At 47.5% G+C, this 556,088-nt stretch overlaps 32 protein-coding genes and 5 long non-coding RNA genes across 78 annotated transcripts; 19 read left to right on the plus strand and 18 right to left on the minus strand.

The window, feature by feature from the left end:
* The first annotated feature begins 2,115 nt into the window (after positions 1-2,115).
* Positions 2,116-40,541, plus strand: LOC138224524 (uncharacterized). Its single transcript, XR_011183012.1, has 2 exons — positions 2,116-2,224; positions 39,260-40,541. It is a non-coding gene; the product is annotated as an uncharacterized lncRNA (long non-coding RNA).
* rbm19 (RNA binding motif protein 19) lies at positions 35,406-84,796 on the minus strand. Of its 3 annotated transcripts, none has more exons than XM_015366286.2 (25): positions 84,659-84,796; positions 83,218-83,400; positions 81,078-81,209; positions 80,610-80,768; positions 79,657-79,903; positions 78,824-79,053; positions 78,493-78,552; positions 78,005-78,083; positions 77,303-77,374; positions 76,029-76,232; positions 75,414-75,544; positions 75,081-75,202; positions 74,586-74,682; positions 73,935-74,045; positions 72,672-72,872; positions 71,769-71,868; positions 71,126-71,253; positions 70,089-70,149; positions 69,405-69,484; positions 68,912-68,967; positions 68,351-68,467; positions 49,976-50,081; positions 45,572-45,692; positions 39,522-39,617; positions 35,406-36,311 (listed from the first exon to the last, which is right to left on the minus strand). In XM_015366286.2, the coding sequence occupies exons 1-24, from the start codon at positions 84,692-84,694 to the stop codon at positions 39,538-39,540; spliced, it is 2,913 nt and encodes a 970-aa protein (XP_015221772.2). In that variant the 5' UTR covers positions 84,695-84,796; the 3' UTR covers positions 35,406-36,311; positions 39,522-39,537. The 3 variants fall into 3 exon arrangements, with proteins under 3 accessions (XP_015221772.2, XP_069038469.1, XP_015221771.2); XM_069182368.1 differs by having other exon boundaries at positions 78,493-78,555; XM_015366285.2 differs by having other exon boundaries at positions 35,406-36,314; positions 78,493-78,555.
* A 449-nt stretch (positions 84,797-85,245) lies between these two features.
* mzt2b (mitotic spindle organizing protein 2B) lies at positions 85,246-94,506 on the minus strand. 4 transcript variants are annotated; one of them, XM_015366461.2, is made up of 5 exons: positions 94,402-94,506; positions 93,457-93,644; positions 92,272-92,420; positions 89,911-90,048; positions 85,246-86,289 (listed from the first exon to the last, which is right to left on the minus strand). In XM_015366461.2, the coding sequence occupies exons 2-5, from the start codon at positions 93,639-93,641 to the stop codon at positions 86,123-86,125; spliced, it is 639 nt and encodes a 212-aa protein (XP_015221947.1). In that variant the 5' UTR covers positions 93,642-93,644; positions 94,402-94,506; the 3' UTR covers positions 85,246-86,122. The 4 variants fall into 4 exon arrangements, with proteins under 4 accessions (XP_015221947.1, XP_015221944.1, XP_015221945.1 ...); XM_015366458.2 differs by having other exon boundaries at positions 89,860-90,048; XM_015366459.2 differs by having other exon boundaries at positions 89,860-90,048; positions 93,457-93,684; positions 94,402-94,450.
* A 2,426-nt stretch (positions 94,507-96,932) lies between these two features.
* Positions 96,933-114,427, minus strand: LOC102686786 (uncharacterized). 2 transcript variants are annotated; one of them, XM_015366273.2, is made up of 9 exons: positions 114,247-114,427; positions 113,040-113,135; positions 109,179-109,377; positions 106,603-106,793; positions 105,161-105,337; positions 104,391-104,546; positions 101,246-101,383; positions 100,493-100,585; positions 96,933-99,036 (listed from the first exon to the last, which is right to left on the minus strand). In XM_015366273.2, the coding sequence occupies exons 1-9, from the start codon at positions 114,259-114,261 to the stop codon at positions 98,620-98,622; spliced, it is 1,482 nt and encodes a 493-aa protein (XP_015221759.2). In that variant the 5' UTR covers positions 114,262-114,427; the 3' UTR covers positions 96,933-98,619. The 2 variants fall into 2 exon arrangements, with proteins under 2 accessions (XP_015221759.2, XP_015221760.2); XM_015366274.2 differs by lacking the exon at positions 113,040-113,135 and having other exon boundaries at positions 114,247-114,425.
* A 2,754-nt stretch (positions 114,428-117,181) lies between these two features.
* Positions 117,182-127,486, plus strand: LOC102686090 (neurofilament heavy). Its single transcript, XM_069182167.1, has 4 exons — positions 117,182-118,052; positions 123,500-123,699; positions 124,345-124,469; positions 124,963-127,486. Exons 1-4 carry the CDS (start codon positions 117,245-117,247, stop codon positions 126,884-126,886), a joined length of 3,057 nt encoding a protein of 1,018 aa, XP_069038268.1. The 5' UTR covers positions 117,182-117,244; the 3' UTR covers positions 126,887-127,486.
* Positions 127,487-132,577: 5,091 nt separating this feature from the next.
* Positions 132,578-149,772, minus strand: thoc5 (THO complex 5). 3 transcript variants are annotated; one of them, XM_006640295.3, is made up of 20 exons: positions 149,718-149,772; positions 148,276-148,392; positions 147,472-147,615; positions 147,000-147,113; positions 146,397-146,494; positions 145,957-146,103; positions 145,313-145,427; positions 144,780-144,912; positions 144,457-144,534; positions 143,625-143,665; positions 142,490-142,589; positions 140,876-140,984; positions 139,567-139,668; positions 138,903-138,999; positions 138,394-138,508; positions 136,836-136,939; positions 135,626-135,713; positions 135,091-135,206; positions 133,221-133,411; positions 132,578-132,793 (listed from the first exon to the last, which is right to left on the minus strand). In XM_006640295.3, exons 2-20 carry the CDS (start codon positions 148,366-148,368, stop codon positions 132,730-132,732), a joined length of 2,049 nt encoding a protein of 682 aa, XP_006640358.1. In that variant the 5' UTR covers positions 148,369-148,392; positions 149,718-149,772; the 3' UTR covers positions 132,578-132,729. The 3 variants fall into 3 exon arrangements, with proteins under 3 accessions (XP_006640358.1, XP_015221807.1, XP_015221808.1); XM_015366321.2 differs by having other exon boundaries at positions 149,634-149,724; XM_015366322.2 differs by lacking the exon at positions 149,718-149,772 and adding an exon at positions 149,379-149,402.
* Positions 149,773-149,807: 35 nt separating this feature from the next.
* On the plus strand, positions 149,808-164,762 carry LOC102686983 (acyl-CoA dehydrogenase family member 11-like). Of its 2 annotated transcripts, none has more exons than XM_006640467.3 (15): positions 149,808-149,879; positions 150,984-151,278; positions 152,285-152,517; positions 153,311-153,410; positions 154,103-154,220; positions 154,885-155,027; positions 156,390-156,539; positions 156,655-156,749; positions 157,214-157,313; positions 158,323-158,463; positions 158,783-158,875; positions 159,706-159,813; positions 160,862-161,033; positions 162,590-162,656; positions 163,204-164,762. In XM_006640467.3, exons 2-15 carry the CDS (start codon positions 151,027-151,029, stop codon positions 163,331-163,333), a joined length of 1,902 nt encoding a protein of 633 aa, XP_006640530.2. In that variant the 5' UTR covers positions 149,808-149,879; positions 150,984-151,026; the 3' UTR covers positions 163,334-164,762. The 2 variants fall into 2 exon arrangements, with proteins under 2 accessions (XP_006640530.2, XP_015221809.2); XM_015366323.2 differs by having other exon boundaries at positions 149,815-149,869.
* A 1,339-nt stretch (positions 164,763-166,101) lies between these two features.
* slc8b1 (solute carrier family 8 member B1) lies at positions 166,102-183,303 on the plus strand. Its single transcript, XM_006640468.3, has 16 exons — positions 166,102-166,456; positions 166,963-167,253; positions 169,220-169,372; positions 169,479-169,531; positions 173,280-173,337; positions 173,944-174,049; positions 175,291-175,458; positions 176,232-176,345; positions 177,213-177,275; positions 177,915-178,048; positions 178,357-178,498; positions 179,098-179,219; positions 179,556-179,709; positions 180,179-180,259; positions 181,293-181,357; positions 181,939-183,303. Exons 2-16 carry the CDS (start codon positions 167,041-167,043, stop codon positions 182,134-182,136), a joined length of 1,824 nt encoding a protein of 607 aa, XP_006640531.2. The 5' UTR covers positions 166,102-166,456; positions 166,963-167,040; the 3' UTR covers positions 182,137-183,303.
* Positions 183,304-186,702: 3,399 nt separating this feature from the next.
* Positions 186,703-214,637, minus strand: tpcn1 (two pore segment channel 1). Of its 3 annotated transcripts, none has more exons than XM_015366399.2 (28): positions 214,528-214,637; positions 213,680-213,940; positions 205,001-205,131; positions 203,986-204,162; positions 203,243-203,356; positions 202,849-202,979; positions 202,654-202,742; positions 202,521-202,555; positions 202,061-202,119; positions 201,450-201,549; positions 201,010-201,126; positions 198,792-198,916; positions 197,660-197,708; positions 197,511-197,574; positions 197,307-197,351; positions 196,363-196,419; positions 195,601-195,654; positions 195,140-195,212; positions 194,585-194,692; positions 194,179-194,250; positions 193,125-193,214; positions 192,556-192,671; positions 191,577-191,623; positions 190,999-191,067; positions 190,511-190,607; positions 189,987-190,126; positions 189,182-189,262; positions 186,703-188,615 (listed from the first exon to the last, which is right to left on the minus strand). In XM_015366399.2, the coding sequence occupies exons 2-28, from the start codon at positions 213,786-213,788 to the stop codon at positions 188,487-188,489; spliced, it is 2,478 nt and encodes an 825-aa protein (XP_015221885.1). In that variant the 5' UTR covers positions 213,789-213,940; positions 214,528-214,637; the 3' UTR covers positions 186,703-188,486. The 3 variants fall into 3 exon arrangements, with proteins under 3 accessions (XP_015221885.1, XP_006640532.1, XP_069038181.1); XM_006640469.3 differs by having other exon boundaries at positions 214,449-214,637; XM_069182080.1 differs by lacking the exons at positions 213,680-213,940; positions 214,528-214,637 and adding an exon at positions 206,773-207,052.
* Positions 214,638-214,757: 120 nt separating this feature from the next.
* On the plus strand, positions 214,758-218,843 carry iqcd (IQ motif containing D). Its single transcript, XM_006640470.3, has 5 exons — positions 214,758-215,149; positions 215,535-216,285; positions 216,740-216,973; positions 217,485-217,556; positions 218,412-218,843. Exons 2-5 carry the CDS (start codon positions 215,608-215,610, stop codon positions 218,703-218,705), a joined length of 1,278 nt encoding a protein of 425 aa, XP_006640533.3. The 5' UTR covers positions 214,758-215,149; positions 215,535-215,607; the 3' UTR covers positions 218,706-218,843.
* A 59-nt stretch (positions 218,844-218,902) lies between these two features.
* On the minus strand, positions 218,903-223,849 carry LOC107079740 (RBPJ-interacting and tubulin-associated protein 1). Its single transcript, XM_069182191.1, has 3 exons — positions 223,802-223,849; positions 222,805-223,122; positions 218,903-222,346 (listed from the first exon to the last, which is right to left on the minus strand). Exons 2-3 carry the CDS (start codon positions 223,035-223,037, stop codon positions 221,905-221,907), a joined length of 675 nt encoding a protein of 224 aa, XP_069038292.1. The 5' UTR covers positions 223,038-223,122; positions 223,802-223,849; the 3' UTR covers positions 218,903-221,904.
* A 914-nt stretch (positions 223,850-224,763) lies between these two features.
* ddx54 (DEAD (Asp-Glu-Ala-Asp) box polypeptide 54) lies at positions 224,764-237,981 on the plus strand. Its single transcript, XM_015366094.2, has 20 exons — positions 224,764-225,060; positions 225,434-225,560; positions 226,391-226,461; positions 226,866-227,054; positions 227,611-227,660; positions 227,874-227,915; positions 228,430-228,525; positions 228,854-228,975; positions 229,505-229,566; positions 230,106-230,237; positions 230,534-230,744; positions 231,184-231,315; positions 231,756-231,977; positions 232,183-232,256; positions 233,268-233,456; positions 234,019-234,164; positions 234,689-234,802; positions 235,240-235,347; positions 236,740-236,834; positions 237,421-237,981. The coding sequence occupies exons 1-20, from the start codon at positions 224,929-224,931 to the stop codon at positions 237,660-237,662; spliced, it is 2,556 nt and encodes an 851-aa protein (XP_015221580.2). The 5' UTR covers positions 224,764-224,928; the 3' UTR covers positions 237,663-237,981.
* Positions 237,982-239,747: 1,766 nt separating this feature from the next.
* cfap73 (cilia and flagella associated protein 73) lies at positions 239,748-244,663 on the minus strand. Of its 2 annotated transcripts, XM_069182013.1 has the most exons (7): positions 244,449-244,663; positions 243,519-243,624; positions 243,003-243,107; positions 242,198-242,398; positions 241,263-241,484; positions 240,097-240,255; positions 239,748-239,829 (listed from the first exon to the last, which is right to left on the minus strand). In XM_069182013.1, exons 1-7 carry the CDS (start codon positions 244,502-244,504, stop codon positions 239,770-239,772), a joined length of 909 nt encoding a protein of 302 aa, XP_069038114.1. In that variant the 5' UTR covers positions 244,505-244,663; the 3' UTR covers positions 239,748-239,769. The 2 variants fall into 2 exon arrangements, with proteins under 2 accessions (XP_069038114.1, XP_069038115.1); XM_069182014.1 differs by lacking the exons at positions 243,519-243,624; positions 244,449-244,663 and adding an exon at positions 243,203-243,488.
* Positions 244,664-245,690: 1,027 nt separating this feature from the next.
* On the plus strand, positions 245,691-258,555 carry trafd1 (TRAF-type zinc finger domain containing 1). Of its 3 annotated transcripts, none has more exons than XM_015366097.2 (12): positions 245,691-245,797; positions 247,511-247,565; positions 249,213-249,348; positions 250,188-250,241; positions 251,493-251,901; positions 252,543-252,818; positions 253,271-253,338; positions 254,915-255,103; positions 255,609-255,741; positions 256,678-256,903; positions 257,401-257,449; positions 258,183-258,555. In XM_015366097.2, exons 2-12 carry the CDS (start codon positions 247,531-247,533, stop codon positions 258,225-258,227), a joined length of 1,620 nt encoding a protein of 539 aa, XP_015221583.2. In that variant the 5' UTR covers positions 245,691-245,797; positions 247,511-247,530; the 3' UTR covers positions 258,228-258,555. The 3 variants fall into 3 exon arrangements, with proteins under 3 accessions (XP_015221583.2, XP_015221584.2, XP_015221582.2); XM_015366098.2 differs by lacking the exon at positions 245,691-245,797 and adding an exon at positions 245,812-245,950; XM_015366096.2 differs by lacking the exon at positions 245,691-245,797 and adding an exon at positions 245,995-246,110.
* Positions 258,556-261,003: 2,448 nt separating this feature from the next.
* Positions 261,004-344,934, plus strand: smtnb (smoothelin b). 6 transcript variants are annotated; one of them, XM_069182010.1, is made up of 21 exons: positions 261,004-261,731; positions 282,923-283,083; positions 286,594-286,687; positions 287,039-287,117; positions 287,924-288,021; positions 299,034-299,133; positions 304,921-306,110; positions 308,153-308,207; positions 310,399-311,070; positions 316,811-316,866; positions 329,164-329,334; positions 329,789-329,864; positions 330,425-330,457; positions 331,802-331,972; positions 332,742-332,804; positions 333,051-333,114; positions 333,230-333,400; positions 334,392-334,518; positions 334,856-335,007; positions 339,209-339,380; positions 342,013-342,102. In XM_069182010.1, exons 1-20 carry the CDS (start codon positions 261,681-261,683, stop codon positions 339,354-339,356), a joined length of 3,732 nt encoding a protein of 1,243 aa, XP_069038111.1. In that variant the 5' UTR covers positions 261,004-261,680; the 3' UTR covers positions 339,357-339,380; positions 342,013-342,102. The 6 variants fall into 6 exon arrangements, with proteins under 6 accessions (XP_069038111.1, XP_069038109.1, XP_069038110.1 ...); XM_069182008.1 differs by lacking the exon at positions 339,209-339,380 and having other exon boundaries at positions 342,013-344,934; XM_069182009.1 differs by lacking the exon at positions 339,209-339,380 and having other exon boundaries at positions 310,402-311,070; positions 342,013-344,934.
* Positions 288,016-303,012, minus strand: LOC107079768 (uncharacterized). The gene is made up of 3 exons (XR_001480679.2): positions 302,092-303,012; positions 301,320-301,460; positions 288,016-292,420 (listed from the first exon to the last, which is right to left on the minus strand). It is a non-coding gene; the product is annotated as an uncharacterized lncRNA (long non-coding RNA).
* Positions 317,026-323,021, minus strand: LOC138224479 (uncharacterized). Of its 3 annotated transcripts, XR_011182966.1 has the most exons (4): positions 322,824-323,021; positions 321,839-322,348; positions 318,520-318,690; positions 317,026-318,397 (listed from the first exon to the last, which is right to left on the minus strand). It is a non-coding gene; the product is annotated as an uncharacterized lncRNA (long non-coding RNA). The 3 variants fall into 3 exon arrangements; XR_011182967.1 differs by having other exon boundaries at positions 317,026-318,690; positions 321,839-322,345; XR_011182965.1 differs by having other exon boundaries at positions 317,026-318,690.
* Positions 344,935-345,845: 911 nt separating the features above from the next.
* On the minus strand, positions 345,846-352,576 carry selenom (selenoprotein M). Its single transcript, XM_015366101.2, has 5 exons — positions 351,749-352,576; positions 350,580-350,615; positions 350,368-350,402; positions 348,819-348,897; positions 345,846-347,077 (listed from the first exon to the last, which is right to left on the minus strand). The coding sequence occupies exons 1-5, from the start codon at positions 351,842-351,844 to the stop codon at positions 346,823-346,825; spliced, it is 501 nt and encodes a 166-aa protein (XP_015221587.2). The 5' UTR covers positions 351,845-352,576; the 3' UTR covers positions 345,846-346,822.
* A 3,249-nt stretch (positions 352,577-355,825) lies between these two features.
* LOC102688616 (unconventional myosin-XVIIIb) lies at positions 355,826-383,421 on the plus strand. 5 transcript variants are annotated; one of them, XM_069181954.1, is made up of 43 exons: positions 355,826-355,994; positions 358,625-358,783; positions 359,205-359,621; positions 359,698-359,758; positions 359,862-359,974; positions 360,058-360,225; positions 360,835-361,036; positions 362,067-362,209; positions 362,328-362,428; positions 363,040-363,103; positions 363,364-363,508; positions 364,057-364,233; positions 364,377-364,467; positions 364,559-364,751; positions 365,296-365,376; positions 365,459-365,579; positions 365,696-365,843; positions 366,108-366,291; positions 367,443-367,602; positions 368,338-368,447; positions 369,119-369,184; positions 369,339-369,467; positions 369,653-369,796; positions 369,957-370,046; positions 370,131-370,250; positions 372,358-372,469; positions 372,732-372,856; positions 372,990-373,144; positions 373,233-373,356; positions 373,466-373,666; positions 374,393-374,503; positions 374,594-374,698; positions 374,787-374,939; positions 376,798-376,911; positions 377,325-377,441; positions 377,642-377,725; positions 377,825-377,962; positions 378,039-378,224; positions 379,314-379,444; positions 379,610-379,651; positions 381,290-381,451; positions 382,008-382,960; positions 383,266-383,421. In XM_069181954.1, exons 3-42 carry the CDS (start codon positions 359,280-359,282, stop codon positions 382,957-382,959), a joined length of 6,165 nt encoding a protein of 2,054 aa, XP_069038055.1. In that variant the 5' UTR covers positions 355,826-355,994; positions 358,625-358,783; positions 359,205-359,279; the 3' UTR covers position 382,960; positions 383,266-383,421. The 5 variants fall into 5 exon arrangements, with proteins under 5 accessions (XP_069038055.1, XP_069038058.1, XP_069038057.1 ...); XM_069181957.1 differs by having other exon boundaries at positions 383,269-383,421; XM_069181956.1 differs by having other exon boundaries at positions 359,254-359,621.
* Positions 383,422-387,839: 4,418 nt separating this feature from the next.
* On the plus strand, positions 387,840-412,026 carry LOC102688822 (seizure 6-like protein). The gene is made up of 17 exons (XM_069182193.1): positions 387,840-388,057; positions 400,678-401,211; positions 402,912-403,048; positions 404,460-404,655; positions 404,744-404,929; positions 405,054-405,225; positions 405,404-405,570; positions 405,732-405,926; positions 406,208-406,346; positions 406,925-407,121; positions 407,451-407,645; positions 408,496-408,687; positions 409,056-409,250; positions 409,390-409,425; positions 409,552-409,666; positions 410,780-410,885; positions 411,055-412,026. The coding sequence occupies exons 1-17, from the start codon at positions 387,904-387,906 to the stop codon at positions 411,082-411,084; spliced, it is 2,946 nt and encodes a 981-aa protein (XP_069038294.1). The 5' UTR covers positions 387,840-387,903; the 3' UTR covers positions 411,085-412,026.
* Positions 412,027-414,284: 2,258 nt separating this feature from the next.
* asphd2 (aspartate beta-hydroxylase domain containing 2) lies at positions 414,285-418,476 on the plus strand. 2 transcript variants are annotated; one of them, XM_069182361.1, is made up of 4 exons: positions 414,285-414,417; positions 415,059-416,045; positions 416,797-416,910; positions 417,012-418,476. In XM_069182361.1, exons 2-4 carry the CDS (start codon positions 415,211-415,213, stop codon positions 417,119-417,121), a joined length of 1,059 nt encoding a protein of 352 aa, XP_069038462.1. In that variant the 5' UTR covers positions 414,285-414,417; positions 415,059-415,210; the 3' UTR covers positions 417,122-418,476. The 2 variants fall into 2 exon arrangements, with proteins under 2 accessions (XP_069038462.1, XP_069038463.1); XM_069182362.1 differs by lacking the exon at positions 414,285-414,417 and adding an exon at positions 414,429-414,690.
* Positions 418,477-420,364: 1,888 nt separating this feature from the next.
* hps4 (HPS4 biogenesis of lysosomal organelles complex 3 subunit 2) lies at positions 420,365-428,284 on the minus strand. 6 transcript variants are annotated; one of them, XR_011183011.1, is made up of 15 exons: positions 427,377-427,709; positions 426,706-426,919; positions 426,421-426,511; positions 426,190-426,333; positions 425,969-426,073; positions 425,480-425,587; positions 425,286-425,402; positions 425,073-425,167; positions 424,345-424,417; positions 424,142-424,260; positions 423,596-424,031; positions 423,040-423,166; positions 422,862-422,961; positions 421,273-422,181; positions 420,365-421,232 (listed from the first exon to the last, which is right to left on the minus strand). XR_011183011.1 is itself a non-coding variant. In XM_069182358.1 (14 exons), exons 2-14 carry the CDS (start codon positions 426,735-426,737, stop codon positions 422,010-422,012), a joined length of 1,719 nt encoding a protein of 572 aa, XP_069038459.1. In that variant the 5' UTR covers positions 426,738-426,919; positions 428,151-428,284; the 3' UTR covers positions 420,365-422,009. The 6 variants fall into 6 exon arrangements, 5 of the variants coding, with proteins under 5 accessions (XP_069038459.1, XP_069038458.1, XP_069038457.1 ...); XM_069182358.1 differs by lacking the exon at positions 427,377-427,709 and adding an exon at positions 428,151-428,284 and having other exon boundaries at positions 420,365-422,181; XM_069182357.1 differs by having other exon boundaries at positions 420,365-422,181; positions 427,501-427,709.
* Positions 428,285-428,308: 24 nt separating this feature from the next.
* cox6a1 (cytochrome c oxidase subunit 6A1) lies at positions 428,309-430,525 on the minus strand. The gene is made up of 3 exons (XM_015366008.2): positions 430,397-430,525; positions 428,689-428,831; positions 428,309-428,585 (listed from the first exon to the last, which is right to left on the minus strand). The coding sequence occupies exons 1-3, from the start codon at positions 430,494-430,496 to the stop codon at positions 428,496-428,498; spliced, it is 333 nt and encodes a 110-aa protein (XP_015221494.1). The 5' UTR covers positions 430,497-430,525; the 3' UTR covers positions 428,309-428,495.
* Positions 430,526-443,287: 12,762 nt separating this feature from the next.
* On the minus strand, positions 443,288-445,363 carry LOC107079743 (uncharacterized). The gene is made up of 3 exons (XR_001480654.2): positions 444,984-445,363; positions 444,193-444,406; positions 443,288-444,046 (listed from the first exon to the last, which is right to left on the minus strand). It is a non-coding gene; the product is annotated as an uncharacterized lncRNA (long non-coding RNA).
* Positions 445,364-445,463: 100 nt separating this feature from the next.
* msi1b (musashi RNA binding protein 1b) lies at positions 445,464-470,831 on the plus strand. Of its 4 annotated transcripts, none has more exons than XM_069182098.1 (15): positions 445,464-445,614; positions 445,989-446,029; positions 446,720-446,801; positions 447,164-447,248; positions 457,265-457,306; positions 457,814-457,906; positions 463,834-463,882; positions 464,529-464,611; positions 464,802-464,919; positions 466,233-466,313; positions 467,208-467,264; positions 467,828-467,896; positions 468,112-468,263; positions 468,850-468,896; positions 469,099-470,831. In XM_069182098.1, exons 1-14 carry the CDS (start codon positions 445,556-445,558, stop codon positions 468,889-468,891), a joined length of 1,053 nt encoding a protein of 350 aa, XP_069038199.1. In that variant the 5' UTR covers positions 445,464-445,555; the 3' UTR covers positions 468,892-468,896; positions 469,099-470,831. The 4 variants fall into 4 exon arrangements, with proteins under 4 accessions (XP_069038199.1, XP_069038200.1, XP_069038201.1 ...); XM_069182099.1 differs by having other exon boundaries at positions 467,828-467,890; XM_069182100.1 differs by lacking the exon at positions 467,208-467,264.
* Positions 470,832-471,842: 1,011 nt separating this feature from the next.
* Positions 471,843-474,877, plus strand: LOC138224487 (phospholipase A2, minor isoenzyme-like). Its single transcript, XM_069182117.1, has 3 exons — positions 471,843-471,997; positions 473,871-474,027; positions 474,518-474,877. Exons 1-3 carry the CDS (start codon positions 471,964-471,966, stop codon positions 474,777-474,779), a joined length of 453 nt encoding a protein of 150 aa, XP_069038218.1. The 5' UTR covers positions 471,843-471,963; the 3' UTR covers positions 474,780-474,877.
* Positions 474,878-477,949: 3,072 nt separating this feature from the next.
* Positions 477,950-480,737, plus strand: LOC138224483 (phospholipase A2-like). Its single transcript, XM_069182097.1, has 4 exons — positions 477,950-478,053; positions 478,446-478,596; positions 479,115-479,248; positions 480,378-480,737. Exons 1-4 carry the CDS (start codon positions 478,014-478,016, stop codon positions 480,494-480,496), a joined length of 444 nt encoding a protein of 147 aa, XP_069038198.1. The 5' UTR covers positions 477,950-478,013; the 3' UTR covers positions 480,497-480,737.
* Positions 480,673-485,820, minus strand: LOC102689432 (hepatic lectin-like). 4 transcript variants are annotated; one of them, XM_015366217.2, is made up of 8 exons: positions 485,625-485,820; positions 482,717-482,808; positions 482,555-482,632; positions 482,352-482,450; positions 482,047-482,172; positions 481,739-481,878; positions 481,400-481,521; positions 480,673-481,050 (listed from the first exon to the last, which is right to left on the minus strand). In XM_015366217.2, exons 2-8 carry the CDS (start codon positions 482,799-482,801, stop codon positions 480,897-480,899), a joined length of 804 nt encoding a protein of 267 aa, XP_015221703.2. In that variant the 5' UTR covers positions 482,802-482,808; positions 485,625-485,820; the 3' UTR covers positions 480,673-480,896. The 4 variants fall into 4 exon arrangements, with proteins under 4 accessions (XP_015221703.2, XP_015221702.2, XP_015221704.1 ...); XM_015366216.2 differs by having other exon boundaries at positions 482,717-482,844; XM_015366218.2 differs by having other exon boundaries at positions 482,047-482,076; positions 482,717-482,844; positions 485,625-485,819.
* Positions 485,821-486,492: 672 nt separating this feature from the next.
* On the minus strand, positions 486,493-489,071 carry cryba4 (crystallin, beta A4). Its single transcript, XM_006640297.3, has 6 exons — positions 489,006-489,071; positions 488,238-488,281; positions 487,940-488,058; positions 487,562-487,703; positions 487,332-487,474; positions 486,493-486,680 (listed from the first exon to the last, which is right to left on the minus strand). The coding sequence occupies exons 2-6, from the start codon at positions 488,274-488,276 to the stop codon at positions 486,533-486,535; spliced, it is 591 nt and encodes a 196-aa protein (XP_006640360.2). The 5' UTR covers positions 488,277-488,281; positions 489,006-489,071; the 3' UTR covers positions 486,493-486,532.
* Positions 489,072-492,073: 3,002 nt separating this feature from the next.
* crybb1 (crystallin, beta B1) lies at positions 492,074-494,914 on the plus strand. Its single transcript, XM_006640298.3, has 6 exons — positions 492,074-492,178; positions 492,980-493,128; positions 493,247-493,365; positions 493,730-493,862; positions 494,101-494,243; positions 494,514-494,914. Exons 2-6 carry the CDS (start codon positions 493,006-493,008, stop codon positions 494,689-494,691), a joined length of 696 nt encoding a protein of 231 aa, XP_006640361.1. The 5' UTR covers positions 492,074-492,178; positions 492,980-493,005; the 3' UTR covers positions 494,692-494,914.
* Positions 494,915-495,602: 688 nt separating this feature from the next.
* Positions 495,603-504,355, plus strand: LOC102689636 (protein-tyrosine sulfotransferase 2). Of its 3 annotated transcripts, XM_015366212.2 has the most exons (8): positions 496,074-496,424; positions 500,153-500,228; positions 501,367-501,948; positions 502,172-502,489; positions 502,592-502,790; positions 503,337-503,387; positions 503,494-503,541; positions 503,622-504,355. In XM_015366212.2, exons 3-7 carry the CDS (start codon positions 501,440-501,442, stop codon positions 503,524-503,526), a joined length of 1,110 nt encoding a protein of 369 aa, XP_015221698.2. In that variant the 5' UTR covers positions 496,074-496,424; positions 500,153-500,228; positions 501,367-501,439; the 3' UTR covers positions 503,527-503,541; positions 503,622-504,355. The 3 variants fall into 3 exon arrangements, with proteins under 3 accessions (XP_015221699.2, XP_015221698.2, XP_006640541.2); XM_015366213.2 differs by lacking the exons at positions 496,074-496,424; positions 500,153-500,228 and adding an exon at positions 495,603-495,766; XM_006640478.3 differs by lacking the exon at positions 500,153-500,228.
* A 332-nt stretch (positions 504,356-504,687) lies between these two features.
* LOC102689835 (clustered mitochondria protein homolog) lies at positions 504,688-518,396 on the plus strand. The gene is made up of 26 exons (XM_015366211.2): positions 504,688-504,696; positions 505,406-505,569; positions 506,353-506,405; positions 506,593-506,723; positions 507,623-507,794; positions 508,265-508,402; positions 508,489-508,643; positions 508,965-509,119; positions 509,301-509,423; positions 509,752-509,887; positions 510,141-510,233; positions 510,327-511,054; positions 511,163-511,221; positions 511,312-511,416; positions 511,636-511,736; positions 512,131-512,283; positions 512,489-512,551; positions 512,675-512,910; positions 513,301-513,385; positions 513,512-513,805; positions 514,066-514,272; positions 514,660-514,769; positions 515,210-515,303; positions 515,519-515,644; positions 517,105-517,178; positions 517,257-518,396. Exons 1-26 carry the CDS (start codon positions 504,688-504,690, stop codon positions 517,645-517,647), a joined length of 4,155 nt encoding a protein of 1,384 aa, XP_015221697.2. The 3' UTR covers positions 517,648-518,396.
* On the minus strand, positions 517,730-523,653 carry srrd (SRR1 domain containing). 2 transcript variants are annotated; one of them, XM_006640480.3, is made up of 8 exons: positions 523,498-523,653; positions 522,901-523,073; positions 522,535-522,575; positions 521,628-521,854; positions 520,743-520,841; positions 519,913-520,064; positions 519,422-519,467; positions 517,730-518,861 (listed from the first exon to the last, which is right to left on the minus strand). In XM_006640480.3, the coding sequence occupies exons 2-8, from the start codon at positions 523,050-523,052 to the stop codon at positions 518,499-518,501; spliced, it is 1,080 nt and encodes a 359-aa protein (XP_006640543.2). In that variant the 5' UTR covers positions 523,053-523,073; positions 523,498-523,653; the 3' UTR covers positions 517,730-518,498. The 2 variants fall into 2 exon arrangements, with proteins under 2 accessions (XP_006640543.2, XP_015221701.2); XM_015366215.2 differs by lacking the exon at positions 520,743-520,841.
* Positions 523,654-523,880: 227 nt separating this feature from the next.
* Positions 523,881-530,385, plus strand: tfip11 (tuftelin interacting protein 11). Of its 2 annotated transcripts, none has more exons than XM_015365962.2 (14): positions 523,881-524,034; positions 524,364-524,603; positions 525,027-525,183; positions 525,471-525,627; positions 525,768-525,895; positions 526,319-526,474; positions 526,741-526,932; positions 527,176-527,487; positions 527,756-527,862; positions 527,963-528,131; positions 528,324-528,567; positions 528,806-528,948; positions 529,434-529,599; positions 529,916-530,385. In XM_015365962.2, exons 2-14 carry the CDS (start codon positions 524,398-524,400, stop codon positions 530,263-530,265), a joined length of 2,487 nt encoding a protein of 828 aa, XP_015221448.1. In that variant the 5' UTR covers positions 523,881-524,034; positions 524,364-524,397; the 3' UTR covers positions 530,266-530,385. The 2 variants fall into 2 exon arrangements, with proteins under 2 accessions (XP_015221448.1, XP_006640362.1); XM_006640299.3 differs by having other exon boundaries at positions 523,882-523,996.
* Positions 530,386-530,929: 544 nt separating this feature from the next.
* Positions 530,930-535,482, plus strand: coq5 (coenzyme Q5, methyltransferase). Its single transcript, XM_015366011.2, has 7 exons — positions 530,930-531,169; positions 531,706-531,855; positions 532,258-532,482; positions 533,071-533,177; positions 533,631-533,719; positions 534,016-534,127; positions 535,037-535,482. Exons 1-7 carry the CDS (start codon positions 530,959-530,961, stop codon positions 535,136-535,138), a joined length of 996 nt encoding a protein of 331 aa, XP_015221497.1. The 5' UTR covers positions 530,930-530,958; the 3' UTR covers positions 535,139-535,482.
* Positions 535,483-536,707: 1,225 nt separating this feature from the next.
* On the minus strand, positions 536,708-540,816 carry LOC102687308 (dynein light chain 1, cytoplasmic). Its single transcript, XM_006640300.3, has 3 exons — positions 540,707-540,816; positions 539,025-539,162; positions 536,708-537,095 (listed from the first exon to the last, which is right to left on the minus strand). The coding sequence occupies exons 2-3, from the start codon at positions 539,154-539,156 to the stop codon at positions 536,958-536,960; spliced, it is 270 nt and encodes an 89-aa protein (XP_006640363.1). The 5' UTR covers positions 539,157-539,162; positions 540,707-540,816; the 3' UTR covers positions 536,708-536,957.
* Positions 540,817-552,194: 11,378 nt separating this feature from the next.
* On the minus strand, positions 552,195-555,252 carry LOC138224502 (uncharacterized). Its single transcript, XR_011183001.1, has 2 exons — positions 553,457-555,252; positions 552,195-553,201 (listed from the first exon to the last, which is right to left on the minus strand). It is a non-coding gene; the product is annotated as an uncharacterized lncRNA (long non-coding RNA).
* Positions 555,253-556,088: the final 836 nt, after the last annotated feature.

Consider the following 556,088-nt stretch of genomic DNA (forward strand, 5'->3'; position numbering starts at 1 on the left):
AAGGAATCACAGTAATTTAATAGGACAATTTGGGGAAAACTAGAGGATCTTGTTTAACATAAATAATAGTTCATATATTGAATATAATGTACTGTATAATTACTACAATTGCTACAATATTTATAAGGACAAGTACAAAATGAACTAAAACATACAGTACGTTCCTCTTTCTTTCATTAAACATATTCACTTATACTGAACAATTAAAAAATGTTATTACTTAATATTTCACAATTTAAATGATTCAACAGAAAAAAAATTTTAAAAGAAAACATTCAAATGATAGATGTATATATTTCAGAACTACACAGGCATCTGTGCATTCAAATTATATAGATTTGTTTCAGGGGTAAAGAAAAACATGGTTTTCCGCATTTCAAGGTTTTTGACCATAATACATTTTAGGATTATTAGAAGCCCCAGAAAATTCCAAATGATTTAGATAGAAATCAAGACTGGTCAAATCACTGGTAGATGGTATAGTATAGTCCCCATTACCTGTAAAGCGCTTTGAGTGGAGTGTCCAGAAAAGCGCTATATAAGTGTAAGCAATTATTATTATTATTATTATAGATGACATTTAAATGGACACAAGTGCATAGTGTTACTTTGCAGGTAGCAAAAACGTAATCTGATATAAAGAAATAGCACAATGGAAAGACAGAGACAACTTACTGACTACATTCTAGTCCAAGCTGTTCATGGTGACCAGTCCAGGTTTCAGTGAGACCAATTTTAATTTACTAGCCATATTTACATTCAAAAATTGTTAAACAAATAGAAAAGCAGATCGGAATATTAAGATGGTTTGATCATGATCCAGCATTTGTGACCAAAGATTTAAACAATGGGCTCACAAAGGAATTACCTCATTTTCACAATCATGGAGCAGGGAAATCTATAAGGATTTTGGACTCTAATGGTACTTATGGTTTGGCAAACCGACTTTTTCCAATATCTACAGTTGCGTCATGACTTTTTGAAAGAGGTCAAGGAACATGATTGAAATGTCCAAGTGCCTTGCTGTAACTCGTCCCCAGGCCCAGTGTCCGCCAGGAATTTTCTCCCCTTAAACATTTTGTTATTTCTCTGCAGCAGGACACAGCAGTAGGCTGGTTCAAGTGTTAAATTGAAGCTAACTCCCTTGGCATTAAATTTAAACAACCAAATTTCTATCTCTTATTGTGTCCACTTAGCAGACAAAGATATACAGAATTAAACAAAAAAACAGCAATAATTTTTTCCTGTCTTCAAAGATAATTTTTTTCAAGTTTCAGTTTTGGGCCTGCCAAGTAGATGAAAATGTGAAGACTGGAACTAGAATGAAATTCCCCCCCAATGTATAAAAATTATTGAAAGTCAATAAAAATGTGTAAAAGCTATTGCAGCTCACAACTGGGAACCTACTGAAGCTCAGCAGGTGTGAGCCTGGTCAGTACCTGGATGCGAGACCTCCTGGGAAAAACTAAGGTTGCTGCTGGAAGAGGTGTTAGTGGGGCCAGCAGGGGGCGCTCACCCTGTGGTCCATGTGGGTCCTAATGCCCCAGTATAGTGATGGGGACACTATACTGTAAACAGGCGCAGTCCTTCGGATGAGAGATAAGACCGAGGTCCTGACTCTCTGTGGTCATTAAAAATCCCAGGGCGTTTCTCGAAAAGAGTAGGAGTGTGACCCTGGCACCCATGCCAAATTTTCCCCTGGCCTCCTAATAATCCTAATAATTCCTGTACTGGCTTCATCACTCTGCTCTCCTCCCCACTGAGAGCTGGTGTGTGGGGAGAGGACTGGAGCATCATCCAGGTGGTGGTGGTGGAAGGGATCCCCATCACCTGTAAAGCACTTTGAGTAGAGTGTCCAGATAAGATCTATCAGATAATAAAGAGTCTTTTTCTTCTGTTAGGCATTGAAAAAAACTCTAGAGTGGCCTTCGGGTATAAAAAGGTGACCACCGATAAGAGTCTGATTGATTACCACCTGCTGTGTCAATAATTAACAGCTGGAATACAACCAGAGCCTCCCAGGGGAAGTCCCACCCCCTAAGGGCTCTGAGTGGTGAAATACAATGAATGACAGCATTTTTCACCAATCAGACCAGCTTTCTCGAAGCGGTCAGTTCAAAGTTCAGTTCCAATGGCCACATCACTCAGTTTCCTCCAGATCTGGAGATGAGTAAGGTTAATGATTTGTGGATATATTTCTGGTCTAACGGATGCCCCGAACAAGGTAAAAACATGGGATATATTTATTAATTTTTTTGCTTTTGCGGTCGTGTTTGGCTGGGTTATTGATTACTTATCGACGCACTTTGGAAGTCGCCTGAAGTGCGTCATCAGATAAAAAGTGGTATTGTGATCGATTGGCTTGGTGTATTACGGACCTGGAAACGGTTTTGTAAAGCTACGATTGTCTGTTGGTGAAATGCTGTGAAATTTGAAGTTTGTCTTAAGTAAATCGTGACTTAGTGTGTCAAACGCTCGGTCCCTCGGGCGGTTCCGGGGGGCAGGTGGTAGATTATTATCCAGCCTTATAATAAGCGCACTAGTAAACAATGTCAAGCTTGTATCAAGACATACTGAGCTCTAGAAAAGAAACAACAGACTACATGAGTTAAAAAAGTAGGAAAAGGACCTGAGCGTTGCTATCACTAATAAGGAATGGGAAAATATGTGCAGAACGCAATGAACTTTCATAAATTCAAAAGGATGGCGAGTGTTTTGGTGGAAAACCTACATTTGATTTTTTTATAATTGCAAAAATAAAATTGCCACAGCTTGGAGTGACTGTGATCATGGGGAAGCAGACCACTTCCATGTATGAGTTGGCAGTGTCAGAGAAGAAGTGTGGTCCCTCATCCAAGACGGTGTTTTGAAATGGCAAAGCCTCGCTCAGTTCTGTACTGGGTAATCTGAGGTTGAGGGAGGGGCTACATACCTATTTCAAATTTGGCAGCTGCCTTATGGGAGGGGTAGGATTATAAACGTGGGAGTTCAGAGGAGGCAGCACCTGAAATCCCTCTTGTTCCTACACTTTGTTGCTCTTTGGTGAAGAGGTGCATCCTCAACCTTGACATTAAAGCAAAAACAAATGCTTGGAACTTTGCCACTTTGATGTGTTTTTGAGAGGATTCCTTCACCAAGCCACTGGTTGTTATGCTCTTACTGAGACATGAGAAATAATACAAAAAAGCCTCACAAATGTCCTGACCTGGATCCTATTAAGAAAATCTGGAAAGTCCACATGGTGTCCGTATGCAATCCCCAAACATCCCGAGAGATCTTGAGCCAGTGTGCAATGTCGGTACACACTTGCTAAAGATGCTTCACAGGTCTGAATACTTATGCATTCCACATATTTCAGTGTTTTTCTTCCTAGTTTTTGCTCACATTTACTGCAACTTGTCTTACAATTAGAAGTCCTCTGTCTGTTTAAAAACTGAATGCATCATTTTGTTATTTGACAAAATCATCCACCACAGGAAGGGTCTGAATACTGTACTTGTGCAAAGCTCTGTGTGAAAGCGACATACCCAAAAAGCCCACAGTAGGACGGTGAAGAAAGAGTTCTGCACCGATGCAAGCGGCAGCAAAGCGATATTAATACTATGAGAAGCTAACGGTGGTGTCTGTGCGGCAGCTGACTCGACCAGTAAAAAAAGAGATCCAATTGAAATGCGATGGTGAGAAGTGCAAAACAAAAAGTGTCAACATTCTCGTATTGTGTGAAACGGGAGGCCATGGGGCTAAAAAAAGAGGGAGGAAAAAAACCTTTTAGAGGGAAGGGGACTCTGCACACCTCTCCCTCTCGGCTGCAGAGCGCAGCGGAGAATTCTGCGGCTTTCAAGAGTTAAAGTGGCGCTTGTGTGATGTGAAGTGTCTGTAAATGTGCTGGAGCCCATAATTCACCAATTTCACCGCTAATTACCAGACAAAGGGAGGACGTGGCGCCTGACGTGGGGGGTCTGCGCCTGGGGTGCCCGTCGCTGGCACAGCTGGGAGAGAGCCGTGGCGCGGGACCAGGACGGGAAGGTGGGGAAACACTGGCGGCGAGGGGCTCTCGCCTGGCGCGGGCCCAGAACACATAGCTGGAGGAGCCCCTGTATCGCTCCAGGGGACGGGCACAGCTGCATGGCGGCTGGCTTTGGCACGTGCTTGCAGCCAGCGCAGGGAAAGCGGGGAACAAGGGTGTCTGTTGCCGTTTATACTGGCATCTGTGCCACCTATCTTTGGCAAAGGCCAGGAACCCAGTTCTCACTGAAACAGGCAAATGGCACAGTGCCTATGCAGAGGCTGGGCACCATCCAAGAGCTCGTTCTTTATGGCCTTTTCCCCTGTTTCTGCCGTTCTCCTTGCATTTCAGTCACTGGAACAAGGAAAGGTTTATTCCACGCTGAGAACAGGCACAACGTTTCGGCTGTGGAGCCTTCTTTGGGTGTGAAGAGCAGCCACATCTGAAGAAGGCTCCACAGCCGAATAGTTGTCTCTTTTCTTTTCAGGATGGAATTAACTTTTACTTGTTCCTTTGCAGCCTGCACATGCTCCCTGCATGAACTATTTCAGTCATTGGTCTGAGGTGGAACAGGGCAGGCATCAACGAATACACTACAATGATTCTGTTCTTAATTTTATTACAATGAAGTCTAGATGCTCCATTGTTGTCATCAGTGTGTGATGCCATGTGATGTGATTGAGCTCAGACATCAAAGGCACACTAAAGCCGTTTCTCACAAAAGTACATATAGCTTGTTCAGAAGTCAGTCCATATGGTGCTCGTTGTCTGAGAGAGGACCACTGACTGCTGGTTGCAATCAGCTCACATAATCACAGATTTGCTCATGCTGTATCAAGGCAAGCCACGATGATAAACGTGTATTCCAGACAAGATGCTTTTGTGATTTGGTTCATGGGGCTTGCTGGAACAGAAATGATTTCAGCTTCACTATTCTAACACTCTCTCCTCTTAACCTGTTTTAAAATGATTACCAAATGTGGCAGCAATGACTTTTAATACAGCAGTAATCCCCTGCATTTGCTATTGCATGCCAGTAAGGTTCAGATTTGTCAACCAGGGGAAACATTCACTCCTGCAACTTCCAAAGAGCCTACAGCTTTGCAGTGACATCAGTGAGGGAGGGGTGGGGCTGAACTGGAGTGGGCGAGGGGTGAGGGGGTGTGGCTGGAGTGGAGTGGGTGAGGGGTGAGGGGGGATTTTATTTTATTTGTGGCACAGTGGTTAGCACTGCTACCTGACAGTGCTGGGGCCCTGGGTTCAATTCCAGACCCGGGCTTCTGTCTGTGAGGAGTTTGTATGTTTTTATCTGGGTGCTCTGGTTTCCTCCTACAGTATATAAACATATATACCATAACCTTGAATAAGAAGAAGTGTTGATGGACTTCTCCAACTTCCAAAGGAGTTTTTGACTACCTTACCAATACACTTTGTACTAGTGCAGCGAGTGATGTAAATACAGCAACTTGTCAAAACTGCACACAGAATCCGGACAAGCTAGGAAAAACTGGCCTGCCTAAATGATGCATAAAAGACCCTGTCTATTTCTTAATGTGTGCTTCCTTGATAACAGTGTGCCGTGTTGGCAGTAAACAAAGGGCATTGCATTCTCGAGAACTCTTGAGTGAGTGTGGTGACGTAAGGAAGGTGGAAGTGTCACGTGATGTGAATGAAGCACCAGTAGACCTCTGTGGACCACAGCCCTCCTCCTTCCACATGGAGGACAGACCTGTATTTTGTAACAGCAGCAAGACATTTGCGAGATCATTAAGCCGCAGAAGGTAGACAAACAGAATAGAAGCGAGATAAAACTGTGTGGCAGGGGGAGATGTGAGTTCGATACCAGGAGGGGAAATAAAATGATGCTGTTGCTTTAACTGCCCCCCCCCTCCCTTTTATATTCTTTAATACAACCTGAATTTAATAAATATATGCAAATGTGTGCAGCGGTACATGCCTGCTGTAAATCAGGCAGGAGATGAGCTTTGAGCGGTGCGCAGATTGAGGCGGAGAGCTGACCCGGGGTTAATCATTTTTTACTTCTCAATCACATTCAATACAGATGCCTGTGTGTGCCGCGCTTAAGCAGAATGAACTGCGTTGGAGTGTGGCTGCTCGCTCACATGCCCGCTCTCTCTCTCTCTCTCTTGATCTCTGTCACTCCTGTCTCCTCTTTCTCCCTTTCCCCACCCTTGTCGAATTTCTTCCTGTCTTCAGTCACTCTGTTTTTTTCCCATTACAGCCTTACTGCTATAGTTTCTCCTTCTCTCCCTCATCTTCCCCACTCCTTGGTCCCTCTCTGTTGTCCTCTCTCGCCTATTTTCTGACCCTCTCCTTCTTCCTTATGCTCCCTCCTTCTACAGTTCTTTCTCTCTGACACTCAGCTTGTGCCTCCAAGTCTTTTCTACAGCACTTGTATGCTGCATATTTAACTGACTCTTGTATGTCAGCAAACTCTGCAGTGCCTCTCATGCTTAATTGTGTGGAGCAACCTTTCCATTGAGATCAAGAGACTTGGAAAAGGACAGCTCTTCATTTTGTTCTATATTGGACCCATATTCTTGGGTGGTTCCTATAAATACTCAAGGCTTGTTATTAATTATGATTCGTGGACAGCTTTCAATCAAGGGAGCAACTAGACAGATACAATTGCATTGTTAGTATAGAGGAGAAGGCAAATCCCTTTGTTTTATATGTTGTGCAGTATCGGGGCAGGCACGAACCGCTCTATCGGTTTCTATCCTACGTGGATAATGTCATATTCATGTTGTCTTAAGAAACTAAATGGATATTTTTTGGTAAATGCATGTATATTAGGGGTTTGTATGATTATTTTACTGCCTGACCAGAATTACGAGGAAAAGGTGAAACAGGTGGCTTATTTAATAATCCCTGTGGTCTCTTTGGCTTTATGTGAGAGGAAGAATCCTCTCAGAGGGAGGGAAAATGATAACAAACAAAATGTTCTTGCTGCATCATTGGTATTAAATGTGTAATGTGGCCAAAAGAGGGGAAGGAGGGCTAGAGAAATTGTGCAGGGGGGCGCCAGCACTCTCGGAGGCACTGGATTCAGGCTCTGTGTGCTACAGGAGGGAGGGCTCCAGCGCCAACACAGCAAACAGAAATAAATAAACCGGAGGCAAAGCCCCAGCGTTTAGCTGGGAGTTTAGCCCCCTGCCAGAGTGACTGCGTCTGATTATGATCTAGCCTTTCCATTCCAGCAGATTGTGTTTACAGCCGGGCTCTGCCTGGGAGATGTGGTGTGACACTGCCTAATTCCAGGCAATCTCGCGCCCAGCAGTGTGTGAGAGAGGCACCGGCAGGAGGCAGCGAGGGAGAGGGGGAGAGAGGAGAGCCGGAGACAGACAGGGAGAGGAGGGAAGAGGAAAATAATGCAGTGAGGGGAGGTGGGAGGGGGATCTGGTACAGAGAAAGGGAGTGATTCTGAGGGAGGAAGAAGAAATGACAGATGGGGCGGAGGAAAAGAGGAGAGGAGGGAAGGAGGTGGGTGACCCCGCACGAAGAAAACAGGACCAGCCAGGTCAGGAGGAGAGCTGGAGCGGAACCGATCCAGGCGGGACAGCGCTTGGAAAAAGAGGCCGTGCTTTTTGAAAGTCTTATCCCGTCGCTTCATTTTCCAACTGGGCCACTTCAATTTCTGACAGACACCTGGATCAAAAGTGTTGTCAGCACGAGATCTTACTTATTGCTTCCTCAGAAAGAAGACCCCAGCCCCTCGCCTTCAGACACAGAAAGCAATCTTTTCCCCCTGGCTAACAGAGTTCAAGTTAATGGATTCATTCAGGCAAGGATTATCTTAACAAGGTTGGGGCATAGTATTTTTTCCTGGTCCTGTTTATCATGGACCTTGTCATTTATGGCACAGGTGTTTTTTTAGCAATCAAAGGACTGAAACTTGAGTGTTATAAAAATAACTGACACTAACACTGCAGCATATGGAGTGCTTCTCAGCATGCTCAGAACACAGAACATTGCTCATGTGTCACAAGACAGGTGCAGCTCAAGGAGTTCCCAATAGCCCACCACACTAAGTATATGATTGAGAATAAGCAGAACATACTTACAGCAAATGCGATAGGTTTCATTTCTATCTACCTCAGCAGACGTCAAGCACAGTTAATGGTTGAGCATTCTGCTCCACCTATTAGCCATATAACTAACAAGCACAGAATCAGTAATTTGTCTGCTTGACAAGAAAATAGTTTAAGCAGAAGGCTCTCTACGTCTATTCACAGTGCAGAAACGGCACCAATCGATAGGTGTGTGGCCAATCTATCTGCAGTCTGGAGAGTGTTATGTAAAATCAGCTTCAAATATGACAGCACAAGATCGGCAAACTTGCATCTTTTCAGTGCTGACTTTGCAATTCTACCCTCGTGCTGTAAGGTAGCATCAACCCTCAAAACTGAACCTTGCCCTCGTAATTCATGGGCGCTTTTACATAAATGGGCAAAAATATACTGTGTTTAGAAAAGTTTGATGAAAAGGCTTTATAAGTGCAATGCGCTAAGGTTAAAGAAGTAGCCTTTGTCAGCATTGCTGTCTTGTTTTGTATCACAATTATGTTTTTGCAGTGTTACTGTTTCTGCTAAAATGTAATTTGTCATGCTAACTGTACCAGCAAAATGAACCTCTGATTACAAGCGTGTTTGAAAGGGAAGTTACAGTATTACAAAACATTACAATTTCTTAGTAAGCTTGAGTCTGGTGTAACACTGATAGGCTTCCCCCATTTACTTCCCATTAAAGTTTCTTTTGTGGAACATGGAATTGTTTCTCTTTCATGCTTTCCTTCAATCATCAGAAAGATCAATATTAGAAATAATTATTTACCTTATTACATGCAGAAAACCATAATCCAGTGTCCAACCAACGACAACCCAAGTGGAACACATTTAAGTATATATTTAAATGTATACTCCTTTTATAGCGGAAATGTTGATGGGTTTTTAAAAATTCAACAGCTTGACAAACAGAGCTAGAAAATGCCATTCTTCATTCATTGCCTCAATTAGATTTTAATCATAATTACCATAATAGAATTATCAGGCTTTAAAACACAACAAAGCCAATGGATGTACACTTGAAATGCCGAACATCTATGACTTTCTGATTTAAAGTCTACATATATTTTTGAAAATCAAAAGAAATGAAGAAATACAACATCAGTCCTTGTTTCCTGTAGACAGTGTGCACAGTACAGTATATATACATATCTTAAGTTTCATTTGAACTTTTATAAAATCTTGGTTTTTCCAAACAGAAATTTTTGAAAGATAAAAACTTGCACAGGATGAAGTACAGTGTGGGAGTTTTCCAAATCCATCTAATCCTCATGTGATTTTTACTAACGAACATTGAAAATATTTTTTACAGACCGGAAGAAATACACGGCAAACTATAAAAAAAACATACCCTCCCCAAAAATTCCACTGCCAACTCTTTATTGTCTTTCTTTTTTTTCTTCCACTTTATTTTTCTTTCCTCTCTCTCTCGGCTTCTTTCTCACAAACTTTCAATTTGTTCTGCTATATCAGCTATGTGGAAAAGGTAAGTCCTGCTAACAGTTTTAATCATAAGTGTGCAAAATGAGTCAGTCCCAGGGAGTTGGAGAGAATGAGGGAGATTTGCATAGAGAAAATTGGTTTCACATGAGGCCAGTGCACCTCTCCACGCTCTGCAGAGCACCGAGAATTAAAATGCAAAGCCTGCTCACTTAAGGAAATCTTCAGCAACAATTGCAGCTTTTTTTCCGGTTTCGGTCTAGTGTTATTCCCTATCTATCTCTTAACTGCTGAAGCCATCCCCACAGAATGAGATTAAAAGCCCTATGCTTCTACCTTAAAAACAAATAAAAATCTATATTCCTGCAGGAAATACTCCAGGACCTTGATGAGAGTCAGCCCATCGTGATTAGATTTTTACTGCTTGTTTTATTTTTTTCCCCTTGATAAGTCAACATTTTCTTTGCAAATTGTGCACAAAATGAGGAACACCCAGATGGAATGGGCAATCTTGGTCGCAAGCAGTCTGGGAATGTCCACTTTAAACTCCCCCCTCATTTAGTGGGTGGTTCGGAACGAACAGGGAGTGGTTTTTCACCTTGGGCTCGCCCGCAGGAAGAAGTGCAGTCTGGCGATCTTTAAGCCAAGACGTGTCACACATCACTGTAACACAACTACAGGTTTATTCTGTCTGTTCACATTCAGTCAAGTCAGTGCATTCCCATTAATCTAAGAGTCTCCTAGAGAAACTCCGACTTAAGGCACTTCCAGGACATCCAGACCTGGAGGAAGCTCTTCTCTTTCAGCTGAAAGTAAAGTCAGTCAGATAGCAGGCCCAGTTGTACTGGACAGAAACCAGCAGTGTAAAAAGAACTGCACTGGAATTAAAGTTTTAAAACTCATCATGGTGTGAAATGTTACAAAAACACATTGCAAACTTGTAGCAAACCTTGCTATTTGTTATGTAACATGGACTGAGTTCAGACTACATCTCTTAAGTGTTTATTTGAGCACTAACATATCAAGCAAAAGCTGTGAGTAAATAGAGTTCTTAACCTAACACAACCCTCACCCCATTTGTAACTGTATTTTCAGGCTACACTGTCACACTATCCTTAACATTTCTCCCTTTTTGTAGGTAAACGTCCACTGGAATAGGCATTATGCTAAATAAAAAATATTTAGTAGTAAGGAAAGAGAGTGTTACAAAACATCCTATGCATTTTCATTTCATGTAACAATTCTCGTTTTGCTTCGTAAGCTCCTTACAATCCCTAATGCTTTATTTTAAGTCGCATGAAAACACTTTAACAAATGTAATTTGTTACTATTGCATAAGTGGATACCAGTGCAATGCAGTTTGATAACAGTAAAGGATTTGAACACTACTTACTTTTGTACCTATTTTATTTCAAAATACACTTCCACTTAATCTTCTCAAGTCTTTGTTACAGTCTGAAGTAGTCTATTTAGCTAAGTCTTTCAGGATTTCAAATACATCTGTCTTGTCCCCGGGGGCATAGTGGTACCATACAGTAGTTAGCATTGGTGCTTCACAGTGCTGGAGACCTGCGGCAATTCTGGACATGGGGTGCCAGATCTGTGGAGTTTGTATGTTCCCCTGTTGGTTTCCTCTCCCAATCCAAAGATGTATTGGTAGGTTTCTTGGCTTACAGGAGAATTGGCCTTTGTGTGAGTGTGTGTGTCCTTTTCTGCCTATTAGAATTTATAGTTGTATATTAAAGAAGGTGCCCTGCAGTGGACTGGCATCCCACCCAGGGTGTACCCTGCCTTGCGCCTGTTGCTTACCAAGATAAGCTCCAGCTCGCCCACAATCCTGAACTGGATGAATCAGGAAATGGATGGATGTTATCGTATCTCCTCATGTTCTCCCCCTTTCAAGATAAGACCAGTTCAGTTCCTTCAAACCCTCAGTGCACGACATGGCTTTAAAACAATGTGATATTGGAAACTTTAATTTAGAAAATCTCATAACATTGTCCTAGGCACTTATATACATTATTGTAATATGGTAGCTAGAACTGAATACAATCTCGATTAAGTCTTTCTCTCAAAATAATTTCCATGATGGACGTGACAGCCAAACAAAACAATGTCCCAGATATAAAATGGTCATCATATCTCTAGTATAAAACTAAGGAACTGAGACATGACTAAAAATGCATATATATTTTGAATAGCCATTTACTAGGCTGTTCTGTGTTCAGCCCTGGAAAACCTTGTGCTCACTGTATAAATTTATAAGATGATGACTGGGCTTTTTAATTCATTAACATCTTTTTTTTTCATCACATGAACAGTCTCTCTTTTACAGAATATGTTGTCAAGGTGAACCATCAAAAAGTACTGGAGAAAAACTACCTGTGATGTAACTGAAACCAAATAGACAAAAAAAACAAAAATAAAGACAGTAAACAAGCTAGTTTGAAAGGAGGAGTAAGTAAATAATACTGACAAAATACTTTTGACTATTCTGCAGAAGACCTTGGTAGGCGTTTTGCGCCACCTACAGAAAAAAAACCCTTTGAAAAATAAAAGTACTTCAGACATTGAACCAAACCATTACGTAGCTGCAGTTTAACATTACCCATACTTAAGCACAAAAGAAAAACAGTTTGGTCTGGATGATTTTTTAATTGAGTCTTTTAAATCATGTAATAAAATCTTAGAATATGTGAACAAAAATACAACTTAAAGAATTACAAATTTTTGAAATCATTAACCAAGATTTAATGGTCTAAATCTGTCAGTATGAAACTGCTAGGAAGTATTGACTGTGGCCTCCATTCACATTGATATAATTCTAGCATGGCTGGTGCACAGAGCTGACTGCTATGGGATGTTCTGTCAGTTCCTGCACAGCTGCAGCAGTTTTTTTGTATGGGTGGTGGAGATCAGACACTGTTTTAGCACTGACCAGTCACAGTTGACTCTTGTTAATGTTATTAGCAGGAGGATAGCACTGCAGAAGGTGGTGAAGTCAGTGCAGCTCATTACCGGCTGTGAGTTACCAAACATCCAACGATCTACTCAGCTAGATGTCTTAAGAAGTCCAGGTCCATTCTCAAGGACCCCAGTCTTCCCAGTCACAAACTGGTTTCTCTCCTACTGTCTGGTAAATAGTACCAAAGCATTCGGTCAAAGTCCAGCAGATTACGGAACAGGTTCTACAATAAGACTGCTAAACAGGCAACCTGCAGGTCCTTTAGCAGATCACCCATAATGGCTACATGGACATACAGTTTTCACTGTATTCTGTTGATAAATAAACTTTGATCTCACAGATTTTCTACTGGACTCGAATGTTGGCTGTAGCATTGTTTTTTTAGCATTGTAATCCTAGCACTGTGTGGCCTTACATTGCCTTGCTAGAACTATCAAATTGGCATCCAGGGTTGGATAAACTGTCGACTCAATGTATTGCTGAGCAGTGGTGTTGCCCAGAATCTGCATCAAAGCTGAATGTGTGCTGAAGGAGATTCCTCCGCATGTCATCACATTTCCACAACCCCGGTAGTTGGTTTTAACCACACAAATCAGAACAGCATTTACCTCGATCTTTCCACAAAACCTCCATCAGGTCTGTCGAGGGCAAGCCTGTATTCATTGGTGACAAACACCACTTCGTCTGCTGTCACCTCAAGTATGTTTTGCCCCACAGTAGATGGCAGTCTTCTCTGTTGCCTCTGAATGGTCTCCAAGCATGGGAATCATTGTCATGCATGCAGCTGGCTGCAGAGACTTTCTGCTGATATGTGGGTTATTTCTTCCTGGAATTGCTATAATCACTGCAGTCTAAAAATGATCACACAGATAGATCGGATGAATCTGATGGTCCTGGGTCAGTGTGGCATTCCTGGCTTGTCCCAAGCCTGGTGAGTCTTGAAGCAGAACATCTCAATTTCCAGGCAACCTTCTCACAAACAGACTGCCTTCAATCATACCAATAGCAGCAGGCATGATTGAAGGCGATCTTCATTACTCATGCAGGGTATGGTGGTATCTTTCACTGTTCTTGCTTTAATTAATATCATGTCTTTTGGAATGGTTATTTATACAGGTTCTTAATCAACTCCTTTTAGCATTGTAATTCAGCTCAAATACAAAACACTGAGGACCTGGTGTTTTTATTAAATAAAGTTGAGCTCATTATTTTGTTATCGCATAGAATTAAATTGATCAAACAACAAATCTACCTGCTATTTAAAATGTAAATAATATTATATACATGCCCCATGACCTGTTAGTGTAAAAAAAAAATGGATATTGATTTATTATGCATCTTAAAAAAAAAAAACTATTATACTAATGCATAATTATTTGCACCAGCATGGTGTTCTTCCATATGATTTAAAAAAACATTCAGAAAATGGTCTTAGCGTAAAACATCTCAACATTTCTTTCACCCTTTATTTAAATCCATAATTTCTTACTGTAATTTAAGGACATTTCTTGCCTTTTCATGTTTAACACCTTTCTGCATTGCAACTTCTCTAAAAGATTCAGTCAGGGATAACACTTTGAAAAAGGAACCTATTACAAAACTTTTGCTTAGGGACAAAACATGTCCTTAAGACCTCTCAAACTCTCATTTCTCTCTGAGGCATAACTGTAGAATTGAGGAACATGGTTTCCAAAGAACAAGGCAAGATGCTCCAGCTGGGTCAAAGGTTATCAGTGCCTGGCTATCTAGAGCTGCTGTGCTGCTTTCTTCCATCTCTGCTCCTGCTTTTCTGCAGTGGTAGCGCCATCTACAGGCTGGTGTTGGAAACATCTTGAGAAAAGAAGCTCGTACTGCCCACCCAAAAGCACCTTGTCGTGCTTTCTCATAATGTTTGTCCCATTCCAGGAAAAACATGCAAGCACTCATCCAGACCTTCCCGGGCCATATCATTACACCGTGTCACCCTACCGCCCCACTCGTTTGCTTATCATCGAAGAAAATCGGAAAGCTTACTCACCTTGACCCCTCCCTCCTCCCAGTGCTACGTAGCTTATTGATCTGAGATCCTTATTAAGCTATTTCTTTACGTATTAGAGATCACCACAATCCACAACTCAGTGCGACAGCGAGCATTCCCCTGTACCTCGGGTTTGATTTATATTCATTTGTCTCCTAGAACAGGTCTGGATGTTGACTGAAGAAATTGTGTAGGCAGGCTGTCGTTTACAGCTAGTCTTGTTTCTACTTCTACTGCTGGTGAAACTAATCATAATAGTAGGGGTAATTATCAGCAGAAAGTATAAAAAATAAGGCTCTGCTTTGTTAAGCTTCAAATAGTGTCACTTTGTTCACTTTAATTTTGTAGCAGCACAAAAAAAACATTTTCTTCCACTCTGTGCCTCAACCGTCAGCAACCAATTATGGCAACATGCGCGCTATATGTTTGCTCAAAACACGCTACGCTGAGTTGGCTACATTCGTATTTTTACTAGAAGTTGGATCAAAGATCGGTTCCCTCATCAGGTGCAGGTAATGGAGAATCAGTGCACTGGACACTTTCTGCCAGACTGTATTACAGGGTAGTATTCTACAGTTTATTGGCCCTCCCGCAGTCCTAGGAAAAATGAATGCCTAGTGTGGGAAGTGCTAAAACTTCCTCTGTTTCACTGTCCTTTTCTATATTTCTTCTCTTACTGAAATATTCACCCCTCCAACACCTAACTAATCCATTCCAGTCCCAACAGCAGCTCCCAGGTGACCAGCTGCCCCCCCTCACCCCTCTACCACCACCTCCCCATACCTCGCTGACAAAAGGCCTGTCTGTCCCCCGCCTAAATGATTTAAGTTCTAATCAAACATCATTTAGGCTCCATCTCGGAACACTCTCCTGGGGGCCCCTCCCCCGTGGCCCGTTGCCCCAGCAACCACTGTCTCATTTCAGAAGTGTCAGTTCGCATTATTGTCTTCACGCTTCCCTGTGATAACCCGGGCTTGTGCTACACCCCCAGAGAAACTAGCTGTATCAAACCAAGCTCCCTCCCCCAGCCCCGCTCAGCCACACCATCCCTTCGCGCGCGCACACACACACCTCGCCTAACCCCCCCTCCTACCCAGCTCTCCCCAGCTCTCCTCACACATGCACACTCCCCCTTAGGCTCTCCCTGTAGAGAAATTTGCTGTCATTTCATTTCGACTGATAGGGAAAATCACACACAGATGGTCGGAGATGCGAGCTTCACATAGTCACTTGGCGTTTTTTTTTTTGCCATCTCTTTAAAATTCTCCAGCTCTTTCTGCTAAGTAAGGGGTGTGATGCCCGGAGGTAGAGTAGGGTAGGAGCTGGAGCTGAGGGACTGGGACTGACGCAGGGCAGCAGAGGAAACGGGGAGGGAGGGAGACGCTGTGATGGTGGGAGGCTGCACTGGGAGGGAGGGAGAGGCAGCCGGCTGTACTGGGAACGGTGCAGGGATCTGAGATGGGCAGATGTGGAGAGAAGGGGAAAGAACCAGTACTCGGATAACGATGAAGAACTGGGAGACGGAGAAGCAGTGTGGAGCTGTGCTCAGAGGCTGGGAGTGAGGGAGGCACAGGGAGGCACTGGGATAGACACAGGGACATAGGGATAGAAGGACACAGGGATAGGAGCTGCAAATACAGTACTTAGACAAGGTCCAATGGGGGAGTTTTAGATGAGGTCTTCAGAAAGAAGGAAGCAGAGAAGACTTAAGGTTAGGCTCCTGTAATGAGTAGAGCCCCAGGGCTTGGAGAAACTCGAGGCTCAGCCTGCCTATCAGCTTAGGGACATGGGGAGAGCAGGGCAGTGGGGACCAGTAATTAGAGCTAAGAGCCCCTGAGAGTGTTAAGGAGTTAATCCTCCAGGTTGGAGTACAAGGGAACCCAATACAGGGGTTAGCGCCTTGGGACGGGAGAGACGACTTGCGTTTCGGCCAGCAGAAACAGTCCGGAAAGTTCCTGCCGGGGAAGGTGGGAAGACGTCCTCTCAGCAGCCGGCGGAGGGAGCAGAGGGCCAGTCCTGAGAGAGAGAGAGGGGCGGCGGGGGGGGGGGACACCAGCCAGTAAAATAAAGTGAACAACCGAGAAGCAGCAGCCGCTCCAGTTTCTCACATCGAAGAACGTGTGTTCGGCAGATGTGTGAAAGAGAAGCACTGCTGCCACATTTACATTAAAGTGGAATTTACCTCCTCATCAATTATGGTGAGGCTTTTTCTCATCCCAGTAACAGTGCATTTCATTTGTGGCGAGTCACACGGGGGGCTTATTATAAAATCTGAAAGCCTGCAAGGTGCTCTCTTGAGCAGGTTTTTCTTGCTAGAAAAAGTATTCTGCTTTAACAGGACAGGATGCAGTCATGCATCCCTCTTCCCCATCATTCCTATTCCTCATCACCTTTATCTTAGTGGACATGCTCTTCTCTGAAGTCAACAAAAAGATGGAATTTCCGTGATGGACAAGCCATAAACGGGCACTTCAATCTAACCTGCCCAAGTAATAAAAGACTTCACGCTGGGGGCTGTTTCTTAGAGAGCTAGGCAAAACTCAAGCATGTTAAACATTTTCTCTGCCTGACCAAATGTAAAAAAGCATTCACAACTGCTTTTGGATTAGCTTATAAAGTTTAAGAAAATGGAAAAGGAATTCAAATCCATTGTTCATTGACTTCTTAAAACCCATAACTAATTTGGAAGGTGCAGGTATTAGAAAATGATTACTGGTAGTTTGGTACAAATGTCTCTTTTCTGTACATCTTAGCTGCAAAAAATATTTATTTAAAGGAGAATGCTGTTGATAAAGCATGGCATGAGCACCATTTCCAACAGAAGACCTGTCATTACAAATTGTCCCCAGGACCTTGTTCAAACCAGCCCAGACATCTTATTTCTGAACTCTTAATAACTGATTGATAGACCGATTTTTTTAAAAAATGGAATTGCACACATAAAAATGTGCTAGGACCCCGGTGCTGGCGTTTCATTCTGTTTCAGAATTTAAAAGATTTCCAAGAATGTGCTCTGCAGTGTGCCACAACAGTGTATGTAAATACTTTGACTCTTTGTGTATGTCAAATCAACTCAGGTTTTCTACCAGAGAAATGACTGCTGAATGTGGCTTCAAACACCAAGTGCTGAGGAAAACTGAAACTATGATCAATTATTTTATTCGATGACTTTCCGTTTGTAGTGTTATATCTATAGTCTTCAGTCATGAGAGAGATTGCGTGAGTTTTGAGCAGTGTTTGAACTGAAGTGTCGATGCTTAGTCCATCTGGTTCTTTTCTGAGGTCACCAATGCTACAGAAAGGCCACAGTGATAGTGAAATCACCTATTCCCTGTGTGATTCGAGATCTCCAGGACTTTTTCAAAGAAGCTAGACTTTTTTTCAGAAGATGGTAGCTATATACTAAAGTATCTATATAGCAAATATACAGTAGTGGCTTTATCCATGCTAATAGAATAATAGAATGAATTGTGACATACTGAAACTGGATTTCAGTAATTAAATCCTCAAATCTCAAGATACTACAAAAAATCAAACATTTAGAAATAATTATTTTGACAATAAGTGTTAACCTTTTGCACAGTTAAAATTGCCAGTTCATGGCCATACAGAAACGTGTGATTCCCATTCCCAGTACTGTTTTGATTAAGCTAGTGCATTGCTGGATTAGTCTGTATGTTTCTATAAAAGAAAGACAGGAGTGCATCACTCATGAAACATACCAGTATGTGAAACATACGCCAGTGCTTAGTGGAATGGCAGTTTGTCAACTGAGATAACAGGAATAGAAATGGTACCAGACTTAATCGATGAAATATGAAACTTTTTTTTAGGGTTTCAGAACTACAAAACACACCGTTTTTAATGAATTCAATTGTATTACAATTATTGTATAAAGACCATTAAAACCTGTTCTGATATTTAAGGACACACACAGATATGGATTATTTTCCCAATTTTTTCTGTACGAATAAGGTGAAGAGATATTTGTCGGATACTATGTTATGAATCAATTTTTAATTGCAAGCAAATATTATTAATGCATCATGACAGTAACCTATAGTGCTAGGCTTCTGCTTCAGTGGTGGTAATCTTTTATATACTGTAGCTATTCTAAAGAGTAATCTTCTGAAGTATTTCTTTTCTTTAGCGTTGTTTGTCTGTACGTAGAGAAGAGCATGATTGTGGTATGAACAGAACCTGAGGTTAGATTTGGGTTTTTATTTTTGTACTTGGTTTAAGCAACAAACTGTTGAACTGGTTATTCTTGCAATGGGAACTCAAGGTACAGAAATCACTGTGAACAGTTCTGTTAATAGGAAAGCAACAGATGTATCTTAATTAAAACTATTTATCTAATAAACATGTCTTTGACCTTTTATTGCTATCAACATATTCCTTTGGTGAAAGTATGCCTTTAACTGTTATTTATTGTTATGTTTAAACCTTTTAACTATTGATCAATTTCCCAACTCTCCATGAGATTAATACTGAATCCTGTCAGTGTTGTCTTTTTTTACTGGGGCAGGAAGGCTGTCTCAAACTAAAGTCTTTTGACACCGTACCATACCTGTTCAGAGAAATACACATCATAACCGACATTAAATTACATGAAAATGAAGTTGATTCAGAAAGCTTTACTGGAAAAGAAAGGTTGTGTCCCCTCCAAGATATAGTGTCTCCTTACTATCTTGTATTTACCTACAGTATACCTTTTGCAGTGGTTGGGAGATCGTGAACTGGTCATTCCTTGCTGGTGTATAATCCCAGAGGATGGTGGTCATTTTTAAATAATTGTCATTTTAGGTGCATGTCTGCTGTAACCAGCACCTACATGACAGAGTCAGAATGGGACACTTGGTGATACACAAGCACCTCAAGCATTTTAAGTGAACATAAATATTTAAGAGCATTAGAAAAACTGCAAATGAAAAGGGTCATTCCACCCATCTATCTCATGGGGTTACGAACGGTTAATAGTTTTAAGGCTCTCAACCAGCTGAAAGACGCCAGGGTAGCAGCTTGGACAACATCAATGGGTAGTTTGTTTCAGAATCACTGTGTAAATATCTCCTTCATTACACAGTTTTAAATTCACGTTGCTGTGGTTTCCACTTGTGTCTTCTTAATTTTGGTGAAACAAGTTAAAGAATTGATTCAGTTCCATTGAGTTAACTTTGAAGATTTTGAATACTTGAAACAGGTTCTCTCTTCATCTTCTTTGTGAGTAAAGCTGTTCAGATCATTTTGCCTGTCAGGGAAGGACATTCCTTTAACTTCAGAAATGCATCTTGGCACTTTTGTCTTGACTGGATTCAGATCAGCAATATATTTTTTGAGATGTGATGTTCACATTTGTATGCAATATTGTGAATGAGTGAACATGAACACATTGTACAATGTTAACATCCCTTTATTTAAATTCTGTGCTTTTACTATATATCCTAAGGTTAGATCCTTCCTTTGCTTTTTATTGCTTCCACATGTCACTTGTCACTTCCACTTGTCAGGAAGATGCAAATATGTCAACATAAACACCTAAATCAGAAGTTTCTTCAATCTGATTCCCCATCTTATATTTATAGTTATTTTTATAACTGTGTGTAACACTTTGCACTTATTTACTTTAATGTCATCTGGCAAGTATTTGCCCAGTCTTTTTTTTTCTCTTTTTTCAACTTGAACTGCTTCTACAATGTTTGATAACTTCAATTTTGGTATCATCTAAAAACTTGAACTTAAACTAGTTTACAAACAATACCACAATCCAGATCATCAATATTAATAAGGAAGACCTCTGCTCTCATGCCCTTCACTGACAGGCGAAATGATCTGAACAGTTTTACTCCCACAGAAGATGATTAATTAGCCTCCTGCTCATTAGTTCTCTTCTGTGTTCACATTCCCTGCGACCACCAGATGACTTCATGCCCTCATTCCTTGTGCCTGTTGCTTGCTGTGGAAGACTCTGGCTCCCTGTGACCCTGAAATCAGTGCAGCACTCTGAAAATAGATGAATGTCTCGTGCTGGTTTGTGCACTTGTAGCTCTAGTGGAATCTGTTGCTGGTAGAACAGTCAAGTACCCTGCATTCCTGGTGGTCACTTTACATTTGTGACACTCCCATAGCTGCAGGTTGTCAATATGGCACCTGACCTCTTCCATCTTTCCTGTCTCTCTGAAATGCTGCGTTTCCACTAATGTAATTTACTCCTGTTGTGTCATATTTTGGTGATAACAATTCCATGATAATTCAGTAGCTTCTGTCTTTTGGATTTTGTTCCTAAAACTCCTGGCACTCAGGTATAACTAATTAATACCCAGCCCTTTCATGTTTTTCCCACAGGTTCCCTTTTCAACTCTACTCCCTATAAACCTCCCCTTGTTGAGTTATCCTTCCTTCTAGTTTAAATGCTGTCGGAGTAATTCCTGCCCCTATCCAGCCGGTATCCATTGTGTTCAGAGTTCATTCATCATGTCGGTACAGACATTTCCAGTTTCCAGTGACCGAGGAAGCTGAAGCCTTCTTGAGTTTACCATGTTCTCAGCCACATGTGGAGTTATTGGATTAACATTTGCTGTTCGCAGTGCTGTTGACACAGTGTCCCTGCTTCATATCACACCTGCAGTGTTTCCAAGTACAGTATACAGTCCCCAAAGCCACATTTATTTAACAAAACAATCTGTACTAAACCTTAAGAGCCAGTGAAGTTAGTAAGGTAAGATTTATGCAAGGACATGAGAGGGACATGAGAGATTTCATGACCACAATTCAGCTTGCTGTAATGCCCAGAAGAATAAAATAAAGGAAACCCAGGGTTTACACCATAGAATAAACATCAACAGATTTTACCTTGGAGTCTCTATGTGGTTTAACCTGTGGATGTGGTGATATTGATTACCAGAGCGTTCCATACTAAGCTAATACTAAGGGATTTTCTTGGACAAAACCTGGATTAAGAAAAGGAGACAGAGAGAGACATATGTGTAATAGTATATAATCACTAAATTCATCACCTTCTGTTTTTCACCAGTTTGCATGTGGATCTCACTTGTATTTAAATCCTCTGTGATCTTTGTGATGCCAAGGAATGCAGTTCTTAAAACCAAGGAACCGTTTTCTTAACATAAATACTGCTCCATTGGGCCCATGAGAAAGGCTCTGAACCCCAGCTGCTCCAGGGGCGCCGTATAAATGGCTGACCCTGCGCTCTGACCCCAAGCTTCTCTCCCTGTCTGTGTGTCTCATGGAGAGCAAGCTGGGGTATGTGAAAAGACAAATTTCTTATGCAACAAATTGTATATGGCTAATAAAGTGATCTTATCTTATAAATGTTGATAAAAGTTTTCTTTGGGTACTTAAAAACCAGTATCAGGTGTTTTTGTCTCGTCAGTTGCAAACAATAGTTTGATTTAGTTTTCTATTTTGTTGTCTAAAACGTGTTCATCACTAATTATATTCATCAGATCCCCAGAAATCCATGAAATGTAAGGTTTTTCAAGAGCCCCTCTTTCCATCGAGAACATCTGGGCTGTGAAGAGCAGAGCTCTGGTGCCACCCTGAGGACAGACAGATTGCTTCACCTCTTGCCCCCCATTGTCAGCCAGTGCTACAGAAACCAGTTACCAGCAGGGGTCACTGTGGCTCATCAGGCCAAGGGTCATCTGGAGACAGTTAGCAATATGGCCCAGCTTCGATTCAGACTGGAGCTGTAACCAACTGGGTATCCTCTCGGGAGTCCATCACCCCTGGTTCAGTGTACAAGCAGAGAAGACCGAAGGGGACTATTTGTTTATATACCCTGTGTATAGGTTTGTTCATATACCCTTGTTTCTTTCAAGAAACGACTGGATGAGATCCCTGGATCAACTAAGCTAACTGTCAAACTGGCTGGACAGGGACAAATGGCCTCCGCTTTTTGTAACCTTTCTTCTACTCTTATGTCCTGTGCCTTACTGTGCAAGCACTTCAACATTAGTGATCATGACGTCATGAATAATTGAGTGCTTTCCAAACAAATGTCTTTTATATCTTGATTAGGTGGTCATGCATGTTTTCGTAATCATGTCTGCATTATGAGTGCGAGGTATCAGCAGCAATGACGAGCGCGCCAAGCTGGTGGCCGGATCACATGGTAGCAGAAGACAGTCAGTCAGCACTCTGAAGGTCACAGGACACAGGATGTGTTCCTGCGGACCTGCGCACTCTCAATTTTGTTTGCCAGCTGATTTTCTATACCTGTGGAATCACTGCCTGATGAATAGAATCGCTAATCCGCACGTTTTGGTGCACCTGATTCTACATACCCTCTTAACCACACTGGCAGAACTAAGGGTTCACTTACTTTTTCATACAAAGGTATTGAATGATGGCTGATTTTAAAAAAATAAAATGATGACAAAGTAGACTAGGTGAAGGTCAATTATGTCTAAAAAACGTTGGACCATAAAATCGTAAAGCATCTCTGTCCCAATTAAAATGCTGAGTCCCCCACAAAATCTTTCTTGAGCCACGTCTTTCTTGTTTTGACTGGCAGTAGCCACTGGAGAACTTTAAAAGGCATCCTAGACTTAAGACGGGTCGTGATACAGTGGCCGTGGCGTCGTGGTTGAGCTCTAAGTGGAGTGTTGCCCCCGTGGTTGGCATACCGAGCCCCTGAAAACAATTTCAGTGTGCCCACGTCCACCCCCACCCCCCAGCTCTCTCCAGCGATCAATCGCACTGTCCCCCCAGCCGGCTTCTGATACATTTAGCTGAAATTAATGAACAGCAGCAAAACTCCCCCTGCACTCAATATAAACCTGCCGCAGCCCAGAAGGTTAATATTTGAAGGAAGGGGCCATAAATATGGAAAATGGGACTTTTAATTAAATAAGCAGCCTTTAAAAGGGCTCCCGGGCCCGGCTGCTTTTGTTTAAAGATGATTGATTGAGTGCTATCTCTCGGCGCGAGGCCATTTGTTTTCCTCTCCCTCTGCCTCGTCCCGCGTCTCCTCCTGCTCCGAGGAGCCCGCAGCGCTGCCGCGTGCCGGGGAGGGCCTCGGCACAGCCGGCTCCCGTGCGCCTGCATCCCGCATCCCCGCCGTCCTCCGGAGCCCTTACCGATCCCGTGTCCGTGTGCCTTGGAACCACGCGTCCAGCCTGTTCAACGAGGTCATGCTCTTCCTTCACACGCGTGGCGCTGCTGCAAAACACACAGCCGGATCACCAGGGGCTGGATACATTCGTCTGTAGTGTAGTGGTTTATAGAGTGGTCTTAAAAAAGATCCAACCATTTCTTAATACTTGTTTGGAAAGATGGACCACAGGTTAAAGTGTCAGTTTATTTGTTTATACTCCACTGATTTGAACTGTTTATTATTCTGAAGCTGTTCAAATATAATAAATATTATGCAGCACATAGGCGTGCATTTTCTGCGCTCAATGTTCAAGTTCAAGACATTATCCATCACTGCTTTAAAATATAATTTTATTTAAGGGCTTGACATGCTTAACACTGCCAGTCGGTCTCTCATGTAAACATAAGTGCTTGGGAAAATATTTCAAGGCAAGCCATGTGCTATTTCCTTATAGTGCAGAGTTTTCTCAGAAATCCTCTTAAAGAGATATACTGCCACCCACAGGATCAGCATTCCTGTCTAAATCAGCGCTGCTCTTCCTGTGATCAGAGGATTCAGCAGTGGAATCGCACTGCACACAGTCTATTCTTAGAAGGGAAACAACATTCATCAATGGAAAAATAAATAATGAACAGTTTCCATTGTCTTCTGCATCTTTTGTCTGTGGTCACATTGCTGTGAATGACTTGACTTTCTATCACCAGTACAGAACACACGATGCCTCCAGCAGATGCTTGAAAATAATCATTAAAAAAAAAGAAATACAGACTTTGGCTGTGTGCATCAGAAATAGAAATTGGGTGTTTTGATTTGAATGGAAAACCAAAATGAGTGTTGCCTTTGAGCTTTACAAATAACCCCGAAGGGTAAGCTTTTTCACAGGCCTCAGAAGTCTCACTCCACACAATAAGGGTCACACACTCTGCCTTCAGTTCCTGAGTTCCAGAAGGCATTACTCACATGAGAGATCTAGCAGCAAAGATCACTCACTTATCAGCCCGACTGCAGCTCGTCTTTCACATGGAAATCTCCACAGCTTTTACACTGAGTATGCAGCACTCGCATGCTCCAGTTCATTATGCAATATAGGACACTGGAGTATTTGCTTTTTAAAGCAGTGTAGATTTTAAAATAAAGGAGTTTGTAAAATTAAAGAGGTTCCTTATGGATCATAAAACTGGGTTATCGGCATCCCTGCAGGACTGGTAATGAATGATAAACACTCCACTAATGCATGAGACTTGACCATGGGATTACTACTGGGCGAGGCTACTGGCCAAATCTGACTAGGTTGGGGCAAACAATGTCCTTGCAAAATGCCGTTTTATAGGAGCATTTAGCTTCCCAGTTCTGGATTATCTGGATCCAAGACTTGATCTCATCTGGTGCTCTAGGAGAAGCAATTCAATTTGAGGGGCATGCAGTTTGGACCACAGCCCACATCATTGTTGTATGCAACCCACTTGATCTACACCACAGTCTCCAGACAGAATTCAGAGAAACCCATCTCTGCCTTCTGAGTCCCACCGACATCTGTAATCAACACAGCTTATGATAAGATATTTCTGTTTTGCATACAGTGAATGCACTGACATTTAAGAGAGTCCATGTTACAGCCTGACAGTGGTCTTTTATCAGCAAATAGGATGTATAATACTGTAGTGCAACAAAGCCTTGGCTGTACGTGAAGTATCTTTGTAAACTCAGCATCAGAGATAAGGTTCACAAACAGAACAGCAGCATTTCTCACTTATACTGTGTGGAGCAACACGTTCTAGAAACAGATGAATCTCTGGGGGCCCTAATAGCAGCTTTATTTGGCTCAAATTTCACATTATTTTTAGACTTTAAAATTTAAAACATGAGAAAACTGAGCATTCTTCTGTTCCTGTGGTAATTAACAAAACAAAAACATCAGCATTTTTTTCTTTGTTTGCAACACACACACAACCTGATGCATTTCTGATTAATTCTGGAACGAATATTTAAAAAAAACAATGTTCGATATATGACATTGCAGCAGATATACTTCTCTGGACATTCACTGTGATCATATATTGGCTGCTTTACTGTGAAGAATGCCAATTAAAGTCAAGGCAGAATCCACAGCAGGGCCTTTTACTGTTCAGCTCCTTTATTATGCGGGAGCTGTGTCTGAAATACTGTGTGTGACAGCCTACCCCACCCTCCAGCCCCCAGTCCTCGCTGACAGGTGAGAATAGAGCCTCTGTAGTCTCCCCCCTCCCCCCACCACAGACTGCACTTCTCGCCAACGGGCAGACAGGCTCAGCTCATTTCTAGCTATGAAGTGAAAATGACTGGTGCTCCAGTGAATGGCAGTCTTCATCAAAGCTCTTGCTGCAATCCCTAGCCATTCCCTTCCAAAACCCAGAGAAGGGATCTGCTCTGACGGCTTCAAATGACCTTTTCCATACCATCCGTTTCCTTGCTGCTTCTTCCAATTCAGGGTCGCTGGGGAGCCCGCGCCTACCCCCGCGAGCTACAGGCGCAAGGCCATCACAGACTCAAACATGCACACTCCCGCCAGGGCCAGTTTTCCCAGAAGCCATTTAACCCTCCAGAATGTCTCTGGACTGTGGGAGGAAACCAGAGCACCCAGAAACTCCCCACAGACAGCACCCCAGCGATCGGACCCAGGGTAGTGCTAATCGCTGTGCCACCCTGCCACCCGTTCATCCCATTACTGTTGCTACTCGGATGTTCTCCTCTCGCCTCTCAGGCTCTCTGCCAAGCTGCCTTGAATTTCTAATCGCAGCTCATGACAGCACTGCGGCTCATCACACACATCCTTTCTCTCCTGGATCTACTCTGAGGGCTGGAGACCCGGCCCGTTTCACTGGTCCTGTTGCACTGTACAGGCCAGATCAAGACAGCTGTTGTGTTTGATCCATGGTGTCATCAAGCTGTGGGGTCCCAGAATCACAAGAACATATTCCTCTCCCAGCTTAAGACAGCAGCCCAGGGGCAATTGTGGGCGTGGTTTTCTTGCTGGCTAAAATACGACAAAGCTTTACTTTTTTCAAAAACACTTTAGATCCAAGATATTTTCTGCATCATCGGCACTCCAGTTGACTATGATCAACATGCATCCTCTCCCTGTGTGGCACTCAAGTGACGGCAGTACTGACTGACACGTCTTGATTACACTCCTTTAAGGGGTACTGATAGCAGAATAAAAGGTGGCTTATCATTAGTCATCCCCTGCTTTGATTCAGTAGTTTTATCCTCTTTTAGTTGTCTACCAGAGCTTGCAAGTAGACTTCAGCAAGGTCCTGAGCCCTGGTGCTCAGCTCATAAAGCTCATAAAGTCCCTTTAACCAGCTCTTCCCAAAGGCTCAATGAATGAAGAAGTACACATAGTTACAGGTGAGCATGGACAGCAATCAGTAAGATTAAGTGTGATAGTGGAGCCTGTCCTCCACCAGAAGAGTTAGGATATTAGCCAAGCAAAACTCGGAGATCTCCTGTAGATGCATAAAAACCAAGCTCAGGATTACAGTCGGGTACAGACAGAATTTACCCACTGTCCCAAAGACGCACATTGAGCAAAGTGCCTATTCCAGAACAGTGAATGGAGCTGAGAAAGGACCAATCCAGACAGGGGGCCAATTTCTCATGTCTGCCTGGACAATTGGGGTGACAATTGTTTTAACAGCAGTGAATTCGCTAGGTAATTAATTCAAGGTGTTGAATAATTATATTCTTGGAAGTCTCGCAGCTGCTACGGTTTGTATGTAATTTGATGGCACTTATGTTACTTTTATGTGGTAAACAACAGTTGTCAGTTTAAAGGAGGGCTCCCACTCACTGAATTTTAGAGTGCAGTGGAGCCTCTTGAACACTACAATTATCTTAATAACTGGTACATTTTACACATTAACTTAAGAGAACCTGCTAAGAAACTTCTGAATTTTATTAATTTATATGATACAGACCCTTCTGATTTGGTTTCAGTGTGATATAACACTGCAGAGATAACATTGCAGAGATATAAATTTCTGCAATGTTCTTCAATGTTTTCTTACATTCCATCCAACTGATCATTTTGTTTCACTTTTAACTTTGGTTTCACTGAAAAACTGATAGCTTTTCAAACTTTTCTGCCAGTCCCTTTCTCATGTTTTTAAAATGTGTGCATTTATTTAAATGTATTTAACAGTGCAGATTCAGCAAACAGATAAGGTGGTACAATGACTACTGAAGGACAGAGGTACTTATTATTCTGTACATATTTACAATTCAGACTCTGATACAACTGTAATGTAAACTGTGCTGTTTTGGGGAAATTTACTGTAATTTGTTTTCTTGACCTACTATATACAGGTATATTTCAGCTCAAGCTGAGGGTAACACTTTTAAATGGTACACTTAGGTGCTGATGTGTTTAAAATCTTCCCAACAGTTAAATAAAAAATAAATGTAATCTATTGTACAATGAAATAAAGATAGTCCAGAGATGATAGATAAAAGAGTAGCACTCTATGAGTGGAAAAATACAAAAAACAGTCCAAGAAACAAAATGATTTGGAAACACTCGAGTTCAGTATAATGCTAGAAATTATATCCAGTAGTACTACCAAATAATTTACTTTTATCCAACTAAACAACGTCTTAAGGCTTTAAGACTGAAGGGGATGTAGTGAACATTGGGTGCTGCAGTATTTATTTCCTTTCATTCTTGAATGTATCCCTTCTTTCATCTCATTTACACTGTGACAGTGAATATGTTAAAAATTAATCTACACAACTGAGTTTCACAGTTTTAAAGCACAATAGGCTACATTTTTCAACTACTTACTGTCCTGCTGAGACTACACCTGTTCTTTCTTTGTAGGAAAATAATGTAACAAAGTTGTAAATGCATATATGTTTCAGGATGATAATTTAACCCTCACAGGTTGAATTTAAATGTTGAAATGTTTCCTTTTGGTTTTGTAACGCTCAGAACTTTTCTTATTTCAACAGTACTGTGATAAAATTAGCTTGGAAGAAAATACTTTATCAATAAGGCTCTGCATTTAATAGAAGGACTTACCAGTTTGACCCTTGGACAGGACTCAAACCTGTTCATTTTTGTAAGACTAGAAATTATTTTGCTTCTGTTGAGTTCCTTCCAAATGCACAGCAAAATTGCAGTTCAGATAAAAGTTAGTTAAGCACTTGAGCAACTAGACTGATGAAGGTCAAAGCCAGTACCACAGATCCTGTAGGCCAGTGACTGTTCGTTAATCTAGTCTAAACCATTAACTGACAGTGGCTTTGATTACGGGTGGCCCTGTGGTGCAGTGGCTGGCCTGGGGCCCTGGGCTCAATTCCAGACCTGGGTGCCGTCTGTGTGGAGCTTCATGCTCTGGGTGCTCTGGTTTCCCCCCGCTGTCCAAAGTCATGCTGGACGGTCAGTTGGCTTCTGGAAGAATGGGCCCTGGTGTGAGTGTGTGTGTCTGTATCTGTGATATGGTGCATCATGCCCTGTGCCCATTGCTAGTGAAGACAGGCTTCGGCTCCTCCTACCCTGCATTAGGTAGAACTGTTAGAATGTGGATGGCTGGATGGACTGTGGCTACTCAAAGGGCAGCACAGGGTTCCGACCTCCACCAGAGTAACTTGCTGGACACCTGTGACCTGTAACTTGCTGGACATTAGTGAGCAGTGCTGCATTAAAGCCAAATAATTCTGCTCAGAATAACTGTGTACGCCATTGGGGAGATACCGTACATTACAAAGGACGTGTGTATGTAGTCTGCATTTCTGCTGTGCTGGTGCATCTGTAATAGCACTGACCATGCCAATTAATGACTGCTGATTCCACAATTTACAAAAAAATGCCTAATTGTGAACACATTACTTGGTACAAAAAATTGTCAGCCAAGTGAATAAGAGAAGAAAGTAGCCACACGTCTGAAGTGCTGCTGTTGGAAAGGACACATGTTTACTTGATTGCCGACATAGGCTACTCAGCTGTGAGAATTTCACGAAAGAGGTGCGACTGACACACCATTGCTTTCGCACCGAAACAAGCTGCCTTCTGCACGGTGCTCAGCCTCATTACTGCCGACACGCCACAAGACAATAGGGAAAACAAGAGGCGCAATAAACCGTGCTTTTGACTGGCTCGAAGTCTGAGCTGGAAACGCACACGTTCAGCTGTAAGGAGACTGTGTGAAAAAACAGAAGCACCCAGGCGAAGTGAGAGACGCAGAAAAGAGAGAGATGAAGAAAGCACAGCGAATTACAGAGAGGAGGACTGAAAGGCAGCACAGTGTGCAGATCTCTTCGAGAGCTGAAAGGATTGTCCTTTGTTAAGCACACTCATCTATTGCTATACTGCAGAATGTGCTAGACTACATGGTTTTGCATTATAACACAATTCTGTCCCAGATGCCTCTTTGAAGTAAAAGATATGAAACTGCTGCAGTACTTAGGCTGATCCTTGATTCCTTTTGTTTTTGTGATGGCGACATAATACATTTCTACGAAGTCTCATGTAGTTTGACCAGATCACTTGGATCCATCTGTTCAAAGTGATCTGTTTTTGTACACCATACAGAAGCAGTGGGAGTAATCAAATAGAGATTTGCAGATTTCAGTGCAGTGAAACCTACACATGAAGAGGCACAGAGACATTACAGATGGGTGGACACGCAGAGAAGGGTATATTCAGGTATATTAGGAGGTTGTGCAAAGCTAAAAGCAGAACGTGGATACATGCAGACTGAGCAGCAGAGGTAGGAGAGACGGGCAGAGCAGAGCTGGTCGAAAGAGTTAAAAGGAAAGAAGGTGGAAAAAAGCAAAATAAAGCGGAGAAGGAAAATGGACAGCAGAAGCAAAGGAGCCGAGAGAGCAGAGAGTGATGGCTGGAGCAGGCAGCTCCGGCTTCTTTTCGGGCGCATTAAAAATTCAGCAGCAGGGAGCAGGCCAGGGATTTGCAGTAATTAGATGACAAAACGGCGTCGGGCGCAGGGCGCTGCAGAGACGAGAGAGGGGTCACACACGCTGCCTTCGCGGCTGGGTAATTTGTAAGTGTCAATCACAGCACTGCCAAGAGAGTGCCTGCGAGAGAGAGAGAGAGAGAGAGGTCTGGTGGTGGAGGGGTGAGGGGGAACAGAGATGGAGAGAGAGAGGGCAAGTCAGAGAGGAGAGGGAGTGAGACAGTGGCAGAACAAATCTGGGGGGAGAAGGAGGAAGAAAGGAGGTGGCAGAGAAGGGAGAGAGGTAGAAAGCGAATGAGGAGCAGAATAAGCAAGAGTCCGTAGGAATATCTGACAACAGCAGCATTTTTCACATTTTCATTGGCTTTGGGGGGATGCAGCCACCTACAACACTACTGGCAGGAAAGCTCTCTCAGGAATCACGGAGGAACACGATCTGGATAAGACAGCATCATCCATGGGGACATGACTGTATCCCTCAGCATCCCAGTGCAGAACTGTAAAATACCAGATTTCCTAGTTATTTTCAACACAATTTCAGAGATCCTGTAAGCATTCTTGACCGGCAATGCCAATCTGGATTGCTTATTGGAAAAGTAGCCATTTCACATCAGCAAAGCAGGAAAACACTGGACAAAGCACTGACATCACTGGATTAAGATAAAACACCCCAACTGCCAATTCCATAACTGTTACCAATCAGGAAGTGTTTATAATTAGTCCCAATGTACAGGAAAAATATAAATGTATGGAGCACAATGACTTTATTGTTTTAAACTGCAGATTATTTCAGTATCTGTAAAATGCAAATTCCAAAAATAGTAGGAAAAGATGGGCAGCAGCAGTGTCTGTCCAAGATGGAATGCAGGACTTCACTTCAAATAAAGGACTTTAGCAATATGTCAGTGGAAGGAACCTCCATTCTAACTCTGAGTTACAGGTAGCCAGTGAAGATTTAATGATCATTACAAATTAAAACCTGGAAAAATTGGTTAGAAAGGTATACAAGCCCATGATTAATAGCAATTGTAAACTGGCTCTGGTGTAATGAACTGCCTAACAAATCATACCATGCTTCTGATGATTTCAGAATAAAATCAGCTGTTCCTGTAGGTCTGCTCCGCCGAGCAGTGTAAAGACTCAGCTTGGTCAACAGGGAGCTATCAAAATGACCTCCAGGATAAAGTTGTGACACAGCACAGAGCAGGAGAAATGCCTAAAATGTCCCTTGAAACAGTCATGGCCATCATTAAGAAGCTGAAGGCATCTGGAACTGCCAAGACCAGCTCAGGTCATCCCTCCAAAGTAAATGGCCTAGCAAGGAGCCCGATCAGAGAGGCCAGCAATGTCGTGTCAAAGACTGGTCAGTGTGGACATATCACAACAAAATCCCAGGCTCTTCATAAGTCAGGGCTGTATGGGCGATAAGGAAGCCACTACTTGAAAAACCCACATCGTCTCTTTTGAGGTATGCAGAACAACAATGAGGAGATTCTGAAGCCATGTGGGAAAAAAACTTTGCAGTCTGATGATTCCAGGATAGAACTTTCTGGCCTAAATGCAAAACGTTGCGTTTGGTAAAAACCCAGTACAGCACATCACCGACAGATTACCATTCCTACTCTGAAATATGTTGGGTACAACATTCTGTTTCAGGGGTGGATTGTAGCAGAGACGGGGCACAGGTCCGGAATTTAAGAGAAAATCAATTAAACAAAATACAGATGGATAATTGAAGAAAACCTGTTGCCCTCTGCAAGGAAGTTGAAATGGGGAAGGAAGTCCACCCTTTCACATGACAACGACCCTGAGCATACATTCAAAGCAACAGAGGAGTTGGTAGAAAAAAAGGTCAGAGACCTGATTCCAATCCAATTGAAAATCTGTGGAAAGACTTGAAGATTGCAGTCCATCAACAGTCCCCTTGCGATTTGATTGAGTTTGAGCAGCTGTGCAAGGAGGAATAGATAAGTCTAGGTGAGTTACACTGGTACAGACCTATCGAAACTGAATTATGGCTGTATCTCAAGCAACAGCAGCTTCCACCAAATACTACTACTTTTCATACTGTTTGAGCAGTTAGTCACAGGGTGGCTGTATATTGAAATGTCTAAATAACAGTAAAAGAGATTCTGATTTAATGTGTCTTGATTTCAGGCTGTTAGGCCACAAAATTGAGGACTTTGGGGCATTATACGGAAAGTCTACACACCCTTTCTGTTACAGGAATCACTGAGCGTGGAGACAAAGAAACACCTACAGTAGTTATTTCAAACTGGGTGTGTCATACCTGCTCTCGCCCAAAGAACGCAGAGAGCATCACTCAGGCTGTTGCCACGTTAACCAAATCAGGAAGAAAATCAATTTTCCAATCACTGCACACCTCCCCAAAATAGCTGGGCTCACACCAGCCAGCCATACACAAACACGGGCAGCTCGGCGGTAAACAAGCTCTGGGGTGTTTGTAAACAGCGAGACAAGGCTCTGCTCTGGTCTCCGTTATACACACGTGTGACACCCTGACACGTCACCCCACCCCCTCTCGCGCCGCACGGAGCTGCTGCGTGTCACACACGTCACCCGAGCACCTCGGATCCACAGATCGGGTGGAGAGTGCCAGGCAGGGGGCTCCTCTTCTTGACGTAACGTCTCCCCGGCCGCTCTCTTCCTGCTTGTGTGTCGTTTTGTACAGCAGCCTTCAGAGCCACAGGGCCACCCGCACATGTCCGACTGCGACACAACTAGGAAAGCAAGAACATGCAGCAGAGGTTTTAAAAGAAACTGCAAAGGAGACAGTACCAGTAGGAATCGGTGGTCAATAAATCCAGATAAGAAGTCATTGATATATAAGCACATTTCAGTTAAGGATTCTTATTAAACCGTGCCAGTATGTTTGTCTGCGAGTGTAAACTTTTCACGGCAATTCATCCTCCCTGAAGCAAGAGGGTAAAGACGGCATCCTGAGTGACTGCCCAGCAGTAGACACAGAATTCATAAATAGTTGCCATTAGAATGGTGCAGGCCTTTGCTGTGGAGCAAGGGTTAATTATGTTTCTACCATGATCAGAATTATTGAACCTTATTCATCTGTATGAAGGAGAGTAATATATGATTAATTTCTTTTTACCAAATCTGATAATACTCATATTTTCATTTTCCATTGATTTGAAATGTGTTGCTGTTGCAGCATTCGGTGATCTTGTTCTCCTTGATTGATTGTGCCAGCAAATGCTCAACTGAGAAAATGATTCCAGCACAAAAATACAAAGTGTTTTTCAGGCATCTCAGCTGGTAAAATCCTCTGCTCAGAGCTTAGGTTGCGCCATCTAAATCAGAGGTCACCAGTTCAAAAGCCAGCCTGTATCACTTGCCCAAAGATTTGGATTAATCCAATTAATGTGTGAGCAGTTTTTAGCTCTGCTATCTGAGCTGTTGGCTGTGTTGAAAGATGAGGACCAAGCATTGCAGTTGAGCTTAGATAGCGATGTCACTGCAGTTGGGTACATGAGTAGCAGCACAGAGTCTTCATCCGTATCTTGGTCACTCAGGGAGACCACTAGTATGGCCGGCTGGTTCCCTTCCTCTGGAATTATTGGATCCCGGTTTGTATGGTTTAAGTTGTAGGGAGCAGGCGATGGCAGACAGCCGAAGAGTCACTGCTCTTATTCCGAACTGGTCCTTCTGTCACAGAGCAGCCTTGGGCAAACGGCCAGTGGTGTCAAGGTGTGGGCGAAAGGGAAGTGCTGCTGTTGTTCTTTTGTTCTTTTTTCCATGTTGGACTTTTGAGCACTTACAGATTTAAAAAAAAACTCCACTAAGTGCCCACATTACCTTCCTGACTTTCTTCCAAAATGGCATGAGAACAATAGAGCAAAAGTAGGGGAAAAAAAAAAGTTTTGATACAACGGGCCTGTCAGTAAATATATATTTTTTTAATTAAAGATTTCAGGGCTGAACAACAGCTGCTGTTCCTGCTGTTTCGAGCAAGTCAAAAGATGAAGTAATAGACTTCTGTTCTTCAATGGCCACAAAGTTATGGCAATGCTCTGTTCCTTTCAAAGCTTTATTTTTCTTAAATAAAATAACTCCAGCACAATCACAGCTGTAATACCCACATATCCTTCACATTTGTGATACGTGTTCAGCATTACAATGGACCACAGCCCCTCAGTTCATTTTCCATTGGTAAAGAATGGCAGTGGGTTCATTCACCATCTTACAAAGTCACAGTCTGTTCTCAAGGCCAGTATTGTACACACTTGGCCACTTTCTCCCTTTGTTAGGACACATTCCCCACTTCTCACACACAGAAGAATACAGGTATTTTTTTAAACACAAATATTGATGAATACACGAGACGATTCACATTTTTATGAATATCAGCATGCTCTAAAAAGAAAAAACTTTCAAGGTCTGATTCAGCCTTTCAAAAGAATATTTTTGCAAATCTGAGCAGTCGGAACGCGGACACACGCACACACATCCTCCTGCATTGTCTTGGCCGTCTTTGTCTTCGTGCAATTTAATTCATTTCTTGGTAAATTGAAAAAAAAACGAAAGGGCACTGCATTAGTGATGAATATAGCAGGCAGATTTCAAAGATCTAGTTCGCACAATACCTTCCCAACCCCCAGCTAAGAAATGTAAACCTTACCTTGTGGCAATAATGCATTCACCATGAAAGACCAAGTGTACAGTATATGCTGTAGGTTTGCAGAGCATATAGCAGCCTACTAGATCACATGGAAAATGTTCTAGGGGTCACTGGGATTTCCCTTTATTGATTAGGCTGCTATTTGATTACCAGGAGACAATTAAGAAATCTTTGTTGCTTTTAAAATAGCGTCATTTACTCAGGGCGTTCCACAGGGTTCCATACAGAGACATCTTTTTTTTTACTACTACTAAGGCAGTTTCTGCACTTTCCAGGTGTCTCCTGGTATTAAGTTAGAGAAACAACTAACTGTTAGCTAAACTGTGCATGACTGAAGTCATAGTCAGATTCACAACGTAACTTTTGCAAAGCTGCTACATTGCTAAAATCAGACACCTGGTGCCATATAGTACAGTACACACAATACTGCCTCTAAACACTCAGAAGATCAATTACTATATATACCCTGCATGTATTCGATACATTTCCTGTAGCTGGTATCTTTACAGCAGTATGTACTCAAAATGACAATATATACTCAGCATCTATATCTACAGTATAGTCTCTAAACTTATAATAACTTTACAGTAATGTGAATACAAAGAGGAGAAGACAGAACAGCATACCGGTTTGTAATATAGAAATCAATCTATTCTTCTACCGTTCTGCAATGCCATCTTACAATAATTTACAATAAAAAATACAGTACCTTTAGGGCTCATTCAATCTGTAAATCTGTTTAAAAAAGGCAAAAAACAGTTTTTGCAGCTATATAATTAGTTTTATTTTATTACTAGAAAAAAAAAAGCTGAATTTACAAATGCAACTTTCTGGAGTAGAACCCTAGAAGGGAGGAGCGAGCCGGTTTGCGGAAGAGCCACACATGCCAGCTCTGTTGCTGTGGGTCCTGAATCTGCAAGCTCCTGGCTCTTAGCATGGCAGTGTTGAACCTGCCCTGTAGTGCCCGCAGCCTGCAGGCCTGTGGTCTGTGGCAGGGGCCGTGTTGCAGGCTGCAGGGCAGCTCGCCAGCCGCTCTGTCCGAAGGGGGCTACCTCGCTGGCACAGCCCAAGGGGACCTGCTGAACACAAGCAAAGGGAGTCAAGGAGGCGACAGAGTGGAGTGACTTTCCCCATTGCATCCGGCCCCGAGCTCCATGCCAGAGCACACAGGCATGTGAGCAACCTCTTCCTCACCCCCACTGGATTCTACAAGTCGCCCCTCTATTTTTGTAATTAGGAATCTGCAATTGTTTTTTATTATACACCTTCCCGATTCAGAATTGGCAATGTTTTCTTTCTCAGAACAATCCCTGTGCTGCAGAACCCTTCACTATGTGATAAACTAGGGGAGCCGAGGTGCCCGACCGGAAGAGCAGCGTTTTCCTCACCGACATCACCCAGCCCCTCTCAGGAGTCGCTATTCACCCCACTGAGCAGCCCAATACGCCGAGAGCTGGCCCCCTCCCGGCTAATCCCTCGTGTCTCTCGCTGCCTGCGACCCGAGCACGTGCGGGAAGCCTGGGTCCTCAAGCCCAGCAAACGTCACCAGAGTCTCTTTCCAAGTGTGACTGACAGTTGCCAACTCATTTCTCTCAGGTCTTAATGTACAGATGTACTGTTATCTGTCATCACGGATATTCGCGAAATAAACAAAACAAAACTCTTCCTCTCATATTATAGCTCCTAAGAAATATAACAGGCCAAATAAAGGCAAATAACAACATTATAAGTTCGATACAGATGTACGGAATTGTTACCGAAACCCTGCTTTCAGGGGAGAATTGATAAGGAAGGTGAGTAGAGTAATAAGTAGTAACTCATTCATAATTAATAAGGCTGGGAATTGCAAACATGAAAAAACGACAGGCATCTTAGATGCATAATGTAGTTCAAAGCACAGCAACAGCATTAAAGTCTCAATTCTTAACGCTGCTCAACATTTCTGGATATGTTCAATATTAGAATGATTGCACCTCAGCAGTGGCAAAATATTCTTGTGTATATATTTTGCTTGAGGGTTCCTGAGGGAAAACTTCTTTCTAGTTTTATCGAAAATGATGAATTGTATTTACTTAAACAACAGATACCCTCTGCCAAAGCATACGGCATGCACGCAATCGCGCTTTTAAAATTTTACAACGGCTGTCTCCGTTAGACTGTGCTGAAACTGGGGATCCTGAGTGGAAAGGTTTCTTGAAAAGGCCGAAAAAGATTGGTTTTACGGGATCAGCAGGAATTTCATTCTCCTTTGTTCCTGCCGCCTCTTCCTGGCAGAGAAGGGTAAATGAGAAGGCAAGGGCAGGGAGCCAGAGTGGGACATTCCCGCTTTCCTATTATTTACACCTCTGCTCCCGCTTCCAGGACAGCAGGCACCTGAAGAGCGGCAGCAGGTGAGGAGGCAGGCGGCCGCTGATCGTACCGAGAGCGCCCATTCCCGGCTCCCACGGCGGCCAGCTCCATATGTCAGGAACGCCACACTTGGGAACTTGGGAACAAGGGGACATCTGGGGCCGGCGGTGTATTAAGTGGCGTTTTAGTAGCTCAGCAAGGGGGAGAACAAGGCTGCGAAATCGCTCTAATGAATTCCAGCCTTGGCACGTCTCCGTTTTAATTGCCTCTTCCACGAAGGTGCGCGTGCAGGGCGTCCTCTTTTCAGGAGGGAAAGACAATGCCCGGTGCATGGAGCCAGGCGCGAGAGCGGCGCACACTGGCTCTCCACAGGCCTCCGCACGCCTCGCACCACTAGTGCAACGCACAACTGCCCCGAGTCAGAGCTGCAATGGGGCTGCGGCATTCGCCACATTCAGTCATTTGGAAAAATCTCTTCCAAACAGAGGCAAAGCATAATCTAAAGACATGAAAAGAGAAGACAAATTCCTTGAGAGAACACAAGGATCCAACCAAGTACTGCGTGTAATCCACTGAAAGGCTGTTGTGCATTCATGTGAGGAACTATGGTTTAAAGGGGTTTATAATTAAAAGCAATTAAGGTTGCCCACACAAATCTCTTGATTTTTGTTTAAGCAGACAAAACCGATCAAAGATTTGTTTGTTTTTTTCACATTGGCCAATTATTTATTTCTAAGCTTCAAGTATGCTTTTAATAAACCTGTATTCTGAAGACCTCTTCATGCGTCAGGGAAATACAATCATATGAGCATTGAGCGGCCAGTCTTTAAAACTAATCTTAATTAACAGCTCATCAAACAATGTGAGTGTGATGATTTTTTTTAGGAAACACAAACTGTAATACAATGAAGCTGAAACAGATGAAGTTCAGTGAAACTTTTTTTTTTAAAAAAAGCTTCCTTTAATTTTAGTGTTTGGAAATTTCCTAACGGCCTTGTCACTGTAATTATGCATTGAAGCAATAAGCATACAATCATTTGAACTATAATTATGCACCCTGATCCATTAAATTAAGTGTAAGTGACGCTGTAATCGATGCATAGTGAAATTAATTAACAGAACTTTGAGAGAAGTGTTATTGACAAGTCGGCGTATTCTTTTGACTGCAGCCTCACACGGTTGTGAACAGAAGCTTCTGTTCAGCTCCAAGCCTGCCCTTTTTGCACCGTGCTTTTCCTATCTTTAAGCTATACCAGCTGAAGTTATACTGAATCTTTTTCCTGGTCTGGAAATCGAGTTCTTTCCAGCCTCCACGGCTGTAGGAGCATCGGAGACTGCCACAGCGCAGGTACAGGTAAGCACGGGGCAAGGTCCTACACTGGACGAGCAAGCTGAACCTTTATCTAGGCACAGCGCTGGAAGAACAGTTCGTTCCAAAACCCTTCTGAATCTACTCTAGATTTTCTGTCAATATATTAAACTCTAGTTCCTAAATGTACATGGGGGAAAAAAGCTAAGTAATATATGCTGTTGCTTGAATTTCCTCCTCAAGATGATTAAATAATGGTGATTTTTATTGGTAATAAAAGCTAATCTGCATGAAAGTCATTTTTAATTATTATATGAATATATCTTGTATTTTTCACTATGTGACATCTCCAACTTTAATACACAGACACGGGAAAGACTTTCTGCAAATTCAGCTTGATTAGAAGAATAGTGAAGAATCATTACTTTCAAACTGCCTCCCTGGGTCCTGGAGGGCAGGAGCCAGTTTTTCTGGGGGGAGGAGGAGGGTGAAACATTGGGAGGACACCCGTTCATCCTCAGTCCTCCTCCCTGACAGAGACGTAACAGCTGAATCCCGGACGTTTATGCAGTTGGGCAAGAGGATGGAAACATGCTGTGAAGGGCTGTGTACACCTGAGAAGACCCACCTATGACTAGACCCCTCTAGTCCTCCTCCTCTCCAGCTTCTATCTGCTCCATGATATCTTCCATCACTTCTGACTGCTTCTTCCTTTTGGGGGCATCTGAAAACACAAGGAAGAGAAACACAGGGCTGGTGAGAACACAGCACTCCACTAAACCAAGAGGAAACAACTGTCCCAGAGCCCGACCCCCTTCAATGTTAACTGTTGTGAAAGCATGATGGACTCGCATACTTCATTAATCATTTATACATAAACAGTTCTAAGAATTGAGCCCTAGGATTATGGGGTTTAAATTTGCAACGCATGTAATTGTAAAAAGGGAGTTACTTGTGTGTGTTTTGTACAACACGAGTGGGTAGCCATCACTATCTGAGAATGGAAGTGCCTTCTGTCTTAATCATCTTTCCCGTTCGCTTGCACTTGTGTCCACTGTGGTGCTTCAGTGTTGATCTTGATAAGCTCATTGCCCTCTGCGTTGGAAAAGCAACATTGTCTGCTTGACACGTGGCGACCACAGAGTACTCTTAATGAGGTCTCAGATACATGACATCATTTTAACAACCTCCATTCCCTTCTACAGTTTTAACTATGCATTCAAGAAATTGTTTTTTATAATTTCACCACATTGTCCACAATATCACCTAAATCTTTTTCAATGTCTGTTTCTTAATGCTTAGTGCTTCCAATGTTGTATGTATAATTCATATTTCTCTCTACATGTAATACATTGTTGAATGTTATCTAAGACATTTAGTAATGCATTTGCTGCTTCTAAAGTGTTTTCCATCCTGCCTATTTTTTGTCTGCAAATTTGATTGATGATACTAGTATCTAGATCATTTATGTGAAGGATTTAGATTTTAGTATCATCAGCAAGCTTGTCACATGTTTTTTGAGACTTGTTTAATTATATGCGCTTTTACCAACACTTCTGCTTGAACATGATTAATTTCAAAGAGCTTTGAGACAGCTTTGCCTGCAAAGAAAAACCATTAAACAAAATAAAAATACACTGATCAATTAGCATTTTGTAACCTCAGAAACTGCTTTTATTTCAAGCCAAAGTGATCACATTTTCACAAATATGACCCAAAACGTCCAATGTCTTAGTAGCCACGCCTCACGGATCAGATCCTTCAAGAGCGTGTCCCTTCCGGATGCCACTGCTCCAGCCACTTTATTTCTTTCCATGAAATTTGCAGGAAAAAGTCTCCAGCTGCCAATGTCATTTAAAGGCTGTTGATAGCAATTCACAGGGTTTACGATTTCATTATATTTTTGGGCCAAACAACACATTTCAAGTGTCTGCTCTAAATAACCTTCAAGAAATACTTGTCACTTGAGCCCCTGAAAAGAGGGAAGTACATTAACCACTGTCACTGTAATCTGCATCACCCACGCCAACCAAGTGACTGACAGACAGCATTTCAAAAAAGAGGAAACTACTGCACACACAAGGACTCCCAATTTCCTGAAAGCAAACAGGCTTTGGCGATTTTCATCAAGCAATTATGAAATCCTCATTATCTTAATAAAGTTTAAAATTGAAGATGTTAAATGAAGTAATTTACAGTGATTTGGGGTAATTACATGATTTTCACATAATTAAGAGAGAGAGAGATTTCATGCGCTTTCCTGTATATGAACACACCCAGTGTTTAATACTCATCCACTCAGAGGGACAGATGTTGTGGGGGCAGATGGAAAAGAAAAAACAAGTTTCTTGTGCACTTCGGCTGAAGTTTGTGGATCTGGAATAGTTTGCTAGCAGTTCTGCTGAGCTTCTACCCTGATCTGATTGAGGATAATAATCCCAGTAACACATCTCACTTTGCCAGCAGGATATCTATTAGTATGAGACCTCATTCGGACTGCCATACTGCCTGTCAAGGTATCCTATTGGATTTAAGAGCTATATATCAGCTGAGTCACATGGATGAGAAGACAAATGGGATCACGTGTGCGCACACACAGCTGCAGTTTTTTATTCTGCAACTGATTTTCTTTGCATTCCTCTTAATTCAGGAATCACTCGATGTTCATTAACACAGCTCAGCACGATGGCATCCTCTGATAGCAGAGGGCCAGGCCACCTGCTTCTTTCTGCAACCACAAGCCCCACGTCATGACCCGCTGACCCCAGCCTACACTCCACGAGCTCAAGAGCACCAGGACGTCACCCTGCTCACAGCGGGACTGCAGACCTGCCTGCGCACACAGGGTCCGCCTGCGAGAGCCACAGTCACAGAGCTGGCTACTGACATCGCCGGGGCTTCATATCACTTTAATTAGGTTTTCAGAGTGTGAAAATGGTGTGGAATGCACAAGATTTGCCAGCCTGTTGTTTGGAGGATTAGAAGTTGCATATCTTTCAACTCGTTTACGAGAAAATTACACTACTTGTTATACGTTGTATATATAACCTCCCTCCCCTCACTATCCACCATCTGCCTCTAGTGAAAGTAAATTAATCTGTGGCTTTACTCTTAGTACTCCTGCTCTTTAATCTTTAGTAATAACTCCACAGGTACATTTCTTTTAAATTGGAAATGCACATGAACTCTTTGTATAATAATATAATGTTTCTTTATTAGCCCTATACAATTTCTTGCATTAGGAATTCATCTTTTCGCATACCCCAGCTTTTCTCCAGGGAGACACAGCCACACAGACAGGGAGAGAAGCTGGGGGTCAGAGCGCAGGGTCGGCCATTGTACGGCACCCCTGGAGCAGTTAGGGTTAAGGGCCTTGCTCAGGGGCCCAACGGAGTAGGATTCCTCTGCCAGCCGCGGGATTTGAACCGGCAACCTTCCAGTCACAGGCGCAGATCCTGAGCCACAGAGCCCCAGAGCCACCGCTCCGCCCGTGTACACAGTTGTTCACATCTGTGCAAATCTCTGGACACAGACCAGATCGGACCTACAATCGTCAGTGGAGGCCTTAAACTGTCTAGCGTCAGAAACACGTCTGACAAACGGAGACAACCTGAACATTGTGAAGGCGGCTAGGAAGAGACAGAATAGGCACACAGCACACAATAAGACAAACCAAAAAGAAATAAACAGAAGAAGACTTTTATATAGCCACATCCATAGGTGCACCAAAAACGTTCCTCCACTATTTTAAAGATTTTTTTCATACAGGTGACAGACCTTAACGCACAGACTGACATACCAGAACAAAGCCCCAATGACAGACACAAGCCAACTGAAATCTGTTTAAGAGACAGAAAGAAGGGGGCTGAAGCATAAAGAAAACAAAACTGATGTTTTTTTTGAAGTACAGGAAATCAATAAGCAATAATTAGGTTTGATTTTTTCCCCTTTTCAATGCAGACCGAGCCAGCCCCCCTCCCCAGCCCCTGAGAGTTAGCGCCCCAGTCTCATTTGCTTGGTGGTAATGAATAGGCGCAGAGACAGCACAATAGGGCAGGGAAATTGGATTTGCAGAGAGGTAATAGGCAAGCGTCTCGAAATAGAGCGACAGGCAGCTAAGCATGAACCCTGAATCACTGTCATCATTAAGAGCAACAATAGCAGGGAGGAGAGGGAGAGAGTGCGAGAATGGCAAACAGACAGATAAACAGAAGGGAATGAAGATGGAGGGAAAAAAAACATTTGCTGCCATTTGCCATAAGGAAGGACCATTTGAAGATGGGTGGCTTTTTTTCACTCAAGCACTGGTAATTTCAGTAGTCGGCTCTTGATCTTGTCATGCTGTCACTCCAGATAGCTTGTCTCCTTTAGGATCAGTTTTGGAGAATGGCGTGGGACCACATGTGATGTTAGAGAATAAATAAGCCTGAATGGTCCCGGTGGGGTTCTTGCATTTGGACTCTTCCTTGTGTTTTTCATAGACTGGCAAGTTTTTTTTTCTATCTGCTGCTTCCTACAATCACATTGGACAGACGTGCGATGAGTTCATCTCTTTCTACTGCTCTGTAAGTTAGAACTCTCTCTCACGCGCACAGACTAAAGATCCTTGCTATCTCACTAAATGCCATAAACTGTAAATGGATTTAAAAGAAAATCAGCTTATTAAAGGCTAAATGTAAGTATTTGCCTAAACCCTCCTCCCCCCAAATGTAGAACTAACACTAACATTCTAATGCTCTTGGCTAAAAAAACAAATCTTATAAAAGCATCAAAACACCCAAGAGAAGATTTAGCAAGAAAAGATTCATCCACTTTTAAACATAACTACTCTACTATATAGACACTTGTGCTATAAACTCCTGTGGACCTACAGTACATGACAATAAGGCATTGCTGGCCACTGTACAACAAGGCAGTGAGGGCTCAGTCCAGAAGAAGCACCAGGAGCCTTCAGACGCTGTAGGCAGGGAGGCATCTTTCTCAAATCACCTTTAAATTCATCCAGACTGTCAAACTAGGCTGAAGTAAATGGATCCAAAGGGATTTCAAAACCAAAAATGCCAGTATTGGAACAAGCCACATAGCAAATAACTATAAACCGCGTTTCTATAAGCTGAGAGAAGGGTTTGAGTTCATTTATATGAGAATATAGCAAGGTTGCTAGGTCTAATATGAAGCACATCTTCCAAAAGACACACGGCAATATAACTTATTTTGGTTCTCCCCATTGAGTGACAGTATTGGCTCCCAAAGATTCTTCAAGGCTTCAGAGTCAGCTGTGATTCAGCCTTTCTTCACTGGTGCGTGGTGTGTGGGCGGGTGTGGCTTTCACAAAGGACTTGGTGGATGTAACTGGTATTACTGATCTGGCCGACTCTTATCCAAAGTGACTTACATTTGCATCCATTTATACAACTGGGTAATGTGCTGAAGGACCCTGCTCAAGGACAGAACATCAATGTCTGACCTTGGATTTGGACCCACAACCTCCCAGTTACCATCCAAAACCTTGGTCACTACACTCCACACTTCTACCCAGTGTAGAAGCAATCTACTTTTAAATTCCTTTACTTTTAAAAAATCCACATGACAATTGAGGATAATTTGTATGAGACTGATGATCACAATGAATGTCTGTCAAAGCCATCATTTGATCTGAGTGTGAACAGGGGAAATTATTATAATAATTCCATACACTTAAGCTCTTTACAAGACTGTGGATTGTTCTCACTCCCCAAACACAATACCAGATCCTTCTGTGATTCTCCAAGCACCCACAGCACCGCAGTGATGAGCTGCAGTACCACTGTGCAGCCTGAAGTTGTCAAATCTAAGTAACCAAGCAAGTCAGTCATTAGACAGGACACCCATAGAGGTGCTGCTGGGGAGAATGCAGGTAGACCAGTAGTGTAAGAGAACAGCTAGCCAAACAGCAGTCCAAACAGGATGACAAATGGTTAAGTATCATTGGTCACTTCCAACTGAAAATAAATAAAGGCGACAAGCACCATGACAGATGCCCGCCTCCAAAGTTTATCTTGTGTTGTCAGTAAAATGCAAGCCAGTTCCGATCACTGCAAGCTGGGCCAAAGGCAATTGATTGCCCAGTCCTGCAGAACTGCTGAACTGGGAAAGCACAGATCAGGAAGGATTGATTGAGGACCTAACGCCGAACAGCCTAATGATCTCTCTAAACAAACATGTACAGTGTTGATCGATCACTGTCTGCACAGACACACTCTTCCCCCACAACCACCTTACCACTGCCCCAGGGAGCCCCGAGAAAGACACTTTACTGCCCTGGGCAGAACTGACTGGGAGGGCAACAGCGTCTGAGACCACTCGCTTACAGTTGGCTGAGGGACACTCAACACAATGCTCAAATGTTTTCCATGGCAAATGTATACAGACAGTCTGAATGGAAAGATCTTATGCTGATGCCTAAAATCAGGCCATTAGGCAAACAGGATGAATTCAAACAAATGAGATTCAGTAGCTGGATGTTCAGGCAGCTTGTTCACCTTTCTTCACATTGGTATCAAACGCACACACAGTGCAACTGATTTGTCGTGAGCCTTGATGGCTGGTCTTCAGGATGGCGATGTTGCCACACAAGGGCACGCACTGAGCTGCTCGAGCCAAGAGGAGGAGGGGAGGAAGAGGAGGGGCAGGCCTTACCGTGGAAGTGCTCGGCCGTCTTCCTGCGCAGGGTCTCCAGGGTCTCCTCGGAGTCCGCCCACTCCAGCACCAGCCGGCGCCCGTACAGGTGGGTGCTGTGACACAGGGCGCTGAAGGCTTTCTGTGAGCAGGGAGACACGACCGCAAAGAGAATTACAGCACTCACAAGGCAGAGCCTCTCTCAGGCAGGGGCAAGAGGGAGCAGAGCTAGGGTAGGGAACAGACCCAGCTCCCACTTCGCCAGGCAGCGCTGCCAATTAGGAGCGGCAGTCAGACGCGGAGGCTGGCGGAGGTGCCATGCTATCAGAGAAAACAGTAATTATGTCTCTAAACTGCTGCCTGTTTATTTAACCTGGCGCCGTGTTACGCTAATGTGGAGGAGAAGGGAAGGGGGTGTGACAGGGGTGCGAATGTGGCGATCACAAACAGCTGTCACCGTCCCGCAGTACGGTTTTTGCCGATACAAAACAAAAAAAATCCAAATCTCTCTAAAACAAAAGCTGCGCGTGACGCCTCAGCTCCTGAACTGCCAGGGCGGCCGCAGGGTCTCTGAGAGTCAGATGACGTGTGGAGCTGTGTGTGACAGGACTGAGTGAAGCTGCAGCCTGGTCTGGGGAGGGAGACCAGCCTGTTCTCCACAGCAAGGACACCGCTCCGGCGCTCCTGAGCCACTCGGCAGGCAAACGCACAAAACAAGGAAAACACTGAACCGGAAGCTGGGGTTTACCATTAGCTGGCTGTGACTGGAATTCTCTGAAGGAAATTCAGTCTTCTCTTCAGCCAACTGTCCCAGTATTGGTGGAGTTCAGTTAACAGTTAACTGTCATCAGAAAAAGCTCCACTTTACTGGGCGATGCAGGGAAACGATAAAAAAGGCACGCACTGACAAAGTTTACACTATGGACTTTTCTAAACAGCAATGATGTATGAGCCTAAGGTCAAATGCAAACAATGTGTAAGTGCTTTTAAAACTGAGAATAGGAGACACTTCTTTTCACAAAAAGGGCATCTAGAACAGGCAACCAAGCCTTGGTGTCTGATTTCTTTCAATTAACAACATCTGATAAATTAGCTATGAGCACCCAAACAGGGGAGATGGGTCCATGGCCCCCTTTCACTGTTTGATGACTTTTCTCTATAGACTGTTGAATAAAAAGTTTAAAAATCCATGTATAGGTCCTTCAAGGCATCTCTCAGTAGCTAAGCCCTGAATTGAAGATTACTAGGCAGAACACACTGAGATATACTCATACAACTAAAACTAAAATATTTATTTCACAAACCTCAAACCTACACTGTTTTTCCACAGACCAAAAAAATAATGCATTTCAATATCGATGATCAAATATTAGGAGCTACAGGCCGATATTTGATCTAAACACAGGTCACTCAGCTTTTCAGAACACTGAACAGTTACCGTGTGTTCCTTTCAGAAAACATACTAACCCACCAGGTCTTCACAGGAATAGAAAAGACCAAACTAAGAGTTAAAAACATACGCATTTAAGCAACATGAGCAGATGTGAAAATAAAGAAATTCAGGACAACTGAAAGCTCACTTCATCAACACTGTATGGAGTGAGCTGGAAGAAGAAAAAAAAGAGGAGAAATATGGAGTGTTAGAGGCGGACAATGCTGTATCCTGGCAAGTGTGATCCTTTAATGGGAACGCTTGACGAGAGCTCTTCTGCGAGCTACGCCTGGCAAAATGAAAGGGGCGCAGGAAGTGTCACTTCACTTTGTCATAATCAGCCCGCTCTGGCTGAGAAGGACGGAGAGAGACAGCTGAGACCCGGGCAGCGGGAGAAAGAGATTCAGGCTCCCAATAAAGACGGAACAGCCCCGTCTTGACTGGACACTACTCCACAGCTGAGAACGGCACACACTTCCTTAATTGCACTAGACATAATGCTGAGATGCCATTAAAAGACTCAGCAATGTAATAACGGACTGGGATATTACAGAGCAGACCGGTGCATATTCTGTAAAGAAAACGGGGGGGCGTGTGCTTGGTCCTCGATAGCCAATTTCTTCTGGTTTTTGCTCCAGCTGAGCTCTGGATGACTTAATTGGACCAATTATTTGCTTAATTAGCACAAGTCAGCATGTTTTCTAGGGTTTACACATGGACTATTTAAAGCTTCCTGGAAAGGGTGTAGACCACGGCTGTCAAGGAGCAGGTACTCAGACCCATGAATGAAACAAAGTACTTTGCATCACCTGCATTGTTCTATTATTTTAGGCTTAGTTCTCAGTCTCTTTTTATGTTAACACTTTTTTACCACGGCAGCTACCTTTTCCAGCTGGGACAGCTTAAATATTAAGAACATAAGAGGCCATTTGGCCTGTCATGCCTATTTGGTTGCTAGTAGCTAATTGATCCCAGAATCGTATCCCTCCGTTACTAGAAAGCCATGGGGTCTGCGTTGCTAAGACGGCTGGGTAGCTGCTTCAGACCTCGGCAATCCTTTGTGTAAAAAATCCCCTGGACTCTCTGACTCCGTCAGTGCCCGGAAGGACCTTGAAAGCTTGATTTCTCACAGTCTTCTCTGCTCAAGGCTAAGAAGATTCAGTTCTCTTCACCAGTCAGTGCAGGACGTTTCTTTGGCCCTCAGGAGAGTATCAGGCTGGTCTGCTAACCTCTATCACATCATATTGGCTGTCTGAATTTGTATGCAATTAAGGAAATCAGATGGAATTTGTGATATTTTTAAAAATTAAAAAAAAACTCGTTTAGCTGTAGCCTTGCCCTCAGGAAATTATCACTGACCTCAGTTTACGTCGAACTTTTTTTTACGTTCCTATAAGTCATCGCCAATTTAAAAAAGTGGAAGCAATGCTTCACTTTTTCACTTTAGAATATAATTGGTTTTATGAAGAAATTGAGAGTTGATGCCCTCTAGGTCCAAGGTTGCCCACCTTTGACCTAATAAATGCAGCCTTGACTGAGCTTGATCCTGAAGGCTCCCTGCCTTGACATAAAAGATTCCTGGGTCATTCCATATTAAATCAATCGCTTGCTGACCTTAATGAAGATTTCCATTAATGTTTGCCCCTGGGAAAAACAGTTAGACCGATCTCTGGACTGAGACAGACAACATTTCAGGTGACGGAGGTGCTCAAAATGTAGCCAATTTGGACCTCCTACCATAAGACGTCCTTATCCTCATCACAGATAAACAAGGAAAAGATTTGGATATTTTAAAGGACGTTATTGCGTTGCCAAAGTATTGTATAATTGCTGCCAGAAAAAAATATTTGTGACCTCTGACCCTTTCAAAATGCATCTGTCATGCTAGCCGAATGCTGGCCGAGCGCGTGCGTCTGCGCGTCTGTCAGGGTGCCACCTGGCTGGCGAGTCTGCAAGCCCCACTCCCTCCGGGCCACTCCCCCTCCACTGCTGAGGCCCTTCGTCCAGCAAGTGGGTCCTCTACACTGCTGGACCGCGCCGCCAGTCCCGCTCCAAGAGCGCCCCAGTACAGCAACAGCCATGTTCCTAGTTAAACATACTGTCGTCTTTGACATCTTCGGGAATTTCTATTATGCACGCCACTGTTTTAGGCACGGCACACCCTTGAATACAGGCGTTTTAGGCGGGACTGAACCCTCAGACATTGAGTTTTGATTTTTACTCATTAGCACATATGACAAGATTAACATCAGGTAGACTGAATTAACAAAGACAAAACCAGCTCAAACTGTGTGGATACACAGAAGTCATGTAAATATCCTGTGGGGATGAAATGATGCTAACAGTGAAAAAGTATAATTAGCAAGCTATAGGTCTGGAAATTGGTCAGCATGGCGTGGGGGTTGTGTCAACTGTACAGCGGCAACACGGCGCCAATCAAATGAACAAATGGAGCAAACGGTTAAAAACTCGGCATGCCTTTCTGTCTGATGAGGTGCATTCTGAAGTATTTTACTGCTACCGAAATGTGACCCGATACTTCCTTGAAAGAAAAGACGAACTGAAGGAAGCGTGAAAAGCTCTGCTGATTATTAACTAAAAGCAAAGAGCAACACCTTCAGGTGGGACAGGATCAGGTTAACAGGTCCAGGACATGCTGCATTTTCTATCAGCAGCTCCACTAACAGTGTGGTACATGAGGTTTTGATGCTCATATTGCAAACAGCACCAGACAGTAAAGCTGAGGGTACAAATGTTTATGTTTCAATAAAGAAAATGAAAAAAAGTTCAAAGTTAATAAGCATATCCCATCACGATAATTTGGACCCTTAAAAACGGTAAACATAAGGGAACTGTCAGCAAGCTGAAGCTGACAGCTCACTTTTAAACTGCATTTCATTAAGAGTCGTCAATTTACTTTCAGGCTGTTGCCGTGAAAGTCAGCAAATCAGGACTGAAGCACGAGGAGCAGCGAGAGGCCGACAAGTCCTCACCTTGGCGTCCTGCTTGGTGAGGAAGTCGACGAAGCCGAACCCTCTGTGCGCACCTGTCCCGCTCACTTTTTTGGGCAGACGCAAGGTCTTCAGCTCCCCAAACGTGCTGTGGTAGAGAGGAAAAAAGCACTGTTTTACCACAGGGAGACAACTTTATCAGTAGAAATTCAATTTTATTGAGAGTTTTGGAAAGCACTGTATAACCATGCAATCTTCTTCCCATGTCCAGCAATGTTCCAAAGTTAATCAAAAGATGTGAAATGGGATATGAAACTTTTTTAGATTAATCTCCTTCTGTACAAGAGCAAGAAAAACACACAGGAATATACAGCATTCAGGGGGTATTACTCACAGCCTTATCTTAGACCTTATGTGCATGACAGAAATGGGTAAAAACCGCCTGGGGTAATTTCATTTTTTCTTTAATTTAAACAGGTGAAAAGAAAAACATGACAAAATCATGACTGTCCTGTTTGTATAATGAGCTCACAAAGATAAACCTACTAAGAGCACACCACATGCCAATGGTGCCGTCAATGAAGGACTGGGAATACTGGGAAGTGGAGGAAGCTCAGGATGAGCGCTGTGTGTTCAGGAGTCAGGAGAGGTAGGGAATTATTTTAATGAATGATGATGCTGGATGGTCAAGTTTTACTGAAGCACCACAGAACTCTGTATTAAAAAGCAGCAATCCAGAGAGACATTCCAACTGGCTGAGCTATCTTTTTGCGTTACCTCAATATCAATCTGTACAGCCCCTGGCTGACACGTTTCAGGTCTTGTGAATATCTGAAGACCGTTTTTTAATTGGCCCCTATTAAATTATGTAACTACAAGCTTTGTTAAAAAAGGTTTTCCGTTTTCCAACAGCTGAAGATTTTTGAATTTATGTAATAAACTTCAAAGAAAACTTAAGAACCTGAAACTTCTGAAGAGTTTAAACAATTACAGGGGTTTAATTAAAGCAGTTATTGGTTAAATTAAGAGTTTTAATTAAGTAATTTAGAACTAGGTTTGAAGAAAAGTCAGACCAGGCACTCCTGGGGGCTGACTCGGGGGGAAAAAGGCCCAATAAATGAGCGACTGACAGGCCTGTTCAGCCTAACAGCCCTCCTTCAGATCTACAAAAATCTGAGAAGAGACCCTGATTGTATGAAAAGACTCCCCCTCTTCCCATCAACAATATTCTGAATGTTATTTTCAGAAATGAGCTCGGAGGGATTGATCACATTTCCTTGGGCGTGAATGGCTACATCGCAAACCCACTGCACATTCTGATCCGTGATCTTTTCACACTCATTTAGCTACTCTCTTAATGTGTTTTAATAGACCTCGGTACTAACACAGCCTCCTTTCTTAAGGAACAGAACTGGCAGTCCGCCAGAACGCTGCGAAGGGGGAGACGCAGACTGAAGAAAATTCTAATGCAAGCAGAAGAGAAAACACGATTCAATAGATTTTTCCCTTGCATCTCTCCCTTTTGTTTCTCCCTTTTGTTTCTTAGGCAATAAATGCCTAACAGTGGCTGCCAAGTTTCCTGCATGAGCAAAGCTGCGAAGAACAAGCAGGAGTGTTACAGGGTCAAGGTACAGCAGGTGAGGCTGAGCCAGTCCCTCGGCGTGCCTTACCTTCACTCAGTGTTCTCTCCACTCCCCCACGCGGATCATAGCGTTTCAGAGCTCTCACAGAGAAAGCTTCCCTTTGCAAGCGCGGACACCGAGAAAACCCAGCACCCCAAACACCAAACCTCAAGACTGGGAAGGGAAGCCAAACTACATCCCTTCCCAACAGAAAGAGGAGACATTTCTACAGGCCAGAGCATAACATCACTGTCGACGATCAAGGGACATTTCAGAACACTACTACAAGCACTTTACTCCAATGAAAGTCGACAGGCTAGTCTCCATCCCCTGATTCTCAGTCTTACTTTTAATTTCTACTGTTTTTAACAGGTTTACTCAGCTTCTTCCACTTCAAATAAACTTCCAAACTAATGCTCCGAACAAATCATTTCAATCACTTCAAATCTACCGTAGATTGTTCCGTGCTAAACCAACAATTTTATCAGAGGTTACATAGAGCCTAATTAGTATATCTTGGGTATACAAAGGACTTCCCCCGATATAGGTCTGTGAAACCATATATTATACATACTGGTCAGTGAAAGTATCTAAACTGCAGTTTTTAAATCAAATTACCATAGCAGAGCATTTAAGTATATTGTTTTCCATACCCAAATACCAAATTTAAAGACCTATACAGAGGAACCTGTAAGAGGAAGGTTAGATTCAAGCTCCGTAATATCATTAAAATGAATCAGAGTATCCCAAAACCCCCAGCTGTGCACGAACAGAGCCCCGAGAAGCCTGATCCTGTTTAGTGAGTTATAACATGAAAAAACTGCTCCCTTACATAAGCACTGCGAGAATGCCACTAGACCAAGTGTCACATTTATCGCAACTAACCGTGAACCTAACTGTCTGGTTCCTCTGACTGAAGGATTAGGCGGGTGGACTGAAACACAGGTGTAAGAACAGGAAAGGGGAAATAAAATGAGGACGTGAAATCTCTTCGGATCACTTCCCCTTTTCAATGCACACCTGCATTTACCCCTACTTGCCTCGCCAATCCTGTTAACGGGCTTTAGCAGCAGAAAGAATTCCTTTCAGCTCAAGCCTGGGCAGGAGCGTTCTGAGGCCGGTGTGGGGAGGGCGAAAGGTGGAGGAGGCCACACAATCACGGGTACAGCGGATTGCAATCGCAAGCCTGAGCTGGCGACACAACAAAGAAACAGCGATTGCTTACCAGCTCTTGGCTCATATAGCCTGGCAGGAGAGGCCAAGGAGTCATTTTGAGCGTAAGACTTGGCAAAAAAACCATGAAGTCGAATAATGTCAATAGCCAATGGGCTTCACCTCCCTGTTTAACACCTAGTGAGATGAAAGCAGTGCTGGGATTGTTAGAAATCAGGTCAGGTTAGCATTAAGGCGTTCTCAATTTCACGGCGAGCGTTGTGCTGAGCTAATCCAGGGGATGGGGGGTGGCTGGCCCAGCGAGAGAGAGCCCTGTAGAGGCAGCAGTGGTCAGATCAGCCAGCAGGGTGGCTGTCCGAGTCACCACTGCAGCAGAATTCACATCTCCGGCTTCGCTACAGCCTCACCCCTGGAAGGCAAGGATGACCCGTTTCATCCTCTCCCAATTTCACATAAACCACAACTTCCAGCACCAAATTAGAATTTGATCAATAGTACTATCAATCAGACGGGCAAAGGAAAATCTAAATAAATGAAAATTAGGCAACAAGTGATTTGTTGCCTAACATCTTAAAAGGCAAACCTCTTAAAAAGCACAAATGAACACATGTATTGGGGTTGCATTCATAATATTATGCCAACAATTAGTAAAATTTATAAATTAAATACTATGGTACATAATGGTACATTTATATTTATAGTAATACTTATATAGCACAATTTTCACTCAATGGTAACTATATATTATTCTTAATTATCAGTGATGTTATTGAAGTGGTTATTGAAGTGGGCTAATACGTGAATGCAAAAATTGATTTTAAGTTGATGGTGCATCTCAAGATAACATGAATGTTTTTAATTAAAATATATTAAGAATCCAGAAAGTAATAAATTACAATAAAAGTATCTTCTTTTCAGCAGAAATTCTATATTGTATTTCTTCAGTTTTGGATTAATACTTCTATTTTTCCCTGAAAAAGCAGAACAGTGTTTCTGCAGAGAAAGAATGCAGGTTTAAAGGTATTTTAAAACATTGACATCACTTTCACAAGCAAACATGAATCGGCGCCAATTGTCCACGTGAACTCTGTGCCACATGGTCACCTACAGTACATGTACATCACTTGAGCCGTTGAAAGCTTCAGGTACTACACTGTAATGCACTGACTGGGTACTGTAACCTTGTGCTTCATGAAGAAACATCTCCTACAAAACACTCCTCTCTTCAAGTGCTCTGCAATCTCTACAATGTCTTACAAAAGAATCTCTCATTTGCAGAGTGATAAAAAATAAGAGATGCTGTAGCTCTGTCTCACCTATGAAACACAGGCCATCCCAAAGTGATCTGACTTGCTACTTGAGCAGCACAGAAGAGAAACAAAGGCCAGCACTTCTGAGCATCAAGTTAGTAAAAAAAAACCTTCAGCCCTCAGAGCAGGAGACCAGCGGCAGTGCAATTCAGCTCTGCCACAATTACCTGAAGCAGCACGATGTCGAAAGGCAACCCCTCCCCAGGGCCAACGGGACGCATTCGCATGCATGAGAAACGAGGCCTACTCTAGACCTGAAGAGGACAGGGGCAGAGCCACACCACAGCTGCCCAGACCGCCAGGACCGGCTGTGCGAAACGGCAGGGTCTCCCTCATGAGACATCCAGGTTACAGGAAGAAGGCATCACCTTCTACAGCAGGTTCGGTGCCAAGTGATTGTGGTGAAACAGAGGCACAATATTATAAGCTGGCTAGGGTACAAAAAGAGCAAAACTGAACCACAAATGTATCTGATTTCAAAGCAAAAGAATGATGGCAAGAATGCAGGAGCCATCATGTTTTTCTGTTTTTTTCCCCAAAGCTAAACAGAGGCTATCAGAGCCATTTATTACACACGGTAGAGACGATGGATCAAAAACTGTAATGAGGTGACATAAAATACAAACAAAAAACCTCGTGGTTTTTTTAGAGTTTCCTAGAGTTGGGTGTACAGCTTGTTGAGTGCTTGTTTCTCTTTAAAGAAGCACAAAAAAATAAACTCCATACATTATGCGAGTCTCCTGCTACACTTCATAACCCAACTGCACTGTTTTAACCAGCTTCAGCAAATAGGAGCAACCAAAACTGGTGTATTCTACATAATACAACTAATCATCCACAAGTAGAGGTGTATATATTATTCTCTCTCAATTTATCTTTTACTCTCTCACTCTCCTGTGCCTTGTATTTTTCTTTCAAAATTCATAATTCATAAGCGCAGCAACGTTCACATCTAATGCACATTTGGCGCTATCGGGAGCCCCAGTAAAAGACGGCTAAAAGCACATGCAGAAAGAAAACGGGTTCCGTCTGCAGTAACTGGCCTCCACTGGCCAAACAGCCTGGCACAGATCAGGTTCATCAGGACGTCTGCCAGACAAGTGTCTCTGCAGTGGCTGGGAGTGAAGTGCAGAGCAAAGCAAGGAGCCAATTAGCACTGGACTGACAAAACAGCTGCCCCCACCCCTCCACTCCTTTCACTCCGTCAGTCACTCCAGCCTTCTTTGAAACCCAAACCCTGCCGGTGGACGGCGTGCAAATTAAAAGAATCCGATTACAAAAAAAAGCGGATAAAAAAATGACACAACAAAAAGGAAAAAAAACAGCCGCTACTTTCCCCCTTCTGTGCGAAAAGAGAACCACGCCGCGGTGTCACCTCCACTGAGCTTCCTCCCCTCTGCCTCGTTCGGAACAGCGCCACACAATTAATACAGCCGACAAGAGGTCTGCTCCAGCCAGAGCCTGCTGGTGCTCAGACGTTTAAACCAGGCAGCCAGGCCCCTGCTCCTCTTGGTCTTACTCCATCTTTCAGCCCAGACCTCTAGCAACATGAGTAACATCTCATTAAAACAAAAAAAGATGACCACACAATACATAGCTAAACCTCCCAGGATCTCAGTTCCATACTTACAGTACATACATTTTCAGTCTATGACAGACACACTCAACTAGGACATTTAATAATTTCGTTTCTGGTGTGGCTATTGAGAGAACTCATTATCTTGAAATAAAGTCTAGTTCAGTTTTTAAGTGAAGCGCTTCAATAGCATCATAGCATCACTCAGCACAAACTGAACGTCATGGGTGGGGGGCTCCTCAGTGGCTTTAACTAATACAGGTGCTTGATCACAGGTCAGGCATCTTCTGCCAGGATCAGGACACCTGTAGCGGCTTGCAATTTCCAAGCGCTACCTCAGCTTCGTCTGCAGCACACCCTCGATCTCTGTGGGACTGTCCGAGAGAGCAAGTTCAGTGTTGAGAGTAAACAAACACTATCCTGATCAATCTGCAGATTTGAATCACACTAAGGATATACACCAAGTCTTTCAGAAACCTAAGAAAAATAATGTGTTTCAAGTTAGACAAATACCGCAGTTTTATTTCATGGAGTTATGCTTTCTTTCAGAAAGAAACTAGGAGCTTTTCTCCTGTCTGGACAAACAGCCTTTCCTGTCTCTTCCTCTCTCTCCTCTGTGGGTGTTCAGGACCGAGCGGGACTGAGATCTCTCACAGACCTCCAATTTCTTCAAATTACTCCCATTTTCTTGCAATTTGTAGTCTTTAAGCATCCAATTATAAAAGAGACGTTGCTTTAATTAAAGGTAATTGTCTGAGAGCTATATGCATGGAATCAGTTTCCTCCAAATGGATGCTTCACATGGTTCTCGTCTGTACTGTACAATTCTGGATTCTTTACTTTTCCTGTGATCTCATTACTACTGTTTTTAATCATCTTTTATTGCTTTTCTGTAACATGAATTGTTTGGCAAGTTTAATCATGTCTTATGAAAAAAAATCGCTTTTCTAATCAAAACCTTATCTCTGTGCATGTCCTTATTTTCTGCTCCTGTAAAATCGGTTCTGTGCTGTAAAGGCAGGTGTACATTCTTTTGTTTTTCACATTATCTAAATTGCAAAAAAAACATTTAGTTTTTCAGTGCAGTCTCTGTTGGCATTGACGCTATTTCTTCCCTATGTCAATGTAAAACAGACATTTAGCCTGTTGTAATGTCTCAGTTAATGTCCTCAAGATTTGAATTTCCAATTACATTTATTACACAATTGAACTGACCCAACACTACATTGCAGTTTACCAAGAGCAATTCGCTATACATGTTTCTTCCTTCGTCTTTTCTGGTATAATTACCAATTCAGTGATAAACTCAATCCACAATCCGCAATCCGCTTTCCACAGGCGAACAACCAGGAACGGAACACAGGGAAGCTAAGCAACATCTCAAAACTTAAAAAAATACAAACACATGAATATAATGAATATACTTAACTTCCTATAGATCTCATTCCCTCAGGTGACTAAAAACTTTGAGACCAATTAGAAGACCAAGTTAGGACTAACGTATTCAACGACTCAAAATAGAGATTAAACAAGGAATCCCTAAAGAACAGAATTTACTATACCACGAAAATGCTTATTTACAGATATATTTTTCTAAAAACCTGAGTTAGTTTCGTTTTATAACTTTCTTAATCATTGATTTCTGTCCTCAATATCATTTGAATATCAAATAATACCAAATTTTATTTTGAAGACTAATTCCATTTTATATTTTTAAAAAACAGGCATTATGGGGATAAACAAAGAATTGCAGATCATAAAGAATTAACTTAAGATGACAAAAACCTCAGTAAAGTAGCATTTAACTCCCCACAGGTGTTGCAGCCTCTGAGTCTTATCGCTTTAAAAAATTCTATTTGAGGAATACTGACTGAAGGAGATAAATTGAGCATCTTTAGACAGGCTTTAAATGGGGACAGCGAATTCTGCTGTGAATTACCCAGCAGCCTTCAGAATGGGGGTCCGGTGAGCACTGCATTCTGATGTCAAAATCTCACACAGGCAGGAGAGAAAGAGCGCAGGAGAGCCAGAGAGGGAGAGAGACAGCGCTGGCTTGTGTGAAGTGACAAGGCAGTTAATATAAGGCTTGAAGATAAGGCCGTACAGACAAACATTGACAAAAATCAGCCATTTCACAAGCAAACCCTGAGCCGTCACTCACCCTGAGAGACAGTCCAACAATCAACACCCGCATTCAGATAAGAGGGCCATTGGGCACGAGCGAGACCACAGCTAATTTACAAGCCGTTTCTTCCACAGATTCGCATTTCAGAGAGAGGGAGGAGGGGGAGGCAGAGGAGGAAGAAGAGAGGAAAATCGAGAGAGAGAGAAATAAGGAGGATGTGGAAAAGGAAAGATTATGAAAAGCAGCACAAAAAAGAAAACAAAAAGTAAGCACTTGACTTTCACACAAATCTCATGCACCACATTTCAAAGTGCCAGCAGCCATCGCCTCAGATGACATTAAACTCCTAGTATAGCTGGTACCTCTTTTTAGGATTTCTTAGGAGCAAATATTTCAAATTCACTTGATGGTTTTGTTTCGATAGATTAAAAAATATCCTACAAATTCTTACTCCCCCTGCCCTTCTCAGCCAGTAACTGAGAATTTTGAGGATGCGCTGATTTGATTGCAGGGGGGGCTATTGATGATGGAGACAGTTCACAGGGACAGAGAGGATGTCCATACCACCCTGCTCAATCACTGCCACAGCCTTTTGACTAATTTAAAAACTGCGTTTGGTGGCCAGAATAAATGGGTTGTGTCACCATAAAGTGTCACAATAACCAACAGAAGCCAGCATGCAAATGAGCATCCAGGTCTGATGACAGAACTCAAATTTCTATGGCAAAAAGGAGAAGGAAGCTGAAATTATCAAGTCAAGCTCTTTTTATTATTTATATAAGAGACCACCTGTCATAATCGACCATTTTAAACACAATCTGAAAAATGCTAGTGAAACAGACACTGATGGTAAGATTCTCTAATTATTTTCTCACTGATGGTGTGAGTAAGACATTACAGCTCTCTTGACATCTTGTGTACGCCATGTCCAAGTCAACAGCCCATTCGACCCAAGTTTGGGGAAAAAATCCCAAGTACTAGGCAGCCTATGACATTACAGCAGTGCCCAATCCTGATTATTTCACTTGCAAAAGCAGGGGTGATTTTCAGAAACACAAAGTGTGGCTGTGCTGAAAAATGTAATTGGTGTACTGCTGAAGCATAAACTCAAATTTATTTTTCTGTGGGGGAAGAAAAGCTATGGGTTTTTTCTCCAAACATTCGATATTTTAATTAGAACTTAGGAACATAAAAACATTGCCAAAAGAGAAGAAGGTAAAATCGTTTAGTAGCTTGTTCCAGACTCGCATAGTCCTTGATGTAAAAGGGTATCAGAATAGAAAATGTTAAATATATTGTTCCATCTATTTGCTAGCTGCTTTCCAAATCTGGGTCGCAGGGAATCAGAGCCTAGCCCGGCTAACCGTGGGCACAAGGCAGGACACACCGTGGACAGGACACCAGTCCATCAAGGGACGCGCGCGCACGCACACACACACGCCAATTTTCCCAGAAGCCAACTAACCCACCAGCATGTCTTCGGCTGTAGGAGAAAATCCACTCAAAGAGACGGAGAACACACAAACACCGTGCTGTCACCCAGATCGAAATCGAACCCAGGGCCCCAACACGGCGAGGCAAGAAAGCTAACCACTGTGCCACTAGCAGCACTAAATATATATATATATTCTTTTTTCAATTACCCCCCAAAAAACCAAGAATACGACAGATGTGTGGCTGCCTTATATCAAAAAGCCTTTCAGTGTCTCATTAGAACTACATCCAGAGGGGAACAAGGTGAAGATCTATCATCTAAATTAAAGGTCATCATGAGGACTTTCTCTGCACCTGACATGGACAGTACAGTATACACTAAGCAATAACGTGTGCTTTTGGAAATCATTATACTGGACACATTACGAAAGGTAATCAAAGGCAATATTCTATTCTTAAATTAATGGCAACATTATAAAACTGATCAATATGGAGGCAAATGTAACTAAATTCTATAATGGACAGGCTGTGGAGTCAAACTATCACAGAAAACAAAGGACAAGTAAACTCTAATGACAAATCTAGCAATTATCTTGTAACACAATACATTTCCAACAGTCCAGGCTGTTGGAATGCATAGTAGACTTTAAAAATGTGTGGAACTGAAAATGATTCTAATTTTGTACAATTTAAAAGGTCAGTAAAATAGGTTATTGTTAATTAAAAGTATATGCAAAAAAATGGCAAGTCTTTTCTTGTAATCTGCATTATTTTTTTGGTCATGTCTCTGAATCAGTTTCACCTTATTTGTAATTTCAACACCAGTGAAAAAGGTGCCGATTGCCCATCTCCCAACCCATTTACCTTGAATTTAATTCCTGTAGTTCCTTAGTTTAACTTACAAGGTCTTTTTGCTTCATTAAGTTTAGGTATTTTTATTAATAGTTGAACAAATGATGTTATCACAAATTGTCTTACTAACAAAATAGAGCAAAGCAAGTATGGAAATTAATCACAAGCAGTGTTTAGAACTTTCACGATTTGCACAAAATATAGAATAGTTAGGCTTTACTTACGATGCAGGATTGTCATTATAGTTATACAACATGGTTTAAACAGAGATGCAAACTCAGGCCAAGAAGTGCCAGTCCTAAATATTACAAAGCATATTTGCAGGCTGTGGTATAAGGCTCCCCTCCAGCTTAATGCAGATGAGTCACGTTGATGAGCAGTGACCTGAGCTAGCATCATTGCTGTCCTTTCTTAAGATGACCTGTTTTTCTAGGCTTCAACAGAATGCAAGATTTTGCTATGACACCTTATTGAAAGACTTCAGCAGGAGCAGCACACATGAATGACATCACCCAGCCAGCCTCCCACCCATACAACCAAGCCTACAAAGCACAGTGGACTCAATCCAATACTATTAGCTTGTGTGACAGACCTTACTGTATATCATTTTACAACGGAAGATGATTTTTGGCTGGAGTGGCAGAAAGAGCAATTCCACCTGTGTATATATATTAAACGGCATAAACATCAGCTCCGATCAATGTTTATTGATCAGAGAAGTTATTACTATGAGGGGCAATGTGCTTCTTTTCTCATCTTCTCTGTGAGATTACCATGGGAATGTACAGACAATACCAAGTAACTACAGGATGGTGTGGTAAGGTTTTAAAAGAAGGGTAATTTGACTCCTGAGTATTTTGACAATGTGGTACGCAACCCCTTAAACAACAATACATTCAAACATGTCGCCCCCTTGTGCAAGCTGCTAACAGAGCAGAGAGTTACAAGAAAACCCCTCTTTCATTTAGCAAGCCTGTCCGTATTAATAACTTGGAAGTTGCATTCTAAAAATGCAATAACCAACTACTACTAAATGTCCAATTCACCATGTAGGAAAGTACAATTCATATACTCCTGTAAGGGCCCAGGACCACTTTATGTAAAAGAGGAAAAGTGGTACCGTTTTGCCAGTAAGTGAGAAAAGTGTCTAGCATGTGCTCCACACCTACACAATGTCAACAGGTAGGAGCAGATCAGCTTCCTTTGAGATCACAGCCTTTACAGTTTAAAAGCAATGCAACTATGTAACTGCTGATGACTAGAGGAGTTGATACAGTAATTTGATATGAAAAAAGTCATCAATAAGCTGTGATGGTCCATCACTCCACTAGAATATATGCACATACTGCAGCGCAGAGCTCCTCCAGAGACTTCAAGCAAGCAATGCCATGAATTTACACATTGCCCACTGCCTCCTGAAGCAGGAACGAGATCAATGCAGTGCCACAGAGCCAGGGCTGTCTCAGCTTTGGGCAAACACTTAAGATGCCCCCACCTGCTTCTAAAATTATATTCCTGTCGGTCTGTTGCGAATACAATACTGGTTCAATCTTATGTGTTGAGCTTAGCTCTGAAAGCTTATAAAAGTCTAGCCCCTCTAGCCTGACTGTAAAACTCTCAATAGGAGAATCCATATATGTGGGGCAAAATGTGTTAAAATGGCATGTTAGAACATGTCTTAATGTGATTGCATGTCAGAAGACAAGAATCATAAAACAATGCAGTTAGTAGAAGGCACTTTTGTTTTGTTGGTTTTAATCTTTTAATTTGCCACTAAATATTTTGAAGTATAATAACACATGACTAGATCTGAAGCCCAGGTGATGTCCATCTATTAAGTTCTGAAAAATTATTTCATGATGTAGCTTCAGAATCTGGTGATGTTTTAGCTGAAGCAAGGAAATAAACATAACTACACTCACTGCACAGGCTGCAGGTAAATTTCAGAACGGTTTTTAACTTTCTTGCTACAGCTCCTCGCAGTTCCTCCTTGCTTCTTTAATCAGACAAATCATGTGACTTTGTCATAGTCTTTCTTTAGACATACCTACTCTTGCAACTTCTTGTCATAGCGAAAAATCTCAGCTGTTTTCTAATGAAGCAAAGCAAAGATCCTGCCTTACATATTTTATGTAAGAGTGAAGAATTGAAAAATGTCTTCATTGAAAATAAAAAAGAGAATTACAAATCAGACAAAGCATCATGGTTGTTTTACTCAATATCACACAAAAGGTTTGCCTGCGTATATTTGCTGCTTTTGGAGAAGTGTGACCACCACCTCATTAAAATTTATTTTACTTTGGGATTGTTTTATGGTCTGAACCTGAAAACTAGCAGAGAAAATGGGACCCAAGATCTCTTGTTCATACATTTCTACGGATTGCACACTTTCACATTTTGTGCTATAACATTTCTAAACATGCACTGCAGTCATGATGGGTATAGTGCACTACGCATACATGAGCAAACATGTACATCCCTCTATAAACTGGTTTATTACAGATGACTAACAGATCACATCCAATACTGCCTCTCATCTTTCATGGGAAGCAAAGAAAGTACTGAAATTCATTTTTATGCTCCTATTTCAGTGGGCATTAAAATAAAAATGCTATCCCACACAGGCACACACACCAACAGCAAGACACTCTGAAATGCAAAAGGAGAACATACTCACAGCAAAACCTGTGAAGTTAAACACACAATAAAAGTCACCACGTGAAACTGAAAAGGCCTGTGCATTCATGCAGAGCATAAAAGTCAGGTTTGCATTTTTCATTTTTCCAACTACTTGCTTCCACTGAAACCCAGAGTAATAAAGGATGCTGAATTAAACAGGTTTGGAGCTGAGCAATCAACATCACTCGAAAGATACGAGCTCAGATCACAAATAGAGTAAAAAAAGAATCAGTGACTCAATACATGCATTAAGTTAAAAAGCAACTAACCTTGAGTCGCAATTAATGGAGTTTTGCCATTTTTGATTAAGAAACTGATTGAATCAGCTTAAAATAAAGTAAAGGGAAAACCATGTGATCAAAACTAAAAAAAGGAAAAAATATAGATAAGATATGTATGATATATAAGATATATGTATACTTAAGAGTTTGTTAAATTCTTTTTGTTAGATACTTTTCATGCATACATGCTTAGGAAGTCTTAAAACCATAGAAATGTTTGGACAAGCGCACAGCTAGTAAATGCATCAAGGAAAACCCAATAAATACACAGCAGATCACGTACACTCAGAGAGCCACAAATGCATTTACACTGTAGAGCACAAGCATACCTAGCGAGGCAAACACACACCCAATTCCTCACACTCGCACACACAGGCAGGAAGACAGGGAATCCAGCAGTGCAGGCAGTGTGTATAAATACAGAGTGGCTGCTGCTTAATCTCCACTTCCCAACGGCAAGGCGCACAGCCGCTCCAATCTGGTATTGCAGTCACGCTCTGGGCTGCTGAACCACAGCTTCGCCGTTCTGTCCTCTAACACACACACAGACACAGACACACAGATGGGCCAGCCACTGTGGGAATGGAGCCACACTGCCCCCTGCTGACTGACACAGGCAACACTGAAAGATACAACATGCATGCCTACTTTTGTATAGGGTGCGTGCTTACTCTAAAAGCCTCAAAAAGCAACCCTGTCATTATTTTACAATGTTTCCCCCAATACTATTTGTATTAACAGTAGTTCTCGGGAAACCAATTGACTAACATTACAAATGCTGATCCTCATCCCTTCAGCAGAAAAGTATGTAACAAAATGCTTTCCCTGTACTAAAAAAAAAGCAGAATAGTAAATGTGCACTTGCACAACATAATGTCCCCGACATCAATGCTTAAATAATAAGGGAACCCAAAATTATTGTGCTCATATTTGGAATCTGAAGTATTCTGAATACTGCACGACTTGTGTTCAAAGGTACTCACTAACATACTACAACCAGATGGTAATAATGAAAATGTATGCCAGGATGTGCCTCCAGGCCTCTAGGCTTTTGAAACAGAGGCATTTTAACAATATCACTTAACTGTGAAAATGTGCGGTTCAACGCAGTAGGCTCTATTTCTTTTGTGTTTCCAAGAATGTATATTCTACTTGAACATAATAAAGGAATAGTATATATTTCTCCAATCGTGAAATACGCCCTATTCCACAGCACTGTCGATGGCAGAGAGAAAACTCTGCGTTTTCTTTTTTTAAGCAATGTTACTCATAGATCTCCAAGGTAAGCCGGTTCGAACGAGTAAGCTGCCTCACAACAATTACTGGCTTTGTTTTAATGAAGTTACACCGAGGACTGGACTGCTCAGCCCTGTCAGGTGCCACGGTAAGGTAATCTGGGTAGATTCCCTGATGTGCCTTTTGCACATCTAATAACGCTGTTGGCACAGTGCAGCACAGCCACTGCCCTTCATGTCAGACCCGGCTGCTCAGGAAATGCCTTCCTGCCAACGACTAGGAGCTGCGCACAGCAGTGAGGGGAAGCAGCAGCAGCCTAGACTCCGACATTCGGACATGGTCCGTGAAACTGATGAGGAAAAACATTTGACGAGGGGGAATCCGAGAGGCTCATCCAGTCAGGGCACTCGCTCGGAGCACAGACTGAGCTCTATTGTTCAGATGCTGCCATATCGAGGTTACGACAGTGGTGGGACCCCCTCCTGGGGGGTCTACGATCCACCGAGTCCGAAGAACTGGCAGGGCTGTTGTGCGGAGCTTCGCAAGTTTGCCACATGACTGAGTCGTGACGTGCTCGGGCACCTGTGAGCGTGCACTGGCTTCCGAGAGAGACGCGTTCCTCCTAAAATTGCACATAAACATACCTTCCTCAGAGGTAATGTGCAGCTCTCCGTGTGAGCAAGGTGAGCAGAAAAGATGAGGGATGGATCAAGTGTTGCACTCACTAGCCCTCATTTCTGCTTTCCACATTTAAGCAATGCAGCAATGAACTGAGGTGAGGTGATATATTTCAGTTAATTCCATCTAAATAAAAAAAATATATTTGTATGATGCACATTGATCAGGAAAGCAATTCAATCGTTAGCTCTTTAAATTGACTGTGTAATCTGGACTGAATTAACACTCAAGGTACAGCCGTGTTTCAAGGTTTAGCAGCGCTCTGAGAGCCTGTACACAGCTGAAACCCTAGCTTTCACAGAGCCCGCTGTGCCCATGAGTTGGCACAGAGGCGAGGAAAGGGTTAAGGAGCCCCGCTCTGTCACATCGCTCTCACTGCGCCAAGGCCCATTAACCCCGCTATATCACAGCAATGCAGCCCCATCAATTACAGCATCAGGAACATCGATAGAGCGCCCAGGACTGAGCCCGGCTCACATAAACATGACAAACCACCACATAAAACCGCCGGGCCCGCTCCCTGCTTCACTGGGCCGCGGTGGCAGCGCTCGCTCGCAGTCCTGCCTCGCAGAAGGGCCGATAAACAAACACCTCCCCCCGCACAGCCACACACACACCCTCTCGCTCTCCGAGGTCAAGAGGAGGCCATGCAATCCATCAAGCCCATCTGGTTTTGAACCAGCCTCAAAAAACCTCAAACCCATTTCTTACAAGAGCCTAACGAACACGCTCACAAAGTTTCCAGTGAAGGGAAGTATCTTACCACTATAGTGTAAATCACGTCGATGAGGTAAGATTCTACCCTACTAATTTAACAAACTACATTTCACAAAAAAATTGCATTTTAAAATAAGTCAAGTTAATATTCTTACGTTGTCCCTAAGCAGTAACAGCTGGCTCCTGCCCTTTCTAATATTCTGAAATTAACTTCCATTTTAAAGAATTCTCAGTTAGCAAGACATCACCAACCCTTCTCCTGAAACGGCTGTGCCTTTACTGTGGTTACACGAGTAAAAGGTTCCTAATCGCATACACAAGGAACTGCATTAAGGCCTCTTCATTACGCTGCATTTCCAGAATTCCCTCCCGTGTTCTTACACACAGCACATGTGGCGTGTCCAGTGACGAGGACATGATGTCAACAGTAGGCTCTTCTTCCCTCTGCCCACGGTAAGAAACCTGACTGCGATTCATGCATGACAAAAGGAGCAGCTAAATAAGTATTTCTATTTTCAGAGCTGGTACATAAGTAAAGACCTTATCTTACTCTTCCAGTCGTGCCAAAAGTTCTCTAACTCCTGGGACAAGCCAGGCACAGACTAGTACCAGTTCTGACAGCAAATAAACTTAGCTGCAGCCTTGACATACCATAGACAGGCTGCAGTACACTCAGCATGTTCCAATCAGAGACCAGAGTACTGTAGACAAATAAGGCTTAAACAGGTGAGAGAATGAACGGATTGGAATCTTGCTTTAATTTTTATTGCCATTTTTTAAATCAAATTTCCAGTTGATAGCTGATGAACACCCCAATGTGACTGCAACATTCAAAATGGCTTGTGGCAGGCCAGCGTGAATTAGGATATCAGTTTCAGCTGACCTGCCACTAGAGATCACTAGGTGTAACTATTGTGTGTGTTCACACATGTATTATTGCTTAATTAGATACCGAGTCTCATTCTCACATGGGTTTAACCTTAGACTAAGCTTTGCATTTAAAAGGGACTAACGGTGATACCTGGTGTTGGGTTGTTGAGAGTAGGTGACGAGAGTAAATACATTTTCCAAGCACAGCACTTTGCTTCCCATTGTGAGTTTTCCATGTGCTGAGGCATCACCTGCTGGGATGTAGGCCTGTCACAACACCTTTCTTCAGAAATGTGCACTACCACAGCCACCCAAAACTGCATTCACACTGTCCCACAGAGCCCGCAGCAGTGATACAGCCACTTGGACAAGTGATGCAGCTCTCATAGGCAACACTGGAAGATACTGGCAAGTCCTATCACGTCACAGCAAGAGCCCTTTTACACACAGTTCTATTATAACTGTAGGTTAATACTTGAACATATGAAGTAAACAGTGCAATCCCCTTCATTAAAATAAAAGTACTTGTACATATCGTGAAATACTATATAACTTGTGATTTTTTTCCACACAGATGCACAAAATAAGCAGATGAACAACGGGCCAGACAGATATTTAGCAGCTACAAGTAACACAAATTGCAATTTCTGAATTCACACCTTTGGCAGCTTGTAAAACAAGAAGAGAGAGTGAGTTTATATAAAAAAAATACCAATACACTCTGAATATTTCCAAAAAGAAGAAAAACAAAATTCAACAACTGCTCTATATTACTCAATCAAGTCTCGCAAGAAATGTATCTTTTTATTTACAATGGAGCTCAATTTTTGCAATGCCTTTACTGGCCCTAGAACTTCCAAACTGGCAATTATGAAATCTTCTCAAAAAACCTACCCGGTTTATAGATTATTCTGATTATCTACTGTTCTGCAATGATCTGAGAAGAACTGGAACGCAGCCTCTTGAGGTCTTTTGGCCACAAGTGTCGGTCAGAGAGGAGTTACAAGTACAGAACATATGACAGTCTGCTCCACTCCCTGCTTGAGCTCTGCTCTGTGCTCAACAGCTTCACACGCAGACCTACAATTAATCTAAATCAGTGCTCTAACACACGAAGACAATGTGCTTCTCCCTCCCAAGTCTAGTGAGAAGATGTCTTCAGCTGGAAAGCTCTGTCTTCCCCACACTCTCTGAGCACAGCTCCCTCCACAGCCCACTGAGCTGCAGGCAGGCAACTGGCCTGGAGCCCCCGCTGAGGCCAACAGAGCAACTGTACACCTGGACCGTTCAGTGACGAGTCCATCGAGTGCTCTAAAGGGTGTATTGAGCAACTAAACAGAACATTAAAATATACCGATTTTATTGAATCAATTAATATACGGTTGAGTGAAAAACAAGTCTGCTCCTCTGTCAGCAAGCTCCCCTTGTATCACAAAAATAGGGAAACTAATTTCATAAAAACTCTTGAAACTGATGCACATTGAGAGTAGAGGGGAAATTAATAGCTGTGCAAGACCATGTGTGCTGTCGGCCTGAATGTTTTTGCAGAAAACTGAAGCCAAATATATGGGGTTTCCGCTGTAACTCAGTCTGCTGTGATAATTTACAATACTTCAGGAAGAAAACTGACAGTCCTGCACATTCTTCACGACATCCACACAAATCGTTTAAATGCCGAACTCGGTTAGGAAAGGCAAAACGGGGTCAAAGCAGACTTTGCAGGTTTCGTATTGAAAGCAACAGTTTACCTGCACCGAGTCTATGGAAACCACACTACCGGACCCCACCCTCACAAAACCCTCATGTGGACTGATGGGAGAGACTGGAACGTCAGGAGGTGGCGACCGGCGGAGGTATAGAGTACCTGAAAAGCTCACGCAGCTCCTTGCCGGTGGCCTGGAAGGGAATGTTGCGGACCAAGATCTTGGAGGTGGTCTGTTTCTTTGCCATCTGCTTCTTCCGAGAACTCACCACGACGGGCCTCAGGACACAGAAGACAGCCCTTATCCAACCAGCCCCACAATCTGCACTGCTTTGTATCATGTACTTCAAACAAAAAACACTTGGGAGAAAAGGTTCTCCCCAAACGCTCCATTCACATATCGGCCTACACGCTGTCATTCCATGGTCACAGGGCCACTTCCATGCCATGTGGGTGACAAGATCGGACACTTAGTGCTCTTACTGTAGTTAGTATTTCCTGGTCCTTAAGCCAGGCAAGCAAAGACCCCGCACAGGTCAGCATATAACACTGCTGTTTTAACACGTGTACTGAAAGAACAATTCAATGATTGGGCAAATATTCCTGGAATTTATTGTACATAACTACATTCTTCATATATTTCTAAACCCCAGGCAACGTCATTAAAGGAAGTCTCTTCAAGATCTCTGAACATTTGGCTCATTCAGATTTGCTCATACTTACTTGGTTGCTCGCTCTGAGATCTTCACCTCTAGTTGATGGTCATCTACAGTGCAGTGCTGAGGGGGAGACAGAGGCTCATTACTTACTTTCCACAATCTCTAGGCTGAACTTTTTACTACACTTCAGGTATGCAGCTTTCCAGCTGTGAACTAACTTAGGAACTGTGAATTAAAACTCATGCACTTCCAGATAGAGGGTCCACATTTTATATAAGTCAGCCTGTTCTCACTCAGGCAGCTGCTGTTGCACAGCAAGACAAACCCATTTCATCAGTGACACCCCTGGCCAACTGAGAATAAGAAAACGGGTGGCAAAGCCAGGATTCAAACCTGCAGCCAGCAGGCTCTGAGCCAAAACATCTTTCCCTTCCCAGACGACTGTGACTGCAGCTGCCTGCGCAGGCCCATGATCCTGAGCGCTTTGATGGCTACCTGCTCTAGAAACCGTTTGCAGTAACTGAGGGAGAGGAAACAAGGTGGAATGGGTCTCTTACCTGCAACTGTCTCAGGGCCTTCTGTGCCGACGTGGGGGACTTGAACTCCACAAACCCGTAGCCCATAGACAGCAGGGCACCTGGGAGAAGGAGGAGAGATAAGGAATCTGAAAATTCCCAACAGGATCATGAAAGGTATGAACACCCGTTACACTCCTTTCAAAGAGCTGACAGCAGGTGAACGTAATTCTTTTACAGTTTGCAGCTCTTATTGAAACGTCTTACACTTTCTGTGTCTTGCTACTGTTTAATTTAAACCAAAGTACAAGTAAAACAGCGGCTGAAGGGATTAACAGGAGGGTAAGGCAGAATGAAATGGTCACACAGTTATTCTGTAGACCATTTCTGTTTCCTCACACTTCCCACAGAAGGGCTGCTGTAAAAACTTCTTCTGATCTACCACCACCTTGTGGAGAGAAGTGAGAGAGACTGAGGAGAAAGGTCGAGTATTTTTTCTGCTTTTGTCCTCTTCACTCAAAGCCAATACTTTTAATAAATATCCGTAGTATCTAGAATTATACAAAGGAACACACTGGAATATGAAGTACAATTCACCCTGGAGAACTGAATTCTAAAAGCCAATCCTCTTCACTTGCAACCATACTTAAGACACATAATCTAATATAGAGAATAACTCTGCTGGGCCCTTTGTGTTTGTAGTTTGCAGCAGTGTTTAAGCCAAACCTGCTCTGTCCTTCTTCTTGGAGATCGTGCAGCTCTTCACTGCTCCACACTTGGAGAAAACCTGCAGAGTCAACACAGAAGCACGCAGTTCAGAGTTCCTTCCTTAGGCCTTACACAATGTAGTGTGGAACTGTTAATGTAAAACTTAAAGATGATTGTAAACGTAAAATGTAAAGATAAACCTCTTAAAAGGTTCAGCTGCTCTTTGGCACTTGAAACTCAAGGAATACTAACAAAGAATATTAAAAGCCACAGTTCAGCTTGAGGTTTTTTATGCATGTAGTCAGAGGATTCAGGAACTAGCCAGCTACATTGCCGATACCATTTCCTTTAAGGCAGTTAGAAAGGATCCCCAATCCCTAACTACTAAATCAGCAAGACAGCCGAATGGCCATCTTCTCTTCAGTAACCTTTATTATGCTCTGCTTCCTAATGAAAAGTGTTTTTTTTAATCACCTGGTTCACTTGAATTTATTTTCCATTGTCAGACAGACTCATATTCCTGGCAAGTGTCATGGCAACTCAGAACCTACAGCCGATGCACAGAGCACAGGGTGGGACTGCACCACAGACAGGATGGCAGTCCATCACAGGGTGTGCACACACACACAGGGCCAATTTAGAGACACCAATCAACATAGCCAGCGTGTTCAAGGGAGGAGGGAGGAAAACAGACCACCCAGGAGAAGTGCAGTAATGCACACAGGGGCACAAGCAGACTCCATACAAGAGGAGCCCATCCCAGAGCTGAACCCAGGCTCCTAGAGCTGTTGACCACACAGATGTGAGTTTAAACTGCAGTGCTCAGTCAGCCATGCAGAGGAACTGCAGGGGAAAACGGGTGAAAGCTGATGCAAGGAGCGAATGTTTGGGGTGGGGGGGGCTGAATACCCTGTACTTCCACAACAGTCCTCAAAGTGGCTGGATCTCACAGCACCTTAGAAACAGCTCTGAGATACTGTTTCTTTCTATAAACTAATGATGCCCGACTTTCCCTGCTAGATGGCAAACTAGTGGTTTTAATGCTGCCAACATACACTTTTCAGCGTCTCCTCTGTGGTGCTAAAGCTGAGGTTCTTGATGAAGAGGGTGCAGCCGGGAATGGACTCCTCCTCTTCCTCACTACTCTGAGCCTCAGCAGCTGTTTTCGACTCCGACTCTGGTACTGGAGAAAAAGAGGGGGGTAGGGGTTAAAACAAGAGGGCAACAACAGAATCTCCCCTAAAGGTCGCCTTCATGCTGAAGTGATTCATTTAATGAGAAGCTGGAATTGCAAATGCAACATATAGAACTGAATGTGTCTCGTCATGCTGCAACCCTGAATCTGATTAGGGTGGCTGTAATTTGAATCAGTAACACATTTACTCAACATTTAAATTTCAGGAAACATTCTCCCAATGTAAATAAGTAACATGCAACACTATACTTTTATCCATGAACTCTTACTAATTCTGCTTGTGAAGAACGTCGATTTGTGGGATGCGATTCTCTCAGAGAGATCACCACACACTTTAATGAATACAGCACCCAGGAACTACACGGACCAGGACCTGACCCGCGCTCACACAGGTGTGCAGACAGCCATGCGACAGGTGGAGCAGTGGGTGCACAGCAGCACTGTGGGAAAGGGTGTTCATCTGTACACGGCACAGCTCTGTAACAGCAGACGGAGGGAGTTACCTTGCTCACTGTCTGTCGGTGGCTGCTCTTGCTTTGCAGGCGCAGGCTGTGTGAAGACACCCATCGGAGCCCACTCCAGATAGAGGGGCACGTGCTGGAACTGCGGGGGGACAGGCAGGGTTCTGACAGCAGGAACCGACACGCTCCAGTGAAAACTTGTTAAGCAGTGCAGTCTCAGGGTCTTGATTTTTTTCACTTCTCAGACAGCAGAACGAGTTGTCATAGAGCTTGTAACGTTGTAATGTAATGTCTTGCAGTGAAAAAATTTACATACAAGTCTGTAAGACTTTACACTGGGGACTGTGTGTAGCCCCTCTGTCCACTATTACACTGCTGATGTCTTTTTGTAACATTTACAGCTGCCTTCTGGCCCTCCATGCCAAACACAGGCAAAATATTCTGTATCTGTGACTCACAAATACAACCCCACAAGGCCATAGCCCATACACAGCAGGGCACCTGGGAGAAGGAGAAAAGACAAGGAATCTGAAAATTCCCAACAGGATCATGAAAGCTATGAACACCCGTTACACTCCTTTTAAAGAGCTGACAGCAGGTGAACGTAATTCTTTTACAGTTTGCAGCTCTTATTGAAACGTCTTACACTTTCTGTGTCTTGCTACTGTTTAATTTAAACCAAAGTACAAGTAAAACAGCGGCTGAAGGGATTAACAGGAGCGTAAGGCAGAATGAAATGGTCACGCAGTTATTCTGTAGACCATTTCTGTTTCCTCACACTTCCCACGGAAGGACTGCTGTAAAAACTTCTTCTGATCTACCACCACCTTGTGGAGAGAAGGGAGAGAGACTGAGGAGAAAGGTCGAATGTTTCACACACTGGGGTCGGACTTCACTGCACCCTTGTGTGCCAGCGTGTGCTCCCAGGCGGGCAGGCGCCCTCACCTTAGTGTACGCCAGCCTGCTGAAGGCCCGCTTGGCCTCGGCGGGCTCCAGGAACTCCACGATGGCGGTGAGGCCCGAGGGGGGCAGCAGGACCCGGCCCAGAGAGCCGAGGGGAGAGAAGACAGCCTCCAGCTCCGCCACCTGCACCCCCGCGGGCAGGTTCTTCACCAGCAGCACGGTGGTGTTTCGCGGCCCTGCAGCCTGCAGGGGGCAGTCAGTCCATGGTAACCAATGGTTACTTTCAAACACCTCAAGGTCGAAACGCTCCCTCCATCCACTTTCTAACTGCTTGATCCCGGTCAGGGTCGCAGGAGAGTGGGAGACCATCACGGCAAGCAACAGGCGCAAGGCAGGGTACACCCTGGACAGGACACCAGTCCATCACAGGGCAGACACGCACAGACACACACCCTGGACAGGACACCAGTCCATCACAGGGCAGACACACACACTCACACCAGGGCCAGTCTTCCTAGAAGCCAATTAACCCACCACTATGTCTTTGGAACGTAGGAGGAAACTGGAGCAGCTGGAGGAAACCCACGCAATCACAGGGAGAACATGCAGACTCCACACAGAACTGAACTCAGGAGTCCCAGCACAGCAAGGCAGCAATGTAGACCACTGCACCCTTGAAACACACTCACTAAATGTCATCAGCAAAAAATCAGCATCAGCATGAGAAATTCTATCCGTGTAATTTTGAATGCTTTATCATACTGTCAAGATGTGTGAACTACAACAAGAAAAACTCAATCCATAAGCACTTGAAAATATCAGTAGCTCAGCCTGTAATTTGGGCAAAAACTTATTTTGTTTAGTCATACTGATGACAGAACAACTCACGAATGTAGTTATGTATTTGTGTGGGATTGCCAAGCTTTCTTTAATAACTTAAGATTTAAGGTCAAAATATTGGGAGTTAGAGTGATGTCTCGTATAATAGAGACATGCATCTGTCATTTTAATATATACGGTACATAGACTTCAGTAGAAGTAACATTCTAACCTATTATAGCCTTACCTAAAAAATAAAGCCTGTTATTTTTAGATCCAGTATTGTAAATATGATGTCATAGAAATTAAAGATGACCCCCATTACACTCCTAGACCTTACAGCACAATTACAAGCTTTCTTCAGCTGTCCTGAAAGCAACAGTGCTCTCTCTAGGATCTGGACAAGTCAAAAACCTACTCAATAATAAACATTTTCTCCTTTCCCAACAGTCTGTCTACAGGTATATCTATGATCTGCGTACGCACCTGGCTGAAGGAGTCCAGACTGACTCCATTATCCAGCAGGAACTGCCGAGTCTCCTGGACGATCTGAGTCTCCCCCAAGGCCATCCGCACTGCCACACTGCCCCGAGACTCCTGAGGAGGACAGAAAGAGCAAGGGAGAGGCATTCGTTTTCTCACATTTGCAGTTCGGAGACACGTGTTGCCAAAATGTGTCCTTAACCTTGAAGGCAGAACACCAGGTTTCAGAAGCTCAAACAATGAGAGTCAACAGCTTTTGTCAGCTGCAGAATTTTGTAAACATTGCACTAAAAGCACAGCATACCTAAAAACTATGTGGATAAAACTATAAAGCAAAAATGAAACATGTTTAACATTACTCCAGTCTAGCCTTACAAGCAATCATAAGAGACAGGAGCTTGGTGTTGACAATGACATTCAATCCTTAAATCAGTCACTTTGTTTACATATTTTTTCTGCTCTATAAATGTCTCTTATATTTAATGTGAGAAAAGGATTAGTTGATTTTCATTAATTTCATCTCTTTGTTGATAATTCCATACACATACTAACAAATACACAAAAACTGACATATCAAGAATATTTTACATGACACTCTCATCAGTTCTTATTAGCCAAGGCATGAGAAACTTGGCCCAGGTGCGCGAATCTCACATCGTCAAGAACTCGGCTTTTTGTGGTGTTGTACTTCTCAGCGATGGCATCGGCTACGGCACTGGTTCCCAGAAACAAGGTATTCCAGTTGTGGGAGCTGCAGAGACCCAGACAAAACAGACATTGGAGCTTTCCAAGGTATGTACCTGCAGGACCTCATGGGGGAAAAGGGCTACAAAATAGGGCACCACTGAGATAATGGCCCCCTATGCATGAACTGATGATTAAATGCTAAGAAAAATAATATGATCTACCCTCTAATTTACAAATTAAAATTCTGCATTTAATGAACTGATGAATCGCAAGGCAGGTGTCATGAGGATTGCTCTTTTGAAAAAATCTTCCCGGTTTTGGTAAACAGTAAGTTGTAGTAACAAAGGGGCCACAGTACGCTGCACATGAAGGACAGCGCAGAAATCATATGGGTTTAGGAAGCTAGCATGCACAGCTAGCATGTGTACTCAGTGATCAGCTGTTTCCTGCTGGGGCTCAGACCTGCCACTGCTTGCTTTGTCCTTAGCATCCTTCTGCTTCTTGTATGAGGATCCTTGTGCATCACTGTCCTGGTCAGTCTTCTGTTTCTTCATTGTGGACGGAAGGATGTGCAGCATGCGGCCCTACAGAACGCAAAAGAGATAAATAAGTTACATCTGAAGCCACAGCTCCTGGAGAATGGCTTTCCTGGCACAGGTTATGGTAAGACATGCCATGCCTTCACCGGTTGGGTCAATGAAAATTCTGAAAGTCAGGCTGAGGGTTGCTGTACTGAGACGGACAAGGAGAAAAGTGAATTCCAAAAGGACAAATTCCAGGACAGAGGCTGCTAACCTGGAAGACGTGGCCATCGAGCTCGGCCAGGGCTTTGACAGCATGCTCTGGGATCATGTACGTGACGAAGGCGAAGCCCTTGGGCTTCTTGGTCAGGCTGTCGATGGGGAAGTGAGTCTCAGCCAGCGGCCCTGGAGATGCAATGAGAAGCAATGTGAACGTGATTGTAAGACAATTTGCAACCTCCAAGAGTAGAGGACATTCTCGAAACTTTCCCCACAACACCAAAGGGCATCAGCCTTCTCCGCTGGCTGCAGTGCAACAGTACCAACCCAGGTGTCCGTTTGCTCCACTGGGACTCAGCACTGTTGTGTAGTGTCTCATGAAATTTCACTTTTAAACCTGCCCCTTTCAAAACCACACAGATCTGTTCGCTTTGCTGTGCAATACGACATTATACTAACAATATGACAAGAATGGCTACATGCATTTTCTTACATCAGTTACAGGCAAATTCCACCTTAAGCCACTCAGGCACAAATACACAGAGAAAATAAGAATAGTCCATGACAGACAGAGGAATAGTCCATGACAGAGGAAGCCTGTTGGAGTGACAGAAGAGTAGAAATACCCCAGTGAAGCAGATGCAATGAGGGGCTGTGCTCTGTGACCTACCATACTTGCTGAACAGCTCAGACAGATCCTGTTCCGAGCAGGTGTAGGACAGATTCCTGACAAACAGCCTGCCCGACTCTGAGACTTCCTCCTCCTCCTCATCCTCCTTCAGCTCGCGGTGCCAGGAGCGCTCCTCCCTGCCCCGTCCCTCGGCGCGCCCCTGTAGGGCGTGGTCGACACGGAACACCTCGATGTAGCGCCCGCCTGAAACAACAGAGCCATCCAGCGCCAGGGCGGAAGGATAAGAGATGTACCCTGCGTGGTCTCCATTCTGCCACGTTAACTGCGCGAATCCAGGCCAAACACATCTATATAACCAGGAGCCATGTTTATATATTTCATGCTCTTATGAGGTTTGTGACCACGGTCACAAAACGTTTGAAACAACGGGCTCACAACTGAAGGTTTATAAAAAATATAGTTGGAACTAAAAAAATCTTGTCGCCATTTCTCTGGCATTTTAAATCTGACACTTCTGCGCTGGGTTATCATGACACGGTGAAATCGTGTCAAGGACAACCACAGTGCATCCCATGGCACCAATTCAAAAGCCAGTACTGTATAAGGTATTAAAAGAACTGCCTGCTCTTGAACTGTTCACAGCGGAGCGGAGCAGTTCATACATTCTTCACACGAAGGTTATTCCTGAATGTGAAAACATCAAAGGACTGCATGATTAACGCAAATATTGAATGGTGTTTTAGTTTGCCCTCTGACCTCGCAAAAAAGGACAAACACAGGGCACGTTCCGGTTAATTAAGTATGGACGCATGGAATTGCCTCCATACAATGGCACCGTGCCTCAATTACAGGAGTAAAAAGGAGCAGGGGCAGAGAGGTCATCTGACAGGCCCATTCAGAATGGCAAAACAGCAAAGCAAGATGCTCTCTGCAGCTCAAGATGACATTCTGCACAACAGCCCTCTCCTGCTGCCCGCCTCTACCAGCCAAGGGCAGAGAGAAACCAATTAAAATTCCTCACCTTTCAGCCACAAAGCCGCTCTGCCGCTACACTGGGAAAATTACTTTCAACACCTCGAACAAGACGCCCCTCTCTCCTCTCCGGACCCCTGTGAAAGGAGCTCCGTGCAACACGGTCGCTCGAGGGGGAACCGAGACAAAAGAACGAGCCAAACGCCCCCCCTCCTCCCCCACCTGCCTCTCAGGCTGCTCGTGTCTCTGCGAGTGTGGCCCCCGGCGCGAGGCGTCTCTGCGAGTGTGGCCCCCGGCGCGAGGCGTCTCTGCGAGTGTGGCCCCCGGCGCGAGGCACCTACCCATATAGTCCTTATTCCTGCGCAGAGCCTTCTCCACTTCCTCCTCAGACTGGAAATCCACAAACACGTAGCCTTGGAGAGACACCAAGAGGAGAAGGCCTTTCTCACTCACTTCACAGAGCTTTAATAGGACTCATCCCGGTAGCTACTGAGTGTTCACAAAAATTCACGAGAAATCCCATTTCCTCTCGCAGACAAGGAAGGTAGCAGTGCTTTATGAACTGCTTGTTACTGAAGTATCTCCGGTTCTTTATACAAAGTCGACAAAATCCATCCGCAGATTTCTTCAGATCGAGCACCGAAACAAGAACTAGCGTGCACAAGGGGAAACGAAGTGCATTTAAATCTGACAGCGGGAGGAACTTCTTTACACAAAGGAATGTGGGAGTTACCCAGCCATCTGGCTGTGAAGATACACTGTCAAGAGACATGTCAACTAATTATTAACTACAAATTGGGCTAGATGGCACAAATTTCCCCCCCTGTTGTTCATAAGCTTTCTTCTGTTCTTACGTATAAGAACCTGCCAACCTACAGAAAGTGCAGGACAAGCCGGGAGAAACACTGACCGTTACAGGTGCTTGCTTTTTGCTCCACTATGGCTTTTCTGTTGATGCATTGCTTAAAAAATAGAATTGTAGAATCTTTTTTTCAAAAGCATGTTATAGAGCTAAATGTCAGAGCACGAGCAGAGGAGCCCACCTGTCTTGTTGCCATGTGCGTTCCTGACAATGCGAATGGCCACAGGTTTCAGAGGCACCAGGAACTCGCGCACTTGTTGCTGATGGGAGAAAAAAGAGGATTCCGCCTCAGTCCACATCTTCATATTCACACCCTACAAGCTGATCACCTGCTCCATCTCAGCCACAGCCCTATCTAGGCTGATCTATTTCCTTGTATTGCGTCACATCACCTATTACTAACTTCACCTAACGGTTTGAAATAGAACTACAATTTCAACATGACCCATCTGAAAGGAGAGTTGAGCAAACTCAAAACAAATGACAGAAATGTGACAGTGCCAACTAATTCTTTACAGTTTGATTTTGCTCAATAACTCAGTCTGGACGAGCGATTGATCTAGAGAGAGCAGGGCCAGCCTGTGCTACAGTCTCCAGGCAGCAGTGAAGAAAAAAACAGAACTGCAGTCATTAAGAAGCACTGGAAACTAATATCCCCAGCCCTCTCACCTCTGTGACGTTGAATGGAGCTCCTCGCAGCTTCACAGTGAACTCTGTAGTCGGCTCAGTCTGCTGGGGGAAAACGCCAATGAGTGGAGTAGCGTTTACTGGAATAATTCATTTACTCTCTGCAGTTCACAGCCATCTTACTCTGGACATGCTGAATTAGGCACATGGAGATCTTGCGATTGGCTGGCCAGTTTTCCATTAAACACTGCTGTGGTTTAACTAGGCCATGCAAGACATAAAGCAGCCAGAGAATATCCAAGAACAACAGTACATCTACCCAGAGGTTAGAAATGTACGTATAAAATTGAAACCATGCGAGGGGGAGACTGACCTCCTGTGTTCTGGGTGCCTTGGCAAGTTTCGCTTTGCTCTTGTGCGCCGTGTCTTTGTCTCCACTCTCGTACGCGCTGTCCAAGGGCTGAGCTGGCACAGGTTCCTTCTCCGTCACAAGCTCTTCGTCATCGTCCTCCTCCTCCTCACTCTCCCCCTGCTGCCTCACTACCTTAGAGCGGAGATAGTCCATGTCGGACAGGCCCGTCTTCAGTGCCTCCTTCCCAGGGCCTGCCGGGGAAAACAGCCTTTAAAACTGGCACCGGACACTTTGTTTTAGTTTCCTAATGATATGGAGCGCAAAAGGACTCTCGGGGTGTCCAGTCTAAGATGAAAACAATGACAATGGAGCCAATTTGTTTTTTACAGAACCCGTACATAATTAGATGAGTCCCCTTCAAGTATGGTTCCCAAGTCAAGGTTACACCCTGACCACTGCAGCTATCGGCTACAATCAGGAACGTCCGTGGTCATATTCACCATCTTGGCACCGGTTACAACTTTATTTTCCCAAAAGCTCAAGTGCATAAGAGACGGAACATTTGGAGTCTGGCGAAAGCCACACTAGGCTGTTCCCGGGGTTCTGGGGTGCCTCCAGAATGTAAAACGCTGCATAGAAAAGCCCATTAATGGTGCACAACAGCACACTGACAACTAAACACCTTCAGTAGTGTCGTAGCCAGCCAAATCATTTCTCTTCAAAGTCAGACTTTAAATGCCCCATATATAGGTTATGAAAACATGACAGAATTCCATACGTTTTGTGAAGACGCAAGATGACAACCCTAACTTTATTCAGACTATCTGAATAAAGTTCTGTGTGAGGCAACATACTTAGGTGCTCTGTTTTCTCGCCCTGGTCTTTGTCTTCTTCTTCCTCCTCCTCATCCTGCTCTGGCTCCTCAGACTCGGACTCGGAGTCAAAGTTGAGATAGTCATCGGAGGCCGCCTTCTTCTTCCTGTCCTTGCGGTGCGGTTTTGCAGCTGCGGGGTCAGCCGCTGTGTCGTTGGCCCAGGTGGGGGCCTGAGCTCGGTTCTGATGGACAGCCAGAAACTCCTGGAAACCTTCATCTCCCTCGAGCTGTTAGGGGCCAGTTTGCACAAAATACAATTAGCCCCCCCAGGCAACAAATACACGAAACAGATGGGAAAAAAAGCTGAGTGATTAGATTTGGGGCTTAAAACCCTTACTTTAAATGACCACCTGTGATTTAACATGGGTCGATAATCAGTAAAATGAAATGAAGAAAGATCACTGAACTAATGTCCAGCAACCCACCCTATCAAGAGGAAAACAGTGACATTTCATTGCTCTCTGACAAAAGAAAACTGACTTGGATTGTTACAAATACTTAAAAATCTAATATAGGGAGAGGATGAGCTCACTATAACAGATGGAAGATTAAATCTTTAAGTGTTGAATATCTGATCCTCTCCCAAATAATCAACAAATGGAAGAATTATATAAATAATTCCCTATTATATCAATAATTCTTTATTAAAAGCAGAACTTTCCTTCACTTCTTTCTAGCAATACCGAAGATCTTGGTATAACACCGCAATTGTTTTAGGGAATGCCTCAACAAAATCAGAACAGATGAAAACATATGGCTGCAGGAACTCGGTTTATCAATAAAATCAAAACAAAAATAACCCCACATTCCTCACAAATTTAATAAACTTTCAAATATTAAAGAAAGTTAATTAAATATTGAAAGCTCTGGTTTTTAAGAATATTGGAATGGTATTGACTACAGGCTACTCCGTGACAGACAGCTCAGACGAACCTTTCCAAGGGTCGGAGGCATCCCCTTCTGCCCCTTCTGCTCCTTCTGCTCCTTCTGCTCCTTCTGCCCCTTCTGCCCCTTCTGCTCCTTCTGCTCCTTCTGCTCCTTCTGCCCCTTCTGCCCCTTCTGCCCCTTCTGCTCCTTCTGCACCTGCTTCTCCTGAACGAAGATCATCACAAAGTAAACTCTTGGCCTTGCTGTTCGGGCAAGACTGAAAAAGAGCAAACCTCACAGCAAACTTCATTCAAGCTTCACAGCTCAAGGCTGGCGACAGACACACACGCCTACTCCCAACAGTACCGCCCCACCTCAGTTTTCATACGGTACACAGCATGCACACTGCTCATCTCTCTCCAGTCATACTGCGCGGTGACTTGCGCGTGGCAGGATCTCTGCTATTGTGATTTTGATTGATGACTGTTATTGGTTATTGACCCAGGCTGAGGGCCACAGGCCGCAGGGCTCTACCTTCTTCAGCCCCTGATCCGCAGCTGCCTTCTTCTCCCCGAGCTGCTCGCTGTTCCGGGCTGCACTGCCGCGGGAGTGTTTGCTCCAGGCTCTGGCCTTGGTCGGGTCTCCGAAAGACTTGCACTGTTCCACCTGCGGGACGCAAACAGAACCGTCATCGCAGACATCTTCCTTCCTCCTGGACTCCACCCGCCTGCAACCCATTCGTCTTTCATCTGTACGTTAAAACTGAACTGGGATCACCTTACTCAGAGGATGACACAAACTCCTTATTTCTCAGAGGACGTATCTTCTCATTTCTTTTCAGGGTTGGGCCATTAAATAAGGCTCATTTAATTTCTGAACATGGTGTGTGCTTCAATGAATAAATGTGAGAGGACATTTCTGACTGACTAGTATCATAGAAATTGTGATTTTGCAATGGCATTTTCCACTGTCATTTTTTATTTGCAGTATTTTCTTTGCATTGAAGCACTTCTGGCTCCAGTAACAAGTGAGTATGTTACAGTGTAATTTAGCAGTGTGTCTGATCTTGTTAAACAGAAGCCATTGTGCGATTTATCTCACCACTTGTGACCAGCAGTTGTACATTCAGAGACACGTACAGGCGTGCATGGCATTTGCAAGAAAACGTTTGTGAACCCTTTGGAATTACCTGGATTTTTGCATTAATTATTCATAAAAATGTGGTCTGATCTTCACCTAAGTTACAACAATAGACAAACACAATCTGCTTAAACTAATAACACACAAACAATTGTACTTCTTCTGGTCAGTACTGAACACATCGTTTAAACATCCACAGTCCAGGCTGGAAAAAGTATGTGAACCTCTAGGCTAATGACTTCTCCAAATGCTAACTGGAGTCAGGTGCTCCAATCAATGAGATGAGATTGGAGGGGTGGGCTGGAGGTGCCCTGCCCTATAAAAAAGGCAGACAAAGGTTGGTTACTGACAGAGTCTGCTCTTCTCAAGAAGGAGCTGTTCATGTGTACCATGCCCTGATCTAAAGACATGTCAGAGGACCTTAGAAGAAAGCTGGAAAAGGCTACAAAAATATTTCTAAAGGCCTGGCTGTTCATCAATCCACAGTAAGACAAATTGTCTACAAATGGAGGAAATTCAGTACTGTTGCTACTCTCCCTAGGAGTGGGAATCCTGCAAAGATCAGGGCAAAAGCGCAGCATGCAATGCTGAAGGAGGCGAAAAAGAACCCTAGGGTAATGGCAAAGGACCTGCAGAAATCTCCTGAACTTGCCAAAGTTTCTGTTCATGTGTCCACCATCAGAAAAACACTGAACAAGAAGGGTGTTAATGGAAGGACACCACGGAGGAAACCACTGCTCTCCAAAAAAAACACTGCACGTCTCAAGTTTGCAAAAGGCCACCTGGATATTCCACAACGCTTCTGGGACAATGTTCTGTGGACGGATGAGAAAAGTTTAACTCTTTGGCACAACACTATGTTTGGAGGAAAAAAAGCATGCACACCAAAACCTCATCCCAACTGTGAAGCATGGTTGAGGGAGCATCGTGGTTTGGGGCTGCTTTGCTGCCTCAGGTCCTGGACAGCTTGCGATCACAGAGGGAACAATGAATTCAAAATTGTATCAAGAAATTTTACAGGAGAATGTCAGGGTAGCAGTCTGTCACCTGAAGCAGAACAGAAGAAAATTTGTGTTCTGGAATGGCCAAGTCCAGACCTCAACCCAATTGCGATGATGTGGTGTGACCTGAAGAGAGCTGTTCACGCAAGGAATCTCAGAAATATCAATGAACTGAAACAGTTTTGTAAGGAGGAATGTCCTAAAATTCCTCCTCACCGTTGTGCATGTCTCATCTGAAGCTACAGGAAACGTTTGGTGGAGGTTATTACTGCTAAAGGAGGTTCTACCAGTTACTAAATACAGGGGTTCAAATACTTTTTCCAGCCTGGACTGTGAATGTTTGAACGGTGTTCAATATTGACAAGAAGTACAATTGTTTGTGAGTTATTAGTTTAAGCAGATTTGTGTTTGTCTATTATTGTGACTTAGTTGAAGACTGGACAACATTCTTATTGAGTAATTAATGCAGAAATCCAGGTAATTCCAAAGGGTTCACAAACTTTTTCTTGCAACTGTATGTGACACACTCTCACCGTGATTCTCGAGGTGTCCACGAAGCTCTTGTGGAAGTGTTTCAGTGCCCTTTCTGCATCCTCCTCCGATTTGAACCCCACAAAGCCGAACTTCCGGAACTTCCCCTCCTTGGTGAACTTCAGGCCGCAGTCCGTCAGAGTTCCAAAGGCAGCAAACATGGTGCGGAAGTGCTCCTCCTTCATCTGTCCGGAACAGACACAGCTGAGACCCCCAGACAGCAATCCTGCGCTCCGACGTGCACAACCCCCTGATCTTCATCAAGGCCATTAGGATTACAAGGAACAATACTCAACTGACTTCAATTCCATACTCTTCAAAGGAAACGTCACATTTTACTGCTCCCTGACAATTTGAGATCCTACAGTCTTATTCCCAGCTGACTGGGACTGTGATTCCTACAGTGGCAGTAAAAGGGATATGTTCTGGTAGAGCTGCCTGGGGCTGGGTGGGATTTAGAGAACCACAACTGTTTAAAACCTGCAGTGTGTCAAATGCCAAAAAGCACTGCAGGATGGAGGGATGTCTCTCTCCTGACGGGCACTGGCATTGTTGCTGAAGTGCTGAGCTACAGTATTAAGCAAGTGATGATTCCACCCTAGACAGGTACATGATAAAAGAAATAGAAACTGAACTGCAGTTCCACATTTCTGAAAGAAAATATTCCATCATCTTATGTACTTCATCAAATTGAGAAGGTCTTGTGAAAGTGAAAAGATACATCTTCAAGGAAGATATTCAAAAGTGACTTGTATGATATGTTGGCAATTATGGTCTAAAGTCACCTTATTCGGTATTTCCGATTGATTAACCCCCTGAATTCCTGAGGCAGCAGCCTTTTTCAAACACTCTCTCAGAGGAACTGGCATTTTCATAATCTAAAACATAACTAGAATCGAATTTCTAAATTACGAAAGGACACGGGAATATGACAGCTTACCTCCACAGAGGTGGATGATGTTAGTAAAGATAATGAAGAGTCTTGGTTAAGATGGGTTTATATTACTATAACCACGACTCGAGCTGTTGCCGAATGAAAAACACAGCCGTCTCCCGTATTCGCCATGTTTAAGTCTACAAGCTGTAGCCGTAGTCATCAATTTTGGTTTACATATTTCCCATAACTTGTTCAATGCAAAAACGTACATGAGCTTCCAATTAAAACGGCAAAACCATGCCATCAAAGAAAGCTGGTGAGGTCTCGAAAACACGCACGGGGCGTCACAGCAGCTGAATCCACTCAGAATACGTTTACCTACAGTAGACAGCTCTTCGATAACCGACAAAACATATACCAACATTCAATATATTATAGGAGCTCACGCTCTTTGTACATAAATTGAATTTCTCCACATCAGTCCAGTCCTCCCTCCTAGATACCTAAATGTCTTTTACACTTCGACCTGTTACCTATAACATCTGTTTTGATCACCCAACACTCACCCCATTCGGGAGGTTCTTGATGATAAGCCTGGACATGTTTACTGGTGTTTACAGTGTGACAACCCAGTGAAACGACAAATTCGCCACACACAAACAAACAAGCGTGCCGCTCTCACAACGCTGCCATCTTGCCCACAAGGCAACATAGATCACGTGGTGTTTGACCTTTAACCTCACAGTGCTTCTGCTTCCGCTCTTTACCGATACCGCCATCTGCTGGTTAAGAAGACTTAAGACAAGCAGTTAACACCTGCGAGGAAAACTCAAACACGACAGAAACAAACATCATCAGCCCAGAATTCAGTGCCTCTAGAGATAATATTTTTTTAACATTATCTGAGAGTGAAGTGGCAGAGATGAAGGATTTCCTGTCTATTGCCCTTCCGCCTGGGGACACAGAGGCAGCCGACAGACGGACAGTGTGAATTCTCACACGTTCTTAAGTCTTGTGAGAAATTACAATATGTCCAGGGTTGTGCTGCTCAAGGGCTGGTCAACACTAGAGATTGTGAACATATTTCTCCTGTGTTAAAAAGCTTGCACTGGCAACAGAGGAGCTGCACAATGAAGGAATACACACAGACAAGACACAAACCACAGTTTATTCTTCTATACAGGAGACTTGGATCTCTCAAAAACAGTTCCTGAAGATACAGCAAACACTCCTCCAGGAAGAAGCTCAATAAGAATTCCAAAAATAAAGAATACAACACAAATATAAAAAACATCCACGCTGTGCAAAACCGAATTGCAAACAAGCTGTCCCCTTTTCTCAGCTGAAATGTGTTCACACCTTGTCATGGGATAAAAATAATTCTGGAGTGCCCAGTTCAAACATTACGCTATGCCCTTCCCCATGTTCAAGTACATAAGATTCTAAGATTCCTGCACATAGCGGTTTACATTTTTGGTCCTAATTTTATATTTAGAAGCTCAGGAGAAGTCTCACTCTAACTGTAGAGGGAAGAACATCGATTCTCATCTTTCTGTCAAGGGGTTTCTGTCATGTGGCGTCCCAGCGTGGCGACAGCGCCAGTGCTCTTGAATTTACTGCAGATCACCAGTTGAGGTGCTCCTTGGGCATCATGTTATTACACTCTGCAGCTGCACGGTAGATTTCTCTTTCACAACCTCAATACCACTGGCTAGTGCAGAGAGGAAGACTGTCTTCATCAGCAAGTCAGATCCGACTTCAACGCTTCGTTTAGGGAAGAAATAAGATGTCAACACTGTGCAAAATGACCAGCGGCTCAGGCCTCGTGTGCGGATGGGTTGGGTCTCTCCTCCTTTAGCTCTCGATAGGTAAGATCAACAGTTCTCTTGTTCACGATCTCCGATGGAAGCAGGTCTAGCAGCCCAGGGCGGTTTGTGCGAAGGGGCCGGCTGCAGTGAGCGAGACCTCACGTTCGGAAGAGCCGAGCTGAAGAAGGAGAGGCGTGGACTCCAGCGCGCAGAGGAGCGCGCTCAGCTGGAGGTCAGCTGCGACGAGGAGCTGCTGCTGCCAGAGCTCTTTCCTGATTTCTGCCCCCGGGAGGCGCTGGGCTGGCGGGGCACGCGCTGGCTGGAGCCATCCCGACCGCCCCTCTCTCCGTGGGCCTGTCCCGCTCCCCCGGAGCCTGCCTTCGCTCGCACTGGGACACGCGACATGAAACAAGAGAGCAAGGGTGAGATTCGAGCCCTAACCATCACTACACCGACACCCCCTGAAGCCAGCACGTACGTCTCAACACTACCGTTCCAAATCCCTTCTTTTGTGCCTCCCTCCGAAAACAACTTCGGAATGTCGGATTGGGATTTAGGACTCACCAGTGGCTTAAGGGGTTTCTGTCATCTGGCTGTTTCTTTTTTTCTGAAAAGCCAGAGCCAAGCGCAGCACCAGCAAGGAAGCCGACTCCTCATGCAGGGCCAAGCCAAACAACACGAAAAGCCACACTGGAGTCCCAGCTGGGAAACTGGCCAAATTAAAATGAGCAGCCTTCGCCGAGGAGACAGAATACCAAGCAACCAAAGAGAGCACGCACAGACAGGAAAAAGAAACAATTCCACATTGCTGAAGGGTGCTCATTTTAAAAAGGCAGTGTCGCGTACTGCTGTGTTAAAAGCTATACTTGTTTTTAAAAGGTCTGATAGGTATGTCAGGAGAAAAAGGTGTTTTGTTGCCTTTTAAAAATACATGCAATGTACTACTTACCTAGCTTTTAAAATACTACCATAAGACCCTACCTAACTGCAGAGGGTGGGAGGTTCTCATAAGCACAGCAGTTTGGGATCCTGTGCCAGTAAGACTTTGATCCTGCTGTTTCCAGGAAGTAGGGCTCCACCTACTCTGACAACTTTCTTGGATCAGATTAGGCCCATGGAAGCCTAAAACCATGATTACTGCTCGTTCAACAGATTTCCATTTCCTGTTAATGAATCTGTAACTGGGATTTTGATAGGAAAGGGATAATCTGCTGTCAAGCATTTTGTCAGCGGTGAGTACAGATTACATGTGGACACCTGCATTACTAGCAGTCTTTCACCACTGAAAAGGATATTCATTATTGTGTTATAGCTGTCCAAAAGTATCACATCTTTTTTACAACCATCACCTCAGCACATGTTGAGTAAAAGGTGCATGTGAATATAGTGCAAATGTTTGCTACCCTTTGCCAATCAACATCACTTGGGCCTGGAACTCAGGAAGCAGCAGCATAGTGCCTAGTGCCCAGCACTCATTGCCTTTGTTTTTACATAAACCTGCTTGTGCAGACAAGGGTGCACAGACAGCAGAAAGAGGGAAACGGAAAGGAAAATTTGTTACAACATAGAACGGTAATACAGGGTGACCAGTCATTAAAGCATATCAACTTAGCAGCATCACTGCTCTTAGGAGCAGAGCTGACAACACTCTTCGCACCCAATGTTGACCTAATTGTCATCAGACGCTGGTCCAAATTCAGATTCAAAAAAGGTGAGAAGCTGTTTCATTGGCTTTCGAGGTCACCGGAGCCCACCCCTGTCGACACCGGCTGGCGCTGCGTTACATCACTGATGTGACCTCCGAGGTCGAGCCTGTCTGTGGCCATTGCCTGCAGACACAGTCCTGGAGGAACATCACCTCTGCGTGATCAGGGAGCAGGGACTGGAAGACCTGTGTCCAATCTCACGATGGTCACACACTATATCTTGGTGTTGTTCTCACACTTCCTCCAATAACACTATATCAATTTACTTCTGTCATATAAAGCACACAAAACTACAGTACTCTGCCATAAGAACACTTCCAAAACCTGCTGAATTCACCCCTATCTGCATGAGACCAAGCTACCGGCTGCTGCTGTTGGTGGTGCCTACTTGGTTTAATGCTTGGTAGTGTGTCACAAGCATATTAATTCAGTCGTATTCTTGCTCCTGTAATATGAGGTTGCTCTGTACAAGATAACTTCTTCTGAAAGAACTGTGTCAGATTAAGGGGTATCCATTCTCAACACAAAATATAATACAGATGTGAGGGTTTCAAAAAGTTTTTGTTTTCTCGGGACAGCTGTTCCAGATGTTGTAGGTATTTAAAGATCTGGTCCCGATGAAGACTCCAGACCAACACAATCTTTTAAACTTTATCTAATTTTATAAAGCAAAAATAGATGCTCCTCTTTTTTCAGGTTGTCTAATTTCTCCCAACCTGTCCTGTCTGTCCCGAAGAACATTTTGGTCTCATACAATTCTTGCTGTGTACACACCTGAGGTAAGCTGGATATAATTTGTCAGACAGATAGCACACTAAAAGCAAGCAGTACAGCATGGTTAGTAAGTGTTAATAAGGGCACATCACTAGAGATCACCATTTACAGAACCTAGTACACAACAGGGTTGACCACAGACACAGGCACAATGAGACTATACTACTCACACCTCAAAACAGCCACTACACACAGTTCAGAAGGAAAAGACAGGAGTTTATTAGTTTATCACTGATGCATTCAGATCATCTGAGGGTTGGAATATTCTTTGAAATTCTAAATTTGAATTAAAGGATCAATGAAATACCTGAGTATAGGCTGTGTGATGATCAAATCTTTCCGACATACTGCAGTAACTACACACTACTTGAAATGGTTTCAGCATGTTTCCTTTATAGTGAATTTAACACACACTGGTTCAACTAAAGTGCTGTAAGCAAGACTGCCATTCTTGCGGTGGCCAACATGCTTTCAGCACTATGTGCACATCTGTGCCCTACCAGGGTTCACATTCTGAACTGTGAGTTCCCCAGCGTCCCGTCCCTCCCAGCCTGATCACACCAGGAGCCAGTTTCCCAGGGCAGACGGCTGTCAAGAATTCCCTACACTGCGGAGGTATAAGCAGCGCAATGTGCTCTTGGCCCAGACACTGGGATCACCACTCAGCTCAGACACAGGAGAACTCCAGACCAGAGCAATTACTTACTAAAGTAGAGGAAGGGATTTAAAAGTAGTAAACAGCACAGAACAGAATGTTAATCATTAGTCACAAAGTTTTAGCATACATCTGTCCAAAAAACTAGAGAGTTACAGATTTGCTTTTAGGAAAGACATCAATATTTGTTTGTGTTTTATCCCACTTTTATGTAGTACAGCTTCTCTACAGCCACTAAAATGCTGCTTCTCAAATGTCAGGCATGTCTCAAGCTCTATTTCCACTGCTCGCGCAGATACTTAACGTAGGAAGCATATCTTGCAGGGCTCAGTACTTAAAAATTGTAGGACTGGGCATCATTAGAATATCTCTGGGAGCTTCGCTATGCTACTGTATGTGATCAAATGTATTGGAAAAGAAAATGTTCAGAGGCTCCTGTTCTGTCTGTAGGGATCATCTCTGAGTGGCAACCACAGCTCCAATCTGCTCCAATTCAAGACCATCCAACTCGAGATGGAAAATTGGAAAAGAAAGCCAAAGAGCATTTGCAAAGCTCAGCCAGCAGAACCCTTCTGGTCTACTCCTCATGGGTGCAAAGTGAGCTTTCACCCCCCTGTTTTCATCAGTGAAATCGATTGGTAACAGTCACTGAAGGCTGTTACAAAATGCACTGAACTGCTGTATTCCTGGGCTGACCCAGTGCTGTCAAACAGGAATTTCCTCTTGGCAGTGGAGTAGCAGCCATGCCTGGGATGGCCCGTGTCCTGGCTCATAGTGCGATAGCAGGCCGGACCAACCCCAGCAGATAAACTAATAAACGCAACCTGCAAAGGGAGAGAACAGGCAGCAAGTATACTGGAAGGAACCGGGGGGACCTTGAGAGATGGGTGAGCAAGAGTCGGCAGGACTGTAGACCACAATCTTAGTGTTAACTCTCGCAGGCCGCAGGCCAGAGGACAGGGAGAGAGGTGCAGGGATTTTACTGCTCTTTCCAGACACAAAAGAGTCGTCCACTTCAGGAAAAGGAAAAGACACACACACAGACACACACACCAGAACAAATAAAAAAAGAATGGCAGAAAACACGTTAACACTCACTATTGAGGATCAGAGATAGCTACCCATCTATCTACAACAGCAGGGAAATACACCAGAAGCACAGGTGTGCTCTAACCAAAGACCATTCCAGTCTAGCAGATATCAGGTGCAAAACTACTTAACACATTTCCCTGTGATCCATGCTGAGGGCTCTGCAGACACTGCTAGTCAGCCAGATAGATGTATATGTTTTGGGCTGCATCTGGGTGACAATTTCAGATTTTAATTCTTCAAATCTCACTGCACACCCTGCTGTCTTGGAAGGGTAATCTAAAATCATTAAGCTTTACAAAACAGCTTTTAAGCTTGACTTTAAAGACGTATAGGAACAAGTAATAGGTTTATTCCATGCTGAAAAGAAAAGAAAGAAAACACAACGTTTCGGCCGTGGAGCCTTCTTCGGGTGTGAGCTCACCTGAACCTGAAAGACGTATTCCCTACAAAGCCACAGTTTAGTCATTGCACAGTGGCTGGATTACATTTTCAAGGATTTCCCCAATACCCCCTCACAGAGAGCCCAATAATGCATCTCTGTACAAACATGACTTCATTGATCATTAGCAACAAAGGTTGTAAAGATATTTTAAAAAACAATACTATACTAATGGTTTAAAGCAGAGTTCATGGGTTATGTTGGCACAGGCAACACAACTTTTGTCTCTCTCTTAAAGTAAAAAATGATCACAGTTCCTATTTCAGGAACTGGGTCCAGCGATCAATGCACATTTGCTTGACTGTGGCCACCACAGTGAGAAAACACTTGCTAGGCACTATGCCTGTAAATCATTCCCTGCTGTTAATTCAAAACAAACAGAACTCTAAATCAGCAAAACTAAAATGAGCTCTGCTTTGCAACAGTCTCCCACTCTCAGAAGACTGCCTCCCCATAATCCCTGTCACACCTCAGCTCCCCATCAGTGGGGAAAGTCACTTTCTAGCCAAAGCCTGGAATGGTCCTTGTGATAGCATCTTCTTTAGCGCACGAGCATGGTGTGGGAGACAGAAGCAGCCAGGGGCGGTATGAGTGACAGTGCTTGTTCCTTGGCCCCCTTCCAAAATGCGGGACAGAAGCATCACTCTGCAAGCTGCGCAGCTGAAGCCAAGACTTTCCTCAGCAGAGGCAGCAGAAGACGTCTGTGACCTTTGAGCAGAGTTTATGATGCTGCAGCAGCGATGGGAGTCCTTCCAAACAACGAAGGTGAATCTGCCCTTGTACGTACTAATCAAGAGAAGCGCTGGGAAAATGATCTGTGTCATAACGAGCAGCACAGGTGAAAGGAAAGCTCTCTGTAAGAGATGGTACAGCAAAGCAAGTTTCTGACTGTCTAGCAAAGGCAATGGGTGCTGCAGCTATGTGAGAGTATAGGACAAGCAGTCTGAGCTCCATCGGTCTGCTTGCACAGAAACACAGCAGATGCGGCTCAGGCAGCAGCACCTGTAAATGAACACAGTGCTAAAGGCCAATGCAATGGCAGAATCACCAGACTGCACTGCCGTTCAAGTCACATACCCACCTAGCATGTCAAAGGCAGGAGGTGGCCTGCATTACTACGGAGACCCCCCAATCCCACTAAGAACCTAGAGCCGGAATCTTAAATATCACCCAAAATAATGTTGTGCAATTCAAGCCCTTCCAGCTTAAGCCCAGGCTGAAGAAATATAAGTCTTGGTGGCATCAAGATGCTGTGGGATAACGTTATATATTTAAAGATTTGTCTTCTGATATTTTTCCATAGGATTAGAAGCCAGGCTTGTAGCAATGAAAAGCAAGTGATCACCATAGCAAAGCTGAATGATAATTGCTTACTTACTATGGTGTTCAGCACTAATTCACTTGGGTATTGTGAATGTTTTTCTACGTTTTTATCAGGTCACTTTGCCCTATTACGCTAGACCCTAACTGAACGCTACACACACTTACGAACATTTGCTACAGTACATTATGGCACGTTCTTTACATAGTATAATAAAACACACCTACAGCATGGCAGGGCTACAGGAAAGGTTTGTGTGCAACCAGATGAACACCATAATAAAAGCGCAACACTGCCAATAATAGGTACTAATGTAAACTTTCACAGAGGAAGGCATGGAGCCCCTAAGCCTGACCATGACCTGTTTGGCCCCCACTGTCTAACCTCTGGGCTCAGGGGCCGCAATGTGCTGGGACCCAGACAAACTCTCCCCAGCCGAGGTGTCAGCGATCCTCTGTCCAGCACACATGGCCTTCAGCATCTGGAAGACGGCCAGAGGAGCAACATTCATCTTCAGCAGGTCCACAATGATCCTGAGGACAGACCGCATGAAAGTTTACAGAGACATTAACACTGTCGCAGATTGCTTTAGGTCATACTCCAGGTTTCTTCTGTTTTAAAAAATTGTTAAAATTGTTCCTTTCTGTATCCCCAAAATTTGGGGATCAGCAATTGTTCTTCCACAAAAGTCACCATGCATTATGAATCAGCACAAAAGAAACTGAATGAATATATACACATTCTTGGGCATGCTGTTCACTTCTGTTCACACTATAAGGTTATGAAACACGCAGATCAGCCATCCGATGGGAGCTGTATTTCAGATAGACTTTAACCCTGGAACTGTTTGCAAATGTGTACAACACCCCTCTGGAATAAACCACATGCTTTCCAACAGCGTGGAGGCCTTTATATGGCTCTCAGAACCCACATTAAGAAAGGATCAAAAATCTTTATCTTTGCAAATCCATTTTATGTAGAACTCCATTATACCCTCCCCTCCACTGCAGTTCTAATTCAGCTTTGCATGTGAGTGAGTTTCAGTAGGGCAGCTCAGTGGTGCAGTGATTAGCATCGCTGGATCGGACAGCAATCCAGACCCAGGGTGCTTTATGTGTGCTCTGTATGTTCTCCCTGTGTTTGGGATTCCTCCAGGTGCTCCAGTTTCCTCCCATAGTCCAAAAACATTCACTGCCTTCTGGGGAAACTGGCCCTGGTGTGTCTGTGTGTGTCTGTGTGTGTCTGTGTGTGTCTGTGTGTGTCTGTGTGTGTCCTGCTGGGACAGACGCTGGCTCCCCCATGACCCTGAACTGGAAAAAGCGGTTGGAAGATGGCTGGATGAATTCCAGAGTCAGAGACAGTTTCGTCCCACAAGCTATCAGATTACTGAACTCTACCCCTACCGCTGGCTCACCCTGATGCGCTCTGTATCGGAGTGCACATGCAAATAAGCATTTCAGTGCACTTGTGCACATGACAAATAGACTGAGCTGAAGCTCATCATGTTGGAAAGGCCAGCAGGGGAAGCAAGCAGTACAGAACCAGTGTGTGTGCTCTGCTGGGCCTTACTTGAACACCTCCTGGTCCACCGTGATCCCGGCCGCCTGCGCCAGCTCGAACAGGTCCGTCTCCTCCGCACTGAGGACCTTCTTTTTCTTCAGGGCGTACTTCTGGACGTTCCCACTCACCGTGGCCACCAGGGCGGGCGGCTCCAGGCTGGGCGCCAGCGCGGCGGCCTGCTGAGAGAGCGCCATTCCCTGGCAGGGCAGAGAGACCCCGTCGCTGCCGGTTTCTGTGCTGCACGTTGTCGATTGAGACTAACGAGTATGAGCAGAAACATCGACACCTGCACAAAGCATTAGCTAAAACCTGACCATATTTACACCCCCTGCCTAGAGGAATCAAAACGTCTCGCAGGACGCCTAAAGGCCACTGAAAATACCGTACTTTGTTAGCTTTCAATACAAAAAAGAATAGGTATTTTTGTTTCGTTTAATTAAAAATCATATCTTATAGACAAGACTTGTGTCTTGTATCTTTGCTTATCATGCCTCTCTAACCCCATATTCGCAGTGCTTTGCTATTGCAAAAGCCCTAATGAATAATGTTTAATCATGTTTTCTAATTTGCTCTACGGACGTTCGTATTAGTTCACAAACATGAACGGCAGATCGCGGAGATCAGCACAAAATCCCGTTTATTACTGGTGGTCAAAGCGGATCCCACACCAGTCAGGGACGTTTTCTGCATCACCTGTTTTTAGAATCAGTCAAATATTCGTCCCTGCCCGCTCGCCAATTCCGAATCAATGAGAGTGATTCTGAATAACTCCGTGTGAATTGAAAACAGGGCTCGAGTACAACTGCTTCATCAATGCAAATCCAAGAAACTCGCTCGGTCTACAAAAAGGAAAACAAACTCTCTAAGGCTAACACACTGCATCACCTTTACTAACTCAGCCAACGTGCTGAGATATAGCACCGCTGGCATTTTAATAGAGTATATGTTTCTTACCTTAAAGATAACACAGCTGTCAATTCCGTAACGACGCAGGTCCCACCCAGAAAGTTTCTCGGGTGGAAACTATCTGTGCTCCTCTACACTCCGAGCCGAGTGGAAACACGATCGCGCACCGCAGTTCCTCATGCAGAGAGTGTGCCATGTGAACCGCTGCTGGACGGTCCTGTTTCAAAATTACTTTAAATAATCAATGCACATATTTTTAAATAATATAAGATGATAACCTTTTTAACGAAAGGCATGTTGAATGACAACGTCAAGAATGTTTGAAGTTGAATGTCATTGTGTGATTATTTTCCAGTTCGCTTTCCGCTTTTCCCAAAAATAAACGAATAAAATAATGTATTTTTCTGTATGAATTATGCTAAATCTGCTTCTAGTAATTTGTTGTTGTTTCGTCGAACTAAAATAACTCCGATGTTACCACTCATGGTTGGTAATGTTGTCCATTTTTTACTCCACTGTTTATCGTCACACAGACTGACATAAAAATTACAGCGATCGTTTATCTATCACAATTTGGACTAATTTCTGATGAACAGCAGATAATGACTCGCTAGATCTGTAGAAAGGTTGTCGGGTCAAATCCCAAAATACTCCTGTTGTACCCTAGAGTAAACTATATACCTAGCTCTACAAATGTATAGTGATGAATGTCGCTTTTTAATAATAACAATAAAATAATAATAATAATAATAATAATAATAATAATAATAATAATAATAATAATTGCTTACACTTATATAGCGCTTTTTTGGACACTCCACTCAAAGCGCTTTACAGGTAATGGGGATCCCCTCCACCACCACCAGTGTGCAGCCCCGCCTGGATGATTTTTTGGATACAAGATTCAGACTAATTAATGATAAAGGACAGAACGAGAATTATTTGAACATGGATAATTCCGAGGCATATCCTACCATAATAAATCAGTCGCATTTGCACAGATTTCAAGATCAATTTTGGTTGTGGTCTACAACGTCAAATACCCGCACACATACCTTTATACCTTGAAGTAAAAATGTATAACTATAATTCATCCAGGTGGGGCTGCACATTGGTGGGGGTGGAGGGGATCCCCATTACCTGTAAAGCGCTTTGAGTGGAGTGTCCAGAAAAGCGCTATATAAGTGTGAGTAATTATTATTATAACATCTGGACATCTGATTTTAGACGATAAACCGAATCTGGACGTCCAATCCGTCCAGTAGAGGGCGTCAAACTCCACTAAACGAATTTTAGTTCAGCTGCCAACAAAAAAAAAGGATCACCAGGTGTTGCTTTGTTTTAAAGCCAGCTATCATAAACTTCGCCCCGAATATAACTTCCATTTCTCATAAAAACAGGATATAATCATTCCTTTTGTCTAACTGTAATTATATTTCAAGAGCAGCAGGCACGACGTTGAAATTAAATGGAGAAATTTAGTGTAACGCGTTTATCACTATCATGGTGATGTCCACTTGCATTTATCACTGAGCCGTGCCTCTGGAAAGGTATTGTTCCGTCTCTAGTTAAGAAACGCAATCAGCTAAATAATTAAATCAAATGCTCTCTGACTTTTATCACAGATCACAGTAGTGTTCAATATGTCAAGTATGACTTGACAAAACAACCTATTGCCAGAACAATTATAGAAACATCTAAAAGCTTTCATTGAGGCTGACATTTCTCATGTCTCAGTGCTTTGTGTCTACCGTGCAGTCAGGGGAAGAATCGAGATGTACACATATGAGAGTAGGGTATTTCAACACAGAGCTTTTTTTTACCTTTGGGTATATATTGGCAAGTAAAAAATCGTTCCCTGAATAAGAGTAATGCCCTCAGCCTGAACGTCCCCATCAATACTAGCTGTCAATGGCTAAATTCAATTTCTGACTCATATATTTGCCAAATAGCGCATTTTAATTGTTGAAATCTAACTGGGAGATTTCAAAGTATTTAAAAAAAATAATTTAAAAAGAAGTCAAAAGAACGAGGAGCCGCATAACGTATCACATTTTGTGACCTACGGTGTAAATTGACAGCACAACAATTTAAAAATATACATTTAATATTTTTATACAAATTTAGGTTTCTGTATTTTTTTCAGTGGTTTAATATGGTCATTATATGGAATACTATTTTATCCCCCCAAAGGTGAATTATGATCATTTTCTTATCTAAGCATATTTCTACAACACTCAGATCACAGGAGATTAATTTTTATTAATCTTTATCCTGTCTTTACAAATGGCCACCACTAATTCAAAATTACTTTTAATCAGACTAGCAAATAAGAACTTGCAATTCCAGTAATGGCAGGAGTGGTTTCATAAGTTGCAGTACAATTTATGTAACATTTGATTTAATAAATTGAGTAAAAACGCTAGGCTTGAGAACTTGGCATGAAATGTCCTGGAAGTCATGATTTCAAAAAGTCTTCTATCATGAACAGCTAAAGAGATATTTCAAAACCACACCAGGGCCCTGCCAGAAATCAAGTGTTCTTCCAACAACCTGCAAGTAGCTACTACGCTGAAACATTGGCATCTTCATCTCGGTGCTTTATTGTTATTTACAAACGATGACAAAAACTTCTTAAGGCTTATTTATGAATGTCTGTTACATTTCCGAAGGTAAACACCCACCCTCATCAGTCTTTCACTGCAGTGGCTGTTACAATTCTTATCGCCAACAACAGAAGGGCTTTGTTCAGTGCTCCTGTGACAGAACCCACGCCCAGCACGTCTGCCTCCGGCGGCCTGGGCGAGCTTTTGTGCGAAACGAGAAAGCAGAGAGCTGGCAACAGCCAGGCACTAAAATCCAGCTCCTACTTTGTTCCAACGGGAGCCGTGTTGAGATACTTCAACGTTATTTTCATTGCTGACTAGTACTATAAAGGCAGAAAAAACAATCCTGCTGAGTGAGCAATGAAATAACATGAGGAAGTAAATTAGCAGCGCACATGTGTGATATATTACACAACGTTCTTATGTATCCAACATCACAGGCCTCTCAGTCACTACCAGTCTCTACCATTGCTGACCTGCAACACCCAAGGGCAAAAATCATCTTCAGATTAAGGCTAAGACGTACACAGTTTCCTTTTTAATAATAAGACTATGGAAGTAATTCAGAAGGCAGTGTCCTCACAGGAAAGCTTGATAAGGCTGCAACTCCACCCATCAATTTTACACATTTGAAAACATTTTACAGAAACGTTCATACTCTGTTGGAAACAGTACTGTAGGTATTATGATCAATAGGAATACAGTACATTTTAAAAAGAACTACACTGTCCTACTGAACATGGGTAAGATGACAAGAATATCTGGTTAAAGGATGCAGAATGAATTGATCATTTTATCCTTTGGCTTAACTCGACACCAGATGGACACTCCCGTGACAGGGACAAACCCCAGGCTGGGTGCAATCAAAGCAGCTTGCTGGCACAGCAGACCGAGGCCTTCTTCCTCAGCAGTCTTTGAACAGCTAGACTCCCATTTCACGTTAAATGCAGAATCTGCTCATTTTATCCCATCCTAGACGGCAGTGGGTATCAGCCCACAGCATGTTACAAAGCACGTTACTCTCGGTGAATAGCCTGAATGTAATCACAGTGAGCTTGTGGCACTGAAAAGCTGACAGCAAGGAACATTCCTTGAGTCTCTCTTCTGCCATACATATTCAAATCAGCTTTTTATCATTTTCTGCAAAGAGTTTTTGAACTGCTACACATTTAAAATAGTGCATCTTCTTCTAAAACACTAACCTGGATCAGTGGCAGTTTATCCTTCTTTACTGATTCTATTTATTAATGGGTCAGTGATGAGGAAGAGTTTAGCACAAGGTATGAAAGATCATCTCCACAATGCCTTCTATTTAAAAATGTTAAAAATAAAATACAGTACAGTAAAATAAATAACCACAGTTCTGCTTCAGATATGATCTTTAATCCTCTGTGAACTGTGACAGTCCAGGTCGAAGCCCAGTTGTGTGAATGTTGTAAGAAACGCTGCTCCCATCTCCTGTCTTGCAGTAAAGCAGCTGCTGCTTTCAAGACGTGGGCATCTGGGAACAGCCAGAGGTGGGAATTCACAGGTGCAGGTCAGGTCCTGCATCAACAGTTCAGTCTCCCCTGCCTGAGGCGCCAGGGTGCCCCGCCAGGGGGCACCGGGCCTGCAGCGGCAGGTCTGTGGGAACTGGAGGAATGGGGCGGGCCTGTCCACCTCAGGTGGTCCGCTGCCGTTTGGTTTCACCCGAATCCTCCGGCTGCTCCTCGGGGGACCGCTTCCCCGGTGAGAGCGCCCCCTGTTGGTCCTGTAACACATCCACAGGGTAGAGGGAGGCCACGGTGGGGGGGGGGCTGTCCATCTTGGCCAGGTGCGTCTCCGGCTCCAGCTGGACCTCCACGATCTCCAGCCCGGCCAGCGCCCCCTCCTCGCCCTCCTGCCCGCCGCCCTGCGGCGAGCCCAGGAAGGAAATGACCCCCTCGCCCTCGCCCTCGCCGTCCTGGGGCAGGCTGAGCTGCAGAGTGGCCCCGTCGCCGCTGGCGGGCAGGGCCGACGCCCCCCGCAGGACTTCCTTCCGCAGGGCAGCCAGCTGGGTCTGCAGCAGCTCACGGTGCTGAGCTTCCAGCGTCTCCACCTGCACACACACACAGCCATGAGCAGCCTGTCTCTCACACACACACACACACACACACACACACACCCACACACAGCCATGAGCAGCCTGTCTCTCACACCCCACACACACACACACACAGCCATGAGCAGCCTGTCTCTCACACCCACACACACACACACACACAGCCATGAGCAGCCTGTCTCTCACACACACACACACACACACCACACACACACAGCCATGAGCAGCCTGTCTCTCACACACACACACACACACACACACACACACACACAGCCATGAGCAGCCTGTCTCTCACACCCCACACACACACACACACAGCCATGAGCAGCCTGTCTCTCACACCCCACACACACACACACACAGCCATTAGTAGCCTGTCTCTCACACACAACCCCCACACACAACCACACAGCCATTGCCAGCCTGCCTCCCACACCCCCCCACACACACAAACAATTCCAAACCCCCATGCATTAAATTCTTCTTTTATTATTTAAAATGTGACTATGTAAAAAAATGAAATTTCTTAATTTAGCATAGTCTTCCTTCTTTTCATCAATGTAGCATTATTACAATCTCAATTTTCTTATTAGTCATATGATATGTTAGTTTGGGACAAAAATCTGAATTATTTATGATACATGAAAAAAGTCTGATCTCCAAAACCTGCTATGATCCAACTGAGTAAACCCCTCACAAAACAAATACCGTGTTAGAAAGCAGAAAAGCACACTGTGGTTTTCCAACATTGTCTATATCCAGTTCCAATACAGGATAGTCAAAAAACGCATGTAAGCAAGTTTCTTCCAGTTATAATAATGAACTACACAGTATCTTCAAGGTGACCGCTGTGTTCATCTATAATGTGCTGTAGCTGCAAACACTACGAAACATTAGAAGTAAACTCAGCCAATATTAATTCACAGCATCTGCACATACATGTACAATTAAATGAGTTTTGGCCCCAACAACTACATCAGGTGATTCCTGGAACAGGAAGCAATTTACTGGTGCTCATTCACCGGAAAGCCTCAAACATATATACATTTTTTATGCCCAATATGGGCATGTGAAAATACATATGCAGTAGGCCGCCACCAAGACTGCAGAACTCATGTTCACAATGGCACTGAAAACATTTATTCTGCACCAAAGATTCTGGGCCTCAGATAAGAAAAGAGGGGGAACAATTCATATCCTTGATATATACATCTAAACGTTCAGTTTTCTGCATGTACCATAGGTCCACACACATTGTGCACTAGTATGTACGAGTGAATGAAAGCAGAGAAAACATCTACAATCTTTGCATGCATACACTACTATGCATACATACGAACCAACACTCAGCAGCATGTGCTCTAAAGATTTCACAGGCCCAGACGTCACTGTGGAGATTTTCACCCTGGAGTGCAATCTCCACCTCTCGTTCACAATCAGGCACCGGACTCACTAGTTTACTGATCTTCTGTTCTGTGTCCTCCTTGGCCCGGTACAGCTGCAGCTCTTCAAACATCTTGATGTTGGCCTGAACCAGACCAGTCATCTGCAGGGGTGAGGAGATGAGAAATGGGAGGAGAGGGTCAAGGAGGACATGTGGACAACCCTCATGTGATACAGTACAGTCCATCTTACAGCACTGTGGGAGATTCTGTTCTCATCCCACAGCTGTAACCCTGCTTGGCTGAGCACTCTACATTTCTCCCCTTTCCCCTGGTTATTCTTATTGATCTAGATGAACATCTTCAGCTACGCTGCCTGTGCTTGGCATAAAAGTTCACCTTCTAATCCGTAGGAAAAAGAATTGCTACTTCCAGTAGGAAACATAATCTAAAATGGTTGAAAAGGGGTAATATCATACACAAGATGATTTATTTTTAATTGGATTGTCACCATGTACAGAATCAGGTACTGACTGAAATCACAAAAAAATAATAAACCATTCAATCATGCACTGCCTGTAAAATTTAAACCGATACAGGTAAAACCGGACTGAATTTAAGAAACAAATCTTTTTAAGCCTTTCTAACCCCTTTAATCTACTCTGACAAGAAAACCCATTTCAATCCCTTCGCTCCCACCCCCCTGAGCCCTTGAGGCGCTCCTCTTCAGTAAACATCCTTTTCACCTCCAACTCTCACGGCGTCTCCTCCAGCCTGCAGGGGAACAGGAGAGCCTCCTCCCCTCCCCCACCCCTCCCGCTTACGTGATCTTTCAGCTGCTGGATCTCTGTCCGCAGCTTCTTCTCCATCTCGTCCTTGTCCTGCCTCAGCGCCTGGTTCTGCTGGTGGAGCTCCAGCAGCTGTTTCTCCAGCAGCAGGCCCTGGTCCAGGCTCTCCCCGCCCTGAACCCGGGTCAAACGGAAGCAGAGGAAGATAAAGGACCAAAACCAATCACCATGAAAATAACGATGAAGGGTGGAAGAGGAGCTTTCATAACGGAAATCAATGCTTCTGCAATAAACAAATAAAAACAAATATAAGTTTGTTCTTATGCAGCATTCAAATCTCTATTACACATATAATAGTAGGAAGCTGGAAAACTGCAGCTGAAAACTGCCCTTAGATCCACAGGAAACCACAAGCCCCCACTGTTATAGAAATGCTAGAGAAAATGGCTGTCCGGGCAATGGGGAAAGCAATTTTAAGCAAGAGGTAAAACACTAGACTGGAAGGAACAGAAGACATTTCATGTTCTTAAAGTTTAAATTCCCAGCTCCACACTTAATAGACAAGTCTCAGTTTTTCTTGTTACAGTTTACTTGCTTGAAATATAACGGAGCGAAACGAGAGCTTTCTTTCCCGAAGAGAAGGGAGGCTGCCTGGGAGTGAGCAATCTGAGAAGACAAGTGGAGTTTCCTTGAAGTGTGTGCACCATTCCATGTACAAGCAATAGTGGAAAAACAAATGAACCTTTATATGCCAGCAAATATTACTAGTAACACAATATTGCATGATCGCAGCGTGCTGGAACGCTGTGAAATCATACAGAAACGTGTACGTAGACACTGATGCAGGAAGTATATGTGAAACACTTACACATTGTGAGAAAGACAAGATGTAAAAAAAACTGAACTGAAGTGAAAAGGCACCACTTGCCTGTGCTGCGAAAGAACACAGGCAGGAGACCTGAAATGAATTGCACTCTGTTTCCGTTGGTCTGCAGGATCAGTCAAACATTTAGAACACGAGATCTCTCGGACTCTGTGGTGCCCCGGCTGTCCCTGTGCTGAAGCCACTAGCGCGACATGCAGTGAAAGAGCAGGGGCACCGCGAGGAGCCACTCGGACTCTGCTCGAGGGGGGGTGCCATGCAGCCCTGTCTTCTGTTCGCCACATTGCAGTGTCTCTTCCTTCTGCTGCAGGCAGCCGCCCCCCCATCCTTCTCCGAAACAGGAAGTGCAATCCAGTAATTAAAATGCTGCTGACTCACCTCCTGCTGCGAGAGCCGTGTTAGCCCAAGGTGACTGGCATCACCTCCCTCTCCCGTTCAAACAACCACTGGAGTTAAATATATCCCAGCAGCCCTGGCAGCCCTCGAGACTCCAGGGGCGCAAGAAATCGAGTGCGACCCGCTTTGAGCCTAGACTAAACTGTGCTCTGGCATCACATTTTACAGCAATATGGTAAACTGTTGCTACGAATGTGGTGCTCAGATAAATGTGGTGGATTTCTGACACTTAGTCTTGATTTGTTCCAACTTTTAAACACCTGAGTGTTTCTACGGTACTGGAAGCCTGAGGCAAAGACTCTAAAATGGTTCAGCAGTGTCTCGCTTTCTTTTCATTCCATCATCAAAGACTGACAGTCTGAGACTCAGCAGACGCCCTCATCTAACAGTCTTTACTGGATTGCTGAGGGTGTTACAGTGCTGTACTCTCCTCCGGGTAAGAAAATTAAATGTCGTCTATCCTACGGCGAAAGCTCATCTGCAGGCTTTATTGTTTTCCGGATAAACACACAAAAAAATATAATCGTGTTTGTGTCTGTATTTTCAACAAAGCCACAGGTGCATTTTGGAGCCCAGAAAGCAGTCATCCTGATTAAACAGACAGGACGAGCTGGCGCCAAAGGACACAATACAGCACGTAAGCACTGCAAAAATGTTTAAATCAACTACAAGATAATGTTTTTTTATTTCTGGTTTCATATTATGCACCACAATTTGCCTTTGTCTTTTTAGGTTCAGAATTATTCACCCATCCAGTTTCTAACTGCCCTATCCCAGCAAGCAACGGGTGCGAGGCAGGCACGCCAGCCCATCACAGGGCACACATATCTACAAACACACCAGGGCAACCGGCACGTCTCGGAGGTGTGGGAGGAAACTGGAGCGCTTAGAGGAAATTGAAGTGAACACAGGGAGACCATGCACACTCCACACAGGGCTCCAGCACCACGAGCCAGCAACACTCACCACCTTGACACCCAGGTTACAAATTATTATGACCGAGACGTGTCTCCTTCAAAACAAATCAAGCTTGTGGTACAGAGACATGTTAAATTGTGGATGATTTATATTTTATTCATTTTTTATGATGCACTGGCTCAGTTCCCAGTCTCAGCTCCTCGGCAGCCACTCCCTTGCCGACTCAGTAGAGATGTGAGCGCGCTCCAGCCCCCCCCCCTGCAGAGCCATGGTGCACGCTCAACACAATGACACACAGCCCAGGCTGGAGGAGCAGCCTGTCTGTCCCTCAGGCCTGCAGGCCTCTGAAAGTAGCAGGAGCTGTAGTTTTGCCAAGAGGGCCCCGTGCAATTAATCCTAGCCCTGCCTGGCAGCACTCAGCCAACAGCCAACAGCCAACAGCCCAGCTCACTGTCTGCTACTGGCATGGCACAGACTCAAACATATCTCTCTAGGCATTTTTTCAGAATCAAACTTCCACAGCTCACAAATCCAGCTCACAAATCCATGGTCAGCTTTGCTGTGCGTCCCATCAGCCCCAAAGGCAGACCGGAGACAATTTTCTCTCCAGCTGAGCTGAAAGGAAACCAGGCCCGCAGAACGGCTGAGGCTCGTCTGAGCACAGGGTTCGAGCCCGGGTCACGTCACTAGCCGACTGTGACTGGGATTACCCACGCAGGGCTCCCTCAGCCCTGGTGACCCCTGCAGCCTCCCAGTCACCTGGTGAGCATGCGGGGCTGTGGGGGAGGGACGTGTGGGGCCACACAGCCTGCAAACACAGGCCTCTCCACTGCAAGTCAACAAACACGCAACTGACGACACAGAATCAGGTGGGTATAACAAAAATAATCGGCAAATCGAAATCTTAAAAAAGCTGGAGCTGCAAACCTGACCAGGAAGGAGAAATTCTGTTGCATACGGACAGTAGCGCCCCGGAGGTGGTACCTGCTCTGTGACCATGCTGGCCGTTTCTTCATAGACCAGGTTGCCAGTCTCTCCGTCGGGGTCCATGAGGACCAGAGTCTGTCTGCCCGTGGCCTGTGGGGAGGGCCCCACTGTCTCCTCCGCTCCCACTGCAATGCCATTGCTCACACTGCTGTCCTTTAAAGAGGCAGAGACCACAGACGGCCACGTCGGTTCATTCAGTCAGGAGACCCACACCCATTGATGCTGAGGAGCACAGCTTAGATGTATAAATGTATAATAACATATCACACTGCACAAACTGCGCCTGCGTGAGTCTCCAAAATCAGAAACTCAAAGCAGAAGGAAGTTAAAGACCTCTAGCTTCAGACTGCTGCTAGGCCACAGTTCATGTAAGGGTGCAAACAAGGCTATCAAATGTGAACCATTGCACACACGTGTCCTCTTATTTAAACAGAAAGAAAAAAAAAATTTTTCAACAAGGACACATTTCCCTTTAATCTTTTGGAAATATCTTTAATCTAGGCTAGATCAATTACAGCATGCATGCGATGCTTGAGTTTTGCACTGCATTAACGGTACATTTATATATGACTGTATATCATGTAGTGGATGTAACCTTTCAGCAGGATGATAATTGGTTCTGTACTGCGCTAAAGTATAAATCTCATGTGCACCATCGTTCTCGCGTTAACGAGGTGCATTTGGCCGGTGAGCAGGCCAGGACATTTTTGACACCCAGTTCCTGAACTCCCTCTCCACCCTGGCGCCACAGCAGGCCCCTGGCGTACCTTGGGCACCTCGGTGAGGAGAGTCTCCGTGCCTGCGGCCGTGGCAATAACAGTCTGTGCCAGAATGGAGCCGATGGTGCTGTAGTCCCCATTCGAGCCAGCCGTGACGGGCAGTCCGCTGTAGGCCTTGGGATGTGCCTCCGCACTCTGCTCATAATACTGCCGGCTGTTAACCTCCTGGGAACAGACAGACCACAGGAGCCCAGAGCCCCCGTCAGCTGCTACCCACAGCCACAGGGCCAGCTGCGCCCTGGAACCCCAGCGGCTTCATCAAGGTCACGTTTGCCACCCAAACTGGAAACACGTTAGCGACACGCCTGGGACCATCTCACTGTCAGTGTGCATCACGAATACTGTCAGGCACTCAGGACTCACAGCATTATTTGTTTTGTTACACTTTGGGGTAAAGTTACAATACTACTTAAAAGTCAATCACCAGGAACATTAAAGTTCACCATTAACGGACACCACATTAACAATTCAAGTTATATACTGATTGTTAGATGAATACCATAATCCCACAGCCTAAACCGAAAGTGTCTGAAATTCCTTCCTCCCACACAAAATTAAATACGACAGACACGTAAAGTTCCTCTGTGTTAAAATGCTACATCAAATGCTGACTCAAATGGTGAATCAAGACTTTTTTTCTGAAATAGATAAGGCATCAATCGAGCAGTCCTTAACTTGCCAAAAAAGCCAACAAAACACTATCGTAAGCACATAAAATGTGATCATTTAAAAAAACAAGTTTTTTTTTTTTTTTTGCTCAAAGCAAAACTTACAAAGACACTATTCATGCCCACAAACCCAATGGTATCGATACCCAGTCCCATAAATGTAGCAGGGGAGGACAGCTGTCTATCAGGAAAGTGCTGAGCTTTGCCTTTATACCTCTGAGCCAGGCAGGTGGATCTCAAGAAAGACACATCTGCAACTACTGTTTTACAAACACAACTCATAGTTTACACACTCCTGGCTGCCTTCAGCAATAATATTAGGTAATTATGAAATGGATTTTTTTCATTACATTCTCATCAAATCTGTTACAGTTTGAGACTTGGCAAGAGCCCTGAGAACCAGCAGCCCTGCTTCGATCTGATGAGCTTTAGACATGCTAGAAGCCCCGTAGTGCCTCTCTGGTGCAGAAGTGCCAAATGAAGGAGCATCAGGTGCCCTCGCTGACATCACCGCAAACCGCAGACATCAGGTGTAACAGCAGCACCTGCAATTCTCCCAAGAGCAACAGACCCCTGGCCAACTAGCACCCACCCTGTTTCACCCCTGGGAATCTAGGTCATGAGGCTCATGATGTGACCCAGGTTCGAACCCTTGTTTGAGACCCACGGGACTCAAGCGGTGCTCGGCGCAAACACTCTTCTGGCTCTACCTGTACTAAAGCTGAGCTCCTGTTCACAGTTCGGCCCCCCGGGACCCGATACCTGGGTGATCTGAATCTGGAAGGTGGTGTGCGGGTTGCGGAAGTGGGTCTTGTAATGCTTGACGGCCTCGTCGCGGCGGTTGAAGCCGTTTCGGCAGCGGTAGCAGTGCCAGTGGGCCCCTTTGAACTTCTTCTCCCCTTTGATGGTCCCCACGATCTCACAGTGATTGCAGCAGCGCAGCACCTTCAAGCCTGAGGACCAGAGCAGAGGGCAGAGGCAGTTCATGACACAGCTCGGCGGCAGACTGACAAGGCCCAGCTGTCCGTATTGCCTGGTTATTGGAGCCAGACCATACTGGACCAACGTGACCAGAAAGACACACAAGCGTTTAATAATTAAGAATGGACTGCAGAGGACAACAAACAGGCCTAAATATATCTGGCAGATCAGACAATGAAAACAGAGAGATGAAATACAGTATAGAGCTGTAAAAGTGGCTTTCTACCAAGTGTTGATCCAAGGGTGACAGATTTCTAGAAAGGCACTTTATGCCATCTTCTTTTCTGTAAGCAATGATTCTTCTTTGAATTCCATTTCCTTTCAACACAACTCACCCAGCAGGCACCTCTGCTCGTAGCTGGACAGGCCCTGACTGAGCTTTATCAAAGGGCACCAAAGAAAGTTTGCTTTTCTCTCAAATACCTTAGAGGAAGCTAAACATAAGCTACTTTTATGCTATTTTCAAGCTGGCAAGGCAAAAAAAAGCACTCAAGCTAGAAAGAGTAGAGAACCGTAAAGAACATAAAAAACAAGAAGACGCAACAAGGAAGAGGTGACATAAGAGGAAAAGTGGCAGTTATATAAGTGGTTCCTTTGAGTCCCGTCTCGTGCCTTTCTAACTGCCTCTGCGGTCTCCTTCCTCCGGTCAGCTGCAGTGTCTGAAGCTCCGTGATCACAGCTGATCAATACCTGGGCTCGCTCATTTCCGCAGAGGTCAATTGGCAAAGGAGACCCGGGCCAACTGTACAGAATCAACCAAGTGAGGTCACTTTCTGACAGATCAGCAGACAGACCTACATGACTGTTTCACAATGTTATCAAAACGTTTCAATGTGTTTGGTCCCAGGTATTTACCAATGCAAGCTGAATGGTTAAGTGGGTTTCAAAATTTCATTTATGCAAATTTCACAGTTCAGCCACACAGCACGAAATTCTCTTTCCTCGGCAGGAAAATGATACCCATAGGACTGACAGTTTGCATAGATGCAAACACAGGCCCTTAATCACTTCCTCTGGGTTTGCATGAGTGCATCGCTTTGAAAAACACGACCCTGCTGACTTTAAGTTTGCAGCAGAATTGTCCCTATGCAATTTCACACTTTGAATAAAAATAACTTTCACTAATCCAATCAGATAGACTTCCTTATTATATGACCAAATATATTTCCTACAAGGTTTCATGAACTAGTACAGCGTTCTGACTTTCTATTGGAAAATGCAATTCTAATCTCTCACACTTGGGAAGAAGAGGAAATTTACACAGCTACTGTACATGCATCCCCTCAACGTGACAACACCTGCATTTTTTACAATTACAGTCACCCAGACTACGCAAAAATAAAGGTCTTCCAAAAATCAGATGGCAAATTTGAGTCCACTAAACAACAAACCAAGCAGTCTAAGGAGAAACTTTCCCCTTTTCATTATCCCACAATTAGGCTGGCACTGCAGTAGAAAATAGTTACAGAGTGCATTTTCTTTATCAAAACTAGACAAATACAACATTTTAACTTTCCTTCAGAAGATAAACAAAATCCTTCTAAATATAACAGTTCAACCAACATTTACTGAAGGTGTCAAAATCAACAAGTATAAAAAACAAAGTTCCTTAGCGTGAGTGCAGGCAACACAGGGAGAACATGCAAACTCAATACAGACAGCACCCCTGGAACTGTGGCCAGGGCCCCAGTGCTGTGAGGCGGCAATGCTGAGCACTGCACCCCCATGCCGCCCCCATCAGGTAAAATAGAACACAAAGTGGGGATCAAGAGTAGCAGAAGAAACACATTTGTCATTTGCTACTACACATCCATCTGAACCATGATTATTCATTGTGACACAAACCAATAACAACTACATAAACACTATTCCCACCAGCTTTTCACTGGTCTAAAAAATGAAACGCAAAATATCCATCAGTTTTCAGTAATTCCCTCCCATCAGGACGTACGAGTACAAGACCTGATCAACAGAGGACATGACACAGGGATGAAAACAACACCTCAACCACCCACGAGAATACCAGAGCAGGGCAGCTAATAGGAACCAAACTGTTTGGCAGCTTGATTTTAGATGGTACAAGATCTTGAGGTTACACTGGATGAGCAGAAAAGCAATATCCTCACAGCTTCACAGGCTGAGATACTTTAAAAATCTTCCAATACCCAGCACCTTGTGTCGGTTTACAGGAGAGGCTCAGGCTTGTAAAAACTCAAGGCAATCAATTTGCTGCGCAAAGGGAGTCTGACGTTTCCTTGCACGCTCTGTGACGGCAGAGCACACGCAGTCGCACACATGGCAAGACGCAGCGCCAACAGCCCCCTTGTCGAGGCCCTACGGAACGGGGGGCGAAGCACCTGCGAAGTCGATGCCTTTGTCCACGTGCTTGACTCGGTAGTGCGCCCGCAGGATGACGGGGTCCTGGTAGGCCTCAGCGATGCTGCAGAAGGGGCAGTGCATGTGGGAGCCCTTGGCCCGGGCTGTGCACTTCTCATCCTGGCACAGGACCGGGTTGTAGCTGTGCTCCGTGCCCTTGATCCTCACAGAGGGGTGCGCCTAGGATGTGCAGAACAGTACTGTTACAATTGCCTGCAACGCAGGAGAAACAATGGGGTTTAAAACAGCCCGCACGCTGTTCTTGTACTCGTCTCGCTTTTATCATTCAACATGTCTGGAGCAGCCAGTCGACTGAATGGGACCTCCCAGCAGCAGGCAGTGCACGGCTGCACGAGAGCTTCCCTGACCGGCCTGTCCCCAGTTGCCCGTCCTGCTGAAAGCTGGAGGAACCGGCCGAAGGTCCACCAATCTCACAGACCACTGCCCTGAGCCGAAAGCCCTCCTGCCAGACGAATGGAATGGGACTGGGCTGCAGTCCGCCTTGTTCAGGCCCACTCAGTCGCTGGGAGATGTTCCTAATTTTATGGCCTTGCGCTATTCATTCAGAGGCCTCTGCACAACGCCTGCATTCGAGGCTGTAACACAGCACGTTCTGCAGTTTGACGTATGGAAGAGCAGGCGAGAATTTGGTTCCAATAGGTATGTCTGCTCCATAGAGACGTGTGTTTAAAGCGATCAGACCTAATGAAGCAATACGTAAAATTAAGAAATCCAAACAATGAAGATAAAACGAAAAATGAAAATGGTCTGGAACAGGTTTATGTGGGGAATATACTGTACAATGTAAATCCTAATACAATCTGTTAAATATCTACTGAACCTTAATTTAGCACAAATTATTTGATTAAGCACAATTAGGGTACACTGAAAATGATTATATAATTACATTACATATTTATCATGAAGACATTAAGGGTGGATGATAAACTAAAAAATGTTCCTCATATTATTTTAATCTGTTAAAAATATACATTAAAATAATGTGTCATTTAGATCACGTTTTACTTTCACCTCTGTCACATTTTTGCAACTGGGTGTGTGTTGCTTGCACGATATGATATTTTAACTCACAGAAATATTTTATTGGTAAAAAGCAAAATACAATACAATTCATATCACAGTATTTTACAATCTTTGCAATTTTTGGCCTTTGTGTAATTGCTAAGTTCTGTTAACAACAAGTCTTAACCAAAATAAAGGAATGTATTGATCAGAATGTTTATAGATTATAAAAAAGCTACATAGAAAAGATTGTAATCTCTTTAGCCTTTATCGCAATACTTATTTTCCCAAACAATATCACTGTTAAAAAGTCATGTTGTGATACATGTTATACATAACTATCATCCAACCCTAGAAGACATGCTTCTTCACTAGAAGCATCACATAACACAGAGCACTGATAAGAGCAACGACTACTGTACACCACCTCTACAGATTCAGAGCCATGGGAACTGACTACTGACAACAAAGAAATGCGCGCTGTTCCCTGATGAAACCCTACTTATCCATAACCGTTTGAAAACTACCCAGATGCAGGCAAGATTCAAAGGAAATGAAGGGGAAATCTTCCAGCGGTACGGTGCAGGAAACAGCTCCTGACGCAAGGCTGGGAAGCACTGACAGCAGCTCTTCCCGGCGAGTGCACGCTCAGGCCGAGGCTGGCGCTGCGACAAGGACAGCGGGCGAGGGTCAGGCTGGCGCCCGCCCGGAGCACTGCGGCAGGCTCGGACAACACCGGGGATAACAGGGAGTGACGGGGCGTGAAGCTCCCGAGAGGAACACCCAGCGCACAGCTCATCCTGCTCCTGCTGCGCAAACGAGGGGGAGGGAATCAATACTGCCCCCTCCCGCACTCACGATCCAGCCCTGACCCCTTGCCACCTCTCTGCCAGACTGCAGCCTCCGACGAGGGGCTGGGAAACAGCAGGAACTCGGTGATCCAGTCTCGGGAAACAAGGAGACTCTCCTCTGCAGAGGGAATCGACACGAAGCAACTTCTCACAACCAGCATGGGACCACCCAGTACAAACCCATCACAGAATCTGAATAGCTAGGACGTTATAAAAAGTGAAACTTTTTTTTTCCTTCAGATAATAAAAAGATAGAAATTTCCCTATAGTTCTGAAGATGTCGCATTTCCTTGCGGCTGGACAGATTGAGTCATGAGCTTCTTTCACATTCTTTCTGAGAACAGAGCTTAAATGAGCAAATTCCCTTCATCTATAAAACAAGCCTAATACAATTAGTATGTTTTACCACATAACCCTACAAGGCAGTTCTCAGCAGCAGCATCTGCACGTTTCTACACTGAGCTTAAAGCCTCAAATGAAGACATCAAGCAGACAGACATTTTCTGCAAAGAAAAAAAAACCTGCCTGACTGAGATGCAATCCATCAACAAATGGAAAATAAATATCCTGCAGCCTTTCCTGCTCACAGCAGCATTAAAACTCAGAAGGGCTCTGTCTGCTTCCTCGTCAGCTGCCAGTCTCAGGGGGCTACTCTCTCTTGCAACAGTACTGCAGTGTCCTTTTGGGCGCATCAGCAGAACAGCATGGAAAGCACACCGACACGCAGCGCACTCACAGCCCCTGAACCGAGCACAGCGACACCGACACGGCACTCAGAGCGGCCCCCGTCATCACCGGTCACCACTGAAGCCGCCAGAAAAACAAGTACAGTCTTTGTTTAATGAAATTTTAATTAGCACCAAAACCCTGTCATTATACAGGATTGTATACAAAATATAATGAGTATGACAAACTACATAGAACATTTTCAGTCATGATGCTGGCTCAGAACTCTCTATCCCCTAATGCCTTAATTTCCACTGGATCAATGGTTACTATTATGGCTTTTTTTCAATAATGCAGTGTCTTTCAGGAACACAACTATCTCGTTATTAGGGAAATAGATATACCCATGGCAGAACGCTTTCACCACCTGAGGTGAAGATATTTCACCCCAATGACACAAGAAACGCAATCGGAGATCTGATTTCTAATGATTTTCCTGCTCTGGAAGCGCCACAATTCCAGCTTCCCACAAATACCTGGCATGTGGGTGAATTCCTGGCAAACCCAATTAGCCTGGAAGGAAACACTATTACCCTTCTGAACTGGACTGGGCTCCTCCAGTTCGTATCTCCAGGGCCTGCACAAAGCATCATTTTGGAAGGCACCAGCTAAAAACAGTTTGGCAGTTTTGTGAGTGTTTGACCTGCACAGTCATCCTTCAAAATCTCAGTCAGACATTAGAGAAAAAAAACTTCAAACTAGTAAGTAGTGAAACTGTGTGAAATGTCAAGAACATCTAAAAGGGAAACCAATCTCCAAAAACTCCAGAAATTTCAATATATAAAGGTTAACAGCAGCAGTATTTTACATATTTCTTACACTGCTGCATATTGCTTATTCGGAAATCAAAAACACAGACCTATCGACCACCAAATAAGATTTACCAAAGCTGAATAAGCTAACTAGAAGGGGATTTGAAGAAATGCGTCCACCTCAGTATGGACTTGTCTGTAGGTACCAACAACCAGGCTTGTTTTCACGATCTTTACATTTCAAACTAAGAAGATATGTTGCTAGACGAATTAGTCAGGACAGGCGAATGTTCCGAAAAGGAGAAGCCCAGACTCGTTACAACATTCAGATTAGGAGGGATTTTAAACACCGGGTCCCGCAGAGACGCAGTCCTGCGCGTTTTCATTCTAACAACACAACTCCTAACGATCAAACCACTGGCTCGGCTGCAGCCTTTCAAACACGTTGCCAGCTCTGTAGGTGCTGCGGATTTATAGAGAGCTATAACACCTGCAGGAAGGAAGCCAGCCAGGGCTGGAGCTGGGAGCCGGGCAGGGATAGACTGTACTGCGTTTCTGCTAGGCTGTCCAACCAGGAAGACTGCATCTGAAACAAGAGGGGATGTCAAAGCGCCTGACAGACTTGTTACAGCTGAATCTTCGGATACTGGGCCCAGCATGGTCGGAGCTGGGTGTTTAAGGGTGTCGAAGTGGCGCAGACTCGGGGAGAAACAGAGTGACAAGTGAGAGCCTGTTTCCTCACACTTAGTCCACTGAAAAGAAACACGAAGTTCAGGCCGAACCACAGCCCAGCTCCTGTGCTCCCCCTACGCGTCTGTCTCGAATGACTGTGCTAAATAGAAGTGGGTGTGTACTACTGCAAACAGAAACATACATTTACATTTCTGATCGGGCAGACCAGTTATATTCTGACACCAAAACGCAACTAGAAAAAAAAAATGATATCCACGAAGAATGCATCAGTACGTCTCGACGGTGGGAATAAAATATCGTAACGCTAAATAATCGCGCCTCATCCTCACAGAGCTCACGTTAAAAAGTCAAATATTTCTACGGAACACCTATTAACACTGTGGTAGCAACGGATAAAATACATTGCACACAGCAGCTCTGCCCAATCTCTCAAGAAGCTACAGCAGTGAAAAGCAGTCCAAATCAACACACAAGATATTTTAAAGTGCACTTTTCTTGCCGGTTTTTTTTTTTTTTGGCATGACTTCATAACTGCAGTTTTAATTCCCGAACACGCACATACACTTGCGCTTTTTCGCGTCGGTGTCCCAAGTGCAGCTCCCGGTACGCGTTTCGCGTTGAACAATAACACGTCGTGAGAAACAGCGCCCCCTGCCGGGCCTGCATGAGCCTCCCGCTACAGAGCGGCTGTCCCCTCTTTCGCTTCGCCAGGGTCCATGTTTGACTTTCCAGAAATTCCGCTAAAAAACCGTCTTTTCACCTTTCGGCCATCGCGCTCTCTCCTTCATGCAGGGACTCACGGGTGCATTTTAGGCGTTGCGCTTTAAAATGTTGCGGACTTTCGGGAGAAACAGCTGGTGCCACCCCCGCTTTTTGCTCTTTTAAAGCTTGGAAAACGTAAACCACCAAAAGGCCTTGCTTGGTTACAGAAGTAAACATTAGAACGAGCCGGGGCCCCGGAAACGGCTCCGCAGAAACTTTGAGCTGCTCCCTCGCGTACTTACGATAAAAGCTGCCATTTCCCCCGAAGAGGCGTTACAACCGAGTCCCGTGTCCGGCTTCTAGCGGCTTTTTCTCGGTTTAAACCAGCGGAACATAGCGCCTGCAGGGTCCGGGCTCTGCGCTGTTCGTCATCGGTAGCTGCACACACAGACTTGCGCCACTTGCGCAGACGGGCTCCGTAAGCTACGACAGTGACGTACAGCGCTGGCGGAGCCGGGGGCGCAGTGACGCTGCACGGCTTCTGTGCGGCTTCCCTAATCAACGAAGGAGTACTCGCCAGACCCTCCGGCCCTTGTGTGGGATTTAACTGGGGAAAGCAATCTACAACCGTGATTTTTTTAACTCTCTGATTAGCTCATCTAAGATCACAAATAAAGTAGTGTACAGACATAGGCACAGACGCCAACAAACTTGCCAAAGCAGGAAGCGCTTTTGGAGGCGGACATACAGGACAAAGCGTACATGCATGCTCCCGAATGAAAGCTTTTCGGAAATATTTGTTTAAAAAAAAACTTGGCAATCTGTTTTATTCGAACCTTGCAACATTCGGGGAAAAGTACATGCTCTGAACCCTGTTGTCGGCGAAGTACCATGTGTCTTAAAATTAAGGCGCTTTTAGAAGCCACTTTGACAACAAGTGATAACAAGATTATACTAATGTTCTTACAGTAAATTGTGTAAGTAGTAATATGTATACCATGTACAGCTCTGTTTGGTGTTTTCTGTTACTGTACATGGAACTGATTCTAAAGGGCTTGCAAGTCAGCACAGGCAACATGAGTATAAAAAGTTATTATGAGGTAACTTAATTTGCTGTACAACACTTATAATTCTCTCTCTCACATGTGAGCCCAAGTTTAATGCAACACTCCTGGTTATTTACACTGTAAATGTCTGTGAAAAGCAGTACAGGTGTCATGAATAAAGTCCTCTTTCTGTCTTTTGAGAAAATACAGGGCCAGTTTCCTCAAACACCCTGCTAAAAATATTTATCTTCATGTCTCCAACAGGTAGGCAAGGAAAGGAAGTATTTGAATTCTGTACAGTTGTGCCCCAACTCTCTGTAACCCTAAAAGATAACCTTCTCTGTCCACCATAATGAGATCACTTTCAGCTAAACACTCAAATGGGACTTTAAGCACATTGTGATAGCCTCACACATAAATACAATTATCTGCAAACGTAAAAAAACACTCCCCACCCCATCCCCAATTAGTGCTGCATGTTTTTACAGTAGATTGTCTAAATAGTTGTGAGCCACAGAAATGTAAATGAATCACACATATAACTACCTATTTATGATGATCAATTATTCTAGATTACAATAACAATAGCTGTGATTCACTACATACGTCTGTAAAGTATTAATACAATACAATGATCAGAATCCCTACAGTTTTTCAGGTCAATAAAACATAACTGCTTCTCCAATAATGCCCTGAGATATAACACAAAGACTTAATTATTTAAATGCACAGTAACGGATATTTATAGACCTCCTCATAGCAATTAATAATTTTGACATTTAAACCCACAGCCCATCTCAAGGGACTGGGGAATAAAGCAAATACAAGTAAAGTAAATATTTTCACGCTCTTCAGGCAGTATGATGGCTGTACACCACTGAGGCTCAGTGGGCCCTGGGGTGACAGAACAGTTTGCTTTGTGGGTCATTTCGGTTGACAGCAGGGCTCTAAGGGAAGCAGACAGTGTGAGCGAAATCGTTGCTTGCAGTGTTCAAACACAGATCTGGAGTAAGAAGAGAGAAAGCTTGAAGATCCCATTTCTGTCACAGGGAAGGGTCGTCAGGTACAGTATGTGTGTTTGCTCATGCTCATCAGACTCCCATATTTATTCATATGTTAACCTGATTTGTGCAAAAGTAATTCTTGTTTTTACAGGATGTGTCCCAGCGCCACTCCTCTGGACTAGTGGGGGAAGACAGGTATGAATGCCACACTATGATGCAGCAGTGGACAGGCACTTGATGAGGGCAGGCAGAGACTGTCTGAGGTGAGAGCTTCAGCAGCATGACAGAAGCACAGATAAAATCAGAAGGGTCTGTATCCTCTGGCCCTCTTGTTTATAGGGTCTCCCTGCTCTTTTTAGAACCTCCACACATATTTTTATTCTGAATATGTTTTAACTTGATAATGCACTTTTTTCTATCAATAAAATCAGGTCATACTGTTTTCAACAGCTTTGGGTTGTTTGTGTTTATAATAGTAGATGTGAAAGCAGTGGCAGTAATAGTAGATTTCTGAGATGGATGGAGTTGTTAATCATCCATCCATTTCCTAAACCTCTTTATTCAATTCAGGGCAGACTCTATCCCAGCAGGTAACAGGCCTCAAGGCAGGATACACCCTGGGTGGGGTGTTTGTATTGTACATCTCATGGCACACAGACAATTTACCAGTATGTCTTTGGGCTGTGGGAGGAAACCCATGTGAACACAAGCAGAACATACAAACTCCACACAGACAGCATCCCAGGTCCAGAATTGAACCCAGGGTCTCAGCACTGCAAGATAGCAATGTTAACCACTGTGCCACCCGATAAATGTGTGAAAATATATACTGTCTTGTATAACAGTTAAAAGATGAGGTCCCTGTATGCTTATGTTTCACTTTAACGCTTCTCTTCATAGAGAACTTGAGTTCTTTAGGGAATTATTAGGCCAGGACTATGGTTTGCATCTTTCCACTGTTTTTTAGCTTGTAAAAATAAAAATATAATTGGGGTATTTCATGGTTTACCAAGTTCTAAACACAAAACGGGGGGCGGTGCAGTCCCCTGGTTCCTGCCCTAGGTGGAATCAGCCGATGTACAAACGCTGCCTGCACGAGTTAATGAAAACTGAGCATACTCCTTTAAGAGGGACAGGTTGAATTTGTCCCACTCTTTGCTGAGTAATTGGGTTTTTCCTCCCCGCCGCAGTATAAAGGGCTGCAGCGCTTCTCAGCCTGCCGCAGTGCCCCTGATTTCATCAGAGGAAAGATGAGCTACACTTTGGATACCCTGTACGGCACCACCGCCTACCGCAAGGTGCTCGGCGACCCGCAGCGCAATGTCTCCAGGTCGTCCGGCTCCCTGACCTCCAGTGGCTTCCACTCGCAGTCCTGGTCCCGGGGATCCTCCGCTTCCTCCTACCGCCGCGGAGGCTACAGCCAGCTCTCCTCCGCGGACAGCCTGGAGTCCTTCAACGGAGACATGAGGTCCCGCAACGAGAAAGAAATGCTGCAGCTGCTCAACGACCGCTTTGCCGGCTACATCGACAAAGTGCGGCAGCTGGAGCTCCAGAACAAAAACCTGGAAGCCGAGGCGGCGGCGCTGCGCCAGAGCCAGGCTGGCAGATCGGCCATCGGGGAGCTGTACGAGCGCGAAATCACCGACCTGAGGAGCGTGGTGGTGCAGCTGAGCAGCGAGAAAGCCCAGGTGCAGCTAGAGCAGGAGCACATCGAGGAGGACATCCAGCACCTCAAGCAGCGGCTGGACGACGAGACCCGGACGCGGGATGAGCTAGAGGCAGCTATCCGGGCCATGTCCAAATACATCGAGGAGTCCGGTCTGGCCCGCCTGGAGCTGGACAAGAAGCTGCAGTCGCTGCAGGAGGAGGCGGCTTTCCTCAAGAAGAACCACGAGGAGGAGGTGGGGGACCTCCTGTCGCAGATCCAGGGCTCGCAGGTGACGCTGGAGGTCAGGGACGCGCTCAAGGCGGACGTGACCAGCGCCCTGCGGGAGATCCGCAGCCAGCTGGACGGACATACCTCCAAAAGCGCGCAGCAGGCGGAGGAGTGGTTCAAAGGTAAGATTCCCCCCTCGCCGGCTGCTCCAGGCCAGTGCGCCGCAGCGCCCACCCGAGCGCATCCCGTCAGCCAGGCGGGCACGGTCTCCCAAAGTGTTCTTTAACAAGGTTTCTGTAAGGGAAATACCTTTCAGGTAGGGCTTGGTGACAATACCGCCGGATAGCAGCCTCATGTAGGCTCTTTAAATGCCCGTGCCAAACCACGCTGGCTCTCTAATAACAAATAGCCGGAGTCGGTACGAGAGTAATAACAAGACTTTTTGAGTTTTTAGTAAAAACGTTTCAAACCCGCCGAAGACGCAATTTGAATCGACTACGTAGATAGGAGGTATAGGAAAATGGTTTGTAACTTCTAGAAAGAAAATAAAATACGGGTTTACTCGAATATTAATTTTAAAGGTTCCGAAAGATTATTTGTGATTTACTCATAGATTTTAACACTAAAGCACTATTTAGAAAAGTTAATGATGTGGCATTTTCCTCTTAAACTATTGTAGTGCTCATAACATGTGGACTGCATGTTCTTTTATTGCAGTCCTTAGGACACGCTTATTTAAAGGTTTTGCTCATTTCTATCGATTGGGCACTCATCTTTGAATACTTAGCAATTTTGTCATCGAACGCTTCACTTCACAAGGCCGTCAGATGCTTGTGAAAACCACCACGTAGCATGCTTAAGAATGTATCCTAATTAAATGCAGTACTTTAAATCAATTCGTAAAACGAAAATGATATTGTCGTTTAAATAACTTAGAACAATTAATGAGGAATTCGTATAGCTCGTTTATTTTAAGGTCATTCTCCCAGCTGGTGAGAAATCCGCATTGGAACGTGTCTGTATGTAAAATAAATACTGAGGGAAAAGCATGAATTATTCGATCCTCGTTAAAAAGTGAGTGGTGCCATCTTAATGATACATTAAACTGGTTCAGGCTCACTGGAGTCACTTTGCATCTCCGTATCACAGAATCAGTCTCCGTCCTTGTTCTCTTTATTCTGGCTGGAACTCCGGCGGCACTTTGAAAGGCCTTGCTCACGGAAGGCTGTTCCCCTGTCGGACGGGTGTTTCTGAGAGACTGCTGGTGCGGGTTGCAGGCGCGGCGCTGCGGTTCAGAGTTCAAACGGGCGCCGAGCCCCCGGATCACCGCAGTGCTGACACGGCGCGCAGGCAGTCTGCCGCAATAGAGCAATACAGCGCCGGAGATCTGCCCCACCATCCCGGCAGGGCTCTGCTTAACATGACCGACTCTACCCGAAACTGCCAGCTGTATGTCGCCTTTTTATGCAGCTTTTTCAATATGTTTTTTTTTTTGTCAGGGGAATATTTTTTTGTCACGAGTGGAAAAGCGTTTCTGACAAGATAAGTGTTAACAATTCCGTCCCAGGCGCAAGGCTCTTGTAGTTACATTGTTTTTTATTAGTTAATAGAGAAAGGCTCTTGTAGTTACATTGTTTTTTATTAGTTAATAGAGAAAGGCTCTTGTAGTTACATTGTTTTTTATTAGTTAATAGAGAAAGGCTCTTGTAGTTACATTGTTTTTTATTAGTTAATAGAGAAAGGCTCTTGTAGTTACATTGTTTTTTTTTATTAGTTAAGAGAGCTGCACGTCAAAGCAGACTTTAAAGACAAACGGGACAAACAAACGGCGATGCTGGACAGCTTTAGCCTTACAAGCTCCTACAGTCGTGGCGTCATGAACTGCAACACTGAAGCAATAGAATTAAAACACACAACAACGAGCCCTTCAGGCGAATCAGGTTAGAGATGTGCGGCTGTACCGTGCCAAGCGCAGTGCAGTGAGTCAGCAACCTGCGCGGAACCCGCAACACATCCCGCAGGCAGCTGAGCTCAATGATCCAGGCTGTGATTATATTACAGTCATTCGTGCACTTCAACGTTATTTATACAGTTTAATAAAGACGAGAGGACCTTTCTTATAATTTCTGCAATATAAAAGCATTTGGGTTTTTGCCTTCCCTGTGTTCAGACTGACCATTTGGTAAAAAAAAAAACACTTTAGCAAAATATCACCGGTTAGAGCTTGAACTTCTCCCTTTTACTCTAAAGCGGCCTTGTGTCGTTTTCAGTGGATCATTGCGGGTTTTCCGCAGGCATCCTGTCGCAGCTCCTGTCGCTTTCAATCGCAGGCTGATCTTAAACTTCCTCTGGAATTCGGCAATTAAGACATTAGGTCAACCCAAAGAAATAGGGGTGCGATTTGCAGTGTTTTGGCCGTGACAGGCTTAAGAAGTTAGAATGCCCTTTAAGTCTCAGTTATTTTGTTGTGATCTGCGCTAAAGTTATCTAGTATTTGAGACAAAAAGCCAGTCGACCCGGCGTTAGCCAAAAAAAAAGGTTCTGTAGGGGCACGTAGGATAGCCCTGTTAGTCATTCGTGACCGCCTTGCCGGTTCTGTTAAAATCAATACTGATAAGAAGACGTGTTCTAGACCACCGCTGATTGTTCCCTCTTCGAAAAGTACAATACAGTCCGTTTTCCGAAGTTAAAAATCCAGCCACAGATCTTTAACAAATTGAACTATTCATTTTTATCCCTGTACTTAACACTAGGGGGAGCCCTTCGCGCCATCTGCTCCACAAGCAGCGGCTGGGTGAGAGATTAGTGGGTGTGTCCTTGCATGTTCTGTCCAGTGTAGTGCGTGTTTGCCTGTTATCGGATATAAACGTGTGTGTGGTGCTGTCCAGAGAGGTGCAAGCCTTCACCTTTTAAAATTTCCAATGTATTTCACTGTGAGTGAAAATATTAGTGGAGGTTATGGCATACTCAACAACAATAACATACAATATTAAAAGCAGAACAAGGATTAGAGGTCATTTCTGTTTCAGTCACTTAATTAAACTCCCTCCTTGGATGATATGCTTAAACTGTGAAGTCATACTATTCTATTTTCCTTTGTTCCTTATTTAAGCATCATCCTTTGCAGAGAGGTATTAATGGATTCTAAAATTAATGGGGGAAACCATGCAGGCATAAAGTTTTCATGCTCAAAACCATTGAACCAGATCTATGAATAGATATATAAAATGTTCTCTAGTGTCAGAACAGGACAACACTTGATTTTATTTTCTGTTATCTTCAGTATTTCACAGTCCCACCCCCCAGGCACATACAGTACACAAACCCACAGCACAGCAATGAAGTGGCTGCAGGTTTTCTCTGCGTGTTAGTGGAGTTACTGTAAGTGACCAGTCAGCAGTGCATGGTCTGTGTTATTTTCTCTCTGTGTTTTGCACATGCCTGTGGGAGAGCAGTGTGCAGGTGTTGAGTGCTCTGTGTGGACCTGCCTGTGAGACTGTTGGTGGAGCATGGGAGCTGTGTGGAGCATGGGGTTTAATCCACAGTGTCAATGACAACACGGACCTCTGCGCTGCCAAGATCACATAGGCTGCTCCAAGGACGATCTGGCAGACGGGAAGCACGACAGAACAGAGACACGGACAGACAGGCTGTGTCTCGCGCCAATCCGTGTGCTCCATTCCCCATCAGTCAAACAACAGGGCTGTCAGCTGTGAGGGTCCTGTCCTTGGTCAGGGCAGAAAATAAGGTTCCCATTGCAGAGCAGTTTGAGCCATTTCAGGTTTCTGGAATATTGTTCAAACTGTATGGATGCAGCAGAAATGCAGGCATGTTGAATCTACATCTCTATATGTAACCACTATGAATTACCAACAAGCTGGTAATTCATAAAAGTAAGTGGCTAAAATTGCCATGCCTTGGAAGCATATGTCCTATCCCTGAAATGATTGGACTGAATTAACAATCATTGCTAGTCAAGAGATTGTTGTGCACACATCCTTCCATAGTGTAATTGTGAAGCATTGTGAAGTATTTGAGAACCACTGTGTCTTTGTATTCACTACCACACCCTAACTGATAACAGATCTGAGTGTGCATGCTGTGTCCTTGAAAATGCTCTTCATCATTAAATCACGTCCAGTCCAAAGACATTAGTGGGTGTTATTGACAACAGCACCTCTCACCTCCTAACTAATCCCTATCCAGAAAGCATGTACTCTTTGGAGAGTGCACAGTTCAGAAGAGCCCTTAACGTCCTGCCTAGCAATAGAGAAATCTGTACAAAATGACTGATGGTCCTGACTGGCTCATTACTTTAGAGACCGAAGATGGTGGGAGACAGTTTCAAATACTTATTAATAGACTACAGAAGAACGTTTGGCCAGAGGCTGCTGTTAAATGAAAATGACAGAAGCAGCCATGCAGTCTGCAGCATCCATACTACCTTTCTCAGTTAATCCTAACCCACTCCACAGAGGTCTTGAAACGGCTGTTCTCTTGGAGCAGCCATTTACCAATCACAGCAGGGCCAAGGACACTTGGATCTTAGCAACACAGTTTAATGTCTGACCCATTCGGTGACGGCATTACAGCAGCTGGTTCACCAGAACAGTGAACAAAAGATGAGGCTTCTTACAACAGTCTGAAGTCTGTAAAGGAGCGTCTTTCTCCAACAGCAGTTGGCTGTTGTCATATTCGGAGCATTTAAGATTGAAACAGGAGTTCAGCCAGACAGAGTCTAACCAAGAGACAATCTAAATTCATTCTGTGGTAGAAGAGTCAGTCAATGTAGTGTGAAAAACAAAAAAAAGGACTTCCATGCTGACAACATATGTAGATGTGAATCCGTATTTGTTTGGAGAAGCGGAGTTTTACTGGAGTGTTTGGAATGAAAGTCCTGTAGCTCCTCCTCTAACACAGGCAAAAAGGGGGAACATGTCCAGTCTTGGAGCTGCCTTTCCTAACTGAACTAAAACTGTGGATGTTAAAGATAAAGAGAGAATGAGGCTCCAAGGGGCAGGGGAAGAAACTGCAGTAGAGAATTCCTCCCTTGAAGAAGTAGAGGAAAAACAACCTCAGACCTCTCTGTAGAGCAAGTAGGAAAGTAATCAAGAGATTCATCCTGCATTGGATTACCTCGCAGTGCTGTTTTGGCACAATTAAGAACAAATGTGTGATTCATCGACTGTTGTGTATTGTCTTTTGTGATCCACACAAACCTGTTCAGCTGACCTTGGATGAGCACATCAGTTTTCATGAATGGCACTGTTTCTTCAGCAAACACACTTGCTAAAGGACACATTTCAAATACTGTTTAATTTTATTTTGAAGTGTCACTTGCCACATGCTCGTCCAAGATCAACTGGATGCCTTTGTGTGCATTCCCAAGCCTAAAACACACGCCAGTTTAAAAACTGAACGATACACAGAGCGGAGTGTGTAGAGCCCAGGGTCATGAACACTCGTTAAAGGCGAGGCTCAGACATCTCATTATTCTGTGCAACATCGTGCAGAGAAAACATTGCAGTTGCAGGCAGTTTCATGCACACCTCCCTAGTAATCTTCCTCCTGGTGGGTTCTCACTCTGCACGGAGGTGGTGACCACACTGTGTTGGCTGTTGCTTGGCAGTGCGAATGGAAAAGCTGTCGGAGGCTGCGCGCTTCAACAACGACGCCATCCGCAGCGCCCAGGATGAGATCGCCGAGTACCGCCGCCAGCTACAGTCTCGTACCACAGAGCTGGAGACCCTGAAGGGCACCAAGGAGTCTCTGGAGAGGCAGCGCTGTGACATCGAAGACCGCCATCACAGTGACGTTGTGTCCCTGCAGGCAGGTCACCGTCTCTCTGTCCGTTGCCTTCGTTTAGCCCCACAGATTCCGTGCTGATGACTGCAGAGGCCATTTCCCAGGCCACCTCTTTTACTCATATGGCACTGCTAAAATAAAAACTGAGCTTTAACGAAGCAAGATCTTTCCAGGTACCAGCAGGTACCAGGTACGTTTTCACATCCTGATACCCTTATAGAGCAGGTGCCATTTTTTTGCCACGACTGGGAGTCTAAAAAGCTTGTCCCACCAGACACAGGATGTACTGCATCCAGGTAGGGGACAGTGCCCACTGTGGACTCTCAGGAGCATAAGAAAGTTTATCTGCCTTTTAATCACTAAGTGCTCCATCGTTTTTCTTAAACAAGAGATGTTATCAAGTTCCACATCATGGCTGGGTAGCTTGTTCCAGACTCCCATGACAACTTAAGTCATCTGTGTTCTCATCTTTGCTGGCTCATGGCATGTCAGCAGACTTAACTTAACTCACTGAAACTCTTGGCATAGTAGAACTCTAGTAGAGAATCATGCATTATAGTGCTCACTGACTATAGCTGTCAGCTGGAAAAAGGCAGAACAATATGGTAGTTTCAATGCATGGATATGAAGCCAGTGAGAATCCTTCACAGAGGTGTTCTGTGTTTGCAGGAGACCATCCATCAGCTGGACAATGAGTTGAAAAGCACTAAGTGGGAGATGGCCACTCAGCTGAGGGACTACCAAGACTTGCTCAATGTCAAGATGGCCCTGGACATTGAGATTGCTGCGTACAGGTGTGCAGAAAAGCCTTTTCCCTATCTTTCTGGAGGTGTTCTTTGATGTTTTGTTGATTTTGGATATTGGAACCGATTCAGTGCAATCATATAGCAAAGCAAAATGATGTTACTCCAACAAAATGTCTTTTGTTGGATCATCAGAGCAATACAACAGCAAAGCAATAATATTAATACTAGAACCACTGCAGCAGAACAAAGCTACAGAACGATTCACTGCCCTGATGAGATTTAGATAATAATTACAGAACATTACTTTACAGAGATGTTAATCTTTTAAATTTAATAACCTGCAGAGTTAAAACTCCAACCATCAGATTTTGTCACTATTTGCAATCTAGTTTAATGCCAGGGAGAGACAGATGTGTACAGAGGGTGCCTAAGGTGCTTTGCTCTTCCCTGAGGTTGAAGTGGTAGCAATAAAAATACCTACAGCAATGCAGCAAACCAATAAACATATTCCAAACTTTTATTGTCTTGTATCTCCCTGTAGAAAACTGCTGGAAGGAGAGGAGACCAGATTCACCTCTGGCCTGGGCCCTTACTCATACATCGATACGACCACTAAGATCTCCACTCACGTCAAGGTCAAGAAAGAGGACAAAACCAAAGTGGCAGAGAAATCGGACACAGTCATTGTGGAGGAGCAGACAGATGAGACCCAGGTGACAGAGGAGGTGACAGAAGATGGGGAAGAGGGAGAGAAAGAGGGAGCGGAGGAGGAGGGAAAAGCAGAGGAAGAGGCTGAGGAAGAAGGAGAGGAGGCAGAAGGAGAAGCAGCAGAAGAAAAAGAAGAGGATGTCAAATCTGCTGGAGGAGAAGAAGAGGAGGACTCTAAGTCACCTGCTGGAGAAAAAGCTGAATCACCAGAGCCCAAATCACCTGCGGAGAAATCTCCTGAACCGAAATCACCTGCCGAAAAATCTCCCGAACCCAAATCACCTGTCGAGAAATCTCCTGAACTGAAATCACCTGCCGAGAAATCTCCCGAACCCAAATCACCTGCCGAGAAATCTCCCGAACCCAAATCACCTGTCGAGAAATCTCCTGAACCCAAATCACCTGCCGAGAAATCTCCCGAACCCAAATCACCTGTTGAGAAATCTCCTGAACCGAAATCACCTGCCGGGAAATCTCCCGAGCCCAAATCACCTGTTGAGAAATCTCCTGAACCCAAATCACCTGCTGTAAAATCACCAGAGCCAAAATCACCGGCAGATGACAAGGCCAAGACCCCTGCTGTTAAGTCACTTGCACCAAAACCCCCTGTAGATGAATCCAAGAAATCTCTGGAATCCAAGTCTGCAGCAGTAAAGTCACCACAGCCAAAATCTCCCACTGAGGATAAAGCCAAATCACCAGAGCTCAAATCTCCAGCTGAGACACCAGCTGAGGGGAAACCATCCACTGAGGAACAAGTCACATCTCCTGCAGAGGAGAAATCTAAATCTCCTCGTCCTCAATCACCTGTCCAGGAGAAAGCCAAGTCCCCAGCTGAGGAGAAGCCAAAACCTGCTGCTCCAAAGGCTCCTGAAGAGGAGAAGGCAAAGACCCCCCAGGAAGAGAAGCCCAAGGAAGAAGGACCCCAGCCTCCCAAAGATGACAAGAAGAAGGAAGCTGAAAGCAAGGCAGAGGAGAAACCTGACAGCAAGAAAGAAGAAAAGCCAAAGGACAAGGAGGCAGTAAAGAAAGAAGAAGAAAAGGCACCTGCTCCTGAGGAAGGTAAGAAGGAGAGCAAGCCAGAAGAGCCTCCCAAGAAAGCGCAGGAACCCAAGACCCCTACCAAGCCCACTGAGGTGAAGCCTGAGGAGGCTAAGGAGAAACCCAAAGCCCAGGCTGAGGAGAAAGAGAAGGCCTCTCCTAAGGCTGAGCCCAAAGAAGCCCTTGCTCCTGCCAAGAAGGAAGATACACCAGCTCCCAAGGAGACCAGGACCGAAGACAAAGCGCCGGCTAAAGCCAAGGAGGAAGAGAAGCCCAAAGATGAGGAAAAGCCAGCTAAGAAAGAGGAAGCTCCTCAGAAGAAACCGGAGCCCAAGAAGGAGGAGACGAAGCCGGAGCCCAAGAAGGAAGAGAAGAAACCGGAGCCCAAGAAGGAGGAGACGAAACCGGAGCCCAAGAAGGAAGAGAAGAAACCGGAGCCCAAGAAGGAGGAGACGAAGCCGGAGCCCAAGAAGGAGGAGACGAAGCCGGAGCCCAAGAAGGAAGAGAAGAAACCGGAGCCCAAGGAGGAGCAGACGAAGCCAGAGCCCAAGAAGGAGGAGACGAAGCCGGAGCCCAAGAAGGAGGAAAAGAAAGATGTTGAAGCCACTAAGCCAGCAAAGAAGGAGGCCGCAGACTCCAAGACCCAGAAAGCTGAGAAGTCTTCCAGCACCGACACAAAGGAGACCAAGACTACCGAGGAAAAAGACAAGAAGTAAATAAAACAGACAAGGAAGCAACAGCTTAGGGGCAGGGGAAACAAACGCCAAAGACCTCTGGGAAACAAGGGGTGGTGGGAGGGATGGGAGGAACACAACAGACACAAGTAGCCTTTTGAAAACTGGGTGGCAAAGTAAGTAAACAAGCAATAGTGTCTTTAGGTATTAACACCTGTGATGGCCAAACGTGTTATGATAGCTTCTATATATGATTGTAGTGAATGCGGAATTCTTTTATTACACCTGAATGTGACAACTGCCCTAACAATTAAGTGCATTTAATAAATGTCCAACTGACTGGAGATATATAGACAGAACTTTTATCTGGACAAAGCCTTTGAGGGTAGTTCTGAATTAAATAAAAAAGACTTAGACTCACAGGAATATATATGAATATATTTACAAAAAATACAAAAGAAGAGAATTTAAAGTACCTGCTTGTCATGCACCTTACACAACTTTCTTCTTGGTTTTCAAGAAAACAAATGCACTTACTGTACTGTAACCCCAAATGATTGTTGAGTGAGCACTGCTGAGATTATGCAATACTGTATATGACTCAATAAGCAAGCTGAGCTAAATAAAGAATGGAAAAAAATGTCCTGCGTGTATGTTGTCTTGCATTCCTTTGGTATTGAATGCAGGTTTTCCCAAATCCAGTTTGTGAGTCTGGTTTCCTCTCGTTTTCTTTTATAAAAAGAAAATTGAGTCCATAACTGGACTGTATAGACCTTTTGAGTTAGTCAGCTCATATAAATATCAGTTTCCAGATAGAGAGAGGTTAGTGCAGGAGTCTTAAACATCTGAACATTTTCCATCTTGAGCAAGGGAACTTGATAACCATACATTTTCTAACAGCTCCGTCCAATCCAGTGTCTATCCCAGAGACTAACCCGGCAAGCAACGAGCACAAAGCAGGATTTGACACAGACACACACACTCGCAGCAGGGCCAGTTTTCACAGAAGCCGATTAACCCACCAGCATGTCTCTGGACTGTGGGAGGAAACTGGAGCACCCAGAGGAAACCCAACCCATGCAAACATGAGGAGAGCATACATGCCAAGCAGACAGAACCCCAGGTCTAGAATCGAACCCAGGGCCCCAGCACAAAAAGATGATTAAAACAGATTATTTAGAGCTCAGAGAAAAACAGATTTAAAACTCATAAATTGCAAGATGGATTTTAAAATGAACCCAAAAACTCACAGGGAGACGTGAAATAAATTTAGTTTTCTTCTACTTCTGTTATCTCGGCTACACTGTTAGTTTTGTGCCATTCTAATTGAATTTCATTATATTTAATTTGTCCAATTCAAATTGAACCTGAACCTTTAAAATAGCATTAAATAGGATCAGTATATATCTTATCAGAAATTCCAGCCCTATCAATGGAAAAGAGAGCCAGACTCAAGCTTTACAAACTGTATAAAAATAACAAAAAGAGTTAAGATGTCTTAAAAGCTCTCAATATAGCAGTTTAGACTGGTTAAAGAAGTGAATTTTAATCTGCATTTCCATCTATTACAACAGCAATCACACAATCATGGTTCAAAGCCACTGAACAAAATGTCATAACTCCAAAAAGTATAATAATTAACAAGAAAAGCTCATTGGCAAGTCTCCAGTGCTGGAAAGCAGAACTGCTTAGGCATCGGTACTCTGACCTCTAGAAACATTTTAAATTGGATAGTTCCATTAATTAGGTGATCAGATTTTAAACAATAAGCTAAACACTATGAACAGTAGCTCAGAGGTGAAGGTATCCACATAGGTGGGCAGCATTGAATTGGACACTGCAGGAGACACACTGTGACGAAACATTCCTGCTGAGAAACCTTCTAATTCTGTGTACAAAGCAATGCTTCCTTATGTCTGCATGCATATTAGGATTCACAGGCTCTACTACTTAATCTTGACCTATCTTAATACCATCTATTACTTTAAATTCATAGATGATCCCAGTCTGGGACTGTACAAATCAGTGTAGGCCACACCAGAATTAATCAGGGCTGTTTAAGAAACACCCTGCATACTTAATCATTAATTCAAATGAAGACAAATAAAGGGACTGACAAAGAAAAGAACTGAAGAATTGCCTCTAATTACCTCATTTCCATATGACACTGTACAAACTCATCTAAGTAATGTGCTGTGCAGTGGAGTGTCTCAGTTCAAAAACGTGGTTCATTCACACAGGCCCAGTATTTGATCTTGTGGGTTTAATGAAGAGGCATTGATGATTTTAATAATACCAATAATAAAGAAAATGACTTTAAACAGCTAGGTGTGCAAGAGAGACCAAATGGATTCCTCCACTATGCAATTTTTACATTGAATGAATACAGCTTGTATGAAAGTTATATTCACCTTGTGAGGCAAGAAAGTCTTTCCAAGTACTTAAATGATCACTAACTGGACCACTTACATTAATTTAAGTGAGCCAGAGTGGGCCTAATTGTAATCAGTGCCAACAGACCTATGCCTTTAACATCTGCCTGCTGTAAAGAAGAAATGTATCAAAACATTAATCTTTATACCTTCGAGAGAAGGGTCATAGGAGATATCAATATTTATAACGCCGGTGATCTTATTTTACTGGTTCATCCCAGTTTTCATTCATCATGAATGCTCTTCTGTCTGTGGGAATACAAGTTTAGCCTGGGCTCCGGTCCTTATGCATATTGATGAGGCTTTATAGAGACCCGTGATGAATTAGACTCTCTGTATCAGGCCCTGTGGAGGATTAATGAGGCAGGTTAAAAAAAGCTGCTGTTTCAGAGAGAGGGAAAAGGGTTTTGTTACTCTGTTTCGGAAGAAAGAAGGGGACTGAACACAGTTTCTTCTAGAGAGTTACAACAACCAGGTTTGGCTTGAGTGGTCTGACTGTGCAATATGACTTGAGTCCTATCTGGGGCGATCTCTTCACCTGCGAGTCAAGTGCAGCTCTGCCTTGCTTTCCAATACGCATACCTAGAAACAACTCCACAAAACCTTCAATATCAGTACAGTTTACTCCAGCATGTTCAACTCCACAAAACCTTCAATGTCAGTACAGTTTACTCCAGCATGTTCTTACAGGCCTTTTCCAACTCAATGCTTCTGGTTTTCGGTTGATTTATTAACATCTAAACCTGGTTGGACTCATCCACTCTGGTTTCAATGGCTTTGATACTTGGAATCCATCTGCTTACTGAAACAAAGCTCACTTTTTATATCACTTTGCCAGGGATCCGACAATGATGACAATAAGATGTTTGAAGGCCAAGTGATACTTAGAAAGTGAAGCTGAGAGGTTTATTAATATTTCAGTGGCCTCAAATCTGTGCCAGTAGGTGATAATACCACATGAAAGACAGCTTTAAAATTAGACTCCCATCAATGTCTGCGTTGACATTCACTTTCGTAGACGGCGCCAAAACACACAGTGCTAACAGGCACCCCTCTCGTCCTAAAATCCAATTTTGGTCTTCTGCCATGTACTGTATGTCATCCTTCAGCCTGCAAATAACCATCTGAATTTGCCCTTGGCCAGAAAACCTCACCATCTATTAGTAACATTTCAGGAGAAGTTTGTTCTGTACTGTTTTAATGCACTGTAGCTTTGCATATGTGAGCATAGTTTTCAGAATGATGCAGATCTTGAGGCATTGCACTAGGAAAGAACAAGTAGCTACTGTTCTGGAGGCAATCAATCTCATTAAAGCCAAGGAGAAGCAAATTAAAAAATAAGAAAAAAAAAAGAAAATTCATCATTCAGCCAAACTGTACTCCTCTGGATATTAGAGAAGGACATTCGAATACCTAAAAAAGGAGAAGAGTGAAGAATGGCTGTTTTGTGGTGTGTGCAGGCCTGGAAATATGTGGAAGTTTCTCAGGACTATGCATTTCTATCAGTGGTGACCTGTGTTTCATTTTTGGGTGGTATACACATACAGTGCCTTGTGAAACTATTCCACCCCTCCATTTTCCAGCCACTTTATCCAAATCAATCTCGGTACACAACGGGCACAAGGCAGGGTGCTGCCAGTCCATCGCGGGGCAGACAGCCACACAAGACACACACTCACACCAGGGCCAGTTCTCAGAGAGGCGGATTAACCTACCAGAATATCTGAACTGTGGGAGGAAACTGGAGCACCTGGAGGAACATACAAACTCCACCCAGACAGCAGCCCTGGAACTGAACCCAGGGTGCCAGTACAAGGCAGCAATGCTAATCGCTGTGCCACTGTACCACGTCGCCAAAGTATTTACCCCCTTGTAAAGATGAGTTTCTTCGATGGAGATGAATTTTAATCAAACTTAAGTCACAAAATGACTTTGACAAACCACACAATTAGTTGAATGGACAGTCTGTGTGCACTTAGTTCTCAGATTAGTTCTCAGGAATTCAGAGTAAATACAAAGGTCTCAGGGAGATAGCCGAGACAGGCAGCGAATTTCAAGCAATAGTCACATGGAGTTGATGACTGTGGATTGGCCGACTCCACTTTCAGGAGTAAAGAACCATTAGGGATCAAAGTAACATAACTATTAGGATAAAGGATATCCCCAATGCCGTGAAGCACTTGTGCTGCACATGTGCCACTGCATGCGTGGGTATCTTTGGGGCTCTGTCAGTCGGTGAGCCCCAGGAGAAAGGAGAGGATTGCATGCTTCCAATTTTGCAGAGGGCTTCTTTTCAATGACTCAGCGAGCAGCGGAGCTGAAGTACGTCAGAATGCTAATCAGCACTGGTGCACTGCAGACCCAGTAGGTCTATTTATAACTGCTTTGTTGCTCTCGGTGGTGCTGAGAGGACAGGAAGGGGGGAGACAGAGACAAGCAGGGAGGCTGCAGTCCTCTAGAGAGACAGGCTTAACTGGAGAGAACTCTCCATCGCTCTTATTATGGCACATCTGTCTTGGAACAGATGAAGACTGATAATGTACAACAGAATCACAGCTTAGCTTCCTGCTGCATACTGTATGTGGGAATGGGGTTAAAAAATGCTCAGAAAAGGAAACATTGCACAAGACGTATTTGCAATTCATTTGAAGGGTGTTTAAAGTGTTCAAAGGGGGGTTGCTTCCAAAGAAGAAACAGAACTGAAATTAGAAACCTTTAGAGGGTGGAGGAAAGGCTCACAAAACTGGACTTTTCTGGGTTAACTTATCAAACAGGATACCAGGATATACAACTCGTACTAGGAGGATTTAAAAGACAGCTCCTAAAGGAGCTGGTGACCACATTTCTATTAGCTTGCGAAATCAAGCAGCTGTAAGAACAAACCACCCAGAATCAAAAGCCTGATATTGAGAATTTTCCTCTTTAGTCATGTTTTGGGAGAGCTGGTCACATTTCAGTCTCATTGTGCATCTTCTGTAAAACACTGCGGCCAGGAAAATGGGAGAACACGTCTGAGCACAAGAGCAGAGGGGTGTGGACATTCCAGCCACAGTCTCAATCTGTCCTTGAAACGGGAATTACTTGTCCTTGGCCAAGCTGGGAGAATGGGAGAATGCGCGGAAAAGGCTCAAAACCCAGGAAAATATTCCTAGCTTTTCTTTCCTGTAGACAACTGTGGACATTTTCCTTCCTACCGTACTTCTGGCACGGGGGCATTTCTTGAGCAGTGCAAGGAAACCACTGGAGAGAGTTGAATACCCTGCACATGAGGACTGCCATGATGCAGAGGAATAAAGCAGGAGAGTGAGAAAGGAAGTTTTATTAGTCAAACCAGACACGTAAGGACACCATCTAAAAGATGCAGAACAGCAGTGAAGACTTCAGTCCACATCAGCCCCTCCCTCCATGTGCATCGCTGTGGAGGGGCAGGGAGGGGGGTCGAGGGGGCTGTGCTCAGCGGTGGCTGAAGAAGCCCTGAGGGTGGTTGTACTTGAATGGTTTCAGGCGGTTAGGACCCCTAGAAGAGACAAGAGCTCAAATTAGAGACCCAGCAATGGAGAAGCTCAGTCACCAAAAGAAACCCGGGTGAAGAGGAATACAGTAACCTTAGTACAGCCACACCTAGCATTGGAGAAAGAAACTGCATGGGGAATGGGCTCTATCAGACACAATTATAGCCTGGGTTCAAGGTGAATGCACTCCCAGGACAGCTATTTCTTACACCTGAGCAACATGCGATGGCTTTTTTGGGGCACTGGCAATGGGATTACTGGTATTCTGTCCACAGGATATAATTAAAATTACGGTCCATTTCTGAATGAGTGCACAGCTACGGAAGGAAGACGCGTCTACGGCTCAATGCACTCGAATGGAAACCTCGTGATCAGGTGTGAACTGCCCTGGAAGGGGCTCCGCGGAGCACTCGGCAGGCAGCGGGGACCGACCTCACGGTCCTCAGACACATCTTCTCTCGGGGGAACTCGCGGGGCCCCTCCACGCTGTCGTCCTGGCTCTCCGTCTCCAGGTACACGTCCAGGCACAGGCACAGGCGCTGCAGCTGGTTGGTCAGCAGCTGGTGGCCTGGGTGTGGTCCCTGCAGCTCCGACTTGAAGACGTTCACTTCACTCTCAATGGCCTGCAGAAACACCGCAACTCCTTTCACTTAATCCCTGCTCCCCTGTGCGGATCCAGTGGAACTCATAATGGGAAAAATGAGCAGGGGCAAATCTGGATAGTGTCTGCAAAAACCAACTTAAAACACACGGGACTGCTGCTCCGTTACAACTGAGAGGAAGTCATTTGTCCCAGAAAGCTGATCTGGATGTTCGGTATCTTACAGATCTAAGGATCTCATCTCAAGCTTCAAGAAGCCAGGGCATCAGTTTCAACGCACAGCCGGGCTGCTCGTTTCATACTTACTGTTTCGAGACATACGAAGAAAAGAAGAGCCTCCCAAGTTCAGTTTCAAATGCAGCTTTCTGAAGTGTTTGATGTTAAAATCTGATGGATCTGTGCATCTGACACACATGACCTCAAGCGTATGTTAGCTTCTGGAAGGAGCGCTGGCGCTACATAGGACGAATTGCCTCATTAAGATCCAGGTCCGGTCATGAGGTGGTTGCTGGTTCAAGTCCTACTCTGCCACTTACACTGCCACACCCAGATACTGAACTGCCTGCTGTCCTTTAGATGAGACAGTAAGTTTCTAATTTACTTCCTGGTCTCTGTTCAGTCAGTTCAGATACAACTTTCTACTAAAACAATTGGGATGCCATTTATTTATGCAGTTTAGAGCACATTGGAATGCACATTTAAAAATACTTGAAAAGTATTCATTTGATGAGGGAAAAATTAATCAATCTTCTGTGAAGAAATTATGCATTTTAGTTCATCAAGACTCGTGATTTAAAATGAACTTTGTAGTCTAAAAAAAACACATAAAAGAAAAACCTGCATTAGGACAGAAAGCCACTAACTCAGCACTGTCTGGCTGCTAGAGTCCAACACTGCCTTTGCTGCAGATCTCAAAGCACACAACTTGGGAATTTTTTTCAGGAAATATATGAATTAATTCTGTCAATTGGGTTTATTTTGCATAGTCCTTGATGAATATAAAATTAATACACAATAGGGAATAAAATTAAATAAATAGTAATCAAACTGTAAGTCACATGGACTGATTCATTCAGGCTTGCTCCACTGCATATTAAAAGGATACATTTGAAAAAAGTTATTTTTTGGATCTAGATATACAAAATGTGATTGTCCTGCAGATGTCATTCTGATGAGTACTGCAGCACAGTTTATGACAGTTCTGCTGCAGGTCTTTTCCACAGAAGTTCAGAAAGATGAAAACAGTCAAGGCAAGGAACGCTCGGTACATTCCCACATCACACAAATTCTTACTGAGTTTGATTTAACTCCTGGCAAGGCTTTATTTGGAATTTTGAAAGAAAAAGATCGCGAAAGGATGCTGTAATTTCCTCACGTAATTCCTTAGAATCAAACCCTTTTCTAATATCCAAAGATCCAACTAAGCAAAAGTTTTGTTACTTTCCAATTTTGCTTCAGAAGCAAAGCGTCAAAAAACAAACAAACATGTACATGAATTTACCGTGACCCAGGTGAATTACTGCTGTGTAAAAACTATATTCTAATCTCCAGCCGCTAAGAGCACAAAACCGTCCAGCTCAAGCTATTCACCTTGAATGAATTGACCTTATCTGGAGTTTCTTGTGGAAATCCGTCTCTCGTGTGGCTCCACACTGACAGGGACACCCCCCACACCCCCCTCACCAGGTGTGCCACTCTTACCCTCAGGTTATCGTCCGTGCGTCCGCTGCGCTCTCCCTTCCAGCTGAGGGACAGGGTGAAAAGAGGGGACACCTCCGAATAGCGAGGGTTGAGGACCACCGCAGCCTGCAGCCTGGCTGAGGGGGGAGAACACAGCGTGTGAGGATTCCCGCAGTCCCAGACCGCCTTCGGGATGCTCCCTGCACTTTTCCTCAGGTTTCCCCAGCCACTCCTATAGGGCACCTTCCTCATCGATCACAGGGAGGCAAGAAGTCACAGTGCAGGTCGGGGGGTTTTAAAATAATTTTCATACCCGCCGCCCTCCAGGGAGACAACAGCATTCCTGTCTCATTCCCTCAGCTTGTTAGCCCTATTCCCCAAGCACTGGACTGGGTCCCTTAGGTAGGTTTGTACTAAAAAACCTGTAACTAAATTTCTCTTCCATATTTGATTGATTGACCAATTTGATTGACTCGCAGCTGGGCTGACACTGGGGAGGTGTCCCAGGTGCGTACGAGGGGCAGACGAGCTGCGGTGCGGTGCAGGGCCTGCTCACCTGTGCCCCTCTCGATGAGAGCCATGAAGTACAGGTCTGTGTCCTGGGCCAGCCCGGCCTCCACGACGTGCCGGGTGAAGGGCAGCTCCTGGGATTGGGCACAGAGAGTCACTGACTGATTCCATGGATGGTCTCACACCTCGTCTTCAGCTTAGTCACCCCCCCCACAAAACCATCCTCTTCAGCTTCCTCACACTACTAGCTGCACCACGCCGGTCTCGGTTCTTGATTTCAGGGCAGTGTTCTTCCCTCCTCTGCTTCCCTTTACCTCACTGAATAAGAGCTCAAGTGTGGAGGAAACCAAAGCTTATTCCCAACTTTCTGACACACAGGCAGAGTGGAAAACACAGAAACTGCTGCAAGGGAACTGTCAAAAAACACAAGAATGGAGTGGGCAGACACTGGCAGAGTGCCTTTGATAAGTACAACGGGATCCCCACAGGACCTCGCAATACACACCACGCACATCGCCTGGGCGCTTCTGAGCTGCAGCAAGCTCCGTGCAGATTCTCCCAGGGGCTCAGGAAAACAACGTGGGCAAGCAATAAAAAAAAAGCTAGCAGAATTCTCTAGATAGTAAAATGGGTGGAATTTAAATCAAGCCAAGTCACAATCATGCTTCACAATGCACTAGCATAATTTAATTAAAAGAATATTATGTTTAGATTCAGCCAGAAAAAAACGCTACAACTTCCAAAAATGATACACCTTTACAGCTAATAAAATAGCAACATGGAGCCTCAGGGGATTGTCATATTCAAGCAAGCTTGAACTGCATCTCTTCAATTTTGAAAAAAGATGACAGGGGATATTTGATCCGAATATACAAAATACTAAGCAGTACTTGTCGACCCAGGGGACTATTTCAGACAGCTGAAGTGAAACAAGGACACTATCACAACTGGAAATAAAAGGGTGTTGCAGGTCTCGGCAACAGCACTGCAACCGTTTTCAACAGGTTTGCAATACAAATCAACCTGGGCTAGGGCCAGAAGTACAGTAGTCTTCTAACTAGGGGATTGCAGATCACTTGCAAAACGGCAATTTTGAATTTTAATACCAACGCCATCATCAACCCCACCTGAGAATCGATCGCAGCTTTGATCTCCAAAGACAAGAGCCCAGGGAGAGAGAGCTGTTGCTGCTCCAGGAGGAAGAATCAGATTCTGCAGCAGATTTCCATTCATGTTTCAGACGGACAACTACTCACCACGTAATCCTGGTAGGTCGTGGTGGTCCACCTGGCCAGCCGGGAGACGATCTTGGCTGGGAAAAGGTGCTGGCACTCTCCGGACACGGGCAGGATGCTGTGCTCTGGAAAGCAAGGGCAGAAACAGGCATCATCCCCCCTGCAACAACGGCAGTGCGTCTCCCAGAACCACAGCCTGCGGGCTCATCCAGCCCCCCAGCGCTCCTTCGCCACCCCTGATCACTGCACAGTTTGTGCCAAGATGACACGTGATGCCCACACCCAAAAATACTCTGTGCAGCACAGGAAGAAATGCAGAGGAATTACCTCAGATTTGGGGCTAATTGTGATTTTAATACAGCTGTTATTGGCTATGATCACAATTATAACAAATCGGTGTTGAAATGCAAATACTGTGACATCAAATTATCATTTTACTTTTACAATAACATAGGTCTATGTCTGCAACCTAACACAATTATCCTGATTTGCAGTACATATATACAATTAATCATTTTGTGTCTGTGAACAAAAGACAAAAATGTAGTATAACGGACCAGTAATAGGAATTTAAAAGTATATTTATATAAGCATGCGAATTATGAATATTACACAATTCTAAACAATCCCCTGAGGGCTGCTCATTAGTTTTAGGAGAGGATTCACTGCACAGTGCCTAAATCGAGCTTCCCCTATGATTTACTACCCATTGTCCCTTCCCGGCAGTGATTTCTGGAGAAGTCTGTTGTTAACGCCCAGCTGCTAGTTCAGTCAGCATAAGCGGATCTAAGATGGATCAAAGTTAGTATGATCACAAACGACAGAGGGCTGGCTGAAACACAGGTGAAGAGTGAAACCGCAGTACTGTAGTTTATCAAGGCCCCTTACATCAGCACACAGCTCTCTCACAGGTCTTGTTAATGGAGGGCTCATCCATCACAAGACTTGCTTGTTCACCCCCACTGCGGGCCATCTGTCTAGAAACTTCATTTGTACGAACAAATTTAAAGACCGAAATTCCAAAAGAATTTGCTCCTACAAAAAAAGGCAGTGACCACAGGGTATCACTGACAGGAAACTTTGTGCAAATTCTAAATGGACTTGACAAAACCAAAGGGAAACCAGAAAACGTACAATGTTTGAGTTCCCCATAGGGGTCAGTCTGATCTTGGTCTAGATCTTGGGGGATTTCTTACAGCTCCCCTTTTCAAATTGTTGTTACGATTTGCTCAATGGCATGTCTGAACATTTCTCAGCTTCTACAGCTGCCTAAACTGTGCAATTAATTCAGAGGAGCACAAATCACAATTTTTAACCCTGGAAAGCAGTATTAAACACGCACAGTGCATTAAACATCTAGAAAGGTAAGAGAGAAAAGGACATCTAGAAAACACTACAGCAACTCCAGGAGAAGGAGGCAAGATTCTCTGCCTTTAAAACAGTCTGGAGAGCTGCTGAAGTTATCATAGAGGCTTGTATCAACTGAGCAATTGAAGGCTCAGGAACAACAGAAGACATGAAGTGTCTGAAAGAACTGAGTGAGGCCTGGTCAACCGATCACAAGCAGCAAAGAGCTCACCCAGAGAAGCAAACTGCTTGTGCAGAGCCAGCCGGGACTGCAGGCGGTTCCTCAGAAGCTTCATGGTGGTCTCCATGTGACTGGCGCTGAGAGAGCTCCCTCTGGAGGTTGATCGCTGTTAAAACAAAGTCTCTCGTCTTGATCTTGATGCGTTTCGCCAGCGTGAATGCGGGGGTGGGAGAAACACAAAAGCAGGCAGAACCCTGGGCTATAAAGTGAAGTGGAAAAGAGTGGCTTCTACCTTGGTTTTGCCACATGGACAGAAGAAAATGCAATGCTGGAAGACACTGTAAAGGCTTAACCAAAGAACAGTGAGAATAACTGCTGGTGTGTACATCAGGCCCCCTCTCGTCTTTTACAAAGGGGAAGCACAATGGGATGAGGAAGCATTAAAAATAGTTCATTCTGGAGAGTGTTATGGGACATACATGCGGGATACAGCACAAACCCATGTCAGCTTTTCTGAAATGCAGTGAATGCAAAGGACGGCTGTGCTGAGTGGGCTTTACCTCTGGTCTGTCTGTAGGGAACTGCAGGCCACCCAGGTTCTGTACCCAGATGTAGGGGTGACCCAGCTCTGCCACGTAGTCGCCAAACGTCAGGATCCTGCAGAGAGACGGACACTGATCAGCCAGTGACAGGGAATATAAGATTCCTGACTGAGGTACTGCAGCCCAACGATGGGCATGTCCACATATCTGACAGCGAGAGGTAGCCAGACACTAACATGAACTCTGTCGTCTGACTCCAGGTGCATCCTTAATTGCAATCTATTGTTTTCAAGTGGCTGAAGCAATTAAACTGTGGGAAAAAATATCAACGTTTTGAAGTGATAGGCAGAAAAAACATTTACCAATAACAATAGCACCGTTTTTAATACTTCAATAACCAATTTGCATGCTGGCGTTTTCAATAGTGGCATTATCTTTCATTTTGACTGCCTCAAAAGGTACCAAATCCTCCTTCAAAATGTCTAATTATGCGCCCGAACTGTGTTCATTTTACTTTGCATTTGCAGTTGCTGCTGGGGAGATCACCCCCAAACTCCAAGCGTGCCTCCTGCACTGGAGACAGATGCTCAAAGTTCCGCCAGCTGTCTGATCCAGCTCACACTCTTTTCATATCCTGCCTGTCTGTGCCCCATGGCCGGAGGGTTGGAATACGGTGCCGTACCCCACTTTATCAAACTGGTAGCGATTGGCAGGGTTGGGCGTCTCTGTGCCTTGGTCTCCAGCATAAAGACAGCTCAGCAGAGTCTCCGGGTTGAGCAGCTCTCTGCAGACAGATACCAAATGGAAAGATTAGGAACTTATACACACACACCAGACCGATCCTCCAGAACAGCAGCACGCAGACTGTACCTGCATGGTTATCAAGGGTGTGATACACACTCCGCTAATGTAACACTGTAAAAATCATCCTGTTTAACAGCCCAGCACATGTAAGATCACTCCAGTTCCTTCCTACAGATGAGCCTCAGTGCATGGCGAGACATGTTTATGGTTATTGAAATTAAGTATTAAATGAATGTTATGGATGACTAAAAATGGTACTTGGCGCAAAGGTCATGGAGATCTTACGTCTACAAGTTGAAGCTGTGATGTGTCGTCCTTGGGAGAGGAAAAAAAAGTTCTGCATCTGACAAATCAGTTGTAACCCCACTTAACCAGTAAGTAAAGGTTTGGAATGCAAAATTAACTAACACACATGCTCAACTGGAGGGCAAGTTTAATCATAGGCCAGATGCTAACAGTTTGTTAAGTGTTGCTAGGGTCATTTGGGCTTCAGATAGCCAAAGCTTTCCTCCGTTTGCAATGCAAAAGCTACCCCTGAATCTGGCAGGGCACTTATGAGCTTACATTGCTGTCCGTGGGAGTTACAATGTTGATAAGAACCCCAGCTGATCATGCAACTTTTGCAAATGAGAAGGGGATATAAAAATGGTAATTCCAAATTTGCAGAATGAAAAAAGAACAGTTTTTAAAACCCTTCACCCTTGTGCCACAAACCAGCAGTAACTCACACACTAAAATCTGGCACCACAAACAAAACAGGCATCACACACAAAAAAAGGAACTGTTATCTCAACAGATTAAAACCATCACTGCTGAAAACATAAGAGCTCAAATGCTGAATGAGTGAACGGCTTACGCACCAGCTCACACTGTGTGCCATTGTGTTCAACACAGATATACTTAACTCATATTCCCTTGTAGGCCTGTTTTCCTACGTACAGAAGAAACAGCACACATGCAATAAAAAACAGAAGACGAGAAACAATAAAAAAATAAGGCTGGAATCCATCTCAAGACGTGAGGCCAGAGAAACCAGGAGGCCTTTACTCTCTCAATGATATAAACCCTTATGGTCAGCCAGCCTTTCACTGTTGCTCACTGTACAGAAAGGCAGAGTACAGTAAGCATGAGAACCAGAGGGCATCTCGGATCAGCTCTTCTGCCTGGAGACAGCTGTGACTGCTTACCCTGCACTGATGGCTCCTGGCAGCTCTGTCCCTGTGGACACTTTCGCCTTCACTGTCATGATATTCAGATTCATCAGGTAGTAGAAGAAGAGGTGGAGCACACTGCCATCTGCAGAGAGAGGGAAGGAGGGAGTGAGAGTGGCACCACCACACAGAAGAGCCAGCACGTCTTTGCTGTATCTTACACCATCGCCTGACGGTAAGCTGCAGGACTGCTCTTTCAGAGCACTTTTTTAACACTCAGCAGACTTCATTCTGACTGGCTTGGTATATTGATAAACATCACTGGCAAACTTTCTCTCAAGTGGAAAAGCCCTGAATGACACACACATGAAGTAAGTGATGGACAGACGCCTGGTGTAGAACGCTATCACTTTGTTTAGAGACACCTTCCACTTGTTTTTCTCAAAAAAATAAACAGCAGCTCCTTTGTCTTCATATGAAAGAGACAAACAATGTCAAGCAAATGAAGTGGCAAAAGCAGAGAACACATCAAAATGACTCTGCCATCACTCGGCACAACAACATTTTATTTTACATGTGAGAACTGTGCTGGACAAAAAGCTCATCTATTCCCTTCACAGGCTTTTACAAGTTACAAATCAACAGCTTTGATGCTATTATGCCTTGGAGGATGTGAGTTTATACTTGTCTGCATCAGTCTAGATCTTCAATGGAAGGTCAGACTGAATTTCAAGTTGTGTTGCCTATGTGAGCATAAACAGGGAAAAAAGAATAGCAGTAAAGTAAAAGTACATTTGGGGATGTATTGCAAATATTTTTATATGTGTCCTGTGCAGCGCCACTACCTGAAATATATACCCTTTTGCAGTTATGTCTGAACTTCTAATAGTGAATTTAAGGGTTGCAAAAATAAAAAAAATATTCCTTTGTGATACAGCCAGAATACAATAGAAAATGTGCATTTCTGCAATAGCTTACCAAAGGCCTTTTGTAAACCCACAAAAAAAAAAGAGCAGGCATTCTTTTCATGACCATATCTGCATTCCTGCAAGTTCTCAAGAGCTGAGATTTTTTTATTTTAATGCAGAGTCAAATGCTGCAGACGCTCTGCTGCTGCCAGGGCCTGATAGATTGCTGTGTGCAGCAGTCTCAGCAGAGCTGTGCAAGAAAAGCACCAGGCAAGAGCCGGAGCAGGGCCAGAAGCAGCCAGCGAGGATAGAGTTACGCCTGCAATGCAGAGCTCCCTTCCTTGCTTTGGCTGACAGCACATGGAGAAAACAACACTCAGGCTGCACTGCCACACACTAGGTGGGAATCTCCCATCTGGGAGCTTTTTTCTTCATATTCAATGCAGAAAATCAAAAACCAAAGATGTGTTATGAACATCAGTGCTGCTTAAACTGTCTTATCCTTTGCTTTACAGTGTCCTCAGACATGATTTGAGGTGAACAGAAGTCATCAGGTTTCACTAGAAAAATCACATCACTGTAGCAAAAAAAGGATGAAGTTAATAGGTTCCCCTGTAAGGGGGGGACTTCTGATTACACCCAAACCAGCAGATGTTGAACTACAATCAGATGAGCTCACTTTAGCACAGAAACCAAGAACCTGCCAATGTCACTAACATCCTTCCAGCCCTCCTCTGCTCACCTTTACACTTGAGGTCCACGCAGACCGACAGGGGGTGACGTTTCAGCATCTCTCGCCGCTTGTCATCCAGCTGGACGCCCAGGGTGGGCCGCCTTCGCTTCTGCAACCAATCAGAACACAGCGCTAAGATCAGAGCTGGGCGGTCCGGGGTCAGGTAGGGAAAAGCAGAGACAAACTCACCACCCCTGAAAGGGACAAATATCCTTTTAGAAAGGCTGAGCAGCAGGTGAGGAGTACGTGGCTAATTCCACTTGCTTAGTGACCGAGAGGTCCTAGTTCAACATGAATGGCCAGTACACATAACTTAAAACAATTCTGACCAACCCGCACCTGCCAAAGTATTAATGACTGAACAGGACCAATGTTAAAGGAAAAATCCTTTACTTAGTGTGGAGAGAGCCTGGATTTTTAAAAATACAGGAAACTGATGCGTTGTGGGATACCAAGGATGCCATGACTCAGCACCTTATAGTTCTGTAGCATCGGATTCAAAGAGTGGAATTATAATGACATCTAGTGGTTATCTCTTCTACAGAAGATTGAATGCATTACGCATGTATGCATCATTACAAGGAGGACAGAATGAATCAGGTGAACCAGCACAGGAAACAAAATTAAAAATTAAGTTTACTAATTAGCATTTATCATATTTCTTGATAAAGCAATCTAGGTGTTCAGTACTGGAGACAGGACTAAATTTAGGAAAAGTGCTTGACAAGTGACAACTTTTTTTTCTACAGTGTAACAAGTTTACCACAACTTTCTATCTAGACCAGGAGTTTTATAAGCAAGACAGAATTCAGCTGATAACTTTTCACTCCTGTAGAACCAATTCACAGTGCCACTGAAATTCCCTGGCATTCTGCAACAGTGTTCCTAAACCCACATTAATTACTCTGCAAAAGTTTGTTTTCACACACCATGTAACACTTCAGGGCTAGCCATTTTGCAATAGGAGTACCAAACATTTGTTATGAATAGCAATGCTTCATGAACAGGAACTCTACCTGATGGTTCTTAACCGGGGGTGTAACCCTTTCTGGGGTTATGAGATATGCCTGATTTTTTTAGAAAATAATCAAAAACGCAAGTAAGAACAACTAAACTGTTTCATCACACACTGGCTCACACTCACCGTATTTTGTTCTTCTTCTGCATCAGAATCACTCTCATCGTCTGGAAGAGAAATATTTGTCACTTCAGGAGAAACATGGGGATTAAACTGCAAATCTGTGTTCAGTTCTTGTACGAGTACGAGTTTTGTTTTAACATAAATTAATGTTCAACGCACTACAGATGGTTTAGAACTGCTTAGCACAAATAACATGCTAACAACTAAACAACGTAAAAAAATATGGTAACACAAGAATAAGCGTCCTAGTTTTAAGCCATTTTCTCCAATGAAGCAGGCAAGCTGCTGCAAGGAAGCTAGAAAGGGAAAAAACAAACAAGCCACTTGTGAGCTCGTTTAATAATCCAGTCACTACAGTTACCACTACAGAACTTTACACTGGGAGAGACAGCTTCTTATTCCATTGAAGTAACTGTCAGAAACGAACAGGAATCCTGCAATGGAATATTAAAGCTCTTGTTCACACGCAGTGCCTGAAATTCTGCCTGTCAATAACAAAGGAAGGCCTGGCTGACTGGCAGTATAGTGATGCAAAGTTATAACTACAAAACTGTCCAATTTCACTGCTACCATGTTCCTTACTGTACTCCTACAGTAGTGAGGGCACTGCAGTGCTGCTCTCTCTGGTACAGGAGTTCTTCACTGCCCTCTCTCCATAATGGGAGTCTTAACTCCCCGTTTATTACTGTAAGACATCTTACGTGCCTTGAGCACAGTAGGACAGCAACACTGGAGATGCCAGCACTGATAAATAAAGGAGACTTTGCTGTCTCACCACGCCTGAGCTGTGTGGGTGGTTGCATGCCAATGGGTGGCTGTAGGGAAACACACTCACCCAGGGAGTCCTCAGGGGGCTTGGAAAGAGCCTTGGCTTCGTCCACATCCCCACTGATGGACACAGAGAGGTTCTTGTCTGAAAGGGACACAAAAACAAGAGGTCTAAATTCACCAAGCTGTATTAGCATGACTAAAATTTAAACTCCACACAGGCAGCACCTCCGGCCCAGAACTGAACCCCAGGCCCCAGCACTGCGCCAAATCCTGTCCCCTTAACCGGTCCTGGAAAATTAGTTTATAAACTGAGACCTTTCTTTACCATGAAAAGCATATCGCAGTACTATAATACTGTGATAGTGAAAGAGTGAAGTTTCTGCTCACCACAGGCCTGGCCAAACGCATTGACCTGAACCAGGAGCACATAGAGAGGCGGGGGCAGATGGCGCGCCACTTCGTTCTGCTTCTGCGTCTGCTCAAAGGGCATGGACAGGTACTCCTGGACCGGCAGCGAAGCCTGGCAGAGCAGAGAGAAAGTGAGAACAGGATCAGAGGTCGAGGAACTCCCCATCCTCAGACCTCAGTGTGGCTTTGGAGAACCCTTCATTCAACATGCAGAATCTTAAAAATAACAGCCATAGAGCAAATTAAAATTGGTATAATACAGCACAGTATGATTTTATCCTTTTTCAGATCATGTCATCTTACAACATTTTATGAACAGAAGCAAATAAATTTGAGGTTGAGCCCAAACAAGAAAACATTGAACTGGCACCTACAGTTATTTGAACAGCTCTGCAAGAGGTACGCCAACTACATGCAGTCATGTTCCAGATGGGGGCAGGCGATTCGGCTTATTCATGGCTCGGTTACCCAACGCAGGAACAGAGGGGCCAAGGCTGCCCTCTGGAGCTTACCTGCATGATGGCGTTGAGGCCTGGCTGCAGGCTGCTGAGGTACTCCTTCTTTATCTCGATGTTCTTCAAGATCTTCTCCTTGCTGGACAGGGAGTCCTTGTATTTCTCTGCCAACCTGCAGGGTAAAGGCAAGGGCAGAGATGAAACAGATATGCCACAGAGAGGCCTCCCATTCAAGATACAGCTCCCTAGCAGTGCTTTCACAACTCAGACATTTTGCAGCTAGCTAAAGAACACACAGACATTACACTGACTTAGGTTTTTCTGTTGTATGTAAATTGTGAGATGAGGGGTAGTCATTTTATTTACTTTTTTACACTATCTTGTATGCATTAGAAAGCATGCTGCACATCCTGGCTTTTTACTGATTGGTTTGCCTTTATTTAATGTCTTGAGCCAAAGGCATTTCTTAATTACTAATGTTTCCCACCCCTGTGTGTGAGGCCTGAGGATTTATGGGATGGAAGATTTGTGCAATAAAGAATCCTGATTGCATCAGTACATTTGTCTAACATGGCTTTGTAGGTTCAGGATATGTTTTGCCCCGCTTCCTTATGAGTGAGGACCGACTTTACTTGAGCAAAAAGCATTCAGAGGAAGTAGCAGATCGAGCCGCTGGCCAGCCCTGAGCTGTCCCCATGTACCTCTTCCTCTGCTCGAGCTCCCAGTCCAGACGGGCCAAGGTGAGCTGGTGAGGGTCTTCCCTGGTGAGGTTAGGGCGGGAGATCTCTTGGGGGGCCTCCTTGAAGAACTCCTCCACGCTGACCAGCTCGATCTCCTCGTGCTTCGATCTGGAGGAGGGAGGAAACAGGGATCTCAAATTCCTCTCTGATAATCACACGTGTGGGAGTTATAGTGAAGATCTGGGCAAATCTGTCACCTCAGTGGCAATGAGATATTCATAGTTTTTGTATTGCTGAGTTGATCTGAACTTCCCGACATTGTTACAGTGACACCAAAGAAGTTGTTCTTAAGTTTCCAGTATTTTCAAAGCAAGATTTCCAAAGACTCTCAGTCAGATTGGTTTATATTTCTTTGTTTTGTTTGGTTCTCTTTTCCCCCTCCCGAGAACTTGGGCACTCACTTGAACTCCAGGCACTTGCTGATCTCTTTCTGCAGGTGCATCACCTCATACAGCAGGTTCTGTAGCTGGAGGTGAAGAGCATCCACTCTCTGCTTTGCCTGGACAGGACAAGGAAAGAGGGAAAGAGCGAGAGAGAGTGGAGAGAGGTAAGTCTCATGAAAGCTCCAGGACTAAAAGAAACCCAGAAGATCAGCACTCATGTGGGTGAGTGACAGGACCTGCACAATACTGGAGAAAACAATTCACACCTTGGTGAACAGGATTTCATTATTTTGAAAAGTGTCATTTCATTCTCTGTACCGTTTTTTCTGGGAGGAATGTTAATAAGGCTGGGAAGGGTGATGTTTTCTTACTGACACTGTAGACTGGAGATGACCAAGTCAATCAAGCAATGTCTTAGGGAAAATAAATGTTCTTGGCAACCTAGGAAAAGAATTGTTTGCACTTCCGTTAGCTTATTAATCAATCAAGTTTAACACTTTCTGATTTTTTTTACTTGACCTCCTATTAAGTTCAAGTGATCATATCTTCCAATCAATTTGAGTGACTGCGGTCAGGAAAAGCCCTGTCACCCCCAAGAACAGGAACGTAAGGCAGCCGCACCTCGTGGGTCTGATCCCTGGCTTTCTTCAGCCTCATGTGAGCCAGCCGGTTCAGCTTCTTCAGGGTCATGAAGTGGATGCACCCCATCATGCGCTTCTCTTCAATCTCTGCCGACTGCAAGACACAGGAGGAAAAGAAACAAATAGAAAATCAGCTCTTGTGGCTGTCAACAGCAGCTCCTGCCACTTCCTGCCTGGACGCATTGCGTAAGAGGGAACAGAGTAGGGAGGCCCAAAGTGTGATGCTTGGAAGCTGCAATTCTGAAGACTTTGCTTTCCACCACAATACCCCAGCATTGCAGAATTCAGCCCCGGCCAACTCCTGCTGCCACGCAGGTGGATCAATTAAGGCAGCAGCTCCCAGCCCTCTCCTGGGTGCCCACTGTCTCTTCTGGGGTTTGCAACACTCCTGCACTTCATCACAGACGAATCGCTCAAAGTGTCAGAGTGTGAGATGTCGCACTATGGCTCACATTGTCCTTGCTGCCACTGGTCTTCAGCTCGTTGATCTCAGCCATGAGTTTGGCCAGGTCCTGACAGGTCTGCTTGTACAGAGTGTAGTCCTGGTTGGTATCCCTGCTCTCCAGCTCCACCTCCTCATTGTACACTCTCACGTCCTGCAGCACAGCAAAATAACCAGCGATTAGGGCTCACGTGGAGAGTCGTAGGTTCAGGCCCCTGTGGCAGAAACCCCCCCCGGAAAAAGTAAGCAAGGCGCAACCTGATTACTCCAGTTCACTCAGCTGTTGTAAATGGGACTGAGTGGTTCAAGGCCGCTGACCCCATAAGAGACCATGGTAGGTCATGCGATTTATGGCTCACACCCACAATCACAGCCCAGCCTGCCGGCTGAGCCCTTCAGGAGGCACAGAGGGTGATTTGTACCACCGATAGTGCTCTTATGATCACAACTGTAAGTAATGCTTCAAAATAAAGACCCCAGCTGAAGCAGGAAGGACACACTAATGGGCAGGCACTCCTGGGATCAAAATGGCAGACTACATGCTACAGTGGGACACCACACTGTTGACCTAGTACAGGAAAGTCATATTGTAGCAAGATGCTCATTATAGCAGGGTTGCCTTTCTTGCACTGTAGCTGTAAAATCTATGATCAGACAATCTCAATCAATCCGCTGGTGTGTTCTCAGTCTCAGTGCCAAGTCCTTCTCTGACTGCTGATACAGCCCAGCCTGCTGGCCCAGAAGGCAGACTGCCATCTACTGCATCATGAGTGCCACTGCCATTTGATTCGACAGTTCCAGTAGCGACCCTCACCTGGTCCCCCTCTCCCCTATTGCGTTTTGATTCTGGGGTACCCTCATTGCGGATCACTTTGGGCTTCCTCTTCTTCAGGGTGTCGGCCGACATTTGCAGGCGATTCTAGGAGCGCTCCTGGTGAGAGGGTAGAAGAGGGGGTCAGCAAGGTATATGTAATGGACTGGCCGTAAGTCCCAGCTGAAGTAAGATGACCACAAAACTGAAAGCTCAGGCTTTATCTTACGAGGAACCTACACACACCTGCTACAGGACACTGCTGCGGTCACCTGCAGGGGAGGTCCTGACTACTTGATCATTAAAGAATCAATGGGACTGTTCAGAAGAGTAATGAAGGCTTCGCTCTTAATTTAACTGAACTCATTTCTCTCCCTCTAGTAGCAATGGGGCTACAAGCACATACTGTAGCGTAACTGGCTACTACACTTCAAAGGTCACAAAGTGGATCCCCATCTATAGCAAAATGGTTTCAATTCCTTTGAGTTAAATAAAACTATCCAATAAGTAATTTTTTGGCCTGAGATTTTTTAATTACTGACTTTAACAATTTAGTTAATGGCATGTATTAAGTCTTAAGCAGCCTGTTATTGTAAGACCTAAGGAATGTCTACAGAAATCCGATCCTTATTGGCTACAGTTACTTATCCTTCTTTAAGACACGTTAACAGCATGCTTAGCTAATTCAATTCACCAATTCCAGGCAAGTTCTTACAGGAAGAGCAGATGGAATTGTGCTGTTAAAACGCAAAGACGGCAGAAAGAGGTACACAGGAGGTCTCAAGCTGCACATATAAAAATCAACAGTGAGGACGATATAAGAGCAAGTGCCCTGTATCTTTCACTAGTTTAACACATTCCCAGTTGGTTTCAGAGTCCTGAACGTGCGAACTAGTGACCATTGTGAACATAGTTATAAAGAAAAAGTACAAATGGATTTAACAAGGACTTCAAAATATATATATTAGAAACGAGTTAAGCTTCGGTAGCTCACAGTACTGACATGTACAAACAACGGGACATCAAAGTAAAAATAAAAGGAGTATCGTTATAACTGATTTTGTTAATACTGCTAAAATCGCATCCACGACAGTTCACATAATCACCCGAGATGATCACCGTCTTGGCTTTCTGTTTTCAGGAACAACGCACATAACAACTCGCAAACATAAATTAATCTGCAAGTCGTTTTATAGATTTTATCTCCTGGGCAGGGAGTGTAAACAAGGTACAAAGGCTCTTCCTTAGCAGCAGCGATCAATTAAAATGCTTCGACTCACAAGTTACAATACGCGTACAGAAGAAAAAGCCGTTTGCTTATCGCAGACTTCAAACAGCCATACATCAATGCACCCACCAACCTTATTCACAAATTCGGCAACGAAAGGCTCTGTATTTTTTAAACAACTAAAAATAACATTTCATTCACTAAACACAACACTTACCCTAAACTCCCCCCCAAAAAAACATGGAGGACTTTAACTTTGACCTCTGACCCGGATGGGGATCCCGGGGCAGCGCAGTTACCTTTCCGGCCGAGAGGGGGCGGAAGAGAGAGATCAACAACATCAAGGCGTAGGTAGAGTTTACTTGAAAGGTAATGTGTGGTAAGTTTATTAACAACAGAATTTATACACGTGCTGTCAGTCTCATTCCCTTTTAGGAACACATTAGTAATAAAGTGAAGATAACTTTGCAATCGGAGTAAACCGAACTTTTAATCTACTTCTTGTATTCCTCTATAGTTCAAAGTACAGTTAGGGTTTAAATATGTTTTGCTCATTATATTTTAAATAATGCAGGGAACTTGAAATGGAGGCGAATAAACTGTCGTGAATTATCTTTTAGAAAAAGCACACGTAAATTTCATTTAATTATAGACCAACGTGCCGAGCTTGATAATGTAGAAAGAATGTGTTTTTTTTCTTACATACGCTGGCGAAATAATTAAAAATGATTGTAAATCTCAAGACAGCCAATAATAACATTATTATCCTTCGTTTTTGGATAGCCACTGATCCCTATTAAGCCCCAGGTCCGTGAAGTTGCCTCCCCACACACACGCACAAACGATGAAACCCACCGCATTCCTTAAAGAACGCAAGGAGAATCTTGTTGTTTTTTTCTGATTTATAAAATGAAAGAGCTACGAAGTATTGAGATGTACTAGTTAAAGGCTTTTTTAAAGAATATGCAGTTGCTCGCTAATGTTCGCTTTTTAAGGCTACACCTGCAACTCTTGAGGGTATGATATTGAAGACAAATTAAATTTTTCTGTTCACACAAACGCACAGAAGATACTGGTGTTAATGCAAAATCTACCGCTCCCCAACCGGGCAAACAGAAACACAATTGCAGAATTGTTACTCTCGCACCAGTAACAGCGCTTGAACTCGGCAGACGGGGTCACTGGAGGTCAAAGTCACCGTGCATGGTCACTTGATCACCCGAAAAACAAGGCGCTATATTTTGGGAACGAAAGCAGCACAAATGCAGCACTAATGAATGTTTCATCGATGTTTCATCGTTTGTGCTGTTTGTTGGGAGGGCAACTTAACGGAGCTGAAAAAGCTGAGTCTATCCTGCTGTAGTGACATGCAATAAGCACTCGTAAATAAACATCAGCACCCTTTACTGTGAATTAACGAAGACGGATGACAACAGGTTCTCAGAAGACAGCTCAGTATGCTTCCTCACATTCACTTCACAAGCAGGGGCAAGCGACTGGCAGGTCGTTTGTGCTGCAGGTGCCTGATGGCCGCGCGTGTCCTGAGGCTGGCCCTGGCTGGGCGGCCAGCGGCAGGGGCCTGGAGCCGCAGGGCGAGCAGAGGGAGCTCGCACCTCACCGCTCCGCGGGGCCGCACAGAGGCTCCGCAGGAGGAGGAGCGGCCTCACTTCTCCAGGTCCTCCATCGGGAGCTTCTTCCAGGAGAGGCCCCAGCTCAGGAACCCCTTTCTGCAGGACGCTCTGCTCCAGGGCTACCTGAGAAGACACCTCCCTGCTCAGGTGGGCCTGGTTTTACTTCTCCTTGACCACTTTATAGGCATAGACAGGAGAAAACCCTTATCCACAGACTTTCAAGACACCAGTCGACTGGTACTTCTGCTGCCTGTCTGACCTCATACACAGCCTGGCTCGAAACGTCTTTTCTCAAAACCTTGATGAGCTGTTAACATTCTGCTCCTCAAAGAAGTCGGTGGCAACGTCATTTTATTGCTGCTTAATAGATACCTGTACGTATTCTGGTATGTGCACTCACCTTATTTGACTTTTAAGACTTCATTGTGAGGTGACAAATTAGATATAGTGCAAAACGAAATCTGATCAGATGTCGTTAAAAATGTAACGAAGAAATAATTTTTGGAAGTAGACCCATATAGGAATGCAGTGTTATTGTTTTCCATGCCACTCGTGGTCTGTGAAACTACTCCAATCTCAATATGGAAGCTGGTTTGGATTAGCTTATGATATGCTTATGTTAAAACTGTCATGCTTGCTCCCACCGGAGCACGACAGGACGCGCTAGGATCAACACAGCAACCGACGGAGCCTCAACAAGACCTGTCAATCAGGCGATTGCCGTGACTACGAGCTCTGGTTAAAAATCTGTTCCACCCGTCTGTAGTTAATGACCACACTGCCCTCACTGGGATCTGTCAATATTAGACCAGTCTCTCTGCGCTCAGTCTTAGAGTTTCAGTTATTAGTTTTGGCATTCTCAGCTCTGCTTATACTTTCAGGTTTTTGGCATCTCTTGACTTTAATTTTGCTTTCGGATTCCCCTTATGCTTTGCCTCTTTATCTCTCAGCTACAACCTTACGTTCTAGACTGTTTATTTCTGCCTGCATGCTCATTATGCCACCCTGCTCTGCCTGCTTGCTGTCCACGCCAGCCTGCCTGCTCTGCCTGCTTTCGGGTTCTCCTGATGCCCCTGGGACACTACTTTCACTCAGGTAGGAATAGCGGCATTACAAGAACAGAATGGGCATGTGTAGTGTATGTGCGTTCCAGGCTGTGAGCGCGGTCGGGGCAGATCTGGAGCGGTTTGGGGAACGGATCTGCAGTGAAGTGGACGCTCTGGGCCGGCAGTGTGAGGAGACCCCCCCCCGCCTGCAACACTGTGATGCCTGGGGTCGGCGAGTTGATCGCATCCTCACCTGCCCCGCCTGGGGCCGCATGAAGGAGATCTCGGCCCAGGAGGGGCTGGTGGCTGCTGGCTACGAGAGGACTTTCCGTGACTGGAGGTAGGGTGACACACACATCTGGTGGTTTCTTGTGCCTGAGTTTTGGAATGGGCATTTGTTAGTTCTCCTCATATGGAGACTCCTAGCACAGTAGAAGGAAAGAAAATATGCAATCACAAATTCTAGTGTCAGGATCTCCTTCTCTGTTCCTGCTGTAAGTTCACAGCATAAACAGCAGGATCCGTTGCAACCCTGAACTGGATGACACAGTTAGCAAATAATAACCCTGTGATTTACAGTATGATCTTGTATTAATCATATGAAACAAAATTACACAGGTAATTAAATGCTTCTATCTTAATGCTAAGATTGTTAGGAATAAAATACAAGACATTGAAGCAACTCCATTGCTAATATCTCTTGTAATTTTGCATGCAATTAGAATGCAATTGGCATCACTGAAACAGCTAACGGAGACTGATGTTGATGAATATAACACTAGTGGATACATATCATTCTGAAGAGAACAGTGGAAAATTACTCACCACAGATTATACACCACAAAATATTTGTGGACCTCACGGAAACATTGCTTCTCGGAAATCATACAGTGCAGTGTCCAGATGTGTTACTACAAGGAAGTGAATTTAAAACTAAGAACAGGATGCAGTTTTTGACTGAGCAGTTTGTGGGAGTCTGGAACAAGTTATCCAGCATGTTATGAAAGATGATACTGAGCAGTCTTTCACAAAACAGCATTTTCAAGTAGACGAATTGAAGGCCTAAAATGTATATCCTGTATTACAAAAGTAGTGTCAAATTAGGTGGATGATACTGGTGTATATTTCCTTAGCCGTGTTTACCAGATGTCCAAACTATACCTCTGCTCTCCCTCTGCTGGACTCTACACCTGTCCTCTGGCTATGACTGATGGGGCAGCTAAAGTCATTGAGGTCAGTGAACTGCATCCTGTATCGTTTACGCTGAGGTGCCGACATCTTTGCAAACCCACAGGGGCTGCACCCCTTATAAAAAAGGTGACATAGCAAGTTCACATATAGTAATTCTGTATCAAGGTAATAATAATAATTTTTCTGGACACTGCACTCAAAGCACTTTACAGGTAATAGGGATCCCCTCCACCACCAGTGTGCAGCCCCACCTGGATGATGTGACAGCAGCCATAGTGCACCAGTACACTCCCCACACACCAGCTGTCAGTGCGGAGGAGAGCAGAGTGATGCAGCCAGTTCAGAGATGGGGACTATTAGGAGACCATGGCCAGGGGAGAACTTTGGCCAGGACACTGGGGTTAACACCTCTACTCTTTACAAGAAATACCTTGGGATTTTTAATGACCACAGAGAGTCAGGATCTCGGTTTTACATTTAATCCGAAATACGGCACCTTTTATTACAGTATAGTTGCCCCCCTATATTAGGGATTTAAGACCAACACAGACAGCAGGGTGAGCGCCCCCTACTGGCCAACACTGACACCTCTTCCAGCAGCAACCTCAGCTTTCCCAGGCGTCTCCCATCCAGGTACTGATCAGGCTCACACCTGCTGAGCTCCAGCAGTTGCCAGTTGTGAGTTGCAGGGTGGTATCGCTGCTGCGGACCAATCTGCTGCGTTTATCCTCCAGTCCCTGGGGAAGTCTGGACCCCTGGACAAAGCCTTCCAGCGGCTCACCTCTCGCGACCCTCAGCAGTTCTGGACCTCTGGCCAGTGGATGACAGAGCGGAAGGGGGGCTCTGACGTGGGTAAGGACCACTGACGCACTGTGCTTGACAGCTGCTGCACAGCTGGATGCTGACTGTGGTTTCTAAGCTGCTTTGCCTCCGGAGATGTACAGGTGGTCCAACGACGGCAATGTTCCTCCTGCAGTTACAGAGTAACAGAGATGGGCTTACCTGTGACGCATAGAAGATATTTGGCAATGTCATCATAGCGCCTTTTAAAGGGAAGATTCTGAAATGAAAATATGTTGGGGAATCCTTTCATTTTAGTTTTAAACAGATAAGCCAGGAACACAAACCACATTTATATTACTTACAGTGAAACTTCACTGAAAAATGCGGCGTTCATAATTTGCAAGACGTATCTTGCTCAAGGCTGCAACTGCTGTGTCCCATCTGGGATCTGGACATGTGACCTTCCAGCCCAGAGTATTGACCTCACCAAGAAGGCTAGTTGTAAGAGTAGGATTTAATTTGCCTTAGAGAATTTCTCTCTGCATCATGTATTACATTTTCATTCATTCCTTATGCTCTCTGGAGACCACTGCCAGGAAATACATTTATAACAGATTATCTCGCAAATAACCAGATAAGACCAATGTGCCTCCAGTTTGGATGTAGGAAATGTAGATCAGGGTGAAGCTCTGCCATTCTTATAGGTGAGCAACTCTATCTTTCCTCCCTGCAGCCAGTGGGACGGAGACAGTAGCCCGGCTGCAGCCTGACGGGACCTACAGACTGTACGGATTCAAGTGGTTCACTTCTGCTACCGACTCTGACATGACCCTGACTCTGGGGAGAGTGGAGGACTCCCTTGGCCACACTGTAGGGGTGAATATCTCACATATTTATAAACCTTTTACCTGCTTTTAGGGGCATTGTACTGTACCTTAGTGTACTGTACCAAGCGCTTTGAGAAGCCACCTTTAAAGGCGCTATATAAAATAACGTTTATTATTATTATTATTACCTTAACCTGCAAAATACAAAATCAGCATGTTCAATGGCTTTGCCATTTGTAATCTGTTTCTATGGTTCTTTGCCTTTGCTTTCTCACACTTTGAGTAGAAGTCAGTCCTCATCTTCTTCTAAATATTCTGTAAACTATGTCATTTTTACAGACTGAATCAAGCTCAGTTAATTGGATAAAAGAATAACGATTGCTTGTCTTTTGACTTTGTAGTGTACTTTCCATTCAGAAGTTTCCTTCTTCTTAGTACCTACTGGAAGCTGCTCATTTCATCCTCCACAGAAAATCACCACACTCCTGGTGACTGGCACTTGATCTATGCAACTTCTCGATGTTTTGCTTTTAAACAGACTTTAATCTGTTATAATTTTGTTTTTTATATCTTTTCATGGCTAAAACAGCTTCTGAAGTCTTGTAAGCCAAATGGCAGGATGGGTATGGAGAAGGTAGATTAATGTCATGCAAGGTTGGTGGAGCAGTACAAACATCAGCTTTCAAGCTACAAGCTGCTGCTCAGTTCACCACATTATGCTCTCTCGCAGGCAGCTTGGTGGGGTAGTGGTCAGCATTACTGCCTCACAGCGCTGGGCTCCTGGGTTCAGTTGTGGACTTAGGGTGCTGTTTGCGTGGAGTTTGTATGTTCTCCTAATATTTGCATGGGATTTCTCTGTGTGCACTGCTTTCTTCCCACAATCCCAAAACATGGTAGTCTTACTAGGCTATTTAGCTTGTGGGAAGATTAGTTTTGGGTGTGAGTGTGTAAATGTTTGTGTCTGTGTGTCTGCTGTGCGATGGACTGGCGTCCCATCCAGGGTGTGCCTGCCTGCCTTGCGCCTTTTGCTGGCCAGGACAGGCTCTGGTTCCCCTGCGACCCTGATTTGGAAGATGCGGTTAGAAAATGGAGGGATACTCTCTCGTTAAACATTGAGAAAGCATTTCAGAAACAGCCCTGAGAGATGCTAGAACTGGAAAAGAACCTGAATCTCGGTTGAAAAGGAGGAAGGTAAAGGACCATAGCAGATTAAGGAAAAGGAACCAGGAACGAGAGTGGGAGTCTACTACAGTAGAAGAATAGTCACTGCCAGAGGAGTCTGTTCGATTCTTTTTGTTCGGAGGTGAATGATCCAAGACCCGTGGCTCTACCTGTAGATCTTTCCCAGAAAGGGCCGTGGGGGTCTGGAGCCTGGCCCACCGGGTGACCGTGCTTTGTGCTGTGCTCCCAGGGCAGTAAGGGGCTGTCGCTGTTCTACGCAGAGGTGCGGGACGAGCTGGGCCACCTGAACAACATCGAGGTCCAGCGGCTGAAGGACAAGCTGGGGACCAGGCAGGTGCCCACTGCGGAGCTGCTCCTGGACGGCCTGCGAGCCCACAGGGTGAGCGCCAGGGCTCAGGCTGTGTCCCGGCGACCCTACTGTGCAGACAGATGACGGGGAAGGGCCGCCGCGATTGCCTTCCCTAGCTGATCCCTCTCCGGTCTCTCTCCTTCAGGTATCGGAGGAAGGCAGAGGAGTGGCCTCCATTGCCAACATGCTGACGATAACCCGCCTCCACAACACAGTGTCAGCGGTGGCTGGCATGAGGAGGTGGGTCATGGGCTTCACTGCTACACCAACACACAGTCCAGCTCTGATTCCCTCAAGCGTCTCATCTATTGCTCGAATGTTTTTAGATGTATCGCTAGCAAATGAGCACATCTTTAGGGTGCTAAATATACTCGCATTTATTCAGTAAGGGACTGGTCTTGCTTCATATACTGTCCATCTGAGTGTCTCTGTACAGATGACGTTTCTCCTGTGCAGTAGGCATCCTGTTCCCCGACTTCAGATCTCAGACCAAATCAGGTTTCAAAGTGGCACGGTCGGTGACACTACCAATAGAGTATTTTCTAAATTAACTTAATAATGCACATGTGCTATACATGCTGTAATAGTGTATGATGTATTAAAAAAGGGATCTCGGCAGACAAGTGAGATTTTGTTTCGTGAAGCGAATGAAAACCGCCGGGCTCTAGGAGTATTCTCAATAAAGAATCTGCTCTCCCTGGCAGGATCATTGCTCTGGGCCGGGACTATGCCACAAAGCGCTTTGTCTTTGGGAAGTTCCTCAAGGATCATCCTCTCCACATGCAGACCCTGGCCAGGATGGAGGTAAACTGGAACTGCTGCCAGCTCTTACAGAAGAGAAGGGGGTTCTGCAGTCCATGATGTGAATACCTTTCACTTCTTGTGAAAGACGTCCTAGGAAAGAATACTTCCTGTTACAGACCTAATTAACCAATTAACACAGTAAGGTATTCGTAGTTAATGGGGAACATACTACTGTGCATAAAGGCTAGGTTATTTTCATCCAAGTTTTTTTAAACAAGATAACGACAAACTGTGCTAATAATAGTAAGAGGTATTTAGAACCCAAGCTGGATGCCATGGCAAGTGATTGACTAGTCACCAGAAAGTCCAGATGTGAATCAGACTGAGACCCTGTGAAATTACCCGGAGTCAGAGAAAAATAAGAGGAATATTTCTGGAATGTTTGTGGTATAAAATATCACAAAAATCTGATTAAACACACAGAAGCAAACAAAGCTTGGAAATGTAAAACATTTAAGCAAAGTGTAACCTGAACTTTAGAGTGTATTTGGCACAGTTTGTCATTTTGTTGTTAAAGAGTTTTCTACTGCATGTTTTAAATGAACCACTACAGTACGGTAGCAGTAAGACAAATGATGAGAAGTATTGCATTGAAATGTCACAGACTCCTCCACTGTGCTGTATGTTGTTTTGATTACTTGGATAAAAGCTTCTGAAAATATGTCTGACTTTGTTGTGGGACATTCTCCATTAGAAGAGCAGGAGACAGTCTTGTGTAGTTTCAGTCTTTATCTAAGTCTTCTCTTTATCTTTTCAGTCTTCTCTCACACTTTGAGTACTTGTCCTGTTCTCTGATATGTGATTACTTTTTAACACCTTGTAGGAGGAAATTAGTTGCTGCAACTATTAAAGAAAGACAGCTTTATTCTATCTTAACATGCCTTTTGGTAAAGATCCCTGCAATTACTCTGCTACCTTCCACAGTGTGGTTAAGTAGTGGTGATGTAGTACTGGATATGTATGCAGTAGGCCGCCCTGCAGACGTGGCTGTGTCTGTCCCTGGGCCCAGGTGGAGACGCGCGCGGCCTTCCTGCTCATGATGTCCGTGTGCCGCCTGCTGGGCCGGGAAGAGCTGGGGTCGGCCTCCGAGCTGGAGCTGCACCTGCTGCGCCTGCTGACCCCCGTGGCCAAACTGTACACTGGGAAACAGGTACTGCCAGTATGGAGATGGCTGAGTGTGGGCATGAGAACATTCGTGTCATTTCTCCCACTCCCAGTGCCCGTTTTGGACGGCTTCTGGAGATGAAAGTACAAGCCTCTGAGGGAGCTGCTGTAAAATGATTTAGATCACTAACTCTGGGAACATCATGGAAGAGACAGAAAAGTAGTTGTTAAACTACTCTAAGACTCTGCTGGCAGCTAGTTCATTTGAATTCATATTTTCAACAAGAACGTTACCATTAATTTTCCTTCTTTCTTCTCATCCTTCTCTCTTGCCCTGCTTTCGTCCTCTTGTCTCTCTCTGCCAGGCTATGTCTGTGGTGTCTGAGGGCTTGGAGTGTTTCGGTGGACAGGGGTACATGGAGGACACGGGTTTGCCAGGAATGCTGAGAGATGCACAGGTAGGGTCTCCAGAGATCAGCTCAGAATCTGACTTTGGGTTGAATTATCTGGGGCTTTAGAGAGATAAATTGTGAGAAATACACTTGAGCATTCTTAAGCTAGCTTGTAAGTAAAAGAGTACTGTCCCATTCATGAGCATTGCTGCCTCGCAGTGCTGGGACCCTAAGTTCATTTCCTGCAGTGCAATCGTCATGGAGTTTGTATCTTCTCACTGGTTTCCACCAGGTGCTCTGGTTTTCTCACACAGTCCAATGGCCTACTGGCGGGTTAATTGGCTTCTGGGAAAACACCCTGGTGTGAGTGTGTGTGTGTGTTTGTGTCTGTGTCTTCCTGTGAGGGCTGGCGTCTTGTCCCTGGTGTGTCATACCTCGCGCCTGGTGCTTGCTGGGACAGCCTCTGGTTCCCCTGTGAGCCTGAATTGGAGGAAGCAGTTAGAAGATGAATGGATGGATCTGTTCAATACCATGGATATTGAATAACATTCAGCATTTACATTTAGTATGAAATATCACCAGCAAGTAAAAGCATAAAAACCTGAATGATTGTTTGTCAAGGCTGGTCACATTGTGTCATAGTTTTCATTCTGTTAGAACTTGAAGGGATGTCATTGAAGCAACTGACTGGTTTAAATCTCTGCTGTTTCCAGGTCTTTTGCCATTGATGATCTTTAAGTTCCCTATGAAGCCTGCAAGTTACAGGAATGATTATTTCTGTTTTGGATACAATACAGTAGAATGTGAAATATGTGGAGGAATACTGTCATGGGAGCACATAAACTAGAAACTATTCCTTTTAAAGTTTCCACTATGTCTGTCTCTGCCTCTCGCAGGTCCTGAGTATCTGGGAGGGCACCACGAACATCCTGTCCCTGGACGTGCTGCGATGTCTGGCCAAGAGCCATGGCCAGGTTCTGGAAGCCTTCTTCACTGATGCCAAGGTGAGTTTCACACAGGTGGGCAACTGGTGTGGTCGGCTGGGAGGCAGTTTCAAAGGGGAATAATGCCATCTCCTTTCCTAAAAGGAGGAATCACCTATTATTTTTCTGTTTCCTATCCTACCACTTTGTGATCTCCAGTCAGTAAAAGTCTGGATACTCTCTTGAGAGAATGTAGCCGCGCACACAGTGTTTGACCCTGCCCTCCTGTTGGAGCGACTTGCTGTTCTGTACGCTGTGATCTCCACAGCGCCTGACTGGAGTGGTGTTAACGCTTGCAGGTACACGGCGGATTGCAGGGTTTAATTCTGAATGCCAATCTGAGGCTGCTTTGGCCAACTAGCTTCTAACAAAGAGCAACATACACTGATGCCAGTGAAAACCTGTAAAGCTATCATGTTCATTTCAGTTTTACTTTTTTGAAAGGTTTCTTTTCAGCCTTTTTCACGCTGTTAGATTGCACAATCCAGTAGTGCTGTTTCTGTCATCCACCCAGCTTCTTTTAACTCAAAGTAATTTAAAGAATTTGAAATTGCACAATGATAGCCAGGTATTTCGTCTTGATATGGTTCCAGGCAAAGTGTTTTAGTCCTGCTGTAAACAGAAAGACAAGAAGAGCTGTTAATGGCAACTGTGGTGTCACTCCAGGATAAAGCCTTTAGATAATGGACACATGTATGTTGGTAAGGAACAAGTAAAGGTTTATTCCATGCTCAAAAGAGAAGAAAGGGAACACAACGTTTCGGCTGTGGAGCCTTCCTCGGGTGTGTCACCCTGTATTGGATAAAGCCTTTAGATATTGGACAGATGTATGTTGGTAGCTGACCTCAGAAGTATTCCTTTATTTATATTTGTTCCCTTTCATTGCAACAAATGAAGTGTGTACAGTACTAAACTACAGCATACATCAAAAAGGGTATAGTTCACAAGGGGCTCTCCGCAGTTCCTTGTTGTCGGACGAGGTTAAGGGTTTAGTGCTCAGGCTTCACTCTAGTGCTGTCTTAAGTCATGCCTTGACTGTTCTTCCTTGTGCGTGCCATCTGCATTCCAGAGTAAACTGGCCACGGCCTCAGGAAAACGGGAACTAGGCCCAGCTGTGACGGCAGTGGACAGCGCCCTCGGCAGGCTGGGGCAGTTGGTACGGACAGTGGCACAGCTCTCCCCTCGCTTCCTGGAGCTTGCAGCCCGAGACCTGGCATACAGCCTGGCACGCATCTACATGGGTACTTATCCGCCGGTTTTAGGATTAAATCCAAGCTTTTACTCGCCTGCCAGTTGTAAATACCGAAATCCAGCACTTAATAGTAATTCCTTGCACTTGTGCAGCACCTTTGAAGCCAAATTACTGCACAGACAGGAGGAGGTCCGGTTCATCCGTCACTGAAGTGTAGTCCCCAGCTGGATAACATGTAGCCATTGTGCAGCAGCAGCCCCACTATATAGCAGTTCAGGCAAAGAAGTAAGAAATTGGTCATCTCGAATTGAAGTAATGGGGATCTTTAGGAAGTTCATATTGTAAAAGCCCAAAATGGAATGTAGGCAGGGCAGTTGGTTAAAGGTTAACATCGCTACGTTTGGACGCCACAGGATCTTTAATAAACATGTAGTCAGGACATAGGTTTAAAGTCAAACAGCACACTGTCCCTGGTGACCATGTTTCGGCACTGGTTTTGTGATTCTGGTCGAAAGGTTCCATCAACACCACTCACGGCAGCAAACTTTCCTTAAAAATGCCCTAACCTAGTAATAACCATGCCCAGCTTTGCTTAGTTTCTGTGATGATCAAGCTATAAGGTGGTAACCCTGCTTCCAATAATTGTATTTAAATTGTTTTGTATACTGTGCATAAAATTAGCTTAATTCTGATACTTTGTTTTTACTGAATAATCGCATCTTCAGTACAGCCTTTCTAATGCTGTTTGGACTGGGTTGCAGCCCTACTTCTTGCCTGTCAGCAGAGGGCAGTGTTTCACTATGAAAATATTCTCTACTTTCAACATATGCTTAGAAATCAAAACCTAATACATGATTTATTCCTTAAATATGTACACAGCACAGATATTATGTCTTTACATTGATTCCTTTAGCGTCTTGCACTCACTGCAGAACTTTATTAATGGTGCGAGGAACCCTTCTTAAAGGAAAAGGCTTTACTTGCTGCTCAAGTGGTGGAGCAGTGGCTCTGTGGCTAAGGATCTGCGCCTGTGGCCGGAAGGTTGCTGGTTCAAATCCCGTGGCTGGCAAAGGAATCCTACTCCGTTGGGCCCCTGAGCAAGGCCCTTAACCCCAACTGCTCCAGTGGCGCTGTACAATGGCTGACCCTGCGCTCTGACCCCAAGCTTCTCTCCCTCTCTGTGTGTCTCATGGAGAGCAAGCTGGGGTATGCGAAAGATGAATTCCTAATGCAAGAAATTGTATATGGCTAATAAAGTGATCTTAATCTTAATCAAAAGGTTTGCCAGGGCAGGGTGAGAGGAGAAGCAAATGGTGTTGGAAAGTTATGTAGAGTGTTTTATTGTGCTGTGTTGTGGGAGACAATCAGGAAGTATAACTGGAGAGTGTGCATAACAGGAAAAACAGGGATCCAAAAATGAACTGGATGTGCCAGTTCGTGCTATGTATTGCTAGTATTTTCTGGGGGGGCAGGGAACGGGGTGTCCCAGCTCGAAGGAATGGTGTTGTGTTGCGTCCCTGCCCAGCAGTGTGAGTAAGCTGAGTAAGGCAGAGTGAAAGAGGGGTCACAATGCCTGTTTAATGTCTCACCGCTGTCTTCCCTCAGGTGCCCTGCTGGTAGACCATGCTGCCTGGGAGGGGGCCACAAAAACAGACCTGTATGCTGCACTGAGGTACATCTCCTCCAAGACTTTCAAGAGCTACTGGCCCGGTGTGAAAATTGTTGAAAGACAGCTGTGCTGTGCTGAATTCAGCTCCTGACTGTCCCGTGTTGAAGATGCCCAGCCAAGTCCTGTCAATTGCACAGACTACTTTAGTATTCATACTGTAGGAAGCTGCATCATACTATCTAAATCAAACAGGTTTTGTTGTAGCCCTCAAGAGTTTAGGCTTATTCTGCACTCCATGCAAAGCGTTTCTATTCAGGGGACTTCAGCAGAGAGGTAAAAACCCTGCCATATTAAAGGCCATTAGACTTGGTGTCCCACTCACACAAGTAGAACAGAAAACCAACCACAAAATGGAGCTCACAGAAACACGGCAGTTTTACCTTGAGCCTCATGTAGGGCCTGAAGCAGATAATGGTCAAGCTGTGAATTGAATTCCATCAGTACTGGTAGAATATTTAACAATAATACTGGTTTTCTGTGTGTTCTTTTTGATATTGTGGGACTCTATGTACATTTTTTAAATGATGGGTATTTTTTGGTCACCCTGCAGATGGTGTGAGCAAGACCTGTGCCCTGTGGTTACCAAGGAAACGCATGGCTGCTATGAGCAGGAGGCAGTTGCCATGGACACAGCCCTGGTGTATGATGGGAGTCCCGTTATCACTCACAGTGCCCTGTGATCCATGTCTGCATTTGTGTTACCAGTCTCCAGGCTGACCTTCTCCAAGTTACTGCTGCAGTTATCTGCTTGCCAGTTATCAGAGATCTTTTCAATGTAATTATCTTGTTTTACAAAACATATTGGAACCTTGTATTACACAGATGATTTGCAAATTATTTTTAAGCAGAAAGGAACTATATTTGTAATATTATGAAGGAATGATCAAAGCACTGTAATTTGGAGTGTGGTAAGAAAAAAATCATATAGGATATCAAAATAGGAGTAACAATTTGATCCCGACTTTCTTATGTACTGTAAGTGAAGGTCAGATCAGTATAGCAGCTACGTAGCTGTAAGGTTTTGAGAGCAGTTCAAAAGCAGAAAATGACCTTTATAGTAACAGCATAAACACTGATCTTCTAGGAATTTATTTCCTTCATACTTTGTGCTTCAGTTCCATTTTTATCATTCTTGGAGAGTTCATACCAGAAGTATGTACACCTTTGAAAAAAGCTTTTTGCTTCCTTGTGTATTCCTACTGTAGGTGAGACCTTTATTGTACCACTCTTAAGTGTATTATTGTATCTCCAAGGGGAAAGAGTATAAACTGATTCAGTGAAATCAAGGGTCAAGATGAGTACTGTTGGCTCGTCATTGCCTGACTGGTAACATCTAATTTTTGATTGTCAGTCATTTTGCCTTGTTCTTGTCAGTAAAGAATTTAAGATGAACTGATTACAGAGAATTCCCTGAATAAGGGCATCTGGAAGGCAAAGTTGGTAGTAAAATGGCTGAGAAAATGTTCTCAGCTACTTTTTATTCTCAGAACATTAATGTTCTTCAGTCAATATTTTATATTGATTATACATTTATTGTTTTAAACCAGATTTATAAAACATTCCTAAGCTTTGTACTGTTACCACAGTTTAAAATACAGGGACTTTGAAATCAGGTTTGTTTCTGTTGTTAATCTCAAACAATTATTACTCCTAATACCTGCTCGATGTGCAGCAGTGACCCCTGTGTGTTGCTGGGCACCTTTGAGCTCTGCAGTGTTGTCAAGGACAGCTGAACTTTGACCTTCAAACTTTGGCTGAATGAAAAAGAAAGCAGAGGACCTGTTTAAATATCTCCTGTGCTAGTACAAAAACATTAAAATCATCACATTTGTTGATTAATAATTGGCTATTCAAAAAAGTAGATTCTAATTATGGTGTAATCTAGCAATCACGTCACAGATAGTTTTATAAATGAGGCTGTAAGTTTGGCAATGGTGGTTTAGTGGACAGTAGCATATTGGTTGTGCCTAAAGTACACTAAAATCTGATTATGATGATACTTATCCTGAGTTTGAAATATTCTATAAATGTTCTACATATGTAATAAAGTATATAGAGTATGGTATAAAATATAGGATTTGTTTAAAAATAAACACACATTAATTATAATATCTGTCCTTGATTCTGTCAAATGATTCAAAAGAGACTCTTGCCAGACTTGTTTACCTAAATTAGCATAAGGTATAATATGGAAATTTGTGTCTGTGAAACTGCAGGTGAATATCAAATTAGGTGTATTATATCTTACATTCAAAGGTCTCATCCTCACAGTTTTAAAAACACCACAGGATTGTTTAATACTTTTTCTGTATTTTGATAATCTACCATGAAAATTGCTATTTATCTCAATTTATACAGCACTTTATACCAGTTGTGCATTATAAAGAAAGGATGCATTTTCCAAGTGCTTCAGATGGCAGGGTATGAAACATCATTGTGATGGACTGGCATCCTGTCCAGGGTGTGTGACTGTGTGTATCTGTGTGCCTGTCCTGTCCAGGGTGTGTGAGTGTGTATGTATCAGTGTGCCTGTCCTGTGATGAACTGGTGTCCTGTCCAGGGTGTGTGAGTGTGTGTATCTGTGTGCCTGTCCTGTCCAGGGTGTGTGAGTGTGTGTATCTGTGTGCCTGCCCTGTGATGGACTGGTGTCCTGTCCAGGGTGTGTGTATCAGTGTGCCTGTCCTGTGATGGACTGGTGTCCTGTCCAGGGTGTGTGAGTGTGTGTATCTGTGTGCCTGCCCTGTGATGGACTGGTGTCCTGTCCAGGGTGTGTGTATCAGTGTGCCTGTCCTGTGATGGACTGGTGTCCTGTCCAGGGTGTGTGCGTGTGTATGTATCAGTGTGCCTGTCCTGTGATGGACTGGTGTCCTGTCCAGGGTGTGTGAGTGTGTGTATCTGTGTGCCTGTCCTGTCCAGGGTGTGTGAGTGTGTGTATCTGTGTGCCTGCCCTGTGATGGACTGGTGTCCTGTCCAGGGTGTGTGTATCTGTGTGCCTGTCCTGTGATGGACTGGTATCCTGTCCAGGGTGAACCCTGACCTGCAGCTCCAGCTACCCTGCGACCCTGACCTGAAGAAGTGGTTAGAAAATGGGGGGCAGTGTTTTCTCTTCTGTCCCCACTGACCCAGCAATTACTTTACTGGCCTCAATGATTCACACGACAAGGCAAAATCCTTTCCTCCAGCCCTCTGATAGGGTTCCAAGGTAAATGCATTTAATTCAAGTCCTATCTTGTTAACTTTATGATTGTAAAAGGCAACTGAATGTGATAAAATTCTAATATAAAGACTTGAGAAAAACAATCAATGGCTCCTACGTTCTGTACAGCTGAAGCATGTCGGCCTATTGTTAGGGAGCCACTCGGGCTGGTTACACATTACCTTGACAGGTAAGTTACTGATCTTTTGCAAACTGAGCACAGAGTAGGTACACACCCAGCGACAGGCTCCGCGGTCGGAAGCAGTTTAAAAACTCGACCATCGCTTTGCAGAAGGAAGCCCTTGATACGTTGTGCCTCGCCGCCCCAGTACTCTCACAAACATCCCAGTCGAGCTGTTATTCCGCAACTTCCAAACCTCTTCAGAGAAAACTGACTGCCCTCCTCCTTCCCGGCAGACAGCGGCCGCGGCTCCGCCACAGAAGGACCTTTTCTCCTTTAAGAAGGAGGGTTTTAAAAAGCCACTCAGTCAACGTGACTTATTTAGGAAGTGAAGTTACTCCAGCTACAGTAGTTAATCACCGGATTATGTGAGCTAAACAGCCGAGGCTGTTGACACAAATGTCAGGCTGTGGAGCAGGCAGAAAGGTAAGGCAGTCGGTGTTTTCTTATCTTACTAAAATGCAAAAGGACGTGCAAAGTTGCACCGACGTTTATTAGAAACCTTGATGAAGGAGGTTGTTACGCAACCGACGAGATTAAACATTTATCACAGGTCACTGCAAAAGCGAATACATAATGGGTACAGTATTATGATTCTGATCAGAAGAAATTATGGTTTAACCTCGTATTAAAGGCTAGTTGTAGTTTGGTATATTTCAGAACATTAGAGGGACCTTCGCATGCAGTGAATTGGTTATTTACATGTTACTGGTTAAGAATTGTGGTTCTACATGAAGAGGAAAATCAGCAAATAGTCCTGGTGTGTTTTGCGCTTCTGGTTTAAAACCAATTCAAAAACAAGTGCAGAACAGGAGACGTGTACCACCAGACTCCCCTGATGGTGCTGTTCTGGCGTGCGTCCGCCTCCCGGACGGGCTGGGAAATACTCTGAGATACCGTATGTAAGCGTGAACGTGTTTGTTTTTTTACAGGACATAACCGGTGTCGCTTTGATGGGCACATGACAGCGCAGTAAGACAAGTGGGGAACCGTGGAAACAGCAGTTAACAATGCCCGTGAAGTCGGGGATGTGGGCTTCAGCCGGTCTCCTGGGGCTGGTCTTGGGGGGCATCCCGCTGCCCCTTGTGCTGTGCGCGTCTCTGGAGCCCGAGGCTGTGCAGGAGCTGTTCACATATGGCTCCCTTACAAACCGCACCAGACCCGGGACTAACTTCCAAGTGCAGCGCAGCCTTACCGCAGGACCGAAAGGAGCCGCAGACGAGGTAAGTCATATGACTTCAGCTCGGTGAAGAGAAGTTTTTTTTTTCCCCATTTGAAGCTAAAACTTTGTCTCCTTAATTTTGCGCTTGCTTAAGGCTTTTTGTTTTCTACTGATAAACCAGTGTGTGGTATTGGGGAAGCTTCACGTTTTTAAAAACAAAAATATTTTAACGGGTTGGTCCATCACTAATCAGCGACTAGTGCTTAGTCGCACCGCTTTTAATTCGCTACAGTGCTTACTGTGTGCACCCAGTTTCATCCCAAATCAAGAAGGTGTTCCCCTGAGATTATTACTTTAAACTAAAGTTGTTACTGTAAACTAAAAATGTTAGCCTTTATGGCTGCGGTTTCATGATTTCGATTTTAATATGTTTTGCTGTCATTTACGTCTTTTCTAATGTTCGCTCCGAGTATTTGTCCATGTTTCTGTTGGAACAGCGTTACTACTGTGTAAATGGAAAAAAAAATGTCGAGATTATGAAAGTGTGAAGAGGAAGCTTTTTAGTCTTGCGCAAGCCTGAAAAGCCCTTTGGAAATAAAATCTTAAATGCATGTTAACCTAAAATACTTCCCCAGTTTACTTCCTCTGTTTCAGCTGTGTGGAAACCTTTCACTTTCCTGAGACAGCAGTGGTCATTCCAACAGTCACGCTTGGTAACAGTTTTAGGAAAACATTAAGTAGGGGATCATGTAGAATAAATACGAGAAAAATCTGTTTTCAAGCTTTAAAACCAAAGGCAGGCCTGTGCTACAGGGCAGCAGATCCCTGGTCTACTCAACCAAGGCATTTCAATGAACTAGCCTAAACCTGCTTCTGGAGTGAGTGTTGACACAAGCTATGAAGAACCTGATTTTGTAAGAATTCGTTGCAGAGAGGAACAGCAAAAAGTCCAATCGTACATGACCTAAATCATTGCATTTCCTTAAATACCAGTTGTAGGAAGTAGCTGATTAAATAAAGTACCGCAAAGATAAAGATAGAAAGACTGAACATCTTAGTCGCTCTCGTGTTTAGAAGTGAAGTTGTACTGCGCAGTGACAGAAGAGGGAGGTCTTTGCCCTACCCTTGCCCACAGTGTTTTGGTTCCCGGGGGTTATCTGTAGTTGATGCATTTTAACACCAGAGTGTCACACAGGGTGAAAGCATACCGTTTCTTCAGCCAAAAACCTATTTACAGTACCAGTGACATTTTCCATCATAGTGTCTCTGACAAATGTCTGAAACATGGCTCAGATATGTTTGTGGCTGGATCAGTGGCACAGTGGTTAGCAATGCCGCCTTGCAGTACCGGGGCCCTGGGTTCAGTTCCTGGGGTGCTGTCTGTGTGGAGCTTGCATGTTCTCCTTTTGCGTGTGTGCTGGCAGGTTAATTGGATTCTGTCGGAGTCTGGCCCTGGCGTGAGTGTGTGCGTGTCTGCATGTGTCTCCCCAGTGGTGATGCCCTGGGTGCTTGGTGTCCTGTCCAAGGTGTACCCTGCCGTGTGCCCGTTGCTTGCCAGACTAGACTCCAGATCCCCCGGGCTGGGTGAAGCCGTTAGGATGTGGCGGAAATGGAGGAACGTAGCCATTCAATGTATTTGATAAGCTTTGGCATGTGTGATTCTTGAATGTAGAACTGTAAGTTCACAATGATTTACAGGTGTGGTTGCTTAAATTACCTAAATGCAATTTTTAAAAGCCTCGTCTGTGGAATAACCTGAGAAAAAAGGCAAGTGATCCAGTTATGTGTTGAAATGGAACAACTTGCAACCCTCAACACTTACAATTTGACACTTTGGGAACAAGATGGGTTACAGCACACCTTGGAATATTTTGAATCTTTTACACTAGCAGTTTAAAACCTCTGATGGGACTAGCAGGGGCAGTTTGAGTGATGTCTCAAAGGTTGAATATTTTCTTCTAACCTCAGGGATGGGTTAGTGTAAGGCTGGTCACTCAAGGCACGTCCTGTTCTGCGTGTGTCTGCAGTGTCGCCTTGTGATGAATCAGTCAGTGGAGCGACGATGCACGTTTGTCCAGAGCACCCCAGACTGCAGCCAAGACGACGGCTTCATCGACTACCTGCAGGGGGTCTTCTGCCATTTCCAACCCCAGCTCTTGCCTCTCGCCATCCTGCTCGATGTGAGTGTGCATCTTGCTTCGTTCTTCTACTGACCCAGTCGGGGCTTTTGGAAGGTCACACAGAGGAGAGAGAGGACATTGTCATTGTGCGTCTCTTTTTCTGCAGGTTTTCTGGCTGTTGTTTCTGTTCATGGCCCTGGGAATCACTGCTTCCAAATTGTAAGTCACTATTTCACCTTGCAGAGAAACCCTAGAACTTGCACACTTTCTTGTGCTCTAAATATACAAGTAAAACAAGTGCAATGAAAAACATTTTAAGATCAATCTGTTGCACAGATCCAGTCCTGAAAGGCCACAGTCTGTGCAGGTTTCATTCTGCCTCAGCTCTTAATGACCCACCTGAGCTAACTGCTATCTTCACTGGAACAATATAACACTTCACAGAGGTCTTCAGAGGTTGAGGTTTTAAAGAGATCTAGAAAACCTGCCCAAAGTACTGGAATTGTGCACCAGTGTGCCATCATCATTCATGTAACCTGTGCATACTGTAACTTAAACATTTGTCACTACCTTCCAAAGTTAAATTGGTGGAGGTTTGCAGATTTTGCAGTACTATATGCACTACAGATTAATTCATTTTCTGTACATCTATGTACAGTGTTACATGTTCTTACTCTTCCTGTCGATCTTGCTCTACATATGGAAGGACATCTGTGGGCTCTTAAATCCATCCATCTTCTACCCACTTCGTCCAGTTTAGGGTCATGGGGGAGCAGGAGCCTGGCCTGGCAAGCAACAGGCACAAGGCACGCTACGTCCTGGGTGGGACACCAGTCCATCACAGGGCACACACAGACAGAAACACACACACACTCACACCAGGGCCAGTTTTTCCCCAGTATGTTTTGGACTGTGGGAGGAAGCCGGAGCACCTGGAGAAACATGTGCGAACATGTGGATTCTGTGTGTTCTCCCTGCAGAGAGCATCCCAGGTCCAGAATCGAACCCGGAGCCACGGCATGGCGAGACGGCAACAGATGGGGAGGTTGATTAGTTATGGGTCTTCTGTGGAAGTGTGCATCAGTGCGACTTACCATGCTTTTACCCACAAAGCGTCTTCATATAAATCTAGGCTGGTTCCCCAATCAGGTCCTGGAGCCCACAGTTTTTACAGGTGTCTTTAAATCAGTAGCGATCGTGGAGCTGGAAAAAGCTGTTAAATTGCTTCAGATAAGTTTCGTTGATTGTTAAATAAGGTTGTAATGAAAACCTACGGGACTGGATTTGGGAACCCCTGAACTAGGGGCTGTTTGTAATTTTTTGAACATCATGTTCCAGTTTTGAGATCCTCCTTTACAATTCTCTCAGGTAGTGTTGGAGTCCCAGCTAGTCCTTCCTTTCAACAATTGCAGAGTTTTTTTGCCCTCAGTAAAGCGCAGGGATCTGGCTTCTCATGTGATTGCTTTGAGATTAGCTTACAGAAACATCAACAGGAGGATTGTGACCTTTTGTTCCTCATCTTAGAGTTCTTCAGTGAAACGGGCAGATGGAGAATGTTTTTAGCAATGTTGATTTCGGTCAATATATTGCGTACTTGACGTTTTTATGTGTGTATGTGCCTGCTATGAGTTATAAATCTGAACCTTGTTTTAGAAGTAGGATATGTTCTTTTAATTGTATACATTGCTCATTAACATGAAACTGAAGGACATTGATCAGAGCCCAGTTACAGTATTTCTGCAAAACACTGGGTTGCAGCAAAATATGTTTAATTTCAACATTAAACAAACTTACAGCTTAACCTTCCCCGTCTTTTATTTAAAAATTTTAGATAATTCTAAACTATTGTGTTTAGACTTAATCAGTGAGGCAGTATCCATATCCTGTTTGGCATTTCAAGCAAGAATTCTGCAACAAGGCACCTGTTAGCCCAACAGATGTGCTAGCACTATTGCCCAATGTGCTCAAGATCTAGTTCTAAAGGAGTGCTGTGTACACAAAGACCCAGCTAGGCAAACACAATTGTGGCAACATAGCACAAATGCTGCCGTTCAGTCCAGTGTTCTGTGGCAATGCTTATCTGGAGATTCCAGGGGATGTTGTCAGACCACCCTCGCAGTGTTGCCACAGCCACGGTGCAGCATTAGACAAGAACCCGTCACTGCAGCAGTTATCTTGGAGATTTTGTAACATACTGTACACATCATCACCATACTGGAGTAAACAGCCCCAAGTCACTTCTAGAAATGCAATATAGATCTAAATATAGATCTGTTATAAGTGCTACAACCTCACTATACCGAACCCTGAATCCATGAATCTTTTTCTGTCTTCATACAGCACGTTGGGTAATACAGTTTTGTTTTAATGGCCCTGAAAGCAGAAGTGGAAGCTCCTTTCCCAGAAGTTGAGGCCTCTGCATATCATTTGGTTGTTGAATCAGCGGTCTGATACTCTGCTGTATTTTGTAATTTGGCTGTATTTTGTTTTTTGGTGAAATGCAGGAAATAGCTGTAAGGCCCGACTGTCCTTTTGGCCTTTGAATTGTGATGCAGTAAGTAAAAGAAAATTAGCTGAACACCATTTTTGACAACCAATGTGCCAAAAGGCACCTGGAGGTATATAAAATAGTGATCAGTGTGCTGAAGAACCTTCGTGCCACTCTTTTCTTCTCGGAGTGAAGATGACAAATTCTTTCCTTTGTGCAGTTTGTGATGTTGGCGTGTTTGTTGTATTCCTTTATTGTGTCTGGTACAGTGGCTATCAAAAATATTCACCCTCCCTTGGACTTTTTTACATTATATTGTGTTTATTATCGAACCATAATGTATTTCACTGGGATTTTTGCCATTGATTGCCAGAAAACGCTCAAAGATCTACAGATCCTCCTAAATTAAATACAAATATGAAACAGAAAATAATTGATTGCATGAGTATTCACCTCCTTTTACTATGACACACCTAAGGAGGCTCTGGTGCAACCAAATGTCTTTAGAAGCAACGCAGTTTATTGAATGGAGTCCACCTGTGTGCAGTTAGGGTGCTTCAGAATAAATTGAGGTCCAAGGGGGGGTGGCTACTTTAGATATCTGCTGTACTGTAAGTCAAATGAGAAGAGTTCTTATTTACAAAGACAACCTGCAGACCAGTTTCTACAGCCAAGCATTTTGTTGGAGCAAATTGAATGACGTTCTACAGCAGCATCCTGCTGCAATGTGAACCCCGTTCTTGTTCTGCTACTCTTGTTCTGCTCAACAGTACACCTAAAGTGCAGTTAAGGCCATTTAGATGGATGGCTAAACCATTTTCAAGCTGCTTCATCCAGTTCAGGGTTGTGGGGGAGCTGGAGCCTAGACTTGTGAGCTGTGGGTCCACCCTGGATGGGACGCCAGTCATTCACAGGGCACACAGACACAGACAGGAGAGCACGGGGAGAAGATAGCAGCACCCCAGGGCCCGAGCTCTGTAAGGCAGCAAGGGTAGCCACTGTGTCACCATGCTCACCTTGATGTCTACGTGGCGATCTGTGTAAAAGAAACATGTATCCAATGAGTAAAACAAGCTCACTTTTTAGTCTGAAAGCTTGTATGACTTCATTGAAAAGCCCTTACGAAAAAAAGTCTACAGTTTCGTGTATCATTGTTAAACCTTTATCGAAGTGTTTCTCCGTACAGTTCAAAAATAACTCAAAGGTTAGCTGCGCTACTTGGTTTGTGATTGTCACTGTGTCTTTGAGTATGTGGTTTTCCCTTGCTGACTTTTTTCATGCCTTGTGAATCTGATCTGGTTTTTGGTGACTAACCGCTGCCTCCTTTTCTTAATGACTCGTGTGCTCGCTGTCATGTGTTTGGAAAGCAGGGCTGCCTTGCACATCTACAGCCTCAGAACACCTCTGTTCCTACCTAGACAGGCGCAGTTGTTTGACTCTCCTGTTTAACGATGGCTTTGTCTCCGTTTCTCTCTGCAGTTTCTGTCCAAACCTGTCTGCTATCTCCACCAGCCTCAGACTGACCCACAACGTGGCTGTATCCTTTTCCTGTTCACTGGGCCCTGCACTGACTCATCTCGCACTTGGTATACTTCTGTTACACTAGCTGTGGAAACAACTGTTATGCTAACTGTCATGTGGGCTTATAAAACATGATTCCTATTTCTAATGTCATTTATTTTCAAAACTGCCTTAATTCAGTCACTAGTCATATTTAGACACCTTTAGACCACCAGTGTTGCCTCTCACTTTTCTAAAAGTGTCTGGAAAAAATTGTAGCTGAAGATCTTTATTGAAAAATAATGAGTTTTTATCATTAACACTTCTTGAGTTTATAATAAAGGTGCCTTTTCGTTGCAAACATCACTTTTTAATATGAGAGGAAGTTACAAACATAGTACTGCTTGAATAATTTCCTGCTGTACACTAGTGCTGACTTCATATTGCAGAGTCAAGGGCAATGGATTCTCTTTCTACATCAACATGAGTGTGAACTGCATGTATCGTGCCACACTAATACTGCTTCCCTGCCAGTGAATTACAGTGCTCAGTTTGGCACTGATTGTCCTTGTGCAAGCCAGACAGGTGGGAGTGTTGGGTTTCATGTGCATCTTGGTTCTGTCCTTGACCTGTTTCCATGCAGGGTGTGACCTTCCTTGCATTTGGAAATGGTGCTCCAGATGTGTTCAGTGCAGTGGCTGCTTTCACCCATCCTCGGACTGCAGGCCTGGCTATCGGGGCTCTCTTTGGTGAGATTTGAGGGGGATTTTACACTCTCAAGTGGGAAGGATTCATGTCCTTGGCATTTTCCTATTTAAATTTTTCTGCATGCTTGTCCCTACTTTTTCTGCTTTCTGATTTTATTATACTGGCTTTCTGTAGTATACCGCTGCTGCAGAGAGTACGAGCAGCAGTCTGTTTTCATTGCATTGACCCAGGTGCTGGGCAGGAGGCAGATGCGATGGGGAAAAACTGCACAGCTGTGCGCTGACTAGGGCCACGCCCAGCGCTGCATGCAGACGGGTGAAGCTGTGCAGTACTGTGTGCACACAGGGGAGACACTCCAGTCTGTGGTCAGGCAGGCGAGGGTCAGATCCAGGAAACATGGCGAAACGCAGCTCGTAGCCAAAGGGAAAATTCCGAAGAAGCTGTCAAAATAACAAGCAGGCTCAGAGGCCGTCACAAGCCAAGGGGTGGTCTGAGAAGGAAGTTGAGACGAGCAATAACAGTTCAAGTAGAAGAGATAATGGGACACTACAAGCAGGATTAAGAACAGGATGTGAAGTATGATATCGGGGAAATAACAGGAAAAGACATTAAATGAATTTGTATTCAGAAAAAGATTGTGCTGTGCTCACTTCTTCAGCCATCTGAAAGTGTAAACGTTAGTTCCAGGAACAGTTAGCGGAGAGTAAAAAGTCACAGTACCCACAGTTAGTAAAAGAAGTGGATCAAGCCTGAGAGTGTGGCTTCCCAGGGGTCTTCCTCTTACACACGAGGTTGCTTTCCAGGGTAGGACTGGGATGCTGGTCCCCTGTTTCTTTCCTAGGGCTGGAAACTCGTTTTCATAACGTGACGCAGTTTATTTCGAACAAACATACTGAAATTGCCCCAAATCGCCTTTTTCTGACCGGCTCCAGTGAACTGGTGTGAGGCCGTCTAGATTCACACCCGATACCGATCTGTCACTCTGCAATAGTCCCTGAGCCTCTTGCCTGCGAGAAGACGAGGAAGGTGAAGAAAGAAAAATAAAGTTAATAAACTTGAAGAGATTCTGAAAGTGTCAGCAGGGTAATTCCATCTTCCACCTCCTCAATAGAAGCAGACTCTTGACTCAGATGGAAGCTGGGGTTTTGGTTCCGTTCCACAGCACGGACTCGGCGTGCTTTGCTCAGTGTCCAGCCTGCGGTCAGGATCAGACACCAGTGATTAGAGCAGACAGCCGTGTAGTGGGTGTGTCTCTTGGCTGACGTGCGCTCCGCCCCCCCAGGTGCTGGGATCTTCGTGACCACTGTGGTGGCCGGCAGTGTGGCGCTGGTCAAGCCCTTCACCGTGGCTTCCCGGCCCTTCCTGCGCGATGTGGTCTTCTACATGGTGGCCGTCTTCTGGACCTTCCTCATCCTCTTCCGGGGCAGAATCTCCCTGGGAGAGTCGCTGGGTGAGCTTGCCCTGCTGGGAGAGCAGCAAGGCTGGGGCGTGAGGCTGGGGACGGTGGATGTTGTGAAGGTTTACTGATCTGTCCTTTGCCTGTGGGAGAAGGAGGTTTGTCCGTCCTTCAGTCTTCTAACTGCTTTATCCAAGCAATGGGCACAAGACCCTGAACGAAATGGCAGTCCATGGCAGGACACACACACACACACACACACACACACACACACACACACACACACACACTGTCAAACCAGGGCCCATATTCCCAGAAGCCAGTTAACCAGCCAGCATGTCTCTGGACTGTGGGAGGAAACTGGAGCACCAGGAGGAAACGCGTAGAGACACGGGAGAACAGACAAACTCCACACAGACCGTACCCCGGGTCCAGAAATCAAACCCAGAGTTGAGAGGCACAACACTAGCCACTGTGCCATCATGCCACCCATAAAAGTATTCAATGAATTATAAATGTGTAAATCCCAAAGGGAAATGTAAATCATTGTATAACTTTTGTATATTATGCTTACTTTGACTTTGGTGGTACCATATGCTTATAGTCCCAATTTTAACACCATAGAAGTTGGTTGGTTGCAACTGACATGCAGTTACAGTATGTTGTGTCAGATGTTCTACTTGCTGCTGTTGGATATCCTATGGAAGCGAGATATTTATTTTCATAGGTTACTGTACCCTTCTTGACTATTTTAGGAAAATAGGACAAGACTGTGGTGTTTCTCAGTAAGGTTTTAGTTTGCCATGATGGGTTGTGTCCTCCTCCAGGTTACCTGAGCTTGTATCTGGTGTACGTCTTCACGGTCATCGTCAGTGCTTACATCTACAACCGGCAGAAACAGCGCCTGAACGGCCCTCTGCAGAACGGCACCCCTGGACCAGGTGAGGCTGAGGAGGCACAGGCCCAGAGGTCCGTCTTGGCAGAGTCCGCTTCCTAGAGATTCAGCGCATGAAGGTTCAAGGCAGGGTCATGCAAAAGATAATGCAATAGAGTTTTAATTAGAGTAAAAGCATTTTACTCAAAGTTGATTTGTAATGTGTAGAACTGGTTATCTCTTTAATTTTAATCAGTCAGTTTTTTCTTTTTGTGAGAGAACATTTTCCGCCTGGTGTTCCCAGATCTGCACAGACTTCCATTCCCGTTGAGAAAAATTATCTCAATCTTTAGCTCTTAACCGTCCCTAAATGGCATAAATAAAGTGTATTTTAATCTGGTTTATTTCTAGTGGCTTCTTTATATTGGTGGATGTTCTCTGATTTAAAAAAAAACAGAATTGAACCACTTTCACCATAAGAAAGACCATGTCTAAAATGAAATGAATTTTCTTAATCAGCCATCTTTTTAATGTCATTTTTAGATATCCTAATAATTGCATGAGTCTTTCTAAAGCTGGTTAGCCTGTCCAAACAACTGTATCGTGAAAAGACATGTAGCATGAGGATCAGTAACCATCCCATGGGGCCGTGAGGGGGAGTTCATGTGGAGACAGACCTGCTGCAGGTGGCTGAACAGGAAGGCAGGGTACACATGCAGGACATAGCAGACATGGCTGGAGGTTCGAGCCATCTGAGGTGTCCTGTTGTTGTCCATGAGAGAAGATTTCCTCCTCTTTATCCAGTTTGTGCCAGCTCCCATCAAAATGGGAGGCTAACTAGCTTGATGCATCCTGACATTTTGCAGCATTGCAATAAAACAGCCTTCAGTGCGGACGGACATTGACCACTAACGGTTTGTCTCGGCCTTGACAGATCTGGTGTCTGATTCCGATGAAGAGATTCCCAACTTTCTCAATCAGAACATCCAGGACTGTGGTACGTTAACCATGATTCCTGCTGCCAGGAGGCCTGGGCTCCCATGCTGTCTGTGACTGTCCCGGACCCCATGTGCTTTCAGTCTTCAAAGGCAGGAATGTTTGTGCACATCTGGGTCTTTAATTTTCTCCTGACGACAGGAGAAAACCACAATATTGAAAGTTAATCAACATCTATAATTGTTTTAGATAAAGGTCCATGTAATTGTAAGGCTTTGAGAAACCGAGCTTAATATCAACAGCGTTAATATTACATTTATTCCAGCTATAGTTGCTTCTAGACAATGTTGGTGTAAAATCTTTTCTCAAAACGTGGGAAATGGTGACACTTGGTGAGTTTAAACCAGATGTTGATGAGAATTTGGATTTCATAGGTGTCCATTTACATGATGATAACTTATTGTGTGAGACTGTCTCACTTTGTGCATCCTTGTTCTATACTGATTTTTTGTCCGAAAACAAACTTGTGAAGGTTTTCTCTGTTGGTGAAAGGATGGGCAGTTAGTCCATAGTGTCTCACTGGGTTTTACTGTCTGTTTCCGTACATTTTATTCTTCTTGAATCGTATCGGTCTTCACCAGTGTGAGGCGGGTGATGCTGCGGGCCATGTGTGTGTTGAGGTACGTTTGTGTCTTTTCAGAGAACGAGTACCAGCCCCTCCTCCTCCCCTACATCGAGTCCACGAGTGACATCCTGCTCTCCTCCCTCAATCCAGTGGACAGCCGCAAGTGGAGGAGGAAGAGGTGGTACTGGAGAGCGGCCAAAGTGTTCAAGGTAGGCCGGGGGTCGCTGGCCATGCCGAGGCCTTACAGAATCGACATAGACATCCTTCACGTTTCCCGATTCTGTTTTCTTCACTTTTGAATATCCTGAGATTTTGCAAAGTCTAGAAAGGTTATGTCTTAGTTTTGAACGCACCTGACTCAAGGAACATGAAGGCTGTATGGTTTTCGTGATTTACAGGTCTTTGATACTGGCTTCCTGTTGAGTGCTGATGCGGTTGTCATTGCCATGTGCCATTTGAAACTTCCTTTGTAATTGGTGTCTCTCCACCTGCTGTACTTCCTCCTCCCCTCCACTAGGTGCCGCTAGAGGTGCTGCTGCTGCTCACCGTGCCAGTGGTGGACCCCGACAAAGAAGACCGCGACTGGAAGCGGCCTCTGAACTGCCTCCACCTCGTCACGGGGCCGCTGGTTTGCGTGCTCACCTTCAAGTCGGGAGAATGTCAGTTCGCTTTCTCGGCTCTGTCCGTCCTCCCCTTCTCCATCACCGCCCCCGCACAGCGCTCTCTCTGACTCAGTCAGGCTACACTTCATGGGCCAGTGTGTCCTCCTGTTGATTTTCCCCTGTCCTCTAGCACTCGGCAGTTTTGGTGGGGCCCCTGTACAGAAGTATATACCGCTGTGTTCTGTCAGCACTGTGTTTCAGCGTTTGTGCCGCATGTCCCCACCACAGTTAAAGCGGCCACACTAAAATGTGAGGTTGCCCATTTCTTTCAGAAAGGATAAGTGCCGGTGGGATAGACAGTCGCATCGCTTAGTGTTTTCTTTGGGGCCTTTGGTGTAAGGAAAGTGGCTGGTGTTTGTGCCTGCTTCGTTGAATGTTTTTGGATGTACATTTATAGTTTCTGTGACCTGAGAGTCATCGGTTCTAGATGTCTAAATATAAAGTTGTGTGAAGGGATCTGTGTGGTTTGACACCTCCCAGCTGTGTGCGTGTGGGCTGGCCCAGCTGGCTGCTTGACAGAAGCAGCAGGGGTGCGCCTGTGGTGTCTGTCTGCTGCCGCTGGCTGTGTTGACCCTGTGGTGCGTGTTGCCTTGCAGACGGCCTGCACTACATTGAGGGAGAGTTTCCCGTGTGGGCGCTGGTCCTGCTCGTCGGCCTCTTCCTCGCTGCCATCGTCTTCTGCACCACGTCCAACCAGCAGCCCCCCAGATACCACTTCGTAAGGGCGCCTCCACGTGCTGCCGGGCGGCAGGAGTAAAATCGGGCCCATTCCCAGAGCAGTAGATCGAATCCGGCCATGACAGCTCGGAGTGTCTTCCCTAGCTGAGGCTGAATCCGTGTCAGTCTGCCCCCAGAGGGCTTCGCATTTTCTGCTCGTCTTCCAACCCCAGTCACACTTAACCAACCTAATGAAAACTGTACTGATGCTCACCGCAGTGTGAAAGAAGAATAACTGGCTGTGATTCCAGACGTCCTGATCCATACATCCCTACACCGCACGCCTGGAATGAGAGGCTGGCGGAAGGGGGCTGATCTTTGATCCTTGTGCCTGCAGCTTTTCTCCCTGCTGGGATTCGTGGTCAGTGCCATGTGGATCAACGCTGCGGCTACTGAAGTGGTCAGCCTGCTGCGCGCCGTGGGCGTGATCTTTAACCTCAGCAACACAGTCCTCGGCCTGACCCTGCTGGCCTGGGGCAACAGCATCGGAGGTACCTAACGCCCTCTCCCACCTTCCAAGACTGGGAATGAATTTGGTTGCATTTAGCTTTACACATGTCCATTCATTTCTCTGTGACTCATAAAAACCAGGCTGAAATTGGAACATAAGTGGTTGATATGAATCCAACACAGACGCAAGAGTATACAGTTTATAAGCTGCTTCATTTAAAATAAAACTTCTCATAGCCTGCCAGCAGTGCTGAGTTACTTTCTTCCTTCATGCCAGTAATCAGTTGGGTATGTAGTCCTGTGTCCAGTCTGTCCTGTGGGGTTACCTTTGGTGAGAAACATGGCAGCCAGCCAGTGAGTGGGCCTCTGGTGTCAGCAGGAGGCGAAGGGGCAGGACAGTGTGGCGATTATTCCAGAAATGAGAGTAAATTGGAGAAACTGGTGTTAGACGTGCAGAGGGTGTGGGAGGTGGGGTAAGGCGGTGACGATGGTGTCCATCTGCTTCCACAGATTGCTTCTCGGACATCACCATAGCACACCAGGGGTACCCGCGCATGGCCATCTCTGCCTGCTTCGGAGGGATCATCTTCAGTATCCTTTCATCCGCACTCGCGCTGCTCCCTGGCCATCACCTCCTCCCGGGTCACCCTCCCCTGGGTCTGGACTTGACAGCAGAGCAGGGGAGTGATAGCAGCACCGACCACAGTCACAGGGTTTTTGTAAGGCTGACTCTGATGGTAACGATTAGGCTGCAGGTGCAGGTGCAGGTTCCTGCTGCGACAGTGTTGTTGTATCCCTGAGCAAAGTGCTCATTTCTATGGTCCACCCAGCCCATACCCATGGGTACCAGCAATGTTGCGAGTACAACCGCAAAGAAGCGTTCTCCCACCCCAAGGGCACACAGGGAATTTGTCTGCTTAATGACGTGGGAACTGTCATCCGCTCCAACCTGCAAAGTGACTTGAGTGTAGACTGATCTCCTGCACGATGGGGGGATTTACTGGATGCCAGCCATTGAAAGCACTTAAACTGCAAAGATCTCGGCTCTTGAGTTCTCCACTACAGAATGCATTAGTGTGGGATGAGGCAGCAGTGAAACATCTAGACTCCTGCCAGGTGAATTCTGGAGATCGGTACTGCCCTCTCCCCAACATCCAAGTGAGTGGGGTGTGTGAGCAGAGCAGAATAGTCCTGCTCCTGGTGTAGCGTTATTTCATGCAACTTCATTCAGCCCTGTGAAGAAGTATGATGCTGGAAAGTAAAAAAGAATGTGTGCAGGAGAGATTTAGAAATAGAATTGAAAAGGCATGTTTCTGGGTCTGTGGGGAGTAAGCATGTTCACCCCGTTTTCCTCAGGTGTTCCAGTTTCCTCCTGACTTCCCAAGACACTCCACTTAAGTCACTTGGTGTCTGTAAATAGTCCAGTATGCCTGATGAACTGGTACCTTGCCCAGGACGGAGCCTTTCCATGCGCGCTGTTCCTCCTGGAGGGGCTCCCGGTTGCCTTGCCTTACCCAGAAGAAGAGGTTTTCCCATGATGGTTAGATGGCCCATCTCCGCCGGCTGGTCAAGGCTGTGTGGAGAACTTTCTCTTTAGCGTGAACCTTTAACCAGCTTCTCTCAGACATGCTGTTTGGAGTGGGACTGGGCTGTCTGGTCCAGATGCTTCACAATCATCAACCTGTCAAGGTAGGAGAGAGACCCTGCTCTTCCATTCAGTCCAGGCTGAGGATGGAACTGCATTGTTCTACCGACACTGCTCAAATCCGTTTCCTTAAAGGTTCACCTGTTGTTTCCATTTGAACTTTAAATGGTCTGCTGACCAGCTTATCCACCAAAATAAAACAAAATCCAGCAGAACAAAGGGGTTTCTGTTGGAAACTTTGCTAACCCCTCCGGAGTTAGTTCAGATGAATCATTTTACCTGCTGCTCTTCCTTTATACCTAAATGGCAGCAGGTAGTAGTTTAAGTAGAAGTAGTTTTCATGTATAAAATGGATATGAATTAATCAAAGCAAGAATAGGATAGCACTACCCATTAAAACTTTCAACTGTGTTGCAAAACATCCATCTGTTTTCCAACATCCAGTTTGGGGTCTCAGGGGAGCCAGAGCCCATCCTGACAAGCAGCGGGCGCAAGGCTCAGAACCACAGACCCGCGGTCCTGTATCCTGTCCATAGTGTGGTGCAGACAGCCCTGCGGGAGGCAGGTGGCACTCTCACGGTGGGTGTGAGTCCCTGACGCCTGTCCCCCTGTGTTCGATTGGCAGCTGGAGGCAGAGGGGCTGCTGGGATGGGAGCTGGCCGGGGCGCTGGGCCTCAGCCTGGTGTGTTCCTTCATCCTGGTCCCGCTGCAGTGCTTCCACCTGAGCCGCGTCTACGGTGTCTTCCTGCTGCTCTTCTACATGGCCTTCCTGCTGGTGGCCCTGCTCACGGAGTTCGGGGAGATCCGCCTGGGCGGCGCCTGACCCGCTCGCCGCCAGTGTCGGACCCCGTCTTCCCAGCAGAAAGACTCGGGGCGCCCCCGTCTTCATGAACTGCAGCAGTCTGGAGAACAAACCTTGCTCTGTTCATCTGGAAACTGTGCCTTTGTTCAAAGGTGAGACGCCTTGTTGTAGGTGAGGCAAATGACACACTATTGTGTTTTTAGTCTAATTATATTAAGTTTATAAGTTTATAAGTATATTAAGTTTGAGGTTGTATTAAATTATTTGATTTTACCCCTTTATTTGTTGGCGTGGAGGTCTGAGTTTTAAACGCACTACAGTCATGAACACTCTGTTTTTCTCTGACAAATGAATTGTCACACTTCAGGCCTCCATCTGTTTTGGGCCTGTACCACCGTTAAGGGCTCTTCTGATAGCTTACTGCGGTAATTGATGACTCATCTTGCAGAATTAATGGTGAGCCAGAATTTTTGCACTGGGTCATGTGTGAGTACTGAGAGCCTTAGAAAGCTGCTTTTAGTTATTTTGAATAAAATTTATTCACGGTTATGACTACAGTCAAAACTCAATTAGGTGTCTGTAGTGTCTTCGTCCATTGTTACAGCTCAGTGCCTTTTATCTGTGGATCCAACTCTGTACGGCACTGTCTCGATTGTGTTGCATTAACACTGGCCCTGAGCGAACTCCAGGGCGAAAATGAATTCATTACTGCAGTTGAGCATTTTCTCAGAACATTCAGCCAGCTCTGTGCGGTATATTGCAGTTGTCACCTGATGTTCAGGTGCTGTTAAAACCATTTGCCTCAAGTCTTGCTTTCTGAGCTTCACTATTCTGTCAGGCTGTAGAGCTGGAAATCCTTTTTGGATGGAGTTACCAGTTACATAAACTAGACTGGAACGTAATTTGGGGAACACTTTATGGACTTCCCTCATTTTGGTTTCTGTATTTCAGGTGCCAATTTCTCTAACACCAGCCACAGACCAAACATTCAGTCACGTCTAACTTGGCACCAATACTAAAGATTCACATACTACAGCAGCTCAGATAATGTGAATATATGAGTCTCTAAAATATCTAAATGTGTCTTGATATGAAGAAATACCCCTACATTACAATTAGAAGAAAATGTTAGAAGTTTTGTTTTTGCATGAAGACGTTCATTTTATAAAAATGGCATGTTGAATTTAATGGTGACTGAGAGCTTTTGTACATGTGTGGGTTTTCCTGGCTGTCTTCCTTCACGGTCCATCTGAGACTGAGTGTGAGTTGGACTTGGTGATGATCAGAGCTAGTTCAGCACTTCTGATCTCTTTTCTGTTGACAGTGCAGTGCACGTTGGATTCGTCTGTGTTGCAGAGGTTCTGAGGAGCCTGTACAGAACGCAGGGGCGTGAATACTTTTCTACTTGAGCTGCAGACTCGGGCACAAAGCCTTTGAGAGAAGTTGCTCAGAGTTAGCACACCTCGACAGAGCGATCGCAGAGCAGAAGGGTAGGAGCGAGTTGTGTGGGCTGGCTGAGAAACAAGCAGAAAGTGCCTCTAAACCTGCAACTGGCACAACCACACGACTTACAAAATCACCGCAAGGTGTTACAAAAGAACCATTTGCTTTACAGAAATGCTCATCAAACCCATGTGGAAGCATACTGCAGTAAGCACAGTGCTTTGGCCAATTTCCTTACTTTCATTTGCTTTACGTTTTACTGGTTTGTGCCATTTTCTACCATGCCTTTTATTTGCTTGGCAGTGTTTTCAGTAGGGTAAACCACAGCAAACATTTGTAACACTGCATTCAGTATTTGGAGTGAATGAGGGTGCAGATATATTGAGTACGTGTACAGGGTAAAAGGCTGTCTTTGTTTAGTGGAATGGTGCTGACGTCTACAGTAGCTACACCACACGTTTGTTCAGTGCTGTGGTCTTCCTGTGTGGCTGTACTCATTGCTTCTTGTATGATGAGTGGTAAAGATGCTGGAAAAGGCTGGCCTCTGCTCACACACGTTCGTCTTGGGTGCGTTTGTGGTGGATTTTTCTTTGCGCTCAGTAGGACTTCAGCTTATAGTATCGATTCATGTATAGTAAGGCACACTGTTATACCCACTGTGCGTTTTACTGTGGTGTTGTGTAGGAACATCACTTTTCTTAAATCCATGCATCCTTATCTAAAACCCTCTGGTTTGGAGTGTCGTCTCGTGTTGTTAAAGAGGAAGATGCTGGCGGACTTTTGGTGTTGTCATTGGTACAGAAAACAACCTTCTGTCAAGGTTTCTTATTTTGAATAAGGTAGGGGTCTGTATCAGCTGAGCTACTGCTCTGTGACTTCCTGTCACAAAGCTAAGTCATGGACTGTGTGCTTGAAAAAGCCCTGCCGGGATATAAGCAGTCACCAGACTGCATGTGAAGGCTTTCTTTCTATGCCTCCCTTCCATGCCTTTAGTTACTCTTTCTTTGGTGGTTTCTCCATTAGATGGTAAGAAATCTTTCATATTCTGTCCTTGCACATTGTGTATAAAGCCAGTTCACTTTTGTCTTCTTTTTGCTGTTCTTCCTAGCAGCTTGACTGGCCTAGCTGGCTTAACTCACTCCTTTCTGGAGTCCAGCTGGAAACGAAAGCCAAGTTTTAAGTTGCATGGTGTGGTCTGAACGTGCTGGGAGACATTCCTCTGAACTCACACACGTTTTGTTTGATGGGGGAAAAAGGGGTTTAATTTCCCCCAAGCAGGGGTGAATTAAAAATAAGATGAGAAGACACATGCCTGGACAAAAAATTATATATTTTTTTACAAAAAAACATTGATGTAGTTTTATTTTTTTTAATTGATATACTGTGGCTATCTGTTTTGATCAAGCTAAGAGATCAGAATTGAAAGTTTGACCATTTCTTCACAGGGTTAATGCCTTTTGATTTGTTTTAAATGCTTTTATCCTAGGAGAGATGACGTGAATACCAGAGCTACATGAAGTCATTATTCAGATTATCTTAACAGGGCAGAGTTCAGAATTGAGTATGTGGAAATTATTCTAGAACTCTTCGTGTTATTGTGTACTAGAACAGTATTTAGGTCACTGGGTGTACAGTAGGCGACGGTTGTTCCAAAGAGTTACTGCCTTTTTTCTACATTCTGTTCATGAGGTAGAACAATGAAATCTGAAAACATTCTGCTGCGAATCCTTAACCCTTCACAGAGTGAATCATCTTTCTTTTTCTTATTTTAAGTGTTAATCAGCATTCTTTCAACACAAAATAAACCAAAAATCTGAATAAATACTTGGACCGTGCATCTCAAATGAAATTAGTGCATTTTGCCATTCCAAGATATTTAATCCAGCCATTCTTTGCACTTGTTAATACTAGTTCTGATCCTGTTCAGTTCCTTTTTGGACCTGTGTTTTTCCCTGCTGCCCCATGTAGATTGTAAGTAATGAAATACATATTTCTGTGTTTTTTTTTTAAAGGATGTAACATTGCACACTTTTCTACTGCTTGATTTTGTTACCAGATTCACATGCCTAATTTGGTTTTTACCTTTTTGTACTCTCAGGAGCTGAACAGGTATACTGTAGCTATACTTACTGTTCATCTGCAGCACGGGATTTAGAACTGTGTGGAACTATTTGATAACCCCGACTTGGGTTTGTTTGAAGCTGTTGATTGGGATTAAGGTCCTTGTATTGATTTGATTGAGTTAATTGCTGTTTTCAATCAATTGAAATTTGGCATTTTAAATGTTTTGCACAAAATGTGAATTAAATAAAACCTTAAAATATACATTACAAATATTTTATTTGTCTCTTCAGAATAATATATTCCTAGTATGATCTAGAGCATTGTTCAGAGCCTTTCATTGAGTTATTACATGTAGTTTAAGCAAGGAAGAGAAACTGGAATACAGGTTATTCGAGATACAATTACATTTTCCCTCCCAAGTAAAAATTTACAATTTACTTAGGACAAAGAAGATGGTTACAAATGAAGTGGTTTGCTGAAAAGGAGAACTGTTAGTTTCTGAACAGAAAGTCAAGTTCTGGCTCCTGAAACCAGAGCCAGAAGACCGTACACAAACAATGCTGTGCAGAAACCTCTCCTTTGAAAAAGGGAAGCTAGAGGAACGTCTATTAGAAGTACCAGTTTCCACTCTGGACTCCCAGAGGGCACTGTGCCAACTACAGTCATACACCAGTTATTTTGTTATAGCTTTGTCTTCTACTGAGTACAATATCTCTAACTTTAGTTCAGTAACTAGGAGCTCAGACCTATATTTTGTCCCTAATTTGTTGTGCACTTATTCATACTAAAAAGCACCAGCAGCTGCACACTTTGCTCCCCTGGTACAGTAAGTAGGGAATTAATTAGACAAGAAATGAAAAGGTGGCAGTTTCACTGTTTTCAGAGCCTCAACTCAAATACCAGTCCTTTCATGCCTGTTCAGTGAGGCTTCTTGCAAGAACTACCATTTTACTTGACATAAATATGAATCAAACAGGAGGAGCTGGTTGGGCCCTGGTATTACGACTGACACAGTCTGAAAGGCCCAGTTTTTAAGCAACAGAGTATAGATCTGGTAAAAATTAAAACAGTACACAAAGGTATTTGGTAAAATTTAATACACAAAATTATACAGTTACAGAATAATATTATAAAATTAAAATTGTATTTCTTTAAAACATGAGTACATTATTTTCGTTTAGTAGGATAAATGGTGACAAGTGTCACGGGCTGTTACAAGCTAAATATAACCAGGAGTTTACAGAGGAAATATAGATTAGCAGGGCATTGAATTGACAAGAAGATGATAAGTGCACACCCATTCAGTGCTGCATAAAATTATAAATACAGTAGGTACAAATACTCTGTACGCAATCCAGAACAGCAGGCAGCAAGGCCAGACCATGTTCTGTATCATTCTGAAATCGCCTCTCCCAGCCCAGAACCCTGTTCGAGAGCTGTGAGAATACAGCATGGCTTTGAACAGCCTGCTTCAGCCCTGAAGAGACTGGGGAAGGACAAAGCAGTCAGGTTTTGTATGATAAAACAAGGCCACCCAGAGGTAGCTGGTTTTGAAAAGCTGTCCAAAAGTATAAATATCAAGACTTAAAGAAGGCTGAGTTTTCTGACACCCTCAGTATTGTAAAATAATTTCTCAGGAGTTCTTCTTGAGCATTTAAGAACATTTGCAAAAAGACAAAAGGACTAGAGCTGGCCAGCTGCTAAATGTTTCATAAAAAAAAACAATATGCATGACCACTTTCTGTAGTTGACTCCGTAGTTTAAAAAGGTTTAAAGTAACCGAGAGTATCAGCCACAGCCCAGCAGTGAGCAGAATGAAGAATGAGTTTCTTACAAAACAGCCCTGCCATTCCTGAAAATCTCCAATAAATTACCCCCTCTCCTCTCTCTTGCTTGAGAAATAAAGCTCTTTTCTTTACTCTTCTATCAGCCCATTTAATATTGGGTTCAAGAGAGTTGTTCAAAAAACAATCTCTGCACTAACAACTTGTAGTTATAGGACTTTGTAGAAGAAAACTTGCTCTGAAAATGTCCTGACATCATGCAGCAAAAGGCTGCTTGTTAGCAAGTACATTTGCCTTTAGAACCACAATTTAAATGTTTTAAAAAACCATAAAGGATCTCAGATTTAGTGCAATAAAACGTGATTTGTCTATATGCATTACCTGATTTAAAAAAATAATAAAGCCCTGTTAAGGAGGAATGTAATAGCTTATATTTTCTCCTAGAAGTGTTCTAGTACCCTTCATTTCCCCAACCAGTTTAAATCTTATAAGCTCCCAGTACAGTGAATCTTTTAAAGACTCTTCGGATGTACTGGGAAACACTGATAATGATCAATTGCTCTCCATGTGAGGAGCTTACAAAACCCAGGGACCCAACTCTATAACATCATGTATTATAATTACAATTTTTCTTGAGCTTTTCAGTACCAATCAGCCAGTTAACTCTGCCCTGCCGATGTATTGTACTGGGACCAATTATCTACTTCCTCATATAAACAGGCATGGCAAAGGTACTGTGAGTCAAATGTTCTGCCTGTCCAGGAGACACTCCCCATCACTACAAACAGAAAGCTCATTCTTAACACTCAAACAGAACTCCCCCCCAGAGAAAAGTGGTGACAGTTAAAAGATTAATTTCTTTATTGTAATTTAAGGAGCAAATATAAATGCCAGTCCCAAGAACCTTTAAGAACTGCAAACCTTCAATATGTTTTCCCGGAATGAAAGATCCCAGGTGTATTCATCCGGGCAGGTAGAGGTTTTTTCACTCTCAGGAAAGCGCAGATGAGCAGCTCAGCACACGAAGCCCGCGGGCCTGCTGCCAGGAGTCCGGTCTGCACGTTCTTGACCCGGGAGGTCCTAGTTAACGGTCCGGGAGCGCTGGCGGCCATCCACAGCTTCGGCCTGGTTGATGGAACCACTGGTCCTCACTGCCGGCTCTCTTTCCTGCTGGAGCTGGCTCTGCTGGGAATACTCCTCATACCACTCCTGAAACACGGCACGGGACACAGGGCACACAGCGTGACTGCTGAGACAGGCCACCCCAAAGCAGAGGCGCCGATCATCTCGAGAGCAGCTTCATTTCTCCATATCCGAACTCCCCTCTGAAACCATCCATCCAGCTATTTAATACAGGGCTGTGAGGGGAGCCGGAGCCGGCTGGGAACAGGCGCATGACAGGACCACCCTGGACAGGACGCCAGGCTACCGCAGGACACGCACACTCACACCAGGGCCAGCTCTCCCCGACGCCAGTGGGAGGAAAGCCCCACAAACATTGAGAGAACCAGCACCACAGTCCCTGAGCCCGGGGGCGCAGGGGTCTGAGGCAGAGATGCTACCACCGCACCACTGAAGCCAAACATTACAAAAATAACATGGGAGATGAACGCACACTAGGTGTAATAGTGGAATACTTCAATTCTGCAGGGAGGTAGTGGTTGTGATAACAGTTGCAAGACTCTTAAGATTCCCTAGCTGCTTGCTCAGGGTCAGTTCACACAGTCAGTGCTGCCCTGCCCGTGTGATAACCCCCCACACCCCTCACACCCTACCTGGATCTCCTCCTCGTACATGGTCATGCTCAGATCGCTCTTCGTGCGGGAGCGCCTGCCCAGGAACACCAGAGGCTCGTGCTGCAGGGGGCAGGAGAGAGAGGGCCACGCTGAGAGCCGGCTGGATTCTGTCTGGCTCTGCTTCCCGTTGGACGCACAATAAAACAGCGAGCAACAGGCCACAGCAGAACAGGGCTACAATTAATTTCTTCATTAACAAAACTGAGGTCTACACCCTGGGCTTCCTCAGAGACTGTCCAGGGGTACCCCAGAAATAAAGGGGTGCTGTTCCCTCCCCCTGGTGGAGTGGCTTTAAAGTTGTAAAGAGTGTAAAACTCAACACTCAAAGAGCACTGGCAAATCTGCAGTTCTGATTTTAAAGAGCAATAATGGCATTTTTCCATTATATCAAACTGAAATATACATTTGGTGTTAACTGGGTCGTCCTTTTTGGGAGAAAATTCTTGAAAACTGGTCCCCAGGCAGAAAAGACTGAAAACCTCTGCACTATAACAATGACTGTTGCACTTACAGAACACAGGCTGTAACAGTGCAAAGAAGAAAGCCGCAGTCTGGTCATTCTTTGCCCCAGAAAGCCACAATCCAGTAATTTTTATAGATCACTCTAAATAACCTTTTTCTAATGATTGAACAAATTACTGGTTTTAATGATTAATAATTTACATGTGTTGCCAATTAATAAACCTCTGGTCACCCAGGATTAAAGAGTGTTTAAGTACCAATCAGCCGGCCTGTGTGTAAGGGAGGTGGGATACATGCATGGGTGTCAGGACTGAGCTCTCACCCCACTGCGCTCCATATTCAACAGCACCCCCTGCAGGGAAGACTGGACAGATGCCCCAGGGCAGGTCTTCTTGTACAGCTCCACAGTAGCCAACACCTCCACTCTCGTCACCTCTGCCTCGAACACGATGCCGTTCTCACCTGTGGAGGGAGAGACACACCGTCACCTCGGCGCTCAACCACACCCACGACTGCGCCGTGGCTCTTCTCCTTCCAGCTGGCCACGCGTATTCCCAGAGCCACCCTTCCGCTTCAGGAGTTAGGAAAAGCCAGCCCGTTTCCCGTTTCAGTGATTCGATTACTAAAGCAGAGTGTTGGTGCCATGTTTTTATAAATTGCTGTCTCTCAAGAACCAATAACTGAAGGCACTGCCCTGGCTCATTAAAAGCCCTTCACAGGTTTATCCAGAGACCAACAATAAAATCTCTCTGCCTAACCAATTCTCACAACGTCCATTCCTCAGGATGTACTGTCTTTGTAAGGATATCTTCTCGCATGGTCTTCACAAATACAGTCTTCCCTGACCTTCTGGGTCGTCCACAGGCGCGCGGTTCTTGCGGCTGTAGTTCATTCTGAAGACAAAGGCGTCCAGAATGAAGGCCACGATGATGGTCATCACTACCTGCGTCAGGCAGAAAGACAGGTGTGTTACACCTCCGGACATCGGTCTCCCACCTCAGCCAGCGTCAGTAAATCAGCAGGGCTAAATACCCCGGTGCAAGTGACTCCTTCTGTACAGCAATTTCGCCAAATGCTTTTAAAACGTTGCTACCTTTACAAAAGAAAATGGGAATCGTGTACAACTGAAGCATGCGTCATGTCAGAGAGGAAAAGCTGCAGTTGGGTTTGGCTCAATGCATTTTCTGAGAAGCAGGCAGTTTACCCAGCTTCTGAGAGGCATGTTAGCATTTAGCTCCAACACAGAAGTAAAACGGAAGTTTGCAAGTGTATGTCTTTCCCCTCAGAAGAATTGTAACAAGACTGTTTATTCGCGAGCTTGTGGCTGAGCTTACCATGGTCACAATGTAGAAGGTCATGAAGTACAGACGACTCCAGTGTGTTGTTTGAGACGTTACCCCTTCCTGAAGGGAACAGTACAGAGGAGTCAGGAACACAGGCCATGACGGGGACATGACTTATTACAGCCAGACTGAAGGAGCTCCAACAGTTAAGTCTGAGTTACGAAGCTTCTTAAAGGGAATAAGAAAGACTAACTATAGTAATATCAAGGCCTACAGTGTATGGAACATAAATGCCTAAGTGGAAATTCTGAAAGTAAGAGTTTGTGATGAGTTAATAAATAAAACTTCATGAAGAAAATAGCAAATGGACAAAATATATTTTATTTTATTTTTTTCAGAATTCAGCATACAAGAAAATGATTAGTTCTGATGAGCTGATGGCCTGTTCTCATCACAATGGTGAAAGAACAATAAGACTTGGCTTTTAGACTACAGTTGATGAGCAGGTTCCTTTTTTCTGTCTACTGCAACAAACGTATGAGTTTCTAATAATTATTAGTCATTACCTAGTGGAGCACATCTTTAACGAAATGAGCAAGACCTCATCATCTATGATGCTTCACACTCACCATAGTTATGTACCAGTTGTTGACAACAGTCAGCTCAAACAGTGTCACTGAAAGAAAGGATAACAGCAAAAAATGTTTTTCATTTCAACACAAAGGACTTGCTAAGCAGGACATGAAACAACTCAGATCAGGAAACAATGAAATACAGCGTTACTGTTACCACACGAAGGCTTGGATGGAGTAGAAGAATTTGACAAACTAGTCTGATGTACATATACATTTTGTCATGATCTTGTCTTGATCTTGTCTGACACCAACCTAAATCTATGAGGCACAATGCAAAGATCTGTATAGAATCTTCACTCATCTTTTTAAAACAACTGAGGCCATCTAGCAAGTTGATCACCTAGGGATTTCAATTTAATTACCTTTGGCCTAAACGCAAGTTGAGAATGATGACTGCATTTATACCTGATCTTTCTGTATCAAGAGCCAGAATAATACTAGAATTATTGCCAGTGAAATTTGCCATCTACAGTATGTGATCAGCGCTGAATATCACAGTCTTACCAGAAAAAAAAACAACTTTCAGATTAAAATGATACAGTACAAGTATTAAATTAAATTTAACACATAGATCAGTTATGACATCAATTATATAATATATGCCTCTCTCCTCTTGTTTCCTAGTTCTCTCTCATGGGTAATGGAGGTGTGAGTTAGTCAAGTCTCGTTGTGGTTCTTTCTGGGATGTTTCAGTTCTAGGAAAGAGTGACCCATCAAGCACAGACGTGTCCATACATTGTGTTGTTACCTCCCTCATTCCTTAGTCCTGTGAACAGCAGGAATTCCATATTTACATCTACAGTATGTATTAAGGGTCTGCCAACCAACGGGATGCTTTTGAATTAAAAAATGAATAAAATTTTTCATTGAAAAAATAAATTCAGCTGAAGGGCAAGAGGTCAGGTAGTCACTCTGCTCATCCACTGAAAAACCCAGAGTGATCAATCACACCCCTTGGCATCTTTAACCCTACCAAAGCTGCTGAGAATGTTGTTGAAGTTGTTGAGATAGTAGTAGCCTTCATCCAGCACAGTCCGGTTGCCCACAGTGATGCTGACCTGCCGATAGGAGTCGGCCACAGTGCTGTTGCTAAGAGACAAAACGGGTCTATTAGGATGTATTTAGGCTTGGGATTTTGTGAGCTAACCAATTGCTTCTAAATAATATGGTGAGCAATACTGCAGAAAGAGTTGGAAAACCTATTTATTCCTCTGTAATAAAAAATCAAACATGCATGTATAAATGTATTCATTACTGCTTCCAAAGCAGCCCAGTTATCCCCAGTGCCATATGTGCACACGAACAGGACTGGGAGTGGAAGAACCGTCTGCAGCGATCAGCAAAAATCTCCACAGTTCAAGCATTTTGAAAGCTGAATCTTTGTATGATATGAGCAGAGCAACATGGACCACCACTGCAATTTTCTGATGTCTCAATCAACAACTGTGGAAGAACAAAACCAAGGATTGGGACAACTGGCAGCAGAACTAGGTAAATAACTGGGTTTAAAATAAAAAAAACTAGCTTTATTAATGATCTTACACGCAGCAGTTTGGGTAGACAACACCAGCGAAGAACTCCATCCCCACAATGGCAAAGGAGTAGTAGAAAATGATGAGGGTCAGTCCCAGACTGCAGATAAAAACACAGACACCAGAGATCACCACCAGCCTGATGATGAAATGCCATAGAGCAGGGCACTTTAAAATGAGTCTCGACACAATCCCACAGGGATGTTAAGTACATCAAAAACCAGTGGGTGGTCTTTGTAGTACATTTACTTTGAATGAACACTTGTGAGCTGTAAGGCTCTCTGATTAAAAAAGGACAGATAACCACTCAACAGGCTCTTGCTGACTGTCCTCATGTTCCTGAGGCATTGTTATCTGTCTTTAAGCAAACAGCAGTCTAGACAGAATGGGTGAATATTAACAGCTATGAGAAAAGTATGAATATTGACTGACAACTGGCATTAATCAGATTTCCAAGTTGAGATTAGCTGGATCAATACAATTAAGAGTAACAAAGTACTGCAATTTACTTTACAACACAGATGGAGAAATGTAGAATTTTAAATTCTGGAATTCCAGTGCTGGTTATAATTATTAAGTCAGATACATTTGACCAAATCTGATTTCTATATTAAATATGTCAGCTCTAGATATTACAAGAATGGTATGTTCCGCTGGAAAGGTCCATCTTGTCTAATGTAGGGGGAATAGCTCAGAGGTGTGTGTCCCCTGATTCCTGAGGACTGCAGGTACACACCAGGCCTATAGGCATACACACCAGTATAAAGTCCAGTGCTGTCCAGAATACTATAAGTCTTACATGAAGAAAGTCACAAGTGTGGTGTTGAGGGTCAGACTCCCTCTCTTGGTGAGAAAGACAATTCTGCACCCAGCTCCTACATCATGACAGCCTGCCAGCGTGGGACTTTCCCAGCTATATACCTGTAATATAAACTTTCTCTGTTGGTCTGAAAATAGATCAACAGCAGATTGTCTAAATTGTCTATTTCCAGCCTTTTTCCATTGTGAAACACGGGTGGATCCATATGAAGTGTAGGACTGTTCACAGTGCCCCTGAAGGTTACCTGGCCATTCTGGGAAACAGCTCAAACATGGTATCCAGGACGTTACGGTACCTCTGCTTGATCTTAAACAGCCTGAAACAGAAAAATCAAATTTCAAAACACACAAGAAACATCCTTGTCACCCTGCCCTCTGAATGAGCACATTTACCCCTTCAGCTCCTCGGGAGACTTCAGCTTGTTCACTTTTGCATTTAGTGAGATAAAAGAGAGGAATCGAGTAATTCTAATATCCAGTCAGACAGCTCTTCTTCACTTTCCTCCAGACAACAAGGTTTCTTGGTGTGAGTGTAGAGCAGACCCTGCTGAGAGTCTGCCAGGAAACAGTAGCCCGCTCTCCTGCTCTGCCTGAGCTCGCCTGCACACACTGTGGTGAGAGGGAAGAGCAGGCGAGGTAGACCGGCCTCACCTGAGCAGCTGCAGTGGCCTGAGCACCACAATGAAGTAGAAGGGCTCCATATCAAACGCCAGGACGAGGAGGCCCAGAAAGGCAAAGACTGTGACTGAGAAGTCAAACCTGGGGACACACACAGCAAAAGATCATCAGAAAACAGACTCCTGCCAAAGACCCCACAGACCCCTCATAGAGCTGATGTCCAGGCTGGTGCCACTTGAGGTTTTCAGTTCCCATTCCAAAAATCCATTCCCAATCCCCAGCAGAACTGGCAGCTGATTTGTACAAACCATCTGGAACGGAAAATGAGGACCCGTTCCTGCTCTTGGGTAGGAGTATTAAGGAAGTCCTGTAGCTGGAACCAGGATCAGTAAACAGTTTCTGGAGTGACAAAGGGATCATCGTTATCCACAGAGCTGTGGGCGTGTGGAACCCATTCAATCTGACTACCTGGGGTTCACTAAAATCCAGCCACTGAACTCCCAATAGGAATAGGAATATTGTTCAATATTTTGCATCACCTTAGTTGCAAGTATTAGGAAGGACACTAAAAATGTCTTTAATACTTACAGGTTCCATCCAGAGCTGAAGTATTCTAGGGGTCCCAGTCCTGAGATTTTTAACAGCATCTCCACACCATAAACTGGCAGAGAAAGAAACTCGAGAGGTTCATCTAGTCTCGTCTTGTCTTACAGTGACCTCTAGAGGCTGGAAGGGGTCTTGCACCACTGAAGCGTGTTAGTGATAACTCCTCTAGAGGGCGCCTCGTCAGGTGCCAACACTAACAAAGTCTGAAACCTCACAGACAGTGAAGACGTCGATTTTTAAAATCAGCAGAATTTGATCTTTCACACAGCTCTCATTTATTAGGCTTTCAAGTTGAATCTAAGTATTCTCAGGCAGAAATGAGAAGAATAGCACAGAGGCAGATGTTTTAACACTGAGCAAAAAAAGGGGAAAAGAATAAATAATTCAATGATACAACAAATATTCAGATGCCTCATGTTTTGATGGTTAAAAGGTGAACTTACTTGTGAGGAAAAAAATGTAGCTCCAGGGCACTAATTTGGACAAGGAGAATCCACCTAGAGTCAGGCGAAAGGAAGAGCTGTCATGACCTGCACTTGTAGCACAACAGCTTCCTGCACACTTTGGGCGACACAAGCTGAAGAAGCTACGCCAAGCGAAAGCAGGATTGAGATTATTCTTTTCACCTTAACAAAAGGTTAAAAAATGGACTACATGAATTACTGATACTGTAAGTATAGCGCTCAGACTGTACACTGAGTGCGGACCTTTACTGGCTCAGACACTTTGGAGCTTTGCATTGTTTTTTATCTGATGTAAGACTATTTTCATGCTGTAAATAATGTAGAAACAGCAAAAGGTGTAGGCCCTGATACTGATATACTGATTTAGGTGAAACGGCTTTAATGAAACAACAGTACCACACTCTCTGGATATATCCACAAGGAACAATTGTGCACGGCAAAAAAAAATAGTGATGTTTTTATTAAATTAAATGTATTTCAATTATAATTTAAAAAGACATCAATGCCGTTTTATCTGATTTCTTCTTCCCACAATACAGTACTCGCCACACGATTGTAAATAATAGTTATAAATGTTTAATGTTTAACTGTTTTTTAGAATTCCCTAACCCATGTACCCTGAACATGTAGCAACACATTATGTACAGAATGTAAATAGCATAAGACTGCATTAAGAGTGAAAATGTATTTCTTGGTTTTTATGAAATAATTCAGTTATGAGGATTAGCAGGTTATTCTTACTGTTTAACATGAAGGTGTCTACAAGGATCCAAATACCATTTACTGCAACAACAGCATCTGCCAGAGAAAATAAAAAATGTTCAACAGTTAATTCATGAGAGGATGTTTGGTACGATATGCTGAGTGCTAACCGCATGCTTTCACAGAATGCAAACGTAATGTTTTATGATTCACAGTTTCCATGTAGAACCATAAGGGTTTTTCTAATAAATGTATCCTATCTGTGGCTTGTTATACAGATTCTGGATGAAATTAGAAAATATTTTGATACCATATGATTGGTATTCTTCATGCTGCCCAAGTTATAGAAACAATTTCACCATCTTCTGGCCCAGGTTATGTTCAACTCTTGGTCTTAGGCACTGATTGAGATTTTGGCAATTAATAACCAAAAGGTCACTAAATATAAAACACTAGGGTGCACTTTAATTTTATTCTGGACATTTCAAGGAGGGTATCAAACAGAATGACTTATCTGCAGTCACATGCTGGCCAGGACTAATTAAAACACACTCATTTGCCAACTATGAATAAGAAACCCAAGACGTGATGTGGGTTCATTTACCTAACTGAAACCCACAGGTAAGTACTGGGCTTGTAATTTGCATTTCGTGGGTATAACAAAGTTCTGATTTAATTTTTGCCACGGTGGAACACTTCAAGGTGTCGCTCTATAATTTGAGTATTAGTGTACATCACTGGATTTTAATTACCTCTATCTTGTCATTGTCTCTCCCCCTCATCTAGATTAGCTCAATTTTCTTCTCACCTCTATTGTCACTGCGTTTCTGAAGGAAGACTGTGATTGCAAGACCCTTCAATTTATTTCCTTTGATTATCTGCATGTCACTGCATGTATCTGCGAGGCACTTTGCACTCTAATGCTAGAAATGTAGGTAGTTTCAGTTCAAGAGACAAAAACCAGGAAATAAAAGATGACTTACACATTGCATACTGGAAAGCTTTGGATTTTACAAGAATATTAATGCCTGTAACAGAACAGAAAAAAATAATTAAAGGCCTTAATTTCAAACCGAAGTCTTGCTGAAGAATCTAATACTAAAGTAGAATGTTTCACAAAACTGGAATATCTCTATTCCAATTAATTCTCACAATTCCGCATTGCATATCCATCACAATCTTCTTACCTTTGAAAATGAGGAAGGGAGTGTGAGGGAGATCATCAAACCAGTGTTCCCCACTCCTCCGCGCCTTAATAAAACACACAGCTCGGTCAGCCAAAACAAGACAAATTAAACTTTAAACCAAGAGCTAGCAGAGACGGATAGAGACATACCTTCCATTTCAAGCCAATTACTTCATAGAAGTTATAAAAATCCTTCAAGCTGGAAAACAGCAAAAAGACAGCATTACTGCAAGGGTAACAGGAATGAAAGCTTGTCTGGTATCTGGGGAAAAATAAATATTCTTCTTAAAGAATGGGTATGTGTCATTGTACCCTGTTTCCAGAGCTGGCTCAATGAGATGATCTGCTCAATTTCACTAGAGAGGACTTATTTCAATAGGACAGGCATTCTGGAGCGATTCCATTGGATCTGGGGTTAATTTCTTGAATGTTTTGAAAAAGAATGAGATTCATACTGCTTCCATGCGTAACTGTTTATGACATTGATTACATCTATCGCAGACTTAATTTTTATGTGAACTAGAAAACTGTAAAAAGGCATAAGCAAGTCTGAGCTTTTTTGTTTGGCAGTTTTTTGTGGGGTTTTTTTTGTATCTTGTTAAGATTATCAAAAAATGTTTTAAATAAAAAAAAGCCTAAAACAGAACACCCTCTTAAAAATGAGATCCAGGGATTGAGTAATTCCAGCTTGAGGCCTGGGTCACTGCTTTATGTGCTACAATCTGCCGTCTCCATTGTTGATGAATTCCAGCAAAGAAGAGGACAGGGCTGTGTACAGGACAGCCTGCGAAGAAGACCAGTAAGCTATGCATAGGCTGGTAGGGTCTTTGGTAATGGCTTAACCAAGCTCTTCCACTGCCATGGTTAATGGAAGCTGCCTGGCTGCAGGATGAATACTTGAAGCATCTTCTGGGATAAAAAATAATAGTTCAAGACTGAATTATGTCCTGTTGCTTAAATTGAAAAATCACTCAAATTAGTGGTGTGAATGTGAATTATCCATGACTGCCAGAACCAGTCAATTATAAACAAACTCATGTCTCTTCAAAGTTTTGCACAGCAAGACGGCAGGCTTAAGTGTCAAATGGAAACTGTACTCTACAATTTGGTTCAATCAGCCGAAGTTGATTAAATAACACAACTGGCACACCTGGCCGGTGTTGTGTTACATACAGCATGAAAACACTAACGCGTTAATCGGCTACAATATTCAAGAACGGCTGGCAGCAGGGAAGAGGAGTCTCTAGGGTGCAAGTTTGCAACTGGGCAGGGAAGAGGTTACCTCAGCAGGGGGCTGCCGCACCGGTTGAGGGCCTTGAAGGTGAGGAAGCGGTCTCTGGCATTCATCCGCGGGCGGTAAAATCGCATCAGCCCGTCGAACTGCTTGAAGGAAACGCCGTTGGGTCGCTGAAGGAAGACAGGCTACTCTTAACAGTGCTACTGAGGACATTCGACATTCTCTTATTAGAACAACCTTCTCTGGAATAATCTCTTGCAGATTTCAGATATTCTGTTGAAATCATAATTCACCAAAAGCACAGTTAAAAGCTACCCTAAACATTTAGCTCATGCAGCGAGGAAGCAAACTGCCATAGGATTGTCTGTATTCAGATACTGACACACCAATTAAACCTGAGCAATATGAGCTGCAAAGAGGTAAACTAGTCCTTTTGACAACTGTTTAACTCAATTAGTTCCTTGATTGTTGGCATTTGGTAATCAGGTAATTGCTTTGCACAAATCAATGAGTTCTGTGCTGTGTGCTGATGTGTAGCAGGTGTGGGCATGGCTATAGGTAGTGTGAGGAATGTGAGCTTGGGAGCAGACTTGGGAACTTAGACTGGTTAGGAAGTACAGTGGTGATTTGTGGAGCCTGTTTAAGGAACTGAGTTATGATCTATTTTCTGTTTGAGGATCTAGCCAAGACGGTAGATTGTTTTTTATTTGAATTTGTAAACTGCATATGATTTGTGAATTTACCCCAGAAATAAAGACTCAGAACTCCATATCATTGTGTGAAGTGGCTTAATCCCCCAAACCAAGGCTGGACAGTTACAGGACATATTATCAGAAAGCTGCTTATTTCCATTAAGGCTCATAGCAAACCAATGTCTATCTTGGAAGCTCGGGGCTCAATGTGAGACTACACCCTGGATGGGATTCCAGTCCAGCATGGGGTTCAATCATGTACAAAAACACACGGGGATGCAATGTGGGCCAGCATGTCTTTGGGAGAAACTGGAGCATCTGTCAAGAAACATGGGGAGAACACGCAAGCTCTACAGGAAAACTGGAAACAGTTTCCTAAAATTCAGTCATTGGCACAGAGGCATGGCGAAAGTCCTCCAAAGACATACTTTCTAGGTGCCTACGAGCTGGTGTAGGGAATGGACTTCACCAAGATCTTGTGTCTCATGAGGACTAGGATTCTGCACACATGCCTCTGAGCTGTGTCTCCCTACACCGAGTTAGAACAATAAATAACAACAGAAACGCCAAAAGATTTACTGTGAAAAAGGGGAAATGAAAGAAGTGAGAAACTGAAAAACAAAACTTAAAAATGGAAGTGATGTGTATCAAATCCTCTTTGGACACAACTTGTATCCATGCACAAAAATATACATCACTTAGACACATAGCAACTGAGGCTTGAATTAATTTGAAAATGCTTTTGTCAGGTTTTACTCGTGTTTTCAATCAGTTAAAAAAATGCTGAAAGCATACAAAGAAACTCTAGACAATTCTTTTCACAAGTTTCTTTTCACAGCCAGGAAAGATTTGCTCAGAAAAAATTGTCAACGAACAAAGAAATTGAAAGTAGTAGTTCAGATTAAGCCGATATTATTTCAATAAAAACTATATACCTAGATCAATCTTACAAATTTTTCAGGAGGGACAAAAAGCATCCAATAATAAATGTCTATTTAAATAATGTCTTTAATTTCAGTGCTTCTAAGAGTATTGCACACAATTAAGAGGAAAAGTTCTAGTTCTTTATAAAACAAACAAAAATATATAATTTTTCACTTAAAAATTTAAAAGAATAAATCAAAATTCCTGATCTCGTAAGGAATGAACTACTTTCCTTATGTAGACAGACAGACACACACTCACTCACACCATGGCCAATTAACTCAGTATCTTTGAGGACTGTGAGAGGAAACTGGAGCATCCAGAGGGAACACTCTCAAACACGGGCACATACAGACTCCAAACAGGTACTGTAACGGTCCAGAATTGAACCCAGAGTCCTAATTTTAATCACAAATTACTAACAAACTGGGTAACAGTTAAGACTTATCTAAACCTATTACACGCTTTTTGCTACTAAACCATTTTCATTTCATTTAATAACTGTAAGAAACCTGAAACCAGACTACCACCCTGAACAAGCAGAGTTAAAGCCCAAGCTTTAAGCACATGGAACCCCTGTAGCAGCTCTTGCAGATCACGGTGCTCTGATCAAACTGCGTCTGGATTGGGCTTCCCTTCGCACTCACCTGTCTGCTGACCAGGAGCTGGAAGGCATGGTCAATGGCTGACCTCTTGTGCAGAAGCAGGGATTTGAACTTCATCTTTTCCACACCATTAAAAGTGTCAAACACCACTGCCAGGAGCTAGACAGACAAGGACAGAGTCCGATCTGATTAAAAGGAGTAGACTTCCCTAAGAACACACTTTTGTTTAACTATGCTGCCTGCTGCCTCTGCCCCCGCTACAACTGCCCCCGACGCCACTCCTGCACCTGCTGCTCCTGCCCCTGCTCCTGCCCCCACTACCCCTGCTCCTGTACCTGCCCCCACTTTCCCCACACCCACTCCTGCGCCTGCTGCCCCTCCCAACGCTCCTGCCCCTGCTCCTGCCCCTGCCCCCCCTGCTCCTGCCCCTGCCCCCGCTTTCACCACACCCACTCCTGCCCCTGCGCCCGCCCTGTACTCACCAGGTTCATGATGAAGTAGAGCTCGATGGAGAGATAGACGATAAAGAAGATGCAGGACCAGCGGTTCCTGGAATACGCCGGCATCATCACATCTGGAAAGCTGTACAGACGACAGCAGGGCTGTTCTTTAGGAAAGGTGGAGAAGAAAATCCAAACTACGCGCACGTCTGTGCTCTGCTGGCCAGGCTCTTACAGACCAGGGGCTCCGGGGTCCATGATCCATTTCAAAAGGTTTTAGATCGTTCTGGGTTTTAGACCCTTTCAATTTGGGAATGCCAAGTCTTTCTGTACGAAGAAATGTATTTCAATCCAGCCTTTAAATCATTAACAGCTTAAGAGCTTACTGTTTAATTGGATCGGTTTAGTCCTTCTCAGGTCTTAAACTTTTCACCTCCTTTTTATTGGATCTGGATCTCAGTTAGAGGTGTAATGTGCTTTCACTGGACCTTATTGCTTATAGACAAAAAATATTTTTATTTTGTTATTATAAAACACATCATAGTGGAAATTGGGAAACTGCTTGGATCTGATAACTAGAAGAGATGGGCTGATGTTTAAAACCCTTGATTAAAAGAAAACAGTAAAAACATAAAAAGGTAGACAGGTCTTACTTGGCTGTTGTTAAAAGCACAAACAAGCTGACGATGCTGTTTTCCAAAGTGTTAAAATACTGAAAAACAGGTACATTTGCATAGTTAGAAAGACACTGCAGCTGAAAGAAGAAGGTTCCAAAGCTGCTTACAAGATGGAGATGATAAAGACTGAGTTTCTATTTAAATATACAACATATGATTGGTACAGCTAAGACATTATATACAGATTTATCAGCAGTGGTGATTTAAACCACAGTATGAATGCAATCAACTTTAACTGCAAGGCTCAGCTAAAGTACAGAACACCCCTAAACTCCAAACATTATGCTCCAATGTTTTGATTTAGATAAATAATCTAAGTAATCTTTCTTATGAAGCAAAACCAGAAACAAATTCTGTATCTGAGTGATATACTTGATTAGGACTGATCTGCCACAGAAGAAAATGAAGATACAGAACCTCAGAAACAGAAACTTACTGGGTCTGACGTATTCTGGGAAAACAAATAAAATCCTAGAAGAAATAAAACAACATACAGAAATAATTTAAAATATAACACACTATATAGTAATAAAGTGTACTCAGAGGAGGGTTAAAGGGAAAATACTTACCTAAAATAGAGAAAATAACCATGAAAAAGAGAAGCAGAAGCAGAATATCAATGAAAGGAGGCAAAGACTGGAAGATCTGCCTCAGATTCCTGTAAGGAGAGGAGAGAGAGAGACACCAGTCAGAACGCAGAGCAATTCAAATGGTTTGATCTACAAGAGACTCGGGGCTACGGCGGCCCATCTCCCTCCCCCTACCTCCGGACAGCGCCGCAGTACCGGCAGTCCACCAGGAAGATGGGTCGGAGTGCGCGCGTCACCCGCATGTGGGAGGTCTGTCGGACCAGGACCACTATCGCCTCCACAAACTGCAGCAGCAGTACGGTGGTCTGAGAGGACAGACAGAGGGCGAGACCAGTCAACCACAGAGAAGCCAGTGCTGGACTTGCGTCACCTCTGCAACTAGTTCCTTCAGCCTGCCAGTGACCCAACAACATTTCAGAACCATTAAAACACACCAAGAGAAAAGATTTCATTTCGTGTGGCGTGTACCCATCCATGCTTGGTAGAAATCATTGAAGAAGCCGACGCTCTATACCAGGTGACCCCACCCAGATGCACTGTAAGCATGAGCCTCTCGGGCTGCTCTGACCTTGACCATGGTCCTCTTGTGGCGGATGAAGGTCTGGAAGCCCAGCCACCTGAGCTTCATGCACAGCTCAAAGGCCACCATCAGCAAAGCCAGCAGCTCCAGGGTAGCGTGAACCTGCAGCCCCCACAGCCGGGAGCAGGGAGAGGAGCCAGGGTGAGTGAAGAGGAAAAGCTTGACAAAACATAGACGTTCATGGAAACTCCCATTTCAACTTGTTAAAGGGTAACAGTGGGTTTAGAATGAGAAGACTACTGCTGACAGGAACGTTCAACAAAGCTGCAGAAAGATGCTCTCTGCTCTAGAACAAAAAAAACTCCAAATTACAAACTCGGTTTCTGAAGAGGAAGCTTTAGATCACAGACTCCTCTGAAATATACCATATGTGAGTTTGGAATTCTACTTCATTGCAAAGTGGTCCCCTGTAATCTTTGACATTTAAGAGCTTGTCTAACATTTTCCTTTCAGACGTCTCTAAATCTGAGACGTCCCAGTCTTGGTTCTTTTAGGACTTACAGCCTGGAGAGCTGGCTGCTTGAATTCCTGGCTGTTACCTTGGATGACTACAAACTCACCTGAAGCTGGTTATGCACAGCTGCTTGGGTAACCCTGGCCACAGCGGATTAATGACCGAGGGAGAGCTGACAGGGGACTTTTACTCATCAAGCCAGACAGGAGCTCCAGAATAATCCGTTCCACAGAGCAGCTGGGTGAGTTGTGGGAGGCGGGGAACATGCTGTACTCACGTAGACGTCCAGGCGCAGGCTGGGCACAGCTGGAGCCTCGCACAGCGACAGCACCATGAGCAGGAGCCCAGTCACCAGCTCCATCATGTAGAACAGGTGGTTGTGAGCAAAGAGATAGGCGGCCAGCGCCCTGGTGTTGCGGGGGTGAGTGAAGAATTTGTCATTGTTCTCCCCTTCCTGTGAGGCAACACACACACAAGGAACAGCACCCTGAGAGAGCTGCTACACTCCCAGCTGGACCTCCACGTTCAACAAATTCAACAGCTTCTTGGGACGGGTTCGCCCAAAATAACTTTAATTTAAGGAAGAAATGAGAGAAAAATGAATGGCGCTGCCATTTTGATCCCTGTCCATTTTGTTCAGGGCACCTGTATGTGTCTCAGCTCCTGCATCCTCTAGGAAAGAATAACAAATAAAGTTTGGACACACTCCTCAAATTCACCCATCAACCATTCAGCACCTGATACACTGAACATGCTGCAGTGTCTGACAGGGGAGACAGTGCCACCTGGAGGAGTGGCAGTAACTGCAAGCTCTTCCCTAGGAGGTAACAGAACTTCAGTTTCTTGTTAACCAAAGACAAATTGGCAGACATACCAACCCTCAACTCACAGGCAGTCTGTTTCAGACAAGGTTACAAAAGGGTTTCCTTCTTCAAATAAGAAATAAAAATGCATAAATGTGACTAACCCCAAATTTGTTAAATTAATTATTTTCATGCTGTAGATTTGTCAGCTGGCGTTGATGCTTATATTTCTCTTTTTCTAAATTAAAATAAGACGGGAAAACATCACAGCACTGCACAGTGCTCTGAAGCCCACAGATACAGCTTCTGGAACCTGTACAAAAAATCCATTCCCTGCACTCAACATTGCCATTCCAGGTTTTCTTTATCCTGGAATGATTAACTGTAATTCCAAAGTAAGGTCTAAGCAGGAGCAGAATCACCTATAAGCAATCAATTACAACACTTTACAAAGTGTAGCATCTCCAGAGGCCAATAACCGCTCCTCACCTGCAGGTATATCGCCGCCTCCTGGTAGTTCATCTCCCAGCTCTGGCGCAGGGAGCCACACTGAGCTCTGTAGTCCTGCATCCCCGGGGTGGAGACTGCTGTGCTGTTAACAATGTCATAGCCACCTCCATCTAGAGAGGGCAGAGAGGAGACAATCTACTGGTGACCTCATCTTCAACCGGGAGCACAGAGCACAAGCCCACGCTAAACGCCCAGCGTAACACCAGGTACAACGTCATCACTGGGGCTGGTGATTTCTGCTGCAGAGGCTGGAGAAGGACAAGGGTTCAGGCCGCAATCACATGCAAAGCTACATCTCTATGCATGTGTTACGTAGAGTGCTGGGAACGGGTTTAGAACAGCTTTGGGTGAAAAACTCCTGAGCACAAGAGATGGAGGGATAGTCTCTATTTTCATATTCTGCTGGGAACCAAATAAATGTCTGAAGAAAATTCAGAATTGTATGTAAAAATATGAAGTTGGGAACACAGAAAAATATAATCCAAAAACAACTTTTGGTATGTTTAGAATTCCAACAGATGCATACTGATGTAAGAAATCAGTGAGGAACACTGATGCCTACAAACCCAGCGCCTTGACTTCCTCCCTTCAATCCAAAGGTGGGCAGATTTGGGGGCCTTCGCTGAAAAGAAATAGTCATTTCAGGAACAAAGTCAGACTGACCCAAATGTGCTTGCAATGTTGGTCTCTTCAAGCACGCAAGAGAGCTCCAATTTCACACAGATGGTGCCAAATCTACTGCCGAATCTAGAGCTACAAACAGCTGCTCGTCTTTAGTGGAATGAAGATCAAAGCAGAAACAAGTAGGATAAAATCTTTCTCTTGTACTTTTTATCCACAGCACCTCCCTACTGTTTTTTCTCTCTCCTTGAAACAATGCTACAACACAAAGAACTGTGCTCTGGTAAAAAAATAACACCCTTACTCTGGAGCGTAATAGTCTCCAATCCTTAAACCAGCAACAGAAGGTGCTATAACTGAATTATGAGAAATGTGGATTATACTGTATTAATCGCATCATGCAGTTATGTCTCAGTTAGCTCTAAACACAAGATGAACAGCTGTCAGGGGAGTAAGGAGGTGTACTGCCACACTGTCATTCTAGGAGAAATCCTGCCACTGAGCAACAGCTACATCACTTGCATTGCAGGTACTGCTGACTGTAGACCTAAACTGTCTTCCTCCCCTCTACAGCTGAGAACTACAGAGAGACACCAAACGGTCCTCGTCGTAGCTCACCTCTACAGCCACAGTACCAGTGAGGAAGAGAGGAAGGCAACATAAACAAGCCCTCTGCACCAGGAAGAGGAGCCAGGCAGCTCTCAGCGATCATACCAGAATGAAACCGACAAACTCTGGTGACAGTCTACAATCAGGTGCAGAAATTCACCTGCTGAACCTCTACAACCAGATCCTTGTTTGCCGAAAGCTGGTGCAGGACGTTTTATATGACTCTAATAATTTCACATTTTAAATGGAAATTTTGGTAAGAAAAGGTTGAAAAGATTGTCTGGTTGGAGAGAAGAAGAACGTCACTTTATATGAATAAAAAGTGGAAAAAAAAACAGCAAAGTAACTAAAACCCCCTGATCTGCATTGTAAATGCTGTCACAAACTGACAGACTATAGGGAAAGAACAGGCAAATGTTGAGAACGCAGAACAGAGACAGGGTGTAGTCTTCAGACAGGGTGTGTCTGTAATGTACAGGTTGTACAAGTGTACAGTATCTCAGGCTGGCGCCAACACATACCCACGGCATCACCCAGCTGGCTAAAGGAGGATATCTGAGCAGGGGTCTCTGGATCTGGCTTTGGAGGGGCTTCGCCAGCAGCGCTGGTCTGCTTGCCAGGCATGGCACCTGGCCACAGTCAGGAACGCCCTCAATGCCTTGCAACAGGATGGAGCCTGGCAGTTTCTGCTCTCTTGTGCTCTGCAACACTTCAGGCAAGTCTCTGCATTCCACTTCACTCCCAGTCTGGGCCAGTCATACTCCCAGAGGCTCTCCTGAGTTCAGTGCAAGTCTTCTGATTGTCTCTTAAACATTCCCTTCGAAGTCACATCACACACTTCCAAAACAAAAGGCATAAAGCCTTTAAAAAAGATCTTGTGGATTTTCACAAGAATAACAGAGAAACTAAAACAAAACCTTAAAAGAGAAATAAGACAAGCAGAGAGCCCTCGCTGGTCCCAGGTCAGAGCTGTCTGGCTCGCAGAGCGAGACCGAAGATCACAGGCTACTTTCCAATGGGTTTGGGAAGTAGGGGCTTGAAACGCTGGATCTGTAAGCTGAAAGTCTTGTTTCCAGCCTGCTCCCAGATCACTGCTCAAGACAGTCACTGGCCCACCGCCTGTGAACAAGGCTAATGCCGCCGACTGCAGTAAATGCTGACACACAGGAACGTTCCTCTTCAGCTATGAAGTCTTTACCCTTTGAACACAGCATTGACTATTTTTCAGTAACTTCACAATATTCTTTACTTCTGTTTTTTGTCAGGGACACTATTCTGCAGAGTTCCCAACCTGAAAGAGTTCTTTGCTCTTTAGATGAACCCGAATGGAAACCAAGTGATAAGCTCTACGGTCCACAGCCTCCCAGAGCAGGAAAAGAGAATAATTATTCTTTCAAATAAAAACACAGTATAATTGTTTTCTGAAGATGGCACACCCTACATTCTCCTCTAGGGATCTTTTAAAGGCCAAAGTTCTGAACCCCAGTGAGGACTACAGTGTTTCTCTCTGCTCTTAAAGGGCAACATGTGGTGATCTGTTAGCAGTGGCTTGGTAGAAGATCTAAGTGAATGACCAAAGAAAAATTAATCTGGCTAAAATCCTCTGTATACACCCCTCTGAAAAAAAACTGAGAGATAATTGATTCAATTGCTACTCTACAAACCAAAAGAAATAGGTTTATACTCAAACAAGCAAAGAAGCACGTTTTTAATTACAGTAACTCAAACCTTTAGAGCTTTAAAAGAGAGTATTTAGAGTTAGATATATGTCAGCTAACTTCTTCCACAGCACTGCAGCGAATAGACTGTCAGCCTGCGTTCTCTGTTCTTCTGCCTGCAACACGAAGCCATAAACCGAGACAGACCGTAAAGCCATCAGCACACTAATCTACACCAGAAGTTCACTAACCCCTCAAAGCTCACAAACCTCTCCTGGGTTCAAACCAATTGAAGTACAACTTGTGCATAGTTTTGGTGTGCTTTAATAGCTGCTTGTGGTTCACGTAGATATGAGATAATCATCCATTCTTTCTATGACAGTTAAATCAGCTCTTCCATGAATACTTTTAAGTTTGAGGATACTGGCGTCACTGAATATACAATACTACAAGATCTGGTAATATCTCTGAAGCTAAGAATTATTTCCTATGCAAAACCAGTCATAATTTCATCTCTCCTTATGAACACATACTCCTTATTCCAGCACAGAAATCCACTTCTCAAGAAAAATACTTTCTTGCTACCAGATCGAGCAATTTTTTATTCCTGGAATGCTGTCATGGTTTTAGCACAAAGTTTGTCCATCCATTTGTAGACAGCAGGGGTTCATAAAATGAAAAGCCGTATTTTTCCGTCTTCTGATCCTCCATACAGATCCAAAGCACTTCCCCTGTGCTGTACAGCACTCACAAGGAAAGGCGCAGGCCCTCATGAGCAAGGAAATCCTGCTCCCGGGTTCTGAATCTACAGCAGGCGGCTGCAACTGCGACAGGTGGCCCTGACGGCTGTGTGGAGACAAAACCTGTGGTACAGAACCACCTGCTTAGGGCTTCTGTGGAGAACCTGTTAACCCACATTCTGGAACGACACGCTGCTTTCCACTGAAATTGCCAACAGGAGTCAAGCATCAAAAAGCTGAGACTGGATTTACAGCAGGCTTTTAGCTTTCATTCTCCACAAGACAGGATGTGGTCTCCTTTGCCAACTCTGTAAAACACTGGCCCTTGGTTAAAAAAAAGCACAGCAATTCTTCTGTCATCCAGAGAAAAATGAAAAAAAAAAACACTGAGGTCTCAAGCTTGCAAAGTGCTGTACTAAATTCTAAACCAACTCCACCCAGGTGTTAGGTCACAAAATGAGAGATGATAGATAACTGGAAATGCAGTGAGACCACAAAACTAAAAAATAACCAAAATACATTAATTGATTTTCTTCTTGAACCAGCTAATAAAAAAACAATCCAAAGGCATATTCTTTCTTTCATTTCAACTTAAGGCTAGCTTCTTCTGACAATCCCCCAGTGGCACTGTATAGATCACTTCTGTGCACAGCAAGCTTGAGGCAAAATAAGCTCCCTGGGACAGTGATGATCCAGCTTTCCTGTTCCCCTAATGCCCACGCCCCTCGTTCGGAAAAAGGAAACACCCAGAGAGTACCAGCCGCTTCCCATAGAGCAAGAGGCAGGAGTCTACAAGAGGAAAGAGAGTTCTGTTGGGGGTGGGGTGGGGGGGGTTCAGCCACTGTCCCCACCCCCATGGCACAGAACTGCTCCACCCACCCCTGGGGGGACCAGGGGGCTGACAGACAGACAGACAGACATCTGCTGCTGAGGAAGCAGTTTCTAGTCAGTGAGAGGGCACTAAGGCTGCAGGATTAATTTAGTGGGCACATGAACCTGTGATTCTTAGCTTGGGATGCTTATTTTATTTGCTTAAAACCACAAAAGTCCATTTTAAACCCCCCAAAAGTGATGTCTTTTTTTTTCTCAGCGTATCCCAGTGTTGTTCTGAAATTGAGTGTTGTTGAGCTTTACTGCCTCACAATGCCTGGCGTGCCATCCCTACATTTGCATGGAGTTTGCATGTTCACACCGTGTTTGTGTGGGTTTCCACCTGGTGCTCCGGTTTCAAAGACATCCTGGCAGGTTAATCTGCTTCTGGGAAAACTGGCCCAGCTGTGAGCGTGTGCCTGTATCTGCCCTGTGAAGGACTGCCGTGTGCCCGGTGCCTGCTGGGACAGGCTCCAGCTCCCGCGGTTAAGGAGTGGATGGAAGTACGAGTCTCACCCCAGAGCAGAATCAGAAGATGACACACACACTGAGCACACTAAAATGCTCTTTGACTGGATATGTTTTAGACTGCACATCAACAATCCAAATTACTGAGATGAACACAGCAAAGCAAAGGACAGTCTGGTGAATGGTGAGCTCACTTGAACGTGGCAGTGTGTAGCTCTGTGTATCTGAGCTCACTTGAACGTGGCAGTGTGTAGCTCTGTGTATCTGAGCTCACTTGAACGTGGCAGTGTGTAGCTCTGTGTATCTGAGCTCACTTGAACATGGCAGTGTGTAGCTCTGTGTATCTGAGCTCACTTGAACGTGGCAGTGTGTAGCTCTGTGTATCTGAGCTCACTTGAACGTGGCAGTGTGTAGCTCTGTGTATCTGAGCTCACTTGAACGTGGCAGTGTGTTGCTCTGTGTATCTGAGCTCACTTGAACGTGGCAGTGTGTAGCTCTGTGTATCTGAGCTCACTTGAACGTGGCAGTGTGTAGCTCTGTGTATCTGAGCTCACTTGAACGTGGCAGTGTGTAGCTCTGTGTATCTGAGCTCACTTGAACGTGGCAGTGTGTAGCTCTGTGTATCTGAGCTCACTTGAACGTGGCAGTGTGTAGCTCTGTGTATCTGAGCTCACTTGAACGTGGCAGTGTGTAGCTCTGTGTATCTGAGCTCACTTGAACGTGGCAGTGTGTAGCTCTGTGTATCTGAGCTCACTTGAACGTGGCAGTGTGTAGCTCTGTGTATCTGAGCTCACTTGAACGTGGCAGTGTGTAGCTCTGTGTATCTGAGCTCACTTGAACGTGGCAGTGTGTAGCTCTGTGTATCTGAGCTCACTTGAACGTGGCAGTGTGTAGCTCTGTGTATCTGAGCTCACTTGAACGTGGCAGTGTGTTGCTCTGTGTATCCCACTTTACAAGAAACCAGAGCCACATTGGGCACATGATGTCACCCTGTTCGAGGGTGAAATCCTGTCCACGTCAATATGCATCCTTATAAAATAAATATACACATCATAAATATTGTCCAAACTACAAAAAGTGATCACATTTGTCCATTTAAAAAACAGCACAAGTGAACTAATACCATTTTTCTGTGCCAGGATCGTGACTCCAGTGGAAGGCCGTGGGGGGACTATAATCTGAAAGTTTACTAATGCAGCTGAAGTTCATGGACGCTTCAGTCACTCGGGAACCACTTCTGTCCAAAGTGACTTTACTGTAGCAGATGCCAAAAGTTGCAAGAACAACAGCTGCAGCAAAGTCAGTAAGAACATTGCAAAGCATAAAGCTGAAGATGGTTTAGTGATTTGCTCAGGGTAACACACAGTGATTTAGAAGTACATCCCAAAAATAACCCACTTTTCTTAACCACACCTTTTCCTAGAACACCTTGACTTTTTAATGAGCTGCAAGTAAAATATTCTTCTGTAAATTAGCACACTGACTGGTGGCTAGATTAGCAGTGACTTCTCTTTTGTAGACAAATGGCTTTTGTTAGCCTTCATCTGCAGTGACAATGTTCCATTAGCATTCTAGGGTGAATCAGCGTGAAAAACACTATCTGGCGCATGACACTGACCAACGTCAAGCAGCAAGCGGGACACCTGTGAGTCTTGCACAAAAAGCGTGGATGAAGACATCCAGCTTAAGCATCTTTCACATCTTGGGGCAGATCCATCTGTTCTGCTTTTAAATGTCAATTAAAATGTTTATACAGCCAAATACAGCCGACACTGTTGACCAATTTCACCACTGGTTAAACATGAAATGAGATTTTTGAATAGGAGACTTATTCTGCATATATTTTCTACAAACATGTTGTGCTAGTCGAAAATGCTTCTGTGCTTTAATCCAAGTGTAACCCATTCTAGTGAAATACTCTGAATTGTGCCTGGTAGATTCTGTGCTTTTCCTTTCTCTCTCCTGAAAGAGGTTAAACAGTAAACACAATTAAAAAAAAAACAAAGTCATTCTTCCTGGGTTGTATCCTGCTATGCAGATGATGGAGGTCTAGAGTCTCTCCAGATGCGTGATTAGCACAGACAGCAGCTGGCTTGCTAGCTATAGCTCTGGCGCCCTCTGTGGAGCAGTCTAGGGGTTCGCGCTGCTTTTTGGCTTTTCCAAACTGCCACACAAGAGCCAAGCAGACATCCTGACGATCTGCCCAGGACATCCTCCACTCCTGTGCTGCTGGAATGCGAGACGTCTGTGGTCGCTAATCACGCCTCGCTTTAAACCTCTTCCTCTTCCTAAACCTTGGGTGTTGCAACAGCACCGCGCTCCACCCACCCAATGGTCAACTGAAGCACACAGCCATTTGCAAACACATGCAAAAAAACATGTTGCATTTCACCAAATTCTCACTGGATGTTTTTGCTGCTGCTGCGATTCCTTGCATGGTCATCTGCTGAGGATTTCAATTTCAAGACCTCATCCGATCTCTAATTCATCAAGTTCCTCCACTAGTAATGGACTAGAAACCACATCCTTAAACATCTGCATTGGCTCAAGATTTCTTTTCACAACCAGTTTCAGTTGCATTTGCTGGAAATTAAAACAAGGTTTGGCTTCATCTTTTCCTTGTGTGTGGGTAGTGTTTAGGCCTCTGTTTCAATGAACTGCTTGCTATGGATACAGGGTTTGTGACCAGTCCCAGGAGGAGTGCATCTTGGTGGAAGCAGAACTTCTTACATGCACTGTATCACATTCCAGATCTTCGGAAATATCTCCCAAATTACATCCAAATCAGCATCATGAACAAGAGGCGCAGTTACTGGTCACTAAGTTGTTTTAACTCATTTAGATGAGACACAGATACTTGGTATGAAAAAGCCTTGTTTTCTTTCTCAATTCCTTTATTTCCATGTAGAAAATGAAATGGTGACATAAGAGCCTAGAACTTGTCCCATTGGCACAGCTCCTGATGCCTTCATCAGTTGAGATACAACAAATTTAGGAATATTAGAGAACAGACACAATCCAATTATAAAAAGGTCATCAGCCCCAGACTCGCATCTGGGCATCCCTGCAAGGTGCCAACAAATCCGTTTCAACGCTAAAGCACAGCGAAACGCACTGTTTTAACATCTAAAGGCTGTAAACTGCTGTGAAGTATAAATCGCTCTTAGAGGACCCAAAGCTTCACCGTTCTATCAATGAAACTTGTGTTGCTTTAGTGTCAGAATTTGTAAAAAGCTTTCAGAACTCCTCAGGGACGGGCATTAGAAAGCGGTATATAGTGAGAGATTAAATTGGAAGTTTTAAAAGCATTTGATTAAGGACTTAAAGCAAAGAGAGGAATAAAAGTTAAAGCATTAAAAAGACCAATGGGTACAAAGATCACTTTATGACAAAGCTCGGGGGGAAAGCCATTATGTGAAGGCCTTGAAATCTTCCAAACCCACCCTTTAATGATGGACAGAATGTACCTCGTTACAGTGGGTGTAGACTGTGAAACGAATTCAATTATAATCCGTTTTAAGTGAAACACGACAGGCAGCTATGGGACACAACAGACCTTTAGCTCTGGGCGTGCACTATCATTTCGTGCTAGGTCCTGTCTTTGCAAATTGAACGGTGAACACGAAATTTCCACACCGGGACTCGGTCCAAGAGCACCATCACTCACCCAACAGGAGGGAAGCAAAACTTACTTTCGCTCGTCACCTCCGCGTTGTCTGGCTCCTCGCCGCCCAGCAGTCCGCAGTTGGCTTCGTCCCAGGTCAGGATGAGCGGTACGTCGTCATCTGCGTTGCTGGCCATCCTCCGAAAAGGCCTGTCCGGGGCAGGGCGACCCTCGCTCGCTGTCTGTCCCACAATCAAGCCACCCTACCAAGTGGGTTTCTCGTTTGGCTTATCCAAAACTTCTCCAGCTCCTTTTGCATAATCAATGCCAATCGTCTCGGAGTGGTAAACTGCAACGCAAAACCAAGAGCCAGCAGTTCACCTGCTACATCCACCAAACTGAAGAGACTGAAGAGTCTAGCTTCAGTTTGTTGACAGGTTTAGTTTTAAAAACCCAGTGCGTTTTATTGTGCCAACGCCGCTACAGGACACTAAAATAAAAGCAAATATCGGATCGTATTTCAAGCGCTATAAATCTCTTTTTACTAAAAGAAATCTAGTCCAGATTGTATTTCATGTACCGACCATCGGAGTCATCAATGTTTCTAACGTGTACATGCATTTAAACGACTTAACATGATTCAGATAAAAATTCAGTAACAAAACTATCCGATTTTGTGACGTTATAGCGCTAAACAGAGCTCCTCCGACAGCTTCTTTAGGTTTAATTTCTTGAGTTAAGATATCAGAGAGAAAAACGGTCTCAACTTCTGTCTGTTGTTGATAATAACAACACGACGATTTATTCTGAACTAGTGAAGAGCTGTCATGTTTTGAGTTAAGCTAGCTTCCACTAACCCCAACGTGCATATCTTCCAAAACGGAAAAAAATAAAAGCAGGCTTTTAGGTAACCTTCGCGGAACCAAAAAAACATACCAATCCTTTAAAAAACATCGCGCAAAAACATTCTTGTTACATTTTGTAACCAGACCCTGCACAGCATTAAAGAGCCTGAAGACAACCAGCGCACAGGCCCGCCTCTGCTGCGATGCTATTGGCTGGTGTCTGTTCTCTGAGTCCGGTTCTGCCCTGTGAGTGGAGAACCAACCTGTCAATCAGAAGCGCCTCGACTCGTACGTGGGGATGAGAAAATGGCACGTGACGCGCACATCTCTGACTCGTTTTTTTTACAATTGTCTTTACGTCGCGTATAAGAAAATAAGGTCTTTAGCTCTCAGTTAAGCCGTTCTGGAAGTCACATGCATTAAGCATAGCTTGCGTCTAAAGTTTAAATGCCGAAGCAACGTCGTCTGGTATAATTCATTATAAAGCAGTTAGAAATGTATATAAAAACTGCGCTTTAACACTAGGGTCAATGTTTTTTTTGGAAAGGCCGTGAGAAACTAAAACCATTCAAACTACATTCCCAATAACGTACAGGGATTGCTTCCGGTCACGATGCTGCAGTTCAAGCGCTGATTGGCTGTCAAAGCGCCGCCTGCATTGCGGTTTCCTAGCAACGCAGATAAACTGCAAGCAGAAACAAGTTCCCATTGAGGTAGGTGAGATATAGCACCAGTCTATTTTTTAATTATGCATACATTTATTAAGAAACATGTGTTTGTGTTATGTGTTTGGTCCGTTATTCGTAGCTGTATTCTATGTTGCACTGGACTTTTTAAAATAAAACTTCATGGTCTAAAAAAGGAAAATAATATATTACAGTTCATTGTGTTGATTGTGTATTTAGCTATTAACAGTAAAACTGCAAAGTTAATTAGAGGCGTCAGTGTAATATTATTAAAAATCATGTAATCTCCTAAACACGTTTTCTCTGCTGAACTGTAAATAACTTTCAGTTAAGTTCTCAGGAAGTTCTCAGGAAGAAAAACGTGAAGAAAAACTGCTCCTCCTGATTCCTTCACGTGTCGTTCTGTCTCCAGGTGACCCCAGGACCTTGTGCTGTAGCTGAGCGGTGTCTGCTGAGGAGCAGAGGAGCCTGGAGACCGACGGCTCATGGCCATGGAAGTGGCTGTGCTGCCGGTGGGGGGTGGCTGCCGACAGGCCGCCAGTCCCAGCCCTCAGCCCCGCGCGAGCGGCGCCAGGGAGTCTCTCAAGATCCTGGACCCGGCCCGCAAGAAGCTGAGCTCCCTGGAGACGCAGCGGGTCGCGGGCGTTCTGGACGAGTGCATCGCGAAGGTGGAGCTGGTGGCCCTGCTGCCCACGGTCCTGTCCGGCCTGGAGCGGCTGTCGGTGGGGCTGGGGGCCGAACTCGCGGGGGCCCTGCGGGAGCACGAGCGGCTGGGGCAGATGCTGGCCGCCCTGCGGGAGAGGAGCCAGCGTCAGGGGCTGGGGGGCGAGAACGAAGACCCCCGGCTCCCGGGCCTGGAGCAGGCTCTCCGCAGCTCCCTCCGCAGCGTCCTGAGGCACCTGCGGGCACACCCCAGTGCCACCCACAATCTGAGAGGGCAGGCGGGCGCGGGCGGGGGGGCTCCGGGACTGGCGTGGGGTTTGGCATGGGGGCTGACGGAGCTGCGCAGCCTGCTCTTTGAGAAGCTCCTGACCGGCCCCGCGGAGGAGCGAGAGAGGAGCCGGTACATCCAGGAGGTGTCTCTCCGGCACCAGAACAACGTGGGGCTCATCTCCACCCTTGAGAGGGAGGTGGCTGCGGCCGCCCGGGACAGGGATGCTGAGGTAGGCAAGGGGCCCGTTATGCGTTAGGAGATTGACAGTCCAGGTGCTGTCCCTACGTCCTTTTAAGAGCATAACCAGAATGCAGGGCTGCATTGACTTATTTCAAGTCCAAAGTGTTCCTCATGGCGGTGTTAACTCCCATGGAGTTGGAAAGACAGAAATGATGTGCCGTGATGGCAGCCTCTGTATCTAGCCTGCACACATATATTGTACATATGTTCATATATACAGTGTTCTGTCCAGACACTCAGTGTGCATAAGTGTTCATAGATAGATAGATACTTTATTGATACTTTATTCATACCGCCAACCCAAGCCTGGAAGGGCTGGTATTTTCAGTTTCCTGTGGTCAGTGTGGTGTGGAAATTCTGTGCTGTGTTTGTTATGGTGCTGTGAAGATTTCCCCAGAGAACGTTTCCAGTCGCGACACCAGCCACCCTGTCTCCTTGCTTAGATTTCCAAGAAGAATGAGGTCATCCGCAAGCTGAAGGGCTCCCTCCACCAGATGGAGAAGATCTCGGAGGACTTCCTGAAGCGAACCCGGCAGGAAGCGGACAAGCAGACGCAGTCCGACCACAAGGCCTCGGAGAGCCGCTGCGGGCGCATGCAGCAGGAGATGGGGCAGCTGCGCGGGCGGCTCTGCGGCCTGATAGCCGAGAACCGCGAGAGCGAGCTGGCGCTGAGGAAGGTGCGTTTCTTTTCAGTTCCAGGGACCTGAGCCCATCCTCCAGTTTGAACCGAATTACAGTACTAATACAAAAATAATCTCAATTGCCTGCGGCTTCATTTCATGCCAGATTTCAGTCAGTATATTTAGTTATTTTGTTATTTCTGCTTAGAATGTTTGCCAAGTAGAGATTTTTTGAGGCTTGGAAGATCTTTTGAGAGCAACACGGTGGTGCAGTAGCAGCGAAGGAGCCCTGGGTTCAATCCTGGCCCGGCTGTGCTGTCTGCCTGTGTGCTCTCTTCATGTTTGCATAGGTTTCCTCTTGAAACAGATGTCCTTTTAATCACAATACCATTATGGTTGTATATGAGCAAATGTTATTCTTTCCTCAGATGGAGGGTCTGTAGTGGTGGCCATAATGCTAAACAGTGAATGTTGCATTTTCAGAAAAAATAGTTCTATGATGTAAAGTTTTAGAAACTGGTGCCCTGCAACTATTTCATTTTCTCAAGTATAACCTGCTTCTCTACAGAGGAAGTACAAAGTGGAGACAGAGATTGAGAACTGGATCCAGAAATATGATGTGGACATGGGTGAAAAGCAGGTAGAGAAAAGTTTTTTCCCTTCATCCATAGTCATGCACATGATTATGGCGAGAACTGCTCATTCCCAGATATCAATAGAATAGAAAATATATCTGAATTAGAATTCAGTCACTCACACAAATATCTCACACAAACTCCCAGCCCCGAGCCACACAGCAGCCTTCCGAACAAGGGTGAATTATTCTAGAATAAGGCTGGCTTTCTGTCATGGGACAGGTCGGTGCTATTGGCTGTTCTAAGACGACAGAAAGGGACTGTAAAGGGTTTTGGGGCATTGTTGAAACATTTCACCTGAAAATCCAGAGATTGTGAGTCCTAGTTTTGGCATGACTTCACTGTCCCCTTGTGTTCCTCTAAATTGGGATACGTCTGGTCTATATGTGGAAAAAAATATCTTTTTCAAGCTGTGCAGTACACTACCTTTTATAACAACAAATAAAAATAAGGAACACATAGTATGGAGTTATACTATACTTGTTCCTTTACAGTGAACGCACGCCGACAAAGCTCCACACCGGAATTAAAATAATAATTGTGTTCGTCTGTAACATTTTGTTTTCTCAGGGACAAAGTTAGTACTGTAATTCTGTTAAGTGAGAGGCTATCACTAGGAGAAAATGCAAGAATCAGTATCAGTTTAACTGTGGTTTTCATGAGAGTAATAAACACTCGTTCCTGTTTACGCTGGGTTTAGCTGTAATGTCCAAATTTCTTGGGGCTCTCTGTGAATTTGGAAACATTCCTTTCACAATGAACAAAGCGGTGTCTGTGTCGCGCGTAGCCGGAGAGGGACGAGGCAGCGTGGGGCCGCGAGGTACTGTGAGCTTGTCAGTGGTGGCTTTGCCGTTTGTCAGACAGAGCTGGAGGAGCTGTCTGCCGTCTATGCCGAGGAGAAGGAGGAGCTGAAGGAGCTGGAGGAGCACTTTGCCGTGCTGGAGCAGGAGTACAGCCAGATCATGGAGGAGCGCCGCCTGGCCCGGGAGAGGAGGGAGGAGGAGGAGCGGCAGCTGGCCCTCATGACCCGCGCCGCCATCCTCGTCCAGGCCTTCTGGAGGGGCTACAAGGTGCGCAAGCTGATGAAGAGCAAGAAGAAGGGCAAGAAGGGCAAAAAGGGCAAGAAGGGCAAAGGCAAGAAGGGCAAGAGCTGAACTCTCGCCTCCCTCCTAGAAAAACACCCTGCAGCTTCCGCTGTGTTAGGATGAGATATTATCACAGTGGGACAACAAATAAACTTCATTACAACACTTAATAAAAGGTTTATCACAGCTTGGAAAACCTAAGAAACATGAAGAAATTGCTCTTTATTGATTGTATTTTGCTTTAAACACAGAGATCATAACATTGCTAGGGTGTGTTTTAGTATTTTATTGTATAATCCTATGTCTTTAAAGCATACACGTTTACCCTTACATGCATGAGAGCTTTTGCTTTTTCAAGTATTTTTACTGGAGTTTACAACACTTAAGAAGGTCTGGCACATACATTCTTAATTGTTATTCACAATTTATTTGAGGTTTCACTGCAATCTGCATTTGTCCTGTCACTGTTTCCTGGAGGCCACTGTCATTTAAAATAAGAAACTATCCTAAATTTAATCTCGAATATAAAGCTGTATTAGTAGTTTATGAACCCATAAAATATATCATCAATCGTGGCAATACAGTATACATTATTTAGTAATATTTTAACAGATTTAATAGCTGGAATCTTCATCCAGTTTCTGAAATGAATCAAGGAATATTTTCTTCTATTTAGATATTAAATGTCTAATTCCCTGCTGAAAAGAGAAGAAAGAAAACACATTTCAGCTGTGGAGCCTTCTTCGGGGGTCACTGGGTGACAGCAGAAACGTTGTTTTCTTTCTTCTCTTTTCAGCATGGAATAAACCTATTACTTGTACCTATGCAGCCTACGCATCCTGACGCAGCTCCCCACCTGAAGTGTCTAATGTTTCATTCTGTGTTTTGGGATGTCAAAAGAGAGATACATTTTAGAAATAATGTGACACCCAATCACTTTATTCAGAGAAAAAATATCTATATATTTTATATAGCTATACTACAGGTTTGGTGATTGCATGAAACAAACAGCTATATTATATGGTAGATGTCCACAATGGTGCCTAAGTGATCCTCAGTCTGCAGGACATTTATGGAAACTCACATGACAGCACTGCAGTCCTATACCCCCCAGACATTGCTGTAGCCTATAAAAGTTTACAATTAGGCTGCTCTAATTATTCTGGGAAAACTGGCCTCAATAATGAAAGCTGCGTGAATGGGGGAATAAAAGGCAGTCCTTGCAAAGTGAAGTTAAGACACGCTGAGTAAGAGCAGGTTCAGAATCCACAGAGTAAACAACCTTCGCATTTATTTGTCCAGCTCTGTTCTTTTCTATGTGAAACGTGTTTCCATTGCTGTCCAAATAAATAAGACTCTCACACAGGAAGAGTCTCCAAGTAACAGAAATATTTACAGTAGCTAATTTAAAGCTGCTCAGTTAATTTAATGCTTTGGTTATGCTATGGGCATAAATTATGTCTTCTTGTTATTCTTTTGTTGAACCATTTAAATATGTAACTAATTTGCAACTCAAGAAAAGACCCCATCCTAAAATAGAATTCCTTGTTTATTTAAGAAATATAAGTTTTCCTAATATATTAAGACCCTTCTTGGTCCTTTTATACATAATGTTTATACATGGAAAATGCAAGATAATCTCTGGAATCATTTATATTATATTAATTATATTTTCATAGTAATAAAAAACGTTTTAAAATAAAATCTTCTCAAAGGAGCTGAATACAGGAGAGCTGTATTCTGGATCCCTTTACTCTTAATAAATTTACTGCTATAATAAACTTCTACAGTTGGTAAAAAGATCCCAGCACAGTGCAATCCCAAGGCCACAGCCCATCCACTGGGATAGGAAATGCTAGAGGAGAGAAACAAGGCACGTTAGAAAATATCTGGAACACATTTGAGAGCCCTTTCTAATTCCTTTTTAAGATTTATGAGAATTTAAAACAATGAAGCCCATGAGCTGCATGGTGGTATGGTTATTACTCCTGCCATTTCTAACTATTCTTGTGCATTTTTCACTTTTTTACAACCACCACATCCAGAATCGGAGTGTCATGTATTCTGTAGTCTGTGTTCTGTTAATCCTCTGGCAGGAATTATAGTGATGAGACCTCCTGCAGTGAGCTCTGAGGTCCTGGCACTTCACAGGACCACTGTATGACCAGTCCTTCATGCAGACTTGCTCACACCCCTTCAGACCCTTTGGTTTCCCTCACTGAGCTGCCATCCTGAATCGGAATCACGGAGCTTCAGCTGGATTGAGCTCTGGAGATCGGGATGGGCAGGCGACAGTGTCTGTTCTGTGTGATTAACCTTTCTTTTTCAATCTGGATGTGTGCTCTGGATCGCTGTCATGCTGGAATGTCCAGTTTTGGCCACACATGAGTACTCCTGGCAGAAGAGTCAGGTGTCAGGCCAGTATGTCCAGGTCTGTGTTGGAGTCCATTTCCCCTGTCTTGTCTAGGGCTCCAGGACTCCTTGAACATAAGAGTGGTCACGAGTGTTTTCTCAACACCAGCTTCGTCCAGTTTTACACCAGACATAACGCAGATGAGCCAAAAAGCTCAAGTTTAATTTCATCTGACCACAAGACATTTGTTTCAACTGTCATTCAAATTGTCTTTTTGTCATTCACTTCTTTCTTCCAGCCCAGCTGTGAATACTACATTCATGCTGGCAGCTTCACATGGTAGTTTTCGACACTATGTATCCTGAAGAAGCCAGTGTGTATTGGGTATCCAGGTGTTACTGTACCTTTGTCCCAAACCTCTTCACTGCCCATGGTGGCAAGATACACTTGTGTCCTCTTCCAGACAGGGTGACCACTATACCAGTAGCCTTACATGTCTAATACTGGACACCACAGAGGAAAGGGGTTAATGCAGCTGTTTGTGGATTCTGTTATAGCCATCCCCCAACATCTGGAGCCCCATGATCATCTGTCTGCAGTCTGTGAAGATCTCTCTGGCTTCAGCTATGATGATGCTGTGACTCACGAATGAATCTGGAGGGCACTGCAGTTTACAATGGCACTGTGAGAGAGCTTCCTCTCAATGCTTTAACACCATAAAGTGTGCAGAAGTGTGTGACCACGAAAGAATGCAGTGAACGCTTGTTAAAATGGGTTTAAGTGTGAATCTATAAATTATTTTGCCATTTACAAAACATTAGTTGTCCACAATTCCATTGATCTATACACTCTACACATAATAAGCCCCTTTGTCAAATGTAAAGGGGAATAAGTCCCAACTGGTTTTTCAGTAGCTTAATACTTCCAGGGGGGTTTGGCCTTAATGGATGCTGTGGTCTTGGGCCTCCTATGAGGCAAACACAGACTGGCCAAATGGGCGCTTTTGCCTTTATCTGTAGCTCCCAGCCCAGCACATGCGGATTTTGTCTTTCTCATGAGCCCTACATCCTTTTGGGGTCTCCAATCTGTATCCCCCACCTCCTCTTCGCTCTCTGGCCTCCTCCAGAAGTCTGTCTTTCCCTGATAAGGTGCGAGCTCTGTGCTGCTCAGGGGAGGGTGGGCTGATGTCACGTGGGGAGCCTGTGCACAGCAGGTGCTGAAGGTGCTGGGGGTCCAGAGCAGGGGCTGTGACCTGCTGCCCTCTTTCTTCTCCGCCCAGGGAGGCTCCCATGTTGGCGTCTGAGCTGGAGGTCCAAAGAGAGACTCATCACAGTAGGAAGGCAGGTGGCTCTTCAGTCTGTAATAAGGAATACAGAAAGACAGGTTTTATTGAATGTAGTAATGGATCTTCATACAGCTACAATGCTTTCTTCATTCACTTTGAAACAACCAATTATACTTATATAATTATACTTCTTCTGCTGTTAATGGATTCTTGAATTGAACATGGCAAAACTCAGAGTATTCATCACGTCCTTGGTGACGGAGTTATCAATATCACTGCCTCTTTTACACTGACAGCTGGTGTGTGGGGAGTGTACTGGCGCACTATGGCTGCCGTCGCATCATCCAGGTGGGGCTGCACACTGGTGATGGAGGGGATCCTCGTGACCTGTAAAGCGCTTTGAGATGAGTGTCCAGAGATGCGCTATAGAAGTGTAAGCAGTTATTATGACTATAATGAGCTAGAACTGGAGCTGCTGAGATTGGCCGCCAGCTCGTTCTTACACCACAGTTCTGTAGACAGACACTGACCTGTACCTGGTCCTCCTTCCGTGGGCTGCAGTGGAGCGGCCAGGCTTGGGCCGGGGAGCAGGATCGTCTGCCTTGACCGACCCAGTGGACGCAGGGACCCGCGGGCGAGAGGCCATGACCCCCTCCCTTCGGAACGACGTCCTGCCTGCCTCCCCCTGCCCCCTGCATCCGCGCCCGGCCCTGCTGGGCGCCCTGAAGGCCTGCACCCCTCTCACCGCCAGCTCCGCGGCCATCTGGGACACGAGTGGGCCGGACAGCACGTCCCGCGGCAGACAGACCGCGCCCGTGCTCGTGCACGCGGTCACCACACACCTATACCTTAAAGACACAGAGTGATCAGAAAAACAATATGGAAAACATTTCTGTTACTGGTAACAAGCTCGGAAAAACTTTGCTCCTTTAGCCGAACAGGCAGAGCTGCTATTAATTTACGACACGGCCTAGAAGTAAACCTTCATAGAGCCCTAGCCCTTTGAACACTTCACTCCTTTATGCTTAGATAGGGATCTGTGCAGGGAAGTTGTTTTTCAGGACGCATTCGCCAGAATTGGGAGCTCCCTTTTCATACACTCCTGTGGGAAATAGCGAGTTCAGTATTGTAAGGGATTCGGGGTCTCGGGCTTGTGCCCTCGCCGCCTGGGCTCGAACCCGGGTGTCCGGCGTCGCTCAACAGGGGTCTTGCCTGCCGAGCGGCCAACATCCCAGTTATGCGCAGGGGCGTATTCGTTACAATATTATTAAGGCAGCTACCGCAATCGCACGCCGATTCGCCGGGACTGTTTTAATATAATTATTTTGTTTACACATTCGCTACCGAATATTTATGCACAAAAACGAGCTCCGTTGAATTCGCCCGGAGTACAAGACTGACAAGGCTCTTCGACCTCGTACCCCTGTGCAAACCGAAAGGCAAACGCAAGAACAGAAGATACGCTGTCGATCCAGGAGATCAGCGCGAAAGCCCTTCCTCACCCTCGCCTGCCCTGGGTGGTCGTACCGAGAGGCTGAGCTGGATGTTTGGCAGCACCTATCACTTAGCAATGATTGCACGCACCGTATAACTTCATCCATGTGCGCCTCGATATTTGTGTTAGGAGCAATCATCCTTGAACATAAACCTAACGAGCGCCCCGGCTCAAGCATGCCCATATAATTCATGTAGTAGCGTGAAGTAAACCAGTGAACCGACTTTCATATGCAGTTTGATCTGGCTGCTAGTTTTACAGTCCTGCATTCACCACAAAACGTTTGGATTGTCTTAGAATTTGCACTTTGGTTTTGAAGTTTTTTTAAACGTGTGCCACTTTTGTTTGTATTTCTAATCCTACCAATAGACATGTAAAGAAAGTTTAATTTACTTTGACGCCTTTGGTCATGCGATCTCTGCTTAGTTAAGTAAGGTAATCTCGTTGAAGCGACTAGTTACAAATATTTATTTACTTTCTTGTGTTTGCAGATACCCAATTTAGTCTCATAAACTAGCCATTCAACTCGCTTGAATTGCGTCGCTTTTCGATATATTACGGTCACTTCTGGGAAAACCAACAATATTGTTTTGCCAAAAGCTCAACCCTTATATCATAATAAAACGCACCAATTCACAGTTTTAAAACAAACAACGTCGAAATAACTTAATATTATTTAGTTTATTTGATAAAATTCTTACTCTTAATATAACTTAAACAAGCAACATTGACTCTCGAATTCTCCAACTCTTACTTTGTGGTACAACCCAGCTGAACTTTACCATAGTTGCAAAGAGGGGACATGGAAATATTAGTATGTCATAAAATAAAGGATATTGTCCAAAAACTAAAATATTTAAAGAATAATTTAATTTCTATACTTTAAATAAAACTACTAACTCTATTTAATTATTTAAGCTACATTTTCAAAATCCCTAGACTGGCATGTGGTTTGCACACCCCTCTGAGGTGCATTGGTCCGGCTGCAGCAGCGCGCTGCTCCGACACACGTGGGCCAACATGGCTGCCTCCTGCGAGAGACGAGCCGCTTGAGTTCCTGGCTGCTAGCCCTGAAAACGCTCTGGTTTATGTGTTAAAACGTTAGCTGTAGCTACGCCAGGGAGACAGGTCTTGGTACAGCTTGAGAGGCGCTGCAGCAATGGCGCAGAGGAAGAAGAGGTTCACCAGGAAGAAGCGCCATGCCGCGCACCGGGAGCCCGATGCGGACTCGGACGGAGGCGATTTCGAGCTCGCTGCCGAAGCCAGCTGCGATGACACGGCGACCAAAAAGGTTAAATTCCGCAAAAAATCCCAAGGGGACGCACAGTGAAAGGGGTACACGCTGTCTACGGCGGTTAGTGACATGGGGTGGTTTAGTGAACCAGGAGAATGTACTCTTAATCGCATACAATCTGGGTAGCAGTATTCTTGTTGAAACGAGGTATCTGGTCAGCGTACTACTGTACAATCAGCGCAACACTGAGTCAGAGTGGACAATTGTACGTGAAACATTATCTGTTTAAAAACGTAAAACTTCCAATACACCGAAGTGACTGAGATATGTCTATGTGCACGATGTGAAACTGCTCGAATGCCAGTACTGTAATGTGTACAACCGTCAGATACCTTGTCACCACCTTTGTGTTTGCCCTGTTCTCTCTCAGGTGGGTAAGAAACTACCACGCTTCCCAGCTCCTTCTGACTGCCTGTCGGACGTGGAGCCCGACACGAGGGAGCTTGTTCGGGCTCAGAACAAGAAGAAAAAGAAATCTGGAGGCTTCCAGTCGATGGGTAAGCGACCAGAGCAGCTCTTCTTTAATCATTACACTGCTAACTCGGGGTGGAGCTGTGGTCAGGGCTCTGGACGGGTAACTGGGAGGTTGTGGGTTCCCAGGTGAGACACTGCTGTTGTGCTCTTGAGCAAGGTGCTTCACTTGGATTGGTTTAGTAAAGACCCACGGGTATAAATGTGTGCAGATATAAGCTGCTTGGATGTGACTGTCAGCCAGATAATATAATGGAGCTCTGGAAGGTTGTGTTCAGACAGTGCTGGATGTAATATTCTGGATGTCTTCGTGGGATGTTGCACTCTTTAAGGTTTATTGTGACTAAAAGTACAGGACAGGAGGATATTGAACTCCATGATGTTTTTTTAATTCTGTCTGAGATGTGTACAGTGCAGTTACAGTGTCAGGATTACCTGATCCTAATCGGACATGTCTGGTCCTGATGACTGAACCTCGTGCGTGGAGAGCCCCAGTCCCGCAGACCTGATTTCATACAGTTACGAACAACTGATTTCCATACTTGAATAAATTAAAATTGCTAAAGGCTTGGATAAATCACAACATTAAGGACACTTGACTCTTTTGGGACCCTTGTTGTGGATGATATGGTCTGATAGTCATGATTATTCTTGGACAAAGGAGTCATGGGTGGTTAATGAAAAATGTAGTGGCTTACTTAATCAGGTATTTGTAATGATCAGCTTTAAATTGCAAACTTCAGATTCAGTTCAGTGTTCATATAAGTATCTCGGTAAGAAAACTGGATGACACTGATGTAACAGGACATATAGTTTTGGTTTTAGACTGGTTTATTTTTGTGCTTGTATTTTCTAGGCCTGAGCTACCCCGTGTTTAAGGGGGTGATGAAGAAAGGCTACAAGGTTCCCACCCCCATCCAGAGAAAAGTAAGTGATCTGCGGTGCTATCTGGTTTCTGTCCATCTGGACACTGCGTGTCTTGAACCTCTGTATCAGTGCTTGCTTTAGGTTAGTGTTTTTAACAGTCACGTTTCATTAAACTTTACTGATTTTACCCAGAAAAAGGGTACTAAACAGGGTCAGGAAAAGGGAGTAACTCTTAATTAACTGTCATCCTTAGAATTTAACTGAATACATTCTCAAAACATCTTAACTGATTGAAAGGCAGGAAGCTTAAATAAACTGAGGGATAATACTTCTTCGGGGAGCTGGTAGCATTATGCATGTATTCCGCAATGTTATGATCATAAAATGTTACTGATAAGTGGTGTCCAAAAAGTGTCATTTGAAAAACATGGCATCGTTTTCTGTCCTGCTTGCCCTCTCCGTAGACAATTCCACTGATTCTCGAAGGCAGGGATGTGGTTGCCATGGCGAGGACGGGCAGTGGCAAGACTGCGGCCTTCCTCATCCCCCTGTTTGAGCGGCTGAAGGCTCCCCAGGCCCAGACCGGCGCCCGCGCCCTCATCCTGTCGCCCACCCGGGAGCTGGCGCTGCAGACGCTGAAGTTCACCAAGGAGGTAGGACAGCTGTCCTCTCCCAGCACGGTGGCCTGGGCGCCCAGGCGTGTCAGTCAGTCAGAGATCCGCAGAGAACAACCACATCATCTGCCCTGCAACCCCCTTCTCGGCGAATCTGCTGTCGGCCACGTTTGTATTGCTCTGTCATGTTGTCAAGTGGCTGTAACGCAATTTGAGATGTTGCTTATCATGTAAAAGGCTCTCTAAAGACTGATGGGTGAGATAGAACATTTTTCTGTGTCACAACATGGTAACTTTGTTGATCACACTCTTAAAAGTAGCAACCGTTTTACAGCTAAAAAAAACATACAGGTGAGGAAGAGAAAACGTTAAGGTCAAGATCAGCTTGATGGATCCAGGGACACGAGATCACATGCATGTATATAGCAAGTGTTAACTACAGTGTAAATGCCTTAAAAGGAGTGAGAAGGTTAGTTTGTGGCAGGTGTCTACTCTGAAGAAATGCACAAACCCTCTTTATACAGAGTTGTAGCAAGTTGAAAATGTTAATGTAAAGATCAGATGACTGGTGTAATTTTGTGTTGTCGTCTTTCAGCTTGGGAAGTTCACTGGCCTTAAAACTGCGTTGATCCTTGGAGGAGACAGGTGAGTGTGAGCCTTCTGCAGTGGCTTGGCCTTGTGTTTGCTCATGCTATGAAGAGCAGTGAGCAAATTAATAATTGTAATATTGTGGTTCACAAAGTGAAGAATCTGTAAAACGCACAGAAATGATTGCGTATTAAAATGACAGTTGCAGTGTGTGTTCTGAATGGAATATTACCCGTTGACATGATAATGAAAGAGCTGTGTCTGTTTCAGAATGGATGATCAGTTTGCGGCCCTACACGAGAACCCAGATATGTAAGTTGTGTATCAGATCTTTAAAGCAGAGACCCTCCTGTTCCATATTGATCATCTCACAGTTCCATCCTCACAGCTTTCTTTTTGTAAGCATGTTGCAATGTACAGCTCTGGCATTTGGAGCCTTGTGGTTCACGTTCAGTGACCTTGTACAACGGCTGATTTTGTCACTAATGCTTTTGAAGGAGTTCCTACTTAACAAACCTTGAACATGGCTGTTTGGAGTTCAAATGACAATAGCTTCCTATAGCAGTAGTTGTGCAGTTTGCTTTTTTTCTCATTGTATTGCTTAAAAAAACAAACATTAGCCCCAGACTGGCATTATGTAAGGCATTGGCATTTTTTATCTTGTATATAAAGCAAACATGTTTAAGTGTGTCCCTAGCTGAGGCGAATTCAGACGTGTGTTGTCACTCTAGTACTGGTCCACAGCACAGGTTTGCTCAAGGAGCACGTGTCAGAACTGACTCTCTGGCAGCAGTCACCGAGCTCCGGCCCCTGTCTGTTTCCTCAGCATCATCGGCACGCCGGGACGCCTGATGCACGTGGCTGTGGAGATGAACCTCAAGCTCCGGGGTGTGGAGTACGTGGTGTTCGACGAGGCCGACAGGTGAGCGGTGTGGCCGGGTGCAGCCGTTGCCTTTGAGCTGCTTGATCTCTTGTTTCAGAGCTGTGGTCAGTGGGACGCATCTGGTTTTACACTGATGCCTCTACTGCTCATCTTGTCTCTCATTGTGGAGGCAGGGCTCATGCTGGGTAAACTATACGAGTATGTACCCAGTTTTATTTTGGGGTTTCTGTGTGCCCTTGTTTGGGTTTATTGGAATATATAGTTGGTGTGTGGATCCTGACTTAGTCTTTTCTCTGCGTAAGCGGTTTGACAGTGCGTGTCCTGCAGACAGTCCTTTTAAAGGTGGGCCCTGCCTCTGTCTCTCCAGGCTGTTTGAGATGGGCTTTGCTGAGCAGCTGCAGGAGATTATCCGCCGGCTCCCAGAGGCCCGGCAGACGCTGCTCTTCTCTGCCACGCTGCCCAAGCTGCTGGTGGAGTTCGCCCGGGCCGGTAAGAAATCGACCGCCCCCCGTCCTTCAGGGTTGGGTCTATCTGCCCGCCTCTTTCTCCCCAGTAAGGGCCTGTCTTGCTCTTCGCGTTGACCCACGTTTCAAAATCCCGAGCTGTCGTTGTGCCGTCCTAGGCAACAAGCAGAACTTCAGGAACGTTTCTTCCCTTCGTGGAATTGCAGCATCCTGAGTTTGAAGAGGGATCCTGCTGCTTCACAGCTGGACTCCTGAGTGTTGTGCAGGAATAGTTTTCTTAACCCATTTCTTTTCACAAAAAGAATTCTTTGAAAAACTATGTTGAAAAGCCTAATTATTGAAGATCATCTGAACAGCCTTGATGATTCGGACTAGCTGCCAACAGGCTCATTGAAGCTTCTTAATTCAGTCTGGGAGATTGTTTACAGGAGCAGACGATCAAGAAGATCTGATTTGAATGGGGATAAAAGATTCAAATGAAAAAGATGGCTGAAACTCTGTTTTGTTTTCTTCTGCAAGACATGTTTAACCTTTTTTTCTGACATGTTTTCCAGGGCTAACAGAACCAGTGCTGATCCGCCTGGACGTGGACACCAAGCTGAGTGATCAGCTGAAGGTAAGGGTGGAGCTCTGTGGACGGGAGTACAGCACTGACAAGCCTCTTGTCACGTACCGGACTCGCGTTACAATTGGCCAGTCGTTGTAATAATTTTCCTGCGGAACTGAGAGTCACGCCGATAAAGATCAGAATTACTTGAAGGTCTGTAGTTTATCACATTGTGCACTGTAGAGTTACTGATGCATGTTGATTCGGATGAAGATTTTAATGCATAAATGAACAACACATTGACAGCAGCTTTATTTGGTAAGTACCCTTTCTCGTCAGTTAGGGCCTGAATAGTGCCCTATCCTAAACAGTCACCTGTGGTGTTTTAGACTGCATCCAGCCTGAGTTAGGATGTCATAACGTTTGATAGCTGGGTAATCAGAGCAGCCTTCTGGGCGATTGCAGTGGGCTGCGCCCTGTTTGCTGAGCATTGGTCCGGTGACAGTGAAGATGTGTCGTGTCCTGTCCTGTACGTTCACGATGAATACCATAGGCCAGAGAGAGGCAGCCCAGCTCCTCTAACTGAGCTTCCTCGACTCTCTCCCCAGCTGGCCTTCTTCCAGCTGCGGCAGGACGACAAGCCGGCGCTGCTGCTGCACCTGCTGAGGAGCGTGGTGAAGCCCCAGGAGCAGACTGTGGTCTTCGCGGCCACCAAGCACCACGTGGAGTATTTGAAGGAGGTGAGCTGTGACCAAGGGCCATGCGGCCGCAAGCAGTCTCACTCTGTGCGTCGTAGGACAGCATTTTCATTGGTGGGCCAGTGGGAGCAGTGAGTCCGGAGAGGACCAGGGTTTGTTGTTGAGTGGAAAAGAAAGGTGTGAGTTTTCAGAAAACGATCCCCTGTAATGAAAGGAACTTGAATTCCTTATCTCATATCTTTATTACCCTGCAGTGTGCAATTAAAGGTAATCCTTAAATATACTAGAATTAAGACTTGATCAAATAGTAAATGTAATTAAGATGTTCTGTTTCTCAGGTTTTATCGTCGGAGGGGGTGGACTGCTCCTACATCTACAGTGCCCTGGACCAGACTGCGCGCAAGATCAACATCGGCCGTTTCGTCCACAGGAAGTGCATGGTGATGCTGGTGACTGACGTGGCGGCTCGTGGTATCGATATCCCCCTGCTGGACAATGTCGTCAACTACAACTTTCCCTCCAAGGCCAAGCTCTTCCTGCACAGAGTTGGTACGCGTGCACTGTGCTGACTGGGCGGGGGAGACAGTGTGGCCTCTTTGATCACAGAGTCTGCCAGCAATGTCCATCTCTCAGTGGGGTCTTAAACTGCACTGATGTACTTAGCTGCTCACACTGCTATTCAGTGATGCAGGTGATTGACGTGTCTTAGACTGAAATCTGTACTCTTGTCTTATTTTGTTTGCATATTCTTTGTTTTGCAAATGTACAGCATTCTGTGCTTGAAGCTCCAGTTTTGAATGATTTACAGAAATGTAAATATCTGTCTTCAGAGCATCGCAGTGGACAGTGGATTTGATGGGAGTCCCTGTACTAAGTCAGTGCCAGTCCAGAATTACAATATATAGCTGGACACCTTTGCTAAAAACTCTAGAAGAAATGGTGTAACAAAGCTGTTGTGTCTTCGTGTTTCTGTGGCTGCGTATCGCAGGTCGTGTGGCTCGTGCTGGCAGGACTGGAACGGCGTACAGCCTGGTCTGCCCTGACGAGGTGCCCTTCATGTTTGATCTCCATCTCTTCCTGGGCCGCCCCCTTCAGTTTGCCACAGCTGGCCTGCCCCAAGGTACGCTGCCTCTCCTCTGCACACATCCTGGTTAAATCCAAAAGGAGCACAGTAAGACTGCACTGCCTCATCCGTCTCAGGTTTGAAAACGAGCGGCATCTTATATTGCCAGTAGCCAGTACTAGGTATTTAAAGCTTGTTATGACATTGCTATAGACATTTGGAGCTACTGGTTGCTTAACTTATACATTTAAATCAACAAGATCAAGGGTCCATCCTTACGGTTAACTTGAAGAATTTTTAAGATGTTAGATATGTTAGGTGCATTTGTTTGCAATGTATTAAAAGCTTTGTTGTTTAGCATTAAGTGATTTGGACTTCTAAATAGAAAGTCTCTATACTTTTGACATCCCCATCTCAAAAGTCTTTTTCCTTGCCATGGTAGACAGTTCCCTGCCTTTGAGACAGAGCTGTGTGTCACTCTTTCTGCCCGTTTCCAGATGTAGATGGGGTGTTTGGCCGTGTGCCCCAAAGTGTGTTGGATGACGAGGAAGCTCTGCTGATCGCTGCGCATCAGAACTCGCAGGACCTCCAGAACCTGCGCCGCGTGGCGGAGAACGCATACAAACAGTACCTGCGGTCCCGGCCCAGCCCCTCGGCGGAGTCCATCAAGAGGGCCAAGGGTGTGGATTTGTCCAGCCTGGCTGTCCATCCGCTGCTGGGTCAGTTCTGCCTTTCGCTCCTCTCTGTGTCTACTGCCGCTGCTCTGTCCTTCCTTTCCCTGCTGTCTGCCCTCCCTCACTTGTCTCTCTCTTCCTCTTCCCTCTCTCTCCTAACGTATGCCCTTGTTTCCCCCTTTCCTTCCCTCCTGCTGGTTGCCCTCTCCCTGCAGTGTGTAACATGCTCTCTGTGCGCTTCCACACGTAGGATCTGCACTGGGGGGCGAGGAGCTGGACAGATTGAAGATGGTGGACGGCGTCAAAAACTACAAATCGAAGGCTGTAAGCTCCTCAGCCGCCTGATTCTCTGGTTCACACTTTGCTCTTACACAGTGGTCCTTCGCTGTATTTTGCCACTTATTTCTGTAGCTCTTCAGCGCATTACAGGGCATCCCTGATATACGTTTCCCCACTCTAACTTTGTCAAGTTATCATGAACATAACGTACAAATTTCCGTTTGTCGACTAAGTGAATTTTCTTTTAGATGAGGTTTTGTTGCGTAGCTGGAGGTGCACCTAAGAGATGACGAGTTTGATCACATTTTTCTTTGCCTAGAGCAGATCAGGTACTGTCAAGAACATGAGAAGGACAATCGGGCACAATCTGTCCACTTTTAAAGGCAAGGTCATATAAGTGAGCGTTTGGTTAAGTTTATTTCAAATATCCCTTAAAATGCTTAAAATTGTAATTGTAATCTTAAAAATGATTGGTCAATCAACATAAGACATGTACATGTACTGTGTTTGTATACTTACCAGTGAAACAAACTTACAGTGGTCCTACTTATTCCTACTCTTTTGTGGGCAAATTCCTACTCTCTTGTACGTCATCTCGCCAAAAGCTGTGGCGAATGACTTTGTTGGTTTCGACAAGACCATAATTCCAAAGGAGTTGGATGCTATCCATCTGTGTTTATTCCTTTTTATGGCTTATAGGTACATTTAAATGTTTATACTTTTTGTTTAGCTAGAAGAAAAACACTCAGTCCCGACTTTATTCCACTAACTCTCATGGGGGAAAAACCTCCCGCTTTAAAGTGCAGGGGCAACGTTTCCGCTCCTACGGGCGCAAACCCTCCATTTTCACCCTGTTCTGGAGGGGAAGAATGTCTCCCGACGCCTCGTGTCGCCCTACAGCGCGGCCTTCTGGTCCTGATCCCCCATGTGTAACGGGGGCCGCCGGTGCCTCCGGCTTGAGCGCGCACCACAGCTGGCTGCCAGGGCTTTGGGCTGGGCCCCAGCTGGGCCCTGGGGCGCCGCTCGGGAGCTCACGGGGACACCGCTGTCTTCCAGACCATCTTCGAGATCAACTCGAGCAGCAGGACGGCGGCCAGCGAGGTGATGCGGGCGAAGCGGCGCCGCGACGCGGGGCGGGTGGGCAGCTTCCTGCGGGCGCGAGAGGACAAGGCGGCCGAGGGCCCGGCGAGCCAGCCTGCCGCCGGCGCCGCCCTGCAGGCCGAGAGCGACGAAGAGCACATCCAGGTACGGCTCCTCGGCGCCCCCTGCGGGCCAGAGCTGTTTTAGTTAGAAAAGCTTTGTGACAACGTACACCTTCGTCTGGGGTTTTATCTTAACGTTTATCGTGTCAGATTATCAGAGATTTCCGTTACCAAGTCCCATAGAGTTTATTACTCATTTTTACCTATGGAGGATTGTCTTGCCAGAGACGTTACCTGTCTGCTACCTTGGGGACCAGGGTTCTGCCCATCCAGTTCTCCTGGATACGAGGAGCACCTGGGCTCACTCCGGGTGCAGGAGATCTCTTGAACAAGCCCACACGGGACGCGCACAGACGTCAGAGATGATTTATGCGCGAGTCTCAGCAGTCTGACCTGAGCTCCTCACTCCCGTTTCCTCCTCTTCCTCACGTTGTCGGAAGATGAATGCTCTAATAGGCGGGTGTGTCTGCTGGTCCTCTTGCTGGGCACAGGGATTAGAACCAGTGGTGCTGCTGGTTAGGTGGGTGTGGAACAGTACAAAGGAGGTTCCAGATTCTGGGTGAAAGAAGAGAAAGGTGCTCAAGTGTTGTGTTGGGTGTCTGCAGGGAGTGTTTTCTGCAGTGCTGGGTGGGAAGAGGAAGATGACACAGGGAGAGGCAGAGGCTCCGAAGAAGAAGAAGAAGAGGGAGACCTTCTGTGACCAGGAGTTTTACATCCCCTATCGACCCAAGGACTTCGACTCTGAGAGAGGGTAGGACCAGATTCAGGTCACGGCCTTTTTTCTTGCTCTTGAAGTGGTCGGAGTGTCCATTTCGGCTTGTTTCCATTCCTAATCGGTCACTTTTTTTTTTGTTTAATGTAGAGGGGCACTGAAAATAAAATGATATGGTTTACTCGCCTGGGTACTTGCAGAGTGTGTTGTTTCAGACACTCAGTCAACTTGCCTGTTGCTAATTGGGGCCAAGCCTTTGAAAGTGAGAATAAATGTCCCAAATTAAGACATGCTATAAACCAAAAATTCAGAACGAGAAGTATCAGTAAATTAAGTACATGATATACAGTGCAGTGCAGTAAATTGTAGTGATGTTAATCCAATTTTCAGTCTTGTGTTGCTTGACTTTGAGTGAATAGTGAAAGTTGCATAAAGAAGATGCATAAGATACTTGCAATGATCTTTCATTTAACAGACGTCCTCTGGCTTTAAAGAAATGGTCAGAAGTCTGAAACTGAGCAGTGCAGAGTGTGAGTCTCTCCTGCCCGTTGCTGTGTTCTCAGGCTCAGTCTTGTTGGGGAAGGCAGCACTTTTGAGCAGCAGGCGTCTGGGGCTGTGTTGGACCTCATGGGTGACGAGGGTGACAAGATGAGCCAACACAAGAATATGCTGAAGTGGTAAGAATACTGAGGGCCTTCCTGAAGATTGTGTCCATCACTGCTAGGGCCGTTCATTTTCTGTCTTGATTTTGGAGTAATTAGCTGTCATTGTAATCTTTGTCACCAATTTTAATGTCAATGATTCATAGCCCTCTGAGATTTTGACTTGATTTAAGTATGATTTTTGAACATTCAGCTAATGATCATTGTAAGCTAAACACATCTAAATTTATGTGGGAAGGATATTTGTCACATGGTTGCTGATTTATTTTCAACAGCAACTTTAAACATGATGGCCTAGCCTGTGAAACTGCAGGATTGACCTACAAGTTAAACCACTTGTGAACTCTGCTTGAGGCCTTGATGAGGGAGAACACTCAGTGGCTTGTGGTTCTGAATCCAGACATCACTGGTCCAACTGTGTCGTGTTGGTAGCTCTCGGTGTCTCTCTCCAGGGACAGGAAGAAGAAACGCTTTGTGCAGGAGACAGGAAAAGAAGACCAAAAGAAGAAAGTTCGGACAGAGAGTGGCCAGCTGATCAGCAGCTCTTACAAGAAAAACCTGTATCCTTCCTCAGTCTGGCTGGGAGAGAGCCCCCTGTGCCTCTGTCCCAGTTTCCCCTCTGTCTGTAACCCTGTGTATGTTCTGTCTGCACTGAGACTGAGCTGCATAGTTCCTTTCCATCCGTGACCACACGGGTCTCGTCCAGCCCCTTTCAGCTCCTAGTAGCTAATTGATGTGAGAACCTCATCCTGGCTTTTCTTGAAAGCAGGGTATTGGCTTAGACAGCACGGCTGGATAGCTGGTTCCAGATGCTCTCAGCACTTTGTGTAAAAAGAAATGTTTACTGTTCTCAGGCTGCTTGTCGCTGCTACTTGGTCTTGTCTTTCAAGTACAGATCATAGTAGGGATTTTTATCCACTTTTACACTTACCTAACATTCCTATGGAAACATGAGAAAACCCGAAGAAGAGCACTCTAGAATGAATTGGACAGGTATATTTTAATGGGAGGTTAATCTTTAAAAGTTTGAAAGTGACTTTTTACAGAGGCCTACTAGCACCACAGAAATGAGATTATATTGCATATTGTTTTTAAACAGTTATCTCATTTAAACATTTTTTTTTTAAGTGGCACTAGTAGGCTTCTGTATTTTGATAGAATTAGTTGCATTTTTTTGTAACCTTCAACTTAAAGATGTATTTGTATGAAGGTAATATCCAGTTCTACTACTTTGTAACAGATTACCATGTCAGTATGGTGGAAGTGAGTCGTAGTGAGATGGGTTTTTTCCCCCATTACATTCTGCTTCAGCATCTACATTCAACATTGCATGATGCACAAAACCAAATTGCTATCCCCTGCAGCAACTGCCTGATCTGTGTTATGACTGGCATTGTGTGGCTTGGGTATTGTCCATGACTGGTGACTGCTTACTAGAATGTCGTGGAGCTATGTGGAGAAACAGTACCATCTGTTGTTTTTTACTGCATATGAATGTCTGCAGCACCGACAGCACTCTCCCATGCTGTACATGTAGAGGGCAGCAGTGGAGCTGCAGGGTGAGCCCACACACAGGGTTCGGAGCACAGTGCCAGCTGACAGGCTGAGCTGAGACGGGCAGCCCTGCACTGGGGCGGTGGAACAGGAATGCTCAGTCAGTAAAAGAGAAAGTGCAGTTCTCAAAGTCGCAGCGGGGAGTCCGGGAGAGTAAACAAGTGAGAATAAGAAAACGCAGCGAGGAAGGTGTTCGACATCAGGGAGGCACACCCAGTGGCAGAACTTAAATCACTGGAGTGACAAGATAAGTATCTGCTAATGAAGGGCAGGGGTTTCTGATAAACCCCCATACCATGTACGTACGGCCCTGGAGGAACATCGAGACGGCGTGGAACAGGGGTGTAGATGCAGCTCTCTTTTCCCTTGGCGTGTGTCCTTGACCTTTGGCCCCACAGCTATGAGCAGTGGAAGAAGAAGTACAAGATGGAGGATGGAGCATCTGATTCTGAGGGAGAAGGAGGTGGCAGTGGGGCAAGGAGAGCAAGTACAGGTAAGGTCTCCTCCGTTGCAGGGAACGGGAGAGTGGATTCTTCTTGAAATCTGTCTTCCTGTGGTTCTTGGATCTGTCCTAGGATGGATCAGATGTAGGTGGACAAGGACTATACAGTATTTTATCTTCCTATCTAATGCTACTTTGGTGGTTTGCTTCGTTTAGGTCGTTTATGGCCATTGACCAAAAACTGTCCAGTTAAGTTAGTGAGTTGTGCCTCCCAGGCTAGAGGGCATTTCCTCTGTATTCATGTGCCTCCAGCCTCTGTATAAGCATTGATCATTTACATTTATTGCAGAAAAGATTAATCTACAATCTCGTTGTGTACTGAACCACGAGCATGCAATGCTAAGAAACCTTTCAAATATTTTGACAATCTAATTGGCAGAAATTATTCTAAGTCAGCCACATCCACCACCCAGACACATGAATTATTCATGAAGTCTGAGACTCTTGTTTTAACAATTTCCTCAGCTAATTTTCTGAGACTCGGTTCCCAGTAATTAAGCAGTTAAGGAGGGTGTGGCTGTTGAAGGGCCCTGTGTTCGGCTCTGACCGCGGGTCCTGTGCTCATGTCTGCTGACAGGGAGGAAGGGCGGGAGAGGTCTGCAGCCCCAGAAGCACAGCCCTGGGCCCAGGCCGCGCTCCGAGCTGAAGAGCCGGGATCAGATCCTCAAGCAGCGCAAGAAGAGGGAGAAGCAGCAGTTCCTGCAGAGCGGAGGGCTCAAGAAACTCCGCAGGAAGAACAGGCAGCACGTCGGGGAGGTGGCAAGGTCTGGCTTTGGCCGGGGAACCAGCAGGAAAGGCAAGCTGAGGAAGAGGCTCTGAGGAGGGGAGATGAGACGGCACACCCAGCTGGACTCCAGGGCAGAGGGAGCGTCCAGCTCCCACATGTGGACTGCGTTGGAAAGCACATGGAGCTGTGGTCAGACTTCTTGGTGATCAGAGAAGAGGGCTCTGCTTTCATGTCTAAAGCTGCAGTTGAGCTGCCTACTGTTGGTGGCTTGACTAGTAAGACTCTACATATCCCATGATATAACCATTCTTAAAAGCTTGCCCAGCAATTATTTTCAAAACGTGCGTTAGAGAATTTGCATCTCCGATCCATGCTAGTTCTCTGTTTCTGAATAAAAAAAGTGTGGTGATCCATGTTGCTATTAATTGAGTTATGACAGCCACAACCAGGCAGCAGGCAGTAGGGAATGTTCAGGGTGTGCAATACTGAACGCAACACAAGAAGTGGCATCTGTGTGAACCACAGTTTTGGCACTGAAATTGTACCTGTCGGCGCCTCTGGAGTGGAGAGTACGACTGTGAACTTCCATTCCAGTGCAATAGATGAGCTCTCCAGCTATCCTATGGAAGAGCTAACTGAGATGTACTTTTGCTTCCGTGTCCCGAGATTAGGGTGGTTACAATTGATCACATTCATTCATTCTCCAACCACTTCATCCAATTTAGGGTCACCGGGATAGGCTCTGGCTCCCCAGCAAGCAACAGGCACAAGGTGGGGTACATCCTAGACGGACGCCAGTCCGTGACCGAGCAGAGACGCACATTCACACCTGTCTGGGGACTGTGGGGAGGAATTCGGGGAGGAACCATTATTACAAGTATGCAGTTATTTATGTTGTGACGGCTGTCTTTCTAATCATTTCTGAAATGCCAGGTGGATTATTGCTGTTCCCTGCGTTTAGTGGTGCACAAGTGTTCAGTGAATGTGTGGAATGTGGGGTATTATTCTCCATTGCAATTCACAACAAATGGATTACTGCGATTTTCTTTATATTTAATATGCATAATAAAAATACAGTACTTTTCATTTTTCTGCAGTGTTCATCAGATTGTACAGAAATAATGACAAAAGCCAGATGGTGTTCAAGGATTTTCACTAGATGGGTTCTAGCAAATTGGCTGACGGCCATCAAGGAGCTTGTTTACCAAGGCCTTAAAAACATAAACATCACATCATTCAGAAAGAAGTTATAGAAAAAAATGAATTTATGTGATGGAATATTCACATTTAAGTTGTGATTAAGATTGTATATAGTGAGCTCCCCACTTTATTTTAATATCATTCAGTCTGGCTAACACTGGGACATGGAAAATCTGTAATCATGCCATGCTCCCACAGTCCTAGTTTTACTTGGTTCAAATATTGCTTGACTTGTGAGCACATGAAATAATACAGGAGTGTTCATAGTTTTTAATTGTCTTTGAGAGCAGGATAAGGAACTGTGATTACTGGCAGTGACTGAAATCATCTCCTTATCACTCTTGATCGCACTACAAAGTACTATTATATTTGAAGTTATTAGCTTGTAGAAAAACCTCGATGTGCAGAAACTGGAAGCTTTTTTGTTTCCAGATCCTTTTTGACGTTACTGCTGGTTAATCGTTGCTAGGAATTCATTTTAAGATCTTTTGTCCCAAAGATGTTAAGTAAGGTTCTCTTCAATATATAACTATATTGGAAACTTCAAAATAAACAAAAAGGGAGAGATGTCCAGTTTCCATCTTCAAAAGGACTCTGGGGGCCCTGTCATGCGACATCTGCTACATGGCCCTCTTCAGTGGAACAGCCTTCTGCGTGTGGTCATTAGATTCTTTTATCTGTTGGAAATAAACACGTTTGATGTTCTTACAACACGCCTTGATAACTAAGGTGGTGCAGGACCTGGACTTGACTAAAATGAACATCCAAGTAGGCAGCTGCGACAGCATGAGTGAGCTGCAAAGGAACAAGTGAAGGTTTTACTTGTTCGGGTGAGCTCACATCCGAAGAAGGCTCCACAGCTGAAACGTTGTTTCTTTTCTTCTCTTTCCGATATGGAATAAACCTTTACTTGTTCCTTTAAAATGAACATTAATTATTTTCTAAAGGTTCAGTGCTAATGACTGCCCAGCTCTCACCTGATTAGATATTGAAGGCACTCTACGCGGGAAGGTTCAGCTCGGAGAGGATGTCGGACAGGTCTTGAGTGAAGAGCTGAATCTGCCATTGGGAATCAGAATGCAGAAGATTCAACATTTTGTGTCTGAGCCTTTTTCCTCAAAGCAACTCTCAGAGGTTGCAATTAGATATTACAAATACAAATTGATATAATTGCTAGCTGCGCCAGTCTCGGTAAGGTATTTTGACCAGCGGTAATTGTATTCCGAAGTAGGATTTGAATCTTTGGCATTATAGTAAGAGTCTTAACCAGTACTCCACGCTACTGCCTTATTCATGAAGCCAGGCCGCGTTTAAAACAGCACTGACCCTGTCCAGCTGTCCCTCTGGGTCTTCTATGGACACGTCTGAGTCTTGTTGGGTGTGCTTGTTGACCATCTGGAATAGGTTGAGGATCACCACCTTGATCTGGCCCAAAAGCAGGGTCTTCTTGGCTGCTGTGGCTTGGATGTGGTTCCACTTTGACTCCTACACACCAAGAGATTAAAGACCCACATAAGTTTCCTATGGACAAACTACGCTCGACACCAAATTAATTAAAAATTAATTAGGCTGAGAGCCTTTTGGAAAAGAGGATAGAGTAGTATGATTACTATTAAAATGTGTACACATCACCAGTTTCACTTTTTACTTATGGTAAGGAAGTATGCTTTTATTTAGAAATGTAAAACCAATCTCAACCTTTGAACAATGACAGTCTATTGGTATGATACAACATTTGCAAAGCATCACAGCGTCTCCCGATGTGATTTTAATTTAAAAACAAGCTTAAATGGCCTGCATGGAAGGCATCTCTTGTTTGCTCATGAAGAAAGCTGTGCTCTTTAGACTTTCTGAGGCCAGCCGTACAGACAACTTCAATAAATCAAAGTTTATCAAATGCACAATACAGCATGCAGCAGTAACTGCTGGCAATGAAATGTCTCTAACATTTAAATATCAACTTCGAGTTGCTACCTACACAGGTACTGATGGATATATTGGGACTGTACTTGATAAATGAGTTACACTGGTACAGTAAATAATGGTCTCCAACAGAGCTCCGACTCTGTTTTGCCTCTTTGCATGATTGAAGAGGTGCAAATGGGTTTGTTGTTATAAAGTATTCTTGAAAAACTGGGAATCGCCAGATGTTTAAAACCTTGGTTTCGACACCTGTATTGCTTGGGAGAGAATGAGGCATGTAGTCTTGCTCCTCCAGCACACACGCCTGCAGGGCTAGTGGCGTCCTGTCACTCCGGAGCGCAGGCTTAACGGAGCAGCTCGGCCTCTGGCTGACATCACTGCAGGCTTGCAGGAGCACAGTACGTCACAGGAGTCAGGATTCGCTGGGAAACTGGGAACCCTTTCAAACAGCTCCAGTCTTACCTGGCAGTGCCGTGGCGGTTTCTTATTTTTTAGAGCTTTTCTGGGGAGCCCACTGTGAACCCCCCTGCTCTGCTGCAGCTCGGGCGGTCTCGGCCAGAGTCCCGTACCCACTTGAGCGCCAGCGCGCGCGCCTGGTCGAGCTGCGTCTGCAGCGCGGCCAGCTGGTTGTTGTGCTGCAGGATGAGGTCGCTGCGCTCCTTCACGAAGCGGCGCAGACGCTGCTTTTCCTCCTCCAGGCGGCCCTGGCCCTCGCTCTCCCGCTGCAGGAGCTGCTCCCGCGTGGACAGCATGGTGTCGAAGCGGCCGATCAGCTCGCGGATCTCCTGGAACTGCAGCGGCCACAGCTCTTCAGCTTGCATGCTTCCCCACAACTACTGGGGACTGATCCCCACACCCATAGCTCTGGCTGGAGTTGGTACAGAATGCATTGTTATGCTTTATATAAGCTGTTCACTGTTGTACATGTGGTCCATCCATCCATTCATATTATAACCTCTTCATCCGATTCCGGCTCAAAGAGCCTGTACTGGCAAGCAACGGGTGCAAGGCGCCCTGGACAGATACGCTAGGCCATCTTAGGACACACACTTGCCCCAGGGCCAGTCTTCCCGAAAGCCAGTTAATCCACCAGCATCTTTGGACTGTGGTAGGAAACCCGGGTGAACACGGGGAGAGAGCAGCAGGGGAACTGGGCCCAGCAAGGCCGTGCCGCTCGTACACGATACACTCCTCTGTAATTGAAGTGTTTGGACAAAAACTCAGTTTGCAGCCCTTACATCCACTACATCAGGGGTGACCAGCCCCGCTCCTGGGGAGACACATACTTGAAAGTAGTGGTAATTTCACCTCTCAAGTAAAACAGCTGAGTGATTAATTAGTAAATGAGTAAATGTGGATTAGTGGATTAAAGAACAAAAGATGAAAACATGCACGTTAATCCAGTAACTGATTTTTACAAAAATGATATGATATCTTGATTGATGTATATTAATATTAATTCCTTGTTTTTCCATATTCCATGAAGTCAAACACCCGGGCTGACCTTCTCAGACTTGTCGGTGGCGCTGACCAGGTACGCCCAGTAGATGGCGTTCTCCTTCACTTTCCCCTCTAGCCGCTCCCTCCAGGCCTGAAGGGCGGCGATCTCCTGAGACAGCTGCTTGATTTCGCGGTCCTTCTGTCGCGCCATGTTCCTCTCGGCCCGCGCTTTCCTCACCGCTCGGCTCTGCTTGGAGTCGTTCTCCTGAGGCCCACACACACACAGTTAACAAGTTCCATTTATTGGCAAAACCGTCTCGAAGTCGAGGTTAAAAGAGATGTCTTCACAAGCCTGCTTGTTTACCATGTCACAGGGCTGCTTCGTTCAGAATCGCAGAACATGTCGCTGCGCACACCTGGGGGTTTGTCTATTTTGTGGCGTAAATTGGAGGTTTCACAAGTTACTGTTTACGTTTTACTTCCACTGTGGTTTGAAATGCTCTCATCATTGCCGATTTTTTCTAACCCCCGAAATATAAAACTAGGGCTGCGGTTCCCCTGGAAGACTTGGCTTCAGATCAGACTGCGGTTCAGCTGAAGGATCAGGGTCAGGGGGCTCCTCAGTCCTGCTGTTTACAGTGGGGGTCCCTATAATGATTTGAAAAGGGGTCTGTCTTAAAGGGCTGAGAGCCTGTAATTTATTTATCATCTGCTATTTATAAATCACTATTTTAAGCCACAATGCCCAAAACAGGTTATATCTGTATATATTAACCAGAGCTCCTCAGAGTGTATCGGGGTCTGTGTGTAGGTGGCTATGAGAACTGGCTGGTGTGGATCCAGCGCGAGCTCTAACCCCTCGGGCTCACTTTCAGGAACTTGTCGAACTTGAGGAGGGCTTCCTTCAGCATCTCCTCCTTCTGCCCGAGCTCCTCCCTGCGCTGCTGCAGCCTCTCCAGCCTCATCTGGAAGTCCTGTGGGCAGAAGGCTGGCTGTGGTCAGCGGCCCGCAGACAGCGCCCAGCTCCCCCCCGCCTCCCGAGCCACAGGACAGCTGACATTTCACACACCTAACAGCAGGCTGAAGTCTGGTTACTGGAAGCATTTCTTTTCATCCATCTGTTTTCATCAATGCTTTTGGAATTTCATCAACAGTTATATAGTGCTGCACAACATACACAAATATGAACTAGACTACTCTCGTCTATTTATTTGTGGATAATTGCTGCTGGGTAAGTGTTGCTCTCTGGTTTCTCATTTGCAGATGTGGTCGTTTCGTTGTGCCAAGATTTTAAGAAATAATTTAACTCAGGCTTTTAACTGGGCAGATCCAGGCCCCTTCTGATGACGTATCTCCATGCTCCGCGGAGCCACGCACCGGCGCACCTCTTTCCGCGTGGCCAGGGTCTGCTCCACTTCCGCCACCTCCCTCCTCTGCTGCAGCAGGCGCGTGGCGGTGGTCAGCTGGTCGTCCTCGCGGGGCGGCATCTTCCTGCACACAGGCACGAGAACCCGGGAGCAATTCCACCGGAATTCGCCATTTAGATTGAGACCCCAGTGAACCAGTGTTTTTATAATACAAGGAAAAGATTGCAGCTAATTACAGTGTGCTGCAGGCTATTTGTGTTTACTGTCAGGAAAACGAAGTTTATTTTGGTGTTTGTGGGGCCAGCAGGGGGTGCTCACCCTGTGGTCCATGTGGGTCCTAATGCCCCAGTATAGTGACGGGGACACTATACTGTAAACAGGCGTAAAACCGAGGTCCTGACTCTCTGTGGTCATTAAAAATCCCAGGGCGTTTCTCGAAAAGAGTAGGGGTGTAACCCCGGCATCCTGGCCAAATTTCCCCATCGGCTGTTATCAATCATGGCCTCCTAACAATCCCCCTCTGTGAATTGGCTTCATCACTCTGCTCTCCTCCCCACTGAGAGCTGGTGTGTGGTGAGTGTTCTGGCGCACTATGGCTGCCGTCGCATCATCCAGGTGGGGCTGCACACTGGTGGTGGTGGAGGGGATCCCCATTACCTGTAAAGCGCTTTGAGTGGAGTGTCCAGAAAAGCGCTATATAAGTGTAAGCAATTATTATTATTATTGTTATTATTTTGGTTACAAGAACGGCATATACAATAGAAAACGTTTGAGCGTTTCTCGCCAGCGGTTCAAACGTTTTGAAAAGGTTAGAGGAAAAGAACACACGTGAAAACTTTCAACACCGTGTCTTGTTTCATTTCTAAAGGTCTACAGCTGCATGGGTCTGTAACCAGACAACTTGCACGCTCAGAAAGGTGAAACAGTGTAGTGCTGGTAGTTACTCACACAAGCAGTTTGTCTTCATAGACTGTTCGGAAATAGTCTTCCAAGTTTAAAGTCATTTTTATCGGTCGGAGCTTCTTCTCCTTCGTCTGGAAATCAACGCACTAGGTGCTCGTTTCAGTCCTTGATTACAATCGCTCCGGCTGTGCAGATCCACAGTCGGGACGCTGTTGTCGTTCCTATGGTAACAAGCAGGCACCAGCCAGTCTTCCGGCCCTTTCAAAGAACTGATTTTGTGTTTAGACACATTCCGATGTCTACTCACGTACGCCCTCCAATGGTAGGTATTGGTATAGCTACTCACGGTGTCGTGAAAAGAGATGTTTGACGTTTGCAGTGAGATGGGCTGACCAATCGGCGGTATCTAGGGGTTACCCGGATTCGGCTTTTATTTGATCTATGAAGTTCATCCTGCTAAGTAATAATGATGCCTTACAATAGCTCTTTTCTGGGCACTCCACTCAAGCACTTCACAGGCATGGACAGAAAACTCCTGTCCTCTGTAAATCACACTAACTGAACATTGAATAAAGAGCACGCTTTAAAGTTCATGCAATAAGGCGGATTGTTTTTACAGGTTATCAGGGATTTATTGCTTTGGTGTGGTCCAGTTTTTAATATTAGATTCACCGATTCAAAGGAGCCTTCGCTTGCATAGTGCTGTAGCTGAAGAAGTCACTCCCCAACTCTCTAGCTAGGAAAATAGTTCAGCATGCTCCAGAGGTTGCCATAGAGCTGGCAGTGTAGTGTTTTGACATGGATTGGCGTGGTGTCCCCTGGCCAAGCTACATTACATGCACATTTCACCAGACTTCACTGGAAGTGACGTCCATTGTTTGGGCACCGACATGGAGATACTGTATCTTCCTTTCAGAAAACAAATATGGGGAAAAACAAACTCATACGCCGAATTCAATCGTGGGGTTCAGGCATTCGACCATATCATTTGGCCAGCTTGTAAATTTATTTAACCGTCTGTGTTCGTGTGACTTTTGAAGACATCACGTCTGTCTGGAAAGCCAAGAGTTAGAGTGGTTACACTCGGACAGCAAGCAGGATGGGCGTTCCCTATTACGTCGTTGACAGGTGCTATTGTCATGGCAATGCCCATTAAAGGGGTGGAGGGAAGCCGAAGAGCACGCTTTCTGTCCAATCAGGATTCCAGATGTCTGCGCGTCGATTCAGAGTGACGGATATTTTGGCCAAACATTGTACGAATTTCGCGGTCCAACCAATCCGCGGGCCGGTGGGCGGACCCGGAAGCGGCCGCAGCAGTGTCGCTCAGCTGTCTAGCTGTAACGAGGGTCTGTTACAGCCAGGTAGCCAAGAGGACGGACAGAGGCCGTGAACAGGTAGGATGCCTCTCTCGATGTAGGCGGTGGTCTAGTGGGGTTCTCCTCTGCGGATTTTGATTAACAGGCGGGTGTCAGCAGTGAAGAAGAGGGCAGCTTCCGTTCACAGTGCAGCGAGCCGGGCTTTTCTTTTCTGGGACGGGAAACACTGAGGTCAGTTCCTCGACTGGAAGGGAAAGTAAAAGCTCAGACACGAAACTTGTCCCAAGCGATCGCCCCTTTGTCCTCTTCTGGATGACTTTTGAAATTCTTTTTATTAAAAGAAGTAACATTCGTCCCAGGTTTTCCCGACTCGGGCGACAGGTTGTTTCAGGTAATACGAACGCTACAGTTATGGAGCCTTTGCACTGTAAAGTGAGACCATTTGACCGGAAACATCTTGCCATGAACACCGATCCTTCCTGCTACCGGCTCTCCAGCCTCGTAACCTGCGGGTGACCAATGGTTTAACTGCTGTATGCTTAGTATTCGGGTGACTGCATTTAACAAGTGAAAGTGATTATATTTTTCTGAGATGTGTGTTTTAAATCCAACTGAATAACATACTGTATAATGACCACTGATTTTAATGTTGGTTCAACCTTTAAATTCCGGGCTGTGAATTCCTCCTTTATTGTACTGATTGGTGTGAATATGTGTGTGTCATGTACGTGACTGGGATGTACTGTAGACTGCAGTTTCAGTTCAGCAGAAATGAGACTCGAAGGAGTGTAGTCATGTGGACTTATTCATAGCATAGATTATAGTCTTGGGCGTTTTCTGTAACTAGATGCAGTATATGAGATACAGTCACCGACCTGTTCAATATGTCCTTCTGATTAATTTATTCACTGATCAATATCCTACAAGGGGTCTGCCTCACGATGTAACAGACTGTAGCAGCTAGTACACACAGGCTTCATACACGTAGTTAAGAATGGTAAATTACCAATGTTTTGAATAAACAGCAATAAAAACAAAAATACTTTAGGTGCTAATTGAATTTAGGTGCTAAGCTGCTATCACAGCAATATTTTTCATTAAAACATACAGAAAATAATTCAAGCATCAGGCACATGTCCTTGTTAGGCTATTAATTATAAGTTCTATTCCTTTAAAAGGTGTGCAGTTTCTTAAACTGAAAGCTTCTGGCAAAGTATTGAAACTCTTTAACGGAGGAAATAGGATCCATCTTACTTTCAGTTTTGAAGTTTGTTGAATTTCTTATCTAGTGAGAATTTACTGACCCCTGTCTGACATTGTCTTACAACACGCCAGCATCATTACTATTCTAACGTGTTGAGATGCCCATGAAAATAGTGGCAGCAGTTGTGTTGGGGAAGTAGCATTGCTCAACTTTATTGTGGGAAATTCAGGGGGAATTCTTCCCTCTGTCATGGCTTGTGACTGATATAACCATGTTGAACTGGAGGAAGCCGGTGAGCTGTGTAGAACAGATGAATCCAGTCAAGCAAGTTGGGGTCATCAGATGGGACAGTGCAGTGGAACAGAGCAGAGGTGGAAGGGGCCTCCTGTGGGGTTTGTGAGTGCAGTTTACCTGGAGTTTCAGACCAGATTCTCCTAGGAAAGGCCAGGAGTCCTGGGCTGGGCTGAACTGTTCTGAACTGCTCAGAGGACTGTGCTCGGGCTGGTGCTTCAGTCGCTTTCACTCACTTCTCTGCTAATTCTTGTGTGGCTGTGTTAATGTGGTTTTAAATCTTTTCTTTTTTGCAGAGGGTATTGAAGACGAAAGGATGGCAGAGGAAAACACACAACTATGTGCCAACTGGTAAATATCCCAAAGTCCTGGTCAGATCAGATTATACAACCAAGATACGGTTTTGCAGCAGAGCTGAGTGCGTTACTTGATTACTAGTATGACCTTTCTAAGAAGACTGTGTTTGCTCATGGAGCTTGTTTTTGTAATTCATCTCAAGATCTAATGCAGAAATTGTGCTGGTCTTCCTTTTTAAAACAATGCATATTGTGGATCTTCTCTGTCTGCGTTATAACATTTTCACTACCAGACACACACGCCTTGATGCAGCCTGTTAGTGCTGTGAAAAATCTCATTTTATTGACAGAATCAAGCTTTTGTGAAATGAAATGTGACTGTTGTTAAATTACCTTTATTAGTTATTGTTGTCAGTCCTCTTGAATGTATCATGTAATGGTCCAGTGTAGTGTGCATTCATACAGTACCTGAGTGAATGCAAGTTTCCTATCAATAGGATTTACCTCCATCTTGAAGGACTGTTGAAGGAGATTCTTTTTGCAGATTATTTGGCCTACAAATAAAAACTCTGATTGTGTTCTATACTGTCAGTAGAATATGACCGGGCTCTGTGTGTGAGTTCAGATGGTTATGTTGTGTGCTTGGCTGAGGAGGCAGTGGGGAGGCGCTGGCATCAGTGAGGTTGTTATTGAACGCCTCTAAGTCAGCCCCCCTAAAAGGTTGTTTGTTTTCTCAAATGCACTTTAGCTCTTTGGTCTCTTTTGGGATGTTGCTCATGTTACACACATTGTAGATCACAAGACAGGAGGACATTTTTTGTTTTGGATATTTCATAGGGCTTTTTTAAACTGATGTTTTGTGTTGAATGTGTTTGGTCTCTGCTGGTGTCTTTTTGATGGGCGCCCACAGACAGATCACAGATAGATTCTGTGTGTGTGGTCCTTTGACTCCAGTGTGATCTGGCTCCTGCAACAAAGCGTTAGTCTCAGAGTCTCTATTCCCATATTTACATTCCCTCTGAAAACCAGCTTTAAAGAAATCCACAAGAACATTCAGGCATCTCCCAAGGTGGCTCGTGAATGAGTCATGATATTTACAGTAGTTGTTTGTGATAGTCTCAATAAGACCTTTACATCTATGCATGTGTAGGATGATCACACCATATGAACCGGCTATGAGGGTAACAGTAGAGCTCTCCAGTCCAGGAATGGAGTCTTCTGGGTCTGTTCTACTTCAGCAATAAAGTCAAATCTCATCAAACTCATTCAGTGGTTATTTTAAATAATGTTTCCCTCTTTTGGAAGCATTTCTGTCTTTCATGGGGAGAGGGAAGTTGGATTTGGATATAAGATTTTTTAGTGTAGCTATTTTCTTAATTTGCACAATTTTACTTATTTTTTTTATTTGGTTCTCCCTGTTCTTCCTTGAATTTGGAGCTGGGACTTGCCAGCTCACCCTCTGTCCTCAGACGTCAGGGGTTGCTGGTGACAACTTAAAAAAAGTACAATTCTAAATCAGTCTGTGCATTCAATGGGCATTACTGAGGCATTCTGTGACTGGTTGTGTCTGTCAAAAGGAGTCGGATGTAGTTGATGTATAGGGCTGTACACAGAATGGGTAAGTGGCTTGCTGTGTCAGCTTGAGGAGCAACCCTTAGGTGAGAAAACACACGCTTGTCTGGGTTTTCCCCTCCCCCTGCAGCAAGCGCGACATCCCAGCGGGGAACTTCACCATGCACGAGATGCACTGCAGGCGGAACATCGCGCTGTGTGAGCACTGCCAGGAGCCTGTTCCCCGCTCCGAGCTGGAGGAACACCGGCAGCAGGAGCACACCCAGGTGAGGCTGGGGAGCGCCTGTCCAGGGCCACTGTCCGTCACAGGGCAGCGAGCCTCTCAGCCGTCCTGCAGCACGGCAAACCCTGGGACCTGCTGGGCCTCTGGGTTCCAGTGACGTCAGGGCTCACAACCCGTCAGGGGACAAGTGACTCTGCAGGCTGGCGTGTCACAGGCGCATCTCTGCCATGTGTGGCACAGAGCTTGTACCCAGTCTCAGAGCAATTCAGGACTGTAAACTGAGTGGGCATGTAAACATACATTGAAATTCAAGTTTTGTCATGAAAGTCTATAGATGGCTTTTGGGGCACTGAAGTAGCTCATGTTGAAGTTCCCAAAATCAGTAGGTTTTGCAGGTGGAAGAAGTGGCCTGTTCCCAGTTCGAGTCTTGACTCACTGTGTATTACCCCTAGCAAGTCATTGTTTCTCCTCGTGCTCTGTCTTCCCGATGAATCTTAATACTGAGGGCCTCAACCGACTGGCTCGGAGCTAGTAGCAGGTTTCAGTTAGATAATTCAGTTCGGCTGGGGTGAAAACCAGCAGGTGTGTGGTCCCCCAGGGCCAGCCTGGGTGACCCTCTGCTAAATGTTTTGTGAATTGTAAAATAAGTCATTCATAGGTTACATCCATTAAAGCAGGATATATATATATAAAGAAATGTCAATATTAACATTATGATTGTGTATATACCTTTTCATACAAGTAGCAGATTTTCAACAGTTTCACTTAATGATCAATCATCAGAAGTGAGTTCTATAGGACTGGCATTAGAACAGAAGATGTTGCTTGTATGATTGGCCACAGCTGTGAATTATTTGCTTATGGATTACTCGTGTCTTCCAGGTGCAATGCAAATGTGGCTTGAAGGTGGAGAAAGGCCAGATGGAAACACACCAGGTATGTAAGAATGTCATTGATACCACTTGCCTACAGTGAGCTGTTTCTGTTGCCTCTGCAGATTCACCAGTAAATCAGTAGAAACAATAAGGCGACAAGTTGGATAAACACCACTTGAGAAAGATGAATGAAAGAGGAGATAAAGTAACAGTTTCCCTATGTTGGCAGTTCACACAGGAAGAGTTAGAGATCATTATGGAAATATTTAAATTTTGTAAGGGGTATTCAAGTGAGTTATTGTGAATGAAAAAATATACACCAGTGCAAATTAAAATACAGTCATGCCCCTCTCAGCAGACTGTTTGCTGTGGTTGGTTTTAATCAGTTATCATGCTTTCAACTAATTTTATCCACATGTGCAGCTGAAGCATTTTTTGGTGCAGAAATATTATGTGTGGAAAAGATGTGACCAAATGAGAAACATTTGGTGCTATTGTACACTATGGTAAATAATTATACAGATACTAAATATATGTATTCAGAAAATATGCAACACATACGTTGGATTGGCATTAGCAAGCTGTTAATTAAGACGGTTACATTTATATCTATGTCTCATGTCTCCCAACCTTGTACACTGACAAAAGAGTGTGAATTTTGCTTTAAAAAAATTGTATCTTGAATAATGTTGGCTAACAGGTTTTTGCCTTTATAATATCAGTTCCTCTAATTGGCAGTTTTGTGATATGGCCTAAAATATACAAGTAAAGGGGAAAAAGCTAATCAAGCCAGAACTTCTAAATTTAATGTGCATTAAGCTGATCATCGTGTTGCAGAGTAATAATCCTGAGTGTAGTGGAGGGAGTTCGGACACGGTGATGTCATCGCCCTCCCTGCGCGCAGCAGGGACCTCACCTGCCTGGGCTGGGGGGGTCTCCTTTAGCTCACTCGGCTGGTTCCCTGTTGTGTTACGCCGGAGACGCGGGTTGGCGCTCAGGTGTTGCGGGACGAACCGGCGGGGTGGAGCGGCGACGTCACGAGCAGCAGTGGGTTACACTGGAAGAGCTTCAGTGCATTGTGGGAGTTACTCTCGGGACACCTGGAGTTGGCCCACAGGCTGGGGAACAGTGCAGTAGACCAAAGGATGCAGAAAGAAGATTCTCGTGTTTTGTAGCAGGTGACAAACAGTGCTGGAGATAAAAGCCTTCGGGTAGTTCATGCAGTGTGTAAGTCCAGTTTGGACTGGACTTGATTTGTGTTCGAGAGGGTCGTTGGTACAAGCCTAACAGCCCGCGCCTCCCCTGAACACAGAAGCTGGCCTGCAGTCTGCGGCTGACGGGCTGCCGGTACTGCGAGCTGGAGGTGGCCTTCAGCCGCCTGGCGGAGCACGAGGGCTACTGTGGGGCGCGCACTGAGCCCTGCCCCCAGTGCCACCGCAACGTGATGGTGAGGGAGCTGGCGGCACACCCTGCGGTTTGTGGAGCCCAGCCGCCCGAGGAGAGGAACAACAACAGGGCCGGGCCGGGCCCGGCGCGGCGCCAGCCGGAGGCCTGGTTCGAGACGAACGCCGTCAGGAATGTGCTGAGTGGTCACAGGCTCCCGGACAGCAGCTCGCCCCTGGGCCTGGGCATTCCCCGGACACTGGAGGCACGGGTCCAGAACAGCACCAGGGCGGCGCTGAGACGCAACATGGCGCTGCGGAACAGGGACCAGAACCAGAGTGAGTCGCTGAACACGCACACACTCCGGGGGGCCAGCCACACCCTTCCTTACAGAGCCCACTGTCCTCACTCTTCTTCGGATCTTTCCAGAAGCAGCCTTTTCAGCCCTGGGGTTAGAAGGGGTTTGTATTTGCCCAATACACCAATAATTACACCGGTTAAATCATTTCATGGTGGTTGGAGATTAATTCAGGAATCATTATGTTCCTAAGCATCCCCCCAAATAAAATACTGAAGTCTCTTATCTGAAGATGGTTATTTTAGCCAAGAATATGCATGAGGAAATGAAAATTATGATTAGAAATGATCATTTTGTTGCATTTTGTTTGAAATTGATCAGATTCTCATACTCTTTATATTATAAGTGGGGGAAAAATTGCAAATGAGTGCTTGTGAGTGGGAGTTAGGGCCCCTAGTTAGACCTGTAATCACTGTGAAAAGTAATTCACCGGCTGGTGTAGCTAAGACCACTGGCTCCCTGATGCACACAGTGGGGCCCAGAAGTATTGTGAGGAACGTTGCACACTGACTGAGTAAAATTGACTTAGACTCCACTTGAAGGAGTCATGATGAGTACCTTTACACACAGGCAACAACAGGAATACAGCAAAGTTTAACTGTTACTCTGCTACTTTTCTAGCTGCTAAGGTTGAGAATCTGGCACGCAACACAGGCTGGCAAGGAGCGGAGACCCCAGGAGACGAGAGCTCGGAGCTCGACTACATGCTGGCCCTCAGTCTGCAGAGTGACCACAGCCATGACACCTGGGTGGACAGCTGGGTGCACAGCTGGGAGGGCAATGGGAACAGGACGGCTGAGGCTACTGAAGTTCTCACAGACAGCCTGTCCACCCTGATCCAGCCCTTCATCTCGGAGCCTATTGTCGGGCCTGACAACAACACGCTGGATAGAAGGAGTGAGATTTCTCCGCTGTTCCGTCAGATCTTTCCTTCCTTATCGTTCGTATCCCAATGGTTTTCTTGATGTCTGTGAGCTCTTGTTTTCCTACCCGGTCTACTGTACAGTAATATAGTAACAAAACGCAGTAACAGTGCACCAGGCAGTTCTTTAAGTGGGAGCTTGGTGAATGGGTTCCCCACACAACCGAGTATGACAGGGACTGCAGTGCTGGGATTTGGGGACTTGGCAGTGACCTCAGTTTGTTGATAGTAGTGTTTCTAGTGCTGTTGGTGACACACATCAGCCCTCCGTTGAATGGTAACTAAGCTTTTAGCACTTGCTGCTGCTTCGTGCTGCTAGTGCAGAGCTACCTTCTTTTGGATTATGGCTGAACACATCTAAGACAGAATGGAGAATGTCCAAATCGGAGTGCTCATGGCTCATGTCCTCTCTCTCCTTCCCCGGCAGCTGACTCCATGCTGCCCTGCGAGTTCTGCGAGGAGCTCTTCCCAGAGGAAGACCTCATTCTTCACCAGGTGAGGGGCCTTCCTCTTTCCTCCCAGCTCTCACTCTCGTCCTTCTGTTGTTCCTTTGTCTCCTCTTCACTGTCCCTCACGTGTGAACGCTCTGTCCAAGATGGTGTCTGTGGAGAGAGACCTTGTTCGTGCTTCCACTGTCAGCAAAATTATAAACAACACTGGGATGAGCTGCTCTTTAAAATAGCTTGCATTTTTCCTTGTTTGACCTTTCACTTAGTATTCAGTGACTTAAATTTTCTACTACTACAAGTGTAACAAAACATCAAGCACAAGCGAGGCACACACAAGCATGCTTGTTTTTTCTCTCATAAGTTGGCCTTGTGGATCACTAAGACTGCAGTACAGGCAGTGTTCAGGAAAGACACAGGAGTAAAGGCAATTTACTTAAAAAAATCTAATTAAATAAAAGCTCTTTTAAAATTTAAATTACAGCTCACGTATACTGTACTTTTACATTTGAAACAGCTTAATGGTGTTAAACAAAAGATGTCTCAAATATTAACTAAATCTTTAAAAGCTCAAAAGCTGTATTGTGGAATTTTGTAATGTAACAAATTCCAAACTACTGACGGGAGTAAGGAAAGGTTATTCCGGAGCATGATTCCAGCAGGAATGTTTGGAAATCAGACTTGCTGCTGATGAAAGGAATAGATTTTTACACTGAGAACAAGATAAAGAGCAGGTAGCTGGGTACGAATTGTTTACTACTGGAGCTGTTTCAAACGTTTTACTTTCTATTGTGATGGAAAGTGTGCAGGTGGTGAATGTCAGGCTGCTGGAAGTGTTCAGCCTCACAGACGGGCCCCTGCACAGACACCCTCAGAGGGAGGGCAGGGGACATGCAACTTTGAATAGGTTGTTGGGACGTGAATATAAAAAAAAATGACAGGCATGCTACTGACATAGCGTTCACAATGGGTGATCCCTGCTTTTCTATAGTGAATAGTTTACAGCGGACATAAACCTTCTTTTGTTTACATTTTTGTGTGTCCACAAGATATTCTGAAGCATACCCTATTTTCAGTAATGTAAACACAAGCATAGCCTTTCTTTGCGAACCTCTTTAGACCTTTATGTCCCAGTTGATTATTAAAAGGACAGTCAGGCGATTTGCCCCCATGGTGACTCCAGTTATCAACAGCCCCATGACTCACTTCACAGACAAATGTCATTTTTTTGTCTTAGTGTTGGCAAGCTATGGAGCACATTGTTGCACATTATAAACTTGGTTGATAATCGTCCTATAAAAACAAAATGCTAGGTATTTCAGCCCCACCTTGTTATATCTTGGGTCCCTGGAATTATTTGCTGGGTTACGTCCCTGAATCCAGCCCTGGTAATTTAGTTGTGTCTGTGTGTTCGCTGAGTTTTCTGTGAATTGTTACTTTAAAACACTCTTGATCAGAATAAGAAAAAATGCTATTTATTAATGTAGTCACACAGTGATTGTATTTGATTGTAACTAATTCAACAGGAAACAGTCCTAATTCCCAATGTGTGGTTAATTCTAAGAGACCGCAGGACAGTGAGGTTTGTGGTTGACAAGTCAGGTGTTCTCCACCTGTGTTTGCAGACTGGCTGCAGTCCCGCCAGCGCCCTGGCCTCCTTCAGCAAGCAAGGCGGGTCCCAGCAGGAGGGCCCCAGGCCACTCGATGGGGCCCCCAGCAACAGCACTTCTCTCTGGCCCCGGTTGGACTCTGTCTTCATCCCCTGCGAGTTCTGCGGAGTGACTCTGGAGGAGGATGTCGTCTTTCACCACCAGGTGTGTCTCCCTCCACTTGTTCCTGGAGCTCGGACTGTGCGGGTGAGCTGCAGCTGCAGCCGAATATTCTCACGGACACCGGCCTGCCACAGCTGCTGGAAACACACGATACAGCAAACTGCAAAGACACGTCACGGGGAACTATAAGTGGATTCAAATATATTTAAGAGAGGAGGGAGTTTCAGTCGTGGCGAGGGAAGAGTGAATTGACATATTTTAATTGCCATTTCCTCGCAGTGTTGTCTTTACTGACTGCTATGATGCTCCGTAGGTCATAATGCAAAAACTGTAAGTGCAGATTGCTTAATTTGTAAGAAAGTGATTGTGCAAAAAAATGACCCAGTAAGGTAATAAATTGACCTACACTGTAGCAATTTTTCATTTACACATCTGAAACCCTTGAAAGTTCAGTTTCTTGGGCAAGAGCGTCCAGCTGATTTCCCTTGAAAGAACAGTCTGACGGTTTATATACAAGAGTCAAGATGTAATGCGTTTGTAACTTTAGGATAAATGTGACCTCCGACCCAGAGCTGCCTGCTCCGTGGAAAGGCCTTCTCTGCAGAAAGCACTTCCTACCAAAGAGGATAATCTAGACAGATGCTCTTCAGAGCTACTGAGGAGACGATTTGGGCCCCAAGGTGAGAGAACCGCTGTAGTGGGTCTGTTTGTACATCTCTGTGATGCCCCTGTTTTGTTTTTATCTGTGTATTTGTTTGCCACAATCGCATTATGGCCAGTCCAGCACTCAGACCACTGTGGGCACTGGGGCTGGACCAGGGGTGGGCACTGTGGGCACTGGGGCTGGACCAGGGGTGGGCACTGTGGACACTGGGGCTGGACCAGGGGTGGGCACTGTGGGCACTGGGCTCTGGGGCTGGACGAGGGGTGGACACTGTGGGCACTGGGCTCTGGGGCTGGACCAGGGGTGGACACTGTGGACACTCGAGCTGGACCTGGGTGGACACTGTGGGCTCTGAAGCCAGTCTGGAGCTGTTCCACTGGGACTGGAACATGGGTGGACACTGTGGACACTGGGGCTGAACCAGGGGTGGACACTGTGGGCACTGGGGCTGAACCAGGGGTGGGCACTGTGGGCACTGGGGCTGGACCAGGGGTGGGCACTGTGGGCACTGGGCTCTGGGGCTGGACGAGGGGTGGACACTGTGGGCACTGGGCTCTGGGGCTGGACCAGGGGTGGACACTGTGGACACTCGAGCTGGACCTGGGTGGACACTGTGGGCTCTGAAGCCAGTCTGAAGCTGTTCCACTGGGACTGGAACATGGGTGGACACTGTGGACACTGGGGCTGAACCAGGGGTGGACACTGTGGGCCAGCCTGGCACAGATGGTGAATCACCTGAGCCACTGCAGAGGAATCCTTGAATTTAACGCAGTGGAAGGTGATTTATGTTCTGGAAGATGCTCCTACTTTCTCCTCACTTCTCCTGGGCATAGTGTGGGTTTGCAGGAGTGAGACGAGCTGAATAGCTTTGTCTGGTGTAAGGAAATAATTGCTCTTTCTAAATTAAAAAAAAAGAATATTCTGTCTTATGCTTACCTGCCGTGTTTGACAGCCGACCCGGTTTCGGAGACCCAGAAGTGGGCGGCAGAGGCGGCCGTGGGGAGAGGGGTACAGGACGTGGCACCGCTGAGCTCCAGGGGGCACTGGAGGCCTGACCTGAAGAGCAGCCTGCCCCCTGCAGGCAGGGCTGTCCACTGCGCTGGCCAGGTCAGAAGGGCTGGAGGCCGTGCAGACTCTCGCCCCCCTGAGGAGCACGCCAGCCCCACAGCACTGCCAGGGTAACCTCGCTCCCAGTCTAACACCGGCTTGATTCACAAGAGGGTTTTCGCTTATTAATAGCTGTTGAGTCAGAAATGAGGGAGCCTCCCTGTACCTGATTGCTGTGCTAAAGTCAGGCCTAGTAAGTGAACTAGATGTACTGGGCACAGAAACTACATCCTGAACCCAGGAGTATTGTGAAATTGGCAGTTTCTGAAGAAGTACAAATGGATTTGCTGGGGGAAACGTGTCACTCTTTAAAAGTTTCCTAATTGAAGACTTTCCACCTGTAAAATGAGCTGCCTATGTGGGCGGTTGGGGGCAGAGTGCTGCTTTACTTCATTCAGAGCAGGAGAGCAAGCAGGGCCGCGCAATCATTGACATCACTGTGGACATGCATAGTCTGTGTATTACAGTTTCACCCTATACTTCCTGTTAGTCTCTATAATGACATTCCTGTACCCAGTCCTTGCTTTGTTGGCTAACACCAGACTGTCTCTGCTCTGCTTCACTGTAGAGGAAGATTAGATGGGCGGACGAACACAAGGAACACGGCGACACCCAAGGTACTGTACCTGTCTGAGTGAGGAGCTTGAGTGCCACTCATGGAGAGGGATTAGAATCTGCTCTTCGGTCTGTGCTTACTCTATGGCTGGAAATGAGCTGGTGCTGTGGATGTGAGTTTACAAAGACCTCTGTAAAAGAGACTAAGGACTGAGGTAGACTCCCATGTCCAAAGATAAGCCAAGTATAATCAACTGTATTTTATGATTTAATGCATTTAAAGCATGATTTTACTATGGTTTGCTTTGGCAAGTACAAGGGCTTTATTGTGATTAAACCTACTGCAGTTTAGTGACTCTCAGTAAGAGCATGGATACTAGAAAATGTGGAGTAACAGGGGCTTTAAATAAATTAAATAACAAAAAGTCTCACGATGAGGAAACCAGATTAACCAGGTAGGGTGTCTTCTCATCGGTCCCATTTGTCTTCTTGCCATTTGGCATTTGTCTCATGACCAATTGTCTAATTCTTTTTGACGTGAGCTCTGCACAGCGCCATGCCTTAGCAGGGGATTTCAGCTGGTGGCCCCCTGTCCACACAAACGGAATAGTGCTGTTTGCACCAGCAGCTGTGAAACGGATACTGTGGTCCTTGAAATATCTGGTGTCCTTATATACTGAAACTCCTTCGTAATATAGGCTAAGGTAATTAGGGAACTGGATTACAAGTAAAGGCAGAAGTACTGAACAGCTCCTTTGAAAAGTATTAACCTGTGATAAATGTTTAAAAATGCAGACTCTCGCCCCTGAAACGCGCAGTGTGGAGAAGGGAGAGGAGTGAAAGTGTTCCCCAGAGGACGACAGCTCTGAAACTCAGGAGGCTTCTCATCAACTATGCAGCACCTATTATACTGTATCTGGATTGTGTGAATAACTGATGTCCTTTCTTATAGCAGTGGGCTCAGCGTCTCTGAACATTGCAATTGCAATTGCAATGCAATACATTTACAATCTGTGGCTTTACAGACTTTTATATCATTTGAGTTTAGCTTCAATGAGTGAGACCTGAGAGGTAGTTTTATATAACAGTATAACTTGTATGTTATTTTTATTATTCTAGATTACACAAATCAACTGACCATTAAAATATATCTGGGAAAAAAATGTAATCTTGCCTTGTTCTCTTTATGGCATCATAAATATGGCTTAAAGTGTTCTCTGTGGCTGCCCCTCAGATGCCACAGAGAATGGACCATACACAGCAGTCTCGATGTTTAGTGTGCACAGTTCATACATTCTAACCTACAGAAACCTATGCAGTTCGGAAAAGGGCAGAACTTGTTCTATTTTGATTGCATTAAATGTTGCAACTCTTCATTGCATTAAAGCAAGATACAAACACACACATTAGGAATATAAGACTTGAAACTGCTTAAAAGTGTCCAGCTGATCAGAACTACTTTGTGCCACGATAGGTGGGTTAAGTGGCAGCACTGGGTAACTTGTATCAAGCTATTGCTCTTTTAGATAGGCCATTATACTTTGTTGGTATTTTATTGCACCAAACAACTGCAAGTTGTGATTCTCCACCAGGGGTCACAGTCCTTCCAGTAACACAGTTCAGGCTGCTACCATTATTCTTGTTCAGACCTGAAGCTGCTGAAGAGGGACCCTCTGCTCCTGGAGTATCACTGTCAGTCTGTTTTAGTCCAGCCAAGCAGTAAGTTACTGTGGCTAGCTGTTTCAAGACCTTTCTGATCTGTTTTCTGCTGAATATGTTTCGCCTGTGTACAGGGTTAACTCTCATCCAGAATCCTTTCTGATGTGGTAGCTCGGTGAGCCATGGTAACTGGGTTCAGCAGGAATGAAAAGCAGAAGAAACAGGGGAACTTTAAAACCTGAGGATTGAGGCTGAGGATTCTCTCTCTGGTCTTCTCTAGGCTGTTACCGAACTGATAAAACCTTTTCTTATTAGTTCTGTCAGAGGGAATACAAATTACAGAGAACAGTTATTTACCAAAGCAAACTGAACTACCACTACTAAGCCAATCAGGAGTATATAAAGACCATAGACCTTGCTGTCTACAGATCTGGGGAGCACAGCAAGGTTAGGAATAGTTATGTGTTACTCCTGTGAGCAGTGTTCTAGCCCTCTTCAATCCAGACTAGAATTTCCAAAACCAATATCCCAATGTGCTGACAGGCCACTGCTGTAGGAAGTGTCATTAAAAACCTTTGGCTTTATCCATAAGATTGGGAGTATTAACCCAGTATCCCAAAAGCCGTACAAATCTGTCAGAAAAAAACACGTCTAATCAATACAGTGCGAGCCGAGTAGAATAATTCACCTTAGTGTGTGGTAGTGTCCTACTGTCTGCAAGAATCGACTTTTAGACATTAAATACTTTTGAGATTCTGGGTCCAGAGTTGTTCCTAAGGTATTTGGAGGTCTATTTCTCCCCAGTGATAAAAACAGTTGGAAATGGTTATAAAAATCTTGTCGGACGCCCCGGGACAGAGCAGCAACATTCACACACGCTCAGGTCGCTAGTCTGTGCGCCTCATCCTCTATCAATCTCCCTATCGGAGCACCCAATCATCCAGCCAATCCCGGCTGTTTAATACTGCTTTCGCTAGGGGATCGGAGCCCTGACATTGTGAGGTTTTTTCAGGAAGTACTTTGTCTCTGCTCTGAACGTGTCAACTCGAAGGCATGATAACTTGCAGATAAACCTGAAACCAGTACCCGAGTCCTGAAACCTGGAAACCGGAAAGCTTCTCTGTCTGAGGTCTGTGGTGAATCACCCTCAGCCGCCTGCTTTCAGTTGCTCCTTTTCTCCTCCCCATCATGACCGTCATCACTCTTGTCCTGGTCCTGCACCCCGGGTTTCCCCGCCGCCTGCCGAGAATCACCCCTCGGCCTCATCAAGCCGCGGCCCGACAGCTAATCAAAGTTTCCGATGAAGGCGTATGTGGGCTGGGAAGGCTGACTTGAATTGCTCTTTTCAGGTTTTAGGCAGCAGCGGCCGTATCTGTGCGTATTGTGATCCGTGTGAAACAATCTCACATTGAGACAATGAGGTGAGATGGATCTCCAGAACTGAGGTGGTGTGTTTGAGCCCATTCTTTTCACAAAAAAAAACCAGGAAATGTCTGGATGCCATTCCTTTCACGGTTGCCTCATGGCACAGACAAAATAACTGCAGCAGACAGCTGACTCATACAGCGGTGCTGGAATATGGATCAGAATGAAAACCTGTTGAAGCCACTCCTACCAGACCTACCTAACACTTATAAACCAGTTAACAGGAACAAACTATACTTTTTCTCTAGTCACTGTTCAACTAGGCTTTGGATAATCGTGAATGTGTTTCAGTAACTGAACTTTGAGTTGAATTACTTGTTTTCCAAACACGGAAACAAAATCACCTGTTCTTCCGCCAGCGACTACATTTCCCTGAGGCCTTTGCTATCGCAGGCGACGCCCACGCATTCAATCGGACCAATGGGCTTCTGGGTTTTCCAATAAGGGGCGGGATCTCCCTGGAATGCTGTCTGTTCATTGGGCGTCGGCCCCCCGGCGGGGCGGGGCAGCGGGGGACTTGTGGGAGAAGACGGGAGGATTTGAAGCTCGCGCTCAGTGCAGGGTTGTTGCAGAAACCGATCCGACACCGCGGCGCCGGTTATGTTCCGGTAGACGCGTCCAGACTCCGCCGTTTCCTTACTGCCGGTATGCTCTGATGAGAATATGGGCCTGCTGCTAAAGCCTCGCTGCTGAGAGCTCTCTTCGAGAGGAATACGAGCTCGGACCTGTGCAGGCAGGTGGAGTTACACAGCGTGCCCCCAGCGGTGCTGCTTGTGGGAAGGGGAGCACAGCACCTCCGGTCCCGGTCCTTGAGTTTCTCCGCAGCAGCGCTGCCGGGCGAGCTGTGGCTGCGGACACTGTCCGGCGGCTCGGACTGCAGCGGGTCCCCGAGGCTGTGTCGCCAGAGCACGGTGCACCTTGTCTCCCCCACTCGGGAGTCCTGATCCGCCCTTCTAGCAGCCTGGGCGAGCAGCCGGACACTCTCCGGGGGCAGGCGCTGGGTGCGGGGACAGACCCCGGGTTTGGAGCCCGAAACGCCGCCGAGAGAAGCGAGAGGCTGGGCTCATCCCAGCTGCGGGATCTTCACGCGTGGTGTCCGACACCGCGATACACGCAAACCACAGGGGCCAGAGCGCCCACGGCGGAACCCGCGGTCCTTGTGATCACCCCGCAGGAGGAAGACTGTGCTGTCACCGGCCCATAGCAGCCATGTCAGAAGGACGGTTCTCCGCGCTGGACGAGCCCTCTCTCAAGAAGCTGGTGAGTTTATATCCCGCCCAGCTGCCCCGCCGTGTGCAGCGCATTCATGCCCTGTTCTCGGCGTGCAACACAATGTGCGAGAAATGACCCCACTCTCAAACCACCCGTGGTACTCCCCATCGGCTGTATTTACAATCCGTCGTATTTTCTTCACGCTGGACAAATATGAATCACGACTATGGATGTGCATTTCGGGAGAAGCAACAGGAGGCTGGTAGTGAAGTGAATGTCTAAATGGCCGAAAGGTTACAGATTTAACTGTCGTACTGCTAGTACCTTCCAAAAAGGGATTCATTTCTTAATTATGATGTCTTTGGGTGTAACTTTTCTCGCTACTACTTTTTTAGTGGATAGTGGGAAGCAGTTATCCAATGTAAGTCTACAGAGCTCGTAGAAATTAATGATTTTAAATCTGTGGTGGAGGTGTTTAAATCGCACAGGGTGCACCTGAATGCAGGTGAGCTGGACTCTTCACGGCGGTCATGCCCAGTTCCCTCACGGGTCCTACGAAATGCGCTCCTTGCAGCACTGAGCTCTTACTGCTCGTGGTGCGAATGTAAGCGAAGTCTAAGCGGGAGACGGAGAGTATGCATGGATCACGACAGGATAGAGGTCCGTTTTGAAAGGGTGGTTGTCCCGCGGAAACCGCACTGACAGTTGTGGCGGAGGAGAGCTCTTTTGGCAGATAACATTGTGGATTAGCCGCTTTGCTCTCTGCAGTACTACCGAGGGTTCTGCAGAAACTGAAGAAGCATAGTAGGAGAGTGTCTTTCTTATAGTTCCCCTGCTTGCCTTGGTGTGCATGAGAACAGCTACAGCCAGACATGAGAGCAGGTCACTGGGCTCGTCCAGCCTGGTGGCCAGTGAGTAGCTAACTGGTCGGATGATCCTGCAGGGCTGGTTTGGGAAGAAGCCAGGGGATGGGCTTCTGCAGCAACACAGGTAGCTGTTGTAGGTGAACACCTCTAAGCGAGCTGCCAGCTCGCAAGAGCAAAAACCACTTCTGCTGCTGCTGCACTCCTGGAATGTCTGCAGCCAGCTGCTTCCCTGGTTCAAGGCAGAATCAGCAGGTTTCCAAGAACAGCACTGTCGCGCCCTTCATTGCCAGTCGGGGTGAAAGTTCCCGATCGGAGGTGGTCAGGTTCCGAATCCCTGCTGCGATCCCGGGGCCGAGTTTCCTCTGGGGCTGAGGGGTCTGGAGCACCTGGCTGCAGGTCTGCTGGTTGAAGAGGGATTCCCCTTCCCCCGCCAGGCCCTGCTCCAGGACGGGGGACTGTCTCGGGGGGCTGGAGCCCAAGGCGCTTGTCTGCTCCGGGGAAGGAGTTCCAGACCCGGACAGCGCGGAGCCCGTGTGCCACAGGGGAACAGGATGGGAGCGTGCTTGAGGATTAGCACGTTCTCCCTTGTTTATATCTCTGGGTTCAGGCATCTGCTGTAGCCTCCCCATGGCGGCCCGTCTCTGGGGTCCACCGGTCTCGCGTGCCCCCTGTCTCCGGTCCGTCTCCGCCAGGTTCAAGGTAGTCAAGGGTCACTCCTGAAAACAGGCCAGGCACTCGGGTTGCTAATTGTTTCAGAGCTGTCTAAGGGGACGTGATGGGCCAATGACTGCTCCTAGGTTGTTTTTTTTGGCATATTACATTTCCTGCACAGGACTACAGTACATACCATCACACTCTGCATTGCGAGATGTAACCCATAAAACAGCCTACAGCAGATAACTGGTCTGTATCACCAGGTATGTCACTGTCAGATCAGATTCCACACAAAGCAGTTTGGCAGGTTTATTCTGAGTCAGTGGTGTGGTTTATAATTGTTTTTTATTTGGTTTGAGGGCAAAGTAAAGAAATCGGATAAGAGAAGAGGGACTCATCTTATTGACAGTTGTGCTCTGATGTCAGGTCCTTGCATAATGGTGTTCCTGTTGCTCAGTTAAGTGAGTAATTCCAGAGTGCACTGCTGGGGTTTATGAGTTTCAGGCTTTCAGCTCTTGTTCCCAAGACCTTTAACTCGATTGATAGGACATTCCTCTATCTTTCAAAACGGTATTATGAATAAATCGTAAACGAAAGAGGAGGGAGGATTGCAGATCTGTCTTTTACTTCCTTAAATCCAGACATAATTAAATATGAATGTGAAGCAATATGTAATGTAGAAAAACATCTTACTGCTCTTTGTCCCAGTGGTATGGAATTACGTTTTCATGTGCAGAACAGTGAATCTTATTGCTGTATAGAAATTTGGAAGAAATAAAGGTTTAAAGTTAGATCAGGTTTTCTGCTGTTGCTCCTGGAGAAGTCATTGGAAGGACTTCATTTTGAAGTTCTGTATTGGATTTGTACTTTAATGGACCCTTTTCATTTTTAATTGACAAGTTGTGAAATTGTTTTCTGGGAAGAGTGCGCTAAACCAGCTGGTGTGGTGTTTGGGCACCCTGAATTCTTTGGCTGGGCAGCTGTGTAAAAGATCTTTACTAGATCAGAAGGATCGTCGGGAGTGCTGAGGAGACCTGTGTCCGAAGGTGGTGGACCAGGGGTTTAATGGTCTGGGCCAGACATTTAAACTCCATTTAGAGTTCAGCCCCTTTAGTCACTGGAAGCATCAGGTTGAAATGAGTGCAGAGGCAGTGAAGTCATGCAGTCGGACACTAAAAGGTCTAAGTACCATTCTTAATCCAATAGGTTGGTGGTTAATGGGTTCAGCTCTCTAAATATTGACTCTTTTCATTAGTCTCACCTGCCAGATAAGTCTTAAGTGGTTGAGTATTTAAGCAGGACGTGAAACTCGATAAACACTTCATCGTGGTGTTCTTATTAGAGCATTTCTCCTTTTGTGGTAAATTTTCCTCAGTTTTCTCAGGAATTGAGTCCAGATAAAATGCTGGATGATGAAGTGCATCTAAAAATAAAGCATCGGTTAAAAACGCTCTTTTTGGTCGAGGAATGCCATCTGTTGGAGAGGGGGAAGCGGCAAACCTTTTGGAAGTGAGCCTGTAAAACATCTAACGCTGTTTTCCATCCTACAGTTAAAATGGAGATCTCATTGTGGCCAAAAGCCTGAGTGATTGCATTTAAGACTTAGAGATGAAAGATTGTTTTATTATCCCTAAAAAGGTTTACGTGAGTGGTTTAACATCATTATAGCCATACTCTTAGTGCTCAGAGGTCAAATCATTTGCATCAAATGTCCTGTATGTCCAGACCCTACGGAACAGATTTTGGAATAATTTAGTGCAGCAGAGATGACAGACATCGAGCTTTTGTGAAAAGGACTTGGGTGATAAGAACCCTGAGAAATTCTCAGCCATTTTTTTGCACAGTTTGACAGTTTGATTGAGTCCTGTTTAAGATGTTTTATTATTTCACAGTGAGACACGAGCTGATGGTTTTATGCTGTTCCCACAGTTTTCAGTGTGTCACTCTGCTCAGTAAAAAAAGTCTGGAAAGATGTCTTTTCCCAGGCTTTACCAGGAAACAAACTTGGAAAGGGTCAGGCTGCTATCAGGCATGTGAGAATTCTTCTGGTTCCACTGAATCTAATCCTATTGAAGCCTGAACTATAGGATCTGGTTGTCTTACTCTAAATGGCTGTTCTGGAGGCTTATTTATTGTTTTGTTCCTGGCTGTTCTCTCAAAGGGTAGTGATTTTCAGCCCAATCACCTATGCCCTCCTGAAGGAAGGTCAAGTTCTGAAGGAGAAATTAAGAGCAACACTGCCTGTTCTTCAGGAGTTTTGTGGCCATTATAAACTTTACGTAAGCAACAAGCTCTGATTTGCTAGATGGGACACCTCAGGTCTCTGCTGTTAAAAGACTGATGCCTGATGAATGATGCAGAGCTGCTTGTTTATCCTTGAGCAGTTTAATAATGGAGATTGGGTGAGCTTGCGGGCTGTGACGGCAGTTCTTCCAGGGTTGATCATCATCAACACTGACGGAAACGGCACAATGATGCTGCTGAGGAAGGGACATTCAACACTAACGGTGTCTGGGACCACGCCAGGACAATCCTGACTAAATCAAGTACCTTTGTTTAAGCTGTGTTAAGCTGCTGTTGCACTGCAGTTTCCCTTACGGGATCAATAAAGTATCTGTGTCTATCTTTTATGCAGAAGTTGTAGTAGTTGCCGTGCTGGATTAAATATGATAGATTTTCAGGTGTAAACTTTACGTTTTTCAAAATTCTCTTCTTAGCAGCAATGACAGACTTAAGCATATGTGCTGTTGTTGCTTGATGATGGACTTTGATCTTTGGTTACCACTCTGTGTTGGGTTACAGAGCAGGACTTGCCAGGGGTTTAAATGAAAGCTTACCTGTCAATCTGAGGGTCTGTTGGTGGATTAGCTTTGTGTTTAACCTGGCTTGTGGTGTCGCACACTAGTCTTTCTGTCTTCATGTACAGCCTGGTGATTTCTAACCGCTGGTAGGAAATTCCTTGTAGAAACTGTAGTCATCTTGTTGGTCTGTATTTTCATGCTGCTTGTGACCACCCATAGACTTAATGTCAGGTGGTTTAGTGACAGTTGTGTATTTCTTCAGTTGGTCTTAGTTTGTTATCCAGTTTGAACATGCAGGTGGTCGACTGTGCACCCAGGAGTCCTTCAGAAGGCTGCATGACATCACTGAAATAATACGTTGCCACTATGGGACCAGAATTACGGGCTGAATGTCTTTCTCCCATTTGGAACTTGCAAAGTAATGGAAGAAGGTAGAGCAGAGAACCCACAGGGGCTGGAGAACTGACGAGGCCAAGTTCCCATGTGGGTGAGAAACATGCCGCTGCTCGGATTGGCACTTACCCAGCTTGCTGTTGGAGGAGCTCAACCATGTGACACTTGGGTGGGTGTCTAATGTAAAGTTTGAAAATCTAATTTTATTGTATAGGTGTTTCTTTTGGGGTCCTAAAGGAATCCCTGTTTTATTTAACCAGGTACGTCTGTTATAAAGGTAATCCAACATTGCATTGTCTTTATTTTTTAAGAGCTGCATATCAAAGCAGATGTTTCAGTCATTTAGTTGTAAAAACAGGAAGTGAAAACGTCTTCTGCTGGTGAAGCCTTTGGGAGACTGTTGCTGGAATTTGTTTTTAACTGGAGCGGCTGTTTACAACTTGGGCTCTCTGATTCTGTCCTTTTTGTGCTTTCTGGCCCTGCTGGTGTAAACGTGGGGACATGTTAAGAATGGTTACTCCTTACTTAACATTAGCTCCCTTTGTGCATTCGGCTTCTTTCCCTTATGTCTTCAGAAGCATCATTGAGGTGAAAAATGAAATCAAATGCTAGTGAAAGAGGATGTATAATTTGGAGAGTAGCTGTTTAAAGATATTCTCTCCCCCGTTGTGTTGAGGAATGGTCCTCCTGGAGAAACTGGATGGTGGCCTCGCGGACCTGCCCTCTCTGAGACAGGTGGGGCGGACTCTGTGCTGCTGCTCTCCCCTGCCGATCTGTTTCACACCTGCACAGAACCTGTCGCTGCACCTGCTCCTGAAGACCGCTCTCCACACAGGGGCATTGTCTCGCCCCGCCGCGCGATGAGGGCGCGTCCTCGGTGCACCCCGGCGAGGCGGGCACGGGGGAGCACAATGGCCAACTGTGCTGGGGCTCGTGCTCCTTGAATAGGCTTTTGTCATCAGCCTTTCATCTGTTATTCGGCATGAAATTCTGTCTCATTTGGAAAATGAGGAACATTCGTAAACTGTTCTTTTTCTAATCCCACTTGGTGTCTGGGGTTTTGCAGGGATTTGTTGAGCTGTACTGTAACCTTCCCCTGAGAGTTAAAGGACTTCCAAAGGGCACCAACTCTTCTGCCCCATAAAGGCTACGTGGGCATTTTTTAAAATGTTGAGCTTCTTGTCACAAGGCTCTGCATTATCCGAGCTCGTTGGCATACAGTGGTATCTATAGACACAGAAGTTCTAGAGTAGCGTAAATCTGGTTTTATTGTACCTTTCTTTTCCATGGCTTCAAGAGCAACTTACTGTAATGTGCAGTTTCCAGGCTGAATGGAAGCCTGTGAGGTGCGTGCTGCCCGGGATTGAGATTAATCAGATCAGCAGTTTTGGCTGAGCTCCTTGTTGAAGAGCCGGAGGCAGAATCTGACAGACGAAATGAGTTTATCTTGGATTCTTAGACTACAGTAACCCTTTTCTTTGACTTCTGCAAGTCCTCCCGGGTTTAATGTGAAGAGTGAAACTCTGTGTGAAAGCATTTGGCTAGGATAAAACAAAACTTGGAAAGTAATTTATATATACTTTAGTATTCGTGAAGAGCACCTATATTCTAAAATGTTTAAGAGCGCCATAGATCGGAGTCGTGCTGGTCTCTCAGCAGGGTGAGCACGGTCCAGGCAGCAGCTGTGCGGTACTACGCTTGGTGGAGTTCACTCTCATGGCCCGGAGGAGCGTTTATCTGTGCGCCATCCTCTGCCAGCTCTCCCCTGAACTTGTTTGTGTTCAGTCGCTCGGATGAATGGGCAGTGTGTACCATGTCATCCAGTGTGAAATGAATTAGGTCTGAAACGAAAAGCCCGTTTGGCAAGGACTTGCAGTGTCTTGGAACACGTATACAGACCCTTCCTGTGTTCCGTTTCGTGAATTATAATATATATATATAAATGATGCATACACTTTTTTAAACCAAATATCATAAACCTGAATGTTCAAACTGAATACTTCAAAAGATAGTAAATCTTAATAAAAGCTGAAATGTGTGGACTGCTTGAAGTGTCCAGACCCATGAACTAGTGGCTTACAAGCACCTTTGGCAGTTTTTGTCCATTCTTGGCAAACTCTCAGGCTCTCTTGGGTTGCTTGGAGTAAGCAGGTCCTTTCTAGGATGCAAGACATGTCTTTGGTTAGGCCACTCAAGGACATTCACTTTTTTTAATTCTTAAGCTGTGTAGCTTTGGATAACTGTCTTGCTGAAAGGTGAATTTGTTCCCAAAGAAGGGATTTCTCTAAACATTGCCGATTTCTGCTCCATCTGTTTCCATGAATACAGACATTAATCTACGTTTGTTAATATTTCCAAGGTGCATTTATTAAAAAAAACATCATAGTCTTTGAATTATGTTCTTGGTGGAATGTAAAAAGTGGTGGACTGTATTATCATTACTGAGTTGTTGACATTCTTCTGCTCGGTCGCATGCCATTAACAGACTAGTTGTTCATGTTATCACCTCCGCGGTGCATAAACTCCTTTTGAGATTTGGTTCAGATTGCTGATCAAAGCTCTTATGTGGCTTTATATGGGCACTAAAGTCTTTAATGGCTGTTTGGAAACCTTCGGTCCTTCATTGCCAGTTTCAAGGAATCCGGTCTCCCTGCCTTGTGCTGTAAGTGGTGCAGTTTTAATAGTCGGCATGTTTGCATGCTGCAACGAGGGAGCATGCTTGTGCTTCAGCTCACTGTAGGTCTGGATGGCTGAGGCCCTGGACTTCTCAGGGCACCTGTGTGCTGTTTGTTGGCTGTCAGACAGTAGCGTTCCACCTGACATGTTAGCATTCGGTTGGTGAATGTGGTAAACGCCATCCTAGGCTTTGAAGACATACATTGGTTAGCCATTTGTACCTTTCGCCTTAATACGTTAAGAAACCCTTATTTTTCTGCCCTGTTTTCATTTTAGCCTTATCCTTTTGGAAAAGGTGCATCGCTGTATGTTCATCCCAGCCTGTCCAGTTACAGCAGGTTGTCTGTGTGCAGTGCAGTCAGGAGGTGGTCAAGGGCCAGCTGAGGTGTGTCCACTCTCGCAGGTCTGCCTAGTCCTGCTGCTGACGTCTCTGGATAAGAATCTCAATCAGTCGCTTATAAAACGCCTCTGAATCCTGCAGGTCTCTGAGCCTCGGTCACCGGAGATGCCCATCGCTGTTTTAGAAGCCTTGCCTTGGCCTTCTTTGACCTTGGTTTAATAAACCAAAATACATTTTCTTTGAAATACAAAATAAATACATTTGATACTTTAAGTTTAACCACTTATTCGTGAAATTGTTTGTCTTAGTAATTAAAGTGATTGAGCACCAGAGAACATCCTGAAGGAAAATGGTGTTTTTGGCCTTTAGATTTCTTGTGCTGAACAAAGGTGTTGGCAGAGCTGAAACTCACGTGATCAGCCTGCACAGCAGAACGGTGCTGATTACCGCTGTTTGTATAGCTTAGAAACACGGGATCCTCTGGTTCTAATGATTGTTTCAGTAACCTTGTATGTAATCGTAAGTGAGGCTTACTGGGCTGTGATTATTTTGCTTTGGTTGTCACCCTTTTTATGGATAGGTGCAATGTGAGCAGATTTATAGTCTCTGGGTTTGACTGTTGGGAGGCCTTTGATATGGATCTGTAAATAAAATCTCTAATTTAGAGGAATGCCATCAGACCTTGGAGATTATTGTTTACTGATTTTTTTTTTAGCCTGCTGTACAATATTTTCAGTTTTCTTTTTTTACAGTTCTCTATACTCGGTCCTTCTTTTTAATCATTCTAAAAAGTGCTTTTCAATATACTGCATAAACATTCAGACCCGTGTGCACCATATTAGGTGGAAGCAAAATATCTGGGTAAGCCTCTGACTTAACCATCTTGGCGCAGATGTTGCAGATTCCCTAGCTCTCTCAAGTGGCTGGAGGGTGGCGGATTCGGGTCAGGTCTCTGACTAGGGCATTCAAGGACATTCACGTTTTATCCTTAAGCCACTTCAGTGTAACTTTGACCTTGTGCTTTTGGATAATTTCCATGCTGAAAGGTGATATTTGTCCCAGATTTAGGTCTGAAGCAGGTTTTCCTAGAAGATTAGCCAGAAACCTGCTCCATCTGTTTTCCCATTAGTCTTGACAAGCTTCTGCATTCCAGCTGATGAGAGCCAACACTGAAATATATTGTTGCAGCAGTGCATAAGAGGAGGGATGGTGTTGAGTGATGCATTGTTGGGTTTGTGTCAGATGCAACGTGAAGGAACCTATGCCGTTAGGAGTTAACAATGTGGTCTTGAAGTGTTTTATTGTTTTGCGCATTACTGTCTGGCCAAGGCCACTGTACTACGTGTATCCTACGCTCTGATTTAGCAACGTGAAGAGAACAGGGGTCTTGGTTTATTGCCAAGGCTGACCTGAGCTGACTGCCTGACTCTCTGACCTTGTTAACACCTTATAAGGCAACAAACTGTTTGAATGGAAATTTTGTTAATGTCCAAGAGTTAAAAAAAAAAAAAAAAAACACTCAATCAAATCATTGGGATTTTAAAATGTTTGACTCCACAGTGCAAGTGTCACAAATTTAAAGCTATAATTTTGCATGTAACAAAATGTAGTATAAAAGTTTTCCAGTGTGGCCTTAACCTTTCTTTTTACTTTAGGATGAAATGCTTTGCTATCTACTGTAATTGTGTAGAATTTAATATTGGGAAAATGATAGTTTTACAGTGCATTATATTATACTTCTGCGGTGTTGGCTGTTGTAATACATGCTCACACGTGAAGAGCAACCAGACTGATTCCTGGTCTGTACAGAACGCTAGACTTGGAACAGATTAGGGAACCAAATGTTTTTTTGCCTAGAATTGAGGATATTACATGGGGATTTGATTCAGGAATGCAAATTCTTTAAGGGCATCGACCAAGTCAAATTGGAGCACTTTGTGTAAGATCCGCAAGAAGGTATTGTGGACACCAGTGGGAAAATGTCTGGAAAGGTTTGTGACGGAAATCGGGAGACACTTCTTTCCTCCAAGGTTTACAGGAGACTGGGATACCTCCATACCCTCCACTGCTGAAGCCGAGTCGGTAGGATTCTTTAAAAATCTCACAGAACAAATGAGCTAACTGGGGACCATTATTATGGTAATAAGATTCATAGGGAAGCATTTCTCAAATGCTGTGTGCAGTACAGTGGTTTGTCAAGACATATATGCAGTACATATAAGTTTTGTGGAGTAACCAGCAAGTCCAGTACAGACACACGAGAGAGCCCACACTTTGACACGTGGGAGTAGTGTGTATCTGCATGATCTGTTTTAAAAGTCTAACAGACATTAAAAAACAAAAATTGACAATATCCGAGTCTCTGCAAAAGCCAACACCGAGCAAAAACAAGTGCTGTGTGAAAGAGACACTGATCTTGAATAATCTCCTTTTAGAAGACATGGGTGTTGATGACGCACGTTCTCATTGGGTACAGTGTGCGGAAGCAAGAAAAAGGAAACATTTGGATACTTCGTTTGAATTGGAGACGTGAAATGAAGGGATGTTGAGGAAGCCAGGCCAGTGTGCACCGGGGTGGCGCTGGGCCCGGTTGGGGGACTGTGTCTTACCCACAGTGTGTTACAGCACTAGCTGAAAAGCTGGCGGCCTCCCTGAAAGGATGTGGCTTTATTCCTGTCAGGCCGTTCTGCAGACGGTTTCGTGAGGATGTGTCTCCCTGGTCCTGCAGCGTGCGAGAGGCAGATAAGCCAAACTGAGCGCCAAGCGCTCCCAGATTCTGCAGGGCAGCTGACCCGTCTTCCTCAGTGGGGTGGAGCAGCTGTTGACCGCCACGCTGCGATAGAGAGCTGCCTGTCCCAGGCCTTCTGAGCCTCTGCTGAGCCATCTTGGGTCTCGGAACCCGGAGTGCCTTTCCAACAGAAGGTGGCAAAACAAGGTTTATTGAGATCTCTTCTGATTTCTTCATCTACATCTACAGAGTGCTGTATAGTGTATATAAAATCTTAGTTAAATGTGGAGTTCTGCTCTGTTTCAAAAGAACATTCTTTTTACAATTCTAAAGTGTCGCACATCTATCAAGAAGGAAATGCAACTGTCCTTGGGCATCATTTAAGAATTTCATTCTTTATTTTGTACCTTAGTGGTAGCATTTTACTTTAACTGGAAGTACAGTACTTTAGGAGTTTTGCTCCAGGTCCACTGTCTTGTAAAGTGGCCTCAGCTCTGTGTCCTGTATCATCCACACTTCTCTCTGACCCTGATCTCCTCCAGTCTGTGTTCCGCTTGGACACCTTCTTATCGCACGTGTCCTTATAAGGGAGCGCAGTCTGCAGGAGTCTTGGGGGAGATCTCTGGGGTTCATGGTCACGATCTTGCTCCGCTGTTCCCACTGAATTACAGAACATTCTGACAACCTCAGGGTTACTCCTTCATTTTCTGATAAATCTCCACAAGCCCCTGATATCAAGGAGAGTGTTTTATTTCAAATTAAATTTAAAACATACTAGGCCTGTGTGTAACATGGTTTTATCATTTATTTCTTTTCAGAACAAGTGTTTAATATTTTCTTTAGGATAACTAAATAGACTGATTAAGTTTTATGGCTCATAGTCCTACTACAGTGATGTATTTGTGAAGGAAACTGGCTCAGTTAAACTTTTTCTTGCAGCATTTGTCAAATGGAAGGCAAAGTTATTTATCTCTGCATTTATGACTCAGATCGAGCAGGAAATTGTGAATGTTTGTGATTTGAGATCAGAATGAATTCTCTCATAAGTAAGTTTATTGACCAGCGATTTGTGATTCATGCTCTCCACATGAGTGATAGGAAGTTTTAAAACTGCCTTTGGTGGTTTGTTTTTCTTTAAAGATTATGATACTGTAAGGAAGTCATTCCAGACATTGCTCAATGGAGCCCCTTTCCTCATCGTAGTGATTGATAGTTTTGAGAGCGTGCCGAGGTAACTGAGATGGTCCCGTTGTTCTTTCAGGGTGAGCAGAGTGTACTGGTTACAGCACATCGGACTGATTTAGGACTTAGGGGTCTGGATGGCTTTCAGCAGTGGCGCATGTGACCGGCGAGCTGTGCTGCCTTAACTCCCCCAGCCTGCCAGGCCATGGGAACCTGGCTGCTCCACTGCTGGAGTCTCTGGACCTGGCTGGGGTCATAATTCCTATTTCAGATGGGTATTAGACAGCCTGCCAGCCCTGCCTTGAGCTAAGCTAAAAGCCAGGAACCAGCTTTATAGCAAAACCAGGACAGAAATAAGGTTTTCTTTCATCTCCCAGTCTGGAGTGGAGCAACCTTTTTTGTGGTATCGGAATCTCTTGTCTGAGTTGTATGTCTGCATGATGTTTTTTATTTTTGGGATTGTTGTTGCCAGACAATATGATATGCTGATATGGTCAGGGGTCCGATTTCACATGCAGACTCCAGCTCTCCCAGCACTGTCCTTAGTGGCGCACGGCCATTTCAGTAGCAAATCTGCCAGTTCTTATTCCGGCACGATATCGGAGACCTTCTAGAGCAGAATTCCATTTGCTAAATATTAAGGGTTTTGGTGGTGTTTCAGATGTTTGTAATTACTGTGTTATTGGCATTGATTAAGATTCTGTGCATAAATATTGAACCAGGGTGTGGCGGGGGGCCAATGGAGGCAGGAACACAACACCCAAATCTCTCTATACAAAATGCTTCTTTACACCAAGAGCTGTAAGTGAAGGGCGCGAATCTGTAATCCTGACTCTACATGGTGTTTCTCTTGTGCCTGTCAAAAACAGCTTGGAAAGGTTTTGTGTCTGGAAATGTAACAACTTTGTTATGACTGATTTTGCTTTTGTAATGATCACAGACATTGGGTAGCATTGGCAAGTTCCCACATATGGGACAAAAAAGGTAAATGATGGGGCACCGTGTTCATTTCCACAAGATGTCACGCAGGACGCTATAGTACAGTATATGCAGTTGCATTTGAGTGTAGCCCCGACGGACCGCGGTCGTTTCAAGCGCTCTGCTGATGCACAGGCCTGTAGGCTGCGGTCCTGCAGTGTCGCCTGCAGCAGCAGGACACAACAGCGCGGGCCTCTCAGGACGGCCCTCTCCACAGGGGCGAATGATCGGGGCGTGGCCCCCCTCCCGATGCCTGTGTCCTGGCTCCTGCGCCGCTCGCCAGCTCAGCGGCGTTCCTCCTCGTCCTCTCGCCCGAAGAGAGGTGACTTTTGAAGTAGATTTACTTGCACTTCTACACGGCGAATGATGCAGGATTTGCAGAAGTAAATGCTACGTTGTGTGCAAATCATTTGCTGTGCTGTTTTTGTAATAAAGGTCCTGTCTGGTTTTTAATGGGATGTTTCCAAGTTTAAAACCAGACGTTTTCCTAAAGCTTTCTGTGCTGCAAAACAATTGGTAGGGAAATACTGAGGTTTTATTGTGAAAAGGGAGAGAAGTAGAATTTTAAAAGAGAGCTCTCCAAACTTCAAACTTTTTTCCCCTCTTAAGGTATGCTAAATAGCCTCTGATTTATTATACATTTTTAACTGTTTGAACAAAAGTCTGTTGTGCCTTTTGTCCTGGCAGAGACCTGGGGTTACCGTCTTGCAGAAAGACTGTCAGGTCAGATGGTCCTAGCTGGGACTGTTACTGTTACTTGTTTTATTGAATGAGTAATATCGTCCACATTTTTCATTGACTTTCATTTTTCCCTTGTGGTACTATTTCAGTTTTCTGCATTTCTCTCTTCCCTTTTTATCAGTTTTTGGCAGGAGTTGCTGACCTTGACCTGGATCCTGGGTAAGGAATGGGCTGATGAGCTTAGAGAGCAATGCAAGATGTAAAACCTAAGCTAGCGGCAGAAAGCTGCTGGCCATCTTGTGCAGGTGTCTGTCCAGGGCCTGGGTGAAGGTACATGAGGAGCCCAGGGCTCTGTCATGCCCCTCTGAGTGTCCAGGGACTCCTGATTGGTTAGATAAAGGATGTTTTACAGGTGATTACTCAAGATGCTTATAGGTAGTTACCTATACGGCCCCTTAATCAGGAGTAATTATTCGGCTAAATAAACAGATGTGTCCTGAGAGCTCAGATGCCAGAAATGGCACACAATCAGCCAATCGATTTCAAAATTGCACTAATTAAATTAATCATGCAACTGCCCCATCGAGATCATAATCAACATGTGTGCAGTAACTAATCACATTTCGGTTTTATTTTGCATGGAGTTTGCAGTTAAATGTCCCTTTATTCCAATACCTGTGGCTTGGACGGTGTTTATATGTGCTGTATGACGTATTCAATTCCCATCTTGTTTCACGTTCATTTAGGGGTGATTAGGAAGGGAAATTCTTGTACTTTGCCCTTTTATCAGACTTCTGTTTGTTGCTTGTGAGAAATGCACTGGGTATAGAGAGTTTTTGTTCTCAGCTGGTGATATTTAAATAAGGATTGGTTATTGTATAACAAGATTTAAAAATGGCCAAATACACAAAGCTTCTTCTGGATATATTGAATCTTTAATTACGTTGACTGATTTGCCTGCTTTATAAATGCCATCCTGTTTAGCTTGGACCTTCCTCTAATGTCATTCGCTCACGTGGCAGAGCTCAATAAAAAGAATTCCAAAGTTCAGAAGCCTGAGTGTGCAATGTTCAGAAAGAACACAAACAATACACAAAACGATTTTTTTCAGAATGAAAAGTGAAACGCAAACTAGATGACAAAAGTGTAATCGACGTGTAACTGAATTAAAACTTGAGAGCGGGAGTCACTTCTTGACCCCAAGGTTTGTGGGAGAATGTGACACAAGCTAGCCGGCCATGTTGTTAAAACGGATTCCCTGGCGTCTTTCACGAAACAGCTGGAAGAGATTCTCAGATCAATTAGCTGCTAGCTGCCAGATGAGCAGAAGAGCTCCTCTGGTTTCTGACTCTTCCTGCGTCCTCAGTCGAGGAAGCTGGCTGTTGGGAAATGACATTGCCCTGCAGGCTGGTGTCCACACTGGCGGTAAACCCAGGAAAAAGGAAGTGATCATGTTTAATTGTCTTTCCCTTCATGTCTCCTCCTCACAAGCAAACTTGTTTTGTTTCTCTTGGCTAAGAAATGTGTTAAATTATAAACCTGGCAAACAGGACTGGTGTCTCCTGTATGCAATGGTTCAAAGTTTTAATTCCCCAAACACAACCAGTGTGACTTGCCCGGTCCCTTGAACCCAATATATACCTTCCTGGGCCAATGAATAGTAGTGTTTTAAGATATGATGCAGTGAAGAAGAGAAAAGGTCTGATCTGTGCAGCAGTGACCATATTCAGATCAGCCAATTTAGTATTATTAAATTCAACTTTCTTTGTCATTTTACTTACACAGGTGCATAGTATAGTGAAAAGTGTTTCTCATTAGTCACTCAGGTGCAGTATATAAATAGAACAGAAGACAAGACAATAGACAGTAACACAATAACAGTGTAGTCAAAACTGTGCAAATACGCAAACAGAGAAAAGAATACAACAGTACAAAAACAGTGCAAAAGTAATTCGGAGAACAGTGCAAAAATAATATGGTGATGAATAAATCTTACAACTAGTACAATTTCAGCTTACATTCAGCTGTCGTGTATGTAGTGGTGTGGGAGTACAGGAAGAAGTGAGGAGTGATCAAAGTGTGATGGGAGGGAGTGGGGGCGTCGCCAGCTTCACGGCTCTGGGGAAGAAGCTATTTTGGAGTCTAGTTGTGTGCGACTGGAGCGTCTGGAGCCTTCTGCCAGACTTTAGGGGGACAAACAAGTTATGACTGGGGTGAGTGGGGTCAGACATAATTTTGGTGACTCCTGGTGTTGTAGATTTCCTGGATGGATGGAAAGACTATTATGGAAGGTAGTAAGATTTTATCTAAACCAGTAAAGCAAATTAGAACTCGGATCGTAGTGGAAGGACATTTAAAAAAAAATAAACGCTTGTGTTCATAGCCAAGGCACCTGAGTTCATTCATAATTAGCAGGTCTCCTGGGACAGATAAACCATGCATTATAGGGCATCAGCTGGGTCCTGCATAATCCTGGATGTTGACCTGACCCATTCATATTATGAACGACTGTCCTCATTAAAGTAAAACCCCATGATTTCTTAATGGTAACTAGTCATCAAGAACTGTTAGGCCTGTTAACTCCAAGCTTGGCAGGTATGTTTTTAGTTATAATACACTAATAATACAGCAAAATGGAGAAAGGGGTTAATGCACAAACTGAAATCGCCACCTGACTGATATTTTGTTCTCTTGTGTACACATTTCCCATACTTCACACTGTTCCTGAACAAAAACTGCTTGGCTATTTATTTCCAACTTGGTGGTAAATTAGCATCACGTAGTAGTGGATAGTGGTGACTGTGTGCCCACTCTAGGTCATCGTGTTCTTGGTGAAACACTGCTTACAAGGCAGTGTTTGTTAAAACCAAGATGACCATCAAACTGCCATTTTGCTGTCGATGTTAGCCACCGTAGGCTATGTAACTATAACTAACAACGGCTGCTGTTCAGAAAATTTCTGCCAAACTGCTTTACTTGTGCAAACAGCAGTATGTCCAGAATTCAGCACCCAGAAACCTGACCAGGTCTACTGCAAGTGAACACATTTCTCCTATCCTGCTAGTCTCTGGTTGACAGGGCCTTCTCTAGCTGAGCCCCAAAGCCTGGAGTTCTGTCGCCTTGGATACCAGAGAACTACCTACCCTGAGCAACCTTTTTTTTAACCTACTTTGGCCCTACATAAAATGTGTCATCACTGTAGTAAAGGAGGTGGCAAACAGTCCAAAGTAAAGAAGTGGATTTTGTTGTAATGGTGTAGATTGTCACCTCCCTGGATGACATTTTCAAAAGCAAATATATAAAGTTTTGCCTGCTGTCTGAATAGTCATCACTCCTGCAGCTTAACCCCCACAGTGGAATATTCTGACACCATGCAGCACCGCTGTCTGATATGCAAGTTTCTGACCAAAGTGCTGCAAACAAACACATCTGTCCCCAGGTTGGTCTTTTCTGACCCACTTCAGGCTAGACCACCGTAGCGTTTTGCCAGAAGTACTTTTTGTTCTTATTTGATTTTTTTTTTTTGTGTGTAGCTGGAATGTGAGGAATTAATCTCCTTCAGCGTTCTCAGCCCTGTAGTCGTGAGCTCCAGGCTGCCTGCACTCTCTGCCCTTTTATAGTCAAAGACGCCAATCTCCGGCCCCTGCTCAGGAAGTGCTTGTTTTCTTAACAAGGCTCTGTCATGGTGACTCCGGCAGAAAGCTCCCACCCTGGACCACCCTGACAAACCTCCTGCCTGTTCCTTCCTCCCCCTGCATCACTGTGGACATACTTGGCTTCTCCATCGTAATGCTGCTCTTAAAGCCCCGCTTCAGTGCAACAGATCTAAAATCGGACATTTAAGAGATATGGTGTGTTACACAGGTGGAAAAGGACCTTTTAAATGTGCTTCCTCTGTGTGCTCTATACACAAATAGGGTATTTGTCTCTGTAGTTGACGGGCTGGCCTGCTTGCCTATTGAAGCTGATATCAGGGGCTTTGCTGATATTCAGATTACTATTCTGATTTCCTTTAATCACAATTTTAAGATGAAAGGTTCCTCAAAACCTTTGGAAAGAACAAAACCCAAAAACTGAGCTGGAGCAAATACGTTCATTTTTCTAATCTTGGCTTCCTGTGTCACCCACATCCTAGCGCAGGCTGCTATAGAAGGGCTCTTCTGACGGCAGGGTTTCTGGGTTCGAACGTCCTCCAGGCTGGACCTGCCCGGTTCTGGAGTGGGAGACCTCTCAGGCGAGCGCAGCTGTGGCGGTAGCTGCTGATAGTGTATCAGTAGATGCCACTCTTTCCGCTGACCAGAATTCCCAGCCAATGTCAGTGGGACTCTGTGTTGTAGGAAATAGTGTCTTTTGGATAAGACATTAACCAGGATGCTGACTCTTTGGTAGTTAAAGACACCATACCACTGTTTGCAAGAGCAGGGCTGTCTGCCCCAGTGCCCGGCATCAATGCCACGTTGGCCTTGAGCGGTCTGACCTCCCTACATTTCCTCCTTAATTCAGTTGATATTTTTTTTGCATCAGCTGAAAAATGCTTTTTTCGGTTGGTGTATAATGGATTCAGGACATCACCACAAGTGTTTGAGAAGCATCTCCTCTTATATATGTGAAGCACATAGACAGATTCTTTGGGATGAAAAGTGCTGTATAAGTGCCGGTCATTCAATTATGTAATGAATTTTAAACCATGGGTGTAGAAGAGCTGAAAGAAAACTATAGAACTTGTTTATTCTGTTTTTTTAATAAGCAAGTATATTTTGTAACTGAAAAGGAGCAAGTAAACGTTTATTCCATGCTAAAAAGAGAAGAAACGTTTTGGCCATGGAATAAACCTCAACTTGTTCCTTTGCAGCCTCTGCATGCTGACGCAGCTCCCTACTGGAAATATTTTGAAACTACCTGGGTTAACTGGGAATTTTCCATCTTTCAGTTAATTTGGTAACGGAATTCACTTGCTCATCCTCCCTAATACTGTTAAATTGGCAGAGTCTTGAAGGTGCTTCAACATTCAGTTAACTGTGAGCCTCTGCTGCTTTTTAGTCTGCATGGAGTGATTTCACACTTCCTCAGCGAGTGAGGAGATGAATGATCTTGAAGGAGCTCATTGTAGCAATGTCTTTCCACACCCATCCAAGCCATTAGGGAACTGAGGGGCTCTGTTAAACTTGTCCTGTCCAGCTGTAAACCATTCTGACCCAGCAGTCTGGCGCACAGCTTGTTGCTGAATTATTTTCCTTTTACTCTCCCTTGTGTAACTTTTGAGAAAACTCAACTCATCTTATTTAACTGGTGACTCATCCCCTTGACCCTACAGTCTATACAACAGTAAAATAGTTCCATACAGTGAATACATTCTGAGTGGGTTAAATAACAGATGATAAGTTCCTAAAAACCTTTTTTGAAAAATTATTATAAAGTGGGCCACATTGTCCCATGCTTGCCAGAGAAGAAAGTCAGAAGTCTTCGGTGTTTCTTTTTGGTGAATAAAATAAAAACTTTATCAGCAAGCATGAAGGACAGTCTTGTATGAGGTCTAAAACCTAGAACAGGTTTTGAAACCCGCAGTGGTCACAATAAAGTGGTGAATGGTTTTATTGCACTTTCCTCATAATCTTGTGGATGCCAGTTTCTGTACTTGAGGAACAGAGACGTAGAGGAACAGTCAGTTGCTGGGCTTGAGTCATGACCCATGAAGTGGACACCTCTGGTGCTCGGTATCGTATTGGGGAACCGGCTCGGAGGTTTCGCTTGTCACAGGCTCCAGCCTGGAGTCGAGCCCTTGGAGGGGCTGTGGGGCTGAATGGGCAAGCACTCCGCCCTCCAGCCCTGCTGCCCTGGACTTGGGGTGGAGCAGGACGTAGCCCTGCCTCATTTCTGTGGGACATACAATCGGCAAAATCCATGTTTTAGAATTAATTTCCGGAAGATAACGTGAACGATTGATGAAAGACTGCATTCGATACAGAGCAGTGGTTAGGGTTCCGGGTTTGAATCCCTGTTGTGGGCACTTGTAGTTCACTGCTTGAGCAAGATACTGTGGCTGAATAGCTCCAGTCCTCTCCGCGGTATAACTGGGAGCTGGCAGTGCTGGGGTTAGCCTTCTGATGGACAGCTGTCCCATCCAGTGAGGAGCCATGAGCTCTTGAACTCTGCTTCACTCCAGAACGCGGGCTGATGAGCCACTTGGCCTCAATAGAGGTGACCATTCCCAGCGCTTAAAAAATGAGAAGCAGTGTAATAATAATAATAATAATAATTGCTTACACTTATATAGTGCTTTTCTGGACACTCCACTCAAAGCGCTTTACAGGTAATGGGGATCCCCTCCACCACCACCAGTGTGCAGCCCCACCTGGATGATGCGACGGCAGCCATAGTGCGCCAGAACACTCCCCACACACCAGCTATCAGTGGGGAGGAGCGCAGAGTGATGAAGTCAATTCATAGATGGGGATTATTAGGAGGCCATGATTAGTAAGGGCCAATTGGAAATTTGGCCAGGACACCGGGGTTACACCCCTACTCTTTTCGAGAAGCGCCCTGGGATTTTTAATGACCACAGAGAGTCAGGACCTCGGTTTTACGTCTCATCCGAAGGACGGCGCCTGTTTACAGTATAGTGTCCCCGTCACTATACTGAGGCATTAGGACCCACATGGACCGCAGGGTGAGCGCCCCCCGCTGGCCCCACTAACACCTCTTCCAGCAGCAACCTTAGTTTTTCCCAGGAGTCTCCCATCCAGGTACTGACCAGGCTCACACCTGCTGAGCTTCAGTGGGTTGCCAGTTGTGAGTTGCAGGGTGATATGGCTGCTGGCATACAGGAGCAAACCTGTACAGGAGCAAACCTGAGATTTGCATGCACAAACCCGTTTCCGTTAAATGTGGAACCTTTATGTTGTAAGGTCAACCCCAGCACACTTCTCCAGCACAGGTCTAGTGTGGCTTTTCCTGTAAAGAGACTGAGAGCTTCCCTGTCTTCAGTACCATGAACAGCCGTCTGGTCACCTCACAGAAATATGGGGGAGGTTCTGCTGTCACGTATTGCAGCTACCAGTTGCCGGATTATAAACGTGCCTTAGTGAGCGAATCAAAGTTATCAAAGCCTTAAACGAAGTACAGAAAAAGGCTATCTCTGGATAAGATGATAATCAAATCATATTTCCGAATGAGAGCAGGATATTGAGGTACATGTGCTATAGAGGCAAATAGTGAGGTTTTTCAGAAACTCCCCAAGAAAACGGAGCCCTGCTTTCAGTGTTCCTCCAATGACTTGTCCCGACGCAGATCGACGCACCGTCTCTCATGTGGCTGCAGGCTGCCCTGACTGGCCCCTGCAGTGCAGCGCTAAATCGCACAGACTCCCATGGCCTGTAGCTGAAAGAGATCTGCTGTGTTACAGCACCGTACCTCCAGTCACAGGGAGAACGAAATAGTCCTCCTGGCCAGCAGCTTGCACATCTGTGAAAAATAAGAAAATCGAATATGTCTGCCACGTAATCGGTATTAGTCTGATTACAGTAGGAGGGGGATGAGAGGAAGGGTCAAGACCACGGTCACAGTAGACACCCCAGCGGTTCAGATTGTTTTGCGCAAAGGCTGCTCTACAGCTGTCATTGGAATATTGCAGGCAGTGGGAGAGGAGAAAAACGCTCTGCCACACGGTGTAGGCGTTTGTCACATGGAGTGTGTTTAGGGAGGAGAAGTTTCCTGTTTGGCTCTGGAGACGACCATGAATCTTTATCTGCTCTGACTGGTTTTCACGTTCACCTGCCATCTCATTTGTGATCGCCCTCTGTGCACCAGTATCCGTGTAAAAGGTTCACTTTTCTTGAGCCGCACAGCCGACTATCCTGTAGTGTTCCCGGTTCTGGGCGATTTTCCCTGCGGAAGGATCCCGCTCTCCCAGACTGCTCACCTCGTCCTGCCTGTTTCCTCAGCTGGAGGGCACTTCGGACCTGGAGGAGCGCAGGGTGATCCGCTCCGCCATCCGAGAGCTGCGGCGCCGCGAGATCGAGGAGATGGAGGCCAGCCTGGCCTCGAAGCGTTTCCGAGCAGAGAGAGACCCCGAGCAATCGGAGAACAAGGAGAACCGCCTCAGGTGAGCTTTGCGGCCAGTGCCCAGGTGTGTCTGGGACACATGGGTCTGTTGAGGGGGCTAGTGAGCGACTCTCTTAAAGCTCAGCCTGGCTGGGTCATCCTCCAGTGGAAGGGGAGTGATCACAGCCGGCAGTGGGAGGGTGCTGTCCTTTCACAGTCTGTGTCCATTGTCCACAGTGTGACCGTGTGGGACATGGCAGTTGGAGAACAGTTGAGTCAAATCTCAAATGGCAAATAAAGGATAAAAACGGCTTAGCAAATGAGCAAAGTGCAGTAAATGCGTTCTGTGTGTGGTAGGAAAGTTCATGGGGTTCAAGACTTGCAAGACAAACAAGCAGTGACCTGTATAGGAATAGGGCCACATTGAAGGGCAGTGTGAGGGTGTTAATCATCATAGCCTGCTCTCGCAGGACAGAGCTGTTTGCAGTGCAGTCACAAATGTAATTCCTGAGACATTTCCTTACTTTTGATATAGAAGGAATGTTTTATGTTTTTTAGCTGCTCATGCATGATACTTTTACAATCTGCTTATGAGCACACATTTTCTGTTAGATGCAATATTGTCTTAGTGAAGTAAAAATTAATTCGGTTAAATTTAATGTCTTGTATTCTGTTGGACTACACATGGGTATAGTCTGTCTCTTTCTGGCACGTCTGACTTTCATAGCTCAACAGCCTGGAAAAGTAATTTCTTCCGATGGCTGGGAACGAGCAGCCCTGCTGCGGAGGAACCTCCCCTGATAGTCTGTGTAACTGTAGCTGTAGCTGCACTGCTGTGGCTGGTCCAGGGTGGAGCTGAGCAGACCTTGAGCATTGACCCCACATGCTTGGCTCCAGCTTGGAGCGCAGCAGCTGGACCAGACGGTGTTCAGTAGTTGTGTAGAAGTGTTTTTTCTGAACTAACCTGTTTTGGCTTTGCTCACTAATCTAAAGCAGCACTGGTGCCAGGTTTAATAGATATGTATTTCTGGGAAAGGCACACAGTTTGTGACTAGAGACGTGTAGCTTCCTTTCCTTTGCAACGCGTGTTGTTGAAGTAGAATCTTGGAGATTCGTGTTTTCATGGGCGGCTGGGTTTCAGCTCCAGCATGAAATGCCTGAAACCCAAAATAATCGGACAAATGGCATGACATCCTGTAGGTGATGATTTAGAGGCCCCACTAACCCTCGTGGGTTAAATTGTTTTTGGACAAAAAGTCGTATTTGCCTCTGTGGCGCAGGCTGGTACAGTGGCTGAGGCAGCTGGAAAAGGCTGAGCTCTGTGTTCCTGGCGCCTACAGTTCCTGCCTCAGGGGTGGCACACATTCCTGAGCACTGCCAAGAGGAGACTCCTGGGTGTCTGCTGGAAGAGGGGCTTCTGCAAGGAGTCTGCTTACACGTCCTCGTTCTCTCTGTGTGTCTGCAGAGTTTGTATCTGCAAGCCTCTCTATTGGCTCGTCCAAAACCATTACCGTTGTTTATCTGCTTTGAAGGAAGTGATGAACAAATTTGATTCTGACCCATTATTGTTTCAGTCATTACACAGTAGAAACATGTGGATGACCTGTGTCGACAGTAAGAGTGGTGTTAGTACAAGCTTTTAAAACTCTGCGTTAGCTTTAAGTTAACACATTTGGAGCCGTGGTAGAGAAATAACACTAAACATTGAACTCTGCACAGATACTCTTGTAAGGAGTCCTGCGTACATTTGTCGATTTGAAGCTACATGGAGTTACAGAATTAATTTAATGTGAACATGAGAACACAAGAATGATTACAAATGACTGGATTTGGCCCGTCTAGCTTATTTAGTAGTTGGTAGCCAATTGATCTAAGGATCTCTCTTAATTGGTTTCTGAAAGAGCCCCGAGTGTCTTCACAACCCTTTGCGTGAAGAAGTGCCTCTTGCTCTCGGACTTCAATAAGCCTCCTCGTATTGTCCGCCTGTGTCCTCCGGCTGGTGTTTGGCAGGTCCACAGGGGTGACTGCTGGTCTGAGGGCTGTGAGTTCTCGCGCGGCCGTGTGCTCGATCTGGCCGGCTGCGTGGCAGGCCTCGGTGTGCCGCAGGAATGTCGGATATTCCCATCAATACTCCACGCGCTGGAACCCCAGAGAGTAATCCTGCCAAGTAGTACTTCACGTCACTATAAGTGCCTGTCTGAGGCTCAGATTTTCCATGCTTTTTGTGGAAAACTTTTTTTAAAAAAAAAAAACTATTTTTCTTCAAAGCTCTTTTTTTCCAGCCAAGAAAAGCCATCTGGCGGCTTGGGTTACTGCTGTCAGCTAGTCACATGCCCTGGTGCTTCAGTAGCCCAGAGAGGGGCCTTTCTGTGCACATCTGTGTCTCTCCAGCTCTGTGTAGTGTTGACTCTTCTCATCCCTTCACGTATTACATCAGCTTTAGATTGCAGAAAGGCTACAAGAAGCTCTTTTTACTTGGTTGTTTTAAAGGTTTTTGGTTCTCAAAACAACTGTAATGTTGTTTTAGAAGTCCCGTGCAAATCAATGCCAGAGCTTTGTTGGAAATTCGGTTCTGTCTGATCTCGCTGTGAAGGCTCGCTCACTTACAACACAAGGACCAGGGTGTTGACAGTGAAAGCCAGCTCTGGATTTCATCTCTACCTTAAGTTTTGGTTTTGAAATTTGTTGAAACCGGATGGGGGGTCTCAGTCCGTGGTTTAAGAGAGCCCCAGTGCTGTTATTCTTGTACTGTAGGTCTCCCTCACGTTCCCGATTAGGAACACTTGTTTAAGAAGTTGATCAGTCAAGCAAGTAATGTTTCAGGGAATGTAACACTGGTTCTTGTTGGCTAAATGACACTCTGGGTTTGGAACCAAAGGATCTCTAAATTGCTCAATTGAACACACCACCTGTCTGTTTGGTCCAGCTGATTTAAAGGCTGCCTATAGAACCTTCGGGTCTGGGGCTCTCGGGAACTAGAGCTGGTTGATTTAAAGCAATAGGCCTGTCACAGCCTGGCTGTGCTTTACAGAGGCAATGAAAGTGGTTGGATTGTGGGCTGGAGGCCTGTAAATAACGGGTTTCAGTCAAGTTGATCACCGCAGCCTGATCTTCACCTTGCACATGCATGACGGTGGAGCTCCCCTGTTGGGCTGCCAGGGACTGTGGACAGCCAGGTGATGTCGTGGATCATTGCTCCTTGTTCTCTTGCACTTGAATGCGTCCACACAGTCCCAGGGTTGCTTGGCTTGCTCTACAGCTCTTAGCTAGGCACCAGAAGCCACAGTCTCAGAAGTTGAATAATCTGGATTAGAATTTGTGACTCACTTGGTTCTGGTCTGCAAGCATTTAGATGACCAGTAATAACTGTCCTTTACGACATATTTCCTGCACAGCGCTCCCTGTTCATGTGCACCTGGTGTCCTGAGTGCAAGACCCTGCGATTCAGAAAAATGTGAAGTTTTCAAACTGATCTGAAAAGTCAGTCTAATTCCACACCCCTGGTGCTGAGAGCATGTCTTGTCTTGTAGCACTCTGAACCCAGCCCTGTCTTCCTGTCTCTCTGCGCAAGGTCTCAGCAGGTGCTGTGTGATCAGAGCCATCACCTGGAGCTGCTGTCCAGCAAGCTGCAGGCCATCCAGGACATCGACGAGCTGACCACCCTGGTGAGCAACGATGGTCTCGTCTCGCCCCCCGTTAACACAGCTGCACAGTGCTCCTCAGATCTTCAAACTAATAACTTACTGAAAGGATGTGAAAGAAAGGGACTCGTTTGGTAAAGACGTTATGCTGAAGGAAGGCTTTGTACTGTGCACTTGTCTCCCTTAAAGATATCTCCATTAGATATCCTTAAAGTAGGTTATCTTTATCTTCATTTAAGTATTTGATAATAGCACCTTCTATTTTATGTGTGAAGAGTAGGTTTTCTTACTGTATTGTTAAGTAGCCGTTATCCAAGCAGTTTAATCAAGTGATGTTATTAAGGTGAACATAGTTAACCATCTGTCTTGGCGCAGCTGCATGGAGCCAGTGAGTACGAGGAGAGGAAGCTAATCAGAGCTGCCATCCGCAAACTGAGGGTGCAGGAACTAGAAGGTAAGTCCTTCAGTCGGTTTCTAACTGTTCCTCACTGAGCCCACCGAGCCCACTCAATCCGTGGAGCTCTGGACTGTGGGCACTTGGGTCGCACAGCTGAGCCTGGCTCCCCAGAGCCCCAGCCCAGCAGGCTCGTAGGAAAAACCTTCAGCCCACAAGAACCAGTGGCCCCATAACTGAAGCATCACTAGCTTAATTGATTAAGTTGCTTAAACAAGTGTAGCTTACTGTTAAATAACAGGCAACCTGTAAGACTACAAAGACTAACTGGACCTTTGGCTCCTCAAGACTAGGGCTTGGGCCTAAAACTGTACCAGGCCATCCTAGACATCGTTTAAACAGTCATTTGCTTTTGACTCCTTTAAACTGCAGATAATCTCAGGGACTGTGGCTACACTCTGTCTTCCAATCAGTAAAATACACCCAGAAAGGGGAAGACAGTGTCATTCTTTCAGTTTTGTTTGTGTGCTTTGCTTCAGTCGATTGAGGAGTCTCCTCTGATTCCCAGTTCTGCCGCTGAGCTGTGGCTGCAGTCGTGTCTTGGGGGTGATCAGTTGGGGAGTGTGGATTCCTGGCTGAGGGGGTGTGTGGGTGCAGCTCCACCACTGAGCTTCGGAAACCTGCGAGACGCTTTTCTTCCGTTCACATCCACCCTGCTCCTGCTCCTGCTCCTCTCGGGAGCTGGCTGTTTTGGTGCCAGGGCCATAGCCAGACACGCTGGGATGAAGAGCAAGGGTGCGAGTCGGGGGGGAAGGAACAAGGTAACTTGAGGAGAAAAGGGCTCACTCTTTCCCTCTGTGTTACAGGTGCGGTGCAGCAGGCCCAGAGGGGAGGCCACAGGTTCGAATCAGACTCCTCCCTGCAGAGTAGAGCTGTGGAACCTCCTGCCAACCATAGGACAGCTGTGAGTCTGGGGTGAAAGGATTCCAGTCTTTGCACTTTTATTACATCTTGATATGTATATCTTCTGGGGGCTCTTCTTGTGCCATGCAGCATCCCTGAGGCCAAGAACTGTGAGGGGGAGGAGAGTTCTTTATGGCACCCCCCTGTGGTGAAAAGCAGCCCCTGTGCTCTGTTCTCCACTTGATCACGTTCTGGTCATAGAGCTGCTCTCCCGGACGGTGCTGGATTCTGGCTGTGCGTGTGTTCAGTGGCGTTGTGGGTGTTGAGAATTGAGAGGGTTCAGAGCCAGCAGTTCAGTGGCTCAGCTGGTAAAGTCACTTACTTGAGCTCTGCGGTCATGTCCAGAGTCCCAGCGCACCTGGGCCACGCCTGGAACACGCCTCTCCTCCAGTTATTGCTGTGTCTCCGGTAGAGGGCTGGGGCGTTAACGCATTACAGACCTGTGGATTGTTGCTCAGACATGGGGAAAAAAAATCAGCGATTCCAAATGGACTTGATACAACCAAACTATGGTGGGGGGGAGGGAAACTTTTGTGTTAAAACACTGCTATTTTAAAAACAAGCTTTAAGTCCAATGGAAAATAAAGTGAAGCGTGATTTTATTTACTGAGTATTTAGGGGATTTGGGGAAAACTGAAACCCTTATTAGCGAGTTTCCATTCCTTGATGTCTTCATTGATTGCTCAATCTATACATTCCTGTACCGTTGACGGGTAAGCAGGGAGCGGCGTCTTGACAACTTGACCATTACAAGGTCACTCCTGTTTGAACTGGGCTTGATTATCAGTGTTAATGTGTGCTGCTGGAGAAGGAACTGAACCTCTGTTTAAACTGAGAGAATGTGAAGGGAGTCCACCACAGTAGCACATGTTGGGGTGAAAACACCTCATGGAGACAGTGCTGCAAGAAAGTGACCCCGGTTGTGAGCATTAGATTTGCTCTCCTCCTTTCCCAGCAGTGGTAACCCAAACAATATGAGGATCTAAAATTCAAGGGAAGGTGTCCAACCTTGCAATTAACACTTTCCCTGTTTTTGTGGTATTTATGTAAGATTTCAGTAAGGTTCTGCCTCCAGGCCAGACTGCAATGAGCTCAGTCGCCTGGTTTCTGGCTGAATCTGCCAGGATCTGCTCCTGGGATCAGGCTTACTGAAAACGTGTCCTTATTCTCCTGCCACTGTGCCTGATCTTTATGATTCCATCCACGTGGCTGCTGTGGTTTCATTGTGTACAGTAGCTAATAATACAAAGAGGCCTTTGGATATGACAAGCTGTGATGCAACTTATTGTCACCATCTGCTGCTCCTTCACTGTTTAACAAGTAACAGGCCGCAGTAATGCCCGGCTTGCTCCTGCAATACATCTGTTTGGTGATGTGGTCTTATTAGGCATTTATTTTAGAATGTGCTGCTCATCATGGTAGACAGTTTATTCTTAAATGCATCTAGTTAAAGTTCAGGCTGCTGTCCTTGGGGTGGGCACAGGCGAAGCCCTGTGTTAATTCAGTCTCATCCAGCAGAGCCGGTCTGGATTGGCACATGCTGAAAATGGGGTTGAATTCAGTTGGCAAAGCGAGGAGATCTGCACTTTCTGGGGTAGCTTGGTTTTGGAGCCTACATGTAGTCAGCACACTCTTCTGAGCAGCCACACGAGGGTTAGCAAAGGGCTGTCACTGGTTATTCTCTTGCCAAGTGAAACAAGGGAATAGAATTTCCTGTGATCGGAGTAAGTGGAAATGAACAGTAATTTCATTTATCCATATAACTGAGGAGCTTACTTGGCAATAATACAGTTCACAGAAAGTGTAATGTAAAAGTTTTTTTGGTATCAGCTTGTACTGCATTTAAAAAGCTACATTTTCTAATGGTGTGTAAGACTGCAGGAAAAAACGTTGTGTTGGGAGTGATTGATGTTGTCTTGTATAGACAAAAATGAGCAGTGTTTGGAACCTCTCTGGGCTGCACTCAGCTGTTCGAAGCTCAGGGCCCAGAAGATGTTTATTCTTCACTCGTAAACCACAGTGAACTGTGAGCTTTTCCAGGGGAGTAGATTTGATGACCGTAAATAGGATCTAGCTGGTCATTACTGTCATGTCTGTTATTTAAATGTTGTTTATGTAAAAGAAACCCAGATAGTGGTCTGTTTGTTTCTTAACCATCTGTCAACATGCAGTTGGAGCCACAGGAATTGCCCAATGTGGAAGAAATGTTTGAATCCATCGCCCTCTTGTGGACATGGGCAGTATAACTGCCTCTCACAGGGCAAGGCAAATAGGAGGTGGCGATTTCATCTCATTTATCTCTGATGTTTCCTGCGGGAGCCTTGGGGATAGCTTGTTGCACACTCCCGCAGCTCTTTGTGTAAAGACAAGTCTTCTGAATGCATTGTTTCATTCATAAGAAAGTTATGATTGCAGAGGCCTTTAACAATAATGTAGCATTTTTAAATGGGGGGGGAAAAAAAACCTAATGTAAATATAGCTTCCAGGACAGAGACACGACACTAGGAGACTGAGAAACGCAGAACCATGCTGCTCCAGGCTGTGACGTGTCGGGCCCCCCCGCGATGCTGCGTGCTCCCTGTGAACTATCTGCTCAGGGGCCTTCTGTGCAGCTCAGCCATTCCAGGTGCTCGCCTGCTCGGGGGTCTGGGCCTGGGTGCTAGCGGACTGTGACCGGGGTTCCCCAATGGATATCCGCCCCTGAGGGCAGGGTGGGGTGTGTGGGCTGGGGCTCTTGTGGAGACGGCCTCCCAGGTCCCGCAGCTGTGCGGAGTGCTGCCCGCGCAGGGGGCGGCGATGTGTTGCTCAGAGGTGGGCAGGCTGGAGGAGTCCGGTTCCTTTCCTCATTCTCGCCTTGTGTGGCCACGGGGCTCAGAGCTGCAGACAGGCATGTGGGAAACATACAGCTGCAGGTTCCCAAACTGGGCAGGTCTGATAAAAATAATTGGCGATTATGAATTTCTCAAATCCACGCTCGTGTCCTCGGTGTTAACTTGCACGACAAGAGGTGCAGGAGTGGTCCTGAGCCTGCAGTGATGGGGGTCCCAGGGGAACAGGAGGGTGGATATTTTTTGTCCTCTTGCTCTAAGCAGTGCTCTTCTACACCTCTTGTGCCGAGGATAATAATTAATAATAATAATTGCTTACACTTATATAGCCCTTTTCTGGACACTCCACTCAAAGCGCTTTACAGGTAATGGGGATCCCCTCCACCACCAGCAGTGTGCAGCCCCACCTGGATAGAAGGATAGAAGAGGGAGCAGAGGATGAGCACTACAAGGCCCAGTAATGGGAACATGACCTCACCCGTTTGGGAATGGGAGCTGTTGTCATTGATGTGGCATGTGTAGTGCCCTGCTCATTAACACCGAGGTGAACCAGAGATTGTTACAGGACTTAATTGAAGTAACCTGTGCAGCCTGTTCTAGAAACTTGAGATTTGCTGATGGGAGAGTGAGAATGTGTTGAAAGAAGTGTGAAACTCTTCTGTTTTGTACAAGTCCGTAAGGGAGCCGCTTCAGCATGTTGGAACCCTGTCGTTGAGAGACAGGTGGGCAGCCTGCCCATTTGTTCATCAGAGAAGAGGTGCGTCTGCAGGGCTCTGTCTCATTCGAAGGGGTTTTCCTTGTGACACCTGGAGGGATGGTCATAAATCCTGCTAATGATTCACAAACCACACAGCTCTTGCAGTAGTACTACAAGCTGCTGGAGGCAGGTTTCAGGATGGTCTGGTATTGTTTTCCCTGCAGGCTTCTCGCTCTGGAACCAGTGTTATGACATCACTCCTGACCTACAGGGTTACTGTGGGAGAACACGGAGAGCAGCTCATTTGCAGAAAACTGCTACGGCTGAGCCGCTGTAGTAGAGTCTGTAAACATGTGAACCTCTTAATGTCCAGCAGTGAGGTTAATTCCGCCGTTAGCGGTTCTGAACTATCTCAGACCAGTGGGGCATTCCAGGGGTGTGGGTTTGTCACACCCAGCCAGTAGGGGGCATCTGCAGTATCTGTGTAATGTGGTGATTTTGTGGCGAGCAGCTTCCATTCTCCAACAGACACGCAAGTCACGCAGCTCTGGTCATTTTAACTGTGGTGCTGCTGTGTCTCATCGCAGGCGGCAGTGCTTGTGTCCCTCGGGTCAGTGTACAGATGGATTGCTGTTGGAAAGGGAGCACTTCTCAAGTGAACAATAACATTACAGTTACCCAGAATATCCTGGATCCTGTAGGAAGTGGAGAAGCGGAGATCTTAAAGGCTGACCTCCGAAGGAAGAGGAGAAGGGAGGCAAGCAGCAGACTGATCGGGAAAGATAGTGGACATCCGACAGCAGTTGAAAGTTTGAAGTCCGGAAGTGTTGGGATGGGGTCTTGACAAAGGAGGGCGGACTACAGGCTCCTAGCAGCTGTAAGGAGAGAAAAAGTGTTTCATAAACACTGCAATTTAAAAGACGTTTCAGAAAATTCAGATATAAGTGAGTTTCAGTTTCCTACCTTCTGCTCCTGGTTTTCCCTAGTGCTCTTCAAAATGACCAGGTCCCACAAAACCCAGAGAAAAGAGCATTTTCACTGGCTGTAAGGTGAAGATTTTAAAAGCAAGCTTATCTAATTGGTTTTACCAGTATAACTGTGTATTAGAGAAGCTTGGTAACTGTGAAGTGAAAACCTTGGTTTCCATAACAGTTTTTGATGGTCACGTACTGCATGAAGAATGTCTTTAAATCCTCCGACCCATGTTCTCTGAGCTGTCCACCAGGAACTAAGTGTCTTTAAAGGGGGTATTTGTGGAACAATGAGAAGAATATAAAATAGTATTTAGGTTTTTTTTCCCACCTAATATCTCATAGTAGTATTGACAGATTCCTTCTGGAATGTAGTCCAGCAAAGATTTGTTCCTGGTTTTGGTTTACAGAGTAGATAGAGTTTAAAATAAAAGGTTGACTTGAGTTAAACCGAAGTTAAAGCTGCCTGGTTTCCTGTTGTGCTGTCGTGAAGCAGACCGGAGAGGGAGAGGGAGGGCAGAGCCGAGGGGAGGGGCTGGCCCTGTGCATGTGTGAGCGAGCGTGTGAAAGAGTGAGTAATGCGTGTTCTGGCTGAGAGGGAGCTCTTCTGTCTATGAGATCACTGAGCCTATGGGAACAGGCACACTGAGGTGGGTACCCACTTTTCTACTTACTACAGGAATTGCAGGAATACAGTCTTGTATACAGTCCCTTGTCACAGGAGAGAGTCTCTAGACTCACTGGGAGTTAATTTACTGAAACAATGGAGAGCTGGGAGCACTTTAGCAAGCTGGACATACAAGTGTCTAAAGAAAAGCAGTATGTGTGGGGTGATTTTAATTGATGCCCTTCATTTCTCAAAATGTGTGGTACAGGCTTATCAGGCTCAACAATCGAATAGAAATAGTTGTAATGTCTGTTCATCACCCGGATCTCACTTTTTTAATAAGTGATTTTGAAAGCAATAAGCTGTTTGACCAAATATGCCATTTCCATTATTATTCCTGTTGTGAAATTGCTTGAGGTTAAATGAAATATGTGGTTTCCTTTATGTACTGTCTGCTACTTGGCTTTCCTGGGGCTGTTCATTCTTGCAGTGATGTATACTGCTATACTTGGCTCAAACAGAATTGGCTTGTTTTGGTCGTTTTTTTGTGAATAGATTATCTGATAAGCTTTGGAAAAAGCTTTTAACTTCTTCGCAAGTGGACTTATCGAAGTTTGTTCTGAACTGAAACAGCAGGATTGGTTGCAAAATCCTATGTTTTTAAGGTACCACTGAACTATTCCTAAGTTATCTTAAGTTGCTATCTAGCTTCTAGTTTTGTCTTTTTAATTTTTTTTAGCTTTTTTAGTCTTTTGTGATCAGTAAAATCAGTTTTTAGGGAGCCTCTTGCTTTAAGTTCTTTTCCAGAGTCATGCCATATAAAAAAACACAGCTTTCACAGGGAGACGGTATATGTGCAGCTCTTAAACGGACTCTTGCTGTAGCCTGTGCTTGTAATCTAAGGTGATTTAATTTTTAAGTGAATTAATTTAGGCTAAGGCATGGCATGCTACGTTACGTGTTTATGCCTTTCCATTTAGCTCCTCAGTGGTGTGCATGCGACCCTCAATTTCTCAAGCGTTCTAACCCTGTTCCAGTGGTCATAATCAGGTTATAGAAATGGGTGTGCGCAAGTTCATCAACTGTAATTTAAAAAACTTGTTATATATTTTGGACAATTACAGTAACCTTAACAGCTGTAGTAGTTTGGTGCAAATGACAGTTTACTTTTACTCAGTGGTGTGTCTTTAAGTTTGTTATTCTAATTGATATTTCATTGATTTGTCAATTACGGTATGATCTACCCCTGAAACTGAGTGCAGCTTGGATTACCATGTGATGTGCAGGGTTACACCCTGAGCTGCTCTAAAGGTTACTGCTGAGGAGGTTAGAGAGACTTCCGATGAGCTCTACACGTGATGCCAGTGGTGCTGGGCTTCATTTCAGCTCTGACAAGCATGTTGTACGAGTTAAAAACCAGTATTGGATATTGCAGGATTTACCATCTGTAATCCCTTAGCTGTAGGCCCAATAAATGGTAAATTAATGGCGATGAGAGGTAGCAGAGGGATGTGTTGCGTATTCCACCCTGATTAATCCTTATGGCAGGTACCGACAGTGTTCAGTCACAGCTTAGTAAGTGTAATAATAGTTTGAGCAATTCACAGCTCAGCCAGGTCTGCTCTACTGTTTGTCTAGACCTGCTCCCTCTTCTGTGGGACACTTTTCTCCTGTAGTTGATTCCCTCTTATGAGTTGCAGTTTTTTCTGTTACATTTAATACTTTAAAAAGTGTTTTTTCTTTTAAATAGTGTTTCATAAGTAGATATTCACAGTGCTGGATAAGATGATGTGTGTGCTTTATTCTTTCTTCTGACTTTTGCAAGACCAGAATTTGATAAAGCCTTGATCATTGTGCTCACAGTGAAAAGGCAAATCTGTGGAGTCAATTCTGAATGAGGACACAAGTAAATAGCTATAATGCGGATGTGTAGCAGGAGACAGTGGGTTTGGGCAGACTGCAAGGCTTTAGTCACTGTAGTAAATTCAGGGAGAGGGCCAGTTCTGTTCCCAGCTGTGTGTTGGGAACGTGGCTGCCATGATCTTGATGATATTGATCTTGGCTGAATGCCCACATCAGCTCTTGAAAGAAGCCAGGGTATCGGCTTGAACAGCATGGTATGGTACAATGTTTCAAACTGCCACAACGCTTAGAGAAAGACCTCCTGTTTCAAAAACACTGCCATGCAGATTTCCCTTTCCACTGGTCATTCTGAAGAAACCCCCTGAGCTGCTTTTCAAGACTTTGGAGGATTTTAAATACTTCTTTGAGATCCTACCATAATTGTCTTTTCAAGGCTAAAAAGCTCTAGTTCCTTCAGCCTGTCAGTGTGGGGCTTATCTTTAAGACCTGGGATGTACAGTATCTGCAATGTTGTAGTTCTCTAGATGGATTCCAGAGCAGCGTTTTCTATAATGTATTGACCAGCATTGCACACAATTTAGTAAATGAGGACTTACTGGTGAATTATAAAGTTTCAGCATATCACCCCCTGGAATTTAGTTTTAGAACTTTTAGCCATGCATCTGAATATTTAGTTAAAAGTGTAGAATTTAAATTAAGTTATGCATTTCAGTGGCATCAGTTTTGTGTATCTGGGCACATAGATTGCGAGCACGGATCTCGTTGTTCAAAACACCATGAGTACAGAAGGCGGTTAATTAACATGGTTAATTAACCCTCGAGACTCCACTGGTAATTTTCCTGGTGTTGCCCATTTGGTTCAAATTAAGAATGGGGGGGAAAAACAGTCTTAATTGTCAGACCAATGAGACAAAACATTCCCTTATGTATTACAAGAGAAGGTTCTGTCTGCTTTGATACATAGTCCACCAGCATGAATATATCTCTGATAGATCTTTTTATTTAACAAAAATGAAATCTAGAGCTTTGATAAAAACAACATCACTTGTGTTCTACTTTAAACTTTATCAGTACCTTAAAGCCATATCAGATGGCTCCTATCCAACAGGAACTCGCTTTAATCCCATCAGAGGGCTCTGGGAGGGAGATTCGCTGTGTTTTGCTGCAGGACTGCCTGTATGGGAGTCTGCAGATAAGGCGCTACTGAGGGGAGTGGGAGACAGGAATTGAAAGAATGCATGGCTTCTGATTGCTGTTATCTGCTCATCTTTGATTTAATCAGCACAGCTGGCCACTAGTTATTTAGTGTTCTGTTGAGTTTGGAAGATTAAAGAAGCTGGGAACTTGTTGACTGTGCATTTGGTGAGTGACCTGGCTGTACCTGTCAAAAAGTGACCTACTGACCACACCCCTTAAAAGGAAGGAGATACAAAAAAGGACCCATCTGAGAGAAGAAATCGTTTTTAGATTGTATGGCCTTTAGGCTGTCAGCCCATAAGTGCTGGATACTTCCTGCTCTGGTTATTTTTTGTAAATTTGCACAGAAAATGTAAGTGATCGGTGGTATTTGTACAAAACCATGACATTTTTTCAACTTTAAATTGCTCTTCAATGGAAAGCTGGCTACCCAGCCTGCCCTTCGTGGATGACCAAGACAAACTGCATCAGTAAATGAGAGACTGAAAGACAGTACGTCTTTTGCTTACTGTTCTTGCTTTAGCAACACTAAGTCATCTGTAATGCCAGTTAAGCTCTCAGTTAATTTTTTTTCTTCTTTTAAGCTCTTTTGAGTTTTAATCTGCCTGCTGCCCGTCAGTGCGCGGATGTGGCGCAGATTGAGTGATGCCGTGAAGGCGTCAGCGTGTGACGTGTGCACTGACTGTGCTGGCTGCAGGGGTGAAGTGTGACGTCCAGACAGCTCCTCGGTGTGATGAGTTACAGGAGTCTGGAGCTTCGGAGAGAGGCTGGCGAGGAGCCAGTTCCTGAGGAAGTTGGAGTATGAGTCAGCCCTGCTGGGGTGCTATCCCATGGTCCTCTGTGGGCGGGACAGTGTTTGAAGGCTCAGCCACTGACCCTCTCCATATGGGACTGTCTGTCGCCCCAAACACTGGGGCGTTCCTGTTTGTTTAGCAGTTCTGTTCACGCACAGGAGACCAAACAGCTGTAATTATGCCTCACGCTGTGGGAAGACTGCCTGGGGCAGAACAGTCAATAGACCAGCTCTCCAAACTGACGTGAGAGACGTTTAAATCATTTGAGGGTTTCTTATCTCTTGTGCCGCAGGAGTAAGAGAACGGTGAAGTGTGTGACCTTGTCACCAGCTCTCTTGCAGACTTGAGGTGTGATCTGTACGTGAATCAGCACTCGGCTTTCTTTCAGTCACTAGGAGGTTGTTCTCACGGCATCAATCACCATTGTTTTCGGAATCCACGTTCTTTTGAAAGAGTGAGATTACCTCATGGGGTCTTTCCTGCACACCACAGGGGTCTGTCAGCTGTCTGTGCAGCATGCACATTGACAAGAGCTGCTGCTTGACTTGAGTTTTGACCATCTGCAATGCTGTACCACACGCTCTGTAAATTGCAAGTGTCTGGTCGTTGATTTAATAGAGAGAAAGAGGTAGAAAGTGGTTCCCTGTTGGCATCTTTCTGGATGTGGGAGGGGAATCTGATGACTGCATGCTGCAGGTCCTCTGTGATTCCTTCAGCCGTCTCCCAGTACAATTTCCATTCTGTTTGCCTGCCAGCTTTGCTGTCTGCCCTTGAACAGGCTCTGGCTGATTCTGACGTGCCTTAAATAAATGAGGATTCTGGAGGGGTAGGTCACATACTGTATGGCCATCTTTCTTCCACTTAGGTCTCGGTCTGCTTAAAGAAGGATCTTTAACCACTTAATCTTGTGAGGTTTGCAAAGATGCTAAACCTGGTTTAAGTACAGTCCATCTGTGCAACTGATGATCTTGTATAGAATTTAAATGATTTTTCTGTAAGAGGACATTGAATTTTTAAATTAACTAAAAGAACAGCTTGCTTACCTACAAGAAAATTATTTACTCACACGTTCTACTAAACTCTTAAACCTAATAATCTTGTGTTTATGAAAAGATTATGTATACGCAGAATAGTCTTCTACATATTACCTTCGATGCAATTGTTAGATGAGGATATTGTGCAGTTTTTTTATATTGTAAATGTATGGATATGCTATAAGAAAAAATGCTCTATAAGTTCTCAATGTTTTTATTTCACATTTGCAGAAGCTCTAGAATAAAAGGCCTGGGATAGTTGGACAAAGCCACTGTTTGTGTTGATTACACTTCCAATCAGATAAAATACCAGATGCTGTTATGGACAGAGGTCACTGAGGTCACTCTTCTCGTGCATATTGCGCGAGTCCCCACTCTGTTCCCCAAATTCATTCGCCTGTAGAATCGGAAGAACAGGTACAAAAAAGAGGGTGCTGTTCGCCCCATCTAGCTCATATGGTACTGATGGTCATATGGATGTGATCCTCAGATCAATTAGCTAGCGGCCTTTTTTTGAAGGAGCACAGGGTACTGGGGTGGCTGAGTAGCTCGTTCCTTCCTCCTATAGCAGCCCTTCGGTAAGGAGTGTGCTGAACTGCATTGTCATGACAACCCAGGGTACTGACCTGAATCGGTCCGAATGGCGTTTCTCAGGACGGATGGACGTACCTGACTGCCCATCAGCCAGGCTGGGGGTTTCTTTTTTAAGTGGATGAGTCCGCAGAACTCGCACTTCAGGCTTCTCTGGGTCTTACTTCATTGTAGAAACCCTGCAAACCATCTGAGTTGCAGTGGAAGATGCTCATACGCTAAGCAAGCGAAGTCTCTTCTTTTTACATACGTTCTTAATTCTTTAAAGGAAAGGGTCTTGTAAAACTGTGAAATTAAGTGTCATTTCCTTCCTTTTCAGTCCAATTAATGATATGCAATACGTCTTTGCGGCATTCTGAACACTTCATGAAAAAGACAGATTGTCGTAGGAGCCAGCCGGTGTTGAGATCTCTTGCTCTTGTTGTTTGCAGGACCCAGAACAGGAAAGCTTGGAGGAGAGGCAGCGAATCAGAGCTCAGATCCGAGAGCTACGCAGTCAGGATACCCAAAACCGAGAGCTGCAGAGAGCAGGTAAGGACCCCTTCTCAGCATTTAGTGCTTTTAACAAGGATTACTTGAAGGGGGAGTCTGCATCTGAGCATTTCTGATCATTTCAGGTCATGCTTCTTTCATTGTAATAAATTAGGCAGCTGATCTAAATCTCAAGCAGCCATATCACTCTGCCGCTCACAACTGGCAACCCACTGGAGCTCAGCAGGTGTGTGCCTGGTCAGTACCTGGATGGGAGACTCCTGGGAAAAACTAAGGTTGCTACTAGAAGAGGTGTTAGTGGGGCCAGCAGGGGGTGCTCACCCTGTGGTCCATGTGGGTCCTAATGCCCCAGTATAGTGGCGGGGACACTATATTGTAAACAGGTGCCGTCCTTCGGATGAGACGTAAAACCGAGGTCCTGACTCTCTGTGGTCATTAAAAATCCCAGGCCGTTTCTCGAAAAGAGTAGGGGTGTAACCCCGGTGTTCTGCCCAAATTTCCCATTGGCCTTTACCAATCATGGTCTAATAATCCCCATCTCTGAACTGTCTTCAACACTCTGCTCTCCTCCCCACTGAGAGCTGGTGTGGGGAGCGCTCTGGCACACTCTGGCTGCCGTCGCATCATCCAGGTGGGGCTGCACACTGGTGGTGGTGGAGGGGAGATCCCATTACCTGTAAAGCGCTGTGAGTGGAGTGTCCAGAAAAGCGCTATATAACTGTAAGCAATTATTATTATTATTTTATTATTACCTTTCTCAGAAGGAAAACTGTCCAACAGCAGTTTGAGAAGGTGCATTCGCTTCAATATTCATGTTCACGTCATTGGGTTGGACTGATGGGTTTGACTTTTATTTGTTTGGGATATTTCAATCATAACACCACCAGCTCTGGGTCTTTACTTACTGCAGTGTGGGCAGGACATCTCGTCATTCTGTTGGGCAGTAAGTCCGCACCCAGATCTGGGCGTGAGCTTGTGACGTTCAGTCCAGAGGGAAGAGCCCGAGGAGGCCCTGAGACACCTGCTCCAGCCTCATCCCTTCACCCCAGACCTGGCTCGCTCCTGCATGGCTTAAATCCGTTCTCAAAGTGCCATAACTGCATCGGCCCAAATACAGCTTCTGGCGTGACACCCCGGACAGAGTGAGAAGGACAGGACGTGCTCCCCATGGCTTGGGTGACGTTAAGTGTGAGGAGTGAGAAGCACACTGGGCAGTGTGAGGTTCAGTGGGCACAGGATGGCTACCAGGATGCTCTCTTGTATATAGACCTCCAAGCCAACATTGAGAGCTCTTGTGGCAAGACAGACACGATCGCTTTAAAACTGTCCGTTTCTGCCTCGGAAGACTGTCCGAAACAGTCCCAAAGTCCCGAGCATCTTTGACCGCTGCCCTGTCTGGCCCTTCTCTGCCCGTCTCCTGCTGGAGTGGACCGTTTTACTCACATGGTTAGTCCTTGCTTACGTTCGACTCGTTTTCCACTCCAAACCCGGGGGGAGATGGGTTTGAATTGGCACTTAACTGCTCCTTTATTCATGTGCCACAAGACTGCAGAGTGTCTGCGTGTACGTGTTGCATACACGTCAAAACTGTTTTAAGATATTTTAAGGCAACAAGTGAATCTGAAGTGCTTCTGATGGGCCGATTGTGCACTGATCTATGTGACTTGAACAGGGAGACACGTGGGAGTGGTGAAAGACTGGCTCGGCTCGCTGATGAATCAGATTTCCCTTCTGTCGCTGCATTTGTTATTTTTGTTTCTCTTTAGTAGCCTGAATTATTGATGAACTGTTTTTAGTCTCCTGCATGGAAACCCAACAATAGGTAAGCCTGTGCCAGATAAGAAGCCAGGTTTATTTAGCACCAGTTTATTCCCAGATAAACAAACGCCAGCAGCCTTGCTTCTCTGAATTATTCAGACTCCCCGAAGGTGATTTTACAAGCACCTGTGATAAACATTTCTGCCTTAAATGCAGAGCTAATATCTTAGTGTTCACAGTAATTTGTATTTTTTCCTGTTTGTCTAATTATATGCTATCTTTAGTGTTCATTTGCTGCCTCTGCTGAGTTTGTGTTCTATATTTATTGAACATGTTAAAAGCAATTAATTAGTGATGCCAACGCGGTGCAAATCTGTTTGGTTATGTACAGGCTGCTTTGAATGGGCTTGTGTACTGAAGGTACATAAAGTAGTTTATGCACACAGCACTTGCTGCTTTTTGCCTACCGCTTAGTTTCATCGGAGCATCACAAAACCGCTGAGCCAGATGTTTGGATTTGTAGAGGCCAAGTGTCCTTTGGTGAGCAGAAGAGGACAGCGCAGTAGCAGTGCATCCGTTTTCTTCGGCTCTTCCAGCCAGGAAATGACCTGGGGAAAAGTATCAGTGTTAAACCAGCTTGAATTGAAAATGCTTTACAGATTACCCCCATAATACCTTTAATGCAGAGTTATGCTTTTTAATGAAAGTTATTTTTTAAATTTTGTTTAGTGCTAATGTTCTGTGGCTACCGAGCAGTGATGGAGCCGTTTTATACATTTTGTTTTGGTGCATTTAAAGGTTAAAACATTTCTAGCCCTATTGTTTCAATTGTACTTCCCCGGCCATTCAATTCAGTGTGTTCCATTGCACCATGTCATTAATTTGTGCTAAAGCAGTCCATTCTCAGCACACAGTGCTTGAATATTGACCAAAAATACATTATTCTCCTCTCTCCAGCACTTCCACCCTGCAATTTCTGACTGGCGGTTTAACAGGCCCAAATTAAATATTGCTGAATACGGGGAACAGGGAAGCTCTCTTGTCTGTTGCTTCGTGGGACTTGTGGAGAGAGCAGGAGGAGGGGATCTGAAAACCCGCAGGAATCCAGCGAGCGAGCTGGAAAGAGCTGGAGCGGTTTCACTGAACCACAGCGTGGCGCAGGTTATAATTTAGAAAACTACCAGTTAGAAAAATGAGACGTGTGTGTGCAGTTTGAAATGGGCCCGTTGGAGATCTTACACGCGACTGCCTTGAAGTGTAGGCTGTACTCCTGCGTTGGCAGTGCTAGTAATTCATCCCTGTGGTTCGACGCCCAAGTCCTCCGACACCTTTGCAGGTACTTCCTGCTGGGTTTCCACTGTATGGACAGCTGTGCTTGGAAAGTCTGTGGACCTGGGAGTGATCTGTGTGCAGCTGTTGACAACACCATTTCTCCTGCAGCAGAGAAATCAAAAGCAAATTGCAAAACAATTAGGAGGTACTAAGTGTATCTAGTATCTAGTGCATGTTTTGTTTCTTGGCAGAAAGATGCAGAACTAATATTCCATTGTTGGTGCCCTGCAATGCTCTTTTGCCCATTATGCAAATCGATTGCAGTGGAGTTCTCGGGGCCTGATAAGCAAACGTTCCTGTGGTGGCTGAAGTCAGAATCGCCCCTGTGGAACTGCAGGTACCCACCTATAATAAGACCCCAATACAGCTGGCACTCAGGAAGCCCCTTTTTGCAGTTACGTTTGATCAGCAGTGATAGTTATATCTGCTAATACACATTCCAGTCGGAAAAGGTAGATCTCATTTGGAGGTTCATTCATGAGCAGCACGAAACCTCACCTCAGAAGCGCAGATTGAAGCACTGTGCACCTGCGTGAATCTTAACTCCTACCAGGACTGTGGCCAGTGGTCAGCAGGAAGTGAGTGGCCTGCCAAGGGCACTTTTGAATGTATACAAAACAAGTGCTTCTGTGATTTGTGTTAACAATGTTGGTTTCTATCTGTAGCTCTGCAGATGAGGCACAAGACCGATACCTGTGAGCATGCAAATCCCTGCAAAAAGATTTTTCCAGGTTATTGCAGGACAAAATCGTATTGTTACAAAGTATCATACGATATAAAAGAATACTCTATAATAGTATACTATAATATGCTAGCGTAATTCAGTAAAAAAAAAGCTTTTTTTTTTCATAGAAAACTACTACTAGTAGTTAAAGGCTTTGACGTAGTAATACTAAAGTAAACCTGAAAAGATTGCAGCCTCCAAGTACTGTCACCACAGATTTCTTTTTTGTGCTTGTTGGCAGTGAACCCTGTATTTTAGTTTTCCAAGAGCTGTACTAGACAAAGTCTATTCGTTTTGGTGGAAAATTCTGGAGCAGAAGGGTGTGTTTGAGGAGATGGACAAGGCATCTTTCATATTTAGACGAACTCCCTCTTGTAAGGAAGGAGCGGGGCTCCTGGGATCTGACATGACTTTGTTTGTGAAGCGATCTGTGTCGGGTTTCTGTACAGCCACTGCTCTAGTACTGAACTTCTCCCTCTCCCCCGGTCGGGGGGAGTGGGCTGACGGGGAGGGGAGGAAGTGGGCAGTTGTTTGGAATGTGGTTTCCTGAAGAGAGGAATGTCAGGGGTGAGTTAGCTATGGGCGTCTGAGTTGTCTCCCCCCCACTTCACTTCCTGTGCCCGCTTACCACTTCCTGTCCCAGTGTTCACACTGGAAATAGATGCCACATCTGGCCCTGCATTGTCAGTACCTAGTTGTGATTCATTCTGCAGGAAATGTTTGTCCTCTAGAGTTTTTTTTTCTTAGTTGATTTTGGCTCTCATGCTCTTATAGTTGTAGCATGATTATCCAAATACTGTTTGTAGGATAAAAATGGTAGAGTATAGTAAACCCTCTGTTTAACGGATTCTGCTTTAATCGAGGAGGATTTTGTGTGTTAAATCAGAAAATACCAGACTTTTCCTCCATTAATAAAACAGCAGCTAGTCCAGACAACAAACTTTTTTACATCTTTCTTACAACATATCTTTAAACAGTTCTTAAAAACATGAATATCAATAGTGCCTAAAGGGGCAGGCATATTCCTTACGATGGGTGTTGGCTTTTCTTATGCTTTTGCAGACTTTTCAAAGACAATCATTAAAAAAAGAATTAAAATGCTAACAGTATGTTAAAGCTTTAGAAAATGCACAAATAAAATAAGGTAAAAGTAGTGTATTCCTCATAGGTTTTAATTTCAGGAATATCGTTGGTGCTCTATAGTGGGAGAACATTTGCTTATGATTGTTTCGTATGCTTTAGCAAATTTTTTATACAATGTTTTTACTACACCTGAAATAAAGAGCTTGTATTTCATGAGAAAAAGGCCCAGGAACAATTGTCATTAAAGGTTGATTGTAAGTCTTAAAAAGTAAGGCTAAAGATCTGGAAGCTTATGTAAAATGTATACATTTATGTTTCTCGATTTAATGCATTTTGAACTGAAAAAAAAAATCTTATTTTTAATTTAACACATTTGCCATTTGCCTTCCTCTCATTAGTCCGTTAAACAAAGGGTTTACTGTAATAATTGTGCCCTTGGACTTCAATCACCTCAGATCTGGTAGTTGAACTTTTTTTGCGTTTCGTTTTTACGGTGTCTTGCCACCTGAACGTCCCAACAAATTTTTTCCCCGCGTTCAAATCTTTCATGAAGACACATCTAAAAAAACTGTAAGAATTGATCAAATAATTTTGCCATTTACACACTTAACCTAAATACTATTAATTATTTTTTAAACTCATTTCATCTTAATAGACACGTAAATGACCAGATTGGGATTGATTGGTGGGCTGGCTGTTCCCAGTATGACCAGTAACCCCAGCACGTAAGGGATCGAACTGGATGGGCTTGATTGAATGGCCTCCCCTGGTTTGTTGCCTTCCTGGCGGTGTTATTAACATCTCTCCCTCGGTCTCCTCCTGTTCGATAGCCGGCCTTCTTGACTGGTGGTTTCTCAAGGCCGTGAGAAGACCAGCACTTTTCTGGACAACTTCCTACAGTTGTGACAGGGTGTTTTTTCCTCCTACAGGGAAGACGCCCAGAATGGTTTTAATCCTGGATCCTCTCAACAAAGAGGAGCCCTCTGGGCCGGTATCATCGCGGCACCGCCTGGACTCCGGAGCCTCGGAGCAGGGCCTGGGCCTGTCGTCACGGCAACGCCTGGACTCCGGAGCCTCGGAGAAGGGCCTGGGCCTGTCGTCGCGGCAACGCCTGGACTCCGGAGCCTCGGAGAAGGGCCTGGGCCTGTCGTCGCGGCAACGCCTGGACTCCGGAGCCTCGGAGAAGGGCCTGTCGTCACGCCAGCGCCTGGACTCCGGAGCCTCGGAGAAGGGCCTGTCGTCACGCCAGCGCCTGGACTCCGGAGCCTCGGAGAAGGGCCCGGGCCTGTCGTCACGCCAGCGCCTGGACTCCGGATCCTCGGAGAAGGGCCCGGGCCTGTCGTCACGCCAGCGCCTGGACTCCGGATCCTCGGAGAAGGGCCCGGGCCTGTCGTCACGCCAGCGCCTGGACTCCGGAGCCTCGGAGAAGGGCCCGGGCCTGTCGTCACGCCAGCGCCTGGACTCCGGAGCCTCGGAGAAGGGCCCGGGCCTGTCGTCACGCCAGCGCCTGGACTCCGGGGCCTCGGAGAAGGGCCCGGGCCTGTCGTCACGCCAGCGCCTGGACTCCGGGGCCTCGGAGAAGGGCCTGGGCCTGTCGTCACGCCAGCGCCTGGACTCCGGGGCCTCGGAGCAGGGCCTGGGCCTGTCGTCACGCCAGCGCCTGGACTCCGGGGCCTCGGAGCAGGGCCTGGGCCTGTCGTCACGCCAGCGCCTGGACTCCGGGGCCTCGGAGCAGGGCCTGGGCCTGTCGTCACGCCAGCGCCTGGACTCCGGGGCCTCGGAGCAGGGCCTGGGCCTGTCGTCACGCCAGCGGCTGGACTCCGGAGCCTCGGAGCAGGGCCTGGGCCTGTCGTCACGCCAGCGCCTGGACTCCGGGGCCTCGGAGCAGGGCCTGGGCCTGTCGTCACAGGGGACGACCAGCTCCTCGAGCACCGACTCTGAGGTGGAGTGCGAGACCAGGACTGCAGAAGGGGCTGTTGTACAGGACTCCAGCGAAGAGAGTTTGACCACAGACAGAGAGGCAGTGGATGGGAACATCATGTCCAGGAGGGACCCCGGCTCCAGGAATGGCCAGTTAAACGGAGGAGAGAAAGCAAAGGAGAGCAGCAGTGAAAGACTGGTAAGTCTGCAGGCATGTCAACTTTGCAAGACTCTTCCTGTCTGAAAGACAGCGTAGTTCTGTCTCCACAGACGTGCAACATCTCTCAGCCACTGATTACAACAATATAAAACACTTATCTCATTTCTCAAGTTCTCACTTTGAGTTTTGTTTTTTCATCAATTAAAGAGACTTGAAATAGTGACACAGCAACCCTTATATAGACTTCTGGGATTTGAGCTCCAAATGTTCATGGAAGCCTGCTGTAGAACATGCTGCCCGATGTTGTGCAAGAACTCTGAGTTAAAGGACATTTTACATGCATGCTTGCATGTGTGTCCCCTGCACATTTTCTCTCCACAATTGAGTCTGTAAAGAACGTTCGTCTATGCAGTCATCTCACAACAGAAAGGTGAGGGGTTTTGGGTTATGTTTGCAGAGAGAATTAAAGAGGACTACTTTTTTCTTCAGATGTATTTACAGTCTTCTTTGGGACTGATATGCTATTAAAAGCCCTGCTCCAAATGAAGGGAGCAGTCAGGAAGTACTCTTGTAGTGACTACAGCCCTGGAAAGCTTCAGGGTCCTGTCCATCGCATGCATTCTTCAGTCTGAGCACTAGAGGGGGCTCATTTTACTTTTGTCCCTAAATGTCACCAGCAACTCCGGCAAAATAAGTTAGCTGACTCTTAATAAACACCACATCGCCATGGAAACCCCAAAGCATAATACACCTAATCTATGTAATTCATTCGTAGAAATAAATGTGCTGTAGAGGCAAGTGTTTCCATGATGTGTGGAATACACTTGAAAAAAAATGTCAGACAAAGCTGAAGAGCCAGGATTAAAGGAGGATCCTCCACTGTCTTCTTCTGGAACACAGGGGCTGTGGGGTTCTGGCTTAAATCAAGAGGGAGATTAGCTTTTCAAACAAGAAAAAAACCTGATAAACAAAGCAAGAGATGGATGTACACACTTCACCGTGTTTATGGAGTGTTTTCTCACTGGGATTATGGTAACGGACATGAGCGGTTTTATAGTCCACGTTTGGTTCTGTGTGGAACGAATGCCGATATCCCTGAACGCCCCTCACTCCATGACATCACTGTGAAGAGCTGTCTGTGGAGAATGTGTTTACATTTTCAGCACAGGGGGACCTAAAGCCAGAAGGGGAAAAAAAACAGCATTAAAAGAAAAGGATGCATATTTCTCTGTACGTGCACACCGTTTAGAATGACATCACCGTCGGTAATTCCACATGTATGAAGCACACAGGAGCAATATATTGTGCATTGAGTTTTCTAATCTAAACCCAAGCCTTAGTATTCCTATAGTTACAAAACAGAATACGATTCAGATTCAAGAGGTCTTGGTTTTTTCACCTCACATTTTCACATTTTTTTGCATGAATGCGTGAAAAGTGTTGGAACAGAATGTGGCTTTGAACTCCAGCCAAGCCAAACACAGGGCTGCCGCTGTGGCCTGGGGCTCCATCCTTCTTGGGGTGATCTTGGGATCTTCTCTAAATCCTGGTGCTCCCCTAGCCTTGCTCTAGAGTGCTTAATCTTTAAATGATAAGAACTTAATCATAATAATGCAAAAAAACAGCAAAGCATTGCGGTATGAGAGTAACATCGTTCCACAGAGCTCTGCACGGCTCCAGTCAGACTGCAGTCCCTTCACCTTTTTCTTTGGGCTCTACATTTGTTCTTTGCCTCCCTGTCAACAAGAACATCTGGCTTGATCAGTTTTAGAACATTAAGAAATTGGGGGAAAAAACTTAACTTTTGTAGCATCAGAAAAGATCTTCTAACAGAAACTCCGCTTTGAGAAGCGACGAAAGTGCTGAAAATCAGAAACTGCACTGTAATTTAAAACTTTCAATAAGTAACGACAAAGATAAAATGCTACCACAGTTATTTAAAATATTTATATTGGTGGTTTTATGCTTACTTTGTTGTCGTGTGGTTTATAGAGTGACGTGGCAGAGTTTATTAAATGTGCGAGTCGGGGGGAGGCTCAGTGGAGTTGAGCTGAGATGACTCCCGTCTTACCTCTCCACAGCGCCCCGGGAGCTCGGACCCCTCGCCGGCCCTGCGGCGCCCCGCCCAGGACTCGGGTAAGAATCGCTGCGGGCTTGCCTGGCTCCGCGCGCTCGGGCAGTCGAGCGCTGTCCAGTGGGAGCGAGTGGACTGGGTAGTGGTCACTGTCCTGCTGCGGAGGTTTGGGGGCTGTCTCGTCCACCGCGCTGATTGCTTTTTGAGTTATTTCTGTCTCTGCTCGGAGCACAAACGAGACCTTATAGGGGCAGGAGCCTGCGCGCTCGCCCGGTTTTCCGTGAGGATGGATCTACAGACGTCCTCTGTGCTGTCTGCCTTCCTCCATCTCCCAGGAGAGGTTAGAAACACGAGGCGGTCCCTCTGAACCGATGTACATTTTTTGCCTCCTTAAGGCAGAGAAGCCTCTGCACACCTTTTCCCTCCTCCCCTGTGTTCCTCCGTGGGCTGTCCTGAGCTCTCAGGCTCAGTGCTCTCACCCGCCTGTGTGTGAGGAGAGCTCTTCTGCACAGTAACTTAAGCACTGGTTAGGACCATACACGTGTGTGTGTGTGAGGTTACCTCGCAGCTCAGCACTCTTCTGGAAAACTGGGAGCAACGTATTCCTGTGGTCTTATTTAACTGACTTTTGGATCATGCCCCTAACGCCATGCTGTTTATGGGATTTTCTGTTGAAGAAATAAGCCCTTGTTTTTTTTTTAAGAAAGGTTACACAATGCCCCGTGTGACTCGTAGATTGGCTTTATGATGGATTTGTATCAGTGTGCAAGCGTGGTCTTGGCAGCTCTGGAGAGGCAGTGTCTTGGCCAGTGTAGTGAGCACAGGGCTCTGGAGGCTCCTCTGGGATAGGATGGGTGGCCTTAAACTGAAAGAAATTCATTCATGTCAATCAAATACTAAAATACCATCTGGTAATTCTTATTGGAAATTAAGCGAATTGATGAGTCCAATGAGTTACACTGATTTCCCCCTATCCAAACGGTGACAGGAAGAGTGATCAGCCGATCTTTGTTACACGTTTGCTGCTCTCGGTTCTGAAGCTGCAAGGTCTAGCACAATATTCGCACACTTGTTGTTTAGGGCAACTTTAAAATCCTGTGCGTTATTTGTATGGCCATTTGTCACTTAAGTTCGGTGTTTTGAGCCGAGATAGAATGACACATCAGCACACCAGAACCAGGACTCGACAGCCCTAACATGCTTGAGGACTGTAAGTGTACTGTAGCCCCACAGTCTTAGACAGGAAGCCACACTTATACGATATTATCACGCGCTCACGATCTTGCTGACGTCACTGCACAGACGTCATGTGCAAAACTTAAACTTTAATGCAGTTCTCAGATCTGGAATGGAATTAATCATAAGATGCAGAAACTTTGCCATTGTAGTTAAAAGAGCTTTAAAAAGTAGAGCACAACAACAGCATTGTTTACTGGAGAGTAAATGCCCGTGTGTCCTTGCCGAAGCTCTTAGTTTTGCTGGATTTGCTAATTAACTAATTACATTTCAGTAAATGAAATGTAAAAGAAGCAGCCAGTAGTAATGAAAAGCATTCCCATAAAGCATACAGCAAATGTGAAATTATGGGTTGACGCGTGATGGCTCTTTTAGTGCAAAATTAATTTCAGCTCTGAATAAAAACAGTTCTCTGTAGAATAATAAATTTCAAAATGAAGTGACCTATAACAGATCTTTCTCTCTTCATCTCAGTTTTTCTTAGTAGTGCAGTGACTACACACTGCTGTGTTGTGTATTTACTCCAATCTTGTGCAGTGTTGAGATCTGGCGTGGAGTTAATAGCAGCACACAGAAGAGTTGTAGGCACTGGTTGTTATGAGCTTTAAAAGAAAAATGTACGCATATCCTTTGACCTTAAAAGGAACTGCTTTAATGTGCCTTTGCAACATAGCAGTAAAGTATCTGTAACATAAATGTTTGTCTTAAAATGCTTGAGATGACTTGATGTTAAATTTAAAGCTGTTTTTTTTAACGCAAATGTAATGGGAGGAAATCAGTGGCAAAGAAGGCTTTTTAGTTAGGTCAGAGGGGGAAGGAAAACCCAGGAGAAGCTTAACAGCACATCAGAGCTGGACAAGAGTAAATAGTCACATCTGGACAAGGCAGGGTGAAAAAGAAAGAAAGAAAGTTGCTCGCTGTGCGAGCCGGGGGTGGGGGAGCAGAGCAGGAGTGGGCGAGGGCTGCTGGGGGGCTGGCCCGAGCTAAGCTGAGCGGTGTCTCTGCCCTGTGTCGCAGCAGAGCGCACTGCCGGGAGGAAGGAGCCTGCCTCTGCCTTCAGCAGGTCCAGCTCGGTGCGCGACCGGGTGAAGAAGTTCACCGAGCCGGAGGCCAGCGTCTCGGGGCAGAGGAGGGCAGCTGTCCGCAACGGGGCCGTGCCAAGCTATCGCGTGCAAACGCCGGTGTCGAAGGTGACCAGCCTCTTTGAAGACCACTGCCTCCGAAAGCCCTCCAGGGTGGAGAGGGAGCCCAGAGGAAGGGAGAGGAATGGGAGAAATGTGTCGGGTCCTACCTCTTCCCAGGAGAAAGCCGGGCGCTCCGGTGCGGGCTCTGCGTCCTGCGAGAGCTCTGCCGCTCTGTCCCGAAGCGGGGCTGGGAGGTGGCGGGGGCTGCCAGCTGACGCGCCGGGTCCTGGAGCGCCCCCCCCCTCGGAGCTCGAGAGCAGCCAATCCCAGGCCTCCGAGGTCACGTCATCGAGGGATGAAAAGCTGAGACCCGTCTCGGCCAGCTCAGACCAGCACAGCACCCCGAGGGTGGCACCTGAGAGTCCCACCCCCAGCGCTCCTGCCCCCTGCCAGGCACAGGACCCCGACATGAAGACCCTGCTCACCATCGAGATCAAGAACGGGCACCCCTCAGGCTCCGGCAATGGCGCCCGGGTGACGAGGAGCCCCGTGGGCCAGCGGGCAGGTAGGCGACTGTCACACCGGGGTGCAGAGCCGGGTCCCGAGTGGCTCATCTGTTTGTAAAACCTCTCCTGGATTGCTTAGGAAACTGTCTTGCTTCTCTGTTAGGTGGTGATCCTTCATCACGATCTCATGCACAAAGGTAAACAAGCTGAAATGTTTCTTTTATGAAGGATTTTAAAAACAAGTATGAACCAGACCAGTTCATTCCATATCCAAAAAGTCTCTGGAAAATATTCCTCACTACTTTCTTAAACAGATTATACATAAAATGAACTATTGCTTATTTATTATTCTTTTAGTATTAGAGTCCTATTAAGTTAGTGAGAGGTTTTACATGGAATGTGCAGGTTCGATCAGCACAATAATGTTCACTATTAATTATGAGCTGTAGAGTAAACAGGTTGCTGTTATGCCAGCAGGTTCCTGCATGGCTATGCAAAGCTTGGAATGTATCATTTCTGTGATTGTGATTGAGTGGCATGTGCAGTACCTGGTTTTTAATATTGTCCCCTGCATAGCCTTGATTTGGAAAGCTGTGCCACCCTGGTTCGTATTGGTGATCACATATATAAGTATTGCATTAATGTATTCATTGACATGTGAATAAGTGGTTTTAAAGAGATTTTCTAGCGACATCAGCGCGTGTGTATTCAGTGCTTTTTAAATGTCACCTTCGCACCAGCGGGAGGGTCCTGGTGAGCGGAGCCCTTGAAGTCTTGCCGTCTACATGTCGTATCCTGAAACACTTTCATGTCTCCTGTGTCGGCTTGTAAGAGCTGCATTTTTTTCTCCTGAACGGAAAAAAAATGTTTGGAAACTAATTCCCTGGGTAAAAAAAACTAAATATTCCTGTTATGCTTTTTTTCTTAAACATAAAGCACAACATGATGAACCACAGTAAGAATATCTGAATGGCCTGACTTTCCTCCTTACTCAGGAAAAAACACTTTTTTATAACATTATTATATTATAACATTGAGTGTTGTAATCGAAAGCAAAGTTCTAAACGGATATCTTGGCAGGTTTTGCTTTATAAATTGCTGTCTTAGTATTTTGGTGGTCCTGAAAAGCAGAGGTGTGTGCATGTTTTGTGAGGGGGATTGGAGGAAGAAGAGTAGTAGTTGAGCCGAGCCGATGGGCTCCTGTGGCAGAGCTGTGTCCCAGAGGTTTCCACCTGCTCACCTCAGCACACGGTGGGCCAGCGTTCAGGGCCCAGGAGAGCGGAGTCGGTCGCGTTTCCAGGGAAGTGTAAACTGCGCACGTGGGCGGCGAATGCCACGGCTCCGCACCAGCGCAGCGAGGAATGTGCAGAGACCGAAACGAGCACAAGCAGGCGCTTATTCCAGGAGTCAGCGGGCTTCATTAAAAGTCAAAGAACATCCAAACTGTAAACAGCTGGGAGGAGTCGGATTGTGAAGACAATGAGGTGGCGGCCGGGGGGAGCGCGTTTCAGCACAATGGGCTGCTTTCTGCTTCTCCTGTTTGAGAAGCGACTGAATTCTTTCCCACTTACAAAATCGGCTTGAAGGGTTTCTTATTTGTAATTAATGTAGCAAAAGAGTGTTCCAGAGCGTTTTTGCAAAGGGAGTGACATGTTTCGGAGGAATGGCTGCATGTAGGACCTGTGTTGGCGTGAGCTCTGTGGCACCACGTCCCACTCCTGCAGTGCAGAAGAGCATAGTGCAGTGAGAGGGGCCCTCTGTCTCCAGAGCAGGTGAGAATGTGACCGACGGGCAGGGGCTGGGTCCTCCAGCCTCCTCTGTTGAGCTTGTGCCGTAGTGACGGGGGCTTCAAACCCAAGGCCTCCCATCAGCTGTCACTTGTTCCATCAGCTCTTGCTCTGCGTGCCACTGATTGCAGGTTTATTCTGGTGCTGATGGCGATCTGAATCACTCTAGTTATCACGTCCTTTGACAATACACAATAAATTCCTTGCTGTTCCAAAAGCAGTCTCTGTAAGATCCTGTATAGACCATGTATTCACTCTTTACTGATCATATTCTGGATGCCTCTATAACAGTTTGGTGTGCCAATGTGTCTGCACTCTCCAAAGGCGAGCTGCAGTGTGCTCTCTCTGTGGAGAGGAGGGGGTCATTGGCTGCCATCTCCCCTCCACTGCTAATCTGTACAATTCCAGAGCAAAGAAGCAGGCAGGAAAGACACTGCCGGAAACACCTGGTATCTGATAGCATCTTTCCTAGGGACGTCTTTTTGCTTGACCAGAATTTTTAGTTAGAAGTGCACTGCCTTAATGATGTCTATTGTCTTGTTTGCGTTCTGGTATACTGGATTTAAAATGATTTTGCAGCAGTAAGTACCCCAGAGTAATTTCCTTAAAGGTGATTCTGGTTTGACACTTGGGAAGCTCAACAGTGCCTGGCTGGAAAGGGAGCAGAGCGTCTCTCACTGACATCACTACATGCATGCAGGCAGGCGGCACGTTGCTTGAACTCCAATTCTTCTCTGTTGGCGGTCAGCTTGTGATGTAACCGGAGCCTGGAATGGGCCCATGTCATGGAGATACCCGTCTCTTCTGGTTTTCATTCTAACTGAACTCTTAATCATTTGAGGAAGTTGATTTATTAGATCAGTTGTAGCTGAAATTGCATGGGGTTAATAATTAGAATAAACTCTCAAGCTATTTCATATCAACAAAGGTTTCATACCTGCCTTTCTTACTGTGTGTGGAATGTGAGTAATTGGCCATCTGCAGAACAATCACTCATGGAGCAGTATGTGTAATTCCCACCTGTGTCTGCACACCCATATTTGGCCGCTAATGAAGAGTTGTTTGGCAGGAGAAAGGTAACAAATTTAATAAGGAGGTTTGAGAAGAACGTGGCTTGAGTTCTGTTTGCAAAATTCCATTGCAATAACATGCTTAAAGCAGAGGTTAAAGACTGAAAAAGTTTTAAAAAGTCTAATCAAGGAAGAAGTTCAATTGAAAGGATCTGTATTGGCAGATCAGCTGGAACAAAACCAAGAAAAGTGGATCTTTCAGGATCAGAATAAGAACCTGTATCTGGTGTGTTGTTTCCAACAGTCCATTGAAGACTTACTGGTTCTGTGTGTGCGGTAGTTTCCCTGTCTTTCTGCTTTGGAAAGTACCTGCATACTTGATCTGTGTTGCCAGAGATCATAGTAGGATAGAAGGTACAGGAACTGGTGAAAAGTGTAGTATCATTTGAGCTTTCTCCTGTGAAGACTTCCGTAAGCCATCATGGTGAGCTGAACGAGGACTCATCTCATAATTCTTTTAGTGATCTAAAGTTGGCTAATTTATGACGTTGTGTAAAGCTAGGCAGTGCAGCAGGTTGTGGCATGAGATTGAGTCAGAATGTTTTTACAAAGTAATAAACTCAAGCCAAATTATTGTCTTGACTAAGTACAAAATTGTCCTTGTATGGTCACATCTATTACTCCAAGTTTTGACTGGAGTGTGGGAGGATTCGCTGCATAAATCGTCTGTTGCACTTTTCATAGGATCACTGTTAAAACAGCTCTGCTTGATGCTGCTCCTACAGTAGGTCCGAATGCCACAAGACAAGGACAGAATCAGTTTTCTTTCCATGCTTGAGGAAAGCCCTGCTTGTTGATTCTTGGAAACTTGAAGTTCTCCCCTGTACCTGGGGAGGAAGAGTGTACTTTATGCCTCTCTGAGGTTTACAACAGCAGCTGCTGTAAAGCAAAGGAGTTGGAAGAGAAGTCAACATTCACTCTCAGTTTTGACGTTTGCCCGTGAGGGTTTAAAGCTGTGATGCAGGGTGGTATCTTAACACGCTTACAGTTGTTGACCGTCTACTCTCACTGCAGGGCCGTGGTAAACAGTGTGGATGCAGTGAATGGGGTGCCCTTCAGTGTGTGTACTGTGTCGCATTTTCCTTCAGGGACTCTCCCTGGCACTGACCAGTCCAGGCTTATTATTGGAAGGTCCTGCAAAGCTGCAGACAAGTCAGAGGATTAGCTCTGGTCACTCGACTGTCTCTTTAAACCACAGATTCATCCAGCTGCTAGGCTGTCAAAACAACAGGAGAGAGTTTTACAGTTTGAAGGGCTTCCAAGCCAAACAGTTTACTTAAACAAGAACAGCCGAAGTTCTATTAAAAAAGGACCCTCTGACCTGTTGGCACAAACCGCTTTTTCTCACCATCTGAACAGAAGAGGTTTTCAGCGTTTCTGCTCTTATCCTGCAGCAGCCTGTGGGCTAGGCTGACCTGTTACTGTATGGTTGTAGTGCACAGCACAGTCCAGCCTGTGTGGATCTCTGCTTCTCTCTTTGGGACTCCAGTCCAATGGGGTTCATTAGAACATAGGTTACAAACGAGAAAAGGTTATTTGTTTGGGTGCTGTAAGCTCATTGATCCAAGTATCTCATCCATTGATTTCTTGAAGGAACCCAGGGTGTCACAGACCACACTTTCACAACGTGCTTCCTGTTCTTGATTTTCCATAAGTGTTCCTTGCTTTGTGTTTCAGTGTTCGCTCAGAAGTCGCCTGGGCTGTTGACTTTGTCCATACTTGGATCTGGTCCCCTCATAGTAGTCTCTGTTCAGTACAAAAAAGGTTCATTTTCTCCAGCATGTCAGTGTAGGGCATTCCTGTAAGCCCTGGAGTGTATCTGATGGTTCTTCTCTGGATTAATGCATTGTAACACTTCTGCAACGTAACACAAATTGCACACAATATTCTGAATGAGGTGTTTATATCGTAAAAAAATTAGCCTTTGGTTTAAATTCTAAGCTTTTATCTGTCTTAACATTGTTTTCCGTTTTATCTCTTCCCCTCATTGTCTTGAAGCTGAACATATTGTACCTTATCTACCTAAACATGCTGGCTCGTAAGCAGCTTCTTTGTTCAGTGTCTCCCACTTTGTCTATTGTATATAGTTTTCCTGAAAGCTGCCTCTAAAACCTGTAGGAACTCGGCAAACAAGGATCGGAGTTCCTTACTTCTGACACAAAATACACCCCCCTTAAGATTTTATGATTTAACATTTTAGCCACTTTTCCTTCACCTAGTCTTAATAGTAGATTAAATTAACACATTTATTTGACATTTGACAAATTAATAACAAAAAATTCTTTGTAATTATTAAGAAAATAATAATACCCAGCATTCAATATCTTTGTGTGCAACATTATGACCCCCTGCCCCCCGATTCAGTAATTTATGGCGTCCCTTCAGCAGCAATAACCTGAACTGAAACGTTCGCTGTAAGAGTCGATCCCTCTCTCACATCGCCTGGGGGGAATTCTGGCCCATTGTTCCTTACAGACCTGCTTCAGCTCGGTGATGTTTGAGGGCTTTCTTGTATACTGTATACACAATTGCTTTTTATGAATGAATCTTTCATGAGGCACTCAAATATTAAATTGATCCCATCAGAGGTTTTGCTTTGGGTGATCAAGGCAAAACCCTTTGTGCTGGAGACACGACGGTGACTGTTTGTTTGCGTATAAGAAAAAAAACATTTTGTCATTAAGGAATGCTATGAACATTTTTTATACTTTAAGATTTTCTGCAGTATTTCGCAGTTTTAGTACCAGGTGGGGAAAAAGTACAGTTTTTTGTGGACAAAGCTAGTCAGCAGATTGTAATCATTTTTGTTTTAAATTACCTTGTAATGGTTTTACATCTCCTGTTTTAATGACAAGCTTAAAGAAGGCTGGAGGAAGTGTTTTCTACCTGATGAGCCTGATCCCTCTCTAGCCTGACCTCTTTCTCCTGCTTCCTCTTCACAGAGCTGACCCTGGGCCTGAGAGCCGCACCCTTCAAGATCTCCAGCGGAGTCGGCAAGGTGAGGCTCGACCGCCTGCTCCTTCACGCTGTACCGATCGAGTGCATGTGCTGTCACGTGACCCCCGTGTAAAAATCCACACACCTGAGGTCTTCCAGTCCTGGTCTTTTTTCTAGCTGAGCTGGATTGAGCATAATGGAAACCTAAAGGAACTAATAATAAGCTTCAATCTTATTTATTTTTATTTGCTTTAAAGATGTCGAGGGTTAGTTTCCAACTTTTACATTTTGTAATTGATTTATAATCTTTTATTTCAGATGGTTTAAAACTTTGAGTAAAGCAGTTTATTAATTCAAAAAATTTAAGTGAGAAGGTTGGTTTTTACCTAACCTCGCAGGTTTGGGAATTCTGAAGACCAGAATTTGGACATCCTATTTTATTAACTGCAAAGAACATTGTTCCCTTTCAGTCAATCAAATTCTCAGAGTAGCCGCCAAGTTCAAAGATGAGAAGAGGTTGCTGCACTGAATGGAGAACATGTAAATAGAAACTATATACAAGTGAAATCAAAGTACATGTGTTCAATGCGAACGAACGATCTTTTGGAATTATTCAGTGTTCAGAAAGTCAAGGTGTGAGAATGGGATTTGAAAAACCACAAGAGGGTGCTGGCAGCTCCACTGCACACAGAGGCTTGAAAGGAAACACTTGGCGCTGGTGGCTCCTCTGCACCTCCAGGCTCCTGAGCCGGGCTGCGTGCTGGGGACACAGGCTCATCGCTGTCTGCTACGCGAGCAGAGAGCTTTATACACCATGAGCAGGACTTTACAATCAAGCCTGAATTGAGGTGTGCCAGTGCAGGGGTACGCTTGTTTTTTTGTTAACCTTCTGCCAGGATCTTGTTAAAAGTCTCTTCTATTGAGAGGGTAGAGTAATGAGGAGGTGGCCCTGTACCACAACAGGAGCTTTCCCCCACATTTACTTCCCCAAGCTACTGCCTTCAGCAGTCTGATCGTCATCGGCAGCTGGGTGGCACAGGGGCGCAGGCTCTTCGTTCCTTTGCCCTCAGGGCTAGCTCGGGGGCGTCGCTCCGCTGTAATGCCAAACCTGAGACATCTGGGGTCGTGTTCAGCCTTGTGTTCCGTGCGTTTGCTCGTTATTCGCCGTGCAGCTGCGTGGCGTCGGGGTCCTTCGGGGCCCAGAGCAGAGCTGGAGGCGAGTGTCCTTGTAGGGTAATGCGAGGAGAGGGAGGCTGCGCTGGTGCCCCCGGGCCGGCCGGCGGGTTGCTTCCAGCTCGGTGGTGCTGGAAAGAGATGCCGTTAAAAACTGATTGATAATCTCCCGACCCTTACGACTCCATACAAGGAGCGAGAGGAATATTGGGAAAATAAACGGCTGCTTCGTCATCCCAGCAGTGTGTATTTTCTGCTCCATTACCACCTGTTTTTCCAGTTCGGTTCCTCTCAGCCTTTTCTTTCCCTCTCTTGCAGCACGGTAATCTCGGTGGCTGGTCTCCTTTCAGACAGAGCTGCGGCTCTGGAGCCGGCGGTTCGGTCTGCTCTCCCCTGTGCTGCTCTTCTGAACATCTGGTCTAGAATGTGTTAGTTAAGAATAAATCTTATTTCACTCTGCAGAGTGGGGAGTTTTTACACGGTCTTATCCAGACTAATCTAATACAGTACATCAGGTCACTGTTCCTCCACTTGGACTTGCCTTGAACTTTCGAACTCTTCGGCTCTTTAATTCCCATTTCATTGAGTGTAACGTCCCTCTGTCGTACAGTCTGCAGAAGCCCAGCTGTGAGTGCGACGTGTGGAGGTTGGTCTTCCCTTGTGCATGCCCTGCACTCCGCCTGACAGGCTCGCAACCGACATGCCGACGGCTCTGGGAACATAAAAAATATTGGAAAAAATTATTTTGCTCTGAAATTGTAACCAAGGTCACCTACAAGAGCTAGAGAGCGAGCCTATGCAGTCATCTTATTTACTTTTATTTGCGAGTCGGCTGTATCACTGAAGCTGGACCCTCATCTTCCCAGTAAGCCCCATGCAGCTGACCTAGGGTTACTACTCCCATATCTGGAGCTGCTCTCTTCAGATTGCAAGACCATCTTTGTAGTGAGGGGCGACAGGAACGCCTATTATACAGCCTGAATCGTTGCTCCGCAGTTTACAGCGATGGTACTCTGTAGATCCTCTCCGTGGTCTCCAGCCGGCCACAGGGCTGTCCTGTTGGCTGGTCTCAGTCAAGAGACTCCAGAGACGTTGGCTCATCAGTTCCTTGAAGTAGCTGACAGTGCGTTACCCCCTCTCCGATGATGATCACCCTGCTTTGGACCGTGGCTATGAGCACGACTTCAGCGTCTTTTTCTGGTTCTTCCAAGTTGCCTTTTGCCCCATTGCAGTTGCAAGCCCATGTAAGAGCGTCTATGTGCAATGGGTTCACAGGACAGAGGTCTGCGGCTCATCCTGATCTCGGGCTCCGTGTGGCCTCCCGAACTTTCTGAACCACACCCACGCGAGAGCCCCAACAGCGAGCACTGCTTCTAGCTTTTGCTTTTTTTTTACTTGGGCTGTAATTTAATCTCGTTAACGGATTAGGAGGCTAGTTAATTAAACTAATGCCGCGTCTGTGGTGAGGCGGTGGGGGTGGGAAGGAATTAAACTGTCTTGCTCCAGTTAGGATTGCTGGGTGGGAAAGGGATCTTGGCCATTGTGAAATGTGAAGCTCTTGCTGCTTCAGCCTGCAGGCAGAGTAGTTTTCCGAGCCGGACAAGGCAATATCAGGGAGTTTCTGAGATCTGTCACCTGGACATTAGAAGACTCCCAGGCTAAGGTTAGTGTGTGAATTGTAATCTCACTGCTGCTCGGCAGCTATGCTTGCCTCTTGGAGTAAATCAAGGCTGCATTACCATCCCTGCAGGGACTCTAAAGCTGTTTGAGGTTGCTAATGGTAAATAACATTTCATTTAGACAGCACGTCTCATTACAGTGAGTCTTGGTGTGCTTCACATAAGAGACAGGGCTATGTTTTACTGTGAGATGTGTGGATGGACGATTGGTGTTAATATGGGGAGAGACAGTTTCATTGTATCTTCTGTTCATCACTCTGAAAGTTGGCTTTGTCTCTCCAAGGTCCTGTCCCTGGAAAGTCTCAGGGAATTATGTCATTAGGACTTCAGGATTTTTTTCACTCTGTAGACGGGTGTTGGTGTGCGTTTTGGATTGTCAGTCTTTAATGTGAAATATTCCGTCAGACATGGTAGCGAGTAATTTTAATGAAGGTGTTGTGTTGAAATGTCACATGTGCAGATATACTGTATATTGCCTGGTGCTGTATTGGAGCTTAGTTAGGAATTAAGAACTGTATAGCAGTTATAAAGATGAACCAAAGTGCCCTTTTTAGAAAAGCTTTTGAAAAGGGTTTGAAAAAGCCATTGGGTTTACCGAAGGAGAAGCTGATTCATATTCTCAGGAAGGCTATCAGCATGTTCATTCAGATCTGTGCAAGAGTGACAAGTTTCTATGTTGTTAAACTGGTTTTAAGTAGTTTTAACCACTTAATTCCTACATAAAATTCCTACCTTTTATGGGTATTAAGTTTAGTTTCAGTTTTTAGTTTATTCGTTTTTTAAAAAACTATTTCCATCTAAATGTTGATCCACTATTCTGACACATTTGAAGAGATGGATCCTACTTTTCCCAGAATATACTTTGGGTATGAGGTGTGTGATAATTGGGTATGCTGAGAAAATGACTTGATTAGGTAGGATGCTTCATCCTTTATTAAAAAGAGGGATACTTAAAGAGGGCAGCATGGTGGTGCAGTTGTCAGTATTGCTGCCTCAGTGCTGGGGCCCTGGGTTCGATTCCAGACCTGGGGTGCTGTTTGTGTGGGTTTCCTCCAGGTGCATGGTCCAAAGACACACTGGTGGGTTACTTGGGCCCTGGTGTGAGTGTGTGCATGTGTGTGTGTGTCCTGCGATGGTCTGGTGTCCAGTTCAGGTCACTCAGCCTTGCCTCATTGTTTGGCGAAATGGGCTCCCCCACCACCCTGAATCAGAAGGAGCAGCTAGAAACCGCTGGGTGGATGGAATGATTGAAGCCGTCGGATTTTATAGCTTATGAGCTGTGTGCTGTCCACGGTTAATTTCCTGGTCCAGCGAAGTTGACGCAGTACCTCTCAACCCAGACAGACACGACATTGTGGCACCACCTGGCTGGTGCTGACCTACTTTTCCTCAATAAAGCTAGACTAGGCCTGCTATTTCAAGATGCACCCTAGTTCCTAAATCCTTGGCAATCTGTACTATGTTATGGTGCAGTGCAAATGCCTTTGTTGTGCAAAATGTCAGCCGGCTCATTTGTCACTTTTATTGTTGTGAAACATTTGCACCACTTTTTTCATTCCTTTCTTCTGTCATTTCCTTCTTGAGTGTTTTCAAACAGGCAGGGAGCCGTGTGACTCTTGGCATGACTCTGGGCGTATGGATCAGCTCCATACTAGAATGACTGAAGGTGGATATGTTCTAAAACACGTTCAGTTTCCATGGAAGAGGGAAATCATATTATAACAACATTTTTAACGTAACAGTGTAAATAATATGCTTGGTTCTAAACCCCCCACACTGCAAAAAGAAAATGCTGTGCTATTGGGAGGTAATGTGAGAGAAACCAGAATAATTCCTTATAAAGATACCAGAAGGTTTAAAGGTCTTCAGTACGGTACTGACCAGGGGTTGGATGCCATTATTGGCACGCAAAAGGGTTTTTTAACAGCATGAGCAATAAGAGTCACAATTAAGTTAAAAAAATTGTAAAAATATGCTTGACTTCGCTACTAAACTGGCGATTGTCAGGATTTTGCTGCAGCTGTACTGGATGTGTTGTACTTGAAAGGTGTGATATGGACTGCAGGTGTATAGTAATTGATTGAGGCAAAGTTGAAGGTCACACAATACATAAGGAAGCTGAACGCAGGAGGGCTGCAGCTCAACGATTTCTAAAGGTATGTGCAGCCAAAATCAGCCTACCTGCTCTAATGCTCTTTACATCGTACTGGATGGACATCTGGAATGTCAGTCAGGAGTAGATCCCTCAGGCCTCTGATTGTCAAAGGAATGACTTTATTAATGATGTTGTGACTGAGTCGCTGTTGATAGCATTGTTCCTCTTTCATTGCACACACTGGTGGCAACACCTGTTAGCAAACGCAGCCCAGTCTGTCCACAGTCTATTTTTAGGCAAAGTGAAGAGCACAGTATCCCTCACACAGAGAGTAGAGAGATTAGTTTGATCTTCCTTCCTGGGGAGTTTTCCCCATCACCTCTCAGCATGGCAGCTGTGCAGGTCAGTGATTTGCTTTCTAAGAACCTTTGCTTCAGTGTTTTTCCATTTCTATTTTTAGCCTTGAATGACCATTTTGTTTTTCCGTTTCCTGATCTTGATTTGAAACCCCACACAGCTGTCAGTGAAGCCGCAGTCTGGTCCAGAACAGACGCGTACCTTTGGAGATGGGGGTCACCTCTGTCTCCACGGCACTGCTGAAGTAGAAACCGTTTTATGTGGGGTTTAGGCAAACATATTTCATTCTTTATCAAGTGTTTTTTTTGCAGTTTATTGAAACAATTTTAAGAACCTTTTCAACTTCAGTTCTTCGGGTATTTTTTTAACATGTGAGACAGATTTAAATTACTGTACAACATGAATTTAAACTGAACAGGCTAGGCTGCTCAAAGCAGAGGAGATGGGGTGATACTGACCACACTTACACAATACTAACACTGACAATTCAAGGTCACAGAGGTCATAGTCTGCTAATAACACGGCCCAGCCAAGGGTTTAACTGTGTAGCATTTTTCAGTCACAGAAGAAACTTGGCAATTTAGTTTTTCCAATAATCAGAAATACTTCGGATACAACAGACTTAAAGCTACATCGTGGTTCACAAGAAAGTTATGCTGATGTACAGTTCACCCGTTACATTAATCCTTCAGGATCCTTCAGCTATCCACATACCTGTCGCTCTGTTTTTGCTCGTGTATCTGGTAGGTTTCTACTCTCCACGACAAATCGTGTGACAGGGTGCTCAGAAAAGTGGGCCACCTTTCACTCTCCCTCCGAGCCCGGACTGCGTTCCACTGGAGGCGTGAAGGGCAGGACTGCTCTAAATATAGGAAGCCTGAAGCGTTCCAGCCAGAACCCCCACCCTTTCACCCAACCCCTGCTCCCGAATAATAGCAAGCCTTTAGATTCATGCAGATGGTGGTGGGTGGCAGCAATGGGGTGACGAGAACGTCCTTGGCAACAGGAGTCCCCTTTGTAATTGGGCAGACCCCTGGCGAATGAAGAGGGAAGGTTTGTGAGATATAAAGAGAAGGAGAGAGAGCAAGGGAGGGGGAACGTGTTTGGAGTCTTTAAAGCCACTGAGGCAGAGCCGTGAAAGTGCGAGCTCTGGACCAGGCTTGCAAAGCAGCCTGCTTCTGATCCAGCTTTGCACCAAAGCACTGCTTCAATAGAAACCCGAGGCGCAGCTGCTTGCCCGGGCTTTGAGGCTGTCTGAAGGAACCATGCCGGGTGTCAGTTGGGACTTCCTGAGCTCCTCAGCGGCGGGCAGCAGGGACTTTGAGGAGGAAGAGGAGGGTGGGGGAGGCTGTGGGTTCGAGCTGACGCTGCGCTACGCAGTGAGCAGGATCCACAGGGACCTCCAGGCCTGTGGGAAGCGAGTAGATGCCCAGCTGGAGGAGATGGCTGCTCAGGTGCGCCCCCTGGCTGCTGCCATCAACGACCTGCGCGAGGAGAACCTGCAGCTGCGTGCGCAGCAGGAGAAGCTCGCCTGCCAGATGGAGGCACTGGCGCAGCTCCTGGGCCTGCCCTCCACCATCGCCCACCCCCCCGCCTTCGCCATCCGGCGCCTCTCCTGCTCTGGGGCTGTGCTCTCTCACAGCGGCAGCGGCGTGGTAAGTGCCGTGCTTCCCCTGCCTGGCCGAGCGCGGGGACCGTGCGCCTCGGGGGCGCTCCAAGGCACCCCTTCATGCAGTTCCTGCATTAATATGCAATGAAATAGGCAAACTAGGCTGGTCGCCTCCTCTCGTTTATGACCTCTCTTCTTATCTGGTCTCATGATGTGCTCTCTCTTTCCGAAGAGCTCCATCCCAACCCATCCTGGGAAAGCTGCAAGGAATTCAGCAATAGGAAGGAGACTGGTTCATGTTCAATTCCTGCAGTCTTATAGTGTGGCCTCTATCTTGCACGTCAAATACCAAACTGCTTGACACACTCCTTTCTCTACAGCTTGAAAACAAAAAGAACAGGGCTAGTACTTTCAGAAAATGCATTGAAATTTCCACGTGCCTTATTCATTGCTTGTTCATTTCCCTGTACCTGTTTATACTTTTTAAATGCTTTTTATTTCTGCAAAGCCAGGAATTTTGAAAGTTTCTTGTATTGATCTCTCTCTCCTTTGCCTTGAGCAGTGTTTTTAGCAGGTTAGCTTGGTCCTCTGATTGCCTGGTTTAAACTTGCCTGTTTCTCCTCTGGAAAAGCTTTGAGCACACTGAAGTCCCCCTTTGTAGAACTGCAGATAACCCCCGCATTTGTAAGAAATTCCTCTCTGTCATTCCCTCCCAGATCACGAATTCTTGCCCCTTGTTTTCTGTGCTCTCATTCTCTCTGACCCACGCAAACACACACCCACCACCCCCCATGACTCTCAGGACAGGTTTCTAAAAGTGCATTGGTGGAGCTCCCAGCCTCCAAGATTCCACCACGTTAAATGGTCTCTTAGGGAAGCCGTCTTTGTGGAGCAGCTGTGGGCACGTTTTTTCACATGTTCTAAAATGTGAAAGTGTAAAACCCCTTCTCTGTGGCAGGAATATGGTCCCCCAGTTCTGACTTCTTACGTATTTTTTTTATAGCTTTGATCTTTTATATAAATCACTTTGTTCAGTATGATTTCACGGTTTGGCGAGAGTGAAGCAGGCATTATGCTGTTTGGAGTTACCATTGCTAACTTCTTATCAAACTGATTTAGGAGATTTTGCACTTTCCTCTCAACTATTTCTGAGCTGGTATGAAGTTAATTGCATCATTGATGACAACATTTGCAATGTCTAACAGCTGCCCGTTAATGTCAGCGATCTGATATTTCAGTACACTTTCTCCCCGTGCACTTCACACAAGTCGGTCACCTTCTGGTTAGAGCTCTAAGGTAAGTGCTGGCCCCTCAGGCCTTGTTCCAGGCTGTTCTGGGTTGTTTTGTTGGAGAGGGGCTTGGGTTGCTGGACTGGACCAGCGCCGAGGCGAGGAGTCCAAGGTCGTGCTGTAGCGCAGCTGGGGTTGGGTTTGGTGGTGCTGCTCCTGAGAGGTCATCTTGGGGAGAGTCCTCTGAGCTCTGGCCAGCCTGCCCCTGGAGAACAAGTAGGTCAGTGGAGGCTGATGAAGCTTTTCTAATTAAACTCCTGAGCTCTTAAACCCACCTCTTCGCCTGCCTGCAGGGAAGGAGAGTGCTCCTCTGGTGCAGCCACACCACTGCTCATTGGCGGGCATCTCGCTGCTTCTGCCTTGTGTGTGTTTGTATTTTCCTTGGAGTTCTTATTCGGTTACATCAGGCTAACTTTCAAGAGGGATCATTTAGCTCTTGTTGCCACAGAGGCAAGGCTCCATAGTTTTTGAGTAATGACAGAAGAGGTCTTTGAAATTTGGGGGACATGTTCTTAATGTTTGACAAGCATGTTCAGTGCAGCGATGTGTCTCTGACTAACCTGTTTTAACATCTTGTTCTCCTGTCGCCAGTATGTCTGTTTTCCAAACCAACTTTTAGTTGTAGGTAGTCTTCTGTGTAGCTGCCTCCAACCCAGTGTCTGTCTTTCATGGCTTCACACTTACCCTGCAGTTGGGGCCATCTTACGTAGGCTTTAATGCTACCAGGCAGGGTAATTAAAGGTTTATTAGAGTTGCAGCTTTGCTTCAGTCCAAGTTACCATCTGTTTTTTTTAATTGCAATTAAAGGGCTTGTTTGTCACAGTGAATCATTGTAATTACTTGCAACTGAGCAGGACATCAGGGTGATGAAAAGCCTCAATACTGCCACCAAGAGCAGACGAAAGCGCAAAATCGAGGGTCAGCTACTAAGCCTAGGTGTTTTCTGAAACAAAAGTTGCCGCGAAACTGAGGGGGTACTGCCAGGAGTCCTCATAATGAGAACTGCATGGCAGAAGGTCAAGGACAAGAAGATTCCAGCATTAGATAACGTGTTGAATACGGGTGAAGGCGGCTGCCTCTCGACATCAAAGAGCATGAGCCCTGCATATTTAGGTCACAGCGCGTGCTACAGTATGTGATGCATGGCAGTGTTAGATCAACTCCTTTGGTTTAGTATTTCTATATGCCCCTACATGGTGCTGGGGTTGAAGCCTAAGCAGCAACATTTCTGCTGCAGATTGGCTCTTGTGTCTGGAGAGCTGTCTGTGTGCCTGTACAGTTCTGTGTTTTATATTGACTTTGAGTTATAGACAGTTATGCAACCTCTGCTTTCATGCATCCATTGTATTGATTTAATCCATAATTGTTTAACTCTAAAGTTTATAAAGTGCTCGTCAACTCTAAATCATTATGGTGATTTGTTCTCTAACCCCACACAGTCAAACACTCATCTTGAATTGATTCTCTGACAGATGAACTGTAAACTGAAAAGCAAGGAATCGACTTTCTCAGCTGTTTGCTTTAGTGTTGGATTTGGGTAAGATCCAAGTCCAAGCTAATCGGTATTCTTTTTTTTTGCAAGATGTATTTCTGCCTAAAAAGGTTCCTCAAACCCTTGACAGGTGTTTACAAGCTCCTTGCTTTGGTTGGGTGATTTGTTTAAAGCAGTGTGGTCCAGCACTCACTAGCCTGACTGACCGCGGCTCAGCTGGCAGCTCACACAGCTCTGGCCCGCAATGGGCCTAGACAAGAGGCCCCTGGGTGCCTCTCGGGTCACACTGCTACCTTCGCTTGCCTCTTTCCTCTCTCCAGGACTGGGACCCCCGCAGTAGCCCAGGTATCTTATTAAAACTGCTGCACTGGTTTCCACTCTCCTGTCTAAACCCAGTCCACTCCCGTCTTCCCTTGTGGAGAAATGGGCTTTTTCCCCAGACCTTCATTGTGGGTTTCCACAGCACACAGTGCACGAAGCACAGAGTTACTTTGAGCTCTTTGCCGGAAAACCAGGGAAGTTCATCACATTTCAGTTTCATACCCCTTCATCTTACATAGGAAACTAGAAGTCAGCAGTCTTTTGGTTTCACAACAAAAGCTGTTCATTATATGCTTTTAACTTGTCATCTGCTGTACTGTTACCCGCTGGGGTAAAAGAGGTATCTGGGGAAGTCCGTTTCCCATATCAACAGGCTCTTTAAGCTTTGTCTTTGCTCCAGATGTCGAATACAACATTTGGCCATATTTCTACCTACTGGATACCTCTGAAGAATGTGTGGTGTGTTTTTAGATGTTCATTCCATGTAAATAACATAAATAGGACAGAAAGTGTAAGATTATCAAATTTGTTGTTCTCTGTAGATTTGGCCATTGATAGTTTGTGTGGCTTTCTTTTCTCACAAATTGTAATGGAATGCATCGTTTTCAACTTCCTCGGTACAACTTAAATGTTTTTTCCCCCACTGTAATTTTAAGACCACTTGTCGTTTCTGGTCCTGGTCCAAAGCCCTAGGTGCCTTTTGCTTGAAGTCAGACTCGGCAAACCTCTCTCTCATCACACCTTTTCAAGTACAGCAATTTGTTGAACAAGGGTGAACTATCCCCTCCACCATGCCCATCTGTTCATACATTTTTTAACCGTTCTGTCCAGTACAGGGTCATGTGGGGACTGGAGTCTATCCCAGCAAGCAGCAGATATAAGGCGGGGTACACCATGGATGGGACACCAGTCCATCTCAGGAGGCACAGACACAGACATGTTCACTCTCTCACCAGGGCCCATATTACAGAGGTCATTTAATCTATCAGTGTGTTCTTTAGACTGTGGGTAGAAACTGGAGCAGCCCGAGGAAACCCACACAAACGCAGGGAGAACATACAAGCTCCACACAGACAGCAGCCCAGGAACTGAACCCAGGGCCCCAGAGCTGAGAAGCTGGCCACTGTGCCACTGTGCTGCCCCCACAAGCGCACCTCTCCTTTCTGATCAGCAATAATCAACTGGAATTCAGAAACAATAGGTGCTTTAAATGTCTTTATTATTTTGTACTTATTCTCACAGCAGTTTGACTAGGTGTCAGATTGCTGGCACACCGCATGGGTTCCACTGCGGTCAGCAGCCTCTCGCTGTGCTTGGCCCTGGCTCAGTCTGCCTGCTTGCAGGGAATTGGCCATTAGCATCCACTTGCGTTGGGTGCAAGTACTGTATCTCCTGTTGTCTGCCCTGTATGAGCACCAGAATCTCGTGCAGCTGAAGCTTTACATTGCATTCATGAGAATGTGCTAGAGTCTACAGAATCTGCACAGTGTCATTGAATACAGTACTCTGAGTGTATTCATCAGTCAACTGGGAATACTTGCAGTTAAAGGCATGGGGCTTCCTTTACCGAGGGCTGGGAAATGGGATACTTCCAATGGGCAAATCTGCTTGTAGCCAAACACTTTGTTTTACTTCATCCTAGGGCAGCGAGTGGGGGACTGATGGCCTCCAGCGTTTTGAATCCTAGAACATTCACGTGTCCATTTCACTGTACAGGTCATAGTCATTGTGCATCTTCTGTTGAACACAACTGTGCAGTTCTGCCTCATATGACTCTTCTCCAAATGTCAGCAAGCCGTCTTGAGGCATTTAACCCATCCGCAATCTGGAAACCTGGGCGTGCGAGACCTCCGAGCTTACCTTTGGGCCAGCACTGGATGTGAGAGAGGGAGTGCTGACCAGGGCGCTACAGGAGATGGCAGGTGGTCTAATTCAGGGTAGCAGGTGACAGTGCTTAGTGTTGATTTCTGCTGTCAGGTGTGAATAAAGCCATGTCTGCGAGGAGAGGTGTGACAGGTTGATTCTCCTGAATCAGTGGTGAGTGCAGTAAGCTCTGAGCCTTCCTGGACAATCGCAAGCACAATATCCTTTATAAGGGAGATTTAACACTGAGGCGTAAGCTGTGCAGGGGTACAAAAATAGCACGGCCTGTCACATGTAAGTGGAAAGATTTGTATATATTCAAAGCTCGTGTGTGTGCTGGTCTGTCTCTCATCACTCTCATTTCCATCACAGCTTAGAGCCCTTGTAAATATGCCCAATCTGGTTGTACAGACACATACACACTGACAAATATAGCAAAGGCGTAGAGCTCTTCATTCTCCTTCCTAATTCCTCCACCAGATGGAGACGGAGTCGCCTGCAGCCCTCCAGCCCTCGGAGGCGGCCCCCAGCGAGGCCACCGCCGTGCCCAACGGCTCCGAGGAGCCCAGGGGGAAGGGGGCGGACAAGCCGGGGACACTCACCCCTGAGGACCTGGCCGCTGTGGACGACGAGGTGGTCCTGGACAAGATGGTATGCTCAAGGAACCCTGGGATTGGTGTGAGGCCGAGCCAGCGAGCAGCGAGCAGTGAGCAGTGTCACCGTGCTGTAAAGACACGGAGACTCTGATTCCCTGAGAATCAGAACGGAGATAGATGCCAGTTCTGAAATGTTGTTTCTTTTATTTTCATTTGAACAAGCTAAATGGGGTTTGCTTGTGTCCAGAGGAGACTGTTAGAAGTCTTGATGGGTGAAAGAGGAAAGAGAGGAATGGATATGTTCTGTGTCCGGTGCACCGCTGATGTAAGTGGAGCAGACAGCACAGAGCTGTAAAACACCAGGAGGTTCCGGTTTCTTTGAGGAGATTTTATTTAGAATTAAATTTGGTTAAATGCACGAAGGCCAAAGGACTGGGAGGAGAGGGACTGGGGACTGGACTGCTGCCATTCCCTGAGCTGCTGGTGACATCTCTACTGTCTTCTGACAGCTGGACGAGGCAACGGACTTCGAGGAGCGGAAGCTGATCAGGGCGGCGATGAGGGAGCTGCGCAAGAAGAAAAGAGGCGAGTCGTGAGCTGCACACAAGCGCGCCGCCCTCCCGCCGGGCGACTGCGGCCCAGGGAGTCGGTTTCTGCTTTGCTTATTTCGAAAGGAAAGGTGTGCTTTTTGGAGATTAGTGGATTTCCCTCTTTTTCAGATGCTTTCCTCTATTGGATTGCAAGCGTATGTGGAGACTTATTCTCAGGAAAACAATTACCAGTGAAGATTGTGGGTGAAACAATTTTCAGCTGGTGTAAATGATTCTTCATTGAAGTGGGTTTAGCTCATTAGCTTTCACAGAAACAATTTCCTTGTTGCCAGAGGTTATGGCTGCTATAATGAGGGACTTCCAGCGTGTTCATAATAGAATAACGTCTTCTCCATCATCTGTCTTAGTCTCCCTGCAAGCCCTGTGCCATTCTCCATGCAGCCCCTTGATTACTTCTGTGCTCCCCTGATGTCTGCAGCTCCAATTCCCCATGGCTGAGTCCTAGTGTGTCACTCTCATGACCTGGGCATCCTTCCTCTCTCTCTCCTCAACTTATCTTTCTACCTCTGTTTTCACCTCCCTCTCAACCTGCAGAGGTCCTGCTTGGACTCGGCCAGGAGGAGCCAGGTATGAAGCGTGAGCTGTGTGGCTCTGTGTTGCTGCCAGTCTGAGGCACTGTGGGCCGTATTCATCGAGCAGTCAGTGCCACTACCGCACACCTACTCTTGTCCTCTGAACTTGGAAAGTGGCGCAGATTTCTCTTAAGATGTTTCTTCTTAATTCCCTGTTTGAATATGCTGTGGTAGAAACTGCTTTCATGAATATGGTCCTCTTAGATGATGTTCGGCAGTATATGAGTTAATTGTGAGGTGGGGATTTGGGGTTATTTTATTTATACTGTCGCTGCACAGGAGCTTCAGAGAAACCCCAGACTGTACCAAAGGTTAATTTAAACAAACTTGAGTTACGCCGGTGAGCATTGGGGGTGGGTGGATTTTAAGGTTATTATTAATTTGGCAGATTCTTTTATCCAAAGGGACATAGACTTGTAACCCTTTACACAGCTGTGCATTGAACTAGGGCAGTTTGAGTGAAGTACCTGGCTCGAGATGAGGCCTCGTCACTGGGGAGGAATGTTTGAGGATGAGCCCTGTGCTGGAGAGGGCAGACATCTTGTAGTGTCAACACTCACTCATCTCCCTCTTGCTATTGATATCCAGTACCGTTTGCTTAATCGTATTTTGGAGCTTAATTTTTGATGGAATGGAATAGAGGGATGTCACCAGGACACCTTTAGGTTTGTCTGTACGAAGGAAGATTTAGAGGCTGTACCTGAGTACCTGCACCTGCAGTTGCTGTGGAAGAATAATACTTCTTCACAAACCAGGACAGTATTGTTTTTTTTAAGCTTTTACTGTTCTGTTTGAAACAGAATAAAGCAAACTGCATTTGGATACTCTGTATCAGTGCTATTGAAATGGAGTGGCCAGTGTGAGGGTGGGGTGTTTTGTGACATAGTGCTCTGTAGCCTTGCTGTGCTGCCTGTGCCAGGAGCTGTGTGTGTATATGTGTGTGTGTTCCTGCTTGTCCAGCTGCTGTGTGCGCTGTGCTTGTTTGATTGCAGTTTGATCTGCATGCTTGTGGATTCACTGCATTTGACATCTCTGTGTCTGTCATGTAGGTTTCCCTTTGTTGAAACCTTATTTTAGAAAACTTTGATCGTTTTTTTACATTTAAAAGTTCCATACAAACTTCAGTATAGAAGTGTTCTTTTTCTGCCTTATAGTTTGGATGATTTCTCTGAAACTGTAAGAGCTGCCTGCAGCAGTGCTGGCAGTGTGGTGGGGTCTGGTTCGTCACATGCCCGTCAGGATAAGTAGCTGTCTGGTCAGGGATGGGTGGAGCGCTCTTCAGCGTGGTGGCCATCAGGGGGCGCTCACTCGTACGCTCTCGGCTCCCTTTCTCCTCCAGACCAGCGGGAGAAGGAGCGAGACCTGCGGCTCCAGGAGCTGCAGAGGAAGCAAGAGGAGAAGAAGCCCAAGCCGACGAGCTCTGGGGAGCTGGTGCTCAAGAAGACGGAGAAATCGTCCGACGGCTCTACTGTCAGCGCTCTCACCAAAACTGACCGCTTCTCCCACTCTGGTAATCCCCTGGCCTGCACTCTGCTCATCCCCCACGGCGGCCATGAGCCTCCCTGCCCCCTCTGCGACGGTGTTGAGCCGCCAGGTCTAGCGCTTGGTTTGCTCTTCAGTAACGCTTACCTGTCTCACTGGGTATCAAATAGGACACCGAGATCTGTTTTCTGCTGATCACTTGCATCCATGTAACACACAACACTGCAGCTGTTCTTAGCTGTGAGCAGTGACCGCCGTGCTGCTGCCCGGCTCGAGCCTGTGTCCTGTGTCCTGTGTCCTGTGTCCTGTGTCCTGTGTCCTGTGTCCTGTGTCCTGTGTCCTGTGTCCTGTGTCCTGTGTCCTGTGTCCTGTGTCCTGTGTCCTGTGTCCTGTGTCCTGTGTCCTGTGTCCTGTGTCCTGTGTCCTGTGTCCTGTGTCCTGTGTCCTGTCCTTGCTGCTCAGTTGTCCTGACAGTCACTGGCGATGGGCAACGTGGGCTAATTAAGAGGGGGAGGTAGAGGTTCGTGCCATGCCAGTGGAGCCTCTTTCAGGCTGCAGCCTGGAATGAACCTTTACTGTTCCTCAAACAACGACTTTTCATTTCCTTTTGACACTCCTTTGTAGTAACTGCCTTAAATGGTTGGGTAACGGATAAACGGTTTTGGAGGCAAAGTTCCATTGTTTTGGACGCAAGGTGTCCACTCTGTAGTGTGAGTGGCCATGCCTCCTCAGAGCCTGATGGCACACACTCCTCGGTCTCTGCTGTGCTAATGGGCCCTTTCTGTCTCTTTCTGTAGATAATGGCAGCAGGTCATCCCACAGCACCACAGTGGAGGCCAGTTACATCCAGAGATCAGACAGTGAGTAGTTACTTCAAGTGAGGCGTTTGGGGAGGCGCAAAGCAAGCAGCTGAAATACACATTGGGAATGTACCCCTGTTTTGGTATAATCTGCAAACCTGCCTAGTTTACATATTCATCCTTTATTTGAGGTCTCTATAAAATGGTAGAAGATATCTTAACAAGAAGAGCTTGCAGAATCGTCCCTGTTGAGGACCGTGTGCTGGTATGATGTAGGTGATGGTAACAGCCTCTCTGTCCCTCCAGGAGGAACCACAGTTCAGACCAAATCCTACAGCTACTCCTCCAGCACAACCAAGAAAGTGGGCAGGTAAGATTCCAGTGGTGAATCTGAAGCACGGTTTCGGCTGCAGTGACCGGGGAGCGCTCGGAGCGATCTGGAGATGGAGAAGGATGTAATCTGGCTCTGTTCCCGCTCTCCCCAGTGTTTTCGACCGCGAGGACGACTCCTCGCCCCGCGGCGGGGGGCTGGCGGCTCTGGAGAGGAAGCAGGCGGAGCGGCGCAAGGAGGTGATGCGAGCCCAGACCCTGCCCAAGACCTCCGCCGCGCAGGCCAGGAAGGCCATGATCGAGAAGCTGGAGAAGGAGAGCGCGGGGTGAGGGAAGCAGGGACCAGTGGGAGGCTGGCTGGCTGCACTGTGAGCTTTAAATGTGTCCCCGCGGGTCACGACTCCGAGCCAGGCTGCCCATTTGACTACTTAGTATCCAAGAATCTTGCTGGGCTGTTCCTCGGGACTCTTCATGTAGAGATGATCTGTCCCTTAGCGGCAATTCTGAGAGAGTAAAGGGAGACGGAGCTGCTGGAGCTTCACAGTCCGTTTCAGATCCATGCCTTTCATATAGCGCCCTTCTCTGGCCACCCTGCTCGTTACGGAGGTTTCCCAGCCCTGAAGCAAGAAGGGCAAGAGCAGCACCTGCTGGACGTGGGTCTCCTCAAGCTGCCCTCTGAATCTTTGAGCTCTGTAAATCTGCTTCAGCAACATGGACGGTTTCTTCCCTTGGCTTTTCCACCTGGTATTAAAGATTTGCCTTCTGTAGCCGGCTGAAGGCCTCAACCACGAGTCAATGCTGAGCTTCTGAAGCAGTAAAGGCTCTCGGTGGGAGGGTGGATTGAGTCCCGTGGTGCAGATATTGTTTTAAACTCAGGTCACCTCACTGTGCCGGGTCTTCCAAATGGGTATGGTGGTTAATTCAAGTCACTCAGGGTCCATTGAGCTGTGGGCCCTCGACTCCTGTGAATCTCTTTGCTCCTGCAGGCGCAGCAGTGTTTGCAGCTGTGCAGTAGATGAGTGGGTCCTCCCAGTGGGGGGACAGGAGCTTTTGCAGTTAGTAACTCATGATGATAAATCCCCTCTGACTGAGTAATAGACTGTAATTGCAGAAGACAGTATTTTAAAAGGGGCAGAGGCAGGATTCCACCTGTGAGTGTGGTTTCGAGTATAGCCTTCAGTATTGATTATAAATACCATTGGCTCGCGATGTCAGCCATTGAGTAGAGAAGGAACATCCGTATGTAAAAAGGAAAGGAGCTGCGGCTGGACGTGGCTGCGGGACGGAGTTGTGACCACGTGACTTTCTTCGAACTAGACCAGCCAATCCCGCGGTGTCCCGGGTGGTGAAGATGCAGCGGTCGTCCAGTTTTGGGGTCCCCAACGCCAACTCGATCAAACAGATGCTGCTGGACTGGTGCCGTGCCAAGACCCGTGGCTATGAGGTCAGTGTCGCTGCTTCCTGATGGCCTGCAGCCCGCCAGGTGACACTAGGCTCGCGTGCTCCTCTGTGCGGGTATCTCCCTGCTAGCAACCTCCACTGCTCTTATCTCTGGGTTTTAAAAAAAGAGGATTTCTTGGTTTTTCCTGAGTCTTTAATACATCTTTAAACGTGTGAAATGATATAATTCTAAAGGAATTATCTTACTAAAGATCCAATGAATGTGCTCCGAATAACCAGTAAGAAAGGTTAAAGATGAGAGGCGGCAGAGTCTCCCCTTGACGTGGATCGGTCTAGTTTTTGCGGTCTCCCATGGTGAGCGTGACCTGTCTCACTCCCAGCACGTCGACATCCAGAACTTCTCGTCCAGCTGGAGTGACGGAATGGCGTTCTGTGCTCTGGTGCACAACTTCTTCCCCGATGCTTTCGAATACTCCTCCCTCAACCCCCAGAACCGGCGGCACAACTTTGAGGTGGCCTTCAGCTCAGCAGAGTGAGTACAGATTGCCTGCGCTGCCCCCTGTGGGTCGGGGTGAGAGCTAAAGTGACAAAGAGAGGAGCTGTAAGAGTTTAACGTGTTGGAATTTCCGGGGTTATAGTTTGGAGTGATAAAAATGCAGAAGTGAATGAAAACAAATGCTGAAATTGTTCCAGTTCACTTACACTGTAATGATGAACTTGAAGTTAACATTTGTGATGTGACTGGAAGAGTCTGGCCTAGTTGTGTTTAATCCTTTCTCATTAAGGTTTCCAGAGATGTAAGGAATCTCTTCATGTACTCGGAGGTGTGACTTTTTACAGCAGTGCTAAGAGATCGACATCGTTTTAGGAAAGCTTTTCAAGTTTTCTTCATTTTGATAATTAATTGTACAACAGCAGCTACTCTGTTTTTTAAACTTTGGTCTGTAGTAACAAAGAGTAATAAGGTGTCCACAGAGCTGTCTGCTTCCAGCATTTCTGTCCGGTGTTCAACATATTGGAGGAACTGGAGACCGCCCTTGTGGACGCCAGCCTCCCGCTAGTTTGTTTGTGTAGATGCTGTGGCTCATTCATGCAGCCTTTTCCTTGTAGTGTCAAACAAAGAAGAAGCAGCAAAACAGTTCTGAGCAGATTGCACCGTTTAATTCTGATGTGTGAATTTTGACACAATTGTCCTAATATTTTAATCCAAAAATACAGTGTACGGACCAGATCACAGAATGCCTGTTTTCTTCTTCATTTCTAACACCTTGTTTACCAGGTGATGGCTGCTGCTACTGCTGCCACTGTTCTTACATGCTTTTTGGACAAAATGTGTATCCTATCGCAAGTCCAGTCTTTGATCTAAGATGAGAACATTCCATGTGGGTTTAAGGATTCTTCAAAGAGGGGTGAAGCTGAGCCTTAGTTTTGCCCCTCAAGATGGCATCAGTTTTCCTTTCCTTCTGAGCACAATGGTAAAAGTCTATAGAGGAAGGCAGTGGGGTGGCAACTTGAGAAGGTTTTCCATCTTTCTCCTCCTGCAGGGGCGGGTACTACAACCGTCTGCTTCTCAGGTGTGTCTGTTGAGAAAGAAAAATCCCAGCTGTATTTCTGAGAATGGAGCTCCTGAATTTCACCTGTGTTTTACTCCTTCAGCTCCATGTCATGTTGGCATTGTTCCCTTCATTGCTTGGTCTCTGACCCCTCTCCTCCTTTTTGAAAGACAAAATTGTTTCAAAATTGGATCTGATGGGGAAGAAGAAATAAAATTAATCAAAAGAGGGACTCAAACCTACCCCTGCTGTGCAGCAAGGTGTCAAAGCCCCTAGCCCAGGGAGTATATGCTAATTGGACATTGAGGGTTTGCATTTCATGTACACCCTGCACAACATAAGCCTACAGCTGCCCTTCCAGCATCCCAGAGATAGGCCTAAATGGATGTCCTGTAGGAAAAGTGCTATTACGAGTACTGCTATAAGATGTCCTGCCTGTGTGAGAGCTGTGCACTCCATTGACTTTGCTACAACCCTCAATCTAACCCCCATCTCCCTTTTTATCTGCAGAGCTGCTTTGGTGAACTCCTCCCTTGTAATGTGCTGTGTACCTCCCAAGTCCCGTACTAAAAATGCCCGTTTGTGAGATTAATCCTTCAGATGGTTGGCAAGGTCACTAATCGGAGAGCCGTGTGCTCTGTCCCCCTGCCATCTCCTCCTGCTCGGTCTGGTGTGGAGGTTGGAATGAGCTCAGGGCTCCTTTCTGGTCTCCGCACCTCGTCTCTCTCCCCCTCCTCTGTCTCCTCCTTCTCTCCCTCGTCCTGTCCTCAAGCTTTCCTCTCTCGTGAGCTGAGAATCGGAATCCTTCTTCCCTCCCAGCTGCAGCAAACCCATTCTACTGCTCCGCTTCCACCCCGGTCCCAAGCTCTGGAGAGGATTACACTCCCACTCCCCTGTCTGACCCCGTCGTGGACCCATTTGTGCCCAACACAGAAATGATTCACTTCAACTTGAATTTGAATAGAAGAACTCCTTATATTAATGGCCATATTTTGAATCTGTTCCAAGCTCAACTTCTTCTCTTGCTCTAGGCTTGAAAGTATTTATGTTAATTCATTCCTTTGTTTAAAAATTGGGATAAAATGAAAAATAAAGAGCTGTGGAAACATTTGGAAATGTCAGTTCTCCACACCAAGCAGATGAGACATGACTGTAGTGTTCTCAGATGGCTGAAGTCACGATAGAGGGAGGCTGCTTTCAGTACCCTAACAGCTATTGTTGCAATCATACCTTAATGCATGCTTACTGCAAACATATGTCATCTTCTCTAGCTCTGCAGTATTTCATAGCTTAAAGCTAATTACTTTTAAAAATGCTAAGACTCGTCATTTAGTTCTGCTTTTGCTGATATCTCCCCGGCATTTGATGAAAGAGTGTACATCTTAAATATTGCCCAGTGTTTTCTGAACTTTGGTACCAGAGTTTTCCCAATGAAATATATTTGGACTCACTGTTAATGAAACAATGAAGAGAGATTGTCACTATGCCCAACATCCTGTTCTGGGATGGCAGGTAGAGGGTTTGTTGCCTGGGTGGTCTGTGTGCAGCTAGCATGGCCTGACCTCTGACCTCTGCTTCGACGTCACCTGCTGAAGTGTTTCACTGAGATAGATGACCTGAGCACCACGCATCCGTACTGCATGTGAACCTGTTGCCTCTTGCAGGATTGTCCTCTCACAGACTCTGATGACCCTGACATCATGTATTGAATAATGCTTCCTAAAGCCCCATTGGTAGTTACCACTTAGGGTGATTATCATATTAGATTTTTACACACAAGCATTAGACTTTACTCTCTAAATTGGAATTTAGGCTAAAGGTTGTGTTTGGACATGTCAACATCCAGACATTTGTGCTCAGTCTACAGATCTCCAGGTGATGACCAGCCACAGCTTTGAGCTGAAGTGTCGAGGGGTGAGAAGACATGATATCCAAACAGTTCCAAATGAGAGCAGGCCATTCACCGCCTGTAGCCAGTTTGATATTTATAGTTAATTGATCAGAGGATCTCCTCCAGCTGTTTCTTAAAGGCATGGCTGGGTAGCTTGTTCCAGACTCCCACAACTCCTCTGAAGGAGACTGAACTAACTTTGCATTTTCACGGTTTGGTAAAATTATTCTATACGAGATGTCGTAGTAAGGGGTCGGATAGCAGTCTGCATGGACTTTGTTGAAGAAATTCATTATACTGAATTTGTATCTAAATTTTATTTCTGTGATATTAAGGAGTTGTGATGTCCATGGCTTCATGTTGAGGAAGCTGCTCTCGCAGGTTCCCCATCCTGTGGTCTTGAAACTTTCTCCAGCAAACTGGGCTCTGTTCCATCTCTAGGAAAGTCCGAGTGTCTGCATGATTGCACTGGGGTGGTGTTGAAGTGAGCAGACTCCTGAGACTATACTGGAACCAGCAGACTTGCAGTGATGTCAGGGAGGCATGTGCTGCGTCTTGATTTAAAGTATTCTAGAGTATCAGGATGAACGGTTCTGCTGCCTGGTCGGGTCAGAGGAGCCTGTCTGCCCTTCATGCTCGCTGTGCAGTACAGGAATCATTGCTGTGAGCCAGGACATAAAACAAATTCAGTGTAGAAAAAAGAAAAAAATGAAAAAAGATTCATCAGAAACCTCCCTGTCAGAGGCAAATCACAAGAGTCGTCCCTCCTCCGTCCCTCTCACCCCCTGTCCCCACGCTTCTGAGACGTGTGCGTCGGCTGCTCCCACGCTGCCCGAGCAGCCCTGTCTTCGTGTCTGTTGCCTTTATTTTTACACCACTCATGGAGCCCAAACAGAGCGAAGGGCGGTCCGGCGTGAGACCGCGCGGGTGGCGCTGCTGCTCGTGTCCTCTGTCCAGCTCTTGTCCAGTCTCCTGTCTCGGTGCACACCACGAATGGACACGCCCTGCCGTTCCATTTGACATGTCAGAATCGTTCATGATGCATGATGACTCATGGATATGTCTCTGAGAGAATGTAATGTTTTTGTTTTTTGTGTCTCTCCTCTCTTTCACCTCTCTGTTGGCTGCTCACCGCCCTCCTGTTCGTCCCTTTCTGTTTCTCTCCCTCCCCCCTCCCTTCGTTCCCGCTGTCCTGACCACTCGTCACCTCTGCCTTCTTCCTCTTCCTGTCCTCTCTCTGTCTTCCCTGTGACTCTCCTCTTGCTCCCTGCTCCTCGGCCGGGCTGCAGGAAGCTGGCCGACTGTCCGCAGCTCCTGGACGTGGAGGACATGGTTCGGATGCGCGAGCCGGATTGGAAGTGCGTGTACACGTACGTCCAGGAGTTCTACAGAGGCCTCGTCCAGAAAGGGCTTGTTAAAACCAAAAACTCCTCCTAGAGTTGCGTCCCCCCCAAACGAATGGTGAGAGCGGGATACCACAGGGGTGACACGCGGCTGGTGGTGGTTGTGGGGGTGGTGTGGGGTGGTCCAGCCAGGACGTCCCCTGCGAAAGGGGAGCGCTAACTGTTCTTGTCCACAGCTTCAAGATGCAAGGCGGTCAGGTAGGGCTCTGTCCCGTCGGCGTCGGACACAGCAGCTGTGGCCTGCTCCCCTCAGAGCCACGAGCTCTTCGGGTGTTTATTTCAGCTCAGGACTCAAGCTGACTTTATTGTTGTTTTCATCTCGACTAGACTGGGGTTTTCACCTTGAATTAAGGTGTCTCAGTTACTGTATGCCTGTTATTTAGGTCTTATTGGAGCCTTGTTTTAAATATTTGGTCAATATCTAGACAACATTATATTGGAAGAAAGCGAAGTAGAAACCACTGAAAAAGTGTCACAGCGAAGTTGGTTTAGACTCGAATGTAAGACTGTCAATGGGACACTTCTGTCCAGTGTGCGACACTGGCAATAATGAAGCTTTGTGGTCCATGGTTGAGTTTGGCTCCAGTGTATTCGTTTTCTGCTATAACTTGTCACTTTAATGGGATTTAGCGACAATTTAATTACATTGTTTGCCCTGTCAGAGCAGTTATCTCTTTTAGGTTAAGGTTTTTTTAGCCTACTGGGTTAGTTTCAAAGATTTTTGCTCATGTTGTGCTTCAACACTTCTCATAACAGGCGAGGTAAACCATGAAGAATTGTATATTTGAATAGATCCTTCTGTTTTGTCCATATCGGAAAATGCACACACAGGATAAGGATCTGGATAAGGTTCTTAGTGCTTCTCTAGGCAGAGTTGGTTAGAGAGAAACAAGAGGGTAGACCCTGTGTATCCAGCTACAATTCATAGCTTACCTGAAACTCGGACAACAATCATCTACTATATGCATATCTACTCAGGGGCGGAGCTGTGCTCGGATGCTCAGAGTCGCAGTGACAGGCTCTGTTTGTTCTGTAATTAGTGCAAAGCTTTTTGGATAGAACTCAGCTGTGCTCATCTGGCTGCTGGCCCCGGTCCACCAGAACTGTTTCCCTGCGAGAGATGTGTAAACATTGCCTTTTTAAGAGCTGGGATTCCAGCAGGGAGAGCAGTGATTAGTCTTTAAATGTGAAGATCAGGTCTTTATAAGGAGTTGTGTACTTTTAACCAGGAACAGTTTTTCTTTATGAAGTGGTAAGTAGCTAGGAAGCTTATTTTCTCATCTGTACAGTTTGATGTGAAGCTGTACTGAGATGCATTCAAATCCCTGCACTGCGCTCTTCATTTCCAATGAGGGGCATATTGTATCATCATTACTGCTGCACAGTGCAGCCCAGCTAACCCTTGGAGAACAGTTTTCAGTACCTCCACCTTTGAACGTCTGACTAAGCTGTCAAATTCCTAAGCTCTGATCCAACATGTGGGATAGCACAGCTCACACTCCATCACCTCTTTTGTTGTACTCTTGTACTCTGTTGCATTAAAATTCAAACCTATACTTCTTTATTAAGAAGAAACTGTCATGTGTCATATCAACACATTGGATAATTTTCAAAGAAAAGAGTTTCAGATATTCAAACAAAGCAGAGTCCATCAAGGTCCTATGTGCTGTTAATGTGTAGTTAATCTTAACTGGACACCTGTGTCTTAACTTCTGAGCCAAGAAGAAATATATGGTAATAGTAAAACATATTTTAGTTATATCCATGTTCTTTATTATACCTTATTTGGAGCTTGGGATGTCCCAATAAAAATTCTCCTTCATTAGCAGTGACTGTTGTATCCTCCTGTACTATGTCTCCCTCCAGTGGTCAGACTATGTATTGACAGGACTTAGCTTGGGGAGATAGGGAGACCTACATACTGAGTTTAATTATGGTTTTTATCCTCTAGCTCTGCTCTTAAATACACAGTGCCAGTTTAATGACTCACGAGGCCTGAACACTTCAGTGCTCATGGATCACTGATCTGAAAATCTGAGGTGGCCAGAGAGCAGCTAGACTTTGCCTTGGTCATGATGCAGTACTGTACTGGGAAGATGTGAAAAACTGGATTGTGCAAGAAGTTGTCATGTTTAGCTAGTGACACTTTTCACTTACACCTTTCTAGGAGCTCAGTGTGTCTCCTTTCATATTCTCCTCCACTTAATAAAACTCTATCCTGCAGGTACATTAATCAGACTGCTGTCTTTTTCGATGTGATGCTAATCCAAATTTCTGACTACCTGTGTGTGCTAAAGTAGTGAGTTGTTTGAAATAATTATGTAAAAAACTTTTAGACAAACTTTTAGATTCTGGAAAGTCAAACTAGAAAATAACATCTATAGCATATAAGAAAAATACAGAGGAAAGGCCCAAGCAATATATACAAATCCCGTTATAAGATAAGATTTATTTTGAACCTTAATTGAGAAACCTGTGCTACAACTATAATAGGGAGGGGTTCTCTTTTATTTATCTCACTGTGCTGTTTGTCTGAAACTTCTAAAATCCGTGAGTCTCTTCTGCGCGAGAGGCTGTGGTGCAGGTACAACTGCCCCAGGCAGGAGAGCATCTTCTTCCCCTCATTAACTGCACTTTCTGTCTCTCTCCGTCTCCCGACGGGGCTGTCCTGCCCACTCTGTGCCCTGCAGGAGCTTCGCTCACTGTATGCCCCTGCTGGAGGTGGAGGACATGATGATCATGGGCAGGAGGCCGGACTCTAAGTGTGTCTTCACCTACGTCCAGTCACTCTTCAATCACCTGCGCAGGTACGAGCTGGCCTGCCGTGGCTACACCGACTTCTAACTGCAGGACACAGACGCTCTGCCTTCCCGGGACCCGGCTCATCCCTCTGCACCTCAAACGTACTGCTGTCGGCCCTTGTGAAGCCCCTTGTGCAAGGCCTGCCTGTCAGCTCTGTTGCTTATTGACTGAACCATAAGGTCTATACTTTCATCTGCTGTGGCCGGCTGAGTCTGGCTTTTCCAATCTTCATGGTGTTAAACAAATGCCCTGGGGGTTTGGCCAAGATCGGGTTTATTCTGTTTTTCTTAGACAGTTCAGAAGTACAGGAGCATTTCATTACCAAAATAAAGATTGCTATCCAGAATTTTCCCAAGTAGTGGCACTCGGCGTTTATTATAATTCAGGAATAGCCTGAGCAGATCTAGTGCTCATGTGATATTGTATTGCATCTAGCAGGTCCAACAACTAGCCATTGTATTTGTTTTAACTTAGTGGTAAAATCAATGAAATGCACTTTTCACAAGCTGATGAAGAGTAAAAGGGTGATGGTTAAACCCCACATTGTGCTCATTGTATCCCTACACGGGCTGTTGGTGGTATATTGGATGTTGGATGGTTCCAGCACTTGGCCTGAACTTTAGATTCTGTGATTTACAAGCCCCGCAATTCCCGATGTCCATCCCTGAGGATTTCCCACGCCGTCTTCAGTCTAACCAGAGCGGCTCGGGATCACACCACTTCTATCACTTTAGCAGCAGGACTGGTTTCTGGTGGCACAGGACTGTACCAGCCCTTTAACTGGGCTCGTGTCGTTTGTGCCGTTATAGGTCATTCAGGTCAAAGTGATGGAAGGGATCTAAGTGATTGTCCCACATCCTAACGCCACTGTCTAAGCTAGGGGATCTTTACTGACTGCACTCGGGCCTGAGTGAAATGGCCCAGCTGTGATCTCTTTCACGTCACACATCAAGGGCTTTTAACAGCTTTACTGCTTTATTTATGACGGTAAAATTATTGTGAAAATAAATGAAAGACAGACCCTTCCACCATGTCCTGCCTATGTGAGAGCCTCTGATGATTTCAGTGAGTCGTGAGCTGAAACAAAGTTTTAATAAAGACTAAAGAAGTCTAAAATATCACCTGTGTGAAGGAAGTAGGTTGGGCCGGACAGTTATCAGTGTTCTTCAGACTCCAGTCCCGGTACAGAAGCTGTAATATAATTTACTATACTGCATGCTTTTTAAACACACATGAACTTGAATTGTTTTTTATTATTTAAATAAATGTGTAAGCACTGGTATGGAAAGTATATTTCATCTGTATTTTTTTTTGTGATAACCAGTATGCTTCTGCCTTCAGTCTGGACCCTGGACACCTGTCCTCTAACTTGAAATTGCAATTCTTAAACCAGAAAACAAAAGACCATACCAGCATATTGCACTAGTGTCAGCAAAATAGGTAAACAATTTTCACTGAAATAAACATTTCAGTGAAATTTAATGTTTGCCTGAGATTTTAGATTGAATTGTTTAGAAAGCCCCTTGGTCAGTTGGATTTTTTTCTTAAATTCAGAACCTCCCAGGGTTTCCTTACCAGAAAGGGTTTGATTTTGAACTTCAGAGCAGGAAAGAATAGCTTTTGAAGTTGCCATACAAAATCCACTCAGAGCTTCTCGGAAGCATGAGGTTGTAGTTGAACATGTGGAGAGACGGAGCTCCACCCCAGTGACAGACTGCACAGCTTGTCGTTGGCGTGCTCGTGTCACTGTCCCGTCTCTGGCCATCCAGGCAGTCTCAGGGCCAGACTGAAGTGACCGCTTTCTGTCGGCTTCCCGCTGGGAGCAGCCACAGGCTTTCTGCTAAACACTGCCAGCAGCACAGCTCTGCAGGGAAATATTTTTAATCATGTACAATGTTTGGTTTTGTCTATTTGTCTTTGATGTATTCTGACACTTTTTACAACTTTTAATACCTGGTTTGTGTTAAACTAAATGTTATGTCTAATGATTTTGATAGGATGAGCAGGTTTTGGTCTTTGAAGTTGCTGAATGACTGTGTTACAGTGTTAAATACAGAGCCCAAATAGGGGATGTCTGAACAGATAAAGTAATTTACAAAGCTGTCATGCCCCTTTGACCTCATACCTCCCGGAGGGCTGTCATGTTGGATGAGTCATGTTCCTCTGCTGGAAGGAGCGATTATTTCGGTGCGATTTAAGGACGAAGAAACAGGCCGAGTTGCCACCTGTGAGCACCTGCTGAGCCAGTGAGGTCCAGTGAGGGGCTGGGTCTTGGTTTGAGCTGTGGCCCTGTCTCCATACGTTGTATCTGAATGAATCACCTGTAAATGGGCTTCGTATGAATTGATTAAGTCCACAAACGGACTGCTGCCAACCGAAACAAGTTAGTTACTCATCCCAAATTATGACTTGACACCATGTGAAACTTAGCTGTTGAAATAAATGCTATGTATTTTAAATTCTTCAAAACTAAACACTAATAGAAATCTGCTTTTGGGTGGTTGCTAAATGATTTGGGGCTTAAATTAAAAATGACCTTCTCATCGGGATGACCAGTAACACAGTACTGTCAAATATGACTAAGCAGACTTTTTTTCCCTGTCCTTAAACTTGTGATGTTGGTGTCTAGTCCTTAAGCAGAAGTGCTGTAACTGCTGCAAACCCATTTACTGTAGACGTGAACTCTGGTGCCTGAAGAGAGCTGGCTGTGGTGCTCTCCATGATGTTATACTGGCAAGAGATGCTTGTTCCCAGCCAGCTCCCCCTAGTCACTCATTTTTAAGTTGTACAAATAAACTATTTTAAATCTCTACTGTGGTTATTGTGAAATTTAGTTATAAATTTAAAATTGTTAGAAATCCTCTTAAGTGAGATATAACTTGACTGACCATGAAATAAGCTTTCAAGCATTCTAACATTAGATTGATTTCAACAAGAAAGCGTTGGAGAGAATGATTCCTTATCCCCAGCTTTAAAGTGCAAAAACCCTCCAAAGATTTTGCTTCTGTTAAAAGCCAGCAGTAATGCCTACTTGAGAAATTGACTTGTTAGCAGAGATTTTTTGAGGCAATCCAGGTTAAAGCATGTAGGAAAAAAACCTTTCCGTGCTGTGTGAGCGACCCTTAGAATTACTTTTTACTCGGCAGAGCTTCAGCTCTGCAGATGCACCTGCATGCAAAGGAATGTGCCGCAGGGATTGTCTTTGAAGCAGAGGCCAGGGGAACAAGAATCTCTCCTCTGGCAGAACAGAGATCTTCAGAGAGGACTGCTGGTCCAGCCAACTGGCAGCTGAGTGTTGCTGGTCTGCTGCCATCTTGGAGAGGACAAACCTTGAAATCAAGCTGTTATGAGAGGATTTTAAGATTATTTTGAAAGCTAACATATATATTTCATTCCAGCTGTTCTCTAATCTCAGTAGCCAAAGTGGTGATCAGGTACCTTTGGCCACGATACCTGCAAGTGTTAAAGTGCTGCAAAGCCACTGGGGGCACCTGGATTAATAAACCAACTTTTAATTTTTTTTTTTACTGTATAAAGTTTTTGATCCCCATTCCCTTTTTACACTTCCCTTTTGAGAACATAGAAAAGATCACAGTATTATATTTTTATTAATTTGAGTGATACCTTTATCCAAAATGAAATCCATTTGTTGTAGCATATGCTGGTTGAAACACCTCTTCTATGACCTGAATGGTATCAATTAAAGAGAGGAAGCAGGTAGTTGAGCAGTTGTGAGGCTTTATTGGCTTCAGAATCCTTCTGCAGTATCTCTCCTGTGTGCTCCAGGCCCTGCTGCCCTGAACACACATCGGCCCTGAGCCTATCAGTGACTTTCGGCAAAGGGCGTCATCCTGTCCAGCTGTAGGCAAGAGGTTAAGAGCCCAGGAGCGATTGCCAGGGAGTCAGTCTATACATATGTTCCGAACTAAAACAGTTTGCAACAATCTTTTCATTCTTTGTCAGACAACTGCTCAAAATCCACTCAAGGTGGAATGATCTGACTAGCACTCTTTATTGCACATTAAGACAGCTGGGACTTTTTTGTGGTTCATGTGTAATGAGGACTGTAAACCAGCTCTATCTGTGCCATTTTATTGGTCCCTCTTATTGGATTTTGCCCAGTAGTGATTCGATCAGCTGCTGCAGTGGTGCTTTTGGCCTTTGATGAGCATCTTTGTTTTGTCATTTGGATCTATAAAGACTCTCCATGAGACCTGAATCCCCTAAATTCATGTCTGACAGCTGCTCTAGAAGCAGCTACAGCTCTGTTTTTTTGGCTACTTGAACTCTTTAATTAAACTTGCATGTGATTATTGCAACATCTAAAGAACTGCTTCAGCATATGAAAAAGTTGTTCCCCATGACAGTTAAATGGCAGTGAGTGGGAAGTATGAACACTTGAGCCAACACTACATGCTTACTGTGGCAGTGCATCAATCAGACCACATCTCCCCCTGTCTGCACTACAGTCCCTACAGTTCCACTTCCTGAATACATATTCACTGAGATAATACACCGAAAATGACAGTTTGGGTCAACGGATCAACATTATGCCCAAATACAACATTTTGGAGCCTGTTCATAAGAGCAAATGAAGATAAAATCTCAACTATTTAGTTTCCTACCGACCGGTCAACGACCGCCGGGGCGCAGTCGACCCAGGGCACGGTTCCGCACTGCGCTGGCAGGGGTTTGGACCTACAGGTCCGAGTGGTGCTCTTCGGGGCCCTGCTCGGGCTGCGGGGGGCCCGGGGTGTCCTGGGGCGCCTCCGCCGGCAGGGGGGCTCCGGTGCTGGCGGGGGCCTCAGGGCTCCGGCTCCAGGGGCTGTCCTTGGCGGGGGCGAAGCGGAGCTCCTCCGGGACCGGCTCTTCCGGCTGGGACTTCTTGTAGAAGCCCAGCGAGCCCAGCAGGGCGTTGATCTCCACGCGGCTCATGTCAGTCAGGGGAATCCGCTGGGAGCAGGAGACAGCCGGGTGCTCGAATCAAACCACTTTCTTTATGGTTTACAGCACTTTTAAAAATATAATGCCAAATAGTTAAATTACGTGTATCAAACAGCATTCTAGTTTGAGACTGAATAAAAGTACCCTGATGCACTACCGCAAATAGCCTATGATGGTACTGTAATGTACACTGAATGAAATGCAAGAAATCTCAGTAAAATGCAGTAAAAGACATAATCAAACGATAACTAACGTTTTGTACAGCAGACATTTAAATGGATCTTAGAGGCATGAATATTAATGGTGCTCTGTAGGATTAGGGCAATGCTTACAATGGTTCGTTTGCGTTTCGTATGCTTTAGTGAATTTTTTTTAAAGGTTAAGAAATGCACTAAAATATGAACATCATGTAAAAAAAAGAGGACGTTAAAATGCAGTTATTAAAAGTAAAAGGTCAAAAGTTCCAGAAAGTATCGGGGAGCCAGCACCTATATATACACTGTACAATACTATCGTGTCCTATGTACCCTATAGGACTTGAGGGCTGTGTTGGCAGACCTGCTCTTCAGCATACTGTACCTACACCAGTTCCTCAAACTTTCTGAAACTTTGTACTAGAAACGGCTGAACATCAGTGTGAATACCCTTGCAGACACTTCTCTGCAGAAAACAAGGTAAAGGCTGCGGTGAGGTCAATTTGTTTTCTTTTAGATTCTGGTCCAGACTCTTAACTATATAGTATGCATTATGGGTGGCACAGTGGTCAGCGTTACTGCCTCTCAGGGCTGAGGACCCGTGTTCAATTCTGGACCTGCGGCACTATCTGTGTGGAGTCTGTATGTTCTCCCTGCGTCTGCATCCACAGTCCAATCACACAGCGGTAAGTCAACTGGCTTCTGGAAAAATTAGCCCTGCTGTTAGCGTCTGGGAACCTTTTTTCTGCTTCAGAATAGAATACATGGCTGACATCAGAAGTTTTGTTGTCAATTTCTAGGCCACAACTTCGGTGAGTTAGATGCTTGGCCACAGCACATCCATTATTTTTATAGCTTCTCTGCTTTCAGATTCTCAGAAGTATGCTTAACCTGATGTGAGAAAATCCTTTTGTCTCACATTCTGCCCTTTCTTGCTCCGTCATCACAGTTCCATCAACTATAAATTTTCATCTCCGATTTGCCATGTCACTGCTTTGTGTAGAAATAAATCACGGATTTCCAAGTAAATCAAATGGTGTCACTGCCTTAGAATTGCATGTGTTAATGGCTGAAGTAATCTTATCTGTCTTTTGACCAGAGGGCTGAAAGTATAATGTCACAGATGAAGTTTCTGCAATATTTGTCCATTTACGTGCTTGATGAATTGGCAAAGCTGACAAATGTCACAGGCTCTTAAGTGCCAAATAAATATTAGTGAACTGAGATCACTAAAATAATTTTATATACACCCAGCTTGTAATATCATGCCCAGACCTCCAAGCATGGCCCACACTGCGAGAGTAATATTCTGCAGTTACAATACCTCTGCACAGGGCTTGTTACCTTTGTGAACAGCCACCCAAACCTCAACCCTACAGCAGCTTCAGCTTCTGATTCTGTTTCTGCTGTTTCCCCCCGCTCAGTTGTGTGGACTCCACAACATCCAGTCAGGCAGTCCTGCATTTCTGCCGATCTTTCATTTTCAACATCTCAAGGGAACTTATAGAACAAAGCACCTCCTTCTGCTTTGACAAATTTTAAAATCAAATGCTTACGTCCAGTTCTTCATAGTAGTGGTTCAGAAGGACGAGCTCGGGATCGGCTCCAGGAATGTGTTTCATCACCAGGTTGTGGCTGAAAACATTTGTTAAGGAAAATTGGGCCCTGCAAGACGCCGGCTATCCCTTTAATCACTGGCTCGCCGCATCAACGCAACCTAGCAACTCCCAGCTGAGTGAAGGGATAATAAAAATAATCAGGCATTCAAAACAAAAACATATGTTGTGCTACGGTAAATATAAATAATAGATGTTCATTACTTAAATACAACAGAGTCCTTAAGCGATGGAGTGATACCAACAGCCTTTAAAATGGCTGTAGTTACCTCTCTGACAAAAACCTAAACAACACTGGACAATCAAAGTACTTTTTGCCCTTTTTCCAACCTTACTTCTTGTCTTGAGACTGTGTTTGGGGTTTGCGACTTTGCTCTTACCTTACTGACTGCCAACACCAGGGGTCTCAGTTCTGAAGTTGGGTCGTTAAGTCTGGTGTTCCTCAGGGCTCAATACTGGGCCCCCTATTTACATGTTCCTACTCGATCAGCTATTAAGATCACATGGTCTAATTGATCGATTCTACAAATCTGCATCCATACTAAACCTGAGTCTGAAATGGCTGTCTCTGCACTCATTGCATCTCTAGACAAAAAACCCTGGAGGACTCAAACTTTCCTTCATCTAAACTGCGACAAGACTGAAGTCATGCTTCTCAGCACCTCCCATCAGCTGTGTAGGCAATGCAGTAACCTCACCCTCATCTGTGGATGGTACTGTACTTGAATCAAAATAAACTGAAGAATTTGGCGGTCACATTTGATCCATGCTTGATGTTTGGTCCACATAAGCAAAATATTGTAAAAACACAATTCCTCCATCTCGGACATATCGCCAGACTACGCCCTACGTTATCTGGGATTGTAACTGAAATCTGGTCAACACTTCCGTCTTCTCTTGAATTGATTACTATATTGCCCCACTCGCAGCCAGAATCCTGCCCAGGTCTTGTGCAAGTGATCACATTGCTCCTATTCCTGCACTGTCTTCCTGTCGACTCCAAACCCCTCATGCTCACCTGTTGTAGATAAATTGTGAAAAAAATATTGCATGGCTTTAATTTTGAATGAATATGAAGATGAATACTTGGAATAAAGCAATACTTATTAGAAAATGCTAATATGATATTCTTATATAACAAAGTTATTAAATACTTATAAACCTTCATTCCATTACTTAGAAGCAATGTCCAACGTTTTCCCGATATCAATTAGAAGGAAATGTTTCCCGACATCAATTCTTATGATTCTCTGCCACCGTAGGGAGACTGCACCCCTCTAAAACAATGCAATCCATTGTGATAGAAGGCGATAGTAGGGTTTTTAATTTCATAATCCAGCTCATGTTTCATTAAAACTGAAGTGTAATTTGCAGGGCACAGTCTTTAGTAGCTCTACTGTAAGACCCAATCTCTGGCTCACTGTCATCTTACAAGCTCCATTCATGTATTAGTCCAGAGGCAGTCCTCATCTTTCTTCTGGAAGGATACTAAAGAGGGATATCCTGTGTCACAAAGGCCTTCACCTGCACGGAAGAAAAAAGCAAATACTTAATTTCCAGAGTTCCTTAATGCATCTTGTTATGCCTTAATGAAATAGTCTTCAAAAGGTTAGCAAGTTATTGGCAATTGGCAGCATAACTCATTCTCAACATTGCACAGACTGGGGTGGAACGATCTCGACGGTGTTCACAGCCACGTACCTCCCTGAGCCTGTTCAGCTGTCATCCCCCACAGGTCTGTAATGAAAGGAGACTGGTGAGAAAGGGTGATGGGGATTCTGCAATTAGTTCCGTTTTCTCTACCAGACTGTGCTATAGCTGTCAAAGGGAACGTTGCTGCTAGCTGCTGACATCACATCTGAATGCAAGTCATGTTTCTCATCGCACTGTGCTCTGGTTTCACTCATCCTGTCCTGGTGTCTGAACCTGACAAACAGAAGAACGGTTTGAACAATGCATGTTTTTTATTTTTTATTGTAAATGAAGTTATATGTTCAAACAAGTTGAATTATCAGACACCATTTCTAATGTGAAAGCTCAGATGTTAAACCACAACACTTTAAGGTGCAGCTCATGAAACCTGCCATTACTGGTCACGCATGTGTTTACAATGCTACTGGGAGAGACCCGATGAATATGTAAAGTCTATACTTGATTATCTGGCCTTTTCTGCCACGTCACACCCCCGCAGACAGCGGGTATACAGTGTGTTTAGATGTAGATGTAAATGTGCCCGTCTTTGTGCCCCATTCTCCTAAAACCACACAGACTTGCAGTGAAAGTTTTATAGCTGCAAGCGCTGGAGTTAAACTGTCTTGCAAATAACCTTACTGTAAAGTCACAATCTTAAGTAAGACTCCTTTAAATCTCCCTTTTAAGACTATAGTCGCACAATTTAGTTCGGTCAATTATCTTTCAGCGGACGTGATCTAAACGTTTTGCTTTACAACGCACAAAAGATAAAATCTCTCAACTGCATGAACAACGACACCCTTACGGTAAATTACGGCTAAACAACAACTATGAGACAGACATCAAGATTGTAAAAATCCGGCAATCAAAATTAGCATTCCATAAAGTTGAATTTCGTGAATGCTTTTAAGTCTGGTACGATGATTATTTCCGTCATCGCCGAGAAGGGAGCGGTCTGGCGAGTACGCGGTCCCTTGTGGTTTGGCCCTCAGGTGTACCACGGATGCAAGGTAAAGAAAGTGAGCGGTTATCGTGTTTCTTATGAGACGCAGCGCAAAAGGTGTTTTATTCGCAATGAGCCCGCCAGCCACTGGCACGTCGTACACGTCTCAAAAAGCCCAGACAAGCGCTGCAGTTTCAGGTACTTACTTCCCTTAACTACGGCGAAGTCGTCTTACCTCCACCTTTGCCTTTGCAAGCCCCTCCAATTTCTTCAGATCCACGTCGTAAGCCGAAAGGCACTGGAGGAGCCCGACAAAGAGCAGCACCCACATCTTCGCCCGGAGGCTGTGCGGACAGGGCCGGGGGACGAGCTCGCCGGACACAGGCACGGATTAGCGGGAGGACCGTCTGCTGAACCCCGAGTCCCAGTCGGGGTGCCTCGATGACGCACACAGACGAGCTGCAGGATGCGTCCGGGATCTCTGCCACGTCAGTGTCTCTCCCAGCGGCTCAGCAAGTGTCGAGGAGGACGGACGAAACCTGATCCTGGTGTTGCATCCCATTTAGTACCCCTCGGAAAACTGTGCGGCTCTGAAGTACGCATGCGTTTCATTCAACCATTCTTCTCGGGGCTCGGAATTTTTTCCGTTGCTCAAAAGCATCTAAAATGTATATTTATCGAATAAGAAAAAACGCGTACAGCCAGTGGCGGATTAAGGTGATCAGAGGCCCCTAGGCTACACGTTGTGTGCCCCCCAATCCCATTACCAGAAAAAAGCGAGAGAAAATACTGTGATAATTCAGGGACATATTCGGGGTAAGACCTGCTACCGCCGATTCAAACGGAATGTAACGCAGGGAACACACACGTACACAGGGAGCCCAAACACACACACACACTACAATAGCCTGTAACGCAAGTACAGCAATACAACCAATAAATCAGATTCACAGCCCATCTGCGAGCTGACAACAGAAATCGTGCACACACTTGCTCTGAAACCGACGACACAAGATCAGCGCAGCAGAGGCCAGTGAGCTCCCTGCCTGAGCGCCTTACTCCAAGAGCAGCGGGACACTCCCCACTCGTGCAAGCCCACTGCAGCGTGTGGACTGATTTGAGTCTGTGGACTGCATCGACGATTAGACACTTTTCTATATGGGCTTTCAAGAAGGGATCAAACTCGCTGCTAACTTCCAGGACACCCGTGAAGTTCCCGTTGTCGGGGCGCACGAACGAGCCGCTGCGCCCCTAAATGGCAGCCCTCGCCCTGCTAAAAACTTCACCCCTGCAACCACCCTTTTCAAGACATTATTCCAGTACTCAGACTCGCTGTCAAACTGTCTTGTTAGTTCTGAATCGATTAGGCCACTATCAGCGCAGCGCATAACGTTACACGACCACAGCCTTTCCACGGCTCTCCGGCACCCCGTGTCCAGCCAGGCGTGCGGCGGCGTTGACCCGGTCCCTAGAGCCTGCGGCCAGTCCGGACTGGTCATCACCGCCCCCGAATAACTCACATGCGAAACAAAACACCGCACCCTTCGAGGGGGAAGACAGCAGCCACCCTCTTGACACACACTCGCCATTTCCGAGTTGTCTCTCTTCATAGAGGGTTTTAGAGAAATACCTCTTTTGGTGTTTATGTTGTCTTTCCGATGCTGCAACATCCGCGTCTTGGTTTCCTCACGGTTTCGGGCCCAATTTAGCCCAGTATGGCCGCCTCTGGTGGCTCTGTGGCTAAGGATCTGCGCCTGTGACCGGAAGGTTGCCGGTTCAAATCCCGCGGCTGGCAGAGGAATCCTACTCCGTTGGGCCCTTGAGCAAGGCCCTTAACCCCAACTGCTCCAGGGGCGCTGCACAATGGCAGACCCTGCGCTCTGACCCCCAGCTTCTCTCTGTCTGTGTGTCTGTGTCTCCCTGGAGAAAAGCTGGGGTATGCGAAAAGACGAATTCCTACTGCAAGAAATTGTATAGGGCTAATAAAGAAACATTATCATTATTTCACCCCAGCAGGCTGGGTCCGAGCTGATGGAAGCGGGAGCTGCAGGTGCACCAGCACGGCGGACGGCTCTGCCTCTGACCCCGTCACGGGAGCTGATCGTCCCCATGAGCGGCGTGGCGGTGACCGCGCCCAGGCCAGAGCTCAAGATCGGGGTCGGCTCAGAAAACGTGAAATAACCAGTCAATCTAGGGATCTCTTTAATCGATCCTGCTCACACTGCTCTTTTAACTGCCGTGCTTTTCGTCTTTGCGCCCCACTGTCATACTTTCTATCGCACATCTTGAGGTTAGCTACCGTAAACTCGCAGCAGAGATCACCCGATGCATCCGCCAATATAGATTTGAACTGCGAACCCGGGAAGCCTGCGGCCATTTAGCCAATCATTGGGTCACCGATTAGTCAACGTTTTTATGGACCAATGGCGGCCCACAGGTCTGTTTAAAAAAATACTCTGGCCAATCGGGGCCCCCTGAAAAAAACCCTGTCTCGTTCCGGAGCAAACAAAAACTAGTGCATCTGCAATAGTGGCTGAAAACAGTTGTATAGACCTACAGCTAACAGAAAATAATCTTGGATTGATCAGATTGGCATATTTTCAAATGTTGCTGGTGTTTGTAGATAACATTAAAACAGCTTAATGTTGTTGCTTCACACCGTTAACTCGATTCCGGGTTCATCAGATCTGAGTTGGAAGAAGAGCGCCCCCTTGTGATGTACGTCTAAAATACACCAGGCCGGCCAGAATCCTACTTTTCACAAATGAAAGAACTGGGATCTAAAGAGGAGCAGTAGGGCGCAGCTGGCGTTTATAGACTGTGACAGAAGTAGAGGCTGCAGTTCAGGGCGACTAGAGCACTATAGGAGCACATTCCCTTGTCTCACGACAGTGTGTGTTGTACCCCAGTGTGAATCTCCTGCAGTTCAACTCGCACCTGTGCTGCAGATGACGAGCCCAAGGCTGGTTTAGAAATTTGCTGAGGAGCTTTTGAGCTCCCAGCTCAGAAACAGAACTGCCCTGAAAATAAGGGGCAAATACAGGAGACGCACACCAGATGAGAGAGAGTCTTTACTATCCACAAGGTGTAGGAAAACAGCCACAAGACCGCACTCGGAAAAATACCCCAAAACCTGCAGTCCCCCCAAAAATCCCAGAGCAGGTGTCCCCAGAGAGGGGAGAGGCCCAGAACTCCTCTCTCGAGGATGAAGGCTGTGCAGTTCTTCCCCACGCTGAAGAGAGCCGAGTCTGTGAGGCCCTCTGTCCCTCAGGTCTGTGAAGACCACAGCATGAAGCTGCTGAGCCCAACACCTCCTTCAACACAGCATCACAGTACTGCACCCCAACACATCCGCCTCTCAATAATAATACAGTGTGCAGCCAGGCCTGCCTGTGTCCAGTTTCTATGTCCAGGCTGTGGTCACTGAGCTTGTGCTACCCAGTCAGGGTCTGTTGTTTATCTGTTGACTTCCCGTGGAAGTCCCGCCCCTCTCCCAGCTGGGCCTGTCATTCTCAGCTCTGGCAGCTGACAGCCAGGCCTGGAGACTGTTGCTAGGGTCGGAACGTGAGGAGTGCCGTTGGTGCTCTCTGATTGGAGGGCTGGTGTCTGTGCGTAGAGGGTATTTATAGCCAGGTGTCTCTGCACAGTCTCAAGCTGAGTCTTGGTAGGGCAGCCTAGTCCAGTCTGCTCGACCTGCCTCACTCCAGGTCAGACACCATAGTCTTTACCCATTGAGGTCGTGTGATTTATAGAACCTTATCCTTGATCAAGGCCCCCTGCCCGGCTGATCCAGACAGGCCCCTCTCCTGCAGAGCTCAGGCTGCTGAGCCACGCTCTTCCTGAAGTGACTGGTGCCTCACGCTGCATGTTTAGGGTGAATCAGACTTCAGAGACCTCAAGTGTTTGATGTGCAGCCCTGCTGCTGAGAGGAGAGAGCATCACACTCCAAAGCACAGCACTGCGCCCCCTCTCCCCCTGAGTCCCCCCTCCTCTGCCTCTACCATCCAGTGCTCTCTTCCTGTGCCCTCCTACCTGTGCCAAGTTCAGATTGGGATTCAGATACAAAGAGCATTATTGGCCTGACTGCTGAATTACAGTGTTGCCCAAGCAGATAGAAATCACACACCTGTCTCTCTGTCTTCCCCCTCTCTCTGCTTACTGGTGTGCAGTTCAGTCCCCTCTCTCCCTCTCTGCCTCTCCTTATCTCTCCCTCCCTCTCCCCCACTCGCCTCTCCCCAGCGGACACTCAGTTGCTGTCCTGTTTCCAAACTGGGCTGTCCTGTCCAGGGCTGAGCCCACCGGTATTAATAGATCAGCCTTGTGTTAACTCAGCTGCCAGAGATACCAGCTCTGAGCGTGTGAGAGTGTGTCTGCCTGTCCTCCTTCAGCCCTGGGAGCTGTCTGGACAAACTCTGTGAAGGACAGAGAAGAAGACAGGGATTCCTTGCTTACTGTCCCTCGGTGCTGTCGGTTCTGAGCAGGTAAGGTGTTTCGGTGTGAGTCTTCCCAGCCAGGCTGAGAGCCGGATTCGGGGCTGTTCCTGGTGGCTCTCTGGCCATTTCTGAGGCCGGGGAGCCTGTGTGGCCTTCTGTCTGGTTATTTTTAGACTCTTGCTAAGTGTTTCTCCAGTCATCATTTCTTATTTTTGAGAACTGATTTCTACTTTGAAGGAAACTGGAGTTCATTATATTGCTTTATTGACTAAGTGATAATTTTTTAACACTCCAAACCATCAGCTGTGTCTCAGGTCAGTTTTCTTGATATTTGAGAATTCGGGATGAGTAGCCAGTCTGTAATGGGACATTCCTGTTATTCCTGCAGAAGAAATAGAAGCAAGTTCTGTAGCTGTATTGTACAGGGCCAAGACCCAGCTGTGGCACTGCGAAAGAAGCAGTAGAAGGCATTGTAATTATTAAACACAGTCCAGTTAAAACAAATAATTATTTATAAGAATAATTAAGTGATACTAAACACACAGTCCAATATGCAGCTTTTCAAACTGTGAGTTATACCAGTGATTGTGAATCGAACAGTGGCTGCTGAAAGGTTTCAGGGCACTGAGGCAGCAGAGTGATGTCTAGTGTGTAAACATGTACTGTACATTACAATGTACTGAACCACAACAATACCCCGGTACAGTGCTGTAGTAGCACAGAGCAGTGCACTGACCCTGTACTTCAGTGTTCTTCAATTATACTGCATTGTAGCACTAGATTTTGGTGAGGCAGAGTGGTGATTACTGATGCGTGTGACTGTACTACACTGTGCTGTACTAGAATACTGCACTACAGTACTGTGAGGCTGTGCTGTGATCTCTGTGTGGCTGTACTACACTGTGCTGTACTAGAATACTGCACTACAGTACTGATACAGATTGGTGGAATGTTTGGTTCTATATAGGAGAAGTGGTGGCTCAGTACACCTGTGGTTCGCAGCAGTATGATGTTGTTTCTCTCCGCAGTGCAGATCGCTGGTGTTTGTGTCTGTGTTTTTTTAATGTTCATCATCATTCTCATTCCTCATCAGCGCTCACTATGCAGGGACGCCTCTCAGACTCCTGGGTACCTGTGTCACAGCCAGGCCTGGAACCCACTGCTCATGCTGGAGCTTCTTCTGCAGCGCCCCCATCAGCCCAGTTCAGGGACTGCTGAGAATCCATTAGTACTAGATTAGTAGATTGGTCATTTCAGAGCTTTGTTCTGCAGACACCAAGGAAGAGGCCCTCAAGTAAAAGCACACTCCTTCTCTCAGTATCTATACCCGTCTCTCTCCCTGTCACTCCCTCATTCCAGACCCCCACAGCCCCCTGGTTCTCAACACTGTCGCGTGGCAAGACCCCTCACCCCTGGCTGACCTCTGACCCTTGCAACTGCTCAGACAGCCATGGAGCTGTCATCTCGCTTGGCCCTCTGGGAGCAGAAGGGAGGTGTAGTGCTGTGCATGGTTGTGTAGCTGTGTGCAGGGCTGTGTAGATGGGTGCAGTGTTGTGCAGCAGTGTGAGAGCTCAGCGTAGACAGAGAGTGAGAGTGTGTCAAATTGAGCAAGTGTGAGAGGTTGTGAGAGTCGTGAGTGTGTAAGAATGGGAGAGTGTGAGACCTCAGCATGGACAGTGTTTCAGCCTGCAGCCTCTGAGAGACACCGAGGAGTGAGCTGTCCCCTGAAAGGGGTGCATGCTGGGGTGTGCTCTGTGTCCAGCTCCGTCCCCTCCACACCGTCGCCTGGGCCAGTCAGCACGCAGATCCACATCCCTGTTGGGCAGTCCACTGTCACAGCATTCGGCTCCACTCCATCAGTGACTGGCCCTCATGTGAACTGACCTGTTAAATACGTAAAAGAGTGAGGATACATCCGTCAGTATAGTTCTCTGTTCACCTGTGTGTGAATTCAGTGTAAGAGAAGCAGCAGGTGGTGAAGCTCATGAACACAGGCCCTGCCAGAGTCCAGCTGGCCCCCAGCCTCACTGTCCACTGTGTCTCCATCTGTCTCTGATCACCTTCGCCATCCCTCATCACACAGCTGTTGCCCAGCCAGCTCCTCCATCACTCTGGGCCCCACACCTCATCTCCATGGGCTCACGAAGTGTGGACAGCAACACACAGACACCTAGGTCCTCTTGAGAGGGCAGTGCCAGGGTGCCAGGGAGCCAGGGACAGACACACCTCCAGCAGACCCGCATGTGCCTGATGCTGAGAGTCATGCCGAGCTTGTCTGTCAGTGCTGGACCTGGAGATCTGTGCAGCTGTTCATCTCTCAACCATGTTCGAATGTTAAATCCAGTCTGGCTTCCTTGCATGTCTGTCTCAATTAATTAGTGTCTCTCTCTCTGAGTCAATGTCCCAGACGGTGTCTTAGTTTCTCTCGGCATCTCAGTCAGTGTCTGTCTGTGTCCCGGTGTCTCTCTGTCTCAGTCAGTGTCTCAGTGTCTTGGTCTGTGGCTCAGTGTCTCAGTCAGTGTCTCAGTCTGTGGCTCAGTGTCTCTCTGTCTCAGTCAGTGTCTCAGTGTCTCAGTCTGTGGCTCAGTGTCTCAGTCAGTGTCTCAGTGTCTCGGTCTGTGTCTCGGTCAGTGTCTCTGCGAGTCTGTCTGACTGGCCCGTGTCTCTGTTGGATTCAGATTCAGGAGGAGAAGAGGAGACCAGTGCCTGCTGAGCCACCCCCACCGCTCTCCGCTGCTCCGGGCGGATTCATCCGGCAGCTCGTCCGCGAGACGGAGCAGGAGGCCAAGAGGAAGGAGCCGGAGCCCCTGGCTTGTGCGTCACGGGAGGAGAAGGCGGTGAGAGGAGACGGCCAGCAGGGGGCGTGAGGGGAGACCCACAGCTGCTGGGGCTCCAGGCTCTCCCTTCTTATTGCATCAGCTGTTAGCTATTGAACTTAATGAAATAATTAACATTAATTATTGTTACTGATTGGACAAATCACAGAGCACAGAGCTCCTTCACAGTGCGTCTCACAGCTGCTGTTTTAATTACAATTAATTTAATTATTGAGCTTTAAGCTTTGATTATATAGATTTCATGAACATTATAATACGTACTGTGTATATTATAATCTGAATTGTACATTATATATGTTATATAATCTATATATACAGTTTATATATATAAACATAATGAAACACACCAGCCCATCTATGCAAGGTCGCACATATGTTCTACACGAGCCGGTAATACTGGATCTGTTCTGGTTTGGTCCAGCCCAGCAAGCTCAGCGAAAACCTAGTCCTTCCCTTCCTGCCCCCTCCAGAAGAGATCCCCCCCCCAGAGCGAGAGATGAGCAGCTGGTCACCCCTGCTGGTCAATGGTGTCCACTGTGACGATGATGGGCAGCACCAGGCTGCCACAGGCACCAAGAAATCAGCCAGGAGGATGAAGTCACCAAAGCCGGGAGGACAAGGGGCGGAGCCTTGGTCTGCCCAGCCCCAGAAGAACCAATCAGAGGAGCAGGACACTGCCCATGGTAAACAGGAAGAGGCCATCGCCGTGGAAGCGAAGGAGGACAGACAGGCAGACAAGGAGCTGAAGGAGAAGGAGGGAGAGGAGGTGCAGAAAGGAGCAGAGAGCGAGAGACAGGAGCCTGAGGGGCAGACAGCCGAGAGCAGCACCACGGAGCAGGTGAGAGAAGGAGACACACACAGCCAGCCGATTGGCGCATCCGTGCCACACTCACCCTCGCTCTGTCTCTCCGCAGAGGGATGTGTGGTACGAGGCCTGCCAGGTGTGGCATGTGCACAGAGACGGCTTCACTCCAGGTGAGTCTGGCGGCACGTGTGCAAGTCCTGCTGTTGTACAGTGGCTCAGAGCTCAGGGCACTGTGCGTTGGCGCAGGGTTGTGTTGACCATATCTTTGTGCAGCGACACAGCTGAAGCCGGATGTGGGGACCCCAGAGCTGCCCGAGGGGAGAGTGAGGGTCCGTCTGGAGACAGATGGGTCGGTGCTGGATGTCCAGGAGGACGAGATCGAGAAGGTGAGTCGGGACAGAACCTGCGCTACTAGGCCTTGCTCTTGCTATGTTACTGCCAGTCTCTCAGACCTGCTGTGTCCCTGCAGGCCAACCCCCCCGAGCAGGCCCTGGCGGAGGACCTGAGCACACTGCAGTGTGTGAACGAGTCCAGCGTGCTGCACACGCTGATCACACGCAGCCTGGCCCAGCAGCACCTCACCCTGGCCGGGCCCAACATGATCGCCCTGCGCCCGCCGCCCCCCACACCAGGCAAGGTGAGGCTCCTCCCACACACCCGCCTCTGCGGTGCTCCCTCTCCTGCACCAATCACCCCTCCCTGCCCTCATTCTCCTGCACCACTCACCCCTCTGACCCCTCTCTCCTGCACCACTCACCCCTCTGACCCCTCTCTCCTGCACCACTCACCCCTCTGACCCCTCTCTCCTGCACCACTCACCCCTCTGACCCCTCTCTCCTGCACCACTCACCCCTCTGACCCCTCTCTCCTGCACCACTCACCCCTCTGACCCCTCTCTCCTGCACCACTCACCCCTCCCTGCCCTCTCTCCTGCACCACTCACCCCTCTGACCCCTCTCTCCTGCACCACTCACCCCTCTGACCCCTCTCTCCTGCACCACTCACCCCTCTGACCCCTCTCTCCTGCACCACTCACCCCTCTGACCCCTCTCTCCTGCACCACTCACCCCTCTGACCCCTCTCTCCTGCACCACTCACCCCTCTGACCCCTCTCTCCTGCACCACTCACCCCTCCCTGCCCTCTCTCCTGCACCACTCACCCCTCTGACCCCTCTCTCCTGCACCACTCACCCCTCTGACCCCTCTCTCCTGCACCACTCACCCCTCCCTGCCCTCTGTGCACCAGGCGTCAAAGTTGCGGCGGCCAGACCCCGCCCCCTCGCTGTCACGCCTGCTGGCTCAGCGTCTGTATGGCGCCATGCTCCGGCAGAGGAAGGACCAGACCCTGGTGAGCCTGGGCCGCAGTGGAGCGGGCAAAACCACTGGCTGCCAGGATGTGGCAGAGGAGCTGATACGACACGCTGGTACAGCGGGCAGCATCGTCACGGGTACGAGAGTGGCAGGAGGCTGCATGAGAGACAGGGGAGAACTGGGAGAAAATGATGCTGGAGAGAAGACGGTGTATGCTGAGGGAGAGGGGGACCTGAGGGAGGGGGTAGTATTTAATTAGAATGAATAATTCTAAATTGCACTATTAACTCAGTGGAGTGTCTGTTCCAGTACAACAACTGTTGCAGTACTGACTCAGGGCAGTGTGTGTGACAGTACTGACTCAGGGCAGTGTGTGTGACAGTACTGACTCAGGGCAAGGGGTATGACTGTACTGACTCAGGGCAGTGTGTGTGACAGTACTGACTCAGGGCAGTGTGTGTGACAGTACTGACTCAGGGCAAGGGGTATGACTGTACTGACTCAGGGCAGTGGGTGTGACAGTACTGACTCAGGGCAGTGGGAGTGACAGTACTGACTCAGGGCAGTGTGTGTGACAGTACTGACTCAGGGCAGTATGTGTGACGGCACTGACTCAGGGCAATGGGTGTGACAGTACTGACTCAGGGCAGTGTGTGTGACAGTACTGACTCAGGGCAGTGTGTGTGACAGTACTGACTCAGGGCAGTGGGTGTGACAGTACTGACTCAGGGCAGTGGAGTGACAGTACTGACTCAGAGCAGTGGGTGTGACAGTACTGACTCAGGGCAGTGTGTGTGACAGTACTGACTCAGGGCAGTGTGTGTGACAGTACTGACTCAGGGCAGTATGTGTGACAGTACTGACTCAGGGCAGTGTGTGTGACAGTACTGACTCAGGGCAGTATGTGTGACAGTACTGACTCAGGGCAGTATGTGTGACAGTACTGACTCAGGGCAGTATGTGTGACAGTACTGACTCAGGGCAGTGGGTGTGACAGTACTGACTCAGGGCAGTGAGTGTGACAGTACTGACTCAGGGCAGTGTGTGTGACAGTACTGACTCAGGGCAGTGTGTGTGACAGTACTGACTCAGGGCAGTATGTGTGACAGTACTGACTCAGGGCAGTGGGTGTGACAGTTTCTCAGTGTTTCGTCTGTGTGTGAGCAGTGGAAAAGCTGAAGGCCGTGCTGACGGTGCTCCGGGCATTTGGCTGTGTGAAAACACGGCACTGCGATTCCTCCTCCCGCTTCTCCATGGTGCTGTCACTGGACTTCAACCACGCGGGCCGAGTGTCTGCAGCTCATGTGCAGGTACCCGTCTCAGCTGGCTGCTCGCTGCCTGTCTGTCTCTGAGCATGCCAGTCTGGCAGGCTGGTTCTCTCAGCTGGACAAGGGAGCCTCTACTCAGCATCTCCTCTGCCCCTCTCAGACCATGCTGCTGGAGCACTGGAGAGTGACCCGGAGGCCAGAGGGAGAAGACACTTTCCACGTCTTCAAGCAGCTGCTGGCGGGACTGAGCCCGGAGCTGAGGTACGAGGAGAGAGATAGAGGAAGAGGAACCCTGGGAAAAGGAGGAGTGACAGAGAGACATGGAGAGCAGGAGTCTGCAGAAACAGAAGAGGGAAAGAAATATCGTACGAGTTCAGCAGCAATCAGGGCTGTAGTGGCAGTGTCCTCCTGTCAACATCAGAGGGCAGCAAATACCTGCAATTCAGTACTGACTCAGGGCTGCAAAAGCAACTAGAGTCAATACAACATATACATTTACATCATAGGACATTTATATACAACATGCAACATTATTGAGAGACAGGCTCACTGTTCCTCAGGCTGTGACAGGAGATCAATTACTGGGTGGCCAGTTCAACTGAGTCCCCCCCCTCCTTCCAGTAGGATTGGGAGCTGTTTTGGTTCTGTCAGGTGTGTGAATTCTGAGATTAGATCTATAAATTTGGGGAAGAATGTTTCTCTAATCCCATAGTATTTCTCACAGTGCAGTAGGAAGTGCATCTCTGTCTGTTTCACAGCCTGTCCTCTCTGGGCAGCCAGGTCTGCCTGTGTCCAGTTTCTATGGCCAGGCTGTGGTCACTGAGTCTCTCTATTCCTCTGTTGCTTACTGTATTTCTCTCCCTCTCTTGCAGGACTGAGCTACACTTGCACCAGATGGCTGAAGGCAACCTGTTTGGCATCACTTCAGTGAAGAAGGTAAGTAATGGCCAGATTGGTAACGAGTTCTTAATTAGTCTGCAGAGGTCAACCGCCGGATCAGCACTGGAACTCCAGATGTGTCCTCAGCCTCACTGATCACCGACAGGGATGGCCTGAATGCCTCCGTCTCTTTTACCTGCTCATGCTCTCTCTCCTGTTACACCCAGTGAATGTCACTAGCAGAAACGTGGAGGCTCTGATGTTGAGAGACTTGTATATTGAAATCAAAGTTGACATGAAGGAAGTCTCTCGCTCAGGTGGAGGAGAAGCAGAAAGCCGCAGTGGCCTTTGGGAAGTTGCAGGCTGCCTTGGGAACGCTGGGATTATCAGACAATGAGCAGCGAGCAATCTGGCACGTGCTCGCTGGGATATACCACTTGGGAGCAGCGGGGGCTTGCAAAGGTGGGACTAAACCAAAATGAGAAGAGGGGGTGCTGTCAGTCATCAGAACATCGGTCAATGTGTCTGTCAGTGTGTGTTACACAACGTGTTGGTCAGTGAAAATCTGTCAGTGTGTATTACACAACGTGTTGGTCAGTGAAAATCTGTCAGTGTGTGTTATACATTGTGTTGGTTAGTGTAGATCAGTCAGTGTGTTATACAATGTGTTGGTCAGTGTAGATCAGTCAGTGTGTGTTATACATTGTGTTGTTCAGTGTAGATCAGTCAGTGTGTGTTATACATTGTGTTGGTCAGTGTAGATCAATCAGTGTTAGACAGCTATCAGAGTGTTGCTGTATGGAGAAGTAAAAGGGGCGTCTGTGTACCCCTGAGAGTGCACAACTCTCTCAGTTGAATGCACAGCTAAGTAAGTGTGGGAGTCATTAACTGCTTGTTAATGAAACGATCAGCAGGAGTGTGAAAGTAATTGAATCAGTAAATTGCTCTCTGTTGCATGGAGTTCTCCCCTCTGCTGAAAGCTGCGAACCCCCTCTCTCTCGCTCCCTCAGTGGGCAGGCGGCAGTTCCTGCAGTTCGACAGCGCGCAGCACGCGGCCGCCGCGCTGGGCTGTGAGGGGGAGGAGCTGTCCACTGCCGTCTTCAAGCACCACCTGCTGCACCTACTCCAGCAGGCCACCGGGGGCGCCAGAGAGCGGCCAGGCCGGGACCGCGACCGCAGCACCGATGGTCTGTTGGACTGTGTGTGTCTGTCATGTGTCGTCGGCTGTCTGACTGTTTGCCTCCGGGGCACATGCACTGCACAGGATCAGGAGCCGCTGCTCAGCGGCGTGGAGGGCACTGTGTGACGCAGTGGGCTGTGTGTGTTTCAGGTCCCAGGCTCACAGCGGTGCAGTGTGTGGAGGGCATGGCAGTGGGGCTGTACGAGGAGCTTTTCAGCACCGTGGTCTCTCTCATCAACAGGTACCTGGGGTGTGTGTGTACATGTGGTTGTGTGTCTGTGCACAGCAGGCATGTAGGCCATATTTCAAGCCTGGGCCTCTCCTGCACACAGGTCACTGTCTTCCCAGCAGCTGACGCTGGGCTCAGTCATGCTGGTAGACACCCCAGGTTTCCAGAACCCGCGGCACGGGGATGAAGAGAGGGCGGCTGGCTTCGCAGAGCTCTGCCACAACTACGTCCAGGAGCGCCTGCTGGACCTCTGCTACCAGCACACCTTCTCCAGCACGCTGCAGCGGTACCAGCAGGTCAGAGCCCCCGGCCGGAGCAGGCCAGGCACAGTACTGCAGGTCCGACACGCAGATACGGGCCACAGGCATAGTACTGCAGGTCCGACACGCAGATACGGGCCACAGGCACAGTACTGCAGGTCCGACACGCAGATACGGGCCACAGGCACAGTACTGCTGGTCCGACACGCAGATACGGGCCACAGGCACAGTACTGCAGGTCCGACACGCAGATACGGGCCACAGGCACAGTACTGCTGGTCCGACACGCAGATACGGGCCACAGGCACAGTACTGCAGGTCCAACACGCAGATACGGGCCAGAGCGGGCCACGGGAACAGTACTGCAGGTCCGACACACAGATACGGGCCAGAGCGGGCCACGGGAACAGTACTGCAGGTCCGACACACAGATACGGGCCGGAGGAGGCCACGGGAACAGTACCGCAGGTCTGACAGCAGTTAGAGGAGGTGCAATGTTTTTCACAATGCTGGTAAGAGCAATAGGGCTGCAAATGTCAGCTACTTAAAAGTGACTTAGCTGTTGTGCCTGCACCCCCAGGAAGGAGTGAGTGTGCTGTTCGAGCCCCCGGAGACGAGCCCAGCTCAGGTGGTGTGCCTCTTCGACCAGCCCACCCTGCAGGTGACTCCTGCTCGCTCGCTCCTCTCTCTGCACGCCCCTCCCCCTCCGCTGGCGCCATGCTCACGCCCTCTCCCTCCCCCAGGTGCGCTCGGCCAACGGCGCCCCCCAGGGGCTGCTGTGGGTGCTGGACGAGGAGGTCCTGACTCCGGGCTCCAGTGAGGCGGCGGTGCTGGAGAGAGTCTGCTCTTACTTCGGAGACACAGGTCTGTCCGCCTGCCTGTCGACCAGGAACTCTCGTTCTGGGACAGATCCAGAGACTCAGCCATCGCTCTGTTCTTCCCTCCCTGCCTCTGTCTCTCCACCCCTCCTGCCCTCTCAGTGCGGCCGTGTGAGCAGCCCCTGCAGTGTGAGGTTGCCCACCAGCTTGGCGGCGACCCGGTCCGGTATGACCTGAGCGGCTGGTTCAGTCTGGTCCAGGCCAACCCATCTGCAGCCAATGCCAGCACCCTGCTGCAGCATTCCAGCCTGTGAGCCTGCTTCTGTCTCCTCTCCTTCTCCCTCACCCCCTCTCTCTCCTCTGCCTCTTTCTCCAGGTCTGTCTGTGTCTGTCTGTGGTGAACGTCTGGAGTCGGCAGTGTTGCGATGGGTGTGTGTGTCCATGACTGTCTCTGTCAAATTCAAATTCAAATTCAAACAGCTTTATTGGCATGACTGTTAAATTACAGTGTTGCCAAAGCTATACACTCAGTGCAATGTGTACATACATTTGTAATCCACACTGTCTCCCTCAGGCAAGTGGTGCGCAGCCTTTTCGCCCCCCGGTCTGCTGTCCCCCCTTTCTGCCGGGGACTGGGGGGTGTGGAGGGGGGGTCCCAGCGGTCACTGCAGAGAGCTGGCATCGTCAGGAAGACCTTCAGCGGGGGGCAGGCAGCCCTGAGAGGACGATCGGCCTGTGTCACTATCAAACTGCAGGCAGTGAGTGCGACAGACATGGGCACTGAAGATGGGCGCCCAGACTGACTGTACCCATGGAGGCGGCCTGCTGGTCTTTATATTAATAATAATAATAATAATTAATAATTGCTTACACTTATATAGCGCTTTTCTGGACACTCCACTCAAAGCGCTTTACAGGTAATGGGGTCTCCCCTCCACCACCAATGTGCAGCATCCACCTGGATGATGCGACGGCAGCCATAGTGCGCCAGAACGCTCACCACACATCAGCTATTAGTGGGGAGGAGAGCAGAGAGTAATGAAGCCAATTCATAGAGGGGGATTATTAGGAGGCCATGATTGGTAAGGGCCAATGGGAAATTTGGCCAGGACGCCAGGGTTACACCCTTACTCTTTTCGAGAAACGCCCTGGGATTTTTAATGACCACAGAGAGTCAGGACCTCGGTTTTACGTCTCATCCGAAGGACGGCACCTGTTTACAGTATAGTGTCCCCATCACTATACTGGGGCATTAGGACCCACGTGGACCACAGGGTGAGCACCCCCTGCTGGCCCCACTAACACCTCTTCCAGCAGCAACCTTAGTTTTTCCCAGGAGGTCTCCCATCCAGGTACTGACCAGGCTCATACCTGCTTAGCTTCAGTGGGTTGCCAGTTGTGAGTTGCAGGGTGACATGGCTGCTGGCTTTATATTGAACTATAAAGAAGCACGGCTTCTCTGCTGCTGTCCTTTTCCTTGGGTCATCCTTTTATACTGTAGTATTGTAGCCTTGGTCTTAATAGCCCTTAAAACCATTGCATTTGAATGAATTGATGTTGCCGTTCATGTTGACAGTGTGAGTAAGTGATGTCCTATTGCTATTTATTTTGCATTTTAATGTTGTTACAATGTGGAGGTGAAGTGGATGGTAGTTTCTGGAACCCTAACACAGGTCTGGGCAGTGGGGTCACAGGCAGACGCAGGTCTGGGCAGAGTGAGGTCACAGCGCAGAGACCCAGGCTGACACAGGTCTGGGCAGAGTGGGGTCACAACGCAGAGACCCAGGCTGACGCAGGTCTGGGCAGAGTGGGGTCACAACGCAGAGACCCAGGCTGACGCAGGTCTGGGCAGAGTGGGGTCGGTGCACAGACCCAGACTGACGTGCTCTCTCTCTCTCTCTCTCCCCAGGATGCTCTAATCAACCTGTTGCGGCGCTCCCGTCCCACCTTCCTGCACTGCATGGTGCCGCGGGGGCAGGGGGGCGCCAGGGGGACGTTCGACGTGCCGGCCCTGCGGACACAGCTGCGCTCCACACACACCCTGCACAGCCTGCAGCTGCACCGCGCCGGTGAGCCCGTTTCCCAGCGCTCCCAGGGCCTGACCTGCAGGACAGACCCAGCAGCACCGGTTTCCCTGCTCTCCCAGGGCCTGACCTGCAGGACAGACCCAGCAGCACCGGTTTCCCTGCTCTCCCAGGGGCTGACCTGCAGGACAGACCCAGCAGCACCGGTTTCGCTGCGCTCCCAGGGGCTGACCTGCAGGACAGACCCAACAGCACCAGTTTCCCTGCTCTCCCAGGGCCTGACCTGCAGGACAGACCCAGCAGCACCGGTTTCCCAGCGCTCCCAGGGCCTGACCTGCAGGACAGACCCAACAGCACCGGTTTCCCTGCTCTCCCAGGGCCTGACCTGCAGGACAGACCCAGCAGCACCGGTTTCCCTGCTCTCCCAGGGCCTGACCTGCAGGACAGACCCAACAGCACCGGTTTCCCTGCTCTCCCAGGGCCTGACCTGCAGGACAGACCCTGCAGCACCGGTTTCCCTGCTCTCCCAGGGGCTGACCTGCAGGACAGACCCTGCCTTTGGGCAACAGCACCAGTTATCAGCTGCAGGCTTTCCTGTCTAGGAGCCCAGACTGTGGGTGCTCCCATCTGAGCCCCACTATCTGCAAGTGCTCCTACTCTGGGTCCCCAAACCATAAGTGCTCCCATCTGACCCTCACTGTCTTAGTCATTCCTCTGGGAGCCCCAAACTGTGGGTGCTCCCTTCTGAGCCCCACTGTCTGCTCCCCCTTCTCACTCCAGGCTATCCTGACCACATGTCCCTCTGCGACTTCCGCTGCCGTTTCCAGGCTCTCTCTCCTCAGGTGATGAAGAGGTACGGCTCTGTCTTCATCACTCCGGATGAGAGGAAGGTTGGTAAGCAGGAATGTAAAAAAATGTCATCAGTCTTAGACAGCGCCAGGCCCCAGTATAGACGCAGTTGTACTGAGTTGTATTGAGTTGTATTAAGTGCATCTCTGTCTCGGTTTCTCCCTGCTGGCAGTGGGAGCACAGCCAGGTCTGCCTGTGTCCAGCTTCTATGGCCAGGCTGTGGTCACTGAGCCTGTCCTCTCTGGGCAGCCAGGTCTACCTGTGTCCAGTTTCTCTGGCCAGGCTGTGGTCGCTGTTTGTTGTTGCTGTTTCTTCCCCTTATCCGATAATCAGCTAGTGTGTATTGTCTGTTTAGTGTTCTGTAGTATTCCAGTTTGCGTTGTGTTTGTGTGTGTTGTAGTGTTGTTTGTCTTGTGCTGTGGTTGGGTTGATTGTGATTTGTGTTGCTGTAGCTGTGCTGGTTGGTGTCAGTGAGCTTCAGGACCAGCTGGCTGAGGGGCTCTTCTCTGGGCTCAGCTCTGGGCTCAGCAGGGCCTTGTGGTGTTAGGAGTTCTGCTCACTGATTTGAAGGTGTGGCCAGTATTGTATTGCTCTCTTCTTTATATTTCTTAGCAGTGGGTATTTGCCTAATACCGCCCCGCACACGTTGTTTGGTATTTTCTCTGCACATGAAGATTGCCTCTGTCTCTCTTGCCCTGCTTTCTCTGTCCAGGCAGTGGAGGAGTTACTGGTGGACCTGGACCTGGAGAAGAGAAGCATTGTTATAGGACTCAGCCAGGTGAGCTGGTCTGACTGAGAGAAACTGGAGAATCAGTCTTGCAGAAGAGCATGTAGATAACTAATGCCTCCCTCCCTCTGTGTCCATCCTGCCTCCTTGATCCTCCTTTCTCTCCCCCTGTCTGCCCTCTCACCTCCTTCTCTCCCTGGTGCAGGTGTTCATGAAGAGGGGTGTTCTGGCATCCCTGGAGCAGCAGCGGGAGAAACTGGTCTCTGGTTGGCTGGTTCTCCTGCAGGCAGCCTGTCAGGGTCACTTGGCCAGACAGCGATACCGGCGCATGAAAGTAAGTCAACTCTGACCTCTGGCCTCTGACCTCACATTGACCCCTCTTCCTTAAATGGCTGTTTTACCTGTTTTACCTCAAACCCAAACTTTGTCCTCTTCCCGCTCAGACCCATAAATTGTTTTCAATCACCTCGTTAGCTATCGTAGTACCCGTTTGTGCCTGTGTGGCTCTGTCGCACTCAGGTTCAGGAGATGGCTGTGCGCTGCGTCCAGAGGAACATGCGTGTCCTGTCCGCAGTACGCGACTGGGCCTGGTGGCGGCTTCTGGGCCAAGTTCGCCCCCTGCTGGACGTCAACATTGACGATCAGAGATACAGAGCCAAGGAGGTACTTCCTGTCTGACACATGACAGTAATAGTAATGACACTCCAGCACCTGTCTTCCATGTGCTTACAAACTGTGAACACGTGGACATGATCCCACAGTGGTTGCTCCTGAGCACAACGGCCCCATGGGGGTATCTGTCTCTGTCTGTCTGCGTGCCCAGGAAGAGCTCTGCGCCCTGAGACGAAGGCTGGAGAAATCCGACAAGGAGAGGAATGATCTGAGACAGAGTGCTGACTCTCTGGAGACCAAGGTACCCACTGTGCCAGGACGCCACTCAGACTCCCAGTGCACTGATTTGAGGTGAGGCTAAGAGTTGGGATCGACTCTCCCCCAGGTCACTGCCCTGACCTCAGAGCTGACCGACGAGCGTTTCCGTGGCGATGCCCTGTGCCAGGCTCTGGACAGCGAGAGGGCTGAGAGACTGAGGCTGGCCCGAGAGAACAAGGAGCTGCAGGTCAGGAGGACTGGACAGTACTCAGTGCTCTCACTGTCCACACTGACTGTCCACACTGACCACACTCACTGTTCAAGCTGTCCATACTCACTGTCCACATTCACTGTCCACACTCTGTGATTATCCACACTTTCCACAGACATGGATCACACTGTCACTGTTCACACTCTCACTGTTCACACACTCACTGTACACACTGTCACTGTTCACACTTCCACTGTACACACACTGTCACTGTTCACACTTTCACTGTTCACACACTGTCACTGTACACACTCTCACTGTTCACACTCTCACTGTACACACACTCACTGTACACACTGTCACTGTTCACACACTCCCTGTACACACTGTCACTGTTCACACACTCACTGTTCACACTCTCACTGTTCACACTGTCACTGTTCACACTCACTGTACTCACACTGTCACTGTACACACTCTCACTGTACACACACTGTCACTGTACACACTCTCACTGTACACACTGTCACTGTTCACACACTCCCTGTACACACTGTCACTGTTCACACACTGTCACTGTTCACACACTCACTGTTCACACTCTCACTGTTCACACTGTCACTGTTCACACTCACTGTACTCACACTGTCACTGTACACACTCTCACTGTACACACACTGTCACTGTACACACTCTCACTGTACACACTGTCACTGTTCACACACTCACTGTACACACTGTCACTGTTCATACTCTCACTGTTCACACTCTCACTGTTCACACTCTCACTGTTCACACACTGTCACTGTACACACTGTCACTGTACACACTCTCACTGTACACACACTGTCACTGTACACACACTCACTGTTCACACTCTCACTGTTCACACTGTCACTGTTCACACTCACTGTACACACACTGTCACTGTACACACTGTCACTGTTCACACACTGTCACTGTCCACACTGTCACTGTACACACTGTCACTGTTCACACACTGTCACTGTCCACACTGTCACTGTACACACTCTCACTGTACACACTGTCACTGTTCACACTCTCACTGTTCACACACTGTCACTGTACACACTCTCACTGTTCACACACTCACTGTACACACACTCACTGTACACACTGTCACTGTTCACACACTGTCATTGTTCACACTCTCACTGTACACACTGTCACTGTTCATACTCTCACTGTTCACACTCTCACTGTTCACACACTGTCACTGTACACACTCTCACTGTACTCATACTGTCACTGTTCACACTCACTGTACTCACACTGTCACTGTACACACACTGTCACTGTTAACACTTTCACTGTTCACACACTGTCACTGTTCACACTGTCACTGTTCACACACTCACTGTACACACTGTCACTGTACACACTCACTGTACACACACTGTCACTGTTCACACACTGTCACTGTTCACACACTCACTGTTCACACTCTCACTGTTCACACTCTCACTGTACACACACACTCACTGTACACACTGTCACTGTACACACTCTCACTGTTCACACACTCACTGTACACACTGTCACTGTTCACACTGTCACTGTTCACACTCTCACACTCACTGTACACACTGTCACTGTTCACACACTTTCACTGTACACACTGACTGTTCACACTCTCACTGTACACACACTCACTGTTCACACTCACTGTTCATACTCTCACTGTTCACACACTCACTGTACACACACTCACTGTTCACACACTCACTGTACACACTCTCACTGTTCACACTCTCACTGTTCACACTCTCACTGTTCACACACTGTCACTGTTCAAACTCTCTCTGTACTCACACTGTCACTGTTCACACACTGTCACTGTTCACACTCTCACTGTTCACACACTCACTGTACACACTGTCACTGTTCACACTCTCACTGTACTCATACTGTCACTGTACACACTCTCACTGTACTCATACTGTCACTGTTCACACACTGTCACTGTTAACACTTTCACTGTACACACACTGTCACTGTTCACACACTCTCACTGTACACACACTCTCACTGTACACACTGCTACAACACATTGTCACTGAAACTGTAACAGTGTGAAACTGTAACTTGCCTGTTTCCGTAATGCCCAGTGTCTTTGTCTCAGGGGCGGCTGCAGCAGGTGCAGGTCTGTCTGGAGGAGGTGGAGAAGAAGTTGGTGGAGGCGAAGCAGGAGGTCAACACACACAAGCTGGAGACAACAGGCAGCCCAGCCAGCGGTACCCCAGCCAGGACAGAGACTGACACACTCAGGGCTCAGAATGACACAGAAATAGGACAGACTGACACAACAACAGTGCACAGACTGAGACAGATGGTGCATAGACACAGGATACAGTCAGAGACACAGGGTACAGACTGAGAAAGAGGGTGCAGACAGAGACACAGGGCACAGACTGACACACACACAGGGCACAGACTGACACACACAGGGCACAGGCTGTGTTGCTGCTGACCTTTGCCCTTTGCCCTGTGACCCAGAGAGCGAGTGGCAGCTGCGGTATGACTGCGCGCAGACGGAGATCGAGTTCCTGCGCAAGCGGCTGCGGCAGAGCGAGGAGCGCCTGGAGAGCGAGCTGGGGGCGCGGCGGCAGCTGGAGGCGAAGGTACAGTACCCCCGACTCCCCGACACCCTGGAGCCCCGACTCCCCAGAGCCCCGACTCTCTGGAGCCCCAGCGCCTGTGCTGCACCGACACTGAGACACTTTCTCTCTGCTCTCTGTGCCCCCTGCTGCCCAGCTGGCTGACCTCCAGACCCAGTGTGAGGAGTCGAAGCGCAGTGCAGCCACCCTGCGACGGAGGTGTCGGCACGTGACCTCTGACCTCCAGGACGCCCGTGTGCTGATTGACAGCCTGCAGACACGCAGTCACGAGCTGGAGAGAAAACAGAGGAGGTCAGCTGTGTCTCCTCTCACTCCTCTCACTGCTACTGTCCAATGTTTCAGATACTGTGTTTTCATTGACTTTCTATAACATGTGCAGGTTCGATGCAGAACTGGCCCAGGCACTGGAGGAGGCAGCTAACGAGAGGACCCTGCAGGAGAGGGGCACTTTGGAGACCACAGCCCTGCAGGGGGAGCTCTTTACCACACAGCACAGCCTCCAGGTGAGTTACCTCTCTTAGCACTGTGCGCTGTGTCAGGACAGTCAGTTAGCTCTCTCTGCACTGTGCGCTGTGTCAGGACAGTCAGTCAGCTCTCTTTACATTGTGTCAGGAGTCACAGGCAGCAGTGAGTCGTTTGGAAAAGGAGAAGATGGAGCTCAGTGCCCGGATTGCAGACCTCTCCTCCCCACAAACCCTATCGCCTGACTCGGCTGCCACTCTGAAGAGACAGCTGAGGGAGCTGGAGACTTGCAACACCGAGCTGGAGCTGGAGATCAGCCGACACAAGACAACCATCCAGCAGCAGGAGCAGGTGCTGTTAGTCCACTAGTCCACACACAGCTTGATCAGCACAGAGACAGCAGCAGGAGCAGGTGCTGTTAGTCCACTAGTCCACACACAGGCTGATCAGCACAGAGACAGCAGCAGGAGCAGGGACTGTTAGTCCACTAGTCCACACAGGCTGATCAGCACAGAGACAGCAGCAGGTACTGTTAGTCCACTAGTCCACACACAGCTTGATCAGCACAGAGACAGCAGCAGGAGCAGGGACTGTTAGTCCACTAGTCCACACACAGGCTGATCAGCACAGAGACAGCAGCAGGAGCAGGGACTGTTAGTCCACTAGTCCACACACAGCTTGATCAGCACAGAGACAGCAGCAGGAGCAGGTGCTGTTGGTCCACTAGTCCACACACAGGCTGATCAGCACAGAGACAGCAGCAGGAGCAGGGACTGTTAGTCCACTAGTCCACACACAGGCTGATCAGCACAGAGACAGCAGCAGGAGCAGGGACTGTTAGTCCACTAGTCCACACACAGGCTGATCAGCACAGAGACAGCAGCAGGAGCAGGTGCTGTTAATCCACTAGTCCACACACAGGCTGATCAGCACAGAGACAGCAGCAGGAGCAGGTGCTGTTAGTCCACTAGTCCACACACAGGCTGATCAGCACAGAGACAGCAGCTGGAGCAGCTGAGATCGACTTCCTGCACTAACGGCTGCGACACACACATTTCTCACCCTCTTCCTATACAGACGCAGCGGCGTTACGAAATGGAGATGGAGAGAATGAAGCAGATTCACCAGAAGGAGCTGGAGGACAAAGAGGAGGAGCTGGATGATGTGCAGAAGTCATCACAGAGACGAGTACGGAGAGCGGAGAAGAGAGATGGGGGGGTGAGTGAGTGGAATGAGGAACGTGAACTGACTCCCGTTGTCTGTCGTCTGTCTGCGCAGCTCAGGCAGCTGGAGATGCAGCTGGAGCAGGAGTACGAGCAGAAGCAGTTGGTCGTCCATGAGAAACATGACCTGGAGGGGCTGATTGCCACACTATGTGAACAGGTATTGAACTGGGCTCACTTGGGGTGCACTAAGCAGAACTGGGATGTGCTGGTTGGGCATTGACTGCAGTAACGCATGTCACTCTCAGATTGGGCACCGTGATTTTGACGTGGAGAAGCGCTTGCGGCGCGACCTCAAGCGCACCCACGCCCTGCTCAGCGACGCTCAGCTGCTGCTGTCCACCCTGGACTCACCTGGGCAGGGAGCAAGCAGACAAGAGCTGGACCGACTGCACTGCCAGGTACTGCGCACTGATCTCACACACACACACATACTGCACCACTGATCTCACACACACCCTGCACTGCTAATCTCACGCACACACTGCACCACTGATCTCACACACACACTGCACTGCTAATCTCACACACACACACACATACACACACACACACACACACACACACACTGCACCACTGATCTCACAGACACACTGCAACACTGATCTCACACAAACACACCGCACCACTGATCTCACACACACACTGCACTGCTAATCTCACACACACACACACACCGCACCACTGATCTCACAGACACACTGCACCACTGATCTCACACAAACACACCGCACCACTGATCTCACACACACACTGCACTGCTAATCTCACACACACACACACACACACTGCACCACTGATCTCACAGACACACACTGCACTGCTAATCTCACACACACACACACTGCACCACTGATCTCACAGACACACTGCACTGCTAATCTCACACACACACACACACTGCACCACTGATCTCACACACACACACTGCACTGCTAATCTCACACACACACTGCACCACTGATCTCACACACACACACTGCACTGCTAATCTCACACACACACACTGCACCACTGATCTCACACACACACACACACACACACACACACCGCACCACTGATCTCACAGACACACACTGCACTGCTAATCTCACACACACACACTGCACCACTGATCTCACACACACACACTGCACTGCTAATCGCACACACACACACACTGCACCACTGATCTCACACACACACACTGCACTGCTAATCTCACACACACACACACTGCACCACTGATCTCACACACACACACACACACACACACACACACCGCACCACTGATCTCACAGACACTCTGCACTGCTAATCTCACACACACACACTGCACCACTGATCTCACAGACACACTGCAACACTGATCTCATATACACACACTGCACCACTGATCTCACACTTGTCACCACTGATCATACACTTGGCACCACTGATCATACACACACACACACTGCACCACTGATCTCACAGACACACTGCAACACTGATCTCACACACACACACCGCACCACTGATCTCACACACACACTGCACTGCTAATCTCACACACACACACACTGCACCACTGATCTCACACACACACACACACACACACACACACAGCACCACTGATCTCACAGACACACTGCACTGCTAATCTCACACACACACACACACACACACTGCACCACTGATCTCACAGACACACTGCAACACTGATCTCATATACACACACTGCAACACTGATCACACACTTGTCACCACTGATCACACACTTGGCACCACTGATCATACACACACACACACTGCACCACTGATCTCACAGACACACTGCACCACTGATCTCATATACACACACTGCACCACTGATCTCACACTTGGCACCACTGATCACACACGCCGCTGCAGACACACCCTGCCACTGATCACGCAACAGGAATCACATGACATGAGGGATGCAGCAGAGGCCTTGTCCTATTAAATTTCACTCCCTCTGAGTGTCGTTCAGACCAGCTGTGCTTCATTTTGCAGCTTTTATCAATTAATAGGAGGCCATATTGGCTCAGTGCCACACTACTGGGCCTGAGATTTGAGCCTAGAAGGTGGCTTTCTGACAAAGCACCTCTCAATGACACCCAGCAAGATTGCCAATGGATGCTGTAAACAAAACTTTTGTGCCATGTCTAACACTTTCTTCTTCTGTCTCTCTCCCTTGTCTCCATCACCCCTCCACCCCTTCACCCCTCTCTGTGTCCCACATCTCTCCCATCTCCCACTCTCCGCTCTCTGTCCCAGCTGGAGGAGAGTGAGGCCAGATGTGCAGAGGCCCTGAGCCTCCAGAGGACTCTGGCTGCAGAGCTGGAGAACGCACAGCTGGAGCTGGAGAACATCTGTCGCCACAAGAGCCTGGTGAGGAGGCAGACAGGCAGGGAGGAAGAGAGGAGTGCCAGTGAAGGGGGGAGTGGTGGGCCTGTTCTTCCTTTATAAACCCTACAGGTGTGTCTGCCATTGCTGAGTCTGTTCCTAAAGGGGGCTCTGGGCACATCCCCACACTGCTCCTATAACTTTCCTGATCCATACAGAGACTGCATCAGACCAGGAATCAGCTCCAGGACCCACCGAGATTCCTCAGGAGTCTTACAGTAGGATCTCTGAGCCCCTCCTTACCCCAGTACTATCCTCCTCTCTCTCCTTCTCTGTCCATATCCCTTTCCCTCTCTAAACCCTGTCTCTTCCTCTCCCTCTGTCCTCCCTCTGTGTCTCCCTCTCTCCTCACTCTTTCTCCTTCCTCTGTCTCTCCTTCTCTCCTGCCTGTGTCTCAGGTGGAAAATCAGCTGGTCCAGCTACAGCACGAGAAGTCTGACCTGCTGAAGCGACTGGAGGAAGACCAGGATGACCTAAACGAGCTGATGAAGAAACACAAGACTCTCATAGCACAGGTAAGACACCTGAGACCCTGACACACACCTGGACCCATTCACGCAGGTAAGAGGCCTGAGCTCTCTGATGCACAGACAAGCCCAATTGCACACCTCCAATGTGAGTCTTACAGGTTCAGTGTGACAAACAGACACACACAAAGAGACACTACAGCTACAGACACACACTAAGAGACAGTCAGGTTTCCTCTCCCCTTCAGTCCTCCAGTGACATCGTTCAGATCCGGGACCTGCAGGCAGAGCTGGAAGAGGTCAAGAAGGAACGACAGAGCATGCAGGAAAAGGTGAGGTTGAAAGGCAGAGACATTGACTCTATGTAGGAGACTCATACCGCACTGAGGCAGGAGACTCTAGTGAGGCTCTTCCCCCTGTCCCTACCCCAGCTGGAGCTCAGCGAGAGCCGGATTCAGCACCTAGAGAGATCCATGGTGGAGCGCAGCATTGTGAGCCGACAGGAGGCCCTGGTCACCGACCTGGAGAACAAGCTGGAGTTCCAGAGGGGCCAGATCAAGAGGTTTGAGGTCAGTCTGACCGGGAGTCATCGTGCGAGCCCGTCTCGGGGTCCTGGACTGTCTCTCAGCGTGTCTTCCTGTCCAGGCACTGGTGCTGCGGCTGAGGGACAGCGTGGTGAGGCTCGGGGAGGAGCTGGAGCAGGCCGCGGACTCGGAGGCGAGGGAGAAGGAGAGCTCGCGCTATTACCAGCAGAGACTCGCTGAGATGCGCGTGGAGCTGGAGGAGCTGGCGCAGAGAGAGCTGGAGAGCAGCCGTCGCCGGATCGAGCTGGTAGCACCATCGCAGAGGGGACACACAAAACTGCCACACCAGGGGGACAGAATATAATGTAACACTAAAGGAATAGGACTTCCTAGTCCTGTTTCAGTGGGGAGACACAATACACTGCAACACTGCACTGTTTAGTGTTAAACATTCTTTAACACTGCTGCAAAGTTATACTGTAACCCTGGCTTATCTTAAGATTTCATATTCCTTTAGAATCAAGCTTGAGCAAGTGAAGGCTATGTACTAACAATGAAAAGGAACAATTTCAATTTGAATCAAGATCGATATGGTACTGAGTGTCAGTATGTTTCATGGTCCTACAACCACTATGTGTGATGCCAGTATTTAAGCATAAATTGAGTGTGTGCGACATCTGTCCTGAAGACTGGGGGTCACAGGTCTGCCTTTTCCCGCGTCCATCAGCATTTCAGTAATTTCTCCTGGGTGTCAGCAGTTCAGCAGGTGCTCTCTCGCTCTCTGACTGACTGCCTGTGGTGTGTAATTAGTGCAGCGTCAGGAACACCTGTCAACCCACACTTTCCTGACCAAGCAGCTCAGGGAGAGACAGAGAGAGACACACACAGAGAGGGGCAGAGAGAGAGGGGTGTAACAGAGAGGAGCAGAGAGAGAGAGGGGTGTAACAGAGAGGAGCAGAGAGAGAGAGGGGTGTAACAGAGTGGAGCAGAGAGAGAGAGGGGTGTAACAGAGTGGAGGAGAGGTAACAGAGAGAGAGAGAGAGATGGTGGAATAAAACATGTGAAGAAAATAGAGACAAAAAAGGAGAACCCACACCACTCTCCTCCTTTACTCTGTCGTGGGAAAGTCCAGGTTACCAGCTCCAGGGACTGGGGGCGAGATGGTTGTCATGGTGATGTGAACAGGCTCTATTGGTGTTTGTGTTAGTAGTGACCTTGGAGTAGACAACTGGGCATTAATCACACAGTGAAGGAGGCAGTGTGAGCTGGAGGTTAGAGCTGAGACAGAGGGAGGGAGGAAAGGGAAGGAGGCAGAACGGGCCACAGGTAATAAGAAGGACATTGAAGCTGCAGGTTTGAACTGGTGGTCTGTCTGTCCTCATGTCTATCTGCGCAGGAGATGCAGGTGGAGGAGCTGACTGCAGTCAGGCAGACATTACAAGCTGATCTGGAGACATCGATCAGGCGCATCGCAGATCTGCAGACAGCCCTGGAGGAGGAGTCCAGTGATGAGAGTGATTCTGAGAGGTCAGGGAGGGTTCAGAGCGGCCACGCAGCACACCTCTCACTCTACTACACTCCCACTCTCACACCCTCACTGACAAACTGACACGGCGCTACACTCTAACACACTGCTCATCCTCGTGTCTATCTGTCCTTCCCATGGGACTCAATTTCTCTCTCTCCATCCAGTGTGCACACCACGGTGGACTCCACTGGGAGGAAGAGAGATGTGTAAGACTCTGCATGGCGCTGTGGGGTGTGTGTGTCTTTCCTGAGCCGGCAGGGACAGCTGCAGCAGGGGCTGTGATGTGCTGCTTGCACAAGCACCTGCTGGAGAGGATCAGCCACAAGAACTCCCTCCGGCTCCATCCCAGGGCCAGATACCGGTCAAGGGCTCCCTACTCTTTGCCTGCAGTGAAAAGGGAAACCTTTTTCTGAGAGTGAGGAGGCTAATTGGCACAGAATCTGCTACAAGACAAGCAGATCTGCAAATACAACACCAGCCCCCAGGGGGATCCCTCACAGTATTCCACTGCAGCTGTGAGTTACAGCTGATACGTTTGTCTTTATGGCTTTTGCAGGCATCAATATAAGCTATATAAGGTCAGGCTGTTTGCTGCAGCAAACCTGCCTGTGACAAAGAACCCCGGGTAGCTTGCGTAGCAAAGGGCTGAGAGCAGGGAGAGCTGTTCATGCCCTGTAGTTGTGACCGGGGCACTGGCCTGCTGTAACTGTCCCAGCCGGGCTCCGCAATGTGCAGCGAGCTCTGGAGATAAAGCATTGATTATAGTGGAAATGCAGTGGAATTACAGTGAATACAGTGGAATTACAATATGGATCCCGGGAGTTTACAGTGTGAACACAGTAGAGTCACAGTGTGAATGTTGTGGTGCTGCAGTGAAGATTCACAAAGAATGCAGTTATGTGATTTTGCTGCTCTATTATTAAAACTTACTGTAGGGAAGCGAATGCGTTTTCACAGTTTCTATATGGTTGCACTCACTCTCCCACATTTTTTTATGCCTTACCACTGGTTTACTTTACTCTGCTTTACCCACTTACAGTAGAACACTATCCGCTTTCACGAAGGCATGCAATGACTGTATTATCAGTGCTTTCAGGGTTGTGCAATACAGTGACTCTCTGCTGCATTGCTGTGTGCAGTGCAGTGACGTCTTTGCTGAAGTTTTGTGTTCAGTGCAGTGATTGTGTGCCACATTATCATCAATGTGTTCCAGTGCAGTGCACCGACTGTGCTGTGTGCAGTGTTCTGTGCTGCACTGCTGTGTGCAGTTGTGAGTGTGCTGTAGTGCTGTGTGCAGTGTCTTGTCTGTGCTGCACTGCTGTGTGCAGTGTTGTGTCTGTGCTGCAGTGCTGTGTTGTGTCTGTGCTGCACTGCTGTGTGCAGTGTTGTGTCTGTGGTGCACTGCTGTGTGCAGTGTTGTGTCTGTGCTGCACTGCTGTGTGCAGTGTTGTGAGTGTGCTGTAGTGCTGTGTGCAGTGTCTTGTCTGTGCTGCAGTGCTGTGTGCAGTGTTGTGTTTGTGCTGTAGTGCTGTGTGCAGTGTTGTGAGTGTGCTGTAGTGCTGTGTGCAGTGTTGTGTTTGTGCTGTAGTGCTGTGTGCAGTGTTGTGTCTGTGTTGCAGTGCTGTGTGGAGTGTTGTGTCTGTGCTGCACTGCTGTGTGCAGTGTTGTGAGTGTGCTGTAGTGCTGTGTGGAGTGTTGTGTCTGTGCTGCACTGCTGTGTGCAGTGTTGTGTCTGTGTTGCAGTGCTGTGTGCAGTGTTGTGAGTGTGCTGTAGTGCTGTGTGCAGTGTTGTGAGTGTGCTGTAGTGCTGTGCTGTGCAGTGACTGTATGTTGCTGTGCTTCAGGGACAACATGTCCAGCTTGGGGTCCCTGGCGAGTGAGGAGGTAGGAGATGGAATCCGCTCATGGCTAGGCGTACCCCGAGGCAGGGGGGGTTCCCCATATGGTGGCAGCACAGCAGGCAGCATGAGCCGACTGTCTGACACCCTGAGCACCCACAGTTACCGGTAAGTACTACTGTCACAATACTTACCTGTCACAACCCAGTCACAAACATCACAGATCACATCATTAACACAAACAGCACAGTTCACATCATTAACACAAACATCACAGATCACATCATTAACACAAGCAGCACAGATCACATCATTAACACAAGCAGCACAGTTCACATCATTAACACAAACAGCACAGATCACATCATTAACACAAGCAGCACAGATCACATCATTAACACAAACAGCACAGTTCACATCATTAACACAAGCAGCACAGATCACATCATTAACACAAGCAGGACTGATCACAGCTAACGCAAACATCAGAGATCACATCATTAACACAAGCAGCACAGTTCACATCATTAACACAAGCAGGACTGATCACAGCTAACACAAACATCAGAGATCACATCATTAACACAAACATCACAGATCACATCATTAACACAAGCAGCACAGATCACATCATTAACACAAACGGGACACATTGCAACATTAATGTGTGGAAAGACAAGCCTCGGCCTTTGCCACTGTGACCCTTGACCTCTGCCCCCCACAGGTCTTTGCCCCAGGAAGCAGAAGAGACCCGGGCGGGCTCCGCTCTGAGCGCGCTCAGTCTGCGGCGACACGCGGGCAGCGGCGGGGGAGAGGGCGAGGGGGCTGGCCGGGCGCCCAGCTCGCTGGCGCTGTCCGAGTTCCTGGAGGAGCTGCGCAGGAGCCGGGCTGGCGAGGAGCGCAGTGTCTCCCCCGCGCTGCCCATCTACCAGACCACGGGGGCGTCCCTACTGCGCAGGAGAGGGGCCCTGGGGGACAGCACTGCAGGGAGCGCAGGGGACCCTACACCCCACGAGGGGTTGGCCCAGGCCCCTGGCAGCCGTCCCAGCATCCTCAAGCCCCCCAGCCCCCTCCTGGCACGCTCGGCCAGCCTGCGCTCCCTGCCCGAGGTGGGGGGGCCGGGGGGGGCGAGGCTGGCCCGGTTCGGCTCCTGCGACTCCCTGTCCTCTCTGCCGTCGGGCCCCTGCACCCCCAACCCCCCGATCCCCGAGGAGGAGGAGCCTGCCCTCCCCCGGTCGCCCCTGGCCGTCAGGAGGCGGCTGCTGGGCCTGGCGGCGCTGGCGGGGGGAGGCGGCGGGGAGGAGCTGCCCCCGCTGGGGGCGGAGCCGCTGGTGTTCCGGAACAGGCGCCTCCTCGGCCCCCTGACGGACGAGGAGACAGGTGGCAGAGAGAGCAGCCCGGACATCCTCCCGGCCATCCGCCGAGCCCACTCCTCCAGCAGCCCGGCCGGGGGGCCCAGACGCACGCTCTGCGTCCGTTTTGGGGAGCTGCCTCCCTCCAGGGCTGCCCCGTCCCGCTCCGATGACTCTGGGTCTGACTCCTCCAGCTCCGGAGGATCCCAGCGCCCCCTGGAGGGCGGGGAGAAGGCCGTGGGCAAGCGCCTGGAGGCAGAGGGCAGCGAGGGCGACGTCAACAGTGTGATGATGAAGTACCTGCGCAAGGCAGAGGCAGACTGAGGTGAGCCACACACTCACACACACCCTGACACACTCACACACTCACTCACACCCTGACACACACACTCACACTCACACCCTGACACACTCACCCTGACACACACACACTCACACACTCACTCACACCCTGACACACACACTCACACTCACACCCTGACACACACACACTCACTCACACCCTGACACACACACTCACACCCTCACACCCTGACACACTCACTCACACACGCAGTCACAGACACACCCTCTATTCCTTCATTCCCCTGCTGACTGTCCTGTCTCTCCCTCTCTGTGTGTCCACACCAGCAGCCCAAGAAGAGTGTGAGCCTCACTGAGCTCAGCAGCGCCCCCTTGTGGACGGACAGAGCAGAATCAAGCACAGGAAGTGAAGCACTGCAGTGTAGTTTCAGGAGACTTATGTGTTGATGTACAAATCCAGAAAATAAAGAGTTTTGAGTTTTACTTGTTTTTACACTGAACTTTTCTTTGTTCTTCACACTTCACACTGACCACTGCACTTCACACTGACCGCTGTACATAACACTAACCACTGTTTTCATCCCCTCCACTCTTGTCGTAAAAATGGAGTTTAAGAGGGGTCATTCAGCTTCCCATTTGTTTTAACAAACCTAGGCATTGTCCTCTGGGCAGCCAGGTCTGCCTGTGTCCAGCTTCTGTGGCCAGTCCTTCCTCTAGCTCACTTGTCTGCCTCCTCTCTCTCTCTCTCCACACGGTGAGAGTCCTACGTGGGGGCAGTGCTCTCCTTGCCCACGATAAAGAAGCAAAGCGATTGTGTCCCTGTTTGGACAAGAGGGCCAGGACCCTCCCCTGTCCAGGCCAGCAGGATCTGCATCTCGTTAGCTAATTGCAAAATGCGAATGAGCTGCCAGTGCAGCAGCTCCAGGGGTGCTGATGAGGACAGGGTGGGGGCGGGGGCTCGTCTCGGGCGTTGTCCTATTTCCAGGCTGTGAGCTCCTGATGTGACAGCCCAGCCACGGTGCTGGATCTCCGGCTCGGATCTCTGCTGCACCTTCTCTTCGGGTAAAGATTATGACAGATGCTCAAAAAGTAGAAATTGAGCTTCATGCTGTTACTGAATATACAATGCAACAGCCGACCTACAGCTACACTGATCGAGTTAATAGCTCTGCAGAAAGCAGAGCTCTGTTGAGCACACACTTGAAGAAGAGTAATTATGAGGAGAATCAGAACAAATTTAAACCCCAGGCTTCAATGCGTGATTTGACATTAATACACAAGATGATGGTGTAAGATTGTGTTTTCACATGCTGCCCTGGGTCTGGCTGGTTTCCTACATGTGACATGGAATAACAAGAGGAAATGGAGAGAGATGAGCTTCTCCAATCGCTGTCTACAACTGCACATCAATCTCTCCCTCTCGGTGTTTCTTCATCTGGTTGTCACCTGTGCTCCTCTCTCGTTCTGTGTTCCTGTCTCTTTCAATGTCTGTCTATCTCTGCATCTCGCCCACACTCCCTCCCTCCCGACCCCCTCCTCTTCTCGCACGGAGGAGACAGAGCCGTCTTTGCTGTCTGGTTGTTGAGCTGCCAGAGGGAGGCGCGGTAGCGGTATTGATCTATATTTATACCCCCCTCACCCCGACCGGGGGGTGTGGGGGCGGCGTGCAGGAGGGGGGCGTGTGGCACAGCCGGCCTGGACATCAGGAAGAGTCTCCTAGTCCCTGCTGAATCACGGGCAGGAATCTCCTCGGCTCATCCCACGCATACTCTACTGCTCTGGCAGCACGCACGTGTCTGTACATGGGGTGCCTGGAGAGCTCTGAATATAGAACAGAATGGCGCTGCTGAGCGGCGCCACGTGCCCCCGCCGCACCGCAGAGGGGCAGGGCTGGGACACCTCTGCGCCAAGAGAGGGAGAGGAAGGAGACAGACAGCGCTGCAGAGCTGGGCTCTGCTGACAGATGGGCAGACACATTTCTGCTGGTCCTCCTCCTTCTCAACTCTCTGCTGACAGCCAGATGAAATTAACTGATCGCTTAAAATTACACAGATCTGTATACAACAGTGCTCTATATGGCAGGAATGTACAGTGTGATCACACTTATATTGCCATTTTCATATCACACTGCTCCCTGCTCACACTCACTGTTCACACTCAGTACAGCTTGTTCACACTCACTCCTCCTTGTTCACATCCACTGCTCCCTGCTCAGACTCACTCCTCCTTGCTCACACTCGCTGCTCCTTACTCACACTCAGCTCCCTGTTCACACTTAGGACTCCCTGTTCATTCTGAAAAAGCCCCTGCACCCTACTTTCTCTCTAATTTGCACACCCTGTTTAACAGTATTTAAACTCCTGATTTAAATTCAGCACGTGTGCAGGCCTTTGACATCTTTCCAATTTATTTGTTTGTTTGTGTCTCCTGATATGCTAATTGCTCAGACACTTTAATTGCTGCAGACGTTCTAATTGGATCATCTTTACTGGGAGGAATCAAGATCTCTCCTCAGTGCTTCATCCCTGTGCTGCTGGAGAGAGCCGAAGCCCGCTGATCTCTCCCAGCAGCACCCCGCCCACGTCTCCCCAGACCTCCTCTCCCCATCCTGTCCACCCGGCTGGGCCCGGCAGAGATCCGGGTGCAGCAGACTCCTGTGTGGGTCTGGGCTGTGTTTCCACCCCACACTCTCCGTCCCTCATCTCTGACTAGAGCTGCTCCATCTCGGCGAGTGGTGCTCTGACAGACACGAACCTGACCCAGCCTGCCCTGCTCCTCTGTGCCTGGCGGTGTCTCCTTGCTTACACCCAGAGTGCTGGAAGTGTTGCGCCCCAGTGCTGCACCGCCTCCTTTTCTCCGTCTATACGCTGCCTCCGTTCGTGTTTTCTCTTGTGTCTTGGGTCCTGGAAATCGGAGCTTCTGCAGTCTTGTTGTACAAGTGGGTTCATTTCAGTCTTCTACTGTATATCCAGTCTCGTTTGGAAACTCGTCTTTTCATTTGACACTTCATGCAGCCTTTACTGCTGCAGGACACTTCAAGGCTTCAAGCTCACGAGGCCCAGTGTGCCCTCTGACTTGACTCGTCTGTTTGTGCTCGTCTTGCCCTGTATGCAAGGCGGGTATTTCAGTCGAGCAGGAGCTACAACAGACAGAGATCGAGAGGCTGGTCCATTAATGAGCTGATTGGCCTGTTCTGTCCTTCTTCAGCTCCAGCAGACCAGCGCCAGGTCTGGGGTAGCGGGCAAGAGACGGGTGTCTGTGTTGTGCAGACTGAGCCCATGCCAGTTCTCTGGCTCTGACCGGTGGGGCTCAGGCTGGCTCCACGCCCCTTCCAGGACACCGTGTCCCGAAGCCAGCGTCATGTGACCAGGTGCCCATGTGACGGGCCGCTCCACACCGCTCCAGGCAGTTAAAGGTACAGGCCCGTGTTCGTTTGTTGGGGTGGGTGTCAGGAGAGCTGTGGTAGGAAAGGCAGGCCTGCTCGGAGAGGGTCTATCTGGCCTGCAGCGATGTCGCCCCGCCTCTCTGCGCCCGTCGCCCTGACAGAGAGAGGCGCCACTGCGGCCCAGCTGGGCAGACCAGCGGCTGGCGCCGTGGGGTGTCCAGATTCCAGTCGGCTCCGCTAGCGCCAACGGGGCCCCAGGAAACAGGGAACGTGCACGCTCCCCCAGACTCCTCGGGGGCCGGGATATAAGTAGCCGCCTGCGCGGCTCCAGGAATAGTGAGAGCGGGAGCAGGGAGGAGTCCTGATCCTGACAGGCAGACGCCTGTGCCAGGCCGCTCCGCCCCTCCTCCAGCCCTGCTCTGCCGTCTCACGGCTCTTCGCCCGTCTGCTCTTCTCAGGCTTGGCAGGGAATCAACAAGTCCGCTGTCCGCTGCCCACTGTCGCTGTCCACTATCCCATCTGCTGTCCGGTGTCCACTGTCCCCTGTCTGCTGTCTACTGTCCGGTGTCCACTATCCCCTGTCTGCTGTCCGCTATCCCCTATCTACTGTCCGGTGTCCACTATCCCCTGTCTGCTGTCTACTGTCCGGTGTCCACTATCCCCTGTCTGCTGTCCGCTGTCCAATATCCACTGTCCGGTGTCCACTGTCCAGCCTCTGTGTCCTGGGAAAGAGCCCACGGCTCCCTGTGGGCGCAGGGTGAGGAAGAGGAGGGGAGAAGGGCACAGGGCTGTGCTGGTGTGTGTGCAGTCTGGGGAGCCTCTTCTCCCTCTCCTCCCACACGTGTCCTCTCGGAAAACAACATCCGGACTGCGGAGACTGGCGACACCTTCCTGACAGTGACTCTGAGTGCGGAGCACTTCGTCGCCTGACCTCAGGCCCGCGGGGGGCCGGGGCCGAGCCTGCGCCCCACCGGCCTCCCGCAGGGGGTCAGCACCGCAGGTCAGAGGCGCACTGCTAGGGGCACCCCCATCGGGCCCCGGGGTGATCACCTGCCGGCCGGACAGCGGCTCGTGAGAGATAGGAAGGTGGCTGCTATTCCACTGGGCTGACAGTGGACAGGCCTGTGGGGCGGCTGGGCCGACCGCTGGCCTGCAGTGGACAGGCCTGTGGGGCGGCTGGGCTGACCGCTGGCCTGCAGTGGACAGGCCTGTGGGGCGGCTGGGCTGACCGCTGGCCTGCAGTGGACAGGCCTGTGGGGCGGCTGGGCTGACCGCTGGCCTGCAGTGGACAGGCCTGTGGGGCGGCTGGGCTGACCGCTGGCCTGCACTGGACAGGCCTGTGGGGCGGCTGGGCTGACCGCTGTGGTCAGCTCTGTGGACACGGTGCAGGTCTCCCTCCCCACCAGCACGCAGCCCGCCGGCCCCTCGAGCCGTGGAGCTTTAAAAGCTTCAGCTTCCGCGAGCGAGCGAGCGAGAGGGCGGGGGGTGTGCGTGTCTGTGTGGGAGAGAGAGGGAGAGGGAGGGAGAGAGAGAGGCAGGAGGAGGCAGCCGCGCACTGCAGCGCTCAGTCCAGCCGAGCGATGGAAGAAGCGCAGCGCAGCGACCCGACCCGGCGAGCGGCTGTCCCAGAGAGCAGCCTCGGGGCTCGGGACATGCGCGCTCCGTGTCGGCTCGGACGGGTCCGGAGAGCCGTCTTCTGGCTGGGGCTGCTGTGGGCACTCGGGCTGGCCCAAGGTAAGCGGCTCGGTTCTGGTTCTGGTCCGGCGTGCCTGTGGCTGGACTGTGCCGAGAGAGAGGCGGGGAGTCACCTTCACTCTGCCGGGTCGCGGTCTTGTTTACTCGAAAGTTGCGCTGCTCTCCGTGACCAGACTGTGCGATCTGAAAGTGCGCGAGTGGGCAGAACCCCCGTGTAGCGGCATTCCCGGGAGAACGGTCCCCTGCCCCCCGAGGGACCGAGTTATTGATCGGCTCTGACCGGTCGAGGGGCGGTCTGGGATCCTCCTCGCCTCGCGTGTTGGGCAACAGCCGGGGGGTCCCCCCGCGCCAGGGCAAGCGCGAGCCGCCCGCGGTCTGTACGGCGCGTGGAGCCCCGTGTCCATGTGCACGCGCGGGCCTGCGGTCTTCACGGACCGCTGTGACTGCGGCGCGAGCCGGCGCTCGGCGGCACGCGGGGAGATGTCTAACACGAGCTGCACAACGTGCATGAAGTGACGCGCGCTGCTGTTAGAGGCGTCGATGTTCTTGAAACTCAATTTGAAACGTTTATTCTTATTATTTACACTACCTGTGTAAAACGATCGGTATTCTAAAACCTCCAAGGAAAATAATAGAAAAAAAAAACATTGCAGTAGCTTACAGCACGAGTGGAGTGCTCTGACACAGATACAGCTCTAGACTCTCACACTGGAGTCTGGGACACCGACACAGATACAGCTCTAGACTCTTACACTGGAGTCTGGGACACCGACACAGATACAGCTCTAGACTCTCACACTGGAGTCCGGGACACCGACACAGATACAGCTCTAGACTCTCACACTGGAGTCCGGGACACCGACACAGATACAGCTCTAGACTCTCACACTGGAGTCCGGGACACCGACACAGATACAGCTCTAGACTCTCACACTGGAGTCCGGGACACCGACACAGATACAGCTCTAGACTCTCACACTGGAGTCCGGGACACCGACACAGATACAGCTCTAGACTCTCACACTGGAGTCCGGGACACCGACACAGATACAGCTCTAGACTCTTACACTGGAGTCCGGGACACCGACACAGATACAGCTCTAGACTCTCACACTGGAGTCCGGGACACCGACACAGATACAGCTCTAGACTCTCACACTGGAGTCTGGGACACCGACACAGATACAGCTCTAGACTCTTACACTGGAGTCCGGGACACCGACACAGATACAGCTCTAGACTCTCACACTGGAGTCCGGGACACCGACACAGATACAGCTCTAGACTCTTCTAGTCCCCGTGGAGTCCAGCACACTGACACAGCCCAGTCACAGACTCTTACAGGCCATGTGGAATAATCATACACAATCCATGGAACATGAGATGGGCTTTGTTTCTTAAATATGCTTTGTCTTCCTAAATGTGGCAGACGATGAATTCATTTACATTACGGACTGCCTGAACTGTAGGGAAATTAATGACTTGAAGCTCCTCCCTGCGGTCTTCAGATTGTTAACAGCCTGTATCTCCAGCTGTGCTCTGTGCTCTGATCCTACAGTCTCTCCTGTTGCTCCCTCATGGCCCTCGATCAGCTCCTGCTCGCACAGCTGAATAATTAGGTCATTAAGCGATGGCCGCAGTTGTCATCAGGTCAGCAGACACTGTGTGCTGCTAACAGGCAGCTTCCCCTTTATCACAGCGAGATAACGATGGGGCCGACACACTGGGAGTCACACATCTGGTTCCTTCGGCTGCTGTTTCAAATTGATTTTCAACGAACTTGATTGGCATGGCCAATAAATTACTGTGTTGCCCAAGAAATATCAATTAGCAGAACATTTCCAATCATCCACAATAGTGACAGACTGCTGTTGTCCGAGAGGCTCACTGTCTGCTCCTTGAGCTTTGAATGCACACGAGGACCAGGACACAGCACACACCTGGCTGCCCAGAACAACAACAGTAACAGTAATATCACTGGCCGGGGGCAGCAGGTCCGACAGCAGGAGAGCAGAGACTAGCTGAGTGGACATGTGACCTGTGATTGGATTGTGTATCTGTGCGCCTCATTTGTGATCAGATCGTGCCTCTGTGTGCCTCTGTGTGATTTGTGATCAGATTACGTGCCTGTGTGATCTGTAATCAGATTGCATCCCTGTGTGCCTCTGTGTGATCTGTGATCAGATTGTGTGCCTGTGGATCTGTGATCAGATCGTGTGCCTCTGTGTGATCTGTGATCAGATTGTGTGCCTGTGTGCCTCTGTGTGATCTGTGATCAGATTGTGTGCCTGTGGATCTGTGATCAGATCGCGTGCCTGTGTGCCTCTGTGTGATCTGTGATCAGATTGTGTGCCTGTGGATCTGTGATCAGATTGCGTGCCTGTGTGCCTCTGTGTGATCTGTGATCAGATCGCGTGCCTGTGTGCCTCTGGGTGATCTGTGATCAGATTGTGTGCCTCTGTGTGATCTGTGATCAGATTGCGTGTCTGTGTGCCTCTGTGTGATCTGTGATCAGATTGCATGTCTGTGTGCCTCTGTGTGATCTGTGATCAGATAGCGTGCCTGTGGATCTGTGTGATCTGGAAGTCCAAAGGCCGACTCTCTGACTTGGCTGTGCTGTTCTGGAAGGTTGTGTGGATTCCCTGGGCTCTGACCAGCTGTTCTGGGCCTCATAGAGATAGGTGGGACAGACAGCGAGACCAGAGGTCACGTTTGGGCTGCACAGCTGCACAACTGACTTCTCTCGTTGCATGAACTGCTCAGCTGGACAGGCACCTTTCCTTCCTGACTCGATCAGACTCTGCTGAGCTTTGTCTTGGGGTTATTTTGGTCTCTGTAAAGTTGAAGTGATGCAGACCGACACAGAACAAGGACAGGCCCTGGACAGAGAGCCGACATTTTACACAGCACTGTAAATGAGATCTTACTGGTACATTGTACAATTATAAGACAATTGCTCTTGATATAAATTCTTATTTTTTTACTCTATATCCTACCATTCTGTTTGCTTTTTTATTTTTATTTGTTCTAATTATTGGTTCCATTGCTGTCTGGGTAACAGCCATCAGTCTCACTGGTGTGGAGTGACTGGGGTCAGTGGCCCCAGGTGTCCAGCCTGTAAGTAGCAGCTGTCAGTCTCACTGGTGTGGAGTGACTGGGGTCAGTGGCCCTGTCTTGCCAGAGTGTGTTAGTGTCCTGTAAAGAGCACTGGTAGAAGCCATCAGGCCTGGAAACGTGTTTCTCTTACCTGCCTGTAGCACCGGCTCATCTCTGCCGCGTCTGTGCTGGTGCTGCTGTCTGCTCCTTGTTGAGCTAGCAGGAGTGGTGGAGCTCACAGGACTCGTTTCCACATGCTCACACGAAGGGCAGCTGGCCAGAGAGAGGGCTGCTGATGGTGCTGACCCTGTTACGGTCGGTCCGTTTTCTTCTCCTGCCGCTGCTGGTCATATGTCCAGCTACCCCACTGTCCTTCTCCACTTCCCTGCCTCTCTCGCAGATGAAAAGTGCTTCGGTCTCCCTGAGGCAAATTAGTCTCATATCTTTATTCATTTCCCACTTCTCCCTTCTCTCACTTAATTGCTGTAATGACGTCCTCTGGCTCTGAGCCCTGGGGGTCAGTGAGGCAGTGAGACAGCAGGCGAGATGTGTTCACAGGCAGCCTGCTGCTGAGATAGGCAGCCCGCACACTGACCAGGAGAGACTGGACAGCCTCCTCTGACTGACAACTGAGCAGGAGAGACTGGACAGGCTCCTCAGTCTGACCACTGATCAGGGGAGACTGGACAAGCTCCTCTCAGACTGACCACTGACCAGGACAGACTGGAGAGGCTCCTCTGATTGACCACTGACCAGGAGAGACTGGACAGGTTACCTGCACACTGACGAGGGGAGAGACTGGACAAGCTGTGTGTCCAGTAGACAGTGCATTGACCAGGATAGACTGGACAGGCTTCAGCCAAGAGCTTGGTTGAAACACAATGCACAATGTCAGCCTCACAGGACCAGTGTGGCCAGATTGGTGCGTTTCTCTAGTATTTCTCTGTGTCTCTCGCTTCCTCTCAAACTCAAAGTGCTTCACTGTGTGAGCAGTTAGGGTTTAGACAAAGGTTCAAGGAAAGGTATAATTTATCCCATGTTTCAATCGACAGTTATTAGAGGAAACTACAGTGGAAATAACAATATGGGGAGAGAGAGGAGTCAGGAGCACATGGTAAAAATCCTTTTCTTGGATTATGATCTTGAAATAGTTCGTTCTTATCGTGGTGAAGTGGAGATGGTCTGGAGAGGTTGTGTTATTAAGTTATCCCTGAGAATTTTGTTAAAAGACATGAGGAATAGCTGACTGGCAGGCAAGCAGTTAACGTGTTAATAAGTTTCTGCTGGCTCCATTGCTGGAGTTGGAATGCCGCAGAGCTGCTGAACAAAAGGAGCCTCATCCCACTAATCGCCCAGCCTGAACACTGACGCTTTGTGAGCACGGCTCGGAATTCGGAGCGCATTTCAGAACCACGGCTCTGTGGACAGTTCCCTCCAGCTCCAGCACTACTGGCCAGATCGCCATACTATAGAAAACCTGTAAAACAGGCTTGTGGAGGAATGAGCACAACGTGTTCAATATCATGAAGAATTTATAATCTATTTATTCCTCAGTAGCAGGGTATGTCTTATCTATCATCTATCCCACTCCCTATTTACTTTCCTCTCTCTGCCTCTGCTTCTCCCCACTGGTGGTGGGAGCACAGCCTGTCCTCTCTGGGCAGCCAGGTCTGCCTGTGTCCAGTTTCTATGGCCAGGCTGTGGTCACTGAGCCTGTACTTTAAGAGGGTCTGTTTCTTTTTGCTGTCTCTTTGTTTCTTCTGCTGTCTCTTACCCTGATCAGATATTCAGCTAGTGTGTATTGTCTGTTTAGGATTCTGTAGCATTCCAGTTTGTGTGGTGCTTGTCCCACTGGGACACACTCTCTTTCCCTCTCCCTGTTTACCTCTCTCTCTCTTTCCCTCTCCCCCTCTCTCTCTCCCTCTCTCTCCCCCTGTCTATCCTGTTGTGTGGGGCTCTGGCTGCCTGCCTGTGCTAATGACAAGCGGGGTTGTTCAAGCCTGGCCATCAGCAGGGTTGTCATGCTCTCTCAGTGACAGGCTCTGAAAGGAAGCTGCCCCAGGGGGTACTCTGGCAGAGAGCATGTGGGTATTCTGTGGGAGAGCCAGGCGCAGCTCTGCAAGATGCCTCATTTCCTGCAGAGAAAGTGCCTCTCTCTCCGGGTGACTGGGGAGCTTTTAATGTTCTCAGGATCAAGAGTCTTGTAATGTTGTCTGATACAGAGTGTGAGACAATTACACATTTAATCTAGTCCACTGTCGAGCACAGAGGATTTCTGGTTATGCTCCCCTCTGTCCCCATCTCTGTCTGTCTGTGGTGTGTATCATTCTTCTTTCCCTTCACTCTACCTTCAACAATGCCAAATGACTTAGGCGCAGCAGAACAAAATCGCCTCCGTGCTTGTGGCCTTCAGTCATTCACACGCCTCTCCTGCCTTGTATTCAGAGTGCAGAGTGCAGCTCATCCCCTCAGCCGAGGAGAGTGAGTGAGGCGGAGAACAGGGCAGCAGGAACAGCAGAGAGAGGGAGAGGGTGGCAGAGCCAGTGTCTGCCTCTTTGAGCGCTTTGCTGCTCTGTCCTTTGCAATTAAAGACCTTGTAAGCAAACACAAACACTCCATTTCTCCAGGGATCTCCAGCCTGCACTTGCCGAGGAGACTGAGGATGAGTGTTACAGGGTACTGAGACCCCAGTTCACAGCGCACTGAGACCCCAGTTCACAGGACACTGAGACCTGGTACAGGTTAGGTTTGGGCTCATCATGTAGTTCTGTAGTTAAAGCAACATGAGGCTCTCAAGATGTGATTTTGAATCCATCTGCACAGCAGACACAGGACTGAAATCTTACAGAGTCCTGTAAGAATCTCCAGCCTCGTGTCTTTTCCCCTTGTGTTTGAGATGAGGCGAGCAGAAGGACCGTGCTGCTGTGTGTCAAGGCTGGAGGAGTGATGACAGGAGGATCAGTGTTTCCCTGAGCACAGTGCAGCAGGATTAGAGCTGGGCAGGTTCAGGGCTGGCATAGGAGCATCACACGGAGCTAAGAGGATGACAGCTTCAGCTGAAAGTAAACAGACCAGAAAACAATGGAAACAGAGAAGCTTAGTGAGCTGTAAGTGCCTGGATGTGTGATACAGTAATCCAGCTGGTCTGTCTATGTCTCTCTCACTCCCTGTGTCCATCTCACTCTGTGTCTCTCTCACTCCCTGTGTCCATCTCACTCTGTGTCCCTCTCACTCTGTTTTCTCTCTTCCTTGATCCAGAATTGGGTACAAAATAATTAACAAGCATAATAACCTTCTACACTGAAAGAAAAAGGAAAGCCAGGTCAGGAATGTGCCTGGCCTGGCCTGTGTGTGTCCAGCACTAGCTCTGTCTCTGACCCTCAGGCTGTGTCTCCTCTCCCAGAGTGACCCTGATCAGTCTGGAGTCTGGTAGACAGTGGTAAGAGATAAGACAGGTTTTCATTCTGGAGAAAAACAGTTCCCACATGTCTGTATACCTCTCTCAACTTCTCTCTCCTGGCATCTTATATAGCTGTGATCTCTGGGCTGATAGGTCTGTCTGTATCCTCTTTCTATGGCCAGCCTGTGGTCATCACGTTGTGCTCCTGGTTGTGTGTGCCTGGCGAGAGCAGACAGTGCGAGGGGAACCAATTCTACTCTGTCTCTGCTCCGTCTCTTCCGTTCTCCTGTTCACTCTCACCCAGACTGACTGCTTGATTCTTAAAAGTGCTAATGACTCTCTCTCTAGTGCTAACTGTGTTAATTGAGATTAATTGACTTTGATGATGTTGTGTGTTTTGGGTGAGGGCTGTTGTGTGATCCCCTGTGTTCTCCAGGCTGCAAAAGGATTGATGCCTTTTTCAGACACTGCATTAATTCTGTTATTCACACTCTGGAAATACACACAAATGTGTGTCTTTGTTAAAATGTGCTTTTGGTACCTGTGTACATGTGCAATGAAGATTATATGTGTAGTCTACAATTATTATACAGTAGTTTTCTGTGTGTAGTGTAAATAATCTGTTTTGTGTGTATAGCTTGAGTGTGCAGTGTGAGTATGCTTTGAGTAGTTTGTGTATATTGTGTGTAATGTGAGTAGTGTAAGTATGCTGTGAGTAGTGTGTGAGTATAGTGTGAGTAATGTGACTAGTGTGAGTGTGTGCTGTGAGTAGTGTGTAAGTATGTGTGAGTAGTGTGTGAGTACAGTGTGTGTAATGTGAGTAGTGTGTGAGTAGTGTGTGAGTACAGTGTGTAGATGTTTGCTTAGCAGTTGCTTCTTCCTCTCCAGAGGGGAAACAGAGCCCTCTCCCCATGTCAGACTTCAGATAAGCCCATCAATAATTCAAAGTGAGATTCTGGGGAGAGACTGCGGAGGGAGAGACAGTTTCTATGTCTGAAAGCCCTTCATCTCCTGTAGGCTGGCAGGCTGGGGGGATCACACAACATCGTTAAACAGCAGCATGCCACCCTGCCCTGCAGCCTCTCAGCTCTGATGCAGGACTGCTTGTCTCCCACTTCTTGAGATTGAAGGCTTCATTGCTGTCGCTGATCCTGGGCCGAGACTTTAAGGCCTTTCCAGGGTCTGTGGGGAGGTCAGACACGTTCCCAGGTGAAGCGTTCCACTGGCACCAGAATTCCATGTGAGCTGTGCCCGGCAGTGCCCACGCGCTCAGTGTGTCTTCGAACCCCAGCCGCACGCAGCGGCTGTCTCCTCTGGGTGCCCCACTCCACTGCTGCTCGGACCGCTTATTTTTAGCAACTGGGTCAGCATGACACAACATCCATCACACACACGTGCACGCACACACACAGGGAGACGGATAGAGGGAAGAGACAGTGAGAGGGGGGAAAGACATGGAGGGGTGTGGGCACGGAGCAAAGGCGACAAACACAATCTATCACCCTGCATCCACACTCGTCCTCACTCCGCACAGGAGCTGCGGTATGGCCACGTCACTGCAGGGCTCAGACACCTGGCCTGCTCTGTGTCTGTCCGGCAGACTTCTTCAGCTTTTCATGTTAATACCAATCCCGCTCTGGAGCCCGGAATTCTCCAGTGGGCAGGAGGAGAGAGACGGGAGACGTATCCCAGGCGTGGTCTGTGGTGGAGGGTTGGGACCTGGAGACAGCGAAAGGCCAAGTTAGCAGGTGTCACCTACCAGTTCACATGGTCAGTGTTGGCCCTGCTGAGAGCCCAGTGCTGGGGGAGTCCACACGGTCAGTGTTGGCCCTGCTGAGAGCCCAGTGCTGGGGGAGTCCACACGGTCAGTGTTGGCCCTGCTGAGAGCCCAGTGCTGGGGGAGTCCACACGGTCAGTGTTGCTTTGTCAGGTGAGTAGAACAAGCGCCCAGGACTGAGGATCCGTTAGGAGCACCCGAATGAGTATGGTGGGCTACTCTCCTCTCACTCGTGACCCTTTGAATGTTCTCATCATCTTATTTACAACCACTGTCACTGGAGGCAAAATGGAAAGAGAGAAATCTGTCATTGCTCTGAGATCACTGGAGCAGTTTTACCAGCTATGCGCTGATGAATGTTACATTAGAACAATTGCTGCAAATTAATAGCTAACAATTAATGATAAACGTTACAGCAACCAGTATCTGGTAATTAAAACTGTCCTTTGAGAGGGTCTCCTGCAGCTTATTCCTGTCCCACCTCAGGGTGTCAGTAATTAGAGTCTCTCCCCTGCAGGGTACAGAGCCTCACGCAGTGTCTGATCAGCAGCAGCGTGAAAGGAGACACAGACAGTGGTGGAGTCATACAGGGACACTCAGAGACGAGCAGGCACTCACACACCCCCGTCCCATTCACAGCCTTCACAGCGAGGAAGTTCTCACACACAGTGCGACCCACCACAGACCTCCTGCCTGATCCCAGGACAGAGTCCTACAGGCTCAGGGTGAGGAGACATGGTTTCCTATTGGGCTCAGGGTGAGGAGACAGTTTCAGTCTCGGGCTCAGGGTGAGGAGACAGTTTCAGTCTCGGGCTCAGGGTGAGGAGACATGGTTTCCCTATTGGGCTCAGGGTGGGGAGACAGTTTCACTGTCGGGCTCAGGGTGAGGAGACACAGTTCAATTGCTGAATTTTCTTCCACCTCAGCCGTAATGTGTGGCACACAGCTAATTAAGCTCAGCTGTGTGTAATCAAGATCACTGTTCGCAGGTTCTGTGGACAGGGAACTGTGCTGAAACACTGTAGCTCTACCAGGGATGTTCTGTGCTTCTGCCTGGGCTGAGGAGACCTGGCCTGGCATCATCATTGAGGCTTGTAACTGACCAGACCACTCTCCCCTGGCGCGGACTCATGTTCATCAATTAGTGTAATTAACCGTCACCAGTAAAGGTCAGACGGTGGATGAGAAGGAAACCTTCACACATTTTAAATCAATTAATTAATAGGACACTAATGGAAATGTAATGCAACATGAAATCTTAATTCAGTGTAGATGTACAATGCTGAACACTGTGTTATTAAATGGCATGTGGTGCATTTTCAACTAAGTCATGTGGGAATATCTGGTTAATGTATTTTCCCTGAATCAAACTAAAAACATTAACATGCTGTGTTATATTCACCATAAAAAATTTCACTGATGTTACTTGTAGATTAAATCCGTCAGTGTTTTGCAGAACTGCAGAATAAAATCTCTCTCGGCTTTTCAGTTTCTGAAGGAATGTTTTTTTTGTTTTTCTGTCGACGTAAGAATGGACACAATTATCAAGCGGGCATGTTGAGTCTGCAGACAGCGAGCTGCTGTCGCCCTGCATGTTGGACTAGTGAGTGTTGCTGACGTAACAGTGCAGTGACAGCTCACTTCTGTACCACTGCGACAGCACTGACCACAGTCCACACAGGGTGAGCCGGCAGAAAAATAGTACAACTACACTCTGTAGGAGCAAATATTATGGTACTTTAAAATCCCATTTGAGATCTTGCTGGTCATTCCCTGCTTGACTCACACACCCTGACTTCACATCCCAGGAAAATATAGTCCTAGCTTCACCAGAAACATTGTTGTGAGGGACTCATCAAGTTTGTGCTGAGAAATTGCTGCACTGTGTTCAGCCGTGCAGTAGCACAGGGTTACAGACCTGGAAGGCAGTGTGTTCAGTAGCTCAATTTCAGTGTACTGGACTGCAGTGAATTCAATGGCTCAGTGTTAGAAGCTGGGACTGCAGTGTGCTCAGTATCTCAGTGTCGGTGTGCTAGACTGCAGTATGTTCAGTAGTTCAGTGTCAGTGTGCTGATCTGCAGTGTGCTCAGTAGCTCAGTGTCGGTGTGCTGGGCTGCAGTGTGCTCAGTAGCTCAGTGTCGGTGTGCTGGACTGCAGTGTGCTCAGTAGCTCAGTGTCGTTGTGCTGGGCTGCAGTGTGCTCAGTAGCTCAGTGTCGGTGTGCTGGGCTGCAGTGTGCTCAGTAGCTCAGTGTTACAGGCCTGGGCTGCAGTGTGCTCAGTAGCTCAGTGTTACAGTGCTGGGCTGCAGTGTGCTCAGTAGCTCAGTGTTACAGTGCTGGGCTGCAGTGTGCTCAGTAGCTCAGTGTTACAGTGCTGGGCTGCAGTGTGCTCAGTAGCTCAGTGTTACAGTGCTGGGCTGCAGTGTGCTCAGTAGCTCAGTGTTACAGTGCTGGACTGCAGTGTGCTCAGTAGCTCAGTGTCGGTGTGCTGGGCTGCAGTGTGCTCAGTAGCTCGGTGTCGGTGTGCTGGGCTGCAGTGTGCTCAGTAGCTCAGTGTTACAGTGCTGGACTGCAGTGTGTTCTGTGGCTCAGTGTTACAGGCCTGGGCTGCAGTGTGCTCAGTAGCTCGGTGTCGGTGTGCTGGGCTGCAGTGTGCTCAGTAGCTCGGTGTTACAGTGCTGGACTGCAGTGTGCTCAGTAGCTCAGTGTCGGTGTGCTGGGCTGCAGTGTGCTCAGTAGCTCAGTGTTACAGTGCTGGACTGCAGTGTGCTCAGTAGCTCAGTGTTACAGTGCTGGACTGCAGTGTGTTCTGTGGCTTGGTGTTACAGGCCTGGGCTGCAGTGTGCTCAGTGGCTCGGTGTCGGTGTGCTGGGCTGCAGTGTGCTCAGTAGCTCAGTGTCGTTGTGCTGGGCTGCAGTGTGCTCAGTAGCTCAGTGTTACAGTGCTGGACTGCAGTGTGTTCTGTGGCTTGGTGTTACAGGCCTGGGCTGCAGTGTGCTCAGTGGCTCAGGGGGTTGCAGTGGTGTGTTCAGAGAGCTGCCTTTCTTCGTGTGTCATTATCCAGCCCTGTTGTCAGGCCAGTGTATTGATCCTCTCTCTCAGCAGCCAAGTTGGCTCAGTGTCAGACAGGCTGTTCAGCACAGTGCATTCATGCTGAGTTATAAATTTAAAAATACATTTCTGAACACATCAGATGCCCCTGGCAGAAGGGTGAACCAAAAATGTCAGCCTGTGTGTCCTGTGTGTGTGAGGGAGAGAGAGCCTGTGTCCTGTGTGTGTAAGAGAGAGAGAGTCTGTGTCCTGTTTGTGTGTGTGTGAGAGAGATAGTCTGTGTCCTGTTTGTGTGTGTGAGAGAGCCTGTGTCCTGTGTGTGTGTGAGAGAGAGTCTGTGTCCTGTGTGTTTGAGAGAGAGAGCCTGTGTCCTGTGTGTGTGTGAGAGAGAGTCTGTGTCCTGTTTGTGTGTGAGAGAGAGAGAGAGTCTGTGGCAGCCCAGTATGTGATCTCCTGTCACAGCCTGAGGAACAGTGAGTCTGTCTCCCAATAATGCTCCTTCTGTCTACAGTATATGTAAAGATTTTATAATATGTCATTGTTGTAAATGTCTGTAGATTTTATATTAATTTTATTTTTTGTTTTGTTTCATGGGAATTTCATTATTTTATTTGCTTTGGCAACACTGATTGTACCCATCGATCATGCTAATAAAGCACCTTGAATTGAATTGAATTGTCTGTGTCCTGTGTGTGTGTGTGATAGAGAGCCTGTGTCCTGTGTGTGTGTGAGAGTCTGTGTCCTGTTTGTGTGTGTGTGAGAGAGCCTGTGTCCTGTGTGTTTGAGAGAGAGCCTGTGTCCTGTGTGTGTGTGTGAGAGAGAGCCTGTGTCCTGTGTGTGTGTGTGTGAGAGAGCCTGTGTTCTGTGTGTGTGAGAGAGAGCCTGTGTCCTGTGTGTGTGTGAGAGAGCCTGTGTCCTGTGTGTGTGTGTGAGAGAGCCTGTGTTCTGTGTGTGTGAGAGAGAGCCTGTGTCCTGTGTGTGTGTGAGAGAGCCTGTGTCCTGTGTGTGTGTGTGAGAGAGCCTGTGTTCTGTGTGTGTGAGAGAGAGCCTGTGTCCTGTGTGTGTGTGAGAGAGCCTGTGTCCTGTGTGTGTGTGTGAGAGAGCCTGTGTTCTGTGTGTTTGTGAGAGAGCCTGTGTCCTGTGTGTGTGTGAGAGAGCCTGTGTCCTGAGTGTGTGTGTATGTGTGTGTGTGAGAGAGAGCCTGTGTCCTGTGTGTGTATGTTAGAGAGCCAGTTGCACTTCTCCAAAGATTCCTCACATTGCTGACACATGTTAGCTATGACTCATCCCTGGAGTTTGAATGGAGGGAATTTGAAAGTCTTGATGTTCTTCCAGGTGAAGCTCCCCAGACTCCTCCCTCGTCACCGGCCAGCCCTCAGGGCTCCCTGCTGGGGGCTCTGGGGCAGGGGCAGCCGCCTCTCAGCGGTGGGGAGGTCGCAGGAGATGCTCAGGAGCTGCTGGAGTCCGTCCTGGCAGAGAGGGATTTCCTGCTCAGCAAAAAGGGGGCCGCGTTTCCTACGGCTCTGCCAGGAGACTTGAACCCCAAACGCATCCTGGCTGAGGTGGGGCGCCGAGGGGGGATCCTTTCTTCTAAACAGATTAGCGCCGCCCGCAAGAGACTGAGACCCCACGAGACGTCTGCAGCTCCCCAGCTGCTCACCCCAGGACCCACAGACAGAGAGCCAACAAGAGCCTCAGTTTCCCAGTGGCACTTTACGACTGGAACCCCAATGCCCAGCGTCCCCTCACTGCTCACTGCAGACATACCCCCCACACTGACCCCTGGGAATGAGGAAAGACCAAATGCCTCCGCCCCCACTATCGACACCATGACAACTGTCGCTAGCTCTGGAACCACGCAGGCTACAGGTAGGAGCCTGTTTGGCTATCTAGCAGGCTGCCTGTCTGATTGTGTCTGTCAGTCCAGCAGGCTGTCTGTCTGATTGTGTGTCTGTCAGTCTAGCAGGCTGTCTGTCTGATTGTGTGTCTGTCAGTCCAGCAGGCTGTCTGTCTGATTGTGTGTCTGTCAGTCCAGCAGGCTGTCTGTCTGATTGTGTCTGTCAGTCCAGCAGGCTGTCTGTCTGATTGTGTGTCTGTCAGTCTAGCAGGCTGTCTGTCTGATTGTGTGTCTGTCAGTCCAGCAGGCTGTCTGTCTGATTGTGTGTCAGTCCAGCAGGGTGTCTGTCTGATTGTGTGTCTGTCAGTCCAGCAGGCTGTCTGTCTGATTGTGTGTCTGTCAGTCCAGCAGGCTGCCTGTCTGATTGTGTGTCTGTCAGTCCAGCAGGCTGTCTGTCTGATTGTGTGTCTGTCAGTCCAGCAGGCTGTCTGTCTGATTGTGTCTGTCAGTCCAGCAGGCTGTCTGTCTGATTGTGTGTCTGTCAGTCCAGCAGGCTGTCTGTCTGATTGTGTGTCAGTCCAGCAGGCTGTCTGTCTGATTGTCTGTCTGTCAGTCTAGCAGGCTGTCTGTCTGATTGTGTCTGTCAGTCCAGCAGGCTGTCTGTCTGATTGTGTGTCTGTCAGTCCAGCAGGCTGTCTGTCTGATTGTGTCTGTCAGTCCAGCAGGCTGTCTGTCTGATTGTGTGTCTGTCAGTCCAGCAGGCTGTCTGTCTGATTGTGTGTCTGTCAGTCCAGCAGGCTGTCTGTCTGATTGTGTGTCTGTCAGTCCAGCAGGCTGTCTGTCTGATTGTGTGTCTGTCAGTCCAGCAGGCTGTCTGTCTGATTGTGTGTCTGTCAGTCCAGCAGGCTGCCTGTCTGATTGTGTGTCTGTCAGTCCAGCAGGCTGTCTGTCTGATTGTGTGTCTGTCAGTCCAGCAGGCTGTCTGTCTGATTGTGTGTCTGTCAGTCCAGCAGGCTGCCTGTCTGATTGTGTGTCTGTCAGTCCAGCAGGCTGCCTGTCTGATTGTGTGTCTGTCAGTCCAGCAGGCTGTCTGTCTGATTGTGTGTCTGTCAGTCCAGCAGGCTGTCTGTCTGATTGTGTGTCTGTCAGTCCAGCAGGCTGCCTGTCTGATTGTGTGTCTGTCAGTCCAGCAGGCTGCCTGTCTGATTGTGTGTCTGTCAGTCCAGCAGGCTGTCTGTCTGATTGTGTGTCAGTCCAGCAGGCTGTCTGTCTGATTGTGTGTCTGTCAGTCCAGCAGGCTGCCTGTCTGATTGTGTGTCTGTCAGTCCAGCAGGCTGCCTGTCTGATTGTGTGTCTGTCAGTCCAGCAGGCTGTCTGTCTGATTGTGTGTCAGTCCAGCAGGCTGTCTGTCTGATTGTGTGTCTGTCAGTCCAGCAGGCTGTCTGTCTGATTGTGTGTCTGTCAGTCCAGCAGGCTGTCTGTCTGATTGTGTGTCTGTCAGTCCAGCAGGCTGCCTGTCTGATTGTGTGTCTGTCAGTCCAGCAGACCTCCCGCCTGATTGTGCGTCTAGCAGATTGCCTGTGTGTCAGTCAAGCCTCTGTGTATCTGTGTATCTCCCTGTGTGGCCTCTACAGGAGAGCTGCGCTCAGACTGGCTGAGGGCTGTCTGTGTGGGTCCTGTGACAGTGAGTTTGGTATTGTACTCTCTCCTGTTTGTCTCTCTTGGATCGCAGTGTCCAGGTGCAGTGTGGGTTTCTCAGACCCTGAAGGCCATATTGACTCCTCGGATGACCCCCCTCCACCCTCTGGGAGCTTGCTGGAATGTACTTACACTGTCACTGTGTACACTGGCTACGGAGTGGAGCTGCAGGTACACACTGCACACTGTACCCCAGCACTGCACACTAACACACTGCACACTGTACCCCAGCACTGCACACTAACACACTGCACACTGTACCCCAGCACTGCACACTAACACACTGCACACTGTACCCCAGCACTGTACACTATCACACTGCACACTGTACCCCAGCACTGCACACTAACACACTGCACACTGTACCCCAGCACTGCACACTAACACACTGCACACTGTACCCCAACACTGCACACTAACACACTCCACACTGTACCCCAGCACTGCACACTGTACCCCAGCACTGCACACTAACACACTGCACACTGTACCCCAGCACTGCACACTAACACACTGCACACTGTACCCCAGCACTGCACACTAACACACTGCACACCGTACCCCAGCACTGCACACTAACACACTGCACACCGTACCCCAGCACTGTACACTAACACACTCCACACTGTACCCCAGCACTGCACACTAACACACTGCACACCGTACCCCAGCACTGCACACTAACACACTGCACACCGTACCCCAGCACTGCACACTAACACACTGCACACCGTACCCCAGCACTGCACACTAACACACTGCACACCGTACCCCAGCACTGCACACTAACACACTGCACACCGTACCCCAGCACTGCACACTAACACACTGCACACCGTACCCCAGCACTGCACACTAACACACTGCACACCGTACCCCAGCACTGCACACTAACACACTGCACACCGTACCCCAGCACTGCACACTAACACACTCCACACTGTACCCCAGCACTGCACACTAACACACTGCACACTGTACCCCAGCACTGCACACTAACACACTGCACACTGTACCCCAGCACTGCACACTAACACACTCCACACTGTACCCCAGCACTGCACACTAACACACTGCACACTGTACCCCAGCACTGCACACTAACACACTGCACACTGTACCCCAGCACTGCACACTAACACACTCCACACTGTACCCCAGCACTGCACACTAACACACTGCACACTGTACCCCAGCACTGCACACTAACACACTGCACACCGTACCCCAGCACTGCACACTAACACACTGCACACTGTACCCCAGCACTGCACACTAACACACTGCACACTGTACCCCAGCACTGCACACTAACACACTGCACACTGTACCCCAGCACTGCATACTAACACACTCCACACTGTACCCCAGCACTGCACACTAACACACTCCACACTGTAACAGGACTGTCCTACTGTACTGTGACTGTAGCTCCTCTTGTATCTGTAAAAAATAAGCTGATTAAAAAGTCAGAGCTGCTCTTCCGAGGATGAGGTCAGTCAGTAAACTAGTATGTACTGTATGTTATTGTCCAAGTGTCTATGGGAAATTCAGGTCATATGTGTCTCTTTTCCCCCTGCAGGTGAAAAGTGTAAATCTGTCTGAGGGAGAGCAGCTGTCAATCAGGGGCGTAGATGAGGGTGGGGTCCTGCTTGTCCTGGCCAATGAAACACTGCTGGTGGAGGGTCAGGTGATCCGCAGTCCAACCAATACCATCTCGGTCTTCTTCCGAACATTTCCCGAGGGGGGGGTGGGAACCTTCCAGCTGCACTATCAGAGTGAGTCTGGGCCTTCCTGCCCTAACTCTTCCTTTAAAATGCTGCAGAAGTGTTTGTCTGTCCATGGGTGATGATGTTTGTGTGTTAGTCTTCAGGCTGAGCTGTGCATTGCCACGGCGTCCTCACCATGGCGATGTGTCAGTGCTGGACCTGCACGCAGGCGGCATGGCGAAGTTCCGCTGTCACCTGGGATACCACCTGCAGGGGGAGCCCCAGCTCACCTGTCTCAACGCCTCGCGGCCACACTGGAGTTCCCACGAGCCGACCTGCCGGGGTGAGGTGCACAGCGTCCCCTAGAGGATGGGTAGATATTGTTCATTCCAGTGAAGACTGGACCTGTGGTGCAAACACAAGCCTTTAGAAACTGTTTTCTCTCTCTGCTCCGCTCCCTCCGGCAGCGCTCTGTGGAGGGGCAGTGCAGAACGCTACAGTGGGCAGGGTTCTGTCCCCCTCGCCCTCCACCAGCACGAACGACAGCACTGCCATCAGCTGCTCGTGGACACTGGAGGCCCCTGCTGGACAGAGACTGCACCTGCACCTGGAGAGGCTGGCCCTGGGGCCCACAGACAGGTGTGCCAGTCTGTACCAGAGAGAGAGTGTCAGTCTGTGTGATAGAGAGTGTCAGTCTGTGTGATAGAGAGAGTGTGTGACAGATAGAGAGAGAGCGTTAGTCTGTTGTTGTGTCTCAGTGAGTCCGAAGGCCAGCCTGGCAGTGTGTTAGTCTGTCAGTGCTCTCTCCCCCTCTCAGGCTGGTGTTGTGGAGCGGTCTGGACGCAGGGTCAGTGGTCCTGTTCGACTCAGGCAGAGGTGGACCAATACCATTTGAGGGGGTGATCAGCGAGGGCCCAGCTGTCCGTGTCCAGTTCACTTCTGACCTCCCACAGCCCCCCGGTGGCTTCAACATCCGCTATGAAGGTGATCCCTCTGTCCTGTTCTTCCTCACTCTCTGCCTTCTCCTCTCCCCATCAGTCTCTCTGCCTGTGTGTCTCAGTCTCAAAGTGTGCAATGAAGGTGCTCCAGGTCTCCTAGATTCACATCCTAATCTCTGTCTCTCCTCTCTCTGCTGTTTCTCTCAGCGTTTGAACGTGGGCACTGCTATGAGCCCTACTTACAGAATGGGAACTTCACGACCTCTGACCCAGGGTATGGGGTGGGGGCAGTGGTGCAGTTTAGTTGCGCCCCAGGTCACTCTCTGGAGCAGGGTCCCCCCGTCATCGAGTGTGTCAATGATCGTGACCCCTACTGGAACGACACCGAGCCACTCTGCAAGGGTACAGACTGACGTTCTGACTGAGTGACACTGTCACACTGATCGAGATACTCTGAGACACTGTCACACTGACTGAGACACTGAGACATACTGACACATTGAGACACCGACACACTGACTGAGACGCTGTCACACTGACACACTGACTGAGACACTGAGACATACTGACACATTGAGACACCGACACACTGACTGAGACACTGTCATACTGACACACTGACTGAGACACTGGCTGACTGGCTCTTCTTTGTGTATTAAGTGTCTGTCTCCTTGCTCCCTCAGCGCTATGTGGAGGGGACCTATCTGGCCCCAGTGGGGTGATCCTGTCCCCAAACTGGCCAGACGCATATGGGGAGGGTGAGGACTGCAGCTGGCGGATCCACGTGGACGAAGACAGACGCATCCTGCTAGACGTCCAGCTGTGAGTGCCGCGCGGTGCCCGCTGCCCACCACACACCCGGCTCTCACTGCCACTGCCAGGATGGCAGGCTTCCTTGTGCCTTGACCGCTAACCCACTGGACTGTCCAGGAGGGAGCTGTTGTGTCTCACTAACTCATCTTGAGCTAAACTCCTGTCCCTGCCTCAAAGTTTCCTCCTTCCCTTCCTCACACCCTCCTCACTCTCCTCCTCACCCTCTTCACTCTCATGACTCTCTTCCTCCTCACTCTCTTCTTCACGCTACTCACTCTCAGAAATCTTCTCACTCTCCTCCTAAATCTTCTCACCCTACTCACTCTCCTGAATCTCCTCCTCACTCTCCTGAATCTCCTCACCCTCCTCACTCTCCTGAATCTCCTCACACTCCTGAATCTCCTCACCCTCCTCACTCTCCTGAATCTCCTCACACTCCTGAATCTCCTCACCCTCCTCACTCTCCTGAATCTCCTCACACTCCTGAATCTCCTCACTCTGCTCCTCACTCTCCTGAATCTCCTCTCTCCTCCTAAATCTCCAGAATCTCCTCACACTCCTCACTCTCCTCTTTCTATCTCTCTCAGTCTGAACCTCAGCGACAGTGATATTGTGACGATTCTGGATGGTGACGAGGTCACGACCCGCATCCTGGGACAGTACATCGGGGGAACCAGCCCCTTCAAGTTGTCGTCCTCGACCCCTGACCTCACCATCCAGTTCCACTCCGACCCCGCGGGGCTGCTGTTCGGGAAGGGGGAGGGGTTCATCATCAACTACATGGGTGAGATGGAGGAAGACAGTGGCAGGAGAGGCTGAGATAGAAGTACAAAGAGTGAGAGGAAAGACTGTATCTAAAATGTGTTAGATACACTCTCACTGTACAGCAGTCACTCTGCGTCTTCTGTATTATACAAGCAGAAGTACTGTACTCACGCACTATGACTTTGCTGCTTTGGGGGTACACACCATGCAGTACTGGTGCAGACTGGCTCAGCGTATCCCGGGGTTCTGGGAGCCTGTATCCATCCACTGGGAGCCCAGTGCTGTGAGCAGGGCCTGGGCCTGTGTGTGTCTCAGCCCAGGGTCTCTGTTGTCTCGTCCCGGTTACAGAAGTGTCCCGAAACGACTCGTGCTCAGACCTGCCAGAGATCCAGAATGGCTGGAAGACAACATCCCACGCGGCGCTGGTCCGAGGGGCCAGGATCACGTACCAGTGTGACCCGGGCTACGACCTGGTGGGCCGGGAGACCCTGACCTGCCAGTGGGATCTGAGCTGGAGCAGCCAGCCCCCCTTCTGCGAGAAAAGTGAGTGCGAATGAGAGAAAGAGGCAGAGTAAGATTGAGGGAGAGATCTGGGACCTGTAAAGTGTGGGTCTGTAATGGAAAGCTACTGAAGAAAAGTGTTTTTATGGGCAGAGCTGTGTTGTAAAAGCAGCTGGATTCTATGAACAAAGTGTGATTGTACCCAGCGAGTCAAGGGCACGGGATGTTCTAAGATTATGTTTATCTCTGCCCCAGCAAAAAAGGCAGATGCAAAACTGCACGTAGCTGTCTTCTCTGTCCTTCAAGGCTAAGATCTACAGTATAAGGACTGGAAAATTACTGTCTCACCTGTCTTTGTATTACTAACCAACCAGAATGAAGTAAACAAGTTGAGGTGTTGCGTCAGCTAAGTGTATAAAATAAGGGACCTTTCTCTATTTTACTTTGGAAATCAGCTCCCACTTGCTGCACAGACTGGTGGTTGCTGTTTTTCCCTATTGCGCAATATGTATAAATGCCTTACTGAGTGAATGAGAACACCTTTCCTGGACAGGTCCAGCTGAGGGTCACAGCCCTGACAAAAGGTCAGCAGGAGGTCAAACCCTAATCTGGCCCACGCCTCCCCCCTGCATGATAGCGTCATGCTTCCTGCTGACTCACTGGCATGTTTCAGCTCACTTGTCCACTCATCTAGATACTTTGCCACAGTGGCAGTCCCCTAGCTCAGCCCTAACCAAACGGCCCAGTCCTTGGGCGGGTTGTCCTTCTCAGCACACTGAGCTGTTCTCCACCGTGATTACAGCTGAGACCCTGGCTTCTGGTGCGAAACGGCAGGATTAACCCTGGGATCAATTAACTCCTGACTCGCTTTCTCCTGTGCTGTCTCTCCCAGTCATGTACTGTTCAGACCCTGGCCACGTGGAGCACGCCACACGCACACTCTCTGACCCCAAGCTCCTGGTTGGCACCACAATCCAGTACACCTGCAACCCTGGTTACGTCCTGCAGGGTGGGGCTATTCTCACCTGCTACGGCCGTGAGCCTGGCACCCCAGTGTGGACGTCACGCCTGCCACGCTGCGTCTGTGAGTCTCCCAGATGGTCAGGAGGGCAGGCAGTCGGTCAGACACACAGACACAGTCACACTGTCGTCTTCTGAATCCATACACCTCCGAAATGAAACACTTTTCTCAATGTTTCTTGGGCATTCAGGGCCATTTCCTGTGACACTGTCTTTGCAGTAATGTCAACACCTGTCCACCGTCATCTCCTCCTCTGCCTCTCCTCCTGATCTCTCCGCCTCCTCTGCCTGTCACTCCTCCCCTACTCTCGCCTGTTTCTTCCCTAACTATTCAATTCACTTCAAGAAGCTTTATTATTAGATTTTAATTCTCTTTCTCCTCTCCTCTGTCTGTCTGAACCCTGTCCATCATCTTCTTTCTCTCTCTCCCAGCGGAGGAGTCCGTGTCCTGTGAGAATCCAGGGCTCCCGGAGAATGGATACCAGATCCTGTACAAGCGGCTCTATCTACCTGGAGAGTCGCTCACCTTCATGTGCTACCAGGGCTACGAGCTGATTGGAGAGATCGCCATCAAGTGCATCCTGGGAAACCCCTCCTACTGGAGCGGGCCACTGCCACTCTGCAGGGGTGAGGCCGCAGGGAGGCAGGGGCTGTTAGCGCACGTACTGTACACACACAGGCCATGAGGAGCACACATTTGTGTTAGCAGGAGAAGGAGAAAGGTGCCCGTTGAGATGTTGACTAACTGGACATTGTTGTCTCACAGCCAGCCAGGACTGCTTTGACAACCATGCGCTGGAAGGTGAGTCCGCCTGCGTCTGTGCCTGACTCCCCATCGCAGTGTCTGTCTGTGAGTCTTGCTCAGTCTGTCCTGCTAATTCTCTCGCTCTGCTCCTGCCTCCCTCTCCATCTCCCTCTCCTTCTCTAGTGGCAGAGGCAGCTGCAGACTCCTCTCTGGACGGTGGGAACATGGCTCTGGCCATCTTCATCTTGGTCCTTCTGCTTTCTGTCCTCCTGGGGGGAGCATATGTCTACGTCACAAGGTCGGTACCCCGTTCGCAGAGCTCTGTATCTGCAGACAGACTGCGGAGGCACACTGAGCTGTGTACCACAGAGCTCTGTATCTGCACACAGACTGCAGAGGCACACTGAGCTGTGTACCACAGAGCTCTGTATCTGCACACAGACTGCAGAGGCACACTGAGCTGTGTACCACAGAGCTCTGTATCTGCACACAGACTGCAGAGGCACACTGAGCTGGGTACCACAGAGCTCTGTATCTGCACACAGACTGCAGAGGCACACTGAGCTGTGTACCACAGAGCTCTGTATCTGCAGACAGACTGCGGAGGCACACTGAGCTGGGTACCACAGAGCTCTGTATCTGCACACAGACTGCAGAGGCACACTGAGCTGGGTACCACAGAGCTCTGTATCTGCACACAGACTGCAGAGGCACACTGAGCTGTGTACCACAGAGCTCTGTATCTGCAGACAGACTGCGGAGGCACACTGAGCTGTGTACCACAGAGCTCTGTATCTGCACACAGACTGCGGAGGCACACTGAGCTGTGTACCACAGAGCTCTGTATCTGCACACAGACTGCGGAGGCACACTGAGCTGTGTACCACAGAGCTCTGTATCTGCACACAGACTGCGGAGGCACACTGAGCTGTGTACCACAGAGCTCTGTATCTGCACACAGACTGCAGAGGCACACTGAGCTGTGTACCACAGAGCTCTGTATCTGCACACAGACTGCAGAGGCACACTGAGCTGTGTACCACAGAGCTCTGTATCTGCACACAGACTGCAGAGGCACACTGAGCTGTGTACCACAGAGCTCTGTATCTGCACACAGACTGCAGAGGCACACTGAGCTGGGTACCACAGAGCTCTGTATCTGCACACAGACTGCAGAGGCACACTGAGCTGGGTACCACAGAGCTCTGTATCTGCACACAGACTACAGAGGCACACTGAGCTGTGTACCACAGAGCTCTGTATCTGCACACAGACTGCAGAGGCACACTGAGCTGTGTACCACAGAGCTCTGTATCTGCACACAGACTGCAGAGGCACACTGAGTTGTGACCTGACTTACAAAGACATGATCTTTTGATGAATCCTCACCGTGTGATCTTGTGATTCCTAGGTGCCGGTACCACTCACACCTGAGGCTGCCCCTGATGTACACCCATCCCTACAGCCAAATCACTGTAGAAACAGAGTTTGACAACCCCATCTATGAGACAGGGGGGGTAAGTAAGGATGGGGAGGAGGTGTGACTCTAAGACCATAAAATAAACTCCAGTCTACCTCAAGTGTAAAGAATTAGAAACCTGTACAACACTGACCTCACATATGACAACTTCTAAACTTGAGACTTGGAAGTAATGTGTCCATAATCCTTCTTTCTCTCATTTGCAGGACACAAGGGAGTATGAGGTGTCAATATGAGGAACCCCTATACGTCCAACCCCTCCAAGCCTGTCCCCACCCCCCGCCCCAAATGTAAATACCCCCCCACCCCAGAGCCTGTGAGTCCGGACTCGCTCTCTGTGAAAGGAACAGCACACTGACGCGCAGGGAGAGAGCGAGAGAGAGAGAGAGAGAATGAGAGAGGAAGGTTGAAGGGAGAGAAACGAGTGGAGAGAGAAGATGAGAGGGAGAGAGAGGGAGTAAGAGAAAATTAAAGAGAGTAAGAGAGGGAGAGAGATTCCCTTTGCATTGCCTGACACACAGCTCTTTAAAAACAGAGGCTGGCTGGAGTGAGTTAGTTCTTTTGGAAAAGATTCTGAATTAAAAGTCACTGCTAAATTATGAGGACTCGGCATTAGAAAGCTCATGATTCCTCACCCATTGAATGAGCACTGATGCTGTACTTGGAGACTGAGAAGATGCCCTGAACTTTAGAACTATCCACGCTGAGACACACTAACAGGGATAGACTGTCCCCTCTGACACACACTGAAAAAAACAGAGACACTGTCCCCTCTGACACACACTGACAGAGACAGACTGTCCCTTCTGAGAAAGTGACATAAACACAGTTCAGAGAAACACCGATACACACCCTGTGACACACAGCTCAGCTCACTCACAGAGACTCTGTGTGTCCAGCCTGTCAGTCTGGGACAGAAAGGGTCAGTGTGTCCATCTTTAGTCTCCCAGTTAGTCTGTCCTAATCCTACTGCTCTGCCTCATTTGTACAGGTTTGTACTGCAGCTGTTTTTAGCAAAAGGTTATGTTGTAGTTTCTGATCCCATATGTCTATTAAACGAATAAATTGAAAATATTTATTTTAATGTACATGTGATGTTTTATGCTGAGTATTGTAAATTTTCATAAAATGAACGCAAAAGATTTCCCTAAATAAATGGTAAAATAAAATAAAAATGACAATACAATCTTTTAAAAATGTGTGTGTACTCTTTATATGTTTATGTGCGCTGTGATGGCTCTCTGGCTAAGGATCTGCGCCTGTGGCTGGAAGGTTACCGGTTTGTATCCTGCGGCCAGCAGAGGAATCCTACTCTGTTGTGTCCCTGAGCAAGGCCCTTAACCCCACCTGCTCCAGGGGTGCCATATAAATGGCTGACTCTGCGCTCTGACCCCAAGCTTCTCTCCCTGTCTGTGTGTCTCACAGAGAGCAAGTTGGGGTCTGCGAAATGACAAATTCCTAATACAAGAAACTATATGGTTAATGGATAAAGTGATGATAATAATAAAGTGATCTCATCTTATCTCATCTCTTACTGCTGCTCCAGTTTAGGAATGTGCTGTTCACTCTCTTCACCACTCGGCGGCAGTGTTGTCACTTGTTGTAGCAGCAGGTTGCAGCCATTCAATTCAAGCTTGATCATCCCATTTGGGGAAGTTCGTTTTACAGTGCGCTCCCAATGTAACAACACAAGACAGATCAAATTTACCAACCAAGAGGTCACAGAGCCAGGGGGTTCAAGAACCAAGAGGTCAGAGTGTTACAGCAAGATGAGGGAGAAGATAGTTCTGAGATATTCCAGTGGGGCTGAAAGATTTCCTGTGTCTGTTAGTATCACACCTGGGGACAGAGAGGCATCTCCCAGACAGGAGACGTTTGAACTCACAGTGGGTGAGACACAATCCATAATACACTTGATTTCTTTAATAACTCCTTACACTTATGTAGCACTTTTCTGGACACTCCACTCAAAGCGCTTTACAGGTAATGGGGATCCCCTCCATCACCAGTGTGCAGCCCCACCTGGATGATGCGACAGCAGCCATAGTGTGCCAGAACACTCCCCACACACCAGCTCTCAGTGGGGAGAAAAACAGAGTGATGAAGCTCAACCTGCGGCTCCAGCTACCCTCCACCTGACAGTCTCAATAATCCTTCCACACACATACTGTAGCTCTACCCCAGTGCAGCCCCACCTGGGTGCTGCGCCAGTCTGCTCCGCACACACCAGCTCTCAGTGGGGAGGAGCGCAGAGTGATGAAGCCAGTTCAGAGATGGGGGTTAGTAGGAGGCCATGATGGGTAAAGGCCAGGGGGAAATTTGGCCAGGACGCTAGGGTAACACCCCTACTCTTTTCAAGAAATGCCCAGGGATTTTTAATGACCACAGAGAGTCAGGACCTCAGTCTTACCTCTCATCCGAAGGACTGCGCCTGTTTACAGTATAGTGTCCCCGTCACTATAATGGGGCATTAGGAGCCACAGAGACTGCAGGATGAGCGCCCCCTGCTGGCCCCACTAACACCTTCCAGCAGCAGCCTCAGCTTTCCCAGGAGTCTCCTCTCCAGGTCCTGACCAGCCTCAAACCTGCTGAGCTTCAGTGGATTCTTTGCTACAATTTGTTTGTAGAGGAGCTTTGAGGTGATTAAATTTGCCCTAATTAATTTGCTACATATTTTGACTAGTTTTCCCAGCCAATTACAATCAATGGTTACCGATGCTACCAAACCAGCAGTGAGACAGTATGTTAAGACACTTTCAGTAAAAGACTTGCAGAAAAGTGTTAGCATGGTTCTACCTTGAAATAGTTCAGTTTTATTAGAAAAAAATAGTCTCTGTTGTGTGATTTTTTTATAAATGGTGTCAGAGTACTTGTCCAAACTCAGGGTTTTGTCTATGACCAGTCCCGAGTACTTGCAGTCATTGACAGTTTCTAGTCTGACCATTAATTACAGCAGGTTGGAGGGATGTTGCATTTTATCCTTAAATCAACGACCAGCCCCTTTATTTTTAAATTCAAGTCGATCAGAATGGGTCCATGATGGTTTCCGGGTCCTTCAATTAGCTGACCAGGGCCGAGTCATCAGCAAACTTAATGAGATGTCTGTGTGTGTGTTTGCTGTTACTGTTTATTGACTGTGTTTAGTTTCCAACGGAAACCGCACGCCTCCCGCCTCTCGCTGCGGTTCTAACTGTCCGCCATCCCCGAGAGGAGCTGTGATATTAGCGGGGAATGTGCTAGGTCTTAATATATACCTGATTGAGTACATGACGCCATTCTGATCTGCTGTCTCCTGCTTCTCCGCCGACGGGCTGCGCACGACGTACTCCTGCGCTCGTCACGCTGGGCGCGCCGGTAACGGAGGTGGGCGGGAGGAGGAGGAGGAGGAGGAGTGAGAGAGGAAGGCTGCGTGGATTAGTCGGTGGAGGCGCTGCGTGTTGCAGTCACGGCTCGCTCTGGCGCCGTGCGTGTGACTGGAGATCTGCGCTCTGGTACCGGGAGGCTTGGAGTGCGTGTTCACTGGCGAGCGGCTGTCTGCTGTGATTAGCGCGGTGCTCCTGCTCAGAAAGGTACAGTATTGTCTCGGCAGGCGCCGTGGGGTTCCCACGGGGCTGCGTGTCGCGCGTGGCCTGCGGGAGGAGTGACTCGGGGGTGACGACAGCGCGTGTCCTGCTGTGCGGGGAAGAGTGGGGGGCCCGTCCGTGTGGCGCAGCGTGGGCAGGCGACCGCGCCAGCCGAACAGAGACAGGAGCAGACCGGCCTCGGCACACAACCGAACCGGATCGAGTTCGACCGTTGCGACCCACTCCGCCGCGCAGCGATTTGCCCGTCATTCACGGCGGGTTCGTCTGCTCTCCGCCTCTGTCTGTGGATCTGTCCGCCCGTGTGCGTGTGCTTTGTCAGTCTGTGAGTCATGCCGGTGCTTGGCGTGGGCGGGCAGAGTGCTGTCGGGGGGCAGGCGGGTGGGGGTGTCACTACCCGGATTGACAGGAGACTGCAGCTCGGGGAGTCGCGGCCCAGCTGGCTCTGTCCCTCGGCTGACGGTCAAGATCAAACGGTAACAATACATTCACTTATACAGCGCCTTTCCAACCCCAGGACGCTTTGCATCATGGATAAAGAAAAAGCCGAGGCCGTGAGTTTCAGCAGGTGGGATGAGCGCAGGAGCAGGGATCTCTCGCGCTCATTAACCCTTTCCGCTCTCTTCCAGCTCCTCCCCTGTGTGTGCGGCGGGGCGCCCCCTGTCTGCGGTAGAAGCGGTGCGATGCAGCGATGGGGTGCTCACCTCACAGGTCCGCACTTGCGAGAGGCTCGGAGAGGCGGGAGGGCGTAGAGACGCCTTGACAGCCGGTCTCCGCTGCGATGGAGTGGTCCCTGGACGGGCTGAGGGAGCTGGTTGCCGGGGGGATGCAGTCTCTGAGGGACTGCGAGCCCAGCGCCCTGGCCACAGTGGGCTGCCTCCTGCTGCTGTTCGTGTGGTACTGCTACCGCGTGGGCCGGGAGCAGGGCGCCCCCCCGCGGACCTACGGCCCCGAGCGCGCGGCGGGTGCCGGCGGGGGGCCGGGCGAGTCGGGGGGCCGGCGGGGCCGGGCGCTGCAGGCGCAGAACGGCTTCGCCTACTGCCAGTCGCCCGAGTGCTTCCGGTGCGCGGCGCCGGCGGAGGGCCTGAACCAGCGGCTGTACCACAGCCTGCAGGACTACGCCAAGCGCTACACCTGGGCGGGCATGGGCCGCGTGCACAAGGGCGTGCGCGAGCAGGGCCGCTACCTGGCCCGCCGGCCCGCCTCCATCCAGAAGCCCGAGGTCTTCCTGCTGCCCGAGCTGCCCAGCGCGCCCTACTTCTCCCGCGAGGCGCAGAAGCACGACGTGGAGCTCCTGGAGCGCAGCTTCGGCGCGCTGCTGGCCGAGTTCGAGGGCGTGTACCGGCCCGGCCCGCTGGGCCCGCTGCCCCCGCCGCCCGGCTGGAAGGCCAACAGCGCCCCCCAGGGCCAGTGGCTGACCTTCTACCTGGTGAACCAGGGCGTGAGCGTGCCGCAGAACTGCCGGCGCTGCCCGCGGGCGTACCGAGTGCTGGGCTCGCTGCGCACCTTCGTCGGCAACAACGTGTTCGGGAACGCCTGCTTCTCGGTGCTCACGCCCGGCGCCCTCATCGCCGAGCACTACGGCCCCACCAACGTCCGGCTGCGCTGCCACCTGGGTGAGGGAGCGGGCCGCTGCGGCCGGCGTGTGTCTGCAGTGTCTGGTGTCTGCAGTGTCTGGTGTCTGCAGTGTCTGGTGTCTGCAGTGTCTGGTGTCTGGTGTCTGTGTGTCTGCAGTGTCCGGTGTCTGTGTGCGTGTCTGCAGTGTCCGGTGTCTGTGTGCGTGTGTCTGCAGTGTCCGGTGTCTGTGTGCGTGTGTCTGCAGTGTCCGGTGTCTGTGTGCGTGTGTCTGCAGTGTCCGGTGTCTGTGTGCGTGTGTCTGCAGTGTCCGGTGTCTGTGTGCGTGTGTCTGCAGTGTCCGGTGTCTGTGTGCGTGTGTCTGCAGTGTCCGGTGTCTGTGTGCGTGTGTCTGCAGTGTCTGGTGTCTGTGTGCGTGTGTCTGTGTGCGTGTGCGTGTGTCTGCAGTGTCCGGTGTCTGTGTGCATGTGTCTGTGTGCGTGTGTCTGCAGTGTCCGGTGTGTGTGTGCGTGTGCGTGTGTCTGCAGTGTCCGGTGTGTGTGTGTGTGTGCGTGTGCGTGTGTCTGCAGTGTCCGGTGTCCGGTGTCCGGTGTCCGGTGTCCGGTGTCCGGTGTCCGGTGTCCGGTGTCCGGTGTCCGGTGTCCGGTGTGTGCGTGTGTCTACAGTGCCTGGTGTGTGTGTGTGCGTGTGTCTGCAGTGCCCGCTGTGTGTAAGCATGCGTGTCCACAGTGCATGTCTGTGTGTGGGTGCGTGTGTCCCCACTGTGCTGACCTCTCACTCCTCTCTTCCCAGGCCTCCGCGTGCCCCCTGGCTGTGAGCTGGTGGTGGGTGGGGAGCCCCAGTGCTGGGCAGAGGGCAGCTGCCTGCTGTTCGACGACTCCTTCCTGCACACGGCCTTCCACGAGGGTGAGGGAGGGGTGGGGTCGCTGGCCCTGGACGCCACGCTCGCTCTTCTGCGTTTCAGGTGTCCCTCCCGTCGCCTGACTCGTGTCTGTGTTTGTGTTCAGGCAGCGCGGAGGACGGCCCCCGTGTGGTCTTCATGGTGGATCTCTGGCACCCCAATGTGGCAGCGGCCGAGAGGCAGGCGCTGGACTACATCTTCAGCCCGGGGCGGTGAGAGCGAGGAGGGGGTGGGGAGAGAGGGGCGGAGGGCTGGCGACACCTGAGCCTGTGACCTGCGCAGAGAGAGGCAGGAGCTCCGTGTGGTGCCGAGAGAGAGGCCAGCGGACGGGCCGTCTGGGCCTCGGGACCGCGCTGAGCCTGTGACCTGCGCAGAGAGAGGCAGGAGCTCCGTGTGGTGCCGAGAGAGAGGCCAGCGGACGGGCCGTCTGGGCCTCGGGACCGCGCTGAGCCTGTGACCTGCGCAGAGAGAGGCAGGAGCTCCGCGTGGTGCCGAGAGAGAGGCCAGCGGACGGGCCGTCTGGGCCTCGGGACTGTGCTGCGTTTTCATTCGGCATTTCTGACCAGTGATGGAGCAGCTGGGGCAGAGCTCTGCCTCTCCATCGGTGTGGACTGACAGCCGCTGCCTGTGGGTTCGACAGGGCTTTGCAGATCCAAAGAGGACATGTTGTTGGACCAGCTTGTCCCAAAGTGTCCGGCCCCAGCGAAGAACTGCTGGTGGAGGGTTTGCCCCTGCAGGGAGCTGCCCTGTCAGTCAGCATCGGTTACAGGATTAAAAAGCACAATTGGGAAATTCTCCGCACAGTAACATTTACAGCCCTGCCGTGAATTGGACTATTTTGTGGACGCCTCTTTATTTCAGACCATGTTGACAATACTCGTGAATGCCGTTGCCATGGGAACACCTGTGAACTCTCTCATCAATAACCTCTAGCTGAACCCCCCGGCACCCCAGGCCCCCAGCCCCTGCGCGGTTCCCCCTGAGTCTTCATCGGGCGCACAGCTCCGTCCTGACATCACGCTGAAAACTGTGGCAGAATCCCAAATTCGGGAATTCAGGGTTCCTACCTTGCTGTGGCCTCTTCACAGTGAGTGTATGGCTTCTGCTCCTCTCTGTGGACAGTGTCTCCAGTGGACAGTGAGCCAGCTCCTCTGAAGAGGTCAAGGTTCTGGCCCGCTCCCGATGCCGGGCTCGGTACCAGTCCTGCTGCGGTCAGGTCAGGTGACTGAAGAAACATGCTGCTGCACAGAACCAGGGCTCGGAGGCACCGGGCAGCAGTGGGGCAGGTTCACAGGTCCGGTGCAGCCGGAGCGGCTGTGTCCGAATCCTGTGTGGTCAGCTCTGGCCAGGGCTCTCTAACTCGTGTGCGTGGGTGAGTCTGACCCGTGACCTGTGACCTCTGACCCCTCTCCCCCAGTGTGAAACGCTTGCGATTCTCTGTACTGGAGACCCTGGTCGCAGAGAGAGATTCCATTGTGGATTTTTGGAAATTAACATTCCTTTTTCTTAGTTTCTTTGCTTTGGTGTTTGCACAAAAAAAAACAGTAAAAGTGTTTCAGTCCAAAAAATGATGCATGTGTGGGCTGTTTATTTCGTTTCACTTGTCTGATTGGAGCTGCAGGAAGCTCACATTCCTGTCTCGTCTTTGTTGAGTTTCTCAGATCACCAGCTGGAGTCTGAGCCAGGTGCTTCTTGAAGGATCATGTAGTGGGTCTGCTACACAGCTGTGGAGTTTGCTGCTGACACCCACTACTCTTGGTGTAGAGCCCTTCATGTACTTGCAGCTGTGCACTTCTAAAGCGTCACCCGTAAACTTTTTATACACTTCCAATTCAGGGTCAAGGGGGAGCTGGAGCCTGTTCTGGCAAGAGAGAGGACAGGACACCAGTGCATCCCAGACACGAGCTATACACACCCACCAGGCCCAGTTTCCCCAGACACCAGTTGACCTGGACTGTGGGAGGAAACCCATGGGGAACATCCAAGCTCAACACAGACAGCACCCCAGGAAGTGAACGCAGGGCCACAGTGCCGCCCATCAAACTCGCCAGTACTGTCCTGCTGTACGTGACCAATCTGCGGTGATGGGGCTCAGTGGCTGGATGCTCTTCTGCCCTTGGGGTGAAAGGGGAAGGTGAGCGAGCGGCCTGCTCGGCCCCCGTCACATCTCCCTGGTTGCTGTGGTAACAGCTGTAAGGGCTGGAGAGCGCAGGCGGTCCTGGGACAGCTGCGTGTGTGTGCGTAAGACACAGCAGAGCAGAATTACTTTGTTAATGTGTTTATATGGAACTGGATGTCCCCAAGAGTTTAATGTTAATTTTTAAGAAATGCATTTATGTGAAAATATACCAAATAAAGGTATAAAACTACGTAACTATTGTAAAACAGTTATTAATAAAAATAAACATTAAACTTCATTATTAATAAACAGCACTTGTGCTTTTAGTTAAATATGGCAATGACTTTCCAAGTGACTGATGCATGAATTGATTATGTGGTCCTGATATTATTTCCGTTCTGATGTGATGAGTGTTCTCCCCTGGACTGAGCTGTCAGTAACACAGATAAACGTGCTGTATGTGAATGTCTTACACAGATGGTTTTCTCCGCCGTACCCATGTTGCTTTGTGCTGTATTTGCATTTTGGGCTCCCGAGAGTGGTGGTGGCCCTGGGGCAGTGTCCGATCACACCCCGTCCCACACGGCCAGGCGGCCTGGGTCCGCACGATGGTGTAGTGCCGACTTCCAGAGACGCTCTGCCAACAGGGAAGCCCCCAGCCTGACTCTTCTATCAGAGCACTCTGTGCCCTCTGGAGCAGCACGCTGCCCTGCGCCCCGACCTACTGATCCCTGGGACTCTGTACGGTCTGTCCTGAGCACTGACCCTGAGCGCTGACTCCCCCTGCAGGTCTGTCCTGAGCACTGACTCTCCCTGCTGATCTGTCCTGAGCACTGACCCTGAGCGCTGACTCCCCCTGCAGGTCTGTCCTGAGCACTGACCCTGAGTGCTGTCTCCCCTGCTGGTCTGTCCAGAGCACTGACTCCCCCTGCTGGTGTGTCCTGAGCACTGACCCTGAGCGCTGACTCCCCCTGCTGGTCTGTCCTGAGCACTGACTCCCCCTGCTGGTCTGTCCTGAGCACTGACCCTGAGCACTGACTCCCCCTGCTGGTCTTTCCTGAGCACTCGCTCTCCCTGCTCGTTTGTCCTCAGCAGCCATGGCCAAACAAACCTGGCCACAGGTATCTCAGCCACTCTCAGTTTACACATTCCTGACCCAGAGCGCAGCAGGCTCGTATGGGCTACCTCTCCCGCACAGCTGCAATACCATAGTGCCACTTCCAACACAAGCAGGTGCTGCTGAAAGACTCCTGTGACCACAGAAACTGCAGAGGCTGACCGAGAGTCTGTCCAGCAGCACATTTTCCACAGCACACCACGGAAAGAACATCCACACCAGATCATGGGAGATGGCAGATGGCATTTAATGTGTCTGAAGACCTGTCAACCTCACTTACAGTTAATGGACAGTGTTGGGAGGAGATAGAAAGGGCAGACCGTTTAGAATAGAAGGCAATGCTATCATAAAATACTAATTTAGAAAACTTAGAAGATTTTTGCCACTACACTGGACAAAAGACATTGCTGCTCTGTTATCAGTCCAGAATGGAGTGACAGTCCTGGGCCGAAAGCAATCTCCTGCTCTGAGGGGCGTCTGCAGTCATGAACAGACGAGGAGGAAACCAGCTCTCAAGACTCAGAACTCCTCAAAAGGACTGGGAAAGCCAACCCAGTGCATGTCCCAGGAACACCACCACGCAGGACACAAGTGAAACGGAAAGGAAATGAATTTCAATCTGAGAACAGGAGACGGGTCTTTACACTAAGGCTTATAAATGCAACATTTCCTCGAAGCCTGTTTAGTTGCAGGTAGAGGAACAAGCTGCCCAGCCATGCTGTTGATACCCTGGCTGAGATCCTCTGATTTATTAGCTACTAACAAATGTAAAGGAGTGAAAATAACAGCCTCTTGTTTGTAACCTTTCTTAAGCATCTGAATAGGGGTGTCTCTCTTCCACAGTGGGAAGTCGGACCAGTACACCAGACAGACAGACCCATGCATCAGCACTGATGGCTTTATTTGTGAAGGACCTGCCTTTGTCCCAGGCTGCAGCGTGCTGCCTCGGTGCTTCCTGCTGTCTCAGACAGCACTCCTGGCGATGCGCGTGTCCTCCAAGCTACTATCAGGGCAGCAGGCTGGGCAGCCTATCTGTCCCAGGAGCCTAACAGTCTGTCCAGTCACTGTCCTACAGCAGACTGACCCTGTGCCTCAGTGGTCAGTCTGTCCTACAGCAGGCTGACTCCATGCCTCAGTGGTCAGTCTGTCCAGTCACTGTCCTACAGCAGGTTGACACCAAGCCTCAGTGGTCTGTCCTACAGCAGACTGACCCCGTATCTCAGTGGTCAGTCTGTCCTACAGCAGGTTGACACCAAGCCTCAGTGGTCTGTCCTACAGCAGACTGACCCCGTATCTCAGTGGTCATTCTGTCCTACAGCAGGTTGACCCCATGCCTCGGTGGTCAGTCTGTCCTACAGCAGACTGACCCTGTGCCTGAGTGGTCAGTCTGTCCTACAGCAGGTTGACCCCATGCCTCAGTGGTCAGTCTGTCCTACAGCAGACTGACCCCGTATCTCAGTGGTCAGTCTGTCCTACAGCAGGTTGACCCCATGCCTCAGTGGTCTGTCCTACAGCAGACTGACCCCGTATCTCAGTGGTCATTCTGTCCTACAGCAGGTTGACCCCATGCCTCGGTGGTCAGTCTGTCCTACAGCAGACTGACCCCGTATCTCAGTGGTCATTCTGTCCTACAGCAGGTTGACCCCATGCCTCGGTGGTCAGTCTGTCCTACAGCAGACTGACCCCGTATCTCAGTGGTCAGTCTGTCCTACAGCAGGTTGACCCCATGCCTCGGTGGTCAGTCTGTCCTACAGCAGGTTGACCCCATGCCTCGGTGGTCAGTCTGTCCTACAGCAGGTTGACCCCATGCCTCAGTGGTCAGTCTGTCCTACAGCAGACTGACCCTGTACTTCAGTGGTCAGTCTGTCCTACAGCAGGTTGACCCCGTGCTTCAGCAGTCTGTGCCGAGCCTTGCTGGGAAGGGTGAAGGCGCTGTCCTGGGGGTTTGGGATCCCAGAGTTCCTCACTGCCACTCCCTGCTGCTGGAAGAGTGTCTCCTGCGCTGCACTGCGTGTCCCGTACACTGCAGTCCCTGCACTCCTGACAACGACACACATAGGGTCACTGTCCACCCCTCTCCACACTGTCCACACACACAGCCGCGCTGTCCAGCCCTCTCCACACTGTCCACACACACAGCCTCGCTGTCCAGCCCTCTCCACACTGTCCACACACACAGCCGCGCTGTCCAGCCCTCTCCACACTGTCCACACACACAGCCGCGCTGTCCAGCCCTCTCCACACTGTCCACACACACAGCCTCGCTGTCCAGCCCTCTCCACACTGTCCACACACACAGCCTCGCTGTCCAGCTCTCTCCACACTGTCCACACACACAGCCGCGCTGTCCAGCCCTCTCCACACTGTCCACACACACAGCCTCGCTGTCCAGCCCTCTCCACACTGTCCACACACACAGCCGCGCTGTCCAGCCCTCTCCACACTGTCCACACACACAGCCTCGCTGTCCAGCCCTCTCCACACTGTCCACACACACAGCCGCGCTGTCCAGCCCTCTCCACACTGTCCACACACACAGCCTGGCTGTCCAGCCCTCTCCACACTGTCCACACACACAGCCTGGCTGTCCAGCCCTCTCCACACTGTCCACACACACAGCCGCGCTGTCCGGCCCTCTCCACACTGCAGTTCAGGGTAAAGCCCAGACCAGAACGCACTGCTGCACACTGGGTGGCCCACCCGCTCCGCTCCTTGCTCACCTGATGATGGCCTCCTGCAGCGTGGGCGTCTGGGAGAAGTGGGCGTGCAGCAGGGCAGCGGCGCGGACGAAGGAGCAGTCCTGTGGCACAGCAGCGTTCGCTGGGGACACAGAGAGGAGCAGAGCTCAGCAGGGAGCCAGGACTGCGGGCACGGGCAGGGAGCGGGCCGGGCCCTTACTGCTGAGGGTGTTCTGCACACGGTCATAGTGGGCGAAGCAGTAGGGCCCCTGAGGGCCTGGTGCCGCGCCTCCCATCTCTCTCAGGTGAGCCTCCAGTCCGTTCAGGGACGCCAGGCTACTGCAGTACTGCAGACACACAGAAATGACAACTGTCAGCTCACGGGCAAGTCCACAGACACCCCGAAACTGCACCTGGTTGGGAAGAGTGTTGGGGAGCCCATACAGCACAGAGCTGGAGAAATCAAGGCTTAGTGTTACAAATGCATAAATCAGACACTCTGCATCGGACGCTGATTGAAATAGTCAAATGCGGGCAATATTTCTATTTCTGTGGGGCTCAAAAGGCAGGAGAGGATTAAGCGTGACTCCCAGATTCCTGACTGGGGATGATGCGTGAATGGGGAAGCAGGAGTGACACTGACCCCTGCCCCCACCAGCGAAAGTCCTGTTTTGTCACTATTTAGCTCCAGGGGATCTGATGTCAACCAGAGCTTGATGTCACACAGACAAGAGATGCATGATAAAGGAGCGGCGCCCCCCCGCCCTCAGTCTCACCACATCCTCGGTGGCCGCAGCGTCAGTGTCGAACTGCAGCTCCACCAGCAGTGCCAGCGCCAGGTCCCGCACCCTGTGCAGGTACAGCCTCATGGGCACTAGCTCAGCCCTGCTGCCTCGCCCGTTGCCCCCTCCCTCTGCAACCCCGCTCTGGGGGTCAGGGGTGTGTCTGCTGGCCTGCTCCCTGTCTGGGCTGTCCTCCCTTCTGCCTGCCGAGAGGAAGGACCCGGACAGAGAGGGGTGGGCGGCGCCAGTGTGGGAAGGGCTGGAAGCTCCCCCACTGGATGGGGCGGAGTCAGAGGTGGGGGTGTGGTCAGCGTGGCCGCAGGGCTGGGAGAGGCAGAGGTCAAGCTCCGGCTCTAGGGTGTCGGACAGCGTGCGGGACAGGAGGCGGGACTTCCTGCCATGGCTGGCCAGCTGTGGAGTGGGGTGAGACCTGACAGAGGAAGGGAAAGATGGGGCAGATGTTTGAAGCCAAAAAACGATTGGGGTTTGTCATTCATCTCGCACGACAAGGAAAGGCAGGCCTTTTACACAGCGTCACACCTGCAGACCCAGTCCACTGGGGGGTGTCTCAGCAGAGCCAGCTCATCTGCGGTCAGGAACACCGGCACCGTGGAGACGTGGCGCTGCAGCGGGTCTCCGTCAGCCGGCAGAGGTGAGTCCTAACGAGACAACAGCACGGACTGACAGACAGCAGAGAATGCGGGGCTCAGCGTGATCAGGCGGGGTACAGATCGCTCATCTACCTGGGCCTCTGAGGAGGAGTCTCGGACCATCACCTTCCCCGTGAGCTCAGGGGGCATCTGTGTGCTGACCACTCTGGAGAGGCGAGAAGGAGGAGGTTAGGTGCCAGAGAGAGAAGGCTGGGAGTGTAACTGACCTTCCTGCCAGCTCACAATTCAATTCAAGCAGCTTTATCGGCAGGACCAATAAAGTATTGCCAAAGCACACACAATTAACACAACATCTACAGACATTTACAATACAGACACATCATTAATACATTTACATACAAACATATGGAGCATTATTGTGAGACGGGCTTACTGCTCCTCAGGCAGTGACAGCAGGTCTCCTACTGGGCTGCCAGTTTAACCTCTCCCAGTAGGACTGGCAGCTGTGGTGATTCTGGCAGATGTGGGAACTCTGGGATTAGATTTGTAAATTTAGGGAAGAATGTTTCTCTGATCCCAGAGTATTTCTCACAGTGAAGTAGGAAGTGCACCTCTGTCTCTATTTCTCCCCGCTGGCAGTGGGAGCTTAGCCTGTCCTCTCTGGGCAGCCAGGTCTGTCTGTCTCCAGTTTCTATGGCCAGGCTGTGGTCACTGAGCCTGTACTTCATCAGGCTGTTTCTCACCCCGGTCAGATATTCAGTTAGTGTGTATTGTCTGTTCTGGGTTCTGCAGCATTCCAGTTTATGATGTGTGTGTGTCCCAGTGTGTGCTCACTCTGTCTCACCCGCAGGCCAACCCACCTGCCTCTGTAGAGAATGCAGCCAGCCAACACCAAGGGGCAGCGCTGACACGCCTGCAGAATCAGAGCTGCCTTCAGGAGCAGCAGGGGGTCAATCTGCTCGAGAGGAGAGAGGCGTCACTCACAAAGTCCTGCTGCTATTAAATATCCCACCTCCCCTCTGACACTATCCAGTCCCCCAACCCTCCCTGTCTTTTTATCCCCTCCTCAGTACCTGGGTGCAGTCGATGGTGTGCAGCGAGGTGAAGACCTGCTGGAGCTCAGTGCTGCCGCCCTGTAGTTGAGCAAGGTACTGCGCCCACTGCACTGCCAGCTCCTCGCGGGGGCGCTCCTGAGGGGGGGAGAGGGGTAAGGGACCTGTTCTTATAGTCTCCAGGTATACTGTGACTGGCTGGCCCATTCCAATACCTGGTAGCTCTGCCTCACTGGGCCATTGTAGAAGCAGAACTGTCCGATCAGCTGGTCCAGGTACTGACATAGACTCACATCCGGAATCTCCCCTGCACAGCCCAGAGCCTGGGAGAGAGAGACCAGGGGAGAGTGATCGGGGGTGAGAGAGACCAGGGGAGAGTGACCGGGGGCGAGAGAGACCAGGGGAGAGTGATCGGGGGTGAGAGAGACCAGGGGAGAGTGACCGGGGGCGAGAGAGACCAGGGGAGAGTGACCCAGGGCGAGAGAGACCAGGAGAGAGTGACCCAGGGCAAGTGAGACCAGGAGAGAGAGTGACCCAGGGCAAGTGAGACCAGGAGAGAGAGTGACCCGGGGCGAGAGAGACCAGGGGAGAGTGACCGGGGGTGAGAGAGACCAGGAGAGAGTGACCGGGGGCGAGAGAGACCAGGGGAGAGTGACCGGGGGTGAGAGAGACCAGGAGAGAGAGTGACCCAGGGCGAGAGAGACCAGGAGAGAGTGACCCAGGGCGAGAGAGACCAGGAGAGAGTGACCCAGGGCGAGAGAGACCAGGAGAGAGAGTGACCCAGGGCGAGAGAGACCAGGAGAGAGAGACTGAGGGAGAGAGGGAAATAAAGATAGAGAAAGGGAGATAGATGAACGTTAGTTCATTTCAAATTCCTCTCTGGTGGAATCAGGGAAGTTTAAACCTGTCTCTCCTCAACACTCACCCACAAGAAGTCCCCAAGCAGACAGACCGCGAATTTCCGCCTGCGCAGTCGAAGCAGGCGTGGGGGGGCATGCGAGATGTCCGACAGGCAGCGACACACCCCTGCGATCTGACCGCACAGCACCTCCTGCTGGTCTAACTCTGTCTGTGCAGCAAGGAAGACACAGCAGGGGTCACTCAGGGCCGCCTACCCCCCCTCCCCTCTGTCTTGCTCTGTTACAGCGCCACCTACCTCCTCGGGGTAGAAGTAGCAGATCCCAGCTCTCGTGGGGTCTCCCTCCTCCTTGACCTTTGACCCATCATACAGGAAGAAGACACTGCACCTAGAGGTCAGATGTCAGACCTTCAACATTTTTTGTCAGAATATGAATTCAGCAGTTTCAAGCCCTGCTGACAGTCAGACAGTCTCTCTAAAGAAACACCTCTGTCTGTTTGTGCTCAGGAGGAAAGTACACTTCAGCACATACCAGCAAAGAACTGGCAATCAAGCGCTTGCTTGGTAACATAATCCTCTTACCACTGGGACTGTGCAGCAGCTATGTCGGCCATCGCCAGGGTCTGAGCGTGATGCTGTCTCCCTCCTGCTTTCACCGAGCTCCCTCCTGCTTCCCCATCTGTCAGCGATCTCTGGCACCGGTCGCTCCTCGTGGGCGATGACAAAAGGCGCTATACAAGCGAGGGTCTGGGGCTCATCCACCATCTGGACACCAGTCTTCCTCTCCACACTGCCCCTAGAAACACACTGAGGATCAGCTCAGGCAGCCCCACACTCTCACCGGGCACAGCTCGGCTCACAGTCCCGCACTCTCACCGGGCACAGCTCGGCTCACAGTCCCGCACTCTCACCGGGCACAGCTCGGCTCACAGTCCCGCACTCTCACCGGGTACAGCTCGGCTCACAGCCCCACACTCTCACCGGGTACAGCTCGGCTCACAGTCCCGCACTCTCACCGGGTACAGCTCGGTACGGCTGAGCTGGTAGCAATGAGGGGGCAGAAGCTCAGGCTACTGCGCTGAACTGCAGGTCTTAAACAACGGTCCTTAGCCAGCCTTGAAAGTTCAGTACATTCCGGGGTACTACAGGGGTAGGTTATATTCGTCAGGAAGCATCATTATCTCCTGGAGCCAAAACAGAGCATCCTAACCACCGGCAGCGTGCGAGGCGATCAAAGAACAAGACAGACTTACCTCTAAGCACCTTAGAGGTAACGGCACGGCTCGGCACGGTAAAGCACTGCTCACAGGGCGCCTAACATTCAAGGAAGGGGTGCGACACCGAGACCGATACAGTGCAGCGGCGCAGCAGGCCAACCTCCCCGAGCTCTTCCTGGTTCGCTGGGCGGGAGAGACTGCGCTGGTCTCGGGTCACCTCGCGGTCCCGGTGGCTCCAGGCACGGGCGCAGCAGCAGGTCTCGCCCAGAACACTCGCGCCGCTCCCGAAGGCGTCAGCTGAGCAGTGTGGAGGACTAATGCGGATCACAAGCCCGCAGTCATGTGAGGACACCCATGAGCTACGGCCAGCCAGCAGGGACACACCGCGCCCGTTGGAGTCTCAATCCGCACAGCGAGAAGCTATTTCAGCCTGTCGCTCTCCCGGCCTCTTCCCTTACCTTTGCATTAATTCAAACCAGCCCACACCATTGTAGACTTTTCCACTCTTAATTGGGAGCCTCTTAATGGACTATTTCTAAGTTCTGCCTTATTTTAACTTTGAAAATGGCAGGAGGCTGAAGGCTGCAACGGGCCACCAGGCAGATGTGGACTGAGAACAGACTGATCTGCCCTCACTGGCAAACAGAGACCCGACAGGAGGAGCTCAGTGGCTCCACATTAATCAGCACTGGACAGGACACACTGCAACTCCACCTCAGAGAGGACACATGGCCCACTATCCCACACACAGACCCCAGTGTAGTGCGCTATCCTGAACAAGCTCTGTGAAAGGAATTTATGCGCATTTACCAGCTTTCTTGCGAAGATGTGCCAATAGAAGCAGATTTCCGGGGATGTTTTGGGAAACCAGGAGACAATCCGATCAGCGACATGATCCCCCCCTCACCTGCAGAGGTGCTGGAATAGGCCCACACTCCCCAACACAGCCCAAAGCAATCACACAGGTCTTCGTTAGGAGTCTTTATTTCTTAATAAATGAAAGCACACACACACGCGTGCGTGTCCAGAAAACAGCTGTCAGATGCCGAAGGGCACCTGGGCTCGCTGTGAGTAAGGTTAGAGTAAACAGAGGAGAGGTGGTCCAGCCGGGTCAGGAGTTCTGGTCCCAGGGCAGATGTGGTCCGCGGTGCGCTATCAGTGGTTCGACTCCTCGTAGCCAGTGGGCAGGGGGTTGACGTGGGGGTTGTGGAACAGGCTGTGGTTCCCATCACCCCAGGGGAAGGGCTGGAGAGGGAGAGAGAGCAGCTGTCAGTTTCCCCTGCGGCAGCACACACAGGGAGACGCGCTGGGGAGACAGAGGACAGGGCGGCGGACAGGTGGGCCTCACCTTGCTGCGCACGCGCAGATGTGTGTAGGGGATGAACTCGGGCTGCTCCTGGTCGTGGTGCTGGGCCTTCAGGTAGGTGTTGAGCATGCAGACGCCCACACCAGGGAGAGCCACCACGAACGTCAGGACCTTCCACATCCGGCCTGCAGGGCAGGAGCAGAGACTTAACGTCACTTCATCTGCACACTTTCTACTCAGCCCAGCTCGCTCCTGGATCTGTCACATCGCACATCACCCCCTGGACAACCACACTCCGCCACAGAGCTCACACTGCCCTCTACTCCTAGTTCCATCACTGCAGGTCAAGAGCAGTGAAGCTCAAGCAAATATTTTAGCCAAAACTGACCATCAGCAATACACAGGTTCAGCTGACCACTGCAGACATTCAACACAACCTAAAGATGACCAACCTGACATCACTAACCTCAAGTACTACAATGCAAAGCCTTCTTAGATAACAACCTGGTCAATACGTTAGAATTTGAAGTCCTTGTTTGTATTTCTGCAGCAGGGCGGATACACATATGACTGTTGAGCAAAAAATGAGAACATTACGAAGTGTATAAAGAGATACCAGCTGAGTACTTGATGACTGGTAAACTACTGTCAATTGAAGACAACCCTTAATTGGGAGCTTTAATGGACTTCCTCTCATCTCTGCATAATCTTAACTCTTAAAATGCAAGAATGCTTTTCATCAATATCCCACAGTATGTAGAATAACTGCTCCAGCAAATTCCAGCAGGGTTCTCTTAATCCTAATACAGTCAGCACTTCTGCAATGCCAGCAATTAATGTCACGTCGCAAACTTCACACAACTTCTCAACCTGTAACAGAGAAGCAAAAGCATAAGACCACAAGAGCAGAGCCATTCGGCCTGACTAGCCATCGCTCCCAGAATCAGAAAGGAAGGCAGGGTATTGATTTCAACATGGCCGGGCAGCTTGTTCCCCACTCCCACAGCTCTCTGTATAAAGTAACTGCTTCCTGCTCAGCTTCCTCCTGGGTTTTACTGACGAGGTCCCTCAGCTTCAGTCCCCACTATCGCCCTCCTCACGCAGACCAGCGCCCTGTCAGGAAGGTCAGCTGGGAGAGTCTGGGTCAGGGAGGGTGTATCGAGGCTGTGTACACACACATCTGCACAAGACCCCGAGAACAATAACCTACTAGCGATCTGGAAAGGCATACGGGCCTCCCCTCGGGGTTACTGGTGGGTCACTGGGAGACCAGCCTCGCACAGGACGAGAATGAACAGGCACAGACAGGCTGTCTAATCCAGCCCAGGTTTTACCAGCGCCTGCCCCGATATCCAAGCGTCTTGAATATTCTGCACGGAAACTGTACTTCAATTTCTCTCCTGCTGCTCCGACAACAAGCTTTGTTTACGGTCCCGGAGCTCCTACTACAGCCCGACGCGGCAGCACCAGGAGACCGGGAGGCCGGTGTACCGATTCCTGCCGACAGCTCCCGCCTGTTGTCTGGACCGCAAAACTCCGGCCAGCGAGATGGGGGTCCCGGCGACCAAGCGCCTCTCGGATCAACGCGTACTGGTCACTCCGTACTCTCCCTGACCCAGTCCAGCCCCCCGGCTCCGAACCACCCCTCTCGCCAGCCGATTCTGACCAGCCCAAGGTCACCAGGCCGTCTTCAAGCTCACGGCCGGGCCCAGTTGCCCAGTGCGGCCGCGCTCCTGCGCTGGACTCTTACCTCCCTGGTGTTGCTCGGCGTGGGCCGCGGCGGAGAGCTGGCGAGCCGGGCCGGCTGCCGAGCGGAGGAGCGACTGGGAAACACGTCCAAGCGCCGCCATGTTCAGCACAGTCTGAGCGACAGAGGAGCCGGAAACGGAAATGGCCCATAATTCCGTAGCAAGGCTTTTGTTATTTATAGATTTGTCTTTCCATTTTATTTATGCATTACATGTTGCGTTTGTATTTTCGGATAGATTTGACCCGATTACAACTAGATATGTTTAAAAAGTTTAATGAATTAATGTTTTTGAAAAGATTAGAAAGAAAAAAGCTCCCTTCCTTGCCTGAGAACATAGACCGTTTCCACAGTGCGAGGGGCTAGGCAGAAGGGACAATGCGTAGCCATCTTTATTGGGTCACAGAGCAAAAAGCACGGTCTGTGCCGCTTTCCCTTCAAACTGTAACCAGCTTTGTTTTAAAAACATTTAACTGCAAAGAAGATTCGTCACACCATTTAGTGAAGTTGTTTAGAATGGGTCCATGATGGTTTTCTGGGTCCCTTAAAAAGCTGAGTCATCAGCAGACTTAATGAGATGTCTATTTGTGTGTGTGCTTTTACAATCTTTAGTGTACAATAGGTACAGTAAAGGGGACAAAACACAGTCCTGTGGTGATCCAGTGGAAGTGCAGTAAATGTCTGACAACCAGTTTCTCAATTTGATCTGCTGAGTCCTATTTGGAGAGCAAGCTGGGGTGGCGAAAATACAAATTCCTAATACAAGAAATTGTATATGGCCAATAAAGTGATTTTACATCTTATATCTTATTTGTAAAAAAGTTTTGGACCCATTTTATCAAGTTACTGTTGAGCTGTTGAGTTCTTTCAGAGTTTCTTTGCAAGCAAAAATGGTTGTATTGTGTTAAAAGAAGAGGAAAAGTCAACAAATAATATCCAACAACAAATTACTTTACTTGAACAAGATGCTGATAGACCAGATGAACAATGTGAGTATTACATCGTCTACTCCACCTTTCTCAGTATGCAAACTGCACGGGGCAGGTCCAGTGTGTTTTTGTAACCTATTGCTTTACAATTCAAAGTACAGTACAATACAGCAGCCATATCACCCTGCAACTCACAACTGGCAACCCACTGAAGCTAAGCAGGTGTGAGCCTGGTCAGTACCTGGATGGGAGACCTCCTGGGAAAACCTAAGGTTGCTGCTGGAAGAGGTGTTAGTGGGGCCAGCGGGGGGCGCTCACCCTGCGGCTCATGTGGGTCCTAATGCCCCAGTGTAGTGACGGGGACACTATACTATAAACAGGTGCCGTCCTTCGGATGAGACGTAAAACCGAGGTCCTGACTCTCTGTGGTCATTAAAAATCCCAGGGTGTTTCTCGAAAAGAGTAGGGGTGTACCCTGGTGTCCTGGCCAAATTTACCCATCGGCTGTTATCAATCATGGCCTCCTAACAATCCCCCTCTGTGAATTGGCTTCATTACTCTGCTCTCCTCCCCACTGATAGCTGATGTGTGGTGAGCGTTCTGGCGCACTATGGCTGCCGTCGCATCATCCAGGTGGGGCTGCACATTGGTGGTGGTGGTGGAGGGGAGTCCCCATTACCTGTAAAGCGCTTTGAGTGGAGTGTCCAGAAAAAGCGCTATATAAGTGTAAGCAATTATTATTATTATTAAAGTGCAATCTTTCTCCTTTCTGAAAAAAAAATGACAGGATAATATTGACACTGATCCAAGTGTCTTTAATCAAAGACCAAGTTTTCGAAATAACACTCTCCAACAGTGCAATGTAAGCAATGAAAACATCGCTTTTTTAGCCCCGTGAAGTTGGACCCCCTTTTGACAGAACAAACGATTAAACCCACCTCATGCATTAGTGCTGCGTTTGTGCCGCTTTCGTTCCCGAGATATAGCGCCTTGTTTTTCCGGTGATCACGTGACCATCCACGCGACCTTGACCTCCAGTGACCCCGTCTGCCGAGTTCAAGCGCTGTTACGGGCGCCAGAGTAACAATTCTGCAATTGTGTTCGTCCGTTTGCCCGGGCGGAGGGCGGAGGATTTTGCATTAAATATCAGTCTTCTATGCGTCTGTGTGAGCAGGAAGATTAAATTTGTCACGAATATCACATACCCTAATCAGAAAAGTTGCGGGTGTAGTCTCAAAAAGCGAACACTAGCAAACAATTGCATGTTCTTACCAAGAGGCTTTAACGAGCACGTCTTAATACTTCGTAGCGGTGTGCTTTTAAAATCTGAAGAAGTGATCAGTTTCTCACTGTCTCCTTCTTCAATAAACACGCGCATCAAGGGAAGTGTAAAGATTCGACCCGTGAGTCCAGCCACGTGTTCAAAAAGGCTTGAATCTGCAACTTTACGAACAAGACAAATATGGGTACCTGTGTTAGAGCCTCAGGTGAAGTCGAGTCTTCTGCAGTCTGCAATGTAATGACCCAGACATGTTTGCTTGTCCTGCTCCATGAAGTTGCCCACCCGCCAGTCGAACAGCACAAACGATGAAACCCGCCGCAATCGACAGTGCTGCGTTTGTGCAGGTTTGTGTCGCTGTAAGTAGCGTTTGTGTTGCTTTCGTTTCCAAGATATAGCGCCTTGTTTTTCGGGTAATCACGTGACTATCTACAAGGCCGTTAACAGGTACCAACAAACTCGGTACTTGAATTCCTAATTGCGATTAAAACAATGGGGGCAATTTGTTTTCCGACTCTGTCTGGTCGGGTGGGGTGGATGTTTCAGTTGACTTTGCAGCCATTACGCGAATAAGCAGTCTTATATTTAGGGAGGAGTAAGGTGTTTTCTTTTGATTTTTAACCATGTTCTCGAAAATGTATCGCTTGTGTACTCCTTTCATTGGTGAAGAGACACTAGTTTCCAAATTAACGCTGGTACAACACGAGAGCCCATATTCACATTTTTAGGTATTAGTTTCAAGATCGATATAATTTAACAATAAAAAACAAAATTGAAAGCACGAGCATAATATAACGAAATGGGGTTTAGGTGAGCGACCTGGCCGCATCAGGTCGGCCCCCCACCGTCGGGGGCTCGAACCCGGGATTCCCGCGTCACTCAAGAAGGACCCAGCCCGGTGAGCTAAAGAGAGATCTCGCTACAGCCCACTAGCTGTAGTCCTGCTATCACAGGGAAGGGCGGCGACGCCACCGCTCTGGTAAGCCGGCTCTTACACAGTACCTGTCGGCCATATGCTTTAATATAATATAATGATCATAGACTTTTCTATTCATTTTTGAAGTACAAAGCAGAAGGTGTTTTCCCTACCTTAAATATACGATTACATTTGTTAAAATACCATGTATTCATTACAGAAAGCAGCGGTTATTTTGCAAATAAGTAAAGCATTTTAAAACTAGATTCTCATTGACAGTGAACAAGCCGATCCACCTGGCGCTGCTAATTTGAACAGCTCTCTGACCCGTGATTGGCTAAACCCCCGAACAGCCCGGGCCGCGATTGGGTGAAGAGTGAGAATCGACACTCTGATTGGGTAAAGCGCCACAGCGGAAGTTCCGAGAGCATGTAGACACACAGGTGACGGATGTTGTTCTTGGTCCAAATACTGTAGCCCCGGGTAACCGTGTGTGCTGTATGAGCACGCTGGATATACAGTAACACATCCATTGGTTTCCAGTTACTGATCAATCTAATTGAAGTCGCACTGAGGTCAAAACTGAATAGCAGACAAAGAATGTCTTGGCATCCACAGCGCGTTCATGACTCCGATAGCATCTCACGATAGGAGTGCACGGATTACGATCACGATCACATCGCGATACCCATTGCGACTGGCAAATTACTGCCATGGCTCCAGTGTCACAACATTAAGTCCCATATATCGCGATATGACATGCCCAGCCAAAATGCCCCAATTATGCGTTTGGCAACAGATAAGATAAGATTACTTTATTGGCTATTTACAATTTCTTGCATTAGGAATTTGTCTTTTTCACATACCCCAGCTTGCTCTCCATGAGACACACAGACAGGCAGGCAGAGAAGCTTGGGGTCAGAGCACAGGGTCAGTCATTGTACAGCACCCCTGGAGCAGTTGGGGTTAAGGGCCTCGCTCAGGGGCCCAACAGAGTAGGATTTGAACCAGCAACCTTTCCAGCAACAGGCACAGCCTTAGCCACAGTGCCACTGCTCCACCTTTAAAAACAGCCTGTCATGCTAGGGAAAGAAAGGAAAACATGCCTTAGAAAATAAAAACCATAGATCTTACAATCATGGTGATTTTACACACATTACAGCCACAGGCTTATGTCATAGATGGTTAACTCGTTGGTATGCGTCATCTAAGGAGGCTTATATGTTTATGGATATTGACTGTCTCTAAAATGTTAAGGGTACGAGCTAAACTGTAACAGAGCGCTTGAACTCGGCAGACGGGGTCACTGGAGGTCAAGGTCGCTGTGCATGGTCACGTGATCACCGGAATAACAAGGCGCTATATCTCGGGAGCGAAAGCATGACAAACGCTACGTTCAACAGTACAAACCGGCACAAATGTAGCGCTAACGATTGAGACCGGTCGTGTTCCCTTACGACGTTGTGGGGAGGCTGGGCAAAGTCACCCCCTGAAAAAGAAGACGTTATATTGTAGGGGGGCTGAGTGACGTCACGACCCCGAAAAAACAAAGCGCTATATCTCGGAAACGAAAGCAGCACAAACCCGACTTTCAACTGCACAAACCGGCACTAACGAGTGAGGTAGGTTTAATCGTTTGTGCTGTCTGTCGGGGGGCCAACTTCACGGAGCTCCAATTTTTAGGTTTATTGAATTGTCGTAAAACGATGCTCAGGCTGGGTCGCTGTTCCCGATCATAACCACCAGGTGGCAGTGGAAGCGCTTCTATGGGAGCTCTTAAAGCGGTCATAAGCGGTCAGACTCTGCACTCATGAGTGTACAAGAGGATCGATTATTATAACTATGATTATTATTGTTGTTGTTGTTGTCGTCATCGTCAGAAACAGTGTTGTTCTCCTCCTTTCTCTCTTCTCCTTGCTCTCACACACCTGGTAAGCCGATCTCTCTCTGTTGGGCTGCTCAGAAACACACAGCTGATAGAGTTTCTTCTTTCCCAGACAGAAGCACAATTTGTGCTTAGAAATCTGAACAAAGGACCCCTCCCTCCCTTTCTTGCTCTGTGTCCAACTCCCCCTGTCCCTCTCCCTGTCTGTCTCCCTCTCTCTCTCCCTGTCAATTCAATTCAAGGTGCTTTATTAGCATGAATGATGGGTACAGTCAGTGTTGCCAAAGCAAATAAAAATAATAAAATTAACATGACACAAAACAAAATAAAAGTAAAATAAAATCTACAGACATTTACAACAAAGACATATCATAAAATATTGACATATACTGTAAACAGATGGAGCATTATTGGGAGACAGACTCACTGTTCCTCAGGCTGTGACAGGAGATCACACACTGGGCTGCCAGTTCAACTGAGTTCCCTCCTCCCTCTCCCAGCAGGATTGGGACCCGTTGTGATTCTGGCAGGTGTGGGAACTCTGGGATGAGATTTCTGAATTTAGAGAAGAATGTTTCTCTAATCCCAGAATATGTGACCCAGTGCAGTAGGAAGTGCACCTCTGTCTCTATTTCTCCCCGCTGGCAGTAGGAGCACTCTCTCCCTGTCCCTCTCCCTCTCTCCCTGTCTCTCTACCTGTCTCTTGGATCCCCGTTCCCATCCTCTCCTGCCCCCTCTTTTCTCTCGACTCTGCGCCTCTCCTACCTCGCCCTCTTCCTCTCTGCTCCCAGCCAGCACTACTGTCCTCTGGGGTCAGTGTTACTGTCCTCTGGGTGTCCTGCGGGATCTGAGGTCAGTTCTGGTGTCCTCTGGGGTCTGAGGTCAGTGCTGGTGTCCTGCGGGATCTGAGGTCAGTTCTGGTGTCCTCTGGGGTCTGAGGTCAGTGCTGGTGTCCTGTGGGATCTGAGGTCAGTTCTGGTGTCCTCTGGGGTCTGAGGTCAGTGCTGGTGTCCTGTGGGATCTGAGGTCAGTGCTGGTGTCCTATGGGTGTCCTGTGGGGTCTGAGGTCAGTGCTGGTGTCCTCTGGTTGTTCTCTGGGGTCTGAGGTCAGTGCTGGTGTCTTCTGGGGTCTGATGTCCTCTGTGTGTCCTGCAGGGTCTGTGGTCAGTGCTAGTGTCTCTCAGTGCTAGGTTTCCTCTGGGGCTTGAAGTCAGGGATAGTGACCTCTTGGGTCTGAGGTCAGTGGTGGTGTCTTGTGCAGACTGAGGTCAGTGCTGGTGTCCTCTTGTGTCCTGTCGGGTCTGAGGTCAGCTGTGGTGTCTTCTGGGGTCTGAGGTCAGTGATAGTGACCTCTGAAAACTGAGTTTAGCCAGCAGCTGTATCACCCTGCAGGTGTGAGCCTGGTCAGTACCTGGAGGGGAGACTCCTGGGAAAACTGAGGCTGCTGTTGGAAGAGGTGTTAGTGGGGCCAGCAGGGGGCATTTACCCTGCAGTCCATGTGGGTCCAAATGCCCCAGTATAGTGAAGGGGACACTATACTGTAAACAGGCGCCGTCCTTCGGATGAGACGTAAAACCGAGGTCCTGACTCTCTGTGGTCATCAAAAATCCCAGGGCATTTCTTGAAAAGAGTAGGGGTGTAACCCCGGCATCCTGGCCAAATTTCCCCCTGGCCTTTACCCATCATGGCCTCCTAATAATCCCCCTCTCTGAACTGGCTTCATCCCTCTGCGCTCCTCCCCACTGAGAGCTGGTGTGTGGGGAGCGGACAGGCGCACTATGGCTGCTGTCATAGTAGTGCTGTGTAGTGGCACTTCACCCTGGTGGTGGTGGGGTGGAGGTCTTATTACCTGTAAAGCTCTTTGAGTGAAGTGTCCAGAAAAGCGCTATAAAAGTGTAAGAAATTATTATTGGGTCAGTGCCGGTGACCACTAGGTGTTGTGTGGGGTTTGAGGTCAACTATTGTGTCCTGTGGGGCACGTACTCAGCAATGTGCCTGTCTCTGTGTCTGTCTGTGATCAGGTCTTGGAGGTCAGAACTCTGAGTTGAAGATATCCGGGATCGGGGAGTGACAAGGCTGTCAGTGAGTGCCAAAGGCTCTGTGCTCCCTCCTGCAGTGCATATTTCCTGGCAGAGTGACTGTTATAGAATTTTAAAAAGGCCAGTTTTCTCATTTTGGGGTAAAATGTGAGAGCATAAGAAAGCTTACAGACATTAGGGCATTATTCACACCTAGCTCATTTGGTGTTTCAGTAGCTAATTGATCAGAGGATCTTGAAGGAAGACAAGGTATTGGCTGGGCGGCTGTTCCTCTACCTGCCAGGAAACAGGCCTGGGTAAATGTGTAAGTGTGAGATTCACATGCAGCTGTACAGAGACCAGAGACAGTCCAGCTCAGCTGATGTTGTTCCTTATCCTGGAGATCCTTCACAGAGCTCTGCTGCACGATGCTGCCCAGACATGAGAGTCAGGACCCCCTGTGGAAGAAAAGTGTGAACTGTGATGTTTTATGACACTTGTGTTGCACTGGCACATACACAGGCGTGCACACACAACTGCACACACACTGACACACTCTGCCAGCCAATCTCTGCTCCCTGCAGGCTCGTCTGAGTTCAGGTGAGGCTGTTTCCATGGTGACCAGGTATGTGGGCGTGTAGGGAGCGATTCGCCTGGACGTGTGATTGGAGGAAGTGAAATCTGAACCTTCTGCCTCAGGCCCATCTCTCTGGGGCATGCCTCCCTGCCCACCTATCCCAGCTGACCAGCTGTACTGACGAGCACATGACTGATCAGAGCCCTTGCAGAGATAGTGCCAAATTTGACTAGGGCAGCAGGGCAATCCCTGTGAGTCTTGGTGGGGTGACCTACACTCCCCCCAATCCTTCTGTGCTCCTTCTGCCCCCCTCTCACAAATTCAAATTCAAAGAGCTTTGTTGGCACGAATTACAGTGTTTCCAGAGCACTAACAGCCAGTGAAAACACTGCTATTCGGGAGGCCGGCTCACCCCCTTCCCTGCCCCTCTCTCCTGCTCCGCTCCTCCGTCCTGCCAGGTGGGGTGTGAGAGGGAGGACAGCCAGGCCCTATTAATAGAGGGAGGGAGGAATCGTGATGACAGCTCCTGGAGGGGCTGGAAAAAGGATTAGAGAGAAGAGGAGGCAGCGAGGCAATAGGACTGTGGGGCTGTTGATTTCTGCTGAAGTTAAACTGCTCTTCACAGACAAACACCAGAAGAGAAATGAGAGGTTGATGACAAACGAGAAGACAAACCCAGCTGGACACCGGCACCCTGCTCCTCTTCCTCTGCCGGCCCCTCCTGGACACCGGCTCCCTGCTCCTCTTCCTCTGCTGGCTGCTCTCCGCCTCGCCCCTCTCCTTCTCTTCCTGCTGTTCAGCTGCTGCACCTTCCCCTGGGGAAGAGAGCAGGGAAACACCCAGCCATGGAAACACAGGCAGGCCGGCTGGCAGGGAGAGAGGGCGGAGCTCAGGGAAGGGCTACACTTCCCCACCACAACCAGCTGCACCTGCCCTGGTGTGGGGATCAGAGCGGCAGGAGGGCCGAGGCGCTGCAAGGAGGAAGCTCCATTATATCAACTCCCCTCATGCACCTGGCTCTGAGTATTATGTGTCAACTAAGCCATTGCATTATATTGCAGTGAAGTGTGGGGTCCAGTCACTGACCATATAACACAAGTCCTGGTCTGTAATTGTGGAGAAAAACACCAATCCATTATTAATTCAGATACAGAAGAGAGCAATCAAATACTGGTTACACCTGCGAAACAGCAACCAGAATCCCTACCAGCCAGAACCTGGAGCTGAGCTCAGAGAAGAGCCCCTCAGCCAGCTGGTCCTGAAGCTCACGGACACCAACCAGCACAGCTACAGCAACACAAATCACAATCAACCCAACCACAGCACAAGATAAACAACACTACAACACACACAAACACAACACAAACTGGAATACTACAGAACACTAAACAGACAACACACACTAGCTGATTATCGGACCAGGGAAAGAAACAGCAACAACAAACAGTGACCACAGCCTGGCCAGAGAAACTGGACACAGGTAGACCTGGCTATCCAGAGAGGACAGGCTCAGTGACCACAGCCTGGCCATAGAAACTGAACACAGGCAGACCTGGCTGCCCAGAGAGGACAGGCTGTGAAACAGACAGAGATGCACTTCCTACTGCACTGTGATAAATACTCAGGGATTAGACAAACATTCTTCCCCACAATAACAAATCTAATCCCAGAATTCCCACACCTACCAGAATCACCACAGCTCCCAATCCTACTGGGAGAGGAAACTCAATAGAGCTGCAGCACAATATGTGATCTCCTGTCACAGCCTGAGAAACACATAGTGAGTTTCTCAAAAATGTATGTTATTCTGTATGTTATTTATTCAAATTTAAAGCTTTAAATTATTTTCTATTGATTTACTTATTGTTTATATGCCTGTTCATGTGACTATATATCAGGTAAATTAGTTTTACTATGTAGTGCTTTTATATTCTTATAACTCATTTAAAAAACATTTTTTTCTTTTCTTCTCCCAACCTTATAGCATGTTGTTCATTGTTCTAATGTTCACATGATTGTGAACTTGTCAGAGAAGCAACTGTTTGCTACATCAATCATGCCAATAAAGCTCTTTGAATTTGAATTTGAATCTTAGAGAGAGAGAGGCAAAGAGGGAGCCTCGTGGAGACAGGGGGTGGGTGAGAGAGAAAGAATGGGAACATTCGTTCGGAAGTTCTGTTACTTTCTTGTTTAATCACCCAGCTCCGATATCCTGGATTCTTTAGTCTTCTGTTGCCCTAACGAAGGCAGCAGCCTGTCCAATCAGAGGCGCCGGCCTTTTGTCATACTGAGATTGCCACAGCCTGTGTGATCCCTGAGACACAGCCCTATTCTGCTCCCCATGACCTTTGACCTCCAGGCCCTGGGACCTGTGCTCAGCATGGAGAAGGGGGTGCAGGGAGAGCTCTGGCTCTTTAGGTGTTTTGTCTTTTTTTCTTGATTCCCTTGTGCTCCTTTGCTGCTCTATTTCATTGAAAGGAAATGGCCTGAGACAGCACAGGTCGCCTGGCAACTGAGAGAGAGGAGAACAGAGAGAGGGAGAGAGGAGAGAGACGAGGGGAGAGAGGGGGAGAGAGAAAGAGAGCTTCTCTGTCCTGCTTGAACACAACTGAAGCAGGAACCACTGTTGACCACTCTGCTGAACACAACTGACACACTGACAAACTCACACACAACTGACACTCTGCCACACTGACTCACACACTTATCAACACACTGACAAACTGACACTCATTGATAAACACTGTGACTGACACACTGAATCTCAAACTGACACACTGATTTACACACTGACTCTCACACTGACACACTGATTTATACACTGACTCTCAAACTTACACACTGACTGACACACTGACTGACACACTGACTCTCACACTGACACACTGATTTACACACTGACTCTCACACTGACACACTGATTTATACACTGACTCTCAAACTTACACACTGACTGACACACTGACTCTCACACTGACACACTGATTTACACACCGACTCTCACACTGGCTGTGTGAAAACTAGCTGATTGCAGATGGACTGGGAGCCACCTGGAGAGAACTGGGCTCCCATCCTCTCTTCTGTTTGCCCTCTCTGGCTCTGACCCCACACTCGTCTCCTGTTCTTTACCTCCTGTTGCCGATTCCCTGCTCCTCTCCCCGTCACTCCTCTGCTCCTTTCCTCTGGTTCTCCCTCAGTCCCCCCCCACCCTCCAGCGGCTCCAGGCTCTTCCCTCTCCTGCACCCCTCCCCCTCACTCTCTTCTGTTCAACCTCATTGATCATGCATGTGGAAACCGATGACGCCCACTGCCTCTGCAACAAGCGGCCAACTGCCCCCTCCTGCCCCTCGTGTCCTGTCCTGACCCCCCCGCCCCACCACCCCATCTGGGAGACGCCGCCTCCCAGGCCTCTCTGGCCGAAGCGCAGCGCAGCGCCCGGCTCTCACCAAGCAGAGACGCCACAGGACTGTAGACACTGTCTGCCGCCTTCAGCTGCAGAATTCACGGTGAAACCGCCGACTGATGTCTGTGGAGCCTCTCCACCTCTCTCTCAACCACCCCTGTCTTGAACCTCCCTCTTTCTGACAATTTTACTGGCTGAAGCCACTGTCTCTGAAAACTGCAGCCACTGGAGGCAGCCAGCTGGAGCGCCCTCTGCTGGTGACATGACAGATCGCCTCACCTGTCGCTGTGGTTCTGTGCTCTCGCCTGGCCAGCTCATGGGGATCCGAATGGCCGGCCCGCGGGGCGAGCGGAGCAGGTGGAAGGAGGGGCTCGGCCAGGGAGACAGGCCGGCCGTGGTGTGGACAGGGTAGGCTATAAAAAGGCCAGTAATCTCCCCCTGTCACCGGGCTTTAGCCCAGCGGAGCAGTGAGGGGGCAGTGCGGTGTGGAGATGCAGGGGGAGGGGGGTATTTGGCATGAGATAACTCACCACTAATTAAAGACTTAAGACCCAGCAATACGCGCACTCCTGCAACCTGCTGCCAGCCGGAGTCGTCTGTGGATAAGCACGGGCGCTCTGTCCCGGCCTAGGCCTGGGCAGAGTTCACACCGCAAGACTGTCCTGACCTCTGTCCTCTCTCACACCGCGAGACTGTCCTGGCCTCTGTCTACTCTCACACCGCGAGGCTGTCCTGGCCTCTGTCCTCTCTCACACCGCGAGACTGTCCTGGCCTCTGTCCTCTCTCACACCGCGAGACTGTCCTGACCTCTGTCCTCTCTCACACCGCGAGACTGTCCTGACCTCTGTCCTCTCTCACACCGCGAGACTGTCCTGACCTCTGTCCTCTCTCACAACGCGAGACTGTCCTGGCCTCTGTCCTCTCTCACACCGCGAGGCTGTCCTGACCTCTGTCCTCTCTCACACCGCGAGACTGTCCTGACCTCTGTCCTCTCTCACACCGCGAGACTGTCCTGACCTCTGTCCTCTCTCACACCGCGAGACTGTCCTGACCTCTGTCCTCTCTCACACCGCGAGACTGTCCTGGCCTCTGTCCTCTCTCACACCGCGAGGCTGTCCTGACCTCTGTCCTCTCTCACACCGCGAGACTGTCCTGGCCTCTGTCCTCTCTCACACCGCGAGACTGTCCTGGCCTCTGTCCTCTCTCACACCGCGAGATCACGACATTTTCTAATACTGTGCTGTTATTACCATTTTATAAAAAACCTTTGGTTCAAAACCACAGACAGCTGCATGTATGTCAGGAGAAAGAGCAATTAGGTGTTTCCCACTATTAGAGCAACTGTGACTATTATGAACAGAGCTGGGTCTGGGTGACAGGAGACCCAGCTTGTCATTTAGCAACTGCAGTTCACACTGATCTCAGCCCTCAGACAGCCAATATGAAGTGTTGTAGCAGCTCATCCCCCATATTTCCCAATCAAGTCTTACTGACCCCTTGTCAAGGGCTCCTTGTCATTCACATTATTTGTTTCTCCACACATCTGCGAATAACAGTGCAGATCCATGAGGATTCAGTGTTAAAAACAAGATGGCTACAATTTCAACTGAAGATTGCTTCAGAATTGTTTGTTGGCACAAAGAAGTAAAGACAGTGAGTGAAACCAGCAAAGCTGTGTGCAGTGTCTAAGACTGAGAGACCAGAGCTCAGTGTCTAAGACAGAGACACCAGAGCTCAGTGTCTAAGACAGAGACACCAGAGCTCAGTGTCTAAGACAGAGAAAGTGTCAGTAAAGTTTGTTGCCATAAAGATAAATAATGACAGAGAAAGAGAGAGACAGTCACTAGAGGAAGAGTGCTGTGCCGGTTCTCTAGTGGAGACAGAATCAGGCAGATTAGTCAAAGGAGGGAGTTGTGCACCATATGGTTCCATTTTTCCTTTATAATTAGTTTTGTTTCATTAGCAGGTCGATTTATTCCTTCATGAAGGAGGCAGATGCGGTGTGGCGTGGTGGGGGTCTCAGTGTCCGCTGTGGGCAGCCCCAGGAGCAGCACAGTCTCCCACAATCCTATTATCCCACTAATCCGCTCTTCCTAGTGGCCCAGCTCCTTAATGACCCGCAGCTAACGGCTTGACTGGGTGGACACAGCTTGGCTCCTGTCTTTCCAGCACTACACAAGTTTGTCCTCTTCTCTTCTTTCACACAACTTGCACTACAGCCCCTGTATTGCATCATCATGAGATGGGCAGTGTCTCTTTTAAATAAATGGTCAGTAAGTGGTCAACAAATTGATTTCTCTTTCTTTACCCTCTGTGGTGCAACTCTACACTGCTGAAAACATGTATTGTCTTTTCCATCACTGTGTTTATTAGTTGCTCCATCAATGTACCAACACTACTGGAGGAATGCCAGAGTGCGTCTCCAAATGGCAACTTCTGCATCCAGTCAGGTTTATTCTGATGCACTGGAGCCACTCTCTCCCAGTGTCCTCACACTTCCAGGGCTTGGGGTGCTTAGAGCTCTTCCAGTCTCTCACTCACCAGCACTGGGGACAGGAAGGGACCGCTGCCTTCACAGGGTCGGCCTTCAGTGCTGACCATTTCGTTCTGTTGAAAGGATGGCAAGTCCCAACAGCTAGCTGTGACCTAGCATGACAAACAGAGATCATAAACCTGCATGGTAAATTCTACACATACGTGATGTTTGCTGGCATCGTGTGTTGATGAAGTGGCCACACCACTCTCCAGCTGTGACTCTTCCACAGAACAGCCTGGGTTGAATACGCACTGACCTCAGCTGCACAGGCAGTGCTGCAGATGCCTTCTTCTGCCCGGCGAAGCAAGAGAGAGGGACGAGCCTGGGGTGGGATTCGAGCAGGGCTGGACCAGACAGAGCTTACCCTTGTGCGGGCAGGACTGGGAGGAGGGTGCTGGGCCACACGGAGGGTGGTGCAGTCCTGCTGGAGCAGGGGCAGGGCAGGGGTGTGACCGGTGTGTGGGTGGCACCTGCGTGGAGGTAGAAGGCCAGCAGTGTTTTTTCAGGGGACACAACTATGTAATATAGGTGAAGCACAACTGTAGTTTGGGTGGGGGTGAGGAGTGGGCGGGTGTGCCTGGATGGAGGCATGTCTTGTACAAGCCCACCCCCTTCCTTGGCTCCTCCTCTGGAGGAGTGACCTTCCTCTGCCACTCTACTTTGTCTGCACTAAGTCAATCAGCCATTCAGTCACAGTCACTAATTCAGCTGGTCACTCTCTCAGTCAGTCTCTTTGTCAATCAGTCACTCAGCAGTCACGTTGACACTCACTCTGTCAATCAGTCACTCCACCACTCTGTCAGTCATTCCTTCTCTCTCCAGTCTCCTGTCTCTCTCCAGTCAATTCAGTTTTGTTTTTTCAATTCAAGGTGCTTTATTAGCATGACCGATGGGTACAATCAGTGTTGCCAAAGCAAATAAAATAAAATTAACCTGAAACAAAACAAAAATAAAATCTACATATTACAGACATTTACAACAAAGACATATCGGAAAATATTGACATATACTGTAAATATATTGAGCATTATTGGGAGACAGACTCACTGTTCCTCAGGCTGTGACAGGAGATCACATACTGGGCTGCCAGTTCAACTGAGTTCCATCCTCCCTCTCCCAGTAGGATTGGGACCCTCTGTGATTCTGGCAGCTGTGCTAACTCTGCCTGAGAGACTCCTGTCTCCTGTCTCTCCAGTCTCTCTCCTTTCTCCTGTCTCTCTCCAGTCTCTCTCCTCTCTCCAGTCTCTCCAGTCTCTCTCCTCTCTTTGTCGGTCACGCTTGACCTCAGCGGGTCAGAGGCTGGACTCGGCTGGCCCGTGGGCTCGGCTCCAGCAGCCCAGTGAGCTGCTCCTGCCTATCTCCCTCTGGCCCATCTGGGCGGTCCGGCGCAGCAAGAGGCCGGAGAGTCAGAGGGGTCAGAGAGGGGCGGCGGAGATGGAGAGGTGGAGAGGGAGGTGGAGTCTCCTGGCTGGTTTGTGTGTGTGAACCCAGCTCGTCCCTCCCAGAGACACAGGCCCTTCTGGCCCGGCCCCCCCTCCTCCTCCTCCCTCACTCCGCTCGCTCTCCTCTCACTCCCACCGCACACTCTACGGGCCCTCGGCACGGGAACGGAGGCAGGAATGGACACGGAAGGGAGCCAGAGCAGCCTGTCGTCCGCCGACTCCCCCCACGACCCCTGGTAACAGCCCAGCGCTCCCTGCTCGCTCCGCGGGCAGCGGGCCGGCAGCACAGGGCAGCTGCTCGCACACAAAGACTGGCGCGCTGCTCCGGTGCTGTACTCCTACTGTACTGGAGCTGCGCTGCCGCCGTGGCTCCGCTCCGCCGCGGGGACCGCCGCTCTCGCAACTTTCCACGCTGCTCAGCCGAGGGCAGGACCCACTCAGAGCGGTCCGGCGGCCCGAGCGAGTTTCAACAAAGTCGACCTGTGCGGCCAACATGGCCGATATTTAAACTTGCTCTCCGTGCGCGATATTATTTGTTATTGTTACAGTTATCATCCGATCCAGTTTCTCACCCTGTTTTGTTTTGGGTTTTTTTTCTTCTCTTGCACAGCAAAATGTTCATCGGGGGTCTGAGCTGGCAGACAACACAAGGTGAGGCGTCTGCAGCGAGCGGCGGCAGTGGGAAACTGAGATTGAGGGCAGCCCGCCGGGGTGACTGCTCCTCTCACCGGTCCGCGCAGGTCGGGGGCACACGGAGCGCACCGCGCGAGTTTCGCTCCAACCCCTCCGGGCTCTGCCAGAAGGCGCTTATTGTGCGGAGAGCGGAGACCGGCGAGCACGCAGCGACCGAATCAAAGCTCCCTTTGAGCCGGGTCGCAGTCTGGGGTAGTTTAAGCAAACAGAGCTGGAAGCGCGGATTAATGGCTCAGTCCTCGATCCCCCCGCCGTGCCGGGCGCCGGTAACCGGGCAGAAAGAGTTGAAAAACAGGCACCCCCGGGTCTGTCGCCCCTGCTCGGGGCAGGAGGGAAAGAGCCCCCCGGATCCGTGTCACGCCTGGGGGTCTGCTCAGCGCGGGACGCTGCGAGCGGTCGGGTCCCCCTCTCTCAGGGCAGCAGTCTGGGGGTGCGAGCCCGGCTCCCCGAGCCTGTGGGGGTGTTGCTTACAGTGTAGCGCCTCTCTCTGGTTTTCGGAGAGAGACCCCCCCGGACAAGGCTCGGGGCCGAGGGACAGGGCACAGGGGGGGCGCTCGGGGTATTTCTGTTGTTACTGGGACAAGTCCAGGTGCGTGCGTGAGCCGCCTCTGTCGGCGAACTAACTCTGTGTCTGTGCCTGTGTTGCAGAGGGCCTGAAGGAGTACTTCAGTAAGTTCGGCGACTTGAAGGAGTGCATGGTGATGCGAGATCCAGTTACAAAGCGATCGAGGTGAGCGAGGGGGCGTGAGCGGGCCAGCCGCCCTATCACAGGCCCGGCCTGCGGGCGCCAGACCCCGGCCCAAACACTAACCCACCCTCCGCGCATCCTGCTGTGACTAACGACTCTGTAAAACCGTGCGATTTCGAGGCATAACGGGCTCCAGACAGAAGAGAGTACAAATTTCCACAACACAGCGGCCCGGGAGTTTAACACTTTTTCTTATCCGCTCTGTCGGAGAAGAATGTGCTTCATCAGCTCCTGCAGATTCCCAGCAGCAATATAAAGGCGTTTGATTGTAACACAAGCATTAAGGGCGACAATCGGACCGGCCCCTTCTCGCATCTGAGCTAAGCGCGTCTTCTCTTTCGCAGGGGGTTCGGGTTCGTCACCTATGTAGATCAGGCGGGTGTCGACAAAGTCCTGGCGCAGCCCAGACACGAGCTGGACTCCAAGACCGTGAGTTGACCCAGTTTCTTCTCTAAAATGGGCCGCGGCGGTCCCGTGTCCAGGGAGGGGTGACGGAGGGCACAGTCCGACAGAAGGAGATGCTTTTTAACACCTATGTATGTGCAGTCGGTAAATGTTTCGTGCAACTTGCAAAGCAGCGATCTTGAAACCCACGCGTGTCAGCGCCTGGAAGGCCGCGCTCCGCAGGTAGCAGCTCGACTTGGGTCTTTTTCTTTGTTGTGCTTTCTGCGGCTCCACTTCCCAGCTGCTTAAAATTTGAAAAAAAGGGAGAGAGACGCGCAGAGAGAAGAAAGGAGAACCCCCCCTCCGCCCGCCCGCAGCCTGTCAGGAGGCCGACAGAGAAGCGTTCTCGCTCGGTGTTCGTCACCATGGCGACCAGGGGACCCGCGCGGGGCGGCTCTTAAAGAGGCAGCGGGGAGAGGAGGCGCTACCGGGACAGGATGGGGCGGGAGAGCGCTGACTTGCAGACTCCACTGTGCACACCGTACCGTACTGCACTGTAGACACTGCACAGTGCACACTGTACTGTACTGTAGACACTGTACAGAAAACACTGAGCTGTACTGAACTGTAGATACTGCACAGTGCACACTGTACTGTAGACACTGCCCTGTGCACACTGTACTGTACTGAACTGTAGACACTGCACAGTGCACACTGTACTGTACTGTAGACACTGTACAGAAAACACTGAGCTGTACTGAACTGTAGACACTGCACAGTGCACACTGTACTGTACTGTAGACACTGTACAGAAAACACTGAGCTGTACTGAACTGTAGACACTGCCCTGTGCACACCGTACTGTACTGAACTGTAGACACTGCACAGTGCACATCAAACTGTACTGTAGACACTGCACAGTGCACACCGTACTGTACTGTAGACACTGTACAGAAAACACTGAGCTGTACTGAACTGTAGACACTGCACAGTGCACACTGTACTGTAGACACTGCCCTGTGCACACTGTACTGAACTGTAGACACTGAACACTGCACACTGAACTGTACTGTAGACACTGCACACTGAACTGTATTGTAGACACTACACAGTGCACACCAAACTGTACTGTAGATACTGCACACCGAACTGTATTGTAGACACTGCACAGTGCACACCAAACTGTACTGTAGACACTGCACACCGAACTGTATTGTAGACACTGCACAGTGCACACCAAACTGTACTGTAGACACTGCACAGAAAACACTGATCTTTACTGTAAGTAAAGACACTGCATACACTGTGACTACTTTGACTTATTGCACAGGCAGAACACTGGTGTCTTTTTCTACTGACTGGTACACTGACAGACACTGTGTTCTCCCTTTATCCATAACACTATTTTTAGACCTTTTTACTTTTCTATAGACATTGTTTCATACACTTACAGTACCTTTACTGTAGACAGTAATGAACTGTAGACACTATATTGTAGATACTGTGACACTATACTATAGCCACTGTGTTACACTGTATTGTAGATGCTATACTATAGACACAGTGTCTTACTGTACTGTAGCCATTATGTTTTAGATACTAAAGACACTACAATGTTACACTGTATTGTAGACACTGTCTTACTGTACTGTAGCCATTATGTTTTAGATACTAAAGACACTACAATGTTACACTGTATTGTAGACACTGTCTTACTGTATATTGCAGACACTATACTAAAGACACTTAATACCGTAGATAATACTTTGTAGTTAATTTAACATAGACACTGTCATACTGTACTGTAGACACTATATTGTAGACACTAGAATATAGACATTGTCATACTATACTGTAGACACAACGTTGTAGACACTATAGTATAGACACTGTGTATTACATCATCAATGTCACTATATTTTAGATAATACACTATAGACACTGTTATACTGTGCTGTACTGTAGTCACTATATTATAGATACTATACTATAGACTCACACTGCGATATACTGTAGTCACTATATTATAGACACTGTAGACGCTGTCATATTGTAGTGTAGTCACAATGTTGTAGACGCTATAGTATAGACACTCTTACTTTACCATTGTCACTACATCTTAGATATTATAGTATAGTCACTGTTATACTGTGCTGTATTGTAGTCACTATATTATAGATAACATACTATAGACACTGTCATACTGTAGTGTAGTCACTATATTGTAGATAGTATACGATAGGCACTGTCTTACTGCATTGTAAATACTATATTGTAGATTCTATACTATAGATGTTGTGTTACACTGTACTGTAGACACTGAATGGTAGATAGTATACTATAGACTCTGTCATACTGTACTGCAGACAGTGTAACAGTTTTTACATGCATTAGATACTGTGCACTTTTATATAATTTAGATGTAGACATTGTACTATACAACAGTGAAAACCCCCTTTCACTGTAGCGTGAAAAGCAATCACATTTGTATTACACACCAGTTTGACCCATTTCAGGTGTTCTAAGCTGCAGGTTTTTGTACTATTTGCACCACTGAAAATATACAGTATTTTTTAGTCTACTAACCACACCTGTCTGAGCTCTTTTTTCCACAAATCACATCACAAGTGTGAAATCTGTATTCCCAAGTGATGACGCTCTGTGAGAAGCCTGCAGATCCTAGTAACACCTGGAATGGACCAGACTGCTGTGCAGTGGGAGTCTGGTTATGGCCCTGCTGGACTGTACAGTAAAGTGTATTCTCAGACACACTGTACCTTGCCTGAACTGCACTGTGTGGCATCAGTCCCTCTGAATGGCCAGTCTAAGTGAGGAGGTTCTGTACTGCAGACAGTGTGCTTTCTTGTCTTCGGGACAGTAGGACTGACACAGCTCTGTGAAAGATGCAGAATGAGGAAAAGTGCTTTATGAATAATCGTAAAAAACATTGGCTCACAGGGCATGAATGAACAGCACCTTGTGAGTCTATCAGGTACAGGTTTGTGTATTTGTCTTGTAGGTCCTTATTTTTCATTCTAGACAGACCTGTCTGTCGTGTAGCTGCCTGAGTCTATCTTTTTGGTCTGTACAGGGCTGTCTGTGTGTCCTGTGTCTTTCCTGTGCTGTGTGTCTGTCCTTCACAGAGCTGTGTCTGTCTTTCTGTCATGTGTGTCTGTCCTTCACAGAGCTGTGTCTGTCTTTCTGTCATGTGTGTCTATCCTTCACAGAGCTGTGTCTGTCTTTTTGTGCTGTGTGTCTGTCCTTCACAGAGCTCTGTCTGTGCTGTGTGTCTGTTATTCCCAGAGCTGTGTCTGTGTTTCTGTCCTGTGTGTCTGTCCTTCACAGAGCTCTGTGTGTCTGTTATTCACAGAGCTGTGTCTGTCTTTCCTGTGCTGTGTGTCTGTCTTTGTCTTTGATCAGTGAAAAAGTAGGCAGCTGTGGGCGGGCCCAGTGACAATGCAAGCTGCCTGTCGCTATGGGGATGACTGACGAACCCCCAGGGGGTAAAGTGTGTGTGTGTGGGGGGGTGTATTCAGATTCTCCATAGTCCTGTGTCATTGTGTTTGTAGCTGCATACCTCCTCAGCCATTGAGTCTTACTTTTCTCGACTATGAGTGAGGGGGTAGGGGAGGAAGCAGAGGGAGAGAGGGAGTCAGTGGCAGATGAGAGGTAGACGTGTAGAGAAAACAGGGAGAGTCATGGTGGAATGTTCCCAGCGGAGTGGCTAAGTCAGTCTGTTACTGTGGGAATCGCTACCGTGATGTCACTGTACATCTGCCTCGCTATGGGGACACTGTTTCTATAGCAACCCCTCATCCCCTCCCTGCACACCTTCCTGAGCCCCACCACAACACTTTACCTGCTGCTCACCCACAGAGAAGGCTGCCATGATTACCAGACAGCTTTGGCTCAGACAGTAAACACCCAGCACAGTCCCGAGCAGACACCAACATAGCCCAGTCTAGTGCAGGAGGCTGTTCTTTATATAATGCAAACAGCCATACTGTGGGAACTGTTTCTCTGTCTGTGAATGGATGTCCTCCTGTCTTTCCTCTCTCTGAGTGAAGATTTTCCTGTCTGTATCTCCTCCCAGTGTGAATGAGAGTTCTCCTCTCTGTGTCTCCTCTCTCTCTGCGTGAATGAAGGTTCTCCTGTCTGTCTCCTCTCTCTCTCTGAGTGGATGTCATCCTGGCCTCCTTCTCCTTGGGCAACATCAGGAATGTCCCCAATGGGGCTCTGAACAGGCAGCGAACTGCAAGACTCGCACTGACAAGAAGAAAGAAAACAAGCAGTTCATCACAGAGAGAGAGGATGAGAGTGAGTGGCTCAGCTTTGACTTCCTACCCCAGTTCCGCTCTCCAGTGTGGAGAGTGCGTCCTTGTGGAGTGTGTGTGCGTGTGTGTGTGTGGGGGGGGGTATCCTTGTGGAGTGTGTGTGTGTGTGTGTGTGTGTGTGTGTGTGGGGGTGTCCTTGTGGAGTGTGTGTGTGTGTGTGCGTGTGTGTGTGTGTGTGGGGGGGTGTCCTTGTGGAGTGTGTGTGTGTGTGTGTGTGTGTGTGTGTGTGTGTGTGTGTGTGTGGGGGGGGGGGTGTCCTAGTGGGGTGTGTGTGGGGGGGTGTCCCAGTGTGTGTGTGTGTGTGTGGGGGTGTCCCAGTGGGGTGTGTGTGTGTGTGGGGTGTCCTAGTGGGGTGTGTGTGTGGGGGTGTCCCAGTGGGGTGTGTGTGTGTGAGGGGGTGTCCCAGTGGGGTGTGTGTGGGGGGGGGTGTCCCAGTGGGGTGTGTGTGTGTGGGGGGGTGTCCCAGTGTGTGTGTGTGTGTGTGTGTGTGTGTGTGTGTGGGGGTGTCCCAGTGGGGTGTGTGTGTGGGGGTGTCCTTGTGGAGTGTGTGTGTGTGTGTGGGGGTGTCCTTGTGGAGTGTGTGTGTGTGTTGTGGGGGTGTCCCAGTGGGGTGTGTGTGTGTGGGGGTGTCCTAGTGGGGTGTGTGTGTGTGGGGGTGTCCCAGTGTGTGTGTGTGTGGGGGTGTCCCAGTGGTGTGTGTGTGTGTGGGGGTGTCCTAGTGGGGTGTGTGTGTGTGGGGGTGTCCCAGTGGAGTGTGTGTGTGCGTGTGTGTGTGTGTGTGTGTGTGTGGTGTCCCAGTGTGTGTGTGTGTGTGTGTGTGGGGGTGTCCTAGTGGAGTGTGTGTGTGCGTGTGTGTGTGTGTGTGGGGGTGGGGGTGTCCTAGTGGGGTGTGTGTGTGTGGGGGTGTCCCAGTGGGGTGTGTGTGTGTGGGGGTGTCCCAGTGGGGTGTGTTTGGGGGGGAGTGTCCCAGTGTGTGTGTGTGTGGGGGGGGGGTGTCCTAGTGTGTGTGTGTGTGTGGGGGTGTCCTAGTGGGGTGTGTGTGTGTGTGGGGGTGTCCCAGTGGGGTGTGTGTGTGTGGGGGTGTCCCAGTGTGTGTGTGGGGGGGTGTCCTTGTGGAGTGTGTGTGTGTGTGTGTGTGTGTGTGTGTGGGGGTGTCCCAGTGGGGTGTGTGTGTGTGGGGGTGTCCCAGTGTGTGTGTGTGTGGGGGGGTGTCCTTGTGGAGTGTGTGTGTGTGTGTGTGGGGGGGTGTCCCAGTGTGTGTGTGTGTGTGGGGGTGTCCTAGTGGGGTGTGTGTGTGTGGGGGTGTCCCAGTGTGTGTGTGTGTGTGTGTGTGGGGGGGTGTCCCAGTGTGTGTGTGTGTGTGTGGGTGTCCTTGTGGAGTGTGTGTGTGTGGGGGTGTCCCAGTGGGGTGTGTGTGTGGGGGTGTCCCAGTGTGTGTGTGTGTGTGTGGGGGTGTCCCAGTGGGGTATGGAGGTGTGGGGGTGTCCCAGTGTGTGTGTGTGTGTGTGTGTGGGGGTGTCCTAGTGGGGTGTGTGTGTGGGGGTGTCCCAGTGTGTGTGTGTGGGGGTGTCCCAGTGGGGTGTGTGTGTGTGTGGGGGTGTGGGGGTGTCCCAGTGGGGTGTGTGTGTGTGGGGGTGTCCCAGTGGGGTATGGAGGTGTGGGGGTGTCCCAGTGTGTGTGTGTGTGTGTGTGTGGGGGTGTCCTAGTGGGGTGTGTGTGTGGGGGTGTCCCAGTGTGTGTGTGTGGGGGTGTCCCAGTGGGGTGTGTGTGTGTGTGGGGGTGTGGGGGTGTCCCAGTGGAGTGTGTGTGTGAGGGGGTGTCCCAGTGGGGTGTGTGTGTGTGGGGGAGTGTCCCAGTGGGGTGTGTGTGTGTGTGTGGGGGTGTGGGGGTGTCCCAGTGGGGTGTGTGTGTGCGTGGGGGTGTCCCAGTGGGGTGTGTGTGTGTGGGGGAGTGTCCCAGTGGGGTGTGTGTGTGGGGGTGTCCCAGTGGGTGTGTGTGTGGGGGTGTCCCAGTGGGGTGTGTGTGTGTGGGGGGGTGTCCCAGTGGGGTGTGTGTGTGGGGGTGTCCCAGTGTGTGTGTGTGTGGGGGTGTCCCAGTGAGATGTGTGTGTGTGGGGGAGTGTCCCAGTGGGGTGTGTGTGTGTGGGGGTGTCCCAGTGGGGTGTGTGTGTGGGGGGGAGTGTCCCAGTGGAGTGTGTGTGTGTGGGGGTGTCCCAGTGGGGTGTGTGTGTGTGGGGGAGTGTCCCAGTGGGGTGTGTGTGGGGGGGAGTGTCCCAGTGGGGTGTGTGTGTGGGGGTGTCCCAGTGTGTGTGTGTGTGGGGGTGTCCCAGTGGAGTGTGTGTGTGTGGGGGTGTCCCAGTGGGGTGTGTGTGTGTGGGGGGGTGTCCCAGTGGGGTGTGTGTGTGGGGGTGTCCCAGTGTGTGTGTGTGTGGGGGTGTCCCAGTGAGATGTGTGTGTGTGTGGGGGTGTCCTTGTGGAGTGTGTGTGTGTGGGGGTGTCCCAGTGGGGTGTGTGTGTGTGGGGGTGTCCCAGTGAGATGTGTGTGTGTGTGGGGGTGTCCCAGTGGGGTGTGTGCGTGGGGGGGTGTCCCAAGGAACAGTGCACCCCGCTGGAGAAGAGGGGTCCTGGGTCAGAGGGGGTGGGGGGCAATTCCTTACACCTCACCTGAGTCAGTAGGAGAGGAATAAGACAGTTTTAAACAGTGAAAACGATGTAGAGATTTATTAGGAGTATGTTATAGATGCAGGTTAATGTTCAGTGAAGAGTATTTTTATTTCTGTGTTGGGAACAGCAGTTAAAGCAGGATTGTGTACTGGATGATTTTGGATTTGTAGTGTTAAAGATTTTTATTAGCTGCTAAAAACAGCAGTGAAGAGTCAAATGGAAAAAACATTTTTTTCACCTGCACTGAAACACACTCCCATTGGAGTGAGGATTGATCCACTCCAGGTTCAACAGAGAGCTTCCAGGAAGAATTGTCCAGCTGACTAGAAAGCCCAAGCATGGTTTCTGGTTTTAAGTACATTTTTGGAGTTGAAATATCACGTGTGTATACTTTAACATTCTAATGCAGAGCACTTAAGACAAGAGCCCTGGTTAGAGCAGGTTGATGTGGATCAGGCTGCTGTGTGCTGTATCCCTATATCCCTATATCCCTGTGTCCCTGGACTGGCTAGCCAGCTGCCACCATGTGCTCTGGGGGGCTGGGGTGAGATTAGCTTGGATCAGCTGACCGGGGGTGGGGGTGGGGGAGAGGGCTCACCCTGGCTGTTTATAGTGCGGATCTCAGGAGCCAATAATCCATCTTAAGGAAACCAGCCTGGCTTGAACTTCCCACACTGACTGCAGGCCTGGCAGGAGCTGCGTGTGTAATGCGCGGGAGCTCTGTGCGACAGTAATCCAGGTGCTATGGACCTCAGAGGAAGCCATGTGGTCTGCTGGCCGCAGCTGAGGGACCTGGGAGAAGGTGCCGGGACTCCTGAATGAGCCAGGGGTGGCAAGACCTGTTCTGGGTGGTGGCTCGGTGCCCAGGTTGTCCCTCACAACCAGTGAGCCCGATCTCTGAACTTGTGAAGTGACCCCACAGATGGACACAGCTCCTCAGTCTCGTCAGCAGTCAGGGGGCCTCAGCTGGGGCCCTGGTAGTCCCCCAGACCTGCCTGTAACCTCACCATAGTGCTGCTGGAGAACCACCCCACGGGCTTTCCGATATTGACTTACAGATTGATTGCTGGTTGTGGAGCGGTGGGGTTTTCCGAGACTGTTGTCCTGGAAATGTCTTAATTGTTTGTTTTTTAAAAATAAATCATGCATACTGGAACTGTCCACTAAAAATAAGTTATTTTTAAATTGGGTGATCTATTTAAAGCATAATATAGTGTTTCTATATGTAACTGAGAATTGTATTAAAGAGAATTCATTAGAGAATTATTTGAGAATTGATACTGATTGACGCACATTGCATTGTGCGATAGTTTGTCAGTGTCCAGTAGTGTGAGTGTGCCTCAGTCAGTGTGCCAGTGTCTGCTACTGTGCCTTTACAGGACCAGGCTGTGTGTGAGACAGAGTGTGGCGGTCTGTCTGTGAGTGTGGGAGAGTATGACTGTGTGGCTGTCAGTGCGTGTGTCTGGGTGTAATTTGGTTCCGTGTGTGGGATTCCAGAGTTGTAGCAGAGCAGTGCTGGGACAGAGGCAGGAGTGTGTATGTGTGTGTGTGAGCTGGGACAGAGGCAGGAGTGTGTGTGTGAGCTGGGACAGAGGCAGGAGTGTGTGTGAGCTGGGACAGAGGCAGGAGTGTGTCAGTGTGAGCTGGGACAGAGGCAGGAGTGTGTGTGTGAGCTGGGACAGAGGCAGGAGTGTGTGTGAGCTGGGACAGAGGCAGGAGTGTGTGTGTATGTGTGAGCTGGGACAGAGGCAGGGGTGTGTGTGAGCTGGGACAGAGGCAGGAGTGTGTCAGTGTGAGCTGGGACAGAGGCAGGAGTGTGTGTGTGAGCTGGGACAGAGGCAGGAGTGTGTGTGTGAGCTGGGACAGAGGCAGGAGTGTGTGTGTGAGCTGGGACAGAGGCAGGAGTGTGTCAGTGTGAGCTGGGACAGAGGCAGGAGTGTGTGTGTGAGCTGGGACAGAGGCAGGAGTGTGTGTGAGCTGGGACAGAGGCAGGAGTGTGTGTGTATGTGTGAGCTGGGACAGAGGCAGGGGTGTGTGTGAGCTGGGACAGAGGCAGGAGTGTGTCAGTGTGAGCTGGGACAGAGGCAGGAGTGTGTGTGTGAGCTGGGACAGAGGCAGGAGTGTGTGTGTGAGCTGGGACAGAGGCAGGAGTGTGTCAGTGTGAGCTGGGACAGAGGCAGGAGTGTGTCAGTGTGAGCTGGGACAGAGGCTGGAGTGTGTGTGTATGTGTGTGTGTGAGCTGGGACAGAGGCAGGAGTGTGTCAGTGTGAGCTGGGAGAGAGGCAGGTGGGCTGGGGCAGTGAGGAGCTCCAGCGTGCTCCCTGCCCAGTGGCTGGTAGTAGCCCAGGGGGTGGGTGTCCGGGCCCTGAGGGCTGTGTGTGTAACTCTGCCTGCCCCCCAGCCGCCGCGTGGCTGTCGCAGATGGGCCTGACAGCTCCTCCGAACCTCATCTCCCTGGAGATGCAGGTCTGCTGCTGGAGCAGCCTCGGCCGCCTTTAACCCCCTCATGACCTCGCAGCTCCGTGCTTCACCGTAGTGTGACACTGAACTGTCGTCTCCTCCTGGCAGCGCTGTTCAAGCAGTGTGCCCTGCTGTTCAGTGTGTCAACCTGTGAAATTAACACACTCCTAAACACCAGGCTACGATCACGGAGGAGCAGTGTTTACCACAGTGAGCAACACGAAGTCCTTCCAAGTGCATTGTGACCAGTGGAAGTATTCTTGTGACGCCCAGGCTGAGCGTGACTGGTGCGACTGTGGGCTGGAGCAGATTGCTCCAGCTGGGAGTAGGATACTCCAGGCTGGGTTGGTCGGAGCCGAGGACGTGTGGGCTGGACTGACCCGCATTCCTACTGTCCTACCCCTTGTCCTGGTGTGACGATGTCTGTGGAAATGCCTCTGGCTCTGGCCTGGAGATGCAGCTCTGATGCAGGGATGTAGGTCTTCCTCAGAAGACCTGATAAAATAGAGTTTAGCAGGAGTTTAAGTGTCTGAGTGAGTCAGAGCCTGACTTTATCCAGAGCTGCTCTCTCTATTTCTCAGTCTCTCGCCTCTGTCTCTTACAGATCGACCCAAAAGTTGCATTCCCCCGCAGAGCGCAGCCCAAGGTAGGTCAATTGTCACTCCTGCCTCTCTCTCCTCTCTCTGTCCTGGGTCTCACCTGGGAGAAGGACAGTGTGTGAAAATGTAAGCTGACTTTCAGAGTGTAGCTAACTTAAGAGATGAAATCCCTCCACTGAGAGTACAGAGTGTCGTAAGACTGTTTAGAATTCAGGTCCCTGATCCCCTTGCTGGATTTTAAGGGACTGTCCTGTTTCCTGTGCAGGTGCTTACCCTATGATTGTTTTTAAATATAATCAGACGTTTCACAACTAGTAATATTATATTTGCTGTTTTATGGCTGTATATATAATTTAAATGGGTATCCTGGTTACCCTATAGCTACAGTCACAGTCTGCTATCAATAGCCTCCTTCCATTACTAATGCTCACCTGGTCACCTGTGCAAGGTGTTGACCAGGTTCTCAGCACAACAGCCTGGCCTCCGGAGAGGCACAAAGGAAACTGTGTGTGTCTGCATCTGCCTCATGGACACTCTTTCTCTCTCATGCTCAGATGGTGACTCGGACAAAGAAGATCTTCGTAGGCGGCTTATCAGTGAACACTACGATTGAGGACGTCAAGCAGTATTTTGACCAGTTTGGAAAGGTGTGTATCTCTCTGTAATTGAGTCTGTGTTCACCCAAAGTGCCAGGCTGCACATAAACACATGATGGAACTGATATAACTCCCCCCTCTGCCTCTCCTCCAGTCTGCCCCAGTCTCCCCCCTCTGTCTCCCCTCCAGTCTGCCCCAGTCTCCCCCCTCTGCATCTCCTCCAGTCTGCCCCAGTCTCCCCCCTCTGCATCTCCTCCAGTCTGCCCCAGTCTCCCCCCTCTGTCTCCCCTCCAGTCTGCCCCAGTCTCCCCCCTCTGTCTCCCCTCCAGTCTGCCCCAGTCTCCCCCCTCTGTCTCCCCTCCAGTCTGCCCCAGTCTCCCCCCTCTGCATCTCCTCCAGTCTGCCCCAGTCTCCCCCCTCTGCATCTCCTCCAGTCTGCCCCAGTCTCCCCCCTCTGCATCTCCTCCAGTCTGCCCCAGTCTCCCCCCTCTGTCTCCCCTCCAGTCTGCCCCAGTCTCCCCCCTCTGTCTCCCCTCCAGTCTGCCCCAGTCTCCCCCCTCTGTCTCTCCTCCAGTCTGCCCCAGTCTCCCCCCTCTGTCTCTCCTCCAGTCTGCCCCAGTCTCCCCCCTCTGTCTCTCCTCCAGTCTGCCCCAGTCTCCCCCTCTGTCTCTCCTCCAGTCTGCCCCAGTCTCCCCCCTCTGCATCTCCTCCAGTCTGCCCCAGTCTCCCCCCTCTGTCTCTCCTCCAGTCTGCCCCAGTCTCCCCCCTCTGCCTCTCCCCCAGTCTGCCCCATTCTCCCCCCTCTGTCTCCCCTCCAGTCTGCCCCAGTCTCCCCCCTCTGTCTCTCCTCCAGTCTGCCCCAGTCTCCCCCCTCTGTCTCTCCTCCAGTCTGCCCCAGTCTCCCCCCTCTGTCTCTCCTCCAGTCTGCCCCAGTCTCCCCCCTCTGCCTCTCCTCCAGTCTGCCCCAGTCTCCCCCCTCTGTCTCCCCTCCAGTCTGCCCCAGTCTCCCCCCACTGCCCCTCTGTTTGCTTCAGCTCCTCTCTCTGTCCCTATCTCTCCCAGCCTCTCCACTCTCTCCCTGTGTGCTCAGTCTGGCCTGACTGCTGCTCTTTCCAAAAGCCGAAACAAACAATCTTTAGTCTTGTGCATCTGAGCTCCAGACTGGAGCAGAGGTTTAAAATTGAAGGTTGGATTGAATGTGCGGTGAGCTCAGTGGGAGTGCAGTGGGAATACAGTGAGCTCAGTGGGAGTACAGTGAGCTCAGTGGGAGCTCAGTGGGAGCTCAGTGAGCTCAGTGGGAGTACAGTGAGCTCAGTGGGAGTGCAGTGGGAGTGCGGTGAGCTCAGTGGGAGTACAGTGAGCTCAGTGGGAGTGCAGTAGGAATACAGTGAGCTCAGTGGGAGTACAGTGAGCTCAGTGGGAGTGCAGTGGGAGTGCGGTGAGCTCAGTGGGAGTGCAGTGAGCTCAGTGGGAGTGCAGTGGGAGTGCGGTGAGCTCAGTGGGAGTACAGTGAGCTCAGTGGGAGTGCGGTGAGCTCAGTGGGAGTACAGTGGGAGTGCGGTGAGCACAGTGGGAGTACAGTGAGCTCAGTGGGAGTGCAGTGGGAGTGCGGTGAGCTCAGTGGGAGTACAGTGAGCTCAGTGGGAGTGCAGTGAGCTCAGTGGGAGTGCAGTGGGAGTGCGGTGAGCACAGTGGGAGTACAGTGAGCTCAGTGGGAGTGCAGTGGGAGTGCGGTGAGCTCAGTGGGAGTACAGTGAGCTCAGTGGGAGTGCAGTGGGAGTGCGGTGAGCTCAGTGGGAGTACAGTGAGCTCAGTGGGAGCTCAGTGGGAGTGCGGTGAGCTCAGTGGGAGTACAGTGAGCTCAGTGGGAGTGCAGTGAGCTCAGTGGGAGTACAGTGAGCTCAGTGGGAGTGCAGTGGGAGTGCGGTGAGCTCAGTGGGAGTGCAGTGAGCTCAGTGGGAGTGCAGTGGGAGTACAGTGAGCTCAGTGGGAGTACAGTGAGCTCAGTGGGAGCTCAGTGGGAGTGCGGTGAGATCAGTGGGAGTGCAGTGAGCTCAGTGGGAGCTCAGTGGGAGTGCGGTGAGCACAGTGGGAGTGCAGTGAGCACAGTGGGAGTGCAGTGAGCTCAGTGGGAGTGCGGTGAGCTCAGTGGGAGTACAGTGAGCTCAGTGGGAGTGCAGTGGGAGTGCGGTGAGCTCAGTGGGAGTGCAGCGAGCTCAGTGGGAGTACAGTGAGCTCAGTGGGAGTGCAGTGGGAGTGCGGTGAGCTCAGTGGGAGTGCAGTGGGAGTGCGGTGAGCTCAGTGGGAGTGCGGTGAGCTCAGTGGGAGTGCGGTGAGCTCAGTGGGAGCTCAGTGGGAGTGCGGTGAGCTCAGTGGGAGTGCAGTGGGAGTACAGTGAGCTCAGTGGGAGTGCGGTGAGCTCAGTGGGAGCTCAGTGGGAGTGCGGTGAGCTCAGTGGGAGTACAGTGAGCTCAGTGGGAGTACAGTGGGAGTGCGGTGAGCTCAGTGGGAGTACAGTGAGCTCAGTGGGAGTGCAGTGGGAGTGCGGTGAGCACAGTGGGAGTGCAGTGGGAGTGCAGTGAGCTCAGTGGGAGTACAGTGAGCTCAGTGGGAGTGCAGTGGGAGTGCGGTGAGCTCAGTGGGAGTACAGTGAGCTCAGTGGGAGTGCAGTGAGCTCAGTGGGAGTGCAGTGGGAGTGCGGTGAGCTCAGTGGGAGTACAGTGAGCTCAGTGGGAGTGCAGTGGGAGTGCGGTGAGCTCAGTGGGAGTACAGTGAGCTCAGTGGGAGTGCAGTGGGAGTGCGGTGAGCTCAGTGGGAGTACAGTGAGCTCAGTGGGAGTGCAGTGGGAGTGCGGTGAGCTCAGTGGGAGTACAGTGAGCTCAGTGGGAGCGCAAAGGGAGTGCAGTGAGCACAGTGGGAGTACAGTGAGCTCAGTGGGAGTGCAGTGGGAGTGCGGTGAGCTCAGTGGGAGTACAGTGAGCTCAGTGGGAGTGCAGTGGGAGTGCGGTGAGCTCAGTGGGAGTGCAGTGAGCTCAGTGGGAGCGCAAAGGGAGTGCAGTGAGCACAGTGGGAGTGCGTTGAGCTCAGTGGGAGTGTGGTGAGAGTGCAGGGAGTGCACAGAGGCTAGCCTGCGCTGCATGTATGGACAGGCGGGGAGAGGACAGAGCCAGTGGAGGGAGAGGGACAGGGAAAGAGGCAGAGGGAGAAGGAGAGGAGGTGCGGTGAGGTGGGTGTGGGGGATTAACGGGGCCTGAACTAATCTCATGTAGCAGCTGCAGCAGGGCCCCTCCTCGGAGTCCTGGTTGCCATGGAGACCTGGCCAGTGCAGGCCGTCCCGGGCAGAGCTATTGTTCGTCCCAATTCAGTGGCCTGGGGGGGAGCACTCCACAGTAATAACACTGAAGAGCTAAAAGTACACACACACATCGACACAGCCTGACACACACTGTTACATGCAGTCTGATACATACTGACTACAATCTAACACTTCCTCCTCTAGTCTGACACACACTGACACACATACTCTGCCAGTTTGACACACACACTCTAACACACAGTCTGAGACACGTACACAGATACACAATTTGACACACTCTCATCAGGTCAGACACTCTTACACAGTCTGACACACTCGCTCACAGCAGGGTGACTGGGGGCCTTGTGGGAAGAAGGTCCTGTCTGTGTCAGCGAGGGTCTGTGTGCTGGGGGTCTCTGTCAGCTCGGTGCTCTTCCAGGCTGGAGTGTTTCGTAGTCAGCAGGCCAGGCTGCTGTGAAGGAGGGACTCTCCACCTCTGCAGACCGAGGGCAGAGTTCTGTGGGCTATGAACCTGTTAGAGCTGTCTGACAGCTGTGTGTGGGTACTGCTCCTGTCAGCGTTGTGCCGGAGTTGAATTGTTTGTGCTCCTGTCAGTGTTGTGCCGGAGTTGAGTTGTCTGTGCTCCTGTCAGCGTTGTGCCGGAGTTGAGTTGTTCGCAGTGCAAGAAGACAGGGAGAAGGAGCAGGGAGACAGTGGGGAATATGTAACAAAGGTGTCTCTCTGCATCAGGACTGCATGCTAGTATCACTGAGAAAAGGACCTGCCTCCCTCTCTTGCCTGTCTGTGTCCTGTGAGGTCTGAATTACTGAGCCAGACTCCACACCTCTGCCAGCCAGAGACTACCATTCCTGGCTGTGCCCAGAGCCTAATTAGAAATGCCAGGATTTTTCCACAGAGAGACTGGCTGAGTCCAGGACGTGGCTATTAAGGTTGGAACTGGATTCCAGTTGTAGCAGAATTGATGCTGTTCCCTAAAGCAATGAGATTCCCAGCTGCACCTGGAACAGACGATGCAATGAGACAGGTACACGTGGAAGGGGCAGGTCTCTAGGGCAGTGAAACAGGTACAGGTGTAGGGAGTGGGTCTCTAGGGCAGTGAAACAGGTACAGGTGTAGGGAGTGGGTCTCTAGGGCAGTGAAACAGGTACAGGTGTAGGGAGTGGGTCTCTAGGGCAGTGAAACAGGTACAGGTGTAGGGAGTGGGTCTCTAGGGCAGTGAAACAGGTACAGGTGTAGGGAGTGGGTCTCTAGGGCAATGAAACAGGTACAGGTGTAGGGAGTGGGTCTCTAGGGCAGTGAAACAGGTACAGGTTGAGGGGGCAGGTCTCCAGTGCAGTGAGACAGGTACATGTGTAGGGGCAGGTTTCTCCAGGAAGTGTGGTGAGACAGGCAGAGATGTGTGAAGCATCAGGGTGAGAGTGAGTGAAAGAGGAGTCAGTCATTTGGAGAACTAAAGACTAACTAAGGGAGAATGTGGGAAAGAGACAGAGAGAACGAGGGCGCTGGGCTCCAGTCAGCCATATGGTTCCCGATTACAGCGCCTGACTGGATGCATTGTGATAGAAAGAGGGACACAGGGGGAGAGAGCAGAGGCACAGCCCCGTCGGCAGAGGGGCAATGGCTTCTCTGGGTCCTGGTCCAGGGTTCGAGAGAAAGCAGCGGCAGACGGCAGAGGGAGAGATGGGCAGAGAGACAGGGAGTGTAAATGTCAGAGTGTGAGAGGCAGGCTGGCAGGACGCCCTGACCCTGTGACCTTTCGCAGGCAGAGGGGGACTGAGTGCCGAGCACGAGCAGACACCCAAGAGCGAGAGCAGGCTCAGGTGCAGCACAGAGAGCTTTTACAGCCCCTCGAAGTTTCTCTCGGAGGTGTGTGAGAGGGGGAGGGGAGCTGTTTGTAAGGAAGCGGACAGACAGCAGTCTGTGCCAACAAACAACAAAGAGCCAGAAGTCTTTTGTTCGCGCCCTCTTTCTCATTCTCTCTCTCCCTGCCTCCCTCCCTCCCTCTCTGCCCTGCTCTCTATCCCCCTGCGCTCTCTTCTCCTGCCCCCCTCTCTCGGGGTGGAGGGGGAGGTTAAGCCTCCTTATAGAAATTCTTTTCCGCGTCTCCATGACAATGCAAAACTTTGCGGGAAGTGAAAGGGAGGCCAGAGAATGGCACACAGTTTCTCAAAGCCCCCCCGCCAGAGGTCTATTGAGAGAGCGGGCTGCGAGCTGAGACTCGGCTGTCTTGGGGTGGAGGGAGGACGGGGTCCCCCCTGGTCCCAGAGCGCCTCGCGGCCCGGCCTGCGATCTCACCCGCTCTCTTTGGCTCCTGCGGCAGGCAGACACCCTCCCTCTCCTGGTGCGGACCAGGTGGCCTGTGGCTTCACACCACTGGGGGGCGCTGTGCCTCACACGCGCTCCTCAGGCTGCAGTGAGAAAACAAAGAACCTCGATGAGGATGTGAGATGTAAAGTAACACCAAGTTGGGCCTGATAATTATTATACACGGGAATGATTGACTTTCCAGTGGCCTGTTCTTTTATATGCATGTATGTGACACCCTGCTTAACCCCTGTTTGGAAAGTGCGCACCGGCCCCCCTGTATCCTGCTGGGGGCGCTCTGCTCCACTCGCTGTGCAGGGTGCCTGTCCAGCCTCCTGACCGTCTGTCTGCCTTGCAGGTTGACGACGCCATGCTCATGTTCGACAAGACGACCAATCGGCACAGAGGTTAGTCCCTGCAGCTGTCAGCCAATCAGAAGGGGCTGTGGGTTCCACACTGGCCGCCAGGGAGAGGAAACCTTACCATTATCATGTGTCTCGTGAGGTCAGAGGGCACTAGTGAGGTATTGAGGGGGAGTCTCAGGAGTCTGAGGAGCCCGGGCCTGCTGGTGAGCCTGGTGGTGTGGTGTTTGCAGCCTCTGCTCACTGCCTGAGCGTCCCTCGGCGCTGTCATCCTACAGGGTGAGACAGAGCCACAGGGATGCACAGGGATCAGCGAGGAAAGAGCACATTTCCCAATGCTCATTCAGCAGGGTCAACCTTCGCTGGGGCTGGACTGGGATCAGGGAGAGTTGCTGAGGTGACCAAACGGAACGGGGCTGGTCTAATTAGCCTTCTGGTTAATCAGAGCTCAGGGTAAACCTCTTTCCCAGCCTGCTGACTGATTGATTGTGACGGGGAGAAGCTCAGCACTAAATCCTCCAGCGAGAGAGGGAGAAACAGAGGGAGGCAGGGGGGCTGAGTCAGGACATTGTGGACCTGGCATGTGCAGAGCTGTGGAGGGAGGAGGGACTGAGGAAGGCAATGTGACGATCGGGGCTGCTACTGGGAGAGAGGAGCTGCTCACACTGAGAGGTGTCTGTCTGCACTGCAGGTTTCGGATTTGTGACGTTCGAGAATGAAGATGTTGTGGAGAAAGTGTGCGAAATTCACTTCCATGAAATCAACAACAAAATGGTGAGGAGGAAGAGGGTGTCTCACAGTGGGTGTGTCTGTCAGTTACAATGGGCGTGTATAGTGTGTGTCTAGAAACTCTTGTCTGTGGGAGTGGCAGGGGGTCTGTGGGGGTGACAGGAGGGAGGGTCTGTGGGGGTGACAGGAGGGAGGGTCTGTGGGGGTGACAGTGAGACATGACTCTGTCTTGCAGGTGGAGTGTAAGAAAGCTCAGCCAAAGGAAGTGATGTCACCGACAGGCTCTGCGCGGGGGCGTTCCCGAGTGATGCCCTATGGGATGGACGCCTTCATGCTAGGAATCGGCATGCTGGGTAGGAAGCCTTCGCCTTATTCAGCGTCAACCCCAGGACATCTGATTGACTTGTGATAGGCTGGGACGGGCATCTGGCCACTGCCTCCACTAATTAACTAGGGTTCCACTTTTTCTGCTACAAAGTACCTGATATTTTACTGATTCACTGGGATTAATTCTGACTCTCTGTTTCACTCATTATACTCTCATTTTTATGAAATTGAAATATTGGGTTGAAGGATAGTTTCAGTTTGGAAGCTGAACCAGTTGTGAAATGTAAAACACCCTCCACACACTCAATGGAGAGCCACTCACACAGTGGGAGTTGTTTTGACCCTTGTTTATGGCTGCCTGGATACCACAGTGATTTAGGCAGCAGGATAATTAATAGTAATAATAATAATATAGCACTTTTCTGCAAAGTGCTATACAGGTACTGGGGACCTCCACCAGCAGTGTGCAGCCCCACCTGGGTGCTACACCAGTCCACTCCCCGCACAGGAGCTCTCAGTGGGGAGGAGAGCAGAGTGATGAAGCCAGTTCAGAGAGGGGGGTTATTAAGAGGCCATGCTGGGTAAAGGCCAGGGTCAAATGATGATAGTTAGGATGATGGTGCTTCTCAGAAGTAAAAAAACAAACGTGTACAAAAACAGAAACCGTTCAAACACATGTAGACATTGTCAAAAGGTATATATGTTAGCATTTATCATTTTCTCCAATTAAAACTGTTTTTATTCATTTTACACCAATTTCAACTCACATTTTGTATTTAGAAGAGAAACAAAATCAGCAAAGGTTTCTTGATTTTGTTTTAATAAAAACCCAAACTGGAACACTATGAACAACAGACCCGCAAGAGGACAGACACACCAGACCCCAGCGCGGGGCTGTGGAGCTCCGACTGACTCACGTGTGGCGCCCAGGCTCCCTCTGGTGGTGTGAGTGTGCAGCTACACTGACCTAGCTCCGCAGAGCGATGTGCTGTACTTTTCTCTTCTGATTTTAGATAATCTTTACCAGTTCGTATCACACCTCCACCTGAAGACAGAATTATCGATAAGTATATTACCTCTGTAGTGTTAGTTGTCGTAGGGCACACCTGACAATTCTAACCTTCAAATGAACAGGGGCTGTTAAAAATACAATTCATACGGTCTGCTATGTCAGATTCACATTGTTTTCAATGGTATTAATTGTGTTAATACACAAAATTCCTTGTCCATGGCTTCAAGCGGTGCTTAACAAGTGATGCATATCTCTGCGCTCCCTGGTCCTGTTTCCATGGAGATGACCCTCTGCCCCATCCTCACCTGGATGCTCTCTCCTGCGCAGGTTACCCAGGATTCCAGGCAGCGACCTACGCCAGCCGCGGCTACACTGGCATCACTCCTGGCTACACCTACCAGTTCCCAGGTGAGCCCGCCCTCCCACCTTGCTCCGTTCCATGATTGGCTGATTGGGGTGGGGGCTGGCAGTAATTAATGTGATTCAAGTAGTGAGACGAGAAGGAGGCCAGCAGATGTGAAGGGCAGGAGAAATGTTCAGAGAAATGGAACAAGAATTTCAGAGATGGTAGACAGACTCCAGTTACACGTCACTCTGATCCATTCCAGGTTTTACCAGGTGCCAGGCCCCTGTGCCAGAGTCGGCACCGGATTTCATGCTTGTTACCGTATATTCAGTCAGCGCGGTGCCGAACTCCTGTTCCTCAGATTACCTTTGCCTGTCAGTCTCGTCAGTGCAGCTTGCTGAAGTAGGTCCTGATGATGCTGAGCAGTGAGCATATACTGTATGGTACCCCTGTGCACTTGCCCTGTGATAGCCAGCAGGCAAGTGCACAGGGGGCACTGCAGTTCCTCATGCTACCAGCTGAGGGAACAGAGTGTGGGAGTGACTGGGCAGGAGGGTGTCACACACGTGCACGCTCACTCGTGCACATGCACACTCACACATATGCACACTCACATGTACAGGGGACTGTCTGTTTGTTTCTCTAGCTGTTTCACTGGCTGCTTGTAAATTTCAGGGAGCTGGGCGTCATGTCTGTCCCTTCCCCCTTCCCAGAGAAATGCTGGAAAGGGGGAATTGTTCTGGGGGATGGGTAGCTGCAGGTCAGGTTCAGGTCTCCCTCGAGCGCCAGGTCTCTGCTCACTCTTGTTCTTTCACACTGTGGACTGTGAGCCTGACCACCTCTCGCCTGTCTCTCACCCCTCTCTGGGTCCCTCATGTCTCCCTGTCTCCTCTCCTCCCTCTCTCCATGAGCTGCCCTGCTGTGCTGTTAAAGGATTCTCTGAATTTCTATTCTAGAATTCCATTTAGAGAGGACCCCCCTCCTGACTTCACCCCACCCCCCCGAGATCACAGGTCAGTTCACGCTCCTGAGGTTTACAAGCAGCATGCTACCTGTCCTGTCCTCCTGTCTTCCTCTCTGTGTGTGAGAGAGTGTGAGTCTGTGAGTGTGAGTGTATGTGTGGACGAGTGTGAATGAGTGTGAGAGACTGAGTGTGAGAGTGAGAGTATGAGTGTTAGACTGTGAGAGTGTGACACTGTGAGAGAGAGAGAGTATGAGTGTTAGACTGTGAGTGTGTGACACTGTGAGAGAGAGAATGTGAGTGCTTGTGTGAGAGTGCGCCACAGTATTTGTGAACACCTGTCCTGCCCAGTCAGTGCAGCTCAGGCTCTTTGCTCTGGCTTGAACACGCTTGGTTTCTTCTGGTTTCTTGGTTTGTTCTTGCCGATTGCCCTTTTTTCCGATTCCAGTCTCTCAGGGGTGGTCCGGGCTTGATGCAGTCGATCACATGATTGTGCATAGTGGTGATTCATAAGGATTGCATGAGTCCCTCCTCCCTGCCTCCTGTCCCTGATCTCGGTGCCATGGGTGAGGTGCTGCCGTACTGACTCCTCTCCTCTCTCTCTCTCTCTCTCAGCCATTCCTCTCACAGCGTATGGACCAATGGCAGCCGCCGCCGCAGCTGCTGCAGTGGTGAGAGGTACAGGTAGGGGGCGCAGCTCCACGTTACATTCAGTATCTGTGCCGTGTTTACGTTCTCCCCTCTCCCTCTGTCCCTTCTTCTCCTCTCTAAATTCAGTTTGTAACGCAGCTTGATATAAAAATCGAGCATTCCCTCTGAGCTGTTAGAGCATTGACATTGCCCGTGAACGCAGGCGAAGGGCGAGCATGAAGGAAACTGACACCAGCCCTCTCTCTCAGGCTCCACCGCCTCCCGCTCCGGGGGCTTCCTGGGGGCCAGCAGCCCTGGGCCAATGGCAGACCTGTATGGAGCCAACCAGGACTCAGGAGTCAGCAGTTACATCAGCGCTGCCAGCCCCGCCCCCAGCACGGGGTTCGGACACAGCCTGGGGGTGAGTCTATCACACGGCACGCAGCTGGAGGCTGGAGCCCCCCAGGCCTGTGAGCAGCTCATTGACCCAAGGGCCTCGTCCAGACATCTCTCGAGAGAAGCCAGGGTATCAGCTTCAATAACATGGCTGGGCGGCTCGTTCCAGACTCCCACAACCCTCTGTGTAAAGACTCGCCTCCTGTTGTTGGTTTTAAATGCACTTACACATAGTTTCCTGTTGTGTCTCATGGTTTGTATTTCACTGTTGATGTTGGAAGAAATCCTCTGGGGTGACCCAGTGGAAAAGCAAGATGTTCAACTTCTTTGTTAAACTCAAGAGCAGCACTACAGCTGTCTGTTACATAACACCCAAAAAGATGACATCAGAAGACATCTCACCATTGGCTTGAGGTGTCCTGCGTTGCACTGGCTGCTTTAAGAAGTATTCTGGTGACATTGTGGACATACAGACTTCATTTCTGTGCTCCTGTTCCCACAGCCTCATACTGACTGACATGCGCAGAGTATATGTGACACAGAGACATTCATTGGGAGGGTTTGACAGAATTCTGCTGCCATGTCTCTAACTCTGTTGTCCTTCCCCTTAGGGTCCTCTGATCGCTACAGCGTTCACTAATGGCTACCACTGAGACAGGTGAGTTCTGGAAGGACACTGCCAGATACTGAGAATCTGAGTCACTGAGAAACAGAGGCATACTGACAGTGCGATACTGAGAGACTCACTGCTGTCTCTACAAAAACATACCTTCTGTTCTCACGCCTCAGACCACCTCCATTTCAGTGATGTGGTGACATAATCTGACCTCCCTTGACCTCTCTGTCTCTGTGTCCCTCAGGCTTTCTGTCTGCCAGTAAGAAGATGGGGTTAAAGCTGCTGTGGTCCAATCAGTTTTCTTTTAACTGCTGCATTCTTATAAACTGCACATGGATTGGCTGTGGTGGCTCTAAATGACCCTGCCTTTGGACTCCACCCACCGACTGAAGATCATTCTCTTCCTGTTCCTGTACTAACATCACTTCCTCTCAGACTCCGCTTCCTGTCTTCCTTCCTGTAAACCTGTAGGTTTTTTGTAGTTTTCAAAGCTGTTTGTTTGTTGGTATCTTCCTGTTGCGCCAGGAGGTCTATAGAGCTTCTTAAAATTGAGCGGAAAAATGGTTTGTGATTGTGTTAGAAAATGTGCTGAACATCCCTCTTTTATTTTGTTTTATTTTTGCTTCCATTTATTCTTACTTTATTTTGGAGGAATATTATTTGGACTTTCGTGTTCTTGTGGGCTGATTATTGTATTGTCTGCAGTAACGTGGTCCCTGAGCTCGCTGGGGCAGAGGGGCACGTCCTGCACGAGACTGTGCGTCTGATTGTGTTTAACCTCCGCGTCTTACAACACAGCACAGAGCACCAATAAGCAAAATGCTGAAAAAAATGCTTTTTGAACAAATGCGAAAAACAGGAAACAAAAATGTATATTTTGCTAGTTTGAAAAAAAAAAACCTTTGTAATATTCAAAAAAGTATTTTTCCAGAATTGGTTTTAAAAGCTGTTTTGTTTTTTTCCTGTAAGATATTGTAAATAGAGGAGCTGAGTCTGCGGGATGGTCAGACAGCAGTGTGCGCTGCCCAGGGTTTGGGGGTTTGGGGGCCCGCCACCAGCACCCCCCGAGTTTCTATTTTGCTTTGCTTCTCGAGACGTGGCTGTGCTGCTCTGTTGTCGTTTCTCTGCTGTTCCGCTCGTTTGTGACCTCTGACTAAAATGAAGGACAAACTGAGGAGAGATGGGGGCACCTCTCTGGGGCCCGGGCCTGGCTGCAGGCTGTTGGGGGTACAGGAGTGTGGGTCTGTTTGTTGGGGGGGGTGTCGAGGTTGCTATAGAAACCGCCAGCATCTCAGCTTGTCCACACAGACAGTCTCGGCTCCTCCAGTGTGTCGGTGCGCTGCAGGGCAGGGAGGGGGGCTCTCTGTTTCCCAGTCAGGCAGAGAGCTGTGGGATCACCTCGCTGTCCCGCATCGGAACGTCAAGGAGCACGGAGAGAGACTCCTGACCGGCTGGTGGGATTGTGAAGGATTTCTGACCCCCCGACCCCCTGACCCCCTGGCGCACGAGACACTGGGCACAGAGAGAGCATCACACGACTACTGGTGACACCAATACTGTAGTTATTTAACAGACTTAAAGAGCAATAAATTATTTTATCTAAAATAATAATAATAATGGTAATACAGTGGCATTCAGGAAAGCGTTTGACGATTTTATTTAATAAACAAAGCTGTATTTTTTCTTCCTGACCGGTTTATTTTGTTAATTTTATTGTTGTTTTGAATTTTAATTTGTGGGGTACCTGTCGCTCCTGGGGTGCGCGGCAGCACTGGGGAGGGGGGAGGGGGGAGGGGGGAGGGGGGTGGCTGTAAAGATACAGACCTGTCTGCTTTTCAGCCAGTCAGTTATTTTTACACTCTGACCAAGGTCCTCAACGACACTGTAACCCTGAGAATTCACTCTCTCTCTGTTCTTTTCTCTTTATTCCACTCTGGAGATCCCTTTAAAATTCCTAATAAATTATTTTAAAACATTGCCCAGATTCCTCTGCTGGTGGCTGGAGAGTCAGAGTGAGAGCAAGCATGTGGTGCGCGTGGAGTGGGCTCAGAGTGGGGAGGGATGGGGACTGGCGTCTGGAAGTGGGGAGAGTAGTGAGTGTGGAGAGGGAGTGGGGAGAGTTCCTGGGTGGGGGTGGAGAGTGGGGAGAGTTCTTGAGTGGTGATGGAAAGTGGGTAGAGTTCCTGAGTGGGGAGAGTTCCTGGGTGGGGGTGGAGAGTGGGGAGAGCTCCTGGGTGGGGGTGGGGAGTGGGGAGAGTCCCTGAGTGGGGTCAGGTCCCAGTCCCTGAAGCTGGGCTGGTGCTCTGGGGAAGCACAGGGAGGTGCTGAGGCTGTGAGAAGAGAGCAGCTGTCTGGAAACTGCACAGCTGGTCAGGATCAGTCACACCTTCTGTTTCCAGCTGGAACCTCTGCGTTCGACTTTGTCCTCTGTATTAAACATTAATCCTTCCCCACTGGTGTTACTGATAATGATCACAGGCAGGAGTGAGCCTGTAAAGTTGGTCCTTCTGTGGATGAAGACAAGATGAGAGATGACCAGGGGAAGGCCCCACAGACACAAGCACAGGCCAGGAGAGCTGGGAGGCTTTTGACTGGTCTTCTAACAGTTTAATTAATGCCATTGAAAATTGCTGTAACAAATCACAAAAAGTGAAAAAATGCATCAACAGATCACGTCACTGGGACAGATGCAACAGAAAAAGTGTTCATGTCTGATTCTGCAGTGAAAGAGCTCCTGTCCGCAGGCACACAGCACGTGTGCTCTCACAGCCTGAGCGCGCGCGAGTATGAGAAGGACAGTCTATTGTCTAATTAGAGAGAGACAGACAGTGAGGGGAGCAGAAGGGGGCAGAGGGACAGAGCTGGTGATCCGGTTTCCATACATGGCCAGACAGCGCACAGCGCACAGACCCCACCTCTCCGCCTGTCAGACTCGGGGCTCGAGCTTTATTGGCGTGACAGGATGACAAAGGTTGCCAATGCAAATGCAGATCTCATTTCTCTGCTTCTCCCTGGCTCTGCCCTGTCTGCCCTCTCCCCTCTCTCTGTTCCCCTGTATATAACCAGTTCCAGAGGCAGACAGAATCAGTCACCCAGACATCCTGTCACTATGGACTCTTCTCTGCTGCTGCTTCTCCTCTGCGGTAAGACTCTGCTAACACTTCTGGACACCAGCTCACACAAGTTCAGATTCAAACAGCTTTAGTGGCTTGGCCAGTAAATTACAGTGTTGCAAAGCATATACGGGCGATTCAACATCTACATAATTTATAATGAAAATACATCACAGGACACTTACATACAACATGCAACACATAGATCGTCATTGAGAGACAGGCTCACTGTTCCTCAGGCTGGGACAGGAGATCACACACTGGGCTGCCAGTTCAACTGAGTTACCTCCTCCCTGTTTTGTACTGGCAGGTGTGGGAATTCTGGGATTAGGTTTGTTATTTTTGGGAAGAATGTTTGGCTAATCCCCGTGTATTTCTCACAGTGCAGTAGGAAGTGGATTTCTGTCTCTGTTTCTCCCCGCTGGTGGTGGGAGCACAGCCTGTCCTCTCTGGAGAGCCAGGTCTGCCTGTGTCAGTTTCTCTGGCCAGGCTGTGCTCAGTCAGGCTCTGTTTGTTCTTGCTGTATCTTACCCTGGTCAGATAATCAGCTAGTGTGTATTGTCTGTTTAGTGTTCTGTAGTATTCCAGTTCGTGTTGTGTTTGTGTGTGTGTCCCAGCGGTTGAGGTAGTGTTGTTTATCTTGTGCTGCAGTTGATTGTGATTTGTGTTGCTGTAGCTGTGCTGGTTGGTGTCAGTGAGCTTCAGGACCAGCTGGCTGAGGAGCTCTTCTCTGGGATCAGCTCTGGGGTCTGGCTGGTAGGAATGTTGGTTACTGTTTCTCAGATGTAACCAGTATTTGATTGCTCTCTTCTGTTTATTGATTTGTGATGGGTATTGGCCTAAGTCAGTCCTACATGTGTTGTTAGGTGTTTTTCTATACACTTGGAGGTGTTTGTCCCATTTTTTTGTGTAATCCTGGTCTGTGAGGAGACCCTACACTTCACTGCCATATAGGGCAATGGGTTGGATTATACTTTCAAATATTTGGAGCCAGATTCTCGTTGGTGGGTTGATGTTGAACAACCTTCTTCTTATTGCATAGAAAGCCCTTCTTTTCTCCTTCAGGGCCTAGCCTGCCAGGTCGATACTCCCAGATGAGCTCATTGTCAGTCCAAGGCATGTGTAGCTGCTTGTGTTCCAATGTGTTTCTGTTCAGTGTGAAGTGGTGCCTGTTTCCATGAGATTTGGCTTTCTTCTGGAAAACCATGTCATCTTGTCTTGTCCAGATGGGCTCTCAGTGCCCAGGTCTGACAGTACTGCTCCAGCAGTGCCAGACTCTGCTGCAGCCCCTGTTCTGTGGCCAACAACAGGACCAGGACATCAGTGTAGAGCAGAAACCTGATCTCGATGTCATGTAGTGTGAGACCAGGCTCTTCAGACTGTTCCAACATCTCTGCTAACTCATTGATCTAGATATTGAACAGTTTCAGGCTCAGGCTACAGCCCTGTCTCACCCCACAACCCTAAGTGAAGGATTCTGTACCTTCTTTTCTGATTTTAACTGTGCACTTGCTCTCCGTGCACATTTATACACTCTCTGCTGCTTCACCCCCTCCTCTTCCTCCTCTCTCACCCTTTCCTCTCGCTCTCACCCCCCTCTGCTTACTCCTCTATCACCCTTCCACACTGCCTGTACCCCCACACTGCCTGTACTCTCACACTGCCTGTACCCTCACTCTGCTTGTACCCCCACACTGCCTGTACCACCACACTGTTTGTACCCTCACTCTGCCTGTACCCCCACACTGTCTGTACCCTCACTCTGCCTGTACCCCCACACTGTCAGTATCCTCACTCTGCCTGTACCCCCACACTATCTGTACCCCCCCACTCTCAGTACCCTCAGACTGTACCCCCACACTCTCTGTACCCTCACTCTGCCTGCCTCTCTCCTCTCTCTCAGGGTGCTGTGCTCAGGGTGCGCTGCTGCCTCTTGCTCTCTGGCAGTTTGGGGAGATGATTAAGTGTACCCAGCCCGGGAGGAACCCCCTGGACTACAATCAGTACGGCTGTTGGTGTGGCTTTGGTGGCATAGGGACACCCCTTGACCAGGTCGACAGGTGAGGTGGGGGGAGAGGAAGAAGCCTGCTCACACCTGGCTCTCCTGGGAAAGACAGAAACAAATCAGCAGGACTGGTGCAGAAAACCTGTGGGTTGTTGGCTTCTTGTAGGATTATTCTATGGGAAGTGGAATTGGGTTGGGCAGTAAACTAGGGTGCTGGTGGGCTGATGGACTTGTTGGGGTGCCGGTCGTGTTTACATGTTTCAGCGCTTTCAGTGCTGGAATGTGACACCAGGAAGCACAGATCTAAATCCAGTGTTATTCTGTCAGAGTGGGACAGCTCTGACCCATACTCTCCTCTCCAGGAAGAAACAGGTTCGTTTGAACTCATTAGTTATTTACTGGGAAGAGATAACAGCCCGAAGGTCTGAAATATGATGGTTCTTTTTTCTCTGGCCTCTGTTGAAAAGCACTGGTGATGGCGGACCTGGAGTAGCACTGAGGTGGTTGTTCTCGGACGTCTGACTGCATTTCTCCATGTGTTCCAGCTGCTGCTACACCCATGACTACTGCTACAAGGCCAGCCGCAAGCTGCCCGCCTGTCGCCCCCTGGTGGACCTGCCCTACATTAAACAGTACAGCTTCTCGTGCTCTGGGGCGCAGGTGTCCTGCGGCAGCTCCAACGACCCGTGCCAGGCCTTCGTCTGTGAGTGCGACCGTGCGGCTGCTCGCTGCTTTGCCCAGGCTGGCTATAACCCACAGTACAAGGACCTGGACAAGGACCTGTACTGTGCCTCCCTGAGCCCCTGAGGCAGGATTCCTCATCCCCCTCGGAGCAGCAGCGCAGCACTGTGTTCTGACCTTCTCACACCTGTGGTTCTCTGAGCAAATAAAAGCTTCAAAATCCACATGGGCCCATTTCATCTGTTACAAATACTCCAGTCCAGCAGAAACATAAACTGTCCACTGTCTGTCTTACTGGCAGGGATAGTGGTTGTCTGCTCTTCTGCAGATACATACTTTAGGTATTGATCAATATGATCAGCATTTGGGTTTATGATCATTGTGATGAGCATTTGAGTCAGTGATCAGTATGATCAGTGTTTGGGTTGAATTGAATTAACCTGTATTGCCCCCAATGGAGTTTCTTTCACATCAAGAATTCATACACATATAACACAAAATAAAGACAGTACGATCCAAAGATACAAAAAAACATTTAACAATATCGCTTAATCAGACTTCTTCCAGTACCACAAGTTTAAAAAAGACAGATAACTGGTAAAGTGTCTAAAACAGCAACAACAATAATAAGATCCCTACCTGCAAACAATCTCTTCATTGTTCAACAATTGAATGCTTCTAGGTAAAAAAGTAGGAGTAAATGTTCTCTATATGGGGGATGTGGTACCTCCTCCCAGAGAGCAGGAGAGTATATTCTGACAAGAGAGGATTAGAAGGGTCATCTAAGATTTGAGACGTCACTTCCTTAGGTGGGTTAGTTATTCTAAGGACGCAACAGTAATCCTGCCACCTGTACTAATCACTGTGTTCAGTTTCTGTGTCTTGTTTTTGTTCTGCAAGGACAAGGTACCTTCCCTTAATTAATTATAATACATGCTTACACTAATATAGCACTTTTCTGGACACTCCACTCTATGATGTGACGGCAGCCATAGTGCACCAGTACTCTCACCACACACCAGCTCTCAGTGTGGAGGAGAACAGTGATGCAGCCAGTTCAGAGATGGGGACTATTAGGAGGCCATGATTGGTAAGGGCTAATGGGAAATTTGGCCAGGATAATGGGGTAACACTCCTACTCTTTTTGAGAAACCCTGGGATTATTAATGGCCACAGAGAGTCAGGACCTCAGTTTTCTGTCTCGGCAGAAGGACGGCGCCTTTTTACAGTACAGTGTCCCCGTCACTATACAAAGGCAGGATGAGCACTCCCTACTGGCCCCACTGGCACCTCTTCCAGCAGCAGCCTTAGCTTTCCCAGGAGTCTCCCATCCAGGTGCTGACCAGGCTCACATCTGCTGATCTTCAGTGGATTACCAGTTGTGAGTTGCAGGCTGCTGGCATATCACCATAGGTTAGAATGTCCTGAATCAAATTCTTCTAAACAAGTCTCAAAATTCTATGTCCACTGAGTAAGTGTATGATGTACTTGCATATCCAAAAGCTTCCCTACCAACCTGTTTGCCTTAATAGTGTTAAATGTTGATGAACATTCAGGTAAAAGTATGTGCTCATAGGATGATGGAGTTTCTAAGTGCTTGTACACTTGATTTAACAAAGTCACAGTTGCATCTTCATCTCCTTGTTTGCCCTGTAGCAAACTGATAGAGGTCCTTGAGTGCACTGGTTGTCGAATAAAGATGGAACAAAACTATTCATTCAAAACATTTACTTGCAAATAAAATTATTGTTACTAGATGGAAGTGTTTTAATCAATAATGGTTGGTAATCAGTATAATTATTGTTTGAGTTAGTGATCAGTATGGTCAGTGTCTTTAGGTCAGGATACAGGATTAAGGTATGACTGAAGTGTTAGAATATAAAGATAGATCTTTAGGCATTATTTTTGCATTATAGATTTTAGGTATAGAGATACACTTAGGAATCCATTCATTTTCTAACCTCTTTATCCAATACAGGGTTGCAGGGGAGCCAGAGCCCATCCCAGCAAGCAATGGGTAAAGGCAGGATATACGTTGGGCTGGCCACCAGTCCATTGCAGAGCCCACAGAAACAAACATGGACACTCAACAGGGCCAGTTTTCCCAGTGGCCAATTAACATGGCAGTATGTCTTTGGACTGTGGGTGAACCTCTTAGAGGAAACCCACCTGAACACAGGGGGAACATACAAACTCCATGCAGACAACACCACGGAACTGAGCGCAGGGCCACAAGGTAGTAACGCTAACATTTGTTTAAATAGAATATGCGCTGACTTTAGATGAAGGGCTAAAGTTCGTTCTTTATGTCTTTGGTACTGATAAATCAGAAACAGTCAGGCCAAGCAGTGGAGATAATAAGTTAAGACACTAATGTGTTTTGGGGAATTGCAATATTCCCACTGCCAATCTCCTGCCTTAAGTGATGCCAGCCCTGAAGACCAGTGCGGGAACTAGTCTGGTGGACAGAAAGCACTGTGTCCCAGTTATGAGAGGAAACAGTGGGCCAGATCTGCCTAACAAGACCTTTCTAATTGTTTTCCAGTCAAGGTTTTTAATTGGAGACTTGATTCTATAACTCCGAGCTGAAAGAGAATGAAAACTAGAACGCAGCGCTTTTGTTCTGTAAACAGGCTGAGAAACAGTGTTGAGACACAGGGTCTCCAGTGCTTATGGGAACAGAATGGAAACTCCACCTTTCCATCATGTTGTGCCGGTGCACGTGACTGCTGTCCTACAGATCAGCCTTGAAGGCATTCCGAGCTCTCCCGGCCTTCTTCAGGTTTATTATTTACTCATTCCCCGTTCTGACATACAGTATCAGGGCCTTCAGCCCTTTATCTTAATTCTACGAATCCAGTTTTCCCCTATTGCTAAGAGTGATAACTGAGCTATCTGAAAAGCGGGATTTGACTTGAGAACGTGACTCTGATCCTGTTCTTGTGTGTCAGTGGTTGTATATGTGCATGTTTGTGTGTGTTTGTTAACGTTAGGTATTGCTGCCAAAGAGCATTAAAAATATAAGGATGGAGCACTAATCAATAGATTTTAATTGGTTACTGTAGGGCAGTGACTGGGAGCGTGATTGTGTGTCTGTGTGTGTTAGTGATGGGCAGGGTGGCTGTGTGTCTGTGTGTGTGTTAGTGATGGGCAGGGTGTCTGTGTGTGTGTGTGTGTGTGTGTTAGTGACAGGCAGGGTGAATGTGTGTGTGTGTGTTAGTGACAGGCAGGGTGAATGTGTGTGTGTGTGTGTGTGCCTGTGGGTGATTATCATGCCCCCCTCAAGGCCAGGGTGAAGTATAAATACAGGTGTGACTGGCTGCAGAGTGCAGGACCTGTGGCTGCTCTCTGCACAGCGTCATGAAGACTCTGCTGATCCTGAGCACTGTGCTATGTGCAGGTGAGTCCCGCTGAGGCCTTGAAAAAGAAAACAAAAACTGCTAGAACATGAGAGAAAATAATTATCTTGGGAGAAAAGAAGCATTTCAACAAGATTTCAGTATTTCAGTGATGGCTCATAGCTACACTGTACTGTTGGGTTTGGGACAGGAGAGTGTGTCACTGGGAAAAGCTGAGGGTTAGGTTATACTATTTGCACTGGTGTTGTAATGACTTATAAACACCAGCAGAGGGCCCCAGTAAACTGGGAGTCAGACAGACTAGGATTGCTTTGGCAACACTGTAATTTTTGGGGTAATGCTGATAAGGCCCTTTGAATCTAAAATCGATTTACAGATGCTTTCTGCAGGTTAGACGCTGATAACTCCAACTGTGCCTCTCCCTTTCTCTCAGTGCTGGCTGATTTCCATCCCCGTGCTCTCTGGCAGTTCAGGAACATGATTGTCTGTGTGATGCCAGAGACCTGGCCAGCTGTGGACTATTCTGATTATGGCTGCTACTGTGGTTATGGGGGCTCTGGGACCCCTGTGGATGAACTTGACAGGTGAGCTTTCTCAAAATCCCCAGCAGTGGAGGGGGGCTGGAGAGAGAGAGAGGACAGGGGAGAAAGAGACTCACACATCTGGAGAGAGAGGACCACAGACTGGCCATAGAAACTGGACACAGACAGACCTGGCTGCCCAGAGAGGACAGGCTGTGCTCCCACTGCCAGCAGGGAGAAACAGAAATAGAGATGCACTTCTTACTGCACTGTGACAAATATTCTGGGATTAGACAAACATTCGTCCCCAAATTAACAAACTTTATCCCAGAATTCCCACACCTGCCCAAATAAAAACAACGCCCAATCCTACTGGGGGAGGAAACTCACAGTGTGCTTCCCTAATAATAATAAGAGGGGACAGAGGGAAGAGAGAGACAGAGAGGACAGATGAGCAAAGGCCACGGCAATGTGCCATCCTGCTAATGTCTTCACCCCGAGTGAGATGCTCTGGGCTTGACTGTACCCGGACTCTCCCGCTGGCTGCAGTGACCCAGCATGTGCGCCTGTGTGTGTGACAGGTGCTGTGAGGTGCATGATCACTGCTATGAAGCCGCCATGAAACACGATGCCTGTTTCCCCATCCTGGACAACCCTTACACTGAGATCTACTCCTACACCTGTGACAAGACAACCAAGACCATCACCTGCAAAGGTGAGTGATGCTGTCCTGGCCATGTGAGCCGCATGGCCTGCAGTGGCAGGGAGCCGGAATCTCAGACATTACCCTGGCAGAGCTGCGATTTAGAACAGGTGACACATCTGGATAAAACTGCCTTCTCAAATTGGGATTGTTTTGGGAACAATGGTGAAGTTTGCTAATGCACGTGTCACACTTTCTCAATCTGGAAAATCAGATGGTTAGAACCAGTCAATTCCTAAGATGCTGTACTTTGTAATCAATTGGAAAGCTCCCAATAGCTTGAACTGGATGACCCAACATATCAAGGCTTGATGAATGAATGATGTAAGGTTAGATTTTATTGTTCATTTCACATTCCGAATGTGGGGTGAGTTTGGGAATCTGCGGCACAGATATGCAGATAAACTGGTTTTGCACTGTAGCTCTGAATGCAGATCCAGCTACGTGACTGAGCTCACAGGAGACAGTCACTTCCTGGGCAGGTTCATTGTAGAGCTGGACTTCTGAGCCAGGTGTGGAGAGGCGTGTTGGGAGGTGCTGTGTGTCTCTGCTGCAGGGAGGTGCTGTGTGTCTCTGCTGCAGGGAGGTGCTGTGTGTCTCTGCTGTGGGGAGGTGCTGTGTGTCTCTGCTGTGGGGAGGTGCTGTGTGTCTCTGCTGTGGGGAGGTGCTGTGTGTCTCTGCTGCAGGGAGGTGCTGTGTGTCTCTGCTGTGGGGAGGTGCTGTGTGTCTCTGCTGTGGGGAGGTGCTGTGTGTCTCTGCTGCAGGGAGGTGCTGTGTGTCTCTGCTGTGGGGAAGAGCTGTGTGTCTCTGCTGCAGGGAGGTGCTGTGTGTCTCTGCTGTGGGGAGGTGCTGTGTGTCTCTACTGCAGGGAGGTGCTGTGTGTCTCTGCTGTGGGGAGGTGCTGTGTGTCTCTGCTGTGGGGAGGTGCTGTGTGTCTCTGCTGCAGGGAGGTGCTGTGTGTCTCTGCTGTGGGGAAGAGCTGTGTGTCTCTGCTGCAGGGAGGTGCTGTGTGTCTCTGCTGCAGGGAGGTGCTGTGTGTCTCTGCTGTGGGGAAGAGCTGTGTGTCTCTGCTGCAGGGAGGTGCTGTGTGTCTCTGGAATGCTCTCTAACTGCCTCCTCTTCTCCACCCTCCTCCTCTCAGAAAACAATGACGAGTGTGAGAGGTTCATCTGTGAGTGTGACCGCCAGGCGGCCATGTGCTTCAGCACCGCAGGATACAACGAGGAGAACAAGAGGCTGCCCTCTGACCGTTGTCAGTGATCCCCTCTGCCCTCGGGCCGGTGCCAGTGACCCTCCTCTGCCCTCTGGTCTGCAATCCACCCTCCCTGCACCAGCACTCTTTTTCTGTCCTCACCGTGATCCCTCTCCCCAGGTGCCTCACCTAGGTTTGCATTGTACAGATCAGTGCAGCATTTAGATTACAGCCAAACACCCAATTCATTTGCTTCTCTGTCTTTATTTATAATTGTCGAGGATTTCACAATAAAAGAGCAAAACTTCATGCAGCTCAGTCGTGTTTTTTATTGATTCTACAAAGGAAGCAGATGTGTTTCTTTGGCGGCATATAAGAGTAAAACTGATTTAAAAATCGATTGGGGTTGTATGACACTAGTTCCTGTTGTTTGTTGTTCCTGTGCTGGGTGATAGGGGGCACTATTCTTTATTTCCTCTCCCTCTCGCAGATGTAGCGGAAGCGAAGGTCACAGTTTGCATCATTCCAGCGCCCTGGCTCTATGGCATAGCGATGCAACTGCACGCAGTCTTCCCCGAGATTAGAGTACTGCCAGTTGTCAGGCTGGCCAAGGTCCCAGAAACTGCAGAGACAGACAGAGAGGGGGAGAGGGAAAGGTGACAGGGAGAGAGAGGGGCAGAAAGCTGAATAATGTACCACCTGACCAAGTTCACCAACATCCTGACTACGTCAGGATCAGTTTTAACTCAGTATGATGTAATGATGTAGCTCGTATTTTCTGCTTGAGTTGTTGCTGAAATGCCCATGGAGTTAGTTACACAAGCAGGACACATTCCACGCTGAGACAACCTCATTCCCTGATTCAATATGAATATATCAGTTTAGTCAAAAACAGATTGTAGGGGGACTGTTTGGAGTGTGTTCCTCCTACTCCTCCACAAACCCCTTTAACTGCCCAGGGGGCTGCTTACTGTGGGGTTGAGCTGAAGTCTGTGCCGTCTACCCACTCCCACTTGGATTCCTCACTCCTGTCGTGTAGCCCGATCCAGAAGACCTGCCTCACTGCAATGTCCACTTGTTCAGAGAAGAAATCCTACCAGAGAGAAGGACAAAGAGGCCATTATACACCTGAACATCCCTTCTCTGTACACATACCCCTGCTCACTGCTAACTCATCTACACAGAACTGATCACACTGCTCACTGCTCACTCATCTATACAGAACTGATCACACTCCTCACTCATCTACACAGCCTGATCACACTCCTCACTCATCTATTCAGTGTTTTTGCTTAGCTCCCCTCTCTCACCTGCTCCTCTGCAGTGTTGATGACCACCAGGTGCGCTCTCTCTTGCACACATGCAGTCTGTGCATCATGCCAGCTATTCTTTTGAGTGGCCATCAAGTAGCAGCTCATCTTGAACTGGATCCAGCCCTCACCACAGTCCCCTGCTCAGCACATGGGGACAGAGGGATATCTGGACAATGTACAGTCCCAGGTGAGTGTGCACCTGCAGCTGCAGTTCCCTGGGTCTGACCGTCAGCATGTTAGGGAGCTGCAGTGAGCAGCTCTCTTTGTGTCACTTTGTCCCAGATATGAAAAACAAATGTACTCACCTCCCTCAGTGTAGGAAACTGCCAGTCCTGCTGGGAGAGGAAGAGGAAAGAGTGGAGCTGGCTGTGCAGTGTACCTGAGGAGCAGGGTTACTGCTGCAGGGCACAGACAGGGTTGTCCAGGGAGCACTGGAATATTGCAATGGTTCATTGTGGACAGGGAAGGATTTGAAAAGGTTTTCCTATCTGTGCAGGGCTACATTTTTTTTCTTGATGTGTCGCTGTTAACGTTTTAATATTTGCAAGTGTTGTGGGTTACTTCAGTGGTGCAGGAATTCGGTATCTGTCCTGCCAGTCTCAGACCTCACCTGTTTGCTTGAGGGTGGCACCCTGAGGCTCTGCCTTTGAGGAGTTCATGCCCAGGAGGAGGAGCTTGACCTCTGCGACCTCCTGCTGGACTAAAGAGACTGAGGCAGAGAAGAGGAAGTGAGCAGGAAGGAAGGAGTCTGTGTTAGTGTCAGTGCTGCAGTGCCAGAGTGTTTCCAGTCAAATCGAGGGAGAAGATGCTCACACTTCAGTCCCGTGAGAAGCAGTAGGACCAGCAGCAGCATAAGGAGAGTTGTATGCAGCAGGCAGGGCCAGCGTTTCCCTGAAAGACACAGAGAGTTACAGTACTCCGTGCACAGCTCTGGCACATGGGCGTCACCTTGTGGCAGGTGTGGGCCAGCCTTACCTGCATGCGAGAAGAGGCTGTTACCATGGTAACTGGTCTCCAGCTCTGTGTTATGGAATTTGTTATAGCCATCGTCACGGTCCATTGCTGTTCTGAGAGAAAAGAGAGGAAACGCGGGGTGCAGAGGTCTGAGAGAGAGATTGGGATGAGAGGGAAATGGGTAAAGAGTGGGACAGACAGGGAGAGGAGGAGGAGATGGGATGCCCAGTGTCCGTGAAAGATGGCAAGGTCAGGAGAGAGAGACAGCAGGAGGAACAACATCAGGCTCAGACCTTATAGTGAAATCACAACTCAAATGTTTGAAACCACTGTCCACCCCAGCAGTGTGTAGCTGGAGTAAATTTGGTTACAGTGCCTTGCGAAAGTATTCGGCCCCCTTGAACTTTTCAACCTTTTGCCACATTTCAGGCTTCAAACATAAAGATATAAATTTTTTATTTTATGTGAAGAATCACCAACAAGTGGGACACAATTGTGAAGTGGAACGAAATCTATTGGATTTTTGAAACTTTTTTAACTAATAAAAAAATGAAAAGTGGGGCGTGCAAAATTATTCGGCCCCTTTACTTTCAGTGCAGCAAACTCACTCCAGAAGTTCAGCGAGGATCTCTGAATGATCCAATGTTGTCCTAAATGACTGATGGTGATAAATAGAATCCACCTGTATGTAATCAAGTCTCTGTATAAATGCACCTGCTCTGTGATAGTCTCAGGGTTCTGTTGAAAGCGCAGAGAGCATCATGAAGACCAAGGAACACCCCAGGCAGGTCCGTAATACTGTTGTGGAGAAGTTTAAAGCCGGATTTGGATACAAAAAGATTTCCCAAGCTTCAAACATCCCAAGGAGCACTGTGCAAGCGATCATCTTGAAATGGAAGGAGTATCAGACCACTGCAAATCTACCAAGACCTGGCCGTCCCTCTAAACTTTCAGCTCAGACAAGGAGAAGACTGATCAGAGATGCAGCCAAGAGGCCCATGATCACTCTGGATGAACTGCAGAGAACTACAGCTGAGGTGGGAGAGTCTGTCCATAGGACAACAATCGGTCTTACACTGCACAAATCTGGCCTTTATGGAAGAGTGGCAAGAAGAAAGCCATTTCTCAAAGATATCCATAAAAAGTCTCGTCTAAAGTTTGCCACAAGCCACCTGGGAGACACCCCAAACATGTGGAAGAAGGTGCTCTGGTCAGATGAAACCAAAATCGAACTTTTTGGCCACAATGCAAAAGGATATGTTTGGCGTAAAAGCAACACAGCTCATCACCCTCAACACACCATCCCCACTGTCAAACATGGTGGTGGCAGCATCATGGTTTGGGCCTGCTTTTCTTCAGCAGGGACAGGGAAGATGGTTAAAATTGAGGGGAAGATGGATGCAGCCAAATACAGGACCATTCTGGATGAAAACCTGTTGGAGTCTGCAAAAGACCTGAAACTGGGACGGAGATTTATCTTCCAACAAGACAATGATCCCAAACATACAGCAAAATCTACAAAGGAATGGTTCACAAATAAACGTATCCAGGTGTTTGAATGGCCAAGTCAAAGTCCAGACCTGAATCCAATCGAGAATCTGTGGAAAGAGCTGAAAACTGCTGTTCACAAACGCTCTCCATCCAACCTCACTGAGCTCGAGCTGTTTTGCAAGGAAGAATGGGCAAGAATTTCAGTCTCTCGAAGTGCAAAACTGATAGAGACATACCCCAAGCGGCTTGCAGCTGTAATCGCAGCAAAAGGTGGCTCTACAAAGTATTAACGCAAGGGGGCCGAATAATTTTGCACGCCCCACTTTTCATTTTTTTATTAGTTAAAAAAGTTTCAAAAATCCAATAGATTTCGTTCCACTTCACAATTGTGTCCCACTTGTTGGTGATTCTTCACATAAAATAAAAAAATTATATCTTTATGTTTGAAGCCTGAAATGTGGCAAAAGGTTGAAAAGTTCAAGGGGGCCGAATACTTTCGCAAGGCACTGTATGTCAGCTCTAATCCTAATATTAGACCTAACACCACAGATGTTTCTGTACAGTGTCTGTTTTTACTGAATTGCATGCACAGCTGACCAGGGTGACCGGCTGTGCTGTTACTGGCAAATGTTTGGCAGAGTAAGACTGGTCAAAACACATGTGGGGGCTCAGGAAGGGTCCTCCTCACAAGAGCACAGAATAAACAGATGATCCAGGCATGTGAGTATCAAGGGCACAGTGTGCTCCTGTTGATCATTAATGCAGAGATCAATAACATCTACGTGTGCTGGCTTCACTGAAAAACATGTTGCAGCACAAACACAGCCAGAGAATACCAAAACTCTGCAGCGAGTAGAACCAGGTCTCATCAGTATTTTTCTCACTCTTTTTGTGTGACGCCAATAAACTGCGAGAGAAAGGAAAGTGAACATCTATCCACTTATTCCAAATCAGGGTCCCGGGGAATCTGTCCTGGAAGGCAACGGGCACAAGGCAGGATACACCTTGGACAGGACACCAGTTCATCACAAGGCAGGCACACACACACACTTGCACCAGGGTCAATTTTCCCATTAACCTACCAGTGTATTTTTTGGACTGCGGGAGGAAACCCCCACAAATACGGGAAGAACATGAACACTCCACCCAGATAGCACCCCAGGTCTGGAATTGAACCCAGGGTCCCAGTGCTGCGAAGCAGAATGCTAACCGCTGTGTCACTGTGTCCCCCAAAAGTGAACATGGAATCAACAAATTCTCTCTGCCTACTTCATACAGCCAAGTCAAATATCTTACAGCCTTTCCTCTAACACCACAGGTTTTACACTTGAATTCATTCCACAGAATGGACCAGCACATGCAGGAGGTGAATCGACAGATAGGAAGAAAGCAGAAGGGAGACAAGTGCTGCTGGAGGGAAAGAGGTCAGACTCTTCACCGTGGTCAGTGTCCAGCGCTTCGTGGAGAGGACTGTGGTGCCCTGAGCTGGGTGAGTCTCTGTCTCCACTGTATGGGATGTCCCTCCTCTTCCTCACCAACAGAATAGCAGCTGCACTGCGAATGTCCAGGCACTGTCCTCTTGTCTCCTGTTGCCAGTGGTTCTCCTGTCTGTCTCCTGTGCTGCCTGTTCCGACCTTGGCTGCAGAACTCAGCCCTCAGGAACACCCCCAAACCCTCATTGGTCAGGAAGGCTCTGCTGGGTGTGTCTTTGCAGAAGTAATATCTCCAACTGGCTGGGAAACTTCTTCAGACAGCAGGAGGAGAGGCTGCTGCAGGCAGAGATACAGTATTTCCATATTGATTAATTTATTATATCTTTATGACAGCTGAGATTCCTAGGACACTCAAAGCTCTGCTTCACCCTAGCAGTGTTTAAAACAGTGTATCTACAGAGCAGACAGAGCAATGCAGCTCACATTCTGCACAATACTTGGCAAGCCTGGGTACCGATATTTACGCCAAAGATCATAGAGATACAGTGTATTGATCTGGACAATGTGCAGCGATTGATCAACACAGTGCAATGTATTAATCCCTACAGTACAGTGATTGGTCTGTTTGAACAGAATGTAGTGTATTGATCCTGACACAGAGTAATGTATTTATCTGTGCAGTACAATGAAAGGTATGCACAGTACAGTGATTTGCTCTGAACAGTACACTGATTGATTTGAACAGAGTGCAGTGTATTAATCTGTTCAGTGATTGATCTGTACAGTACAGTGTGTTGATATGGACACAGCATAGTGACTGATCACAACAGGTCTAGAATATTATTCTGAACAGAGAGCCAGTGACAGCAGGTATAGTTTAAGAAAGACAGTTTATTGAAGGCTGGACTCAGGGTCACTGCTGGATGCGGCGGATGGATTGGATCTGGAAGGTCTGGGCGTGAGATCCCCACTCCCTCCAGTGCTTATACTCCCCACAGTGACGGTCACACTCCATTATGTATTGGTAGCCACGGTAACCAGGATACTGGTAGCACACCCAGCTGGGAGGGAAACAGACACACAGGCAGTGGGATTAGAGCCTTTCTCCCCGCACTGCAGGAGCCACAGAGAGCAGAGTGACACAGTGATGAAGTGGGATTTTGAGATTTAAACATGAATTTAATTATCTGTAGTTTGATAAAAACTGTGATGCAGCAACAAAGCTGATTAGGATAGCAATTGAAAGAGCCAAGGACTTGAACATCTTGACTGTAAGCATGAGGCTAACAGGACACTCAACATGGCAAGGAATGAGCCAGGGAGCCGCTGTGAGGGTGGAGAAGGGTTGCAAGGAGGAGCTCAGGAACAGGGATGTTGGTAAGTAGGAGAGTGAAGGTGGATGAGGTCAGAGTTCCTTCTGAACCTCTGTCCATTTTCAAATGCTGTGCTGTGACTTTTTACCCTTTTTGGTGTTGTCTTATCTCATTTCATTGAGGTAAATTAACTCCTGTGGCAAGGCCTCTCATGTGTGTAATGTCAGCTAGGCACTTGCTCAGCTGCTGACAGACAGAGAGAGATGCAGACACAGAGAGACGCAGACAGACGAAGAGAAAGGTAGTCAGACGCAGACAGATTCAGAGAGACGCAGTCAGATGCAGTCAAGTGTGGACAGGTGCAGACAGGCACGGACAGGCGCACAGAGAGATACTCACGCCCCAGACTGCACACGGAAAGAGCCCACTTCGTTGTTGCACCAGCCCATGGCCTGCAGTGATGGATAGTCGTCACTCAGCTCGCCCTTGCGACCCAGGAAGTTCTCGCGCTCATAGATAGTCATCCTGCACTCCCGGTGGTTCTGTCAAGAGGGTGCGCTGTTAGAAGACAGGGCCGCAGACGCCAGCCAGCAGGCCTGGGCTCAGGTGGTGCGCTGCTCGATACTCACCGCGCAGGCGATGGGCCGGAAGGAGGTCATCCTCTCGATGTGGTAGGCGTTGCTGCCGCTCCAGGCGTCCCAGCGCGGGTACTCGCCACGCTCCAGCACGAACTGCTGCCCCTGGTAGGCTGAATGCTCATACCCCACCCAGCTGGGACGGGCAGGGGGAGAGGAGAGGGTGAGCTGACCACAGTGACCCCTCGTGAGGAACCTCCCCCCACAGACGGCTCAAGATCCCCACTCTTCCTGCAGCACCCACACACCCGCTCTGTGCCCACACTCTCCTTTCCCCCTTTTACTTCCCCTCTTGTCCAGTCTCCTTTCTTTGCCTCCCTTTTCCAAGATACCCCCCTCTTGGCCTTCAGGCCCCCTGTCCCCTATACTCACGCCCCGCTCTCGACCCGGAAGGAGCGCACCGTCTCGAAGCCGAATTCCATCACATTGTAGCACTCGGAGGTGAACTCATGCCGGCGGCCCTGGAAGCACTCCTCGTCCCACACTATGATCTGGGCAGGGCAGAGACAGCAGTGCCACTGTCAGCCACTGGGGGGCGCTTTTTAACACTCTCTGGGTCTTTCTGCAGGCCTGGCACACGCTGACCGTCACGTGCCAAGACAAGTCCCAGCCCCACGGGAAACCGTGTGGTGAAAACATGGCAGTGCAAGCTGAGATGTAGCAAACTTACCTTCCAGTGGCCAGAGAATTTGGTACAGTGGTGAGTCATTTTATCTGCAACAGAAAAAACACAGCTGGATGAGTGAGAAGCTGAATGTCTGAGTCTTTAACCTGTATAAGGCAAGGACGATGATCTGGATTATAACATATTAACATATAACATATATTAACAATCTTTCCATATTTCACTCAATTATCTCTTTCTTTTCTTATACAATGGTATTGTTGTTGTTTTTTGTACTTCTTTCTGACTGAGAGGTAGCTAAATAGCATTTCGTTATACCATATCCCTCTATGTGAGTATAATGACGAACTTGAACTTTTCAGAGTTAAAAAGGTTAAATTTGTCTTTTTTTTACAATTTTGTTATTTCTTTTTGTTATAAATTTGCCTTTATAATTATTTTAAGAGTGTCTTTCTCCCTTCACAGGACAACCTGTTACTGTTGATAGTTTTCCCTCTGCACCACATGCACTCTACCCAGATACAGAGGCTCATGCAGCTGAATAGGGAATTATAAAATCCACAGCAGTGTGGAAACAGACAGACATAGAGACTGTGACAAAAGCACACAGTGAACCTACAGTACAGTAGACTAGAGAAACCAAACATCTCACCACATGCTTTAAAAACTAGTTTGCTCATAATAGACCTTCCTCACAGCACTTTTACAAGCCAGGGAGTTGCCTGTTACTGTTCGTCTTCACACTGGTAAGCCCAGCATCCTCGTGTATGGACAGATGCTGACAGAGAGTGAGAGGCAGGGAGGGAGACTCACCTTGCTGTGATGCCCGCGGGTGTCCTGCTCTGAGAGTGAGGGCTGGAACTCTCTGCTCACTTTTAAAGCCTCCTGTGGCATCCAGCCCAGTGCAAAGCCCCAGCTCAGCACAAGGGAGGGGCGCAACATTGTTCGACAACAAAGGGCTTAATCTATAGAGACGCACAGGAACTGCAGACGCCACACTATCACCTCAGCGGCCTCCAGAGGGGCCGGGGGCAGGGGCACCTGGAGGCACTGGGCTCCGGGCAAGGAGACAGCAGGAGGGATGATCAGGACTGCAAGGACAGTGAGGGGACGGGGGACAGGGGTGCTACAGAGGGGAGCACAGAGAGAGGTGAGAGGTCAGCATGGGAGAGCAGGGTAAGACAGAGGAAGAGTGCCGAGGGGAGATAGGGAGAGGGGGAAAAAAGGGATGAGGAGAAGAGAGAGGAAGAATGAACAGTGTAACTGATAGACTGTCACAAAGCACCACACTGGGAGAAACCCAAACTCTCTCTCTTTCCTGTAGGAAAGGAAAGCTGATTGGAGTTTTTTCCATGACTCCTCAATTCTCCAGCTGAAATTGCCCTGATTGGGATTTCTGTTGGATTCAATTGGAAAATTTGCTTCAATAAGAATCATTGGAAAGTCCCAGGTATTTTCAAAACGTCAGTGTGCTTCCGTCCGGAGAGTCGGGCTGTTTTATTATTATGACTATCCCTCAGTTTGTGCCCCACTTGTGCAACCATGTGATTTAGAGTCAGGAGGACTCTCACTAGCTGAGCGACCTGAGTCCTGCGGAAGCCCCTGGCTCACGGCAGGTGAGCTCTGAGCACACTGTCAGGACACAGCCCTCTGGACAAGTGCTTCCATGGTGCCGGTGCTGTGACGGGGACCCAGAGCCAGGTCAGAACTGGCCGACAGCGGAGGAGAGAATTGCAAGGGAGCCCTGCTGTGTCTTCAGCTGCAGCTCACCGTGAGGAACGTGCACAAGCCAAGACACGGGCCAGAGCACAGCTCCCACCCATCCCTCCCATTGGCAGTCAGGATCAGACCTGAAAGCCCTTTAACAGCTTGACATACAGTAGAAGACGAGACCATTGTGGAAAACATGGGGGTGATTATCAATGTACGCACGAACAGGAATAGTTTAACTGGATTATTCGTTTACTGCTGGTTCATTAGGATAATTTATTGTAAACTTCCTCTCAAGAAGGCATTTGTGTTCAGATTTATAATACACCCTATTTATGAAAGACAGTAATGGTCAGAGCAGCTGTGTGGTTTCCTACAGAGCCTGTCTGTGTGAAGGGTCCAGGCTGAGTGTGCTACAGGTGATTGGTATTCTGGAGCTCCTGTCCTGCAGACACTGGTGGGAAACGGGCTGTGTTCAGAATACTAAATCACCATGGCAACAGGGCGGCTGGTATTCTCACCATTCTCACTGCAGAATAGCAAACACTCCAGCCACTGGCCGGCTGTCTGACACACCTAGCACTGCAGGAGCAGTTCCCTCACACAGTGCCCCGCACAAGAACTGAGACAGCAATTTATTTTACTGTAAAACAATCTCTGTTGTCCCATTTCTTTTGCGGGGCACTGCACACAGTATAACTAAATTTCCAACGCTCTACTGTTTGCACAGTCACATCTGCAATCGTTTCCTCTTAATTTTTCTGCCATTACTTAATTTACTTTATTTAAAGATGTGTTTAAAAGCTGGACAGGTTATTTTTTGTGAAATATAGGAGTCACTCCAAGTGCAGGTTGAATGCTAGGACCAAGACATCATGATTTTGCCTCAGTCATTTCACTGGCTGTATGATGGCAGAATGTTTCATTTCCTGTTTATTTGCAAATAACAATATTGGGGATTTGTTGACCAGGGCTGTCTCAGATGTAATCAAATCTTTAACTTCCAATCAGCATTGAAGCATCTGAGCAGAGTCTGCGATGTGACAGAAGATTACTGGTTGTGATTGGTGGGCGGGTCAGAGGAGTCTGTGATGTGTCAGAAGATTACTGGTTGTGATTGGTGGGCGGGTCAGAGGAGTCTGTGATGTGTCAGAAGATTACTGGTTGTGATTGGTGGGCGGGTCAGAGGAGTCTGTGATGTGTCAGAAGATTACTGGTTGTGATGGGTGGGTGGACTTGTTAGAGATGAGGAATAGAGGAGTTTGCATGTCCTTATTCCCCTAGACTGAGTACCGTGGCCCCATCCCTGCTGTGGGCTGACATGTAAAAACACAACTGACAATTCCAAATTGGATGGGTATATAATTAAATTTAGGAAAAAGACCATAAAGATGCTCAGCATTAAATTGTGAGAGTGCAGAGAAGTGGTGTGCAGTTTTCAACACATCAGATTGTTGGGTAACAGACAGGAACTGTGCTGCCTTGCGCAGCTGATATCTTACTGCAGCTGTAGGTGTACAGTATTAGTCATCAGTCACCTCTTCTGTAAAATCATCTCCCTGTGTGTGTGGCACTGTCTTTGCTCCTGTGCCTTAAAACTCTTCAGGAGCATCCATGAGCTCCATGCACAAAGCCAGCCATACCCCTAACGCTACCCCTGACCCCAAAACGCCTTGTTCCGACTGCAGGGGACTGTGGAGGACCCAAGTGTTAGGCCTGAGCCTGTGTGCATTAAATTAAGACCACATGATTATATTGATCCCTCATTTCACCAGGTAAGTCTACTGAGGACAGGTTCTGCTGCACCATGATGGCCGAAGGCTCACAATGCATGTCACACAGGAGACCACACAGCGAAAGAAAGAGAAGGCAAACAAGAAATTAAACACATCTCCTGTGCTTCTCTCCCATGTAGCCTGAGGGTTTGAATGAAAGCAGGGGATAGGGGTGGGGGTGCAGCTCTGACCTCCACTCTATACGTCCCAGTGCAGCCCATCCAGCTACAGCCTCAAATCCCCACAGTCAGTGCTTTCCTTTCTGCCCTGCTCACAATGCAAACTGCTTACGGCCACAGCGATTGTTCTGGGCGGCCGGGGGCTTTGGCAGATATGATGACAGGCGGGTTTGGCCGGCGGAGGGGGGGCTCTGATGACACGTGCACTTCCTTTGTGCAGAGAGCCGGGAGCGCTCCTCTTGCCAGGGTATAAAAAGGCTTTGCAGGGCAGAGAGGCCAGCAAGCACCAGCTGACCGCACTGCACTGCAGCTCTGCAAGCAGGTAAGAGGCAGAGAACCGCAGCAGCAGCAACCAGTCACCTGCCAAGCAAGTTGAGACAGACCTCCAGCCCAGCACACGGCTGGCCCTTGTGGCAATGAGCTGGAGCAGACAAGCTCAGCCGCGGCCCTCAGTGAGTGCCCAGCTGCCGGACAGCCGGACACGAGGCAGATGGAGCTGCTGAGAACAGCAGGCCATCAGTGAGGGTCCGTGGCTCTCAGCCTTGGTGCACAGGGATGCTGTCTGATGCTCTCCTGGTGACTCACTGCTATTTGGAGGAAACTCTTTTTTTTTGTCCTGGGATGAGTTTTGGGGCAGCCTATGGGCCACACTGGGCTTTGGTGTATAACGAGCCTGGGAGTGCAGCCTGGAATGGTGTGGCTGTGGAGGTTCTGGAAGGATCTCTAGGAATCTCTGTTGGATATACTGGGATCTGCAGGGATCTTGAACAAGTCCAGCAATCTGCAAGATCCTGTGCACTGAAACCAAGCTAATATTTGGTGTCTCAGGAGCTCCTGCTGTTTCACAGGCCAGGCCCCTGCCTGTGCTGTGATTCCCCAGCAGTCTCCGTGGCTCAGCTGTGACACCAGGCTGTCCACCTCTGGCAGGGCAGAAGGAGAGCAGGGAGCTGTGTCAGGGCAGCCACCAGACATTCTGTCATTGTGCTACAGCACTGGCACACTGATAGTGCTGTAGTAATGGAGACTGTTTGACTGGGTTCCATACCATTGGGGTGACTGTGTTGTGGGTGATGCTCTTCAGATATAAACCTGCTCTATCTCTCCTTTCTGCATCTTCTTTAAGCTCTCAGACTCTCCTAAACCCTCATCATGTCTCAGACCGCTAAGTCCGCCACCAGCCAGGGCACCGATGCCAAGGACAAAGGCACCCCTGCACCTGCGCCCACCAGCAAGGCCACCAAGACGGGGGAACCCAGCATGGGCTCCTACAGAGTGAGTGAAACGGGGCAGGAACACCCAGCACTACCCTGTACTATTCTGTCCTATCCCTTCTGCACTCAGCACTGTACTGGGGACAGGCACTGTATGGGCCTCTGTGCTTCCTCTGCAGATGATCGTGTACGAGCAGGAGAACTTCCAGGGCCGCTACATGGAGTTCCAGAACGAGTGTGTGAACCTGTGCGACCGCGGCTTCGACAGGGTGCGCAGTGTGCGCATCGAGTGTGGCCCGTGAGTCCCGCCCTCCCGCCCGCCACCATTGCTCCTGCTGCCATGACCCGCGCAGTGCAGTAGACTACACCACACCCTGCAACAGCGCACACTCTGCAGGACCACTGCTGCTACACAGTGCTGAGATTCTGAACATTCACACTCACCATCCACAGAAATTAGCACTGGTTATGTCTTCAGTCTCTTCCTCCCTTGGTGAGTCCTCTGACATTTTTTTTCTCATCCTGCTCTTCCTCTGTCATGTCCTTCCTCTCTTTATCTCTTGCTCTCCTCCTCAACTTCCCTCCCTCTCTCTTTCTGTCTCTCCCTCCTTCTTTCTCTCTGGCTCTTCTCCTTCCCTCTCTCCCCTCTATTCTGTCTCCAGCTGGGTTGCCTATGAGCAGAACAATTTCCGTGGGGAGATGTTCATCCTGGAGAAGGGAGAGTATCCTCGCTGGGACACCTGGTCCAACAGCTATCGCAGCGACTGCTTCATGTCCTTCAGGCCCGTCCGCATGGTGAGGCCCGCTGGCATGCTGACATCCTCTCTGACATGCTGATACGTTCACTGCCACAGTTGTTGCCACACTGGCACGTTGGCACGTTCCCTGACATGCTTACACACCAACACACTCACTGACACCCTGAAACACTGATGGGCACACTGAAGTGCAGTCTTAGAACTCATTCTAGTTTAAGATGAACAGGTTTGCATCACTACTAATATCAGTCCCAATAATAACACTTCCCCTCCAGGACAACCAGGAGCACAAGATCTGTCTGTTCGAGTGCGCTGACTTCAAGGGCAACAAGATGGAGATCCAGGAGGACGATGTGCCCAGTCTGTGGGCGTACGGCTTCTGTGACCGTGTGGGCAGCGTGAGGGTGCCTGGGGGAGCGTGAGTACTGGGAGCTGGAGAGGGAGAGGGACTGGGAGTGGGACTGGGAGTGGGACTGGGGGAGAGAGGGAAAGGGACTGGGAGAGTAAGAGGAACTGGGGAAGAGATGAAGAATTCGGCTGTGGTGGTGCAGGTGGGTTAATGTTTTGCAGAACAAGACGTACTCAATATTTCCTAGAGGGGACTGCTGGCAATACTGAGGTGCACATGTAGACCTGAGCTGAAAACTGACCTGAGGTGAAATGAATAAATCTCTCTCTCTCTTCGCAGCTGGGTGGGGTACCAGTATCCTGGGTACAGGGGCTACCAGTACCTGTTTGAGTGTGGGGATTACAGGCACTGGAACGAGTGGTGTGCCTTCCAGCCACAGATCCAGTCCATGCGCCGGATTCGCGACATGCAGTGGCACCAGCAGGGCTGCTTCAACTTCACCATGGCCAGCAAGTGAGCGCCCCCCACAGGCCGCAGCCTGCATCGCGCCGTGACCCACGGCCATTTTTATCCCATTCTGAGACCCCATTTTAAAATAATATTTAATCTTTTTTAAAAAAGAAAGCCTTGAAACTTGACCCGGAACCCCTTCCCTCCCTTCCATCAACGAGAACCATAATGGAGCGTGTCCACTGGGACGTGACTGACTTTGTGAAGCCAAATAAACATTTTGGAAGACAGATCTGTGGGTTTCTCCTGTTTTTTGTTGATTGTGTGTTCCTGTTGCTTCTTTTCACTCTCTGTTCTGCCCATCCTTGCTCTCCGCTCTCTCGCCTCTCTTATTCACTTGCTTCTCTGTCCATTTCTGCTGCACATTGAGTTCTCATGTCCAGACCTGAGTCCGACAGTCCCTCACAGCAAGACCAGGGTCCAGCAGGGTCCAGTCCCACACAGCAAGACCAGGGTCCAGGAGGGTCCAGTCCCTCACAGCAAGACCAGGGTCCAGAAGGGTCCAGTCCCACACAGCAAGACCAGGGTCCAGAAGGGTCCAGTCACACACAGCAGGTGCGCTGTCCAGCAGGGTCCAGTCCCTCACAGCAAGACCAGGGTCCAGAACAGTCCAGTCCCACACAGCAGGTGCGCTGTCCAGAAGGGTCCAGTCCCACACAGCAGGTCCGCTGTCCAGAAGGGTCCAGTCCCACACACCAAGACCAGGGTCCAGAACAGTTCAGTCCCACAAAGCAGGTCCGCTGTCCAGAAGGGTCCAGTCCCACACAGCAGCTCTGCTGTCCAGCAGGGTCCAGTCACACACAGCAAGATCAGGGTCCAGCAGGGTCCAGTCCCTCACAGCAAGACCAGGGTCCAGAACAGTCCGGCAAGCACTGGCGGGTTGCTCGATCAAGGGCAGTTCCACAAAGTCACCGCAAGGGGCCGCTGTATCCCTGCACACGCACGTAGTCCGTTGTGGCAGCAGGGCCAGACATGGAGCTCAGCAGAGGGTCAGGAGGAAACAACTTCACTGCAGCACAGCTCGTCTCAGGCCAGACCGGCACTTTGCTGTGAGAAACTGCATTTTGGAGCAATGCAGCAAGGTAAAGTGTAGTCCAAAGTATTTCAGATCACTTTCAGATCAAGCGCTTTTGAACTCCAATGTGTCCAGCGCAGTTTCAGTGTGAAATGCCCTTTATGGAATTTGAGCGCAGTAATTGTGCCCAGGCGGTGTGACAACACCGGGGGACAGACGGGTTTACTAGATAAGAGCCGGAACCCCGAGTGAACTGGGCGGCAGTGACTGTGCTGTGAATATTATTATAATTATTTTTATGCGTCTCATCGATGTTGCACTTTGAGCTGAAAGACTGACTATTTTTCAAACTTTTAAACGACATTAAATAATACTAGCAAAGAGAAAAGGGTATCCAAAAAAATCAAGTGAACAAAAACAAACCACAAAACACTTGTCCGCTGTCGGAGGTCAAGTACAAATCACGGAGCCCCAGAAGTAGCGATTTTTACAGACGCCGACTGCGGCGCTGGGCGGCTGAGCCCCCCTCTGGCAGTGTGGGTCTGACGTCACTGGCGTGACGCGCTGCCCCGCCGGTCCTGCCCCCGGTCTGCTCGGAGACGAACGGGTGTTGTGTTTCAAAACACTGGGTACCATCGGTTTGCGCTCACGGAGGTCGGCGAGCTGGCATCGGGAGTGTGAGGAGGAGGGAAGCCGCAGCAGCGCAGGGAGAATCGGAGCCGAAGGTAAACTTGCGCCCTTCCTCTTTCCCGACGTCGCGGCCGCCGTCTGCGGGCTGGGTCTGCCCCGGCCGGGGGAGCAGCAGAGTAGCGGAAAGTTTTTGTCACAGCCGTGCCTCCAGCCCCCGGTTAGAGATTGGCGCTTCCTGACAGGCTGGGCTGCAGGCTGGCCGCCTGGAGCGTCTCGGGGCTCCGTGCGCCCTGTACCCCCGACATCTCCAGCGGGGCAGGCTCGGACCCGGGCCGTGACAGCATGCACGCCGGCGGGCCTGTGAAGTCGGGGAGCTCTGCGGGAAAAAGCGCAATCGTGGCGGGCGCGCTGTGCTTCCGTGCGGGGATGCGCGGCTCAGTCGTTGACTGTACGGTGACGGTAGCGGAGCCTCTCTTTCTCTTCCGCGACCGGCTGAGCAGGGCCCCCGCAGCTGCCGGGTGGGGGAACTGCGTGGTTCGTGTTGGTCGCAGTCAGGGGAGCGCCGGCCGGAGGGGTGATTGTGCGTCGTTCTGCTGGCACACGACGTGTGCTGCTGTATTAAAATATGCACCAAACTCGCGTCCCCCAACGGTTCATAAAGTATTCAGTTATTGTTCGAGTTATCTCAAAATATAACCCCCTGTGTGCAGTGCGCATAGTGACATATGCAACATGTCGTGCTATGTTTGTGCCGGCTCTGTTTTGTGCCGGTGTTGTGGCATCTGGGTAGAGTGAACACACCATACATGCTGAGGCTCTGACCGAGTCTGTGTCCTGGACTCTGTGCTGTCCAGAGCCTGCTGACCTGTGTGCGTGCGTGCTGGCCAGACCCCTCTGACCTGTGTGTGTGTGTGCTGTCCAGAGGTCACTGACCTGTGTGTTTGTGACTTACAGTCCCCATGCAAAAGCTTTTTAATATAGTGGAGTGATTAGTTCAATTATCTGTGCACTCCAGTCAGTTGAAATAAGGATTGGGGAGGTGTCGCCAACAGGTCAGAATCCTCATGCACAGGAGCAGAAGCTTAACTGACCTCTGTATCACCGCCGATATTGATCTGATATTGGTGTGTAGCAGATTGTATTGATAAGGTAGCCCCATTGCTCATGCTGCTGTTTGAAATTCAGCAAAGGCTTCAGTTTCACATGGTTGCAAGAGGCTGAGTTGAAGCTGGAGGGCAGGTTGTACATGAATATACACAACATTCAAGTTATAAGAAAATGTTGATTCTAAAGGGGAGTGACGAGGAGGCATGGCTACTTTTTCAGCTTCAGGGTCCTGGGCTCGAGTCCCCTTGTTTATAACAGCGCCTTTACAGGTGCCTTCTCAAAGTGCTTTACAGAACAACAATAGAAAATACACAAGAAATGCACAATGTTTGTGTGGGTTGCCACCATCCAAAGGTACGCGTATCCAGGTGGATGGTGTCCTTGTGTTGTCGGCCCACAGTGCCCTGGTGTACTGTAGGCCGGGTTGGCGCGACCCGGCTTGTGGGAGGACTAGGACTGGGTGGAAGGCTGCTCCTCGTGGGCCAGCCAGTGCCACATGCAGGCTGCAGGAGAGCAGAGCCATCGGCCTGTCAGTCCAGGGTTTTGTTTCTGCTGATGGGAATTTTCACAGCCTTGTGCTCCAGAGTCAGTTCTGTCTGCCCAGATGTCCAGACATGAAGGTGAAAATCTATCAAGAGGCAAGAGGCTGTAAATGAATGTTTTTCCATCTGGGCTTTATTTTCCATTGTAATTAATTGGAGCCTGATTATCAATGTAGTAAGAGTGGGGCACATTTAGTACTGGAGCTGGCAGCTGTGGGCACTGTGCCAGCTCCAGGGGCTCTTCCTCTGGGTGCTCAGTGTCAGAGTCGCAGTTCTCAACTCGGCAGCTGGCTGTTCACACCTGCCCTTCCTCTACACGGCTTCACTTCCTGTGCAGGTGTGAGTCGAGGGCTGCTCTCTTACACCTCTGCTCTCTACCTCTCTCTAGTAAGAGCGGGAGAGATAAGAGGGGATACAAGCAAACATCTAGCTTGTTTGGGAGGAAGTTGCTAATTGTATCAGCTTCAACAACAGGCCAGGACAGCTTGTTCCAGACTCCCACAGCCCTTCATGAAAAGTCAATGCACTTCCCTGTAGTTTCCACATGTATCGTCTATTTCATTGTTGGTTCTGATGAAATGTGCTGAGGTTACTTTGTCAATGAATTTGAAGAGTCAGAGTACTTGAATCAGTTCCCCTGTAGTTTTATCTGTTCAAGGCTAAAGAGAGTCAGTTATTCCGTTCTTGAGCAGGGAATATTACAAGACAACTTGCTCTCCACCACCTACTCTGTTGGTTTAAGGTCAGAAGAGCAATTTGTGTCACATGGCCACAGGATTTTACCAAGATGTTTACAATGGGGACCAGGACACAGAACAGTACAGTGGGCAAATAACACAGAACAAATTTAAGAGAACAAAGACATGCACAACAATCAGCTAAAGACAGTGAAGATGTGTGTATGTCTCTCCCCAGCCCTCGTTGTCTGACGTTGCTCCCTCTCCCTCACTCTTTTTATCTCCACTTTCTGTATCTGTGCCTCCACCTGTGAACGTGCAGATATGAGCCTTTATCTCTCGCCATCAGGGTTTTCTGGGCTGTTTCCTGTAGCTGTGTGCTGATGGAGGCAGGAAGGGGAGGCTTAGAGTGTCCAGACCGTGCAGAGGGGGCTGGGAAGAGAGCCGGGGCAGACTGACGCATTCACCCACACTCCGAACACCACAGGCTCGGAGCCGGCACTGCGGCTGCCAAGTTCACCTTTCTGTGCAGAAAGAGGAAACTGCAAGAAACAAGAAGCCAGAGGGCCTGCAAACAGAGCGATCACTGGCAGATTGCAGTCTGAGACAGAGACAGAGACAGAGACAGAGGCGGAGGGCTGAGGGTGGAGGCAGAGAGGCGGAGGGCTGAGGGTGGAGGCAGAGAGGCAGAGGCCAGAGGGCAGGCGGAGACCGTGAGACCATGAGAGCCATCGCTGGTGTGGACAGGCCTGGGCCTGGGCTGAAGAATCCAGTCAATGCGTGCTGTGTCACTGATTAACCCACACTGGACAGGAAGTCTTCTCTTCCTGTTGCCCTGCAGTTTCAGCTCTGTGCTTGTGACCTCTGACTCAGAGTGCGAAACCCAGTAGCCTGAACGCTGGCCAGAGCTACTGAACATGCTGCACTTACTGACTGAACATTGTACAGAATATACTCACAGTGCATAGCTGCCGTCTGTAAATGAGGCTTTCCAAGGTTATGTCTTAGTGCTGAGGTTTTCCTTCCTCTTAAGTGGGAACAAACTTTTTTAACACACACATTGCACATTTTTATGTTTATTCATTCTGTGGAAATGGGCTTGTAAAGTTGTGGTATTTGCCTCTTGAAACTTGCAATATAACCCTGAGTATAATTCGCAGTCACACTGTACCCCTGTACAGTGTGCACAGTACAGTGATCTGCTGTACAGGCCCTGTATACCACAGCATGCACACAGAGAGCAGTAGGGCCAGCCAGCCCAGGGCTCTTTCTCCCTCTCTCTCCGTCGTTATTGATGTTCAGCCAGCCTAATGCAGTTGTGTGAAAGCTGAGCTTCTCTCTCCAGCCCGTAATTTAGTGTTTGCGGTGGCTGAGGGATCGAACCCTGTCCCAGAGGATCTTGCTGCGCGCCAGGCTTAAGAGCCCCCCCGGGAATCGACACCCCCTGCCTCTCTCAGCTCGTCTGGCTCTCCGATTCTCTGTCCTGCCTTCTCACAGCTCGCAGCCGGGAGACCGGGCTCGTGCTGCGTCTCGTTTCTGAGCAGAGTCCTGTGCAGCCCCTGCCCGTGCACTGGTGAGTGTGAGTGGACTGGGAGTTGAGCACTGGTGGGGCCGTGGTGATGAGCTCCACCTCGCCGCCCTGCGGCCCCCGCGGGCTGCGGTTACTGTCAGAGCAGCTGGACCTGGAGGCCAGAGCGGGCTAATCACTGTTCCTCAGGCTGTGACAGGAGATCACACACTGGGCTGCCAGTTCAACTGAGTTCCCTCCACCCTCTCCCAGCAGGATTGGGACCCGTTGTGATTCTGGCAGGTGTGGGAACTCTGGGATGAGATTTCTGAATTTAGAGAAGAATGTTTCTCTAATCCCAAAATATGTGTCACAGTGCAGTAGAAAGTGCACCTCTGTCTGTGTTTCTCCCCGCTGGCAGTGGGAGCACAGCCTGTCCTCTCTGGGCAGCCAGGTCTGCCTGTGTCCAGCTTCTATGGCCAGGTTGTGGTCACTCTGCCTGTCCTCTCTGGGCAGTCAGGTCTGCCTGTGTCCAGTTTCTCTGGCCAGGCTGCGGTCACTGAGCCTGTACTTCGTCAGGGTCTGTTTCTTTTTGTTGTTTCTTATCTTGGTCAAATATTTGGCTAGTGTATATTGTCTGTTTAGGGTTCTGTTCTGTAGCATTCCAGTTTATATTGTGTTTGTGTGTGTGTCCCAGTGTGTAAGATATTGCTGTTTGATCTGTGCTGTGATGTGGTTGAATCTGAGTTGTGGTGCTCTCGCAGTGCTGTCCTGAGGCTGACTGGCTCGGGCCAGTCAGCCTCAGACCAGCTGGCTCAGGGGGCTCTTTGTTGGGCTCAGCTCTTGGCTCAGCAGGGCTTTGTGTTGGTAGTTTTCATTGCTGTTTTTGAGGTGTAGCCAATACTTAGATACTCTCTTCTGTATGTTTATCATTAGTGGGTACTGGCCTAATTTGGCCCTGCACGCATTGTTAGGAGTTTTTCTCTGCACACGGAGGATGTTTCTACAGATCTCCATGTGCAGAGTTTCTGTGGGGTGTTTGTCCCATTGAGAGTAGTCCTGGTCTGTGAGGGGACCACACTTCACTGCCATTTACGGCAATGGGTTGGATCACACTTTCAAATGTTTGGAGCCAGATTCTTGATGGGGGGTTGACTCTCTTCACTCCACGGTGTGTGCAGGTGACCTCTCTCTGTCCCTGCAGGTTTGCCATGACGGAGGAGCCTCACACGGCCAGGCTCTGAGGCCGGACAGGGGCTCTCTGCACGACGGTCGGCATGCGCCTGTCTCTGCGGCGCGTTGCCATGGCAGTGTGCTGTGCCGGGGCGACGCTGGCGCTGGTGCTTGTGTGCCAGCGGGTCCTGCTGTGCCAGCGGGCGGGAGGCTGGGGCAGGATGGTGCCGGAGCACGAGGGCGTGTCCGTGCGTGACTGGCGGCGAGTGGAGTACCGCTACAGCAAGGCCACGCCCCTGGTGTTCGTGGGCGGCGTCCCCCGCAGCGGCACCACGCTGATGAGAGCCATGCTGGACGCCCACCCCCTGATCCGCTGCGGAGAGGAGACGCGCGTCATCCCGCGCCTGCTGGCCATGCGGCAGGCCTGGGCGCGCTCCTCGCGCGAGAAGCAGCGGCTGGACGAGGCGGGGGTCACGGACCAAGTGCTCGACTCGGCCATTTCCTCCTTCATCCTGGAGGTCATCGCGCGGCACGGGGAGCCGGCGCCCGTGCTCTGCAACAAAGACCCCTTTACCCTGAAGAGCGCCCTCTACCTGTCACGCATCTTCCCCAGGTGAGACTCCCACACCCCTCCTTCACGCTAGGAGGTGCCAGGAGAGGACAGGAATTACAGGAGAGGAGATACAAGAGAGGATCCTCACTCCCCCCCCACTTCTTCCGGCCCTTTGCACTCCGTCACCCTCTTGCCCTCCCCCTCACGTCAGCAGCTGTGTTCTCCTGACCTTGCCCCTCTGCGAGCCTGGTTCCCTCCGCCTCTCACCTGTCCCTTCCGGCAGGTCGAAATTCCTGCTGATGTTCCGGGACGGCCGGGCAGCGGTGCACTCCATGATCACGCGGAAGGTGACGATCGCCGGTTTCGACCTGTCCAGCTACCGCGACTGCCTGTCCAAGTGGAGCCGCGCTATGGAGGCCATGCTGCTGCAGTGCCAGCAGGTGGGGCCGTTGCGCTGCATGGCGGTGCGCTACGAGACGCTGGTGCTGCAGCCGCGCCAGACCCTGCGCTCCATCCTGCGCTTCCTGGACGTTGCCTGGGACGAGGCTGTGCTGCACCACGAGGACGCCATCGGGCAGCCCGGGGGCGTGTCTCTGTCCAGGCAAGGGCTCGGTCTCGTGCCGGCATGGCTCTCCACCCGCCGGCCTCTGCGCTGTCTGTGCGCCGCGGGGCTGAGCTTGTCCCTGCTGCCCTCCCTCTGCAGGGTCGAGCGCTCCACCGACCAGGTGATCAAGCCCGTCAACCTGGAGGCGCTGTCCCGCTGGGTGGGCCACATCCCTGAGGACGTGCTGGCCGACATGGCCGACATCGCGCCCATGCTGAGCCGGCTGGGGTACGACCCTCACGCCAACCCACCCCGCTACGGAGAGGCGGAGCCCGCTGTCCTCAACAACACGGAGAGGGTGGGTGGGCTGCTTGCCGCCGCCTGCGCCTTGACTCCAGACACACTGGTCCCGGAAAGCAATAAGGAAACTGCAGTCCAGCGTTTGCTACAAAATTGAGCTGCTCCTTAAAGTATTTTAGTGTGTGTTTAGGTACGGGCTTGAATGGTTAACTGTCACCTCTTACTGTTGAACCTGACTCCAACATTACGGTCAATTACTGTTAATCCCCACTCTTATGTTACTATCAGTTAACTGTCTGTTCCGAATGGCAGATAGATGGGCAGGTTTGAGTCACAGATGACAGCAGGGTGCCTCCATACTGTCAGCAGTACTGAACTGTTGGGTTGACTTTTAATGGTGGAGACATACAAAGCAGTCAGTTAGGGGGTTTTTGTGCTCAGATGTCTGGGTGTCTCATAGCCCACAATTCCAGGAGACAGGAGGTTGAGGTTCTAGTCCTGCCTTTCTGCTCTGCGATACATCTCACTCATACAGCCAGTCACTCACTCTTTCATTCTCTTCGTCCTCGGAGACTCTCACTCTTTCACTGTCTTCCTCCTGCAGGTCTTGAAGGGGGATTATAAGACACCCTCCAAACTGAAAGGGCAGCTGCCGGTAAGAGAACGTCCGCTGTGAGCTGATGTGGCTCGTGTGCCAGGGAGTGGGTCAGTGAGTCAGTTTTCTCCAGTGTGCCACTCTGACTGTGTTCAATCCCGCCCAGGTGCTTCTGAATGTGTCGGACACAGAGAGGTGAGAGAGGAAGCAGCAGGTCAGTACGTCTTCCTCCTCCTGTCCATTTCTCCCCCCCCGCGACCCACACTCCTCCTCAAGCAGCTGCCTCTCTTTCAGACGGACACACAGCCAGACACGCAGGTGGACACAAAGACCCTGCGCAGCTGGAGCCGTCCCGAAACAGAGGGGTGTCCAACACCTGGACCTGCAGTGGACTGCTAGTGATGCCTCATGCATCGGATTCCCCTGCCCCACGAGCAGGGAGGAATGTCCCCCCGTCTGCGGCTCTCACTTTCTGTACTTCATGCTCTGCCCCTGTCTCCTCTCCCAACCCCCTCCCGCTGTCTTTTCTACTTTCCCCTCCCCTCTCCTCGTCGCAGCTCTGCAGTGTCCCCTGCTGTCTTCACATCCAGTGTCAGACTGCTCTGAGTGTCTCAGCCACACCAAATGGACAAGCGGTCAGCCGGTTCTGCTGGACAGCCAGTCGGGCCTCAGCCCCTGTCTTGGGGCAGGAGGGGGCTGGACCAGCAGTGGGAGCAGAGCTGGAGCCCGGCTGTGTGTTTGGACACTGGAGAAGCTTCACATCACTTCAGGGGTGCTGTGGAACGACACCCCACGTTTTTCTGAATGATTGAGTACACGATTCATAGAGGCTGGTCCTTCACTTGTCTACTTTCAATTAAATGGGAAAATCGGAAGGGGCAGTTGGGAAGGAGCCCGGGAGAAGTGGGTTATTGCGCTGTTGGGTTTTGTGTTTCATAGTGTTTGTATGTTCTCAAAGAGCTGTTGTTCTCTGAGTTTTTTACAAGTTGTATTGTGATAATAACAAAAGAATAAAAAAGATAAAATTCTTCCTTCTGAACCTTTGTTGTGAGCCGCTACTAAAGTCGAGAAGCCCATTGGAGACTTGTCCGTATTCTCTCTGCCCCTCATGCATTGCCCCAGTGTCTGAGCCTCTGACTCTGGGTCACGGACGGCCAGAGAGAGCGGAGAGAGTTGAGCTGCAGAAGCAGTGTCTGTGATCAGACCAAATCTCCACTGCCCTCTCGTGGCCTCAGTGGGTGGTAGCGTTACTGGAATATTGTTTCCTGATGTGTCTGTACTAGAGCCTCAGCCCCTGAAAGAGGAGTCAGTTACCTTGTTTGCTTCTAGATTCCATGCCTTAAAATTTCTTTTTTGGGGGATGGGAGAGGTATACTGCCTCCTTGGGGTGCGTTCATACAAGTCCCTGCCCTAAGGAAGTCCTGTCAGTCGTACTTGGACAAAAGCAGGAGGGGAAAGAGGCAGAGGATGAGAAATTTGCTGAATAGAATTGTTGTTGATCCCCACGATGGCTCAGCCTGGGGCTGGACTGAGTCAGGGGGGTTGTCTTCTCTCATGAACTTTTCTGGTTGATGAAGTGCTCAGGCCACACCCTGCCTCTGAGCACATCGCTCCTGTCTGCAGCCCTGCAGTCAAGGGAGGTGCTGGCTGGCACACCTGCCTCAACTTCAGCATGAGAACAGTCCCTCTCTGCAGGGATCCAGGACTGTCGCTCAGCCTGGGGGAGAGAGGAGCTGGAGACACACCCTGCCGTGCAGAGAGAGAGAGAAACAGGAGACACACCCTGCCTCGCAGAGAGAGAGGAGCTGGAAACACACCCTGCCGTGCAGAGAGAGAGAAACGGGACACGTGCTCTGCCGCACAGAGAGGGTCAGAGAGATTTAGAGTGTTTTTCAGACACTGCGGCACAGAGGGACAGTCAGTACTTCGGCAGTGTCCCGAGAGAAAGAGAAGGAGTGTGTTTGTGTAGACAGAAGGAATGTGTTGAGAGAGGGAGTGTTCAGTGTGAGAGAGAGAGAGATTACAGACACTTGGAAAGGGGAGGAGCACTGAGAGAGAGGGAGTACTGGTGGTAACAGGTAACTGGGGAGGAGTGTCTCTCAGTCACACGTCTGGTTGGGAGCAGCAGTGACAGAGGACAACAGACCGACAGCAGAAAAGAAACGAGAAGACAGGTCCGGTTCTTCTGTAGTGCAGAGGCACGGAGTGATGAAGGAGACTGCAGCCAGGGACACAGTGCTGGGTAAGGCCTGGGGATCAGACCAGGGCAGTAAACTACAGCGCAGCACAGTATAAAAGGAGCTTAGAGGATCAGAGTAGGACTATACTGTACAGTGCAGCACAGCACGGTTCTAGCATAGTCACTGTAGCGTACAGACTGTCCTAGAATTCATTACAGGGGACTGCTGTGTTACATGAACAGTCCAGTGTAGATGTTGCATTTTATCACACTGCAGACAATATGGTGTAATGCATTTAGTGCTGAGCGGGTGAGGTGTATGGCCTGGGGGGTCTTTGTGGGGGAAGGTGTGTGAGTTAGGCCTCAGTGCTCATACTGCACCTCCACAGATATGTCTATTTGGGGAGGGGAGCTCGCTTTGAATTGGAAGAAAGCAATGGCTAAAGCAACATGCAGAGTGAGCATGGAGCTGATCTCAGGACCAGTGAGTAAAGACCTGAGAAGACAGTTCCAGTCCCAGCAGCTTCAGGCCACGATGGGGTTAAAGCGTTGAGCTCAGCCTTGTTTCTCACTGGGGGAGGGGATGTTTGGCTCCTGGGGGAGCTGGGTGCTTCTAGGCAAATTTTTGTGCTGAGCGTCGAGTCAAGTTGAAACGGCTCCCTGGCGCAGGGAGGGCAGGCTCGGTCTTGCCCACAGACCGACGGGCACCGACGCCTGGCCCTTCCTGACCCCAGGACTGCGTGCCTGAGGGAGGAGAGATTCTCACCCTGAGCGGCTGCTGTGGAGCAGGGGGCCTGCAGCCCTGAGTGACACAGCGACTTGTATCTCTGTCCCGCTGGTCCCCAGACCTGTAACCTCCTCCCAGACCTGCCTCTCACGTTCCCAGCTGTCTCCAGAAGGTCAGCAATCCAGCCTGAACCCCACAACTTTCCCTGAACCCTATTCCCCACATGTTTCCCCTCCCTTCCCTCTGGTTCCTGGTTGCTAGACATTTCCCTCCTCTTTTCCCAGCTCGGTTCCTCACCCTTCTCTTCTCCTCTCTGCCTCCTCCCCGCCCTGCTTCCTGCTTTATGTTGCCCATGGCAGGTGTCCCAGTGCAGAGCAACGGGAGCCCAGCTCTGCACACCACTGGACGAAACACAGGAGAGGCGGGGCTAGAAGATGCGCCATTTACCGTGAAGATCCAGGGGGCAGGAATCGAACCGTTTGAGCTTCAGGTGAGTGTGGCTGTCGACAGTCGAGTTCTTTCCTCTAGTCTGTCTTCCTCTCGCAGCTGCTGCATGCCGGTTCCCTATTCCGGTCTCCATGAATGCTCCTTTTCCACAACCATGTGATTATCCCTTGATATTGCTCCCTATGGGGAATAGCTGCAGTAGGAGCTCTTCTAGTCTTCTGTGCTTCAGTATTCGTTAGAGACAGCTCCTTAACTTCTGTACATATCTATCCTTCTGATTGACAAACCCAAAATGAAGAATGTGTTTGCAATATGACTGTCAGGTCAGCAGCTACCTGCAACTCACTGACAGTCCCCTGAAACTCAGCAGGTGTGAGCAGCTCAGCTGGCTCCAGTAACTGAATGGGAGACCTCCTGGGAAAGCTGAGGCTGCTGCTGGAAGAGGTGTTAGTGGGGCCAGCAGGGGGCGCTCACCCTGCATTATGTGTGGGTCCTAATGCCCCAGTATAGTGACGGGGACACTATACTGTAAACAGGCGCCGTTCTTCAGATGAGACATAAAACCGAGGTCCTGACTCTCTGTGGTCATTAAAAATCCAGGGTATTTCTTGTAAAGAGTAGGGTTGATACCCCCTGTGTCCTGGCCAAATAACCCCTGGCCTTTACCCATCATGGCCTCCTACTAACCCCATCTCTGAACTGGCTTCATCACTCTGCGCTCCTCCCCACTGAGAGCTGGTGTGTGCGGAGCAGACTGGCGCAGCACCCAGGTGGGGCTGCACTGGGGTAGAGCTACAGTATGTGTGTGGAAGGATTATTGAGACTGTCAGGTGGAGGGTAGCTGGAGCCGCAGGCTGAGCTGCAGTGGGGGAGGTCCCTGTCGGAGGCCAGGGAGGCGGCGCTGGCTGAGTCTCACTGACAGCTCCTCTGTGTTGGGCACAGGTGGGCCAGTGCTGGCTGGTCCAGGATCTGGCTCAAGCGGTTCTTGCCCGGGAGGAGGTGGTTCCCCGGACCTGCCTGGCACTGTCCCTCCACGGGGTGACTCTGGAACCGCTGTCAGAGCTGGGGGCTGCCAAGGGCTTTGGACTCGGAGTCACGATCAAACTGATTGAGGGTAAGAGTGTCTGTATCTCCACTGCTCTGCTCCCTTGGCACACCTGATTATCACAGCAGGAGGACTGAGAGTCAGGGCTGTGCTTTCACGTGCTCTGTTGTTTCTGCTCAAGCAGCAGCTCCATGTAGGTGCTCAGGTGCTTATATACTAGACTTATATACTTGTATTTCTATTAAGCAGATGTTCTGCTCTCATTTCAATGTTTTACATATTAAGAGGGAGAGGTGAAACAATAGTAGACGTGCTATAAGTCAGTCTGGTTTCCCTGCCGCAGGCCAGGCTGAGAGATGAGTGAAGTCACAGCCTCACATACTTGATCATGTAGTAGGTTTGCATAATGTTTGGCACATATTGCTCTGTGTGTCTGAGCACGCACGAGGATCCACACTGCACACATGCAGGATACTGTACAGCTGCCTGTATTTCCGGAGGAGAGGAGCCACTAACCTGGTTTTTGCTCTGTTCCACAGAGCTGTACTCACCCCAGGCTGTGCGTGTGCACCTTGCCCGGCTGCAGGAGCTGCTGCAGAGCCCTGGGCCCCAGGACGCACTGAGACAGGGACAATCGCCCACCTACCTGGACGCTGCCTCACAGGGGACTGTCCCAGGTGAGAGTCTGTGCTTGTGGTGCCTGCCTCTGTCTCCGTCTGTCAGACTCCAAGCTCGCTCTCCAGCTAACCGATCGCTGTCCCAGAGGTGTCCCCTGGACGAGGGTCCCGACGCTCTGCCAGTGATGCCCGGGTCGACCCCCCTGCTGACTGCCCCCCTCCAGACTTCATCCTCCCAGGCTGCCGAGAGCGCCCCCTGCTGTCCCTCATTCCTGCTCTGCCCGCCAGCACACACTCTGAGGTAATCGGACTCGAACACAGATGCCATATCCTGGTACACCCACTTCCTGTGCCACATACTCTGATCAAATCCCACCTGTTCCCTAGTGTGTCTGACTCTGATGCAAACCGACCTACCTCACTCAAGGGTGCAACGGCAGTGTCCTTTGTGGGATTTGAACCCACAGCCATGCAGACATGAGTCCAAAGCCTGGATCTCATTACTCTGAGTTATGCCTGCACTGGCTTATACACTTTCTGTACAATCTGAGGCTGCTGTGCGAGGTAGGCTGGTGGAGAAATATGTTTTCTGACATCACAATTGTCGCTCTTTTCCTGCCAGAATTCAGCCTGCCTTTCCGACCTGTCCCTCAGCCGGTGGAACCCTCCCCCTAGAAACAGGAAGCTGCAGGGCGACTTGCTGTACTTGACTGTCTGCACCCTGGAGGGGAAGAGGTGTGACATCACATCCTGTCCGAAGGGATTCTACCTCAACCAGTAAGCATCATTTTGCAGGTCAAGCACCCTGTTTGTCAGGCATCACACACAAGGGCTCGGACCTAAGTTTGAATTGGGTTTGCATTGTGGTTTTGGTTGTGGGGGGGGTCATGTTTTTGGACTATTTGGTGGCAGTGATCTCACTCCTCTCTCTGGACCTCTTTGTCTCTGTCTGTGTCAGATCCACAGAAGCCCAGTTTGACCCGCGACCCGCCACGCCCTCCCTGCTTTCCCACTCTTTGGCTGACTTGCTGGCTCAGCTCAGTCCCAGGTTCAAGAAGGGACTTACTGCATTGAGGAGCAGGTACCACACACTGGGGCAAATACAGCTGGTGGCTGGGGGCTGAGGCAAATAGAGCTCTGCAGGGCCATGTGACAGCAAGGTACAGCAGGAAATCAAGTACTGTAAGTACAGGAGCACATGCAGCTCGAGACCTGGCAACTGATTTGAGCAGGAAGAATAAAGTTCTTGGCTATGGAGTAATTATCTTTTTACAGAGCTGTTATAAAGATGTCATGTGCATCCTGTAATTGTAAGAATTGCTGTAAAGGTATTATAGAGATTATTGATGTTTTACAGCATGATTGAAATGAGCCCACTGGCTTGTATCGGCATTATCTCTCTCCTGCAGATCACAGCGACCCTTGTTAGAGACGATGGCCACGCCCTATCGCACCCTAGCTTGGGTGGCCCCACTCCTGCAGCACCGTCCCACCTGTGACCCCTACAGCTGGCGCCTGGGGCTGGAGGAGCACAGCTCTGGCCAGGTGAGGCTGCAGTCAGTGTGTGCACCTCTGTGTTACTGTCTGCTCTTCTGTGTCAGTGTGTTTCTGTGTTAGTGTGTCAGTGTGTTATTGTGTCAGAGTGATTCTGTGTCAGTGTGTCAGTGTTTTACTGTGTCAATGTTTTACTGTCAGTATGTTTCTATTTTAGTGTGTCAGTGTGTTTCTGTGTCAGTGTTTTACTGTGTCACTGTGTCAGTGTGTTACTGTGTTCATCTGTGCTTCTCCCCCTCGTCAGGCCCCAGACTGGAACGAGGAGCTGCAGGCAGCACGTGATCTTCCCCAGAGCACTCTGGAGGAGAGGCTGCTGAGGAGCCGGGCTCTGCTGCAGGTGAGGGCACTGTCATAACCCTCGCAGGAGCTGTATGAGTCCACAGCTACAGACTCACCAGCCGGTCTCTTCCTGTCTCCCTGTCTGTCCCAGGTGAGCAGTGGCTTTGTGTGGGCTGTGACCCAGGGGGCGGAGGCTGTGATTGACGGGAGTGCTGTGCCTATCAACCCGAGCGAGGAGCCTCAGCTGCAGGCCTTCCTGTGTGGGGGGGTGTTCTTCAGCCAGGGCGCTGAGGGAGGCGTGCTGGGCGGGAAGCGAGGGGCCCGCGCAGCGCCCAGGCTGGAGCTGGCAGGTGTGCAGGCCTACAGCCAGCTGGGCAAGGGGCTGGTGGGGCAGGGCGCCCTGCACACTCTGCCTGCAGCCGTGGTGGACTACAGGGGGGTGCGTCTGGCTGCGCAGGGCCTGGCCCCGGGCTGGCTGGAGCCAGAGCAGGAGGGCCAGGGGGCGGCGGGCAGCACGCGGCTCCTGTATGGGCTCTCCGCGCCCCCCCAGGAGGGCGGTCCCCGCAGGAGGCTGCTGGAGCTGCTGGCCCAGGCTGCCAAGAGCCTGGCGATTCAGAAGCACAGTGTGTTGACGCCGCGCGACCACCCAGCCCCGCTCTTCTCCTCCGCGGACTGCAGGGGTGTGCTGGGCGCAGACGGCAGGTACTACGTGACGGATCTGTTCCGCACCCTGCCGCCGGATGTCAATTTCCTGCCTCAGGAGAGGAAAGGGGAAGATGGGTGGCCCTCGGGGTACTCATCGCTCAGCCTACCCAGGGTCTTCCCTCACCAGCTGTGCCGCCTGCGGCCCGAGCTGGTCAGCGCCTTCATACAGCACAAGTAAGTGTCTCCCGGCACCCGTGTGGCGTATCTGTCCGTCTGTGCACCAGCTCCCGTTTCCACCGAGCCTGCGACTGAAAGCTGTGTCCCTCCCTCTCGTCCTCACAGGTCGTCTCAGTTTAAGCAGCGTGTGAAAGAGACGATGGCGCAGAGTGGGCCTGACCACGGTGAGGAGGGAGAGAGGGAGATGGGGGCCAGGAACGGAAGTGTCCACTTACTAAGCATATGAAAGCATGTCCCTGTCTATCTGTCTGCAGGCAGCGGACAGGGTGTTGACGCCATCAGAGCGGCCTGTAAGGAGCTGGGCTCAGTCAGTGACATCATCTTTGAGATTCGCTTCAACCCTGACCTCTACTCACCAGGTAAAGTTTATTTCTGCCACAGTATGCTTACAGGCCTGGGATAAACGCCTCATATAAATCTCAAAAAGAATAAATAACAGATACAGGTAATAAATAATACTGGTTAAGAAGCGTACCTGTGCACATGGCTGCAGTCAGTCCGCTTGAGGACCTGGAAGTTGCTCACAAGAGGATGAAGTCAGGGAGCCACGCTGAGCTGTTGCTCTTCCCTGTGTCCAGGTGTGCGATTCCCGGAGGAGGAGCAGGGAGCCGTGCAGCTGCAGGAGAGGCTCCTGAGGGAGGCTGCGGCATTCCTGGTGACAGAGCAGATCCCAGCCTTTGTGAGTTTCGCCTGCTCTGGCGCGGCACGGCCCCTAGCCCTGTCCCTGTTTCTTCAAGGAAGGATGAGAGAAGTCTGTGTCCTGTGAACACACACTGTCAATCCCATCTGCACCCCAATTCACACACTGTTCATCCCAGAATGTCCACAGCTCAGCTGTCACTCTGGCTGGAGGATGCGATGCCATTAACACTCCAAGCCTGCCTCTACCCAGGAGACACAGGCGTCTGTGACTTCAAGGCACCTTCAGCCGATGGTCCAGCATCCACTAGGAGCTCCCAGCCATCCTATAGGGCATATCCCACATTTTGGGCAGAGGCTGTTACTCGAGTGCACCCCAGGACCTCCTATTCCACCCCCTTTCTCCCCACACTTACCTCACTTTGTGTCCCCAGGTGTCAGACTGCCGGCACCGCCATGTTATCCCAGCAGATGGCGCAACTTTGGCCCAGGCACTACACCAGAGGGGCATCAACCTGCGCTACATGGGACAGGTTGTTCGCACCATTGACCAATCACAGCACACTGAGCGACTGACTCATGTCAAGGTGAGCATCAGTTTGACAACGGCAGCATCCAAAGAGACTCTCACTCCTCCACCCTCTCTTTCACTCCTCCACCCTCTCTCTCACCCCTCCACTCTCTCTTTCACCCCTCCACCCTCTCCCTGTCCTAGTCACTGTTAGAAAAATGTGATTTCAAGAGCTTTTGGAACACAATTTCTCACTCCTGTGCTACTTTGCTGTTTCGCAGAGACTGCTCTATGGAGAGATGATTGTCCGGTCAGCTAGACGGGTCCTTAACAACTCTCTGCAGGTGACGTAGCACTGTTTATCTGATCGACTTTCTCTCCTGTGTTGCGCCAGCATTACTCTCACCCTGGCGGTGCGTATCTCTGTACATCAGTGTCTGAGAGTCTGCTTGCTTGTCTGTCCTTAGGGGGTGGAAACGTCCAGTTTGGCTGCAGCTGTCAGTCACTTCCTGTGTTGCCTGCTGGGACCACACTGCAATCCCGCCCCTGTAGGGGAGGAGCCAAAACGGCGGTCTCGGAGGCGTGGCCGTGGTGGGGGCGGGGTTTCCGACAATACTGGCTGGAGCGTGCTCAGTGCTGCGGAGCTCTGGAATCTCATTAGTCTGGATGTGCAGGAGACCTATGACCTCAAAACTGACTTGGGGTCAGTTGAAACAATTTCTAAAACAGCTTATATATCTGCAGTAAATCAGTATCAATAAATAGGCTCATTTAAGTTATAGTGGAACTTAAGTGGTAATTGCTATTTTATTTAAGGGTAATTCGTTAATGCCTATGTTACAGTTAAAACTAATAGGCAACTGAAATAAAAAGAAAAACATATGTCACATAAAGAATTTTAAAAACTTGGTTAAGTTCTTATGTTCCTCTTAGTGAACGAAATATGAAACTCTGACAATTGTTATGTATGATACAGTAATTATTAATAAGAAAGTTCAGTGTATTTGGAGTTAAAGGTTGACGTGTGCTTTGGAAGTGACCGTTTCCCGTACTGTTTCTGTCTTTGTGCTGTTGGCCTGACTCTGGTGTGCAGTTCCAGCATTGACCATGTGGTGGAGGTGTATGGACTGCAGAAGGTATCGGTGCTGAGGGAGCTGTGTCTGAAGATGGGGATACAGGTGAGAAGGGGGACAGGGGGACTGGGGCTCACTGCCTGGCATCCTGACTGACTGACAGTCACTCGGACGCTGGTGGCCACCTGCCAGCCTGACTGAATCAGCCCCTCCTGTGTCCATCCGCCTCAGGTGCAGCTGAAGGAGTACAACCTGGACAGTCGCCACAGGCCACCCTTCTCCCCGGAGGACATCCTGGGCATCTTCCCTGTGGTCAAGCACCTCACCACGGGCTCCAGGGACGCCACCCGCGTGTTCTTAGGGGCGCAGGCCAGCGTGCAGAAGGGCCAGCTGCTGGAGGGGTACGAGCAGCTGAAGGAGGCCGTGTATCTCTTCAGCCGCACCTGCGATGAGCTGCACCCCGACGCGTGTGCCTGCCTGAGCGCCCTGGCGCGGGTCGCCCACGTCCTGGGGCGCAGTGCAGAGGTAAACTCTGTCGGGCGGGGCAGGGTTACGGGACAGCTCTTCCGCTCTTTAAAAGAGGGTCTTCCTGTTGACAGGCCCCGATGGTCAGAATTCTCAGATGTTTGATTTTTGTCGGTGTGCGCCTTGTGCAGACATCAGAGAACGGCTCGTTCTGGACGTTCAGGCAGGGTGTGGGGTACCATGGGGCCTGCAGGTTGGTCAGTGTGTGCAACCTTGTCCAGCTCCAGAACCCCTGACACACTGCCACCCCCTCTCCCCAGGCCCGCAGTGTCCAGCTGAGAGCAGTGGTGGTCAGTGAGAGAGTGCTGGGGTTCGACCACCCCAACACAGTCCAGGAGTACGCCCTGCTGGCGGTGTACGTGTGCACGGGAGGAGAGCTGCCACTGGCGCGGCGGCTGCTGTACCGGGCGAGGCTGCTGCTGCTGCTGCTGCACGGAGAGGATCACCCCTACATGGCCACCCTGGACGTGAGTGACCGCTTGACATGCCCTGCACACTGCACATGGGCCAGCAAGGCCCTGCCGTAGCAGACACAGGCTCAACACTTGGAATATATTCATGCAGACTCTAATCATGCACAGCTGTTGTTTCTTTCTGCGAGTGTAGAAGAGAAGCTCCAGAGGAGCATGTGAGCACTGTTGAAAATTGAGCGCTGTTGAAAATTTATAGTAAAGGAATATTTAGCCTCTTTTGCTTTGGTTCAAGACACTGTATGTATAGAGAGATCAAAAGCCTCACTGAAATAGTTCTTGAAAAAAGATGACACTAGTTAAGCTCCTATGATCTCGTGTTTCCTCTGCTTGCAGATACAGTAAACATTAGTGCATCATTAATCACCCCTCTCTCTCCCTCAGAGCTCTATTGGGCTGCTGCTGCAGGGTGAGCAGTCTGTACAGTTCCTGCAGAGCGCGCTCAGAATCAACACCAAGTTCTGTGGCAGTGACGACCCGCAGACTGCTCTCAGGTAACCATCCAGCCAGCCATTTTCTAACTGCTTCATCCAATTCGGGTAGCAGGAGAGCCGGAGCCAGAGCCTATCCTGGGCACACTCACAGGGCCAATTTATAGAAGCCAATTAACCTGCCAGTATGTCTTTGGACTGTCCCTTGTGAAGAACATAAGAACACTGACAACCAGGAGCAGCCATTCTGCCCATCTAGCCTGTTATATTCCTAGTTAGAAATGAACTGATCCCAAAATCTCATCCAGACATCTTCTGAAAGAAGCCAGGGTACTGGCTACAACAACATGGCTGGGCAGCATGTTCCACACTCCCGACACCCTTAGTGTAATGAAGTGCCTCCTACTCTCAGTTTTAAATGCACTTTTCCAGACAGCTGTGTTCCATAGTTTTCAGTGGACTTATAGACTCATCTCCTGCTCCTGCTCCCTCCGTCTCTGCAGTCATCACCTTCTGGCCCAGGCGCTGTGCAGCGTGGGGGAGTATCGCAGTGCAATGAGCCAGGAGAAAGCAGCACTGGCAGTGTACCAGGCTCAGGTGAGCACACGGCACACAGACACTGCTGTCAGTGACGGGACACAAGCACAAGACAGCACAGAAACACAGGACGCGCAGAGACGTCACACAAGCACAAGACAGTACAGAGACATGGGCCCGGCCTGGACACAGGACGCATCATGGCGACACACAGTACAGTGTGACTGCCTGTCTGTAAGTGCCTGTAAGCAACATGACTGTTTGTGTGTCTGCAGTTTGGAGAGGATCACCAACAGACAAAAGCAAGCTTGAATTTCCTGCAAGCCATTACCCAGCAAGCTGTACGTGTGGAGCGAACCCTGAGGCAAGGCGCCGACCCTGTTGAGGCAGCACCCCCTCAGGTGAGGAAGAACACAGGCAAACACTGGCAGGCCACTGCTCCTCAGGTGAGGAATAACACAGGCAGACACTGGCAGGCCACTGCTCCTCAGGTGAGGAAGATCACAGGCAGACACAGGCAGGCCACTGCTCCTCAGGTGAGGAAGATCACAGGCAGACACTGGCAGGCCACTGCTCCTCAAGTGAGGAAGATCACAGGCAGGCCACTGCTCCTCAGGTGAGGAAGATCACAGGCAGACACTGGCAGGCCACTGCTCCTCAAGTGAGGAAGATCACAGGCAGGATACTGCTCCTCAGGTGAGGAAGACCACAGGCAGACACTGGCAGGCCATGAAATCTATGACAGTCAAAATTCCACAACATCCCAGATCCCAGAAAAGATGGAATTAACTAATCAAATAGAGCATTTGAAATGTACTTAAATCCATGAGAATCTATGAGGATAACACTTTGTTAAAGCTGCAGCGGCATCTCGTTACTCCCAGAATATTCTACTGGGGCAAATCAACCCCAGGACGTTTCACTGGCAAATCCGTTTATATTTCAGCCATTATGTATATGGGACCTGAGATGTGTATTAGCTGTCCAGTGTTGAGTGGCCTTAGCTTACCAACCACAAAATGGGCATGATGGTCCTAATGGTGGCCTCGTTATGTTCTTTTTATTGGAAACTGGTTAGAAAGAAATAATTAATAATTTACTGTTTAATCATTTTTTAGACTTATCCATCTTGTTAAAAAAGTATGATTGGTTGATGGTGCCCATCTAGGTTTATGGAATCAACTCCAGATTTTGAATTTCAGTGAAATCGGCTGTGCACTTGTGAAGAAAATAAAAGGGGAATAGGTGCCAAACTACTTAACTACATAAGTCATCTTCTGTGAACAATGAGGGATACTTGGAATTATGTTGCTACTTCCTCATCACTTTTCACAAGTCTACACATTTTAGGTGCAGTGAACTACTGTAATGTACACAACCTTACCAAGTTACCAGGCTGCACAGAAAAGAATAACCAACTTTAACAAAAACAGGCTTTTTAATAAGGAGAGTCTATTGAGAGCCTTGAAGAGTTCTTCCTGGTTAACCATCACATCTTGGACTTATCAGGTTCAGAACCAAAGCAAAAGGAACCTAATATAAATCTCATCACAAAGGAGAATGACTTAGTCAGGGAGATGATGTCTGTGAGACACTGTCCAGTGGAAAGAGTGGCAGTGGACAGAGCCATGGGACAGAGTCCACGTGTAAGAGTGGAGCGTCCACAGATATTCGGGTTGCAGAAAAGCAGGGAGAGAAACAGAAGGGAAAAGCCAGATCCTACACTAGTTTTGCTGTATTCTAAATACATAGTTCTCATTTACAATGGTGACCTGGAGACTTGTTTATATTGCAGGGCATTTACTGGAGGGATCTAAGTGAAGTACCTGGTCGAATGATGTTTACCGTGTTTTTCTAACAGATTTTAACTCCCTCTCTGGAGACCAGACTGGAGCAGCTGGCCCTGGTCAATGGGATCCTCAAAGTCACACCAGGGTAGGTAATCTCCAACTGCATGCCCCACAGTGCCAGAATAAGTTGATTTTTTCTGATTATATCCTTTTCCCCCTGCAGTAACAAGACCCATAAACAGGACAATCAAGCAGGAGAGAGTGACAATAATGCTCTACATGTCCTAGACCAGAATGACATAAGAAATGAGAATGAGAAAAAAGTTGCAGCAGATCTGACCAACGAACTGGCAGGGCCTGAGGGACCTGAACTGTTGTCAAACGGTGGGACTGTAGAGTCACCGGCCAATGGGGAAAACGCTACAGAGGAAGAGACAGGTGAAGAGGAAGCGGGGCAGGAAATCATGATTAATGAAAATACAGGTACAGATAAAGAACTACCTGGCTCACATCAGGAGAAGATTATACCCGGGGAGAAGACGATACCACAGGAACCAGCTCATGACCGTTCAGGTCCTCCAGAAACGGCCAGAGAAGAGAAAGCAGCCATTTAACAGCAAACCCACTCTGAGCAACGACCAGCCCCTACAGCTGCCATCCGTCCACAAACTTACCTTCTTCAAAAAAAGGCACAGCTTTTTAATAGTCTGCTAAATCAATTAATTTTTAATATTGTAAAAATGGCATTGTGATTTTATGAAACCGTGTGATTTCTCAGTTTATTCTGTTGAATGAAGGACACTGAAAACAGAGCAAAAATGCAGTGACTGGCTCCCTCCCATACTCTGGAGGCGAAGACTGTCGCAATGTCCTCCCCCACCTCATCTGTAAAATGTGTCTGACCAGAGAGCCGGCCGGCCGTTGATACTGGCACCTCGGGGCTGACTGCTCACTATCAGTCTGGTACAGACACAGTAGTATCAGATGTACTTTTCCTTTATTTACAGTAATACAAGCTTTCAGACAAAACTAATACAACTCTTCTCATCTCATTTACCCTGTGCTCTCTAGTGCTTATTGCTTGTGCAAAACTGACTACATTGTACAAATCTGACTGACCTTGCATCTTGGGACTGCAGTTATTTAACCCACTAGTGGGCAGTGCCAGCCTGAATGGGCACCACAGGTGTGCAGTGAACCAGCCAGACCCCAGCTGTGCTCCGGGATCGCCTCTCCGCTGCCCGGCCTGCCGCCTGTACTGCTTGGGAGGTCTTTTCACGGAGATGTGCCGAGAGGGGTGAATGCCCTTTTCTATCTGATACTTTTTGGGTGCAAGTTTTCAATAAATAATTACTTAAAACCAGCCTGTCTCCCTGCAGCTCAGTCTCAGCTATGACAGGTTCTGCTAGCTCCTCGTAAGTTACCCAGCAGAAAGAGGGAGAATTCTCTGGAAACGTGGTGGGATTCAGACTTGGTTGCCATGCCCAGTGCCGACGCTTGTGTAGCCTTGAGACAGAGGCGCACTGTGTCCTACAGCGCAGCATGGCTGGTGCTGGGGTGCCCCTGAAGCCGGCGCTGGTCCTGGGGCGCCCCTGAGGCCGGCGCTGGGATGCCCACCTCCCCCTCCTGCCCCCTGCAGCGCCCCTGCAGCCTGTATGATCTCTAGGTCCGGGCAGTGCTGGTAGTCCGGCTCGGGGGGGTCAGCCCAGGTGTCAGAGGGCAGGGAAGCCAGGAGCTCCGGAGGGAAACGCAAGAGAACGGTGTTGTTGAAGACGTCCAGAAGTCGGGGGGGGCAGGGTAGCGGTGTCTCCTCACATGCTCTCATAATCTGCCACCGCCATGAAGGAAAAGCACAGCTGTGACACGACACTCAGCAGATACAGCACCCAGGGCTGGGGCCCGTGCTTCACTTTCAATGCACAGGTTTCCAGAAACACTGACGGACAATGTCCACTGGTGGACACTGCCCCAGCCTTGACAGAAATAGCAACACAGCAAAAAAACAGAGAGGAAAGAAATCAGTGAAAAGGAACTTGAAATTGTAACCAGGTTTCATTCACCATTCAATCAGGAATTAAAACATTTAGGAAATAAAACTGAACAAAAGCAGAATATTTTTACATTCTTTTTAACAAAATAGAAGCAGAAGGCCCAGAAACAGCCTCATGCCAAAGCACACTGGGCAGGTCCAACTGCCCCACTGATCTCAGCAGAACGTCCAGCACTCTCAGAGACAGAGCACATCATCAAGTCATCGTATGCAAGCCATGCTGTTTTAGAATTGATTCTAAATTTCACTGGTAATACTGGCAGCCCCAGTTTCCGGCTCTTGTCCACAACAGTGAGGGCAGGACGGGTGTCCAGAGGTGAGGACACAGGAAAGGATACGTCCCGGATGTAGGTATAATCTCTCTTGAGGACTCTTTCCAGCGTGCTGCAAAACAAACATCGATACCAACTCTTACTGCCATGAGCTGCTTGCTCTAATCTCTCCACACTCTCAGGCTACAGATCTATCAGGGTGCTTCATGCGACTAAAATTCAAAAGAGAGGAAAGAATATAAGGAAGACTTACAAATAATATAAGGCCACTTGGCCCATCTAGCCCCTTTGGTAACTGGTAGTTAATTTATCAGATCTCATCCAGGTGTTTCCTGGTAGAACCAGGGGTTTTGGCTTCAGAACAGTTTGGGCACATAATAAACAACAATAAACAATCCTTCTACAGCACTTTTCTGGACACTGCACTCAAAGCGTAATGGTAATGGGGACCCCTCCACCAACACCAGTATGTCAAGGTGATATGGCTTGTTCCATACTCCCACAATCCTTTGTGTAAAGAAAAGAACAACACCATGATGGTCATGGAACTGCCTCACCTCTCCTGAATGCCACAGAAACTGTTTCCGACTATGGTAAGCAGGGGCAGGCTGTCAGTGCTCCAGTTTCTCCACAGCAGGTTGTTATACAGTGCTTTTCCACAGTGAATCAGGTAGAAGAGGGTGGGTCTGCACACAAGCCGCTTCCCCTCCTGAGCAGCAGCAACAAAGCACAACAGACGACAATTCAGAACAGCACCCAGGAAAATAACACAAAGCAATTCTGCCTGCAGACAATTACTGAACAGAAGAACTGGGGTTCAGTTGATGATGTTGGTTACAGGCTCTCTGAGGCAGAGAGACTAAGCAAGTGAATGACTGCTCCTGCTGCAGTCACTAATGCTCATTCACATTCAATAACCGGTTTATCCAATTCAGGGTTGCAGGGCAGCCGGAGCCGATCCCGGCAAGCAACGGCACAAGGCAGGATAACACACTGGATGGGACACCAGCCCACTGCAGGCACTCACACCACTGCCAGTTTTCCCAGAAGACAATTGACCCACCAGCATGTCTTTGGACTGTGGGAGCACCTGGGGGAAACCCACGCAAACATGGGTAGAACATACAAACTCTACACAGACAGCACCTCGGGTCCAGAACTGAACCCAGGGCCGCAATTCTGATCACTGTGCCACCATACCGCCCCTAAATATAACATCTTATCTGAAGTAAAAAGCCCAGAGATGTTCAGCAGCTCCCATGAACCAGCGATAGAGTCAGGGGCCTAAAACGAGAACATCCTGGCTGCAAGTCCTCTACACTAATATCCGCTTCAGCACTCAGCCTGCAGGCTGCAGCAGCTGTCTTCTCACTGCGATTCCTCTCACCTCGTTCTCCGTGAGCACAGTGAGCCCCAGGGCCTGCAGAACTTTGGTCTCTGCCGCCGAGAACACCGGGTCATACACACAGCAGCGCTGGGGCGGCACCTTGGGCAAGATGGTGTCAATACTGGGGCAAGACAGTGTCTCCCCCAAACATTCATGTGTTCTGCAAACCACTGCCCTGTCTTCAGATTTCATTTCAAAACATATACTGGGTTTTAATAATCAACAAATGCAACGCCCAGTTAAGGATAATCTGGGTTACCATTTCACCGATACGGGTTTCGCAGAGCTGCTGAGCCTGTTCCTGGTCTGGTTCAGACTTGCACACCAACCCAAAACTCCTCCTAGGCGGGGAGGCAGGAAAAGGCAGAGACCTGTGCAAGATGTGCGCGAAGAGCAGAGTTCCCAGCTGGAACGACCAGCTCAACGGCTGAGAGGTTTGCCCATCACAGCTTCCTCTCCTCTCCTGACCTGCAGCAGCTGCCTGCTGGGCAGTTTAATGGCCTCCCGAAGCAGACTGTCTGCACTGTCTCCTGGCTCTGCGTTAGGACACCCACCTCCCTGAGGAAGTGAGACAGCCTGGACTCAGGGATTCGCAGGCTCTGTAAAAACCTTATATAACAGCTTGTAATTCAATGTCATTAATAAGTGTTTCTCGTTTAAGACTTTTGATGATTTTGCTTCCATTAAACTGTGCTAATAAGAAAGATACCATGTGGCCACCTGTCATTCTCACTACAGGTATCTGAGAAATTTGCCTTCTGGGCAAGCTGGTGTCAGGACATGATCATTTCCTTAACATCTTAAATTCTTTAACCTCCTGTTACAGATCGCGTCCATCATCCAGCACCTCAAGAGACGTAGTGACGCTCACGGAGCTGCAGGTACCTGCAGGCTCTCTAGGAGCAGCAGCAGCAGAGCCAGCTGGTAGCGGGAGGAGACGCAGGAGGAGAAGTTGCCTAGCCCGTAACACACGCAGTCCAGCTCCGACGCGGCACAGACAGCGCCCTCGCGCTTTGGGTGTGAAGAGCACGCACTCTCCTTGTCCTGGGAAGGAGAGCTGCCGCTGCCCAGCTCAGCTGGGGGATCGCTGGCCAGGCTGTTTACAAGCAGCTCTGAAGAAAGAAGGCAGAACACAGCTGAGCCCAACACCAGGTCTGTGAGGAAGGATGCCTCTGAATGAATAAGCACCGATTCCTGGCGAGTGACACAGGACATTATTCATCAGGGTTCTACTCTACTGCACAATCAGAAAGCACGCTCCACCACACTGAGTTCCCACACTTTTACACAAAGGCAGAAAACAACTTGCAGTTTTGACAAAAAACAAACTGAAACATTTAAACAGCTTAAAGCATTTCTTAAACTAGTATTCTGTAATGTTCACATTAGGATGAAAAACAGGAAGGTGATCAATTTTAGAAGAGATGACTTCACCTCCATAACCTAATGGCTGATTAATCTGAACAGCTGTGACTGTGGGACATAAGAATGTAAGAATGATTACAAACAAAATAAGGCCACTTGGCCCATCTGGCCTGATTGGTGGATAGTAGCTTTATTGATCCAAGGATCTCTGGACAGTTCTTGGTGGAAGCCAAGATATTGATTTGGGCAGCTTGTTCCAGACTCTCACAACCTTTTAGGTGAGGATGTGCTGTCTGGTCTTGGTTTCAAATGCAGTTCTACGTAGTTTACACTTGTGCCCTCTGATTTGTTTTGTACGGGTACATGCCAACAAGAGGATTATCCAGCACACAGCTGGCTGGGAGTCCACTCCTGAAGACTAGCTCACCTCTCCACACCTGCCAGAAATCCTCAATCCTCAGCTCTTTCCTGAAATACACAGAGAAAAATTTAGCCTTCAGTGTTCACATGGGAAGAACTGCTGAGTCTACTGAGGACTTTGGCATCACTGCTATCGCCCATCGCCCCAACAGAGCAGAGCTGAAAGAAGGAGGAAGAGGCAGTGTCGGGTACAGTGTTATAACATGCACAAGGCGACGCTACCACATCGGAGGTGCTTGTGTCATCAGGGTCTACACAGGCAACACGGCGCTCAGCTCAGCCTCTCCTGCAGGCGCCTGTCCGACACGCTGGAACGCTCTCTGATGGCCTAAGCCATACCTCCTAGAACTGCCCGGCGCGGTGAGAGACTCACATGGCTGCGGTGATCCTCTCTCGGAGCTGCCGAGTGTCCGGTGCATCGTCCAGGACACAGTTACCCTGCTGTCCCTGTCCTCCCCACCGCCTGGGCCGGCTTTTCCCCTTCTTCCGCTGTACCTTCTGCCATTCCCCGCTGCCGCCCGCCATCCCTCTGGGAAAGCTGGGATCCTAGGAGACCAGGATACAATGTCAGCACCGCCGGGCTCCGCGCAGCGGTTGCGATCACGGCTCTGTGACCTTGCCGAGAGGGAAGACTAGGGTCGGACCTGCGCTGGCTTTTGTCCAACTTAAGCGCTCCGTTAATTGACGTAATTTCACGTTTTCCGTGTTGCACTACTCTGAAAATATTGTCAAGATCCTCCACAGCGCATTAACGTAACGGAGACGGTATAGATGTACATAACCCTAACCGTGAGCTCAGAACAGTCCCCGGTACCGTCTGTGTGGAGCGCTGACTCAAAAAGTCCCTCCTCGCTCCGAACAGAACAAACCTTACGAAGAGCCGTACGCTCTTTTTCACTCTTCTATCAAGAATAAATGCAACGTGTCAAAAACAGTAGTAAAATGCAGCCACCACCCTCCCAGTGCTCACTCTGATCTTAGCGTCACTCAGCTACCAGAGAACCTCAGAGCTGTCAGATGAAACCGGTCCTCCCGGCTGAACACAGAGCCCACTGGACTGATCCCACCCCCTCAACCAAACACACACCACCTTGCACTTCTGACTGCGCGTACGGCCTTACAAAGACCCTGGCGGAAACTATGACGCGTGACAAAAGTTCCGACTGTGAGGGGTCCGGTAGGAGTCAGATCATACGAACAGAAGGAAACAAGAAGTCACAAGGCTTGCATATATCACCATGCACATTATTTATTTAAAACATTCCACTCTGATTATTTGGTATATGCACAGATTCGGCGACTATTTTTCTAGACAATTTTAGTCTACGTTTCTAGGGGACGGGTGTAGACTGTGCACTCTCAGGAAGTGGAGGGAAGTCGCTCTGTTTACGCTTCTCGGGTTAAGGCGAGATTTAGTTTTCGAGCGAAGTCCGGCAATTTCCCCACGAAAATACTCGGCAGGGAAGCAGGTTGGTGTTTGCTGAGTGTTTAATCGTCATCCATCGAGGTAAAGGAGTCCAGTTTTCTGTCTCCTAATCGGGAAACGCCTTACTTGCCGGCTGGTTAATTTATTTTGAAAATGAGCTGTGACGTGCCGGATGCGCTGGGCGCCCCTGGTCGGGACCGCACTCTGGTGTTGGACGTTGGGCCACAGAACGGAACCCGACCGAGCAGAACCTGAAAAACTACACGATTTTTTTTTGCCCGATCTGGATTCTCGGTGCCTGTTAAATCCCAGAATATCTGACAGGATATCCTTTAACGATCTCCTATCACGGTGAAGATATCTTTCTATAAGCAGCAAAAATACATTCACGGTCCTGCCTTCCCTTGCAGACCGCAGTGTGCCAGTCCGAGCGCCGCCCAGAGGATGTCTCTGTCCCACCTGTACGGGAGGGGGGGCGAGGAGGAGGAGGAGGGTGTGGAGGTCGAGCGCTTCGAGGTGACGGATTGGGACTTAGAGAACGAGTTCAACCCCGACCGGCGCCGGCACCGCCAGACCAAAGAGGAGGCGACATACGGCGTGTGGGCCGAGCGCGACTCCGATGACGAGCGACCCAGCTTTGGTGGGAAGAGGTGCGCCGTGCCCCTGTCTGCCAGTTTGCTTGAATCTGGGTGTCAGTGTAAGAGAGTGGAGTTTGTGAATTCAGTGCAAACCCGAGGGCTGTAGTGCATTCAGATCATAAAAAAAAATAAAAACCTTAAGTATCCTCTGTATTGTAGAGTAATAATAATTCTTACTCTTCTATAGTCCTTTTCTGGACACTACACTCAAAGCTCTTTACCTCCTCCACCACCAGCAGTGTGCAGCCTCACCTGGAGGCTGCACCAGTCTGCTCACCACACAGCAGCTCTCAGTGGGGAGGAGAGCAGCGTGATGAAGCCAGTTCAGAGAGGGGGATTATTAAAATTGCTTCAGGAAAATCTCACAGCCTTATTAAAGTGGGTATAATGTTTTATATCTGGGGCAGTTTCCTACATGGTTTGCTCTGTGTCCAGGTCCAGGGACTACACTGCACCTGTCAGCTTCGTGAGCGCGGGGCTCCGGAAGAGCGCGGCCGAGGAGAGAGAACAGGAGGGATCTGACGACTCAGAACCAGAGGCAGACCCTCCCCAGGCGCCCCCCCGGGAGTCAGCGCCCAGAAGGCTGCAGACGGTGAGAAAGGGTTGAGGTCAGGGGCTGGGGGGGAAGAACCTCCCGTTTCTTCTGTAAATCCTGCTTGACGGCTCGCTGCAGTGTCCTCTCTTCACAATATGGCCTTCAGTTCAGTTGCTTGTGCTCCGGTGGCTGGAGTTTTCTTTTCTCTGTCCCTTACTCATTCTTCGCACCTGCTGCAGGTACAGCTATGCATACAGAGTGGGCTGTTGCCACCGGGGTAATACAGCACACTGATGTGGTTCTGTTTCCCCTGTGTGTCTGCCTTCTCTCTGTTTGCACACCAGGGGGGGAACTTTAAGAGCTCCCAGAGGGCATTTGGCAGTGGCACTCGTGGTGGGCAGGACCTGGGCACCTGGGAGAAACACACCCGTGGAATTGGGCAGAAACTGCTGCAGAAGATGGGCTACGTGCCAGGCAAAGGGCTGGGCAAGAATGCACAGGGTAATGATGAGAGATCTGTGGGATCTGTGTGCTTGTTTCAGTGTCCTGACAGTGTGACTGTGTGCCCATTGTTGTCTGTCATTACTGAGTTTTTTTTGCCAGTGCTGCTCCTCAGTGCCAGATGCTATGTCTTTGCCCAGGTATTGTGAACCCCATTGAGGCTAAGGTGCGCAAGGGCAAGGGGGCAGTGGGAGCTTATGGCACAGAGAGGACCCAGCAGTCCCTGCAGGACTTCCCCATCGTGGATTCTGAGGAAGAGGAGGAAAAGGTGAGTGGGGCTCCGGATCTGGCCTGTTAATGTGCACCCAACAGTCTCTGGTTGTGTGCCTCGGGATTACCTCTGTGAAGCTTTTACTCCTTTCTGGTAAAAGGCAGCCAGCGCTCAGGTCCTTTTTTAAAGGTGTTTGCTGCACTTTTAGTTCTGCTGAATCACATTCATACAAATGTACAAAGCCACAGCACATTTATTCATTTTTTTCATTCATGTGTTGTGTCTTGCTGGTTTGCATCTTTACATTTGTGCAGCAGCTTTAACTGAGGTGTGGAATAAATTCCCGTTGCTGTCTGCCCTTCTGAGTCACGTGTGAAACTCCAGTCTCACGTTCGCCCGAGAGCCGCTGCCTCTCACTTCTCCCCCGCTGGCCAGGCAGGGAGCCCAGCTGCCCGTTCAGAATCTCCTCTCTTCCCGCAGGACTTCCAGCGGGAGCTGGGCCAGTGGCGCAGAGACCCAGGGGCTGGGAAGAAGAAGCCCAAATACTCGTACCGAACGGTGGACGAGCTGAAGGCCCGGGGGCAGGCGGTGGGCAAGAGCATGACTGCGCCCCCTGCGGAGCTGGCCCAGGTCAAGGTGTGCAGGGAGATATAGACACTGCGTTTAATCTAGTGTTTCGATTGCATGTTTTATCACACCAGATACAAGAGCAGTATTCTTTGCTAGTGTTCTGGAATTATCACCATTATGCTGAGTTATGTAGTCATAGTAATCTAGTCTAGTTTTGAGGTAAGTTATAGCATAGGTCTATGACAAATTGTCTAAAATAAATTAAAGTATTCTTTACAGTTTTCTGCTGTGTTTTGAAAGTGTATCAGTCTGTCCCCTGGGCTGTGTTGCAGGTGATTGATATGACAGGCCGTGAGCAGAAGGTCTATTACAGCTACAGTCAGATGAGCCAGAAGCACAGTGTTCCAGAGGAGCCGTCCCTTGGTGCCGCCCCCAAGGACCAGCGGAGTCCTGGCTTCGCACTTCCTGAGCTGGAGCACAACTTGCAGCTGCTGATTGACCTCACGGAGCAGGATATTCTACAGGTCAGTCCATATGTCTGTAACGCCCTCTTTCTTCATGCCTTTCACTGCAACTACCCTCTGCGTCCCGCCTTGTCCCTGTAGCTGGAACTACCCTCTCTCTCCGCCCTTAGGCTATGTAATCACTTGTGTGAAACATGTGCCTCAGCCAGCCAGCATGCTGTATCATGCAGTGTAGTGGTAGTGGCTGACGAGGACTGCGCACAGGCAGCAGACAGCTGTGTTGAAGTTCTCACTCTCTCTCAGAGCGCACGAAGGCTTCAGCACGAGCGGGACATGGTGGTGTCTCTGTCTCATGAGAGCGCCGCCCTAGAGGAGACACTGAAGCAGGAGCGTGTTGCCCTGGGGCGGCTGGAGCACGTGCTCGAGCTGGTTGAGAAAAGCGAGGAGGGCCAGGGCCAGGATGGGCCGCTCACGCTGGAGGAGTGTGCGCATATCTTCGAGAAGCTGCAGTCCGACTACTATCAGGAGTACAAGATGCTCGGCCTCGCTGACCTCGCTGCTGCCGTGGTCCATCCCCTGCTCAGGGAGGAATTACGTGGCTGGGACCCCCTCAAGGTACCTCAGTACTGTGCCCTCTGGCAGTGACACACCGGAGCTCTGTGCCCTCTGGCAGTGACACACCGGAGCTCTGTGCCCTCTGATAGTGACACACCGGAGCTCTGTGCCCTCTGACAGTGACACACCGGAGCTCTGTGCCCTCTGACAGTGACACACAGGAGCTCTGTGCCCTCTGACAGTGACACACCCGAGTGCTGTGCTCTGATGGACTCTTCTGTGGGCTCATTTCACACACACATGCTGTTAACCCTTTCTGTCCCTGTAGGATGGGACACGGGGGCTGGAGGAGGTTGGCCGCTGGAGGGCAGTGTTGGAGTCAGGACAGCTGCCCCACAGCCGAGCAGATAACCAGCTCATGGACCCCTACCACAGGTGAGAACTCTGGCGGTGGGCAGCAGTCTTGGGGATAGGGTGCAATATTTGAGATTCTGGTCAGTGTGTGTGTACTACATCCCGGATTCCGTGTCTGCAGGTTGCTGTGGGAGGTGTGGGTGCCCCTGGTGCGCAGTGCTGTGTCACAGTGGCAGCCCCGTAACGTCGGCCCCATGGTGGACTTTTTGGATAGCTGGGCACCTCTACTGCCCATCTGGATCCTGGACAACATCCTGGAGACGCTCATCTTCCCCAAGCTGCAGAGGGAGGTGAGGCAGCTCCCTGACACCAGCACAGTGAAATGAATACATTGACGTACCAATGCTGGCAGCAGTCCACTAACACTGACACAGTGGCTGTTTCGCCTTGAGGCCGATGACACTGCCTGTCTTTGACACTGGCTGCGTTGGCACAAGCACAGTGGTTTGAAACTCAGCTGCCACCTTGGGCTCTGTCTCTAGGTGGAGAGCTGGAACCCACTGACAGACACGGTGCCCATCCACTCCTGGCTGCACCCCTGGCTGCCCCTCCTGCAGGGGCGCTTGGAGCCTCTGTACCCCCCAATCCGAAGCAAGCTGGCGAGCGCCCTGCAGCGCTGGCACCCCAGCGACGGATCTGCCCGCCTCATCCTGCAGCCCTGGAAGGACGTCTTCACGCCAGGCGCCTGGGAGGCCTTCATGGTGAAGAACATCGTCCCCAAACTGGGTGAGTCCCCCGTCCCTCTTCTCTTATTCCGCCTGTCCCTGCCCCAGAGCTCCTCCCTGCGCTCTTCATTGCTTTAGTTTGATTCTCTTACCATTTTTCCCTTCCTGCTTTCTGTCTCTCCAGTCGTCCCTCTCGCACTCACCGCTCCACTCTGGTATCTGTCTCGTGGAGTTTGCATCGTTTTTGTGTGTCACTCTCTTTATTCTCCTCTCTTTCCCCCTGCCCCCTGCTATCTCAGCACTCTGTCTCAGCGAACTGGTCGTGAACCCCCACCAGCAGCTCATGGACCCCCTGTACTGGGTACTGGACTGGGAGGGAATGCTGTCGCTGTCCTGCCTGGTCAGCCTGCTGGACAAGCACTTCTTCCCCAAGTGGCTACAGGTCAGTGTGGGTTTCCACTTGTAGCCCTGGGTTCGTGTCTCACTCTTGTTCCTCAAGCTCATTACTGGGTTGACTCAGTGGGTGGACTCAACAGAGATTCAGTTTCTATAGCCTGCTATTGTAGGACAGTCCTTTCTCAAACATGAAAGCATATCTGGATACTCTTCTAGAGCAGGAATTGTGGAGACCAAGATTGTCACAATATTCTAAACGAGTTTTTACCAGTGCACTGTGTTATTTCAGCACCACATCCCTTGATTTAAATCCTATACCTTTAAAGGTATATCTTACAGTCCTGATTGCCTTTTTATAGTTTCCCTGATGCGTAAAAGTCTAAATAATGGCACATTACGAGTGGTTGGTTTATTTTTCGTATTTTCGGTGGGTGTCCAGTGAAGGTTCGGTAGCTCGGCTGTAGACGGTCTGTGATGCTCCGCAGGGCCTCTTTGCAGAGACAGAGCAGTAGACCGAGTCTGTGTTGGCAGGTGCTGTGCTCCTGGCTCAGTAACAGTCCGAACTACGAGGAGATCACACGCTGGTACCTGGGCTGGAAGTCTGTCTTTTCCGACGCTGTTCTTGCACAACCAGTCATCAAGGAGAAGTTCAACGAGGCGCTGGACATCATGAACCGCGCAGTTTCCTCTGGCATTGGTAAGCGTCGACTAACCAGAATTTTATAACAGTAGAGAGAACATCCATATAGGAGCCTCTTCAGATGTAGACTGCAGGAACTGTAGTTTTATTAACTGCCTCTTCGAAAGGTGAACATAAGAGATTTCAGAACGTGTGGCTCTCTTGTATAGACTGCCTTTAGCAAAAGTGTTGTTTATTGTATATTTTTTCCTTTAAGTTTTCAGTTTGTAAGTTGTGTAATATCCTTATATGAGCTTCCATTCGAGAGTACAAACTGGATAGTCCTCGAACCGCTCCTGCTCATCTCTGTCCCTCGCGGCCCCGCTCTCTCCAGGTGTGTACCAGCAACCTGGGGCCAGGGAGAACATCGCGTACCTGACACACACTGAGCGCCGCAAGGACTTCCAGTACGAGGCGCTGCAGGAGCGCCGGGAGGCGGAGAGCGTGGCGCAGAGGGGCATCGGGGCCGCGGCCGTGCCAACCAACTTCAAGGACCTAATCCAGGCCAAAGCCGAGGAGCACAACATCGTCTTTATGCCCCTGGTGGGGAAGCGCCACGAGGGCAAGCAGCTGTACACTTTCGGGCGCATTGTCATCTACATCGACCGTGGCGTGGTGTTCGTGCAGGGGGAGAAGACCTGGGTGCCCACCTCCCTGCAGAGCCTCATTGACATGGCCAGGTGAGGGGGGGCCACGGCCCGTTCCTGCATCAGCCAGCACGGGGCAAGCGGCCAGGTGGGGTGGGAGGAGAAGGATGCACCACTGTTTTGTTCAAATAAAATTGTAATATTTTCTCACCTCTAATGTGTTTCGAGTCATGACTCTTTACCTGTGCAGGCCCGGATGGGCTGAATCCAGAGAACCACCTTGATCACATCCAGTCAAGTATCAGTGAATCATCAGGCCCAAAGCAAGAGAAGGCCAGTGGCTGCTGGGGTGGCTGGGAGGCAGACACCTGACTACCACAGTCCTTTGGATGAGAGCCTCCTGTGCAGTATAGGGAGCACACAATCCCCATATGAAAGTATTGTCTTTGAGCAGTGCATGGGAAATTTCTGTAAAACAGTTTTAAACAGAAAAAGAAACATTTATATATAAAATGTAAATGCTTGTGTTACACTCTTAGCAGCTCTGCTACAAAAATGATTTTTTGTAAAAAGCAAAACATCTGGACATCCCTCTATCAAAGAGATACGATTTGTACGCGCTGCTGTGATTTGTGCGTTCCTATCCAGTTTGATATGAAAATGGCCTTACGTGTCGTGAGTGAGAAGTGGGGAAAAAACTGCAGAAGATGGCATTGTGGGCGTGTCGCAGTTTCATGAAGCCAGAACTGGCCCTTGTCATGTGACAAGGAAGTTCAGAGGACATAGTAAGATGGCGGCTTCCATCAGAAGCAGTTGCTCTCGGGGTTTTTCCGTTTATTGGACTTTTTTCTTTTCTGGGTCCAAGTGTCGGATCCCCGTAGTGGATGTTAGGGAATCAGCCTGGTCCGCCGTGTCCTGGAGGCGCTACAAATCCGGGTCGGAAGAGAGAAGCACACACTTTGGGTTCGAGACGGTGTCGGAGGAGGAGAAAGCTGAGAGAGGTGAGGTTTCAGAATAAGTAATGTTTATTTCGTGCTGAAAAGAGAAGAAAGAAAAAATAAGGTTTGGGCTCCACAGCCGAAACGTTGTTTCCTTTCTTTTCTTTTCAGCACGGAATAAACCTATTATTTGTTCCTTTGCAGCCTACGCATCCTGAGGCAGCTACCCAGTTTAGTTTTCAGAATATTCAATAGTTAAGTAAGATGTTGCTTTTAACCTTTAAAGTACTGTGTTTCTTCTGCAAACCGGCTAATAGTTTTATATTTATGGAGTTCTAAATATAAAATTAATTGCTAGGCTTAGGATTTATTTAGCAATTTCCACACTATCACAAGAACGGGCTGCCTCCGATTGTATCATTCAGCTGAGGATACGTTTTGATCATCCCAGCGCTGCCTGTCGTTGTTTTTACAGAGTCCAGGTAAACAAACGAATTTGAAAGAGGTCCTTCATAATGTAGCCGTATTTAGCAAGATGCCTGTGGGGTTGGTTAATGCTGTCGTTGTCCATGACAGCCGGTGTGTTCCCGGTCTCCTAGTGTACCAGGTGTTCGAAAGTGTGGCGCAGAAGTATGACGTGATGAATGATGCGATGAGCCTGGGGGTTCACCGGCTCTGGAAGGATGCCCTTCTTCATGTGATGAACCCCAGTCCTGGGACACGGCTGCTGGACACTGCTGGTGGCACAGGTGAGCCTCACAGGTGTGCTGAAACACAGGCAGATGCCCAGGGATCACAGAGGGATCACTTGTGAAGTGGAATTCAATTGCAGGATTGTTCCCCTGCTAAGTGGGAAGGTGAGTTGGTGAGACTGGTATGTTTTACCTGCTGATGATGTGTTGTTGTAAGAGAGATCCTGCTCAGTATGAGAGCAACTGCAGGGCCAGAGCTTTTCTGATGGAGAAGCTGAACAGCTCTTAATTAGAATCCCCCTAAAAGCTCACGGCACAGGCATGGAGGCACAGAGACAGGTATACATGCAGAAAGGTAGATGTAGACAGTTGTACATGCATATTGGCCGGACTGAGACATCAGCTTGCTCAGTGTCGGTCTCACAGGGTCTTGACCTGATTGTACTGGCCTCTCTTCAGGTGACATCTCATTCCGGTTCCTGGAGTATGTGCGCTCTCAAGAGGCGCGGCGAGCCTGGCGTGCAGCTCCTTCTCACCAAACTCCCTCCTGGCAACAGATCTCCGCTAGCTATCAGACTGGCCGATTAGGGACCGGTGATGGGGCTTTGGCAGTGGTGTGTGACATCAATAAGCAGATGCTTAAAGTGGGGAGACAGCGTGCAGTTGATCTGGGGTTCAGCACAGGTAAAGTTCTCATTGTATGGGCACAGTGCTCTCTCGTTGGGCAAAAGATTATAATGGAATTTTATTTAAGAGTACCTTTCTAAAAACGCAAAGCACTACACTGAAAGAACAGGTATTACATATTGTATTTGAAGGTCATTGCTTTAAAGTTTAATATTTAACAAGGGAGAACAAAAGTGGCAGATTCCTCAGTGAAGCAGTTGGTTTCTGTTATGCAGAGGAGAAGATTTTGAACATGGAGTCCAGTAGCTGTTGAAGGTCCTCACTGACTGTCCATTTGTTCCTGTAGTGTGCATAATCAAAACCGTTTCATAGTACAGAACACGCGGTCTGTTGATATGTTAGTCTTCTTTTCATATAATTCATTTGACAAAAATGGCTTTATTTATAGTAGACTTCATTTTGATTTTATATTCGAACGGGGGGTTATTTTCTTTTCCACCAGTCAGAAATGGTTGAAAATCCCTGGTGTACATGAGGAGGCGACAGCAGCGCACAGTGAGCGCTCGGGTCGGTTCTTGCTTCTGACCAGACTGGGCCAGACAGGGAACCGAACCAGAGCTGAGCGAGTCTTTTGTCTGTATGCAGGCCTGTCCTGGGTGGTAGGCAATGCAGAGGAACTGCCGTTTGACGATGACAGTTTTGACATTTACTCCATTGCTTTCGGGATTCGCAACGTCACGCACATCGAGCAGGTGAAATCCCAAGGGCAGAGCATTTGTCTTTGTACCACTTCACTGCCATTCTCTTGTAGATGGCCACCCCTCTGATTAACCTGAGCACTAAAGTCAGGCTTCTAACTGGAAGGAAAAGTGATTACAGTTACAGTTATAGTCCACTCATTTAAAATAAGGAATTGAACTAACAGCTGTGGCATAACTGGAAGCTTATAAAACCTTGTGTGATTTAATGGTATTTTAATAGTGATGTTGTGTAACCAGAGCAGTCGACAGCACCTGACAAGCTGCAGGGAATTTTCTGTTTGTCGTGTGTTTCATAATTGTGTAGTGAGATTGTAAGTGCTGTATTATATTGGGATGTTTTGTTTGAGTGGTGAGGATCCCAAATGACCTCCCATCATTTGCAACTTTCCTGTTGTCCTACAGTAGCCTCTGCTGTGCCTGATGTCTGTTGTTCTTTTCTGGCAGGCGCTCCAAGAGGCACACCGGGTCCTGAAGCCAGGGGGGCGTTTCCTGTGTCTGGAGTTCAGTCGAGTCTCCAACCCTTTGCTGTCCAGGTGAGAGAGCGGGATTAGATAAAAAAGATTAAAAAGGTGAGGGTAACTGACAGTGATGAGAGGAATGAGTGATACTGCACAGCAGTGGTTTACAAAGTATGTGCAGTTTCATTCCAATGGTTATGCAACATCAGAAAAATCAGCTTTTTGCACACTTCCTGTCATTGTGTAGACACGGGTTAATTAGCCTTACTGCTAAAAACCTGGATTATTTTGTAATTATTTTATGTTGCATGGTGTGCCTGTGCTACATGCTTTGTAGTAACAGGCCAAAACCTCTGCTCTAATATCTGCAGACTCTATGATACCTACAGCTTCCAGCTGATCCCAGTGCTGGGAGAAGTGATTGCCGGGGACTGGAAGTCATATCAGTACCTGGTGGAGAGCATCCGACGATTCCCAGACCAGGTGCAGTTTCATTTTATTCAAGTTATACGTGTCTGAGTAATGAAACACTACCTCCTTCACCAGTGTGCAGCCCCACCTGGATGATGCGCCAGTATACTCGCCACACATGAGCTATCAGCAGGGAGGAACAGAGTGAAGAAGCATGAAGGCAAATCAGAGATGGGGATTATTAGGAGGCCATGATTGATAAAGACCAGGGGGAAAAGTGGCCAGAACACTCAGGTTAACACCACTACTCTTCAAGAAACATCTGGGGATTTTTAATGACCACAGAGTCAGGACCACAGTTTTATGCTGCATCTGAAAGATGGTGCTTTTTTTGCAATATAGTGTCCCCGTCACTATAGTGGGACATTAGGACCCAGAGACTGCAGGGTGAGCACCCTCTAATGGGCCCACTAACACCTCTTGCAGCAACAACCTTAGTTTTCCCAGGGGTCTCCCATCCAGGTACTGACCAGGCTCACTTCATGAGTTGGCACTTGTGAGTTGCTGGGTAATATAGCTGCTGCAGGTGTATTTCAGTGACACCTGATGGCTCCTTCCTACCCCTTCATTTTTCTCTCGTCATGCCTGAAGGCTACATAGACATTCTTCACTAGTTTTCAGTGTGGAATTGAATTCGCTTTTCCTTTTCAGCTTCCCACCTAAATGCTTGTAAGATGTAATGTTCTAAGGAACAAAAAATCCTTTTAATGGACCTGTCACTCAATTAAAATATTTGTTTAGTTTATTGATTTATTTGATTGATGTGTCAATTAACCACAGAACTGTATTGTATTGGATGCAATACAGTACAATTAAGTTTTAAAAATACAGTACATCAGTAGACTCTTGTTGTGTGCACTTGCCTTTCTCTGGTGCATTGTGATGCTGGCCTGTGAGTGATCTCAGGCTTTCATTTTCCAGGAGGAATTCAAGGCCCTGATTGAAGATGCTGGCTTCTACAAGGTCCAGTTTCACAACTTGACAGGTGGAGTGGTAGCCATTCACTCTGGGTTCAAACTATAAGGTAGAGACTCTAAGCGAGTCTTTACTTTCCACAGTGCCTCAACCTAGTATTAGTGTGAGAGACAGTTGACTCTCCTGCCCTCAGCAGAAATCTGGCTCTTGGCACAGACTGACCAAAACTGTGGCCAGGGTGTGAACTACAGTTAAAAACTACCTTATTTTGTCACACTTGGGTTTGATAAAATGTTGTTTTGAATTTGATGTGATACTTAATTTATATGTTAAATCAGATTGTGTCTTCCCACTGTATCTTTGTAGGGTTCAATGTTAATATTAACACTCTTGTGTATTTGATGAATGTATAAAAAAATGTAAACACGTTTTAATAAAGTTTTCTGAAAGATTCTCTTTGTAAGAGCTAATGCATCTATTGTGGTATAATACTGTATAAGTATGATCAGATCACTTTATTGGTCATATATAATTTCTTGCATTAGGAATTAGTCTTTTTGCATACCCCAGCTTGCTCTCCATGAGACACAGGCATACAGACAGGGAGAGAAGCTTGGGGTCAGAGCACAGGGTCAGCGATTTATATGGCACCCCTGGGGCAGCTGGGGTTAAGGGCCTTGCTCAGGGGTCCAACAGAGTAGGATTCCTCTGCCCACCACAGGATTTGAACCAGCAACCTTCTGGCCACAGGCACAGATCCTTAGCCACAGTGCTACCACTCCACCTGTCCACCCACTTGTATGTCCACTTTGAAATAACCAACGTTATTAAATGGGGACAATATATGGGTAGTAATGAATAACATTTCAAAACTAGATAGGTTCAACTTAAGTGTCCTGCCCAGGTTGTAGATGGCTGCTTGTTCAGGATGTTGCTTGATTGCAATAGGTTCCAAAGCCTCCGTGACCCTGTACTGGATGAAGTGATTAGAAAATGAGTGGATTTTGCTAATATTTGTGAAATGTCAGAGAAAATCTATTCAGAATATATAAATTGGTTTTTAAAGCACACTAGGGTAATTAGCAGGCAACTTGATAACTACGATTTCATGTGCATAAAGTTTAAAAATGTTATTTTATAAACCTGTTTAAATGTAGCTGCCAAAGGTTACTATAGCTACTACACACAATGAAATCTCTCATGAGGGAGCATCAGGTTTCCAGACCCAGTTGAGGTGACAGACATTTCTAAAGGGAAACGTCAACCAGCTCTTTAATAACAAAGGGCTTGTTTTTTGGATGTGCATTCTGTTCCCATTACAGATGCCTGCATCCATGACAAGGGTTTGGTTTCAAGATAACATATCTGAGGTTTCAGTTGTTGAGAAAGGGAAGTAAACCTCATAAGAGATGGGAATGTACGAATACTAGCATTCTAACAACCAGCTGCAAAAGATTAAACTGAACTCATGTGTTAAATATATTTTTTGGAGTTTGTTCAGTAGCAATTACTTGATGTAATTTAATTCACAAATACAACTGCTTATTTCACAATACCAGGCTGAACAACTAAATACTCAGAACTGGTCAGGGCACACATATCTAGGGTGTGAGTGTGCCAGTTCCAGCCGAGCTGTCCTGGATGTACTTGGTAAACTAATGCACATACAGACATGACTTTCTAAAAAAACTTTTATTTAGAGTTGCCTGTTTTCTTTGCTGTATAGAAAATGAACAAAAATAAATACAAGTATTTGATACATGAACATTTCTACCAGTAAAGAAACAAGTAAAGCAGCACAGAAATTCCAGGTCCTTGCAGTAAGGACAATGAATTCCTGTAGAGCTTGAGCTCCACAGATCAGTCTGTTGTCTGATGAATGGAATTGATTGACTTTGGAATCATGTGTGAATGTGAATTGGTCTTCTTATCCAGACTTGAAGAGAAGAATAGCCACTTGTCCCAGGTAGAAGTAGATGAAATGCTTGGTCTCATGAGTGACGTAACTGCCAAAATTCCTTCCCACGATACAGTGCCAAGTAGGGTTGTACTTTTTGTCAAATTCCTGAAAAAACAGAAGCAAAAATAGAGACTGGATGAAGTCTAAAAAGGAAGGAGTAGTGTAAAAATTAAAACTGACTTCGTGAGGAGATGTACAGACAACATCCCAACAATCTGGAGCTGTTTTATCGTGTCCAGCTGTAGGGTGACCGCAGCCTGCTTATATAATTGCACCAGACTAAGAAGCTTGAACATCAGGAACATGATTGCTTGAAAGCGATTTTTGAAAAGCACATCATGAAAGTACTAGGGAAGTGTCAGTGCTGGCTGCATGTGAGGGTTGTCTATGTGATCCACAGGGTGTCAAAGTTTAATTGTCTAGAAACTCTTTATGATCCCAGGAAATATGACTGCTGTATCATACTACGAGCACATGAAATATCAACTGAGGCAATAAGGCAAATAAATAGATTATTTGATAGCAGTGATGTGTAAGAGTGATTAGGGCTCTGTATTTGGAACTGGAAGGTGGTAGGTTCAAAACCCAGGTGGAGAACTGCTATTGTAGCCTTGAGCAAGGTATTTTACAGACATTGTAATGGTAAAATACCTTGTTATATAAGCTACATAAGTTATATAAGGTACAAATAAAGTTGTTTTGGATAAAAAAGATAAGCCAAATACAGTGCCTATGAAAGGTCTTCACCCCCATTGGACTTTTTCACATTTTATAGGATTACAGCATGGAACCATGATTTAACTGAGTATATTTGCCACTCATCAACACAAAGTACACTATAATGTAAAAGTGAAGACATTTTACTTAAAAATAAAAACAGAAAATAATTGGATTTGTGGGAAAGGAGGAGTTTTAGGTTTTATTGTACCTGTAAAGTTTAAAGTACTGAAAACTGTACATTGTTTTCCACTGTTCAGCTATACTTTGTACTCACCAGTTTGTTTCATGGGACATTCTTTCTTCTTAAGTTATCACAACTGCAAATTTTTCTTTGATACTTTTCAATTCAATTCATATGGCGCCTTTCACAACAAGGTTGCCCCAAGGCGCTTAACAATTAAGTGACTATATCAATTAATTAAATGAAAACGTTTGTACTACTTTATGCATAAAGTCAACAAATTAAAGGGGCAGTGGTTACTGATTAAATTTAATAAAATTATAGAAGACTATTTTTAGATCACCATGAGATGCACATTAATGCAGGAAGTGTGGAAAGGCTAAAATGTTTACTTCTCATTCAACGACTTAATAACAAGTTTTTTTCCAGTACATGATGGAAGATAACAAGGACTCCACTGAGTATTGTGGAGAACCCCAGTGTAACAATCAAAACAGGTTTTATACTAAATCAGAATGTCTCCAGCAGCGTCCACAGCACCACGCGTTAGCCTGGGACACAACTCTGAGTAGCTCCTACCTTTCTTCTTCTGAAAATGAGATTCTGACAACCATGTCTTTGTCATTCTTAGGAAAGACAAGTGTTTATATTGACACCTACCAACAATGTGGTACAAACAAAATGCTGGGATATACAGTTAAAAGAATAACATTTAAACCAAGGGATGTTAACTGTACAATGTATTAGCAAGTACACAATTATAGTCACTGATGCTCTGGAATCAGTCCAGAGCAGGATTAATGGGAAGTAAACAGAAGACTACCAGGGATTCCGATACAAGTATTCAAAATTATGTCATTGACAGTCAATACAGTAATTCTTCAGAATGAAGCGCGAAAAACTGAGCTGATAGGCACAGGCATAAACCCTGGAAGTGCATTTAAAAACCAAGTACTGGAGGCATTTTGTTTAACAATAGAGTTGTCGGGGTGTGAAAATGTTCCCAGCCATGCTTTGAAGCCCAATCCCTGGCTTCTTTCAAGAAACAGTTGATCAGTTAGATAATAACTGAACAGGTTACATGGACAGAAGGGCTCCTCCCATCTGAAAGCTTTGCATTCTTATTCACACACCTTTTTGATGTAGGCAGCAATGTCTTTCTCAATGTTGTACTTCTCCAGGGCCTGAGTGGCACATTCCACTGCATCCTGCTGCATCTCCTCAGACATGTCAGCATTTTTAATGACGGCCTTCCTGTCAGACATGGTGCCCTGTTGCAATAAGAAAAGATTTCTCACTCTCGCAGCACAAAAGCTCACATGATCAAAAGTACAGTATCATGCTCCTTTCAAGATTATTGTGTTGAAAAAGGCCTTATTTTAGGATTTAGTGTCAGTAAATGAAAGGTATGTTGGCTAACAGTTGTAATCTAATAGCAAATATGAACCAGGACAGGTAGTATGTGTTCACCCGTCGGTGAGACAGAGACTCCATGGAAATGGCTTCAAACTGCTGTTAGCCCGGGGTCGAAGCAGCTCTCAGGCTGATATTTAACCAGAATGCTCATGCACCTGATTACCTTGCATTAAACTAGCTTGAATGACAGATTATGACAGTCCCAGCTCTTTAGACTACTCTAATATAGCTCAAACATATGGTTGAGCCCATGTGTCTCTGCAAGCTGTCTACACAGGCTGGCCTGGTCTCTATGGGAACAGTGTATCCAGATGTGTGTGTACAGGCTGGCCTGGTCTCCCGGGAACAGTGCATCCAGATGTGTGTGTACAGGCTGGCCTGGTCTCTATGGGAACAGTGTATCCAGATGTGTGTGTACAGGCTGGCCTGGTCTCCCGGGAACAGTGCATCCAGATGTGTGTGTACAGGCTGGCCTGGTCTCTATGGGAACAGTGTATCCAGATGTGCGTGTATAGGCTGGCCTGGTCTCCCGGGAACAGTGCATCCAGATGTGCGTGTACTGGATGGCCTGGTCTCTACGGGAACAGTGTATCCAGATGTGCGTGTACAGGCTGGCCTGGTCTCTACGGGAACAGTGTATCCAGATGTGCGTGTACTGGCTGGCCTGGTCTCTACGGGAACAGTGTATCCAGATGTGCGTGTACTGGCTGGCCTGGTCTCTACGGGAACAGTGTATCCAGATGTGCGTGTACAGGCTGGCCTGGTCTCTATGGGAACTCACCATGTTCGTTAATGTTACTAAATGAAGTCATGTCACACAGCTTTATTATGGCTTAAAATGGCTGAGACTGTACCTCTTCTTACCGTAGTCTAATGTTAAGCTCTTTATATTGCAATCGCAGGCCTCTATTACAACATGGCAATAAGACGACAAGCATAGCCGGCAGACCTGGACGTCCGATCTTTCTGGAAACCGGAGCTCCTTCTAACACTGGAGGACATCAGCTCTCTGTGGTTATCGCCAACCAACACATTTACTGCTTCGCCATGCAGCGTCTTATTAAAGCGGGATTTCTTACCTGAAGTCCGGAGCTAAATAATGGCGGGGTGAAACTTAGTTTAAGGATTGTTTACGCGCATCACTAAATCTCAGATGTTAGGCAGAATAGTTTCTTCTACTGAAGATAAAGTACTTCAGAGGAAACAAGTACTACCGAATAAATTGTTCCAATTTAATCAAAGTTTTTGAACTTCGCTCTAATAAAAGAGTTTTTCTCCCGATTCGATTCTCTGAACACTACAGTTAAAGTGTAGGAGATGGTCCAAGCGACCCTCTTCATGTTTCCTACATACATTTGTTCTGCCCACAGCTCAGTCCTACCGGCCAGGTCGCACTCACCCGGGGTCTCTGGTTACTGCTCGGCGCTCTGTTCCGCCCGTCTCCGGCGAAGCTCCTTTCTGCTCTCCCGCTGCCTCTGCGCGCTGCGAATCCCAGTGCGCGGGGAACCCCACCCTCCAGCTTCCGATTGGCTCACAGCCACAGCCCTTGCAAGTGATTGGTTACTTTCCCATGGGTTTTATCTCTGCATTTTATTTCAGACCAGCATCCTCTGAGGTAGACGCCACGTGAGTTTCCATGGTGACACATCATCCTGTCCACCGCAAAACTCAGAATGGTCAGAAGAAAGATTTTAATTTTAACGTATAAATACAGCAACCGTATTGATTGTCCAGATACATACATTCCCTCACACAAATATATAAATGATGAATCATGCTGTATTAAGAATACTGGTGATCAAAGCAATACATTTTTGATTGGAACAGATAATGGTTCATTTCCTGCTAAACGCTAAAGAAAAGAAACACTACGTTTCAGTTGTAGACAGCCATAACGTAGTGTTTCTTTTCATTTCTTTACCTTTTACCAGGGAATGGATCTTTACCCGTTCCTTTGCAGCCAGCTCCCTACTCAAACGTCTTCAATACGTTTTTTATATAGTCATTACTTCACTATGTATTTCTGTGTGAGACAACACCATTTATATCGGTAATCTCGCACCTAGAACATGCAGGACACCAGTTCCTCGAATCTGGGGAAAGGGTTCACCCTTGGGGTTCTATTGCCCCCGTCTGCACCACTCTGTAGTGGCTTGGCTCTTGAATCATCCCTGACTGTGGCTCTAGTTTGGGTGTCCCTTATTATACTTTTAGGAGCACAGCTACACAACTCACAAATTGCAACTTGTTTTACATTTTTGTCCTCATGATTAATCTTTTTTGGTGCTAAGCCACTTGAACAGATATGCTGATGCAGTGCACGCCCTCCTCTGTGACTGTGGTCACCGACGCCCGTCCCACCCTTCTGCTCCCTACTGGCAGGAACACCATCAACCTTTCACTTTAACTACTCTTATGGTTACAAGGCTACTCCAACAGCACTAATTTTTAGATAAATCCAAAACAGGTCATGCAGTATTACTCATATGTGTCTTTGATTTTCATCACTATGTTGAAAAGAGTTGTCTCCTTACAAAACTTGCAATCCCCTTCGAAGTTTGTCCTGTCTGAGTTGTTGTGGTGAGTGGGTGTACTGGGAAACAGTGTGATGATCAGCTTTGGTGCTGAACGTGGTGCAGAGAGCGGTTTCTTGACACTGACACCTACTGTTTTTCAGGTTTGTGGCAGGAACTCTGTTCAGAAATAGAGTTAGAGTCAGTGCCACATGACCTAACACAGTGCAAGCTAACATTTAGCTTGAATTTAAAAACTGTGAGCTGACTCTTGACTTCTTAATTGATTCATTCTAACAAACACAATCCCTTGCTCCTGTCTGCAAAAGAGTCCAAAACACCACTTATTTTTTAATTCATGATGTCGTAGCTGTTAAAATTACTGAAAGTCTGAGTTTAATAGAAATCTTCTAATTCCTAATCATATACTGACACCTTGTGTTCATTTATTAATACTGCTTGTACAAAAACAATTTTATCTATAAAATTTTATCTTGGCCAACACGATTCGACATGTGCAGCATTTGTATGTGTAGACAATTGGCTAAGACCACTTGTTGCAAGCAAAATGACTAAATTGTGCCTGTAGATCACATTCCTTTGCACAGACCACCCGCGTTACAGCAGTGGACCTGCTGTTCTGCTATGGGACTAAAGCAGTATTCTGGAAGCAAACAAAAGTCCACTTCTTAGCTGTTATACTCACATTATTGTCACGGACGTCCAAAGGGACTAACCGTGGGGAGCAGGAGAGCGGAAAAAGACCCATATGCGTAGCGGCGAGACGGGAAAAAGGCCCGGGCTCATTAGTGCAAAGAGTTCAGGAATGCCGTATAGAAACCTATGCCCTCAGGGAGCGGACGTGGGGCGCCCTGGTGCTAAGCGGGGTCTCAGGACATCCGAACATCAATGCTGAGCGAGGACAGAGTGCAAGACCCGGAAATATATAGCCCAAGGGAAAGAGAGGGACAGGAAGGACAGCAGACCGGAAACTAGGGACAGGACAGAGAAGGAGCGCCCTCTGGCTGCAGAGGGCGTGACAATTATGCCATGACTGCTTTTTCCGGAAGTTACTTTGATAAATGCTGTGAAAAAACTACTCTTTTTTAAGAGTACATTAAGAACCATTTAAAAGATGTCTGAAGAAAACCTGACACTGTGCTTAAAGCACTTTTTGTTGCTTCACTATTTTATTTTTTATCTTGGACATTTTGGGTGAGCTAGATATTGATTTCTGCCCTTTGTTTAACACCAACAGAAATCCCCTACTACTACTGTTCTAGCGTTAATCCCAATATAAAGTAGCTGCAACCTTAATCAAAACCTTAATAGGAAGTTAGCAATCCCCATTTCAATCCTACGAAATTGAGGACTCACAACCAGGGAGGCTAGTGTGACTTTTAGATTAAACAATTTACATTTCCAGAATTAGGCTTGTCACAGCGGCGCAGGGGTGAGCGTTGCTGCCTGGCAGTGCTGGAGCCCTGGGCTTGATTTCCGGGGGCTGTCTTTGTGGAGCTTGTTCATTCTCCCCCTGAAAGACACAGTCATTCATAGAATTATTGAAATGAAGGATTATATCAAAAGTACACTGATAGAGCGCGTTAAGGTGAGCAGATGTTTTTCACTGCAATAAGATGAGTCTGTAGTCGATTTGGCCAAGTTGCTCGTTTACGTTAGATACGAGTTTGAGGGCATGACCCATAAAGACTTTCTGTTCTGTAAACCGCTACCAACAGGAACTACAGGAGAGCACATATTTCAGCTTCTGAATGAATTTATCGAAGAGAATGGCCTTGACTGGATAAAATGCGTCGGAGTTTGACGGTGCTAGAGCAATGACAAGCCGACATAACGGTGTAGTTGCACGAATTAGATTGGTTGCTCCAGAAATTAATGTACGCATTACAACATCCACCGCGAGATCTTTGCCGTCAAGAAAATGCCTGAGGATTTAATATCTGTTAGACTCCGTTGTGAATTGTATCAAGGCTCGAAAAATTAATTCACATCTGCTTTGCTCAACTAAACAGGCTCACCCCTCTCACTGAAATGGTGCTTTTTTATTATTTGTTGTCAATGTTTTTTTTTCCATAAAACACTTTGAGAAGCCACCTTTAAAGGTGCTATATCAAATTAAGTTTATTATTATAATATTTATTATATGTATGTGTGAGTGTGAGCATGCGCGCTCATGTTGGTCATTGAGACTTTCTGGGGTTCCTATGAGAAGATGACTTGTAGGTGGTACTTGGATGCTTTGGTTGGATTAGGGGTGGTACTTGGTCCAAAAAGTTTGAGAACCACTGATCTAAAGGATAGAGTAAATATATTGCTTAAATGTGAATTAGGAGCAGTTATGGTAATTTAATGTTCCTTAGGCTGGGTGGCACTTCTTTACATCTAAAAGATCCCATGTAGCACTAAGAAAGGGGAGGTTTCTTCTTACTTTTCTATGTCTTTTCAGTGATTTCTAAGGTCACTACCTGTAGAGATACAAGATTTAGGGATTATTTTTCTTCAGGAGGCACTGAGAGATCAAAAAACACCTTCCAACTGGCGTCCTGAAATGCAAGTGAACCGCAAATGCACAGGCCACAGACAACACTTCCTATTGCAGAGACTTCCGCCTCTCTGTGACATTGTGGGGCTGCCATGTTGGTGTGGTCAAACCCGTCACTGATTCTCTGGGGTGAGAGTGATGTAGCTGCCATCCAGTCACCGCCCGTGTGTGGAAAAACCACAGCACTTGCAGAGGGCTGAATCACAGCATCGGAAGTGGCTCTGAATGCCTGAAGATACAATGAATGACAGATTTCCACCATTAAGACCACGATTTTTTCAGGTTTTAGCTTTAAAAGCTAACCCTGCGAGCGAAACTCTGTTTGTTTCCAGGCGAGGCAGACAGGTTAGGTTGGCCTCTCGCAGGTGTTTTATATTACTGGTAACGTTGGGATATGTTATTTATTTTTCTTTGTTTTTCGTTTTGCGGTCATGTTTTTCTGGCCTATTGGTTATGTAACGATGCAGTTTAGGAGTTTGCTGAAGTTCGTCATCATGTTTTGTTAAGCTTCCTTGCGTGCAATAAACTCCGTTGTTTAAACGTCATTGCAGGATCCAGAACTTTTTGTCTGTAACAATTTCGGCGCTGCAAGCAGGGTCCTCCAGAAAGTGTGGGGCTTCCCCATTGGCAGGAGAGATGGTCAGTGTGCACACTACAAAGAGGTGAGGACACCTTTTATTAAAAGTCCCGACTCTCCTGTCTGACCGATTGGAGTGAATGTGAGTTTCTGCTATTCCCCTGGCCCGGGGAAGACACCGGTGTATGTAAGGGTGGTTGGCTCTAAGCCCAGCATATAGTCTGGCAGGCACCAAACCGTGGTATTGCACACTGTTCGGAACTGAGTTGTGCCCTAATTGTGCACAGAGTAGTTTCCTTTTGAAAGGGAAGAGGTGGGAAGTAGATAATATATGTACACTGTTGGATGTTTTTTCCTTGTTCGTGAACTTGCACACAACACTCAAACATAAACACACCTCATAATAAAAGAGCAAATCAATCAGTAGCAAGATTTAAAGGACATTGAGAGCTGAGAAGAGCTCTGACTAAAGCCCAGTGCAGAAGTCAACCCTGGGGTAAAAACGACAATGCTGGCATTCTGGGGATGGTGAATTACTGATCCAGGAGGAGGGTTGCTTGTGCTCTCGTTCCTTACCTGTGAACAGTGCAGTGTAAGTCCTCTCTTAAGACTCTCAGAGGCATTTAGATCTCTGAAGTTCTTTGTTCATGAACTCTAAAGTCTACTCACAGCATATAGTCATTGTACAGAATTAACGAATTGTATATGATACTATTCTGTGCTAGCAAGTGGGTGTGCAAAAGAAAAGCACAGTTTGAGGTTCGCTGGTGAGGGATGCAAAATGCATAGATCCTTGAGTACAGGGGGTTGTGGGATCTGCAGAGCACCCACCTCTCTCTCACGGCCCATCTCTTGGTCTCACAGGAACCGAGATGATGCGGAGAGTGGCGGGGCAGGTCTGTCCTGAGTCTGTAAAAACCTTTTCTCCTCTAATGGCCGTGATCATACTGATCACTCCGCCTGCGTTGTCATGGGATTCTCAAATCCTATTGCAGAAAGACATCCTTGACTGTGGGTTTTACTCTACCTGTCTGGATCCCATGGAAGTCTGTTACGCTCCGGGATTTATTCTACCAATCCAGATCCAACGGAAATCTGATCCGCTCCTCGTTTTACCCTAAAGATCCATATCCCATGGAAGTCTGATCCAGTTCGGGTTTTACTCTACCTGTCCATATCCCATGGAAATCTGATCCAGTTTTATTCATTCTAAAAATATGGTTCCCATTGAAGTCTGATCTGCTCTGGGTTTTACCTTACCAGTCCGAATCACATGGAAGTCTGATCCAGTTTGGAATTTATTCTACTAGTCCGGATCCTATGGAAGTCTGATCCACTCCGAGTTTTACTTTTCCAATCCTCACCCCATGGAAATCTGTCCGATCCAGGTTTTACTATTCCAGTCCGGATCCCATGGAAGTCTGATTAGCTCCTGGTTTTGCTTTAGCAGTCCAGATCCCATGGAAGTGTGATCCGCTCCAGGTTTCACTCTACCATTCCTGATCCCATGGAAGTCTGATTCGGTCCGTGTTTTACTCTACCAGACAGGATTGCTTGGAAGTCTGATCCGGTCTGGATTTTACTCATCCAGTCCGGATCCCATGGATGTCAGATCTGGTCCAGGTTTCACTCTAGTATTCCAGATCTGGTCTGATAAGTCTGATCCTATCAGGGTTTTATCTACCAGTCTGGATCCCAGTGAAGTCTGATCTGCTCTGGGTTTTACTCTAGTAGTTTCGATCCCATGAAAGTCTGATCCGTGTTGGTTATTACTTTTCCAGATCGGATCCCATGGTAGTAGGATCTGTTCGAGGTTTATTCTAGCTACGAGTTTGGATCCCATGTAAGTCTGAGCCATACCAGGTTTTACTCTTGCAGTCCGGATCCCATGGAAATCTGAGCCGCTCCAGGTTTAACTCGACAAATCCGGATTACTTGGAAGTCTGATCCGCTCCTGGTTTTATTCTTCCAGTCCAGATCCCATGGAGGTTGGTTCCCTTCCGGGTTTTACTCTACCAGTCTGGATCCCGTGGAAGTCTGATCTGGTCCGGAATTGACTCTACCATTCCAGATCCTATGGGAGTCGGATCCTCACCAGGTTTTACTCGTCCAGTCCAGATCCCATGGAAGACTGATCTGCGCCACGTTTTACTGAAGCAGTCCGGATCCCATTGAAGTCTGATCGGATCCGTGTTTTACTCTGCGATATTTTTTTCGCATAGAGGTCTGATCCGCTCTGAGTTTTATTCTTCCAGTCCGGATCCCATGGAAGTTGGTTCCCTTCCGGGTTTTACTCTACCAGTCTGGATCCCATGGAAGTGTGATCTGGCCCGGAATTGACTCTACCATTCCAGATCCTATGGGAGTCGGATCCTCACCAGGTTTTACTCATCCAGTCCGTATGCCATGGAAGACTGATCTGCTCTACCTTTTACTAAAGCAGTCCGGATCCCATGGAAGTCTGGTCGGATCCGCGTTTTACTCTACGATTTAAATTCACATGGAAGTCTGATCCGCTCCGGGTTTATTCTTCCCGTCCGGATCCCATGGAAGTTGGTTCCCTTCTGGGTTTTACTCTACCAGTCTGGATCCCATGGAAGTCTGATCTGGTCCTGAATAGGCTTTGCTATTCCAGATCCTATGGGAGTCAGATTCCTCTCCAGGTTTTACTCATCCAGTCCGGATCCCATGGAAGACTGATCTGTGCCACATTTTACTGAAGCAGTCCGGATCCCATGGAATTCTGGTCGGAACCGAGTTTTACTCTACGATTTCTGTTCACATGGAAGTCTGATCCGCTTCGGGTTTTATTCTTCCAGTCCAGATCCCATGGAAGTTATGACGCGACTCGATTACGTCAAAAGGAAGTCGCCACAGGGCTTGTGGGAAATGTAGTCTTTATAGTGCTCTGGACTGCGCTCAACACGTGTTCCGCAGATTTGATTGAGCATCAGAATTAATTATACAATGTCAGTGTATTTACTGTGTCTTACAAGACGGACTCGGCAAGAGCTGTTTCTTGCTCTCCGGAGTGAAGCTGCTCTGGGAAGAGACGAGCAAATCTTCAGACTCTTTGTAAATGAGACATCATGACAGCTGTGCCGACCTGCTCTTTATTGACCTGTTGAACCTGTTTGTGTAAAGAGCAGGAGTCTTGTGTACCCCTGATTGTGTTATGTGTACTCTAGTGTGTTTGCAGCGCTCGTCCTGCCTGGTTTATCAACTCGACACAGAAACAAAACCCACTGCCGTCGTGTCTGTGGGTTTCTGAGCTCTCTTGTCTTGTTTGCAAACTTTTCTCCTGTGTTTATTTTACTTTGTTAAATAAAACGTGGTTGCCGGGGCAACGGAGCTGCAGTAGTTGTTGCCGGAGCGGGTCTGACCTCCAGCAGGTCAACAGGCGGCTTTTTTAATGTAATCTGCGAGAAAAACAGAAACTTAAGAAACTTGAGTCTAAAAAGCGCTGGCTGGAGTATTTTGAGGAAGAAACGGTGACTCGCAGGCTGTGGGACAGGACTTGGGCGGAGAGGTGGCTCTGTGGCTAAGGATCTGTGCCTGTGACTGGAAGGTTGGAAGGTTGCCGGTTCAAATCCCGCGGCTGGCAGAGGAATCCTACTCCGCTGGGCCCCTGAGCAAGGCCCTTCACCCCAGCTGCTCTGCCGTACAATGGAAAAATCGCTCTGACCCCCAGCTTCTCTCCCTGTCTGTGTGTCTGTGTCTCCATGGAGAAAAGCTGGGGTATGCGAAAAGACGAATTCCTACTGCAAGAAATTGTATAGGGCTAATAAAGAAACATTAACATTAACATTATCAGGGACACATCAGCGCTGGACACCAGCCTCACACCGCTGGGCTCACTGCACCATGAGCGAGTCCGTCAGCGCCTCCTCCTGCTGGGGTGTGTTACTGCAGGAGTGAGGAGTCTCTGGTCTCCGGTCGCGTCATGATCTGCAAGTGGAGGTGAGAGACGGCGGCGCAGTGGGTGGCAGCGCTGGGAGCCTGGATTTAGTTCCTGGGGTGCTGTCTGTGCGGAGTCTGCATGCTCTGCCTGTGTTCTCATGGGTCCTGTTCATGGGGTGCTGTCTGTGTGGAGTCTGCATGCTCTGCCCCTGTTCTCATGGGTCTGGTTTCCTGGGGTGCTGTCTGTGTGGATACCTGGTGAAGAGACCCAGTGAGTGTTTGTGTGGCCAGCTGCGTCAACTTCAATAAAACTGGCCTTTTGGTTTGTTTGAGTGCTGACTTGCTATGGTGTATTTTTTCTCTCTGTGAACAACACGTCCTACGGCCAACACTACCCACACAGGAGGTGTGTGCGTGACAGCTCCTCAGCTGCAGCAGGAGTCCAAGTGTGCACAGATTTCTTGTTGGGTTTTGTTGTTTGAAGTTTCTGTTTGTATGTAGGAAGCAATTGTGCCATCGCGTGGTCCGAGTTATAGCACGCGACCAGAGCTCCCGAAGAGCGCCTGCCTCCTGCCCGATTCGACGTCTAAAATCATCACAGAACGGTGAGGAGCCTCTGACACAGCCCCCAGTACTGGGTGTGCAGAAAGAATCCTATTGTACAGTTTTGGTGTGAAATGGCCTCCAGTTCTTGTAACATGATGGGTTTCTCTGGACTGCAGTCCCAGTGCACTCCGCTTTGGATTTGCAGTGGTGTTTTCTACAATGGAAAACCCTTTGTTTGTACAGAATGGAAATGGCAGTCTGCATGTTTTAATAATCTAATGTGATCATGTACTACAGCTTAAACACTGAGCCAGGTGACGTTTGATTCTAAAAGATTTCTCTATCATTTCAGCGGCGCCTTGTCTGCGGCAGCCCGGCAGCTCCTCCTCCCTTCCAGCTGAGACTCTTCCCTCTCCAGAGGTGGGTTAGTGCTCTCAGGTCATCTTCTCTCACACAGCTGTGGGGCAGAAACGCTACTTCCACTGGGCAGAGAGCAGACGGGCAGTGGGAAGGGCAGCCCTGTGTTTGGGGATCAGGGCTGTCCCTGCTGAGGGAAGCTTTCAGAGCCAAAGCAACTGGCTGGGTTATGAACTTTATGGTGTGATCCAAATAAGACATACAAAGACAGAGAATGAGAAAGAAATAGTATTGCATGTATCTGATCAAAACAGTCTCTTTCAGACAAAACAAATATTGAACAAAAACTTAGTTGCAACACACTGCACTACACTTTCTTCTAGGCTGACATTACTGATAGTTTGTGCTGTCTTCCTTTCAGTCTGCAGGGTGTGCATCTTTTTCCTCAGCTTCCTACACGAGGAATCAGTTTCTCCTGCCCTGGTTTCACTCCTTTATATCTCACAATCTTCTGCAGCTCCTGGAGGCTGACGACATGTTTGCTGTTTCTGAAAAATTGCTGACTGGCTCATCAGCACAATTGCTGATTCAAAATCCTTTACTCACATGTTGCCTTAGCCTCTGTATCACAGAGATGTCTTCTGGGTTGGGTAGATCGATAGTGTGCTTTTGCTCAGTTGCTCTGCTCAATGCGTGGTCTTTTAACTCCGGCTGGGTACGAGCACCTCACTCTCCACACGGCTTTCCAAGGCTCTGTCATCGTGTGTGAGGATGTTGTGTAGCTCGTGAAACAGTTCCCCCATTTGAACCCTGGATTTACTGGGTACTTGAATACCTGAATCTTGCCGTCAGTCCTGATCACCTTGTTTTTGTTCTGCAAGGACAAGGCACCTCCCCAGCACTGAACACAAACTGATACTGGCGGGTTGATTGTGTTGTGGAAAAATCGGGCTGTGGTGTGAGTTTGTGTCTGTGGGGGTGAGGTGTCCCCTGCAGCGCGAACAAACATGCAGACTCCACACAGACAGCAGCCCTGAAATCAAACCCAGGGCCCCGGTGCTATGAGGCAGCGATGCTAACCACTGTGCCGCAGTGTTGCCCCCTTTGAAAATGTCTGACTTCCGTTTAATTTGAGGTCACAAGCTTATAAATGGTCTCACAACGTTTGTCTCATCTCAGGTTTCTCTGACCTGTAGTCACTGACAGCTTCTGCAGTCTGACGGTTCATTTCAGTAGGCTGGAGGGATGGCGCAATTATCCTCAAATCAGTGAGTATTGTTTTGCTCTTGTAACAAGAGAAGTCAACAGACTATTCCGTGAAACTGTTCAGACTGGCCCGTGGTGATTTTCTGGGTCCTTTAGTAAGCTGACCGGGACTGTGTCATCGACACACTTTATGAGAAGCCAGTCTATGTGTTTGCTCTTGTGATCATTCGTGAACGAATGTAAGAGAGTGTAAGAGAGGGAGAAGATTCGGCCCTGGAGTGATCCAGTTTTCTATTTAACAACCTCAAACTGCAGGAGAGAAATGCTTCATTTCTAAGATGGAAATATAATCAGAAAGTATAATTAGCCATTTGTGTATATCATGTCAAAAATGTTTTATATATAAAAAGAATTTAGTAGAGACATTTGCTTAATAAGGCAGTAGAATAAATGTTGTGATGCTGGTGTGATGGTGCTCTCCAACAAACTGATACAAATGGACAGAGAGACAAAGTGAGAAAGAAAATGTGTACATAACAGACATATATGCAGAATACAATACAGTGCTGTAAAGTACAGTACCCTAGAGTGAAGATGGAAATCATTCATTCTGGTGCAGAAGAAATGAATCTGCTCTCAATGGTTTTCCTGTACAATTGGATCACGTTGTGAATTCTACATAATTCACAGGAAACAAAATAAACAACTCATTCACTCCCCTGCTGTCCGTGACCCAGAGCTCAGTAATCATTTCACTACTGAAGATCATGCAGTTTTTAATGCTTTTCATTTGAACATCCTACTTGTTAATATTTCCTCTTAGGTGAGAATACTCTGGTACTTTTCTGGGTCTTAGTTGAGTGAGCTTTATTAGAATAATTGAACAATACTTTCACCTCCACATAACACTCATAGATTTTTCAAGGGTTAAATATGGGAGCCACGTTTCTTACATGTTTCCTTTTGTAAGTTGATTCACAAAGCTTTCACCGCCTCCACTCCAGTGAATCACTTTGTTTAGCAAGTGATCAGGTGGAACAGTTTAATTTCTTCCTGCAAATAATGCCTTTTCCTTTTTCATCCCATTCAAGTCTCCGTCCTAGTTAGAGTCATTGTGATGTAGAACGGCAGTGGTCCAGTTGAAAGGTTCAAGGTTTCACTGTGTTTTAGAGTGCAGATAAAGAAGATAATAGGAGAGGAAACTGGAAAAGCCGTGACTCTGTCATTCCATTCAATTCAATTTATTTTCATATAGCACCTTTCACAACAAGGTTGCCCCAAGGCGCTTAACAATGCAGGTAAATATACATTTTGTGAATACAGAACTGAAGACAATGGAGGAAAGGAACCAAAGACTCCTCAGTAAGGAGAATAAAATCCTCTAGGGGTCCAAGGTCAACTGGCTGCCCAACCCCTTTGGGCATGCTAACATTATATCATTAAAAAAAAAGAAAGAAATGAATGCGGGTATTAATCCATCCATCCATCACGTTATCTGTATGTCAGTACCCCATGCAGGTCTCTGCAGACCAGCAGAATCCTCCTAAACGACAGCTGTATCCATGATGCCCCTCTTGGATCCATGGCACTGATGCAGCATTCAACTCACATGGTGCCCAGCCCATGACAGACAGTATTTCTCCTTTGCAGGATCCCTGCGAGGCAGGACAGGTGCCTGACCTCTGAGAGCCTTGTAAGTAAGTAGAAGGAGTTTGAAGTCCGCCCTGTACCTGAGAGGAAGCCAATGAAGAGAGAGAAGTATGGGGGTTATGCGGTCATTCTTTCTGCTCCAAGTAACAATTCTAGCTGCTGCATTCTGTAAGTATTCAAACTCTTTGCTGTGACAAATCTAACGTACATTAGGCAGACAAAACGACCTTAAAAAGCCACATGATTTTTAAGTAGTCTGTCTGTGTGTAGTAACAGTGGTTCACATTATTTCAGAACGTATACTCCCGTCTCTGTAACTTTCCTCAGTCAGCTAGTGAACATTCTGTATTTACACCACGAATGCACTACTTTGTCTCGCGCGCGGTCACACTGGCCGTCCACAGGCACGGGCAGGAGCAGGGAACACGAGGCCGCTCTGTAGTGCCCCTGTGGCTCTCCAGCAGAGGGGAGCACTTTGCTCAACAGCCCTGAGCCAAAGGACCCAGTGATAAAGCTGAAAATCTGGCAAGTCCCCCAGTCTCCCTGGGGCGCTGAAGAGGATTACATCTGATGCTGAGGTTCCTGTAACTCAACACAAAATTGAACACGGCGAGTTATGAGTTTGTGAAGAAGTGACAGCGGAACAATGTCAAACAGGAAGTTAACCTACAGGAAAGAATGAATTGAATCTCTGATATTCAAGCACGCAGTGTGACGTCCACTGTCTATTCAAATCTACTCTGCAAGTCTTACAATTCTTTTTCATACACCGTCTCCTGGTTATTGTTTTGTGAGTGCTTGAACTGTTTCTCAGTAGAAATAAGACCGATAACTCACTGCTTCAGGATGCACACTATCGTCGATGAAACCTGTGGTGTAAGCAAGCGAAAAGAGACAGATCCTTCTAAAACACAGAGGCCATCGGGAGGGCAGAAACACTCTGCAACAGGTAGGAGCTGTGGAGCCGTGATTCCCCCGAGCCAGAGCCCTCGTCCTCCCTCGACAGCGAACTGAGCTCCAGCGACTGGAGCAGCTACCTGCCGTCGTGGGACCTCCTGCAGATTGGGAACGGGTAAGGCAATTCGACACGAGCCCACTCCTCTTCCCACTGCTTACGCCCCTATAACAAATAGTTTCAGGGTATTCAAGTACAGGATAAAGAGATTACAGGTGTTCCCAATTGGCTGAGGATACAACTCTCTCTCTGAGAAAGCACACAGAGGTGGACAAAGCAATTAAATGCGTTTACAATCCAGGTGGATTGTATCCAGGTGGATCATCCAGGTGGATGCTGCACATTGGTGGTGGTGGAGGGGAGTCCCCATTACCTGTAAAGCGCTTTGAGTGGAGTGTCCAGAAAAGCGCTATATAAGTGTAAGCAATTATTAATTATTATTATTATTATTACAAGTCATTTCCTCTGTTTCTGGTCTTTCTTTACATATCAGAAAAGTGAACTGGTGGCTGTTGGAAAGTGTCTGCTCCGTACGTAATATACATGTAAAAGATGTGATTAAATATCTTGGTATTAAGATTTTCCAAAAGGTGATTTTGTGATTTGATGTTCTCTACCTTAGTAAAATAAAATAAAAAAAAACTTTATTCATGGTTGCTATTTGTCAAACACGGGCAGAAGGAGGCCTAAATGCTACAGGGTTTAGAGCATCTAATACCGATACCGACAGTATTATTTACAAAATTAAGCAAAGTAGGTGATGTATGTTTCCCTAATTTAATCATTCAGGAACTAGGTATTGATGCTTTTAAGAAACTAACAGTAGCCCATCAGAAACTATGGAAGAATTTACAACCTTTATTAGACTACAAGGAAAACAATTTAGTTATACTTGTACTAATAAATACTTCAGATCCCTCTCGCAATCTCACAATATCTTGTCAAACTATTTTGGAGCACCTCTTTGGGGAAAGTGAGTGGAATCAAACATGACTATTGTCAAACAGATTTTGTATGAATAATAAGGTTAAGGCGTCAGTACAAAATTGTACATTGAATCGACCCGGTAAAGATACACAGTGTGCATAGATTTAAAAGTAATATAGATGATAATTGTCTATCTCAAAGCAGCCCAGAAACCTTACGTTTGTTTTTGTTTTGTTCTGTTGTTAAAACACTCTGAACAGATCGGCAAAATGGTGTAAAGAAGGCTTCTAATTCTGACATTTCCTGTAGACAAATTGATGTTATTTTACTGCTCAATACTGCTGAACCGAATCTAAAATATAATGTATCATTGGCTTAATCATTATACTCGCTCGTTATTAGATGTAGAAATAGCCTAAAAATGAGAAATAATCGAAAATTGAATAATTAGACCGTATGTCGTAGTAGTAGATTGTACTTCTCGCCTACTTGATGTGGTCGAGCAACTCCACAATCGCCATACAATCCGTCCGTCCTCATGCTCTGACTTTCAGGTTGGGCAGTGGAATGGATTCCAGGGCAAACTCGTTCTTGTTTGATTATCCGTGTGAAATCTCGCCCAATATAACAGGTAAGCTCATGCACTGAAATGATGCGCTTCCAAATTGAAGCGACACGCATTTGAATAATTCAAAATACACACGAGGGAACGTCTCCAAACCATGTCTAAGTATCACAACATGAAAGCTGTGCGTACCTTATCTTTATTTGACTGTATAATGTACTCCGGTGATCTGTAACGTAGTCTTGCGTGCATCGTAAAGGATCCGGACTTCCGGCTACGGAAAACCCGGAGTGGATCAGCCTTCCACTGGATCCGGACTGCCGGCTACGGAAAACCCGGAGTGGATCGGCCTTCCACCGGATCCGGACTGCCGGCTACGGAAAACCCGGAGTGGATCGGCCTTCCACCGGATCCGGACTTCCGGCTACGGAAAACCCGGAGTGGATCGGCCTTCCACTGGATCCGGACTTCCGGCTACGGAAAACCCGGAGTGGATCGGCCTTCCACTGGATCCGGACTTCCGGCTACGGAAAACCCGGAGTGGATCGGCCTTCCACTGGATCCGGACTGCCGGCTACGGAAAACCCGGAGTGGATCGGCCTTCCACCGGATCCGGACTTCCGGCTACGGAAAACCCGGAGTGGATCGGCCTTCCACTGGATCCGGACTGCCGGCTACGGAAAACCCGGAGTGGATCGGCCTTCCACTGGATCCGGACTGCCGGCTACGGAAAACCCGGAGTGGATCGGCCGTTCCACTGGATCCGGACTGCCGGCTACGGAAAACCCGGAGTGGATCGGCCTTCCACTGGATCCGGACTGCCGGCTACGGAAAACCCGGAGTGGATCGGCCTTCCACTGGATCCGGACTGCCGGCTACGGAAAACCCGGAGTGGATCGGCCGTTCCACTGGATCCGGACTGCCGGCTACGGAAAACCCGGAGTGGATCGGCCTTCCACTGGATCCGGACTGTGAGCAGCTTTTGTCCAATCGGCGCTGAGATTTCAGCAGGAGGCGGGAGA

The sequence above is a fragment of the Lepisosteus oculatus genome, chromosome 22 (assembly GCF_040954835.1).
Source record: "Lepisosteus oculatus isolate fLepOcu1 chromosome 22, fLepOcu1.hap2, whole genome shotgun sequence".
Classification (NCBI taxonomy): Eukaryota; Metazoa; Chordata; class Actinopteri; order Semionotiformes; family Lepisosteidae; genus Lepisosteus; species Lepisosteus oculatus.

Coding starts and splice junctions, on each gene's coding strand:
- rbm19 (XM_069182368.1), bottom strand. CDS start 84,694: ATGTCCAGGCTTATCATCAAGAACCTCCCGAATGGG. Junction 72,873..73,934: donor GTCTGGACTCCTTCAGCCAG/GTGCGTACGCAG, acceptor TGCCCCCTGCAG/GCTGCAGGGCCGCGAAACAC. Junction 68,968..69,404: donor AGGCCCTGAGACAGTTGCAG/GTAAGAGACCCA, acceptor TCTCCCCCTCAG/CACTGCACTGTAGATGACCA.
- mzt2b (XM_015366458.2), bottom strand. CDS start 93,641: ATGGCGCTCTCTCAGCAGGCCGCCGCGCTGGCGCCCAGCCTGGAGCCG. Junction 92,421..93,456: donor GTGGACCAGGAGGTGTTCAA/GTAAGGCCCAGC, acceptor GTCTGTCCTCAG/GATCATTGTGGACCTGCTGA. Junction 90,049..92,271: donor TGCGGCCCCTGAGCCCAGAG/GTTAGACAGTGG, acceptor CTTTTCCTGAAG/TGGACGACTCTTTTGTGTCT.
- LOC102686786 (XM_015366273.2), bottom strand. Junction 104,547..105,160: donor TCCTCACCGAGGTGCCCAAG/GTACGCCAGGGG, acceptor GCCTCTTTAAAG/GACAGCAGTGTGAGCAATGG. Junction 99,037..100,492: donor AACAGAAGATCAGTAAACTA/GTGAGTCCGGTG, acceptor GTGTGTGTGCAG/GTGGAGACGCTGGAAGCTCA.
- LOC102686090 (XM_069182167.1), top strand. CDS start 117,245: ATGAGCTACACTTTGGATACCCTGTACGGCACCACCGCCTACCGCAAG. Junction 123,700..124,344: donor GTGACGTTGTGTCCCTGCAG/GCAGGTCACCGT, acceptor CTGTGTTTGCAG/GAGACCATCCATCAGCTGGA. Junction 124,470..124,962: donor ATTGAGATTGCTGCGTACAG/GTGTGCAGAAAA, acceptor ATCTCCCTGTAG/AAAACTGCTGGAAGGAGAGG.
- thoc5 (XM_006640295.3), bottom strand. CDS start 148,368: ATGTCGGCCGACACCCTGAAGAAGAGGAAGCCCAAAGTGATCCGCAAT. Junction 147,616..148,275: donor ATAGGGGAGAGGGGGACCAG/GTGAGGGTCGCT, acceptor GCTGTGCTGCAG/GACGTGAGAGTGTACAATGA. Junction 136,940..138,393: donor CAAGCAGTTTGCTTCTCTGG/GTGAGCTCTTTG, acceptor CTTGCTTTCCAG/AGCACAGCATCCTGCCCGTG.
- LOC102686983 (XM_006640467.3), top strand. CDS start 151,027: ATGGCCGCGCGTGTCCTGAGGCTGGCCCTGGCTGGGCGGCCAGCGGCA. Junction 155,028..156,389: donor CCCTTGGCCACACTGTAGGG/GTGAATATCTCA, acceptor CTGTGCTCCCAG/GGCAGTAAGGGGCTGTCGCT. Junction 159,814..160,861: donor CCTTCTTCACTGATGCCAAG/GTGAGTTTCACA, acceptor TCTGCATTCCAG/AGTAAACTGGCCACGGCCTC.
- slc8b1 (XM_006640468.3), top strand. CDS start 167,041: ATGCCCGTGAAGTCGGGGATGTGGGCTTCAGCCGGTCTCCTGGGGCTG. Junction 169,532..173,279: donor GGAATCACTGCTTCCAAATT/GTAAGTCACTAT, acceptor TTCTCTCTGCAG/TTTCTGTCCAAACCTGTCTG. Junction 178,049..178,356: donor GAGCGGCCAAAGTGTTCAAG/GTAGGCCGGGGG, acceptor CCCCTCCACTAG/GTGCCGCTAGAGGTGCTGCT.
- tpcn1 (XM_015366399.2), bottom strand. CDS start 213,788: ATGGCCAGCAACGCAGATGACGACGTACCGCTCATCCTGACCTGGGAC. Junction 197,709..198,791: donor TGCGGCAGCCCCCTGCTGAG/GTAACCTCTTCC, acceptor GCTGTTTTCCAG/CTTGAAGGATTTTTATAACT. Junction 197,352..197,510: donor TCCCTTCCTCATTTTCAAAG/GTAAGAAGATTG, acceptor GTTCTGTTACAG/GCATTAATATTCTTGTAAAA.
- iqcd (XM_006640470.3), top strand. CDS start 215,608: ATGGCCATGGAAGTGGCTGTGCTGCCGGTGGGGGGTGGCTGCCGACAG. Junction 216,286..216,739: donor CCCGGGACAGGGATGCTGAG/GTAGGCAAGGGG, acceptor CTCCTTGCTTAG/ATTTCCAAGAAGAATGAGGT. Junction 216,974..217,484: donor GCGAGCTGGCGCTGAGGAAG/GTGCGTTTCTTT, acceptor GCTTCTCTACAG/AGGAAGTACAAAGTGGAGAC.
- LOC107079740 (XM_069182191.1), bottom strand. CDS start 223,037: ATGGCCGCGGAGCTGGCGGTGAGAGGGGTGCAGGCCTTCAGGGCGCCC. Junction 222,347..222,804: donor GGAAGGAGGACCAGGTACAG/GTCAGTGTCTGT, acceptor TCCTTATTACAG/ACTGAAGAGCCACCTGCCTT.
- ddx54 (XM_015366094.2), top strand. CDS start 224,929: ATGGCGCAGAGGAAGAAGAGGTTCACCAGGAAGAAGCGCCATGCCGCG. Junction 225,061..225,433: donor ATGACACGGCGACCAAAAAG/GTTAAATTCCGC, acceptor GTTCTCTCTCAG/GTGGGTAAGAAACTACCACG. Junction 228,526..228,853: donor GTGTTCGACGAGGCCGACAG/GTGAGCGGTGTG, acceptor CTGTCTCTCCAG/GCTGTTTGAGATGGGCTTTG.
- cfap73 (XM_069182013.1), bottom strand. CDS start 244,504: ATGACTTTAAACTTGGAAGACTATTTCCGAACAGTCTATGAAGACAAA. Junction 243,108..243,518: donor CCCTGGCCACGCGGAAAGAG/GTGCGCCGGTGC, acceptor TTCTGCCCACAG/GACTTCCAGATGAGGCTGGA. Junction 242,399..243,002: donor AGTTCGACAAGTTCCTGAAA/GTGAGCCCGAGG, acceptor TGTGGGCCTCAG/GAGAACGACTCCAAGCAGAG.
- trafd1 (XM_015366096.2), top strand. CDS start 246,032: ATGACTTTTGAAATTCTTTTTATTAAAAGAAGTAACATTCGTCCCAGG. Junction 252,819..253,270: donor CAACACGCTGGATAGAAGGA/GTGAGATTTCTC, acceptor CTTCCCCGGCAG/CTGACTCCATGCTGCCCTGC. Junction 257,450..258,182: donor GGAACACGGCGACACCCAAG/GTACTGTACCTG, acceptor TTAAAAATGCAG/ACTCTCGCCCCTGAAACGCG.
- smtnb (XM_069182008.1), top strand. CDS start 261,681: ATGTCAGAAGGACGGTTCTCCGCGCTGGACGAGCCCTCTCTCAAGAAG. Junction 332,805..333,050: donor TTACATCCAGAGATCAGACA/GTGAGTAGTTAC, acceptor CTGTCCCTCCAG/GAGGAACCACAGTTCAGACC. Junction 333,401..334,391: donor CTGGAGAAGGAGAGCGCGGG/GTGAGGGAAGCA, acceptor TCTTCGAACTAG/ACCAGCCAATCCCGCGGTGT.
- LOC102688616 (XM_069181954.1), top strand. CDS start 359,280: ATGAGCAGCTGGTCACCCCTGCTGGTCAATGGTGTCCACTGTGACGAT. Junction 364,752..365,295: donor CGCTGCAGCGGTACCAGCAG/GTCAGAGCCCCC, acceptor CTGCACCCCCAG/GAAGGAGTGAGTGTGCTGTT. Junction 376,912..377,324: donor TCTGTCGCCACAAGAGCCTG/GTGAGGAGGCAG, acceptor CCTGTGTCTCAG/GTGGAAAATCAGCTGGTCCA.
- LOC102688822 (XM_069182193.1), top strand. CDS start 387,904: ATGGAAGAAGCGCAGCGCAGCGACCCGACCCGGCGAGCGGCTGTCCCA. Junction 406,347..406,924: donor ATCCTGCTAGACGTCCAGCT/GTGAGTGCCGCG, acceptor TATCTCTCTCAG/TCTGAACCTCAGCGACAGTG. Junction 408,688..409,055: donor ACGCCTGCCACGCTGCGTCT/GTGAGTCTCCCA, acceptor TCTCTCTCCCAG/CGGAGGAGTCCGTGTCCTGT.
- asphd2 (XM_069182361.1), top strand. CDS start 415,211: ATGGAGTGGTCCCTGGACGGGCTGAGGGAGCTGGTTGCCGGGGGGATG. Junction 416,046..416,796: donor CCGGCTGCGCTGCCACCTGG/GTGAGGGAGCGG, acceptor CTCTCTTCCCAG/GCCTCCGCGTGCCCCCTGGC. Junction 416,911..417,011: donor GCACACGGCCTTCCACGAGG/GTGAGGGAGGGG, acceptor GTTTGTGTTCAG/GCAGCGCGGAGGACGGCCCC.
- hps4 (XM_069182358.1), bottom strand. CDS start 426,737: ATGGCCGACATAGCTGCTGCACAGTCCCAGTG. Junction 426,074..426,189: donor TGCTTGGGGACTTCTTGTGG/GTGAGTGTTGAG, acceptor TCTCTCCCTCAG/TCTCTCTCTCCTGGTCTCTC. Junction 422,962..423,039: donor TGTGCAGAACACCCTCAGCA/GTAAGGGCCCGG, acceptor CTGTGTCCCCAG/CGAACGCTGCTGTGCCACAG.
- cox6a1 (XM_015366008.2), bottom strand. CDS start 430,496: ATGGCGGCGCTTGGACGTGTTTCCCAGTCGCTCCTCCGCTCGGCAGCC. Junction 428,832..430,396: donor CGCCGAGCAACACCAGGGAG/GTAAGAGTCCAG, acceptor CCTGCCCTGCAG/GCCGGATGTGGAAGGTCCTG. Junction 428,586..428,688: donor ATCTGCGCGTGCGCAGCAAG/GTGAGGCCCACC, acceptor CTCCCTCTCCAG/CCCTTCCCCTGGGGTGATGG.
- msi1b (XM_069182098.1), top strand. CDS start 445,556: ATGGACACGGAAGGGAGCCAGAGCAGCCTGTCGTCCGCCGACTCCCCC. Junction 457,307..457,813: donor CCCGCAGAGCGCAGCCCAAG/GTAGGTCAATTG, acceptor TCTCATGCTCAG/ATGGTGACTCGGACAAAGAA. Junction 464,612..464,801: donor ATGAAATCAACAACAAAATG/GTGAGGAGGAAG, acceptor TCTGTCTTGCAG/GTGGAGTGTAAGAAAGCTCA.
- LOC138224487 (XM_069182117.1), top strand. CDS start 471,964: ATGGACTCTTCTCTGCTGCTGCTTCTCCTCTGCG. Junction 471,998..473,870: donor GCTGCTGCTTCTCCTCTGCG/GTAAGACTCTGC, acceptor CCTCTCTCTCAG/GGTGCTGTGCTCAGGGTGCG. Junction 474,028..474,517: donor CCCCTTGACCAGGTCGACAG/GTGAGGTGGGGG, acceptor CATGTGTTCCAG/CTGCTGCTACACCCATGACT.
- LOC138224483 (XM_069182097.1), top strand. CDS start 478,014: ATGAAGACTCTGCTGATCCTGAGCACTGTGCTATGTGCAG. Junction 478,054..478,445: donor GAGCACTGTGCTATGTGCAG/GTGAGTCCCGCT, acceptor CCTTTCTCTCAG/TGCTGGCTGATTTCCATCCC. Junction 478,597..479,114: donor CCTGTGGATGAACTTGACAG/GTGAGCTTTCTC, acceptor TGTGTGTGACAG/GTGCTGTGAGGTGCATGATC.
- LOC102689432 (XM_015366217.2), bottom strand. CDS start 482,801: ATGGACCGTGACGATGGCTATAACAAATTCCATAACACAGAGCTGGAG. Junction 482,451..482,554: donor GCTTCTCACGGGACTGAAGT/GTGAGCATCTTC, acceptor TCTCTGCCTCAG/TCTCTTTAGTCCAGCAGGAG. Junction 481,522..481,738: donor TCAACACTGCAGAGGAGCAG/GTGAGAGAGGGG, acceptor TCTCTCTGGTAG/GATTTCTTCTCTGAACAAGT.
- cryba4 (XM_006640297.3), bottom strand. CDS start 488,276: ATGACTCACCACTGTACCAAATTCTCTGGCCACTGGAAG. Junction 487,475..487,561: donor TCCGGCCCATCGCCTGCGCG/GTGAGTATCGAG, acceptor CCCTCTTGACAG/AACCACCGGGAGTGCAGGAT. Junction 486,681..487,331: donor TTCCGTGTGCAGTCTGGGGC/GTGAGTATCTCT, acceptor TTTCCCTCCCAG/CTGGGTGTGCTACCAGTATC.
- crybb1 (XM_006640298.3), top strand. CDS start 493,006: ATGTCTCAGACCGCTAAGTCCGCCACCAGCCAGGGCACCGATGCCAAG. Junction 493,366..493,729: donor GTGCGCATCGAGTGTGGCCC/GTGAGTCCCGCC, acceptor TTCTGTCTCCAG/CTGGGTTGCCTATGAGCAGA. Junction 493,863..494,100: donor CCTTCAGGCCCGTCCGCATG/GTGAGGCCCGCT, acceptor CTTCCCCTCCAG/GACAACCAGGAGCACAAGAT.
- LOC102689636 (XM_015366213.2), top strand. CDS start 501,440: ATGCGCCTGTCTCTGCGGCGCGTTGCCATGGCAGTGTGCTGTGCCGGG. Junction 501,949..502,171: donor CTGTCACGCATCTTCCCCAG/GTGAGACTCCCA, acceptor CCCTTCCGGCAG/GTCGAAATTCCTGCTGATGT. Junction 502,490..502,591: donor GGGGGCGTGTCTCTGTCCAG/GCAAGGGCTCGG, acceptor CTCCCTCTGCAG/GGTCGAGCGCTCCACCGACC.
- LOC102689835 (XM_015366211.2), top strand. Junction 505,570..506,352: donor AGCCAGGGACACAGTGCTGG/GTAAGGCCTGGG, acceptor GCTGGTCCCCAG/ACCTGTAACCTCCTCCCAGA. Junction 512,284..512,488: donor AGCGACTGACTCATGTCAAG/GTGAGCATCAGT, acceptor GCTGTTTCGCAG/AGACTGCTCTATGGAGAGAT.
- srrd (XM_006640480.3), bottom strand. CDS start 523,052: ATGGCGGGCGGCAGCGGGGAATGGCAGAAGGTACAGCGGAAGAAGGGG. Junction 520,842..521,627: donor TGCTCCTAGAGAGCCTGCAG/GTACCTGCAGCT, acceptor ATCTTGCCCAAG/GTGCCGCCCCAGCGCTGCTG. Junction 518,862..519,421: donor ATTATACCTACATCCGGGAC/GTATCCTTTCCT, acceptor TGGCGGTGGCAG/ATTATGAGAGCATGTGAGGA.
- tfip11 (XM_015365962.2), top strand. CDS start 524,398: ATGTCTCTGTCCCACCTGTACGGGAGGGGGGGCGAGGAGGAGGAGGAG. Junction 524,604..525,026: donor CCCAGCTTTGGTGGGAAGAG/GTGCGCCGTGCC, acceptor CTCTGTGTCCAG/GTCCAGGGACTACACTGCAC. Junction 525,628..525,767: donor GCTGGGCAAGAATGCACAGG/GTAATGATGAGA, acceptor GTCTTTGCCCAG/GTATTGTGAACCCCATTGAG.
- coq5 (XM_015366011.2), top strand. CDS start 530,959: ATGGCGGCTTCCATCAGAAGCAGTTGCTCTCGGGGTTTTTCCGTTTAT. Junction 531,856..532,257: donor GGACACTGCTGGTGGCACAG/GTGAGCCTCACA, acceptor GCCTCTCTTCAG/GTGACATCTCATTCCGGTTC. Junction 533,720..534,015: donor TCCAACCCTTTGCTGTCCAG/GTGAGAGAGCGG, acceptor TAATATCTGCAG/ACTCTATGATACCTACAGCT.
- LOC102687308 (XM_006640300.3), bottom strand. CDS start 539,156: ATGTCTGACAGGAAGGCCGTCATTAAAAATGCTGACATGTCTGAGGAG. Junction 537,096..539,024: donor TTGCTGCCTACATCAAAAAG/GTGTGTGAATAA, acceptor CTGTTTTTTCAG/GAATTTGACAAAAAGTACAA.